At 37.7% G+C, this 576,716-nt stretch overlaps 1 protein-coding gene and 1 long non-coding RNA gene across 5 annotated transcripts; one reads left to right on the forward strand and one right to left on the reverse strand.

The window, feature by feature from the left end:
• Positions 1–5,305: 5,305 nt before the first annotated feature.
• On the reverse strand, positions 5,306–348,807 carry SLIT2 (slit guidance ligand 2). Of its 4 annotated transcripts, XM_045771455.2 has the most exons (37): positions 348,629–348,807; positions 345,834–345,905; positions 344,578–344,649; positions 333,895–333,966; positions 146,896–146,967; positions 134,800–134,871; positions 128,918–128,989; positions 126,151–126,314; positions 123,866–124,004; positions 105,299–105,370; positions 104,600–104,671; positions 93,172–93,243; positions 89,337–89,480; positions 89,061–89,224; positions 88,082–88,105; positions 84,417–84,567; positions 81,481–81,555; positions 79,750–79,893; positions 76,222–76,365; positions 74,505–74,671; positions 73,474–73,606; positions 70,080–70,148; positions 67,399–67,470; positions 66,828–66,899; positions 64,707–64,778; positions 61,749–61,912; positions 50,365–50,489; positions 50,128–50,225; positions 48,712–48,851; positions 31,754–31,847; positions 26,540–26,677; positions 26,191–26,431; positions 24,514–24,644; positions 13,320–13,474; positions 8,649–8,940; positions 8,176–8,387; positions 5,306–7,054 (listed from the first exon to the last, which is right to left on the reverse strand). In XM_045771455.2, exons 1-37 carry the CDS (start codon positions 348,805–348,807, stop codon positions 6,813–6,815), a joined length of 4,593 nt encoding a protein of 1,530 aa, XP_045627411.1. In that variant the 3' UTR covers positions 5,306–6,812. The 4 variants fall into 4 exon arrangements, with proteins under 4 accessions (XP_045627411.1, XP_087720378.1, XP_087720380.1 ...); XM_087864252.1 differs by lacking the exon at positions 88,082–88,105; XM_087864254.1 differs by lacking the exons at positions 333,895–333,966; positions 344,578–344,649; positions 345,834–345,905; positions 348,629–348,807 and adding an exon at positions 245,765–249,689.
• On the forward strand, positions 31,881–46,027 carry LOC123775871 (uncharacterized). Its single transcript, XR_015725579.1, has 4 exons — positions 31,881–32,284; positions 40,619–40,722; positions 43,549–43,779; positions 44,573–46,027. It is a non-coding gene; the product is annotated as an uncharacterized LOC123775871 (long non-coding RNA).
• Positions 348,808–576,716: the final 227,909 nt, after the last annotated feature.

Below are 576,716 nucleotides of genomic sequence, written 5' to 3' on the forward strand. Positions count from 1 at the left end.
TCAAGAAGGGGAGGAAGATTAATGACGGCAAGTTTTTTAGAGACTGTCTCTGTGGCTGTTTCTCCCCCTCCTTCATTTTGCGTATGAGCTTGTTTATGTCTGATTTTCTTTGGAATCCAAATTCAGCCACCCACACATTGACACAAAGACAAAGCTAGCTCCAAATGCAGGATGGCAATGCCTCCACTCTGCTGAATTTTGTATCTGTGGACACAGCACATGCAAGTGTCCTCTGTTTCCCCTCTGTGGGAGGAAGCAGGGGAGGCAGAGACATTCATTTGGAAAATAATTGTTGCATATACTATATTACTGTCTTCAATCTGGGTGATTTTGTTGGTTTCTTGGTTTCTTGCTCTTGGGCATCCTGCCTCCTCAACCGCACTGTAGCTGGGTCCCCCTTTTTACCTCCCATTGTTTAACCAGCTCATGTAATTGATGACCCAGTTTTCTCTTCTCACTCGGGCCTCAGTATTCCCTCCAGGATAAATCTCGAGTGTTTGCCCCTTTGCAAGCTGTGATGATAGGGGATAATCTGATACTTACTGACCCACTGAGTGCAAACCTTGGGACCTCACCAACTCTTCTAGTTGTCGTTCTGACTCTCCTCTTCTTTTGCTATCAGACTTAGTGAGAGGGCATTGTATTAGCTCATAAATTCCATTCCTAACCTCTGGCTATCCAGCGATTACCTCATACTGCTCTTTCTTCTTCTCCATTCTAGGGCCAATGTGTCCTAGAGACATCAGCATTATCGAAAGATGCATCTTATTCCTGTGGTCAAGTTCATTCTATTGGGTCTAAATCCACTTATCTATTGTCTTGGCTTCAACTATACCACTTCTGTGGATAAATCTACAGTATTAGACATCTCAGTCCACAATTTATTTTAAAATATCCTTTCCTGGGACACCTGGGTGGGTCAGTTCGTTAAGTGTCTGCCTTTGGCTCAGGTCATGATACCAGGGTCCTGGAATCGAGTCCTGCATCGGGCTCCCTGCTCAGCAGAGAGCCTGCTTCTCCCTCTCCCTCTGCTGCGCCACCTGCTTGTGCTCTCTCTGTCAAATAAATAAATAAAATCTTAAAAAAAAAAAAAAGAAAATACTTTAAAATATCCTTTCCTACCATTTGTCAGTCTCACAGCATATATTGAAGGCTTGAGAAGATCCCTTTGTGGGGAATCTGGAACACCATATTAAAAAGTTTGGATTTTAGCCTATAGACAGAGTTGATTGAGCATATCTAAGATATTTAAAGATATTAAAGACACCATCTGGAGGAATGCATTGTTTTCATTCAACAGACAGGAGGTTGGGCTGAGGGCGGAAAGCTGGGGCTTCTCACGTGGCAACTCTAATTTGTTTCTAGCCTCATGCAGGGACCCAAACTCTGCTGTGAATACACCCAGATTTCAATTTTTGTGCTCTAGAAGCAGCAGAAACAAAGAGACAAGCTCAAAACAAGGAGCTATACTCGACTTCCCCTTCTTCCTTGCCAAACATACCCAATGTCATCGTGAATTATTAATTCTTCCACTGTAACGGTACAGTCTATTCTGTCTTAACTGATTCATTTGGCATTTTTTTCCTTTCTTATTCCTGGCTCTTACCTTCTTTTTGGACTTAAGAAATAGCCACCTGAACAATTCACTTGACATCATGCTATCAACTAAAATTCCTTTAATACATGTGTGAACAATTCTCCTACTGAGATAATCTTCATAGACTTCCATTGTCCACTAAAGATTTCTGAACTTCCTAGACCTCATCCCCAAATATGGCCTGTATATTTTCACCATTTTATTAGCTTAATAGTGAGTCAATATAATGCGACTTTTCTCTGGTCTTCTGAATGGGTAAGGTACTTCTCTCTTTCCATACTATTATTATCATTATTATTATTTGAAGATTTATTTGAGAGAAGGAGAGAGCGAGCGAGCGAGCATGAGCAGGAAGGAGAGAACATCTCAAATGGACTCCACGCTGAGTGGACCCCCTACGTGGGTCTCAATCTCATGACCCCGAGATCACAACCTGAACCGAAACCAAGAGCTGGATGCTTAACTGACTGCCCCACGCAGGCGCCCCTCCATACCACTCTAAGCAAGCACTACTACCATGGCTCTTCCAGGCTCAATCCACATCTACAATAATTTATTTTCAGAGACTACATCTCTCAATATCCGGTACAACACAACTGGTCTTCCCTCATATTTCTTGCACTGTTTTGGTTTCATTGATGGGAACTGGGGCCTCCTAGTAGTTGAAGGAAGATTTTTACCTCTTTGGTTGGAGGCACAACCCCCTGGCATACTCACAAAGTGGCACCCACATGCACAGATATTGTCTGATGATTTTCCAGTTGACTCATTTCCTGAGCCTCTGGCCTTGGTGTATGGAGAAAGGAATGCACATGAGTCTCCAAGCATGCGTTGGCCAGCAGTTGTTTCTTTCAATCTAGCCTCATCCGCTTTTGAATTCATGAAAATTCCTTGGAGATTCCAGAAATATTATTCTTAATTTTCAGTGCTATTTAAAGTATTCGTTTTTTGTGTGTCTTCAGAGGTATTTCATTTAGAAGTTGAGGAACTGCGTTAAACAAAACTATTTACTTGCTGTTTTAAAATGGAAATCCATTTTTGTTGTGATTTTGAAAGATCCCTGCAAACAGGTGATCAAAAGAAAAATATAGACTATTTAAAGTGAGTTAATGAAGACAGAAAACGGCCTGTGTTGTATTATACACAGAAGAGAAATCTATGCCTCGCTCTGGCCACAAGGACTTTTGTTTCCTTGACCACATCGGAATTCCTTGCCTCCTCGGGCTCTCTGCGTTGACCCCCAGCTTTGACGCCCTCACATATTTCCATCAGTCTCTATCCTGGATTTCACTTTATCCTTCATGACTTGGCTTAAAAGTCACTTCGTCACAGAGTCACTCCCTGACCTCCCAATATGTATTTGACTGGATTCCTCTGCTTCACTTTTTTCTAGTATCTCATAACTTCCGTCAGGGCACTTAACCACCATCTGAAATGACATGTAGTTTGGTCATTTGTATAATATTTGTTACTCAGTTTAACCTCAACTCCAACTGCACAGAGCCACCTGCTCTAAAATGGCAGAAGTGATGCTTGTTTTGTCTGAACTACGTATCGAAAGTTCAGCATAGTTTCTGCACATGAGAGGAGAGAAAAAATAAAAATTTGTTGTTAGATGACTTTGGAGTATATAGAGAGGATTAAGAATGAAAATAGCTTATGTATTTTATATAGTTTTATTTGCTTTATAAAAAGCTTTATGTGAAGCTTCACATATGTTTTTATAACTTATATCCTTTTACAAACATTAGTTTTGACGTAATGGTCACTTTATGGTGTAGACGACTCCATAATGCTCAAGATCTCTAAGTCCTGAATCAATTTCAACAGTCTTTCTTTCAATCATTTCTCTAGAAAGAGCTGCTGCTGACAAGGCAAGCCATCCGAAAACAATGCTCAGAGCAATTCTAAAACCGAGGTTAGTCTATCATTGCTTAGAAATAATTTCAGGAAAGGTAAGGTGACCGCAAATTCCAAAGATTGAGAGAGTTATTATTCAATGAACGCATCGGAAATTAAACACATGTCAAATCCCCTGATTGTGCCTCAACACATGTGAGAATTTAAAGTAAACACATTAGGGATGTTTAATCACTTTGTCTTTTCAGATTACAAACACCCGTTGTTCTGCGTAATAGCTTTGATTCTGAAATAGACAAAATTGTTTTTTGTTTTAACTTACTGAATTCTGTTGGAAATGCTCTAGATTAGTTTCTTATTTAAAGGAATCCTATGGTCAAGGCTTTGTAAGTGAGGAGCTCCCCCCCCCAGGGTTCTTTATTTTTATTTATTTATTTTTATTTATTTATTTTTATTATGATATGTTAGTCACCACCATACAGTACATCATTAGTTTTTGATGTAATGTTCCATGATTCATTGTTTGTGTATAACACCCAGTGCTCCATGCATTATGTGCCCAGTGAGGAGCTTTTTATAACATGAATAAGTACCCCTAATTTGTCTCATTTGCAAGTAATTATTTGGCTATTGGATTTTCTCAAAGAAGGGCTCCTGTACAGAATGCAGTCTCATCACGAGGCAAACGATCGCCTAAGAAACTTGCTAACTCAGCCCAAATCCCAGGCAATCATAATTCTATTTTGTGCCTTTAGAAGCAGGAAGGAGAGAGAATACAGTCTGGAAGCTACTAAGGCTTCACTTTCTTCCCTTAAAAAAGAAAAACAAAAAACCAAACATCTCTAATCTCAACCACTTCAACTGACATGATTGGCAGGGAGAATAATTGTGCTGTGGAAATAAGGTTCCAGGGTTTAAATGTCCCCTGGTAGAGGACGCCCCCTTTATCTCTTGAACATGGACCCTGTGGTCTGCGAGGCCTGGGTAGAATTCAGCTCTCCTGTCTTCGAGCTCTTTATGCCTGTGTCAAATGGGAGCCCAATAATCCCATAGGTTTGTAGTGAGAGAAGAGTGAGATATTTCATATAAAGCCCTTGTCATAGCACCTGGCATATAATAAGCCCTTGGAAATAGTGGCTATTGAGATAACACATACCTAGAAACACAGATCTAACTCCTATTATGTTTGCAGATGTTTCTTTGCTTAACGAGGGATGCCCAGTCCTTGAAGAAAATGAAAACAAACAGTGGGAATAAATAAATGTTTTACAAAGACCATATAATATTGACACAATGAAAATATAGACCTTTTAAACAGAAATGAATAAATGATGGGACACCTGTGTCTCTGTGTGCGTGTTCACATATGTGTGCGCGTGCGCACGATTTTCTTAGAGGAACATGAAGAAATTCTAGCATGGTGCTTAACTGAGACTATCCACGTAGCTCATGCTCTTTCCCTGTTCTAAGCCTTGCCTACGGTGCCTGTGGAGAAAAGCACTCTTTGTCTTTGTTTTCCATCTGGTTCTAATTGAGGGGAAAGAATAAAAACAAACAAACAAAAAAAACCATTTGTAGTTCAGAGTTCACCTTGTAATTTTTTTTGGAAGAACTTAGTTGAATATGTACTTTTTTCATAGCAAAGGATAAGGATGTCGTCTTCTATCCATCTCTTTCATGTGGCCATTCCAAAGTCCCCCGATTCGACAATATGCTAATCGTAGAACAATTTCTGTCAAAAATACGACATAGGTTTTCTTTCCTGTCCTTTCTGTATCCCTTTTAGAAATTCTTAAGGAGTGGACTCTTAATATTTTGCAATTTCTAAGAAAATCACCAAGCTGTTAGTGAAGTAAATATCTGTTTAATTTACAAACATCAGTAGTATAACTGATATTAGTCTGGAGAAAGACAAAGCACACTGAATTATACATGTACATCTAATTTTCTGTGTAAAAAAAAGTTTTTGGAAAGGAACATCTGCATCTTCACAGGGTACCCTGGGATTTTAATAAGGGAAGAGCACAGTCCACTATAAATCATGATCAATTCTACATTGTAATTTAGCAGCAAACATGTTAACATGGGAACATTAAGGTAATAAAGGAGCTTTATTGGTTGGAAAAAAAAAATCACAGTTCTTGACATTACAGCCTTTTCTCTCCCCGCCCCACCCCCAATAAAAGGGCAAAAAATGTCAAGGAAATATTAATTTGTAAAATATCTACTTTTCTAGTGTCGATCGCTACACACCATTTCTGTTCTGCGAGGACACGTTGCAGAGGGGCGCTTCTTTCTGTACAATGACCGTCTCACGCATAGACTTTACATGCTCTCTGCAGGGGTCCTGAAGGAGGCCAGTAGGTCAGTGACACCAGTGGTCAGATGTCAAGGTAAACAAACCGATCAACACATATTTATCCCAAGATAACACCCTATGTTAGTACTATTGCCAACCCCCCCCAAAAAAATCCTGATTTTTAAGTTTGAAAAATATACAAAAATATCAGGACAATTATAAATTAATATATATTAAAGCATTGAGAAACAGTAAAAGAATGGCCTAACATGTTAAGTACAATGTCCTTTGATACAATAAATATTTCTCATTGGAACTGAATACTGTATAGGGCTGTTTAGAACTCATAGAAACCAAAATTCATATTATTACTAATTTATTTATCAATAATCTATTGGTTCTTTATCTCCTTTATCATTTATATTACAAAAAATTAATACTGGAAAACGGTAGATAAACACTTCTGTGTGCTTCTTCGGCTAACATGCTGACGTTTACAAAGAAGATAGACATTGTTTTAGCGCTCCCATCCCTCTCGGGAATAGAACCCAGGTCTTCAAGGACGCTGTTCTGCACTGAATATTTCTCAACCCTGTGTTCTGTGAATTCTCGGGTTCCACTCCTCTGCCTTGCATCCTCAAGCACACACGGCTGCTCGAGGTGTCCTCATGAACCGCAGACATGGGAACGAGGGCACAGGGGGTCCGCGGTCTGGGCGCCGATGTCACGGCAGCACATAGCAGCGCGGCTCTCCCTCGCCTCTGTGCTTCTGCTCGTCTTCAGCATGTTGCAAAGATGAATTCGCAACGCTTCCCACCCTTGTTCCGATGCCTCCGGGTGCCTTCCTACTTCTCTCGCATCGGGGAAGCGTTAGTTCAAGCATTTTTTTTTTTCCCGAATGCAGAAAAAAAAAAAGTCTTTATTCTCATAATAAAAATAAGTCTGTTCTGTATTTTACAATATATTTCAAATATTTCCACTATGAAGCATTAATGAGTCCACCGCGGTCGAGACGCAGACAACATCTCCCGAAGACGCCGGCTGCCAGGGATGCGTTTAGGAGGCGCACCTGGTACAGCCACACTTCACCACCTTCTCGACCTCGTCCACGAACGAGGACCCATCAGTGCATTCGAAAGAGTATTTCCGTCGCTTGCTCCTCAGAGGTCCGCAGCACTGCCCTCCCGCACACCCACCTCTGCATTCCAACCGGGACACCTTCTTGGTCGTCTGGCAAGCGGCATAGCCCTGCTGCTTTTGGTAATAATCTCTTATCCGCTCCCCTCGACAAGAGATTTCTAGAAAAGAACAAGAAGCACAAGCATTTTCAGGGCCGGCGCTGTGAGTCCCCCGCAAACGGACCGTGGATCCACAACTCAGGTCAGGAGGTGCTGCCTCTGTCTGCCGTGGGCAACCGCGATTGTCACGGTCCTGCTTATGTTCCGTATAATGGGCTGGTGGTGCCGCTTGCTGTCCCTTGAAAGATACTGGTTTTTTTTGGCCTTTAGTTTCCGCCACGTGAACACTATATATGTGGACTATAAATACTATGCTATTGGACTGACAAGAAAATTGGATTCCTAAATCTTTTCCTTTATTGCGAAAATACACGTCTTCTGGTTTTACACTACTAACAGCTGGTTTTGTTTACCACAGGGAGCCGTTTCAGAGCGTTTGCAATTTAATTTATTAGACCTGGGGTTTAATATCATTCAATCTGTTACTTAATACAAGTAACATTCCACTAACTTCATAAATTACCCTAGTATGAACTAGTTCAAAAAGAGACATCTGCTTCGAGCTTCCACGGGCACGTTCCTCCTGTCTCGTCCCCCCGATACACGCACCAGAATGCCTGCCAGCTGGAGGCGAGGCGCGTCCTGGTCACGCAGACAGAGCAGAAGGAGAAAGGTGGGCCGAGAAGTCGGCACGCCCCCATCCCCCTCACCTGCACGCTGGGTGGTGATAAATCAGTTGATTCTAAGGTCAAAGGTGACTTTGTCCTAAAACTAGAGCAGAATTATGAGCTGCCTCTTCTCTGACCCAGAGACGAATTCATAATATAAATGGATGAGGACGGCAGGTAAAGGTAAGAAGGGAGGGAAGCAAACGTGCTGCACCAGAAGGTAAAAAGGGGTATTTTTCACAGCACGTCAAGTGGCGAGAAGACGGCTGAAGGCCATGGAAATTCCTGCCGTGGAGGCTGAGGACATTTCACATCTGGTACCTTCATACGGCTGTAAAATCAATCAACAGCAGCAACTGTAGGCACTGCATAGACCTGGCGTTCCTCATATCACTCCTCTGTGTGTGTGCGTGTGTGTGCATGTGTGTGTGTGTCTCCTTTTCTCTCTCTTCTCAAAGATCGGGGAGGGGGAGCTCTTGCCGCAAAGGGTGGCACCCAGGTGGGTCGGCTTACCTCGGTCACAGCTGTCCCCAGTGTATCCACTGCTGCATTCACAGTAGGGCTGCCCCAGTCCCGAGAGCCTGCATTTCCCATGCTTGCACTTGATGGCCTGGCAGGGGTTAAACAGATCCTCCTCTTCATCACAGAGGACGCCCCCATGGCCCTCCAGACACTTACAGCTGTAGGAGAATGCATTGATGGGCAAGCAGGTACCGTGCACACATCTACAGTGAAGGAGGAAGGTAAAGACAGACGTGCATTAGGCAGAGGCGATAAGAATGGAGGAAGGGTGATGGAAGGAATAGGAAAGAGACGGGCCAGTGGGCTGACTTCCTTCTCTCTCTCCTGCCTCCCCCTTGTCTCCTTCCCTTCTTCCTCTGTCCCGCCTTCCCTCCCTTCCTGGGTTTTGCTTTGAGGGCTGGGGTGTGTGTGTGTGTGTGTGTGTGTGTGTGTGTGTGTGTAACCACCAAGCAGCTCGAACTTACTTATTTCCAAGACAGGGGTCATTGGTCCTCTGGTCACAGAGGGGCCCAGTCCAGCCTTCCTCGCACTCACAGGTGAAGCCCGACTGGCTGCTGGGCTGGCACGTGCCGTGGGCACACACCTTCTTGTGGCACGGCTCACAGCCGGGCAGAATGCCGGTTTGCATGGGCACCTTGCGGAAGTCCTGCAGCTCGCTGTTGATGTAAAGGTTGCGGAGGCAGCCGTGGAAGCTGGTGCCGTTCTGCCCGGGGGCCTGGCGCAGGGCTGCAGCCACGTTGTTCTTGCCGGGCATGCCTGCAGAGGGACACGAGGTCAGTGGTTGGGTTCTTTGGGGGAGATCCTCAGCAACTGCCCCCCCGCCGACCCAATGAGCTCCTCCAGCAAGGTGGCAGTCAGGGTGACAGTCCTTTAGGACAACCAGAGGTCATTGGCCTCCAGGCCTGTGGTTCTCCACCTGTCTGCACATTAGAGTCACCTGAGATCTCTGGAGAACTACTGATGCCTGGAACCTCCACTCAGACTGACTTCATCGGGTTATCTGGGCAGGGTGGGGGGGAGGGAGAAGAGGCAGGTGTTTCTTTGTTTGGATTTGTTTTTTGGAAGATGCTCCAGGCAATTCTAATACACAGCTAGGATAAAGAACCGAGTTCGTTGGCGGCCAGTCTCTTAAGTTTTAACATTTGTTTCAAATCAAACCTTACACGGAGGCATAAATGTATAAAACCTCAAAGCAGACCTACTGTAGCTAAAGGCAAGATCAGGAATCGGGGAGAGATCTGGGCTTCCCCCCTCTCCAGCCACCTCTTTAACCTGGACACACGCCCTGGAAGCCGAGAGCTCCAGGAAGCACGGTGACAGCTTGGGTGACATGCTCAGCGTCACCCAGTAAGACCTGGTTGCAGATCGGCTGACCAGTGAACCCCACAATCTCTAGGGCATGGTTCCATCCGTCCAGGCTTAGGGGGTGAGAGCTGGGTTCACAGTGACCTTTCACCCCAGCCCTGCCAAATTCTAAGCTGGCAACCAATCTGGCTCACCAACATCCTGAGCCCAGCGGTGCTGGTCAGCGTCTGAAAACCTCACCCACGCTTCCTATCATGCCAGCACTTCATTCACGTCGATTTTATTTTCTTGCTAATTAAGAGTGAAGCCTTCATAGGCCAAGAAATCAAGAATACAAATGAAATTCCTCCAAAAACAGAATTTGCAGTCTTTGCATATGTAAGTTCCACCGGTGACAGTCATCTGGTAAACTTCATTTGGCAAAACTGAGGAATCTTTCCATGGCCTAAGCCAGACCCTGAAATAGTTCCTGGATGGGATCCTATGTGAGGCAACCATCCAGACTGCAGTGGGGTAAGGGGAGGGAGCCAGAGGCCTTCAGGGTGTCTGATGATCCCCCCTGGCACTCACACCCTCACTCTGCCTGGGCTCTGGGCCACTGGCTGGAGGGCAGAGGCTGGGGAAGACTCCCTTCTCACTCTCCAGAGGGTTGGTTGGCTCTAAAGGCCTGACCCTCAGCAACGGCTGGGGCCTGGCTTGTGGCAATATCGCCTTCTCTATTCAAAGGAGCCATGTTTGAACTCTAGCAGGCACCAACATCAGACACACAGACAGATATACAAAACTACCAGGCAGGCTTGAGGTCAAAGTCTTTATTGTTGGTCCGCGTACGCATGAGCCAGTTATTTCCGACCCTTCTAGGGCTTAGTCTTCTCATCTGTAACATGAAGGGATGGACCAGGGCAGTTGTTTCCAAGTCTGTCATATGTAAGATCCACCAAAGGTCCAGGTTCAGAAGGTGGCTTTCCAGGCCCCATTCTCTTCCCACCTTGACATTCTAACTGGTAGGAAGGGGTGGGGTGCAGGAATCTAAGCGTTAGCATGCAGCTTGGTTGATTTTGATGTAAGTGCTCCCTGGTCACACTTCGACAGGTACTGAATTAGGGGTCTTGGCTTTGAACTTCCATGACCTCAGACTTTTAAGTCCATGTCCCTTTGGCCTTGGGAATGGAGTTGCTTTGTTGAGTGAACTCAAAAAAACTGAAATGTACCATTTCCAGGAAAGCCCAAGTGAAAGAAAATTCCTTGTTCTGGGGTAAGTTCTTCCAATTTAATCATATCCATTCAGCATAAATGTCTGGATTTTAAGTCTACACGGGGATGGTCTTTTTTTCAGACATGCCCGTTGTCAAACTTGAAGAAAAAGATGAGCTTAGTTACCTCCCTCTCCTTTGCTAAGTCAGGTTCTCCTGCCTTTGCCACATCGAATTCAGGGCTGGGGTCTTATGATTACATTGTATTTTTTTTAAAAGATTTTATTTATTTATTTATTTGACAGAGAGAGACACCCAGCGAGAGAGGGAACACAAGCAGGGGGAGTGGGAGAGGAAGAAGCAGGCTCTTAGCAGAGGAGCCTGATGTGGGGCTCGATCCCAGAACGCTGGGATCACACCCTGAGCCGAAGGCCGATGCTTAACTACTGCGCCACCCAGGCGCCCCTACATTGTATTTTTAAATTTTAATTACCCTTGAGACTGCACCCTGATTTGGAAAGAAACGGGCCCACTGTGTTCTCTGGCAGTGAGGCTAGAGTGGAAGTGACTTCCTTCAGGCCTGGATGGACAGAGGTCCTATCTGGATTCTTCCAGACCCTCTATCCTTAGAAAGATTGGCACTTCTCAGTTTGGAATATAAAACTTTTTTTTCCCTTTTTTGAGAAACGTTCTGACCTAAGCACTCCCATTTCGTAGGGTCCCCCACCCCTCTCACTGCATCGTAAAGGGGTTTTAAAAGATTCAGTGAAATGGTTTCTGATGAAAGCACAATAAATCAAGTGAAGGACAAGTCCAGAAATAAACAAAAATCCACAAACTTAGATTGCTTCCCTTTCTGCGCTCTGTTAAAACGTGAGTGGCAATGCAGACAGATGGCTTAGGGGTCAGACAGACGAGACCTGGACTCAAATGAGGTCTCTATTACTTCACGGCTCTGTGAACTTGGGCACGTTTTATAAAGTCCTTGCGGCTGTCCCTTCGGGATCATGAAACAAAAAATCATACCTACTTCCTAAAGTTCTGAGGATTAAGACTGTAAAGAAGCATTGTGTTGGACACGTCGCACGTGCTCACACCCGTGACTTGCTTTACCCATCCCTATGTATGGCTGTTAACAGTAGTGCAGACAAGAAATGGAGGCTTCTGTTTTTAAATGCATCTCCTAGTTGTGATTCCCATGAAGCAATGAGATCAGTCAACTTGCTGAGCAGACTTAGTACGCAACACTTTTATTCCAATGCACTCTGGTTACTTGAAGACACGTAGGCTTTTCCTACTCCCCTGGGCAAAGAAGGGATATTTCTTTTTCAACTTTGTAACCTTTATACATATGTTAACTTCGTTCCCAGCACAGGGTGGGTACTAAATAAATATTTACAGAACTGAACCAAGATTTTTAATGGTTTCTAATAGTCCAAAATTCTTTCAAAGTGTTAAGATCTTCTAATGCTGAAATTACAAAAAACAGAAGTGCTCTGGACTTTCAGGACAATTCCAAAAATGCTTTCAAGGAAGTCTTTGAAGGGATAACATAAAAATGTAGAATCCCAAGGTTACTATTTTGTAGGAAATAATGCAAACTTTGTGAAAATGCCTGTCCTGCTGAGCAAATCAGTTACACTGACCCACGTAGGAACTTTAGCTTACTTCTCTGTAAATGAGTTAATTTTATCAGTCAATTCACCTCAATCCAGTGTGATTTAATTCAATGCTACTCAATTTAACATCATATGATTTCTTGCTCCTTCACTTGAAACCAAATTCTCTATCTCCAGTTTATGTCCCTTCCTCCCCCCAGTAGAGGAAAACTCTCTCCTTTGTGGGTCCTCTCCTCTGGCCTCCTTCAGAATATTGCCCACATCTCTTTCTTCACCTGTTCCTCATCTGCCTTCTGGTTGGTTACACATAAAGTCCAGAATCTTCACTCTATCATTCCAACTTCTAGTCCACCTTTCCAACCCTCTGTCTTGTTCATTCACCTTAAGGTCTTAGCTCACTAGAACTACTTCCTGTTCCCCCAATACAAGTTGTACCTTTAATTCATTTGTTCATTCATTCATTCATTCATTCATCATTCGATCTTGTTAATAATTATCCTACCACCTACTAGTTGGCAAGTGGTAGCACAGACGATCTAGGATGGTAAGATTTGACAGAACCTTTTTTCTTTCTCTTTTTGGCATGGCACAATAAACGTAGCACACCGGGCCCATGTGTTCTTGCTCTCACACATGGGCTCTCTCGCTCTCTCTTTTTCCTTAAGACCTTGCTGTGTGGCCAAGGTGTGCTGTGTAATTTTCAGGGCTTGTAAGTAATAAACCTCTAATTTTTCTTCAAAGTTTCCTGATGCTTGTTACTGATGGGTACTTTGCAGTCATAAAAAGAACCGCTAGAAGCTGTCCAACTATGACGTTGGTTATTGCTGGCCGAGACAGGCACGAAACAGATCTCTTAACACACGTCCAGGGCTCTTTCTTTTCTATCCTTGCTGTCCATCTTTCAGTGATGGATCATATGGGTCGACAGCCATGACACCAGGGATCAACAATTTCAGAATTAGTCTATGATGAGAATCACAGGGTTTTGCGGACCTACTGGATTTGGAACAGAACTTACCTCCTACATAGAGTGGAGAGTCAAAATTCAGAGTGGACTGCTTTGACAGGTTGGTGATGATTTTGGGGCTCCCTCCATCCACGGAGAGGGACAGACTCTGATCCAGGGCAAGTAGTTCCACAATGTGAAAGTTTCCATCATTGATCGTCTCCACACTACAAAGAAAAAGTAACTTAGCTCATGTTTCAATTTTCTTTTTATTAACACAAGGAAGTTAAAATTAAAAACTCCATCAAGCACTTTTTAGGAAAAGATACACCTATCTACCATTAATAAAGATAAAGACCAATGGCTGGTTTAAAAACAGAAGATATTTCAGGGAGAGACAATCAATTTCTACTTCTTAGGAATGGACACAAATTAAGCTGGTTTTCCCATTGGGAGAAGTGGAAATGAGTACATTTAATCACTATCCAGTCATAGTCTTCCAGGGTCAAGTCTAACGGTCCTTCTAAAACTTTAGAGGGTTTGTGGAGATTCATAAAATAGATAAAAACAAAAAGATTAAGAAACTGAGGCAAATGAAAAAATGGGGATTGAAAATAAGATGAAGTTGGGTGCAATTAGCAGGAAGGTGCGATATGGTTTTGAAGTGTGGCTGTAAATCTAACACGAGGGTCAACAGCAGGCAAAGATGAGCACGGGACCAATGGAGGAAACAGGATCCATACATGGCAGGGCCAGGGATACACTTACCTCTCACTGTGGAGGCAAAAAGATGGCAAAATGGAAGTGGGCATCAAAAATAAATAGTGAATATTAAAGAGCAAATATACTGGGATATTGACTAGGAAGACTGAAAAAAGGCTCAATGTGGAAATATGGGAGCATATGAGAGAGAAACTGTGAATACCTAGTATTCCCTACATGAGATGATGGCTTAAATTTCTGGGTGCTGATACTTAAATGTGCAAATAGGGCAAGCCTGGAAAATAACAGAAAAATGTACTGACATTTCTGTATGGTTCTCACCACAGGTGTCTGATAATATTCCTTTGTTTAAAATAGATTAAAAAGGTTTTTTTGTGATTTGACTACAGTATAAACCATTCTGCAGAAGTGAGAAAACATCTGAAGTTCTCTGGGCTTAAGTGTTTGTAAGAGTCCGCATACACAGGGATTTTTGATAACCTGTCTCAGATATCATCTTGTTTTAATGATAAATATTAGATATGCCAATTGGTATTTTTACCTTCTACACATTTCATTATCCCAACACTTGATACCAGTAAAACCAACAGAGGAAACAATATACACAAAAATCATTTACTAAATAAAGTTGTATACCAACTGTTAAACAGGATTGTCTTCTAAGGGAAGATACTGGATGGTCATATCAACTAATGGTCAAGCATACAGATTCTGGAGTCAGATAAACCTGCATTTGAATCCTGGTCTTGCATTTATGAAATGTTTGACCTTAGATAAGTTACTGAGCTGCTTACACACTTTGGTCTTCTCTTCAGTTAATGTTAATAAATATTTCTCCCTCTGATGATTAATTTGAGGTCTGTATGAAATGATTTTTTTTAAAGATTTTATTTATTTATTCGACAGAGACAGAGACAGCCAGCGAGAGAGGGAACACAAGCAGGGGCAGTGGGAGAGGAAGAAACAGGCTCATAGCGGAAGAGCCTGACGTGGGGCTCAATCCCATAACGCCGGGATCACGCCCTGAGCTGAAGGCAGACGCCCAACCGCTGTGCCACCCAGGCGCCCCTGTATGAAATGATTTTTTAAAAAGTGCAGAGTGAAACACCCAGATATAGAAAGTACAAAGTTAAGTGTTAGATATCAGTATCACCATCACTGCCACCACTGTCATCATATAAATAATCCAATATTATTTCAGTATCTTCAGGAAGAAATTAGTTAGCTTTATTTTTGATATTATAAAATAATGCTAAAGACTGGCAGAAATAAAATAACTTCTTTAGTGGCATATCTTGTTCAAATTGCTGAGAAACAAACTGTGGGCTTCAGAGGGGACGGGGTGGGGGAATGGGATAGGCTGGTGATGGGTAGTAAGGAGGGCACGTATTGCATGGTGCACTGGGTGTTACACGCAACTAATGAATCATCGAACTTTACATCAAAAACCAGGGATGTACTGTATGGTGACTAACATAATATAATAAAAAAATATTTAAATAAACCAAATTACTAACATGTTTTAAGTAAAATATTAAAATGAAGATATATATATATAGAGAGAGTGGTGCCCAATTGCTATTTCCTTTGTGAACATACACAGCATGTAAGTGGTTTTATAGGACTGCTCTATGAACATTAAGCTTGATTAAATCATAAATATTAATAATGGGAGCTCTTTTTTTTCCTTTTACATTTGCAAAGTTTGTACTGGAAAATGGGTTCTTGGTCACACATCAGTCTTAGGCAATCAGTCCTGGTATGTCATCACTAATGACAGTGGTTTGATGCAGGACAACTGAGTGAATTACTTTAAAGAAGGGGCCATGGATCATTTACTTCTGTATTCCTTAATGTAGCCAGTAGAGCTTCTGAGAAATAGATGCTTAATAAATACATGTTAAGTAAATGAAATATCAGGGAGAGTTGTTAAGAATAACATATAGTTTTTTTTAAGATTTTATTTCTTTATTAGAGAGAAGGAGAGAGAGAGAGAGAGAGAGAGAGAGCGAGAGAGAGCGCACCAGTGGGGGGGAGGGGCAGAGGGAGAGGGAGAAGCAGACTCCCTGCTGAGCAGGGAGGCCGGAGGAGCTGAGGCTCCATCCCAGGACCCCAAGATCATGACCTGAGCCCAAGGCAGATGCTTAAGTGACTAAGCCACAAAGGTGCCCCAAGAACAACACAGTTTTTTTTTTTTTTTTAGTAATACTAACCAGTTTCCAGTTAGAGATAGTCAAGAGGCTTCAAGCATACTTAGGGAAGGACATCTAAAACATGCATTTTATTTAAAAATTTGAATTTTTCAGTAGTCATATCCTGAAGGAAATGCTGGGATGTAAATCTTGTTCAGCCTGTCCTGGGTCTCATTAGATGTGAGGCACTGGATTAGTGTAACGTTGGGTTAGTGTGACTTCAGGTCATTTTTCTCTGTTTCATTTTCCTCATCAGGAAAATGCAAATACTAAGTCCAAAGAATCACACAGCACATAATATGGGCCAGGTGGTGTTCTAAGAACTTTACATGTCTTAACTCATTAAGAATCACAACAACCCTAACAGTTGGGCACTTAGGGTACTTAACATGGCACAGCCAGCGGCTAAAGAGATTTGAAGCTGGGATCCCTGTTTCTAGAGTACCTGTTTTTAATTATTATGCCTCAGTATTACAATAAAAAACCTGAAAAGTACCTAGTACTATACAAATGGCATGTGTTCTCTCTACTAACAAGACTTTAATAGGTGATTTTTCTCCCAAATAGCTCAAGATTAAAGTTCTGTGGAAAATAACCTTATATGATGGTTGCAAAAATTCATACATTCACCAGAAATCATGGGCTTGTAAAAAAAAAAAGTAACAATTTTATAATAAGAGTTCGAAGGTTACGAGAATGCGTATAAAGTATATAGACTTCAAAACATGGATTTGGATTCTATTTTCCCAATTATAAGTGAAATTTAGACTGATTAGATTTTTTCCTTCCCAAAGTTTTAAATGTCTAATCTGATCACTCCTGAACTTGACTAGAGGTATCACTAAATTTGATTCCATTTATATTTCCCCGGAATTAAATGAGGCCTCACCATGGCCTTCTGACAGGTAAGTATTAAAAAATTAGTATTTTTAGGTTCTTTGTGTTTTGGGATGATAGCATGTGTATGGGCCTGAAGAGAATATTTGAGAACTAAGAATATTCTAAATCAGTGTTTCATGCTGCCTTCTGAAGCATGAGATTGACCAGGGGATGTCCAGAAATTCTTTGCCTATATACCCTGTCCAATAAAAGCAGTGGCTGACACACCAGTTGTTACATGATACAACTGAGCCATCATTGATTTTACAGTCTATCGTGGTCATGCCTACCTATCTACTCACAATGCGTGACATCCTTTTGGTTTCTCAGAAGTATTGATTCCCAGAAGTATTGATAAACTCTCTTTCACTACTCCCTAGGGAACGATGTATTTGATGACTCATGAGAGTTGCAAGGGAACCACTTAACATTGAGCCTTTCCACTGGGAATGTACATTGAATTTATTACCACTATTATGTATTTAGTTTTACTAGACTTACCCTATTAACTGAGATTTTGTTTTCTTGAATTTCTAAGTGGCTGTATGAAAATAAAGCAGCTACTCAACTAGGTCTTGTGGTTAGCTATAGAAAAAGAGTTTAAAAACTCAGGGCTTAAAAGAAGAGGGGCTCTAACTTGCCTCTAATTTTCTTTCTCTATGTAGGCCGCATCAACAGTGGCATTTTTATAATTCTGTCTCAGGCATAAATCTTCAGTTAATTCAGTAGTTGAATAAAGATAAACAGTTCACTTGGCTTATGTGGGCTCTAGCTATTCACCTTAAAAATTTAAAGTATCTGTTGGCATGTTCCATGCAACAGAATAGGAGATGGACACGAGGCAAATTCAACTGGTCATCTCCTTTTGATCACCTATCGGGTGAGGATGCTTCATTTGTGAGGTGGGGATGGTAATACAACATTTCCCTACCTATTCAAATCAAAAGGAACATGAGGTCAAAGGGGATTAAAGGTATTAACTGTATGTGCATAAGAGTTTTCAAAAGGATGCTTTACAACATGATTGATGGATCAAGCTACATTTTAATAAGTGCTTTTGAGGCAAATTACCTAATTTAAATAAAAATGCACTAAATAAAAAGGGACTTGTACCTTTGAACGTACAGTAAGAGTCCCATGTAAGGCAATCACATTTGCATTTATTCTTCATTATCCGGCTGTCTGAGCATCAAGAAGAGCCATAAAGCAGCAGCATCACCAATTACTGTGAGCATACGCTGTGCCTAGCACTATAGCAGGGCCCTTACGTTTGTTACTTCCAATTCTCCCAACCACATGTGAAAAATGGATATGATTCCAATTGCTTAGAGGAAGAAATGGGAGCACTAAGAGGTGAAGTAACTTGCCCAAAGTTCCGAAGCTGGTGAACAGTGCTGCCTTCCCATATGGCGTAGCAAGAATGGCTGAGTGTGTATCTTGGACATGAGACCAGGGAGATTCTATCGTCTGTCTTCTCTCCAATGAGACTCAACTCTCCTCCTCCCCATCCCCCTTCTTCTTGTTTTTTTTAATGTAAACCTGTAAATTGCACAACCCAGAGACTATATAGCCAACCAACCCTAACCATGGGTGGGGAAAAGTCCCCTAATGTTGTACTGTTCCCTAAACACCGCACCTGTTCAAGGCATGGTACAGTCCTGGCCCTTCGTAAGATGGTTCATCTCATTTCCGCATTAAAAAAAAGTTAATTTTTAAAAACAGAAGTCTAGTTGACACAATGTTACATTAGTGTCAGGTGTACAAAACAGTAACCCAACAACTCTAAAGATTCTGCTGTGCTCGCCACAAGTGTAGCTATCATCTGTGGCCATACAACGTTATTACGGTACCACTGACTAGACTCCCTATGCTGTGCCTCTTATCCCCGTGACTTATTCAGTCCATTACTGGAAGCCTGATTTCCTCATTTTTAAAAAGTAGTTGACCACGTTTATAAAGAAGATGTCTAGTTTGGAAAATTACATTAATCTGAATCTAAAGAAAGAAGCATTCCATTTTTATTACTTTTTAAAAAAAAGTTTCTGCCTATATAGATGAAAAAAAAAGTCACTTCGAAGGGCAATTATTAGCCTCCTTGAGAAAAAAATGTGTTACTCCATCCCAATCTGAGGGCTGTCATTCATTCACGACATTATTCCCAAGTCCCTCTTTACGCGATTCTCTAAGCACTGTAAAAATTTGGCACGTGTGTGATATTCTACTTTATTTACTTGTTAAGTAGCTTGTGTCATCTCTGTTGTTGCTGATTCCTTAGACAGCCGGGTGCTGGCGAATGTGTAAGGACTGGCTCTCTGAAGTAAGAAAAAGAGCCTGCACTTGTAACATTTGCTGACTTCTGTGGTGGACATATTCCCAACAGGGCTGTTTCAAGGCCAACCTCAAGCATGAGGTCATGGAATTGAGCTCATGGAATTTGGACATGGGAAGAGATGCGCACCATCGGCTCTCAGAGCACAGCTCAATACATCATTTTTCTACAAGTGGTTCTCAAATTGTGGTCCCTTGACCAGAGCATCACCTAGGAGCTTGTAACACTGAACATTTGGGGACTCATCCAAGATCTGAATCAGAAAGGGGAGGTGGACCAGTCATTTGTTCTGTAACACGCTTTTCAGATGATTTTGATGTATGCTATTTGAAAAAAATAGCTCCTCACCACTGCAGGGCTGGCCTTGTTAGCAGTATGAATGTTGGTAAGAAATCTCGGGCTTCTGACAGATATAGAAATAAAATGAGTAACTGCACACATGCTACTTCGGTTCTGGGAAGAAGGAATAGCTACTATATCTTGGGTTTTCTTAAACACACTTAAAGGTGTGTTAACTCCTCTCTCTAGACATAATTCCATGAAATAATGGTTTTCATATCAATTCATTTAACACACTGACATCTAAAATGAAGCCTTTTAGACCAAAAAAATATCATACAGAACTAACATTATGTAGAATTATTTCCCCCTAATTTTATCAGATTTCATTTACTAAAATAAACAAAATCCATTTCCATCCATGTTGAAGATTAACCAGGCAACTGAAAAGACACACCTGATACACAAAATTATTCCCATATTCCCATGTTCCAACAGCACATTAAATAATGCATAATTTGGAAAATAAGTTTTCACTAAAGTAAATGTTATATAACAAAATCATACCATTAAACTGAACAAATTCTCTGGTGTAAGAATATGTAAAAATACTCCCTTTTAAAACATTAGTGTACCTTTAATAATGTTATATAAAGTGGAAATACATCAACATTTGAATATTTAATTCAACCAAACAAAGTAATTATTAAGCAATTTGTGGGAAGCTAATGGCAACAATATTACCGATGGGTTTTTCTACAACGATGAAGAAGCAGTGCCTGTCATCAGAGGTCACATTTTAGTAAGTCCTGAGCAAGGTCAGAGGCATTCGGATAAACACCAGAAAATTAGTAGAAGCAGAGTTAAGATGGGACAAATTTCCAGTTGAAGGTGAAGGAAAGAAAAAGATCAACAATAACTTTCTTGGGGCGCCTGGGTGGCATAGCGTTTAAGCGTCTGCCTTCGGCTCAGGGCGTGATCCCGGCGTTGTGGGATCGAGCCCCACATCAGGCTCCTCCGCTGGAAGCCTGCTTCTTCCTCTCCCACTCCCCCTGCTTGTGTTCCCTCTCTCGCTGGCTGTCTCTATCTCTGTCGAATAAATAAATAAAATCTTTAAAAAAAAAAAAAAGAATAACTTTCTTACACTTATGATGCCCAAGAAGATGGTGATGCCTCTCAGTGAAATTAGGAATGTGACAGGGACATGCGATTGCACGAAGCAAAGGAAATGAACTCCATTTTGGACATTCTAACTTTATGATCCCAATAGCTAGCATTGTTTACTATTTGGTATGTGTTGTTCTAAATATTTTCTCATGTATCAAATCATTAAATTCTTACTACAACCCTACAAAGATGGAACTATGATTTACTATACCCATTTACCAGGTGAGGCCCGGAGAATTTATGCAATTTACTCATAGCAGCAGTGAGTAGATGGCAGAGCTGGGACTTGAATCAAGGCAGACTTGTCCTTAGGGCACCTGCTCTCTTCTATTCAATTTTAGTTTGAGTGCTAATAACATTCAAATGGTTCAAAAATCAAAATGATATAAAGTGGTATTCATACAAAATCTTGCTTCCACCCCATTCTTTGCTCTCTATTCCTAGTTTTTCTTTGTGCAAATACACAAAAAACTATATATATATATATATAGAAAATATATATGTATAAATATATGTATTTTATATATATAAATATACATATTTTCAATATATATAGATATTTACCCACTTTTGATACTGTTTCGCCTTCTTTCATTTTTTTTCCTTTTCAACCTTGAAAATCTTCCACTATCTTACATAGAGAACTTCCTCCCTCCCCTCCTCCCCCCCTTCCTACTTCCCTTTACCTTTTAACAGAACATTCCATTGTGTGGATGGACCATAGTTTATTTAGATAGAAACTTGGGCTATTTCCTAACTTTTGTTTTTACAAGCAATGCCACAGTGCGTATATCTGTACATATCAATTATTTTCAAGTCTATCTGTAGCTTAAATTCCCAGAAGGGGGATTTCATAGGTCAGGGAGTAAATGTATTTGCAATCTGAATAGTTATTTTCAAAGGACCTTCTGTAGACATTGTAAGCAATCTGTACTTCTAGTGTTGTGGTATCAGGATAGAAGATACACTTTCAAGTCCTCTGCTATACTCCAGAAAGAGATTCCTGAAAAATTTTCCTGTCTTGCTACAACGTAGATGAGAATGAAGACAATGTGAGTGGAGGAATGAGAACGGAGCTGAGTTTGGAAATTTCATCCTCAGAGGGACCTTACCGGCTATGTGCTGTATCATTATTTAAAGACAGGATTTCTGAGGCACAGAAAGATGAAGTATCTGCTCCGGTTTTATCCACTAGTAATTGGCCAAGCCTAGTTCTGAACACATATCTTAGCCACTATGATTTTTTACTTGTCAATTGTTAAATCTCTTAGTGTATTGAAATAATTTAATTGTTCTCTATAGCTTCTATTTCACAGAAGCATTTTTTAAATTCCATAATGGTGCACGAATATATTCATATATACATATATACATACATATAATATGCACATATCATGTACATAATCCAGATCAACCAATCACCTCTGTACCCGAATCCTAGGTAACTGCTGCTTTTCTTTTATTTAAAAATAATGCGATGACTTTTCTTGGTTTTTGTGCCATAAACCAAAAAGTAAGAACTAAATGAAAACTGTGTTCTCCCTGGACCTCATAACAGATATCTCCATTAGATGATCAGTAAGCGGAGAAATGGACTTCTGGTTCATAATGAAAAGTGTGCCATCCGATATTATTCTTTTTTTGTAAATGTCCCATGGTATGCTCTACTGTTTGTTAGGCAAAAATGGGAAGAATATAAACTCAAAATAAGTTTTTTTATGGTAACTTCTCATTGTGATATAATCACATGGGTTTCTACAACTTATCTAGAAACACTTTAAGTATATTTTATGTGAACACTCACTTTAATAAGCCAACCTCAAGAAACTTTACTATGATTTCTGAGAGTTCTATGCTCTTTCGTTGCATACAATAGAACAAAAGAGAAAAGTGAAAAAAAAATGAGGCACAGAATCAATATTCTGAAACTTTTTGATGGGCAAACAAATTGAGGCTACATAATTTAAGGCCTAGCACTATCTGAAATGCTGGCATTAATTCATCACCATTTGGAGATGAAATTCGTATTCCATTTGGAAACCAGTAATTATGTGTTTGTTTCCATGCTCTAAATATTCCCAAGTGGGTTAGCTCACCACCAAAAGGACCCACTGAATTCCACTCATGGCTACAATTGGCATCTACTTTCCTGGAACTGTTATAAAGGCTCAAATAGGATGTGAAGGCTTTTGGAGCACACATCAGTACATACGTCAATAATACAGAGGCCAGTTTCTCCAACTTTATGTCCTAGTCAATGCCCCCAAATTTGTTGCCAATCATATTTGGCTTACAGATGCATTTTGTTCACCATATATGGTATTTTTTTTTTAAAAAAAATGTGAATCAATACTTAAAGGATGGAATACTTTATATTTAAAAAAAAAATCCAGATTTATGCCTTTCCTTGAAAAAGTAAGAGTTCTGGTAAAATTGGGGCCCACATTTTCCAGTGGCTGCATTCAAGGAGAACTGGGTGGATGCAGTCTGGCCCTGTTTTGACAAAAAGTGCACTTTTAGTTCACTCCAGACACAAATGTTCCCATTATGTTGCCAACCTCAAGGCTGTTTATAATAGAAGTTATAATGTAACTTTAAAAAGTTAGATCTTTTCAAGAGTCAAATGATGAGAACATATTCCTCTCTAGCAACTGGCCTGATTAGTTCCTTTAAGCTACCTGCCTGAAAAGAAACTGCTCACGTTTGACTTGGTGACCTTGCTCTAACTGTATTTCTACAGGTGGATAAGTAAACTGGGTAACTCGTCTGTAAGACGATAGTGAATTGGTGTTGAGATCCAACAGAGGGCTCTGAAGGTTAATCTTATGCAAAAAGCACATTTCCGGTGAAACTTACGCCCCATGAATGCCACTCTTTTCATATCTTCAAAATATCATCAATCGCATTATATTATTAGAAAACTTCCAAAATAAATAACATTACCAATCATATATTGTATGTGTCCATTGGCTTCTTCTGTGTAATCTCCCTAAGAGCAAGGGTTTTGTTCCCTTAAAGCTTGGATCCGTGCCTGGCACATAGTAGGTGTTCAGTAAATATGCATTGCATGAATGGTAATGTTAAACCACTCACTGTGCTCGGTACCTTGCAGGTTCTTCTCTAGGGCTACTCTCCACCTGTCTTCACCCTACTTTGGGCTCTGGGAGGCTCCTGAGCAAACTATGTTATTGCGACCAGCGCAATAAGAGTTTTTTTCCTGGAATCTGATTTGGCCAAAGGGGAGGCCAGGCAGGGGATTGTCGGGTGGAAGTAGAGTGAGGTTGGATATTTAAAAGCCCAGTGCCTTCTCTTAGGACTGACAACATCCCTTCACTGAAGGTCACAGCTGCTGCCAGGCAGTCCGAGCCACAAGTCCTATTCTGAGCATGGATTTCCATACCTGCTGCCCCCACTCACCCCTTCAAGATGGGGGGGGGTAGCTGTATCCCTTGTTACTGGCCCCCGGTTACTGTACCGTCTCTAACAATCTTTATAAGAAGTCCCCTTGAGAATCTCTCCTCCATTATCCAGCTTGAGCATGACATCTCTTCCTGCCCGGCCCCTAAGTAATACACTTATCATAACGGCCGCTGTGGCCCAATTATCCCCTCCCCTCGCCGTTACAGAATAATAGAGGAGCAACAGCTTTTCACGGAACCACCGTGTTCACCTTTACCAGTAACTGAGAGACCTTCACCTGTAAATGGCAGAAGCTGGGTGCGAGCCGGTGTCGTAGCTGGCACGGACCCGTCCCCGATACAGTTCGACAGCAATATGGTCCTTGTCGCCCTTATACAGGAGGATTCCACTGTCTTCATCTGTGGCAATCTGGGAGGAAGCAACCCCGACATTAGTAGGACACACAGTCATCCACACATACATCACCAAAAAGCAGCAAGAAAGCTCAGCGAAGAGTTTTTACTCCAGCTTATTTTTTTCCTTACGGCTAAGCGAAAGTAATAATGCAAGGCACACAGAAATGATGACTTGAAAGGTGACCTGTTCCTAAGTTACTCTGATGCAAATAAATTCATGAAGAATTAAAAAAAGAAACCAAACAGTAACAGATATTTAAGAGAACACCATGGGACGTACCTAGAACTTTCTCTGCTGGAGGTTTTCATTCACCTGGACTTTCTGCTCCTGCTCTTCAGAGTAAAAATCTCTGTTTGTCTCCTGCTTTTTGGCCTTTTTGGGCTTTTAAAGGACCAATTTGGTAAAAATTACGACTTACACCTGAACCCCACTAGCTATTTTTTTTAATGTTTTTTTATTATATTATGTTAGTCACCATACAGTACACCCCTGGTTTTTGATGTAAAGTTCGATGATTCATTAGTTGGGTATAACACCCAGTGCACCATGCAATACGTGCCCTCCTTACTCCCACTAGGTATTCTTGTAACAATCCGGTGAGGCAAATGCTGGGAGGGAGGGAGGCAGGCTTTTTAAAGGTCTGCCTGCCTTCCTGAGTCCCATTCCTCATGGCTTTAAGGGCTCCCTGCCCCTCACCCGAGTGTCAGGATAAGCCAATCAAGGAGTGGCATCATTTGGAAATCAGCTAAAGTCATCTGAATTCAAAATACGTTAAAGTATTTTTCTTACCAGATAAAACAAACATGCAGCCCCAGTGAGCCCCATGTGTCCTGAATGAGAAACTCCTCGTCTAGTCTCACCTCCTCCATGCAGGTCTGACTGACGTGCTCAAAGGGACAAGGTGACTTGACGAAAAGTCTTACAATAACATTTGAGTTTGTTCATTTCATGTCACTTTTTTTTTTAAGATTTTTTTATTTGAGAGAGTAAGAGAGTGAGCCAGAGAGAGAACAAAAGACGGGGGGAGGGGAAGATGGACAGAGGGAGAAGCAGACTCCTTGCTGAGCAGGGCTCCATCCCGGGACCCTGGGGTCATAACCTGAGCCAAAGGCAGAAGCCGAACCCACTGAGCCACCCGGGCGTCCTCATGTCACTTCTTAAAAGTTCTAGGTAAAGAGTTAAAAGGCACTGGCTGAATATTTTGTCAAGGTGTGTGGTCTCACCTGTGCTCTCCTTACCTTCGGGTCTCTTAAGAAAAGCCCCACCCCCACCCCCGTTCACCAGAGCACAGGACACGTTTTGTTCTTCTCTCTCTCTGTGTTTCACAATCAAGTAGTGAATAAAAATACCTGGTTCCCCTTTAGTTTTGAAAAACACGAATGTTGGAGAGAAAGGATAAAACTTATCACGCAGAAAGCGTCTTCTGTCTTTGTGTTATGGGGACGGTAGCTGTCTCTTTACGAAACAGAAGCACTCCTGAACTACCACGGATGTCCGTGATTTGGAGCTGAATGTGGCTTAGGGTGAAATCAGCTCTTGCTTCCGGGGCGCAACTTACCTGTAGGGTGATGTTCGTTTGAGGCCGGACCTTGGCTGAAGGAATTTGAAGATAAGACTCTTTGTTGACAAAATTCACGCTGACCAACTTTTCACACTTCTCTCCCTGGTAGCCCGGCAAACACTGGCAGATGGGCTCATTTATCCTGATGATGCACTGCGCTCCGTTCTGACAATCAAAGTTATCACAGGGGCTGGTTCGAGGGAGGACCATGGGTGGAGAAAATTCACAGAACAAGCCACTGAAGAAAACAGAGCAATAATACACTGTTTTTACTTGATTGCCGAGGTAACTTGAAGCCTTTCTGTGAGACGGAACTCTACATGCAAACCTCTATTTCTACTTTTACCTGTAACCTTCGGGGCAGACGCACGTATAGCCGTTCACTGCATCCGTGCAGCGGGCTCCGTTTTTACACTTGTGGTCTTGGCAGTCATCAAAGTCAATGTCGCAGTGCTCGCCCACGTATCCTGGTGTACAGTCGCACCTGTTTGAGCAAGCAGGTAAACAGTTTTACACCCAACTGAGCCAAAGTAAGTGAACAGTTGCATTTCTTCTAGAAAAAAATGGCACTGTCTTTACAAAAGTATTGAGTATACTTAAAAACCACTGCGGCATTGTGTGTCAACTATACTTCAATAAAATAAGTGAAAACAAAAACAAAAAATGCAAAACTTGTGTGGAATAGGCTCAGAGAGCCCCCAAATTAATGGATGCCTAGAAAAGAGTTATTCCACGACTTCTCACCACGGTCCGTCAGAGGGATGGTGAGGACTCTGATGATAGTGAGCGTCCACAATCCCAATGAGCACAGATTTGCTCCCATATTCCTCCTTCCCACCCACCCACCCTTCCTTCCTTCTCCCTATCTTCTTTGCTTTTCTATTTTCCTCCTCCCTCCTTCTTCCTTCCTTCTTTTTCCCCTCCTCCATCTTCCTTCCTCTCCCTCCTTCCCTCCTCCATCTTCTCTCCCCTCCCTCTGTCCCCACTATTTTTGCCTATAGTGTCCTCTATTTTCATTTGCTCTGATTCATTTGATCAGTGGAGACCAAAAAAAAGTGCTATGTTGCAAAATTTACTAAGAATATTAAACATATTTTAAAAATAACGATTTTGTTTTCTCAAAAAGAAGGGATGGGTTGGAATAAAATAGAATTTTATGAAAAAAATTCATGTCAACATTGGAAACCATAATTCATAACAAATCCAGACAATCATTATGGCAGAGCTGGGCTGACCTAATGGAGTACGACCGGGAAACTGATAACAACAACAACAAAAATTCCTGGGGCCAATTCCACTGAAAGTTCTTAGCCGGATTGTTCACTCTGGTGGCACAAGGGAAGAAGGGGTCTCAGCTGCATTGATGGTAAAGAACAAGGGGTAACATACACCTGGCGTTCTTGGAGCACGTCCTCCTTGCCATGCCCTGTTCTAATCGCTTGGCATATATGGATTCACTGAATCCTTCCCCAGGGTCCTGGATTAATTGAATCCTTCTCCAGGGTCCACTACTTCACTCGACAGGTGAGGGAACTGAAGGACAAACTGGTTGAGGACCTTACCCAGGGGCATTCCAGGTAGGAAGCCCAAGCAATCTGACAACACGGCCTGAATTTCTAACCACTGATGAAGCACTCTGTTGTTGTGAGATGGAAAAGGCAGCATGGCAGGTGCAGTGGTTTTCAAACTGCTTTGAGGAGCGAAAAGGGACCAGAGAAGGGAAGGAGGCTTTTGGCAGCTTCCCGCTTCCCTCCTTTCTCCCTCAACACTCTCCTGTTGTGATTTATTAGTTTTACGGATTGAGCTTCCATGAGCATTTCTGTTTGGGGTTTAAGAGAGGACTCAATGACTCTAGAAAAACAAACAAACCAGGAACCTACAGTTTATTTAGCTTTATAGAATTTGGACTTTGCAGTACCCAGGACTGGGTTTGTATCCTGGCTTCATCTCTTCATGTATGCAATCCTGACTTTACTTAAACTTCCTAGGTGTTCGTGTCTTCATCATGGTACAAAATAATTTCCATCTTATGGGTTTGTTAAAAGATTAAATAAAAACACTATCTGTAAAAGAATCAGTGTAGTGTTTGACACATCATGCATGATCAATAAATGGTAAGTATTTAAAAAAAATTCTATGAAGTCTTCATAATTCTATAAAAGTCTTTGTGGTTCAGTCTTGACTCATTTTCCAGTTTTCTATTTCAAAGCCATTAGGATTAAATGAATGAGGATAATTAAAAATGCCCAGGTGAATGTGGACATTACTGAACACCAAGGGTTTTCTCTGAAAAATGCAAAATCAGGATTTAAGAATCACCAGAGGGCTGATGAATTAAAATAAATGGGGGTAGATAGCCTCTAAGGAGAACAGTCTTCAGCTCTGTGTGTATGAATTAGGAAATAAAATGAACTCACTGCAGAAGCATGCTTGCTCTAGAGCCAGTGGTTTTAATACTAAATCATAACAAAGCAATGTCAACAACACATCTGAAGTTAAATGGATCTTAAGTGGCCATATACGTCCTCAAATAGACAGACAAAGTCTGGGGAGAGAGCTTCCATCAATGTTAATGTGAGCAGAACCACTGAAATGCCAGGCATTAAAAGAAAGGAGAAATGCTTTGAAACACTCTGAATTATTTATCTGAGAAAAGAAATCAAAGTAAAAGATAAGAGAACCACACACTCACCACCAGTAGCTAAGATCTATTTTATATTCTCTTCTCAACAAATACGATTTTTCAAGCCCATTAGAACTTGGAGTCACGTTATGACCAACATTTTATTTTTTTGTCTTTCTCTTGCTCCTCAGATCAAATTTCAAAACAGAAGAAAATATTTAATTAAGAATTCCTTAAGGTTTGTATTATCAATAAAACCTATCCCACCCCCTCAACTCTATTATCTGCCAAGGAGTGAGGAAGAAAGCAGAGACTATAAAATATTCGTGGAGAAGCCCAACAGCTGACTCAGGAAGACGCATGCTTGAAAATACTGCTTATGGCGTATCATGGTCTAAAAATATCTCAAAGCAATTTAGGAGATTTACGAGGTATATAATAAAGCAAGAGAAGTGAAACCAGCTCTGTTAGCTTAGTAATAAGAAAATGAAGTTGAAGAAACAGAACAGGTTTGTCCAAACAACATTTGTCAGTAGAGGTTTTCTTTAGCAGCTTCATATCGTTTTGGTTTTTAAGCCCATTTTCTTTCTGCAACTCCCTCTCTCACAATGTGCAATTGTTTATAACAGGGGAGGAACAGCGTACACCGTGGCTTCACCTGCTTTCTGCTAAGCTATATACAGCTATAAAACGAGCTCACAGATTACTGCAGAAAACAATGGGTTTGGCCCAGATCAGCTAGCCCGTAAGCCAGTAAGATGCACTTCTGAGTGTGTAATGTAATCAATGGTAAGGGAAGATATTGAATTAAGGAGTACTCTTTTTGAAGACAAACTCCCTCATTTTTTAATGGTTTTCATTAAGTCCTATGAATTCTTTATTTTATAATCACGATTCACGGAGCTGTGTGACACCTGCATGGTAGATAAGCAGTCTAGAAAACCACGCTTTCCTGATGAATTTCTCCGAGAAATGATATTTGTTATGTAAGTGGTGGCTTTTCCTTTTTTTTCTTTTTTTCTCTCTCTCTTTCTTTCTTTCTTTCTTTCTTTCTTTCTTTCTTTCTTTCTTTCATAAGTGGTGGATATTCATTTTGCTAAATTCAATTGTGGGCAGATCAAAGACATCAGGAGTTAAAATAATTCATGTACAGTACTTGGATGAACAAAATGCAATGCAGAATCTTGTATAAATAAAGATTTCAATAAGACCTCTGGTTTTTGCATTGGATTGTAAACTAAAACATAATGAAAAGTAGAATCAAAGATATTCTTTTCTTTTTCAGTAAGGTATCAAATGGAATCAGTGGGTACTGAAATATAATTGTATATTCTTTTTTTTTAAGATTTTATTTATTTGAGAGAGAGAGGGAGGAGGGAGAAAGAGAGAATCAGAAGCAGACTCTGTGCTGAGCACAGAGCCCCACACGGGGCTCAATCCCACCACTGCGAGATCATGACCTGAGCCTAAACCAAGAGTTGGCACTTAATGAACCGAGCCACCCAGGCGCCCCTGGATTCGTATATTCTAAACCTGTGTTTGCATATTCTAAAATTTTAAACCAAAGTGAATAAAAAATATTCCGTAAATAAAATGAGAATAAGCATTTTATTCAGATTGATCTTTGAAAGGCAGGTCTGGAGATACTGACCCTGCCTCCATTCAACTTAGAGTATCTGATAATCTGTGGACAATTACCAAAATGTTAGAGTTTCAGCTCAATTCGCATCTTATAAAACTGTTCTCCACCTGAGCAATCTTTAATTCTTTGAGTCCTATGGCAATTATGCCTGAGTCATTTCACTGAGGAGATAAAGTCTGTGAATGTGAGTAGCTATAAAACTCTACATACGATGGTGGTACTACCATGGGCCCTGACCCATGGCAGGTGCTCAGTCAATACTGGGTAAAAGAACAAATCATTCTATTGGCTAGTTGTTGATAATAAGCACAGCTCCACTCTCGAACCCAACTGTGTCATTCCTGAGAATCCAACTTACCTTCCATAACAAACTAACTGTAATGTTAATAAACAACAGGACGCCTGAGAGGTAACCTGTATTCGAAAATCATCCAACTGGGAATAGAAAACCCAGCTCCCACTTCTGCCAATGAATAACCTTGAGATCTTTGGACAGCCACCGACCTGCCTGGGTCATTTTCCTCATGTTTAAAATGAAGAGTTTGGACCAGATGATCCCTAAACTATTGTCTGCTCTAAGAAGAGAAGTTGCTGTTGATAGACTCTTAAACTATTTCAGGGTTGTGGCAAAGGAATAATTTAATTTGATATCAAACATATTTCAGGAAGATTACTGAGGAGGAAAAAGAAGTAATTTTAAAGTTGTGAGCTCACCTGAGGGAGCCCTCTATCTAGAGTGACTGTCTGCTTTATCATCCCACATGAGACAAACATAAGGTGAAAGGGGTACTATTAATAACAATGTGAGACAATAGGCAGAAACTGGGACTGTCCCTGGGCATCCTGGGACATACGGTCCCTCCATTTTTCTACCTTGGATAGTTACGAATTGGTGCAGACCAAAAAAAAAATCTCAGTTACATTCAATTAAACTCCCTACTTACCACAAACTTACATTCATGTAATAAAAAAGCACCTAGTAGATATTACAGATTTATTTGGCCCTCAAATACATTTAAGGAAACACAGGCAAAGCCTACTTTATTTCATGCATGACGTCTCAGGAAGAGCCAGGGAACAAATGGAAATGCTGTCTTTTATTTTCTTTCGTGTACTAAAAAAAAAAAGTCCATGCTGTATAGGAACATTTACAAAAATGCCACTGACACTGGAGGATGTCCCTTTCAACCTGAGCAAAGGTGTGAAGTGAAGTCCTAAAAGGAAGGTGAGGAAGACAGGTTCCTGAAGAAAAGCACCGCCTCGCATCGTGAGCCCCAGGACAGCCTCTGACTTACTTGAATCCCTTTGGCATCAGGATGCACTTGGAGTCGTGTTGGCAGGGGTTCAGGTCCTGGGCACAGAAGTCCAGCTTCTCCTCACACAACTCGCCTGTTAACACGGCAAAGAGTATTAGTTCACAGAGGAAGGTTAACGGGCTTCCCGCCAGCAGGCTGTCATGGGCCTCGGAGGTTAGCACAGCTTGTGACTGGGGAAAAAAATAAATCACAAGATACGGAAACAGAAGATCCAAAATGCTGGTTATGCTGCTAAACAGGCTTATGATTTGGGACAACACAACTGTTGTGGTTTGCAACTAATATGAGCCCCTTTAGAACATACTATCGGAATGAGGAAAAGGAAATCTGGATGCTTTTTGTTTCTGTTGTTTTATTTATGCTAATTGGGGCTTTTTATTGAGGTCTAGCATATACCCCAAGGATAAGTGAATAGCTAGTGGATATTTACAAACTGAACCCACTCACAGAACCAGCATCCACATCCAGAAACACACCATTTACCAGCATCCCAGAAGCCTGACCCCAAGGGTAAGTAACCACTATCTAAACAGGACCAAACATTAGTTGTGTCTGCTTCTGAACGTGACATAAATAAAATCATTTGGTATGTACCCCTTTATGTCTGGCCTATTCTGTTGTTTTATGTTTGGAAAAATAATCCCCATATCTTCATAGTCTCCAAGGTCTTATTAAGTCCGGAAGAAAAAGACTTTGTTTCCCTCTTATGACTTAATTGCAACAGCTCAACAGAATATTCCTTAGTTATATCCACTAACATAGAAAAAAGCAAAAGAAGAATCAATGGGAATAAGGACATACACTTCTTTTTTTTTTTTCCCTGAGTTTCAGCTAGCTCATAAAGAATAAATTTTATCAATACATGAGAGCTAAAAGCATAATCATGCAGATTCTAGACACTCTGTTGAATTATGTATCTGAAAACCTCTTAAGAAATGTCTTCGGTTATAAATAATATGGTCTATTTTGTGTTAGGCCAAATATGATTTTCAGTGAGACCTTCCCAATCATTGTGTAAGATAATAAGTAACTAGAAAGATTTAAAATTTAACAGTTCTCTTTGCTACCTTACCTCTAAATCACTTTTTAATTGTGTTATATATAGTAAATGAATGAATAAAGGGAGAGCTACAGGGCGCTGTTCATTTACAAGAAACTATTAGAACTTTCGTTCACTGAAAATGTGTGGATTGAAACAGCATTGGTTAAAAATCAGGAGTTTGTAGCACATTCCTTTGTTGTAAAACTGTCCTTTTAAGGAAAAACTTTGCTACCTGGTAGAAAGAGTTGCTTAGCAACTCAATGTGGCATATTATTTACACTTTAAGATCTGTATCCGTGATGCAAATATGTAAATGTACTCAGTTATTCTATCAGTTTGGTGTATGGTAAGTTAGGTTTTTTCCTGTCTCTTAAGGTGAACTAATTACATTGAAAGCCTCATATATTTCTTCTATAAGAAGGTTATCTGTGTCTCTAGATTTATGATACAGCAAGGTTTTAACAACATGTACATTATGAGCTATTTGTAAACAGGGTTTATTTAAAGCTTTTCACTTTCAATTAGTTTTACTTTAAGTAATACCCCTCGATGGAATTCATTCATTATAATTTATCAGCCTACCATGATGAATTCATTTTTAGTTTTCTAATCAAATCTATTTGGTTGGATACAGGCTGTTTACAGTAGTCTATAGACAAGACAGTTTGTAATAACTGATGATACAGAGGGACCATTTAAGATCTATAATAAATAAAAGTACTCTATGTATTTTTCACTCTATATGCAAATAAGAAATTGTTTTAAAAATTATAAGAAAAGGGGAAATGTTTGACTTCTTATTCACTTGGATCCAATCCAATCCAACCCAACCTAACCCAGTCCAATTCAATCAAGCCGACCTAAGCCACAGTTTGTTAAGGCTTTACTATACGATGCTGTGCTAGATTCTGCGGCCACAAGGACAGATGTAATGGACTCTGCCCTCGATCAGCTCCCAATCAACCAGTAGAGAAAGTCTGAGCTGGAGATGGAACATAGAAAGAGAAATTCATCTCTAAGAGAAGAAATTAGAGTTGAACCTTTATTCTCCACCAGGTGTTTCTCCATAAACTTAATGTGGAAAGGAGTGAGAAAGGAGATGATTCTAAGAAACTCTTGGCTAAACAGATTGGCCATTCCGTAATCAACAGCTTTAAAACTGAACATGCTAATTTTAATGCAAACAAAACAAACTATTGATAGCTTTTCCTTATAAAATAAGCATGTAATATTTCTTATAAAAATAAATATTTCTTATTTTATAAGGAATCTATCTTATAAGAATAGCACAGCAGCAATATTAACCACCGCTGAAGTCATGTGTGATAGTTCTTTGTGACCAATACATGTCCACAAAGGTGGACATTTGAAAGCTTCACTGGTTTTCCATGAAGAATAGAAATAAAATTCACTAACAGTCATTCACTCATATGCTTTTAGGTACTTTTGAAAATTTCTCCTAAAACTCACAATATGGAGTGAACATTATGCATTTTTTCTTCCTTTTCTTTTCTTTTCTTTCTTTTTCTTTCTTTCTTTCTTTCTTTCTTTCTTTCTTTCTTTCTTTCTTTCTTTTTTTTTTTTTTGGTATTATGTAGTTAGAACTAGTACTGAATTAGTGAAAAAAATCAGGGGATAATAATGGAAAATAAGGCAACTGTCTTTGCTGTTTTGGAGGTCCAGGGCTTGCCTGAGACAGTTATCATCCGTGTCTAGCTCCCTTCCTGAGATGATAGAGTGTGAGCTGATAGAAACGAAAGGTGGAAATGTTCTTTATCCTACTACACATAGTTAGTGTTGTAATCTATTATCCTGTAAGCAGATCTTTGTATTTTTAACATGCAGCAGGAAAGATAAGTCAGCTTACTGGAGTGGTTAAGGGCAATGTAGTTGAATACTGGTTAAATTTCAGCGCCCATGAACCCCTCAAGAGACAGGGGTCTAGACAAACACTGGCTCCATAGTTTCGCTCCAGCTCACTCCGCTAAATCCCAAGAGATCCTATTTTTTATTTGCTTTCAGCTCTGTACCGTTAGAAGTCGCCAATGTGATTCCACTTTTAATTTGCCTTATGCTTGCAATTTTAAGCTTTTTTCTTTCTTTCTTTCCTTTCTGTGAGAATTTTTAAAAAAAAGATGTGTGTGTGTGTGAGAGAGAGAGATATCTAAGTTTTGGAGAAGAAATGGAAAGTGGTCCAACAGGAAGCCTATGGTATTTCTTCAGAATAACAGAGGCTAATGAATGATCTGCTATAACTTGTGAAGAAAAGGTATCACATCTTCTAATCAGGTGTCTTTTTTGTAAGAAAAGTGTCATCTGGTTCTTGGATCACTTCTTCCTGATTGTATCTATCAGGTAAGTATGGCAGAGAGTAGGACCAGAAATGGCCAAGTTCCACAGTGATACTGGTATGAGCTGTGAGGGAGCAAGGCAAGAGTGATGCCCCCTCCCCTAAAAGGGAATGGTTCCTCCAACCCCACTCTCGAGGAGGAAATATGATCGCTACTTACTGAACACTTGTAAATGTGATTTTTCTGAAGAATTTGATATAGTGGTCATGTGACCACATATCCTGGCTTGCTCACAACAGTCCTGGTTTATACCTGCTGTCTGAAGGTAATTATCAGTAGTGTCCTCATGCACTCACACAGATGCCCTGACTTGAATGATAAATGTTACACTCACCTTGAAGATGGAACAGTAGAAGTAAGATCATCAGAATTAATGCTCTGTTTGGAGTGAGGAGTGAGCCAGCATAAAGAGATCCTAGGGAGTTAAGTACTCTTAATGGGTGAGATGATATTTGGGTTGCTGAGTTATTGCTTAAAATGACCTTCTGCAACTTATTCGGTATAGAGCAGTGGCTTGGTTACAGGGAAGTAAACTGGTTTTGCTGTTGTTGTTGTTCTAGGACCCAATTCTTTTGGTAAAATGATCTTCAGGAATGGAAGCTGTGCAAGGTAAACTGTGGCTCTAAAAAATCTTAACAACAACAACAACAACAACAACAACAACAAAAATGGAAGAAGCTTCTACAAAGATGGAAATGTAGCTAGCAAGTCAGCAGAGGGAGTCACCCTGAACTGCACAAAACATTATTGCATTCAGTGGCAAGAACAAAGTGTCAGCAGGTGACCAGAACCCTTCAAGGTCGTGATACTGTGATATTATTAAATGAGGCAGAAATTCCCATGCACTTTGGCGGTTGTTATGGGAAAGTGTACCTGCAGTTTTGGAATGCCTCCTGCTTCTTTTCAGATCTATGAACCTAGCTGATTTTAACGTTCCTTCCTTCTTGGACACAGGGGGCCCTTCCTTGTATCTGCATTTATACTTCTGGCATCTTAACTTATCCTTTTGTTTACATTTCTTATTACCAAACTTACTGAAGTAGTTTCCAAGCTATTCTACAAACTTCTTCCATGATACCGTACGGAGTGATCTTCCTATAGCTTTTTCTAATGATAATGATAACAAATCAGATTTTCAACATCACCATACGTTGTGAGTGTCAACTCTGTACGAGGATGTGTGCTAAGGCTAGGAGTAAAATGGTGAACTATAACTACAACAACAACAACAAAATGATATTTTTATTTTCATGGAGCCCATACATGAGAGGAAGAGGAGAGAGATATTAATCAATAATTTCAAAAGTAACTACAAAATTGCTTGTGTGATAAAGGCTAAGCAGAACATGTCCTGGTGCTCTAGGAGGGGGAAAGACCATGCTGGAGGTGTTTTGGAAGAAGTAAGACTGGGAGGTGAAGGGGGAGCATAGAGCAGTGGCAGAAGCTCTGTGCAGGAGGCTATATGCATGGAAAATCTTGGCTCTGACAGACTGGGAGTGAGCCTGGGAAAAAAAGTTACCAGAGGAGGCCACAGAGGTTGGCGGGGGCCATGTGGTAGAATGTCTTTACTCCACGAGCAATGGGTACCACAGAAGGTTTTTAAGTTGGGGGATGATCAGATGAGATCTGCACTTTGAAAAGATGAGATAATCTCATTTGAGAAGAACACGCTGGCTCCACTGAAGGATGGACTGCAGAAGGGCAGATAAAAATGGACACAACAAATGATTCAGCTTGCACTCAGGTGGTGACAGATGAGATGGACGGACAGGAGAGATGTGTAGGAAACCAAATTTATGGGGATTTGTGATGGGTTGGATGAGAGCAGGGGAGAGAGAGGGAGCTGTCTCAGACTTCCAGGTTTCTGGTATGCATATCTGGAAGTACCTTTCAGTGACATAGAAAACACTGAAATGACCAGGTTTTCTGGGGCAAAATCAAGAGTTTAAAATATAGTGATGTGGTGTTATGGGTTGACTTGTGTTCCTCTCTGTCCCCTAAAAAAGATATGTTGGAGTCTTCCAGTAGCTCAGAATGTGACCTTATTTGGAGACGGTGTCTTTGCAGTGGTCATCAAGTTAACATGAACTCCTCAGGGTGGGCCCTTATCCATTATGGCTGATGTTCTTATAAGTAGGGGAAATATGGAAGAGAGAAAGGACTGAAGAGACACAGGGAGAAGATTACTATCCACAGGCCAAGGAGAGAAGCCCACAAGGGATCCTTCCCTCAGGACCCAATCCTGCTGACACCTTGATTTCAGGCTTCTAACCTCCAGAACTGTGAGACGCTGAATTTCTGTTGTTTCAGCCACTCATTTGTGGTACTTTGTTATAGTAGCACTAGAAAACCAATACAGGTGATAAATGCTAAATTATTAGAGGATTATGGCGGGGAACAAAACTTTCAATTTATGCCATTATTTCTTTTCTTTGTTTTTGGCTCTTATGTCTCATTTTTTATTTCATTTCATGTGGCTGTCCTCTCCTTGGTCTAAAATTTTCTTTTAGGTCTCTGAGATTCTCGAACAGAGTTTGGAATAAGTGATGCACAAGGACAGAAAGTAACTTATGACCATGCCTTTGCACGGCGAAAGAGTCAAGGTCCAACAGAGCACAGCAGAGCAAGTACGCTCTACATTTACCACAGGGGCTGGAAGTCGCTCTGTAAAGCACTGAGTCTGGGTGGACTTGGACCAAATCCTTCAGTCTCTTTCCAAGAGGAACTGGTGTTAACAGTTAGGGTTTGCAGGGGGCGCCTGGGTGGCGCAGTCGTTAGGCGTCTGCCTTCAGCTCAGGGCGTGATCCCAGCGTTCTGGGATCAAGCCCCACATCAGGCTCCTCCGCTGGGAGCCTGCTTCTTCCTCTCCCACTCTCCCTGCTTGTGTTCCCTCTCTCGCTGGCTGTCTCTGTCAAATAAATAAATAAAATCTTAAAAAAAAAAAAACAGGGTTTGCAGGACAGACAGCCTGGACTGTAATGAAGATTCTCCTGCCCTTCGGGTATTAAAGGACAAAAGCCAAGAGAAACTCAGGCAACTGTGTCTTGTAGAGAGGGAGAAAAGTAAGTCCAATGTCTTGTTTCAGCAACTTTACAATGAATACGGAGATTGGCTTGAACTTCGCAGAGAGCTACAATTAATAACTACCAACCATCTACATCACTATTAATTTAAAAATAATAATATGTTTTATTAATTTAAATTATCTCAAAGACATCAAAACTCATGATAACTGCAGGATATCTGAGCTGAATCTTGTCACTAATAATGATTTACATTTCCCTCACCTATTCAAATTTCTTAAACATGCTTTTTCTTAAAAAAATACTGGTTCGACTCATGGCATCATTGAAAATTTTTAGCTATAGTGATTCTTTGGCAAATCAATGAATAATGAAGATATTATGCAGCCCAGGGGAGTTAACATTAAATGTTTTCTAAAACTAGTAAGTATAGTGTAAAAGGAAATCAACCACTAATAATAGGATTAATTCACATGTACCCTGGAGTGAGAATTTCTCATTTGATCAAATTACAAAGCCATTTTAGTTTAATAATTTTCATAACAAAATATTGGGGAGAAATATTTTGAGATAGACCCAGCAAATGATTAAAGGACATGCAGGATGATACATGGTGAAGTCCTTGCTCTGGAGAAGTTACAATCTGGAAAAATGAGATGAAAAAAAATTTCCAGTATTCTTTGGGTTTCATTTAGTGATTAAAATATGGGCAGCATCCTGGCTTAGAAACTGGCTGAATGACTTACTATTTTTATTTGTTATTAAAAACTATACAACACAGTCCCCAAATTCATTATTACCCCTAAAGGGATTCCTCTGCTTGCTAAGGAAAGTATGCTTTCAGGAAGAAGATATTTATGAAGAGTTAGCAGATGGACATTAGCTGATATCTATCTGCCAAGAAATTTGAGCAACAGCATGTCTCACCTGGGCTTATTCAGTCCTCAATGCCTGCTGAGCAGAAAAGAGGTTGGTTATTTGTTCCCTGGATTAGCATTTCTGAAATTTTTCAACTTCAAATCACTCTGGTTAAAATATTTATTTGTTTTATACTGATAAAGCAATAGGAAAAAGTACATTTGATTTAGGAAGTATCTCATTTTAATTTTTCCAAAAGTTAAATTGTAAGTTATAAATTCAGGTTGAGGATTTCTACAATAAAAACAATGTTAGATATGGGTACACAGCATTGCTGAAACACTTAGCCATTGCTAGTTCTTGCTAACATAACCAGATTTCATTTCTTTTTTCTCTGAAACCCCCCAAATAGTCTCAAGAGTCCATCCTGGGAATCATGGATGTATGAAGGGGGAGAGGAGGGTTCTGGGGCTGACAGTGTAGGCTGTTCTTGTTACTATTTATAAATTCTTACCAAACTTGCTTTTTTAAAAAATACAATAGGATCATTAATATTGATAGTAATAGAAAGGGAACTTTTGACAACAATCTGAATAACTGAACCGGAATTCTAGTGTTAAACTTAATCTGTTATAACATTTTCAAATATACTTGTGACAAGGGAGGAAATCTGGTTGAATCCCAGGACACGAGAATTTTGGAGGGTCAAATACATCATTCTTCAAATATGTGCCTTTCGAGTTCTTGCGTGGGTCAAGAAAATCCTGAATAAATGGTTCTAGTTTTACCTTTCTTGGCGCAGCATGGGAAGATATCAAAAACAGTAACCAACTGGACAAAATAAATGAAATTTAATTTCTTATAAGTACAATACTTGAGGGCAAAGGATACCTTGATTTATATTTTTATACCACCTCATTCCCATTCCATAGACTAGCAAATTGCCTTGGCACAAACGAGATACTCGATGGCTGTTGAAAAATGTGAAAAACAGCACTTACGTGATTGCTTTTCAAAGAAAAAAAAAAACAAAAAAACACCTAAGAACATTAATGAAGGAGACCCAGGTGGTATACGGAACAATGTAAGGAAGAACAAAGAATAAGGAAACCCACTAGCAGATTTGCATTCTGTGATTTCAGACTCAGGTGCGCCCTTGCAGGCTGGACTAGATGCATAGCCTGTTGACTCTCTGATATCCCTGTCATCTCATCTGCCAAAGAATGACCATTCTGATTGGAAACAGAGAGTATGAATTCAGGAATGGTAGGAGTATGAGTGTCAGCACTCAAGTGCCATGGTTGAGAAAGGTAAGATAAATGGACCTGAACATTTCTCATGACCAACATTTTAAAATTCCTTCCAATTCCTTCAAAAAAATTGTGCATTTCCCATTTGTTCTTTATTCGTGTAGAAAAACATTCTCTTTCCTCCCACAGATCTTTCAAGGTGTAGCAAGGAGGTGGATGAACCGAGGGGAGGGCGGGATGGGATGATGGGAGTCATCCCAGGAACTCTTCATTGAACTACACCCGAAAGAAAAGCATTTCTATTTTCTCCTCTTTTGCAGAACCAGTCCAGCCCTGTTTGTTACATCTTCTGCTCAAGGTTATAATCCCAGGCATCAGAGCACATTAACAGGAACAGACGCCTCGTCTCCAATCTGAATATTCAGTATCCTTATCACTGATGATGGTAATAATTGACTTTATTAATCACTAAGAGTGTGTTGTCCTTCCTTCCTTCCTTCCTTCCTTCCTTCCTTCCTTCCTTCCTTCCTTTCTTCCTTCTAAATAGTCAACTCTTTCTGAAGATCTTTTTTTAATAATATGATGCTTTCTTATTTATATTCACTATACTGAAATTCATCCTATCAATTAGAAAGTTCACTGACCTCCAAAATATGATCAATAAACTACCCAGATCCTCCCCATTTCTCTAAACTTAATTCCACTGGTTATATTTCTATATAAGGAAATGATCTTGAGGGGCCATGAGTTCTTGAAGATCCAATAGTCACTGATAAACATCCCCTGGGTGTAAAAGGTGTGCAAAATGGGCCATGTGCAGAAGGGGTACATTGCTACAGAGTAACCTCATGAGATAAAGTTAATCATAATTCAAAATAGGAAGACTCAAGAGAATATTCTATAATTGTGGATAATAAGATGTTTCAAACAAAAAAAATCATTTTACGTTCTCACTTTTGTCCTAAATAAGATGAAATGGGTTGCTCCATAAGGCTTTGTTTGCCAGAAAGTTTGATTAACCTTCATTCAGAAAAGACTGTTTTTACTTATCAAACAGTAAATAATCTACTTAGATTATGCTGCTTTCTTGGGATATTAGAGAGGATGGCTTTGTACGGTTGAAATAACTGACCCAAACTGAACTCGAAGTGAAGAAACAAAGCCAAACAGTTAGCCTGGTAGACAGGTTAATATGTTTTATGTATTTGACAAAATCATGTTTGATGCTTAGCACAGTGTTCTGCATAAGGTATTTTCTCAATAAATATCTTTTGCATTTTTAAAATGAAAAACTTACCTCTCCCCAAACTAAACGAAAAAGGAGGTGTTTTTCAGCACTTCCTCATTGGAACATTGGGGCTAAATAATGTAGCCAATTCCAACAACTACTGAAAACATAGAAATATTTAACTCTGTTTTCAAAATAAATAAATCCAAATTAGATTGAATAAGGCTTGGTTAAGCTAAACTGTTGTTTTGGGCTCAATGGGCCCTGCCTACTAACTAAAGAGCAAATAGGACCTTTAAAATGTTTTCTGAGATTGAAATTTAAGAAGGCTTTGAAAGGAAGATAAAGGCAAACCTCATTATCTTTTTAGGCTTCCAGAATATTCTCTCTAGTTAAAACAGACTGTAAGCATGATTGCAGCTATATTGACTTTGACATAAAGTGCTATACATTTTGAGGCAGAATTAATAGCAGAAAGAGTCACTGTTATTAAAAGATCATAACAATTTAAAAATATACACAAAGTCTAAAAAAAAAAAAACAAAAAAACCAAAAACACCAAAATAGTGAAATCCAAGAGTTCTTTAGCATTCAATATTTCCTTATACTTCAAAGTTGAGTAAGGGGGTAAAGAAAACTAAAGACATTTCTAAAGTCTTTCTATTTGAAATGTGCATGGAAAACAGAATTACAAAATAATAATTTAGAGAAAGATGTACTGAAAAATATGGGGAGAGAAATTTCCTTCACACATATAATTTACTTTAGGTAGGATTTTCTCTATCGAAATTCCCTTAAGAATTCTTATGCCATTAGAATGGCAGCCCCTCGTATTTCTGAAGTATAGAAATTTAACACTGTAAGGGTGTTTTCCCACACATTCTTCCATGTTATTCTCAAACACCTATGTGAAGTGGGACAGATGTCATTACCTCTGTTTCCCGGGGAGGGGGGGGGTGGAGACTGCAAGAGCTCCAGAGTTGATAATATTAGTGCCAGGATAAGAAACCTGAGCTTTTTCCTTTAGCTACGCAAATTCATCAGTACCCCATCTGCCCTACATGATGGAAGGTTGCCTAATCATCAGGGGAAATAATTAATTGTGCAGGCATTGATTAGGCACTTTCTTTTATTTTTCCATGCAGATAGATTGTTTGACTGCACCTGAATTTTATGGCTACAGTTTTACTCTTTTCAAATGCACATAAAAGACAATTATATACAGCAAGCTGAAGAGACAACAGAAGAGCTTGTTTACCATGAATGATTAGGCAAAACCACTATAGGATGTGAAAAGATTCCAACTGGAAGACAGCAGTAGAGAAGAAGGGACTGATTCCAGTGGAAGGACCCCCCACAAAATCACAATGCATGCCTTGGGGTCAGTTAGACATTGGTTTGCAATTGGATCCCTACTTAAAAATTAAGTAACCTTGGGTTAATGTTTTCTCATTTTATACAAGTTATTGCTTAAATCCTTATTGTTCAAATCTACAGCGTTCTTTTAAATTAACAATATGTCACTTAATTATGGAGTTTCTTTTTAGTTAAGAAAGGTACTCTCTGCTATAAAGAAGTTGAAATTTAATTTTTAGTTAGTTTCAGATTAAAAAATAGAGAATAATTTGACTGCTTTTCAAGCAAATTCAGTCAGGAGCAGATTCTTGGAAATAGAAGGCATCTTTTATAAACATAAGCATGAAATTTAGTCAACATATGAAACCACAGGGTGATTTAAAACACTATCACACTGCCAAGCTTGTTCCTGAGAGTATATATAACTATTTAAGTACATAGTTCTATAACAGAACAATTGCTATTGTGTTTCTGAGATAGAATTAAACCTTAAACATCCCTGTCCCAGACCACCAATGGCTTTAGTATTTGTAAAAAGAAAAGAGGACATTTGACCAAGAATAGTATTGGATTCATTAATCCCCTGAGAACTGCACAGGCTATATTTTAACATTCAAAAATACAAAGCCATTTTTTCCATGTTTTTCAACTTAACTCTGTATGTAGCAAGTAACCAAACACAGCATATCACCTGAATAAAGCAACAGAAAAAAAAAAAAAGTGAAGACCTTAGTACGCAGAGACAAAGACAGCTGCTATATAATGTATTCCATGTTAGCCCTATCATCCTACTGCAAATGTTTTGCATACAACCGGAAATGTCAAGACAAGCACATATTGTGTTCCTCTTAGAATGCCATGCCTGCATGGGACGCACGAAGATGTCTGGTCAGCTGAGTAAGTAAAAATCCAATGTTATTAGTAATAATTCTGAATCTTTAAGGTGGAATTTCAAAAAGATTTCACGATAATTCCCTAGAAATGCGTATCACTGTAATTACTCTAGGACTTCCTTTCCTGGGCCCTGATGTTTTTGGGGAGCTATATGGACCATGTTGAAGTCAATGATTAGATGTGGCTCTTTTTATGATTTTAAAATACTGCCTAATACTCATGGCATTCTATGATGTGTTTTGACAATGTGATTCTAAAAATTAACCTCTTGGGCTTTGTAATATTTATTTTATAAAATGTTTTAACAAACGTATACACATCTTCCAATGTTTTCCATGTTTCAAACTACTAAAGATGTTAGTTTAAAGTTATAGGAAAATTCCCACTATTTAAAAAATTTTTCTATCTATACCCTATCTACTGTACTGAATGACCTATGTTTTTCATTATAAAAATAATTCGTTTGTATTATCTTTAAAAAGTAAAAGCACATAAACAGTAGAAATTATTAGTCTTTCCTTTTAGCCACCCCTTCTTCCCACTCAGAGAATTTCTGTCATAGCTTTCTAGAAACTGATAAAGTGCACTTCAGATGCCCTTTTTATAGAGTTTGGCACAGCTATCCATATATCAAGGATCCGAATGACTGATTTGACATATTGATTTCAGATTTTGCCAACATTCCTTTTACCACGTACACACAATGAAATCTATGTAGCTTTAAAAGAAAGAGGGAAACTAAAATGAAAATCATAATAGACTTAAAAGGCAACTAACCTTTTTCCACCTCATTCAGATTAGCAGCTGGCAGCGACAAAGACAGAAGAGACAAAAGACTTTTTACATTGCAGTACAACAGCAGAGCACACGAAGGCAGTGCACAGCAGTAACAACAGAGAAGCCGAGGGGGAGAGCAAACTGAAGCAAGGCTTAGCTTTCTTACCTACAGCCGGGCCAGACGCACAAACATGGAGTAAATGAGGCAAAAGGTCAACGCCATCACAGGGAGCGAGAGGTCTGTGTCTAAACCAGTTCATTTAGCCACCAGTAGCTCTACTTTTTAAGATGTGCACTTCATGGTTTGTGTGTGGGCATTGGAGATTTGGAAAACAGAGGAATAATGGTACAAAATGGAAAAACTAAAACCGTCTGGATATTTTTGACGGGATACATTCTAAGTCTTTACTTGCCCAATTTGTATGGAAGCTTTCATTCACTGAGTTTATATGATCCCATGAATACTACTGTGGTTTTTATGGTGATCCATTTTGTGATAGCTTTGTATACGGTCCCATGAGAACAGTGTTAAAAAACATAATCTTGACAAAGTTGATCCAGGGTTCTGACTCTTAACGAAACTTGCAAAAACATATTTTTCGATTCAACACCTAAGTTCATACCAGAGTGTCAGAACAGGTGTCAAGTTTGTCAAGATTGCAGTGATGAAAAAAATATTGACAATTTTCACTTTTATAGGTTTTGAGTTTATGTAATTTGAGGGATTCCTTGAAAATACAGCTCCAAGATATGTGCTGTTTTTAGGAAGGACATAGGTATGATTAAAAACAAAAACAATCTTGCAAGCTAAAATTAAAACCCTAGAGTGAATTTTTAAATTATCTGTGTAATAATTCCAGAGTTCTACTTCCTGAATCCTTAGCATAGTAAGGTTAATTTAAATCACAGTGAACTAAACTTCCCGAAAATTAATCTTATCTGAAAAATACTAGCAACCAACATTCATATTATACAACTAGAAGGAAAGATAATGGGTTGAGTGAGGTAGAAAAGAATAGTTTTGATAGCTCAGGTGGGGAAGGCACAGTAAGGATTAGATAATAAAAAACAGTATTGACCCTTAAAATTTATGTTGTCAATCCCTGCAGCAGGAAAGAACAGCGAGTTTTCTCCTTTAATAAATCAATAACTATTTACTGTGATGTTTTGGTCACCAGGGTTTAAATAAATTTAATTTCCCAATGGTGGTTCATTTTGTTTTGGGTATTTTTAGCTCTGTTTTATAGCCTGCCATCACATCGTGAGTTCTCTGTCAGACTGCTTTCAGATCTCTGAATTTTCTCTGTTAACAACATTATGTCCATTTCTGACTCTTGACACAGGTGCCAAATATAAAACCTTTCACCATAATAACTTACAACCTTTTCCCATGAAGTTTTATTTGTTCCCTTTCTCATTGTTTGCCTTTGGTGGTATAGAGTAAAACATCTCCAAACAGAAAAGCAGCTTACGACTTGAGTGATTTTTAAGCAATGACAACACGATTATATTCCCTGAGCACAGCAGGGGTTTCTTTTCCCAGGTCTCCTACTCATTAATCAGATTCCAATCTTAAATCTAAAACAATACAGCCGCATTATAAAAAAAAAAAAATTCCTCCCTTACTACAGACTTGGATGAAGCATGATACGAAACTCTAGAGTCCCATTGATGCTTTCCTATAATTAAAGGCCACTTATGTGCCACTGATTTTAAAATCTACAGATGGTTGCTTGATATTTTGTAAGTGAGCTCATTTCTCATATGAACAAAAATACTACAGCTAATGGATGGGTTACAAATGTGCCTCATATAGATATCTGCTCTAATGCCAAACTGTCAAACTCTTTGTTGCCCACAAGACCCAGCCCTATTACAGTGGTAATATCTTCATGTACTGCGTACTGTGAGCTTTCTACTGAGTTTAACGTTTTTGTTTACATTTTGCCCAAATTAAGGCAAACCAGTATTTGGAATAGCTATGACTAAAAACATGTCAGTCTCAGTTCTTGTTGAGAGCCAAATGACTCTGGACAGATAGTCATGGCAGATTCCCACATGATGGCTGTTATGGATGTCACAGTTTGGCTAAAAAGTGGTTTTACTAAGCCTCAGGGTTTTTTGATATGTTTCAAAGATCTGACAGAGGGAAATGAGGCTTCATGATCTTTCTCAGAGGAAGAGGCATTGAACCGAATCACTTGGGATGGAGAAAATGTGTTCAAGAGGAGAGGTGTAGGAAGGAAGCTTGGAAAATGAAGGGAGAGGAGGTAAGACAAGACTCAAAAGAAATGGATTAGGAATAACATACAGTAAATCGAAAGCCAAAGCAGGTGGACCCCTCCAAACCAACCGAGAAGAGTCTGCCATCTGATGTAAATTATCATAAAAGTGGGTGTGTAAGAACTGAATACACAGTGCTTTCAAGCCTAGGGTTTCATCAGGGGATACAGAGAAATTCTCGGTTTCCATGCTCAGGAGCACATTGGCTAACCCAAGCGTGCTTGAAATGCTTGGGTCCAATTTGTCCAGGTCAGTATAGGTGTAGTTTTAAAAAGGTTCCAAATTAAGTGAATTAAGCCCTTTCGATAATGATTAGGACAATGACTGGAAAACAGAATTACTCCATCCTAAGAAGGTACAAGGTAATAGATTTTAGTGCAAACATCGGGCTTCTTGTATAAGTCTGACTTAGCTCAGCCAATAAAACTCAGATTCTCAGGGCAGCTCCAAGGGCTTCAGAATCTTGCATGTAGGCCAAGGGCAAGTCTCTGAGGTGTGACACAAGTGATATCAGTGTGAATGTGAGAGGTATGTAGCACCTACCCTTAACAATGGTTTTAGGATGGGTACCTATTGAGTATACCTGTTATCGTTTATTAATGTGCAATATCAAGGAATTCAAGCTAGCCACTCAGAGGTCCAAGGGCTGCATATACGTAACAGAACAATTATGATACAACCTGTTCACATTTCTACTGGAAACTTAATATATTACATTATATGCTTCACTGTGTAAAAAAAAAAAAAAACATATCATGGAAAAGACAGGTTCGAAGGCACTCAAACAGATCTGGGATGTCAAAACAGAACACTTTTATTTTACCTAGCATTTTCCCACCAAGAAAAGTACTTATTAAAATGCAGAGTTTGAGTATTCCATAAAAGCTTAAATTTCAATGTGATTCTGACAAATCCCTGGGAAAGTGAATCATACAGATGTGCTCTCATCTTTTCATGTTTAGAGATGTTAACCTCAGTCATCTACATAGTTATTTTATCCTCTGATATTTTTACCTATGGATTAAAATTGTAAGGAAATATATGGTTAGGAAAAAATACCCATCAAAATAAAAATGGTAATTTTGAATAGAGTGACAGAATCTACTTCCCCATCTTTTCTTACAAATAAAATGTGTAACATTCTCCTTTTCTCTATCAACTGTAAAATGAAGTGGTTTATTACAGAAGCAAGATTGTAACTGTTTTGCTTCTTATTCATAGCCCCCAGAATCAATCAAAACAGATATTCTGACATAACAGGCAGGTCTAAACTTGACGTTGCCTTACAGCAAATTGGTTTGTGCAGGGAAGTTTACCAGTTCACAAAGACTTAGGAAATTTGTCACCCCGAGATATAAAATGTCAGAAAAAAAAGATGATAATTATATGATTACCCAAAGTGCTCAATATCTTCCTGATTACGTTTTTTTTGAAGGACACGAGTTCCTAGAGGAAAACACTCACTCGTGAAGAAACACAGATGGACACAAGTAATCGCAAATGCTTAGTTACGTTTTGACTATGTGAAAAAAATGCCCCCCTTTTCACCTATGTATTGGTGGGTTGGTTTGCACAGGAGAAATGCTTTGCGTGAAAAACGTTATGCAACTGTGAGACTAAAAGCTTCAGAATGATAACTTCTTTTTCTGCTGGATAGCATGACTTGAGGTAGATGCCTGTGTTCTGAGCCTGCTTGGTCTTTCATTTGGCGGCCAAAACCCTCTTAACTGTCTGGTACTCACATTATATCTAATTTGCAAAACACCTACCAGTTATTGAATAATAAAATGGCTTACCACACATATACAGCACATTGCCAGTGATGCTTTCAAACAGATACACTATTGATGGTGCAGAATTTCCTACTCTTCCTACCTGTGTACTCAGGTGGACAAAGGCACGTGTAGTTATTAATTCCATCAACACACGTAGAGTTATTTTCACAGTCATTATCTTCACAGTCGTCAACATTGACTTCACAATTTTCTCCTTCAAATCCGTCAGCACAAATACACCTGAACACCAGGGGGAGAAAGGGCAAAAACAAACAAACAAACAAACAAACAAACCATGTTTGTGCTGCCTTTTAAAACCGTATGGTCCAAAAATTGAAAAAAGCTAAACACACTCATCAATTACAGAGGTTTAAACTGTAAGAAATTGAACTTTGAGATGCTTTTAAATGACATGTAGTAAGCATGAATTTAAGGCAGTATCCCCCAAATCAGTAACAATTTGAAAAAGAAAATTTATGCTGGCTGCAAGATGGCAAATGGCCCGATGGTCCTGTAAGTCAATAAATCCAGTGTATTCGCAGGTCTAAAACACAAGCAAAGTTTATAGCCCTAGGTATCTTAATCTCAATTTGTGCTCTAATAAAACAATTCATGCTTCTCTGCTCGTAAATGAGGAGGAACTGGTTCTGACTTTAAAAATCACGACACCTCCTACCCTAGCTATGAAGTCTTCCATGTCAACAAAAAGGAAATATGAAAATAAAATTACATCTTCCTTGTCATTATAAAATGTAAATGTTCTCAAGTCTCAACAAATACAATTTTTCAATGACAATAAGACATTGTACACTTGATCTTGACAGGAATCACGATAATCTTTGAGTAGTATGACCGAAAAAGAGACCATTTCATAACAGACTACAGAATTGAAGAATACTTATTACAAAAAGTGGTATTTCTAACCAGCTTTGTAGTAGATTAACATTCTTATGTGAAATTATTACTGTCATAATAAGAACTCTATTTCATAATTCATGAAGTATATCTGAAGTAATTGTACTGTATGATTAAATAACTCCAGATTAAAAATGTTCACGGCATGTTTGTCTACTCATTTTGTGGCCTGGAAATGAATCATTAATTTTCTGTTTCAGTGGGACCTACATCTTATCATTACACACTGTCTGTTAAAGCAATACACAAAGCAACAGATGAATACACGACTTGAAGTGGGACACCATTGGCTATTAATTAGCATAACAGAGCTGCTACTTTGTCTTGACCTAACCTGACTGTATGAATCATAATGCATGCACGTGCATGTTTTAAAAATTTCTTGATTTTAGAGCATCCTGAGCTGAGAATACTGTAAAGTCTCCACTTGTTTTCCATATTACAATTATCTCTGAGAAGGACTAATACATATTGTCCTGATGAATAAATTTCTGGCATTCTTTTAAGAATAACACCCTTTGATTTGAAAAGGAACATGAATGTTTGCTTAGTTATTCTTGCCCCAATGCAACAGACAGAATATTATAGACTAATGACCTACCAAAATCCATCTTTTTCTCCTTCCTTTAAGTGGCAAGTTCCTCCATGTTGACATGGGTTACTGATGCATGCATGAATTGGGACATCACAGTCCTGACCCTAGAGAAGAAATGGCCAAATAAAGTCAAGTGTAAATAAAGGAGATCTTAGTACAGAGAGAAAACACCATAGAATAATGAGGACCCACCGAAGAAAGCTATGTTTTCAGATCGGGGCTCCCTCAAAAGCTTCTACTGACCTTGAAACCATAGGGACAGGTACAGCGATAAAAGTCAACTGGATCGTTGTTACAGGTGCCATCATTTTTACATGGGTTTGATAAGCAGGGATTACATTTCGCTAGAATGCTGACATCCACAGGACCTAAAAATTAATTAAAAAGTATAGGAAACTGATGGTTTATATTTTTCGTTCACTTAAATTATTTAAATGCCTTAATATAACAGATTTCGTATCAAAAATATTGGTCACATATCTATATGTATTTCTCTTCCATGAATAGAACAGAAATCAGCATCATTGTATGACGTTCAAGAATGCAACAGGAGACCATGTCATTGAAAGGCATGGTGAGAGTGCCCAATGTCAGAGTGGGACTATGGGCTGTGAGCTTAAGTGGTTAGGATCTGATGTTAGTGACGCCAGTGTCACTGGGTCAATCTCCTCATGGGCTAGTCTGTGTGGATGCATTCCATGGCCATTGCCTGCACCTTAACCTCAGTCATCTGTCATGGAAATGCGTAACTTTGATCCCAAAGAGGACTCTGTGTGTGTGTGTGTGTGTGTGTGTGTGTGTGTGTGTGTGTGTGTGTGTGTTGGGAGGAGGGGATGAGGGGATGTGTGGGTAAGTTTAATGCGTAAATAGAAATATATCAGTGCAATTAAAAATACAGTAGTATGCACCTGCCCGCATATCACTAGTTCAGTAGCATTACTTTCATACAGGAGATAGAAAACAGTGCCACTTTCATGCATCTGGAAATAAACCAAAAATGTAATTTCCATTATATTCTCCCTCCTAGCCTTTTGGTTCAGTGTGTTAACACATTAGCACAGGCATGTGGTGGGTGAGATTTCTGTTTCTTCCGCTCTGAGAAGAAAATACCGTCGAAATAATCCTCACTTTGCAATCTCACCTTTTGGGATACACACTTTTAAAATCTCCTGATCCATGAAAGGTCTAGATTAAAGGCAGATTCATTTGCAGCCATCTTCCTTTGGTTGTACATATTCCTTCCATAAATGGCTAACAATGTGGAAACTATACTGTCGTCAGTAAAATTACGTTCCACTGCAGCTACTCTTGACCACATCAGACTGCCTCTTGGCAACTGATGAGGACAGTATCAGGGTGACATATTCATATGTATAAAATGCACGTGTTTGATAATGTAAACATTCATTATGTTTCTGTCATCAGCAATATCTCTGTAGTTCTTTATTATCACTGGAACAAGCAGCCATAATTCCAGCTGGATAGTTCATCCCATGTAACTCCCAGCAAAGCTAGCTGAGCTGACTGTTCAGCACGCCCCTCCTCCCACTACCACTGATCCAACCTTCTAAGGCAGCTCCACCCACAATGATAGGGTCTCTGCTCATATAAACTATCGTTCATCAGATTTTTCTACAGATTGGAGTTTATGTTTGTGAGCTATTGGTGTACTCACAGAAACAGAAAGAGAATGTGAATTATCATGGTAGGCATAAGAATTCTTCATATCTGTGTATCCCTTACCCTGGAAAACACCAGTCCACATTCATATAATGGTTATGGAGTGAAATCCAAAAGAGGATACTGTTCTGTGTTGGTCAGTTTTTCTATTAACAAAAACCCTGAAATCTTTCTACAAAGAGATTCCTATATCTTTTTTTTTAACCATCTGGAAATGAACGACAGTTCTGGGAATGACTGCATTAATAGAGGGATGGTGTTGACTTCTAGGGACACCTCAGTCACTAGAGAGGCCTTGCCAGTGTCCCCTTCATTTTCTCTTGGCGACCAGAGGAACTAATGCAGTTTTGTATCAAATCACAGCTGGGAAATTGCTGGGATGAATACCAGCGTGATGCTCAGAGACATTTAATTTCTCTCCCCCTCCTCAACGTGTTTACCAAGTAACTTTAGCTCTTCGGCACATTGGAGAAATAAATGCTGGCAGTTAGTCAAAGCAATAAGTTAAATTAAGATAATGCCCCACCAAAAATAGCCTTGCGTCTGCTAACCTTATCATGCTTGGAATCTGCAATAGAAAAGCAAGCAGTGGGTACCTCAACGAGGGTCGAAGAGAGAAGAGTCTAACTTGGAAAAAAGGCATGGGGGGGAGCAGCTCAGAACGTACACAAGCAAAACAGAACATCAGCAAATACGAGGACTGTAAACACTCATCTGGCCACTTCCCAAGACCTTGAGAAAAATTGTCTCTTGGTCTATTTCTGTGCTTTCAACCTTGTAAGACTGCGGTTTGAATAGAGGAGTTCAGGGTTTGCAGTTTCTATGTTTATTCTGTGGAATGTGACATTTTTCAAAAATTACATTTGATTGTTTAGATGAGAAGCCAGAGATTGTTGCAAGAAAACCAATTAAATACATTTCGAAGAATGTAATAGAGTATGCAGATAGCAAAGCTGCCAGACTGAAGTAATCCAGTTTAGCACAGAGCCAAGATTTATTTAATAAACACCCACTGAACTATATCTAATATATTAATCAATAAGCACTAACTTCTCCACGTCTTTTTCAGGACCAAATTTGGTTTCCTATATAATTAATCCTGCTCAACTATCTTCATTACCTGGAATTCTTATGGGTAAACCACATGAGATCATTGCCCCCTCATCCATATTCAGTTTAGCTACAGGAATAAAAATAACCACCTTTCCCACATGCACAGGATTTTCCTGATCTATTTCTTAAACTGTTTTGGTGGCATCAAAATTAGGATTTTAGTTCTAAAATACCGAGTTCTAACTTCTTCAGGTTCGTAAAGTTGACCACCACAGCTACCCTTCTACACTGCTTTTCCTTTTTCAAACCCTTCTTTTAGGGTCAATGCTTCATAAATAATTTCTTATTTGTAGTTCCTGAGTTTGAATGAAGGGTAATTCAAGCCATGTTTATGAGTTATAGCAATTCCAAATAGTCTCTAATATCCCCCAAATATCTTAAAAATGATATAATTCTTATTTATTTTATTTTTTACTTATTTTATTTTCTTATTTAGATTATGATTCCTCCTAACTAAGCATCCTTCCTATAATGTGATTTTTTACATCCATCTGGTTAATCTAAATCTGCTCATTTCTATATTCTAAGCCCTAAGAATTATATCTCTTGTATCTGGCTCTCTCCTCTCATTCATCTTCCCACCAATATATCGTTCCTCTTCTAAGTCTACCTTCTATTTTCTCTTTGCCTTCAATTTGTGATTTATTTTCTACCCAGGATACTTTCTCTGGGATCCCTTTCCTGCAAAGTTCTTATTCAAGGGGCATGACATCTTTAATTCATTTCTATAACAAGGAGATGATATCAGAGCTGAAGAGGGTTGCTGAAATCATAACAAAATGGTAAAAGAGTTAGTTAGCACAGCTTTTTAGGAAAAAACCAACACAGGTACAATTTTGCACACTTGATTATTCCCAGATGAAAGATGATGTCCAAGAATAGGAATTACACAAGTCTCTTATCATAATGCAAGTAATCTTGGACAGAGAATCTGCAGTCCATCAAACTAAGTTAGTAATCTAGATTTGTTAATAAGAGTGTGGAGTTAGAGAGTAATGGTAACCATCTCAGTGGGTTGCTTTACGCATTCAATGAAATGGTCGTGAGTTTTGAGTACAGAATACAGTGAGAACAAGCATAGAAGCCACAGCAAGTTCTCACAGTCTTCCCTAGACCTCCAAAGAAGGTAGGTAGCTGAGAGGAACTTGAGTGGTTCACTGAGAAGGAGAAAGGAAGTCTTCCCCTGTCTGTTTGCTCCAATTTTAGCACAGACAAAGGCAAGCTAGAGCTTGCTATTTACTCATTCATTATAGGTTTCACTATCTTCTGTCTATACCAGGAGATGCTGAAGTTTGGGAAAAGTAGAGGAACTATTATTATCAGAATCAGGAGGGGAATGGTACGGAGCACTGAGAGATAATGATCCGTTGGGTAACAACACCTAGAGTTAATGATTTTATGTGCTTAGGACTGCAACTGTGATTTGTAAATTTGGCATGGACAACCACCAGAAACATTCATATTAAGAAGGAGAGTTTTTGTTCTTACACTGCTGCTTGGCTAGGGAGTACAGCTTGCTAGCTGATACAACCTCACCAATCTTCAATCTTTCCACTTGCCCAAAGTTAACTAGTCTCAAGAAATTTTAAATTATTGCCAATACAATAGCCCTTATAAGATGTGTGCCACAGAAGGGAAAAAAAATCTAGCTTCAGGAATATAGATTTTACTAATGTCACTGAAATGAAGGAGGACAGTCTAGGATAAGTAGGTTGATTTAAGACTTGGTCTTGACTTAAGAGAGCCCTCTAGCATCAGCTGTATGGATTGGAAGTGTGTTTAGCTAAATAATTCAGAGGGAAAATGAGCCAAAAGTTTGGTTAACAATTTGTCTTTGCCAGTTACTTTAATCTTTAACAGACAAACTGCTGGACCTCAAATCCATTAAAGCTTGTAGGCAGACTTGCTTACTTGACTGAAATCCCTAGCTACGCACCTGACACCAATATCACCACCCACTGAGAATTGCATTCTCACTTTGATTTATTACTAAAAGCTCCGGACACAAATTTCTAACTATATCCCTGAGTCTGCCTTCATTCTGGCATCCCTTGGAAACCTAAGTCAAATAAGAGAATCCTCTAACTCTTCCCTTGTATAAAGTCAAAGGTACATCAAAGACAACCCAGGAAAAATGTAGGGGGTATTTGATGTTGGGCATAATTAACTAAAAGGAGGTTTTTATTTAAAACCCCAAAACCCTAAGCTCTGCTTGCCATTACATGATTGCATTTCTTAAGCATTAATATCAAATGCATATTTTTAACAACATTCCATCAGTAGGTCATTCATTTATCAAATATTTATTGAGGATCTACTTTGTGCCAGGCAGTAAGCTAAGTTTTGGGAGTTCAAAGGTACGTGAAATGCCGAAGTTTCTGGAAAACTTACAGTTCAGTCGTAGAGACATGTATACATCAACTACAGAATGCAGTTACAAGAGGATGTGGGAAATGAAAATGCATGTTTTGGAATATATGTTTTAAGTTTCTGCAAGCCTACACAGGGGAGGAACTCACTAGGTGCACGGAAATATTAAATCTGAAGTTCTTTAAAGAGTCATGGCTAACATTTGAAGCTGTGGGATTGGAATCCCTACAGAGGTAGGGAGAGAATCCCCTATATGTCAATATTAAAGAATTTAAGGTAAAGGTGTCAGCAAAGGAATGAAGAAAGAGCAAAGAGAATGTACAAGAAGGAGCAGTTGCTACCAATGTCTAAGATGAAAAACAAAGATGACTAAAAAGAAGCCACTGAAATTGGCAAGATGGAAATTGCTGGAATCCCTGTAGTTTCACTGTATAGTATGGGATGGCCGACAGACGATAGGTGGTTAAAATCTTATAAATGTGAGTTAGATAAATGGTTTAACAAAAACACAAAGGCTGCATATTACACCTCTGGGATCACTAGGCTTGGCCATTTGCTACATATACATGTGACCTTAGGCCAATAAATGAATTTCTCGAGTCACAGCTGAATGGAAAAGGACAGTAATTATTTTATAGAATTTTATCATACCAGATTGATACGGATGTACACTATTTAAGAACAGAATATGAATTGTTGGTTCTCATCACCTATTAATATTAATGTCTGTTACAATTTTCCCAGTGTTTTAAGTTTCCAAAAGTATAATGAAAAATAGTCCTTGTTCAAAAAAAAATAAAAGAAAAAAAATAGTTCTTGTTTGTTTTTTAAAGATGGTGCTTTGGCAAATAACTATGTACAAACCTGAATATTTTCTTTAGCCAGTGAGCAATTCATAATCCCCCAAAAACTAAGCTTATTTCAAAATTATAATTATGTGCTGGTGGTAATAAATCTGAAAATGTAAAAAGGATTTGACCAAGTTCTAAATATTACTTCAAAACTGATTTAGTGAATTTTTCATTACTTCTAGTTTGGGCTATACTATTATTATTATTTAATTTTCTTAAGATTTATTTATTTTTTTGAGAGAGAGAGAATGAGACAGAGAGAGAGTGAGCACAAGCAGGGGGAGAGGCAGAGGGTGAAGCAAACTCCCCACTGAGCGGAGAGCCAGATGTGGGGCTCAATCCCAGGACCCTGAGATTATTACCTGAGCTGAAAGCAGAGGCTTAACCGACTGAGCCACCCAGGTGCCCATGTTATTAGTATCTTCTATATATTTCTATTGCCAAACCTCCATATTGTTTTGCAATTATCTATTTAAGTGTATTTATCAGTAGAATAGAAACTCCACGAAGACAAGCATCTTTCTATGTCCTGTTTAAGACATGAACTAGATTCTTAATACCTCGGAACTGTGCCTGGTGCATAACAGGAACTCGCATGATATTTGGTGAATGAAAGAAGAAATATATTATTCATTTCCACTAGACTGTTCATTCTTTGGCACTTAATAAGTGTTTAATAAATGTCTGTCAAATTAAAAGTGAACAACTTAGTTGTCTGTATAGCTAAATCTTTCTGAAACAAGAGCAATAAAAAGAATATCAGAAATTAACATTATTCTGCATACCATGGGGAGGGCAAAAATCTCTGTTTTACTACAGATTGCTTGATCATTCTAGCTCACCTGATATTTAAAAGATGAAGACTGAACATCTGGGTTATAAAGAAAAGTCACGACCATTTGCTTCCCACTCAAGAATTTTCTAATCTGGGTATTAATTAAATATTCTTTGATAATCTATTTCATCCAGTTTATTTATTTCTGTTGTGCCTTGAAACTATGATATTATACCATAAAGAAAATACTCTGAAAAATGTAGGATAAAAATTGTTAACTGAATATATTACTCAAAATAATGGCCCAGCCTTTCCTAGCAGAGAAAACATTTAAATTATATTTACATATAGCTATATAAACACATCTTCAATTAAAGGATATTCCTCTTCCTGCCATAATATGAAATTACATATTTACAAATCTTAATATTAGGAGCATGTACTTACATGATTTTCATGAATAAAATAAAACATATTAAACTGGCATAACTATGGGAAAAGTTAAAAAATTAAAAACTCATATTATAAAATATTTAAAGAAGTGTCATTTTACTGCTTTCAAGCTCATAAGGCCTGTTAGCTCAAAAACTCAGTACTCAGTAGATTCCTTAGAGTAAATTATTTTAATTAGTAGATTAAAGTACTTTGCCTTTTACCAGTCCACTTATTATGAATAAATACTTTAAGCAAAGCATATGAAAGTAGTTCAAAACTTTCATTTTCTAAGTATGTTTCAATAGTAGAATGGGACTCTCATTTATATTTATTTGTTCTAAGAATATTTTCATTGATAATTATAAAGTAAACTCTAGTGGTAAGCAGTGGAGTCAGTGAGTCAAAAATTCTGGCTCTTTGTCTTAGTAGCTGAGCGATGCTGGACACATTATTTAATCTCTCTAAATTATTATATTTTCATCTCCCAAATGGGGAAATAACAGTACTTACTTAAGGAATGATGGAAAGATTACAAGAGATAGGGATCTATGTAAAATCCTCAGCATAATTCAAACCCTCAATAAAAGCTGTTCTTAGTTATTACTAGTATTATTATTATTATTAGTAGTAGTAGTAGTAGTGGCAAAGATGCCATATGAACTGCCATAAATCTTCAACTAGCAGAGTCTTACGACAATGACACTTCATAATATTTTGACAAATACCAAGAAATGCTGGCAAAGGGCATTGTGAGTTTCAACGTTTGCTATCACTCTAAAAGTATATTAAGTTATAGAAAAACCAAGTAAATCTTAGTCTGCTAAATGCAACTGCACTCTATTTGTTGAGTTCTGCAGGTCTACACTTCTTGTCACCTGCCCTACACCCATGTTGCCTGCCATCCAGTGTAGGGTATGGCTTGAAATATATGCAATCTGTTGACTTGGGAACTTCATGAATACTAAACTAAACCACAGCTCCAGCCCTTTCCTACAACACAGCTCGGCTCCCGTGGCACCTTCCTCACACTCGACAGCCTGCCCCTAAGACCCAACAATTGGCTTTGGTACACCCGCACTAAACTTCTCACGGCCACTCTCCTCTGACACAATTTCTTCCTCTGAGCTTTTGTAGCAACCACACTACCCAACATGGGAGCCGGTAGCTGCACCTGACTCTTTCCGGTTAAATTTAAATTAAATAAAATTAAAAATCCACTTCCTCTGTTGCATTAGCTACTTTCAGCAACCGCACACGGCCAGTGACTACCGTATTTGATGGCAGATACACAGCATTTTTATCATTGCAGAAAGTTTGATCACGCATTGCTGATCCAGACTAATTTTCCCTCAAGCATATTTCCATTCATGCCATACTACGAACTAAACAAAATGTTATTAAAGAAAAGAAAAAAAGGTCAAATCAGTTAGCTATATCTTGAGTTAAACAGTCATTTATGTATGTGTGCTGTCTGTGTGTTGGACTTCTGAGAACACGTAATGAATGACTGTGAACAATGTCCCTCAGAGAATTGAATGCAAGTATGTAGCTTTTCTCAAATTTATATTATTATGAAATATTTTTTAAAGAAATATCTCCAGGGAACTCTAAATTTTGAGGAACCTACATAAGCACCAGCATTTTTCAGAAAGGAGAACAAGTATCCCTGGGTACAGAGAAATAAAACAAAATCACAGTTTACAGTTCTCAACTTCCCCACATAATCTTTCTAAAACACACCTGCTCAACGATGATGCCTAAGAGAAAGTTATTATTTTTTTAAAGATTTTATTTATATATTGTCAGAGACAGAACACAAGCAGGGGGAGTGGCAGGCAGAAGGAGAAGCAGGCTTCCTGCTGAGCAAGGAGCCCCATGTGGGGCTCAATCCCAGGACCCTGGGATCAGGACCTGAGCTGAAGGCAGGCGCTTAACCAACTGAGCCACCCAGGCATCCCTAAGAGAAAGTTTTAATGCCAGTTTCTCTTTCCCTAGCTCCCATTTGACAATCTCCTCCAATTTCCAGAACAACGATATGCCTTATAGCACACCAGAAATTTGGGGGCACTGCCCCAAGGAAACATCTGCGGTTACAAAAGAATAACTTAAAACGCTGGTTATCTGCAAAGTCTCTTGCATTCAATGCACGTAATCCCAGAGAGGCACTTCCAATAAAGTTTTACTTTCAATTTTTAATAAAAATATTAACACGCTGATAAATAATTATGCTGTCCCAAGCAATGGTGCATGAGTATTAATAACAACTCAATTTTAAGAAAAATTTAAAAACTCAAAGATTTTTGGTGGAAGGACATTTTAAAAATTCAAATGATAAATATATATACCTTTGGAGCAAAAAATGAGACAATTCTCTGAGGTACTGGAAATAGAAACTCAAGGAGAAAAACAGAAGTTCAAGGAAAAATAGAACAATGTGAAATCTAAAGAGGATCTTGTTTTGGTCTCTTAAATTAGCTGTGATATTTAGCTTCCATCATACACATTTAGAAGAATAATGGAAGAGGTGTTTTTTTGGTTTTTTTGGTTTTTTTTTTAAGGGTTGGTGGGTGAGGGACAGCAGGAGAGGAAGAGAGAGACTCCTACGCAGGCTCCATGCCCAGCACAGTGCCTGACCTGGGGGCTGGATCCCACCATCCTGAGATCACGACCCTGAGATCATGACCTGAGCTGAAATCAAGACTTGGATGCTTAACCAACTGAGCCACACAGGCGCCCCTGGAAGAGTTTTGTTTCAAAATGTCGATATTTACAACGCACTGCAAATTACATCATCTGCACCCATTTACAGCTCTGAAAAAGCATCAGAAGCCATTTAAAAAACGGCTCAAGGGAATATAGTTTTTAAAAATTCCTTCTTTGATCAGTAAAACATTGCTTGTCCTGCATCATGATTTTGTTGGTGTTCTAAAGTGTTATGATAATAAAACTGTCAGCTAACCTATACTCAGTGCTTACTGTGTGTAAGGCAATGTCTTTTACACACATTAAATCAATTAATCTTTTCCCCCAGCTGTACTGAGGAGTAACTGACAAATAAAATCGTATACATGTAAAAGGTACAATGTGGTGATTTGATAGACACATACACTGTGGAATGATTGATAAGATCAAAGTATTTGGCATATCCACCACCCCGAATAGTTAACGTCTGTGTGCTTGTGGCGAGAATGCTTCAGATCTAGTCTCAGCGTAATACCGTATTATTAACTACACTCACCAAGTTGGCATTAGATCCTCGGAACTTAACCTTATCATTCAAAGTCTGTGCCCTTTAACTTGTATCTCCCCATTTCCCCCCTCCCTCCACCCCTGCAATCCACTGTTCTATTCTCTGTTTCTGTGACATCAGCACCTTCACTTTTTTTTTTTTAATTTCACGTGTAGTAACTTATCTAATCTTAACAGTAACATTTTCAGGTATGTACTATCATCATCTCTGCTTACACATGAGGAAACTGAGGCACAGGCTGGTTAAGCTATTAAACTCAGGTTATATAACTATTGAAACGTGAAGCCGGAAACTCACACCATGACCCAGGGCACAATAGGACCTCCTTAGGTGTTTTTCCTATCTAAAATGTTCGAGTGTGGAGACTGTCTCTTCAGCTAGGTACGCAAGCCCCGACGGCAAGACCATACTGGACACTTCTCTAAGCTCCACAATACTAGGATTTAGTTGTACATGTAAAACATATTTAATTTAAATAAAGTTCAATAGTGGTTATCTCTAGGTATTGTGATTAATGTATAATTTTAGTTCTTGAAGACATACAATGTTCGTTATCATTAACATTTTCCTATTTAGATTTTCTATATAGGCCATAGATGATTCTTATAATAAGAGAAGAAAAAGTACTTGTTACTAAGGCACTATTTAGAATCCACAGATACATAATACAAGGGGAAAAGAAAAGGATACAAGCAAGCAAGAGACACCACAGCAATACGGGAGGCGAGTCAGAGGGTTTGGCCTGAACACTGGGGAGGGCTTGCTTCTCCTTACCTGGCATCAGGAAGCCACAGCGCCCTGGCACCCCTGGGAGCAGGGCACACGTTCAGACAAGGCAAAAGCAAAATATTGTTACTCGTTAGAGGCTATGAGTGAAATTTCTAGAAATCGTGTACTCTTCACTTCGCCATACATTTTAAAGAAAACTTAGATGTTTCCAATTAATTACTTCTGCAGTTTCCTTGAAAAGCCTGGTTCTTTACTTGGGCTCCTCAGGTAACTTCTCAGTTCCGTGCAAGCAGCCACTAGTCATTAGCCATTATTTATTAGGGGCTTTTCAGCTGTACCTTTGAGGTCTAGCAGCCGTGTTTTCCCTTTTAAATTAATACAGTGAGTTTTTATTTACAGAAGTACAAATGGTTAAAAATCATACCTTGACATGTAAATTTTTTGGAGGGAGTCGTGAGTAACAATTTATCTGCCATTTCTCCAGGACCGGCACAGCGAGCAATCCCAGGTTCTTTGTATTCTGACTTTACCCAGTCCGATAACCACTGCATGTTACAATCACAGTAAAGAGGGTTGGCTCCAATTGCTCTGGAAAACAACACCACAGAAGCACACACACACACACAGTATGGATGTATTGTTATTTCCTAAAGGAACATAACTCAAAGTGGCGCTCAGGAGAAAATCCCTATAGATTTATTGATAACAATTTAGAAGAAAATGGAGACATCGGGGATTCCCCGTTTTCCTGAATTATGTGCAGCTGGGACTTAGGGGGTTGTCACGAGCCTTAAAATTTACCTGGGCTCTACAAGGTGTTCTTGTATTTGCAGAGACAGGTTTATATTGGGTACAAGCAAACCCGACGCACAGGTTAATACTTCCTTCATTTGCTCATGATTTACTGAGGACCCAATCGCTATGCCAGGTTTGGGGGCCCCAAATATAAATAATACATTATTTTTAACAGCAAAGAACTGCTTCTGGGAAGGCGATTAACACATTCTCAAACACGCACATAATTTGCATAAGAAATGCTACAGTAAAAGTATTCACAAGGCGACTGTGAACAGAGGGTAACTTTTCTGGGAGACTGGTGGTTAAAAGCCTGAGATTCTACATCCTTAGACTCAAGGAGGTGGAGACAGTGGGGAAGGATGTTTCAGGGTAAAGGACCAGTAAGTGTGAAGGCACGAAGATAAGAAAGGGCATGAAACAAAAAAGATGCAGAGAGCTTGTTCACCAGAGTGGATCTGGACCTTCTAGATGTCTGTCCCTTTGCAAAGTCCTTTATTTTAGAACTTGGCTTCCACTCCCATTAGCAGTAGCAGTGATATAAAAAGTAAACAAGATGATAGCTAATATTTATTGCACCAAAATGCAGGTGCTGTGCTGAGCCACTTGATATGAATTACCTCATTATATCCTAAGTAACAACTCTAGGAGGTCAATAGTATTAATAATCCATTTTACAGATTGAGAAACAGGCCAGAGAAGTTAATCTGTGTGTTTTGTAAACTTGCCAAGCTTGGTGCTAGTAGTGGCATTTAAAATGGATTAATTCTGATTTCTAACTTGTGATGAGTAATGCTTCTAGGTCTGTAGTCCAAGCAAAATCAATCCTATTCTTTCATGAGGAAAGTCCCAAAATATACTTGTAAAACGATAATACTTTATATTGTAGCAGTTTTAATGCCCAACTCTAATGAAGAATTGGAGTGTAGTAGATGTTATGCTCAGATTCAAACTTTTCTTCTAAATGGAAAATGAGCAAAATGATGTTTTGGAGTCATTTAATGTCATTTCTACTGACATTTGTTAAGTCTGTCCTGTGTGAAATAGTGAATGGAGCAGAGCTCTTTATGATCTAGAGAATCAAAGACAAATGCATAAAAGAAACACAGGACAGACAAGACACATGGCAAGGACTATTCAAACTGCTCCTGGTGTTGGTGGGGGTGCTCACGGAGGAAATGTCCTCCTTCGCTCAGGCAGCGCCTTCCTTAAGCTGCCTTTTCTGATACATCGCCCTAACACTAACAGAACGACTACTTTCTTCTTAGTGTTGCAAACTTTCCCAGACAGTGCACCCCTGAGCTGGAAGGTTTAATCACACTGTGTCTCATGCAAATGACATCCACGGAATTTGTAGAGTTGGGGGGGGGGTGTTGCCTTTGAGGTAGGTGCTGGGGTTCACACAGAAAAAGTGGACGTTTTGCCTCCTGGGACCTGGAGTTTATTGAGAGAGATATTGACAGTAGACACCAAAGAAGCTGATAGACAGATGTACACAAAACCTACAGTGATTCACAGAGCCCCATAAAGCACGTTCAGATATAGCGTGATTGACTATTGGCTCCTATCCTCTGCCCATCCCCCTTTCTCAATTTCCTAAAGGCAACTTCTTGGGATCTGGTGGGATTTGGAGGGGAGGACAAAGCCAAGATAGAACATGGCAGGCAATTTCTGGGGAACTGGCAGGCAACTCACAGCACTTTTATTTAATCTGAAGCATACTTGCCACCAGATGGCACCACACCAGCCCCTGAGCTAAGAAAAGTTTTAGATCCTAAATCTGTTCCTGGATCATCCAGGTTTGCCATGGTCTCAACACTACCCTTATAAATAATGGAATAATGGAATTTGACCCAAAAGAGTTTATGACATATTTTATGTTGTTTTATTGTACTTTCCAAAAATAAGGAGTTACAAACAAGCTGCTATGAGAGCACAAAGGAAAGAAAAAAAACACAATTTCACCCCGTATGAGGATTTGGCAGTTTCCTGCTATCATATTATAAAGTCTCGAACCATCTCTAATTTATTTTTCTATGGCACCATAGCCAGTCCTGAATACTATTTGCTAAATAAATGAATCCAGTTTGAGCAAATCAAGATAGGCTTCATAAAGGATATGATACTTAGAAAAATACAAGGTTTGGGCAGACTGAATTGAAAGGGAGCTAGTATTCTAGAATCAGAGAGTGTTAAGAGAAAAGGCATAGCTAGGAAGTTGGAAAGCCATGTTTGTAAGAAAATACTTTTAGCTACATAGAGAGAATTCAACTGAATTGAAAGGGAGCTAGTATTCTAGAATCAGAGAGTGTTAAGAGAAAAGGCATAGCTAGGAAGTTGGAAAGCCATGTTTGTAAGAAAATACTTTTAGCTACGTACAGAGAATTCAACTCCATTAGTTAATGGAGAGTAAGGGCCAAAAGGATAAATTAAGGCTCTTGCAGAAGGCCCTGTATCTAGATCGAAAATCTTCTCATTTTCTTTAAAGATGGAACCAACCACATCTCGTGTTGTGACAATAGAAGAGGTAGCAGAGGGTGGTTTGTGAGTTTGACCCTAAACCCACATTCATGAACTAGGTACTTACAGGTGTGATAATGCAGAAAGATCACTGAAAGCACCTTCAGGCACAACAGAAATATCATTTCCATGTAATGAACTAAAAGCAAAAAAACAAGACCAGTATTAAATTTCTTATATGTCAGAGTTCAGAAAAATTCTCACACGTGTGTGAGACTTTAGTTTACAATAAGCATTTTAAATCAGTACAGAAAATATGATCTATTTAATACATAGTCTTGGCATAACTGCGTATCTATTTGGGAAAACAAGAAGTTAGTTCTTCACATCATCTACATAAAGTCAATTCTAGATTGAAGAGCTAAATGTAAAAACAAATCAAAAATGTATGAAATGAAAATAAAGAGGAGCTCCTTTTTATAAATATAGGATGGGACAGGCTTTTTTTTAAAGATTTTATTTATTTATTTGAGGGAGAGAGAGAGAGTGAGTGAGAGAGATCAGGAGCAGGGGGAAGGGGCAGAGGGAGAAGCAGGCTCCCTGCTGAACAGGTAGCCAATGCAGAACTCGATCCCAGGACCCTGGGATCATGACCTGAGCCAAAGGCAGATGCTTAACCAACTGAGCCACCCAGGGGGCCTGGGAAAGGCTTTCAAAGCAGCATATAAAACTCAGAAACCATAAAGGGCAAGAGTGACAACACGAAATATATCCATAATATGAAAGATAACATGTAAGGAACAGAATGGAAAATATTTACAACATATATAAGACACAAGGATTAATTCTTTGTCAAAAGACCTACAAAGTTAGTCAAGTAGTAGATGCATAAAGACATGTATGTTAATAAAGAAAAGACAAGGTACCCAATAGAAAATCAGAAACGATATGATCAGGCCCATGGAAACACAAATGATTAATTTAAAAAAATAAAATATGCACAAATACTCTAGTTATTGGAATTTCAAATTAAAACAGGAATGGAAAATAATGTTCAATCTGTCATAGAACTATTAATATTATTCCATATTTGCCAGAGTGCTTTGAAATAAGTACTCCATTAAAATAGGTACTCAATCTGTCATAGAACAAAAATGAAAGAATTAATACCATTCAAGATTTTCCACCAACAAAGTTGGTGGAAAATAAGTTTGTAAATTGACAAATTCTGGTTTTGGGGGGACAACCTGACAGTTACTTTTGGTACCCTCACAACACACCTGACAGTAAGACGAATGTGTAGGATGTTCGTTCCAGCACTGTATGAATAATGCAAATCTGGACTCAAACCCCATGACAGTTGGGGTGCCCGGGTGGCTCAGTTGGTTAAGTGTCTCCCTCTTGATTTCAGCTCAGGTCTTGATCTCAGGATTGTGAGATCGAGCGCCTGTCAGGCTCTGTGCTGGGCATAGAGCCTGCTTAGGATTTGATCTCTCCCTCTGCCCTCCCCCCCCTAAAAAACAACAATGATAAAAAAAACCCAAATAACCCCCAAAACCACCACATGATAGTTAAAGATGGGGATGATCAAACAAGCTACGGTCCCTTCATCCTATGGAATATTCTTGTACGAGTTAAACAGCTGAGGAATATTTTTATATGATGGAATGGAAATAGTGTAAGGCATATTGTTAAGTAAAAATTAGCAGATGACAGAACAAGAACAAATCCTATTTATGCTTTTTAGAAGGTATATGGCCATGAGCATATACGTATCAGCATCTAAAAACAAATGCATATAAAAAAGGACCAGAAGACAACATAAAACTGTCTAACTGTTAATTCTGGGGGAGGGGATTGTGATTGGAGATCATGTTTCATTTCATATATTTAAAATACATTTTAACAGTAAAAATGTAGTCATCGATTATGTAAATTTTAAAGAAAATAAAATTTCCTGTATTTTGTTCAAAATTAGCTGGATTTTTATAAAACATACGTTATTATTATCTATTACCAAATAAATGACTACAACAACAGCGTCGTGTTGCCCAAATAAAGGCTGTTGAGTACTGATACAGGAAAAGATGTAATTTTCCTATTTCCGAATTTGTAGTAAATCCCAATGTGTATGTCTAAAAATGCCCAAGAGTCAAAATTGCAGTTAAATCAGTAAAACAAAAACAAAAACAACCCAAAACTCAGATCCCTGAGATAAAAGATATTTTGTTGAGCAAAAGATGCTTACAGTAATCTGAGAGACTTCAATCCATCGAAGGTTCGAGGAGGAATACATCTCAAACGGTTGTAACTAAGAATTCTGAAAGCATACATAGCAGATTTGTTTTACTCAGATATCCCCAAATGGCCAAATGTCATTTTAAAAATAAAGCAGTGAAGAAAAAAGGTTGTTTTAGCATTTTATAAACTGGGGATATTGATGTACAGTATTTTGTGATTGTTTGTGTTTTCAGTAATACAACATATTTCTTTCTAAATACAGTCTAGAATGCTTTCTGCCCCAGCCGACGGCTCAACTATTCCCTCCCTCAGGTGACAGACTTCTATAGAATCTCTCCCAACCCCGCCACAAACGTAAATTATTCTTTGTTTCTTTTCTGGAACCCAACACTTTTTTTAAAAAATAGTATCTGTAGTTGTTTGTTTATTGAGTTGTTTTTGTCTGTTTCTCCCAACAATATTTATATTTCTTGAGGGCAGGCTCTCTCTGTCTTGTTAACAGGGAATGGCCAAGTGCCTAGAAAATGTCTTTTGTCCAGTGAATTAATAAGTACTCAGGCCCACATTTTCATACTCACAAGGTGAGGAGCTGGGTCATGTTGCTGAAACTCTGATTAGAAAGGGTGCTTATTCGGTTGTTACTTAAGTCTCTACAAGAGGAAAAAGAAACAAATGGAGTGAACTGTCACAAAGTGAAGTATTAGTGATTCTTAGAGAAGGCTCTGCATGCTCAGTCACTGCGGCATTCTTAGAGCTCAGCTTTCACCTGAAACACCAAAACACTGGATAACCCTGGGGGATAGATTGACACATTCATAATTATTCACGCCCCTGCCTGTTGAAATGAGAAGGGACGATGTTTTGCTTTGGCCAGCGAAGGAAGGGTGCCACCGCTTGAAAACTGCAGTTTTCACTTCGTAACAGGTTCAAGCAAGCTCACTCTTCCCGTCTCTCTCTCTCTGCTCGCTCCTCTGCCAGAATGTGATGTTCCACAGCCCGCTCCCATGTCTGGTCCCAGAGCAAAGACATAGGGAGGCCCCTCACAACGGACACATTGTATGGGTGAGAATTAAACCTTTGTTCGTGAACGTTCTATTGGTTGCATATCCTTCAGCTTCCCTGATCTATATGCTCATTGGTAGACACCGTCAACTTTGGTAGCTGAAAGCACTCTTTTGATTACATTTGCAACGCCATAGTGAGGAACTTAGCCCTTGGCGAAGTCACTGGCACACAGCAGGTAGGTCCTCGATAAATATCTGTTTAATTTGTAAGTAAGTAAGAGAGATGTGGGTTTTTTTAACCAATGAGACATGGCTGTTGATAGCCAAGTGTAACTGGTCCTATGGGTTGTGATTTATACCCAGTGAACTTGCTCTTCTTTTTATTATATATATCTGTGACCATTTATAATATGACACATGTAATGCATACTGTAACTATAATTATATTGCAATATAATGTAATACAATAAAATATATATAATGGCATACTATATATGACATATATGATGTATCATTGGCAGTTTTGCAATAGGAAAAAATCAGTGAATATAGACATACACGTAGTCATACAGTGATATGTATATACTCACTGATTTGTCTCTACTGCAAAATGCTAAACACATAAATAAAAGGAAGATTTATGAATAAATGAAAAATTACAGGTCATAGTTTATGATCATTGTATGTGTGTATATTCACTACTTTTTTCCTAAAGCAAAATATATAAATCAATGGAAGATGCAGACGAGCCGGAGATTATCCATTCCTTTATTAAAATGACCAAAATATCGGTAAAATGAGCCTATACAACTTGCGAAATGATAGGAATGCTACAGGACTTCAAGATCCATCTTCTCAGCTGCTCGAGCACTACCCCTAAATTTAGAAATAAAGAAGTGTATCTATATTAGCAGCAGTTACTTGCTGAGAGGAGCATAATGAGTCATTGGTAAAGCCATTTCTGGATCTACAAATGCTCATTTTTCATTTCCAAACTGGTCTTAAATAATCGCATCCTGTCCCACAAATGACCCAATCCTGCTGAAGTGACCCTCTGGAAATTGCAGCAATTTAATGGTTTATTTAACAGAACAGAATGTATGTAATCAGTTCCTGCTGCTACTAAGTAAGTAAGGAGAGGCAGAACAAGACATCTTAGGGGACATTCTCCCTTTTTCGGTTTATTCATTTGTCATTTATACAGTCCTGTGTACTTTCTACACAGTGATTTTCTTATACGTTTAAGAGAAACTGAAAATGATTAACAGTGTTTTAACCAACCACAACCTTCTAGGGCCAAGTTTACATTGAGAAATGTAACATTTTCGGCGACTTACATTTCTAGAATTCACTAATTAGGGATAAACCTCCTTATTCTAGAATACTAGAAATTGGCCTCCTCAGCCAGCCATATTTACTCTAAAATCAGATAGGGCTTAAACTAAAGATAAAGTATTTCTCTTTACATTTACTTCCATTGCGTATTTTTGTTTGCTTGTGAGAAGCTTTATCAATTACCAGCAAGGCCACGCTAAGTGTGACATTTTATACAGTAAGATTTTCTCTTTAAAAATATTGTACATATAACTAGATTTTAATGTTGGTATATTTAAATACAATCTTGTATTACTACTTAAAAAATCATTTACACTGATGAAAAAGATGTTATTTTACGAGGGCATCAAAGCAAAGTGAAAAAAAGTCAATGTCTGAAATTTACGCTCAGAATGTCAGCATCTTTGTCAAGTGTACTTAAATACTGTGTAATTAAAAATGAGTTTTATAAAATCAAGTTTGAATACTGGAAGTACTTAACTTAGAGCATATTATATAAGAAAATCAAACCTAATAAAATGTATTTTCAGTGAAGTTATTACCATCCACAACCTTTTGCTTCAAGTCAAGAAGAATAAAGCCATTACTTTCTAGCTTCCTTTTCTTGGCTTGTCATAAAATAGCCCATGTTCATTATCAGTAGAAGTATCCGAATTTTCCGCATTTCTACAGTTCTCTGATACTTAATCAGATTTGTACTTTGAATCGAGGAGGTCCTTCCCCTAAGATGCGCGACTGCCTGACTGATATTCAATGAAAATGTAGCTACTGACCTAGAACCGCAGTGAGGAAGGAGGGAAGCATCTAACTGTAAATGATTTATATTATCTGAAAGGTTCACTAAATCTTCTTCCCCTTGCTACCCCCACTTTGGTGAACTAGAATAAGTCAAGATGAAAAAAATACAATACGTTACTTACATAAGTGTTAAATGTTTGTAGTTATAGAGCTCCTTAGGCACCAATGTAAATTGGTTCCCATCCAGATACCTAAAAACAAGGACACAATATTATTTTTTTTAAAGGAACAATGGTGTGGCACAAAACAGTTGACACAATTTCACTCCTAACTGAGGCAAGGAAGCACTTTGCAATTCTGGCTTTAAGACATCATGTTCCTTCTAGCTGGGACTGTTATTTAAAAGAAGTAAAGGAAAAAAAGCACAGTTGTCCAATCCAGAAGAACTATTTTGTGGAATCGCTTAGTGTAAATTATAAAACCAAGGAGAGACTGGAGAGTCCAGTTCTTTGTGGTTTATGTAATGAGGCGAGTCGTGTGTCCAACCATTTGTGCGTCAAGAAGGTTCATTCAATCAACCATATTTTTAGTCAGCCTCCAGTCTGCTTGTATTTATGTGGGGACGATACCATGAAATGCATTCACTATCGACAGAACCTTGGGGCTGAGGGCAAGACCACTCCACCTAGTAAATAACAATCAATGCCTTCAAGGAGATATTTAGGAATTCAAATGAGATTTCAGTTAAAAATAACCTGTATATCTATCTGCTTTGTGATAATAATTTTAGAAGGTTTTATAGAAAATCATAACCTTTATCAAAGACACAAATATAACATCTACATGTAAAAGTAATCAAATAACCACATATATGTGAAGTTTCCTTTCTGGATTAAAGTCAGCAGGATAATCTGAAAATAGACAGACATTGGGCTAATTGGCCAGACATAAAAATGAATGAATGCTTTAGGTTTTGTTCAAAATGTCATACAAAGAAAAATAAACTCCATCTCAAACAAGGCTGTATTTTCCTAGAATAAAGACGACAAAGGGTACAATGTCTTTCGGCAACGTGGGCTCCCTGCTTACAGATGTGCCCACAAAGAATCCCGGCCCAGTGGGCAGAGGGCCCCTCCTCCCCCCGTCTCATGGCCCATCTTGAGATCTAAGGTTGAGGTTATTAGTATTTTTGCTAGATACAGAAGTAGCTGAGAAATTGCCTCAGATAATAATTATTTCAAATAGTTCAAAATAAAAAGTTATATAAAAGGCACACGTTATCAAAATATGTAATAAATACAGGACTAAGAATCGGGCACGTGTTATGATTTCTTACTTATGCCTGCTCAAATTTCCTGCCTTCCTATTTCTTCTTCGACTCCTTTCTTTCCTCCACCCAAGTATTTCTTGGTACCACTAGAGGGAAGCATAATCCCATAGACTTCAGTATTCTCCCTTTATTCTGGAAAATGTCATAGCAGAAAGCTAAAAGGATTCAGAATGTGTGCTATGGATGTTTACATGTACAACCATCTAAGAGGGAAATTATATGGAACTGATTAAAAATAATAGATACCATTTGTTTAAAATTGTCCACTAATATGTCCTCGTTTTTGCCAAATTCTTTAATAATTTAATATAAAATGCAATGAAATTTTTCTAATACACGCATATACGTGATTGTAGAGAAGGATCCTGCTGACTTGGTAGGATTCTAAGAATAAGCTCTTGGGGAGATAAAACTAGAATTCACAAGAGATGAGTTAATATTTTCCTCATCTCTGTAACATATTTCTTCAGAAAAATATTACTTTTTAATACTTTGTGAAGAAACAGATTGAAGATTCAACTGTCTGACGGAAGAAACATATGGATGGCATAGACACGATATGAACCAAGCAGGTTCTCAGATGTAGTTTAATAAGGAAATTAAAGAACGTTTAAGGGGCTCCTGGGTGGTGCAGTCGTTAAGCGTCTGCCTCCGGCTCAGGGCGTGATCCCGGCGTTCCGGCATCGAGCCCCACATCAGGCTCCTCCGCTGGGAGCCTGCTTCTTCCTCTCCCACTCCCCCTGCTTGTGTTCCCTCTCTCGCTGGCTGTCTCTCTCTGTCTAATAAATAAATAAATCTTTAAAAAAAAATAAAGAACGTTTAAAATTATTTGATAGGCATCAGGGAGAAGCACTGAGCTATGGGCCAGTTGAAAAGAAGGGATTCCACATTAAAGATGACCTGGGTGCGCTGAGTGTTGTGTTCTTGGCTGGGGTGTTCCCAGAATCAAAGCTTTGCATACAGAATACTCTAAAGACATCTAGCTGGATGAAGAGCAATCTCCTGAAATAAATACTTATTAAAATAAGAATTAAGTATTTAATTATGCATACACAAAGCAGTGCTTATAGTTAATTAGCAACTGTGACTGATAGCGCCGAGAGAAACTGAACACTTCACAGCAGTTCAATTCTAAGAGGAACCTTGTGTGTACGTGTGCTAAGATCACACCTCTTTTCCCCCTAAGTGTTCAGTTCAGGACCAAATTAGGATTCAAAGAACTGCGCGTGATTTGCAAATAAGTTCTCTGATAACTGAAGTGACGTCTTCTTGAAACTCATTACCTATGTTCCATGTTGCCAAAAGTTTATCAGAGCTGCTCATTTAGAATGCTTGCACACATGGGCATGAATTACAGGGACACATCTGCACAAATTACACTGGAACTTACATCATTTTGGATACATAGTCCCACACAGAAAAAAATAAACAGAGGCAAATGACTCAACTGCACTCATACCAAGCATTTGTTTCCGGGATATTAGTATGCAGATTACATAATGGAAAGCAGCACGCATGCTTATGTTACTCAAGCAACTTGTCCTCGGATTTATTCCATTCCACAGACATAATATGAGGCAGCTGAGAAAGTGTGTATGGTGCTTGGTATCTAGATGAGTATATACTGACCATGTACTCTGGGGTCAAATATCAGATATGAAAATGTTAGGGATAATTGGCCCCACACCCTTCATGATCTAAAGGATTCTAATTCAAGTCCAAAGGGCAGTATCTCTTTTTTAAGGATAAAGATTATGCCAGCTTCTTCTAAATCCTAGATATTTATGTATCCCATGTGGGAAGCTATTCTCCCAGGAGATACAGTGGTAAAGAATAATTAGCCATATGGAATATCCCAGACACTGTAGATAAACTAAATATGCAGCATTTCTCAAGGTGTATTTGATGGAACATGAGTCTTGCAAGATGGTCCATGAGAAAAGGGCTATAGGGACAAACATGTATGGGAGCTATCTTATATTTTACCACCCTCCCTTGGGGCTTCAGAGTGCACCTCAGCATAACACAGACATTTGAGAAATCTTACAGCGAATAAGAGAGAAACACACACAACCAGCATTTCCCAAGTGTATCTAAACTGGCCTTTAGATGATCTGTTTAGGGATACTATTTAGTGGCTTACAGAATAGAATTTGGAAATAGGACTCTGAAGATGTTTGTTTGGTTTCCATTTCCCTTGTTGAAATATTAATTGTTAAGGAAACAGAAAGGCAAGCTCTACTTACAATTCAGTGACGTCTCTGGGAATACCTTTGGGCAAGACCTTCAAGGCCTTGTTGCTGCAGCGAACGACTGTGTCCAAGCATGTGCATTCCGCGGGGCAGCGAGAGAGTGGAGAACAGCTACTGTCATCATTGCCTAAGTTGCCAAAAGAAATACAGGAAAACCCAGATGTGTGGCTTTGAAAATGCTAGAAGGGATGTGATGCTTTTAGCTTCACAAACATAAGCATCTTGAGCCAGGAGATCACGTCTGTGCATACAGCACATGGACTGTTGACAAACTCATGCCATCCACTGGAGACAGCCCCGCTTTCAGATTGCCCGGGGCCGAACTCCAGAAAATAACTCACAGTTTCTATCATCCATCCAATCATCACAGTAATTTTCTTTGTTCAGTTATTTATACAAATTACACTTTTAATGAGAATATGTAAATCTACACTGAATTATGGAGAAATTATAAGGACACAGACATGAAGAGACATAAAGGGATAGATTAATTTAAAGTGTTTAGCAGAAAATGTACAGGCCCCTCATTTTAAATTATGAGGCTCGAAGGGGCTCTCCGTTCCCCGGCAGTAATAACAGAACCTACTTTACAAGGCTATTACGAGAATCAAATATGGTGATACATACAGAGCATTAAAATGTGAAAACTGTTATTTTTGTTAGGTTTCCTAGAATTTCTATTTTTTAAGTCAATTGCTTTTCTCCCTTGAACATGGCAGTTCCTAAAAGAGATGCTTAGAATAATAAAGTGAAAATGAAGCTACATAAACAGTACCAACCACGAGCTGGAAACTGGAAAATTTAAATAAAACATTCAGAAACACAGATCAAGCGGCCGCGGATGGGAAAGCAAGTCTGAGGAAGTAGGTGCCCTGTTTCTAAAAACAAACAAAACAAAACAAAAGCAAAAAATGCACAAAACTGTTTGTTGCCCGGAAGTAGGACCTGCTGTTCTAGTTGGGCCCCGCAGCAGCGGACTGGTCACGTGAACGCCTGGTGCCGAGGATTTAGCAAGGCTTTCTTACCATCATCACACGTGAAGTCTTGAATGGCGACATCTTGGATGGGGATTTCTTTGAGGAAGTATGGTTTCTGACAGCGAGGATTTCCGGTTACAATTCTTTTCTTCCTGAGCCATTCACCCAGCCAAGCCAGGTAGCAGTTGCAGTTAAAGGGATTGGCCAACAGGTTTCTAAGAGCCGCGTGCAAACAACGCAGGGTTGAGTTTAGGGTTCCTTACTTCTCAAAACCCCATGCTACCATTTTCCCCACAGGATTTCTGCTGGAACGATTCCTTCTTATTCTTTGTATTCCCCGCGGCCCCCAGCCCAACCGTTCCCCCCATTCATACTCAATCACACACAACATATGGGATGCATTTTTTTTTTTTTGGCTAAAATACGTGTGTTTGGAACTTAAAAAAATAACACTTTTATATAAGAATTCTTCAAATAATTTCATGCAGAAAATAAAGCAAATGCAACAATTTGGGGGTTTATGCCGTGGATCCTGATAGAGATCTCATTTAGAGATAATTTAAACTCATCAGCGATCTGACTTGCTGTCAAACTTCCCTCCACTGATAATGCAGTAATTTAATATAAAGATGAAGGCTGATTACCTTATATTATTGAGTTTAACCTGACAACAGCTATTTCATTAATTTGTCATTTCAAGATTTCCATCTCTTATTTGCTCCAGAGAATAGGTTTCCCATCTAAACTGACAGCTGCGTTGATTAAATGCCAGTTATAAAAATGAATTTACTTCTACAAATCTCAATACTTTTGGCATCTCACCACTTCAGCACAAACCTATTGACAACCTTATTATTTATAAACATGCCATCTTTAATATGCACAAATTAGTCACTCGATGTAAAGTGTCATATTTTATGTGGAAAGAGGATTAAGTGCTTTACTGATGGATGGATGCTTCCCTCAAATTATTTCTTCAGTGACTTGAGCTATGTTGGACCTGTTTTTTTTTTTCTTTCTGACTACCCTCTGAGTTCGATTAGTATGTTTAGATGCCATCATTACTAGGAAATCAAATCTGTTATAAGATTTATCATTTCAAACATTGCTTTTTAGATACTGACATAGAAGAGAACTGAAATACATTGTTTGGAGGGTTTAAAAAAAACTCACCTTCTGAGTATCTATAGACCTACAAATATTCTTTATTTTCTAACCGTCTACATAAAATGTCCTCTCAGACAGGCTCAACCTATTTCTTCAATATTTCCCTAATCTCGTAGTAAATGCCCTCTCGTGAACAGTTTTTATTGTAAGTCTGGTCATCCTAAAGTAGCTCCTGTCACTGTGAATGATCCTTTTGAGCACAGTTTGTTGGCAATAACCCTATTGGCTCTGTGTTTATGATACTTAGGCTGAAAAGACTCCAATGTGAGAACGCCGGGGAGAATCTACAACATTTCGGTGATGTGCAGCGCAATCAAGTTATAATAAAATGAGAACGTATAAATTAAGTCACATCACATTATTCTAAGAAAGAGCTGACGGAAAAATAGTTAAATTTTTGTTAAATTTTAATATAAGATAGTAGGTGGCATTTTTAGAAAAAAATAAGTTTAACATGAATAAATTTTGTTGATCTGTAAACACTTGATCACATTTCTCTTGAAATGCCTAATAATGCATTAAAATACTATTAATAAAAGGAAGAAATATAATACACTGGGCCAGTCATACATAAATGAACACTATCCTTCATACTTACAGAGTAGATAAAGAATGGAGAGTATCAAATGCCCCTGGCGCGATGGTAGTAATTTGATTATCATATAAAGAAAGCAAACGCACAGAACTCAGTCCTATGAAACTGTCATTGCCAACACAGGTTATGCGATTACTTCTCAACATCCTGAAGGGAAAGAGAACATGGTTATGGAGAGAAAGCATCATGCCATCAGTTTTGCCTATCCGAGGACCCAAGTTACCCCTCTTTGCAAATGGGCAACGTTCATTACTGTTTTCTGAATGCTCTCTTGTCCTTAGGGATTGCTGCGGATATCTACCAACAACGTCCCAACAATAAAACGCTTTGCTTACAGTGATCACACAGTGCTACAGAAAAGTCCAGTGAGCCTCGCGTGCACTCTCGGCCCCATCTGATGAGGGTAGAATGTTTGGCCTCTGACGCTACAATTACGTTTGCCTGATTACATAATGGCCCAATTCATGACTACAGCTCTCTGAGTCTTTGAAGCCCCCTGATTTGTGTATTCGCGGTAGCCTTACATCTGAGGTTTAACAGAGGGGAAGCAGAGAAAAATCAATAGTCCAGGCAGATGGAGACCTGAGGGCACCTCAAGGACTTACATGCCAAGTTAATGTTGGCCCGGGCTGGGGAACCCGAAGGAGACGGAGCACCCACAAATCTCGAACAAATTATTTTATTTGTGAAAATTATTTTATTGTTTTAAAGTTTGGAACTAAAAAAAAGAGGCGATCATTGACAGATTCCAGTTGTTCACAATGAAGTTTAAACAGGCTTCTATTGAAAGAATTCTGACCTTTTTTTTTTTCTTTTTTTAAGTCATTGCCACTAACAGGATTAACATTGTTGTCGTTTCCTCATCACTGCTAAGGTTTTGGCTCCATTCTTAATTCTTCATTGAACTGTTTATTTGTGGGGCTTAGAAAAGGAATGAAAAATTCCTTAAAAATTCCACGTAAAAATGAAGAGTTGCCATGAATCTTATTCAGAAAGAAGGCTGAAAAGTTATTTCCCTTCATTTCTCTAGACATGTGTGGACCACCCTACCCTACTAGAAGATTGCAGTATATAAAACAGAAAGGCAAAAATAAATTAATAACAGAATGTTCCTCTGTAATTCTAGATTGCTCTATAGAAATAAATAAGACATATCAATTTTTGCGTTCTGCTAAGTCACAGATAGGGAGAAAGAACGATGCCTTCCTTATCAAGGCACCATTTTATGTTCGCAAGCAAACGCACAACAGAAAGGTACTTCTATCAGTACTATCATTTGCCATAAGTAACAAAGAATACTCGGTTTTAATCTTGGTGAAGTCACAGACCCCTGGGAGAAGCTGAGGAAAGCTTTGCTTTCTGTTGCTAGAAAAATCCATAAGCACACATAGGTACTACATTTTGCCTGCAATGTCAAATACTCAGACTCACTGAAATCTGTGCACATGCTACTAAGAGGTTTACTAGTCCTACAGAGTTAAGAAGTCTAGGGATAGTGGGGGTGCCTTGTCAAAATCACAGTTCCAAGCCGAAAAATACCACTTAGAGAAATACATATGTCCAGACAAACCTACTTTCGTCCTTTGAATACTCTGAGCTTGGCTGTAAGACGCTCTATTATTCTTGTGTAGCAGAGTGGCTGAAGGAGAGAGCCAGTGGCATCTGTCATAGGTGCCAAATATAAGAGGCACAAAAACATCGCTAGTAATATAATGAAGGAGAACATGAATTTAGAGGACTTGTCTCAGGAAGAGTCCTGTGAATGGAACTAGTCTGAAAAAAAAACTTTAATAAGCTGCTTGGGTTGGTGTTATGAACTCGACTGTATGCCCTAAAATTCATGCGTTGAAACCCTCACCCCCAACGTGACTATATTTGGAGAGAGAGCCTTAAGGGAGGTAATTAAGGTTAAATGAGGTCCCAAGGGTGGGTCCCTAATCTGTTAGGACTGGTGACCTTGTAGGAAGAGGAAGGGACACCAAGAGCTCTCTCTCTCCACACACAGAGGAAAGGCCACGTAAGAACAGAATGAGAAGGCACCACCTACAAGCCAAGAAGAGATCTCGCCAGAAACCAACCCTCTCAGCACTTTGATCTTGGACTTCTAGCTTCCAAAACCGTGAGAAAACAAATTTCTGTTGCTGAAGTCATCAGTCTATGGTATCTTGTTCTGGCACCCAAGGCAGACCACTGTAGGTGGGATACAGACTCCTTCCTCACCTCCTTCCCCCCCCCACAATCCTTCATGCTGCCCCTTCCAAAGAGAAGGTTCCCCTAACAAGTAGTCCCTCAACTAGTGTCCAACAAAGGAGGCTTCTGCTTGCTGGATTCCTGTTTTGCTGAGTTGCCTGAGGCAGCCCAGGGAGGAGGGGAGCAGGGGAGGAGTAGATGCAGCTACCGGGGGGTGCATTTTCTCTGCCCTCCCCTCCCCTATCCTCAGTATCTCCTCCATAAAAAGGCTAAAGGAATATTTGTGTAACATTTTGAAGGGACTCAAGTTAGTCTGTGGGAGGGCTTCAGGCCAGTCCTGCTGGGACTTAAATGCCACACTCTCCCTGTGAAGCTCAAGGGGCACACGTCTTACATTCACGGGCAGAGATTTTTCAGTAGGATTTGAATTTAGGATGCTACGAACGCATCTACACTGGCTGGGGAAATGGTCTTCTCCTTCTGCATCTGATAAAGAGCAGGCAGGGGACTTCTCAGCTATCAGTCACCCTGGTTGTGGCCCCTTGGATCTCTCTCCACTGCAATCACCATCAGGCTTCTGGATTACAAGTAGTTTCCTTTCCGTCTTCCAAAGGCTTCCGAGTTTTGGGTTGTATCTCTTCCAATTTTTAGGTTGCCACTTTTGTCAAACATAATATATACTTTAGAGATCATAAAAACTAAATATATTCACTGTAGAAAATTCAAGCAACAAAGTGTTGCTTTTGCTATTCAATCCAATCCCCGTCCTCTTTGGCCAACAACTTTTTTGGAAACATATAGAATTTCTTTTTCCTAACCTCCCCACCCCTGAACAAGTAGACATACTTAGCAAGAAATAGTACAAGATCTATGATGAGTCAGTCTCTCTTTTTCACTAAGATTTCACAGGAGTGAAAGAAGGTGGTTTCCAGATAAACTTAGTTATTCTGCCAAAGGATTTGGATTAGATTCTGAAGTTCAAGCCCAGGGGCCAAGAGCGAATGTTAGATGGAGGCTGAGGAAAAGGCAAAAGGATGAACATTCTGAGGCAGAACGGGGAGGGGGGACAGATCATACAAGCACTGGAACAAGGGCAATCTTTTGTTGAGGTATCAGCAGCCAGGAGACATTCTTGATCTTTTGCAAGCAACACACTGAAGTAGGGGTGTTTGAGTAAGGGAATGATTGCATGCACAACACGTGTGTGTGTGTGTGTGTGTGTGTGTGCGACAGAACCAAAGATGGGAGGGTGAGAAGAAGTCCTCACTATTTCCCAGCCCAGAATTATAATGACCAGTGAACTACAGTGCTAACAGTCACCATGCAGATCAGAATACTTACAAAGTTTTCAGACTTTCTAATCCCTTGAACATCTTATGCTGAACATTTTCCAAACGATTACTCGTGAGAAGTATTTCATTGACACCCGATGCTCCTTCAAATGCTCCTTCTTCAATGTCTGTAATCTTATTGTTGCTGAAGTTTCTAAATAAAAAAATTGTTGAAACAAGATTTTAAGCTATTTCTTTTTAACAACGAGGGCAATGAGACAACATATTTGATCATTTTCTTCTAGTGAACAAGGTCTTTCATAATTTCCACGCTCTTCACTGCCCAGCACACTTGAGGGTCTGAAAAGACACCGCTTCCCATTCCATCAATTCAAATTGATGATAGTACTGAGGGAGAATGTCAGTGGTGAAAAATACCAGCCCGATCAATGTCAAAATGATCTGCAAGGGTCCTCAGGAATATAAAAATCTTGAGGTCCGGTATTGAGTTGTATAAACCTTTATGTTCAGCACAAAACTTAATAAAGAACTTTAAAAATAAGTGTCCCTGATAAAAACTATTGAATGAATTAATGACTAAAGAAGGCAGTTGTGTAGAGAGAAGAAGGATGGGTTAAATATGTGAGCATTTAGACTGCATCAGAAATGTATCTGAATATGGGTTTGTTCCCAGTCAAACCTCTCATTGTAAGCATGTGTCGAAACAACCAACTTAATTGTCAGTATTTTGTATGATACAAAGCACAACAATGCTTGTCCAGAGGGCAAAAATATCCAGTTGATGGAACACCTTCCTATAGGTTCTATCTTTCTCTTTCTCATGTTCACTCCAAGACAGGGAATGCCCCCCAGAACAAGGGTCGTTTTTATGTGTCATTTTATTCCTCTCAGAGCATTGCATGCACTAGTTGCTCCATAAATGTGTGTTGAATTGAAAGATATGAATAAAATGAAAGAGCAATCCATGTCAGTGAAAAGGAGAACAATTAAACAATAAGAAACTCTTTGGGAGGCAGTATAATATGGGGGTCAAGTGCACAGGACATAATCTGCTCTGCCACCTACAGTCAATGTGACCGTGGACCACTTACACTAGAAAAGCAGGTGTCACAGAGCCATACTCCTTTCCTCCTTTTGATGTTTCCTCTTCTATAAAGGTTGTTCCATTGGCCTGACATGCTTGACCCCTGTTCTGTCCCTCCCTCTCTCCTCCTCAGGGAAGAGGAATACTGTCTGACTGCTGTTGGAACTGCTAAGTTTATAAACTTATTTTAAAATATGAGTTGTGGATATGTAGTAACACAGATAAGCTATCAAGCCAGTTTACCAATCATTAATTTTGACTATCTTCTAATGAAAGTTTAATGAAGCAAAAAGTCAAATAGTTGACATGAATGTGCTGAAAGAGATAGAACAGTGTGGTTTAGGGAATAGAAAAGGAAGTTACAAAACACTACTGAACCCATTTCTAATGAGCTTAGATTGCCGAATTCCTGCTGTGGCCACATAACAAACCAGCTGTCTGAATTAAAGTAAGATGCTAGGGCTTTGCTACAGAAAATGTGGTTGGCATCCTTGAATACATAGAAAAGAGGTGATTACTCAGACTTCCCTCAGAAATTACCCTAAATTCATGTCACAGGTACTTATTGTAGGGAAATTTCTCCAGATCTTTTATAGTTTCCAATTTCCAAAGAAATCTGAATAAAACCACACAGGGATTTAAAAAACATAACAAAACACCACAGAAATTTTAAAAGGCGGCTAATGCACAGCTTACATTTTACGTAACTGCGGAAGTTTCTTGAAGATTCCTGTAGCTTCCAACACCGTGAATTCATTATTATTGAGACGCCTCAGAAAAAAAAAAAAAAAAGAAACAAAAGTTTCATCACCAACAGCCATGAAGGGATTAAGTTTTACTTCTCATACAGAAATGTAAGATCATTTTGGGGTTATTCTGAAGTAAAACATAGGATACATTTCACAGAAAGCCTGTGGAAGTACTGATTTTTTCCCCATTTCACTCAAATTTTAATGATCAAAATAAAATATTAAGAAGCACACAGTAAAGAAAACCAATTATCAAAAACTGAAACCAGCTCTCATTCATAATCTGTAGAACAAAGTTTCTCAAACTCTTTTTCCCCACTATCACCCCTCCCTCAAAAGTATTTTTACCCGAGGAAGCATTTTAGACCATTTTTCCTAATCACTGGCTCCATATATTTTTTACTAACAGCTTTTACGCTATGCAATTTATATGCCATAAAATTCACCCTTTTACAGTGTGCAATCTAGTGGTTTTTAGTGTATTCACAAAATTGTGCAACTATCTTTGCTACCTAATTTTAGAACATATTTGTCACCCAAAAGAAAAATCTCATACCCATCAGAAATCACTTTCGATTTGTTTTTCTCCCTGCCTCAGTCCTTGGCAACCACTAAACTACTTTCTGTGTCTATGGAATTTTCTATTCTGGACATTTCATAGAAGTGAAGTCTTTTTGTGGCTTTTTGTGCCTGGATTTTTTTTTTTAAACTTTGCATAATGTTTACAAGACTCATCCACGTTTAGCATACATCAGTACCTCATTCCTTTTATGGCCAAATAATATTTCACTGTATGGATATACCAATTTTGTTCATCCATCTATCAGCAGATAGATATTTGGGTCGTTTCCACTTTTTGATTATCATGAACAATGCTGCTACTAACACTTGGTGTACACACAAGTTTTTGTGTGGATCTATGTTTCGATTCCTTTGGATATTTACACGTGCAAAATTGCTGGGTTACATGGTAAAACTACATTTAACAATTTGAGGAATAGCCAAACTATTTGCCAAAGATGCATCATTCTTATATTCCCCAGCAATGTATGAGGAGTCCAATTTTGTTTTTGTTTTTGTTTTCGTTTTTGTGGCCATTTTAGGGCATGTGTTACCTTATTGTGGTTTTGATTTATGGTTTTGTAATGCTTGATGATACCAAACATTTTTTTTTTTTTTGGTGCTTATTGGCCATTTGCATATCTTCTCTGGAGAAATGTGCACGCAAATAATTTGAGCACTTTTTGATTGGGTAATGAACATTTTTATTGTTGAGTTGTAATAACTCTTAATATATTCTGGATATAAGTACCCTATCAGATATATGATTTATAAATAGTTTCTTCCCAGTACTAATTTTTAAATGTATAATTTACAAAATCCTTAATTTCTTAAAATACACATACTTTCCTGACTAATAAATTACAGGCTAGTGCTGTAATTCTTAATTGACAAGTAAGCCTATATAAGCTGTTATCACACTGGAAGATACAAATTGAATTGTTTGTAATAATATTGAAAATATACACTACTCCCTACATGACCATAGCAATAGAGTTTAAGCCTTTTACTACAGGCATAGTCTCCACACATTCCAAAACATCCTGAAGCTTTGACATAGATTCAAAAACTAACAGGAATAATAATAATAATAATAATAATAATAATAATAATAATAATAATAATAAAGCATCACTATAGCCACAGGGAAGTTTCTGTCATCTCTTTGAAAGCATTGCATTATTTTTAAGTATTCAAATTGTTTAGGATTCATTAAGTAACAGGCACGAGTATAGGCATAGTGGGAGATAAACTATAAAACACAATCCCTGTCATCAGGGAGTTACAAGCTAATTAAAGACAAAAGGATTATACAACCATAAAAGGACAGCCAACTTTGCAAAGCAGTTAATGGCAAAAACCAGATGGTGCTATACATAAACGTTGCCAAGACGTGCAGAAAACAATGAGATTTCACCAAGTTTTTCTTGAATTTTTAGAACCCTAGCATGACTTTTATAAATAAAGTCACTAAAGGCCAACTGTACATGGCGTAGAATCTGTAGATGATTCAACAACATATTTTAGCAACTAGTATGTGCTTGGCCTGAGGTAGGGTTATAGATATGCATCTGCTCTCATTGTCCTTTCAGCTTTTCCTGCTACGCTGTCCACTGTTCAGGGAAAAACTATCCTCTGTGCTTTAATACTTGATAATCAGTGAATTCTTCAGTCAGTGAGGTAATAAAGCCAATAAAGTCTCTCTCACTGAATTTGTAATTAACAAAGATTCAAAATGGTAACTCTCCAACTACTTTCATGGTTGCTGCAGAAGACTATATACCTTAGAAATCTATTACATGTTTAGAAATGGGCGTGGGCATAAATAATATCCAATACATGAATATCAAAGGAATATGTTCTTATTATTAGCATTAGGAAGAACTAACTGACTTTTTTTTTTTTTAAGATTTTATTTATTTGACAGAGATAGAGACAGCCAGCGAGAGAGGGAACACAAGCAGGGGGAGTGGGAGAGGAAGAAGCAGGCTCATAGCGGAGGAGCCTGATGTGGGGCTCGATCCCATAACGCCGGGATCACTCCCTGAGCCGAAGGCAGACGCTTAACCGCTGTGCCACCCAGGCGCCCCAGAACTAACTGAATTTTGAGAGGCAAATTAATTTCTATAGTCATGTCTTGGACAAGAAAGATGAAGTATGATAGCCTCTAATATCTCCTGGTTACAAAGAAGGGTTATGGCCATGTGTGTTAATTAAAATCAATGTAATTCTTGAAAATAAAATGGAAAGACAAAAATTCCAATGCTATGATGTTTTGGTTCCCTCCCTCCCAACCCGGATTTTGTTGGGAGGTGAACTCACAGCTCAGCAGTGTACTGGGGAATGTGGTCTGGGATTTTGGTGAGTTTTTGATTGGAGCAGTCTACGGTGGTTCCTTCACAGCGGCACTTTTCAGGGCAAGCCAAATCGGCAAAGCAGTCCCCACTTAATTTGGATCGATAATCTTCTGTACCTATTGAGGATTCGAGGCAAAAAAAAAGAAAAAAAATACTGAGTCTAAAGGTTTGAATATTCATAAATTTGTAGGAAGAAAAATAGTAAGATAACTATAGATTATGCAGCAGGGAGACAACTTGGGGAATTTTTGGTCAATGGATGTCAGGAGAGGGTTAAAACAAGGGCTTGGAATTTGCTGGAAAAAAAGAGTAACCAGATTCACAGGACAGGAAACATTAATAGAGATGAGCTTTTCACAGCTGTACTTTCTGCTGATCCGGTTATGAGCCATTCTAGCCTAGTTGAGAGCTTATCATACAATGGCTATCAATTGTTACAAAGTTTATTTTTTTTTTCTCTGAGTCAAGAATTTAAAAATGTATCCAGTAAGAAACATATTCCTATGTATCATTTCAAATTAGGGCTTTCAAGGCAAATAGATGTACTCAGGTTTTTAAATTTTCTATGGTCTTATATTATTCTCTCCCTCTCACATAATCTTCGGAAACGCCTAAAAAAGCCCTCTTTTTCATTTTGATTTTATAAAAGGAGACAAGTAAATCCTGATTTAAGCCTCAGCAGCTTGTCATGCTGTAGAAAGCTGCGTGACGTTCCATGGTGCTTGACGGAACCATGTTTTACTCATACCTGGCAACCACATGGTTAGATCAAGCACAACAGAAAATCTCGCTACATAATCACTACACCATCCACTAGGCCAAGGGTAAGACCGAGAGGAAAGATGAAGGGAAGCAGGAGAAAAAGCTACAGACGTTCTGGAAACGTAATACTGTTTACATGACATGCATTCTTCCCGCAGAATGTTTATGACCATAGTAAGAGTATTACTACCGAAGATTTCCTGGAAACACAAAGAAGGGGCTACACTGAAAGGTGCCTCCACTGTTCCTCAGAACTGCAGAAGGGAAACAACAGCTTTCGCGAACAACATCCAGGAAGAAGTTGAAGGTGAGCTACAAGGACAACAGAGAAGCTCAAAAGATCTGTGGTTTCTTCTTTGGAAAAAAAAAAAAAAGGCGCAAAAGACCGAGACTAGAAGAAGGTACATCAGGATTGAAAAGGGAGGACATTATGTTTCAGATCAGACACTTTTACTTACAGCCAAAATGGTGAATTCCTGCAAAAGTAAAGATCCCCAAGAAGGAAAGAAAGAGTAATCCCAATTAAGATTAATCAACACATATACAAAACTAGCGAAGGTCTCTTCCTTCTTTCCTTACTATGGCAATTAGAGGGGGATGGCATAGTATGACAGCAATCGTCATGCTTTGCAAACGTTTGTAGTACTTTTTTGAAGCACAGTGCTCTTACAGGAAAAGCAATGGCATACAAGACGCACAGCACAAATTAAGTTCTTGTCGATTCCTTTAAATGATGGGCTCTCTGCAAGATAGATTTTCTGTTGAGTTATCACTATAATATCTAGAATGCCATACAGAATGGTGGTAGGCAAGTAAACATGCAAACGTAAGTGAAAAACAAATCATGGCAATCTTCAAAAACAAATACATCTGGATTAAGCCTTACGTTGTGGCTTACATGCTTTTTAATGACCTTTCCAACTTATAAATAATGTCACTTAGTGGAAATGAAATCAGAACCTCATACAGTCGTAAAGCTGAATATAATCGTTTCGTTAGACTTGGCAATTAATGCCAGGGCATTTACTAAGGAAGTGTTGTCCCGTAGTTTAAGCTTTCATTTTAAAAGCGAAACGAAGAAACGCTGGGAACAGAGGGCTAAATGACAGGTACATCAGGTATCTTATATTTAAAACAGTCTGCATTCAATGCAATGACAATGATGTTTCTTTAATGGAGACTCTATGGGTAGGCTAAAATTTTAATATAATCTAGGGACAAAAAAAGGAGAAAAAGCCCAAAGGATACTTCCGAGTCCTGACTTCTATTATTATTGGTTTAATATAAATTGAATGATCAGAAATTATTGACAATTAAGCCATGATATCACATATACAATGTATTTCCAAAAAAAACCTATTCTGACTGCTGTCAATAAATAGGTAAAACTGTATCAGAATTTATGAAAACAATCTGCCATTTGATCTTTAATTTGTGAATAAGAAATATTAATTTCTAAATTATTCATAAAGTACATTTAAATGTAATTGAATAATTTGGTATCAATTATATTAACTGCCATAATTTAAAGATTTTAGTAATATTAATGCTGTATCCTCTAGGTGTTCTGGTGTTTAGAATATGGCTTTTTTCCAGGTAAGTAATAGCTATCAGATGACTTTCTGCTTAGCAGTGAGGTAAAAATAATGAATTTTAAAGATTGCCTATGAAGGCAATCAACTGTTCTATTCAACGTGTTATTTCTTATGCAGCTAGTGTAATATATAAAATGTTATTGATCATTCAAGCTCAAAATGAGTAATAAAATCTGTTATATGCATAAAATTATTCAAATTCTAATGGCAAATAACACATATCTCCTTAAAACACAGACCAAACCCAGAACTCTTCTTAAAAAATCAGTATGGTTTTTTGCATGCTAAAACCATGTAACTATCTCCTTACTGGTAGTTGTTAAAATATATGATAGTCTAGAACTTCCCCAGGAGATGGTAAATGTAACCAATCAATTACTAACATATATTTTTATATAATGGTTTAAAACAAACAAGTCAAGAGGCATTTTACACAATTGGCAGGCAAGGAAAAAAATAAGTAAACATATTTCAAAGAGCTAGTTCCAGAATCATCAGCCTTGAGAATGTTAAGATTGTAGTGGTAAAACATTTCAATTACTTTTCTAAAAAACATTTCATTCATCTGCCTAAATTATTCAAGGCATTTAGTGCCCAGGAACATCTGATGCTCTCAGAATGTACGTCAGTATTGTTTCTGTGGAGTTACATTGTCACTCCAGGCCTGCAACAATGTTAACTCACAAACAATGTATAATTGCATGTCAGCAAGCAGGAAGTTGCTGTCTTTGTATAAAAAGTGAAGCAACAGTAAAGCAAAATAAAACAAAAAGCAAGGGGCACTTTTTTAGTATAAAGAATTATATTTAAAAAAGTAAATTTCATGGAGGACAAGGCAATTCTGTGTGTTTGTAACTGATTTCATGTAGAACTAGTTCTTTGACAACAGAGAGGTCTCTGTCTTTAAAACTAGCTCAATAAGCTATATTTTAAAAACAGGTTGAAAGATCAGATATACAACATAAGGAGAGAAAATGATTTAAGTAGAAGGCTACAGGTTCAAACATTTTAGCTACTGTGAGAAATTTTAGATAATGCGCCAAAGTGAGAGAGGAAAAAAACGATGGGGGTTTAATAATATGTCTAACATCAGAAGCTGCATGCAAAGGTCAGGTTTTCAGGAAACAGCTACAAGTGGTCTATGCAGAAGTCAGTCTATCTACAGAGTACCCACTGTACTTTCAAACGCATGCATATCAAAGTTTCAGAAGCTATATTTTATAAGGTGAGGAAAGGGTGTCTGCAGTTAGTCCTACTACCGAGCAAAACCTACCTGGAATGAAATACTGTTCTTTAGCTAAATAAAAAAAGAGAAAAAAAAATAGAAGATGCACCTGAATGTCAGCAAGCAGAGATATGAGTTATATTAGATTAAGAATGGACTAAAGGTACTATAGATAATTAAGTGAACTATATTTACAGCAGTGGCTGAAGTATAATCATGTACAGTGAGTAGTAAATGTCTCTAGAACCATGGACAATAAACAGCTTTGTTTTGATATTAGCTTTTTAGTATGAATTCACTGCCGAATGTGAAATACCCCTGGAATAGTTAGATAGCATACTACTCAAAATATACAGAATGTAGTTTATCATAAGAACACAGAAAAGTAAATTTCAAGGAAGTAAACCTTTTATTTAATAGTAACACGATGGATCTATATTTGGCTTTTTATAAATAAATATAATATTCCCAAAATGCTAAAAGATGGTCTTTTTACAAAAAAAAATAAAAATAAAAAATAAAATAAAAATCCTCACAGTCCTATTTAAAATAAGAAGGTGAAAAATAAGTAAACACATTTAGTGTGAGAATCAAGGGATCAGGAAATTTTTCCCCTACGTCTGAGCCTGAGCAAATCACATAATCAAGTCTCAGTTTACTTTCTGAAGAAATGAGAACATGACTGATTACCTTAAGTTTCTCAATGGAGAATACAACAACAAACATGAGACTTAGCAGACATAAAAAAGTATTCTGAGCTTGCTAAAGGGCCCCTGTTCAGTTTGAACCCTAAAAATACAGTATGAAGTATCCAGGCATCTTATTTCTTGGCTGGTAGCCTATTTGTTATGCTGGATATAGTGTTAAAAATATTACATATAGGAGTGTTATATGAATTGTGTCTATAGTTCTCTTTATTTTGTTCTTTATAGACAGCATAATTCATCTGAAGACCAGTTGTCTCTAGGTCTCCATAACCACTGTTTTTGGTAACACGGGGGAAATGTCACATGAAGTAAGAAATTACCTGAACAACGGAATTTCTTGCTTTTGATTTGTCCGATTCTTTTGTTGGCCAGACGCCGGGGGCTGGTGCAGCGGGCACCACTGGTCTCGATGGGGTTGGTATGGAGATAATCCGCCAGCCACTTGAGATGGCAGTCACAAATAAAGGGGTTCTGGGCCAAATGCCTTTCAGAAACACAGACAGAATACTTTTATACATGACTTGCAATGAACTCAACTCTCAAATTCACAGTGGGGACAGCAGTCATCATATTTGATCCAAGCCATATATACATACATGGTCTGAATGGCCCGGAGAGGTGAAAAAGTCCCCTTGGCAATGGTCTGAAGCTTGTTGTCGTACAAGGAGAGAAGGTTCAAGTTGTGCAGATCCTGAAAAGCATCTACCCGAAGGCAGTTTATCTTGTTGGCATTCAATAATCTGTTTGATCAAATAGTTGCAGAATTAAAGTGTAGCATCTCCTTAACCCACCTTCAAGATTCTGTCCTTCTTGAGAAATACAAGAAATCAAGAAATCACATTTCTCTGAACCTCGACACTAACATTTTAACTGGAATAATTTAGGTATCACAGGTGGAAGATATTCCAGATAAAACAAGGGTCATGTGGTTTAATGAATGCCTGAATCTAGTGGTACTTATATATTTATTCAATACAAATTATTCAACATATTCTCTGGAAGATGAAGAGGCAGGGCAGTAGACAAAGGTGGATGAGACCCAACGTCTCCTGTCAAGGACGCCATAAAAAAAGTCATAGAACATTAGTCTCTCTAGTGGCTCTGTGAAGAAGTTCAGTCTATTTTCAAAAACAGAAGCCAGAGTGAGCCTTTTAAAACACAGATCACTTTCTCTCAAAGCCAGGCAGCAACTCCCAAATTGCTCTGAGTGAAGCCAAGGTCCTGACAAATTGCCTCAGCGCCCAGTAGGACCATTAGCGCCCCCCTCTGAACTCCGTGACCTCCAAGTTCTCTCCTGGGGCCGCTTCTGCTCCAGCCCCACAGGTCTCCTTGTTGGGGGGCTCTCTGCTTGGAATGTTCTTTTCCTTGCTGTCTGACTATTCTGCTTTTTGAGTCTGTTGCAATCTTATCTCCTCAATGCAGCTACCCTGACCCCTCTCTTCACCCATCACCTGTGTTTGCCCCGCCTCAACCTCTAGCACACTCAATTTCTTTACTATCATCTGTTTGTTTTTCCTATTTTCTTAAGTACATATTTCTCTCCATTGCATATAATTCACTTATTACATTATTGCTGTCATGTGTAGGTTCCCTCAAGATAGGTATTTTTGTTTGTGCCTAGCACATTTGATATGCTCCATAACTATGTTGTTGAATACACACTTCATGATCCTCTTGGAGAGTGACACGGTTCATAACCCTATTAAAGGCCCTGGTCCTATATTATAAATATCCATTTTACTTGGTTTAACAAAATAAGCCATAAACTCATTTTTCTCCCAACATGCTATCAATATTTGACTTAAATATTCTATGGAACTGTGGTTTACAAATCATACTTGGGCAAACGCCATTCTTATAGGTTATATGGAATTGTGTCTGAGCTTTGATGCATGTTGGACTCCCTTTGGGAATACACCTGCCCTGCCCTCTACCTTCCTCAATGCTCTGGTCTATCATGGCCACATGGGAAGCTCACCATTTCCAGAAGCTTCCACCCACCTAAAGTATTTCTTCCTCTAGGTCCCCAAGGAAGTTATTCTGTGCTACTTAGTCTTGGCACCTCCTTTCTGTAAGCCTACATGTTTGCCCAAAGGTGGATTAGTGCCCTCCATGGGCAGAGAAATTTTTTGATACTTTTTTCTCTATTAGCAGTTACTTTACTGCTTTGATACTTAAGACTTGAACAAATATTTAGTAGCTCAAAAAATGTGTGCCCTGTCATTTGGGTTTGTATGCCTTCCTATTTAACACTCTAAAAATGTTTTCCCTTTTGTCCATCAAGAATCTCTATTTTTAATTAACATAGGATATTTCTTCTACTTTACTTGCTTTTTAAAGTATGTACACACAAATCTGTGACTTCCTCGGGGTAATTCTCTTTGCTCCCCCCCTTTCTTTTTTTAACCTCTCTTTAAGGACCTGACATTTTGGCCTTCTCTGTGGTCCTCATAATAGATTTTTAAAAGCTTAGGAACTGGTTTCAGGTATGGACTGATAATCCCATTTCTCCACTCTGCATCACAACACAGGTCACACTGACTGTATTCCCCAACGTGTCAGTGAACTGAAGGAGTCAGAGAGCAGAAATAAGGAGAAGGAAAAAGTGGGAAGCACTGAAGACAACTGAAGAAGGTCCTGTTTTGAGCGTTTTGTACTTACTGTAAATTATGTGGTCTGCAAAGCAGGAGAAAGAAAGTGTGGCACACACTTTCTTTTGTCCTTCCATTTACCTACTTCTTTTCCCTAGTACCTCATCTGTCCAAGCAAATCTAAGATGCTTAACTAAGTTCTCAGCTAGCCATAAAAAGACAAGTGTGTGGCTTTAGCCCTGGCAGGCTTAGGAACAGGCCTTAATCTAGAGGCAACATATTAGGCTGAGGGACAAGGATAGCTTTTTAAGTCAGATTTATCTGCATACAGATCCCATGGTTTATGAACCTGGTTGTTACATCAACCACCAATAAGTATGTCTGGAAGGAAAAAGAAGGTGCTATTTAAGTGTTAGTACCAGACAGGCCAGCAATAGCCAAGAGACTACACGTAAATGGCAAAGATAATAGTGCTAGGAGAATGCAGAAGAATGACAGAGAAGCAAATAGCATGCAGGCAGTACCTGGCTATAGCATCCAGCTATACCTATAATGTGTATAATGTATACAGAGTCATTGTATTAAAGATCAGAAACAGTATTTACTGAGCCCACCTCAAGGGTTAAAAAAAAAATTTGAAACCATATAAAGACATTAGGCCACAAGGATCAGTATTTTTCATGACTTACTGGACTACTATAAAATCCAATTATTGGGTTATACAGTACTAAAGAGATAGGAAGAAAGAGACCAGAGAGAAATGCAGTAAAATGGAGAGTACTATACATAGTAAGCGTAAATATGGTTTTGTTAACAAGTTGCTTCCTTTGTGTGCTTCTGTGTGTGTCGTGTATGAAAACTGGGTTGTGGTATAAAATATGTTTCTGGAGAATGATGAAAATTTAAAACATGAAAACTAGGATATGGTTATAACTTATATTTATCAAGTAAGGAAAAAGATCTACATTTGGGGTATCTGTGGGATTAGGAGGAAATCTTTGCCAAATCAATGATACAAACCCAACACCAACAACTGTGTATACGAAAGGAGAAAGTAACATTTTAAACTTGAGAATTTTACGGTGGACTGATGATGAACTAATTGAGAGAGGACATTGCCTCATACTCATCTTTGTATCCACAGCAGCCCCAAATGAGGAACTCTATGTATGTTTGGTGATCGGAACAGAATTTGGTGATCGAACACTAACCATCTTAATACTAGTGTATTTTTTCCAATTTCCTTTTCTATGAGCATTCACTAAAACATTTGTGGTCAGGTTTTGATCTTATACATATAGGTATAGTAAATTCTTCTTTTGAGACAAAGGTGTGGTAGTTATTGTCTAAGCAGAATGGTTTCTAGAAGATGCAGTCTAGGGATTTACAGATAATTTTTTGAGTAAACACCAGTGGGATGGCTCCCGCTGTGTTCTGGCCCTCTGCACACCACCTCTGGGTCGGGGACATGGTATTTCAGCATTGTCCCTCCTGCAGATGCTTTGGACAAAGGTGGATAAACCTAACACTATGTCACTCTCCTTCCCAACTATTATTAAATCAAAACAGAGAGCTTCACAAAGGGCAGAGACCGCACCAGCTTTTATTGACAGAGTGGCCAGGAAGCATACATTTGTGACAGGGTGGACAGAAAGGTTTTGAGACAACTTCAAAGTGCCGTGTCTTCAAATAAATAACACCCATCAATGTTAGCTGCACTAGACTAATCTTTTCCATTTCATTAAACTACGTCATCTGAAGTCTTCATGAGACTATAAGAGGGTACACTGACTGAAATATAATGCTTGGTTCAACAGATCAGAAGCCATCAAATACTTACAGTAACTGTAAGGAAAATAGTCCTTCAAATAAACTTTTTGGGAGTTCCGTGATTTTGTTTCCATAGAGGACACTGAAAAAACATGATTTAAATGAAAAAAAATCAGACATCAAGCCGGCATAACAAATTGACCCAACACATATGTATTCAGGCATATAGGAGGTTAGTAAGCACTCCATACATCATAAAAGCTACAGCTGAGTAAACAAACTTCAATCTGCAAATGTGTTTTTTCCTGATTATAGATCAGATATATGCTTACAGTAGAAAGTTTAGAAATTACTGAAAAATAGGGACACCTGGGTGGCTCATTCAGTTAAGCAACCAACTCTTGATTTCGGCTCAGGTCCTGATCTCAGGGTCATAAGACTGAGACCTGAGTTGGGCTCTGCACTCAGTGAGGAGTCTGCTTAAGATTCTCTCTCTCCCTCTCCCTCTGCCCCTCCCCCACTTATGCTCTCTTTCTAAATAAATGAATCTTTTAAAAAAAGAAAGCACTAAAAAATAAGAAAAATTAACAAAGATGAACACAATTCATAATTTTATTGCCCTTTCTTAGAAATGTCCACTGTTCAGTTGCCACGTTTTGGAACACACACACACAAACACACACAGAGTTCATATGAATGAGTGCATACTATAGTAACAAAAGAGAACACTAAATGTGGAATCCATTGCTGATTAAATGGATGAGTTTTAGGCTTATCATACTGGTAAAAAGTGAAAGGAATCTAGATAAAGGTAAGGTTTTTGTTACATAATGTGTATGCTTGAGAAATGTAAGATCTGGGAAGAAAGTGATCACATATTAATATGATTACAGGAAAATGTTTGAAATGTACGTTTCTCCAAAAATATGAACAGGACTGCATCCTCATGGTATCCACCTCTGATCAGCTACTAAGTGTAACCATCAAGTGCAAGCACCATGGCCTAGTCCCTTCAGTCCACCTGGCGCCTAGCAGTGATTTGAGCATGCAGTGACATTGTAACATTGGATTGATGAGTGATCATTGTTGGATGGGTGAGATGAAGAAATAAATTAGAAAGGGGACAAATTAAGGAATAATTACAAACTGGATGAAATGAGGGGATTTCAAGAACAAATGAATAGAAATGTGTTGATTCACCATACTGGCTATGAATAATAAGTCTGAAATGATGCCTATCTACTTTTAACCCCCAAAAGGAGGGAACCACAATTATGAATAGGTAAAGATAGAAATTATAGTCCTTAGGGAGACAATATGGCAATATATATCAAGAGCTGTAAAGACATTTATAAAAACTTTTACTTAGTTTCATTCTTAGGAGCTTAAGAAATAATCAGAGACAGACAATATTTTATGCACAAAATGTTAATCATGGTATAATTTACAGCAATGAAAAAATAGACACAAATAAAATGTCTCCAAGTCCCAAAAAAAAGTATTAGTTAAATGCATATTTCACATTGACAAAAATCATGTTTTGAAGAGTATTTAATGACATGAAAGTGTTGATGATAAAAGGTTAAATTTGAAAAAAACATAATAAAGTAGTATATTATATTATAATTCTGTTTAGAAAAATATATACCTGTATACATAGGAAAAAGCAGAAAATCTCTGGATGGCAGGCAATTAAGTATTCAGAGGTGATTTAATTTGCATCTACATATTTTTTCTTTATTTTTTTATATTCTCTACAATGATTTTATTTCTTCTGAAAATGAGAAAAATAATTTTTGGAAAGGGCATGAAGGATGTCATAATATGTAAAGGAAAAAGCTGAAATAAGAATCTAAATAATTAATATGTTTGGCAGTGGTGCATTTCTGTTTGAAAAGGAAGAAAATAATACAAGAGAAATGAATATGAGTGAGGGAAAAGCCGTTGTTTCCTTTTAAGATGTCAGTGAGAGGTGGGATGTATTACAATAAAGGAAGGAAATGCTCAAGGGAATAAATAAATATAGCTGGACACTATATTGTGTAAGGAGACATTCCATTTGTATAGATCCCGGTGGTATAGTGACATAGTTCACTTGTGCAGAATATAGATGCTTTGAAAAAGGTAAATCAATTAGAGAAGGAAACCATTTAAAAAATCAAATAATGAAAGAGTGAATTCTGTATTGTTAGGGTCAAAGAGGTAAGGGAATTAAGAAAGAATAAGCAAAAATAATTGTATTTTTTTAAGGTCAAGAATAAGAGAAGAGAAGCCTTTTGGAAATACATGAGCAGATGAAGACAGCACTTTTCAGGATATTCAATGCAATACCATTCAGCTGATTAATTGAACAATAGCTATCATATACTTATTATGTGCCAGAAGCTTTTACTAGGTTCTAAGCTTGGTGTCCAATTAAGCTGAATCCAACTGTTACTTGTTGAATGATCATCATTTGCCCTTGTACCACCAGACTAATACAAGTGAGGTGAGTGAAGCATTATCTCAAAGAGCAACCCAAAACAGCAATTTTGAATACTGAAGGAGTTTCATATTTTGAGCCCATTGAGATATAAAAAGGAAATAGGATGCATATAAATTGTGGGGGACCCATATAAGAATTAAGGAGCAAATTATGGAACTAGAAATCAGAAATTATAAGAAAAAAATGTGGAAAGAACAAAAATACATGGAAGTAAAATAACATGCTACTAAATGGTCAATAAGTCAACCAAGAAATCAAAGAGGAAATTAAAAAATACCTGGACACAAATGAAAATGAAAACACAATGGTCCAAGATCTTCAGGACACAGAGAAAGCTATCCTAAGAGGGAAGTTTATAGCAACACAGGCCTTCCTCAAAAAGCAAGAGAAAATCTCAAATGAATAACCTAACCTAACATCGGAAGGAGCTAGAAAAAGGAAAAATAAATAAAACTCCAAACCAGTGGAAAGAACAAAAGAAAGAATGAACGAACGAACGAACGAAAGAAAGGAAGAAAGAAAGAAAAAGAAAAAAGACTGGAGGAGAATTAAATGAAATAGAAACTAAAATAACACTAGAACAGATCAACGAAATAAGGAGCTGCTTCTTGGAAAGATCAACAAAATTGATAGACCTTTAGCCAGACTCAAAAGAGAGAAAGAGAGAGAATACTCAAATAGACAAAATCAGAAACAGTAGAGAAATAACAGACACCACAGAAATAAAAAGGATTGTAAGAAAATATGATGAAAAACTATATACCAACAAATTGGACAACTTAGAAGAAATGCATAAATTCCTAGAAACATATAGCCTCCCAAATGGAATCAGGAAGAAGAAGAAAATTTGAACAGACTGATTACCAGCAATAAAATTGAATCTGTAATTAAAAAAAAACAAAAACAAAAAAACCCAACTTCCAACAAATGAAAGTCCAAAACCAGACGACTTCACAGGTGTATTCTACCGAACATTTAAAGAAGAGTTAATACCTATTCTTCTCAAACTATTCCAAAAAATAGAAGAGAACGGGAAGTTTCCAAATTTGTTCTATGAGGCCAGCATTACCCTGATATCAAAACCAGATAAAGACACTACAAAAAAAAAAAAATAATAAAAGAGAGCTACAGGCCAATTATTCTGATAAACATGGATGCAAAAATTCTCAACAAAATATTAGCAAACTGAATCCAACCATACATTAAAAAAATCATTTACTATGATCAAGTGGGATTTACTCCTGGGATGCAAAGGTGGTTCAATATTTGCAAATCAATCAACATGATATATCACATCAACAAGAGAAAGGGTAAAAACTATATGATCATTTCGATAGATGCAGAAAAAAGCATTTGACAAATTACAACATCCATTCATGATGAAAATCCTCAACAAAGTAGGTTCCGAGGGAACACACTTCAACATAATAAAGGCCATCTAAGAAAATCCCACAGCTAACGTCATCCTCAATGGTGAAAAACAGATCCTTTCCCATAAGGTCAGGAACAAGATATGGATGTGCATTCTCACCACTCTCATTCAGTGTAGTACCAAAGCCCCAACCATAGCAATCAGACAAGAGAAAGAAATAAAAGTCATCCAAATTGGTAAATAAAAAGTAAAATTTTCACTATTTGCAGACGACATGATATTACATATAGAAAACCCTAAAGACTCCACCAAAAAACAGCTAAAGCTGAAAAGTGAATTCCATAAAGTCGCAGGATACAAAATCAGTATATAGACATCTGTTGTGTTTCTATACATTAAAAATGAAGTAGCAGAAAGAGAAATTAAGGAAACAATCCCATCTGCAATTGCAGCAAAAAGAATAAAATAACTAGGAATAACTTAACTGAGGAGGTGAAAACCTGTACTCTGAAAACTATAAGTTGATGAAAGAAACTGAAGACAACACAAATGGAAAGATATTCCATGCTCACGAATTAAAGAATAAGTATTGTTAAAATGTCCATGTTACCCAAAGCAATCTACAGATTTAATGTAATCCCTATCAAAAAACGAATAGCATTTTTCACAGAACTAGCACAGATAATCCTAAGATTTGTATGGAACCACAAAAGACCCTGAATAGCAAAGAAATCTTGAAAAAGAAGAAAACTGGAGGTATCACAATCCCAGATTTCAAGATATACTACAAGGCTATAGTAATCAAAACAGTATGGTACCGGCAGAAAAACAGACACAGAGATCAACAGAACAGAATAGAGACACCGGAAATAAACCCACGATTATATGGTCCATTAATCTGCCACAAAGGAGAAAAGAATACGTAAGGGGAAAAAGACAGTCTCTTCAGCAAATGATGTTGGAAAATCTGGACAGCTATATGCAAAAGAGTGAAACTGGACCACTTTCTTATACCATACACAAGATTAACTCAAAATGGATAAAGGACCTAAATGTGAGACCCGAAATCATAAAATTCCTAGAAGGGAACACAGGCAACAATTTCTCTGACATCAGCTACAGCAACATTTTTCTAGGTGCGTCTCCTGAGGCAAGGAAAACAAAAGCATATATAAGTTATTGGGACTACATCAAAATAAAAAGCTTCTTCACAGCCAAGGAAACAATCAACAAAACTAAAGGCAACCTGCTGAATGGGAGAAGATATTTGTGAATGACATATCCAGTAAAGAGTTAGTATCCAAAATATATAAAGAACTTATAGAACTCAACTCCAAAAAACCCCAAATAATCCAATTTAAAAAATGGACTGAAAACATGAACAGACATTTCTCCAAGAAGACATACAGATGGGCAATAGACACAAGAAAAGATGCTCAACATCACTCATCATCAGGAAAATGCAAATCAAAACCCAATGAGATGTCACCTCAAACCTATTAGAATGGCTAGTATAAAAAAGACAAGAAGCAACAAGTGTTGACAAGGATGTGGAGAAAAAGAAACTCTCATGAACTGTTCTTGTGAATGCAAAATGGTGTAGCCACTGTGAAAAACAGTATGGAGTTTCCTCAAAAAGTTAAAAACAGAACTACCATATCATCCAGTAATTCTACTACAGGTATTTGCCCAAAGAATACGAAGACACTAATTCAAAAAGGTTTACACACCCTTGTGTTTATTAGCAGCATGATTTACAAAAGCCACCATATGGATGGAAGCAGCCCAAGTGTCCATCGATAAATGAATGGATAAAGAAGAGATGGTTATATATACAGTGGAATATTACTCAGCCATTAAAAAGAATGAAATCTTGCCATTTGTAATAACATGGATGGATCTAGAGTATAACGCTAAGTGAAATAAACCAGTCAGAGTAAGACAGATACCATATGATTTCAGTCATACATGGAATTTATGGAACAAAACAAATGAACAAATACAAACAGAGACAAACCAAAGAACAGACTCTTAACTACAGATAGCAAACTGATAGTTACCAGAGAGGAGGTGGGTGGGGGATGGGTGAGGTACCTGAAGGGAATCCAGAGCATACTTTTTAAATATATTTTTTAATTTAATTTTTTTTCTTATAGCTTTTTTTAAACTTAATGAATCATTGAACACTACATCAAAAACTGATGATGTACTATACAGTGGCTAACTGAACATAGGAGCACACTTGTGATGAGCACTGAGTAATGTATAGAATTGTTGAATCACCATATTAACGGAGGATATCACAAAAGGATGAAGGAAATCTGTGTAGGCATTACTTGGGATATATGGACTGTCAATCATAAAAATACGATCATGAATACTAAATGTGATGGGGATGAGATATCCCTACAAAAAGACATAGCAGTACTAGAGCTGGTATAGTTTTCTTATACACAGTGAGATCAAAATAGTACAAGGAAAAAGGAGTTAAAAATATAAAAAATCCAAAGACCAGGACAGAGAAGCTGGATGAGAGTCAAGAAAATAGGGCCCAAATCCATAAAAATGGGGAAAAGATATGTCATCACATAAATATATAAAGTGCAAGAAGGTCAGTGAGAATTTGTGCTACATTCCTATGAAGGAAAGAAAATTTTAAAAGAAATTGAAAGATGAAAATGAATTCAGTGGAAAAGGAAATAAATACCTGGGGGATTTGGATAATATCATCCAAATACCAACAGTGACAAATTGGGTAGCTTCTCTACAGTTTTCTTATACATAACTTATATTCGGCATACTGTATACAGTGTACAAGTATGCTGATCAAGAATTATTCCGTAGTCCATTGGACCAACAGGGAAATCTTAAGGAAATCTTAAGCAGCTCTTACACCTGCTCCCAGAAGGAAGGCTAAGAATTCTAAGCCAAGTTTCACCCTTGCAAGTTTCAATATTAGGATATTAGGAGATAGCAAAAGCTGATGGCTGAAAGCTGGCAGAAGACAGATGTACTACTAAAGAGAAAAAAAATGTTCAAAACAGAAACCTGTAAGATGGCTATCATGAAAAAGATGTTATGGGCTGACTTCATTATTCAAATAAATGTCAGAGAGCTATACTTATAAATTAAAAACAATGTACACCTGAGAATTAAAACGAAGCAATTTTAAAGAGAGTATGATGAAGAGAAAACAGAGGTTGCTACATTTTCACTGAAAACCAGTAGTAAAATGTAAGGTACTCAGCAGTTAACAGCAAGCTAAGAAAAGACTGTAGGGATTGTTAACACAGCAATCAAATTAAAATACAGCATCTTTCCTCTGTAGACCTCTGCGGAATTTGGGAGCTAGTTAGTGAAGAGGGAAATTAGAATAAGAACTACAATAGTTTGTAAGGGCTTAATGAAAAAAAAAATAAGAAAAGAGGAAAGCTATATGTTGAGGATCTTGGGCATAAACATTTTCTGGGATAATCAAAATTGAAAAACATACAAATCTACTCAGGAGAAGAGTTTGCCAAGCCCCTCTCTGCTATTTCTGGAATGTTTCCACTGTGCTTTAACAAAGCCAGTAGGGGAGTGATCTTACCCCCCTTTTAGAAATGAGATAACCGAAGCACAAGGAAATTAGTAACTACTTCAGCCAGGTGCCTGGTAAAGTGTTAGAGTTGGCGTTTGAACACAAGCCATTTAGTGTCTTCAAGGCTGTCTTGCTTATCCACTATGCTACACTACAAAAAAACTTCTTTATTTTGTAATATAAAATATGCTTCCAACCAGTCAACGGAAAGCAATAAAAGATGTTTACAGACAATGCCTAATATACTAATACGTTGAATCCCTAAAAAATTCTTATTAAATATTATTGATGTCGCAAAGAGGGCAAGAAAAAGCACGAGGATAAAATGATCCAATAAGTACATGTATTCCAAATGACATTTTGTCAATATGGAATATATTAAGTTAATAATAAAAATATTAATATATCAATAATATAAGAACATATAGTAATAAATGTAATAAAATAAATTTTAATGTTAGTAAAAGTAAATAAATGTTAATGCAATTATTTAATAGGAGAGACCTTTATATATGTAAGTAACCTCTACACCCAAAGTGGGGCTTGAACTCACAACCCTGAGATCAAGAGTCACATGCTCTACAGACTGAGCCAGCCAGGCACCCTTAATAGGAGAGACCTTTAAAACATTTAATAAAGCAAGCCTGACTTACTATTCTGACAATTAAGTAACAATTTAAAATAGTTCTTTTTATTTAATAAAATGCATTAGAGGTATTTGGCATCATATCACCTTTAATTATTTTTGCTTTTTAGCAAATGCAGCGACTAAATTAACCTGGGTATGTACATTGAGTCCTGTTCTAGAAAGACATGTGAGAGAAACCTGCACGAGTAAACACTTGATTTAAAAAAGGGGAGTGTTGCCTATTTGCATGGCTGTCACAGTTATCCACACAACCCAAGTCACTTTACTCCTTTCGAAAGATTTAAACTCTGGCTCACTATTACATTATACTCTCCAACCCTCCTCTTTTTCCGCAAACCTATAATCTGTCAGCATCTTTTGTCCCTCTGTCCTCGTGGCTGTGTCTTGGACCTTGCCACTATCAACAAGGCAACCTCTGCATAATTTCAGTTTCAACCTACTGCCTCCCTCCAGTCACATTTTTTCTTGCTCTTTCTTGAAACACTCAGCACAGTCTTGTCTCAGGGTCTTCCTGTTTAGTTGTTCTCTCCGTCTCGAAAACTCTTTCTCCATGCATCTGCACAGTGACTCCTACAACTGGAGTCTTCAGGTCTTTGTCCAGGATCACCTTTTTGGGAGGCCTTTGCTGACCATCCTGTTTGAAATTTCATCTCTCCTTCCCGCTGGTACCCCAATCACTCTGCTTGCTTTATTCTCCTTCACAGTGTTTGTTGTTTTTGTTTTGTTTGTAGGTTCCACACCCAGCATGGAGCCCAATGTGGGGCTTGAACTCAGGATGCTGAGATCATGACCTACGCTGAGATCAAGAGTTGGACGTTTACCTGAGTGAGCTGCCCAGGTGCCCCTCCTTCACAGCATTTTTTAATCATCAGATAGAATATCTCTTCTGACTGGTATCTAGTTTATCATCTCCATCGAGTTGGTCATCTCCATGAGGGAGAGATTTCTGTACTTTGTTCACTTATGCATCCCCAGAGCCCTGAGTAGGGCTAGGACACAACAGGGTCCCTACACATCCCTGTGGAACGTACGATTTTGGTGAAATGGAGAGAAAGGCTATTGCAAGTCTGGAGAGTTGTCCACTTTATGAAGGGGTAAATAAATTAATCTTTGGAAGGTGAATTCAAAATGGGAACACAATGAGGGAAATGATACCAGTTGTAACACGTGGACTCTCCCTAGCATAGCTGTTTGATTCTCTTCATAAAATGTCTGTTTGCTGATGTTACGGGGCAGTGTGTGGGTATGCCACTTCTGGAAAACAGTTCCTACTATCCTGCATACACTAGGTTTCGAACTAGAAATTCCCAAGTGACTTAACGCCCTGACTAAAAATCAGTTGTATAAGGAAAGATAATGCTTTGTTATGGCTTTCTTAAAAAAAACTGTACATAGGGCTTTGGACAGGAAGATTAAGAACTCATCTCAGCAAGCATGTTCTTTTCATGTGTTATTTCTCTTACTATTTGCTATGAGTCTATTATAGTTAGATGGGTAGGTATATAATAATTGATAATATAATTAGTTGTAACTATGTGTTTATTAATAAATATAATACATAGTATTAATATATTACTATATCAATAATGTGCAATATATAATAGAAAATACATAACATAGTAGTTAATAAATATAATGTGTTATATATGCTAAATATAATCTATAATATAATAAATATGGAAACAATACATTACATGTTCTATTTATTACTTATTTTATCTTATTATTTCTTTTTATCATTTATTTTAATTCTCACAATCAGAAAGTGTTAATTAACATTAAGGCAATAGAGCTCAATAGTAAACTGCAAGCAAACAGATACAAATAGTATTTCTCCAACCATTTCTCTCTTTGGACATTTTCTGGTTTTCTTTGAGGCACAGATAGTTGGACCAGGCATGGGTACAATGACTTGACTTTTGTTCTGTCCTTCTGTGTGGCTGGAATGTTGTCTATATTTACTTTGGACAATATTACTGTCCAGAATGGCATACACAGTACTTCATGGACAATTTGAGTAATTTAACTGAGTTTTACATTAAACTTTGTTATTTTAGAATCTGACAGCCCATCCTAAGAGCAATACCGGTCTGCACTCTGCATTTTCCGCCAACAACTGTTCCTCTGGTCTTGAACTTCCTCTAGTTAAAGCAACATCAACAAGAAGGGGGCCTGGATGTCTCGGTTAAGCGTCCGCCTCTTGATCGCAGGGTTACGATCTCAAGCCCCGCCTCAGGCTCCATGCTCAGTGAGGAGTCTGCCCGCAACTCTCTCCCCTGCCCCCCACCCATTCTCTCTCTCTCTCTCTCTCTCTTTCTCTCTCTCTCAAAAAAAAAAAAAAAAAAGGCAACATCAATAACAAACAAAAACGAACCTAAGTAGATACTGCAGGTGAAGTGATAGTATTTCAATTTCTTTCTTCAAAGAAAACTGTAGTTTTCTGAGCAGACCGGAAGAGCAACCTGAATAGCCATGCACCCAGACGAATTCTCCCGATGTATGAGTGAGTGTGACATGTTACATAAACCCCAGGAGTTTATCAGGAGTTTATCTGGGCCTCACACATGGGTATCGAGGAACTCCCATGGGCCACTATTGAATTCTGAAATTCTCAAGAGCTCTGCCATCATTTATAATGATAAGAACCCTTCTCTAAGCTCATACTCTTAGAAAAATACATGCCATCCTCCATGTTCAAACTTTAAAGTTAAAATCTGAAATACAGTTTACCTTACTTGGTGGCCTTCTGAAGATTTTTCACAAATTTGGAAGAATAACAGCCTTTATCCATTTATTTTACAATCACTTTAATTTATGTGGTTATCTGCCTGCAAATCCTTTTGATATTAAAAAGCTGTCATACTGTATTATCTCTGTTCTTTGAGAGAGTAAAGCTGATTCTTTCAGGGAAATCTTAAGGAGATGAAGCAGGGAGTCAAGGGGGCCCCTCACTGGGCATCTTCAACTGTTCTCTGTAAGACTTCACTGAATGTCATTCCAAAGGGGACTAATACTGTCCCCAGAGAGTGGCTACTGGCTTGAGGAATATAAATACAACAATGACCAGAGTGCTCCAAAATAAACATTTTCCCTTTATTTCAGAAACAGAAAAACTGTCAATAATATCAATATAGAATAATAAAGAGGCTCTTTCTCTTGCTCTCTAAATAGCAAAACTATCAAATCCTAAAATATATACCCCTAAAAATGGGCTGATTTTATTGAAGGCTGATTTTAGTGACAGGTAGCAGCCCTCCAGAAAAATGATGAAATTCATTAAGACTGATAATAATTAATATTATTAATAATTCATAAAACTTAAATAATTTTTCTTAAATTCAGATATTTTTTAAAAATGGAGCCATTATTAGTTGTGTATTCTGCTTCCCTTCAGTGATGTGTCAATACTTACAGTGAATTCAGAGAGCGTAGTCCTTGGAAAGCGTCTGGTGCTAGTTCAGAGATCTGATTATTACTCAGGTCACTAAGATAAGAAATAGAGTTAGGGTGTTATACGCAAACAATGAATCATGGAACACTACATCAAAAACTAATGAAGTACTATATGGTGACTAACATAACATAAAAATAAAATCCATTATGCCATTTAAAAAAAAAAGAAATAGGGTTAGATTAAATTAAATAGAATGTCAGGGAGGATTTACAGCAGGAGAAAGCTATTTACTGCCTTTATGCGTCGATTTTGCACCTATCAATACACGTATAAAATCTGCAACATAAAACATCTGAAGCATCTTCAATTTTTAAAAAATCAGACTTTTAAATCAATTATTGGCTCTTTTCTGAAATTATTATAAGAGATGCCATGTCCTATTTTTGAAAATAGAACATCTAAGATTTGACTGCATACTCTATTGATCACATACATTCACATGGGTGTGAATCAATATGTTAAATTTCAGAGAACTTTAAAATATTACATAGTTTAGCTTTTAACATTATGGTATCATACAACTAGCAATCAGATAGTCACATCACTTAATATTTAAGCTGTCAAACACTCAAATATTCATACATAAGTGAATGTCTGCCTGGTCATGACCTATATAATTTTTTAAATTACATATATTCCAGAATATTATTCACTCACATTCTTCTAAGCTTTTTATATGGTGAGAAAGCTCCAGGAGGGATGACCTTGATTGAGTTCTGTTCCAAACGTCTGCAATGAAAAAATTCAATTTTTAAATGGAAACGTGAGCTCTTGGGGATGTTTAATTCAAACCCAGGATTCATGTCAAGAAGGAAAGTTGATGGTCTTCATGAGTGATTCTTTTTTTCTCAAAAATGACTACTAAAATTAATAATGCTGTGCCCTAACTGTGCAGCAAGATTGGGAATAAAAACAAGGCAATTTTACAATGAATAAAAATTGCCTGAATTTTAGGCATTACAGGAACATTTATATTTAAGTCTGGACTTTGTATAAAAGAGAAAGCACCTGTAAGAAACTAACTTCAGAGTACATTTTAATAACCTCTATATCAGAAAGAGAAATATGTAGTAACACTGAAGAGATGTACAAAATGTTTTAGAGATAATTGTAACTCTTTCACAAAAGAAATTACTGTTGAATATCAAATTTTATAAACCTTTTATTTCCTCTACAGAAAGCGTATTATAGGTTGAAAAAAAGCTGTTATACTCAGAAAATTAATTTTGCAGCTTCTTAAGAGGTAAATCTTAAATTCCGAAACCGTTAAGTATCATAGGTATTTTCAGTAAGACTGTCTGGACTCTGACTATCTCGTATAAAAACCACTGTAGTAAAGTGCATTCAAACACAAGTGTTTTTATCATGCACTGACATCAGCGTTGAAAATAATTCTACTCTCTGGTTCTGTTATTGGAGAAAGACACAATTTTTCCCACTTAGTTATGAAAAACACAAAAAAACAGATTTCACTAAGTGTTTTGGTAAATATTTTATCCATCAAAAAATGTTGCTTCTCAGCTTCATTTCTATCCACGTGAACATCATGATAAACATTTCCCATCCCCCTCCCCTTTTCTCTTTGTACCCCAGAGGCTGACTCCTGGGAACCATATACCCCAGGCTCACTTTGGCTTTGGTGGAATTTGGCCAATGCGAGGCACTAGTGGAGACTGAAGGGAAGATGAGCCCAGAAGCCGGGATATCCTCCCCTCCTCTGCCTCAGGGGATGTCCCCAGCACCGCCCCCCCCACCCCCAGATCTCCTTCCTAATTTTAGTTCCTTCTGGGGCCACCTCCTGACTTTGCATAATATCCTTTTCTTCTTAGATCTTTGTAGCCCTGGAGGGGGAGGCACCTTTCTATTCTCTGTGTCACCTTCACAGCTGCTGAATTCATTCCTCACATTAAATCCCTCTGTTAAAACACATGAGCTTCACTTTCCTGCCTGGATTAAAAAATATATATACAAATATATAGACAGGTATAAATATTTTATTGGCATATTTATATATTTATGTATAAATACAATAACTATATATGTATATTGACTATATTGTGTCATATACATTGATTCAATTTTACTGAATGTTAGTAATACCTGAACACGTACACTTAATGAACAGCAAGTCAAAACAAAATATCCCCAGAAGGTTAAACAGAAAAGCCTAAATTTTGGTCTTATCCAATTCCAAAGTCCTTCTCACAGTTCCAGGCTTTCTTCAATAGCCACAGGGTTCACCCTGACCTCCTTATCTCTATATGCAATGGGACTCCTCAGATAACATCACTCTTGAACACATTGTAGCATTTGACATCGGGAACAATACTTCTTCCATGGATATAGCACCGTATGTCTCTGGTTCTCTACTTGCCTTTTTTCTCAATTTCTGGATTTGCTTTCTAATCCTCTACATCCAGTTATTCCCCAAGTTACTATCCCTTCCTCTCTCACACAAAAGGTAAAAGCCTTTCTCTATAATTGGCAACACTAGTTATGATTCTCTCCCTCCAAAAAGCAGAAATTATTTTGTTCACATTCAAAATAAATTCAAGTTTATTTACAAAATATGTGAGGAAGAAAATTCAAACTGCTCATAATGCACCACTCAGACCAGTGAGTTTTAGGGGTCCTTTTGGTATGAGTATTTATTTTATCTAAGTCGTATTATATAGAGAATTCTGAGTTGTACACCTCATATCAAACATCGTATCATACAGTTTTCCTAATATCATTAAATATTTTGGAAGATGTTATTTTTAATGTCTTTATAACATCTCATTATCAAAATGGACCACAGTTCCTTCATCATTCCCTATTATTAGCCCATTTAGATTAGTAGTAATTTTACGTTATGAATCATACTGTTCAGCTATTTTAAGATGACTGAAGCATGGCCTCCTTCTAAAGCCTTACTTGATTTTCTCAGGTATGGTTACTTGTATCTTTCTCTATATACCCAAGGGCATCCTCTTCTCTGTGCCTCTGCTCTATCTCATTGTATTCTAGTCATTTTTCACATATCTCTCCTCCACCAGGTTTGTTGGCTCCTAAGGGGCAGATTTGCCCCGGAAGACAAGAAATAAATCGTATGAAGAAAATATGGATTTGGCATCTGGATTATTTATCTAAGTCTTGAGAAAGGGTACTTTTTTCAAAAGCTTTAAATATAACAAAGGGCATTTAAATCATTTCACTGTTACACTTTTGATTAGAATGTTATAAATTGATGGTTTAGAGACACTTTTTTTTTTTTTTTGCTGTAATCCATTCTTGTTAGATCTTAAGAAGCTTAAAATGTAATTGATGAAAATACAGTGAAAGCAAGCTAAAGACGCAACACTATTGACTGGAGGACTTTCTTCGAATCCAGGGCAATGAAACACCCTTTCATTTTGTTAAAGATCTGGTCAAAATAATACAAAGCTATGATAAGAAAAAATTAAAATTCTTAGTGTCTAGTAGATTTTTTTCAATGCTACAGTAATACAAAACTAATTTATATGATTACTTTTCATAAATATCATTTCAAGTTCTTGAAAACAGAAAACCAGTAATCATTCATTCATTCATTCACCCTCTGTACTTCACCTGTGCAGCACATACTCTATGAATGGAATTCAATGGTGATCGGACGCAAACAGGTTTATACCCTCATGGAAGTTTTATTGATAAAGTGGCTAATTTTACAGTTACACTTCTGACTAATTTGTTCAATAAGTTCTTTAAAAATGATATATTCAGTACTGATATATCAATAACATAATTCTATCATCTAATTTAACTGAAGAGTTTCCTTAGAAATTTTAAAATTCATTTATTATTCTAAAATCTCTCCATCCAGAACACTTACAATGATCACTAATTGTTCTAATGGCACTCAAATACATTTTAGCATGACAACTAAATATATGTGTCTAATCTACAGTTTATGTCTTTGATAAATATTCCTACTAAAGCAAACAAATGATATATAAGTGAGGCTACATACTTTTTAGAAAATGCATGCGCAGAAAGGTATAAAACAAAGACAAATCATGATGAAATAGTGTTAAATTTTCATGAAAAAATAATAACTCCAACATAATATAGTGATGTTGCATGTATCATTCACTCTTGCAATGTACCACGACTTAACCTTCACATTGCAAACCATTTCATTTATAACATATGCAACAGAAAGCTGAACAATGACATGTAAAATGGATTTGCTTGCTTTTCTTTATTTATCTATTTGCTTCCAACCTTTGTTCAAAAAAAAAAAAGTATTCGAAACAGAGTTTATATGGTTATTTACACTGACTCAGCAGCTAATTGGTTTTTATGGCACCGTACCAGCAGTTCATTAAGGCAAAACATAATTGCCTCCTTCATTCAAACAGATTCTCAAGCAGGAAAATATTCTACCACTGACAGATGTCAACCAATAAATTTTAAAATGTTTCAAAATGTCCATTTTCTCCTCTTCAGTGGGCAAACAATAAACTAACATCTACTTCCTTTAAACTCAGCTGTCTAGGACCCTTCTGTTCATGAGAACTTTAGGATATATTTTAAAAACTACAAGCAACACACATCTCAAATGGTCTTCATACTCCTATAGAAAAGAGGGGAAAGTATTTCAACCAGATTATAAAACATAAGGGAAAGATATATTAGAGCATTTAGGTGAAGGTTAAAAAAAGAAGCAAATAAAATGTATATTTTCTATCTTTCCTATTCTCTAATCTTCTATTTTAATAGCATAAAATCTGCTGAATTTTATAGAGTGCAAATTTGAATCCACTGTTCCATGAAGAATCTAATTAAAAACATTCCAGGGTTACAAAAACAGACAGTGTCATGGCTAAGATATATTTGCATGCTGTGGGTAAAATCTACCATAATTAAGAGCCTTCCAAATGTTAGTCCTTCATAAAAATAAGATTCAATATTTTGAATTTCAAAGTAAAAATATATTTAAAATACTGAATAAGGGAGGAAGAACATTCTATCAACCATGTATTATATGGAAATGTTTTTCATGTAAAAGTAGTCAGAACCTTTTTCTCCACAGAATGTATGTGAGCAGTTCCAAAACATTTTATCACTGTGTGTGTGTGTGTGTGTGTGTGTGTGTGTGTGTTTATTTTATATAAAACCAACCTGCTGTTACCACCTCATCAAAATCATGGAATCAAGGAAATTTTAGTTAGAAGTTCCATGACATAAGACATGGAAACAATTTTCTAACTACCCCATCAAAAATTTCAGAAGTACAATAGGTTTAACCAATAAAAACCTTCCTCCTCACTTGCATACAGCTTTTTTCTCTTGTTCTTTAATTAATGCTTTAAAAAAAATAAATCATGCATGTCTTCACACTTACAGAGTTCCTAGGGAATGAAGTGCAACCGATATATACCACTTTCTAAAAGACTGCAGAAAATGGAAAATTATCAAGGAATCTCTCTGCTCTACTACTATATAGACCCTTAGAACATGGAAATGATGTACAGGTGTATTTGAGCTCTGTGACATAAGAGGCCCGATGCTGGTTATTAATGAGCAGACTTTACATCAGTAGAGTAGACAACACAGTCCAACCTGGGAATTCAAAAATGCCAACTAGTCCTGAAGCCATTAACGAGATATTAAACAATATTAGTTTATTTTAAATGACACTTCCGGCTCACTAGTCTTCAATTCTCTGGAATTATTTTCAATATTTTTCAAACTAAATTATGTTGACAAGCCATACAAAATAACATCCACATGCCAAAGCTGAAACAGCTCTCTCCAAGAGCTATTATGTTTTCTATATGTGTGTACATAAAGATTAAAAATGTATGGTTTAGTGATTAAAAGATAAAAATGTATGGGTTAGTGATTAGAAGTATGAGCTTTACAGCCACTGATAAACTCTGTGGACCTTGCAAAAATTACTTTGTTTCCTTGTCTCAGTTTCTTCTTCCAAAAAATGAGGAAAATAAAACCTACTCTAAAATATGTTTTTTGTAAAAAATTATGAGATGTAGAAAAAATGCTTTTTTTCTTGCATGAAAAAGGGGGAAAGAATAAAAATATGGGGATATACATGTATATATGCGATCACACATGTAATAAGCAGCACTATATAATTAAACGTCTGAACACATATTAGTTTCACGCACACAGGTTAGATAAAGAAATAAATCTGATACATGATCTGAACTCTAGTATGAAATAAATATATAGTATTCCAAAACACATTTTAAAACAAATTAGCAGTACAGATTTGCAGATAACCCAGCCATTATATGTTAAACACATACATGCATACATCATTCACATGGAGGCTGAAAAAAAATATATAATGTTGTAATTTCCATGATCAACATGATTAAAATATATAGCATTTTCTCAAATTTGGAAACTGTCTTAGGAACTCAAAAAGGTTTTACAACACCAGTAAAGTATGAGTTTGGATTGATTGTATCTGTAACATACAGCCCAGATGTTGATTATACATGGCAATAAAACTGACAGTTCTTTGCATTTTCCCCATCTGCTTTTAACATAAATGGCAAAAACAGCTGCCAAAGAATAGAACATAGATTTAATGGGGTGTGGGGGGGGGAGGGGTTGTGAAACGACCCTAGCTTCTGAATCTTGGACTGCTCAGTGTAGCCAAATATTCTCATCATAGGTAACATCAATCCAACATTTGAAAAGGAGGAAGCAGCTATATTCCTTTGACATTAGGGATTCTCTAGCCTATTACATAATAATTCTAAAGTAAGTACTTTATATTTCTGGACTATTACCTCTAGCTTTAGCAGTAAATGTAAGCCTTGAAATCCTTCATATATCTATATAAAATGATGAAAGATATTTTAGACTGAAATACAATTTCTGTTATGTAATTGTAGTCTCTCTAGTACTTTGTAAGTTTAATAATTATCTTCAGCAGCTGAGTGAATATTTGTCTCTAGAGGGACATCTGCATATAGCTAGCATTTCTGCGTTAGGATTGTGTCCATAGTAATTGATTATCAGCCATTCCTGCCTTGGGATGACTTGTTCCTGAACACTGTCCTTTTCCTTAATCTTATTTTATTTTTTTGTGATGTCATTCTAGGGTACTTGCCCCTGAGGGTAAATTCAATTGATGTTTTCACTGTAGAAATAATTCTTCTACCATTTGGTCTTTAAGCATTTAAAGCAAGACACAAATGTGTGTATGTGTGTGTGTGTGCGTGTGTGTGTATGCGTGCTCACAAGGGTGTGTGTTCTTACTGACTTCATATTCAGGCAGTGACCTAAGTGAAGGTTAACATTTTCATGGCTGTCTTCATACGGATATATATTCAAATGCAAAGATACACTCAAAACGCACAATCACATGGTTTAGATTTAGAGGGAAAAATGGGCTTAGCCACATGGCTCACTGATTTCAGGGGGACAGAGTATAGATTCATAATGTCAATAACACTAAGCTTTCATATATAATTTTTCTTTAGCAATTCAAGAAAGAAAAATAGTTAAATGTTCTGTTTTGTTTTTCATTATTGATGAAAACCTTTTGGACACTAACTTTGAGTCAGGCACTGAGCTAAGCTGCCCATTTGGCAATAATTTTAGTTTTAAAAACATTATGCAAACTATCTTTCCACATCACTTGTTTAACAATGTTACTCAATGAGTAGATAGCAATTGGCCTTCTTCCTCTGCTTCGATTTACTGTCCAAATTATCCATCATCTTTCTCCTTGAGTTGAGGTAACACTGTGGCCAATAGTAGTATTTGAACTGTATGCATTTTCAACCCAATCTTTCCAGATGATTATAGTACCATAAATCTATAACTTAATCCCTAAAAAATATGCTGGTGATTTGTCTGATAATAAAGAACACTTTGACCATGCACCAGCTGTCTTAATTTTTATGTTAAAGTCTACACAGATCTTATTTTACTTCTGATGGGTCCCCATTTTCTTTTCTGTAGAAGTTTTTAGGGAATCAAACACAGTCCTTAGGGTCACTTCCTGGGATTGCCTTCCATCACTATCTGCTACTACGCCCGCCTTCACCACACCCTACAGACTGTTGCTATCACTTCCCTAGTGTACTCTTTCCCTTCAAACCATTCTCCACTTCATCTTAGGGCAATTTTTCTAACTAACATATCTCATCACGCTACTAGCGTGCTCCAAATGCTTCCTTGTATAGTATTGTTATTAGGAAAGGTGATTCTTCAAGATCAGCCTTCCACTTTATGTTTAGCAACCAAAAATTGCTTTAATTTCTCAAACATATACTACCTCTAACTTTTCTGGGACTTGCCCCATGCTTTTTCCTCTGTTTATAGAGCCACCATTTTCTCTGCCTGCCAGACACAACCTCATACCCGGAGATTCCTTGATTCTCCCAGGCAAGCCAAGGTACTCTTTTCTCTGTATTCCCTATGTGTATTTTATTACTTATCGCATAGTTTTCAAATTTTCTCTTTGTGTGGTTTCAATTCTCTGTACTGTAAACATCTTGAAGGCTGGGAGTGTGTCCTTTCTTCCATAATGCCTGATGCAGAGTAGGCACTCAAAAATATTTGTTGAGTATGTAGTGCATGAAAGAGAAATGCTATTTTCCCACATGTTCTTCTTTTGTTGCAATAATACTCATCAGACTCCTTGGATTTTTTTTTTTTTTAAGAGAAACCAGTTGGAGTTTCTCTCTTGCCTTACCACCTTAATCTCCACTCTAGAAATTTTACTATTTCTTTTCTGCCAATTTATTTATAATTTTACCATACTTATTTTCTCTTTTTAACTAATATTGTAAAATTTTGATTCAGTCTTCTATGTCTTTCTCTTAAGAAAGCCATTATAGCTTTCTGTTTAAATGATCACACATCTCAACAAAAAAGCACATAAAATATGTGTGTATACATACATATAATATATGTTACATATATAGCTTTTTTGTGAAGTTAGGTAGAAATAAAAAACATGTAAGAAAATAAATTGAAAGGGCAACCAACAGAATGGGAGAAACTATTCACAAACCATGTATTTCATAAGGGTTAATACTAAAACATATAAAGAACTAATAAAACTCAGTAGCAAAATAGCAAATAATCCAATTTAAAATGGGCAAAGGCATTAGCCATTTTTTCAAAGAAGACATAAAATTGGCCGATACATACATGAAAAGGTACTCAACATTACTGGTCATTAGGGAAATGCAAATCAAAACCACAATAAGATGTCACCCCAGAACTTTAGGATGGCTATTATCAAAAAGACAAGAGATATCAAATGCTGGCAAAGATGTGGAGAAAAGAAAACCCTTGAGCATTGGCGGGAATGTATATTGGTGCAGTCCCTTCAGAAAACAGTACAGAAGTTCCTCAAAAAATTAAAAACAGAACTATCACATGACCTAGCAATCTCACTCTTGGGTGTATATCTGAAGAAAATGAAATAAGTATCTTGAAGAGATGTCTGTACCCTTATGTTCACCGCAGCTTTATGCACAGTGGCCAACTTATGGGAACAACTTAAATGTCCTTTGACAGATGAATGGATAAAGAAAATGTGATATATATATATATATATATATGTATATGACATATATGCCTATATGACACACACACATATATGTAATACACACACGCACACACACATTATTCAGCCACAAAAAGAAAGAAAATCCTTTCATTTGCAAAAACACAGGTGAACCTGGAGGGTATTATGCTATGTGAAATAAGTCAGAGAAAGACAAATATTGCATGCTATCAATTGTATGTGGAATCTTTAAAAAAATGCCAATTTCACTGAAACAGAGAATATAATGGTGGTTGCCAGGAGCTGTGGGGATGGGGAAATGGGAAGATATAGGTCAAAGCCTATAAATTTGCAGTTATAAAAAGAGAAAGTTCTGAGGATCTAATAATGTACAGCATGGTGACTATAGTTAATAATACAATACTGAGAGTACATCTTAAGTGTTCTCACCACACACACACGAGTTAACTACGTTAATTATGTGAGGTGATGCACGTATTAATTATCTTGATCTTGACAATCACTCCACAATATACACATTTATCAAGTCATATACTTTAGATATATACAATTGTGTTTGTCAATTATCCCTCAATAAAATTTGTGGGGGGACAGAAAGAAGTTGGGAGAAAAAGGTAATAATTTTCTTATCATGAACCCATATTCTTAATAAAAACTGATTCTGTGCATGTAATGGATATCTGTAGCTTTTTAAAGATAATTATTTCACTATTTCATTCAATAGCAATTAAAGATTGTTCAAGATATACATATGGAATTGAAAATTCTGCCAAAACAAATATGAGAGCACTCCAATATTATTAGTGAACTAAATAATGGCCTACAGAGCTACGAGTAGAGTTGAATCTATAAATTTATTTTACATAATTTATCTTACACTATTTTGTTTTGGAACCATCCAAGCTGCTGTAGGGATTCCACTAAGCATGGCTACTAATAACTAAGGAAATGAGATGTTTGTTCTGAGGGAACATGATAGAGATCTTTGTTTTGTCTACTGAACAATGAATTGGCTCTCTGCTTTCTGTAGGAAGCTAAATTATGATGTCTTTTTCTGGGTGCTTATTTCATGATGGAATCATAATATGAAAACTGAAGAAAATATAACCCAAAAACATGAGGAAATAAAAATAAGGATGACCAACATTTGCATGAACAACTTCTTTTATATCAAATGACTACTCATCCTATATTGTCAGAAAGAAATCATACTATTTTGTTTTTCTGTGTTAGCACATAATCAGAGCTGAATTATGGATTTATGTATATATTTTGATGGTGGTTTATTTTGATGCTGGGGTTGTTTACTTAGTGACATTTCTAGACAAAACTACATTACTTGACAGAAGAAAAGCTAGTTTCTTTATGAGATTTGGAGGCTACATACCAAATTTCTGCTATTGGAAGGATCTCAGAACCAAATATGTAAATGTATTTCTAATTCTCTACATCAAAGTAGTTATGTAGAGTGATAGCTCCATATTTGAAATTAGGTTTATGTAAAAACGTAACAAAATTATTTTCTACAATACAGAAGAATTAAAAGGTTTCTGCTAACCTTTAGAGACTAAAAAGCTTCCTATATTCTGTTTCAGTAGGTCTGAAGCAAGCTTCTTTATCATAAAAAAAAGGCCTTACCTACGATGCAAGATGACTTTTTTAAAAGTACTAGGTCCTAAATACTTCTACTGGACATAGACTATGACAGTGCTGTCACATCAGTTAGCCTGCAAAGTACAAAACTGTATACATACAAAATTTAAAGCCAACAGTCATGCTATATGCTAGCTAATTCTGCAAGTGGATTTGAAGTTAAGAAAAATATCAGGAATGTGTAAAACTGCAAAATGCTAATGAGTGCTTCAGTTGTTAACAAGTGCTCTAGTAAAACTGTCAATTACAGTAGAACTGCTCGAATTTTCCCTGTTATATTTTCTTAACTCTACCTATTTTCTCTTGCACCTGAGAACTCTGTTAAGTTGGGTGTATCTCTAAATTTTTAAATACTTTGATAGTGAAACAAATGTTTTCACAGTGAAAACAATGTCACTTTGAAATTATCAATGCACTTTTTATTTACCAAGGCAAACTCAGATTATGGACTATTTCTTTCACCAAATTACATTAAAAATGGTATCATTTGCTTTACTTAGTTTATGCTGCCTAGATAGTAAAGTCAAGGTAATTTACATATACTACAAAATTAGTCAAACTGCATGCTGCATTTATTTAAAAAATTTTTTTTCAAACTTTTGGCATATGAGAAGAAAATCAGCCAATTACACAACATGATAGCTGTCCTACTAGCTGAGACAATACTAAATTCATGATAAATAATTAAAAAGTCATGCTTGATTTCATAACTCTCATAATAATCCAGTATAGAATGTGCAACCTAAAAACATGTTAAATCAGGGTGCCTGGGTGGCTCAGTCAGTTAAGTATCTGCCTCGGCTCATGTCATGATCCCAGGGTCCTGGGATCTAGCCCCACATCGGGCTCCCCAGTCAGGGGGAAGCCTGCTTCTTCCTCTCCCACCCCTCCTGCTTGTGTTCCCTCTCTTGCTTGTCTCTCTCTCTGTCAAATAAATAAATAAAATCTTTAAAAAAATAAAAACACGTTAAATCAAATCGAACTACGGTATCCCTGCCTATGGAAGGTCAGATGACTTTGCCCTACAGTATGTGGGTTCAATTTGGCAAGTGTTATTTATTAGAATTAAGGATTCAAAAATTTGGAAGGGGCAAATACAGAAATAGCCTGCAAAAAGGTTGAAAGTAGATGGCAAGAGTGTTTGTCTAAACAGAAATGGAGGAAAAACAAGCACTTTAGAAGTTATATTCAGCATCATTAATGTAGGTTGTAATAAGATATACCATTCAAGAGCCCTCTTCTCTTTCACTTCTTTATGCATGCAAGTGATCCAGAGGAAACAAAAGAAGCAAAAGTACTCCCAAGCCTCCCATCTAACCTCCATCATTGTGAATCTCTTTGAAGAACCTTCTTTATTGCTGGCAGAGCAGAGGCAGACCAGTAGTTTACACAACGATGAGCTTCCTTTCCACTTTACCTATTTGAATAGCATGCCCAAGAAAATGTATTCTAGCTTCTGAGAATTTCCAATCCATCTCTGAAAACCTTGAAACAACCCTCAGAAGACCTGGGCTGAGAACTTTGCTACCATCTTTTCCCTCCCCAAATTTGAACTTCTCCCTGAAATTCTCTCAACAAATAAAAGAATCACACGGTTTCCAACTTCTGAGCCCTAAGCGAGGGCACCAAGAGGGAAGGCAGGAGGACGTAAGAGTAAACAAGATGTACTGCATTGTTACAACCTATGTTCTTACTATTTTCCATGATTTATGGAACTTCTGCATAATGGTCTGAACAGGTGATATGCCACAGAAAATCTATAACTAGATTGAAGAGAACTAAATGTCTACTTTATAACAATCCATCATCTCGTATTCAAATTTTATATCTCAAATGTAATTTAAGAAATTAATTCTGAGGATCTGTTATATAGAGAATCAATTTGCTGTTAATAATTCTGTTGCCATGGGCCAGATTCAGTCTTACAGGTAAGACTTGCCTCAGGCATTCCATCTTTAACCAGCAGAGTTCAAAGCAGCAGAGTGCTGGGATGATCTCGGTGGGGGCAACAGCTTCTTGTTTCTAAACTTACTTTACCTTATGCTATACACATTCTATTTTTTCCTCTTTATCTTCATTAGTCTGCATTCCTTTGTCACATTTTCTGCTTACCAGGAAGAATGGAGGCTTGGAGGCTCTCTAGATTGTGTGCAGCGGCCCCCTTGCACTTGTCCCCAACACCATCCTTTTCCCCAACCCTACTATGCTGTCGGTGCAGAAATGGTGAGGAAAACAGACAGCCCTGCCCTGAGTTTGCAGTCTACTCAGGGTAGTCTGACATTAATCACAGTATCAAATTACACCATGGTAAATTCTATGCAGATAAAATCCAGGGAGATATGAGAATGTGTGACAGAGAAGAGGAGAGACGACGCTGTGGTAGTTGTAGGTAGAAAGTGATGTGAAACAGCTCTCGCTTTTGTACACATTCTTGTCCTTTAATGCCTGTCTTTATGCTCCTCCTGTGTTCTCTTCATATGTAAGTTTCTCAAAGTCTCTCTTGCCCTGTTTTTGTGAGTATCCGTCAGCCTTTTCTTCTGATTTTTTTCAATTCTCTCTTTTACAATATTCCAACAAGCCCATGCCATGTTTACCTTTCTTTTCACAGCTAGATCAACGAGAGAACATGAGCTCTGGAATCAGATAACTCTCAGACTGAGGCCAGTTTAGCCACTTCACGACTGAAACACTTTAAACAAGATTGCTTAACATTTCTGGCCTCATTAAAAAACAAAAACACGAAAAGCCAGCCAGCTGAAGTTGTCAGTCTTTGAGGATTTGAGGTAAATGTCTATTGGCTTCGTTACAGAAGAAGTATGGCCTTAGAAAGAAAATGTCTAAGACTTATCTGTAGGATGATTGAATCAATTAACGTATCTAAAGAAGGAGACTACCTAGTAGATACTGACTGGGTCAGCCTAGAACAGAGAAAAAAGGAGCTCTCAGACACCTGCAGAGAGTAGAATCCAAGCCAGCATGGGGAACAGGCAAATTTAACAAAGAATTTGAAGTGTTTATAGCCTATTTTAGCCCTTTCCATTAACTGTCCTATTAATTTTCTCTTACTTATTGTACACCTGAAAAGCACCATTTTTTTGTTCTACAGGGAGAGAAAAGGCTGTTTCTTCAGTTTTTATTTTTAATTTCATTTAATATAGCTCCTTTTATTATTTTTAAAAAATATTTTATGTTATTTTTATTTTAAGTAAACCCTATGCCCAACGTGGAGCTTGAACTCACAGTCCTGAGATCAAGAGCCGGACGTTTCACTGACTGAGCGATCCAGGCACCTCCAGCTCCTTCTAGAGATCAATTTGCTGTAAATGCTTAAATTAACACGTACTCAATAAATATTTATTTTCTATTTATCAAGTGCCTATGAGGTGCCATGTACTAGATTTGTTGCTGGGTATTCATTCAGTGGAGATCGGAACAGAACCAGTTCCTGCCTCTGCCTTCAACAGAAGCTTCAGAGCTTCTACTCCAGGAGGGAAGACAGATGTTTAAATGAACACACACAATATTATGTATATAAATATATAAGTAACATATATTATAAATAAACATATAAAACAAACTGTAATATTTCAGTGCAGCTAAAATAAGACTCCTAGCCTACAAATGAGATGACAGACCCTGGAGCATAGTAAGATCATCAGGATGATGAGGCCTCTTGGAGAAATCCATCAACATGTATCTAGCATACGTTCCTGCATTCGTTTTCCTATTTTATTTAATTCCCATAAATACCCACATCAAACGTCAATGAGAAGATCATATGCTATAATGTGTGTACAGCATCCAACGCTGTTAGATAAACGCTGGTCTCTTTCTATCCCTTCTTCTACAAATTATTCCAATTCTAACTTTAAAAGAATGTTTCCCGTCTATCTTAACAAACAATTGTTTGAGCGAGTACCAGCAGTGTGAAATTACGGTCGTAAGCACAACGCAGAAGAAAGAAAAGGATGAGTCAAGTTTCTCTACCTAGAATAATAGGCAGTAGGTCACTCCTACATGTAGCACATACACACTTTCTTTTTGTTAGAATGATATTATGAGACAGTGGCAGGAATAAAGGAATATCACACATAGGAGGAAATCAACTCAACAGCATTGAATGAAATGTCTGATAAACTGCAGTAAAGCAATTCTACTTATAATTTATGGTAAAATCCAGATTAAAACCTGTTTGAAAAATATGTAGGGAGCTTATAATTTTCAGCTCATTGTGTATTAAAAAAACTGGAATCTATAAAAATGAAAAAAGATGTTGTATTGCTTTACTTCTGTATTTGATCAATCTTACTGATGTTCTTTATACTAATAAAAATAAAAGAGTAATAAAAGAAATGAGTTACTAAACTAGTAAGTTATGCCACTATAATGTATGGTAATGGGGTATTTTGTTGGAGTTGAAGATCAATATGATTTATTACCAGATGCTCTACTGATAAAGCTGATAATGTAATAATCAGAGAAGTGAAATTCACCTAGAGCTTCACACATGTTGTCATCTCTACTTATAAATTTAATTTATTGTAGCATTATCTGGTACACCACCTCCTCAATACAGGCAAACCCGACGGGACATTATTATTTAGGATAACTTCTATGTTACTAAATTTCATGATAATACAAAATCTATAGAGCATACAAAATAGAAGGAACGCTCGGTTGTAAAAAATGAAATAGACTACATGAGATAAACGACTTTAAATGTGACACATTACTTTCGGTCTGTTATATCTACAACTCACTGTTCTTTTGTCCAACCCACGGCGGTGTTTTGTTCTTTCCTATAATCAGAATTTGATCCCACCCACTCCTGTGTCCAGGACAATCGTGCTCCCACAGAGATCTTACTAATTCTCACATTCTCATCTCTTCTCTCTAAACCCACTGTCTCTGACTCTCTAATGATGGCAGCTTTCTGCATCTTTAAATCAATCCAAGTCTGTCCTTTACAGTGACAGCTGTCTTTTTTCAAACTACCCTTTCTCAGCTAAACTAAGCCCCTTTCTCTCTCACTCTGGCCCTTTGCTGCTCTTACTTAGTTCTGTTGGGTTTCTCTTCTATTGCTCTCCTTTCTACTGACCATTTCACGGATTTAACCATCAACTTTTATTTTATAATATTAATTACTCCAAAATCTTTGCCTCAAGGCCTTGTCTTGTCTAAGTTATTATAGTCTGTGTTATTTTACCACCTCTAAAAATCCCATTGGCAACTCAGGATTTCACACATTTTGTTCACCACTATTTTCTTTCCCAGTTTTTGTCCTGTCCTTCAGCCTCTTCTGTACAATGATAAAACCACCAGTTTCCCATCCCTCACACTTGAAATTCTGGCATCATCTTTGGTTCATTTTTCTCCATTAGTCCATCATCTCACCAAACGCCAAATGCCATGAATTCTGTTCCTGTATTAACTACCATATCTGCTCCCACATCATCACTCCTACTGCTACTTAGCTCCTGCTCTTATGACATCTCCCCTCCATCAACATGATAGCCACCTAAGAAGGCCTCATGCCTGGCAGTCTGTCCTTCTGACAACCACTGGCACACAGCTGTCAGATTAATTCTTGAAGATTCAGATTAAAACTTCCGTATTCAGGGGCGCCTGGGTGGCACAGCGGTTAAGCGTCTGCCTTCGGCTCAGGGCGTGATCCCGGCGTTCTGGGATCGAGCCCCACATCAGGCTCCTCTGCTAGGAGCCTGCTTCTTCCTCTCCCACTCCCCCTGCTTGTGTTCCCTCTCTCGCTGGCTGTCTCTATCTCTGTCAAATAAATAAATAAAATCTTTAAAAAAAAAAACAAAAACAACTTCCGTATTCAAATGCATTCCAAATAGAGACTTAGGTCCTTATACTATACAAGGCCCTCCATGAATTGGCCCCAACCTACCTTTCTATTTTTATTTTCCTGTACTCTCTCAGGTTCCAAAAGCCACACTGAGCTCCTGTTTGGTTGTATCTTGCATTTCCATTCTTATTGCCTATGCTTCTGATGTTCTATTCATTTTGAAAGCCCTTTCCTCATTTTTGTATTTCCATTCCCTACCCATCCTTCAAGGCCTACCTCAGACGCAACTTCTTATATGAGGGCTTCAACGATGGAGGTATCACTATGAATAACTACTAGATGCAAAGCACATAAAGCTCTACACGTGTGATTTCATGTCAAATTAACAACCCTTCGTTTCAGAGGAGGAGGCTGTCTCACAGAGGATGAATAGCTTGCCTGCAATCTCACAGATGGTGAATGGTAGGTGGGCCTGCGGGTCTTACTAAAGCTTGCTGGCCTTAATTAACCACTGTAGCTTGGCCTCCACTTTACGCCTCTGTATAGCTACCTTGAACTTCATTTGTTCCTCTCTTACAACATGTATTAATTTATACCTCATTTCATAGCTTTTAATTTGCGTGTCAAATTTGCTAGTCACGTGATGGACGATCTCTGGAAAATTCATGCTACCTTTTCTATAGTAAGTGTTTACTTAATAAATGCTCTCGCCTGGATAGGTGAATACACTATTCCCTTATTACAGAACTTACTATGTCTTTCTACTACCTAGTTCATCATATATTACAGCTTCTGATTAAGATAAAAGTCCTTCATTAATCTGTGGCTTTAAAATTATATGGAGATGTCTTTTCTGAGGCATTATTTTCCATGATGCCCCAACATGCACCTGTTACTCTAATTAGGCTCAACTGTACGATCTCTAAAACATAATGTTCCCCACAACCTCTGTCTTTCATTCCTGATGCTTCCCTTTTGTGGAATGCCACCTGCCTCTTCCAAAACCATATATTATTCTTTTTCCAAAGGTCAGCTAAAAAATACTTATAAATGCCTTCTATGGGCAAAATTAAAATTTTGATGATGATAATATTATTATGTGCACACGTTATTTCATGTTTGTGTCAAATCACAGATTCTAGAGACTCTACAGATGATCATGTCTTACCCTGCGAAGCTCTAAGCGTACTTTTAAGCACCTATTAGATACTTTAAATAATGTGAGTGGGCCTTGTGAATTAAAGGGAGTCTCATATAAAGCAAATTAAAGCAGGGAACTGACAAAAAATTAATAGTTTTTGAAAATAACTTAGTTTTTGTGCCTACTCTGTAGACTTCTATGAAGTTAGTCTTATTTTATCATTTCAACCTAAAATGCCCAAAACTATTTATTTAAACTTTAAGAATTGGCCTCTAAACCAATAACAGGATAGGCTGAGAGCTTAAGAGGTTCTGTCTTAGTTAACGGATATTGAAGTAAAGATTTTCCCTCATGCTTGCTTCTCAAGGTGGGAAAAGCAGTTCATTTTACATCTTACATGACCTTGTCTTACCCACATGACTTATATTTGGCAAGAACAGATGCACACAGCAGCTGCATACAAAACAGAAATACTTTGTCAAGACAATTAATTTAACTTTGGATGGAGATAGCCATTGGCTCCCAGGTTAAAATGCTCACCAATTTAAAACTCTTATCTATTCTGACTTTATAATTTTATCCTTTTTTCTACTTTGCAGTACACTCTACCATAGTTCCAACAGAACAGTGACATGGATTCTAACATGCGAGCTCCTGAGGAGGCAGAACTCCATCAAGTTATCTTGTTTCTACGATTTATTACCGCCGTTTGGTCCGCCTAGTATTTCCTCACTCCAAGCTAGACGTGGACAGGAGGGGCAGATCGACAGACCCAAATGGTCAGACGACGTACACCTGCTCTTATTTTTCCTAAATGACCTGACAACACCGTCCCAAGAAAAGGGACATTCAAATGCATTCCTTTTAATTCTGCCTATGTTAAGGAAAAGAAAAACCCTAGCTAGCCTCTTCAACAAGTTATTGCATTAAGCAAGAGTCAGGCTCAATGTAATTCTGAAAGGAATTTTGTCTAAACTAATGGATCCCATTTGCCTGTGAGAAACCCAGAATCTCTAAAGAAAGTCATGGGTTGGGTCACTGTGGAGGTGGAGAGAGGAGAGGAAATTTCAGGGCACATACATTTCTGTGATGGTCTCTGGCAGATTTGTGGGGATCTCGGGGAGACCTTTCCCACGACAGTCTACGATATTGTTGCTACAGGTACAGGCAGCTGGACAGTGCAGGACACTGCAAGAAGGCGCCATAAAGGACTGGTGACCTGCAAGAGAAACAAACAGCAATGATAGTTTCCCTCCCGAAGTTGCAAATTGTGCAACACACGAGCTTATCTCAAACCACAAAGCATGTTATTGAACAGAAATGTATTTCTCTAAGTATCGGAGCATCAGATTGGCCCTATAGTTCTAAGATATATTTTAGACAGCATGCATTTATAGTTCTGGGTCAACACTCAGATGAAGCAAATGAGATTCTTAAAACTAATTATGAAAACGATCATTTTTCAGACTTGAAATAATTGTTAAGAAAGGCTAACCTCAGACCTGAAACTGAATTTTGATTCAAAACTATTCTGAGTTCCAAAAAAAAAGCAGCAATTTCAGACTAACCTAGATTTCATTTCTGATAAGCTTAAATAGAGTTTGGTCTTTATTACACTTAAGCAGCATAACTTACTCTACCCTTAAAAAAACACAAAGGAAAACAGTAACATTTTCCTCTTGGAAGGTATAATTGTTGATTCTAAATAAGTAATCATGCACCAGTAAATGTAGGGGAAATTAGATCTTGCTAAGTTGGACGTCTTGAGAGGTTCCAATTTTGCTCTGTCTTTGAAGTGCTGATAATAATTTGTAACATGCCATTCTGTGATTGTTAAATCTAGATAGTTCTTTTGTTCGGCTTTGCATGGCCTACAACGTTAGCGTAAGTAGTTACCTGCAGGTATATATTTTTACTACTCAGTATTTGGAAACAAAACTGTTTTGAAATGAGATTTCACTGTTGGAATGACGAACAACAGAATGTCGGCTGTGTGGTACGAATGGGCATCTGCACACACGTGGGTACCAGAGCAGGGAAGCCCTCTCTGATCGGCCGCGCGAGGGCCTGCGCGGTCGCGTACGCCAGGGGGCGCTGCAGGCTCCTGACTAACCCAAGCCCTCGGAACAAGCTCTCAAACTTTACAGAAAATAGTCTCAGTCTATAAAAGAAACGTGAACTTGCCTTCTTCCTCATCTAGAAAACAGGAAGGGAAAAGTGAAGAGAGAAAAAAGTGGTTAGTAACGAACTGTTAGTCATTTCATTATTTATTTATTTTTTTAAAAAGCAACCAGACCTGAAGAGAACATTCCCATTTCATGACATTACAAGAAAATTTCATCTGGGTTATAAAAAGTGTGGAAAAATACATAAAAAGTTCTAAAAGACAACAATCAATCAGAATCCTCTGCTAGTACTTCTCGTGCCTCCTTTAAGGGACTATTTGTGATGCATTATATATATTTAAAATTTTTGTGTTATTGTATTTTGACCAGACACCTCTCAAGCAGAACCAGCCCTGTATTTATAAGATATACGTTAATATGTATCAGATACTATTAACATATTACTTTGTAAATAAATATAAACATAAATATCAATATATATGAATTGGTAAGCAGACTGCCTACGTTGAGATCCTTGGACTCAGCTATATGATCTTGGACAAGGCTACTTTGCATCTTTTTCCCAGCATTTTCATCTCTAGTGTAAAGATACTACTACTTTTCACTGCAGTTGGGGAGGTGACGAGAGGTACATATATGGGAAATATCTAGATTGGCACTCGAACGTATAGGAAGAACTAAGTGAATGTGCCTTCCTGATAGTTTCCATAGGCCGTGCCTTGTTTTTGTTTCCAGATTTCCGTCCCTCAAGTTAGTCATTTATCTCTTAGAAGTAGACGTGAACCACTAGCATTCACGAGAAGAACTTTGTCACTCTGCAACTAAAGTTGAGCTATTTTTTTTCTTTTTTTTTTTGAGCTTTTTTTTTTTTAATTTCCTAGCAGGGATCCAGGATTAACCATATTTCCAATTATTAGCATAAAAGCAGACGTACACTATTACTTAACAGGAAAATAAGCAGCAAACAGAATTAAAGTCTAGGAATTTCCTAGATTTCCCCAGGAGTGAAAATTGAGAAATCTTTCATCCTCCCTTCAGAGGAACCTGTCCTTGCCAATCACGCACGCACGTCTTAGAACCTATTCTCAACATCCTTAAAACCGAGGACTTCCATAGAGTGATTAGTGCACAATTGCACACGTTAGCAAGCAACACGGAAACTTTGAGAGCATGCATTCGCCACAGTTCTCCGACACAGTAGCATAAAATAAGACAACAGAAAGGTTCTTTCTCCCTTACCGCTGCAGACAAATTCTCGTTTTTGCACCTCGGCTACGTTATGGCCCCGCAGGTGGGACGGGCCCATACACTGAGTGTAGAGACCAACCCGGGGCCTCTGGCGCAGCCAGTCAGACAGCCAGGCCAGGTGGCAGTCACAATACAGATTGTTCGAGTGCAGTCGACTAGAGGAGAAAAAGACAAGTTTAATGCAAGAAAACAGAAAACAGTTACATCAAAAATTGAAGGAAAAAAAAGTCTTAATAATAATCTATAGCTTTATTTCTTAACATGTCAGTAGACAAAGCTTAGGAAGTCCCAACCTGATTAGTTTTCTAAAAATTAAACTGGTGTACAACCGCAGAATCGAGTTTCTCTTCATTTACCTCTGAGCTAAGCCAACATCCAGGAGCTCGAACACGACCATAAAAATGGTTTTCCTATGTTCACTCAAAAGGGTAAAAAGAAACAAGAGATGTCCAACGCAAATTGCTTTGCAGTCCCAATACACTGACAGCCAGTTGGGGTAGGGTGGGGGAAAGGGGAGGTAATGGGTGGGGCAGGGGTGGGGGCATGTTAATAAAAGTTGTGGCTCCCAGTGTGAATCATCAGTTAGTCCTGCTGCTGTTAGTTTCTGGAGGACTGCTTGCAAAATCTTTTTAGCAGGTCACTTTCATTTTTTGCTGAACAAGATAGAATAATAATTCAATATAAAACATTTCTTTCAGGTCCCTATTCTGATTTCCTTCTTTTTGTTTAATAGCAGAAAAAGGGATTAGCTGCTTTTGGCTCTTGGGGCCCTATCCTCAAAGAGCAGGAACTGAAATGAAAAGACATAAATGTCTGGGAGTGAAGGAATTAAGCGAGCCCCCCTCCCTGTGTTGGCAGGGATCCACACCAGAGCACGGCTCCATTCCAAGTGGCAAATGGCACTTTTCCATTAATAAAATATCAGACAAATGTATCCACTAAATTAGGTAAATGACTTCAAATTGGCTTTTATGTTTTCTCAAACTAAAGAAAAGGACATCCAAAGCTATAAATCAAAGCATCATTTCCAGAATCATCTATGACACAGTAATACCATTTTAGTCCTTTTTAGCTGATGTGCTCAATTCTAACCCAATAACAGTAATGGATATTAAAACATGGAACTCAGTCCAGAAAGATAATTGGACCATAAAAATGGAATTTTTAAGTAGCAGTGATAATACAGAATAATGAAACAACCAAAGCAAGGGAATTTCAAGTTAGATGACTGTTTTACATTCTCCTTGAGCCTGTAGATATGGAACAGACTGTCTTGCATCAAGAGGGAGACGGTGTGCCATAGACCAAAAAGCTACATTTTGTGAAAGCTGGGTGACCTCCAGCTCAGTTTGCTTGGAAGTCAGAGTGACATCCTTTGGAAACCACATAGCACCCACCACCTCACTGTTCTAGAAATATTTTCATCTAAACCAAGCATGTTACAATGATTCAAATCGATGTGCACAAATTTGAAATGAGAAAAGAATATAAAACTTTAAAAACCTGATTCACAAGACAAACTGTGATGGATTTCTATGGGAAACTAAGGCACACTATCAAAAATGCAGATGATAGATGCTTCTACAATGTTAATGGCCTCATTTTTGCCACTTATGAGCTCGTTCACTTTGTGTTTTAAAAAATTAGCTAAAGTTAATGATTAAGAAATGAATTTCATCAAATACAGTCTGAGTGCACTGGTCCGTTCATTTGGCCAGATAAGGTGCACTAAGAAAACGAAATTTATGTTATATCTGCATACTTTTAGAATTCCTTTATTTTGTTAAATGATATTCCAAGGAAATGATAATGATGTGTTGTATCATACATACAGCACCACCTTTTAGTGACCCAAAAAAAGGACATTTAGATTGGTGTTACCCAATTCATTAAAAAGCTGGCAATTCAAATGATTTTCCATTAAAGAGAAAAAATAAATGTAATATATTTCCAGTTATAAACTACCGTAAACTGAAAATTATTTTGAAAACCAATAAACATCTATATTTATATCCTACTTAAAAACACATTTTTTCCCCCAAGAACTTCAATGCTTTACTTCTGTTTCTCACCATTTCCCACATGTTGTATATAACATATTTTTGAGGCCAGGGTGATTCTTTAACCCAGTTCAAATGAGATTTATCTCTGAAAATGCTTTAACTAACTATCCCCACCCTGGGCTTTAAGGATTAATTTTCCTCCAACAGAAAAAAAAAAAATAGCTGTAGCAAATACTTTATTAGAGAACAAGTTTGTATTCACCTAAGATATTTTAATGTTCATCTCCTGAAAAGATATTTTTAAATATAAATGATGCCACAACCTTAGTTACAGAAGGACTGGAGGGTTATGCTGTAATTTTACATTACAAGGAATGTAGGAGATCAAGTTTAGCTTTATTAGGTCTGCTTGGTGTACAGTAATAAAATCATAAAGATTTACCATTTATCATTTCTGACAGCCAATCAAGGAGTCTTACATTTCTTAATGAAATGTGACCTCCACAAGAGCTCCAAGTAAACGTTCCCCCCAACTTCCCATAATGCATATCATTTAAAAGAAAGCTTTCGTGTTTCACAATGATAGCTCATTTATTGAAATATCATACCTAGCACTTTTTTAAAAAGTGGTGTTTTCCTTCTCTATCCCATAATGAACTCATGATCCTGTTCTTTGTTTATGAAAAATAATACTTTAGGGGAACCCTTAATTGATTAAATTGACCTTTATATATATATATATTGTGGCTACTTACAAAGTCCTAAGTTTAGGCATATGGTTGAAACTTGCCACAGAAAGTCTAGTAATGTTGTTATTGTTGAGAGTGCTGTAGAATAAAAAAAAAGAAGTGAGACATTTTAGATAATAAAATTCATTGATCATTCTATATATTAATATAGAGAAAACTCCTTGCGATTATGCTTATGCGGGACAACCATGTGGTAGAGACGGCATAAAGAATACCCTATATTATAAGCAAGATGATAAATAAACGTTATACTTTAACATATTCCTGTTCATTCAGTTTTATCAAATATTTATGACAGATTTATGTCTTTAGCCATAATATCTTAGACTATTCACATGTTGTGTTAAGCACCATGTGCATGAATGCCTGTGTATTTACGACACTGCTTACGGAATTAACAAGAGACAGTCAACAGGCAGTAAAATCGAGCTGTTGCATTTCCTTAGAGGGGCACTGTGTGTAATTAGTGTCATGAGTAAATGAAGATACTTGAAATCTCCCAAAGACTCCTGCTAAGTATTCTTTATTGTGGACATTGGCCACGCTGCTGTTGAAATTTGAGTACCAAGAACGAGATCTGTATTTTGTATTTGCATTGGATAGGGATAAAGTGTCAGGCTGTAGCAGTTTATTAAAAGCTTAATACATTCTAATGGTTTTATGTTGCAGGCACCTATCTTGTCCTTTGCTTACTGTGATGTGGTACTGATCACGGTTTCTTGATGCTGGAGTCAAGAAGATGGGTGGTCAGGCAGAGATGGTGAAAATAAGCATAATTATTTCTTGGTTCAAATTGTTCCTATTTTTCCCCTAATACAGGCATTGTTTGTTGTATTATTTTGTCTATTTCCACTAAGACTACTACCCATTCATTCATCTAGTATTTCCTAAATGGTTCTTAATTTTAGGGCAACATGGAATGGTATAAAAATAAATCAGGCATAAAACCTGTCTTTTTTTTTTTTTTTAAGATTTTATTTATTTATTTGACAGAGAGAGAGACAGCCAGCGAGAGAGGGAACACAGGCAGGGGGAGTGGGAGAGGAAGAAGCAGGCTCCTAGCGGAGGAGCCTGATATGGGGCTCAATCCCAGGACTCTGGGATAACGCCTTGAGCCAAAGGCAGAAGCTTAATGACTGAGCCACCCAGGCACCCCCTGTCTTAAAGTAGCATATAGCCCAACTGGGGGAGATGAAGTACACAAATTATAAAAACTTTGAGTTAATAAGATTAAGTAGAGGGTTTTTTTTTCCCCTCCCTTCAGGGAAGTCTGGCTGTGACAAGAAAGGGACAAGACAGCTACCCCAGGGCTGTGTCTGTGCAGTGCAAAGATGGAAAATGATTCCAGGATAGAGAAGACAGGATAGCGGGGTGAGGAAAGCATGCAAGTTGCTGAAGGAGGCAAGACGAAGGGATCAATGGCTGGTGGATGACATTTGATCATGGAGAAAGGTTTAGAGTAGACTTTGCAAATCCTCTTGCCAGTGGAAGCCGGGCAGGGGACATACAAGGAGAGAAGCAGGTTGTACGTACAGAAAAGGACACAGGATGGGGAAAAAGAGATGGAGAGGAGCAGGCAGACAGCTGGGAACCAGGAAGCCCTTGGTAAGCTAGCGATGATACTCCGTTGTAGCAGCTAATATTCGGCTCTGAGGGACTGCTGCTCTGCTATGTAATGGAAGGCTGCCAAACAATCAGATTTTCCCAGGAGAAGCCAGAAATGGAAAATTTCGCCTCTATCCTCCCAACTTTTAAATACTGGCAACTAATTCAGATATTTCAAAGAGTCCGTGAACTGAGTCATTTGGACTGAGCGAGATACATTTGCAAGGCCACTTTTGGCCAGCTGGAAGCTGCAGTTGTTAATGGTGTGATTCGGGGTGTTCAGGGGCACTTAAACTTCTCGGTGAAGCAGGGCACAGCGGCTACAGATCTGGAACACGCCGACTTTCTTTCCTACGCAGCTTTGCAATGTATTGAATGATAGAAGGACTAATCCAAGCGATTTGAATTAAGTTGCATAAGAAAAAAAAAAAACCCACTTTATGAAGGACCCTATAAAGCACCGAATTGGTTGGTTCATGTTATCTAAAAGCCTGTAGCATTTTTCTGTACTCAAGTGAAATGAGATTTTTTTTTTCAAACGCCATTAAAATATATCCTGATGTTTGAACTAAAAGGTTTCACTTCTCAAAGGGATTTGCTTTCAAATGACCCCTTTTCCCACCCTCAAAATTTATGCTGACTTTATATGGCTAAAATCTTTAGCGTACATAACATACTGAAATGTGACTTGAGGGATAACATTTTTTTTAAAGTAATTCACATGCAGCAGACATGCATTAATTTTGAACTATAATTTCTTATGATTCCACACAAAAGAGAGCTTTGATTGAATGCTGAAATTGATGCCTATAAGCTTGGAGTCTTTTCTCAAAATGTTACTTTGCATAACACAACTGAAGAAATAAATTATCTCAGTATTTTTTGTTCAGTATTGATGCTGGCAAAACAATACTGATATTCATGTCTGGTAATGGAGCAGTATGTGGAACCAATGAAATTAAGTTATTTTAAAATTAATAATAAGTATGTGTTAATTATGTCTGGTGTCATGTATATGCTATGGTCATGATCAATTCCTCCTCTGAAATAATACAAATTTATCTATCGTCCTTCTTTATTTGAGAACACTTTCTCCTATATGAAAGTGTATTTCTATGATCAACCTCAAGATTTTCTCTTTGTAATGAGAATATTTTCTTGTACAAAGGATATCTTTATGTGTAAACACAAAATGTGAGTCTTGGTAATCATGTAGGTCCTCTCAGACTTAGATCTTGATTTATTCTTTTCTTATTCCCTTAGTGCTCAGCACGGTATTTGGCAGAGAGTCTGAAATTTTATGGCTACGAATCTCTACATCTCAATTAAATAAAATTATGCCTATTTTATGGAAAAAGGAAAAAAAAACATACAAAGCTAGCAACTTAAGGAATATATTTCATTTCTGAATCTGCTGTCCAAAGAAACAGAAAACATTGATCTAGATTTAGTTTCCAATGTTATTTTTGAGATTGTATCTTCATATTAAAAAGATAAACATTTTTTTAAATAAACATTTCTGAATCACGTCAATCAGAATTCCACAATTTGCCTGGTTTCCATCAATATACAAGTGATAAACTGCCTCCGCCTGCTTTCATTTACCTGGACTTTTCCTTCTTAAAAACTTTATTCACTCTCTCTGCCCTAATATATATCTTAATTTAACAAATTTTCATCAGTGGCCCAGGATGATTACTTTCATCTTCTCCTGTTTTGCCTCAGTGTAATCATACATTCACGAATGGCTCACGGACCCAGAATTAAAAAAAAAAACACAACAAAAACTTGAAACATTGGGACTTTAAATTTAAGGTGATTTGCAAATCAATTAATCCTTCATTAGTTCCACATAAGAAGAAGCACTGTAAAGAGTCATACACGGTAAAAATAGCAAAACAGACAACTTTCTTTCTGGAAACTTCTATAAAAAAGTTTACAACACAAGAACTTTTGATTTACTCAGCAAGAGATTTGGGCTTGATAAATCCCAGTCTAACTTTATCCAATTAGCCTTAAATTTTTCATCACTTAATTTCTTTAAAGGTTGTATGAACTATGTGGATTTAAAAAATTCACACATGTTAAAAGAATGTCTGCTTGACTATCAAGTTTTGATATAAAATATTTAAGTCATTTCTAAAGAAATTCACATTTTCTTGTATCATGTACTCATTTTAATTATTTCTTTATAGCAAGTTCTGATCATTAAATATCTCTTTGAAACCTATATATTAAGGTCCTCAAAAGAGTTCCTAACACTGTGGATTTAGATTTTAACTCCATGAATCATAAGACATTTTTCATTCTTTGCTGTGTTTCAAAATAGTAGTTTCAAGTCACCTTTTAGATATTTTGCTAACATGCCAAACACAATGTATGTGGTGATTGTGTTTTCATGAACTTACTCTCCTAAAAACGGTGATATTACTTTAGAACAAATAAGCAGATGAATCAAATGAACAGTTATTGTATTTGTGGGTAAAGAGTTTTCAGTGTCTAGCACAGCGCTCGGCACAGAGCGGGTACTGTGTGTGTGTATGCGTATCTTCCTCTCTCTCTCGCTCTCTCTCTATATGCACACTTATATACACCCAATATATATTCAATATATTTTGTATATGAATTATTTCATATCTAATAAGTATTTAAGCTCTTTTAATTAACAACAAAGTACTTTATGGGATTTTAGTCCACCTAAAATATTTAGCAAATTTTCCGTAAAATTTTTGGTGTTATTTCTACTCCTAGTTAGATGCACTGACTTAGTAACACATTTTTGGCTTGATCAGCTCTGTTCAACTAAGTAACACCCATGGTAGTCTCTTCATATACCAAGTTTATGACATTGACGGTGGTTTTGTCATCAGACTACTACCATGAAATCATAGTTGCAGCCTAATTATTCTGACTCCGAAATAGCAGCAGTGAGCTTTGTATCTGAATGGGTCTAGGACACAAATAAAAAGTGGCCTTATAACTACACTGTGTATGATAAGCACTTTGAATGTTTTTCTTGGAGAAAAAGTTAGACTGTTATCAACAGAAATAAAGGTGACTTCTCATGTGGATAGACAACAGCATATATTCTTATAACAAATTATCTCAATCAACGAATTCTTATGTTAGGTCCTTAAAAATAATTAGTAACTTTGCACATGATGCAGCTAGAAATTCTATGCATTTACTTGAAAATTAAAATCAAAATCATATAGAAAATATTGCTAAAATGAGCTATTTTGTCGAAACATCAAACTTTTTTCAGAATTACATTCTGTTCCTCAAACTCAATTTATAAAGTAATGGAATCTTTTTTTTTCGGGAGGATTTCATGATTCCTGGATAACTTTTACCACATGGACTAAAAATTCAAAACCTGTTCACATTTAACTCAATTTTGGATTCTGAATAAATTTAGTCAGGGAAGAATTATAGCAGAGAAAAATATTTTATTTGGGGGAGAAATCTGCAAATGTATTTTAAAAGCTAGACTTGTGAATCTCTGGCTGGAAAAAAAAATCCCAGAAATGTACAGGCAACTTCAAACACTTTAGTTACTCCAGTTTATATTAAAATTATTTTTCATCAGAATAATTTCATCACAATTATTTTACCAAGTCAAAGATCTGTAGAGATTACTCAGTTGCCTCTAACCATTTTGTCAGCCATGTCTACCCAGCAAGGAAAGGAGAGGATGCCAATTACAATTCAGATCTGCATGCTGTGCTTTACTAAGTCAGTAGTGAAGACTTTAAAATGGACCCAATGGGCAGGTTCTTAAAATTGGGAAGGAGATCACAAAATCACCTTTCAATAAATGCTTTATCCCGTTAAAAATGACATCTTAAAATGAGAAAATGTCTTTCCATTGCATGGTACCTGTAAAATATTCCAACTTATCAGCGACTAAAGAGGTCTATTTTTTTTGTTGTCATTTTTCCAACACAACTGATTTTATCTTAATATTTAGCAATTCTAGGAATTCTCACAGATCCTGTGACTGAGAATATTGTGTTATAAGGAGAAACACGTCAAGAACAGTATTGTGAACATCTGAATGTCCTTCTTCAATAGACATTTTTACCTAAACATACAGAAATGATACCCATGGTGGTGTGCACACACATTTCAAGTCTCCTGTGTATTCCCCAGGAGTTATGTAAGTATCTTTATAAGAGACCATTTTGACACAAGGTTTTGAGCTAGCAGATATGCTCCCACATCAGCGCTCCCCAGACACAAAGCTCCCGTTCAGAAGAGTAAGAGAAAGAAGCAACACTTACAGCACTTCCAGGTCCCGCAGAGCCCTAAATGCCCCATCTTCAATACAGCTGATCTGGTTGTAATCCAGTTGCCTGTAAACAGATTAGAAGAATATATGTAAAAGGCTGAAGACTAGCACGGTTGGGTGAAAGGAAGTCTCCTGAAGGGTCTTGGAAGCCCTGGCGAGCTACTGAAATGCTCTCACGAATACACTCATCTGCTTAAGAATGTCACAAGCCATTCTGGCCTCGGTGCCGCTACTGAGATCTCTTTTTGTTCGGAACTGTCCGTGCAAATAGCAGCCCTTGGAAAGCTCCAGTAAATAATAACTGCACCTTATATTAAATGCCATAGGAATGCAATTTCATTACATCAAGAAAAGCTATCCATTAAGAGCTTTCAGCGTCATCTTGCTGAAACAATTTCATTAAGGTAAAGGACTCTAAATCACTTAATGTCACATGCACCCCCTCAGTGACCTAACAGAATCCATTTATCAGAGAAGCCCAGCTGCATGTTAATTTCACTATCCTTGGCAAGAAAGAGCAAGACTACTTTTAGGTTTCCTTTTTTTAAAAGCAGTTTTCCTTCGAGAACTCCCAATCGAGAGAGAGAAATGAGGTCCCACAGACCTCCCTGCTATTCCCAAACAGGAATACACTTTAGAAAGCAAGCCGTTTTCTGCATTCAGCTCCACTATTTCCCTGATTTGCACCGTGTGTCATTATATGTGAATTCTCTACACTGTAAATACAGCATACTGTCCAGTTAAGAAACTCCCCAAATTTCCAGAAAATAGGTAATAGAGTATTAAGAAATTCATCTGTCTTTTTGTTCTTCTCAAAGATGCGAATTTTAGCTGCAAATGCAAAGAACGCATACTGCAGCAACATCATTGAAACACTACATGTATCGATGGTAATAAGTTTAAAAGCTTTATCAGTTCCTTCTAAATAGTACAAAACGCAAACAAATGAATCTTCTCTTGGAGTTTGAGTACTCATTTGTTATAATTCAAAGATGAAAAGACAAAGTTACTCCAAACTTGGTTAAGTCAGTTTTTTCCTGCCCCTGATTTTGGAATTAAAATTTCCTTTATCCATGCTAAGGCATTTATTTGGTTGAAATACACAGCTAAGTACTAAATCCCATCTGTCCTATGTTTATTTTATTTTAAATTCTTTTTTCAACAAATAAGCCGTTGTCATTTAAGTCTAGCAGCTTGATGCTTAGCAATATTATTATTCCAGTAAAGAAAAGTATTTTAATGCTTCACTTGAGACAGAAACAAAATGTTTGATGAAATAGTCAGGTGAGTTGTCAGTTCTCCATGCACTGGGAGGGAATACAGATGTACAGAGCTAAGACTATGATCATAATACAAATGAATCTTGTCCTCATTTCAAGTGCGAAATTCACCGAAAGGGCCAATTCACGTTTGAGGTGTGTTCTTAAAGAATTGTTTCAACATTCCCATAAAATAGCTGTTTCTTTCACAAGGCTACTGAATTAAGGTGCAATGATTTAATCCAGTGACTTTCAGAGGGGCCTCTTCAAAATCCTTACTTTAGAAATTATGTACATAGAGAATGTCTCATGAAATATACATCTCATTTTTAAGAAGGTCTCTAGGGGACACAGACTACCTTGATGTCATGCAAATGGTACAATCTAGGACATGCAACACAAAAAAAAGGCCAACTCTGGAGAAGATATGGTTTTATTGCTTTTATAAACTAAGGCTTTCCCCAAATAATAGGTACCATCCATGCTACTGTAATAGCTTAAAGCATTTCTACTTATTAGGAAGTAATGCAGAAGGATAATTTTATTTTCTAAGAAGACTTTTAAAGCTTCATGATGTAATATGGCTGCTGTGGTTCCAAGAAAACACTTACATTCTTGAGCACTTTTGATTTTTACAGATTAAATTCATTTAACAATTAAGTTAACAGCCTTTTTATTTTAAAGTGCTAAATATATATCTACACTACTATTCTCTAACCTCTTGAACAATTTATCAAAGCCATTTAAATTAGTACAATGGCATGAAGTGTTACCCTTGACACACTACAAAAGAGAAATTGTTTCCAGACAAATTGGCAAAATCTTTTAATGCTATCAAATTTGCCTAATGCAGTCTCCAGGTTAATCTGTAAAAGGGTGAGCTGTATGTTTGCCCATATCTTATTATCCTTAGCTGTCAATGTATAAATCAGTGCTGACACTGCTTCTTTTAAATCATGCATACTATACACAAAGGGGAAGCCCTAACATGCCAGAAAGCACTCAAGCAAATCTTGTTCTACAGGGACTGGAAAGCAGATTACTTTCCCTATACCACCAGAAGTTGAGACATTGCTGTAAACTTTGGTAATTTCATCCCTCTTCAACATTGCTCGTAGTTACATGCTTCTTCTGATTCTTAACAGAAATCTAAGTCCTTCTTGGTGCTAAAGCATTAAGAATATTTGGCTCTCATAGGACCAAAGTTTTCCTTAAAAGTTTTCCGAATGCCAACATGTCTCAGGCTATCAATCTTCTGAAAATGAAGGTATTGTATGAAGTTCCTTGTATGAAAGGACAATCAAAATGAATAATTTTTTCATCAACTGGTGGATTTCGTTATATTGAAAGAAATGTTGAAGCAAAGTGTCGTGCCTGCTTTGACTGCTCATGAGAAAATCTCTCTGCACAAACCTCCATTTGTCTGTATATGATTCAAGATAAAGAGCGTCAAAACCATGCAAAAGCATACTTTATTTCAGGGATTCTGGACTATTTTTCTGCACCTTGTTTCTCTCATTTAGTTCACTTCCTTCTCTACCACCTTTCCAAGCCTGGGAAATTCTGCTTTCTAAACAGGAAAGGATCTGTTCTCAGCCATGCATTTAGTGACAGACTGATTCTGTTTAGATGTGATTTCCAATTGTGCAATGAAATTATTCTGAATTAAGGCATTAGTAAGAGGAGAGGGTTTTTTTTTTTCACTTTTTCAAAAAGTAGTATTACAATTATTCAGCCAAACATAGGGTAAATTTGTTGATCTTTGGATAATAAGGGCACTAAGATACATTAGGGACAGCTTCAGGATCCCTTCCTGGTACAGGGGTCACATCCCACAGGGAAGCAAGCTAGCATTTATTTTCTGGAAAGAAAGAATGGCATAGATAGTATTATCGGAGATTTCTTTTAGACCTTCAGCCAACATATCCTTAGCACAAATTTTGTGGCTTCTCTTCTATGTTTCCTACCTCCAATCTCCTCTGTTTCTGATCGAATTCCAAATTCCATCTCTATCTGATCCTTCACTGTCCTAGCTTGTAAAGGTGCACTCTGAAGCAAGTGCTTTATCTTTAATTTCATGAAAATGATGATGTTAAAAAGAATAGAAACCTTCAAGATGTCTTTTAGCATTAACATTCTATGATTCTCTTTTCATTGGTCACTATTTCTCTTACAGTGTTCTAGAATAACATAGATTGCTCGCTTTAATTTTTCCTAGACCTGGTAAATTCAGTCTTTGATAACGCAGCATCTCTCTATCAAGAGGTGTTACTCTGAGCCTTGCACACATGAAGTTTCTAAAGCAGATCTGATTTTCTTTAACACAAAAAATGATTTAGCCTAGTTTCAGATTTTGATTAATTCTAGGCATGAGAAATAATATATAATGCTGCTAAATATAAATTTTATAAACAGGCATATTAAGTAACAGAAAGGCTGAACATTAGCTTACTTGGCATCATGAAATATAACCAGAGATACTGCATTCTGTTACTTTTTACGTTTTTTTCTGGGATTTCCTGTTTTCAGTTATTAAAATTTGGATACATACTGTGTTTGAATTACATATATAAAACTCACCTTCTTGCATTAACTTCATTTGGTTTTGTCCTTACCCATAGAAAATTCATATTGCACTCAGAAAAAAATATATATATGTATATATATATATGCACTGCAGCATCCAAGTAATAAGATCTTATTACCAACTGATTTTCTTTTTGTAAGTATTAGAACACCATAAAATTTACTTAACTCTGAAACAATACTGAACATAAAAAGTCTTTAACAGGGGTGCCTGGGTGGCGCAGTCGTTAAGCGTCTGCCTTCGGCTCAGGGCGTGATCCCAGCATTCTGGGATCGAGCCCCACAGCAGGCTTCTCCACTATGAGCCTGCTTCTTCCTCTCCCACTCCCCCTGCTTGTGTCCCCTCTCTCGCTGGCTTTCTCTCTCTGTCAAATAAATAAATAAATAAATAAATAAATAAAATCTTTAAAAAATAACTTTAAAGCCAGATAGAGTCTCTCAGTATTTCAGCCAAAGTATTATAACTATGCTCCAGTTGTCCAGGGTTTTTTTAGGTACTAGAAATAGAAGTTTAGTTCATATTCATATTACTATAAATGGCAAACTTCAAAAGCTTAGTTGACTTAAAATAATATATCAAAGTGATTCAAATCAATAGGAGGGGGTAACAACATTTTGCCATTTGGAAAGAACCCTGATAAAACATATATATCAAATGGGAGAAAAAAATGTTGTTAAGGATATGGGAATGATCTGTTCAACTTCTTCCCCCATGTGTATAAAATTCAAGTCAATATGAGTGCCTACATATACACATCTTATGCCAATAATGACTCTTTTTAAGAAGCAGTACAAGATTTAAGTTATAATAGATAGAGAACATAAGAATAATATAAATTGACCCATATGAATGAACAACCTAGGCCGAAGTTTCAGCAACCATGTCATTTAACCTCAGCATAAAAGCACATCTCTGTGAACCCAGGTATTTGTGAATAAAACAAAGTAAGGACTATCCCCTGAGGAATGCAAAATAATTTATTTGAGAATTTAGCCCTTTTGCAATCTTTCAAGCAAAATGCTGTGGGTTTTTTGTTGTTTTTGTTTTTTTGCACAGGAATAAAGAATCTCAGTTTTTATTGGAATGATATATGGTATAAAGTTATACCACTTGCTAACTTATTAGGGAAAAGCAAAAGGTAAGCTCTAAGAGACATGGTACCAGAAAATGGAGGAACAACAACTAAGTAGCCCTTCACATTCTAGTAGCTCTTGTAAACCAGTCAAAGGTGGTAGAAACTGAAACTGACAATAACAATTGCTTACATTTATTGAAAGCATAGCAAATGGCAGGGTCTGTAGATATGCTATCTCATTATTCCTCACAATAACTTGAAAAGGTAAATGTTCTCATCATTCTGATTTTACAGAAAAGAATATGAAGCTCACAGAAGTTTAATAACTTATCCAAAGTAGGTAGTAAATATGTAGTGAAATCTTGATTCAAATTTAAATCTTTGTATTGCCAAAGCCCCCACTCGATAGGAAGTGTCCAGGGAAAGAGATTCAGGAGCTATTCATTCTGCAAATGAAAGCTTCAGCTCAATCTCTGATGGCCAAATTTCAAAGACGCAGTCAGCATATAAAGAATGCTATAGAATGTCAGGGAAGGAACAGATTACCCTAGGCTGAGGTACTCTTGTGTGAGGAAGGAAAAAACCTGAACCTTACAAAACAGCTGGAATCCAGAAAGACAGAAAATAAAAGTGGGTATTCCCTGCGGAGGGAAAAGACCCAATCAGGAACAATTGTGAGCAGAGGCTCTACAATGTTCACAGTGAATGTCTGCAAGAGAGAGGCCATTATGGCTTGAGCAAAGAGCTTGTGTGCAGATTCACTGGGAGAGGGGGCTGGGAGCCTGGGTGGATGTCAGGATGTTAGGACTAGGCAGAATATCTAAAGAGAGCATGCTATTCAATAAAAGCCACTGTTCTCTCAGGAAAGAGTCTACATTCTTCAGAACCTACAAAACTATGACAATATTCTGCTATATCCCCAAGGCTTTGCCATAGGGCCAAAACAAAGTGTTGTTGTTTTTAATAAACTGAATGATTTTTGAGACAGGGAGTGATAGGATTAAAAAACACTGCTTTATAAAAACAAATCTGTCTTCACTGTTAAAATTATCTAATGAGAATATAGACTGGATCAAAATTCAATTAGTAGAAGACAGTAATAGTTCAGAGGTAGCAAAGTGTGCCTGTTCAGGGTTGGGGAAGCAAGAAAACGAAAGATCTGTTCTATCTCAAGGACAACACGGCAGCCATAGAAAGATCACGCCAATTCTTTTTTATACATATGTGAGTTGGATTCCCAATTACTCAATCAGATAGTCTTGTGTGGTTTTGTTTGTTTGTTTGTTTGTTTGTTTTATTTTGTTTTGGAAAGTGTTTATGAAGATATGTTATATAGATTCATTTTCACATAATAGAATGATATCATTGAAGAAAATGCTAAGGCAACCTGCAGACAGAGCAAAATGAAAAGTTGGAGAGGTTGTCGTAGCGAACTTGATCATAGTTGTTAGGAATTATTACAATTCAGGATACTTTTACAGTGAGTGCAAACCAGTCAGGTTACAGGACCATGGACAGTTCCCATGGTACTGAGAGCATCTGCTGAGTACCCAGACAACTGTTGTTTATCCCTATGTCTACAGACAACATTCTGGATGTTAAGAGGAGCTCTGTTCTTTGAAATGAAACTTAAGTTCCTTACTATCTAAATGAAGAGCCATCTCTACAGGTTTGTTCAGAAGGTTCTACGTCCCACTGAAGACCTGTGGCATTTAATCTAACTCGAACGGTAGCAGGCCCCTTGAGTGAGAAACCAATCTCCCCTTCAAAGTCTCTTCAGCCTCAGGTTTACTGAAAACATTCTACGGAGCTAGGGGAACCAAAAGATACAATTTAAATTTGATATCAATGAATTTTATTTTTATGATAATAAACTAAGTATATAAGTATGGTAAATACAATGAACTAAACATGAAAACTACCTGATTACAACAGATCATTTGCAATTATGACAATTTATAGGACAAAGTTAAAATAAGTCTTGCATTTGCAAGGTAAAATATATAATATACTCTTCTAATTGTTACATATTGTTTCTATAATATGTGAGCAACACTTGTTCCCTTGTTGTTATTAAGTATCCAGTGGAGAGGTATTTAAAACTAGAGAAGTGTAAAAAATGAAGTAAAATACAGAAGACTTTCTGTGTCCCTAGTTTAGAATGGTGGATTTTCCTTCTATGGGTTTTAATGGATCCATCAATAAAATAAATTGAAGATGACAGAGTTCCAGGAAAAAAAAATGACATTTCTAAATAATATAAATATAGCTATATGACAACATATAGATTAACTCTGTCTTTACCATTTGCCAAATCTTATTGCCAATAATCATTGCAACCCAAATTGAATGCTTTGTTTCCTACAAAGTCATGGCCATAGATGTTTGTTTCCCAAATAATATGATGCCTTGCTCAAAGAAAACAAAGCTAAATCATCTTATAATCTGACGCTTGTCTATAATTTAATATATGTTAAAAAAGGAAAAATAGAATAAGATGAAAACAGAGAGGGTGGCAAACCATAAGAGACTCTTAACTCTAGGAAACACACCAAGTGTTGCTAGAGGAGAGGTGGGGGGGATGGGGTAATTGGGTGATGGGCAGTAAGGAGGGCACTTGATGTAATGAGCACTGGGTGTAACATGCGACTGATGATCACTAAATGCCACCCCTGAAACTAATAATACACTATATGGTAACAAATTGAATTTAAATATTTTTTTAAAAGGATAAATATAAATATTTTCCCTAACCTGTTTTTTAGAGGCAGTTTTCCTAAAAAGGTGTGGGTACAACTCATTTAGGGTTAAGGGAACTGGATATACAAGCAAATGGAAAGACATGTATTTTATAAAGACAATAAACATTACAGTTTGACTGGAACACAGAGTACATTTTGAGGGCATACTGCAAAATGAAAGAAGAAAAAAGCAGGTGTGATTACAAGTATATCTAAAATAATGTATGTTGGAATTTAACTGTTTTAAGTGTTTATGTTGCGCTCACTAAAGAAACTAAAAATATGTTAAATTTACTTTTATGATACGAATAGCAACTAGCAATCTATTGAATTTTTAAGTTCATATATTTGTACAATTTTTTTTTGCTTAAAACTTGGGATAATTATAACTAGGAATGTTTTCAAGAGACTTGGAAAAGAGAATAAGCTCACAAGTCCAAGCAATAAAGCAAGGCTTAATTTAAATATTCTCCTAAATTATTCAATTAATGGAAATACCTCACAGATACTTGTAAACAAAATTGTTTAAATAATATAACATGTCTTCATTCAAAATTTGATCAGAAGGCAACAAGGTTTTACTGCATCAGTGTTTCAATAAATTAAACACATATAGAAAGTTTATAAGGAAAAATCATATAAACATTGATTATCATTTTGGTGAGGCATCAGTTGGTAATAATATGGCATCAATAGTTTAATTCATACTTGAGTGGGGAATTTAAAAACAGATGTAAATACTATGGAAAAGTGCTGCCAGTGACTATTATAAACACTATAATTTAGCTGGTATTTAACATGATCTTGTTATTCTCAGATCTCACCATCTAAAATGTCAGGAAAAAGAAAGTGATTTATATTGAAGCTGGAGAAAATTCGGTAACAAAATAAAATATATAGGGTTTTATTCCAGTTAAGAAGTTAATAGCAATAAGCCAAAAAATTCTGGGAATTCCTCCTTGGAGATGTTTAAGAGCAAGATAAATGTCCATCTGCCTAGAATTGTTTTAGTGTGGCTTGCCTGGAGGAAGAGGAGTAAGATCTGCTAATTTGCAAAATTTTCACAGCATCAAATTCATATTGTCAAGATGCTGCCTTGAGTGTATTTAGCCAATCCACAAGGTTAGAGTAAGTGCTTCCAGTGAAAATCTTCTGATAACTAGAATTTGCTCCGAATAAGGCCTGAATGTGGTAAATCCAATAAACCTGTTACAGGGCATCAGATGGGGCATTTAGACAGCTCTATACAAAATATCGTCGTATCGTAGTAACGCAGCTAAGGAACATATTTCTTCTATCTAGACTTCATTTCTCTCTCTCTTTTTTTTTTAAAGATTTTATTTATTTATTTGACAGAGAGAGACAGCCAGCGAGAGAGGGAACACAAGCAGGGGGAGTGGGAGAGGAAGAAGCAGGCTTCAAGTGGAGGAGCCTGATGTGGGGCTCCATCCCACAACGCGGGGATCATGCCCTGAGCCGAAGGCAGATGCTTAACGACTGTGCCTCCCAGGCGCCCCATCTTTTTTCTCTTTTCTTCTCTGAATGAATTAGAACAGTAGCCATCCACCATGCAGGATTATCCAAGTTGTAAATGCATACAGTAGAATGATAAATAGGACAGAGTACTGTACCTCTCCTTCCCATGTTGAATATTAATAATGTTAATACTAATATTTATGGACTTTTATTGAGTTGTTACTTGATGACTGATAGTTACCTTTAATAATAATATGAATTAAAATTTACCCTCAATTCTGACTTATTTTTACCAGGCATCTTCTTAACTTTTAACGGTAAAACTAATCTTCATACAAAGCCCCATGAAACTATTTTTGTTTTTTTTGGAACAATGTAGTTTGAACTATGTTCCAATTATAGAAACATGCATTTTAACTGTAAACTTCTATAAAATTTTAGCTATGATCCTAATTAATTAAATAAACCTATAAATGCACTGTGGTATTTCAATATTGCTCTAAAGGCCTTTGACATTGTTACGTGGAAGGCAGTGAGAATAGTGGAAATCAATTCTAACTTTGTATTGATTCTTTAATAGATTCTAACTTCCTCAATCTACCCTTGTCTGCTGTGACTCGCCAACACATAACATGAATCAACATCCTTGAAGATTCCTTTAGATTTTCTTTCAGGAACTCTCTCCTACAATTCCCTGGTGACCTCAAGCCATATTTTTTATCTTTCTTTCCTCAGCACCTACAGCATGTAATATCTTGTTTATAAATCAGGGTCTGGTGTATATTTAGTACATTCTGCTGTATTTTCTTTTTCCACTTATTAGCCCCATGTCCAACTGACCCATACTAGATACGGATCTACCCTAACCATGCCCAATATTGCAAACCACTTCATGTTCTCCTTTCCTAAATCTTTACTACCCCTTTTTAAGGGCTAACTTCTAGTGATTGATTAGTAAGTACTTACAGAATGAAATAATGCATTCCATTTCATAGCATTTTACCAAAAGGCCTTTCACATATCTTCTTTCCCTAATAACCACATCAAACCCAAGCAATTATCATATCCATTTTACAGAAGTGAAACTAAGACTCAATGGAGTTTACTAATTTGTCATGTCTACAGATCCAGTAAGCAGCGAGATTCCAAGACTCTGGCCCTAAACTCATCTCCCTGTATACATATTAACTGCCTTTAAATTTGGAGGGAAAATGATGCATGTGGGGGAAGAAAAAGATTTTCAAAATACTGCTAAATCAATATCACATTCTTCATTACACACTGGTTAGCATCTCACTTTTCTTTTTATTTCTAAACTTCTAAAATCACCGTCTTTAAGGATAAATGAAGAGGACATAAGGAGGAATTCCATCATGACTGATATCCTATTCTCAAATGTATTTTAAATATGGAAGATGGGTTACTTATAGACTTGGATTCCCTGAATATCTTTACTAAGAAGATTAAAAGCCACCTGTTCTAAGGATTTAGAGATAATACTACTGTAAGATTGCAAGTGGCATTCCCAGAGAGTGGTCAACTATAGCCATGACTATCCTTTTAATGTACATACAGGCAAACTGAGTGGGTGCTGTATTGGGATCTTCATATAGTTCTGACCAGACGTAGTATACAAAGGTAGTTTTGAACACCTTACATCTCAGAATCTACCTGAAGACCTCCTCAAACCCTAGCAAGGGAAGATTAAAAAGAAAGCAAAGCAAATCCTCTTAACATACAAGCATTCATGAAAACCTAGGGCCAGAATTTCAGTGGTCTACACATTAATATCTAGGAGTCTATATTTTTCTGTCCTTACCTGTACATTTAGAAGGTACAAATTTAACACAAAAATCATTCACACTGAGGAGAAGATGCAGAGGCCAAAACTTTATAAACAGTCATCCTCTTTGACGACGGAAAACATCTGTCTCACTCTTCCTACTGGAAAAATAATGTATCCCACCATGGAGAATGCTGAATATAAGTTAGTTCTTAAAAAGTGCCTGTGCTGTTTATCACTAGCTAAGAAATATTGAATTCCTGATAGTTAATCTCAGCACACAGAGGCTTCCCCCCCCCCCCCCACATTCCAAAGTAATGTAAAAGCTAAGGACAACACTTTATGTCCTAGCATTTGCAGTCAATCAAAAACAATCATTTTCAAAGGCTTATGTAGTATTTTAGAATTTATAAAGATACATATTGACAAAATTAGGATTGTCACTGAAATCTTAAATCTGATATGTGTCTACAACGCAATAGGCATTTGCAAAGAAACCCACTTCTATACAAGATACTAAAAAATTCAGAAACGTGGGTTTCCTTTACTTCATGCTTTTTTTTTTCTTTTTAAAGAGGGCTATACGCATATTCTTTCATAAAGATACGAGGGGAAAATATGTAAGAGAAATAGTCACACAAAGGGAAAGACATAATTTTCTCATTCTCACACTTTTGGCATGTAATGAAAACAGTGATCTAAAAGTGATAAAAAAAAAAAAAAAGCTATAGCTCCAGGCTCCAGGCATACCTAACAAGAAAATATTATCTACTCTTTCTGAAAAAAAAAAAATAGTTTGTATTCTGCATTTCCAATAAACACTGATAACAGAAAAGGGAGTTATTGATGTATATTGACAGTAAAAATGAAGAAAATATGCTGTAAATACTTTTTAATCAAATCATTTCTTGAGATTTCACAAGATTAATCACAAAGCTTAAAGAATGAGTTTGATAACAATTTCAGATGCAAGATACCTTCTACATGAGAATTTCTCCAGATAACTTGTGAAAACAATTTAAGACTTATTGTTACAAGCTCTCCTAAGCAAGCATAAAGATAAATAGGCCTTTCACTTTTTTTTCTGACACATTATTCAATATACATTTAACGTTGAAAATAGATAACTTTAAAACAACAATATAAATTAGAAAAAAAAATACTTACAGATTTTTAATGTCAACTGCCCCACGGAAAGCCTTCCTTGGAATTGCCTGAATTTGGTTTTCACTGAGATCACTAAAAATGACGAAGAAGGAAAAGGTCGAGTTATAAAATAGCATTTAAATATTATTTGAATCAATGTGTTTGACAAATGATAAAACACCTCTTAAAAAAGCTGAAAAAATTGTACCAGGATCATAATTAAATCCATATCATTACATGCAATTTCTAATCCAAATAATTTACATTTAAAATATAGATTAAAAGGCTGAAGTAAGTGGTTTTTTGAAGTACTTGTCCAGATCTTTAATTTCATAATAAATTATAAAATATGATTCTCTTAAATTTGAGTTGATTCAATTCTGTGTTATAAACTATTTCTTTAAAAACCAAAAAAAAAAAAAAAAAAAAACCAAACCAAAAAATAAATAAATAAAACAAAACAAATAGTAAATTGTCCCTAACTCCATTTCAAAGGGTTCTGAAGTTTTAGTACTTGATATTTCTCCAACATCACTGGCATAACTTACAAAGTATATAGGAAAGAAGTCCATTAAAATGGACCAGAGAAGAGCAGCCAAAAACTGATAAAACCTGGGTAGCATGATTAAGTTTTCACAGCGCTTTAAGTAATCTTGAAAATGGAACATGGCAGTACCAGCCCAACAATAAAACCAACAGTTCTTGCATGAAATATTAACAGTAAGATGAATTAAAACCTTCTTTAAATAATTCTATTAAAACCATAAACACAGACTGTCTATATTTGCATTTTAATTTAATTGAGAAATACATTTTAATCAAGGGGGGGGAAAAAGCACTCTTTCAGTTGGAATGAGAAGTTTGTAAAAATCACTCGTCTCATGAAATGCATCGTTATTTTTCCCTCAGAGTTCAGATGCAATTCAATGAGCTCACATAGTATTAGCCTTAACAAGTAGGATATAAATATACATGCAGGAAATGTAACTGAAAACAGAAAAATACTCATCTAATTTTAAGTCATGCTACCACACAGCAGAAAGTTGAAATATCAAATAAATAAATTATTACAGTCACAATGATGGTGCTAAAATTATCTTTAAAATTCTAAGATAACTGATGCTCATTAAGAAAGATGAAGCTACTAACCCCGGGTGCAGAGCTGATGAAAACAGAGCCATTTTCCAATGATGTGGAGGCGTATGGGGCGGATTCATCCACATCATCTCCCCTAATGCTTATGACCAGAGCTTGTTGTTCACATACTTGTGGCCACGCCATAGAGAAAATTGGCAGATAGAGAGATTTAGTGTGTGGTCCTGACCTCATTAGCACCAAGTTTTAAACAACTGAGATTTGCGTTCATATCTCAATATCCGCAACGTCCAAATAAAAAAATGTTCGCTAAGCAATTTGTAAAGAAATGAATGTTAGTCCATTTAAGGAGTAAAGGTCTTTAGGGGAAAAAAAAGCAAAACACACAAATTTTATTTCAAACAGTAAATTTACAATATGTGATTATGTAGGAGTTAAGGCAGTCATCCATTTCCTAAGTGCTATAGCTCCGTTTCTGCTTTCAATAGTTTCAGTATATCCCTAAGAGTAATAAAACTTCATTTCCTTAAAAATTGCTTATTTCTCCAGCTTGTCATTGATTCAGACTGACTTCCTTCCCTTAATTACATCAGGTTAAGAATGTTTAACAGTGTATATTTAACAGCCTTGATGCTGGAAAAAGTGTTGAAAGGAGGCTACCGAGCAAGGAGAAAGTAAAGAAAAACACTGGAAAAAAGAAAAATCAGAACGTAATAAGAAATGAGGAGGGAAAAAACGTTGAACCCAAGCAAATCTGAATCAGCAATGTTCCATGAAAACCAACAGTGGTGTTGTTAATGCTGTGTCTCTGTCAATTCAATGTTTTCTCATCACTTGTGTTTCTCTATTTCTCCTAAGACAAAGACTGCCTTGGAGGCTGTAGGTGAATAAAAATGACAGAGCTGTTGTCTTCAGATCTTGCCAGCTTTCCAGGCTCTGCAGTCTTCCCACCCAGCCGGCTGGGGCCATTACATTCGCCACCTACAGTCTCAGTCCTGCTCAGTCTCTAGTCACAGTTTTTCCAAGGGTCCTGTTCTTAATGGGGAGATGGTGGGTGGGGAGAAAGTCAGAGGGATGATATTAGGTGGTTCATAGACATATCACTGAAGAAAGTGAAATGCACAGTCAGAAGACCATTCCTTCTAAAATGGATTTTAGTAGAAGCTTCTGAGTCCCATAGGCAGAATTCTAGGATGTGGAAGAGTTTTAAACTGCTAACACTTACCAATCTTTTCTTTTTATGAAAGAATGAGAAACTGTCAACTGTCAATCTCAGAGCCTCAGCCCAGGTCAATGGTTTATATGTGGCTGCCCTCCCCCCCCAGCTACACTGCTTCCCAGACTAGCTTACAGGGTCTCTGCGTTTGTGTCCAGTCCACCAGAGCAGGCAACTTCAGTTAAGTGGACCATGTTCATCGATGACAAGAGAAAGAAATATAACATATTTTCAGCACCTATGGTATGCAATAGTTAATTTTTTAGAAGTAATATATTACCAAATACGAACTGTATTTCCTTTAATCACTGTAACCATCCTACCAAGTAGGTTTAACATTATCCTGGTTTTATAGGAAAGGGAATTAAGCTTCAGAAATGTAAGGTATTATTGCTAAACAATGAGGCAAACTGTTTAAGTAAATGTATAAGAAATGCAGATAAATACTGAGTCAGGATTTGAGGATTCTGAAGATGATACAAGGGACTACTTAATCTCAATATGTCCTTCCTGTGCCCCAGAACTTAAAAGGGTTTTCCTTAACTTATCCTAGCCTCTGGTTTATGTCCTTTGCAAAATGATGGATTGGGCTATTTAGAACAATGACTCATATTTTCTATATATAATCAGGGGGAGGTTACCAGTTATTTCAATCCAACATATATTCATTTAAGATCTACTACATGCAAGGTATTGGCTGATGTTGCAGGATTACTGGGCTGGGGTAAAGCCCATTTCCTGGCTTCAGGAATTTTCAAATCCAGTAAAGAAGATAAGCAAGTAGCCAAATAGAAGGCCAATTAAGAGATTTAAACAAATTATCATGAGTCTACAAAAGCAAGACAGCACACTAAGAAAAAAGGTAATGTGAATGTGTAAAGGCGATGTAAAGGCGATTGAGCAGAGGAGCACTTCTACTGAAATAAACGGCACAAGCGAAATATGGAGGGGAAAAAACAGAACTTTTCATGAGAGTAGGCTTTGGTCTGATTTGCTTGGAACGTACAACATCTACAGTGGAGTAATAGGAGAGTAGGTCAGAAGGTTAAGTCAAAGGTGTAATGACTGAATTTTTTGGTACCATTTGAGAAGTGCATTCTTATTTCAGTACACAATGGTGGAGAGGGAAGGGTGGTAGATAGGAGCAGGACAGAGGCTGTACTTTAGATAAATTAAACTGGCAATAGGATTTAGGATGAATACGTGGAGTCAACGACTTGAGTCTGGAAGACCAGATACAAGACTTCTGTGATAGTCAGGGAAAGGGTAGTGAGAACATCAAGCAATATAACAACTAACAATATATCACTTGCTTACCATGGGCCAGTAATGCAGCATCTCCCACTCTATAGAGAGAAAAGGTGGAGAAGATTAACAGCGATATCAGGGATGCATGAAAAACCAAAATGCAGAAGTGGATTGTATGTGGATATGGATTCGGCAAGGGAGAGAAAGGAGACAGAAGTTACTCTGAACTTAGTTTAAAGGTAGTGTTAATAAAATTGGGAAATCAGAAGAGCCATTTGCAGTGCCCATTATGAGTTTGGTTTTGGAAGTTTTTCAATCCACTTAGAAAGATGTGACATAATATATCACACAGTTCGGTGACAACAAAGACAGTATATGGTAAGTAAAACATGTACGGTAACTGAGAAAGGTGATCCAGAAGATCAAAGAAGTAAGTCACTGGAGGTTAGATGGGCTCAGGCCACTTTCCAAACAGAATGGGATTATTTTTGAACCTTGATGAAAATGACAGAGCTCAGTAATTCTCCGCCTTCAGTGTTGGAGAAAGGGATGGTAGGGAGTGGTTGGCTGGAATCCAAGGAGAGAGCCAGCATGTCAAAGGAATTAACAGCATAGACTGCAGACCTAGACTATCTGAGATTGACTATCCGCCATTTATTAACTGCTTACCCTTCTGTGTCTCAGTTTCTTCATCTGCAAATGGAATAATGATAACGCTACTGCATAGGACTATAAGGTGAATTCAATGAGTTCATACTTCTATGTTTTTAATTAAAAAATTCTTTAAAGATTTTATTTATTTATAAGAGAGAGAGGTCATGAGTGGGGGGAGTGGCAGATGGAGAAGCAGGCTCCATGGTGAGCAGGGAGCCCAACGCAGGGCTCAATCCCAGGACCCTGGGATCACTACCTGAGCCGAAGGCAGGTGCTTAACTGACTGAGCCACCCAGGAGCCCCAAGTTCATACTCTTAAAATGCTCATTAAAAAATACTCAAAAAGTATCTGCACATAGTAAGCACCATGGAAGTGTTGGTTATATACATGTTACAAGTGTTTTACTCAGAGACTGTTGTTATGTGCCCCTGAGTGTACTACTTTGTTCCTTGAAGACCACTGCAGGCGATGTGAGACATTACTGATGGGAGTGTACTGTTCTGTGAACTGCGTGGAATGAGAAAAATGAGTCAGAACTACTGAGTTAGCAGGATGGAGCTGCCAAGGGAAGAGTTTGTAATTATATCACTAGGAAGAAGAGTGTAAAAATGTGTTTCAGAGTAGGAAAATGGCTTGATTGGAGTTGATTTTTAGGAAGATTAATCTGGAAATTGAATTTTGGAGCAGGCAAGGACAATGGGCAGAGAACTGGTATTGGGCAGTGTTGGTGGAGAGAGACAGTGAGTCTCCAGTTAACAAGAAAATTCTTTTTGGTGAATATTAAGTAATGAACTTGTGAGTTTGGCTCAGGTCCAAATATAAGGTCCTCAATGCAAGTTAAGGTTATTTTCATCTCAGGGGGAGTCTGCAACCACTCAAATTTTCTGAATAAGGAAATAACAAAATATAAAAGTGCAAAAAGTGGAGAAGACAAGTGTAGAAATTGGGGAACTGGGATTGAAGACAAGGAGACTAGTTTGGTTTTATGATATTTTGAACTCAAGTAAATGGAAATAAATGCTATGCTCATAAATTGGAAGAACTAATATTGTTAAAATGTCCTTTTTAAAAAATATTGTTAAAATATTACTACCCAAAGGAATCTACAGATTCAGTACAATCCCTACCAAAATTCTAATGCCATTTTTCACAGAAATAGAACAAACCATCCTAAAATTTGTAGGGAACCCCAGAAGATCCTGAATAGCCAAAGCAATCTTGAAAATTAAGACGAAACTGGAGGTATCACACTCCTTGAATTCAAATGATATTACAAAGCCATAGTAATCAAAACATTACAGCAGTGGCATAAAAACAGACACATATACTGATGTAACGGAAGAACCTAGAAATAAACCTATACCCATATGTCCCATTAATCTATAACAAGGCAGCCAAGAATATGCAGTAGGGAAGGATGGTCTCTTCAATAAATGGTATTGTGAACTGGACAGCCACATACAAAAGAATGAAGCTAAACCCCTATATTAGACCATATGCAAAAATCAATTCAAAATGGATTAAAGATGAACATAAGACCTAAAGCCATAAAACCCCAAGTAGAAAATATGGGAGGTAAGCTCTTGACATCAGTCCTAGCAATATTTTTTGGATTCGACACCAAAAGCAAAGACAAACAAAGGCAAAAATGAATAAGTGGGACTATATCAAACCACAGAGCTCTGCGCAGCAAAGGAAACCATCCAAAAAACGAAAGGCAATCTACAGAATGGAAGGAAATATTTGTAAATCATAATCACTGATAAGGGGTTTATATAAAAAATACATGAATTACACATACAATCAACAGGAAGGAAGGAAGGAAGGAAGGAAGGAAGGAAGGAAGGAAGGAAGGAAGGAAGGAAGGAAGAAAAGAAAAGAAGAAAGAGAAAAATCATTCTCATTAAAAGGTATCTTAGTGATATGACATATCACATTGATTGTTTTGTGAATGTTAAACCACCCTTGCATCCCAGGAATAAATCCCTCTTGATCATGGTGTATGATTTTTTAAGTATATTGTTGGATTTGGTTTGCTAACATTCTGTTGAGAATTTTTGCATCTACATTGAATAGACTTTTTTTTTCTAAAAGACATACAAATGGCCAACAAGTACATGAAAAAGTCCTCAACATGACTGTACACATCAAATGCAAATATAAAACCCACAATGAGATTTCCCCTCACACCTGTTAGAATGGCCACCATCAAAAAGATAAGAGATAACATTTTGGTGAAGATGTAGAGAAAAGGAAATCCTTGTGCACTGTTGGTGGCAATATAAATTGGTGCAGCCACTGTGGAAAACAGACTGGAGGACCCTCCCCAAGTTAAAAATACAATCACTGTATGATCCAGCAATTCCACTTATCGGTATGTATCTAAAGGAGAGGAAATCACTATCTCAAAGCAGTATCTGCACTCCCAAGATTATCGCAGGATTATTTACAATAGCCAAGATATGAAAATAATCTAAATGTCCTTTGATTATTAAATGGATAAAGAAAATGTGGATAGAGAAATGAACACAATCGGAAAGATACAATGGAATATCATTCAGCCATAATAAAGAAGGGAATTCTGCCATTGATCACAACATGGGTGGACTCTGAGGGCATTGTCCTAAGTGAAATAAGTCAGAGAAAGACAAATACTGTATTACTGTACTATCTCACTTATATGTGGAATCTAAAAAAAACCCAGAACTCATACATTCAGAGAACAGACTGAGAGTAAACAGAGGAGGGGTGGGGTTGGGGAAATGGGTGAATATGGTCACCAGGTACAAACTTCCAGGTTATGATTAATAAACTCTGGGTACATAATGACTATAGTTAATGATACTATCTTGTATGTTTGAAAGTTGCTAAGAGAGTAGATCTTAAATTTTCTCATCCCAAGAAAAGTTTTTTAACTATGTGAGGTGATGGGTATTAACTAAACTTATTGTGGTAGTCATTTTGCAATAAATACATATACCAAATCATAATCTTGTACATCTTAAACTAATACAATGTTGTATGTCAGTTATATCTCAATAGAACTAGGGAAAATACCACCCCCCAAAAAGGTTATTGCAAGTGCTCAGTTCAATATTAAAAATATTGAACATTTTGAATTTGAAAGCCTGGTTTATTCCACTTTCCAAGATCACAAAGAAGTGAAAATAGCTGGAAAGGCTGTCTGATTCTGAAGTTAATCTTGATAAGAAAGATATGAATGAGGGTGAACATAAGTGGTTTCATTGTTAAAGGTTCTATGTTCTTGGTATTTGCACAATTGGAAAGATTCAGGATCCCCAGAGCCAGGCCTGAGTAGTGGCCCTCATTGTTATCAGCCAGGAAACCCTGGAGTTTTCCATTTTAGATCCTCCCCCTTCTACTACATCCAACCCATTTCCCTAACTACTTCAATAGTGTCTCCAATCAAGTCCCCTCCTACTATTCTGCACTGCCATAGCCACTGCTAGGATATTCATCACCATTTCGGACATGAATGACATTCCAAACTCATCTCTGACTTAATTTATGATCCTTCCCAATGCATCCTCCACACTGGCACCAGTTTTATTTCCAAAATTTAAATCATATCAAACCACCTCCTCTTGAAGTCTTCCTCATCTCAGTTAAGGAGCCACCATCCTTACAGTTTTCGGTCCAAAAACTGTACAGTCTTCATTGTCATTCCATGTTCTTCCACACCCCATGTTCAATCCATCAGCAAATCCTCTTGGCTCTCTCTTCAAAAGAGAGCCACAATCTGACCTACCTGCACCTCTGCTTCCCAGACAAAGCCACCATTCCCGCTTGTCTGGGTGATCTTGAGAGTCTTCCAGCTATTGCTCTGCTCCTCTCCTTCCCTTCCCATAACCATATATTGCCGCATCACTGAGCAAAGCTTCACTGATGTCCCATCTCACCACAAGGGAAAGCACAAAGCATCACAAAGGTCAACCAGGCTTCAAAATACACTGGTTGACACGGTCATCTTTGAACTCGTCTCTTTCTACTCTTTCCTTATCCTCCTTCCTCCAACCACACCTCTGGAGTTTCTTGAACTCAACATTCTTCCACTCAGGGGCTCCCCCTAATACTTTTTCTGCCTCTATTTCTACCTCAGAACTTCATTCATGAATTCCATGCTCCCAATTCACCTTTTCTAAAATCATTTTTCCAAACCTCTCAGCTTTTGCATCATCTTTTTTTGTCTTAAGCACCTGGTTCCTATCACCAAAAGATGGAGAGTTAAGAATTGTTCAAGACCCAGAGCAAACGGCACCTCCTTCAACATAGATTTTCTCCAATTATCGAGCTGAGCCTAGTGCCAAGATCTCTGAAACCTATTAGCTATGTGATGCTGTGCAAGGCACTTAGCTTCTTTCTCCATTTGCTCATCCGTAAAATAAGCTAGTATAAATATCTCTTAGAGCCAATCTGCCTGGTCCAAATGACAATATCACTATTAATTCAAATTACCATTTAAATAATTAAATATCATTTAATTATTGCGTAACTATAAAATATAACTATTTATTATTGGTGAGTCAGTCATTTCCTCTTCTGTGCTCTTTAGGTGACCTGCACACACCTTTATTATAACATTTCAATAATTTCAGTTGAATTTTTTTTCTTAGTTAACTGTCTTCTGCTAGACAATATGATAAATTAAGGCAGGGGTTTTAGTTCATTTTGTTTCTACAGAATTCCTGGCATATGACAGGCATTCAGTAAGCAAAGGTTTGTGTAAAGGATGTAGGGACCGAAAAAGAAGTGCTGAAGAAAAAACTTACAAAACATGGCAACTTGCTGGAAGGATACGGATAAGAGAGAGAGCTTAGTATGTACAAGCCTGTGGCGGCAGCCCTGATAAGTAGCAAACTCTAATACTGTAGACTCAGTGAAGGGAAATCAGGAAATAAAACTGGACTTCTGAGAGGACTTTTAGATATACTGGTATCACGGCAGCGCAAGAGGGGTGAATTCACTGCAATGTTCCACAAACAATGGACCTATGAGACTAGAGCCCAATAAAGAGATCAGAGAAAGAAATACAGATTAGTGAGTCCTTTTGCCATGGTGAGAAGCAAACTGTACAGTGCATATCGGAATCTCCTCTCTGATGGTAGGCACTGACAAATTTGAGATTTGAAGATTACTGTCCCCAAGAAGCAATGGTAAGCGTTCTGTTCCCTCATTCATGCCTTCAAAAGTATTTACTGACAGCATAAAATCTGATATAATCACTGCTTTGTGATAGTTCTTTTTCTTTTATGGTATTTTTTAAAAGATTTATTTGAGGGAGAGGGAGAGAGTGCACATGAGCATGGGTGGGAGGGGCAGAGGGAGAAGGAGAGAGAATTTCAAGCAGACTCTGTGCTGAGCACAGAGATGGATGTGGGGCTCAATCTCATGACCCTGAGATCATGACCTGAATGGAAACCAAGAGTCGGACACTTAACCGACTGTGCCACCCAGGGGCCCCTATGGTATATTGTTAACCAACAACTTGACTGCTGCTTCTTAATAAGCAGGGCTGGCTCTTCTACATATTTCCTTTCTCTTCCAGGTCTTACTATGATCCCATATAGAACAGATTCATTTATCACTGCTTGTCAAATGCATGAATGATCTTTTTTTAGCTGTTCCTTCACTAAAAATTGTTTTGTTACTGAGAACCTGAAATAACTTCCAGTACTCAGTAACCAAAGCTTTATTGAACATAATGGTAATAATAAATAACTACTTTTTTTCTGATCTCTATTACACTTTGGTAACAGTGCTTTCTTACTCTTAATAGAAAGTGTCAAGAGAATTTTTTTACACAACTTACTAACAATTGTAAATCTCAGAAATTCAAGGGTGAAGAGTGTGCACTTTAGAATTGATGAAATAGGTTAATACTCAAAGCTAACATTTATTGGGCACTTACTAACTGCCAGACAACACACTTTCATTTATTCATTTTTTTCTAAAATCACATCAGGATATACTCTTTTCTTCTCATTTGGAGACAGGGAACTGGGGTTTCCAGGGGTTAGGCAAGTCCCCTGTGGTCATAGAGCCAGTAAGCTACTGGACCTATCTGAACTTGGCTCTTTTGTTCTCCAAATCTCATATGCTTAACCACTACTCTCTTGCCTCATACAGAGGAGGCTTCTGCAGAAGTCTGGCTCTCTGGCATTATGGGTCCATCACTCTGGAGCTGTGGCTTCAGTGTGGCTTGAGGATCACCCATAAGAACCCTCTGAAGAGGTCGTTAAAAACCAGACCTCCAAGCTCCACTCCAGAAATACTAGACAGACTCTAGGGGAGATGTCCAATAAACTGTTTTTAACTAGTCTCCCAGGTATCTATTATGCCCATTGTCTTTGAACCCCATGTTAGTAGCCCACTGGACCATCTCTGATAAATAATACCTTCCAGTTTTTGTTTGGTTTTTAAAGATGGTGTTCATTCATGTGTGACCAGTGGGAATACCAACAGAAAGTTAAAAAAAAAGAGAAGCACCATTAAAACCAAGAATATATATAGTTCTTTGGACAAAGAAGAAAGTTGGGTAAGAGAGGCCATTTTTTAAATCTTTGTAAAATATACATAATAAAAATCTCACAACCAGGATACTAATCTTGAAAAAAATAAAGAATTCACAATGTAAATAATTTTTACCCTTTCTATTTCTTCTCTTCAAAATAGTATCCATATATTGTTTCTTGTTAACATTGATCATTCCAAGTGGTATTTAAGCCACCATTCGGTTACCCGTAAACACTTCCATTAAGTGCATTCAAGGAGGACATACCTAATCGGGTAGAGCCATCAGCTAATGACAAGTTCTAAAAGTATACAGCAGCAGCAACAACAGCAAAAACCTCCCTTGTGCCTTTTATGAGAAGGACCATTGAGTTAGTAACCCATGTTTTAAGAAAACCTATGTTTTTCTTGTCATACCTAAGCACACAGGTAAAACCACAATGGCCTGAAAACACTTTCAGATACCTAACTTGGCATCCTGGAGGGTGGCTTACTGGGACTGACCTGGAATCAGGTTTGGATAAAAATCCTTAGCTCCACCCCTAGAACCATGTGACCTGACCATGTGATCTTAGTCAAGTTACTGAGATCTTCTAAATCATGTTTTATTTTTCCTAACTCTAGAAAAGCATTACTGTGTCGGGGTTATTGCAAGGACTGAACGATCTGATGTAGTCTATGGGAAGGTATGAAGTGTCTTGCCCACAAAGTGCTCACACGTAACTTTCCTTCAGTTCCATTAGCTCAATTCAGTTCACTTCAGAAATTATTTGTTAAAAGTAGACAGTGCTGAGCACACTGCTTGTTCTCAGAAATAAAAGAAAATGATACACATCTGCTCTCGAGAAGCAGGCAGGTAAGGTAATCATCACACTACTGAACTGACAAAAATATCAGTAGGAAAATATATGAAGTCTCAAAATAGCAAAGGAGGAAATACTCCATTTTGTCATTGCTTGGACTGCTGGGATGGCAGATTACAGTGGAAAGCAAATCAACAAACAACAACAATGAAAGACCTCCGTTATGGCGTTTATGTTTAGGTGTGGATTCATGGAATATATATGCAGACACAATCTAATATACATGCATTATTTTCCTATCAAGACTTTGTACATGTATTTCCCTCTGCCTGTAATATTTACATGTTGTCTTCCACTTTATTAATCTACTCATCTCTCTGGGGCAGAATTTATTCTCTCTTCTAAAAATTTTCTCTGAAATATCTTAATACTGGAGTAGATTCTCTTTTTTTGTGCTTGTATAACATGTTATACTTAACTGATATTCTGCATTATAATTGCTACCTTACTTGTTGACACATCCCAGGAGAGCTGAAAGTTCTTGGAGAACAGATACTGAATAATTCATTGTTACGTCTCCAGTGCCTAATACAGTGCCAGGCTGTGGTCAATAAAGCATAAATAAAAAACACACAAAACAAAGTAAAACCAGTATTTTACTTGTTGACATTTAGGTTCTCAAGCAAATTACTTATTTAACAGGTACTTGATGTCTTCTTTAGGATATATTTTATGAAAATATCATCTTCCACCGTGGTAAATTAAGACCATGATGTACTACTTACTCTTTGGCTCCTAAAGATACGGTAAAATATTGTACAGTAAAATGTATTGTTTTTGGTGATCCAAGTACCTTTATGGAGATCAAGAAGATAAAGGTAATAGCAAAGTTAGAATGATTGTGTTTGTGTAAGTAGCACATATTTTAAATGGAAAACAGCCATTGAAAGCCTTTATTCAGTCTAAACTATAGTCTTAGTCTCAGCTGATGAGCTTAAAAACCTTTTAATTCTCTCAATACTGGGTGCAGGGGTATGTGTGAGTTTCATACTTTAGTCAATAACCAGGGGTGCCGACTAAGACATAATCATTTCCTGAACATAACTCCACGTGCCTTTGCTTTAGGACTTGCACTATTCATCTGCTGAAATGCATCAAAAGTGTTCACTTATTTTCTCATCAAATAACTGCAAGTATAATAAGAAAGACCAGGCATGCATGTGAAATTTATGCATAATAATGACATGCATGTGAAAATTAAATAATGAGGCATAACAAGAGTGAGGTGGTACATAAATCAGGAAATGCTTTTCGAAGAGGACGGTGTGGAGCTGGGTCTTAGGAAATGTGATGGAGATCGTCTGGCAAGAAGAAATGGCAAGTTATTTCTAAAGGAGAGACCAGCATGGGAAGACAATATGCACAGGTATATTAAGGGTGACATTAATGGGAGTGAATGGTAAGCAGGAGGAATTTTGCTGCCTTTAACAAATAATTAAAAGAGATTGTGTTGGGATTCCAGAACATTCAAATAAGATGACTGGGAGGCTTTCAGCTAATCTTATTAGCAATAAGAAACAGGATGAGCAAGGAGTGAAACAAGATGAAATAAAGGCTTCAGAAATCTGTACAAGAACAACTACAGCAAAATATCTAACTCCTTCACAGCAGCAAGTTTTGGGGCACTTGGGTGGCTCATGGGTTTGTGAGATCAAGCCCAGTGTTGAGCCCCAAATTGAGCCCTATTGTGTCAAGTCCCGAGCTCAGCAAGGAGCTGGCTTGAGATTCTCTCCCTCTGCCCCTCCCCCCACTCTCTTTCATAAATAAATCAATCTTCAAAAAAAAAAATTTTTTTTAAAAAGCAAACTGTGTTGCTTTCTCTCCCTCTGGGTGTTCTTAAATGTATGTTTGTCAAAGAAAAGTCAGTGTGGATGTGTATACTCAATTCTGACTATAAAATCTTGTCATCTATATAGTCAGTTGAAAAAAAAACACCTACAAATCAAGAACTTATAAGTTAAATTGGCAAACATCAAATCTCAACAAATTATGATCCTCCCAAAAAGGAAAAAGCTTGCAATAGACTGTAGCAGCTTTAATTGAGAAATAATGTACATATCAAAAGGTCTACTCATTTGAATTATGATTCAGTGGTTTTTAGTTTATTTGTGGAGTTGTATAATAAATATCACAATCTAAAATTAAGAACATTTATTACTCTTAAAGAAATCTTTTTTTTTTAAAGATTTTATTTATAAGTAATCTCTACATCCAACATGGGACTTGACCTTAAAACCCGAAGATCAAGAGTCATTTGCTTTACCGCCTGAGCCAACCAGGTGACTCGAAACCCTTTACTCATAAGCAGTCATTCATTCCCCTTTCCCTTCCCATGTTGTAGCATGAACCTGAACTTCATTTTCTTATTGTCAAACAGTATTACATTGTATGGATAAACCACTTTTTGTTTACTAATCAGTTGACAGATGCAATAGGGTTTCTAAGGCAATTTAAAAATCAATAATTACCTTTGCTGGGGATTACTATATTTAGTATACTCTTTGGGTCCTTTCTTCATGACACTTGGCTTAATATTTCTTAATATAACAGGGGCCCGATTATTGGGTTATGGCCATCAAGGAGTAGCTACTGCTTAAGACTATCTTGAACCCATTCAGATACCACACTTCAAAACTTGTTTTGGTTCAACTCTCTACATTGGATATAGTGTTCTCCCCCTAATTTTATCTCCATATTCCCACAACTATTTTACAATACATGATATTCTTTGGATCATTCTTGCAGAATTTGTATAGACTATGGAAGCAGCTCTTGATTTGTTTTGAGCTTGGGATAAACCTGTTTTCAAAAATGAGAAGAGATACAACTTCCCATCACTGCTTTCTTTCCACATGTATATATCCATGTTGACTGATCTAAATGCATATTAAATAATATATAATATATATAATAAATATATATTTTTCTAATGTATGATAGAGAAAGAAAGGCACACACAGAGAGAGAGAGAGAGAGAGAGAGAGAAAACAGAGAGACAGAGAGGGAAAGTCCGCCATATGCAAACATGGGAATATAGAGATATACATTAGTTATGGAGATATCTTAACTTATATCTCACTAGCTGTAATTTAGGTAGGAAAATTGTTAAATATTATGATCTAAGAAAGTTTTTTTCAGGATTAAATATACCTCAGTGATCTTCAATTTAAAACAATCCCACAGTAAAACCCCTAATGATAATTTTAAACTCTCTGGAGTAGTCTCTAGAAAAAGAACATCTAAAAGGAGGTAAAATGAAAATCACTGTCAAACATGCTTATCCTAAGCACTCCTTATAGATCATCATTTAATCCTTCTATTCCTAAAAAATAAAGACAACTTTCAAGAGTGTGCTTTTTAAAATCAGAATGCCTTTGCTCCTTACTTTGTTCTAAAGATTTTTAAAAGGTAGAATGTAATCTAATGGTGCTGAAATACTGCATCAGCTTTTAACAAAAGAGCCAATACTGCCATGCTGCTATTTTATTACTCACGACGTATGGTTTCCAGTTGAGTATCCCATTAACCTCAGAGTGCAATGATATCATTTTAATTATATAAATTGAAACAGCAATGTATAATACCTATATCATGTAAAAATGGATTCCCTTTATGTGAAAGTGTCTAAACTATCTTTCGCTATGAAGCAATAAATTTGCTTTTGATGGCAAACCTGCCTGTAAATTTAATTACTGGTAATTTTATTTTCCTCCACGGTTTAACCTCTCTTAGAGTCTGACCAGAAATATCATAAATCTGTACTTCCATGGACTACTTTGGAAACTACTGAGTAATGATAAATGAGTATTTGCCCAGATTTTAACTTAGAGAAGCAAATAAATATAAATGTGCGTGGGAAATGACCATGCCAACCTGTAGAAGTCATCACAGCTTAAATCCCTAATTTGTTAGAAAGTATAGTTTACTTAATGAAACTCTCTTTGTTATAATATATAATCAGATAATACATTTAATGGAAGAGAATTATTTTCATGTGTCTGAAGATCCAAATAGTTGTGTGAGGATAAGAAAAAAGGAGTCTCACGGAGGAGAGATGATGTTTGCATTAGTTCAACAGAAAGGCTAGTTTATATGTAGTACAGTTTCATGCTACATAGTCAAAGAATCATCCGGTATTATTGGAATATCTCAAGGGTTGCCCCTCAGGAGCTCATATAAGACTGGGGAGAGGGTGGGAGGTGTTCCCCATCAATGTTTTCTCTCCTTCCTGAGAATTCCCTTCCAGGTAGCTAGCTCTACAGGAAGTAGAAAGGAAGCATGGTTGTGAAGGGTGAAAGTTGGTACGTTTCAATGTTAATTAAATGTGACACGCACCAGGTGAGAACAATCATACATCTCCCTGTGAACGGACAGAAGAGCACAGCGCTGTCTGAGAGCCATACTACTCAAACCAGGCCATCGAGACCTACATCTAGGCTCTGCCACTTACCGGCTTTGTTATTTGGGCAAGCTGTTCTGCCTCTGTAACCCTTCACCCACTTTATCTGAAAGGTGGGGAAAATAAAACCACCCACCCCCTAAGGTTGTTACTTGAAAGAGCTGAAATAAAGCTTGTGCAATGCTTAGTGGAGTGCTCAGCACAAAACGAGTGCCCGATAAACGCTAGACCTGCCATAGCTGTGTGCGATTCTGCAGGTTTCTGTTACCTCCACTTCATTGTGAACTTTGGGGGCTTGGTCTCTGCCTTAATCATCTAAGAGTTTTATCCTGGATGAGCCATTTATTAGCTCTATGACCTTATGTCGGGCTTTTTAATTTTTTTTAACTTCTCTAAACTTCAATCTCCTAGTCTTCAAATTAAAACTAATATTTAGAACACACTTCACAGCGCTGTTGAAAAGATTAGATGAAATATTTAACACAGGACCTCACACCTACTGATAATATTCAGTAAGGTTACATATTATCATTTCAATGTGGAAATGCATACCAACAAAAAGGATTTTGCAAGATGTACTATAATTTAGGTAAACCTTTAGCGTGCCAATTATATCTATATCAAAGTTCAACTTTGGATAAAACAGAAAAGTCTTTTTTATAGTTACACACAGGATCTGGGAATTACATTGCTGTCATTATCAAAAAATACTTAAAACAATCCCAGTAAGCACTGAGCTATTTTAAGATACATTTTAAATTCAGGAAATTTAAATTCATCATATACAGTTTCTGAATTACAAAGAAGGATAAGAGGTTCATAACCCATATCTGAGTATGTCATAATGCTCTGAATGCAAAAAGCCAGTTTATAAATTTCGAAAGGCAATCTTAAGCTAATGTCTCCACTTAATGTACAAACCACCCTTGATTATGCAGCCAGCAGACATTTTGAGGAGATCAGAAGCCACACTGTCATGATACCATGATTCCGAACTCTATCTAAAGGAGAATTAGCCACAGATAAAAAAATCTGAAAAGCAACTTCCAGTTCTAAATTCGGTGAGCTACCCTGGGTGGGGTTTCAGAGCTGGAGGGAGTTGGGGTTGCACCACCATCAGAAAGGCCTCAACCCCCAGCGGCCGAGTAGGTGCTGCTCACTGAAGCCATCTTGACTGGACCAAAAGGAAACCGCCATAGTGCAGACAGAACCGACCAAGATATGGAAAAGCAAAGAAATGACTCAGAACTGTGTGGACATCTGAAGGAGAGAGAAAGGAAGATGAGCAGAAGAGGTGACAGAGAGGGGACGGAATCAGAGAGATGAGAAGAGGAAACAGTGACAGAAGGTGCAGGGCAAAACAAACAGCAAGACAACGCCAACTGAGCTGAAGAGGAAAGAAACCAAGCTCGACAGTTTCAACCCCACAAACTTGGTCTTTAGATACTTAGTAGGAATGTGTTTCTACTCTGAAACACTGTCCCATGGCTTTACACACATCACACACTTAGTGTTCCCAACACGAAGCGGATACAGTTATCTCCAACCCACACGAGGAAGCAGACCTTCAGAAATTAAGGCAGCTGATGGGACATTTAAAGGTCCTGGAGACCTGAAGGGAACAGAAAATAGTCTCTGCTCTCGGGAGGCTAAACCAAAAGTGCTCCAGGCTGGCATTGTCCTGGGTTTGAAAAGAGGTTGCGAGTTTGCAATGAAAGAAAGTACAAATGCATCTAATATGCATCTTGACCCCACCACCCACATCTGTCCACTCTGGAAAGACGTTTCCTTATCTTGTCACAGAGATTTTGCAATTAGAACATCTCATCAATTCTACTTTGACCATGTCAGATTATACAATTTCAATGAGACATAATTTCCTTGGAAATTTCTAATGCAAATCAAATATATTTTGTTGTTGTTGTTGCCAGCTATCAATGGGTAGTTTCACCCACCATACTTCATTGAATCTCTTTTAATAACGTCTGTCACAGTTTCAGTTTAACTTGATGGAGAACTGCACTCCAGCACTACTGACCCTTCCATTTGCTTAAAACTCTATTTAGATGCCAGAATACACCCAGACACAATTTTGCTGTGTAAGTCAATCTATTGGCCACCAAATCAATTCTGCCCAACAACTGTTCCAAAAAGGCACTTAAATCAATTTGTTACGAAAGTACTGCATAAAACGATATATGCATAAACTATATTTAGTTATTATACATAGAAAATTAATCCCAGCAGATTCAGGGCTCACATTTGAGGACAGTTCTCAGCCTCAGTATATGTTTGTGAGAAATAGATATTAATCAGGTAATTACAACACATATGTGCTGCTTATATGTGTACTAGTAGGAAATTAACCAACAAAGTACAAATAGTTTTCTTTTTCCAAGATCTTGGAAAATTGTATCCATCTTAACAAAATTCAATAACCAGTGATGAGTCCCAACTCATGTTTTTTTGAGCTGTAGGATTTTTTAGCTGCATTAGCAGGGAGCACAGAGACCATCTGGAGAGGCAGCAGTGACCTAGATTTTTTTTTTTTTTAAGTTGGTGGATAGGGGAGCCTGGGTGACTCAGTTGGCTCAGCATCTGACTTCAGCTCAGGTCATGATCTCGGGGTCCTGGGATCAAGCCCTGCATCGAGCTCCCTGCTCAGTAGGGAGTCTGTTTCTCTCTCTTTCTCCTGCTCTGCCCCTCCCGCAGCTCATGCTCTATCTCTCTCTCAAATAAATAAACAAAATCTTTAAAAAGAAGTCGGTGGATTAGTTCCAAAGAAATCATAACCCTAACAATGAGGGTGACATGTGGGGATTTTATTGATCCCCCTATTCCCATGGGTCTTGTCAGAAAATGGGACTGATCTGACAGCTACTGACAGCGGACAGAACTTCAGGAATGTGGAACGCAGGTGCAGCCCGGCCACGGCCAGTGAGACAGGAGCAAAGCCAGGTCTGAGGACACCAGCGACCTGCGTGTTCAGTGAGAGCTGCAAAGCCACCTAACATTGAAGAAAATAAAATCCTTTGTAGAGGTTTAAGAAACGTGTGTATTTATAGACAAACCCACAAATCTGCGTATTTTAAAGTTCTTATTCTTTTGCTTTGGCTGAATTTGACTTTTCTTTTGTTGTTGAAAGAGATTATTCTGAGACAAATACTGGGGTCTCTCTTTTTATTTTTATTTTATTACTCAAGTTAACCATCCCACCAATATGGATTCAGATGCTACAATTGACTAAATTATAAGTTACCAAATGCACAGCTTAACTTTCACGGTGTTACAAGAAGTAGTATACCTCCAAATCGAATGTCAGATTTGCACCATGGCTTTTCCAGATACACATAATGAGCAAATACCTTACTGTAATTCTTCATAACATCTACTCGGCAGAAAAATTTGTTAGAATTGGAAGGGAATTTTTAAAATTCTATTTGCATTATTTGTATAATTAATAAAAATTAGCAAGCCTAGCTAAATCAAAGCTTTCCTTCATCAGAAATATGGGCAGAAGCTTTTCTGTAAAGTAGACCTTTGAAAATAAGACATGGTCTCTTGTCAGAGTGATTTACATGGTCTCTGACAGTAGGTAAGGAGATTAAGAGAACCAAAATTAGCATCTGTCCAGGTCCCTTTTGCTCCAGTGAGTATCATTTACTCTTTCTGATATTAGAGTGGTGTACTCTAAGAAATTCAGATAGAATAAAAGGAAATTGAACTGTAAATATCTAAAATGAGGCTCAAAATCTAAAAATTCAAAAGAAAGTGAATTTGTGATGCTCTGTTTTTAATGCTCCATTCAATGCAATGTAGTTCAACACCATCGGGCACATACATGGGTGTCGGTGTAATGGGATTTCATGTTCGTTCTTGTAGCATCACTAGAGGGAGGAAGCAATATCATTTTCATTTTAGGTATGGAGAGACTGAAGAGCCATGATTCTCTAATGGTCTGCTAGAGATAAAAGAAGTGGCATCAACATATAATGAAGATTCACTTGCACAGCTGTATTTGATCAAGTTCAGATGTTATCAAAGGTACTTTGCCTCTATCCAGGAAACCAGTGTTGATGACTGAAAAAAAAAGGGCCACAGGTTCTCAGTTATTGACTATATTCTTGGCAGGTGTGACATTTCAAATCATGTTTTCAGGAATTAAAAAAAAAAAGCACTGAGCCGTCAATCCCAAAATAAATCACAGCAATGGGTTCCAGACTGTATTTTAATTTGTTTAGTAACAGTTATACATAAAGTAGCTTTCATTGTTTTATTTCTAAACTTAAATGCTCTAGCTTCCATACCTCATGTGTTTCCTTATAATCTTGCTAATTTCTATTTATCAATTATTTTTAATTCCTTAATAGTCTAGTTAAATAAGGGTATTACTGATGTTCTATTTTCTCCTTTTTAACCAAATCAAAACGAAAAACTGTTTTCTCTCTGTAAATTGGAAAACAATGCAATAAAATGAAATTTATACATTGTCTATCCTTTTCAAATAATCTCATTGACTGAAAATAATTCAATAATTCCCCAGAGACAAAGTTTCCCAATAAATAAAAATTAAATTTTGGAAAGTAAGTTTCCAAAAGCACCTGCCTACAGTTCTTTCTGTTCCTGGGCATACAGACGATCACTATTTTCACAGTCACCATAATAACAGTTAAAAGCAAATGAAGTTATTTTCTAGAAAAGCAATGAATCTTCACAATTCAATGCACAATTCGAAACTGAAAGCCCTTCTAGCAAGACTGAAATATTTTTTTCACCGGTTACTCTTGAAGGGAAAGTCATTCTTAAAAATCATACTCTGGGATGTTTAAACAGCTATGGCCATTGGATCATTTAAACGTGCAAACTTTTACATACACGGCCAGGATATACAGTACTGTTACACTAGTGCATTATTAGCTCGTTGGTGCTAGTGAATATTTTTGAAAGATCAGGAAATGCGTAGATTTCTTAAATCTCTCAGAAAGACAATGGATACCAGGTTAATTCTATTGACACAGATTGGCCCATGTGCTTCCTGGGCTCCAAATGTCACTGGGTGGGTACAGGCTTGGTAAAATCCCAGCCTATCAAATTTCCATTTCCTTTTGACCAGTGATTTCTCTTTCTTCAGACTCGTTCTTAGTATTTTCCCACTGAGGAGAATCCGTGGATCCCTATAACACTACTTCTCCTTTCCCTTTTTCTCCTCAAATATCTAGTGAATAAAGTGATTGAGAACCCCAGTGATTTCCACTGTATTACTATGGCAAAGTAGTTGTTCCGGATTCTTTTTTTTTTTTTTTTTTTTTTTGCTTTATTTAGCAGGTGCGTGTGTGTGTGAGAGAGAGTGAGATTAAGAGAGAGGGAGGGAGGAAGACTGATTCTACTAGGTTTTACTTTTTTCTTTCAATCTAGCCATGCCTTGGCAAATAAAGATGTTTGTCCCTCTTTTTCAGTCCCCCTCTACTGCAGAAAGGGCAGAGCACTTGCCTATTGGCTTCCACGAGCAATTTGTAACCTATTTCTTTCCATGAAACACAGGCCATGGCACCCTCTTATGAGAATTTCTTAGCAATTAACTCCATCTTTTTCTCCCCAAATCCAGAAAGGATGTTGAGATTCAAATGAGATCAATGTTAGAATAAGGATAACCTTCAATAGACTTTTAAAAATGTAATCTTTTAAAAATGAATCTATGGCCACTTTGGCTATTATAACTCTTAGTTTACTCATGACACATCTCACAACTGATCACCGCAGTTCCCACTGAGAACCTCTGGATCTTTCTCTGATAAGACGGTTACATCTGCCTGACCTCTTCTCCCTTGCTCCCTGGGTGCACAGATCCCTCACTCTCCATTCTGGTTCCTCAGAGACCGCACTGCTTTCCCATCTCACAGGGAAAACTGCTGGGCTTGGAAGTTGTTGCCAAGACCCTAGGCTTTTTATTAATAGTCGTAGGAAGCCAGAATTTTATGGATAATGTGCGACTCAAATGGGAGGAGGATGGCCTTCAAAAGAATATCTTTACCTTCTGCAAGCCACCTCCTTTCAGCAAGCATTCATCAGGACCACCTCTGTTTCTGTCCTGCTCGCAATCCCCATATATCATGGACATCTAGGTTTTGCCTCTAAATTTTCTCCTGCCTTTGTTCTGGAAAAATATTAACAATAAATCAGACCAAAAACTAAAAGGTACGATATTTTCATCTAATTTATCTCATTTCATATAATAAAGAAGGGGTGGGTATACGGGGATTTTCGGAACATCATTTATCTTGATGGAGTTACCTATTCGTACTTTCCGCACATACAGCTGATAATATGAATAGCTGGTCTCGAATTTAGGATTGTAATTTTTTTTTTTTTTTGAGGGACAGAGAGAGAAAGAAAGAGAGAGAATGTGTGCGTGCGCGTGGGGGTTGGGCAGAGGGAGGGAGAGAATCTCAAGCAGGCTTCAAACCCAATGCAGAGCCCAAGGCAGGGCTCAATCTCACAACCCTGAGATCGTGACCTGACATGAAATCAAGACTCAGATGCTTATAACCAACTGAGTCACCCAGGCACCCCTAGAACTGTAATATTTTTGCATCTAAAATTTAGTTAACTATTTGAACAGATAATCATGCAGAAGGGCCTTTTTTCCCCAGCTATTCGTTTAAAATAAGTCATATTTTCTTTTATCTGTTCTTAATTTACAATTCTGGAATTGTAAAGTCCTTGCTTTTAAAGCTGGCTGATTCACTTCTGACAGTAAGGAAAGAGGTATTTGGATGGTTAGTCTTGCATACTGATTTTTGACTTTCCTTGGCTCCAGACTGGCTGGAAATGCTGGATACAATTCAAAGCCTTTCTCCAAACTTCCCCCACTATTTCTGCTTTACTCTTTCTTCCTTATTATGCATCCCTTAAAAAATAACATTTCCTCACACTTACTCCCCATTTCTAGTTGCCAGTGGTGTCTGGGGCTGATGGGAATCGTGCGACACCACGCTGAGTTGATCGCTCCCTTACCCGCAGAGCAGAGATCATCTGGGCGATGGGGCAAAGCACAGGAACACAAGAGACCAAGCTCATGGCTCAGCTCTGTTGTTCACAATTCCAGCTCTGCCCTTCAACTGCCTGCCTCCTGAGATATATCGCCTTAAGTGGGCAAACCACTGAGAAAATTCCCATCTGACAACTGGCTAGGAAGAAGGGTCAAAGGAATTAACCCGTAGTTAAGGAGGCAAGGGTTTGCTTAAGTACTTTAAGCACACAGTTGTTGTGCACAAAGACTGGAGCAGCTGGTTTCTATCTCTGATGGCAGACGAACAAGAGGAACGCTGGGATGGCTAGGATGACTTCTAGACTAGAAGGAAGACGTCTCCATAGCATTTTATGAAGCATCTGGTTTCTATCTCTGATGGCGGATGAGCAAGAGGAATGCTGGGATGCCTAGGGTGACCTCTAGACTAGAAGGAAGACGTCTCCATAGCATTTTATGAAGCATCCAGCATGGGCCAGGTTTTGTATACCTTGCATCATTTAGCCTAGTGATGACATCCTTAGGGAACCCTAAAGGAAACTAAGATTAGACCATCACTTCATGTGTCCAAGTTTGCCAAACTAGTAAGTGGTAGAACCTGTGTTTGAACTTAATTTTATGGAACTGAAAAGTCTTTTCCACAAGAGCAGGTATTCTTATATTTTATGAGAGAAAGGGGAGCTCAGAACCCTTGGAAAGTCTTACAAATTCTGTGGACCCGATCCTGGAAAAATACACATAGACACACCCACAAGGTCATACACATGTTTTTGGCTGATATGTGAAGTACAGACCCCAATAAATCATCTGTAAATGAAGTGTGGTTCTGCTCACAGAAGTAACAGCAAACACTGGGTCTGTTTACAGGATGAAAACAATACCTCCAAGAAGAAATGGCAACGTCTAAAGGAGGGATGTCTTCTGAATCTACGTAAATCCTTTTTAACATGTTCTGCAACGGGCATCCCTCCAGCTCTTACTTGGAGAAAATTCATTTAATTTTAAAACATTCCTTAAAATATCTTTTAAAAATGGGTCCAAATTAATAATAAAAATAAATAGTGAATACTTGAGAATTTGGTATTCAGGTAAGAAATATCTCCTTTTAAAGTAACACATTAATATAAAAACAAGATTCTGGAAAGAGTAGGCTTCAAGCACACTGAATTACTGAAGCAGAAACCAATTTATCATTTTAATAGCAGATAATTTAATAACAGGGCTGGGTGCAGCGCTCTCTGCATTAATGGCCAGCAAAGGGGTGAGAAGGATGGAGGGAAGGGCCATGATTGTTAGCTGGCTGGGGCTGATCAGTGTTGCCAGTGCCCTACTGAGTTTAGCCTGGGCAGCTCTTCTGCATGTGTTAGATAGGAGAAGACACATTTCTGTGTCCAAATAATGGGGCATATGCTATTGGAAATAAAAGAGAGTGTGGGTTGGGATACATACAGAGAATGCAATTAAAGCTCAAGTTATGTTGCAGAAATACAGGGGCTGGGAGCCCTGGAGTATCAGAGAAGGAAGGCTTCATGGAGGAGGTGAAGCTAACAGTTAAATGATATTTACATGCCATAGAAGGCGGAGACACAGAATTGGATGATTACCCAGCAGAGAGACTTGAAATAATTTTTCTCTTAAAAATGAAATAAGAAAGCAATGCTATGTTACTAAAAGACAGCGGTAAAAATGACAGCGACCAAGGCAATAGGAAGAATTTATTGCACTGCTACTGTCCTGGGGTATTCACTGTTACATTATCACTAATTCTTTAAAAAAAGAAGAAGAAAAAGAAGAAGGAGGAGGAGAAGAAGAAAAAGAAAAAGAAAAAAAAGAAAAAGAAAAAGAAAAAGAAAAAGAAAAATACTGTGATGTGATGAAAACATTCTCAGTTCACAGCCAATAAAGTCTCCCAAGCTAAAGCTTACACCAGGATTCTGACTCAGGTGTGTCTGATCCTGGACCTGGGGCCCAACAAGTCCACCCATCTGGAAAGCCATCACAACTGCTCTAAAATCAACAATACAAATTTAAATATCAATTAAGTTGATTTTTTTTACCTACAGACCACTTCTGGGGAAAACAGGAGAAAAATCAAATAACAACATTATGACACATTTACAGCTTTCACTTTCAGGGGGGCCCCTGGCAGTCCTCCTTCCCCAGAACCCATCTTGCCCTTGCCCTTTGCCATCTGCCGCAGTGGCAGCTGGCCATTCCCTTCAAGCTTCTCACCCTATACTTCGTCTCCGAGATCCAGGAAAACAAGTCTGTCTTAGAATTTGCTAAAAAACAGTGGAAGTCTTCTGGGAGCACTTCTCTTCCCTTCCCAGGTTGATAACTGTGATCCGCACCTACAGTAAACCTTGCCCCCTCCTCCTCGGCTGCGAGGATCTCACCCTTTACGTCACATTGACTCAGACCTCCCCCAGCAGGCGTTGAACTAGTAATTCCTTTGTCCTTTATACTCAAATGGTGTCGTCACTGCGGAAACAACTCACTCTTCAGTCCTGCGTCTGATGTCTTTGACTCCTTTGTCTTCCCTGGATGTCTGTCTTTGTCTCTTGGTGCTCTCCTTACACGCTGAGCCTTCCACCTCAATCCCAGGTTTTGTTTCTCTGCTGCACGGAAACCACTGTATCATGATGCTCTGCAGAGCTTAGTGAGTTATCTCATCTACTTTTCAGTTTGTAGTTATCCTCAAATATTCCAGGCTGACTTCTGCAATACGGACCTCCAGCACCCACGACTGCCTAGTACACAGTAAGTGCTCAATAAATACTTGCTAACCATGATTACAAAGCCATTTGTGGTCTCGTTCCAAATTACATTATCAGTTTCTTTTTTAGTTTTCTCCTGTTCTCCCCCAAAAACTGACGCCTTGATACTCCAGCCATGGTTCAATAAAGCTGTGATGAATGAATGAATGATCCATTCAAACGCCTGGAGCAAAAAGTTATCTGGTTGGGCCAAAATGCATTTAAACTTTATGAGAAAATGTATCATTTCCATGCCTTGTCCCCTAAAGCACCAATCTCTTGAACCTTTAAGTCTTCAAGGTTCTACCCTTGAAGAAATATTTTAGGACTTTTCCAAGAAAGCAACTCTCTCTCATGTGCAAAGAAATTAAATCCAATCCGTTTGTGTCTGCACACAGTAAAATGCAAGTCAAAATTTCAGTAGCCCTTTTAAAAAGATCAGAGAGAATCCTCTGTGCCCTACTCAATACTTCATCTTTTAATAAAAGACTTTCTAATCACCAAAGCTGTGTGTGTGCACGCACAAATAATGTGAACAGTATACACTGAAAATGTCACTGCATTCCCTGATATATTGCTATAAAGAACTTGGGAGATTTCCCAGGCATGATATGACCTATGAGAAACAAAATTCCATTCAATTCTATGATTCGGATTCATGTGACTTATTCTAGTCACTTCTGAACTACTGAAGCAAGAAAAGTTGCCTTTTCCCATTTCAGTGTATTATTAGCAAAAATTTCATTTCCATTTATTTTCCTCAGCCTTCTTGCTCATCTGAAAAAGTCTCAATCCATGACACGTCTAAACATTCCTTCAAAAAATATGAAGTAGATTTAAAATTTCAGCCATCTTTTCGACTGCAGGGAAAATTCCACAGACCTTAGTTGGCAATACAACGAACCTGCTACTCTTTTCTCTGGAACCTCCAGATAAATCTTACATGGAACGTGAAATCTGTGCCTCCAGTCTATGCCCTCTCTTGTTCCTCATCCGTATCTCTAACCAAGGAACTTGAAAAACACAGTCACCTTGTTCCCATGCTGCAGCGTTTCAAAGTCTGCTGGGTGTGACTCTGCCCCTTCCCGTTTCACACTGTAACTTCATCCACCTTCCAAACCCTTCACAAAAGTGGTTCCCACTTTTAAATGTGTGCTCTGCCTCCCCCCCCATTTGGCTTGCTGCCTTTGTTCAAACTACCCTGTCCACCTGCCCCTTCCCCCCACACCTCCTTTCTCCTGTGAAAGGAAACCATGAGCTCGTTAAGACCCCATCCGAACCCACTTTGCCTTTCCTCAACCATTTTCCTCCCCACCTGCCACCATGTGCATTTTTTTTTTTTTGGTCTGGCGTCGCAATTTATGCATCCCTTGATGGAATCACTTACGTGGTTATTAATGTTATTATGTTCTTGCTTTATTAAAATTATTTTTAATATGAGTTGGGTTCTCTGACGAGGCTCAATTATGCCTGGAACATAATAACTACACAGAAAATGGGTTTTTGTTTTTGTTTTTGTTTTTTTTACAAAGTCCTTTACGGTCCTTACAGAGTGGAAAATCTATGGTTAAAAGAAAGTTCTGGGCTGCTATATGGAATGTTTGATAATCTGCAAGGGAATTAATCACAGTGAGTGACCTGTGAGCAGGGAGGACACACTCTGAAAAAACTTTACTTCAGCTTGGAAGTTATACTTTTCCAAGCAACCCTCAAGGGCTATACTGTCCTGAACCCAGAGAGACAGAAAGGGGATTATGGGTGTGTGTGTGTGTGTGTGTGTGTGTGTGTAAAAGGAACAAAATGGGGAGAGAAGGAGAAATAGAGAAACAGAGAGAGAAACAGCGAGGGAGAAAGAGAAGAGAGACAGTGAGTGTGTGTTTGGATGCGAGAAGCATGACCCTCCGTTATCAGCACAGCTACTATTTTGCAGCAAATACGTATTGGAAGGAAGCAAACCGAACTAGACATGCCGTTGACTACAATTTAGACAAAAGGTTGAGAATTCTTCACAAAAGGCATAGAAACCTGATTTAAGAAAATGGTTATCTGTGCACGGAGCACAAAACATAAGTAAAAAAGGCATCAGTGAATGACATAAAATTTAGGTCATAAAAGACCAGTATCTGTCTTGGGCCAGGACACAGCCACCCGCCCCCCACTCCCCATTTCCATACTGGCCACCACAGGTTTTCTCCAGTTTGTGGTTGAGGGAGTAAATCTATGTTAAGATCACATTGTCTATTAATTAAAAGTTTGTTGTTTATGAAGAGGATTTTTTTAAATATATGGAAGATTCAACCACTTTCAAATAACCCTATTCTGGCCCTAAGTTAAGAAGTCTTGTCAATGCAAAGTTAGATATTTTTGTCCAGTGTGGGGTACAATTTTAACTGAAGGGAGCATCTGTGTTCAGATGTTCGAGGAAATTAAAATTCCTCGTAATGGCCTTCCTTGGGGCATTCTGACTTTTAAGTAGTAAATCTGCTAAAACTATGCTCTCCCCACTCCCAAATACTAGAGCACAATTAAATACGTTTCACTTGGACATTTAAAAAATGAAAGGTAATTATCAGATAATTATCTAATTATCAGCATATATCAAACTTTGCAAACAAATCCAATCCATCTTAAGTAATAAGGTCCATGGAAGAATATTCTAGAATTTAGAAACCACAATGATTCTGCACTGATCAGAGAAAATGGCAACTCCAACTTCGGAGGTAATACCGTTTAAAGGACGTCATTAAGGACGTCAGAGGGGACCATTTCAGCAAATTTCATGCCAGCCCTGTTTTATTCTTGTGTTGTTTTCTATTGCCCCATATTTCAGCGTTTTCTGAGGCCGTGTGCATCAGCTGCATTTCACAATACACTATGCTATTTACAGACCTGCAGCAGTCAACATCTGTAGAAAGGTTTCAGAAATTGATTTAAAGTCTGCAACATAAGCATATCCAATCCTAAGAGTACACAAGACTATATATCTTCTTTGGGAGACTGACACATGGTTCCCACTCCGACTGGTGATAATGCATCCTTGCCAAGCTCAGATGTAGTTTCAACTCCAGGGAGATGCAACCTAATAATGGATCGGCATAACCCAATCATGCTAACATTTGTATTTGGAAACCCTACAGTGTAGTCCTGACAATATTTTTTTTATTTCCACTACCATGATTCTTCAAGTATATCAAGATGTTCTGCCAAGATGACAAGCATATGATTGAATTTAATGGTATATAAAGATACGGCAGACTGCTTTCCAAAGCAAAATTTCATAGTTGGAACTTTTATCAATTAATTGCACTTCTGGCAACCCCATTGAAAATTAAATTAAATAGTGGAACTATTTCATTAGAAGGCTTTGGCAAAATACACCTAATAGACGGAGAGCTCTATGTAATTTAAAGTGGCAGGTGAGCTGCTTTCTGGGTGCTTTTAAGCCATAGGTCTTAACTTTATGTTTTTCTCTCTAGCTATGGAGTGAGCTCCTCAAGGACAGGGGCTAAACTCTACCTATAGTTCCTAGCAGAGTCCACAGCGCAAAGTAGGCATTTAATAAATATTACTAAATACACAAATGGGTTCAGACATTGGTATATTATGAGCTTTGGAATCCCAGTTTGAACTCCTCTAACTAATGAAATGAATAACTGCTATGGGTTGAATTGTGTTTCTCTCACATTCACACGGTGAAATCCTCACTCCCAGTACCTCAGAATGTGACCTTATTTGGAGAAAGGGTCTTTACAGAGGTAATGAAGTTAACACGAGGTCATTAGAGTGAGCTCTAATCCAAGATGACTGGTGTCCTCATACAAAAGGGAAATCTGGACACAAAGACAGATGCACACCAGAGAGACTGCCACGTGAAGATGAGGGCAGAGACTGGTGATTCTTCTACAAGTCAAGGGATGCCAAAGATTGCCAGCACCCGAAGAGAGGGGAGAGGCATGAAAATGATTGTCTCTCACGGCCCTCAGAAGGAACCAACTCTGCCCAGACTGACACACTCCAGAACTGTGAGACAGTGAATCTCTGTCATTTAAGCCACCCAGTTCACCACACTTTGTCACGGCAGCTCTAGCGAACTAATACACTGGCTTAGAACAAGTCATCTAACCTCTAGAAGCCTTATCTGTAAGACAGAAATAATACCTCAGCACTGAGCCTGAATTTGTACTACGTTAGGACTGCTATGGTGCGTACTCAATAAATGGTAGCCTTGAAAATGGCAAAGAAAATAACAATCCATCCAGCAAATATGGATGAAAATGCATTCAACCCCCCCCCCAATTTTTTTGTGTGTGCAGAGCCCAGCTTTATCTCTGGGGAAATAGCTATTATTAAGATTTAACACACACAGAGCTAACATTCTAGTGACAGAAGACAGACAATAGCATATAAGGAAACAATGCAGTATATCGGATGATAAACTCTACGGAGAAAAATAAAGTAGGGAAGGGAGATCTGAAGCAAGGAGATGAAGAAGCAAAACTTTATATAGGTTTGTCTGTATGGACCAAGTGAGAAAAAAAAAAAAAAGATTTGTAAACCCTACGAAGGAGGTAGCAAGCCATGTAGCTAACTGAGGGAAAATCATCGCAGACAGAGAGAAGAGCACGTACAAAGGCCCCGAGGTGGAAATACCACTGCAATACTGTGGTACCAGCAAGGAGGCAAGTGCGCCAGAGCACAGCGAGCAGGGTGAGCGCTGTAGCAGATGAAATCATATGTGAAGTCAGAGAAACTCAGGACGTCAAGATAAGGCAGGGATTAGCAGCCTCATAATAATGGAACCGTAAGCTGCTTGGAGGTCACTGCAAGGTTATGAGCAGAGGGAGGTGACATGTTCAAACTTATGTTTTAATAGGATTAGCCATTACTGTTTGGAAAATCATAGAACAAGGGGTAAAGTGGAAGCAGAAAGACCATTTAGGAAGTTATTCTGATAAGCCGGTGAGTGCTGGGAGCAGCTTGGAGGAATCAGTGGAGAAGAAAAGTGGTAAGATTCTGGATGTGTTCTGGCTGTAGGGCTAACAGGATTTGCCTCAGGACTGGATATGGGCGATGTGCTAAGGAGGGAAGTCAAGGATGATTCCTGGTTTTTTGACTTGAGCAACAAGAGGACACCATTAACAAGAAGAGAAAATTCACGGGCGAAGCCACTTTGGGAGGCACGATGAAGGAATCAGTTTCCCACGTTAAGATGGAGATTCTCACATATCCAAATGGACATGGAGGGTAGGCAGTGGGACAAGACTCTGGAATTTAGAGATCAGAGCCGGGCTAGAGATATAAAGTTGAGAGTCATTACAGAATTTAAGTTTTTGTTTTTTTTTTTTTTTTAAGATTTGTTTATTTATTTTTTTGCGGTGAGGGGAGGGAGGGGCAGAGAGAGAGAGAGAATCTTGAAGCAGGACACCCCGCTGAGCTCAGAGCCTTAACTGGGGGCCCCGAGACCATGACCTGAGCCAAAATCAAGAACCGGCTGCTCAAAGGACTATGCCACCCAGGTGCCTGGAGAATTTAAGTTTTAAAAACTGTGTGAGATAACTAAGTGAATGGGACAAAAATGCTAATACGTGCTTACTGTATTCCAGGCAACTTTCTCCATGTTTTATATGTTATCTCATCAATCCCTGCAGTTAACCCTACGGTAATTCAATAGCTTGTATTTTACATTCTCCTTAATTTTTAGACTTTGCCTACTTTTACAAAGAAAGCTATTTTTCATGAATAGAGTATTACCGATCATACCTAACAGAGTGCTACGCAATTGTTTTGCATGGAAAGCAGGGGTCAGCAAACTTTTTCATGAAGAGCCAGATTGGGAATATTCTAGGCTTTACAGGCTTTGCAGGCCACACTCTCAATTCCATGGTCGCAGAGAGGACACAGTCATAGACTAGACATAAAATGGGTGTGGCCGTATTCCAATTCAATTTTATTTATAAAACCAGGCAAAGGGCAGGTTCATCTTGTGAGCTGTAGTTGCAGACCCCCTGATCTAAATGAATGACTTGATCTGATCTGTTGCCTCATGCTGATAAAACCGGAAGACAAATATTCAGCTAAGGAGTGCGATACTTTCCAGTGAGCAAGTCATGTTCAATATCGAAGGAGATGCTTTCAGACATTTCATATTGTGGCGGTCTTGAGGTTCAGGGCATCCCAGAATCCAGGAAATTCCATAAAAAGAAAAAACCCAAGAAAGAAAAAACAAAAAAACAACCCATGACCTGCTGGGCTTTATCTGAGAGGACTCCAGATTTTCCATATAGAAGCATCCTAGGGATGGAAATATGATGTTCGAAGGAGGATAAGTGTATGTAGTGGAGTACCGCCTGCCCAGCAACCACAGAATCTTTACTTCGATTGTGTAAAAGGAGGTACGTCTTTGTAGATGCTAACAGACATTTTGTGCAGGGCGATCATTTTATTGGCCTGAGTCCTTAATCCTGGACTCTGGAAAACGGCTGTTCCTAATATGAAGTCTCACATCATCCAGAGGACTTGTAGGATTGGAATGTTTCATATGAGTTAAAAGCTTCTAAGTAAACCAAGAAGACTAGGTTCAACTTAGTTAAACTTTGTAAGAAGCATGGCAAACGGCCTGGTACAAAGCTGGCCCTTGAAATTTGCTCCTTGACTCATTCGAGGCAGACTATCTCGTAGTCGGCTTTTCAATTCACTCTACAATCTACACCTTTACTAACTTTCAGTTATTTTTGGCAAGTCCATGGTATCTAACTTTTCTTCTTCCTCTTCTCTTAGCGATCCTACAAATGGCCAGCAAACTGAATTTCTGATCTCTGTACAAAACTGACACTGGTCACCTTTGAATAAATAGACTAAATGTTACATCGAGTCTGACCTTCCACGCAGGCCACAACCCATTTTTACCTGTTTGTTTACACCTATGGCCCCATGTCCTAGTCAGCCTAGGCCACTATAGCAAAAGACCATAGGCTGGGTAGCGTAAAAAACAGACATTTCACAGCGAGGGCCCTCTTCTTGGCCTGCAGATGGCTGCCTTCTTGCTGTGCCCTTCCTCACGTGGCAGACAGAAGCAGCTTTGGTGTCTCTTCCTCTTCTTTTAAGGATACCAATCTCATCATGGGGGTGCCACCCTCCCGACCTCATCTAAACACAATTACCTTCCAGTGGCTCCACCACTGGGGTCGGGGCTTCGACACCTGGGTTTTGAAGGAGATGCTAACATTCAGTCCACACCGTATCATCTGTAATTCTCGGACCCAGTAAGGGTCAATCCTTATTGTTCTTCAAATCAAAACTTCCTCGCTCATTTCTAAGATTTTATTCATGTTCTTCCATGTGAAATTTCCTCCACCCTGTTGTACATGAAGTGAAAGCATGCCTATTTTTTTTTTCAGACCTAGTTCAATGTGGCCCTTTCCACCACTCTAGTCCGTGATGCTTTGCCACGTCTTGAAAATCTTACAGCATTTGTACTTAATTACAATATTTTAGCACTATTCTCCAAAGCCCTAAGCATTTATTTTCCAAGCCATGTTCATTTTGGTACAGAATTACACTGTCACAAAAAAACTGCAAACTCCTTCAAGTCCAGAACCATATGTTTTTCATCTTTTCTCCAGGTGGAGTCCAGGATAGTTCCTTGAATGCAGAGATCAGTCAATGTCTGTGGTGTGCATGGCCTCTTGGTTGTCATACCAACTAGAAACTGTGATGTCTTAGACTCCAGAGAGCATTTATAATCCATTCTCTAGCAAAAGGCTGCACACAGCACTACTCACAACTAATGAGGGCAATAATGAATGAATGATCTCAGGAACCTAGCCCAAAAAGTAATGAGCAATGTTGCCAAAAATTTTATGGGTAAATGTGCTCTTCAAAGCACTTTTTATAAAGAAAAATTACAACACAAGCTACATGTCTACTAATAGATGACAGGATACATAAGTTATAGTTCAATACTATCAGATAGTAATTAAAATGAACAATTCCAAGAATAATTAATAATAGGAGAATGGGCTCATTTTACAATGGTAAGTGAATATGTGGGAGCCATAATTCCATATGTGATATGTTCTTAACTTTTAGAATTTAGATAACTTCAAGATGTTCCTTGCATCTGTAAACTCGTTTCTATTTTTATGATCATTACTTTTCATCGGGCCATACCACTTTTCACCTGGAATATAATATTAGCTTCCTACATAGGCTACCTAGCTCCCATTGGTTCTTTCAAGTCTCTACCCCTCAGCCCTGAAATGAAAGCATCTAACAGATTGTGGCCTCACTTGTTGTTCAACACGAACCTCATAGAGTCCTGCCTTTCTCCAAAGCTGGTGAGAGGTTCTCCCAACAGAGTAGCATCCTGACAGTTAAATCCCTGCTTCAGTTAGTCCACCCTACCTTTCCACTTCTATTCCACTGGATTCCACACAACCAGGATCCAGTCCAAGCATGTACTGAACCTGCCTCCCCGCCTCACCACCAACCCTCAACACTTTCCTGAGGCTCCTACCCATCCAACACTAGCTGCAAGTCTTTTTTCTCATTTTCATAGTGAAGTCCAAGGATCTAAAATCCCACTTCCTACGAGAGCACTTCCTTCCCCCAATTTCCCATTCAACTTCCTTCTGTCCCTCTGTGTGCATCCCGGTCTGCACCTTGCCATTCTTCTCAAGGTCAGTATTGACCTTCTCCACGTGGCCTTCCTCTGGAGCTCAGGAACCCTGCTATTCTTCCTACTGGTATTTCTCCACGTCTAAAACACAGAGCTATACACCCAAGACAGTCTAGAACTCTTCTAATTCAATTTTAATTTTAGGTAGTTATTTGGTGTCCCTAAGCCCTAAGTGAAGTCTAAGAAAACCTTTGTCTGAAACCATCTATTAATACAATGATTTTCGGTCAGAGTTGGTTACTTGAAGAAATTTACCCTCTAAACATATTCTCAATAATTAAAGATGAGTGCCACTCACTGAAAATTATCATAGTGTTCAAAAGCATCTTTGAGGAAATGAGAAAGAGGCTTGGAATCGCAGATAAATTAATAAAGGCACTCCTGCCGGTAGTGGAAAGTTGGTGTTAAAAACCCACCAGCCAACTGGGCACCCCCATTCAGAGAGTGACTAGGCCAACCATTCAAAATGGCCTGCACTACTCCTTTTTTTCCTAAGAGATTAATTTCAAATTGTATCCTAAAACTAAACCAGGCACTGAGGATAGGATGGGAAAAAAATAGCTTCATATATTTGGAGAGGGAAAATAACATGATGTGTTACTATGGCATGAAAAGAACATACAGTGCATTCTGTCTAAACAGGGAAAAGGAATATAAACATACCAAACTCTGGGAATAAGAAAACAGACATTTGGGCTTCTTTATTTAAGTTAATTATGATGTCATACGTTAACAATTTGTCATTAGGGTGGTTTGATTGCTTCCCTTATCCAACGGGTTCTTTTGTTAGTTAGCCCTCCTTGGCCCCTGGGTAGATAATGTAAGTACCACCTCTCTGGAGCCACTGGACGGTTCATTAGGCAAAGACCCCTGTCGTTTCCTCTACCAGCCTAAGTCAAGGCTTTACCAAAGCCAGGCAAAAAAGCCTTCTGACAACACCTGGTGGCTTTGATCTGGCCAGCGGTTGCTGGAAGATTCTGACGCTAACCAAATAAAGTATATGGTGTCCACATACACAGATACTCTGAAGGTTTTTTTTTTCTTCCACTATTCTTTTGGAAGTATTCTTTAATTCACAGACGGTAATTGTACGGTTGCTAACGCCAGTTTCTAAGAAGATGGAGAGGAGATGGGAGAATGTAATGTGACTCTAAAAGAAAAAAAATGACTTTTTGTAATTTTTAAGAAACTCAAATGCTTCTTCTTAAGTATATTCTACTAGAGTGAAAACTGTCCAAATGAGAGCATAAATACTTTAGTAAACCCTTTAATTAAGCATAGAACATGTCCCTTATATTTCTGTTTGCTGGATTTTTTTTTGAGAGGGGGAGCAATTAAAGTAATGAATCTATTCAGGAAAATAATAATAATAATAATAATAAAGGAGTTCTCTTAATTGTATAATTTTTTCCAGCTTGTGAAATGCCTGATAAGAGCTCTTCATATTTTCCAAAACATTCCCTTTATGTCACGTTATGAAAAATACTTTAAAGGCAGCATTTATGCCCTTGGAACAGAATACTCTGGGTCCAGGAACAACACCCGTTAACTCTAAAATTAAGTAAGTCACTTTTCTTCACACCTCTGGTGGCCAAGTTTAAAAAAAAAAAAAAAGCAAACAGTCTGCAGCAATGAATGAAGGCTCTGGAGTCCTTTCATAATATTCAAGTTGATCAGGGTCCTCGTTGAGAGGTCTTACCTCATTTCCCACACATTTTCTGACCTATTTTGTCTGCCTTTTCTCAGAAGGATTTTGCTTGCTCTACTGTCGACTAAGCAGTAAACTAATTATCTTGTTCAAATCCCTTTGTAACGCCCCTAATCCTATTAGTTATAAGAATGTCTGAATACTGATTGCAAACCTTTTCTTTTCTTTTTTTTTTTCCTTTTTCTTTTTTTAAAGGAAGGGAAAGGTCCAGCGGTTTGGTCCTGGAAGAGGAAAGGAGGGGGGACTCTAGCCAGTTCATTGGACAGAGGCAAAGACAATTCTGGTCATTCCAAATCCCAGGCCACCTAAAATACTGAACAAATCCTCTCCTGTACTCATTCATTCCTTCATGTTCTGTCTCTGGCTCTTTCTTACACTTAAACAGACACACACACACACACACACACACACACAGAATTTAGTAATCATTAGTATCTATTTGATTGCCTTATAAAAGTCAAGTTCTGAACACTCCTACTCACAGCAGAGCACACCGAACCCTGGCTTAGCCAGGAGCTCAACTGCACTTTCCTTCTTTTATCGCGGACATTTTAACGAAGAGGGTGACGCTATTGCAGGAAGTCAAAGAAGCCATAGGAAGTGGAGGAAATGAACAAATGTTACGACAGACCTCTACCAGCCCTGTGAGTCTTAGCTTCTTTTCTTCAAAGAACTCTCACAAGTCTTGTTAAAGGACTCTCTCTCCCTCTGTAGAAGACGCCAAGACCATTGCCTCCTGCTGTCTATTACTGAGGGAACTTTAATCACTTTTCCTTCTTTGTTCCCACTGGGGAGGGAGCCAGACTGCGGTGAAAGGCATACAGTCAGAAGCAATGCTAAAGAGCATGAAATTTATCTGACTTCCATAAAAGACGTGTTCTGCCCATCCATTTCTGCTTTTTCCAGGCAGCCTGCTCTAGGTTGGCCACTCTGTCTCAGAAAACCAAGAGAAGCATGATGCTACTACCTCCAAGGATCTGGTCTTCCTAGTCACCCCCCCCCACCCCTTCTCTACCTACAAAAAATGTCTTTTATGTTCTTGGCATACAAAGTCAACTTTTTTACATTAATAATATAGTGTCTCAACCTTGCATTCTTTTTTTGTTGTTGTTCCTGAAAGCACAAGAAAGATCGTTTTAGAAATGATCTTGAAAAGAATGATCTGTGTTAGAGGAGAGTCCCGTCTTGAACATCTTTGTGAGGTCTGAGAAAAATGTTACGAACAAGAGGAAAGGCAGATGCCTCGGATAAGGACAGCAGATTGTCAGCCTAACATGTTTCAAGTAGGAAGTGCTTGTATTTTGACTTATTGTCACCTTTCTTGTGACCGAGTCCACTGAAGACACAGAAGGTTGGGTTTCCCCTGGACGGTCCCCTGGTGTATGAGGTCGGTGTGTGGACCGCGTGTTTGTGGACATCGGCGTCTAGAGGAGAATGTGCAGGCTGTGGAGAAAGGGAAGGATATGCCACCCTTGGCCATGGCCTGTTGCACCAGGGAAATTTATGGGGCTAAAAAAAATGCTAAGTACCCCTTAGCAGCCGTTTGAAAATAATGAGAATACAGCCCTGGGGGTGGTGAGCACATTGCATGCGATCTCTAGATTCTGTGATCTGATGAGAAAGGATTCCAGGTGGTTCACAGAAATGTGTTTGATACACGATGAATAGAGGTAACTAATTAGTGGAAAAGGTTAAGGGTAGTTCATTCACAGATATCCCTGTCCCAAGTAACAGGTGGACTTGGTTCTGTGTCCCTGGCAAAGAGGAAACACACTCTGTCTTTGAAATGGAAAGCATTCCAGCTCTCCAGGAAAAACCCCTCTTTCCCCCCTTGATGCTGCAGCAAAGAATAGATCTGCCTAAGAGATCACATGATGAGATGGTACGTAACCCTCAAGAACATTTCTACAGAAATACGAGAGCAAGTGTAGCAGCAGCTTCTTAGGACATCCGTCTAGAAAGCTAAGGGCATGGCAGCAAGTACTTACGCTGGAACAAGACCACACAGTTGAAGGTGAGCACGCACCTTGCCAGCAGTCCAGCTTGTGCGATACTATCTAAGTCTCAAAAACTGGGCACGTGTCAATAAGGAAAATGTGAAAGAAACACCAAAAAAGGAGGAAATGTATGCTAACCTAAAAATAGTAACTCTTATGTTGTGCTTACTGGCTTGCTTGGTTTGTGTCTGCTTCATGGTGATATAAGCAGCATCCTATGTCCTGTACAATTTAAAAAAACCTCAAAAACCTTCTTATTAATTGTGGTTTTTCTTTGAAGGATCTCCATGAAAAATGTAATCTGTGATTTCCATTTAATTAAAACCAGGTAGATTACAGGTGTCTCTGGGATTAGCACTTTGTAAGAAGCACCATCTGCAGAGCAACCGCACGCAGGGCCCGAAGGAGTTGGACCTGGTCCCTCTTCACTGCCCAACTTTCTTCTTCACTCACTAGCCATCTTCTGGTTCTCAGATGCATCCAAATATGTTTATGCTGCTGCGAGTTTGCATTTTCTGGTCTCTCCATCTCAAACGCTGCTCAGTTCTTGGTTCCTACTCTGCACTGGTAACTAACCTCAGACGTCCTAGTTTCAGAGCAGCCTTTCCCTGACTTTTCATCGAAAATAGCTCTTGTCTCTTCCCACTCATTCCCCGACTAAAGAAACTTTTTTATTTCTTCTTATGTCTTATTGTTAGCTGGAATGATCTCATTTATATTAACTAATTCATTTACGTAATCATGACTTTATCATTTAAGTGCCATGATAAACAGGAAGCTTGTTGTCTTGTTTACGCCAACAATTTTGGCATATGATCGGTCCCTCCATAAACATTTGCTTAATATGCGAATGAACCAAATCTCCCATTAAGAGAGGTTATGTTTTTCAAAATATAGGATAACAACGTAAAGTAGCATAAACCTTTTCAGCCTCTAGAAAAGTACGAGTTGCTTCTGAGACTCCATGGAGACGTATGAAAAAGGAATTTCTGCCCCGATTATGAGACAGAGGAACCAATAAATTCCCACCAAGAATAAGTCTTAAAAGTGCTATTAAATTACTTTCTTTCCATTACTAACACTACCTCCCCAGGCCGAGGAAAGGCCCACAAACTGCATGTGTTCAGAGGCAGTCTGATCCCCATGAAGTAGCTTCAAAAGGGAATAAAAAATCAAAACATACATCTGTGGCATTAAGCAACCTGACAGCTCATAACAAAACCACAGCAAATGGACTTGTTCCTAACACACAAAGCTCCGTGAACACGAAGGAAAAGCAAGGCATATTTGCGGACCAGCAGTTGAAGGCCACAGCCCCTGACTAATCCCCAATTGATATGACAACTGCAGTGACAAGGCTTTTCATGGAGTCCTAAGTGGGGAGCAGGACAGACGGCCACTTCAGGGAGCCAGCAATTTCCCGTTTCAAGTTCATACTGCGCAAATGCCTGTCTGTAAGAAAAGTCACATTAAAGTCCAAGGAGCCCTTGCTTAACAGAGGGGGATGTTGGGGGATGCAGAACATTGTACAAATGAGACAAGGAGCCCAGAAGAAAGTATATACAGCTGGTGGCTAGAAGGATAGTCCAAGAGTTGTAAAATGCTGTATTTTCTGTTCTGGCCACTTGGGGGCACTCAAAGGCTGAGAAATGGTCATCTGAGTCCCAAGTTTAAAACTCCTGCTCTTCAATGTGAGAATAGAAAACAATGTATCATATGCACAAGGATACTCCTGCATACCTTCCCAGTGAACATCAGTTCTTCCCACCTGGACGCAGCTAAGTTTTCTTAGTTAGGTAACAACAAAATCTTCAAAACACGTTTTAAGGAAACGAAAAACAAGTAAGTTATTGCCATGAGTTAGGAGAAATTATTTTTCTCCAGGTAGGCTAGAGTGTCATCGGAAAAAAGACACCAGGAGCTACGTGTTGTGTGATGACAGGGTTCCATCTCTTCCCGGGAAGGTGGGCATTTAGGTATCTGCTCTAAATCAGTCTGTACTTTTATGTACTCTGTGTGTGTGTGTGTGTGTGTGTGTGTGTGTGTGTGTGTGTGTGTGTTTCATGAGGCATTAGTTACTTTCAACCACAATTACATTTCACAATAGGAACTTTAAAAATACATACCAAGAGTAAATTTGAACGCAAGGCTCTTTAAGCAGAGAGATAAAAAGCATGGCATCAAGGGTCAAACATGGGCTTAAATCCACCTCCCTTACTCCCTTCACTATTCTAGCCTCTGTTTTCCTTTTGGTGTAAGTGGACATAAAAATACTGACTTTGCAGGCAATGGTGTGGATTAGATGAACGTGAAGACAATTAGCACAATGGGGATCATGCATTGGCCTCAAAATGGGTTTTCTTCCTTTCTCCTCCCTCACCGCCCTCTCTTCTAGCTACTTCAAGTTAGTAATGTAAGTCAGAAACCTTAGACATGAATGGAAACATGGTTACAAGTGGTAGAGAACACACATGTGAAGGAAGTGATTTTAGAGAACATTCTATATGCAGCTGGGGAAAAAAAAAAAATAAAGACCTGGAGAGAAGAATCAATAATCTCCTGATCATATCTAATTACTATTGGTAAATTTTAAAAGACTATTGCTACTCTCTGACATTGCTGTAAGGCTTCACTTATAAAGGAGAATGGAAACTCGTAGTTTTCCTTACGCAGCGATGCCACTCTTGTTTGAACACACTGGTGATTCTGGAACACAGCGAAGGTTCCTACAAGAACCTTGGCTTGCAGCTTAGGACACAAAGTACCATACTCATGAGGTACTCTTCACCTCCTGTAGAGAGGTTTTAAAAACACAGCCCTGTGCTTTCAACTTTTACAATCCACAATGACAAACACGCTTCACAAAACATCTTTTTCATCTCTGGGTGTGCAGACCCAGTATGTAAGAATACAATTTTTCCTCTCTTAAATTAATAAAGGGAAACCTCACTGAAGTGGACTTGGGAGGCAGGAAGGGAAAGCTGGAAGGGGGGGCCATACACTCAGCATCAGTGACAGGCCCAGCAGAACCATCAACAGGACAGAATCATCAATTACAGGCCACGGGGAAAGGTGGACATTGCATCTCCGACAAGAAACCCAGCACCTCTGCAACTCAGCCGAGGAGAAACTGTCATCACCCTGAGCTCCAGCTTTTCTCCACTGGACTTTCATTCAAAACGGCCCCTCCCAACTTCCTTCCTGTTCTCTATAAAATAACCGTCCTCTCCTTTGTTTGCTGGACTCGACCATGCTTTTCCCATAGCTTACATGTCTTGAATTACAATTCTCGGTTATTCCCCAGTAAACCTGTTTTGTTGGTAAAATAACTGACAGCTTTAGTTTTAAGGTTAACACTTCTGACTATGGTGAAATGGTATCTAACAGACCCACGTACGCTTACTCCTTGATAACAAAAATATCGGTGTGATTACTATTTTCCTATAGAAGCTTGTACGGACGTAGGTCAGGTGATTTAATGGAAAGTGCAACGTTATTCGGACTAAGAGCTGTTGGTTTAGGCTGGACCGCTAGCATTCGCGGGCTGTGGATACCTGGCCACCTCTCCGTTTCCTTTAAGTCTGTTTCTCTGGCGTTCAGTTGAGGGCGATCGCATCTTTTAGCTCATCTCATCGATCTCCCGAGGATCCGATGAGATAAAGAAGACGTAGCTCTTAAGCCCAGGACAGCTATAGCACAAGTGTGGCAAGGAATGGGGCTAAAGCTTAGAAGAGGGTGGAGGGTAAGACCCTCTAACTGGATGCCATTCCTGACACTGCAGAATTTACTAGTTCTGGGAGCCCGGGCCGGGTACCTGCCTCTCGATCACTCCTGATGTCTTTGGGGATAAAAATGAAAGCTTCCCCAGAGGGCGATCCTGAAGAACAAATGAAATGACATAAGCCTGGCTTATACACTATTTATCATCATATATTCTCGAGTCATCATCATCACTGCTAAACACCAGGTCATCTTTATTTTGTACCAGTGGCTGGGCAGCCAGGTGTCCTGTCCTGCCCTCTCCGTCTCAGCTCCTTTCCCTTTGGTTACGGTTTAAGGCTCTCCATCTTTTACTTCTCCTCTTCGATGAATTTGCAACCTCTAAAGCAACACTATTTATTTGTTCCTTACAATTTTTGTTATCACCACAATACAAATGACCCTACCTGGCCGACTCCGGAGTTTTTTCCACCAACACAATATTGTACAGTGAATTTTCTCCAGGTTATATCATAACCCGCTGCTACACCAAGTGAAATAGGGTGATTTTGGAAAACTATTCTTCTTCTACCACCTTCCTTGAAGCTAAACTCCTTTTTCTCTGAAGAATCTGATTCCTGGTCTGGTTGCCATGTTCATTCTTTCCCTAGCTTCGACTCTCATCTAGCATTCTACAGTTTCTCCTCTTCTGCTTCCTACACGGAGAGGATTTTGTCAGCACTGCTCACCGATCAACAGTCCTTTCCTTCCCTACTGCCTCCACATTCCAGACTCAGAGCTGCTTCTTCCAGGACCTGTGTGGGGTGGGTAATGACCCCGCAGACAGCATTCCTGTCCTCTAGGGGTCTAGAGAGAAGCACCAACCAAAACACTCATTCACACTTAAGCATGTCAGGGGACAAGGCAGGTTTCCAGAGAAGCACCAAAGGTGACATCAAAGCCCAAATTGAGGGGTCAGGGATATTCCAGAAGAATCCTGAAAAACACACAGATGTACAAAGGATTGTGTGGCGGGGGCCAAAGGGGGGATGGCAGGCAAAGGAAGCCATTATGAAAAAATGTGGGAGCCACCTGGGGAAATGCAAATAGTTCAGTGTCGCTAGAAGTAGACTCAAACTTGAGTTTTCTCTACTTAATACTTTAAGCGTTCAGCCAAAGAGCCACATTCCATCATAAAATGTCCACATAAAATTCATCATCTTTTCTGATTTTTAAAGATTCTAAGCACTTCCTAGAAACTTAAAATTGAAGGTGGTCTTTCTTTCTCTCAGACTGATTTATAATCAGGAATATTTAGGAAACATATCTTTAGAAAATAATTTCTGGTGAGTTTTAATTGTATCTAATCCATATAATGTATTTTTAAATGGAAACAATTCTCTACAATAGATATACCCTATACACACATCTATGGATCTTTAATTTCCTCCCTGTGACAATTTCATTTATAAAAATAAAAGCCACCAGAAGCTTGGACAGTATTTAGAAAAATAATAATAAAAATATTTTTAAAATTGTTAAAACTCAGAAAAAAAATGGGCTACAAGTTTAAAAAAGTGACAAAAGAAACCTCAAAGCAATGACAAAAAAATCTTCAAAATTACAGTAAATAGAATAGAGCATAAGACTTGGTGGCAAAATAAAAAATCATTTTCTATAAAAAGAAAAACTATTAAAAACACGAAGTTTGCTAAAGTCCATAAAGTCTTCTACATTAAAAATGTAGAAGCAACTACAGCTAAAAGAAAGCTTCATGGAATACTTATAATGAACCTCAGTGTTTAAAATACACAGAATATTCAGAGAAAATAAGCAAACACAATTCCTTGGAAAACAGACAAAGGTTTTCATAAGGCAAATCATATCTTATCCAATCAACTGAAGTACTTAACAAGAATATGTGAACAAGGGGAAATACACAGACATAATTTATTTGGACTTGCAAATCTGATGTTTGTAAAGTCTCACTCGCTGCTATTTTAAAATTTGAGCAACTGAGAAGTTGGGGCAAATGAGGACTGATGGATATGCAAATAACCACCAAGCCACACCTGGAGGCAGAAAACGGGGTGAACTTCTGAAAGTGGGGTGGTGTTTCACAGCATCTTAACCAACACTTCTGTGACTATTGATATAAGTATATCAATGCCCAGAAAGAGGATGACTACATTAACTGAAAGTTTCTTAGTTACAGGGCGCCTGGGTGGCTCAGTCTGTTAAACACCTCTTGATTTCGGCTCAGGTCATGATCTTAGGGTTGTGAAATCAAGCCCCATGTAGATCTCCAGGATCAGCAGGGAGTCTGCTTGAGATTCTCTCTACCTCTCCTTCTGCCCCCCCATTCATATGCATGCTCTAAAATAAACAAATTAAAATAAATGTTTCTTAGTGACAAATATGGCATTAAAACAAATCCAAATAAAAAACTGAGTTCTACAGACAACTGCATTTTAGTTAATACTAAATATTTTAATTAACTTAGCTAATAACATAAAATGAAATTTGAAATAGGAAACTGCTAGAAAATGCTAAATGTTGTTATTTAAGTTTTTTGGGTGTTTTATTTTATTTATTTATTTTGTATTAGGATATGTTGTTCATCATTAGTTTTTGATGTAGTGTTCCATGATTCATTGTTTGCGTATAACACTCAGTGCTCCATGCAATACCTGCGGGTGTTTTAAATATTGAAATCCACTGTAGGAATCTACAATAATAAAATGTATAGATCTTAAAAAATAAAATAAAATAACATGTACAGAACTTCAAGTAGAATAAAACATACCACTGATGATTAAGAAATATCTGTTTATAACAATATAGAGTTGGATAATAGTTCCACTTTTCAAGCTGTATTTGAATAAATGGTCACTACAATCTGTGAATAAAAATATTCATAAAATATTCATAAAAATATATATGAACTTTTAGTATATAAGACACTATAATGTGGTGGTATTGTCAAAGCTATGACAAATTTCATGGGCCTCTTAAATCCTTTTCACTTCATGACTTGTTCTCTCAAATTATTTTGCAACATGCTTCTCTACTAGAATTCTATTCTGGAATTCCACAGACATTACGATGGGTAAGTAATCTAATTCAGAACCAAGGACTGTAAGAGAACAATGAGACTTTGTCATTTTCATGAAGTTAAGGGGTACTCTGAAACTGATAAGCAGATAAAAGTATTTTATGGCTAGTTTGTACTCACTTGATTTAATTTAACATTCCTGTAAAGTGGCAGTAGTTAATGAAAAGAGGGCCAATAAAAACATCAGTCCCATGCACCTACCTTACCTTATTTCTATGCCAACTATGGGTAACTTGACAATGAGCAAACTGTTTCATTTATACACTTAACTTACGAATTCTAATGAAGCAACACTAAATATTACCTTTGCCTCAAAACTCAATCTAAAAAAGTTAACCAATAAAGAGAGAGGCAATGTTGCCAAGAGCTCCTTCAACCATACAAGTATTGTAGGAAATAAACCACCAGGCCAAGATTACATTCCCTTAAGAAGAGACATGTAATGGGAAGCTGTATTTAAAGCTCAAAACATTTAAATGAACCCATGACCATTACTTGTTAGTGGTGTAAATAAATACATATTAAACTTACAACTTTCCTTACTCACAAAAATAATTTTCAGACATGTCATGATGACTAAACATCTGTATTTACATTGTAAGTTACATCGCCCGTTTCATTCGTTCATTCAGTAAGTGAATATTTACTGTAGTAAATAATTAAGTGCTAACCATGGCACTAGAAGTTTAAGAGGAAAGTCTCCTGTGAAATTATGAGCAGCGAGAACCAAATGCAGATCTTCCGTGGCAAGTGACAATTCTACCACTTAACTGTTTATAATCACAACAGTGCTCTCCTCCTCTACCTGGAAAGACGATTTAAATTTTAAATGACAAAACTGTATAAACATTTTAAACACTGTATTTCTCAAATTCTGTTTTATTTACACTAAGATAATAAACTATAGAAAACCTACTTTATAGGTTCTTCACTTTGGTAAATATTCAGGAATATTCCAGAAAGATTGCAGGATGAGTATTGTGATATGTTCACTAAGGATATCTATTTATAATCTTTCCATTGCCCCAAATCTCTTTTTCTAGTTTTTAAATATCCCTCCTCCATCCCAATTAAGTTGGTTAGGGGGAAATAGGACAAAATAAAAATCCTACCCAATCTGGATGTTTCCTTTTATGTTTATGGGTGAATTTACTTTGAGTGCACTCTACATATTTGGTTGCACTGCATGCAAGTTGTGAGTCACTTCTGGGTAGAAGAGGAGAGACAGAAAAGGAACATGGGGTAAATCAGATGGCTGAGCTGTAGCAGAGATGGGGTAATAATGTCTTAGAAAGCACTGAGGGACTTAAAGGAAAGGAAGCAAAAGCAAGGTAAGTTAGATACACATTATCTAAAGTGTCTCCTCTCCAAGTCATTTTAAATAGAATTGCTGGACTTAAAAGCTCCAGATTGGGGGGGGGGGATCAGAAAGATACTGAATATTCTGCACACCCACTTTGCTCCAGCCTCCTACCTGCATCCTCATTTCACACCTTCTCCCGCTTCATAGACATTGGCTCTCTTTCTCTTTCCTAGAAACCCTGTCTCCTTGTTGTCTCAGATCCCTTAAGAGGTGAAGTCACCTCTGTGGCAATTTAGTTCCATCTAATTCAAGCCCCTGTACAAATGTCTCCTCACGGAGGCTACCCTGACCAGTTCATCTGAAAGAGCCTCTTCCACCCCCTGCTGGCCATTGACCTTCATTACATGGAAGACTTCTTAATTCTTCACGCATTCAGCTGTTTGCATTAGAATGTAAGCCTCTTGGGGGAGGATCTCTGATCCATCCACATCAGTGACACTAGGGCTTAGAATAGTGCCTAGCACACAATATGAATGAAGGAAATAAAGAGGTAAGTACTAACTATGACTTTTATGCATATTATTTACAATTAAACAAAATACTTGCTTTTACATCTATATGGAGGAGAGGAATACAAGTGGGGAAATCTTCAAATTTTCCTTACCAACAAGAACAATACAGAGAAATACAATATATAGCAAGGACCCATTATTTGTAATTTAAAATGTAAAAATCTCATCAATATTTAGACTGTTCATTGTATTATCTACTGAATACAGTTTTCATTGGCTCTCTCTCTTTTTTTTTTTAAAGAATTTATTTATTTATTTGACAGAGATAGAGACAGCCAGTGAGAGAGGGAACACAAGCAGGGGGAGTGGGAGAGGAAGAAGCAGGCTCATAGCGGAGGAGCCTGATGTGGGGCTCGATCCCATAACACCGGGATGACGCCCTGAGCCAAAGGCAGAAGCTTAACCACTGTGCCACCCAGGCACCCCTCATTGGCTCTCTCTTAACAGCACTCTTCCTTACCAAATTTCTTAACTATGGCTTAGCATCTTCAATTATGGGTTCTCCTAGTATTGTACTTTTCAGAAGCTGAAATCTTGAAGCTAGGGTTGTATAAAGAAATGTTACATATCAAAATTCAAATAGCCCAAGGACAGCACAAACAGCAATGACACATTTTAAAAGGTACCATCTTGTTAGATCAAATCATTTGAAACTGACAGGGTTTTGTTTTGTTTTCTTTGTTTTGTTTTTAGGTTGAAGTGCCAAATATTGGTAATTTCCTATAGTTAAAGCTAATATTCTCTGGGGCACCTGGGTGGCTCAGTTGGTTAAGCAACTGCCTTCTGTTCAGATCATGATCCCAGGGTCCTGGAATTGAGCCCCGAATGGGGCTCCTTGCTCAGCAGGGAGCCTAATTTTCCCTCTCCCTCTGCCTGCTACTCGGCCTGCTTGTGCTCTCTCTGTCAACTAAATAAATAAAATCTTTTTTAATAATCTAATATTCTCATGTATTAAAGAGAGTCAAAATGTATCACTGATAAGTTCATCCATTTATTTTCACTTTAACATATACTGTTCCCAAAATAGGCAGACAGACTGAAGTGTTATGTCATGTTACATATCCAAACGATGTTAATTTGTGCCTGGATTAATTTCTGATTTCATATTGACATCTTGATTAACAGGTGGACAAATCAGATAATACTTTAATTATGTATTTATTTCAGAGAGAGAGAGCACGGGGCGGGGCAGAGGGACAGGGAGAGAGAGTCTTAAGCAAACTCTATGTGGCACGTGGATCCCCATGCGAGGCTCCATCTCAAGACCCAGAGATCAGGACCTGAGCCAAAACCAAGAGTCTGACGCTTAGCCAACTGCACCACCCAGGAACCCCCCACCCAGTTTTTTTTTTTTCTTTTTAAGATTTATTTGAGACAAAGAGAGAGAGGGTGCACAGTGGGGAGGGGCAGAAGGAGAGGGAGAGAAAATACTTAAAAGTTTCTTAGCAGATTATCTATAATTCACACTCAAAAGCATACAGTCTGTGACACCTCTTGTGATACAGATATATTGATACACAAATCTGGGCATCTCACTAAGAGGACTACTCAAAACGTATTAGGACTTATGAAGGATCAAGGAAGATCAAAAATGAGCAAGAAATGACCTTTGAAATACAACTGTCTCCTAATGACAAGGCACAGGGGCAAAGCAACATATTGCGATGGCATTCCATGCACGTATCCATTACTGTCATGCAGAATTGTCTGAAACAACTCTTGTCGATTTCTAAGTATGAAAAATCTAACAAAAATGAATGCCAAACCAACACGTAGATGTGCTAAGGAACCTTGCATGGACATGCGTAAGTGCTGTCAGATGGGGAACAGGAAGAAGGTGGAAGACAAAAGAAACACTCCACTGTGAATGATAAAATGCTGAGAGCGTCCACGTCAGAGCTGAATTTGATAGGCTATGTGTTATTGAATCATAAGACTCTTATCAGCTTCTCACAGGATCCCCTTCCTCTCATTAAACTGTAGAAATAAATCTGTTTATATTTTTCTTAGCCTTTTGGGGTAAAGGGAATATTGATGTTTCCAATACAATAAGTGTGGTTCTACAGGACGCATTAAATGACTCAACTGCATTTTAAATGGCTTTATAAGAAAAGTTAATCCATGCTTTTTAAAAAGTTAATCATCAAACTTAAAGCTTCCACCCTAACTTCTTAAAATGTGTTACTCCTTTTAATGTCAACAGGAAATCAACACTGAGGAGGAGACAGATGGTGAAGAGAGGGACAGAGGAATTCATCATGAATCAGCTCTCTTCACTGCAAAAGAAAAATAAAATGTTGATATTTTTAAATGTTACTACAAAATGTTCTACCCGCAAGACCGGGCATTCTGAGTGGCATGTAATGATCAGACTTAAGTCCCTTTCAGACGTACTCTAGATTTGAAAGCTGTGCATGACTTCCCAGAAAAGACAAAAGAAGTCTGATGAATATTTCAATATAATGGCATTCATCAGATTCTCCATTAAATTTAGGAAACTGAAGGGAATCTCCACTTTAATATCTGGGCCAAGTGCTGGCAATGCTGATGAACTTTTCTTTTTCATTCCTTCTGGTTCCAGGTTAGTTCCAGAAGACCAAGAATGGTGTCATAACCTGCTTGAGCGACCATATGAAAAACCACAGACTGTGTGGCTTACACAACTGAAGAATTTTCTCTCATACTTCTAGATGCCGAAAAGTCCAAGATCAGGGTGTCAGGATGGTTGGTTGGTTTCTGGTGACAGCTCTATCCTGACTTGCAGGTGGGGGAGAGAGAGGATGGTGTCTCTTCTAATCCCATCATGGGGACCCCCCCCCCCATGACTTCATCTAAACCTAATCACTCCCCACAAGGCCCCATCTGCATACTGTCACACTGGGGGCTTAGGGCTTCAGTGTTTGAATGGAGGGGGGGAGGATGGGACACAATTCAGTCCACAGCAAATAGAAAGAGACTGGCTGAAACTATGAAAAATCCTAAGATTTAGGAAAGGTAGACATGAGACAAGAGCAATACAAAATTAAGATAGAACAGGGAGTATACAAAACACACTTGTAACTTAACTTTGCTCTTTATTGGTTGAGAAAACTTACTGTTGAATACAAGTGTTGACATCACTCTGAGTGATTGGTTTCTAGCTGAAACATGGCTTCTGACAATTGTGAAATGGTAGTGGACCACCCAAGGTCTTAGCTAAAAACAGTTTGTTAACATTCTCATTATCTTCAACAATCAAAATATTCTGGTTTCTCTAGCAGACCCGAACTTCCTAGGAAAACAAAACTGACATAAAACCTGCAGAGTTACATAAATGACATCAAACGTTTTAGGAGATAGAATACTGGTAGAGACTTAGGATCTTTTCACATTTTCTGTATTTAAACATAATAAACACAGTATCTAGTCTATACTCATTGATGGAAAATAACAGTTAATAATCAAAATTCTTGTGACTAAGCATTTCAAACTGTCTGGAGCTGCCCTTCCTCAGTCTGCATAAGTTGCTGGACAAGGAAGGACATTTTTCTGGGTTTCATTGGTGACTCAGATGTTACCTAACTATATCAGCACTTCGTCTCAGGAAATGGGAGTAGGGTGTCATGTTTTTCTTAGTTCATAGAGTTGCTGCAAGTTCACGAAGGAAATATGTATGCGAGTACTTCAGATAATACATATACATCTAAGGCATCTCTCTGACTCTTATTTTCAGGAACCAAGACAAAACCACGGAATGGCGTACCTTAAAAACTGGAAGAACACATAATGAGCTCTCCCTAGGGATGAAAATGGAATCACAAAAATCATCACAGTTTTTAAAAAGGTATATGGAGCAATGATGACTCCTTAGTCCCTTACAGGCTTTTCCCCACTTTTAGACATAAAGTGCCACACCCTCGGCCTCAGAAGCTATTAGCCCTCTGCCATGCCACCTGAGATGGGTCCCTTTATCGTTATTGTTCATGCCAGCTCTCAATATGCTTTCACTCTCCACAACCGACAGAATCATTTCCAAAAGACTGCTCTCAGAAAGACAGAACATGCTTTGTCCGTGTGCACAGGGAACAGGAAGTGCGTGGAATGGGTCTTTCACCTGGTCGTTCACCAATGACCGACTCCAAACTGCAGCTCTCGAGCCCCTGGGCAGACCCATCTTGGTCAGACCTATGATGTCCCCAGCGCCCGACTGTGGGATTCAGCTAATGCTATCCTCTGCCCAACTTTGCTTGATATTTCATCCATCCTGTTCCCAGTTCCTTCTCCCCTCTCAGAAGCACTTCCTACAAATCATTGCACATGAATTTTTGTGTCAGAGTCTGCTTCTGAGGAGCCCAATCTAAGACATCCCCTAGACTTTCAGATCTCAACATGTACCCCCTAAGCCGGTCCTGGCATCTGGCCATTCTTCCTAACAGCAAATGGTGCTTCTTTTGAACGTCTGACCCAACACCAAACTGTCACCCGTTGAGTAGCTCTCTGCTTTGATTGACTTTATTTTCAGCCTCAAACAATGCTGTGTCATTTTCTTTTTGTCTTTGTCTACAAAGTAGCCATCCTTGCTTCTCCCTAGGGCTAAGTAAAATCTTTACATTAATGCTTATCTTAGCCTAGAACCTCATTAATCTTGGTATCTACCCGTCAAGTATATCTTTAAAATCTGGCTTATACATACTTACAGGGGCTTTTATATTAGTTACAATGTATTATAAGTAATACTTTGAAATTCCTGAATACATTTAGGAACGAGAGAATTTTAAAGACAAGCAATGGAATAAGCCACCCTTAGAAGATAAAAGAAGAAAATAATAATAATAATGGTTAAGACTTGTAACACTAACCACGTTTTGTAAGAAGGAATTCGCTGGCATTATTTTGCTCACCACAACCCTCAGAGGTATGTCCTATTATACTCCCCATTTTCCAAACTGGAAAACTAAAGAACAGTGCTGTTCAGTAACTTGTCCAAGGTCACACAGCTAGTAAATGCAGAGCAAGGCTTAGACACAGGCAGTCTGGCATTAGAATCTGTGCCTTAAACCACTCTGCTATGTGACTATCTACAAAAGAAGCAAAGAAAGAAAAAGTCTCAGCCAAAAAATTAAACTCAAAATGGAGAAGCATCATCTTCATAAATCTATGATTTTCTAGGTTTATTCAAGAAATAATTACTATTTGCATTGCCCTTGCAATTACCCAAATAGACAGACCTATTAATATGGTTAGGCTATAGGGACTCAGAATTTACCAAGTACAGGAACTCAGAATTTATCAAGTAGTCCAAAGCACAGAAATATGGTGGCCAGGGCCTTCAATTTATAAATAGTACCTACAAAACACCAACGAGAACAATAATATTTCTATTTATTAAGCATTTACCATGACCCAGGATCTGTGCTACACTTCAGCAGAATTATTCCACTTCAGCTTCAAAAATGTTCTGTAAAGTAAAACTTTCATTCCCCCCATTCTACAGATGATAAAACTGAGGTTCTGGGAGTTTAAGATGTGTCTAAAGTCAAATAAATAAAGTAAAATATGTAAACTGATATAACAGTCAATAAGGAGATGGGCAGTAATACTGGTAAATATATGGCCTCCATGGTTCATAGGGTCATATTTTGTCAATGTTGGGCATTTCACTTATTTTATTTTATGATTTATGATGGCCTGTTACATCTCATGGGGAGGCAGTTACAGAGAAGCCTGTGGTAGAAATCCACGGTCAGTGCTATCAGTGCCTGGAATGCACAGAAGAACAGTGTGGTCAGAGGCCAGTATTGGCGCCCAGGTCTACAATGTGCTGGTGTGGGCTCCTGAGTGCCTCAGAACAATGAGCCAGTTAGTTTCTCAGTAAGTGTCTCTTGTCACAGTTTTCTTAATCATCATTTCATAACTTCCCAATAATGCTCTATTGGGATTTTTACATACAAGCATTAAAAATAAAAACTTATCTCCAGATAGAAAGGTTTTTTTTTTTCTGAACTAAAAAATTACCCCCCAATTTTCTGTTCACCAAATTCTGATTTAGTAGAACAGTGTGAGAAGCCAAGATTTTCACGAAGGTATTTATCTAATACGTGGAATCCAGGCAAGCAGAAAAATATAAAAAGTTCACATAGTTAGCTTGGACAATTTAATGACCTTTCAAGTCTTAGATAATACTCTTGCCTTTAGCCAAAAAAAACTTAACTTGAAAATGCTGGGAATTATTTTAGCTGACTAAAAATGAGGCACTATCATTAGGTTACAGCTTCCAACAACAGTTTACAAACATAACTTCAAAATAATTTGGCTGTATGTATGGAAGTACTCACTCATTCATGTATTGATCCCTATTCATTGCTTCATCCTAAGGGCAAGGAGTCTAAAATTACTTTCAAAAGCTCTTATAACTTTCCCAACTGCATGTGAGCCTATATATTCAATAATCTTAGCTCAGTTATGTCTTCGCTGCTATCAGTGTATATAGTATATCATGACAAATTATTTAATAAGATCTCTGTGATGTCAGCATCTGGTATGGTGCCCAATCACAGCAAACAGAGTGGGCAAGAGCATGGACTCGGGTGTCAGAGGACCCTCCACTGGAAAGGTAGTTCCGCTACTCGTTCTTTTGTAACTTACTTTACTCTTCTTTTTCTCCCTCCCTCCCTTTCCTCCTTCCTTCCTTCTTTCTTCTTCTTCTTCTTTTTTTTTTTTTTTTTTTGGTAAATTTCTTATCTTCTGCTCTTAGTTCCCACATCTGTAATCCATAATCCCTAGTTCACAAAGTTCTGTAAGGATAAAATTAGGTAATATTTGTAAAACACGTGACACCCAGTATGTGGTCAACAATTGATGGATAATATTTTACACAAAGCTAAAGGACCATGAGGGTACAACATGGTACCTGATGTAGTAACTGGCATTTAAGTCCTCCATCAATATTTGTTGACTGAATTAATGAATGAAAGACTAAGCATTTCAAAAGAGAAGCATAATGAGAAATTCCACAGGTATAGTATTGTTCCCAAAGGTCCTTAGAACTACAAATTTGCATTAACCCTATGGGGCCAAGTCAGAACTCTGGCCAGTCATGCACCCATGGTTGCAGTACACAGACAAAGAAACCCTCACCAAAGCTTGTTGCTAAACCTGTGTAAATGGGGGCTGGGGGACGTGGGGTTTGGTCTTCAGTAATTATTTCAGAAGATGGTGCAAGGAATTGTGAACCCAGTGAAGAAGGATGAGCAGGGAATGTTTTTGGATATTAGAGAAAGTGGTTACTGTTTATTGTTAGAATTTTCTGTTCAAAGTGCCTGGCCCGGCCCTATTTTATTCAAAGGACCCACACAGACATCTGCACTGAACCCCCATGAGCCATGTTTGCGTGTACACTGAGCTACGTTAAAGCACTAGAGTTTCCCAGGACTCAGATAAAGGAAAGGAGAGACACAGGCCAGAGGAAATCTCTGAAAGCTGGGACTTAGTCTAAGATGGAGAAAAATATGTGAGGTCATAAAACATCCATAATTAATCTCCTGTTTTTAATATTCCACTTCAGTACAAATAGAATAGTAATGCAGCATCAGTTTTGAACGTCTACTCTCAAACAGGCACTGGGAGTATACATTTGTACACTATAAACACCCACAAATACACACATGCACACGCAACATACACCTTGTTTACTTCTTATCCTTAACAGCAACACTGCCAAGTGGGTACCATCTCCTCCAATTTGAGGATGGAAAAACTCCATCTCAGAACCAAAAGCTTTAGGTTACACAGGTAGCAAGGAGAAGAGCTGGGGTTGGTGCTCAGTGTAGTTTGGATCTGGAATCACTATCCCACTTCCCCACCCCCAGAACAGCTGGGACCACAGGTGCCCTGAAGTCCGTGGGGAGTTTCAGTTTCTCTGAGTGACTTGCCAAAATTCATTCAGTTAAAATAATTAATAACAGAGTAAGTAAATAATGTAAGTAAATAATTGCAAATAAGTTAATAGCTAACTGGGAAGATACTAATATCCCCTGATATTTATCGGACACCAATCATGTCACTTCCGACCACTAATGCCCTATTGTCTCAAAATCCTGGAGGTGTTCTCAGATCACAGCTTAAAATACCATTATGGACTACCCACACAACCTCCCAGTCATTAAAATGCTGTTCCTAGTGAAAAAAAAAGGTGTATCAAATTTTAAATAGGAAAGTTGCCCATAAATCTTTAAGACATAACATGTGGGAGTTGCTTTTAAGTTACTAGCAAAGTCTGATTGGAGATTACTATGGATATTGAAAGCACAGATAACCAAATATAAATCTCATAACTTTCAGAGATTTATGGATTTGTATACCCTAGAAGCCTTCTTTACTCTAGGTAATTCATATGCATACAGGTAGGACAAAGCTAAATCAACCAGAATGGAGAGAAGCTGGACTGTCTAGACAGAAAAATGGTACCATTAATGATCCTCATACCGTCATCCTATGCATGGCTACAGATATTTGGAAAATATGCAAGAATGTGGGAGTTAACAGAAATCTTTGTGAAGGGTTTCAGAATCTGTAAAAGGAGGGGAAAAAAACCAAACGTGTGTGTGCATTCATATTCTTTCTAAAAATAATTAAAATAATTAAAATTTAAAATAACAAAATCATTAGATATGAAATCATATATGCAAATTGTGGTGGGGGGTTCTTGTGAGATTTACTGGCTTCTATATTGAAATATTTTCTAGATATTGTAGGAGTATTTGTTTTCCAAGGCAGCACTGCAAGTGTTACTATATTGAACTATGTACAAATGTTTTGAAATTGAAAGTGTTTCATAACACTTCCTTATCAATATGCAACATTAGGAGTCACAATGGTGCCACCTACTGGGAAGCTACTGAACTATGACCAGAGAGAGAATACCATGGCATGCATTTAATGAAAAGGAAAGGTAATATACTCTGATATTCTTTTTATGCAGAAATTCCATTAATTAGTGTTTTGTATTTAGGGGTTTAACGGCTCCAGTTGATGTCCTGGGAAGCAAAAAGTTCCCAACACACAGTTCTCTCACACTTTTCTGCCTTTTAATTTGACATCATTCGTGTGTGTGTGTGTGTGTGTGTGTCTGTGTGAATTATTTTTCCTGCAATTTACTTGAGCCAGGTACGAGAAGTGCCTTTAAAAATGAATATTTAATTATTAAAATTTCATAATTTTAATAAGTAATTACAAAGCTCAACAAGTGACAACTTAGAAGGGTTGTTCTTCAAGCTAATGTGCTATTACTTCTCCCAGGAAATTCACTGGTATTTAAAAAGTCTTTGATGTCTTAGTGCGACACCTAACAGCGGGTTTGAGTTAGTGAAATCATCCTCAAGCTTTCACTACTCTTTGTCACAGCATCATCTGACATATCAAAAGGAAACTAAATATTCAGTATATCTCATGGTAGATCTAATTGTTACCTTCAACCCGTAACAAGACTTTTCTAATGAGAGTGAATGCAATATGTTGCATTACCGAAGTTTCAGCAAAATATCACAGAGGAGAAAGTATTTTCTTACATAGGTATATCTGTAACATGACAGATAGCACGTTCCTATTTAACCATGGGTATTTTAGCTATTTTGCAAATTTACTACAATACATTTCGATTCCTTGTCTCAGTTTCCATTATCACTCAGAACTTTTCCGGATCACTTTATCTACTGTGTGTAACTTTAGAGAATGAAAACGAGTAATGGCCCAAGGAATAAAATAGGCTCCTAAATCAAATCAAAGATGTTTGCATTGTTATTTAGCTTTATATGTATAGATTCATTCATTCATTTTCTACTTCAATAGACAGTTATTGGCAAACACTGCTACATGCAAAATATTGAGTTAAGAGAGACAATGTCTCTGTCCCTCACAGTGGTATCTTCTAGTGCAGGACATACCACAACAAACACTTAAGATCATTCCATACACAGCTGACCTGTGTGGATTTTTTTCAATAAACTTACATACAGTACTATGAATACTTTTTCTCTTCTTTATTATTTTAACAAATGTTTACACTAAACTATACCTAATGAGTTAGGAGCATGAATTAATCACATAACATAATTACTGAATTTTATTCAGTTATAGAACGAATCTAATGTATAAGAGAAATGAGACGCAAAGAGCAGGTAAATTTGTTATGCATAGTTTTTAAAGAAAGAATAAGATGTGCATTTATGAATCTTTTTATTAACCAAGAAATCTAAAACTGAACCATTACTTTGCAAGAGTTAAATATACATACATACCCATATGTGTGCATACATCCATATATTTTACCATGGGGAAAAATAGTTGAGTCTGAGTCAAAATAACTCTGAAAAGATTATCTTTCCAAGCCCACACCCAAAATAATATAAGATGAGAGGTCACCAATGATGGCTTTTCATAACCCTCATTTTGAAGTAGGGGAGCTCTTTGTCCTCTCATGCTCTCCTCGTAGGCTACTGTCCCTACTTTCCCACTTTCCTGCACAACTTCCAAGATGGAATAACACAGCTTCCTAATTCCTTGTCTCAACATGACAGACTAAAGCCAAATCGCTTTAAACACACTGGCTCAATCGACCCTATATTTTCATTTCCCCATCTTTGTCTTTTCACAGATGAGTGCCAACTATGTCCCAGGTGCTTTGAAGTTGGATGTAGCATAGAGGCCAAGGTTTTTGGAGCAAAATCCATCTGAGGTCATGTTCAGGCTCCACCACACACTAATATGTAAGTGACCAAACATAATCCATTCTACCTGTTGAGCTTAAGTTTCTCTGACTGTAAAGTGGGTAGAACCACGCTTGCTTCCTAAAAAGAACCGAGAAGACTAAACACACCAAGATTCTAGAGAGGGAGTATGAAATGCTGATCGTGAGCAGTGACTCGGGAGCCAGACTGCCTGGCTTTGAATTCCAGCTGCATCCCTTACAGGTTGGGAAGCTTTTGCCGCGTTAACCTCTGTAGTGTGGTGTCCTCCTCTGTATGCTAAGGAAGACAAACACATCTATCTCACAGATGGCTCTTCCTGATTAAATGAAAAATATGCTGGATGCATAAGTGTTACCTACTAATATTGTTAATTAATGACGGGTACAGAGAGGCTGAATGCACTGACCCCACAAGCTGCACTGGGCATACAAAAATGAGAAAGACAATGTCCCCAGATTTCAGGCTTTTCGAGCTGAAGTCTTGATGGTTTTCAGCAGGTGCACCCAGGGGACCCCAGGAATTATATAAAAACACATACATGCAAGTGCATTTGGGAGGTGGGGATGGGAGAGTGCATACATTTTATCACTCTCCAGTGGGGACACAGACAAATTTAAGAAGCCCCAGGAGCCCATACTTTAGAAATGGATAGCATTCTTTTTTTCTCCACTGTGTACTGTGTAGGACAAAAATCCTCTAAGACACCAGTCATAGTTACAGCAATGCCATGAGCTACAATGATACACGTTATTTCTCCCTGCATTTTCCTCGGTTCTACCAGGCAGACCAAGCCATGGTGTCGCCTCAGCTTCCTAGACTGAGCTCACTCATTATTTACGCAACAAGTATAAATTGAATTCCAGAGTCAGAACCTGGGTTTCCTCATTGAATGAAGTAAGAATGGCCTTGCCCCCAAAGGAATTTATAACCTCGTAGAACTAGAAGAGAGTAAAAGTCAAGGGCAAATATCGTGAAAAAGGGGGAGGTAAGGGGAGCACCACGGAGGGCCAGTAAACTGAAATTTTAGCTTGTAGGACAAATATGATCAGGGTCAGCGTCGGGGCCAAGCACTTTTTAGGCTGAGATCTGCGCACAAATAGTACAGAAGGGAGCTGAGGTCTCACATTTTTCCCCTTGGAATAAAAACCAAAATGTGCAAAAGCCCTGAGGTTCAAACAAAGTCAGACAAAATGGAGGCTTGGCAAGAGTTGTTGGGTATGAGCCTGGATTCAGGGAATACATTTTACCTGGTGGATTAACTCTATTTTATATATATATATTTCTTTTTATTGCATTTAGGTAAGAGCTTGTTTCTATACAACTTCTTTCTCCTATCGTATGGGTGTGAGCCCTTTGAGCTAGGTGTTATGTCATATATAAATACTGTGTCCCCCCAGCTAATCACTGATGTTGAAAGATGTTTAAATGAGTCTCTGTTGAAGGAATGAGTAAATTTGACAGATGAGTAATGAGTAAATTGAGTAAATCAGAAATGAGTAAAATTAACAGCAAGCTTGAAACTGACCGCACTTCATTCCAGATTCTATAATCTGTTTGCACTGATCACACTATAGAGTTCTATAGTGTCCCTCTGCTCTTTCTTTTAATCTGTAGCCCCATCTCGGCATCTGCCTGAAAAGACTAGCCCTTGCCAATCTAAGGGCTTTTTTTTTGTTTTCTTTTTTGCTTTTGATCACAGGGCAGGCCTCTCGTAATGCAGGAGATGTAATCTTTGGTGTTTGTCTCTCTTCCATTGTGCCAGCTTTTTCACTAGATACATAGGAACTTGAACTTTGCAAAGAAATTTTTAGTTTTCCCCAGCTACTTCCAAGTCCAGAACTCAGTCAAAAGCCGAAGAATAGGGAGCATCTCATATGCTGCTGAAATCACCGCCCACTGGCTCTACTCAAACAAAAAAGGTGAGCAAATAGAGATTTCACATTATGTCACCGGCCCTTCTGAAGGTACGTTTATGCTTCTGCCAACCGGGTGTCCTGATGTTTTGCTGGCTTGTCTAAGCCTAGGCTGTTGAGATTTCACATTCTCTGTTGTTGTCTGCCAAGTGGCAATGTTGAATTAGGATAGTCAAGAAGATGGTGAAACTAGTGAAAAGGAAGATATTATTTAGTTACAGGTGACAGGAATGGCTAGGACATTTTTAGTCCAGTTCTGTTCTTTACAACTTGGAAAAATAAGTCTTTTGGCTCAGCTTACACTGACTGGTGACTGTGTTACTGTATCTAAGTGTGTATGTCCGTCTGTTTTCTCCCACACCGGTCCCTTTATTTGTTCTCCCTAAAACAGAAATTAAAGGGGAAGAGCAGGGTTTGGGGAATTAAATTCTAGTATTTGGAAGACAGTTTGACAGTCTGTGCTTTTGAAAGCCTTTCTCATCCCCAAACAAGCTCCTAGTGTTCGTGTAATACATTGCATCCCTTTGAAATCTTGGGAAAGTAATCCCGTGTGTTTAGACAGCAGCCTCTTGGAACATGAGCAGTGCACATGGGAACAGATGTAGGCCACACAAATTTCTGACTTTAAAAGTAGTAAGACTTGGCTGATTTGAGAGGCGAGGAGCTGTTTCTAATGTAATTATCAAAGTAGCATTTTTAAATAAGGTGCTTAGCGATTCAGTGCTGAGTTTTATAGCAATATAACATCTATATGTCAAAGTGCACAAGGTACAACAATACAGTTCAATGGCTTTTTACAAAATGAACACACCCATGTAACAACAGTAAGAGAGACAGGCACAGAGAATATTATGTGCATAACTGCCTGCTGATTACACCTTCCTTGGGAGAAAGGATCATGCTTTAGCCTTTTGTTGTTGCTGTTTTTATTTTGTTTTGTTTTGTGGTGGCTGGTGCTGTTGTTGCTTGAATGCTCATTGTATGTGGCACAGAATTTGATAAGGAACTCAGTCCATAAAGTGTCTTTCCCCACCCTCCTCACTTCAGACATTAGGGAACTACGTACAAAAAAGCTCCTTTTATAGGGGCTGTAAGGTATGTTGTTTTTGAAATATCCTTGCAAGATTTTCACAGTATTTTACTAATGGTGCATTCTTTGAATTCTATTTCTAGTCATCCAGATTCATAGAACATGCAAATTAACTTTTAAATTCTTTAAAACGTATAGTAATGATTTTGGGATAATAATCTAGTATCTAAATATAGATTTTCAGGTCTTTAAAACATTTCCTACATTTGCCTATAATTTGATAACTATACAGAAATGTGCTGGTTTGTTTCAATGTGTAGGACAGATGTGGATTTTTAATGATTCTAGGTTTTCTAGACACTTCCTCTTGCCCATTCATTAATTCATGCATTTATGAGTTCTTTATTGAGCACATAATTTGCACCAGGTTTGTGCTAAATTACCTATAAATATACATAATAACTGCTAAAACCCACTGAGCAGTTCTTGTGTGCCAGGCACTCTTCCAAGTACTTTTCTTGTATTAACTCTCATTATCCTTATTAACTTAACCTATGAGAGTCAGAGAATTAAAGGTGTTCACCCAGGGTGCAAACCTAGTGAGGGACAGAGCAGAGATTTGAGTCAAGGTTGTCTTGTTCCAGAGCCAGAGTTTATAATCACCACACTCTTCTGCCTCTACTCAGGATAAGCAGCTTACGGCACTGGCGGTCTAGAAGACATTTGAGGTTTTAATTTGGAGTATATTTAAATCCCAGAAAATTTCCCCACTACACTTAAGAGTTTGCTAAGATGCATTAAAAACTAGCACTAAATTCTAAAGAAGAGGTAACATAAAGATAGAATCCCACTTTGTTGCTCATCATGTCTAGGTCTTCTATGATCTCTGTTGTTGCCTAAGAGCGCACACTTTAATGACAAATGCGAAGGCTTTAAAACGTAAGCACAAGTTGTTCAAGGCCACATCTGGACACTGCTAGGGACAAGCAATTTATCTTTATTGGAAAGAAATTAAAAGTTAAAGTCTGTATGGTCCAAATAATAAATCTCCCAAACTTCACAACTATGTTTTTAAAAAAGATTTTTTTTTTTTTAACCAGTCAATCCACCATTGACTTATCTTTAACTTCTGCACTGGGTGACTAACAATTACTAAAACCTCCAACAGCTCTAGCATAGCAAATTAAAATGGTGTACAATCCTTGTATCTGCAAAGAGCCCTGATTTTGAGGAGATTATTGTGAGTCGCATGCTTGGCTAAGGACACTTACTCATCTGTATCAAAACACAGCACATTCTTACCTAATAAAGTCCTTCCTTCTTTGCTAATTAAGATAGTACCAAACAAACAAATAAATAAAGTTACTTATTCAGCCATGAGCACTGAATGCTCCCAGCAGGTAGTCTTTTCACAATTCACTTTCCCCAGTGGGACTAGAAGAGGAAATGAAACAACAAATTGTACTCCTGATGAACTAAGCAGAAGCTGCTATTCTACAGGGAGTCCTGCTAGGTCAATGAGTTCATCATGCGAAGAGAATAGCAATCCCGAAACCCATGCCCCAACAACAAAGGTTCAAAAAAGTAAAGTTCAATGGCCTCTTGTAACACTGTCTCCAGTGGAAACTCCTGGAAATTGGTGTGTGTTTTGCCAATGGCATTTTCATATATGCAACTAAGCAGAGATTCATGGTAACCTAAAATAGGAGCATTATTGCGTCATTATGTACCCGGATTAATATACTTACCATCTATGTGAATTTTTTCATTAAATGGAACTTACTTGCATTTCCTGAGTCAACTTAAGCAAAAATGGTATGAAATAGCAGTATTTTAAATTACTGTGGTTTCTTTCCAGTTTTCCATTTGTATATTGTTCAACCTCAAAAGATAAAATTAGAGCTAGCCTTCATTTTTAACAATTCCAACTACTTTTAAAATGTATATGTCGATAAAACAACATATTTTCGGTCCAAATGGAATCTAGTGTGAACAATGGCTAAAGGCATTAAAATGAAATTAACTGAGATAGAAATCTTAAGAGATTTGAGAATTCTTTTTTTTTTTTTAAGATTTTATTTATTTGAGAGAGAGAGAGAGAGGGAAAGAGAAAGGGAGCACGTGTGGGGGTGGGGTGCAGGGGGGGTGGGGGGGGAGGAAGCAGGCTCCCTGCTGAGCAGGTAGCCCAGTGCAGGACTGAATTCCAGGGCCCTGAGATCATGACCTGAGCAGAAGGGATCCTTAACCAACTGAGCCACCCAGGCACCCCAAGAAATTTGAGAAATCCATAGGAATGAATATTTTTGCAATAGCAATATCATCTTACATTTATTATGATTTAGCTTACTAAGTACTTCTAATTTGCATTACTTTTCTAGTATCTCACTATTTTGTTGTTTTAAAAACTAAAAAAGTAGGCTCTAAATCAAATCCTTCACTGTGTTTTGATTTAAAAAAATATGATCTCTTATAATTTTCCACATTTAAATCTTTACTTAAAAGTTAAAAAAAACATACTAGCATCTTTTCATGTAGGCATTTGATTCTTTTTATCATGACTCTGTGAAAATGGGTTATGTTATTGTCTTCATTTTATCTAACAAACTGAGGATCTAAGGTGAGAAGTGGTCTTTATTGATGACTGATGAGGCTGGAGTAAACCTCTGGCCTCTCAGTTCTAGACTACTACTTGCATTCCTGAGGTATATAACCCAGCAATAAATACGCCAGTGTTTGCTGAGTTATCCTGGAGGCTCAAGGTGAATTATGTAGGGTAGGAAAGACGGAAGTATGTGATGAAGGAGATAAAAGCTCTATCAGTTAGGCAATATGCATGCTAAAACTAGCATCCCTCTTTATTCACCATACACAGATAAATGGCTTATTTTTGGTATAACAATAATGCTAAATTCCTTATATATATTTTTAATTAGATAGGTAATATATATTCATTTAAAAAACACTATAGGTAACTAAAAATGTGCTATGGCAATAACAACAATGAAAACCAATAAATAAGTATGAAATGTTAAGCCCTAGTTGTGGTTTTTAAATAAGAAATAGTTACAATTCTTTTCATATAGTTTCTCTTATTCCAACTAAACAAATACAGCTGGTTAGAAAGATTCAAGTTCTACACAGATAATTTAAATCTGTTTTTCACTTCTGACTGAAGCAGTTAACTGTAACTCAATGTTCTTAGGTGCAATGAAAACAACATTGGTGGGGGGGAATTAAGACTTGAAAGCCTTTTGAGTCTTTGATTTGAATTCTGGGCTTCACGTCTTCCAGCTGTGTGACTCAAAGTACAGTATTCACTGCGCCCATCCTTCAGGGCCCATCTTCCTGTCCCTACCTTTTATCTGCTCAGTTACCTCTAGGATGTTCATTGTTCTACTCTTCTTAGGGGTTCAGAGTGACCCCACATTCTAACTTATGTGTCCCTCCATAATAAAAGGAGAGGTACAAATTCAAAGATCACAAATCAAATGAGAAAAGAGTAAAACAAACATTTTTAAATAAGAATTTAAAAATTTTAAAAATCTAAACACCCTCTAAACCACCATTAAGAACCTATTGATCAAATAATCATTAATTTTAAAAAATATTTATTAAATATGATGCTCTAGGCAGTGGGTAAAGGCTTAATGTTATTATCTTATTCAGTCTTCATTACCAACCTGTGAGATAGGTATTAATACCTTGCTTTTTAAAATGAAGTAATTTAGTCAGAGTGCCGTATTTAGGGATCGAATGCAGACAAGAGTCCATTCATAAGCTCTTCAATTACATCAGACGGGAGAACAAAGTATAGACTTAAGGCTAAAGGGATCTTTCAAAATCTGGGTCTTAGAACTGCTCCCCCAGGTTTGTCTGCAGAGACATCACAGAGCCGAGCATAAGTGAACCCACCCATCCAGCTGCAGGGATGAGGATGGAGGTCTACTGAATGGAGCAGGTCAGAGTCCACACACAGAGGGAAGGCCTTCCCATCTGAGAAGTCCCCTCCAAGCTCTGCCTCTCTCCTAGAAAAAGAGCCATTCAACCAAAAGGAGGCAAGCAAATGAAGGAGAATACGAGAAGGTAGGTAGTAACAAAATGGGTCAGCCGAACTGGCTCTTGCTTTTGAGGTACAATAATCTGGCTTGCTCGTAAAATTTGCTTCAACAAAGGTCTAGCTCTACCCAACATGATTAACTACAATTCTTCCCAAGAACTGAATGGACAATGTTCCTTCAACAAAGTGTCCTAGTGGTGATAGAGGCATGATGAGATGGGAGAATCATTCACCCATTACCAACCATGTCTTCTACTTTCTTCCCTTCTACAGGCCTTTCTGACTTTAATTCTGTCCTTATTCAGAAGATGAAGATGGATGAAGATAATAAGGACAAGATGAAACCTGTCCAGCTCGGATTCAGTGGTTTGTCCTTGCTACCATATCCTCACCAATAATCTAAAACCACCTGCCCTTTTGGGGTTTTGTTGCTCATGCCCTAAAATCCTCACCCTAAATGAATCCAGCTCCCCATATTCTCTGCACATGCATCTTGGCTGCTGAGTGCCCATGAAACAATCTCAGAATCAGTTAGCATCTGTATAAAATTGATGGTCACCACCTCTGGGTAGGATTTACCAGTTCCCACATGGCTCCTTTTTTTCTTTCCCTTCTGTGCTCTGCATGTCTCTTATTTTCCCAGAAACCTGGAGATGTCTGCTGTGGAATTTTCTCCTCTGCCTTTAGGGCTGTCTATTGGATCCTCTCCATACATGAGCAAATCTTACTTCCCATCTTTAAACAAAAACACACTTCTCAATTCCCTTTCCTCTTCCAGAAAGTCACGTTTGCTCATTTCCTTCAAAGTCAAATATCCTGTTCCACTATTCCAAAATTTCTTCTGTTCTCACTACTTTACTTCATGTGCTCTCACTTGGCCTCAGTACCCATTTCAATAAATACAGTGGAAAATACTTAGCCCTCCTTTTACTTGACCTATCAGCAGTACTTCACCCAGTAGGCCCACTCTCTCCTCGACAGAACCTAAGGCACATTCCCATGCATTTCTCTTTAGCTGCTTGTACTAGTTTTTCCTTCTTTAATAAGTCATTAGTGCTGGTTTTTTTTCAGGCACTGGTTGTTCCTAGGAACTCTTCCATATCCTTTTCTCCCTCATAGCCTCCACCTCTATGTCTTCAGTTTCCATCACTATGTTTATGACATAGATTTATATTGACAGTTCAGAGCTTTCTTCTACTCTAGAACCATACACCCATCTCAACATTTTCCTTCCTCCATAAGTAGTCCAGACCTCATTTGAAGAAAAAATAAGGTTTCATACTAAACTGATAAACGTTCCCACTTCTAAACCTGCACCTGATCAGATTTTCATATCAGGTATATTTCATATTTCATAAGATAAAACCAGTAACCTAATAACCATGGTATACTCATTTCTTTTTCAACTCATCAATCGCCGAGTCTTACAAATTCTTTCCTAAAGATTCTGAAATCTGTTTACGTTTTTCATCATTCCTCCAGCCATCCTTCTGGGCCAATATGCTATAATCTCTCACCTGTATTTTGAAATTGCCCCCTATCTGCTTTCTCCACATCCGCATCTTCCATTCAATTAATTTTTCCCATAGTAGTAAGAGTAATCATTAAAATACAGTTCATAGGATTTACAGGTATGCTCATTAAATCACATTCATACAGCTCAAAAGCACAGAATGTTAAATGGAATCCCCCGCCCATTAAAAATACAAGCCTAATGTAGCTAAAATTCTCATTCTTTGACCTCAGCTTAGAATAGCATAGCACTTCCATTTGGGTGGCTTTTGTGACTTAGCACTAGGAGAGATGCCCTCATTGGATTATTCCAATACCGCTGTAACTTTTTCTTTGCAGCACTTGTTTAATAAAACTCTTGTCTTTCAGAATACAAGCTCCTTCCAAGCAACAAGGGCATCTGTCTTAAGCATTAAGATCATACTATAACGCTTGGTACATATTAGGTGTTCAAAGAACACTGGTTGATTGAGTCCCTAGAAAGAAAAGTAGGGGAGAGATTAGACTCAACCAATGCATGATAACTGCTAACATAGTATGTGAGACATAATTCATGTAGGTTCTAAATAGAATATAATTGAGTTTTAAAACTCTATCAACAACTTAACTTTATTTGGCAAAACGGTTCAGTTATCTAAACCCAAGTTTGAGCTACCCATCATGAGAATGGCATTATGTAAGGAGAAAACGCTATTCCCATTGATATTCATATAATGGCAAACACACTGAAAAGAGCTGGTGCTGGTTATGGATGCAACTGAAGTATGATGCTAGCAAACACAGAACACTTACTATGTTCAATTACATTTTGATCACTTCACATATAGTAATCTAATAAAAATTCATAACTACCTATGAGGCAGGTACCATTATTAGCCCCATTTTATAGATGGTCAGAATGCTTAGTGATTTGTCCAGCTCATAAGTGCCAGTGCCAGGACTGAGACCCAGATAGTCTGATTCTAGACTTAAGACTGTAGTGTGTGAACCCTCATTATAATATTAACCCAACTAATATTCTTCACAACTTGAACAGAATATTTTCTTAAACCAAATAATTTAATATTGAAAACTTATGTTATTTAGTTCTGTCCTTTTATAATCCAGTCATAGTAGGAAAAGAATAAAGTTTAACAATCCCCATTAGTGAAACATTTGATACATTTCCATTTCTTACAATTTTTTCTACCATGTTGAATATTTTTCATTAGCTTAACATTAATCTACTTACTGTTTTTATAAGATTGTTCATATGCCACAAAGCACATTTGTATTATCCTAAAATTAATCCTTTATTTAATCTTGCATCTTTTGATTCAGTAATAACCTTATATATTTACCATGGGTAAAACTGTCAATTAATTAAAAATATAACTAAACCAGTCTATAATACCATTAGGATTTTGTATTATTCAAAGGATGGATATTATTGATTAAGCTAAACATAAATAGAATTGAAATATATCCCAGATGTTATACAATTAAATATACCTGGTTCCAGGATTTCTGGAAATTATAATTGATGCCTGACATAGGAATTCCCAGACGAGCAGAATGAAATCTATGTATAAACAGAACTGAAGCCTAGAATCAATATACAAATGAATAGTATGTTCTATTGGAAATGGGGATTTAAAAAACAGCGCACACTTGGGTGAGAAAATCAGAGAACACTCCATGGCAGTTAGAGCATCAAGTCCCATGAGGAAGTCTAGCTATAAATAAGATGGCCCAACTTAAATTATGCAAAGCATTCCCCCCAAATTCTGGCCATACTGTTACTTGTACCTCCTTGACAATCAGTGTTATTGTCAAAGACTTAATTCTCTGTCCTCCTTTCAACTCCCAAATTCCGGACTCATTTGTACCACCTGTCCCTACTTCTTCACATCCCATAACTCTTGAATCCACTTGAGACTATACTGTGAATGCTCGGCTGGAACAATGAAAGCCAACAAACCCAACGCAAAGATTCTTTCTCTCACTTGACTTCTCTGCAGGAAACAAAACCAAACCAACAAAACCCCAATTTTTCTTGAAACCTTCCCCTCCTCATGGTGTTCCAGTCTCTCCTAGGTCCTCTGCTAGCTCCCCTTTGTTTCCAGGGTCCTCAGTTACTTTCATGCTAATAACACTGCAGTCTCGGTTTTTCTCAAGAGCTTTTTCTCCTAAGCTCCTCAATCCCTTGCCCAGTGTCTCATGGACACCTCTCTGGGAGTACTTCACATATGTCTCAAACATCATATATCAGAAACTGAAAGCATCCTTGACCCTTTTCAGTTCTGCTCTTCTTCCTGGAGATCTATGTGAATAAATGATTGCACCAACTGTACAGTTCGACAAGTCAGAAGCTTGGAAGCCATCGTTGACTCCTCCCTCTCTTTAGTCTCCACATAAAGCGAGTTCTTGATCGTATCTAGAATAATGTTTCCCATTGTGACAACCACATGTGATAAAAACTGTGGTAGTGTGTACAGCAGGGAAGCGGGTACATAGGTATCTCCGTACTTTCACTTCAGGTGTTCCGTACAAAACCACTCTAAAAAATAGTCTATTAATTAAAAACAAAAACCAGGAATATAGAGAATGCTAATGGTGAGAGATTTAAAACTATGTCATATAAAAAAAGAGATACAGACACTTGAAATATTCATCTTCATGAAAAAGATTAAGATAAGTCATGATAACTGCCTTATAAAATTACAGAGGAAAAAGGAAGAGGTGTTCAGTCGGCCCCATGAAAGCAAAGCTGGATTCACTACACGGAACTATAGAGAAGCAGCTTTCTTATTAGAGAAAAAATTATTTAGTAAACAAAAACCTCTGAGAAGCAACGCACTACTAAATCATTTTATTCAACACAACACTTCGGGATTTAGGGAGTGCTTTTTAAATATCTCTCATCCTATTTAATTAACACCACAACTCTGTTCCTACGCAGGAAGACAAATATTATTATCCTCATTTTATCAATGAGAAATGAAGACAATGAGCCTTAGATCATCTGAGTGATCTGGGCAAAGTTGTCATATTAAGTCTCTGTAGGGAGCACTTCAGTAATTCTTAGTACACAGTGGTGTCTTACCCAATGGATTCTTTATTCCTGGGGTCACCCACTAGCATAAAATAAGGGTTCAGAAAATATGATTTGAAGAAATAAAATAATCACATAATGTACAAATCAAGCCAGGGTTTAATCCCAGGTCTTTTGATTTTTATAAAGAGTAGGTATTATTAAGTGACTAATAATACCCTGTGTAGAATACAGAGAGGAGAAAAAAGGAAAATCTATTCTGAAAGCAGTCTGTTAAGGAGTACCCATAGAGGGCCATGAACTGGTTTTTCTTTGTCCCTGTCTTTCCCCTGGGGTATGATAAAGGTAAAAGGAATTAATGAAGACACAAACAAATGGGTAAAATTCTTGTGTTCACAGATTGGAAGATTTACTATTAAGATGTTCCGACCACCCAAAGCAATCTACAAATTCAATGCAATGTCTATCAAAATCCCAATGGCATTTTTTCAGAAATAAAAAATAATAATTCTACAATTCATATGGAACCACAAAAGACCACAAATAGCCAAGCAATATTAAGAAAGAACAAAGCTGGAAGCATCACACTTCCTGATCTCAAAATACATTACAAAGCTACAGTAATTAAAAGAATATGGTACCAGCATAAAGACAGACATATAGACCAATGGAACAAAATGGTGAGCTCAGAAATAAATCCATACATATAGGGCCAACTGTTCTTTAAGAGGGGTACCAAGAATATACAATCAGGAAAGGACAGTCTATTCAACAAATAGTGTTGGAAAACTGCATAGCCACATGCAAAAGAATGAAATTGGTCCCTTATCTTATACCATTCACAAAATCAACTCGAAATGGATTTGAAAACTTCAACGTAAGACCTGAAATCAGGGGCACCTGGGTGGTTCAGTTGGGGCATCAGGGTCCTGGGATTGAGCCCCACATCAGGCTCCCTGCTCAGCAGGGAGTCTGCTTCTCCTTCTAACCCTCCCCCTGCTCATGCTTGTTCTCCCCCCCCCCCGGAAAAAATAAATAAAATCTTAAAAAAAAAAAAACCTGAAATCAGAAAAACTCGTAGAAGAAAACATAGGGGAATAGCTTCATGACTTTGTTCTTGCAGTGATTTCCTGGATGTGACATCAAAAGCACAGATTACAAAAGCAAAAACAGACAAGTGGGATGACATCAAACTAAAAAGCTTATGCACAACAAAGGAAACAACCAATACAGTGAAAAAGACAACCTATAGACTGGGAGAAAACATTTGCAAACCATGTATATGATAAGGGGTTAATCTCCAAAATATATAAGGAACTCGTGTAAATCAATAGCAAAAACAACCCTAATAATTCAATTAGTTATTAATAACCAATGGGCTAATTGAGATAAGGACTTGAACAGACATTTCTCCAAAAAAGATACACAAATGGCCACCAGATATACGAAAAAAAAATGATCATCATCACTAATCATCAGGTAAATGCAAAACAAAGCTACAGTGAGATATCACCTTACACGTCATCAGGATAGCTATTCCTAAAAAAACAAAGGCAGTAAGTACTGATGACGATATGAAGAAACTGGAACTCATACACTGTTGGTGAGATGCAAAATGGTGCAGCTGCTCTGTGATACAGTATGGAAGTTCCTCAAAAAATTAAAACTAGACCTAATGATCCACCAATCTCATTGTAGGCATTTGTTCAAAAGAACTGAAATCGGGATCTCAAAGAAATATCAGCATTCCCTTGTTTACTGCACAGCACTATTCACAATAGCCAAGACATGGAAATAACCTGAATGTCAGTCGACAGATGGATACGAGAATGCATAAAGAGAATGTGGTATACACATACAATGGAGTATTATTCAGCCTTTATTAAAAAAAAAAAAAAAAGGAAGTCCTGATATTTGCAACATGGATGAGCGTCAAGGACATTAAACTGAGTAAGTCGGTCACAGAAAGACAAATACTGCATGACTTCACCTACGTGAGTTATCTAAGATAGTTAAATTCCTAAGATCAAAGAACAGAATCATGGTTGCCAGATGCTAGGAGGAGGGGGAAATGGGAGGTACCAATCAAGGCATAAAGTTCCAATTCAGCAAGATAAGTAACTTTTGGAGATCAACTATGCGACACTGTATCTATTATCAACAATACTGTGTTGGCTGCTTGGAAATGTATTGAGAATAGATCTCTTGGGTTCTTACAACAAAATAAAATTTAAACACAAGAAAGATAAAAAGATGAGGTTTCAGAAGAAAAGTTTCCTTCTCTTATCTGTGTCTCTTCTGCAAACTATGAACCTCTCTGGTAATAACAACACCCAGGCACAGGACTATTATGAGCACAGTATGTCACGTATGTGAAAAGGGCCAAATGGAAACCACTTCACCCATCTTTGTAACTAGCTGAGAGGTCCATAGAAAGTATGGCATATTAGGCAACAGTGTCATCAATCTCTCAAGAATGAGGAAAAATATTTGAGAATTAATGATCCATTTGATTAGCATGTCTTGTTCATTTTTATTCATTTATTCTTTTAATTAAATAAGTTCACTTAAAAAAAGTGCTGGGAATGGTATCTTGTACACAGTGGGGACCTACATGGTATTTGCTAAATAGATGTATTCATACATAAGACGTGTATTAAATATCTACTGAATTCAAGGTCAGGGATCTAAAGGTAAAACAAAGCTGTGATCTACTTTTGTTTTTGTTATCATAAGCTCTATGCCAAATTATATCAGAGGCACACATATGGACGGATGCAAGGATAATAAAATATAGTTTGGGAGTACTTCTAAATATTTACTAGAGTTAGTTTATCCTTATGATTCATCTTTCAAAAATATTATTTTACGTATACTAATTAATTATATTGTTTGACATTAAAAAAACAAAACAATCTTGTCCAAGCTGTTTCAAAAATTCCAGCATCATATAATAAATTGCTTGGAAGAGTGTGGGGTTTCTACTGTTGTTGTTGTTAGTTTTCCTCTAAAAACTTCTATAATTGAGTTTTAATGAAGGCATAAGTTCAGGGTTTAACTTAATACAGAATTCATATTTTCAACAGTTAAAGTTTGGTCTGCCTGACAACAGTTAACTGGTTAAAAATTTTAAAATTTAATGATTTATGCTAAGATGCCCACATGCACCTATTACAAAGGTAATATAAATATTTTCATTTGCAATCTAATGATGCAATGCGTATTTAATTGATCAAGGAAGAGACTAAAATAATGGCTCACCTCTATACTGTTGCTGGAATGCTCTAAGAGGTAAATTTAACTACATCACTTATCTCCTGGAAAAAAAAAAATGTCCCTCAAAGGGCTCTAATGCTTACAGCATAAAATCCAAAATATTTTGGTTCAGGACCTTAATCATCCGTATCTTCAGAAACACTGCCCCCTACAGGCACCAGACCAAACGGCTTTCCAAAGTATGCTGCATTTCCCCAGACAGAAGTTCTCCCCACCTCCCAAATCTCTGTGTGTGTCTCCACATGCTGGGATGGACCAACAAAGGTCTATTTATCAGCTCAGAAATAACCTTCCAGTTATGTTATCTAGCAAAATACCCACTCATACATGTTTAATATTTACCGTATATAGAGAAATTATAATTATGTAATTAAAATGGGAACATGGTCAAAAACTTAAGGTAAACGTATTTCCATATTGCTTATCTTAGAGTAAAAGATGTTCAGGATGGTGGACAGGTGGGTATGCAAAGAAAAAGCAACCCTTTGCCCCGAGAGTCTCTGAACAATCATGGTTTACCCTCCAAAAGGCCCAGCCACCACCACCACCAACAAAGCCTTGAGATTATTTCATAACCAGCTACGAACTACCAAGATATACAAAGAAAAAGACATTACTCTCTCCAAGATTACTGCCATCAGCTACCACAATATTAGACCTTAGTGCTTTATTTACAGAACTCTCTACTGACAAATGGTAGAACTGCATAATGAGTATACAAATGCCTTTTCAAGAATAGATCCTGAAAGCTATTTTTATAAAAATGCCCTCTGGCTGGTAACTGAATGCGGTATGCTGACAGTCAAGAGGGACAGAAACACACTTCTTCTAATGGAGACTTCTAACAGATTCTACCTTGGGCAGCATGAAAAAGTTAGAAGCTACAGAACTTTAGGAAAGTTTGGATCTTTGTCTCCGAGTGATGTTACAGTTAGAAGAATAAAATGATATGTGTATAGCAGTCTTCAATTTATTTTTTAAAAATGCTAATTTGAATAGATGAGACTAGTAGATTTTTTGGAGAGGTGTAATGCTGTGAAGACACCCATGGGGGTAAAACCTTGTTATTTTAAAACAGCAATCCAACGAACACTCTACTCAGGGATTTTACAGAATTTTAAAAATTTTAAGAGACCCATTACAAAAGTTACATACACATTTCTAAGGAAAGATTGTGAGAGATATTTTTTTTTATCACAAAATGCTCGGGTTTACGCTTTGAAAAAATTGAAGCTTTTCCTCCGCAGCAAAATATTTTCAAATTTCTTTCTCGTGTGTGCGTGTGTGTGTGTGTGTGTGTGTGTTTAATCGAAAACCCTTTACACGTGCTTGACTTTCATCCAAGGATTGTAAATACGCTATCTGAAGTAGTCAAATGATGGCAGTTCTCACACATCCTCCTCCTGTCACCAAGACTTCTTTTATTGTGCAGTTGAGGCTGACATTAATACAGCTGAGAAAAGTCATCATAATTATAATAAAACAATACCACCCCAACCATCTTTTATTAAGTCATGCTGTGCAAAGGCAATCTGCATACAGATCCACGCACAACAGGATGTGATTGATTCGGCCCTACGGAGCTGTCCCAATAAAGAGAGCTGCCCCCATGCTTGTGACCACCAACATAGTAAATGTGGACGCACGTGGCTTGCCAGGCAAAACAGCTTGACAAGCCATGAATTGTCAGTAATGAGCAGAAGCTTTCAAAGTCTAAGAAATGATGACGGCTTCATCCTCTTATGCAGGAAGGTCTTGAGGAAAGAAAAAGCACGAGCGGAGAAGGAGCTTGGTGAAAGCAGGGAGCCTGCACTGTGGCGTCTGGAAGCCTCGTAAGTCAAGGGCTCACTCATTTAGTTTACATTCCTAGAGACACATGCGCATGTCACCGGCTATATGAAACGGGGTGGGGGGAGGGCAAACAAGGCAGACTGGCTTCTCTAACTCAACCAAAAGGGTGAAAATATTATTTAAAAAATCAAATAGGGTCTTTAAAGATTTTCAGGATTCAAGAGCAAAAATAAGCTATGTACGGGAAAACACGGGCTAACCTTTTGCTTGCCAGGAGACAACCATACCCATTCATCCGGTCAATGCTCCCTGCTGCCTCAGAACTCACTCCCACATGTCAGGATACTGAAGGGGACCAGAAGCAAAGAAATCGAATCAGGTTTCTCTTTGCTCCATAGATGCTCAGAATGGAAGAAGTCAGAAGAAATTCAAATAGCATGGGCAAGAGAGCATTTATATGTGCCTCTCAGTTATTAGGAATAAACATGTGTCATGATGACAATAGGCAAACTATCTATTTCCTCGGAAGAACGCAGGCTTACTATAGTCTCCATGGAACGGACAGGTGATGGTTGGCAATCCTGCATTCTGGCCTCGGAGTCAGTACCCCATTTCTTCCTCTAGGGGTCAGCACACTAGTGCTGTCCGGGATACCTGCTTCGAACATGTTCTCCTGAAACTGTCTTCAAAACAATTAAGAAGCATAGAAATGCCAAGAAATCTTTACTGAGTCTATCCTCTTAAATAACCACATTCAGAAACCTCTCTTGACGACATGAGTCAGTTTAGGAATTCTCAGAACCTACAATTCAAGAAAAGCACCAAGTCATCAGTCATTTGCCCAAATATTCTACCGTCAGTACTATACAGTTGGATAAATCAGAAATCATGCCAGAACATATTTTTAACCATACATTTAAAGTACACAGATTTTCAACAATATGGTTTCAACAACTGAATTGCAGCCTCAAAATTCCAGTTTCGGTCTAACATATTAGCCATAAAAGCAATTTATCTGCTGAACAATGCAGTCAGCTTCTGTAAAGAAGGTACTTTCTATGCTAAATATGATCTCTTCCACAGTTAAATAAACACTCGGTGTAGTGAAATTACTAGCAGTTCTCTCGGTGGCCTCTGTCCATGTGTATTTCACTGTCTGTCACACATCCATCTCCCACACTTTGCCTATTGTTCAAAAGATTCATTTCATGCATCAGGGACACTGCTGAGATGGGCTATGTGCATTGTGGCTGATGTACTTCAAAACCTACCAGTTCATCTCCAACAAGAGAAGCCTGGAGAACCAATGTATGGTTTTATAACAAGTTCTATGGTTTAATTTATATAGAAAAAATTGCTGCAATAACTCGAACAGTTTTTACAAAAAGGCTTTTTGGTTTTTAGAACTAAACAGATATTTATGATAAAAGCAACTTGTCTGGATACTCCCTGAGGTACAGTGTATTTTCCATCCTTAAATAGATTATTTATGGATACTATAAAAGTGCAATGCTGGAAACAAAATTATGTAAGATTATGAATTCTGGGAATATGGGCTTTTTGTTTCAGTTCACTTGAAGATTAGCTTGGAAGCAACCAGGTACTGTTTTAAGAATTTTGTAGCATATAATTAAGTAATGAGCTTCAGTACTTTTCAATGAAATAGCAAAAACAAAAGCACCCTTTGAGAGTATTTTAGGAATAGTGTAATTAACTTAGTATATTATAAAACCAAATCTTTTTCAAAATGTTCAAGTTGTAAGTTTGAAAAATAATATGCTGATATTTTCAAAGTTAAGCTTTAATTTTACCTCCTTTTAATAAATTTTAAGTTTAAAATGTTAAAGAAGCACTACTTCTAGTTGAAAAATAGGACAAAAACCTAAAGTAGTTCATTCTTCAATTTGCCTGCAGTGCCATAGTAACTTTGTGATGTATTTTTCAAAAGACTTTTCAAATCACTACTAGATGGTTTTAGGAACTCAGTCCATGCCCTGGAACCCCTCTGTCAGAAGATATCAAAGCCGATATGGCTTGCATCCTAATACCATCTCTGTATCATTTTTCCTATAGTCCATAGCAAAGGTTTAGCTGGAAAATTCCAGTATTTGTCACAGCCGTGTTAGTATTATTTTATATTTAAAGATGCTTATTGGTGCAGGTTAGAGCAATAGTGCCAATTATTCAATGCACTGCAGCTTTTCTCCTCAGACATTACTTACCTAGAAAATTCTGCATTTCTATCAGACAGCTGACTTTGTATTTCATTACAATAGTGAGGTTACATTTTAGAATAATGAATACTGATCAAGCAAGATTTGTCTGGTCTATAAAAGTGATCTAACTTTCTGGCAGGGAGATATACTGGGGTTATATGCTCACATTTTTTTTCCTGATAGGAAATATGATCAAAGAAGTTTGGAGATCCCTGGAGAGTTTTGAATCCTAACTTCTTACAGAGCAAAATCTCATTTATCTGATTGTACAAAGCTAACTGATGTTCTTAGATGCAAAGAACAGAACTCCAGGCATTTTAATCGGGGAGGAAATTTACCAGAAGACTGGAGAACCAAACTCATAAGCAGGTAAGAACAAAGATATTCAAGTTTAGTTAAAAAAAAAATCAGACATCCACTAAATGTCCAGTGAGGAGGTGTCCCCTGCTAATCACTGAGAAGTGAACAAGGCTATAGGTGCCACTGGTTTTGCTGTCACTGGTCCCTGCGTGATTCGAGAGCCATCACCCTCGTAGAATAAACTCTCACCTGTACATCCTCCCTAACATCTGTTCTAAACTCAAAATGCCAGGTATAAATATCTAATAAGCTCAGATGAGGCTTGTGCTCACCTCCGGCTGCTAAAGCTTCTAGAAAGTGGGTGTTTGGAGCTTTCCACTTCTGTAAAGTGTAGCAGTTAGGATGAGCTAGATTATGCTAGAAGAACATTCTCAAAATCTCAGTGGTTAAAAAAAAAATCTGTATCTCTCACTCTCACTATGCACCCCCATCGTTCACTAGCTGAGGACCGTGCTGCAAGTTGAGTTCACCTAAATGAAGACGGCAGATCCGGTTGTCATGTCTGAGAGAAGGCGACCTAGAATACTGATCATCATGGGCAGTCCGGGGATTTCTGGGGTTCTGCAAGTTCCAAACTCTCCTCACAATAACATTAAGAGGCTATTCGTCTATACTGAGGCAGCAACTCATCTTTAACAGTAATAATTACAATTATATATTGATGATAATAATACCCCATAATAGTAATTAAAATAATATACTAATGATAATAATACATTTTATGGCAATTTAGAGTTATAAATTAGACTCACAGGAATGATCTCATTTGATTATTGTATTTTTTGAAAGACAAATATTAATAGCTACCTACCACCAAACCCACATACTCACACCCAAACCTTAAGGATAAGGGGACCAAGAACAGATCATTTTAAGTTCAAGCTATAGTGAACTAACTAAATGTCTTTTAACTTTCATTATGTTCATATCTCTACAACATTTTTAATGCTGTTCCTCTTTTTAGGAATTCACTTCTTTCTTTTCTGCCTGGTTTTTCTGTCAATGACCTAAGTGTAGCTTAAATTTCAGCTCACGAGATCACTACCTTTCTTTGGATTATTTGTTTTCTTATTTGTGAGTCTGTGAATTTTTTATACATTCTGGATATAAGTTCATTATTAGATGTAAGATTTGCAAATTTTTGTTTTCATTCTCTTAACAGTGTCATTCAGACACCAGATATTTTAAAATATTAATGAAGTCCAATGTTTCCATTTGGTCTTTTAGGATTGTGCTTTTGGTATCATATCTAAGAAATCTTTGTATTCAGCCTTTTGCCAGTAAGCATGATGATAATCTATTTGTTTTGTTTGTTTGTTTTTTATAGATTCCATTTATCAGACGGAGAAAGTTTCTTTGGCTTCTTAGTTTTGTGAAGGTTTTTATCAGGAAAGGATGTTGGGTTTTGGCAAATGCTTTTTTCTACGATTACAGAGATGAGCATATGGTTTTCCTTTTTAGTTTGTTACTATGATGAATTGCATTCTTTGATATGGGGGTGGTGGTGGCAGCTTAAAACAACACAGACTTATTACGTTACAGCCCACAAGTCTAAAGTCCAGTGAACTTCAAGTCTCTGGGGATCAAAATCAAGGTGTCAGCAGAGCTGAATTTCATACTGGAGGCACCAGGGGAGAATATACTTCCAGGCTTATTCAGGTTGTTGGCAGAATTCAGTTCCATGTGGTTCTAGGACTGAGGTCTTCACACTTCCTTGTTGTGACAGCTGCAGGCTACCTTTGCTCCTCCAGCCCTTTCTCTGCACCTTGCACATGGGTCTCTACACCTGAGATCCAGCAAGGGCACACTAATTCCTTCTCATGCCTGCACATCTCTCTGCTTCTTCTGCTGGGCCTCGTTTTTCCTTTGGCACTCTCATTTTCTTACTAATTAATGTACAGTGGAGTTTTCCAGAATCATGTATATATAATGTATCATACAATATATAATTATATGATAACTGATAACATATTATAATGTAATATATAATATATATTCATTCCAGAGTAATACACACACACACACACACACACACACACATGCACACACATGTGCACACACATACACACTATGACATAAATAATGTAATGGGTTTATTTTGCTATTTTAAATGATTTAATACACATTTAACATTTTCTGTTTTAAGTTCTAACATCGTAAATACAGATATAACATATAGATAACATATGCATTTAACCAACATACGCCAAATCTTTTTACAACCCTCAAATAGCATAAAAGGTTCTGAGACAAAAATACAACTTAAAAGGTTAAAAAAGGCTCTAGAAGGTCTCAGACCAACAATGAGATAAACTGGCTCAGAAGACCCCACCACTGCTGCTCATATCTGACTGGCCAGCAGTGGACCCAACCCACCAAAAGGCAGCTAGGAAATTCTATCTTGTAAGGCAGAGAGCTGGAAATACTAAAAGAACCACCACATAACCACCACAGAAGGCACACCCTGACTCCACCAAGACTCACTTCTTCCCCCAAAGGAAAAGTATACAAGAGGCCGGGAAGCTAAAACTATACGAAAAACCCACCAGATACTCTGTGAGTTCACTGAATGTGCTTCACTCTTCAGAAAATGCTACCTTTCAGCTCCTCCAATTAGAAAAAAATACTTAAAACTGTCTGCAAACAGGAGAGGTCACAATGTATCTCCATCACACAAACTATTCTCTCTCTATTATTTTGGTCTTTATAGGTGGTAAATCCCAGATTATGCCCTTAAACATGTATATTACATTTCCAAATGATGACTGGTATCAATCTATTCCAGTATCTGTTAAAGAAACTGGACTGCATGTTGCTTAGAAATAGTTCCCAATAAATCAGTGTCTGAGAACTCAAGAACAGATTTTTGATATTATGTTTAAAAATGGAAAGATGAGGTCTGCACATCATGCTTCTGGACAGTTCCATTGTAGGCTCCTCATTATTCATATTTCAACACATTTAACTCATTTTGTAGAACATGGAAGGTTGTTTAATGAAGTATTCTCTGAGTTATTTATGTTTGGGATGGATATAAAGATACATGTTGCTTAACACAAATACAACCCTTTACCAAAGAAACAGGTTTAGCATAAATAATATTTATGTATCCAAAGAAGTCATCCACATTGTATTATTGAGGTTAACGAAGAACATAGCCTGTGCAAAATTATCAATTCCAATGGTTGTCAGTTTTCTTGCCTCTTTTTAATTGGCTAGTTTCAACTGGCTATGTGTGGAAAAATCAGAAAATTCAGCTTAATAGAATTTTATTTAAAAAGAGTCAACAAGCTTTGAGTAAAGCTCAGCTTATTCTCCAATGAGTCAAATGTATGGGTTTTTGTACACTTAGACATACAACATACACATTATGGCATTTATGTGGAGAGAGGTGAAAATACTTTTTTTGGTTAATTATTTTCTTTACTTCCTGGATTTTGGCTCTGCTTAAAAAGCTGAAATTAAGTGATAAGTAGTTTCTAGATAAATTAGATTTTCCTAAACTTGAGAAGATTACTATCCCACTGTCACCAAAAGTTCACACAAAAGGACACACAAATAGATACAGAGTAATAAGCATAACTTGCAGAAGGAACATAAAGAAATTATATGGTTTTATGTCTGCTAAGATGAAAACTGTTCACTTTGTACTTTTGCTCTACAAAAAGAATACTTATTTCACAAGCATGATGTAATAACAAGAATCATAAAAATTATAATCAGGGATCCTGAATTTTAATGGAGTATTTCCTAAGTGCCTGGCATGTGGTGATGGGTTTGCAAACACTTTCTCACTTAATGCTTTTTAAGATCCTAAAGGGTAAGTACAATTGTTGTCTCTATGTCAACATGAGAAAGTTGAGCTTTAGCAAGGTACAGCCCAGATCTGACTGCAAAGCCTGTATGATTAATGGCTCAGTGCATTCTTACTGCAAGGTCACAGGCTCTGTGACCTTGGCCAAGTTATATAACATCTCTGGACTTCATTGATTCATTCGTCCTTCTATCAACCCACTCATTAATTTCTTCATAAATTCATTCAATTAATATTTACTGAGTGCCTACAAAGAGCCACTCACTGGACAAGAAGCTGAAAAGACTCATCTGTTAAAAAAAAATAAAAAAAGAAAAAGAAAAGTTTAAAATATCTGTTTTAAGGATCAGATAATTTTCTGCACTAAAGAGGATTTATATTCTCAAATGCCAGTCAAGCTACAATTCCTTCCGATAAAAATGGCATGGATAGAATGTCATGATTGTGCTTGTACCAGATGATTTGTCACACTCGTGCAGAGCAGGGACTACTGTCCCCAAAACAGCCTCTTACCCTGGGCAATGAACGGATCTGACACAAAAACTCTCCTCGGTAGGCATCCTCTCTCTTGGAGAATGACTCAGTCATTTAAATCCTGTCGCAGAGAGTCAGAATGTGGAATGTCCAAAAAAGATGCTCAGAAAGTAGGAGCAGCAGAAGCAGACAGGCTAGCAGATTGGAAAGATGTGAGAAGATCTTTTGCAATCTACAGCATTCCAATGTTGGCTGATGCCTATCTTATAGCCGTAAACATATTTTCTTGCTCCCATGGTCAGAACATGTCTCAGGCCTTAAGATCTTCCACATAATACAGTAACATTCTAACTTGCTTTCAAAACTATGAAGTATATGCCCATGAAACACTGCCACCATTGTAATTACTAACAAGTACCACCACTATTTGGCTCAAGTTCATTAAATAACAGATTTAAACTTTTGGCTGGATTTACTGGTCCTTAAGTGCTATATTCCAGGACCGTCTTTCAACAGTTGCTTTTTAATTCATAAAGCTCTCTTCTTGGTTTGCTTTAATTCATTTATCAGCCAACAACTCTGAACCAATTACTGAAAAATACCCTCTGTGACACTATGTCAATATAATGGTTAGATACATATGAAGATAGATTTTTAAATATTATTTTTAGTCAGCTCCCCAGAAGTGTAATTCATGAAAAATAAACCAATTTTAAGTATATAATTTAGAGTTTTAACATTGTTTAACCACTGTACATATCGTGTTATTATTCCATCACCCCAAAAGGGTCCCTCGTGACCACTTGCCATCAATCCCTCCTCTGACCTTCAACCCCTGACAACCACTGATCTATTTCCATCATTATAATTTTGCCTCCCCTACAATATCATATAAGTGAAACTGCAGTGTGGGATCTTTTATGTCTATCTTCTCTCACTTAGCATCATGCTTGTGAGAACTGTGATGACTAGTTTGGTCCTGCTTACCACAGTATAGTAACGTTCCATTGAACATCTGTGCCACCTTTGTTTAACCACAGTGATAGCTGATGCACAATGAGCTCTTTTCTCCTGTTTGGCTAACATTCAAAAAGTTTCTCTGAATACTTGCATATCAACTTTTGTATGGACAAAAATTTCACTTCTCTTGGAAACATATCCGAGAGTAGTAAGCAATATGCATATTGCAACCTTGATAAGCCCACTTCGTTTGAATAGTCTTCTCGAGGATTCCTCTAGATCTTCTACAAAACTACCAGTGTTAGTCCTGTTGTTTCTTTACCAAGTTGCATGATTATTTTTTCAGACTTATCGGCCTGGCTAGGATACTCTAAACAATGTTGAATAGGAGTAGTGGGAGTGGGCATACTGGCTTTGCTCCTGAACTCAGCGGCAACGCATTTGACAACATTGGAGGATGTTACCCTCACCCAGGTACAGCTTCAGTGTTCCCTCATTCTACAAGACTTATAAAAGACATTTAAAATTACATACTGATTTCAGAGGCCTGACACACTGTTTTCCTTTGCTCTCAGCATAGATTCACCTCATGGGCCCTTGGTGGCAGTGGATTGGTTTCTGCTCCCAATTCCTCTATTCTGTGATACAGAATGTTGGCTATTGTCCTTAATGGGCAGAAATGGTACTGACTTTGAGCAACCAAACTTGTATGGATCACTATATGCTGTCAACAACATTCTGGAAGTCTGGTCTACCTACTTGGACTTGCACTCTTCTTTAGTAAGGAATTCACTCCCTCACAAGCAGCTGTTACATCTTAAATGCTCCCGTGATTGGAAAGCTCTCCGGTGGAAAAACATAAATCCAGAGAGGCTGAATAAGGAGTTTCTGATCATTGCTACGTGCCATCAACACCAAAATCCAGGGAATCTGATTTCAAGCGAAATGAGTGCTCTTTATTTACCTTTTATGGATCCCTTAATACAAGTCTGCCTGGCAGGGGAGGACAGGGCTCATGGTTATTAGTTTATAATACTAATAATTCCTCTTGCCTAATATATACAGAAGTAAATATGTCCATCATTTCAGGCAGGTACATATACTTCTATATCTTTAGAGATTTTTAAAAATTCCATTTGAAATTTCTTAATAGATACATTCACTTTCAATGAGCTTCTTCAAATGGCACCTGAGAGACTATAAATTATTCATGTATTTACTGTGAATTAAAATTTGATCACTTTTTTTCCATTCGAGAATGATTTAGACATTTTAAGAACTGCTTCAAGTGAAGACTTGGCATTTTGTTCAAGGGATGTGAATATGTTCCTTTGTTCCTTCCTACCCTTTCTCCTTCATTCAGTCATTTAATGTATATTTTTTTAGCAGTTAAATATATAGGATACAATATTGAATACTTCCACCCCCTTGTGGAGCTTATGGTCAAGTGAAGAACACCCATATGTAAACAGAAAAGATTTCTGAAATTGGTGAAAATGGAAGAAAAGTATTTGCAGAGTGTGTCACTCATCATATACTTAGTAAAAAACTGATGCAAAGGCAGGAGGTGTTGTCTATCATTTCAGCATGAAAAGTCAAATTAACATTCTGAATAACTGAAGCATACATCAAAATTCCACATTTTGAAGTCACACATTCTATAACAGACTTATCTCATGTTAAAAGATTATAGAACAGTAGCTCTTGAAGAGTGTTTCCAGAACCTCTGGGGGTCACTGAGATACTTCCCAGTGGGTCCCTGGGTTCAAAATTATTTTCACACAATTTTTAAGATGCCATGGCTTTTTTAAAGGATTTTATTTATTCACTTGAGAGAGAGAGAGAGAGAGAGAACAAGCAGAGGGGTAGAGGGAAAGGGAGAGGAAGGCTCCCTGCTGAGCTGGGAGCCTGACATGGGACTCCATCCCAGGACGACGGATCATGACCTGAGCCAAAGGCAGCCTTTTAACCATTTGAGCCACCCAGGCGCCCCCAATGCCATGGCTTTTTCATTCTCAATCCCTCACAAGTATGCAGTTGAGCTTCCAGAAGGTTACAGGTTGTGTGATATCACAACAGTTTGGATATAGACGTAGATAGAAGAATCCAGTGTCTTCTAAAAAGCCGGACACTTAAGGAGACTGGCAAAAATGGAAAGTAATGATATTCTCCTTACTACTATTTTTGTTTTGAGAAGCATACTCTTTTTATGAATACATGTTATTTATGTTAATATGTAATAGGTTTACTGCTTTAAAATAACTTACAAAATAAATACCTTAGCAGTTTTTATTTTAATTTAAAATATTATATATGTATATATTATATATAATATCCACATAACCACAACCTCTTTATGGTCCTCAGTAAGTTCCAAGAGTTAACGGGATCCTGAGACCTAAACATTGGAGGCAGTGCTGTTAAATACGAAAAGTAACATGTGTGACCCTGTAATCCTCACCCCTGTCACATGACTTCCTTGGAAATCTACAAAGTATAAAATTAACCTCTAAAATTAGACCCTTTTCTAGGTTAATATGCACACGTTGTTGTAATGACCGGGGTCATAAAAATTTGAAAATATAAATTCATGAGATTTTAAGAGCCCTAGAGGATCTCAGAAGTCAACATTTTCATCTTACCAATAAGGAAGCCATGGCCAAGACTGATTCCGTAGCTTGTCATGAATGAAACAGCTCGTCAGTGTAAAACAATCTGGTAGAATCCGGTTCTACCAACCCTACTCTGCAGCGTTCTAACTTATAGAAAATGCTTTTTGATTCAAAATTAACTAAATTCATCATATTAAAATATGTTTAAAGTGTAAATATTTTTTAGGTCTCTCTATTCTGGGAAAAAGAAAATTGGTTAAAAAAAAAGTAGGCAAAGCTGTACATGTTCATTGCTACAGATTCTGTATATTTTAGTGATGCAGCAGTCATCTTGGCCCATTTTCTGCCATCACATACAAGGAGGGACAACAGAACTTGAGGAACAAAACTCCTCGGAAGGACTGATGATGCCAGCCTTCCTTCGACAATTATACAACGGATGGATGTGTCTCCTACTATTAAGCCATTTAAAATATGAATGGGGAAAAGCATGATAAGCAACGTAAAAATGGTCTACTTCCTCAAGCTACAAATTATGGAAATCACAGTAATTGTGACTAATTGTTTAATATCCACTTATACACATACACACTAGCCCTGTCACAATTAATGTTTCTCCATTGCTCCATTCTTCCTAACTAGGACATTAATGATGCTGTAAAAGAAAAAAAAAAATTGCAACAGAAACAAAAGGCTAAATCTCAAATGTGGCAACAGCCTATTGATGTCCGAGATGCTAACGCATTTCAACTCTATGGCTTACTGACACTTGAGGTTTTTAGATCTGGCAGAAAAGTGATCAATGTATTGACTGAACATAAACTCTGAATCTATATATTTTCAAAGCTAAGAAACCATACAACAATCTCTTCAAGGTCTTAATACACAAAAATTCAGGAGCAACTGAAGCTATGTTTCCTATTTACTAGCTGTGGAAGGAACAGGAAGAGGAGGGATGACAGGAAGGACAAAGGGGAGGGGAGAGGGATAGGAAGAAAGGAAGAGAGAAGGGAGCAGAGGGAGGATTAAAAATGGAAAAAAGGGGAAGGTAGGGCAGGAAGGGAGCAGTAGGAATGGGTTAGGAGATCTCAATTAGCCAAAGATCTGCTTTATCAGCTAGACAGCAGGGCACTACTGTCTCTTAGGCAATGAAAAGGACTGAACTGCTTAGTAAGAGGTTAATTCAGGGCCAAAGAACAGAGAAATGGCAATCGAGATCAAAAGTCCACAAACACAGAAGAGTCAAGGTAAAACTGAAAGCGGCAAATTAAAGTGCAATTTCTGTTCATCTATTCAGTAAGCAATCTTTCTCTTCATACAAATCATAAGGAGGTTAGCAAAGTGAAAGCTGCCAGGGCACCCGAGTGTCTGCATGCATGATATGCTGTGTGCCCCTGAAGCCCTCTTCCCTTCCAGGGGCTTAGAGGTCAGAGGGCAGACAGTCAGGGAGTGCCATACCCACTCCTCTGCCGCTCCTCTCTAAGTGGGCTGGTTGCAATTGCAGATCTCCATGTTCTGCCATAGCTTAAAAATATATAACCTTCACCTAGTGCGTGATAAAAAAAAAAAAATGAGCACTTTTTTATTGGGCATGGTTATGATTGGGTCATGCCCCTGCTCCCCCCAAATTCATCTGCTAAAATCTAACCCTCAGGACCTCAGAATATGACCTTACGTGGAGACAGGTTGTCGCCAATGTAATTAGTTAAGATGAGGCCATCAGGGTGGATGCCAGTCCAGCACGACTGGTGGCCTTACACAAAGGGGGAATGCAGACACAGAGACGTGCACAGAGGAAGGATGATGTGAAGAGACACCAAGAGAAGACGGGCCATCTACAAGCCAAGGAGAGAGGTGGGAACAGATCCTCCCCTCACAAGCCTCAGAGAGAAACAACCCTGTGGGCAAGTTGATCTTGGAGTCCAAGCCTCCAGAACTGTGAGGCAATCCGTTTCTGTTGTTTAAGCCCCCTGGTCTGTGGTACTCTGATACTCAGCCCTGCAAGACTCGTATAAGTCCTCTCTATGTACCTGCTGTCCGTTCTTCTAAGCATCCTGAGCATATCCTGATCTATAATCCTCATCATGTAGGCAGGATTCTAAAACCCACTTTACACAAACGGGGAAGCTGAGACACAGAGCCTTGAAGCTCGTGACTCATAGTCCGTAAGCGGCAGGACTAAGATTCAAACTGACATCGTTAACTTACTTCAGGGTCCCTGAGCTTTATTGCTGTACACACTGCCTCTCACAGAGGCAACAATTTCTAGAAAACAAAATGCAGGATTTGCTAATCCTTCTTTCTTCTAGACCCTGTTCACTGTGCAGCCCGCCCAAGCCCCTCTTGCCTCACATGGTCCCAGCTACCTGTTATTTCTCTTAGAGTCTTCCCTGGAATGGGGCTGTGCTCCTTCTGTGTGGCACTCCAGAGAAGCACGGACTACATGGTATTATAATTGCCATTCATTTGTTTGCTTCTCCCAGTCGCTCCTGAGCTCCTGGGAGAGATGGAATGGGTCACCCTTGGTCATTTTTATATCTGTGGTGCCTAGAAGCAAGCCCAGCACATCAAAAGAATCCAATACATATTTGTCACATGAGTAAATTAATGCCAAGGGGAAGCCCTAAGGAATTTTGTGGGAGTTAACTTTATTAAACACAAACACATATACCCACGTGTATTAAACACACATACATATTAGCTATATGACAAGAAAGACATAATTTTAGAAAGACTGATACCATGACTTTAATACTGGTCATCGTTAGACATAAATGAAAAGAACGCTTCAGCTTCTTTAAAACTTTTCTTCAAAGGAAATGGAAGAGCCTGTTTATGAAACATCGCACACATTAATGAGTTACGCATTTCAAACTGTGGGGTTCATGTTACACATCATGGTAAACTGAAATACAGAGAAGTTGATCTAATGCAAGTCACCAGCAGAGTAAACTCTGGAAAAGTGGTTGACTGAGTGTGAGAATGGAGGCAGAGTCAGCTGACGGTTTTCTTCCAGCGAGGAACACTCGGTTCTATCTTTCTGAAAGCTGCCAAATTAATTCTGATTATAAATTCCCTGGCAACTCTAAAATGCCATGGGGAGAGGGGCCAGAGACAGATGTGTTAGTTGAAAGAAGTGACTTGAGAGGAGAAATTCTGCTTCACATATAAAGATAACGCTATTTAGCATCTAACGCGTATTACTTACAAGAAACTGAGAAAGCGATGGGAAAATAGTAAGTGTGCGTGTAAACCTGCTTCCACAATATATCCACATATGGTTCCTTTAAAGGCAACTTCTCCTCTCCATTAGGTTTATACGATGTTTACCCCATTGTAGACACATTTGTTTTTTTAAGATTTTTAAAAAGATTTTATTCATTTATTTGAGAGAGAGAGAAAAAGAGAGAACAAGTGAGAAGCAGAGGGAGAGGCAGAGGGAGAAGCAGACTCCCAGCTGAGCAGGGAAGCCGATGCGGGGCTCAATCCCAAGACCCTGAGATCATGACCTGAGCTGAAGGCAAACCCTTAATGGACTGAGCCGCCCAGGAGCTCCTGTAGACACTTTTAAAACAAACTTGTGTTTCATAATTAAAGAGATACGATCTAAGAGATCTTTTGAACTCTAGAGATAAATACTACTCAACCTCAAACTACTTGCCTTTAATTTTAGTATCATGAGACTTGAAGCTGTGAGTGCCTTAAACATCTCCTTGTCTATGCTTTGCTTTCTGCTATCTGGGCTATGGAGAAGCAAGAGACAAAACAGTAAGTAGACCAACAAGGAGCACATAAACAGAAAATAAGGATGTTTCCCAGTGTAAAAGTCAAATTTAGCATGATCCATGCTACAGAACAGGTACAAGATGAAAATTACCAAAGACCATTTACAAAAAAAACAATGTTAACTTTGGAAGTAGAAGTATCAATATACGCACAGATTTTCAGATTTTATAGGTAATATGAAATCATGCTTTCCTTGAAAGTCTAAAGAACGGTCATATTAAACAGTGTTTCACCTCTTCTCTTTGGTTCCCTTTTCCACTTTAAGTTTTATAAAATCTAATGAGGGCAAAAAAGAATGTCCAGCAACCGTGGTTATAAAAAGCACAAACTCTGAAAGCAGATGCACTTGGGTTTGAAGTCACGTTCTGCCCTTTATGCACCATTTGACATCAAGCAAATTCCTCTCACAATATTTTGTCCCTATGTGTAGAATGGGAATAAAAAAAATCACCCAACCCCCATACTGGTTTGAAGACTAAATGAAATTAGTTTTCAAAATTATCTGGTACCGTGGGTGGTACATATAAATAGTGCCCTGTAAATGTTAGATATTATGACTCTAAAAGTGGCCGAAGGGAAGACAGCCAGAACCCTCTAATCCACTCAAGGGAACCCAATGATGAGAACAGTGAAGGGGAGCCAGAATTCATTTTTTTGCTAAAAATGTATTACACAGGATAGTCATTAATGAAACCTAAGAAGTAGTTAGGCATGTTTTATCAAGTTCTCCGTTATAATTAAAGTAAGTAAATATGCAATCACCAAGTAAATTAAGAAATTCTTACAGGAGCACAGTATTTTTAGCTGAATCCACATATAATGAAAACAGCTCCAAAACAATATTCATTGCTCATTCAATGGATGAGAATAATTTGTTATGCATTTCCTTTTGCTCAGGTACAGTGGGGGCAGCAAGGATAATCTCAAGGGGTTTTGCAGTCTCAGGTGAGCGGCAGGAGAGTAACAACGATACACTGTACGAGAGGCTGTGACTGCCGTATGCATGTTCCACTCGGAGAATATGGGTACAGAGGACCTGGAGGGGTGGTGGCATCTTAGAGAACCACTATGGAGGCTCTCGAAGAAGAGTGGAGTGAGGACAGCAGAGCTGCCCCTGTGCCACCTCAGAGTGGATTAAAGAAAGATATTCCTTCCTCACTGCGGTTGCAGAAATGTGTATTCAGTTGAAGAAAAAAGCTTTGCTGTTTTTTCATAATGTATATACAAATGTGTGTGTGAATGAGTGTGAGTGGGTGTGTGTGTTTGGCAGGGTGATCAGAGAGTCTGTGTGAATGTGTACATGTGTGTGAATCTCAATGTTAACGTCAGTGTGCATGGTGTATGCATGACTATGTGAGTGTGTGAGTGTGTGCGTGTGAGTGTAGGCAACCTTTACAAAGTCTCACGGACACCTGAACAGTGCCCCTTATATGCGGGGCTCTTGAGCATTCTAGAGCCTGCAAAATCATACCTGGCAGGTGTAAGAGGTGAGCTCACCTGGAGGGAGGAAGAACCACACCGTCCCCCAAATAATGGAGATGGTCTTTGTTACTAGTGGCAATTTGCAGAAAGGAAAGGTATTTCTGGAAGAGAACCCATAGTACTGCCTAGTGACTTGGTCACTACGAGGATGTAGAGGAGGGGGCAAGTTGAAGATACTAAATATCACTTAGCAGGCTTATGTTTTCTCCAAAATCTCCAGAATTACCCCTGGGAGCTGGAACTTCCTTCCTTTGACAGTAAAATATAGACTTAGAAAGTTTGGTCGTCCAAGATCACAACATTAACATAAGATGAAACCGGTATTTGAATCTAGATCAGTCCAACCCCAAAACCGATGCTTGTAGTCACTGTCCCATAGCTAGCCACCAAGAGGTCAGCAATTCAGGAAACAGAGGGTAGTTTGAGGGGAAAGACAAGGAATTACCTTTCACTCCTGCTACGCTTGAGATGCCCACGGCAGGTCTAAATGAAATTGTCTTAGCAAACTGAAGATTCCGATCTTGGAGCCACTGCTCACTTAAGAGGCTAGAGGTGAAGCTCCTGACTCAGCAAACAGCGCTGCTGGCTCCAGGCACGTGCTCCTTCTAGACCAATCTGCGTCATGAGTGCACACAGGAGTAGTGATTGGAAACACTGTACCCTCCTAAGATATTTATTCTTCTTCCCTGTGTGTATACACTATTGAACTAGATGCTCTGAGTGTCTCATGAAGAATGAGAGATAGAGCAGAAATGCAAGGAAAAAATTAATTTAAAAAACCCACAGATTTTTGAGTCTACTCCAGCTGATCTTTGTAGAAAGAGAATGGAGTTTTCTACATTTTGAAAGCTCTCTTTCACGTATCAGGAATGAAAGCTGGATAACGCAGATCACCTGGTTTTCGCGGTGGATATGATGTAAGGCAGCGGTTCTCAAACTTGGGCAGGCACCACAATCGCCTGACAGGCTTGCCCAACACAGCTTGCTGGGCCCCTCCCCCAGAGGCTCTGACGCAATGGTTTCATTTCTAGCCATCTCTCACATGTTGGGTATTGCTGGCACAGAGAAAACACCGAGGGTCGTTCATGTAGGGGAAGTTCTCACCACCTGCCAAACAGAGTAGAAAGCCTTTCATGGAAAGAAGAAAGTCTGGAATGGACACGGCTGGGTTGAAAATGATGTATGAGTCTCTAAGTAGATTCCAAAGACCTTCAGCCAAGAGGTTAGAAACTTAACATACAGCCACTTCCAAGAGCCCCACGTAAGATGAGTGAGAAGGGCAGGCTGAGACCGGGCGGGTGCTCTGCTTCCTTTTCATATTTGGTGTAACACAAAAGCAGTGAGACAGGAGAGGGACAGGGACATCTCTGGACAGACGTGCCTGACACAGCTCCCTGACCCTGTCTAGTCCAGGATGCTGGGCATGAGACCCGATCCTTCCTGCGTGCCCTGCAAAGATGAAATATGTCAAAACGAAGGGCAGGCCAAGAATGGTCAATCCAAGGACACTGGCTATCAGGGGTGGTCAACCTTCTTCTGTAAAGGGCTAGTTAATCAATATGTTAGGCTTTGTGTCTCGTAGTCTTTGTGGAATCTACTCACCTCTGCTGGACAACTGACACGGCCAGAGACAACATGTAAATGAATTGGTGTGGCTGGATCTGGCCCGCGGGGGGACGTTTTGTTTGCATGCAGTAGTTTGCCAATCTCTACTATAAACCACAAGGCTCCTCTCTTGTGAGGATCTCAAAAAACAGAAGCAAAAGAACTTTCATCTTTCATAGCCTGTATAAGAACCATCACCCCAAAATGGACAAAAATACAAGATATTTAGGGGCAATACAAGGCACTGTCTCCAGACAATACAAGACAGTATTTCTGATCCCAGAGGGAAACAAGGAGACACACACAGCACACAGACCAGAAGCATCTCTCTCTCTTATTATGGGACATGGGAATGTAGCTCTGCTCTCAACGCCATCTTGAGAAAGAAAGAGGAGGAGTGTGGACTCCTGGAGAGAAGACACCTGCCTGACATAGAATAGCATCTTCACATTGAGGATTTAGTCAGCTGCACTTGCATGCATCTGGAAGAGACCAAGAGAAATCAAATATGGCTGGAATAGCTTTATTTAGCAATGCTATTTTCTCTCGCCATCGGTTTGTGCGGGCCCCACTTACTGGCAAGTAGAGCAGAGTATTGTTTTGTATGTCTGAGCGTGATGTGTAAATATCTACCCCATTACAAGAGAAAAATACCATTTCTGTCATCCTGCAAGTTCACAGGGACCTTCCCAACACTGAAGTCAGGAAAGAACATTTCCTCAGCGCATATGATGTCAAAAACAGAGGTTCCATTAATTCCTCATACGTATCACACTCAGAGCACGTGTAACTTTTATCACGAGCGTTCTTTACTTTTTAAAATTTCTACCACTAGACTGAAGGTTCGTTCTTAGGTATGACTTCAAAGGAATTTTCCAGATCCCAGCAACGGCCCAGAACACAGAGTAGGTGTGCAAATTTTATTTAGATTTATTTGAATTGGTTTTTACTTGACAAGAATTAAAGTTATTGCCATGACACCTCCTCATTAACTCGTTCTTGTGGCATCTATTTAGAGTACTATAATATGGGGAGATTGTTGTGGTTGACCACAAACACATAATTACTTTCAATTACCTTTAAAAAAAGGGCCAAAGATTTTTGTTTAGAAATTTCTCTTCCCAGAGGGCTACTGAGAACGTTCAGTCAGTCTGTTAAATAACTAGTCTTAGAAATTCTCTTGGATCTCTCCCTCCTCCCACCCCCTGCCCACTCTATCTTCTTCTAACCCATCGCACTGTATCAAAAATCAGAAAAACGAACAATACAGAGCTGGGTTATAGAAGCGATTTCTGCTTAGCTAAAGAGTCCCATTAAAAGTTCCCCAGCTTCAAGAATCATGTTTAGAGAACTACATGAAGCAAGGACACAAAATTTGCCAAGGAAGACTTCTTAGTGTATAAACTGTGGAGTTTTCAGAAGTGGGGAAAAAAGAGAAAGTGAGAAAAGAGAATGGTGTTATCTGTCTCCCTTGGCAAACCCATCAATCTTCAAAGGACGACTAAGAGGAAAGCTGTTTCAGGGCAGGCCCACTGAAATAAGCTCCCAGCCTTATTATCCCTGTCAGAATGGGCTGAAAGGGTCCAGCTCTAGGGAGTGTGGCTCACAGAGTCAACCTGATTTCTGGAGAGTTAATGACTAGGTGTGGGAATGACAAAGAGGCCACTGTGCTTCAAGCCCTTCCTTTCCTCATCCCAAACACTGACAGCAAAGATCGAGGGCACCCTTCAGAGGTCTTGAATACACTGAGTTATTCAAGGTAAGTAGAAAAAAGTCAGGAGAAAGAAATGCTCAAAATCTTCCATATCAGAACTCTTCTAAATCCGTCAACAGGGTAAGAGAAATAGTATGTGCCAATATAAAGTTATTTTATTTGGAGTTATACGCTTATGCTTAGGATGCTGTCTGGAAGACCTAAAAATGTATCCGATGCCTTTTTTAATTGGGATAAAATAAATGGAGTTAAATATCTGAATTCATTTTTTTTTTAGCTTCTTATTTTTATACCCTGGAGTTGAACACAACACTGCACAGTTTTTTAAGAAGCTTTAAAGAGACCAGTGGTTCCCTGGGTATACTTTACTTGCTAACTATGTACTGCCAGTTATCTCTATCAATTAAGATTTTCATTAAGTACAGAGAAAAGCATCTCAATTGCCTTCACCAAAAGAATAAAGCACCTTCCAATTTGTGCCTTAGCAGAGAGTAGGCATTCAACAAATATTTGCTGAAAGAGCAAAAGCAGAAGTAACACTTTTTGGATGTGATTTGGGGCTGCATTTTCTTACTTATTTTTTTTTAAATTTGAATAACTTATCTACTTGGAATTCATTTGAATTCAAAATATAACATGGCATTGCATAATCTAAATATAGCTCCAAAAACACAGAAACGCTACCCAGTTTTCTCCTCTTGCTCACAGGTCAGCTCGGTTCTTCTTCTGTTTACCTACTGAGCTCCTACTTACTTCATCAGAGGCAGTCATATGCAGTGAAAAAAGATGGGAACAACAATAGCTATGATTTTGCTTGCACAGCATTTTCTCCAACATCACACATGGTTGTGGTGGGACCATCCATTTCAGCCCTTGTCTACCCCTGGGCCACCAGAATGGTCCCATGGCCAAGGCCTGGTCAATCTTTTTTTTTTTTTTTTTTTTTAAGCTTTTATTTATTTATTTGACAGAGAGTGAGACAGCGAGAGAGGGAACACAAGCAGGGGGAGTGGGAGAGGGAGAAGCAGGCTTCCCGCTGAGCAAGGAGCCGGATACAGGGCTCGATTCCAGGACCCTGGGATGATGACCTGAGCCGAAGGCAGATGCTTAATGAATGAGCTACCCAGGCACCCCAGGCCTGGTCAATCTTAACATTCCATTCTCCTCCTAGTGACTGGTCAAAGGGTGGTAATGTCCTTCCACCAAAAGGCTGGCCATAGTCCTTCCAGAAATATTTGACAAATGGACTTGAGAATAAGAGGGGTTCCCCGATTCTGGCATAATTAAAAACCAGTTAAATTAATAGCCACAAATACCTATATTTTACACAATGTGTTGAAAACCTGTTTCAGAATGGAGCAAAACAGAAAAAGCAGTATAAAGAATGAGAGACACAGGGGTGTGTGGGTGGCTTAGTCATTAAGCATCTGCCTTCGGCTCAGGTCATGATCCCAGCGTCCTGGGATCGAGCCCTACATCGGGCTCCCTGCTCGGTGGGAAGCCTGCTTCTCCCTCTCACACTCCCCTTGCTTGTGTTCCCTTTCTCACTGTCTCTCTCTGTCAAATAAATAAATAAAATCTTAAGAAAAAAAAAGAATGAGAGACACAAGAGGTAAAGGAGTAGAAAAAGGGAAAGAGTGGGAGGGAAGGAAGATGGATGGAAGACAATGAGAATAAGAATAAATACAGTTACTAATAATGGGCACATCATTTCAGCTTCTGGTTCCAGACATGCCCGAAGCCAGGCAATTCCTGGACTTCCATGTTAAATGAACCAGTGGACCATAGGATAAACTAGTTAAAATTATTTTTTGACACTTGCAACTCAGAAAGTCCTGATTCATATACTCTTTGGCCTTAAGATTAAGACACAGCTGCACATGGCTAGTTTGGTTATTTTGACTGTTATTATGAAGGCTACAAGTGATGTTCTATAGGAAAATACAAAGAGCAGCTCACAGGGCCTCTGCTGGAACTGGAGAAGACTGGAAGCCATACGATGTGGATGAAAGGCACATAAGAGACAATATAAAGATCATTCCAAGCGGAGGGATGAATGTGAGTGAAAGGCAGTGTGTCAAGCACTGTTCATCTGATGACCCCATCCCCACTGGCATTTCCTTCTCCTCAGCCATCTTCCAGGTAGGGGCAGCCATGACAAGAGTGCTGGCCAATGAAATGTGAGCCCAAGACTGCTGGGTAGGGCTTCTGAGAAAGCTACTACTTTACTGAAAGGAAAACGAAAAAGAAAAAAAGACACAACGAGCTGGCACAACCCTTTTATTCCTACCCCTTTCCACTTCACCATTTCCTTGCCTGGAATATGGAAGGAAAATCAGGGATGCAGCAGCCATATTGGGAACATGAGGGAGCAATCATGAGGACAAAAGCAAACATACTAAAGATGGTACAGCAGAAAAGCAGAAAGAGTCTGGGTCCCTAAACTCACTGCTGATGAGTTACATTATCCCCGAACTTACTGCCTACCTCTGAATTTTTCTGACGTAAATTCCATCAGTTTGTTTAAAATTTGGCAAATTGTAGGTTCTATTACATGAATCATTCCTAACCGATATAGAGATGTCGGAAATTACAGAGTATATACGAGAAAATCAGAGCTGCAGTCTGGCAGTTAAACACTCACAGGGCATACGCATATCTGTTCTGTTGGTACCTACCGCTGCAGAGAAGTTTGTTAAATAATTCGAGAATGATCACGCAGAATAACACGAAGTTTAGTAAACTGAACGGTCTGAAGCTGGAAAGAGACTGGCACTGGGTTGTGCAGGACCCACAATTCAAGTGAATAGTATATACCCGTTCTAGGAGTAGAACTTTATTTAGCAGAGAAGCTATAACATTTCTACGTATGTGTGGATGAAACACACCATATTCATGGATGAACTGAGTGCAAGAGTGAGAAGAGCTCCGGGAAATCCGCTTACATTAGCATGTAAACCAGGAAGAACTTCACAGCACACTGTGGTAACAGTTTGATTCTGTGACCTCTTAGTCCCTCAATTCACCCCTGGAAGTATATCTTAAAAATTAACCTAAGAGTATTTGGGCTATAAAACTCATAGCCTAGAATAAGTCATTAGGTGGCTGAAAACACCTGGCTTCTCACAGAAGCTATTCGCTTGCGTTGGCTAATTTACATGCGAGAGTGAGAGAAAATGAAGTTCAAGCTTTTCTCAAAATAACCTCTGGAATGGGAAAGCATCTTACATGAAACAATTTCAAATATAATTACACAAAATGGAAGTTAAAACATTAAGCATAAAATTCCAATTAAAGGAAATGGGAACGAGAGAGAAAACTGTGATAAAATGGTTGCTGCCTGATTTTTAGGTTATATAACTTAATTTGACTTAAGATTTTTTTTTTTAACTTTCTTATTCTTAATTAACTGCTAAAATGATAAACTGGGCAGTTAAGCTTTCTTTTCCTCTTCACAGTACAGAGCTAGTGGATGAATAGTCCAACTATCCTAAAATGCAGACCCTTTATTATTTTTTGTTTGTTTTTTGAACCATTATTGAAAATGAATGCTTACACTGGCCTAAGCGCAGGCTGAGTTAGGAATAAGAAGCTGGCTTCCTAGGCGCATTACTCCATTTGCAAACACTCCATGGGGCACAAATGCTCCAACCTGGTATTTCTCTAAGTGTAAAGTCTACTTTTTCAGAATAAATCATTTGCACACAAGTTGACAGGCCTAATACTGTGATGGACAAGAGCAAAGACCAACTTTCCCTTGTTCCTTTCAAGTTGAAAAATCAATTGGAGATGGCCTTTCTAATCTGATTTTTTTTTTCTTGACACATGTACCAGAAAATAACTTCCCCTATTGCTAACTTAAAATAGAAACTGGAAAACACTACTCTGAAATACTGCTGCAATTTGTCCAGCAAAACCGGTTTTTCCTCTACCTTCCGCAACTCACAGCAATCTTTCTGAAAACAGAAATACTTCCAGCTCATTAAAAATACTACTCCAGAATGATCTGTTCTCCTATAACTTGTTGTAGGAAAATACATGCTGCCTAGATGATATCTATCAATATTTACATTTAAATATTCTCTTTCTGGATCCTTATGGAAGTGAACTGATATCTTTATTCATAAACTTGATTCACAAAGCTTTTTAAGTCTACAAAGCATGTCTGTGTGTTTGTTCATACATTTCTTTCTTTCTTTCTTTCTTTCTTTCTTTCTTTCTTTCTTTCTTTCTTTCTGAGGGGTGCAGTCTTGCTGGAAGACCTTTCATTTTATTGACTGCAGTTTATTATTATTATTATTATTATTATTATTATTATTATTATTATAGTTATCATTAACTTACCTCAGATTTCCAGAAGAACTCTGATGAAGAATACATTGCTGTGTCGTAAGACTTTACCCAAACTAAAAGCCCAGTGGAAAACAGGTGGTCCTACGTTTACATATTACCACGGGACAGAAGTGAAACCCAAGGACAGAAACAAAATTAGGCAACTATACATACGAATTCTCTCCAAGTTATTCTTCTTGTCTGCAGAAATAATTATGGTTAAGATACACTAGCATAGTTTAAATTATCACTGCAGATTAATGGAATATATCTTTTGTTTTGATAACGGCATTCTGGCTTAATTATATTTTTATTTTTTGCTGTATAGTTAAAGATCATACACATGTTTCAAATTAAGAAAGTAACATAAATCACAAATTTGTATTCTCTTATTTTAAAGTCATGATTGTTTACTCTATATTAACTTTTTCATGAGATTTGCTGTAAATTACCCACTAAATAACAGATATTTTTAATAAGACATCCGAAGCAGAATCTAGTTCCCAGGTTTGTTTTCATTTCATTGCTTTTATTCATATATCACAGGTTAATAGACCATAAGTGCTGTTATTTTTCACTATTTAAAGGTGTACTTAACCTACAGACTGGGTCCCAAAGCAATTTCTAAACATTAAAATCTCTCATTCAAATATTTTCATTCCTCCTGGAAAATGAATGTTTAAAGGAAACATTTTAATATTAAGAAAAAAAAAACCACTGTCAATATTTAAGTTGTATAACAGAAATTTGTGGTTGAAATAAATTAACTCATAAAAAATTGGATAAAGTTCGGGAAAAGCTCATAGTTCATGCATACGTATTTTAGATACAGTTTTAGATAAAAAAAACGTGTATTTTTAAAGAAAATAGACACATTTCTGGGGACTGAAAACAGACACAAAGTTTAGAAAGCAAAATACAAAAAATTAAAACAGCATTTTTCAGAATATACAAATTAATTGAAATGCACATAAGTCAGTTCAAAATTATGACAATTGGAAAACTGGCTTAGAAAATTAAACCATGAAAAACAAGCTGATCCATTTTGCTCCCAAATCCTCAGAACCCAGTAAAAGTATTCAATCAGAGCCCGCCATTTCTCAAGTACCCTATACCCTTACTGCATTCCCCAAGATTTTCGAACATGTTCTTGTTATGGTTGTCTCCCCTCTGCCCTCACCCACTCTCCACTCCCAGACTCCAAGCTCATCCAAAGTTTTAAGTTAGGTGAATAGAACCAGCGTCACTCAGACGGTGTAACTCTTCATGCGAAAATTAGTATGTCCTTTGTTCTGGTCTAACAATCTCAAGTGTAGTTTGAGACTCTCTCAACCTACCTCAGGGAGGTCGCCATCTAGAGTGAGAGAGGAGGCAGGGAGGAGGGAGGGAGAGGGAAGGCATATGCTAATTAGACTGTTCTCAGAAAGTACTTTTAGTTCAGGGAAACCAGCCATTTGCTCAGTATTTCTTTCTTAATGCAGTGTGGCAGAACTGAACAGGAAAAGAGACAAAAAAGAAAACAAGAAATGTATCATGGGTGGTGAATTTTGAGTCAAGACTGAAAATCACTTTAAAGTTTCTGAATAAGCTTATTAAGAAAAAATACTGAGAGATATTTAAGACTTCTTAATCAAAAAAATTTTCCTGTTGTCGAATCTGTAAAGGTCTTACCTACTTTAAAATTCACCAGGGCATTTGTTTTGCCTTTTTTCACTATTGCATTTCAATGGGATATATTCAATCAGGAGAGACTAAAGTTTTTAATGCACTGGTACATTTTGAATGTTCTGTTCTCCAATTTGAAGTTTAGTTTTAAAAATACTACATACTTTAGACATTTAAGGGTAAAAATGTCATTGATTTCTCCCCCCTTCACAAACCATTGTTTTTCATTTTAAACAATGACCTTCTTACCACATGTCAATTCAGATTGATAAATTGTGAGCTCAGATCATGTCAATCAAACTAGCAAGGCATGATGTTTTTTAAAAACTTCACCCTTTTTGGCCTGAAGGTCATACAAAATTAAAAGGGAAAGTAATCATTTGTATTGTACAGGAAAGTGCGTCTGCTTTGCCACAGCCCAGGGCTATGTACGTCCTCAAAGCAGGACACAGCTTACACCTCTCCCTCTTAGGACAGTGTATCTTTGACTCTAATGAAAAGGATAACGTAAAATATAAAAAATATTTTTCCAAAATATTTATCTGGACTTAGTTTTATTTAAAAAATTGTACTTTAAATTCACTCTCTGGGGTTTTTGAAAACTTAAATCTTTTAGTAAAAATCCTTTTTTGTAAAAATGCTACTGCTAGCCATAGCCAGTGCTTTGTATATATGGAGAGTCCAATACATATTTGTTACATTAGTTGGTTGGCTGGTTAGTCGGCTGGTTGATTGTGCTGGTGGATGTGCATACAGATAGATGAACGGAGGGATGCATGATGGATGGAAGCAGATAATGGAAAGAGGGACAAAGGAAGAAAGGAAAGAAGGAAAGGGCTCTAATAATGAAACCTATTATAGAAAACAGATATACCTGGAACGAATCTGGATGAGGATACTATATTCCCCCAAGAAATTCCTGGGGATCCTTGGGACATTGTTTGAAAACCACTCACCTAAGGAGTCTTTATATTAATACATCTGTTGAAAATTAAAATAAAGAATAATCTGTAAAAATTAAAAGTAGCCTCTTGAGGCAAATGAAATATCAAATATTAAACATGTGAATTATCATCTGTTAACAACCTATGATTAGCATTATTGAGATCACTGATGAACAAAAGAGAATACAGATTAATTTTTACATAATAAGTAATAGCTGTTTAATGTTGGGCCAACTCCTTAAACCCTCTAAACTTCATTTTCTTTGTTTATAAAATATGGATGTAGCTCCAGGCTGACTATAAAAATTAGAGTTCATACATGCAGTGTGTTTGGAATGATAACTAGCGTATAGTAAGCACTCAACAAACGGTCCTCACTCGCTTTTTTTTAAAAAAAGGTTATCATCCTTTGCAACTGTTATTGCTTCTAAGGGCACAGTATGTATCATACACAGTTTTTAGTAAATTATATTAACAAATCTAACATCTATTCCACAAATTCTGTCTTTAACTTGTCACATATACTTTTATACAGTTTACACAATTTGTACAACAATTTTCGTGAATTCTTTGAGGCACTTTGTTCCTTCTAAAGTAGATGACAAAGAAATCAAAATGATTGTCTTTAAGGACTCACGGCAAGAGGAAAATCCATTTGCTAATAAGCACATTAAAATTTACAAAGCATTTTCACACTGAGAATTTTGCAGTGAGTAGAAAGAGCCTATTTTACAAAATAGGAAGACAATCATTATCTTTATTTTATAAAAGAGGGCCCTGAGGTCCTGAGAGTTTAAACAGCCTACCCAAGGTCATAGAACTTTCAGGATTCTGGGATCTACTTTCATAGATGGTGCACTAATTTAAAAATCATGTTATGCCATTCAAAGACTCCTTTTTTTCTCTCTCTCCTTCATTCTTTCTTCCCTTCTTCTTTCCTCTTCTTTTAAAAAAAAATAGCTTTTCAAAAGGAAGGCTTATATCCATAATTTGGACTCCTGAGGCTCTACTCATATTAAAGCACTCCTGCACTGGTCTGGGACGAAATGAGCTGGTGAAACCTTTTGGAAGTTCCAAGGGGAAGATCAAGCCCAAAAGTGAACCACTTTCCCTCCCACTTTCAGACACATCTAAACCTCTCACCTCAAAGAATTAAAAGCAAAGACTCAAAGATGTTTTTAAAATATAGAAATGACTTTAATTCAAGATTTCTGCATACCCCTTCTTTGGTTTTATTCCTGTGCTTGGTTCAAGCCCCAGAATGCTTGCCTAGAGCCGAAGATCTTTAAAAAAAGCTAAAGGTATCTTACTGGTATTGCTGACTCAAAACTCTCTCCCTTAACCATAGCCCCTTGATCATCACAAATGCAATCTTCCCAACAATTGAACACTTCAGCATGCCATTCAAGGCCCTTTGCGATACTCCACCTACAGACTAACCAGCAACCTGTCCTGATCTACCAAAACATACTCTCTGTTGGCAAGTGGGACTGCTCACCAACCTGTCTGTGCCTCTGCACCAGCCTGAAATGTCCCTCCCTCCTTTCACTACCCGGTGTACATATCCTTCCCAAGCCTACTCAAACGCCACTTCCTCAACGAAGCCTTCCATACTGCCAGAGCATATTGAACCCTGCCTTCACAAGTATCATGGTGGATTATAACGACTTTTTACAGTTGTATTTTTCATGGGTAGAAGTTCCATGGGGTCAGAGACCATATCTTAACTTATCTCTGCATCTCTTGCTGTGGGCTTGGAATAGAATGATCCTCAAAGATCCAGAGCATTTTTCCTGGTTTCCATGGAAATACCAGATTATTTAAGGTGATCATTTTCTATGCCATTGGAGAGCTCATCTCTTCCTACATCAATGAGGAAGTTAGAGATGTAGTGGAAACTAATATCCTCTGGAATCAGAAATGACTGGGAGGAATCTGAATTTAATTAACCTCAATAAGCATGAGTTTCTCAATTTTCAAAATGGTAACAATACTAAATCACAGGGCCGTTCTTTGGATAGAGCAAGGTAAAATACGTAAAGCACCTTGGAGACAGATCGTCTTACAAACAGTAAGTACTTGAACTCTTTCTCTCATCTTTTCCTTGATAATTATTTCAAAATTGTCGTGATAAGCTTATTTTAATATTCCACCTGCTTTACCAATTCAAATTCACATGAAAATCAGACTCTCACTCTAATAACAACGAGAACACCCCATTTCTATTTACTACAGTAACCTGTAGCCCACAATGAATTACTCTGCATTAAAAATAGAGTAGATGCACACTTAAACAGGTAGTGATATGTCTCTGCTTTATTCTTCTGGCTTTGCTCCCAATATGCCGTTGTAATTTGATCACTTTATGATATCTAAAATATAACTTATATTAACTGAGAAAATTTCATCAGCAATTGACAAGCGGATCCAATGATCTATCCTGAGACATACTTAGGCTTCAGAAGATAGAGACTGAAAGAGAATACGAAGAACTATATCTGATTTTCTTGACCAATGATTTAAATTCTTAACTTCAGAAACAACCTAATGAATAAATCCAAATCAGTATACCACTGGTCACATAGGCATTTAAAACTAAAAATTAGCATTACGAATAACCTTAAAATGCATTTATGCAGCAACTAAAATCCATGCATCAGAAGAAATTATTTAACTAAATCAGTTATGGGAAAGTCTTCAAATAAATTTGAATGTACATGATATTACAGATAAATTTTAGTATCTAATAACTAATTTAACCTATGTAATTTATTAATAGCTGTCAAAGGGTGTATTGTTGGCAATATTAACGTTGCACAATTAAAATTACTGACAAAATTTGAAGGTAAACTGGAAAAAGAAAAATATCTATTAGGAGACCAAAGTCTAACTAATTTTAAATTTAGGTTATACATATCTGATGATAGCATGTCTTTCAAACATTGCAGAGCACATCTTTCCTTTCTTGTCCTGTATCACAAACCAATAATTTCTTACTACGTTCAACAAAAGGGAAAGACTGAAAATTGCCTAGTGCTGCTTTTAAAAAGAACCTTTCTTTTTAAAGCTAATAATGATATACATGTATTATATAGTAACATTTATTTAACTCATGCACGATGCTATAATATTCCCATTTCATACTTCAGAATTAGGAATTTGGACAAATTGTGGAAAAATTCAAATCAAAAGTATTTTCAATTTGCTGTCAAAGTGACTGAGTTACACTTTAAAAGAGAAAATGACTTAATACGAAGCCAACTAAGAGCAGTTCTATCAATACGGTTTATTCATTATGCTGATTTCCCAAAATTCTCAAGATTAACTCAAACCAATTTAACTAAGAAGAAAGTGAATAATTACCATATTCTGTTACCTAATAATGGTACTTTTTCGGGGTACTTATTTTTAAATGTAAAAAAAGCATTAAGATACCAAATAAAGGTCTCTGATTTTCAACCTTCCGCAACTTAAAGAGGTAACAGGGATATGATACAATCTTGATGGGCACAGAGTCAAATTTCCAGAAGGAGAGACTGAAGTAGGTGTTAATTTTAAATATTTTGAAACAATACTATGCATTATAAAACACTAGCATCACAAAACTTTGTATCAAGTTTATGTGAGCAGAAAAATTTCGATTTGTGTTAACTCGCAACAAAAATGTTAAAAATTTTTGAAAGTTTTTGCTTTGTTTCAAACATGCACACCCCCCCTAAACGGGGAAGCTATTTTCTACATGTACAAGATCATTAGTTTACTAAAGAGATTTCAAAAAGAAACACCAGTGGCTAGATTTCCTGCATCCTTAAGCCCTGGACTGGGAGGTATGGCAAGTGGCTGAAGAGCTTTGCTCTGAAGAAGGAGCGTTTCCAGGCAACCTGGCACAGTTGACCAGTCACAAGCAACTGAAACAATGGTTAACACTGGCACAGATCCATTAAAGGGGAGTCTACAGAAATATACTGAGTGTGTGTGCATTTATCCTCTCTTTAAAAAAAAAAACAGTTTAAATATGAGCTAGAGTAATAGAGAAATACTAGAGAAAACAGTCGAGAGAAAACAGTCACAAGAAAAATCAGTATAGCCTCCTTGTTCTTTGCATGGCTTTCAATGCGATGGACACTATTTCAGCAATGGTTAAACTATTGGTGTGAATCAAACATTGACCTCTTCCTTAGTTTTCAATCCATGTTAGGGCTACAGCGTGTTAGGCCACCTTTTACAAAGCACCAATATGGAACTAGGTGATCTGATCTTGGACCACTGGTCATCAGGACTTCGGTCCACGTCTCAGTGTGAAAATGAAAACATAGTAAAATGAAAATTAATGATACTTAAATGGTATTCTATTCTGGGATATTTGGTGGAGATAGAAAGGGAGCAGTAGAGTAGAAGACGTCACATATAGCCTATAGCCTTTCTCTACTCTTTTGTAGAATCATCTCTCTTAGAAACTCAAGTGTCTAGACTCCAAGTTTTAAATATATTTACTTATGTTAGCTTGTGTTCTAACATCGATTACTTATGTTTCATTTAATGATCTCAAGTTACTGAAAGGCATTCCAGAATAAAATGGCCATTAAAAACAGAGACTGAATAATAAAACAATCCAGATAGCTTTGTAACCGTTTAGCTGGCTTCCTATTTAACAATATTATTTACAGCTACTGCAATTTACAATATTATTTACTTGAGATATGTATTTTAAACATAAATAGATTTCTTGCTTTGCTAGCTCTTTAAAAGTCTCACTTTTCTCAGTCAAATGTATACAACAGGCTTATAAATTAAAGGACATTTGATGACCAAAAACTCATAGTAATAATAACCAAAGTAAGCTGTTGTCTATTTTATTAGCTATTTAAGAAGAAAATTGAGTCTGATAACAATCAGAGGTATATAAAAAACAGTATCTGATAGATAATCATTCACCCTCTGGCCTGTTTACAGGTGGAAATCAGTCTGAAGAGACCACCTGGAATATTAGAAACAATGTGAAGTTTAGACTTCACTAAAAAAAAATCATGGACTATTCTATCTTCTTACACTTGATATACATTAGAAGATGATATTTATGCTTCAATTATATCACACAGAACATTTTATACATAATGAAAACATAGTATCTTATGTTTTAATTCAAAGGTTTCACTTCCTATGTGCTTTATACAAAGACCACCTGCATTTGTTACAAACAGCAGACCTTAAAGGCAAGGTGCTCTTAAGAAAATGCCTTTTTTCAGATGTCATCAGTCATGAACACACACCTTGCAACCAAAAACAATAGTAGCATATTCTCTCAGAGAAAATTCTAACAAGGGAAATATGAGTAGTAATTAAACACATCACTTTTTTTTTAGAAATAAAACTAGCTTTCTGTCAGGCTCTAATAAATTCAGAAAACCCTCAAAGGCACAAATTACCCCATTCAATGGCTTTGTAGTAAAAGGAATCTATAGAAGCAAGATCAATTTACAGGCCATGGCCAAAGCTTTATCTCTTTACTAGGAGAGGAGGTGTTAAGCAGTATGATTTAATATTCATTCAACCGGAAGAAATGCATTACACATTGAAGCTATGTGCAATGTTGATAATTACACACCTGTTGCCATGGTAATTTTGGAAGCTGCAGTGGATATAATTAAAATTCCAAACCAATAAAATCACATTAACAAAACTTGGTAACTTTAATCAACTCAAAAATTAGGAAAAGTCTTTCCAATTATTTTAAACAATAATTGACAAAAGAAAAGAAAGTAAAAAAGAAAGAACATATAAGATGCTGTTCTTTCCTGCTTCTGCTCTTCTGTCTCTCTCTCTCTCTCACATGTCACACATATGCAGTTCCTTTCAAAAGTTTTCTTCTTTGAAATTCTGACAGTAATTGTATTAATTCTGTTATCATATTTCAGCAGATGGTGACAATATATAATTAGATTTGGTTGGCTTTGCTCACTGAGATCAATTTCTATGGTTTCCTCTACTATTTAACCATTTAGATTGTTTGCAAACCCTACTTAATAAAGAGTAAAGACATTTATAGCATGCTGTGCTCATTCACGTAAAAATATCGCCAGGTTGGGTTGTTTTGTTTTGTTTTGTTTTTTAAGCCATGCAAGGTATCTCCATGAGCCTTTCTAAGCACATGCCATGAATAAAAGGTTTACTTTTTAAAACAGTCACCAAAACTTTGGGACATTTTTAGTGCGCTTAAAAATGTGCATGATGATTGCACAGTTGGATGAGAATTTTGTGCCCTTGGTCATCCAATCAGTTCAGGACCCAGATTAGGACTGTCAAATTGTGTCAGGACTTTGCAGTGAGTGCTCACTAGAGTGCCTTTAATCCTCCAAGGTTTTCTCAAATGTCACAGCCATCTGGAGGAAAGGGAGCTTCCCCGCTGGGCTCCACTGACCACAAATTACTTTCTAAAGAGAAGGACAACAATAGAAAGCAGTTAATAAATATTTGATTTTTTTTTCCAGAAAGGGAAGGTAAAACACTACCTTTCCATCTTAATTTAGCATTACATGCTTTTATACAATATACAAAAATGAGAAAATAATGCCTGTCCGGTATTTAATTTGAGGGCAAATGCGAACATTCATTACAAAATTAAGGAAACATCTGAGAGGATATTTGAGTAACTGCTAAGGCAGTGCTCACTTTTCTTTGCAGTTTCTTCTGGTTTTAGGATAACTAACCATTTTATCCCAGGCAGAGAGCATGATTATTTTTAAATTATGAAAAGTGCATATTATTCTGTGGTCCCATCACTTTCTGAAGTTGAATGTACGGTGTTACCAAAATCTTAGTAGCTTGAGTTTAGAATAAGCTAAAGTTCAGTGCAACGTTTTTTCAGAATCCCCACTGCAAGCTCGCAAAAGAAATCTGGTTCTAGTTTCCTCGTTTAAGGATATAACTGTAATCCTCTTCTCTAAGGAAAGTCACTTCCTTGTCTGGCACAAAAGAGACCGGGAAAGCAGCTGCACTGTCTCTTTTAAGAGACGCTATCTGCAGCTGCATTCAGGACCCAGAAGGTTCTGAGGTCCTTACCTGAGCTCTCCAAGTGCAAAAAAACGGTCGATAATAGGGTTGTAAAATATTTTGTGTAGAGCATAGTAAATGATGCACGTGTCTGCTCCAAGTAAAAATGCCGTCTTTTTCTTTTATTCTTAAATGTCTGCATTATTTGCATTGGCCTCTGTCTTTGTGATTATGCAATTTGGAAAGAATTTTTTTTTTATAACCTGCCTGGATACAGTAAAAAATTTATTGTATCATGATGACACTTTATACCACTGTCATTACACTTGCTTTTTTTCCCAAGGACTCCTTTTGGAAGTGTCTTCTTCAAGTTCAGAACAAAATAATTGAATATGTGCTGCTTCTGCAACTTCATCAGGCTTTAAAATAAAAGTTTTTTTTTAAGTTAAAATTTTCATTTTCCTGAAGGCCTAAAGTTTTCCCTTGCCAAGTGTTAACTTGGTGTTAGAAAGCATGTAAATTCTACACCTGTCACAAACGCATCTCAAATCTGAATCGTACAAACTTATTTTCCTACTGTAACACCTTTTATCAAAAAACAGACTCTAAACAAAGGCAGATGTGCCATGCTCTGAGACTCATCCCAGGTTGCTTCTCCGTGTTACATCACACTACATTCATATGGCATCTCCTGATCACACAGCGGCAGATTTTATAAAGGTATTTAGTAGATAATATTTTGTCTGTATTGCAAATGTGTTTACTCAATCAAATATTTCTGAAGAGGCAAGACTTCAACATTGGCTATGAAATTAATATGCTTTGAAAACTAGCAAACATGAAGTTCTAAGTTAAGAGTCTCTTTCCAACAGCCAAATATTAAGCACTGTTTACCCAATTTGACATATTCATATATCCAAATCTCCAGCTTGGTGATCAATATTTAATATGCACTAACAAACTGCTCTCCCTTTTAGCTTATGTGAACCTGGGTGAGAAAGTATCTTAACTCCTAATAAACAACATCAGAGAAAGGATCAAATGTCAGTTAAAACAGGGGCATAAAACATATGAACTATATCTGTTACAGTAAGAAAAAATAAAAGGTGAGAAGTGGCTTCTATTCTGCACGATCGGCAGGAATGATGGGGTCAGAAGATGATGGGTAGTGTCATGTGATGAACTATGGTGACGACTGGAAGTTCAGTAACTGACACCTTAAGTACCTGAAACAACACAGTCATTCAACCAATCACTGGAACACTAAGAGAGAAATGGCCGTACACAAGAAAAATCACATACAGAGAGGCATACAGCTTTGACATTTTGCCAGCATAAACTGAGAGTGTATTCAACAAGCAACAGATGCAATGTCATTCTCTTTCTATAAAAGAAATGCAAGTATCTGCACGATAAAAAAAAAAAAACACAAATGGAACCCAGGATTGTGACTGTCATATGTCAGTCACGAATCAATGCTGAGACAAGAACTAAGAACATCTATGAGGAGCCCCCATCAGGAAAGACAATCATCGAAATACAAGCTGCTTTATCATGTACGGAACTCTGTTGACATTCACGATTACAAACAAACTCAGCTCCCCGAGCAGGAGTATTTTCAACACCTCATTAAAGCACCATTGTTTATGTGACATGATAAGTACTCACAGACACTCATTACTAACACATGTCCTAAAAAAATCATAACATCAAGACTGCGTGTCATAGCCAAGCAATGTTTATGCCACTTAAGAAACAAACTACATCGAACCTCAGAAATAATCACGTACAATGATGTTACGTTTCAAAGTCTGCTATAATTGCCAATGCTGGGCTAATAGCTTTTCAAATATTGTATTTGCAGGATTAAAAGACATTGAAAGGAGAATTAAAAGAAAAAAATAAGCAGTTTACATTATGTTGCTTTTATAAATAAAAGTTGCCATAATTTGGATATTCAAAGAGAAAAAACTTAACAGTATTTCTGACAACTGAATAATTGTTAGTAGCTTTTGATTTTTAATTAAAAAATTACATAATCACATAACAGTGATATACTTAATATTCTCAGTAAATTGTATTTTCTGGGCTATGGGTAGAGATGGTAACAGAGGTTATTCTGCACAATCAGGAGGAGTGACAGCTTGGTGAGATGGTAAGTCATGTTGACATGAGCTGCAGCGATGTATTGATGCTGTAATGATGACCCATTATATCTCATACATGAACTCGGGAGATTATGGACGCTAGTAAGCCGAATATGCATACGCTTTGGGAAATCTACTGGTTACAGACGGCACTTCAGTCATTTTAAAAATCGGGTTGGAGGATATTAATACTACACCACTGAAACAATAAACAAGCAAGGAAGAAAGCGTAATCAATGAGAAAATGATCCATCAACTACTTTAAGGGGGAAAAAATCATTCAAGATCAAAAGCATGTTCCACCCAGTCCTTATTAATTAAGCTATGCTACAGATGGTTAAGTTTAAAGGGGTAGAGTCTAAAACTTCAGAGGCTTAACAATCTGAATGAAAAATACATGATGGCATGCCGATATCAGAACAATTCAGAGCCTAGAAGCCAAAAAATCACTACGGTTGGAGTGTACTTTAAATAAGATGCAAAGGTGAAATGCGAATACTGAGATGAGCTACTCCCCGGAGGACATCAATTAGACAGATTCAGGATCCAGAACATCAAAGAGTAACACAGGGCACTTTTGTCCTACTCAGCTGTGTCGTAGCTGAGTAGACATATGTCATTCTTCTCTTGAGGAAGAGGAAAAGATGTGTGGTACCATCCTAGAGGTGTTTGGGCTGAGATGGGCCACCAGCCCAGACCTTTCACCTCAGTTCAACCCACGCAGCCAACATTTGTCTCTCCATCTCTCCAAAGATATCAAATCAGAAACTCAAACAAAAATTTCTAGGACCACGGCTCCCAAACGATGCACCGAGGCACTTAGGAAATTCACAGGGGCTCTTGGGATATTTTTTTAAGTTCTAGGGAAAAGCGATACTCCTCGTCTGTTGGAGATAACACCAACACTTAGCTTAAGGTAGTTCGCAGTTCCGAGAACTTGATGCTCACGCTACGTTCCTTTCGGTGACATCGTATCCTTGTAAAACTGGGATTTTGGGAATTCTATTTAGAATAAAGGGACATTACCACACAAAAATCAATGGAGAACAGGAAATGAGGTTAGCAGCATCTAATCTTAACCTGAGGTCAAGGAGTTGTGTGGAGCCCAACAGGTGCACACATCCCCTTAGGAAGTGATTGTGGTTTTTTATGAATGAAACACAAACATTTTTTCTCTCAACTTACATGTATTATTTTATCTAACAGCTACTTAATGGTTAGGACATAAATCTTATTAAGTTGTTTGGACTTAACTACTTAATAAACAGAACTTTGGTAAGTTGTCACAACATAAATCCTTGTTAAGTTGTTAGGATCTAACTACCAAATAAATTAACTATTAGGTATTTCTTTTGGACTAGGAGCACTATGAAAAAATTCCTAAGAAATCAAGAACATTTGGAAACTTCTGATACAGCTCCAATCACTGTATATTGTGCAAATCTAATTGCCTTTTCAATTCAGTGTTCTGATGTTTCCCTTGGGACTGGCACACTTTCCCCCATTTTCAGGCAAGCACTTTTTTTTTTTTTAAAGATTTTATTTATTTATTCGACAGAGATAGAGACAGCCAGCGAGAGAGGGAACACAAGCAGGGGGAGTGGGAGAGGAAGAAGCAGGCTCATAGCAGAGGAGCCTGATGTGGGGCTCGATCCCATAACGCTAGGATCACGCCCTGAGCCGAAGGCAGACGCTTAACCGCTGTGCCACCCAGGCGCCCCTCAGGCAAGCACTTCTGATGGAGGAGACGTTGCTACTGATCCCAGGCCTGGGCAAACTCGGGCCCCACTAATTAGAGGATCTCACTCCTCTTACCACAGTGACTTGTTCAGAAGCAGACATATGATTTCATTGGAGCCAAAGCAATGCCAGGAGACTTTTCAGCGCAACTGTTGGGAAAGAGGCAAGTAATGTATTTCTACTACACTTGAATCCGGGAGGATGAGATCTCAGAGCTGTAAAAGGCTAGTGTGTGGAGCCAGAAAGTACAGTTGACAAAGGAAGGTTGAATGAAGCTGGAGAGGGAGGCAAAGGGACTCCTAATGACAGAGTCAGAACACCCATATTCTAGGCAACAGGGGCGACATATCCAACACTATCTGCCTTTCCCTTATTCTTCCAGTATCCAGCACAGTGGTTGTGATTTAGAACCTGGATATCCACAACACCGGCCATGAACTGGTACCCCTCGCAACATCTGTGCTTATAAGAAATGCAGACTCTTGGGCCTCATTCCAACCCTACTGTATCCGAATCTGCATTTTCACAGGCGACTTGAATGCACATTAAAGTCTGAGATGTTGGAATTAGAAAAGACAGTATCAAAAAATATAGAAATAAATAAGTGGATAGTCAACTACTGGCACTGTCTTGGTGAGGAGACTTGTGGCTGTTATATCCAAGGTTTAAATTAAAACAGGAATAGTTTGGGGCTATTTTCCCCCTAAAACACAGATCCGTTCATGAAACACTATTGCTTAAAATACTTCAGTGCTTCGAGAATAAAGCCAGAGCTCATCAGTGTAGCATGAAAAGACCCCACCGCCAAACCCTACAGATCCATGTCCCTCGTTCCCTCCTTTGCATTTGTTGCATGTGCCACTTTGCACACTTTGTGGTTATCATCTGCTCTGTCTCTATATGCCATTCTTTCACTTTAGAAGTCCTCTACAATCCAATCTTGGCTCACTGAGGTCCCTCACTTTCTATGCCAGTTGCCTTACTTGTCCTGAAAGAACCAGAACCTAAGCCAACAGTAAACAGCATGGGCTCTGAGCTAAGCTTGATGCCTCTTAGGCAGATACTCTGTAAAAAAGTCATAGTCCTAAGAATCCCAGACAGATCTGGTCCTCACATTTGAATGAACTGATGGGCCTTTCATATTCTGACTCATCTTGAGTAAAATATTTTTATGCCTGTAACCTTGTGCCCACTGCGAAAGACTACATTCTAAAATAAAGCAAAGAATGCAGTTGGGAGAAAATGTCAAAATAGTTGGCACAGTGAAATGCAGAGTGGGAATAGTATATGGTATTATGAAAAGTACTTGAATTCTGAGGTTGGATGGATGTGGGTTTGAAGCCCGCTTCCTCTGCTGAACAAAGAAGCAGCTCTGGGACGTCTCTCAGTGTTCTGTAAAATGGGAATAACATCTCGCTGACACATAAATGCTATTCCCCTTCCTTTTCATGACCTACCCTCCACCCCAATTTGGCTACTGATCCAACTAATTTTCTAATATTTTTCTAAAGGAGAAAATCTCCTAACTGTATATTTGTTACTATATAGTTTACTGAGAGTCTTTCATCTTTCAATAAGCTTCAATTCTAACAGTGATTCATAACCAGGGGCATTTTGCCCCCCACCTAGGGAATAATGGCAATATCTAGAGACATTTTTGACTGTCACAATTGGGGATGCCACTGACATCTATCTGGCAGAGGCCAGGAATGCTGCTAAACATCGTACAATTAGTAGGACAGCCCCTCACAACAAAGAATGATCCGATCCAAAATGTCAGTAGTGCTGAGGTTGAGAAACCTTGGGTTGCAGGGCCAAATGCAGAATTTGTCTGCAGACTTCTTGTTCCTGGGCATCTCCTTGCAGACGGCTGGCTCCATCAAGCTAGAAGAAACAAGATCAAGTGCACTCACATAGGAAGGAGAGTTATTCCAGGTGAGGAAAGGGCCAGAGGTCGTTAAAGCAGCCATGGAGGGTGGTAGGACCTCTGGAGGGAAAAGGTCCACGTGAGCAATAGGAGGCTAACCCTGGACACTCAAGCTCTCAGCATTGGCAAAAATTTGTGTACCCTTAAGGCACAGAGCCAAAGAGCCACAGGTTTTCAAGGACCCATGGGATCTGGGGGGAAAACACATCACTGACCAAGACGAACTAAAGAGAGAGGGCCTGCCATTATTTTTCTAGTACTGCCTAATACTCTCCATTGTTACAGGATCCTGGGGGATGCCATCTTGACTGAAACTGAACCTCCCATCTGAGTTGTGGGATGTGGCTTTAAAATCTAACTTGATCTTAAAGATAGACAGTGGTATTTCTTATAAAACTTAGTGAAATACTATCCACATCCCTTACACATTCTACAGGCAATAACTAATGGTGAGTGCCACCAATATAATCCCTCCCAAAATGAATCTGTGTGTATTTATAGAGCATCTATTATATTCTTGGCAAGGTAGGCATTACAGGAAATAAAATTAAGTGTGGTTCCTTTCCTTCCAAAAAATGTATTATAGTAGAGAAGAAAAACAGCTTTCATGTTTAAACAAAAGAAAAGCCAAGAACAGATATGCGAAAGATATCTCCTAAGAGGGAAAAGGATTTTAGGAAGCCACGGATTACCACAGTGCCTCCTCACCCACAGAGGTTAAGCAGAATTACTATGATTAAACATGCTTAAATTTGGCTAGCTGGATGTCAAGGGCGGCCATTCAGAAAACAGTTCACTCGAGTGGATGGAGTGAAAGTCCCCAGGGTGTAAAGGAGGGAAACAAGCGAAGGATGCAAACCATGTGTGTGGAGTTTGGCAGTAAAAGGAAAGGAAAGAGGAAATGTTGACTATACATCCACTCTCCCTGCTTCAATCAGTGGCAACAGAGGGCTATTCTACAAATCTAAGCCCTCATCTGCCCAGGCATTCTCCACACTTTTTGCTAGCAGTATTTCAATGCAGGAGGCGGGGAGAGAGAAGATCATCAAAATATTGAAGATCACGGAAAGGTGGATAATACTTAAGAAAATCTAAGATTCTTTCCAGATTGCCCTATCAGAATGAAGTCTCTCTTCTCCCAAATCCACAGCAAGCGATTTTCTCTCTATAACACTTACATCACTGTCACCTTAATGAGACGGGGTTCTCTCCATGTCCATCTACCCCGTCCTGCTAGACTGTAAGCTATGATGGCAAAAAGATCTACGTTGCTTTGAGGTTATGACTATGTTTGAAAAGATACTTTGCACAGACTAGATACTAAACAAACAAGATTACTGAATGAACATCAATGCAAAATTGTAGAAAAAGCTTTGTGGTTCTGATGAAGAAATCCATGATCAGAAATAGAGAACTGACTGATTTCCTAACAAACATTTAAGCCCCTTTTCCCTTTACTTATTTATTTATTTGAGAGACAGGGCAGAGGGAGGGGCAGAGGAAGAGGGAGAGAGAGAATCCTGAGCAGACTCCCCACTGAGCACAGAGCCTGACATGGTACTGAATGCCATGACCCCAAGATCATGACCTGACCTGCAATCAAGAGTCGGATGCTCAACTGACTGAGCCACCCAGGTGCCCCAAACATTTAAGCCTTTAATCATTAGCGGGTCTATCTGCAGCTGTGCCGTTGATCATGCCTGTTTCTCCCGTACCTTTACTGAGAGGCAGGCACTCGGTAAAGATTTGCTGAATGAGTCAATGAATGGCAGGACTAATTCCAAAAACCGTAAGATAACTATTTTAAAGCTTAGAAAAAAAATAAATTAAATAAATCAATATTTTTATTTTAAAGCTGCACATTTAAATTTGGAATCTGGTCCTAGATCCTAGATCAATTAGAGTTTTTGCTAAACATTCCAGTCTTGATGAAATTTTGTTATGATACATAGCTCGGATTTAGCTATTGTGTGGTTCAAATTCTACACCCACCCCTCCACATATCTAAAGCTACGCAGAAAATCTATGAAGGGAGGATGATGTGGTACGACCTTGTTAACATATGTGATGGGTCTTGATTATTCTTTATACTCAAGATTGAAATAAACAACACTATATTTCTTCATTTGGTCATTTTAGCATTGAATTATTGATTATATTATCAAAAGTACTGGAAATTTTGCCTTTATTTCCATTATTTTTAATGTTTCTCCTAACCAGAAAAAAGGTGCCTGTATAATCTACATTATTAACTATAGATTTTAGCACATAGTATTAAACAGATGTTCATATAACTTAAAGGCACAGTAGATGAAAAGTTAAGGGAAAACACTAATTTCTTAGAAATGTGATTAATCATTAGTAATTATAAATTGCACGCATTTCTAAAAGTCATGTCCCAATCTACCTTTTTTATACTAAGAATCTAGGAACTGGATTCAACCCACTGAACACAAAAAATGTTCTACGGCCGGCCTTTCTACCTTAATACCATAACTAATCAACTTACCTTTGATTTTGACTCTGAAATAAGAAAAACTAAAGGAAACCATCTGGACAAAGTGCAACGTTATACAGAAAATTATAACATCCTGTTTGACATATTAACTAAGACAGAACCTAAAATCGGTAAATTTATAAATGATTTTAAATTTTGGAGTGAAAGACACCCATGAGAGAATCTACCTTCTATCAAAAGAAGCCACAAGGACTTCAAATATTTCGTGTGGGCAAGCAGCAGAATGAATTCCTACCGATCTCTAAAAACACAATTCAACTGTCAATAAAGAGTAATTACACACTGGAGTGAAATTTTTGTGGATGTTGCTTTATTTTTCAAATCCATGCAATTTTAGAGAGCAGGACACTTACCATAAAGTGAGGGACCCTAACTGCTTCCATCAAATGATGGTGCTCACCAGCATTCCACTAGATTAACTCTGGGATGGATTTATCCACTCACTCCTGCCCTGCGCCAGGTTGGTGTTGAATAAGGAAAGACAAATGCCTTAAGGACAAGGACGTCTTCTTTCACTCCCAAAACAGGGTGATTGAAATGCAGAGGATGACCTTCTCCCTCCCCACCTCCTGTCTCTGGACAGAAAGTAAGCTCCACGAGGCCAGGCATCCTTGGTTATTGGGTTCATTATTACCTCCTAAGCATCCAAAGAGAAGCAGGACTAGAAGATTCTCAACAAATATTTAATGAGCGAGATACAGGTGCTCCTTTGGTTTAAAAAAGATGATAATCGATGAATGAATAATTATAACACACAACTGAATATTTCAAAGGAATTTTGGGGATTTGGTTGTCATACCTCCCTCTCCTCCCCAAATTGCAAGAATATGAAAGAAAGAAGGCAGCAGTGAAGGGACACTTAGATTAAGAGAGAAACAGGATAAAGGAGAAAACGAGATTTTAGAAAAGGCAAGACTGATGGGCAAAGTATTCAGAATACGGGAAAGGGGGTTAGCAATGAAGTATGAACAAATTACTAAAACCGGAGGATGATTAGAAAGATGCTTAGATTCATGTGACACTCTGTTAGGCACGCTCTCAGTGACAAGGATATATAATGACAATACGCAATGTGGGAAGAACCAGAATGGTGCTTCTGAACCTCAGCTAGAGATTTTTTACACTGATTTCCAAGTTTTTCAATGAGTTGGCTCCTTCAGGATCAAAATCCGAGACACTGGCAGGGAGTACAAGGAAGCAATTTCAGGGTAAGTTCTTGGCCTGTCTTGAGACTGGAGGTTCAGACCTTGTCACTCCTTCAAAACCATCTATGCCCCAGCCACACCCAAGCCACTGTGGCACCTAGAATAGGGTAATGCTATTTCATATCTTTAATTTTGTACTTGTCCCCCCTTCTTAGAATGCCCTTTGCCCCAGAGACTATATGCAAATGCATTTGTTAAGAACAAGTTTGCTTTTAAGCATTTCCTCTAAAGATCCCTCCAAATAGCCCAAGTAGAACTAGGAACATTCCTCCTTTCTCCTGAATTCCGTGTTTGTGTGCCCGTCTTGTTATTACACCTGAGCTGCTGGAGAGTAGGGAGTGCGTTCAATTACTGTTCACATCCCCGGTACTAAGAGACTCTTTCTGGCATGCAATGACTTTTAACAAATATTTCTTGAGTAAGTGAGCAAGTAGACTCCCGAGAAACTGTAAAATTCTAAACTGCCTTTTCAGAAACCTCACTAACCCCCCCCAAAATAAAATTTAAATCAGGTTCAGCTGCATTGCCATGTGAAAGAGCTGGTGATTATCTTTTCAATATTATGAACATTTGCAATCCACATAGAATGTATAATGTATGTTATTTTGTTAAAATATTCAATTAGCCACAATAGTCCATTTATTGATCAAGGGAACAATAGATTGTTGGTATTTGTTCTTACACAAAGGAAGTGTATAAATAATAAACGCACCCCCTCCCTGATGTCTTCAAATAATACATTCATTTTTTTTCTTCTGAAAAATGTTCAGACAGTGGGCTCCTGAGCCCAATTTCCATGAACATATGTAGCCATTATCCCAAAATAAGCTTCACTGTGTGTGTCAGGAAATAATGTGAATTTGCCTTGATACAGGACTCCTTGCCCATTTCTATTATTTACCACAAGACTCTACAGGAGTGAGATATGCAAATCATGTTAACATACACCCCCCATATTTCTGACTAAATGTGATGCTGGGAATACCCTGCCCCAACGCTGTCATCAAAGGATCATGTTCTGATCCTTAGGGACAGACTGCGGCACCCGGTTCATCCACTTTAATATTATCGAAGTCATTTTTGCCATAAGAAAGGACCGTCATACACGAGACAGCACCTGCCCCCTTCAGCAACAGATATTTAAAAGTACTTTCTTCCTTTGTCATCTTAACACAAGGGAAGAAAAACCCTTACAAGCAACCCTGTCAGGCTGTGACAACATGAATGAGCAAAATTTAAACATTTATGAGAGACTGAAAAGGAATCATTTAAATACACTAAAAAAAAAAAAATCCTCACTTGTGAGTGATATCCTTGAAAAATTACCTAGTAATTTATCCAAAACGAGCATCTTTTTTTTTCCCACATGAGTGACATCTGGCAGGTTTTCTTGTCTTTCCCTTGGATTTACAACTAATTTATTAAGCAGCTTTCAAGCAATTGCTCCAAACTTAGGGTTTTTGATCCGCTGAAAAACCTGGCATATGTCATGGCATCTTTTTTTTTTCTTTGAAAATATAAATTGACTGGTACCTCTACAGTTTTTGTTTCTTTTTAATCCAGAAGAAGCAAAGAGGAAAAAGGTCAATGTTTGATCAGTTGCGAAAAGGATACAGAAGCCATGTGCTGCCTACTGCGATCGCCTCTTTGCCTCTTGCTCATGCACGTATACGTTCACCTAATGATACCTAGTTGTCCAATGTTGGCTCCATTGTGTGGTGTTGTCATTACGCGTTAGCACTGAGCTCCAGAAAAGACAACTAAATTAAATGCCAAGTCCCCTCACTTTCAGTCCTGATTCTACAACTAAGTACCCCGTTCACCTAGTGGCTATTACTGAAACTCTTTGCTAGTTAACCTACCCTTTGTTAAAAAGCGAAATAATAGTCATACTTTCTACTACTGTCGGTTACTGAAATAATTCTAATAAAACACCTTGAAAATTCTTGTGAGAGAAACAGCGAAGCAACTAGACCCTTGAAAAACGCGTGCAAAATTCTGAATTCCTTTTTCAGGAACCAAACCCAAACAAAAAATGTATAAGGCGCTAAAATTGTTCAGAGAATAATCTCAAAGTCCTAAATGGTATGAACACTTCTGAATTAAAGATTCTGTGGATGTTGACCAGATGAGCACAGTCATAATGAGAAAGTAGCTGAAAGGTGAACCAGGAGCAGGGAGCCCTTTTTAAACGTTGAAAATTACTCCTCAGTTGTGTTTTTGGCTTCTATGTATAGGTCCACACCTAAACATTTTATTTTATTTTATTATTTTATTTTACATCTAAATATTTTAAAGGGGAAACTAATTTCAGTTCATTAGAAGAGAGAAGTGTGGGCTCGAGAGGTAACGCAAAAACTCCGTGAGTTCTGTGCAAACCTTGATGTGTCTAGATGTCACCATGGGACGAGAAGTTAGACACTATTACCCTATATGTTAGAATATAATTTGATGGATTTTTGACATCATCATCTCTGTCCTGGATATATCAAGGACATGTTGGTTAGCTAAAGTCAGCTTTCCATCTCTTTCTACATCTGTCACGTATTAGAAGTATGCTGTTTGTATAGAACAGTACTGTCCCCACTTTAAAGATGTGAGCAGAGAAATTAAGCAAGTCCTACATTAAGTAAGGCCTTGCACCTCCTGTTCACTCAACATTAAATGCTCCTTCCCCTGATACTCACATACTTTCTTTTCTCAAATATCACTTCTTAGGAAGGTCCTTGCTTGTCTACTGTAGCTAAAACAGCATCTCCAATGATTCCTTGTTTTCACCTCTGTTTTCTTTCTCGAACTTACCACTCCGTGATATTGTACTCTATTTGTTTACTTTTTACTGTCTGGCCACTCAGCAGGATAGCAGGAGATTGTCTGGTCCATTCTGTGTCTAATGCAACCTGCATGCTGGTCCTTAACACATAATGGGAGATGAATCAACACTGGCTTGAATGAATGCATGCCTAAATTATAATCCAAGGCAGCAGAGTCTCTCGAGGTTATACACACAACGTAGCGTATCAGCTGCAGCATGACACAGTCCAGGATGGATCCATGACTCAGGGATGGGAAGGTGACAAGTAAGATCTGACACTAAAATTGAGGTGAGTGAACTGGGAGAGGAAGGAAACTAATACCTTGCAGCACTGCAAGAGCTAGAAGGAGGTACCGCACATCAGGGAGAACACCGAATCCAAAATGATGGGTGACAGCCTTCCCTCCAAACACTCAGTAACCGTATGACTGCGGAGAAGTTACTTAACTATTTTGAGCCTCCGATTCCTAATCTGCAAATTGGGGAAAATAATATAATTCCTGTTCCAGGTCATCAGGGCAACTGGATCTAAAATCACGGAGCGAAATTATACAATATCTAGCACCATGTCTGCAGGTGGCGAGTGAGTCCTCCGTAACGGTAGGTATTACTAATTATATTATTATTATTACTTCTACTTCTAATTCATACTAGTAGTCCTGTGACAGCAGTATTCGCTTGATTTTCCCATCTGCTGGTCTAACTCAGTCTAAAGGGCCAAATCCATTCTGCCTTGAAACAAATATCCTTAGTGGTTTTATCATCCCTTTCTGATATCATCCCTCTCTATTATTCTGACCTGAAATTCAGTCAGTCAGTGCTGATTCTTTGACTCCTGAATTGTGTTTTAACTAGCAATTTCTCTTCCTTGTGCTCCACCTTGAGAACATCTAGGGAGCAGGAGGAAGAGTACACCAAATACTTTGACATTTCAACCTGTATTTATTTCTTTACTTACTCTGTTTCATAAGAAATGCTGATAACCACTACAATACCTTTTTCCATATACCATCAAAAAGGTAACCCAATTATATAGTATCTCATTTAACACATTCATTAAATAATAAACGATGTCATTTTATTTTTATATTGATTTGACTTCTGTTAAGAAAAGCAAAGCGTACTGGCCACTGACTACACACACTGGGGATTCTGTTCACCTCCTCCTTATAAATCCATTCTCCATACCCTGTCCTGGTTTGTGCGCCTTGGTTTCAACTCTTGAGATGAATCACCCAAGCTTCTAAATCATCTCTTTTCCGCTTGGGTCCACCCAATGGAAGGTACTGGTAGGAGATCCTTGGCTGCTTCTTTGCCTTGGGACCATTCTGGAATTGGTGCCCCTTCTTCCACAGTATAACTCCCACTGGGCTTTGGGAACACTGTTCCCTTTCTTCAGCCCTCTGGGCCTAGGGACTGGCTTTTTGCTGTGCTAGCCCCTTAGTGCATCACCGTCCCTTGTTGGTTCCTATCCCTGCCCAATTAAACATTTAAATGTTCCATCTAATGACTGCTGGGACCTAGATTAATACGCATTCTATATATAATACAGAACATGCATTTCAAACATAATTAAGTAGGATCACCATTCTTATATTAAATCTTGTACATAATAGACACTCAATAAAAGCTTCAATTAATCTGCAATTCCTGAAAATAATTCCCTCAACTCCCAATCTCCTAAAAACGTTATGAAAGACATTTTATCATCCCTAATTACTAAAAATAGAACATTAGCATTTATGTAATTTGATTAGATAATATTGTCTAATTACTGCTAAATTCTATAGTATTTTTCCACTGTTCGCCCGCCCTAATTCTGTTTTCTGGAACACACTGCTTCTGGATCTGCTCTTTTTATTCTCCCTTGCTGGTAATTTCTCTGTTTTTTTCTTTTTCTGAATGTAGGTAGTCCCTGAAAATGAAGACTTAATTTTATTAATCATTCCAATGGAACTCCCACGCAAACTAAATGGCTTGAAAGTAACACTTCCTCTGTATTAGCAAGACCTACTGTATACCGTCATCCTGGCCCTGTCTCTGCATTTTCAGAACCACCCCTACATATCCAAAAATGAATGTCTCCCACCCCAAATGGGATTCTCTTCTTTCTATTAATGCAAACTGCATCCTTCTGGATACTCAGAGTAAAAAGCGAATGGTCATCATCAATGACTGAACTTTCTCTTCCTTTCTGCACACATCCCAAGGTCCCCCATGGAACATTTTCCCAATTCATTTTCTGTATCCATTCCTTCCTTATTTTCACTGCTACGCCATTAACTAAACACTCATCTTTTTTTTTCTTTTTTGCTTCTTTTATCATCAAACAAGAACTTTAAAAAAAAACAAATACATATCCAGTAGAATCGTGGTACCAAATTTTGATAGCATTGTAAAACCAATGAATGAATTATAAGTTGGAGGAGGTAAAATCCATAACACGGGTTTGGTAGTTTCTTAAATTTGTTTCAATAACCATTATGAAACTTTTGTACAAAATACATATTTAATGGGATTCAGCAACTTGGTACAGTAGAGCTTCCCAATTTATGTGTGCATGTGCTCGCACGTACACACACACACACACACACAAATGATATTATCTCTCATGTAACTCAAGAATGCTTGTGAATTTAAAAAAAAAAGTAGCAGAAGTGACATCTTATAAATGACCTTAAAAATTCAAGAAAAGTCTGAGTTAAATGTACTTGTAACTTTTTCAAGAAAGTTTTATAGAGAGAGAATAGAGAGCATTCATACTCAACAGGGCAATGTAATCCATCAGGGAACAATATCTAGGTTTTCAGGGTGGGGGATGCAAAAATCTTTGATACTACAAAGGTGTGTGGTCCTCCAAAGCTCAACCCAATGCAACAAAATCTTTCACTTTCATAGTTAATTTCTCTAGCAAGGGAAAATTACATCTGCTAAAATTTTTCTCCCTAGGAGGAGTGATAATGAAGGGAAAAAAGGCTGAAAATATAGCCAGGTGGAAAAAAATACTATATATAAATGTCTGAGTTCTATGATTCTTTTATCAAGCCAATCACAATGACATGAGGAAAAAAAACAGCTGAATAATACTTTTAAAATTACAACTAATTAGGCACCAATCTTTGGAGCAGATTATTATCTATCAAGCAACATTCTGAATAAATGCAAATGACAAAATATTTTTAACTAGTTCCTCATCAAGTTGTCTTCTGAATCCATTTTTCATGTTTTCTCCTCAGTGATCATTATCTATACACATGAAATGAAACCAAACTGGGTACTGGATCTATATTATTTCTCAAAACAAATTAACAAAGAAATTCTCTGTGCCTCGAAACTTGAAACAAATATTGAAATATCAATTTCTTGGCAACTCAATTGTCCAAAGCGTCTTTTCTCTTTGTCTTATGTAGCAACGGAGGACTACAGAGAAACATCTGTCAGTAAACACATTTTGAGAACAGGCTACACTCTTGGTTCAGATTCACTCAGAACAAAGTAAGTTTCTCAGCTGCTGGAATATGACTGGCAAAGCAAACTGCACAGTGTTCCAAAGTCAATCTCTTCTCAGCAGAGGGAAGGGAAGAAAAAGAAAGGTGAAAAGCATGTAATCATACGATGATTTAAGAATGAGTGCTTAAAGAATGATTTAAGGGCATATTCTGGATTAGCAGTAAGAAACTGAATTTTGTCTTCAGGTTTACTCCATGCAAAGAAATTCTGATTGTTTGAAAATAGAGTATGCTGACAACCAAAAAGTTCTAAGCTTCTGAAATCCAAGTTCTCAGCTCATAAAGTAAAACACAGAAAGTGTCTTGGTCAATTATCAATATATTGAAAATTTCTTTTCTTCCCAGAAGAATTTAATAATACACTACAAGGTTTAACAGCTTCCATATTAAGTAAATATGAATAAGAATATTTTCCTCTAATACTTTTTTGTTTCGAATAAAATAATTTCTAAAAGTCACAAAATCATTTTAGATACTGATACTCTTAAGTAAACTGACATTTTCAAAAAATTAGAAGGCACTAAATATTTTAAGAAATATTTCTGGGAGAAAATATTGTTTCCCATCTTTTAAAAATAGTAAAGAACACTTATGTAAGACCTTGCTTTACAATAAATTTTCCCTTTCCCTAAATCTCTCACATGAAGAACCTAGTGCCACTTTTATATTGGTGGAGTCAGAAGCTCAGGAAATCTCCTACTCAATAAAAGCAAGAAAAATAAAGGCAAAAATGATCAAAACCAACTTTTTGAGAACGCTGAAAATTAACCAAAAGCTTGCAACAAAATGAGAAGAATTTACTCAAGGAAAACAGTTATATTTTAAGAAAAATAGTAAGAGTAGTAGTGTTTTAACTTCTGTTACTATCTCCCTCTTCCAGCTCCATGGTAGGCTTGGAAACCAGCAGCTCCATGACCAGTTGTGAAAAACAGCAGCCTCCAACAATCAGGAGCAAAACAAATATGTCCGGACTCACTATATCTCTTGAGCATTATACTGGAGGTGTTTGCCCAGGCAGTTAGACAAGGAAAAAGATATGAAAGACATCCAGATCAGAAAGGAAATAAGTAAAGCTACTTCTATTTATAGATGTAATTATCTTGTATCTAGAAAATCCTATAAAATATACATACAATTAGAACAACCAGATTAATTCTGTTTCTATACACTAGCAAACACAAAATTAAGAAACAAAATTAAGAAAACAATTCCATTTGCAATAGCATTACAAAGAACAAGATACTAATGGGTAAATTTAACAAGAGAAGTGCGAGGTTTGTGCACTAAAAATAGCAAAATTACGATCCACTGAAAGAAACTAAAGAACACCGGAATAAATGGAAAGATATCCTGTGTCCAGATCAGACTTAATATTGTATTCCCCAAATTAATTTACAGGTTCAACACAATCCTAATCAAAACCCTAGGTGCCTTTATTGTAGAAATTGATAAGCTGACCCTAAAATTCATGTGGATACGCAAGGGACCAAGGATATCTAAAGTAATTTTGAGTAAAAAGAACAAAGTTGGAGAACTTACACTTCCGGATTTCAAGCTGACTACAAAGCTATAGAAATCAAAACATTGTGGCATGGGCATGTGGTATGTGCACAAATACATAATCAACTGAATAGAATTTAAAGTCCAGAAATAAACCCTTACATTTATAAGCAATTGATTTCAACAAGAGTGCCAAGACAATTAAAAGTTGTGAAGTGTAACCTTTGCAACTAATGCTGCTGGGATAACTTGCTATCCAACATGCAGATAAATAAAGTTTGAACCCAATTCCCCACCATAAACAAAAATTAACTCTAAATGGATCATAGACTTAGATGTAAGAGCTGAAACTATAAATTTTGGGAGATACATAGTAGTAAATCTTTTGACTTTGATTAGGTTAACAGTTTCTCAGATATGACAATTAAAAAACAGCCACCAAAAAAAGATAAGCAGACTTCACCTAAATTAAAATCACATGCCCTAAAAAGTATACCATCAATAAAATGAAAGGACAACACCCAGAGTGGGAGAAAATGTTTATGAATTACGTCTCTGATAAAGGACTTGCATTCATAATATACAAATAACTCATAACTCTTACAACCCAATAATAAAAAAGGCAAATAACCCAATGGAAAAATGGGGGGGGGGGAAGATTTGCAGACATTTCTCCAAAGAAAATACACAAATGACCAATAATTACAAGGAAGATGCTCAATATCATTAGTCATTAGGGAAATACACATCAAAACCACAGGGACATACTACTTCACACGGAGTAGGATGGCTAAAATAAAAAAGAAAGAGGATAGCAAGTGTTGGCAAGGACAGGAAGAAATGGGAATCCTCCTCACACATTGCTGGTTGGATTGTTAAAGAGGTGTAGCCACTTTACAAGACAGCTTGGCAGTCCTTCAAAACGTTAAACATCAGGTTATCACATAAACTAGCAATGACATTTCCAGGTACATATACAAGACAATTAAAAATAAGGATGCAGACAAAATCTGTACACAAATGTTCACTGCAGCATTGCTCATAAAAACCAAAGAGTGGAGACCACCCAAATGCCCATTAACTGATGGGAGGATAAACAACATGTGGTGAATCCATACCAGGGACTCCAGTTTTTCAATAAAAAGTAGTAACATAGGGACACACAGTACACCATGGAAGATATTTGAAAACACAGACTAAGTTAAAGAAGCCAGTCACAAAAGGCCATATATATGAGATCCCATTTATGTAAAATATCCAGAATTGACAAATATATGGAGGCAGGAAGAGACTGCCAGGAGCACGGGGGTAGGGAGAATGACAGGGTGACTGCTAATGGGTTACTGGGTTTCTTTTCACTGATGATGACAATGTTCTAAGATTAGGTGGTGGTGATGACTGCGCAACTCTAAAAGTACATTAAAAAACACGAATTATACACTCTAAACATTGAATTGTATGGCATGTGAATTACGCCTTCTTCAAGCTCTAATTTAAAAAATCTAGCGCCGAAGAAAGGTATCGGAAAAAAATGTATAAGCAAATGCACGAAAAACTCTTAGTACAGTGTTAGGCATCAAAGTATTCAAGAAACATTTGCTCTAATTACTATTAGAAAACATAAATGTAGGGCACCTGGGTGGCTCAGTCAGTTAAGCATCTGCCTTCAGCTCAGGTCATGATCCCAGGATCTTGGAATCCAGTCCCATGTCGGGCTCCCTGCTCAACGGGGAGCCTGCTTCTCCCTCTCCCTCTGCCCCTCCCCCCGCTTGTGCTCTCTCACACTCTCTCTCAAATAAATAAATAAATAAAATCTTTAAAAAAACATAAATGTATTTGTCAAAATTAATTTTTTATGGGAGGAGAGAGAGATGTATTTATTCAAATTAATTTTCTTGGGTCAGGGAGAGAAAGGGGAGAGAGTGAGGGAGAGAGAGAGGGTGGGAGGGAGTGAATCTTCAGCAGGCTCCATGCCCAGTGTGGAGCCTGATGTGGGGCTCGATCTTAAGACCCTAAGATCATGACCTGAGCTGAAATCAAGAGTCGGATGCTTAACCAAATGTGCCACCCAGGCACTCCTTTCAAAATTTATTTTTAAACTATAATTAATATAGGATATTGAATTTGTCTTTTTTTTGAGATGAATTCAATATTTTTACCCATTGCTTGACTAACTCTTGGAAATCCATAATACTGTTTTGCAAATAAATATCATGCCATAGCAACAGTTGTAAAATACATTTGTAAAATATATTTCATTAGCTTTATATCTAGAAAGTACTATCTTCTGACACATTTTTTTTGGTCTACAAGTAGGACAGTTTTTCTTTTTTCCTGTGTCATCATAATTTCCTTTCTCCATAATGTTTTTCCTTATGTGAATATATAGAAATCCGTATGGAATTTTACTGAAAATCACACATTATAAAACATGCCCAGTGTCATAAAAGACACTGAGTAATAACTAAACAACCACTGGCTCTAACAGAGCTTTTGTTTTTGCTGACTTTCGTATAAGCTTACTTTAAAGACAGCTGCCACTGGAGACCAAATTTTAATATAAGCATGGGGACGGACCAGCCTTGGCTCTGCAACTTTATAAATTTATCTATACTTAACGACTTCTGTCTCCTTGGCAAAAATTGGACTACAGGCTCTGCAAGATTCTTTTAAACTCCATAAGGTCATGATTTGACATCTTAACTTCTGAATGACTATTTTTTAGAATGAATGAATCCTCAAGACTATACAAGTTTATCCCACACCATAATTTTTTTGGAAGAGGGAAGAAAATACCCTTCCCAAAAAAAAGCCCCAGAACCGAGTGTGAGAAATTATAGCTAATGAGTATATGCTAACAAACATAAATAACTATCTTGGGGGATTATATAATTACTATGTATATAATACTCACGCTTTCGAAGGGCTTTAAAGATATTAATTAATTTTTCCTTTCAAACATACCATGAATCAGCAAGTTATTTCCCCACTTATCTCCTAGGATAGTACCCAAATGAAAACAACTGGTTTCTCCAAATCCAAAACTAATTCCGCATTATAAATGAAAAGTAATTCATAATCATGCTAATCTAACACCAACCACATCATTACCGCCAAATATATTATTTTCGTAATGCTTTGCACAATTACATTTAAGAGTCGATTGGTATTTGGAAACCTTAAACCCATACCAAGGTTCTATGAGGGGAGGTCGGCAGACCCATGGATGAGCTGTGCTGTCTCCTCTGTCTCCTGAAATACTGATTTATTCAACTAGTTGAAAAGAAAAATCTATATACGGGTCAATGAGAAGAGAACTACCAAATAAACTGACCATCTAGCTAGGCTTGGAGAGCCAATACTGCAAAAGTTGTGGTCACAGAGGTGAAAAATGAGAATGTTTGTGGAGCAGTGCAAATGGGATAAGGTTTAAATGGGAAACAAAACAAAACAAAACCCTAAGTTGGAAAAGGAAAATAAAGATGCAAAGAAGAAAATAAAAAAAAAAAAAAGATAAAATTAGAGTGGCCACAGATCTTGACAAAACCGTAAAGAAGATGGGCCAACCACAAAAAGCCTGTCCCTCTGAAAGGTAGCCCATGTCATTTCTTAAGACGCGTAGGATACCATGAAAAGTGGCATCGTCATCTAGGAATTATTTACGTCCATAAGCACATTATGCAGGCAGATAATTAGCATCTGTCTGATTATCCTCACTGTCCATGAAAAAAACCAGCATTGTTCTGTGCATATACTATCAAGTCGGACCACTACCGGAACCACAGAGGCATTTTCTATGATGGAGTCAAAGTCTGAGAGGTATGAGCAAAATCCATTTTTCAATCCAAATATATGCTTGATTGGTATATTTAGATAGCATCTACTCCCAAGGTTTTATTAGCATGCCAGAAGTGACTTCTGTAACCATCCATCAGTCCTCAGTAAAAACGCTACCTCCACTGTGAGGCTTTTCAGGTAGTATAAGCTGTTCTACCTCCTATGCAATAAGCACAGTCAGCAAATATTCCATCAAAACAATTCTCATTATTGAATTATAATGCAATATAATACTGTTATATACAATTACAAGTCATATAATTATTTTATGATTACATATCATAGATTTTAATTATATCTCTTATGCCACATAATTATTATAAATCTCTTTTTTTTAAGTTTGTATTTACTTATTTGAGAGAGAGAGAGAGAGAGAGTGAGCGTGAGTGGGGGGAGGGGCCGAAGGAGGAGAAGATTCCCTGCTGAGCGGGGAGCCTGACACCCAACACCTGGTTGGATCCTGGGGCTCTGGGATCATGATCTAAGCCAAAGGCAGACACTTAACCGACTGAGCCACCCAGGCGCCCCTATTATAAATCTCTTAATAATTAAAGCATACTGCTTGCTTACGTGTCAGTCCCGCTGCATGGACTATATATTTCTTGAATAAATAATCCATGTCATCTTTGTATTCCCTTCCCTCACATACTGCCTATTACAATGCCTGAGGCAGAGTTAGCATCCAATAATATTCAGGAATGAATGAACCTACAAATATCTCCAGCCTTGATCTCTTGCCTGAACGCTAAGCTATGTTCTTTCTGCTGGATATGACCAGGTACAGATATCTGGGGCCGCGCCTGTCTCAATCCCCATTTCTGCTCTATTTTCAACTTCCATGATTTGGTTTAGCAACATCATCACCAATCAGCTAATCAATATTTCTATGTGTCTCTGTCTGTCTTCCTTCTGTCTTTCTCTTCTTACCCTCCCCTGCCCACATACGCTCTTCCTGGAACACTACTTTTCAGTTCAAGGACCAGCTCCAAGTCATGTATCCATTAAGGCGTCATCAGCACCATCACTCACAGTCTGTTTTCAAGCTGTCTTTCCCGTACGATTGCAAATTCCTTCACCCCAGCTCCCCCCCTGCTTCCATTCTTTGATGTAGAATGTGCTCTAAAGCTAAACATGTCATGTCTCATGCCGTCATTGAGATTGTTCACAAAATTAATATGTGACCACAAGATTAAAGTTGAAATTTGTAAACATCTTTCAGGGTAATATCACTCATTTTAAAATTTCAGCATCTATGAAACGAGCAACATAGGCTCTGCCTTGACAGAAATCAGAGAGCCACAACAAAAGTAAGAGAGATGATGCTAATGAGTGGGGTGAACAGTCGGTGACAAGGGCTGTATGGTTTTGTGCAACCTTAAACATTTGGATCAAGAAAGAACAAAATAAATTGTATTTGAAACATTTATAATCCGAATTTGACTTATAAAAAGTTTTCTTAATTTTATCACTTAAGCATAATAAGAGTTTTGCCTATTTTCCAGTGACATGAAATAACTATTTTTAATTTTCAAGCACTTTAGCAACAGTCTTTGCCTCTATACAATTAACCCACTAGTTACAAATATGCTTGCCAATTCATTAAAAGAAGGAAGAGCAGCGAGTATTCGGTGTTAGGTGGAGTTGTACAGGTAGTAAACAAAAGCAATAAGGCTGCATTTGTTCATTTTTAAAGACAATTTTTTTCAGCATCTTAGTTTATTTGTAGGATTTCACCCAGCCTGGCTATCGATATTGCATGACCAAACTCATTTATACTGAATTATGAGGTTTCATTTTATAACCAAACTAAATTAGTTTCCTGGAAAATAAATAAGCAGTTCGAGGGGAAAAGGTATCATTCCCAATTAGCCAGACCTCTGCTGGTCCATGTTTAATGTCATAATACAATAAAATAATCTGGCCAATGTTGCTGTTAGGAACTAGCTTCATTAGAAAAGTCAGGAAAAAGCTGTAGCTCTGCATGTCCTCAGCATATACTTGATAATTAAAGCCATATGCCTCCATCAATCTGGAAAGAATATGAATAATAGAGGAGAAACAAAGAAACCCGCTTAGAAAACTGTTGTTTGCAATGGTTGAATGTATAACCGTATCCAACACTGGACTGCACCTCTCTGAGTTACATTTAAATGTTCTGGAAACAATTCCCATCTTAATTCCTAATAAAATATTTGTTAAGACAAACATAATCAATATTCCATGCTTTCATTTGAGAGTCTAGGAGCCAACATCATTTAATGGCATTCCTTCATCCCATAGAACATTGAATTACGTGGTTTGGGGATAATGTAAAAAGGAAAAGACACAGTCTAAGAAACAATTAGTAAATTTTCTAACTGGAGAGCCAGAACTCATTCTCGTAATTAGAAAAAAAAAAAAAAAGGCGGCTTCAGAATGCTTTCAACATGTCATATAAATAAGAGCAAATTAATAGAGTAAAAACTGAGTAGATAATTCCAAGGAGACGAGTAATAGGAGTCACTTGGAGTTCATTAAGTAAATTTAACCAAAAGAGGTTAGACCTAAGCTAGGTTTTGAGAGACAAGGCAGAAGTGCAATGGTTGAAAAACTAAGAAAAACCTGCAAGCAAATGCAAAGAGATCAAGAAAGAACAAAAGCTCAAAGATGGAAATGAGCAAGACGGGCAGTTATGCTTTCTGGGGTACGCAAATCCACACTGGGACCAGTACCATTAAGAAAATTTAGGACCTGTGACAGGACCAAAACATTGGTTTGATAAAATTAGCCAATCTGAGTCATCATGCATTTTTGGATACAGAGAGAAATGTTTTGATGGGGAAAACAACAACAACAGAACAAGAAACACTAGTGCCTTAGAAGAGCTGTGGGATGGTCAAAATTATTCCAAAACACATTTAGATAGACATCCAATGACTTTACTTGCAGACTGAGTCATCCTTAACACAGAATTATCCTTACAACTGTAAATGTCAGAATATGCAGTTTATTTTTACGCTATTTATACACCAGCTACTTCCAAAACAGATTTTTGAAGGGCACAGAGTAAAATCATAAAAGAACATTAAAATAGTAAATGAGGGTGAGCAAGAATATAGCAGGAACACTTAACTAAGAAAAGCCACTGCCATGTAACACAAAACTGAACACTGGATTTCTGGTCGCCAGAGTACAAGCTAAGAAAGACAAATTCTTTCATTCCTTAATTTATCAGGAAGCAAATATTTATTGATCCCATAGCATGTACAAAATTATCATCCAATATAAGGAAAAAGACTAGTTCATCAATAGCTAATTTCTTTCTACCTTTGAATTCAAAGAAAAATCTGTTTTGATATTTAAACAAGAGATAACCAGTCAGTGTGAGGTAGGAATGATATCCTTTATGCTGAAATGACAAAAACTGAAAATGCTCTAAGTGAGGATTATTTCTTAAAACAAACTTCGATAAAACTTAAGGCCAAATATTTGTATATGTTACACAAAGGCAACATATTAAAATAAATAATGTAGGTGTGCTCCATTTTAGGAATCTGGTACAAAAATTTAAAGAATAAATGGCATCTTTATAGTAAAATTACAAACGCTGTGCATGTTCAACTTAAGGCTGATAACCAACTTTAGTAAAGCTGAGGACAAAATATCTGATTACATTTCTATGAAGGCAGATGATACAGGTAAGCTTCATCCTGGCCATCTGATATAGTAATTTGGGAGAATGGATAGTGTATCAGCTACTTTTCAGGATATTTGCTGAGCCCATACTGATATTTTCTTTTCTTTTTCTTCTTTCTTTTCTAAAAAATCTATCCCACCTCATCCCTACCTTCTCTAACATAAAGGGCTGAGTCAGTACTTTATGACCCTGGGCCACTGGCCACAGTTCATTGGATCCAAGTTGGACATCAGACTATCGCTGACCTGTAAGGGTTTTTTTTTTTCTGTTTTGTTTTTCTGTGTTTGTTTTAAACCAGAGCATGTTCTAAAATGCTCTCAGTGAATTGGTGCTGTTCCTTCCAGCAGAAGGGAGATGAACTTGAGAGCAGTTAGAAAGCCATCTTCCTCTTCCAATGCGTCTCTATGCACCTGGTGGAAGATAAAGATGGGGACAAGGGAAGAAAGGGAGGAAAGGGGCAGAGGAGTGAGGGAAGGAGGAGGGAAGAGAGCCCAAGGCGGGGGGGGGGGGGGGGGAGGGAGAAGAAAGGAAAGAGGCAAAGCAGAGAAAGAGAGAAGAAGGAAGAACGGAGAGAGAGAAAAGGTTCGCTGGTTTTCACTGGCTTTTCAATCCACGAGTCTATTTTCAGCGCTTTCTGAGGACTTGAAGTTTTTTGCCCTTGAGTTACATCTTTCCACTATTTTAAGAGCTTCTAAAAAAAATCACTGTCCCATAATCACTGCCTGTGCTTTAACACCAATGGAAGGAGAGCAGGGAAGGCCTGGTGAGGGTTGCAGTGGCTGACTAACAGAACATTCCAGTCCATCCAAATCGCCTCCACGCATTGGGAACATGAAAACAATACAACCGAAGCTGTCATGCCTAGGCAGGGACTCCACGCCTTCTACTCCAGAGAGCTCAAATGCCACATGATTCGGTCTTCAGACTGGTTTGTTTGTCCCATGATGACTGGCCAACCAGATAATTTTAGCAAGCTCCACTGTCCCTACTCTTATGCTTTGACTTGCTTTTCAATTTTCCCCTATAATTGCTCATTTATCTTAATCCAAAGACCAAATCCATTCTCTTCTCCATCTCTACGACTCTCTTCAACAAGATTTACCTCGAAAGGATAGGCTACTCTTCCCTGGAAAGCAAGATATCAGAATCCTGAAATGGATAAAATACTCAGGAAATCCAAGTTCACGTTATATTTTTCAGCTGAAATCTTCTACAGAAAAAAACTGAATTGTTAGTATCTTGTCCTATGTGGGAGATTCCTGGTCTAATCTCCCCTGTTCTTCCATCCTCACGTAGAGAGTAACACTTTCAAAGACGATGATATTTAGTGGTTTCATCTGCAAAATGGAGATAATGAAAGCACTCGTAGCCCAGAATTTTTTTGAGGCTCTAATGACGTATTTCTATGAAAGAACTTTGCAAACTCTGAAGCATCTTTAAAATGGTACTTCTCCATCTAATCCACTGACGTAAAAGATCCCTCTTACAAACATAGTGTCCCTAAGAGCTGGTGGTTAGGAGGTGACATTAAAATGGTACTTCTCCCCCTAATCCACTGACGTAAAAGATCCGTCTCACAAACACAGTGTTTCTAAGAGCCAGTCATTAGGAGGTGACATCATATTGACAAGGGGTAATAAAGAGCCCAGAATGTTCAATACCATTAGTCTGCATAGTCCTGAAAATTCATCATCAAAGACTATAAAGAAGTCTTACATGAGACACTACAGGGAATTGCAATGGGGCTTGGACATTGACTTTCTTTTCCTAGACCTTTTTTGGGGCTAAGATATAAAATACAATGATTAAGAGGAATAATGCATGATCACTCTTAAAGAAATAGTATCACTATTGAAAAAACACTACAGGATTTCACTTCAAAGGAATTTTGTGGAAGCGAGACATAAGCCAAGGTTACAAAGAAATGATTAGATTTAAAACGCAGAAAGAAAGATGGATATAACATGATATGGACAAAGAGGTGTGGGCGTTCACAAAGTGCTAAACTGTGAAGGAGAGCTTCTGGGGTGCGAGGAAAGTGGGCAACAAGCTGGAATCCGGTTGGCATGTACTGAGGAGGATGCCTCTTGTGTTCCTTACACTTTCTGAATCTTTCCTCAAAATTCCAATCCAGCGGGGAGCTGTATACAGTATTTCTCTTGAATTCTCACATTAAGTTATCTCATCTATGCAGCTTAATCAGGCCCTAGAGTCAGGGAATATTCTCCATGTGTTCAGGTCCCTTCGCCACTGGGTCATAAGTTAGTCACTGCAGACCAGCTCCTTGAATGGCTGGTAAAATCATTTGGGCTTTATGGCTTCCCATTTTCCACAAAGACTAGAAATGGAGTGGCCAGGGAGGAATCTCAGGCTGACCAGCAGAGAAACAAAGTGGTATGGGTTGGTCACGGAGAAAGCAAGGGAAGCAGCAGATATGAAGGACAACGTGGAGGAAAAATCAGCAGAATTCTGGCAATTAATTGACTATCAAATGACTCGGTAGTTTGTAGCCTGGACTTCTAAGGAGAATTCAGTGATCCTTAAGAGAAAGAGGAAAGCCACCAGCAGAAGACAGCTTGGAAGAAAGGTGATAAGTTTGGCTTTTAAGTGGTTGGGTGGAGTTACCTCAAATACAGACAGGTGGGGGTGTCTAGCACACCGTTGGGGGTAAATGGTCTGGAACTTGAAATAGAGATTGGACTGGGATATACACCTCTGTGCATCATGTATACGACAATAACACTTGATATTCAAGGCCTACATGTTGGTGAAGGGTGAAGGAAGAGTGAAAGCAAGCTCAAAAGCTAAGAGGAAAATCCTTCCATTAAATTACAAAAGCAGGGGTGAGGAGCAGGGAGCAAGGAGGGTAATGAACAGCAAGTTGAAAACAGAGACCCTCAGGTTTGGCAATGAGAACATGACAGTGAATTTGGGGAACACAATCTCAGCCAAGAGGCAGGAAGAAGAGCAAGTGTGTGATGAATGTATGGAATACAAGTAGATCAAGGGCCCCTTGGAGGCAAAGGAGAGCAACCAGGTGGAAAAGGGAAAAAGAGGACCTGCAAAGACTGGAGGGGCAACGGACAGAAGACATAAGACGTAATCACTGATTTTGGTTTTCACAGAAACGCTCTGTGTTCTCCAACAGGAGAGAGGACAAAAGGGATAGAGGAACATAGAACAAAGTTTGAAGCAAATGGAAGAAATACTTCAGGAAATTAGGTCAGATGCTCATCAAAGTAGAAAGTGAGGCCCATCCTGGGAGTAAGAGGTCAAGGCTTATGTGGAAAAGTATCACGGGGTGGGGGGTGGGGGGAGAAGAAGAAGAAGAAGAAGAAAGAAAAGTACCACAGTTCACTGGGTCAGAAGGCAACTCAGGGCAGGTCTAGCTAGAACAGGAAGGACAAGCGGAAGGGGCGGAGTCATAACGAACATAAGGAACAGGTGGCATAGGCATGAGGATGTGGGCAGCGTCGATGTTGTGGTCAAAAGGGGGCCTGTCTCCCCATTTCCTAAGCTTTCCACTTACACTGCTGGTAGGTCAGAATTACAGTTGCTTATAAAAGTGATTTCAAGTATCAACATTTTGTATTTTACATTAAAATAATAAGATACATGGAACAGAATTTTTTGTATTTATAGTTGACCATGACAATATAAGATAGACAGACTGCCTATAATAATGATAGTTATGTTCAAAGCACTTTCCACAGCTAGATTAATTTTCACAAGAATTCTAAGAGCTCAGTACTATCATTATCCCATTGCACAGGCGAGGAGCCCAGGGCTTAAGAAAGTTAAATGAATTGATTTCAATTACAAAGATAGTAAATGGCAATCCAGAGATGCAAACTCGGGACTGGATGATTCCACCGTGGTTATCAGGGATTCTCCTTTCTGCTTCCTGAGGGAACAGCTACAGTTTTGCAGCTGAGAACTGATAACCAACATGTGAGGTGAAGAGGAGACCGAGTGCACGTGCTGGAGCTGGGGATGCCGCAGCCAGTGTAAAATGGTCCCAGCGCACAGTACAAATACATAAATAGACCAACTAATATATGCTTCTCTATGTTCATCTGCACATTTTCCCTAATTCCAGTATGACTTGTAATACAGGTGCCAGGAACTGTATGTCTGCATTACCAGTAAGCTGTTGGCTGTATAAGGTGACTAGCTCCCTTGAAACTAGGAATCCAGGGTGAAAGGCCCTTTGATCACTGGCACGGATCTGGGTAGCTCTGAGGCCTCTCTTGGCTCTCAAACATCTAGGCTTTGCTGAGAGACGAGAAACATCTTTATCAGAAACAAGACGCTCCAAACCAGGGCTCTCAGAAGGTATTCCCAGGAAGGTTTGGGCGGTTTTTTGTTTGTTTGTTTTTGATTTTTCTTTAGTGCTGGCCCAAAGCCAGCAGAACACTGCCTCCTCAGGCTCTACAATCAGAAAAGAGAGACCAGAAAAAAGGATGGCTGACATGGAAATCCACCGACAAACCTATCTCATTCAACCATTCCACAATGTTTAGGGAGTGCCTAGCACGTGCAACGCTCTGTGCCAGACAATGGAGTACTGGCGGTCATGGAATTTCAGACTGGAATTAATTAAAATCCACACAAATAAATGTAATTCCAAACCGAGTTAAATATGGAAGTGGCATTTTTAATCGTTACACTGCAATTTTTTCCAAGGCAAAAATCTAAAGGAGGCATCCATCATTTCCTGAACTTAATACCTCTCCCGTTCCCCATTTCAAGTCAGATCTATAATAATAGTTAAAGGAAAAGACCTGAAAAACAGGAGCAATTTTATAGTCTAATAATCACATCTCATTCTACCACCTGTCTTTGAAAGCCTTTATAGCTTCAAATAACATTTGCAAGTACAATAATATTTCTCTACTTGTACAATGCACTGTGTAACGAATTTGAAAACACAGGAACTACTTAAGAGAAATATTTAGATTATGTCTAATTTAAATAGATAGTCCACTGGGCAAGGACTGTGTCTAATTCTATGTTAGGTACAGCACATTGCAAAATGTTGGCACTCAATAAATGTAAAATAATAACAACAGTCTTTTCCCCTTTAAAGTATATAATTACATCTACCCCCTACTGTGCACCAAGCTCAGTGACAGATCTTTTGTTTATTAAATCCACAGCCCTGAAGGCATATAGTACCGCGGTTTCAATACAGCTTCAATGCGAATTGCAGTAAAGTCCTCTCTACTTTAGGTAAAACTTTAAATATCTACAAATCCCCAAAGAACATCTTAATTTAGCTATCCACCATCTATATTACTTAACCAAATGCAGGAAACCTTTTCTAAGTCCCCAAAGTGGAATCCAAACACTAAGTGGGAAATGTGTTCTCAAAGTTAGTTTGGAAATATGTCATGGAATAAAATTACTCTTAGCTAATTTACCATTTCTCTTTCCTAAAGAAACATGTCAAGCTGCTGAGCAAAGCTCTGAAGGCTTTATGCAGGAAACATTCAATAGGTTCCCATGCTTGTGTTCAAAGTGCGCTATTATCCAAGTAGCCTGAACTGAGGAGAGGAAAAAAAAATGACTCATGTACAGCTTTATTTGAAACATTTGCACTACAATGAATGAAGCAAAGCTACAGGTCATGTTAAAAAATATTCCAAAAAGCCACAGCCGCCGAAGCCCCTTCAAGGGGAATTTTGGGCTGGAAAGCACTTTTGCTTCGTTCCATCATTATTTTCTTCTTGTTTCCCGTGTTTGTATTTGAATGCTTGCACTTGAACATTAGTTTCACAATCACCTATTCTACATTTGGTATTGATGAAGTTCAACATATGCTCAGCAATTCACTGCTACTAAAATAAGAAATGCAAATTCAGCTAAGTGTGCTCCAAGACTAACGTTAAGCTGGGCCCGCGTTCCTTTGTAGTTTTTGTAGAGTATTATCATTAGTAGAGAAGGGTTAATGGCAAAGGCCGGTGATTGTTTAAAAATTCACATTACCAAAGTGGATTACATTGCATCTACTGAGGGGATCAACAATGTAAGCCTACACTAAGCCATTATTGCAGAAACAAAGCTTTCATTTTAAGCCTTTGGAAACAAGCATAAAATGGACAAAAGAAAAAATTCTTCTGATGTAAGAACAAGGCAGGCACTACATGCTTTTCATCCTTACTCAGTTATAGAGCTGTGATGAATACGCAAAAAAAAAAAAAAAGGACCGTCTCCCCCAAAGAACGAATCATTAAATTATAACATATCCACATTTGGGAAAAGGCTTCTTTCTACAGCTAAAAGTCCAACAGAAATCCTTTACTTAAATGTCTTTCCCCTTTTGTTGAGAATCAGTCACAACATGGGGACGTGCATTCTTTAGGATTGTCTCACCATTTGTGCTTTTATCTTCTAATGAGAAGAAGAAGAATGATTTTGAAACATACATTCCTGCAGCCAGTGTCAGACTTTACCCTCTGCAGTAGTAATTCATCACAAACAGTGTCGGTATGTGGTAACTAAATGCTAAGCCGCCAGTTACTGACAGCAACAGGGACTAGCCCGGGGCAAAACGTTATGCGACAAGTATCGTTTGTCACAACACACTTGGAAGTACTGATATCCCATCTTACAGATGGAGAAACTGAGGCTCGGAGAGCTTACAGAACTCACTCTCCACCACCTACTAAAGCAACGATGATTCCCGCTCAGGTCTGGACTGAACCTGCAGCTCAGCCACCTCCACTTCCCACGGTGCCTTCCGGTGACAAGAGAAGTTCCTAGAAGTTGAACACTATATTAATAAATTACCGGTTAAATTCTACAGGAAATTGAAGCCTCTCAATTTTTTTTTCTTTACAAATGTGAGCTCAACGAAGCGCCTTTTCACTGTATGTAAATTAGCTCTAAATATTCAGTGTCGTCACTGATACCGTGTGATACGTGGAAAGAACCTCACGAATTTTAACACCTTAAGCTCGAGGAGAGAGTAAACTCTCCTATACTAACTATGTCATCTGTGGCAACTGATCTGACACCTTTAATTCTTCGGGAAACGGATGAGAACCGGTAAGTAAAACAAATAGCAACAAGCAATTAAATAACAAAGGCCCTCCAGCAGTCAAAATACTCCTCGCATTCTGTCCTTGAAGGCCAAGCATTCCACACAGAGGAGAAAACTGCAGGCCCTCCTTCTGGATTTATGAACAGTTCTTTTAAACATGATTCAGCAAACTTGTTATCTGCTTTCCTTGCTCACAATACACTAAAAACAATGAATTAGAAAATAGGAAGAATTCCTAACAATAATGAAAAAGCACAAGTCTGGCCAGAAATAAAAGAGAACAATGCTATCCAAAAACATTCACAAAAATTAGAAAATGCATAATATACCAATGGTCACGAATGCACAGGTAAATTAAAAAATCACAGCACTTGTATTACGTGTAGATGTATTACAAAACTATATATAATAAGATAAAAATATAAACATAAAAATATTGTTTTTTTAATTTTTGGTGCAAAAAGGTGGTTTTATTAGAAATTTTATTGTTATTCTAAATAACTGTATTAAATATTATATTATTAAATTATATTGGTTATATAAAATATATAATATATAACTTCTATAAAATAAAATTTATAGAAAATATCTAAACTATTTGATGTAATATTTTACATGATGTAATGTGACATACATTTTGGTTACTATATATTTAAAGATAAATATATAAAAATAAAAAAATAGTAAAAGCCAATATTTTCACACTAGAATCCTAGGAATAACTGTCTATTAGGATGCTTTTTTCTACTTAAAATTCTGGACTTAAAGAATGAAATTTCTATTAGATGGAAGTTTTTTTAGCAGATGAATCTAAGTGAGGCTTATTAAACTAGAATATGATCCTAAATATATTAGGATCCCCCAAGGACAGTGCCCATGATAGCCATTTTGATAGTACACCTAAACTGTCTTCTGTATATAATTATTTTTTTATATATCTTCTGCTGGTCCCTTAGTGAGATCACACCTAGCTTCGGTTCCTTCACTAAGTTTGTATTTGGTGGTTAGGAATGAAGACGTTTTGATTTTTCTGTAAAAGTTGATAATAAGTATGTAATAAAAGCTTAATCTATGCTAAAGAGAAAAAATTAAGTGAGAAGGAACTGATGACATGTTTATAACCTGAAGAACTGTAAACTCCTTGTAGGTAAAAGACCCATGAATAAATCTTTGTTTCCCCCGCAAGGCTTAGCAAGCAATAAACCTTGGAATAACTGAGTGAATGAATGCATAAAGTTCATTATGCCTTGCCCAGCTCACATTTTTGGAGAGTGGGAGGAAACCAGAGGAGGCGACTTTATTATGGGCTCTGTTGCTGTCCTTGCTTGGCTCACTCCTATTACCAAGACAATAAAAGTCAAAACTAAGCAGGAAAATTGTTTCTAGACAAAGGTATGATGCAAACAATAGCCTTCAAAGTATTATTTATAATATATATATAATCATAAGCACTATACAATATACAATTATATAACATATAATATGTAATTATATAACATATAATTATATAATATATGACATACAATAATATATATCGTATAATTATATACATAACCATAAGTAATACATAAATATTATATGTAGAATGAGATACACTTACATACATGCATGTGTTAAAAGCCCTTAGAAACAGAGTTCTCAATACATTTCAATTAATGAATGTTGGAAATATTTAGTGAATACCTGCTATGATGCAAAGCATTATAGTAGATTCTATATTAACCTCCACACTGAGAAGGGATACGCCAATGAAACCCTAAATAGACCATTTTTAATAGCTTGAAATTTTAGTTTTTCTATTTTTTATTTCTTTATTACAACATTCTATATGATAATGGTAACAACTCATAGAGATCAAAAAGAAGGGTGGCGCCTGCGTGGCTCAGTTGGTTAAGCTTTTGCCTTCAGTTCAGGTCATGATCCCAGGGTCCTGGGATCGAACTGTGTGGGCTCCTTGCTCAGTGGGGAGCCATTTCTCCCTCTCCCTCTCTGCTCCTCCACCTCCCTCATGCTCTCTCACATGATCTCTCTCTCAAATAAATAAATAAGATCTTAAAAAAAAAAAAAAAGGAATCACAAAGAAGTTCAAGTGCCATGATTGTCCATCTCCCATCAACATCCCCCACCATAACCCCCACTTGAGGTAACCAATTGTATAACACTTTGTGTACCTTCTTCCCTATCTTTCTCTATGTTCATAAAACATCACCAAATTTGAAATAACCATAATACAGAGAAATATTAAAACAAAAATGTGGTCATACTAATAAGTCTGTCACAATCCCACTTGGCTTTTCTCACTTCACAATGTATCATAGATATCCATCTAGGTCAATGCTGATAGCTCTAATTCATCATTTTTAATATCGATACAATGCTGCATACTTTGGGTTCACCATAACTTGCTGAACTACTCCATTATTGATGAAAACTTATGACTTTTTCCATTTTTTTACCCTCACAAACACTGATGAAGACATTTTTCACACACTAATGCATTGGTGTTGAAATGACCCTTTACTGAGTACACTATGTTCACTGCTTATCTTTTTGAACTGTTTTATAAGACCTCTTTTTATATGAGAAATAAATAACTCCCCTCCTGTGCTGCATTTTCTTCTTTCCATTAGTTTATGGGAACATGCATATAGTGTGACCCAATGAAACAGATAGCCAAGACTGCGGGAATGGTTTAAAATAAACATTCGTGACATTGAAGGGAAGTTTGCAATATTCACTTTCTAAAATATTAAGCTCTACAAGGACAGGAGTCTTTGTTTCATCAAACCATGTGTCTCAAGAATCTAGAAACAGAGCTGAAAAATAGTAGGAACTCAGTAAATATCTACATATACATTTATTCAATAAAATTTTTTGAACAAATGTCTATGTGTGTGCATGTATGAATACACAGTTGACTCTTGAACAACACTGGGGAGTTAGGGATGCCAATCCCTCACACAGTTGAAAATCCCCACATAATTCTTAACTCCCCAAAAACTTAACTCCTAATAGCCTACTGTTGGCCAGAAATCTTACCAATAACATTGACAGTCGATTAACACATATTTTGTATGTTATATATATCATACACTGTAGTCTCACAGCAAAATAAAGCGAAGAAGAGAAAAGGTCATTAAGAAAATCGTAAGGGAGAGAAAATACATTTCCAGTACTGTATTCATCGAAAAAAACTCACATCCAAGTGGCGCCCGCAGAGTTCAAATCTGTGTTGTTCAAGGGTCAACTGTTTGTTAACCTCTAAAACTAGAAAATATTTGTTTTCCAAGTGGGACGGAAGGCTGTTTGTACTTGGCCATCATTTAGTGTGTCTAATTTTTACAACATCTTAACATCTCACTTAATCCTGAGAGGCAGATATTCTTAGCTCTGTTTTACAGATGAGAAAGTCAAGACTTAGAAAGTTGTCCAAGATAACACAGCCAATAAATAAGAGAGCTGAGACATAAATCCAGGTTATTCTGACAACAGAGACAGATACTTTCCACTATGTCATCCTGCCTATCAGCATGGATATCTAACCTGGAGCTGGGAGAAATATGCTTATCATCTAATTTTCAACTCCAATTGCCCTGGGACTGAGAAATAATCTAAGATCTACGAACCAAGAATAGCATTCTATTTGTAGTCATAATACATAAAATATTTGTTTTTGTGGCCCTAAAAATAGCTGTAAAAACATGGCTCTAAAACACTTAAGCAATGAAGTGGGTAAATTTAAAAATAAAAAACAAATAGGAGGCAGAAAGCAATCAGAAGGCAGCTTTCTACAAAAAGCCAAATTTCATCCCAAGAGACTACAGGAGAATGTGATTAACTAAATCAACGTGTTTTAGGGACAAAATCCTGCAACCAGTCCAGAAACACTATCCCAATCATAGAACTGAAAAATCTCTTAATCATGTCAAATTGTAACACAATCATATAGAGATTGTCAAATATACATTTTTAACAGCAAAAGCATAAAGCATTTCGGACTACAAAATAAATTTTAAAATAACTTGAAATAAGAAAGATACAAAAAGTTTATTAACCAAGTTGGTGTGCATGTACGTAAATTAAATCTGAATTCTTTACAGGGACACTGCATACCTATGTGTATATATATAAAATCTTCAAACTTCTATTAAGTGGCATAATTTAATAATTTCTACTGAATAAAATTTGATTATCATTGATTGGACTATTTTCTGTAACTCAAGAATGTTCTTATTCATGCAGTGGAATCATTGTTTTTTCTTCTTATTTTTTTAAGTGCTATTTGCTGTAACAATTTCCAGGGATTATTAGTGTTGGCTATCACAAGTTAACCTATGTGTTTACAGTTAGCAGATACAGTAAAAAAAAATTTCTACAGGCAAAAACGTTGTTTTTTGTTTGTTTGTTTTGTTTTTTACATTCCAGACTCTGCACCCTTTGTTTAGATCAAAATGTAATTCTCTCAATTAAGAGCAAGCAAAGGCACAAATAATGAATTATGAGCAAAACCACCAGTGGTTATCATGTCCAGGGGTCAGCGGATACAATTACTGCTAAAATACAATATTGCCATGGAATCATTTGACTAACACTATTGAATGAAAATCCCTCCTACCCAAAAGCCACACACTTTGCAGTGGCAATCCAAAACCTTAGGCATTATTCTTGGGTTAGGGTTAGAGTTCTTTTCTTTTTTGTCAATCTTGTGTGTGAAACAACAGTGTTAGAAAAAAAGAAAGCTTGGATTAAAGGTTAATGTTAACCACATACATTTTAAATAGTTGAATGGTAACAATCCCCACGCTGAAAATTCAGCATCAAAAGTCATAATCAATTTCTTATAGACAGAACCCCATTAAGATTACTACCAGAATAACAGCTATCAAAAACCAAGAAAGCCTGTTATAAATTTGTCATTTGAAGACAGATGAAAATATTAATTATAAGTTCTACTTTAAATAATACTTTTTCCCCCTTTATATTTTAACTTTATCTAAAACTGTAACATATAATTCTATAAGATTCTATTAATGAAAATTACTCAAGAAAATTGGGAAAATGTTAATTAAAATGATAATCTAAAATATATTTTATTTCTCTGACATACAAGCATTTCTATTTTCAAAGGATATAACACATATCCACAAAAGGTTTATAACTTCTCAGTGTAAAGTTATGAAGTATATATGAGACAAATAAGAGGCAACTTACCATTTGCTAAATGAGGAACTCATAATATGATTTAATCATGGAAAGAAATGCCTATCTAGTAATATAAAATAAATTATTTCTCATATTTATTCTAATATTTTATCACAAGGGCATTCATTTATTTTTTATGAAATACTGTCAATTTAATAAACCACTGATGTGACTAAAACTGTAACATTCTTTCCCAGAAGATATCTCTAGGAGTTTTATGAATGTTTTTATAAAAGTACTTTGTTCTTTCTTTGTGCTTTTAAGAAACGTCCAAAACAGTAGAGACACATTTATTTTACAGACTACCAGAATTTTAAGTAGAGGCAAATTTGCCATTTCTAAAATTCAATCATGACAGGACATACCAAACTTTGCTTCTTTGAGCCTTATTTTCTTTTTGACAGAAAGAAGCTGCTGAGATCCTGTTGCCTCAGAGAAGAGAATGTTCCAGAGTCTCACCTCTGGCCTAGCTATCGCAGAACTGATCCCCTCCTTTGCCATCCTTCCTCCAACTTTCTGGCCCAGAAAACTGGGGGGGGGGGGGGGGGGGGCGGGGAGTGGGGAGAGAAGACAGGATGGCAAGAAACAAAGTCCCCAAGACATTCTGAGGAAGATGAAATTATAAAATCCTTAGTATTTCACTAAAGAATAATTTGCAGTCACACTATCATGTATGCATGACAGTTTTAGATTGTAATTATTAAACTCTTCTTGGTTCACATTAAAATGCCTAAATAAGTGAGTAACCTAAATTTTCCATACTGTAACTTAAAACCAGACATTTAACACAGTTAGCGGAAACCTAATATCTGATCCTATAAGAAAGAGTTTCATTTTCTTTAAAATAACACTCTGAGAAACTGTTCTGAAAATACAAACTTCTCATGTTGCACACCTAAACTGTCATGGTCATAAAATGAGACTAAATTCTTTAGCTAATCTTATTCGTGAAATATCTCATGTGCTTTTAGAAAATACCACATTGTGGCTAAACACCATTATTCCATTATGCCTGAAAATAACCAGTGGCTTACAGCAGTCAACAATTCAAATTACATTCCTTGTATTAGAAAGCTGAGGTCATACAGAAATAGAACCGATATTGAAAGCCCTGAGAAACTCGGTATGTTTTCATCTGAGCACCAATTCAAATAAATTATTGGATACACATTTACAGTGACTTAATGGAGTATATTTCAAACAAAACACATTAATTTTGCAAGCAATCAAGCCTCAATATTCTGTATAATTTACTAAATATTTTACAAAGAATAGTCCATTCTGAGTTATAATACTAAAACACAACAAACAAAAGCTTTCAACCAAACTAGTACTCTTCACTGCCCATAACAGTTTGTAATATAGGTCTGAAAAAAATCTATATAAATTTTAAAAACATATCAATATGTTTCCATACCAACTTGTATTTAAAATACAATCAGAATGTCCACCTAGAGTGCAACAGATCCTAAAGTAAGATTATTACCTCATTTTTACTTTATAACACTACCATCTAAATACAATGGAAAGATATTCCACATCATTTCATCACACATTCAATAAGTTGCTTTAAGTATTTACTTGTAAACATAATATCTGAGGGATAATCTTGTTATAACAGCATGGGTTGAAAATGGGATGATGTAGAATTTCAAGTTCAAAGTTGTTTTCTAATGTCCCAACTTTTCCTATACATCCACTTTTTGTCAAAATTATCTTAGTATTTTGATGAAGTCTCAATAGTTTATTTTTGTTTTTGCTTCCCCTGTCTCAGGAGACATATCTAGTAAGAGGTTGCTATGGCCAATGTCAAAGAGGTTATTGCCTGTGTTCTCCTCTAGGATTTTAGTGGTTTCCTGCTTCACATTTAGGTCTTTCACCAATTTTCAGTTAATTTTTGGGATAGTATAAGAAAGTGGTCCAGTTTCATTCTTTTGCATGTTGCTGTCCAGTTTTCCCAACACCATTTGTTAAAGAGACTGTCTTTTTCCCATTAGATATTCTTTCCTGCTTTGTCGAAGATGAACTGACCATACAGTTGTGGGTTCATTTCTGGGTCTTCTATTCTGTTCCATTGATCTATGTGTCTATTTTTGTGCCAGGGCCATATCGTCTTGACGATTACAGCTTTGTAATAGAGCTTAAAGTCCAGAATTGTGATGCCTCCAGCTTTGCTTTTCTTTTTCAAGGTTGCTTTGCCTCCTCAGGGTTTTTCATGGTGTGTGTGTGTGTGTGTGTGTGTGTGTGTGTGTGTGTGTGTAATATTACTCAGCCATAAAAAGAATGAAATCTTGCCATTTGCAATGATGTGGATGGTGCTAGAGAGTCCAATGCTAACAGAAATAAGTCAGTCAGAGAAAGACAAATACCATATGATTTCACTCATATGTGGAACTTAAAAAACAACAACAAAAAATGAGCATAGGGAAAAAAAGAGAGAGAGAGGCAAACCAAGAAACAGACTCTTAACTTTTGGTTAACATAAAGAACAAACTGATTTGAACAAAACTGGTTACTAGAGGGGAGGTGGGTGGGGGAGATGGGTTAAACAGGTGATGGGGATGAAGGAGGGCATTTGCTGTGATTAACACTGGGTGTACCTAAGTGTTGAAACTAATATTACACTGTATGTTAACTAACTGGAATTTTAATCAAAACTTTAAAAAATTATCGTAATATAAAATATTGAGTTCGGTTCACAAGGATTTATGGACTACCTATGTGTATATATATATATATATGTATATATACACACCCACACATATATATGTATATATTATTATAGACTACCTATATTGTGATAGTTTCTGAGAATACAGATAATAAACATATTCCCTTCTTTTGAAGATTTGTTAGTGGAAACCGACTAGAAAATTCAGTTACAAAATGAGGCCAAGTAGAATCAAAGAGCTTTCAGGATAATTACACGGGTTTGGAACACAGCACTCTGCAGCCACTGGGGCAAATTCACTGATGGAAAGCATCTCTCTAGCAAACAAGACCATTTGGGACCAGTGCAACAATCCAGGGCAACAGTAAACAGGATAGGAAAGGAGGAGAAAGATTCAAGAAATAATTAGCAGTTAAATGGCCAGGGCTGGAGGTTTATTGGTTGAGGGGAAGAGAGTAAAGTCTGAGTCTGACACCCAGATCTGTTGAGCGGACTTTGAGAATGAAGGTGCTGGGAGCTGCAAAAGAAAATACAGGGAACTGAGCACATTCTTGACAGGGATGAAGGAGGAGAAGATCAGCGTAGAGAGAGAGAGCTTTATTGTGCTGGTTGGGTTTGAAATGCTAATGTTTCATCCAAATTTGTGTGCTATTTTATTTGCATGTGTGAATCTGACGTTTTGGAACAGAGATTTACATTTTATGGTTCTCAGTTGATGGTAGTAGTTTAAAACTTGAAAACTGGTGAGCTTATATAGAAAGCATGTATAGAATGGGAAAGGAAGAGAGAAAAAAGAAAAATCTGAGAAAACACTGAAGCATGCGTGAGAAGATGATGGTAAACCATGTCCAATGTAGCAGATGAAGACTGAGACTGGGTCACTGCATTTGGTAAGTGGGGACTGGGGGAGATTACCAGTGTTTTTGGCTTAAAAGGGTCAGAAGTGGTGTGGCAAAGGGCAGAGGTTTATAACAGTGGATTGAAAAATTAATGAGAAATTAGGTAGTCTATAAAGTAATTAAGTAATTATACCCAGATGTCTACCTGTAGAGTGGAGAGCTGTAAGGTTTTAACAAACAGAAAAACACTGGGGGAAAAAAAAAGGAGATTTTACTTGCTGTTTTCTTTTTCTTTTCCTAAGGACTGAAGAATCTTGACCATATCCACAGGCAGAGGGAAAAAGGTCATAAAAAGTGGTAAGTTAAAAGTAAAAGAGAAATAGAAATAATTGGTGAGAAAGAAACCAGAGGGCATCAAGAAAAAAAAGAGATTAATTATAAGCAAAAGAGGATACACTGCTCTATTCGAGACAAAAAGTAGAGCTATAAGTATGTGGAGAAGTTTCTAGCCCAGGAAATTCTTACTTGAACACATGCATAGTTTCACTGGTATCTTATTAGAGAACCTTCGCTTGTTTATGAAATACGTAAGGATAACTTCACTGTAATAAGACTATTCACTCTTTGGGGCACCTGGGTGGCTCAGTCAAACGTCTAGCTTCTTTTTAAGATGTATTTCTTTATTTGGGGGGGAAGGGAGAGAGAGAATCTCAAGCAGATTTCCCACTGAGCATGGAGCCCAAAAGCATCAGACTCTTGATTTTGGCTCAGGTCATGATCTCAGGGTTGTGAGATCCAGCCTCCCCACCCCCCCATCAGGCTCCATGCTGGACAAGGAGCCTGCTGAAGATTCTCTCTCTCTCCCTCTCTCTCTGCCCCTCTCCCCTTTCTTTCCCTCTCTTAAAAAAAAGAAAGACTATTTGCTCTTTTAACTTAAAAAAAAAAGTCAGATAGGACTTCAAACATTATTTCAGTTACAGGCACCACACTACTGATAATTATCCATACTCGAAAACCAAGGAAACAGTTTTATAAACCAGTATGAAAAAAAATTTATATGAAAAATCATATAATTTATAATTTTGAATTAATAATGATAATAATGTTGAATCTGCTGTTAGAAGCCTCAATGTCTTAGGCATGGCACAAAATTAGACTTATTCTCAAAACTCCCCAAAATAAGACTCAATGAAGAATGACAAAATCATTTTTATTTCATGCTAGTAAATGCAAGAAAATGAAAAGCATGTGAACTTTCTTGCTCTTACAGCATCAGAATTTCACTAAAGTACATAAAAATAAATATATGTATTTATAATTATGCACCTATGTATGCGTGTGTGTGTGTATATATATATATACAGATAGAAACTACTTCATGTGTCAATATATAGAATATATAGTCTCAGAAACTTAAAACTGCTTTTCCAATATTTCTACAAGTACGCTGATCTGCAGAAAAGTGAAGCCTATGCAGAGGCCCATGTTACTAACTCCACTGTCTACGGGCTCTACATCTTTCTGTTCCCCAATTCCCACCACAAGTCCTGAGAGAGTTAATATCCCCATTTTACAAGGGCAGTGACTGAAACTCAAAGAAGCTGGGCTCTCAGTCAAGATCACTTGCGTAGCTAAAAAGTGTCAGGGCTGGGATTCGGGTCTTCTATTCGGCTTCAGAGCCCATGCTTTCTTCACCATGTTGCTTCGTCTCACGTATTTCATGGCTGACCCTGCAAATTCAGGAGAAAGTACCACTTTGCTATCTAAACCACAGACTATAACCCTCTGCACTGTGAGGTGACACAGTAGGTTATCACTGGCCCCTTGGAGCGCGGGGTGATGGCACCTTCCACTCTCTTCTCACTACTTCCAAACTGTGAAGTCAAGTCCACTCCCAGTCCGTGAACTGATCTATTCACGCTGTGCCCTCCAGTTCCCTGACCTTAGACTCGTGCCTCTGCCCGGGCAGCCTTCCTACCTTCGTCACCTGGTGAAGCGCTAATCATCCAAAGCCCCATCACCTCCCACATCTGACCTCCAGCTCTGCACGAGGCGCCATCTCTCACCAGGCAGAGCTAATGGTCCCCTCGCCTTGTACCCATAGGGCACGTTTCAAGCACTTATCACTCAGAATCATAATAATTACTTTAATCTCTCCCCTGCTGGAATGTGAGCCGTTCCAAGACAGGGACAGTATTTTATTCAATGTAGAATCAATAGTGCATAAAGCAGTGTGTGGCCCATAGTAGATAATAAATAACCGTCTGCTATGGAGAGAAAACACCGTGGGCTTTGGAGGGGGTGGGAGGAGATGTAGGTGGGTCTGAAATGTCACTTCTGTCTCACACCATCTGTGTGAGCTTGGACAGGCTACTGCCTGTGAGCTTCAAGTCCTCATCTGCATGGACATAGGATTACCTCTCTTGAAGAGTTTCTACAACGACTTAAAGAGAACTGACTGTGAAAATTGGAGTCCCTAATATGCAATTACGTACTTAATAAGTGTAAGTTTCCTGTCCTTTCCCCTCCACCTTCCTGAATTCCTAAATACAGGATCGGTAAGAGCACATTTACTGATTGAGCAAATGAAGTGACGTGCATTATTGATTGAACAAATCTTACTCAAATATGTAAGAAGAATGCGAAACTCTAGTAGACGCTGTGTGCGTGTGCCAGAAAGATGAATTTCTGCACAGAGTTGACAATCCTGTGAGGAAAATAATTTTATTCAAATGATGACTACTTTTTTAATAAGGTAGAAAAATGAGTACTATAAGCTAAGTGCATGGATACTGCTATGGGGAATCCGGTGGAGGGGTGCAGCTGCTTGGGTTGGGGAGAAAGCGGAAGTGGCCACCAAACATCTGGAATCTGAAATAAGTTTTGAAGAGGTGACTATAAGTTGGAGTCATGGATATGCAAGAGAGGAAATCCCAGGGAAAAAGGTTCAGCATGAAGAAAGGCACAGAGGTAAGAGAGCAAAGGATTTCCCTAGGAAGGGAGACTGGTTTGGTATGGCTTGCCAAAGCACGAGAAGCATGAGAAAGTGTGTGGGGATAAAGACAAGTTGCAGAGAAAAGAAACCCGCACATGTACTGAAAAATTAAACACTTGATTCATTATCTGGCTACTAATTCTCATGCTTCCTGATTTGAGCCCCTGTACTCCACTTATCAGGATTTTCAAACAAAGTTATACACAAGAGGAAAAGTGAATTAAAACGCAAATTGGTATTATATACTGTGCATGGAAGCAAGTTCTATTTACAGGAGCAAAGGCTGTTTTTCTAAATGGGTGAGTCTCTTTTACCATTAATGTTGATGATAGGTGACCATTCAGCTTGCAGGATTGTGAGAACAAGAAAAAAATAAGTATGATCAAAGAGACTCTTTTGCATAAGAAATAAAGTAAAAATTTAAAAAAAAAAAAAATGCTTCCTGAGAGATGCCAATGTCTTTCTCCACTGACCAGCCCTTCTTTCCCTCTGATTCATTCTCAAAATGTTCTACTGCCCCCTGCTGCTTTAAGTTTCTGCAGTTTAAAACAAAACCAAAATCTTCCTCTCATCATTTTCACTGATTAAACTGATTCTACCATTTTACTGTCTTTCTCCCACCCACCCCCCACTTTGTTTCCATGATGACCAAGATTTTAGGGGCTTGGCTCTTGGCTAAATGAAATTTTAATGGCAATGAGAGTAAAAGAAGGATGCAAAACTTGGTAGGAGGAAATTACAGCTTTGAAAGTCTAGCACATGTAAGTAATCCTATGGGGACATCATAACTTATTTAGGACTTGTCAATTGTACATTTTCATCAGGAAGTAGTAACCCCAAACACACCATTCGCCTCTCATTTAAATGGAGCCCGAACTTTCGAGCCCGAGTGTATAATCTGTGTGCGTGCTTAGGTTTCCCATACATAGTATTCTGCATATGTTAGAGTAAATGAAATACAAAGGATAAGCCTGGCTTATCCTATTTTACTGAAGTTTGTTCATTAATTTCAGCTTCTTAACACGTGCTACAGAACTTAAGTCTTTTTTTCCTTCTGTTGTGATCTAGCTAATTTCAATTCAACAAATACTTTGTCTTCCTTTTTAAGCTCTGTGTGTTTGTGTGTGGTTTGTACTTCCTGTTACTATACAGTATGTTAGGTCACAAGGATCTATGAGAACCAAAAACAGAAATAAAAAAGAAAGTCATTTGGAAAGTTCTCAGTCTAACAGTGATCAAACAGCACACCATTATCCTGAATAGGGCTTTCTTTCAATGCTGCATCCAGTAAACAGTTTTGAGTACCTGCTATGTGCTAAGATGAAGTAAAAATGTTTATTCTTCTTCTCAGTTCAGTCTAGTGTACTAGCAAGGGGGCTACACCTCTTGCATTTCTGTTCATAATTAAATGAAGGCATTATAATCCTTTTTGATTCCTCTTTGAGTTACACATTGCTACATAACAGAGCGTCCCAAAAGTTAGGGACTTAAAAGGACAATCAACTATCTCTTTAAATTCTGTGCTTCCTGCAGGCAGCTTGTCTGCTTCCGATGGAGTAGTTGGGGTGCTGGGATGGCTGGAAGTGGCTAGGAGTGAAGTTGGGGCTGCATCTGGGGATCTGGGTGTGTCTCCACACAGGCCTCTCTACATCGGTTCCGGGGTTTCCTCATGGCACGGAGCTGCTCTCCAAAGGCACACTCTAACCACAAGCGTTCCAGGAGGACCATCCCAAAAATGCAAGTATTCTTCAAGCCTCTGCTTGTATCTCGCTTGCTTATGTCTCAATAACCAATGCCAGTCACATGGCCAACCTTAGATTCAACTAAAGGGACTACACGTAGCCATGAACACTGGGAGGTGTGATTCTTTGGGGCCAATAGAACAGTCTACCACAACTTCTCTCCTTCTTTCACCAACAAGTACCTTTGAGTTGTCCTTAGTTCAATCTGCAGTTCTCTTTCTCATTTTCTTCCTTTCAACTTTTTTATTTTAAAGATTTTTATTAATTTTTTGAAAGAGAGAGCACAGAGGGAGAGGGAGAAGCAGACTCCCCACTGAGCAGAGAGCCCAGGGCTCGATCCCAGGACCCTGAGATCATGACCTGAGCCAAAGTCAGACGCTTAACCCACTGACCCACCCAGGCACCCCCGGCCTTTTTGTTTGTTTGGCAAAATTCTAGCTGGGCTTTTAATTAAGGGTTGAGGGAAGAATAGCAACAATTATTCAATGAGTAAACAAGTGTTGAGTAGTAGTGAGGAATACACTGTACTGGGAACCATGTGTGACATGAGACTGAACACAATTCTTCCTCTACTCTCACAGCTAACGCCCTACTAACAGATGCCCCCAGTCCCTCAAACCTGCCCTCCTAACTTCCCAGATTTCAACATATCACAACCCTGCTAAACATTTTCGATGTTTTCTCCAGCCTACTGGATGAGACCCAAACTCTGTAGCATGTCATGGAAGGTCCCTTTCCAGGTTGATGTCCTACCACTTCTCCTCAGCATGCCTCTTCCTCCCTTTTGTAGGTCTGCGTCTTTTTTCCTGCCTTTGCATCTAGCTGGAATGCTCTTCCCCAGTCCTCAGCTCCAGGAACATGTAATTTTTCTCTTCAGATCCACACTTAAGTACTTTTCTATACGGTCTCCACAAAGACGGAAAGAACAAATCACAAATATATGCCTACACAGGCTGCAAGCATATCTCTAACTTAGTACCAATGCTGTTCTGTGTGGTTTGCACGTTTGTCCTTTCCAGGACTGTAGACTCTGGGGACACTATCTTCACAGTTATACAACTTGGCACTTTCTACTAATGCAGCTTGGTACGTAGGAGGAAAGAAAAAGAAGATCTCTTAATTTCTTTCATTTCTATGAAATGTACTCTCTTTTCTTCACTATCTTCAAAATAAAAATATCACAGTTGTAATCACTTATCAATTTAGGACCTCAGAGTTTCTCTAGGATGAAATGTGCTCTAATGAGAAATGGAGGCTAATAAATTCCTGTTCAGTGAAAGTCAATCAATCAATCAATCAATCAAATGGAAATATAAAAAGCCAGTACACCTGTTTCAATGCCTTATAATAAGCAAGATGGCTGACTTCCAAGGGTGCTGATAAAGTAAGGGTATGCTCTCTAAATCTGCCACTGAAAATGTTTGAATTAAATTCCACATCTTTATTAATAGAACCTAAACAGTGAACCTATATTAAAAGCAGGCCTTACACAGTATAAAACTAAAGTATCCCATATAATGCTAGTTTCATTTTAAAGTCATCATGAGGCTATATCCATTGAAGTTTTCAAATGTATATCTGAATTAATGATAAAGTATGTCTCCTATTCAGCTTTAATTGTAATGGAGTTAAAAGATTTCAATAAGTGAATGGATTTTTAACACAGTCATATAGATGACAACGGAATGTGAATTTGTATCATGCAAGCTCTGTTTCACATGGAATCAGATACAAACAATTGGGTAATTCACTCAGCCAGTGAATTCATGGTAAGGTAATAGACTTTACTGGATGATAAATGTTGGCTTTAAAAAACACAAGACCTTCTGGGATCAGGCCCCATTTAACATTCCATCTTATTCCCCAAGCACTTGCTCTTTTCTCCTGCTCCCTTACCCCATCGTATTGCACATGTCATCTCCTCTAGTGGATGTTACACCCCCACCTTAACCTCCTTCTACAAATACAACTCCTCGTGTCATCTCCTCCATGGAGCCCTCATGAACCCTCTATCTGTAAATAGAAGCTCTATCGTCAACATCATTCGACTTCAGGACTCTGAAGGTTGGCCACTGTTTTGTACAGGTGTCCTTCCATCCCTCCCACTGGGTCTGTGTTTTATTTAACTTGAACAGCCCACGCTGCCTGGCATGTCGTAGGCACAGGATGTATGTTTGATGACTGATCTAACAAATGACTGCACAAAATGAAGTTTGAATCTTGTCTTTCAATTTGAATAGTCACTTACTTAAATCATGAACACTCAGTAAAAGGACTGACATTTGTATTGGATATTTTAATTTTAGCTAAGTCTTCATTCATCTATTTAGAATAAAATATTACAAATGGAAAAGATATAAATTCTAGGATATGAAAAAACAGATAATATGAGTGAAAGCACAATTCTAAAATGTGTCATATGCTTCTGCACCCTTTGGCAAAATGATGAAAAGAAAGAACTAATCTGCATTTCTCCAGTTCTATTTTTGCCACTTATTAGATATGAAATCTTTCTGTAAAATGAGGTCAACAATATCTCCTTTTCTTACCTCACAGATTCCTCATATGAAAATGCATAAGAAAATCCCTTCCTTAAGCTAAAATGTAAAGCCCTCCTTTTTTATTGAGTCAAAAGTTGATGTACAGTGAATTTTTGCATTAGAAATTATTGAGCGCGATGAGCATTTAGCCCAATCACTGTCTAGCATACTTAGGGAGAATTTTCCTTTGAGAAATAAAATATTCATCATTTCTAATTATAAATGGTACTGTTGTCAAGACAACTTTTCTCATGAGGGATAGGATTTTTCTAAAATGGTCTTTTTAAACAATTTTTTAACACTCAATTCTTATTTACAAATGAAAACGCATCATCCTTATTAATATCTCATTACTCAAAAATACTCTGAACAATTTAAAATAAATGTTATTTGAGGAAGGTTTCAATAGAGTTCTCTTCCTTAGCTCTCCAAGGGAATTAGAATTCACGGCATGAGAATTTAACTATGTAGCACTTCAATTAAAAGCAGGGAGTCTGGAACTAATGTTACATAAGTAGCAAGCACAATAGAGTTAGCATGCCCCATTAGTGCCTGGCCATTGGGGCAAAATGACATCCTGAGGCATGAAGAACAAAAGGGTAATTGGATATAACAGGGATCTCATTTTAGCAAACATGAATCTATATGGCCATTCCTATAAGCATGATTTCACTGCAAAAAGGAGGCATAAGTCTTATATTGAAACTTTAAGTAGGCAACATGTTTACCTCTTTCTTAAAATTGTAATAAAGATGTATCCAAAATAGTCAATATTCTGAATTATAGAAGTGTGGTGTTATCATTATTCATGCGATCACAATTATAAAATATTTATAATTCTTAAAGGATTATTTATTTGAGAGAGAGAGAGTGAGTCAACCAGGGGAGGGGCAGAGGGAGAAGGAGAGAATCTTCAAGCAGGCTCCCAGCTGAACATGGACCCTGAGATCATGACCGGAGCTGAGACCAAGAGTCGGAAACGTAAGCGACTGAGCCACCCAAGATGTCCCTAAAATATTTATAATTTTTAAAGCTCTTCCATACAACTTTGTGAACAAACATGGCAGTGAGCATCTAATTTAAAACAGGTAAATACACTCTTCGAGGTCCACGGCCGGTAAGAATTCACCCACTTACTCACTCGTTCATCCACCTTTTACAAAGGATCACTATGTGGCCAATACTGTAAGATACATTGACAGAATACAAAGACTAAGGAAACGAATCTTTTAATTAGAAAATCATGTAGCAGATCCAATTTTTTTTTAAGCTGCAAATTCACCAAGTGTTATTGTATTTTAGTCTCCTATTAGCATAACAATATTTCAATGAAGCTCTAGGCAAGACAAAGGCTAAATTTAAAGGAAAAAAAGTGTTTTATAGGGGAAAATACATGTAAATTTCCTTTTTTGCCTAAATTAAACAATAAGCTGGAGATTTACGTCTCTTGAAACCTAAAAAAGCAATTAATTAGGTATTTAGCACCTAATATACATCTATTATTATGTTCACCACCAAATATACAGGAAATAAACACCAAAGGTTTTTTGTAGCTGAGAACCACAAGGCTGTGTATTTGTGTGTGTGTGTATGTCTAAATTTGAGACAATCCAATTATCATACATTATCACCTATAATATAAAGATATGTAGATAACTACAAAATAAGATTTAAAAAATTATACTTCCACAAAAAATTATAAAACATGTATTTTAGACTGCAAAAACAATGTCCTGCACAATTCCATGTACTTTATCAAGATAAATGTAAATATAAGACTGAAAATTTGTATAATCTCTGAGAATGTTTTATGACAAAACATACCCTACCCTAATTCAAATAAGCAAAACTACTCTACTTTCTTCCATGAGAATAGAACACAGAACCAAACAATTATGGAAATTCAAAACCACCTTAGATGATTCATTGCAGACGCTGAACTTAATTGAAAATCTTTATTTTAAAGAAAGCAAGGTATGTAGGTTTTTAAAAAGACTCCATATAACAGCATCATGTAATTTTAATTATTTTATAAATTTGGTGAGTTCAAAAAGAAGAAAAATTGTTTTCCATCCTTATTAACCTAACCATAATATACTGTATCCAAAGGACGTTTGCAAGCATTAAAATGTTCTGTATTTTCTACACTGATTTTTGTGAAAACATTATAAGATTACCTTGAATAAAAATATCAAACATTTGAAAAAAATACCATTTGAAAATAGTGACTTTTTTTTCAGACTTTCCTAGGCATGACCATAATAGATTAATAATTTTAGTATTACAAGTTAAAAGATAATCAGTATAAAATACTGCATCTTTTTTTAATACTGCATCATTTTTAATGAAGAGTATCTGTTTGGGGCTCTGTAAATGTCCAAGGCAAAGAAAGAATTTTTGCTTTGACAAGTGGGCAATAGCAGTAATGCCAAGCAACCTCAATAGAATATGGAATTGGCTCCCCCTGTTGGGCCTGAAAAGTTCACAGTTTTGGCCATCACATCCTAGTTCTTAAAAAAAAAGAAGAAAAAAAGCAAAATGAATGATGTAAACAAAGTTAAAGACCTACAAGTACATTGGACATCTATGTTTTTTAAATGGATTTTATTTTATTTGTATTTGTATTTGTTTCTAGATAGAAAGAAGTCATGAAAAATCAACATACAGTGACTGAAGAAAATAGGAATTAATTTTCAATTTCATGAAACAGATAAAATGTCCAAATGAGGTATATAATCTCATGAATTCTAGTGTGTTCTTTCATCATCTAAGAAAAAAACAAAAAACACAGGTCATCCTTTCAACTACACACAAGAAAACAGAATGGTTATTCCTACACTCAAAATGTGGTTTGAGATAATATTACTGTAATGAAATTTGTATTTACCTTTGTTCATATGTAAAGAACTTTTTTTTAACACTACAACAAAAGCTAATGATGTACTTATATGTTGACTAACTGAACATGATAATAATGAAAAATAATTTTTTTTTAAATGTGTACATTCCTATTGCTCAGAGCAATGGAGAGGTTTATCTCTTGTAAGAAATAGTTACATCTCTTAGGAATGGCTGTCATGATTCAGCCAGTGGGAGGGCTGTCTAGTCTGCCTGCCCAAGCAGGTCTAGTAGGGCCAGAGTGGGAATTCCTGCAGAGCAAAGAAAGCGATACAATCCCTAGTTGCTTATGAACGTGGTGCAGGAGGGGAACCACACTACACAAAGTAGTACAGCCACTGAAATCAATGTGAAATTACAAGTATGTATAACAATTTTATGTTAGTGAAAAAAGGTAAAAATTTACAACCCTAATTTGCAAATAAAATAGTTATCAACCTCCCTGACACCGCACTCCTCTGCTCAGTAAAGGCTCTACCAGCAACCTTATGAGGGCTAATGTAAAATACGACAATATTTTTAGACAAATGAGGCATTTTGAAGGGGGACGGAAGTGAAAAAAAATAAAAAATCACAAGTAAGTCTTAAAGACCTTTGATATCCAGCACCATATCAAGACATTTCTTTCAAACCCTATTTCCTTTTTCATACTTCATAAATCATTTTTTAACTTTATTTTGTTACTTTTCTTAAAATTTGGTCATTTAGAAAGTTAAGGTTAATAAGCCTTATCAAAATGTCCAGAGCTGCGACGTCTGAGTGGCTCAGTCAGTTGGGCGCCTGCCTTCGGCTCAGGTCACAATCCCAGGACCCTGGGATCAAGTCCCACGTTGGGCTCCCTGCTCAGTGGGGAGCCCACATCTCCCTCTGCCTGCCCGCCTCTCTCTGACAAATAAATAAATAAAATCTTTTAAAAAAATGTCCAGAGCAATAATGGGGTCCAAATGCCATGACGTAAGAGTGAATCTGTGAAAGCTGACTGCTTTCCTTTCAAAGAGCTGGTGAGTTAGCGTTGTGGGCCCTGCCTTCACCACAGGGTCCCCAGAAGGCTGTGGGATTGCTGATTAAGAAGCACAGAAGGAAGGCACAAACATCAAATAGTTTCTTCTGAAAATTCCTACGGGACCATTTTCTTTCCAGAAAACTGAGAGAAAATACCCATCACTGCTCTCCTTGCACATGTGCCTTTAGGACCCAGCACCCCGGCAAACATTGGTACTGTATCTTAGATACATATGGATTAAATAGGCTGTATGCACTGGCCTGGGAACTGAACCAATGTTTACAACATTGTTTCTATGGGAAAACATGTTCCAAATTCTAAATCACTTACAAAGGTTTGGAATATACTGATACAACTTTTTTGGTTGTTGAGAGATACATTCTGCCGACAGGATACAGATTACAGTTGACTTGGAGTCAATTCATGACGACCTTTTTTTACCTCCCACTTTTCCTTCTCAGGATGGCAGAGGAATGCAAATGCCATGATTTACACAAGGTATATAATTTTTTGCAACACGAATACATAAAAATCTCTAGCAACTTTAATCTAATTGCACCATAGCCACCCTACCTTATTTCAGTTAGCCCTATTGACAATTTTGCCTGGGGAATCTCAAAAATGAGATCTTCCAGATTTTGCTGGTTAGCAAACACAGATTTTACTGTACTTGTTTTCTCTTTTATCTGGAATGAATCGTCATCTGCTGGCAAATAGCTCATTTAAAACATCCAAGTTCTTAGCATTCAAGTTGAAGAGGAAAAAAAAGAACATTTTGCTTCCAAACTCTGAGGCAGTTATTAGAACATTTAGAAATACAGAATGGTTACAAACTAAAGAATTTCTTGCAAACTTTAACATTCAGGAAAACTAAGTTTCACTTCAGATAAATCCTTTAATTTTGAATTTTTACAAAAAATGTGAACCACATTTAAAGCATCATGATTTATAAGAGCACTAATCCATTTTTTATTAACTATTTTGAAATAGTTTATCAAAGTAGGATGTAATAAAGATTTTTTTAAAAACAAATGAGGATGGGGGCACCTGGGTGGCACAGTTGGTTAAGTGCCTGACTCTTGGTTTTGGCTCAGGTCATGATCTCAGGGTCCTGATCTCAGGGTCCTGGGATCGAGCCCCATTCAGGCTCCAAGGACTCAGCATGGTATCTACTTAAGATTCTCTCTCTCCCTCTGCCTTTGGCCCTCTCCTCCACTCTCATGCGCACGTGCACTCTCTCTCTCCAAAATAAATAAATCTTTATTACAAATTAAAAAAAATAGAAAGAAATGAGGACTAAGAAGTGCAGCAAGGAAATGTATGTGAATTTAATATAAAGAAGTAGCAAAAGAAAGCCGTGATCCAAGATAGAAAAAAAAAAAAAAAGAATGGCACTCTGAAAATCAAGATATATTAAGAGTAAACCACTTCCAAGGACAATTACAAGAGTTTCTGATTGCTCATAACATAAGGCTGTGGGCACCTGCTGGGCTGTCACCTTTACATTAGCAGACAAGGAAGGGCAATTTCACACTGACCCCAGCAAGTCATAAACAGAAAATCTCAAGGTAGAGATGCTATCCCTTTTATTCCCTTTTAGGTGGTTTCAATCTACGTGATGAAATCTGCACTTTGCTTTCCTTTTCAGAGTTTAAATTCAGTTAAACACATTGAAGGAAAATTCCCATTTGTTCACTTCACAGATATTCTACCGCTCTGAGGGAGGGCGGTGTGGCTGCAGAAAAGGCAGCCCAAGCACAATGCTGTTTACATCCAGGAAGCCACAACGCATTTAATAAAAATTGGATAGTGGTAACTTCCTGAGGCTTACTCAGTATCTATAGCCCAGCATCAGGGAATGGAATACAAGGGCACAGTGGGGTTGTTTACACGTCAATCACTTGTCAGTTTCACCAGTGCTCTACAAATACCCCTTGTACTTGGAAACTTTTTTACCAATCGCTGTAATTAGAAATTTTAAACACAGCCATAGACACTTTTTCTCAAACTACTAAATTAAATCACCAGCAGACACAAAAGGAAAGGTAATGCCATGGAAACTATTGTGCAACTGAAAAATTACATTTTTTTCTCTCATTTCCAGTTCAGGTCACTGGTTTATTTTTGGTCTTATCCTCTTTGTTATGCAACATTCCACTCTGTATACCTTTCTTTTCTTTCTTTTCTTTTTTAACATTTGACATTAAAAGTAGGTGGAGTAATAAAATAAGCAATAAGTTAACTAATACCTCTGTGTTCAAAGCAAAAGAATATGAACCATATTACCAGTTTATTCTCATAAGCATCACAAGAGGAATTATGGACATTTGTTTGATTTGCTGCCATTTTAGAATATCTACAGTATGTAAAAGGTCAGTGGACAAAAGAAACTTTTTTGTGTGTTACTATTTTCCAGACATTTTCTTGGATTGAAGAGATTTCACGTATGACATGAAACATCATATAAATAAAGTGCAAATGTAGTTTCCTCTAAAAATTCTGCATCAAAGAACATAATCTGAGCACGTAACTGTTAACACTTTGTTTAATAATATCTGTCCTTCCTTATTCTCCATTACTTAATTCTCAAAACTGGTCTATTAAAAAAAGTCAAACCTATAGATTTAAGTAGATTTACTTGCAATTACACCTTCTCAACTGAACATAGATTTAAAATTTTTAAAAGAAAAAAGATCATTGTGCACAGGTAGGTATCTGTAGATATCTCCTTAAAATTCTGAAAGTAATATAAGATTTTTTTTTCTTTTTCCTTTATTGAGTTAAAAAGCTTCTCGGGCAGCTCAAATAATTTTCAAGGGATTTGAGGGAGGACTTAGACGAAACAGGCAATAAATAGAGTTGGACTGACTAGCTATTAAGACAGCTGATGTGTCTTCTGCCCAAGCACAATCCTGAGTAAGGATTTTCCCTAAAAGTCATGTACAAACCGAGTCGCCAGAGGAGAGGCAGGTGATGGAACCAGCAAAAGAGATAAAGGGGATTAAGAGGTACAAACGTTCAATTATAAAATAAATAAATTACAGAGATGAAAAGTACAGCATAGGGAATATAAATAATATGATAATAACGTTGATGTTATATGGTGCCTACACTCACTGTGGTGAACACTGAGTAAGGCATAGGATTATCAAATCAATATGTTGTACAACTGAAACTAATAGAATATTGTATATTAATTATACTTCGATTTAAAAGTAAGTCACTCGCACGAACCGACCTTGTTCTAAATTAACGTTAAATTAATATTTTTCCATTGAAACGGAAATTGGAAATTATTTACCCCAAGGGTTTTCAAATTAAGACTGTTGCATACACAGTGTTTCAGAGAGGAGCCTCAGGGAGCTTTCTAAAGTAGGGGTGTCCGTATCATCCTTCCTTCAGAGAAATCTTGGTTCATCTATGTTATATATGGTCACTTTGTATCAGGCTCACTTTGAAATGGAATTCAGGGATAGAAAAAATTAAAATTAGACACATTTAAAACACACACACACACACACAAAGAAATTTAAGACAAAGGTCTTACACAATTTTCCAATAGTGGAGTAGGGACAGATATGTGGCCATCCCTGTGTAAGGGCCTTCTGAAGCAGTCACTTCCAACACCAAATTACTTTGCTTGAGCTATCTGTATCTAGCATTTGATTTTTCTCTGAGAGAACACCACTTCGGAGGTTTTAAAATTTTTCTGATGAAGTAGTAACTAGATAAGGATTTCTTTCTTCTCTATAACTCAAGTTTCTTCAGCTAATTCTCATATATCATTCAGGACTTTTAATATCTTCTGTTTTTCTCTGAATGTCTTTCAGTTTATATTATACTGTCATGTCTCAATATGAAATGTTCTATTTTATGGAAGATATGAATTCCAAACGTGGCTTTACCTTTTCTAGTGAGGCTAGTCAATTTTAAGCTTTTGTGCCTATAAACTAAGGGATAACAAGCTCCTTCTTTTTTTTAAATATATATTATTATATAAAATTGGGTGTGGAGCCTAATGCAGGGCTTGAACTGAAAACCCTGAGATCAAAACTTGAGTTCAGATCAAGAATCAGAAGCTTAACTGACTGAGCCACCCCCCAGGCGCCCCTATAACTGCTCCTTCTTAAAACAATGTTACATGTATAAATTGAAAAGCCAAGTATTATAGCTTCTTAGAAAAGACAAAGAACATGTGAATTTCCTTTCCCTTCCCTTAGAGCCAAAACTATTAGCCAAAATTAAAAACAAAACAAAACCCTTCTAAGTAAGAATGAAGAATTTACGAGAGAGAACTTAAACATTTACCCAGTGGCCTCAGGATAAAAACCTCAACATATGGAACATGAGACACAATGGAGCTAAGGCCCTTGTATGTTTACCTGGCTTTACAGAACCCAGCACAGCACCATTAATGTGTAAGTACTTTAATAAAGACAAAAAAATAATAATAAGCATCATGTACAGTTCCATGAATTTCAGGGAGATGTCTTTAAATAATAATGAAAACAGTATGAAATGGTAAGAAAAAGAAAGAAAAAGGATCTCGGGCCCTAGCAGGTTTGGACCAGGCAGCATAAAGTCTCAGGAGGACCTTTACATGGGGAGCCTGGACCCATGAGCCATGGGGAAGGCTCCTCCCCCACAGGCTGTGCAACCCTGGGCAGATCACATCACATTTCTGGCACCTGTTTCTTCTGGCACAGTTTCTAAGGTCCTTTTCAGCATGGGAATTATATCATCTTTTTATTCTCATTTGAAAAATGAAGGCCCCATTAATACATCTACACTGCTAGTTCTTTGGACAGCAGAATAAGGGAAACAGGTCTATGTGTCAGGAATAAAGGTAAAAAGTGATTCTAAACCCTGAAACAGCAGGAACGATTCTATTTCATGCTACTGTGAAAACTAATAAAGGGAAGACTCATTAAAGTAGACACAGGGGAATCAGTAGCATCTAATATCAATTACAGGAAGAATTGTCAATTACAGACCCCAACAGAAGAATAAGCAACAGGAAAGAATCATCAATTACAGGAGGCAACAAGGAAAGGTGTATATTGCATCTTCTACAAGAAAGGGACTACCACTGCAACTCAGCCTATGAGAACCCTCCTCTTTCCACCAATGGACTTTCATTCAAAATAACTCCTCCCAACTCCCTTCTTCTTCTTCCTTGGTTTGTTGGACTTGCCTATAGTTTTGCCATAGCTTGCCTGTTGCAAACTGCAATTCTCTGTTATTCCTGAATAAATATTTTTTGCTGGTAAAATAACCAGCCATTTTATTTTTAAGATTAATACAAATATAGTTAAGAACTTCATTTGAGAATTATTAGTACCTCAATCAACATGCTTAGGGAATTGATTTTCTTTGCTGTTTATATAGGCTTTGTTTAAAATTTTAAAATCTTGCTCTCTACCTATAACCATCATGACTCTACACACAATTTCATTGTAAATACCTCTTTATATGTAATAGCATCACCTTGATTGGGACTTTGGACTATGTCATTATTTTTGTGACTGATTCCCAGGCTTCAAGTTTCTCTTGACTTCAATACACAATCCTAACCCTCCCCCAAAACATTACCTTGGTCAGATGACCCCTGCCTACCAAATAAAGTCTGAATGAGGTCCCTATTAGACTAGTATTTCAGAACTTTAAAATGGTCCCAATTTTTATTTCTTAGATTACCTCTCCCTAGTTCAATACCACAAATGTATGAATTTTTTCTTAGTTGATAAATATATCTTTTGGGGCGCCTGGGTGGCACAGCGGTTAAGCGTCTGCCTTCGGCTCAGGGCGTGATCCCAGCGTTATGGGATCGAGCCCCACGTCAGGTTCCTCTGCTGTGAGCCTGCTTCTTCCTCTCCCACTCCCCCTGCTTGTGTTCCCTCTCTCGCTGGCTGTCTCTATCTCTGTCAAATGAATAAATAAATAAAATCTTTAAAAAAAAACAAACAAACATATCTTTTAACCATTTCAATTGATGCCATTCTCTTCCTAAGAATGCTTTTTTTCTCTCTTATGCTTTCGGAAAGTACAGAAATCCATTTAAAATGGAATCCCTGTGTTGCCTTCCTAGATCCTGCAGTCAGAAAAGATTTTTACCCCTCTAGAGCCTTGTACCACCCAAATGACTCAACATTAATCAGGACACTAATGGAGCCTGCATCACTGTTTCATTACTCCATCACATAATAGTAGTCAAAAAAACGTTAGGAGGGTGTCGTTTCTTCAGGAAACAGATTAGTCCATTAGCCAATCATCTAACCACATAGTCACATTTTAACTAGTATAACACAGAGAAGGAACAAACTTTTATTTTAATCGGTAATCATCACATTAGACCTCATACGATCACTTGTGATTTTATTACTGCTAATAAACAGGAGAAAGGATTCTGTCGTTAATATGTTCGAAACAAAAAAATTCTACAAACACGGTCTACTTGGAACTATGCCAGCCACTTCCACATATCCTTATTTCTTTCTTATAGCAAATCTTTGAATTTATTATTACTTTCAACCTACAGAGAAAGAAACTGAAGCTGAGAGTGGTTAATAATTTTGCCCATATCACACATTTTAGAAAGTGGTTGGGCCATGATTCCAGTTCAGATATTCTGACTCCCAGCCTATCTGTCTATTTTATTATTAGAATCCTACCATTTTGCATGAGTATCATGTCCCAGAGGCGGAGAAGAAATGACGTAGTTGCTTTATCTCGGCAGTTTTAGAGTATGCCAGGGAACAAGGAAGAGAACACTCACCACAAACCACTCATCTGAAAGGGGAACTGGCTAATGAATCTTGAAATTAGTGTATCTGTTTTCCCAGGAAGGAAGACGGGGAGATGGATGTGAGCGCAGCCCAAAGACAGACTTGAGCCACAGTCCATCCATTCTCATCCTCAGCACATGCATAGGAACAGCTGGTAAACATGTGACTCACACGTGCACATACACACATGCACACTGGGGCACGGAACATCCTGGATGTCATTACCCTAAGCTCACTCGTCCCTTTCTCAAGGCATCTGAAAACGACATCAAGAAAAGCTGTAAATCAGCTTGGAAACTACCATGACATTGGAATTATTCATGACATCAAAGTTCTCCATAATTATTTTGCTCATGTATCACCATTGGTACAATGTTTTGAGCACATACACACCCCCACTTATAACTTATTCATGTATTTTTAAATTAGTATTACTGTACCAATATGCTGTGTATATACACAATATACTATGAATATTTAAAATATAGACAAAAGTAGAGAGTTTTCAGAATCGGGAAAAAATTTTAAATAGAAATTTAAATAGAAAATTCTAACCTTTTCTTCCTATGCCTAGGGCTATGCTATTACATTTAGTGCCACTGTGAATAAATTCTAAAGGATGCCTCCCAGGGGCAGACAGAGCACAACAAGCAGAGGGCAGGCTGGATTTCATCCCCTATTCTCATCAGCCAGGCCTTGCATGCAGTGTCCAATAGGCACCACAATTATAAGATCACTGAAACATAGATTATTTTAAGCAATCCTTGAAGGATACATGTGCCACACTGAAGACACGGAATTAAATTACAAGTGTTTATGGAATGCTTTTTCAGGAATGGTTTAGATATCTGGAAAATACCTTGGAACTGCAAGAAATATATTTAATCATTTAGAAAAAAATCTTTCTGCCCCCCAAGCCAAGTACTATGCTAAGCACAGGGCGAACATCTCAAGACTATATCCAGTCTATTTTTCAGGTTAACAGAGACACAAATGAGAAAAACAGATGAGTGATGACAGCATTCACAGGGTGCTGGGGCCACCCAGATGGGGGACCCCTGTTCTAGCTTCAGTGAAGTGAAGCCCAGTGAAGGTAAAGTCTAATCGGAGCCTTAAAATAAGAGGGGATAAGGATTTCAGGCAGGGAAAACAGTAGCCGGTCCTGAAGACTTTATTGTTTTCCAGTATTTAGGTTCTAAACAAGACATATGAAAAACATGAAAAAATAAGGAAGTAAGAAAGGAACACTAACCCCTTTTCTACAAACTATAAGTGTAATCTTGTGAGAAACACATGAAAATAGGCTGACAAGACAATGTTTGGTGGCATTCATTCAACACATTTACTGACTACTTACAACATGCCAGACACTGCTCATGCTTTAGGGAAACAATAATGAATAAAATTCCATTCCGTGTTTCCAAGAAGCTCTAGTGAAAAAAAAAAAAAGCATTCATAAAATAATCATACAACACACATATATTTAAAACCAGGTATCTTTATACTCTGGGGATATATAAAAAGAAGATTTATCCTAGAGGATCACAGAAGTCTTCCCAGAGGAAGTGATGTTTGAACTGGAATATGAAGATCTCAACAGAACCAAACAGGGATGCTATGGGACAATGACCAGGAATAAGAAGGCAGCAGGTGGCTGAGTAGGTACAGTGATAGACCTGGGAACGTGCATATGCAAAGGCCCCATGGAAGTGAAAGCAACGCATACAGGATTGCAAGTGCCTGTACAGCTGTAACATACAGAGAGGAGAGGAAGGTGAAGAAGGCAGGATGAAGCTAAAGCACGAGGGGCAGCCTGTTCCGGGTCTCACTGGCCCACTAAGAATGGGGGTTTCTATCTTCAGTGCAAGGTCATGAATAAAGAGAGTCCTTCAACCTCTGCAGGTCACATCCCCCCACCCTCTCTCCTCCCATCTCTCCTTTCCTTCAACAAATGCTGATCAATCATCTACCACACGTGAGGCACTATCTAAAATGTTGAGGATACAACCATGAAGAAAACAGGATCCCCATCCTCATGAAGCTCACATTTAGAGAAGGAGGCAGATTTTAAAAAATCTGTAAAATGGCATAAATTATTTCTACACGGCAGGGTTTCTGTGAAGATCCTATGAGACTGCATGATTATATACTTGTAAACTGCTACGTTAAAAAAAAAAAAAACTTGTATGAGTTTTCTCTTGGGTATATTAACTTAGAGGTGGCATGAGACACCTGTGTGGATTCATAATATAAAAAGTTGGAAATGGAAATTGGAGTACAGATGAGGCAAAGGTGAAATAAAGAAATTCTAACCAAGAAAATACAACAATAGCAGCTACTTAAAGCAAGCCTGTATTACAGGTCTGGCACTGTATCATCCACAGATTTTATTTTTAATCACCTCAAAAACATGAAAGATAGGTTTTATTATCCTGACATGTGAAAATGAAACACAGAGAAATCAGCAATTCTAAAAGGTTCAGTTTTACACACCTAAACTAAAAGTTGCTATAAAAGCAATTTTTTTAACTCCTGTGGTAAAATCAAATGAAAAATTAAAATTTAAGTTCTTAACTGTGGTGCACACTGTTGGCTGCTTCCCCACGTCAGTCAGCACCCCCTCCTCTTTCCTAATAGAATCCTGATCGCATTCAGTCACCCATCCCTCCAAAAGTCCAGAAAGATATCTTAACACACTTAAAACAATCACCCTGTGGCACTTCTTTGGCAACTCTTGGTCTAAAGTTACGCACCTCATCTACGTCAGTTCAACTGACTCAAGAAAGGGATTTAGAATCCATTTGATAGTGAGAGAGATATCTCCTCCCCTTCCTGTTTCCCACTTCCTCTTCCTTTTTCCTACTTTTTTTTTGTTTTTTCCCCTGTCTCTCTCTCCCATTGAATATGAATCAGGAAGCATGAAGCCTTGGCTAGCACTGATGGCCCTTTTGAGACCAGGGGCAAAGTCACAGGACAAGCTGACATGAGAATGGAGAAACAGAAAGAAGTTAAAAGCTGTGGCTTGACCTACCTCTGCAATTCCTGCTCTGAGAGGTAATAATTTTCCCTATTTGAAGCCAGATTCAGACACGTGTCAGTTATTTGCAACCAAAAACACATAACTGATCCGTTAATCATGACCACCTATTTTCTAGACTTCAATGATTTATGTCTCATAGCTACATTAAAGAAAACAAGACCTTAGTTTCGAAGAGCTTTTTCTGCAGGCATCCACAATAAGCCAGCCGATGTGAAAGATTATTCTGCGTATAGCGTCATCATCCCGGCATTTCAAAAATTTAAATGAAATGTTCTAATTTTCAAGCACACTTAACAGGTAAGGAAACCAGGCCAGAAGGGTGCTTCCCACCCAGCACACAGCTAAAAGCAAACCAGAGTTTGAACACCATCTTGTCTGCCACCGAAACTTGGCTCTTTTTACTACAGCATGCTGCTGACTCACATGCCACTTTTTAAAATTCTAAAATAAATTCACACAACATGTTCCCATAATAAATATGATGAAACACTAGAACTGCAAGACTTGTTTACCTGGACATCTATACATGTTGTGTTGTTTGGTTTGTTTTTTTTTCTTTTTCAAATATGAACTATTTAAAAATCACATACAGTGTTACTGTAGCTTTACTCTTTTTTTCAGACTGAATTTTTCTGTTTCGATGATAGAAATTGGGCCTGGAGGAAAAGAACGAAAAGTCCGCATTAAGTCCATTTAACAATTATTTAAGGAGCCCCTATTATGCGCCTAACACTAGGTGTTTTGGGAAGCAGAGAAATGAGAAAGACTTAGGACCTACCACCAGAAGTTGAATTCTTAGAGAGAGAGGAACACACTCACTGTGCTATAAAACAGCTGTTCCATAGAAGTGGCCTAAGAAGGACTGTAAGGCATGGCTGCAAAGGAGCAGGCTCAGATGAAGCTCTCCCCCAAAAAGAGGCCTCACAGAAGCAAGACACATTGGAGTTCATTATACACAGTCCTAAAGTAAGCTCATTTCGTCAACAAAGCAGTTCCAATCATGGGTCAGGACCTCAGGTGGTAGCGAGATGAATTAAACATGACCCCCGCTATAACATCCTCTTGAGATATAAGGGTACTACCAGCAAAAAAGCTGATGGGAGACATTTTGTCAGGCAGCACAGGACAGGGAACAAACACTCCGGAGAAGAAGGCTCATCTGTGCTAGCCTAGTGTGTGAGACCTCTAAATGGAGAGTGCTGTTCGCCTGAGGCACTGGGTACATGGGTCAACTCTGTGAAGTCCTCTGTGAAATCAGGTAGGCCTTTCTGGTGGAGGAGGCATGGTCTGGATCCTAGGTAGTAAACAGAAGTCTGTCTGGGGAAGAAGGCAGAGGAAATATCAGAAGCAAAAGTCCAGAGGCTCAAGACAGCTAACTTACCTGTGTAACTCTGCAAGTACATAGTATAATAAGAAAGTACCATGAAATAAGAGTAATCACGGCAGGAGTTTAGACTACAGACACTTGGTGTTAGTAAAGCTTGAGAGAAAAATAATAGTCCTATTATGTACTAGCCCTCTACCTGTCACTTGGACAAATTACACCATCTTTTGGGTCTCAGTCTTCTCATCTGTAATTTGGTTCATGTTGTTGAAGATCATATGAGTAACTGTTAATATGAATAAAGTGCTTGGAAGAGAGCCCCCTGGTCATGTCCTCACTCTATGAAGAACCTAGCTGGGAGCTGCTCAGCTGACTTCAACCCTTCCTCCTCATCACTGCCTCTCCCTCCAATCAGAAAATACTTATCTTCGTGGAATGAAGGCTGTATTAGAGTAAGGCACCAAAGTCTCTACATATTTGTTCTATGGCCTGCCTCTGGCAATACACACAAATGTCTCTGTTTAACCTATTCAAAAAAAAAAGAAAAGTGCTTTGATTTGGGGCCAGAAAACTAACAATGGGTAGTAAGTCCCTGAGTAGTTTCTACAAGCTTCAACTAAGTCAAGATTATAGGCAGAACACACTCCCTGGATGCAAACTTCCAAAGTCCGCCTGCTAAATGGTCTATGGGGCCAGGATCAGCAAAGGCTGCAGACTTCTGAGGCTGCCCCTAGACTTACTCGTGCCCTACACCACAGGCCTGGTCACTGACTCCCTGGCGCTGCCTTACCCTCCCTCATGCGCTTCCCTGTTGCCCACATGCCCAACTGAGAGGTCCTGATTCACTGTCTCATAGGCCTGGATTTGCTAAGATAAAATAATGGCCTTTTATGTGCAGGCGCTGTGAATTCCTCCCCACTCCTTAGATGGGGAAAACAATTTAAGTGGAGAGGAATAAATTGCTGGATTTAATACAGTGACCAAACACAAAAGCCTAATAAAAATGTCAGAAGTACATGCTCTAGGATGGCAAAGAATTGTGGAAGCGCGCTGAATGATGTATGCGAAGCGTGAGCAACTCCTATAAGGATACGAAGTGATGACAATAAAACAGCTGCCTCAGTTGCTTCCTATCATTTCAGCCATTTCAATTTTGTAGCGCTCTTGTTTTATTTGCAAGTTAAACAAAATCACACAGGCACACAAATGTGTAAACATACAGGAAATAATGATAAATACTATAAAAGACGTAGAGAAATCTTTTTTTTTTTTCCGGCTTCCATTAATAGGACACTTTATATCACAGTGAGTAAACTGTTACTAAAAGCCACCTACGTATAAGTGCATATCTTATATTGATACAAGAGATATTGATTGAACAAGTTTACTGTTACTCTCTTTAAACATAAACACTATCAACAAGGGACAACAAATGCAAACATATTAAGAGGTGAAAGCTTCAAATGCTTTCTGAGGCTCATGTGTCATGAAAGACGCCTCCGTGGATCCTTCATACTACCTGCACTTTTCCTTCAGCCGATGAGTATTTAAGTGTCCAGAGAAGCGAACACTGCCCCGCGGTGAAGGGATGGATGTGCCCAACCCCTCAAGGAGTGTACAACCTAGGAGGGGATTTTGTGAACAAACGAATATTTATAATATAAATATCAAACAATTTCTAGAATATACTAGACTTAGCCAAACACTTTTAATTTCCTAGGCTAGAGGTGTGTGAATCAATCACGTCCAAAAGTAAGTGAAAACATCAGCGTATTGGAAGGCGGCTAGTGCTTGGTCTTTCACGGCCCCGCAGGGAAGGGACCCCCTCACCAGGCAGGGTGACGGCACGCTCTGAATGGCAGCAGTCCCTGCTTGCAAAGAAGTAAAGCAGAACTCTGAAAAAGGAGAACTCATGAAGCACGTGAAAAGAAAGAAGGAAAGAACAAGTAGCTTCTAATATGTCTCTCTGCACGGTTCGGCTTCCCATTCTATTGCTCGGGTGGTGGAGGAGCGGGGGGGAGCATCTCAGCTAAAAACCAGAAAGCAATAATAACACATGATTTTAATAGATGATGGCAAATGTTGGGTAATTTTTCCTCAACCAATTCAAGAAGTGTTTGATTTATGAAAACTATTTAACATCCATTGAACTCTGTGGCAGGTGCATTACATCTTCTAATCCTGTCGAGGACTCTCTGACATTGATGATCTAATTATCTCCATCTTAAAGAAGAGGATTTTGAGTTAGAGAGGTTAAGTAATGTGTTCCCAGTCACACAGCTAGAAGCTTGAAGCTAGGATTCAAATTCTGGCAGACTGTTGCAAAGCTTATGTTCACTCATTCAACCAATATTACTTGCGCATCTACTACTACTCTCTGCCTTCATGGGACTTGTATTTTAACTGGAAGAGAAAGACGGCCAAATAAGTAAAACATACAATATGATAGTGATGATGGAGCCTAAAGAGAAAAAGAACATGGAAAAGTGGGAGAAGGGGGTTAGGTACTCAGCTTACTTATGCAGAGGGAACCTAAACTATTACAAAACACATTCTATTTTATGCTTTTAAGAAAATCCAGAAAGGGGGGGCACCTGGGTGGCTCAGTCGCTAAGTGTCTGCCTTTGGCTCAGGGCGTGATCCCAGCGTTCTGGGATAGAGCCCCGCATCAGGCCCCTCCGCTGGGAGCCTGCTTCTTCCTCTCCCACTCCCCCTGCTTGTGTTCCCTCTCTCGCTGGCTGTCTCTCTCTCTGTCAAATACATAAATAAAATACTAACAAAAAAAAAAAAAAGAAAGAAAGAAAATCCAGAAAGTAAATGTGTTTGTAAATACTGGATAAGATGTAAAGTAAATTATTTTATTAAATCCATTTAATATCAGGCTTTGAAGTAGTTTTGTTTTAACCATACCCTGGTATTTTCTTTGAAATCCCTCAATATTTAATTAAGAATTGGCAGTCAAAGCAACATGCCATGGAACTAAGAGAAGGGACCATAATTTTCAGTACAGATCAGAATAAGATCCTATCAGATATATGAAAAAAGCTGTCTTAGGAGATTTATAAAACTATTAATACTTTTTTTCCTTTTATTCCTGTCTCTAACCCACTATATCTGAGTTGTTTTGTCATTTAGCCCTGGAAAGATAGGTTTTTGGAAAGAAATACGGAACCAATGAAACTTTATGTTGATTCAAAGTCCATCGACCATCCACAAGTTGTACCTAAAATACTTTTAAAAACTACTTTTGAAAAGCAGTCATTCCTCAGAAAAACTACAGATTGCTGTTGGCATTGGGATTAATTAGTATAAATGGGGGGAAGCATATATATATATATACTATATATATAGTATAAATATAAATATATTAAATTAGTATAAATTATACTAATTTATACAATTAGTATCAAAGGGGGAGACCTATAGTCAAATAACTTCGAGAAGCAAATTTTTAAACGTTAAACAGATTTCTTTATTGCATAATGCCTTAGAGATAAACACAGAAGTGAACACTCTAGTCACCAGAGGGGACAGGGCTTTCACTATTTTCTGACACATTTGACCACAGAATACTTTTCTCTTGGATCACTGGGGAACACACATTAGGAATCGCTGTTTTGAAATATAGAATCAGTATAGAAATAAACACAAGGCACTAAAGTAACATATGCTTGATAATTGAGGAAAAGAACTATACTTCTAAAACACCTAAACATCTAAACCTGAATCATCTAATAAGAATGTAACGAAAGTAAGTAGCTTGCAATAGATAGCACACTCATGATGGGGATATAACATTTATTTGGAAATAACATATTTATCTACAGTTTAATAGTGTCAGGACACTCAATTGATAAAAATAGACTAGTATGTGGATTCCCTTGTTTTTTAAACTACTTTGCTCTCTTTAAGTTAACATACAGTTTCTAAAAAGAAGAATAAGGAGCTTGTCCATTTTAAAAACATTCCATTGTATTTATAGATCTTTTTTGCCCCTCTGTCATACTTAGTTCAAGTTTTTATCTGATTTTCATCCAATATCCCATCTTAGGACAATAGAAAGATGTCTGATAACTCAGAAAAGAACAAAAACTAATGTTGGTAACAGGTGGGCTTCCCTGAAGACTGAAAAGAACGAAGAAAAATTCTTTCCATACACCCTTAGGTGAAAACTCTTGCCCTGAAATATGATAATTGATATATGTCATGATTTTTCAAGTAATTATTATAACTACAAGTGTTATTCTTGTTCATACAACTTCACTTTACTAATCACACTATTTGCCGCAGTAATTTCCCAAGTCAACTAAATTCCAGGGGATTACATGGTGGGTGGGGAGAGGAAAAAAGGTATTTCCTTTTATCAAATGTAACTATGTGTCTTTCTCATTCCATCACGTTCCTGTGTAATAACAGAAGAATCCAGGGTGGTCACTTGGAGTACCTGATTAACAACTTTCCTTGAAACTATTAATTAGGTGTGGAATTCATTCCCCTTAACAGGGAAAGAAAACCACACCAACTCAGAAAGTGAGCTTGCCTTTTGGAAAAAGGCTCCAGATTTCAGTTGCCTTCAGAGTTTTCAGGCTCTATACATTCTATTCTCCTCAAGAGGTCAGGGAAATGTCCAGGGTGCACAGTGCGTTTACTGGGCAGAATTATAGAAAACGATGCTTCTTACTCTCAAACCTGTTACAATCCAAAGCTGATAACACAAATATGAACATAGCCTGCATCGACCAATGCCTTTTTTCTCCTTTGATTTGCCTTGTTTGATTTTTAACTCATCCCTTCGTGCTACCATTAGTGATGTTTCAGAGGCGAGATGTTCAATCATATACCACTTCCCTCATACTGAGGGATTACCAGGATAACCACTTAATAATGCATAACCATAAAATCTCCTTTAATCGTTTTTTTTTTAAACCTAAGCCTTCAAACAATTCACATTTAATACCAAAGCCATGCAAAATATAAGCAGGCTGTATTTATCTCAAAAAGAAACTGCCTTTATTTTTTAAACTGCTAATAGGGGAGAGAAAAATCTCAAAATCACTCATCCACAATATAATTATCTAATTCCTGGTTTATTACCATGAATAATTCCACCATCACAATTCTTGCCAGTCCTGTGAAGAGTTCCCTTTACACTTTTTGAAAAGAGCTAGAATTATGTGATACATTTCGATCTCCTTCCCTTCTCCCCATTATGTTTGAGCATCCCCTAGAGACCAGGAAGCCTGTGCTAAATTCTGGTGATAGGATGGTGAACACACCAGATGTGGTCACTCTGTTATCTGACTTACTACATACTTTTATAAGCAAAGAAACTCATCCTCAAAAAAGAAATCAAGGACCTCTGCTCAGTACCTGCAGCTAGTGGTGACCCACAGAGCTAGGAATGTTAACTAGGGTATCTTCTGACTTCTGATCCAGTGTTCTCTTCACAACATAATATATATTTCATTCCAAGTTCAAGCTATTGTTAATCTTTTTCAAGCTTAATTTCCATCAAGCATTCATCTGGAAAGCGCTGATTAAGCAACCTACACTAGGCTAGATCCTATATGTAAAATAAAGACAAACATGAGACAGAGGTCTTTGTTCACACGCACATTATTAAAGAACAGTATGTAACCACACATTATAGGACACAGAAAATAACAGCTGTTTTAAAAAACAAAAATAAAAATAACATGAAATACATAGCATTTACCATATGGTAAGCATCATACTAAGCCTTATTTATTTAGTGAATAATTTACTCCATACAGCACTTCCATAGGTAAATTCTATTTTCCTCCCACAAGAGGAAACTGAAGCATGGGGCAGGTAAATGAATGACATTCTCAAGGCTACACATTAAGTGATTCCCTCCTACGCAGTCAATAGTCCACACTCATAACCACTACTCTATAATCAATGATCATTGGGACGGAACTTACTGAAGCAGTTGAGAAGGTTTCATAAAGGAGGTGAGGCTTATTATATGAACAGGTAAACTATGCAGCTATAAATTGGAGGCAAGAAAGGAGGCCAGAAATGTGCTGAGAACTTCCAGCGAGTAACCACAAAATCTGCTTACCTGGGATATAGGGTGCATGCTTTGATAGCAATGATAAACTTAAAAAAGTAATACAGAGCTAAATTATAATTGGTCTTGAAAGGCAGGCAAGAGAGTTTTATGCAAAAGGGAAGTTAATTTTAACTCACCTAATCCCTGTGGAGTAGGATACAGAGTATTTCTAGGTATCCTATCTCCCAATCTCATTAGATGCAATGGTTCCCATAGAATGACTATCAAATATATTTGTTACAGCATAATTGTTTGTATTTAGAGTGGATATTCCTATTTTTTAAGAGGCAAACTCGGAGACTTTACCTGCAATAAATCCTAGGGTCTTTCTTTTTATTTACTAGTCAGAGATTCCAAATAACTAATGTATAAAACCTTAATGCTTTCTTTTTTTTTAATTTACTTTTTTTTTATTATGTTATGTTAGTCACCATACAGTACTTCATTCGTTTTTGATGTAGTGTTCCATGATTTATTGTTTGCCTATAACACTGAGTGCTCCTTGCAATATGTGCCCTCCTTAATACCCATCACCAGGCTAGCACTGACTTTCTCAATACAAAAGCATATCATTGCCTTTTTTTTTTAGCATAAAAGCAACATAATTATCTATGTTAAGTGAAATGTCCTAAAACTTCCTTAAATTTATATTCCTCAAGCATTTTGAACATTCGCAAAATTTTTATGTTTTTCTACATCTCATTTATGGCTATCCTCACTTTCCAAACACACACACACACACACCATAAGCACATAACACCTGTTTGGCTTGGAATAGCTATTAGTATAATGAACTATATCATTTAGAATATACTAGATATCCAGTATGTTAAATAACCAAAATGTGTTACCTCTTATTTTTCTCTTTCATAATTTTTAACTTCTGAGCATTTTGTGTCTTGCAACTACCTCAATCTAAAGGTGGATCTTTATGGAAGGAAATAAAATTGAAGCAATATTCCTACTGGTCAATTTTTGTTACTCGACTCTGGGTAGAGAAGGAGCTTTGAGAAGAAAAAGATCGATGTGGGTTAAAAAAAACAAAAACAAAAACAAAACAAAAACAAGGAAAGTTTTGGAGAATGGCTGAAATTTGATAGAAGGAGAACATATAATATTGTAAAAAGCGCCCATACTATGTTCAACAGTATTTTGTGAATGAGAATATAATTCTTGGTTCAAAGCAGGGCTTTCTATTAAGAGATTTTAATAACATTCAATCCTCCATGAATAAATACAGAAAGCAGGTTTTATCCTGAGGCATCTGAATTTAAACTTTTAAAAAAGGGAGAAACATTTTTAGTTTCAGTGTGAATAAAAATCGAGTCCTTAGAAAAACCACACTATAACAGCATGTTTACTTCTGGAAAAATAATGAAAGATTTTACTTTAACAGCAAATAACTGTAAATATTTTTTAAAGTATCATATATTTGAATATGCAGTTGCATATCCAGACAAAATGAAAGGAGCAAAGATATAAATTCTAATAATACTTTTAGAAAAAAACAGTGAGTGAGGGAGCAGCTGCCCTTGGCAGTACATATCATATTTTCCAAATGTTATCAATTTGCCTCAAACCATCCCTTTTAGGTAACTGTTTTTTTTTAAAAAAGATCAAAAATAAATTAAGGAATTTGATAATATCTAATCTTTTTGTAATTAATGAAGTGCATCTGAAATTTCATATTAATGGTGTCATTCCTCCTGTCTATACATAAACTTTTTTATCGTGAATATAATAATAAGGGACCTTTTTCCCCACATAGTTTGCTTGCCTGGGACTACATATTTTGACCCCAATTCTTAAAACAATGTAAATACAGTGGTGGCTTAAAAGATGTAAAAATAGGGGAAGGGAGGGAAATCTGAAGGGGGAGAAATTAGAGAGGGAGATGAACCATGAGAGACTATGGACCCCCAGAAACAAACTGAGGGTTTCAGAGGGGAGGAGGATTGGGGGAGGGGGTAACAGGGTGATGGGTATTAAGGAGGGCACGTGTTGTGGTGAGCACTGAGTGTTATACGTAACTAATGAATCATTGAACACTACATCAAAAACTAATGATACAGCGGCTAACTGAACATAATAAAAAAAAGATGTAAAAATATATATAATTAGTATGCTAAACAGTATTTAAACTTCTTACAAAAAACTAATGGGTAATTTCAAATGTTTTGCAGTAGAAAGTGTAGACTGTAAATTAAATAATATTTAAATGCTACATGTTGACAAAAAAAGTGTTTAATTAAGATGTATTTTTAATATATTAGTCTAGAAACCTTTAAATAAGCACACCAGATTTAAAATGTAATTTAAATTAATATTTTAGAAAAAAAGGGTCAAGGTTAAACTGTTGGTCTTCCTTAAAAGTTTATAATGTCTTTTGTGTCTCTACTTACAAAAAGAAATCTCAATGAAACTTGGATATTAAAACCTCCCAGGAAACCAACAATAAAAGCTGCTAAGAATTTCACAAGTTTTTTTTTTCCTTAGGTGTTAATTAAATGATCATTTAACACTGCAATGTAAACACAACATTTTCATCTCCTGACAGCACAGCCTATTATAAATCTGGGGTAATAAAAGTCTTGGTGTTAACGCTCTGAACCAAGTTCCCACCACACTCTAAGATGCCTTGTCATGTCTAAGGTTAAGCATCTAGACACAAAACAAAGCTTGCGCCTACTCGACTTCCAGTCCAATTTTCCCATCGCCCAGTGACCTAGGTAACACTTTGAGCAATAAAGAATAAATTTAATTTCTCCAGCATTTTGTGAGGATTAGGAACAATTGTTGGCTTGCAATGACTTTTTATCCTTGGATTCTTTTTCCTCCAGAGCATTCCTCCGGTCCTAAAAGAGAATTCTGATGGTTTAAGACATAGAACAAACAGAACTTTAAATTAGGCTTTTTTCAATCAATTGGAACTGTTGGAGGGGAAGCAATCAACCTTTCTCTGTGCTGTTCTCAGCTATTCACATACTTCAAGCTTTAATCTTTCACTAGTAGAAGAAACCTATCATGACGGGGCAAAGCTATCTTTTCCCATTCTGTTTCCAGACGTATTTATTTCTCTTTTCTTTAAGATTTTTTTTAAAACGCTTAAATCAAGTTGCCATACTTAGCTGTACACATTCATTTGGGGGAGATTTCGAGAGGCGCAGATGTTCTCTTAATAACATTTCACACAGCCATGTCGTACCCTACACCACGGGTGTTGCCACCAACAGGCCTTTTTACTTTTCATTGCTTCCTTCTCTAGAATTTAGTTTTTAATAAAAAAAAAAAAAAACACAAAAAAACACTTCTGCCCAAAAGTTTCTTACATAGATCAGTTTATCAAATATTTATCACAATTTTTCAACTTCCTACAGAGAATTCAGTGATGGCAATTAACTTGGTTATGGGTAACAGGTAATAAAGAGGATATACACCACATTGCCCCTGCCTGCGAAGCTTATGTACGTGTGAAAAGTACTGGAGCTACAATAAAAACAAAACAAAACAAAAATAGCTTCTGGCTCAGATCTATTTCATTATCAAATATTGTTTAAATCCAAAGTGCTAAACGACTTGCAATTTGCACTGCCTTTTGACATATGTTTAATCTAAAAATGCACTTACGATCACATATGCAGTTTATGTAAAGATGACAGAATGTTCCACAGATCATATCATATTTCCATATTACAAGATCAATGGGTTAATTATCTTAGATGGTTTTAAAAACTGAAATTTTAATTAGCAATATAATGTTCGTTAGCAACATATGCAAATCTTCTTGATAATTTTTAGAATAGTTTACCTATCGTTTAAGGAGCTTATGCAGTTTTTCAAACCAATTCGTATTTTTCCTTCATTTATTTAGGAAAAAACATCATTAAGACAACCACCCAAATATGTACACTAACATAGTTTCTGAGTCACAGTCTCTGTTTCTACAGCTAATTCATTTTATATAGGAATTTTAAAACTACATGAATCATGAACTGGGAGAGGGTAAGAGATCTCATTAAGAACATTCTGGCCTTAATGTACCTTGTGTGGCCAAAGGAGGAGAAACAAAATGATGCAAGTGCACATTTTATGTTAATTTGTAGTGGTAAAAAAAATTAATGTGGCTATGCTTATGTATGTGTTATTACACCAAGAATAATTGCAAGGCAGAGGTGAGACAGAACAAGGAGATTTGCTGACTATTGGCAAGTTGTAAAGACAACTGTGTGACTACTATTTTCATCTTACTTTGCAAGGACGAGATAATAATCATACAATACAATTTCTATCATACAGGAAAGTTGGCAATGTTCTTTTGAATACAGAATCTATAGCATGACTTGAAATATCCCCAGGAGGAAAATAAGATCATTCCCATTTTAAAGATAAGGAAACTTGACTCCAGAGGTGTCACCTGATTTCCAAAAACAGCAGAGCTGCTAATATCGGAGTAGGTATTTAAACACTTGTGCTTTATGTCCCCCCTCTTATGCTATAAATTAAATGATTTCAGTGTCTTAAAGCATAATGCAAATACATTAAAATTAGCTAAATAGAACTAAAATCCTATGGACACTTATTCCTAGAATTATTTATGTAAACTTCAGTCACCGAATTATAACTTTGAGATTGCAGTGGCAATTTTATGATTTACCATCAAATTTTAAAATGCTCCCCTAGTGATGTGTATTGAAAACTGTCTTTTTGACACGGAAACCACAAGCTTAAATTCAGGTGTCAGCCAACACAATCCCTCTTGAGGAACTAAGTTTTAATTTACATATTACAGGTCAGATGTTAGCAATGGCTGAGGCCACAAATACCACACACCAGCATCTAGCACAGTCTTCTCCAAATTCAAGTTGGCCTACCATGAGTTCTTGTTGGTGGAGATAAAAACATTTACATTTGGGAAAGCAACCATTTACACAAGTACACTTGCTGGGGAAGGATTCTTGCACTTGATGCAATTATGCTGTGGATCGCATACTCACAGAGTATATTCTGTGGGTAGGCAGCCCCGGAAACCCACCAACTTCTACCTTTCCCCAGCAGCAAACCTTCTACCTGTGACCTCTTTGAAATAAAACTATCAACATGGGGCCCGGCAAAAATCTCAAGTACAATGTTAATCTTCATGGCATTTCTAACTTCTAAATCATAGGATTACATGTGGATTATAAAACAAAATCAAAAGTAAGTCCTACTTAATGTCTCGCCTCTTTTCTTCATGTCAAAGTGGTAATAGCTACTCTGAAGTGTGTTCCGATACCCATACATCAAGTCTTTTGTCTATCTACTTTAAAGCAAACCTGTGGTTATGTCATAGTAATTTTTAAAAAATTATATGGTCCTCCTATATCTCTATTCTTTAAGGCAAGAACAGAGTCCCTTGGACCCAATGATAATAAGTCATTTCTAAGTTACTGAACAAAGAATGGGACTTGGTGGTTTAAATCACGGATAGTGAACGTGTCTCTAAGTTTTGTCTCACTTAGGGGAGCTCCTAGTTTTCAAAGGCAGTCTGTTCCCCTTAGCAAAGCGACAGTATTAACAGCACAGAGAGTATATCCTTGCCCGAATGGTAACACAGTCACAGCCCACGTGAAGAACTTTCCTCCTCTGCACACCAAGCCCGGCGGCAGCCTCGCCAGTGGAGAGCAGCCGTAGCTATCATGGCAGCTCACTAGATGAGGAATGATGTGGATCCGGCCGGACAACGGTAACCGTAGCAACTGTAACCTGCAATTCCTGCACAACCACTGTCGGATTTATTGTGGCAGGGGCCAAATAGGCCAAGAGTAAAATGGAGCAGGAAACTGGCACCTGACACCTCTAGGAGCCCACCGTTGCATCAGAGCTGGCAGAAATTAATTCAAGAGGAATTTTGACACCAGCTCCGCCGTCGTCCTCCGCGTTTATCCCTGGATGCCAGAATCCTATGAAACTAACTTGCATAGTTTTATAGAAATGGAGTATTATATGCAGTTAACGAATGTTTTGCTTAAGTGAAAAATGGATTCTTTTTATTTTGCTGTGTCTACCAAAACCCTCCAAGGTTTAGGAGACTAAACATTTAATTACCCAAGTTACCCTTTAAGTTTAATTTGGCTCTCCATTATTCATAACGCCTTCCCAGCATTACTGTTTGCTCATTCACGTTACAAACCCTGAGCCCGACAGAGATTTAATTCAATACATCAAACACTTACTGAGAGGTTTCTAAAGGTCAAGCCTAATACTAGACCCCGGGGACATAAAAACACAAAACAAAACAAAACATGTTTTCATAATAAATGTATGTCAGCATTCATACACATAATCATCGAAAAAGAAAAGTAGGTTAATAACAACTGACAAGTTTACTAGTGGTTGCGTCTGGATGGTGGGATAATGAATAATTTCCACTTCCTCTTTTCTATTTTTCTGAATCCAAACATTTTAACATGAGGATATGTTACTCTCGTAACTATTAAAAACCAAAAACAAACACTAAAGCTCCTTCTATGGGATGAGATGAAAGGGGAAATAAAGACAACCTCACTGTATATTTGTTATACTTCACAAATGAATTTTTACCATAATAAAACAAAAATGTGTTTTCTTCTAAAAAAAAAAAAGGCCCGATTATTATTATCAAAAACAATTTTGAGCATCTGAGATCCTAGCTGACAGTCAATGAACCTGACCAATCAAATTAAGCGGTCAAAATCTATTTGTCTCGAGGTAAGTAGTCACTAGGCCATAAAAAGAGTCCTTGAGTTTAAAAATACTATTTATAATGTTAGATAATTTAGAGGCTCCAAAGCTCACTGGCGAATAAAAAATGCCACTTGTGAACCAGAAATAAAAAGGTTTTATTCGAAGTAGAGAAAATGGATCACTGGGACTCATGCATTTAATATCATTTGTTAGTTTTGTTTTGTTTCAGCAGATACAAGTGAAAAATGAGTTTCTCCAATGTGCCTTGGATACTTAAACTTATGTTAGAAGTCTGGGTAAATATAATGATACTCAAAGAAATAAACTGAAAACCACAAAACAAATATTTATAACCAAATGCTCGACCGCAGTAGTACCAGTGAAATTCCTCTCTAACAAGCCCGGATTAGTAGCTGCAAACTCAAGTTGAAAAGTGTGAATCACTCACTGGTAAATCACCTTTAAGGTTACATTTATCAGAAAGATTTGTATATGCTATTCATATATATAATTGCCACTCATAAATTTCCATCAATCACGATCACCCATTTCAAAAGTCACTAAAATCTCAGTCAGTTAACCAGCTCCAGATTGTTTCAAAAATAATTTTCTCCACTCTTAAATTGCTAAATAAAAATGCAATGTCGGCTTTGGAGGAGGGGCAAAAGGGAGAATGGCGTATCTACGTAAGTTCAGGAAATTGTGGGCTGTCTCTTTTAACCTACAACCTATGGCCCTTTACTTTCCCTTTACTTACACTTTCCATCTGTCAACAAGTGCTTGTAATTTTATGACACCGTCCTGTAGTTTATGCAGAGTTGGTATTACTTTACAGAGTTCTGTTAATGGACTGGATAAATGGTAAAGCTATTTAAACTAGTCTCCTGGTCCAACAAACACAGCTGCAACTGTACTACTATTTCTGAGCAAACATCTTGACCTGAACATGTAGTGCTCTCTCAACCCGTCCAAAGAGAAATTGGAGCAGACAGCAAAGGAAAAGCATATTTGGCCGCTAGCAGCAACCAACTGTGTCGAATCATAATTCATATACAGTGTACCCTCTTTTTCTTTTATATTGCATTTAGGGTCCAAAAAAAGCATGTGTGCTTCTTCACCTGGCATCTCATTTTCAGCCAAGAGTCAAATGGTGATTATTCGTGAAAAAGTGCAAAGAAAATCTGCATAAGGTCCAGTGTATCAGACTAGTTTTAAACTAAGCATACAATGATAAAAATCAGACATCAGTAGTATGAACTACACATTAAGTAATCTAGTAAACTTCTTCACTGGTTCTATACTAGGATAAAAAGTATTAAATAAGGGTAAAAGTATTAACTAATACAGTAAGTTAGAAAAAGAGATACTAATGAGAATTAGGCAACAACTGATAAAGAGAAAACAAATTATAAATTTGTTTCTTTCATGAATTCTAGATGTGTCTGTCTCTGATACATTATGTAGAAGGACAATTATGGATTGTTTAACTTGTATATTCAACAACCAGCCAAATACCTTCCCTGTCCCAACATATTTTCTCTATTATTTATCAGAAGTCCTGTAGCCTTTGTTCTGTCACTTATCCTTCTTGTGAAAGGAAGATTCATTTTTCAATGAACATTTTAGAGGACATTTTTGTTTGTAGATTTGTGCACATTTTTCCATCTGTTAGAACATTTGTTTCGGGTGAACTACTAGACACCTATATCACATGAAGAAAATCTGAACCTGAATCCTTCCCCTTGGAAATGACACAGGCCAGGCAGTCAGGCTCACAAGCTTTTGTTCCCGTATTTATTAAAGACAGTTAATGGTGGTGCTTTAATGCAATTAATGATCACCATCATAAAAAAGTGGTCACATGTATCTTACAACTTATCCTCTCAAGAGAAGTATCATCGGTAACAATTCACTAAATCTAATTCAGGTGGGACAACAGTGCCTCGACTCAAAAGATTCCTGATGTGAGGATGCAGAAAAAAATTACACCACTATGTGTATTTAGTGCTTATGTCAGGTATTAATTCCCAATCACTATTCAACATTAAGCCATCAATCTGTAACTTCGGGAACATCAAAGCATTCAAGTCCCTCTCGCCACTAGCCCTAGGAAATAAAACTTTATCTTCCAAAACTACCCAGAGGAAATTATTTGAGCCAAACAGGTACATCATAACTCCGAATGCATTTTCTAGGTGCCCATTTTCCCACCTTTTTTTTACAAGCTTTTAATTAACTAGAAAACATTGCCTGAGAGTTTTATGGGTTCTGTTTCTTTAATTTACTTCCTGAGGCTATCAGTTCTCTTTCCACGTGGGGGCTTCCTAAAGTTATAAAATTACAACAAAACATAAGAGAAAATCCCGTGTCCACTACGTGATATTGTCAAAGAGGAAAAAATGTTCAACGGAATATAATTTGCTGATAGAGAATTCTGCACTGGATTACACCACCTGAAGCCTCCTAAGAAAATTAATCCAAGTACCTCTAGACTAAAAATCACATAGTCTTGCTCCTCAGAGACAGTGTAGAAATTAATTTTCCCCTCTTTAGCTTAATACTTTAAACTGTAGATGACAGACATTCATTTAAATTATATTTTAATAGCTACATAGAAAATAGAAAATTTCCATTTGGACACTATTAGCAAAGTAGTAGTTTCATATGTCTCATTATACACTAGCCTCGAAGTCAATTCTTCAGTCTCCTCAATCACAAAAACTTAAAGCAGAAAGTAGAATGACTCTTAAAACCATCTCTGTGGCCCTTCTTGGAAACTAAGCAGAAATATTTAAATATAAGTATCAACTTATATACATGCATAAAATCTTTATAATAGCCTAGATCCCATTTCCTTGGTCAAAACAGTCCTTAGAGAACTCTTACTTAAAAGTCAATCTTCAGGTTTCTTTCTTTCTTTTTTAATTTACTTAAATTGAGCCAGTTAACCAGCAGGGAGCACACGAAGGAGAAATCCTGCCAGGCGACTTTGGCTATCCTTAGAGGAACAGTACCAGGAAGGTCAACTCTAGAGAGGAGATGGGGTGTTAGTCAGCTGGCTGCACATTTGCCGACTGGGACAGTTCTCTCTGTAGTGAGTTAAGGCATCAGGAGAACCTAACAGAGATCCTGGCTACAATGCAGGGAGGGCTCTGAGAGGACAGTCCTCCTACTTCTGGACTTGATAACAGCAATATTGAACCAATAGGCTACGATGAAGCCAAGTTCGGAGAAAAGCAATGTGCTCACTTTCCCTAAAACACAAACCTATGGGACATCCCCGCATCCCGGTGGAATCCGTGCCGAGCAGTTTATTCTGTATATCCCAACAGTTTTGTCACAACATCCACGAACGACAATAATCGTTGTTATTTATTTTTCCAACACTTTGTAGTTTATCTCCCATCTGCACAAAATCATTCATATGGCTGAAAATCTCATTTTAAAAGCTTTCAAAAATGTGTTTTCACTATTACATATTAGGTCAGGGAACAAGCATTCCAGGGAGGAAAAACGGATTCTGCCTAGAACTCACATTACGCTCCTTCCAAAGAAGTACTTCCGTTAACAGAATATGACATATTTGTTATGAAACCTTTACAGTCATTCCTATGGCAGAGTTTGGAATTCTGGCTTTAAAGGGAACATTTAAGAGGAAATTTACAGCCCTCTTTAAATACCTTATAATAATATTTCCAGACTAATAAACACTACTCCAGTACAGAAACAATGTCAAGAAAGCGGACGTTAGGAACCCTAACTTTACAAGAAAACACTGCCAACTTCCTCTGAAGAGGAAATACAATGGCAATTTTCCCCTTCAGAACTTAATCAGAAGTTTCCGTAAAGAAGTGAGGTCAATCTCACCATCATCGCATAACCGAGAAAGAATAATACAATTACAATGACACATACATAAACCACTAAATGCTAACCAAATAAAACAACTGGAACCACTGGAAAACCAATCTTAAATTTCCATAAGAAGACAAAAAAAAAAAAAAGGCAAACTTTTAATCCATTAATCTATCGTGAATAGATTCTAGGAAAGCACAAGGAAACAGATCCAAAATACATTTAATAAAATACAAGGTACTACCCAAAGCAACAATAACTATTTCTGTCTACTTACAGCCTGTACAGCTTCGAAGTCCCAAGAAACAGCAACTCAGGAAACAGCTGAAGGTGATTTCTGTTTAAACGCCTTTTGAGAAAAACAAAAACAAAGCGCATGTTACACAGAAAATACCCAACAATGACTCTGTGATTTGGCCGTGTCATGCATTTCAGGAAAGAAAGAAATGACATTCAAAAGAATTCAAGCATTGCAAATCAAAAGTCGGTTACACCTTTTGTTACCTGACTCTTTAAAGCAATTTTCCATTACGCTTACTCAGATGATTCCCTCGGCCTAAACCCTAACCTCACGTCCTGTGCAACATCAGTCATCCAGAATATACACAATGAAAAAGGATGTCTTGACTCAGACTCTGGTGTCTAGGTTAGGCAAGTGCTGTATACAGCTCAAATGCCACAGTAAACATTGCCCTAAAAATAATTCACACACTGTCCCAGATGACCTAAATTTTCAGCCAAGGCATTGCGGGGAGATGGAAATTTCAATTTTGTTAGCATCTTGCTTAGTTGTGGAAAAAAGGTGTGAGAAAGTGTCAGCATGATTTGTCCCTATTGGCAAAAGCAGAGGAAAACCGCAAACTCCAAACCTATACCCACGGTTCTTGACCCTTCACTGAAAATAAGGCTGGGTTATAACCAATCGTGGTGGCTAAAAATGTTTAGAAAATGCTTTTTTAAATGTTTACCTGATATGAAGTTAAATTTAGGATTTACCAAAAAAATGTGATTGCAACCCTAACTCAATTAAGCTGTGATGCCATGTAACTAGTTCTTCTGGAGTGCGCACGCCTGTTAAACAGTAGGTAGGTTCTGGTGCCGATGTACTAACCTCCCGATCCCATTCATTTTAAGGGGACAATTTAACATATCAGTAAAAATAAACATCCATCTCCCAAATTTGAATAAAATAATGACAAGCTGATGCAAAAACGTACATTTAAATGATTTACAAGTTGTTATTGCTGTAGATGAGAGTAAGAAGGTCCAGAAAACTAAAGTCACACTGAAGAAACTAGAGGTATTTCTTGAGTCTTAAGTATAAATGTTAAGAGGACAGGAAAAGAAGGCATATCAATCTTGACATACATAAATGGTCATCAGGTAGGAGCAAAATTATACTTACTTAATCTGCAGAGGGCAGAAATAGCACTAGTGATTATAACTCTTAAGAAAGTAGATGATGAGGGAGGCCTCTCTAAGAATTAGAGAATTTCCAAGGATTGGAAGAAATGGAATGAACTTCCTTGAGAAACTCTCAACTCTTTATTCCACTTATATTCAAGCAGAGGCTATGCATTTTGTTTTGTTTTCCTGCAAAGGACATAATAAAAAGAAATCCTGCTTTAGACGAAAAATTGCACCAGGTGAACTCCAGAACTTCTTCCAACTCCAAAATGCCATGAGGCAATGATGAACACTGTAACTTTTGTTACATAAATTCCTATTATGAAGAAGTTGATCATCTACAGAAACATTCTCAACACTTAATAAAATGCACACTCATAAAAAAGTATGCCAAGACAAAAATTAGGGGGAAAATAGTACAATTAGTGGTGAAAGGGTGGAATTTCTTCCCACTTCCGCTAATTTTTATAAATACAGCATATAACAAGGTTAAATTTAAAGTGAAACCAAAAGCTATTACTCATTTATTTTTCTCTGCTGGGCATGGAGAAAGGAAGGAGTACTTCTGAGGAAGGAGTACTTTCAGAATCTACTATTACACAATTTTGATATAATTCAACTTAATTATGACCTTGTCACATTTTTCTTTCAAAAAATAAACTACAAATATTCACAATATTTGTGGCAATTAGAATTCTTCCAGGGAAGCAACGACTCTTGGAAAGACTCCCATTATTCAAAGAGCCAATCTCAATTTCCAAAATGGCAGACATGGGGTTTCGTGATCTCATCCAAACCACTGGACTAACAGACATCCTCCAGGATTCTCCAGCCACAACCAGTATGCTCCTTCAAGCCCCTACTCCCTGCTATTTGGGGAGCTTTCCTTTTTCAGATGGTACTTTCTTACATCTTATGTGAAGCTTCCCTGATTCCCCTACACAGAGGTAGTTCCTCCCTTGGCTGCATCCCTATACCCCCATAGCGTTTGATAAATAAGAGTCCTTAACATTGTATTGTATTTATTCACATACTCATCTTTTTCCTAGTAGACTGTAAGCTCTTCAAGTATAAAGACCACATCTTTGTATCCCTTCCCTTCTTCTCTGGCACTCAGTGGTTTCTTAGGAAATGCTAAATGAGAACATACTTCTCTTTTTGCATTTTGATATAGTTCAGCAAAACGCTAGTATATGCATTTTACATTCAGCCAGCTTTCCTCTGGGTTGCTTTCTGAGGTTCCTGCCTTAGTTTTTATGCTGCTCTCTAGCTAACCAAAGTCCCACCACCAAACTTGCTTTCATGTGCCCTATTCCCAACTACTTCCTTTCCCTCCCATCAACCTCTTTCCCCCTACTATCCTCAACATCATCTAGAAGTTGGAAGGAATCCAGTATGTCTAAACAAATTCAGAGATCCTGAGAAAGTAGATATTTCGGATTGGGTATAAGCAGTGTCTTTTTCTTAATTATTCCTTTCAAGTCCCAGCCATTCTTAATTCACTCTAAGATGATCACCGTTCTGAAAGGTTTGCATGAATTATCTCATTCCTTCTCCAGACCCAACCCCAACAGCACGTACTGTTGTTACTGCCATTCTGGAGAGCTCATAGAAAGTACAGCTAAACCCTGAATTCAGGTAGGGTGATTCGAGAACGTATCCTCTGAATTACCTCTATCAAAGAGACACACGCTAAACATTTCTAAACATTAAATCAAAATAATACAATCTTGAAATCTTATACTTCTCATCAATCTTTCCTTGGGAAAATAATAGCTTTATAGAGTCCATTTCTTTAATATCTATGAATGAACCACTTGAAAATAAAACATTTTAAAAAAATGAACTCGATATTCAGCTCACTGTTTTAAAGATCCATTTAAAATGCCTGAAGTTTGAGAGAAAAATGAAAATATGTATAAAATAGTTTTCTCTGAATTCAGGTAGTTTACCATTGTTTCATGAAATTATTGTGAATGATCTTAACATTGTCTAAACCAAATAGGAGCATAAGACAGGGTAGTATACTAGAAGGGCAGATAATAAGTCATGTGATAACATGCATAGAAAAACAGTATGAAGCTTTTTTCCTGTAAGAGTATCAAGACACTTGGGGTTCCTGTTCTTCATCAGTGCTAAGAATAAATGGAAATACAACATTAAAATGAAAGGTGAAACTCTTCCAAAATATTCAGTGAAGGGAAAAATTTTAAAGCAGGGATTTCTTGTAAAATGACTGGAAATTAAGTTCTTAAATTAAAGAGGATTTTTTTTTTAAATCCAGAATTACTTTAAAAACCACTAAGGTGCAAAACAATTTCTAAACAGAGCTGAAAAATAAGTAACCTAGCTAACATCTTCGAATGACACAGAATGCTTCTTAGTAGCTTGAAGAGGATAGTGCCGTAACAATCCTCATGTAAATGAGTTAAAGAAGCTAAAATCTGATGGTCCCAGGAACAGAAAAACAGCACGTAGTGAACTAAATCTATCTCTGAGGAGGATTTATGCGAGCCAGCCTAAATTGGCTCCCTTAAGCTGACCAGGTGGGTCAGTTCCCTACTGTTCCGAGCAAGGACACTCAATTGTGTCGAAGGAAAGACAGAGTCACATGCAGCCCTTGTACCATCACCAGTTAGACGCAATCTGCCCACAAGATCTCAGGGCTAACTGAGGTCCTCTGGATGGTAATTCATGACTTCAGAAAGGTGTGTATAAAGTGTGTCTCAAAGACATTTCTTCTTAGGGCAAAGATGACAGGGATCCCAATAACTGTTTCCTCCGTGTTACAGCCATTTTGAGCATGACCTTCAGTGGGGTGAAGGATCTTTCTGTGTCGCACAAAACACCACTGGCTTCTGAAATGCTGATTCTGAACAACCTCAATTTCAAGGGCAGCCTGAGCATTATGGACAAGCGTTGCTTCAAATTATCTGTCAGCTGCTCCTATGTCTTGTCCATCGGTAAAAGTGACAGTCTCTTACTTTTTCAACTTCTACCTCAATTCAATGACTATGTGCAGCCTTTATCCCAATTCAAAATGTAAAATGGAAACAACTGTTCCTGTTGTTGTAAATGTAAAGTATTTTAGCAGTGTGCCTGGTCTGTAATAAGCGCTCAATAAATCTGCCTTCGTGAGTTTATCACGTACCATCTCCTATGTCATACAAAAATGCCTTCTTTTCAGGTAAACTTCCACTCGTGTTTTAAAAAGTTTTTATTCTGACATTTTTAAGGCAAAGATTTTAATGTTTATGTATTATTTATATGGATAAATCAAGCTTATTAGTAAAAGTATTGCTTCCTTTTCACTCCCCTTACTTCTTGGCATTTCTCTACATCTTCAGAGCAATTATGAGAAATACCCTGAAACAAACTTGATGAAAGTTTTGTACATTCTTCACATCTTTTCTATTGACATATGCCATGAACGATAGTAAATATGAGTGTACAGAAGTCCAATTTATTACGTACACATTTTATTAGCTCAATAAAACAATGCCTAAACTGAGCTTTTGAAAAAACAGGAGAGATGTTGAAATGCATGATAACAGTTCTTTAAATTCCAACCATGTGACAAGCATTTTATGAAACTATATGTACATTATCTTACTTAAACCATGGACTGCTAGTATCATTATCTCTGTTCCAAAGATGAGGAAACAGGTTTGGAAAGATGAGCAATCTGATCAATATCTCATGGTGGAATTGAAACCAAAGGTTTTCTAGTTTTGTGCAGTAACAGTATAATACACAATGGGGTTTATCTGAGGCGTGATTATTGCTAACTCAAAGCAAGAGTTTTCTGATGTCACTCTTACCTAATGTTTCTGATTTTAAAAGGAGGTACAGGAGTTTGTATCTGTTTAGAAAGCATAATCAACAGTACAACCAAGGAGTATACTACAGAATGGGAGGCAATAGCATATAAAACTACGAAGTGCCTAAGCAGAGGGGAGTTGAGGTTCTCTGCACCCCACTTGATGCCAGAAGCTAGAACGGCAGCATATAGTGGGGGGCTCCAGAACTACCCACCTGCATCCAAAGCAGACAGACACTGCAAAGACGACAATCAAGTAATTTTTTTTATAAATGTTCTCATAATGTAATATTCCAATTGCATCAATACCAAATCATCCCCATGTTACCAAACTGTCATTCTGAAAGCGTTCTCACCAATATTGCCTGCAGTCCAGCAGATATAAGTTGCTTTGAAAAAAGATAAGAGCAATATATATGAAAGTCCCTGCAGAAAAGTCTCTCCTTCCACGTAAAGTTGTGAAATTCCGTCTAGCAGGCATAATTCAAGCAGAAAGGTATCCAACAGGAATGAAAGACAGAATTCAATGTAAAATATTTGACATTCACTGCTTCCACAAATACATTGTAACAGTGCAAACTAAAGTACTCATTTCAGAGGAGGTATAAAGGACACAGCATCTAGCAAACACTGTCACAAAGGATGAGCCCAAAACAGATGTGGGAAAAATAAACAGCCTTGCTGCTTCAGAATTTATAAAATGGTCCACAAAGAGCAAACAGGCCTTCTCGCCACTGTTCAACTTCAAGGCCCATAAAAAACGATGCATGAGAAACCCTCTCAAGATGGACTCAATGTTCTGTTAAACTTTCCATAGTGCACGTGCGTTAAACCCTTCTCTGATCGGTCAGTCAATGTAACTTAAAATAGTCTGGTATCGCTTATAAATGAGAATAATTCACATTTAACAGATATCACAGATTAAGTGATACACGCTTGATCATCTATGGCATTTTTATCTCACGCAGGGTATATACTCGGCCTCTGTAAGTTTGATGTATTCTCGAAAGACAAATTATACTTCCTAAAAAAGGAACTTCTGCGATTTTAAACTTGGTAGTATAAAGAAGTCGGAGAACAATTCTTTTGAGATGAGCTTGCATTCTTTTCCAAGGAGATTAGCACTGTTGGTTTGCCCTTACTTTAAGAAAAGGAATGTGTTATGTGTTGCCTGTAAACTTGTAGGATTAGTCAGAAGAGGGATTCTCTACATCCTTGATGAACAGGGGATAAGTGGTGCTTTCCTTCAGACCTGTTCCACAAAATATTCTCCACTTGAACTCATGTGTCGCGACCTACAACAAAAATCCTAAGGCACGGTAATTCCTCCGCCTCACACTGGCTGTCACATGCTTATGAATGGTGTGTGTACACAGGACCACCTTAAAAAAAAATAATGTGTCCTTTAGATATCCTCTCCTGGGAATGCCGTGTTTAGCCAAATGTAGGTTCCATTGTAAAGGGATTTAGACTTTTCTAAACAAAAATGAGTATTTTCTTTATATCGACTCCATAGAAACTTGAAAATGTCTAAGTGGACAGCTTTTTTTCCCCAGGAATCCCTACATGGCTTTATCATAATACTTCAGGATTCATTTTTTAAGCAAAAAAGCAGATCAAATGACATAGTAGGCAAATATAATTTCAAATCTAAGGATACTAAAACGTGGAGAGTTGAAAGCAAAAAAACACCCTTCCATGTTATTGTTATGAAAAGAGAAACAGTCCAAAACTCTGCCTGTATCACTACTGCAATTTCCTTATCATAAGGGTATGAGATGACTGTAAAGTTAAACCGAAGCCTAATACCCCAGATTTTCTATGGTATGCTATTGGTTTTCATTAACATAATTTAGGAATATCAGCATTTTATTTTGCATATAAGTGTTTCACTGCATTAGGGACTTAATGTCCTAACAGTTTTCTGACAACCTTAACCAATTTCAAAACTTTCTCATACTTGTGCTTTTGTGTTAGGAAGAAACCCGTAAACGCAGATGATTTTCACTAGTGGAAACTGAAGTGGCCTGGGTCTCTTTAAAAGGCCATACAATAGAACTTTAATGACTACAGCATAATCCCATAAACTATAAGTGAGCAACAGAATTTTACACCAGCCCACAAATGTTCTGGGCCCCAATGTGATCTTTTTTTTTTTTTTTTTTAACCCTCAAAGACATTATGCCCCAGCCAAGAATTACTTTGAATTAACGATTTGCATGGAGACTTTATTGCAGATACACACAGGTACCTTCTCTGAAGGATAAAGGAGTATATGGTATAAGTGTTCCAATTCTTTCTTGTAGTTTATTTGTAGTTTGTTTTCCTTAATTAAATTCCATTGAATTAACTAGTTACTTAACTAAATTATATTTCAGTTGAACACTTTGATTAAACAAATAGGAGACCTCCTAGTACATCTACATGAGGCACATTTCTCAAGGCTTCATTTTATTCCCAGATAAACAGGTACTACTGGCAACACAGAGTATGGAAATCTGCCACTGCACATGTTAGGTCTGGGAGTATAGTAGGAAATTGTCAAAACAGGAAGTAACGCGTGGTCATGGTGTGTAAGTGTGATGAAGACATACTCTTTTTACAGTGATTCATAACCACATTCTGGTGATGATCATATTATCTGATGTTGTTTTCCATACAACAGAAAGGAGAGAGAGAGGGAGAATGGGAGGGAGTGTGGAAAGAGGAAGTTTTTTGGTTTTTTGGTTTTTTCTTCTAGGAGGAAGGATTTTTAATACCACCCATCTATTTCTTGACATTTGACTGATAACCCTGTATTTCAATGACTCTTTGAAGTGCAAAAATAAATCTTTCTTTTTGTAGCTATAATGCTTTGATTTACAAATAATGACTTTCTCATTCTATGCTAAAATTAAACTCAACCTAACAACAGCAACAACAGCCTAATCTGTTTCTTACAGTTTAAAAGTTGGATTTCTAAAAGGGCACAGATCCTGTCTTCTGTTTTCAGACTTGTCTTCTTTCTCTAGACCAAGCTAAAACTCTACCAACATAAAACAAAAAGAAAAAAAACTTATAATTTCGAAATGTTCACAAAATATCACTTTGGAATTGTTTTATCATTTTAAAATGAAAAATACTTAGAAACATAAATTACACACAAATAAAACTGATATTTTTATTTTTTGTTCTTCACGCAAAGAATGAAAATTAAGTTACTATAAAGATTATATGAACGGCATTTGTAACATAGCCTTCATTTATACATCTTTTCATTATTTAGAGTCTGAATTTAAAAATTCATGTCTAAATTGCTAAAAATCGCAGAAGCTCGCACAGCATCTAATTAGTTAAAAGTTAATTCATTAATCACTTCCTGTTCTTTACACTGTCTCTTGCAACTTTGTGGGAAAAAAAGGCAAATTTTTGTGATGTTGGTGACCACCTACTAAAATAAGAATATATCCCCATAGGCCATAGTAATTTGCTTATGGAACCCTCTGGTTAGATTTTCTTGTTTTTATTTTTTAAATAATATACTGAATAAAATTTATGGTAGTTTATTTCATGAGAACGTGAATGCGTTCTTTAACAAAACTGCCCTGCCATTTAATGTATTTAAAAAAAAAATAAATATTTGAAAAGTGTATCCACGATGTTCCTAAGAAATGGTTTTGAATTCCAGAGTCCCAAGGAGATGAATTGGCTGTCAGATAACAATGTGCTTCCATCAGATGGACTTGGCAGTTGTAAACAAAAGGAATTTTCTCAGCTTTTCCTCACAAATATGAAATATTTGCTTTCGGTCAACAGCTGGGGTGATTTAAAGAAGTCCTGCATATATATTAGCTTTCATTCAAAATTACAAATCCTCCTTCCACTCTGAAACATCTGACTGCATCTTGGTAGAACTGAAAATTGTTCTGAGATGAAGTGACATTCTCAGGGGAAGTAAAAGTCAAAAAATAGTACCTACTTACAACTCTAATCAAATTTCAGATCACAAGCCATCTGGTTAATAATTTTTAGAAAAAGTTAATTTGTTCAAATGGCATTTGAAGTGGCTTGAAAAACAGTGAGAAAGTTTGGTCTATTTAGCATTTCTGAAAATATTTCAAACTACAATATAACCAAAATACAGACTGTGTGAAAAGTCACTGAAATTCCTTCAAATGGATGTTGCTTAAGAATATATATATATGTTTCCATAGGATAGCTAAAAATGAGTCATGAAAAAAGTGTTATGTTTGACTTATAATTTTAAATTATCTATTCATCTTACCGAGTATTTAAATTATATTGATACTTTGTACATAGATGAATTAAAAACACCTTTACAAGATACTCACTAGGAATTCATAAAAGGCTATGAAAAAGATCCATGTATATTTTCAGAGTATTTTTATATACTAAAAGATAGGTTATGAACTTATGAACTTCGTAATGAACTTAACCAAATGTTTACCTTGTTTTTACTTCTCTCTGAAAACTAGCTGAAAGTAGTGACTTTAAATTTAGTTTGAATTCCACAATTATATTCCCTATATTGTAATATTTATCGTGGACAAAATTTTACCATAAAATAGACACCTCTGGGTTTAATTTTACTTGTGGTGATAAAAATGGAGCCTATATACTTACAAATATCTTAGAAGTTGACAAGCCATTTTTTTTCTACTTACAATTACACAGAATTAACTTTTGCCCTTGGGCCCAGTGACTCTGAGTACATGCTATGCCTAAAATGAACTTCATATTTCATTATTTTAAATAAAATTTTTATTTTTACCTAAAGTGCCTATTAAAACAGGCATGGAAATTGTTGCTCCTTTTAATAGAGCTGTTATTTGCCCTTAAAATGCAAACTTACTAAACTTGGGTTATCAAGACATATGAGACATGGGATTCATACTTCAAATTACAAAGTGTGTAATTTATTTTAATTATTGTAGACAAAAGATTTGTCCTTTGTAGATGTATACTGTGGATATAAATTAATAATGGCCCTCCCTCAAGAAGTATATATCAATGTGTAAGATTTTGTGCCTGAAAAAATAAAATAAATTTTAAAATCTGGAGTCCACATGATATTCTCGGAAGAAAAAAAAAAAATCAATGTTAAAATGGCCAGGCTTTGATAATATAATTCTTGCTTCCATTTCTATTAATCTTTAAATTCTTTCTACAGGAGAAATATTTAGAAAGCTACTATGAAATAATGAAATAAAGCTGTGAATAGCTATTACTAACAATGTTCACCATAAGTGATAAATATCAAAAAGCAAATTTGTATCATTAAGAATTTAAAATATGTCCTCAAATGTCACTAATGACACACAAAGCAACATCATGAAAATTAAAATAACTACTAGCAAACTTTTCTTTTCCATAATATACTATAAATGCAAATAAAATCACTACCTTTCTTCCTATAAATCAAATAAAACAAACTAGATGGACCATAAGGAAAACATGTACCTCTCTAAGTACCAAAGCAATGGTTATTAGAGGAAATCAATGTCTCAGGAAAGGAAGTCTGTATTTTTTTTATCTTTATTAAAAGTTAGTAACATTTGTGCAAAATTCCACAATTTCTAATTGTAAATTAGTCTGAAAACCACTTGTTCGACCTCTTGTTTCTGTAAAATGTTCAAAGACTAAGACATGAAATTGAAGACATGGCCCTTGAAATTCAAGTATTTTTTAAAAATACAGTTATGTCGTCATAACTTTGGAATTAAAAATACTTACAGTCTCTCCAGTTCTTTAAGATCCTGGAATGCTCCTCTTTCAATGGTGCTAATCTTATTCTCCATAAGCTGACTGAAATGCAAAGTATAATAGGGTCTTAATGTTACCACTCCCCATTTGAGCGAGTTTCAGTGCAGCAACTGAAAACTTGTAACCTCTTTCCCTTTATAAAATTAAGCAGTTGCTCTGGTTTGAGATTTTAATATCAAATTTAATCATGATATATTTGAGAGAAATCACAGACGACAAAGAGCATCCACATCACAAAACTTCGACAGAAAATACTAATGTAGTTTCTTACAATTTACTAGTCAAAACTCTGACCCTCCGACTATAGCTTATCCTGAAAAGCAGCAACCCCATGACACTGCAGTTTTGATAGCTGTTTTTGGTAAAGTGATTTTGGAGTGAGTTCTTAACGGAAAGAATCGATATACAGCGTGTCACCATACAAATACTTTAATTCACTTCTGGATATACATCAGAAATTGAAAGATTTCATAATGGTCAAAATGGATCCTTTAAAAGATCAACACCCAACACACAGTGATCAAAACTATATATTCATTGCAATGTAAATATTTACAAATCTGTGGGTAAAAACAGTTTTACATTACATTGAACCCCCAGGGAGGGTTCCCTCACAACAAATTTTACCCACTAATTAAAGAAGTAATCATATTGCAACAATATCATAAAAACAGCAAAGATGTAAAATACAAGAAACAATTCAAAATATGACTGACCAGTGTATTTTCACAGAGAAACATTTCCCATCAAAAACTGCAGGAAAGTTGGACTGCTTGATTTTAATGTTCGAAATTACATCTAAGTGTTGTTTGCTAGAAAAGTCTTTTATATTAGTAATAATAAAATGTAGACCCACTTAAATTCTTTCTAGTTAATCTCAAATCCTAAAAGTGTATCAAATGTCTCACATTACTTATTCATATTGTGAAAGCAATTATTCTACACGTTTTTATGCATAAGGCACTTAGGGTATGGTATAGCAAACATTTGAGGTCATTTCTATAATACTGTTTCAAGGGCAAGCATCCAACCTAAAATAAAAGCCTACATTTCCATCAAAAGCTGTAATACAATGATAAACCACAAAAAGAAAGGAAACCAAGACCTTTTAAAATTTTATGCTTTTGTCATTGGCACAGTTTTTCAATCTGAGACCAGTAACAATACAAAATATGCACCCTTAAGAACAAAAGAAAAATCTTCAAAATACAGGAGAACATACTTACAGAACTCTTAGGTGTCGAAGACCAGCAAAATCTGTCTTGGTAATCCGTGTGATGTTATTTCCATTCAAATCCCTAAGACAAAACAAGAAAATGAAAGTTCCATTTTATTCCTATCAACATCTTGTTAAACAAAGAAAAATAAAAAAATTTAGTAAGAACTTTAAGGGGAAAGATCGGTTCCAATCTCTAAAGTAGTTTACAAAGTAAAAGAGAGAAAGAAGTAGTAAGCTTTGAAATATGTATATATTTTTAATGATTCTTCGCAAGTTTATGAGTCCCTGTTTACTGGCATCTGACAAGAACACGAAGTGATTAGATTATCAGAAGTCCTCTTTTGTGTCTGTATGGGAGTGCTTTCAATTTTTGTTTTTATGAGGATGTGTACATTAATTTCACAGGTATTCTGCTAATTTAACTATTAATGTTAGGCACACCCCGAAAAAGTTCCCCTCAGGAAGTTAAGAACAATAATTTTCTATTACTACCCAGGAAGACATTTTTTAAAATTCAGAACCCTATCCTTAGGTGGCATGGGGGCTAAACTTCCTAAGGCAAAGAAAAAAGTTAGAGTGCCATCAAAAGAACTGCACTTCAAAGACTTGCATTTATAGGCATTTACCTTCCAACTATTTTATGTTTGTATGAAAACTAAACTCTTCATTTACAGCTCCGGGAACCCCGCTGTGATGGTAAAGTCAAAACTATGAGCGGGGATAATAATGGAAATAGATTCAGGCCCTGACATTTTTGTTCGGATTTCAGCACCACGTTTGCTTCAAGTCACCACCCCCTTTTCTGGCATCTTAGGTCAAGATCTAAACTTGCCCTGGTTCCAATCATTTCAAGTAAAACCAGGCTTTGCTGCGGTTTGAATGTTCGCCTTTACGGAAGTAAGTTTTCTCTTACCTCTAAGCTGAAAACATCATGTTGGAAATCTGTATGCAAAGTACTTATTTTGTCAATGGTAGAATTCTATAAGCTAGCACTGAGTAAACTATTTTCTGAAAACTTTATTGATCCCTCATAGGGATATTTTTTTTCAAGGACCCAAAACTCAATATTTTGTTCTGAGTGCATTCCCTTTTTGTTGAGTAAGACGTGTTAGTGCCTAAACTTTAAACTGTTTTTGAATAGCACGAAATGACAAGTGCTAGCCAGAATTCTGCATTGCTTTCTCCCCAACCCACTCTCCATGCCGAGCAAAGTACCACCAAGTTGTTCCTACAATTGCTGGGGTCTTTTACGGGCTATTTGACATAACGTGAATCCCTACCCCCAACCCCCGCCCCAGACAAACGTGGTAGATCACATTTTGACAAGACACCCTTGGTAGGGCCCCAACTAGCCCAGCGCTGTGGGCCTTGGAAGGAGGGAGGAGAAGTGGGGGGCAGGCCAGTGAGGCTGGGAGTGGGGGGAGCCATTTGCAAAGGAAGAAAGGGCTCAACTCTGGCCTTTAAGCTGAGAGCGAGGGAACTGGGTTAGATAAGAAGAGCGACTCGAGGCGCTGCGACCGCGCGGGTGGAGACGTGCGGGTCCCAGCGGGTGCCCTCCGCGGCGTGCAACCCTCACACCCGGGGGGTGCAGAAGCCCCGGGAGCAGAGTCGGGGCGCGCTTGCCCCCGCCGCCCTCGCCCTGCGCTCGCCGGGCCCACGCGCAAGGGTGAGTGGAGCGCGCCCAGGGCGCTCGGGCAGCGCGGGGCGGCGGCCTCAGCGTTCACAAAGGGAATGGCCTCCATGCTCCACTTCCCTGAACTCGGGAAGTGCCCCACAAGGAGCGCGTGGGCCGTCAACACCGGGTCTGCGATTACTTCTTCATTAGAGATTCACAGAGACAGGGAGGCGGGGATGTCTGCGGGCAGCAGAGCGCGAAGAAGGGGAGGAAGGAGAACTGCGGCCACGTGAATGGGCGCAGAAACTGCCAGAAAGGTGTGCGGGGGGGCCCAAGGGCTCAACAGGAAGGGCCGGGGGGTGGGCAGCGGAGGGCCACGGGGTCGCTGGAGCAGTCGGACCCCGCTCGGCAGGTTCGGGTTAGAGAGCCAGCCCTAACTTCGCCTACACGTTGGGAAAAGGTCCTCCTCTTCAGTCACTGTTTTGGACAGGTCTCCTGGGGCCCGCCGCCGCCGCCTCCTCACTGGGGACGTGGGGGGCGGGAGAAAGTCGCGGGGGCGGCATGCGGAGACCGACCGAGCTGCCTAAGTCCTGGGGCATCCTTCCCTCGGAGGCCTGCAGAAGCGCCCCCTGGGCGGACTCTGTCGCCTCACGACCCCTTCTCCCCACCCCTCCGTCCCCAGGAGGGTGACACTAAGCCGGGGAGGGAAGATTTGTCCCTTCTGAGTACCCCCGCCAATGTCTCCCCGCGCCACCCCGCGGCGACAAAAGCTGGGATTTGGCCCTGAAACCGACCCACCAGTGTTGGCAACCGCAAGGTGACTCCGTTTACAGAGTCTGGGGAACAAAGTCGCGTCTCCCTTGCCCCGGGCACTAGCGAGTACTTGTCCCAACGTCCCCGGCTCTCCAAGCCCCAGAAAAGTCGCCTGCCCTGGGATGCAAGTGGCTGGACGAGAGTGGGAAGAAGGGACCAAGCGCAGCTGCCAGCGGGCCCGCCCCTCCTTGGGCAGCGGCCCCTCCCTGTGCAGCGCCCTCCTGTCCTTCGCCCTCCCAGGGAGTTCTAGCCCAGAATGCGCGTGCAGGAGAGCTACCCAGGCACAGGTCCCTGTGCCGCTTGATCCCTCCAGTCTCGAGGAAGGGAATGGGCGACCCAGTATGGGGGTGAGGGGTGGAAGATCCCATACTCACAGCCTCTCAGTGTTGCGGGGAATATTCCTGGGCACGCTGCGCAGCGCCAGCCCGTGACAGTCCACTGTGCTGCCCGAGCAGGAGCACTGCGCCGGGCACGCCTGCGGCGCCACCTCGTTCAGGATCACCAGCACTAACCCCAGCGACAGGGACAGCGTCTGCCAACCGACGCCGCGCATCTTCCCCCGCCGCCTCCTCGCTCGCCGGCGCCGGGGGTTCCTCTTTAGCTCGTTGCTCCGCGCGAATCGCGCTGTGTCTGAGGCCCAGTATCTGGCGCGGGACTAGGAACCCAGAATGTCCGGGTAAATGTACACAAAATAATATGGAAGTAACAGTAATAATATTCAGGGCAGTAGAGCTGACACAGGTACGTGCCTCCCACCTCCCCTCCACCCTCCTCCAGCAGGGCAGGCACTCCTCGGGCAACTTTAGGTCCTGAAGATCAATCGGACAGGCTAAGGCTACAAGGAGACCCCAAAGCTGCGGGGAGGAGATCACGCGTCGTCTGTCTCAGAAAGATCAACTTGGCGGTAAAAGAGCTGGGTCTTCTAACGTCCGTAAAGATGCAGGGCCGGTTGCGCGGAAAAGGGAGTGCTCGGATTCCACTGACCCCTTCTGCAAATCCGATTCCAGTGGGGAGGCTAGGAGACAGAAGAGAGGTGCTCAACAGAAATGGTGGCCTCGATCAAAGTGGGCTCTCGGAAGCTAGAAGGCGCAAGAACCCAGCGGGCCGGGAGCGGAGCGCGTCGGGCTACTGGGCATGGCGCGCGGGGGCGCACGGGGCGGGGGCGCAGCCAGGGGGGCGCGGGGCGGCGCTGCGGGGCTCCGGCGCGGCTCACTCCCGCGGCCTCCCGACAGCCTGCGGCTCTTGCGCAGCCCGGACAGGTCCTCGCCGTCTCCCGACAGCCGAGAGCGGTTTGCAAACACACATGCACTTCGCCGAAGGATGTCTCGGCAATCCCGCCTCCCGCCCGGCGTCCTTGGCGACGCTCCGCACCAGGGCCTTCCCCGAGGTCACGCAGAAAAGACAAAAGGGCAATGGGGCCGACGCAGCCGGCAGCAATATCCACTAGTCACCACCCCGACAGAGGAAATCCAAGAGGCCAAGTTGAGGACCAGAGCTCCTCCGAGGATTGAGTCGGGGCTGGATGGCAGGCAGGCCAGGAGTGCAAAGGCCAAGGTGGAGGTGTCCCTGTCTTGGGTCCTGCTGGAGAGTCCTGGGGGATGACGAGGTGGCAGTGGGCCGGTGGGATCCGCTACTCCGAGGAGAGCCCAGGAGGCTACTGAATGGCAGTCCTGTGTGCGCGCGTGTGTCAGCCCCTCGCGTCTCCCGGATGCGCCGCAGCTCCGCAGCAGACACCTGATGGCAAAGGTGGACGAAACCAGAGCAGGCTCCTAGGCGGACGCAGCCCCTTGGCCGCTCCCGACAGCCGCCCGCAAGTGGGCCCTCCTTCTCAAAGTGCAGGAACTTTTCCCAGGCTTTGAATCCCGTCCCCCACGGCCACGGTGGCAGTCTTCCCGCCGACGTCGCGACGCCGCCCGGCTCCTGGTGCTGCACCTGACTCGGCGGCCGCAGTCCCAAGCAGCCAGTCTCCTTCCAGCCCCTTCCCCTCTCCTGACTGCTTTCCGCGCCTCCTTCAGGGAGGGAAGGGGCGGAGAGGGAAAGCGGCGAGAGGCAGCGGGGACTCGGTGGCTCTGCTGGCTCCCGAGCTCCTGGCAAGTGTCTAAACAATAGGACGGACGCAGCAGCCCTAGTCTCGCTCGGCTGCGGGAAGGTGGGTTGTTGTTGTAACTGGAGTTGTTCGCTCGGGCTGCCTGGCGCTGAGCGCAGCCAAACAAAAACCCGACCCGCGCCTCTGGAGCCGGCTTCAGGCCCCCGGACGCTTCCCTTTCTCTTCAGCACTCCCGCCGTGCCCAGAAAGCTCGGCAGCTCCCGCCTGCGCCCGGGAGCCACGGCGCTCCCATCACTCGCTGCTGCCGCCGCCGCCGCCTTTTTTAACCACCGTCTGCGGCAGCCACCGCCGCCACCACCGCCGCCGGCAGCCTCCGCGTTCCGCGCGCTCCCCAAATAAATAACCCCAAGTCAGAAGTTAAGCCGGCGCCGGCCTTATATACCCAGCGGAGCTCCCACCCCCTCGGCCCCGCCCCGCGCCGCCCGGCACCGCCCACTGGCTGCGCGCTGGGCGCCCGCACCTCGCCCGGGAGAGGTGAGGCCCGGGCTGCCAGCGCCAGGCGGAGGCGGCGGCGGGCGGCGCGTTCCCGCGCGCCCTGGCTCGCGCCTTAGCTCCCACGCCCCGACAAAGTTTGCCGGAGGAAGGAGGTTCCCGGGCCTCCGCCCCCAGCTGCAGGGCCCGGGAGGTGCCCCAAGCTCCGAGCTGGTTGTTCGCGGTGGAGGAACGGGGAGAGGGCGGCTTTGAACGCGACTCATAAATAAATAGCGCTGCTAGTGCCTTTGCTGCAGCTTTAGCCACGCGATCCTGAGGGGCTGCTCAGTGTGTTTGCTGCGCAGCAAGAGAGAGACCGAGAGATTATGATTAAAAAAAAAAAATCTACCGAAATAGATCTGCCTGCGCTCACACACACATGTGTATTTTTGGGAGCTTAAAAGTTCAGAGTTTTTGCAAGTTTTCCAGCCTTCTCGCCAGCCTTCCCATCTCTGAGCCACCCCCTTCCGTTTAACCCTTTCTTTATAGTCACACACTTAACACCAGGCTCAGTTGACGTCTTGGGTATACAATATGCTCGCAAAACCCTAAGGGCTTGAATGTGTGTGATTTTACTCTCTTAGGAGGGAAAACTAAATCGCTAGAAACGCACATTGTAACCAGAAGGTTTCTTTTATTTAGGGGAAGATCTAGATTCCCCCCCCCCCCCCAACACACACACTATATTTTGAAGGAGAATTTCCTTGTTTCTTCTTGCCTTTTTAGTGTGATGTGTGTCTGGCAACTGCTACAACCCTCCTGCTCCCACTGCTCTCAGGCAAAAACCAATGTCAGGATTGAGTTGAAATGATAACTAGAGGAGTCAATTACTTTGCTTGAATTTAAAGTGCCTCATCTCCTTCTTCTTGTCTCATTCCACCTTACAAGGCTTTCACAGGAAGTAGTGCAAACTCCCAGCTTAATACCAGTCTCATAGTGTGATAATTATTTGTGTCATTATCTGTCATCTCCTTGAAAGCACGAGAATCTGTCCAATTCACTTTTGTATTTCCAACATCTAACAATATGCCTACCACATAGTCATAGTCGACGCCCTGAAAATTGACCCCCCCTTTTATTTTAACATAAGAATGTACTCAATCTGAAATTTCACCGATATCTCTATTAACTTTTTTCCTACTTAAAATTTCCAAAATGTCTTTTAATGAGGCTGTCTCTACCTGTTCATTTTGCCGGGTCTGGAAATCCTAAGCTATTCTGTGGACATTTCCAAAGACAGGGAATCTATTAGATAACCAAACTGGAACTCCTTGGATTACTCATTTTAATGCCATAGATTTATGTTGCTCTGTTCCTTTAAAGACTTAAAAACATTTAACATTTATTAACTCATTTGTCCTTCTAGATTTTAGCTTAAAGGTCTCTTATGTAACTTCTTTAAGAAGGAAAAAGTGAAAGGCATACTCACATTTTCTTGTAAGGATAATGAGTTAAAGATTAAGTGCCTATGAATGACCAAGGATTCTTCCACCACCCTACCCCAAACCCAGTGAATTTTCTTTAGTCTGTACCAGTATATTATGTGGTTGAAATATGTTTACTACCACACTAATTACTTTAATTTCGTATCTCTGATACCTTGTCAGCAACAAGATGTATTTATGTTCAACTTTATCTGCCACCTAGAATCATTGTTCTTTATTTTAATTGCAAAACGTATCTTGCATTCCAATATTTGCAAATAATGCTATTTATATTGTTGCACAAAGGAAAGTCATAAACATGAGTTCAAGTTAGATTCTTTGCCTGGCTCACTTTCCATTCTGTGTAAAGCCAAGAAAAGAACTGAAAATAACATTTGTAGCAACATGCCTATTGGAAAGCATTTTTAAATTTGATGAAAATTTAAATAAGAAGATATGTCCAATGGATTTCATGAAGAATAAAAAGAAGACTGCAACTAATTCCTGAGCAACATGGCACATTAATTTCTCTGTGTTATCAACTTTTCAGTTAATAAAGGGAAATTTATACATGAGTGACCAGGTTTCTCATTTTGAAAGCTATTATTATAGTATTCCTTCAGTATTATTGTAGGGTGTTTTTTTGGAGGCCTTGCATGCTTCAGTACCATTAACTTCTACGTCTTCATTTTCCTGGATTATGTTGATCCCAAATGAGATCTGAATTTCTCTTTGACTGTGTTATACCCATTCTGAAAAAAGCCTTCTGTGGTGCCTCTTGTCACCACATGAGGTCTCCATAAATCCTGACCTGAATTAAACAGACGTGGAAACCACTAGAGTCAACGTTCAAGTCTCCTATTATGTTGAGAAAAAAATCCAGTTGCTATGATAATTTAGAAAACAATTTAAATTAAAACCTCATAAAGTTAAAAAAATAAAAAGCAAGCATTCTCTCAATTTGCATTTTCTTTGAAGAAAAAAGTTGATGAAATTGGGACATACGGAGAAAGGGAATAAGAAGAAGAATGATGAAAAAGAGGTAAATATGAGTGAAAAATATAATAGCAGTAATAGCGTTGATCAAATTCACGAAGTTAACAGAATAATTACATGTCTTAAACTGCCTCCATGCTATTATTTTCCATTGTTGCAAAATGTGCTCGTGTTAATTTTCTAATTTTTCTTACAATATCTTTGCATTTGAAATATAGATATGGAACCCCAGAATCATGGAGATTGAGATTTAACTAAATATTTTTCCATGCATCCCAAGTGCCAAGCTAGTTGATGGAGTTAAAACCACAGTGTAGGGGCGCCTGGGTGGCTCAGTCGTTAAGCGTCTGCCTTAGGCTCAGGGCATGATCCCGGTGTTCTGGGATTGATCCCCACATCAGGCTCCTCCGCTATGAGCTTGCTTCTTCCTCTCCCGCTCCCCCTGCTTGTGTTCCCTCTCTCACTGGCTGTCTCTATCTCTGTCAAATAAATAAAATAAAATCTTTAAATCAAACAAACAAACAAAAAAAACCACAGTGTAACTGTATATGGTTGACATTTTACTCGTATTCAGGTGAGGACACTGGTCTTTAGTCAGGTCTGATTAAATGGCAGAGTTGAAATCAGAACCTGAGTTCTCTGACCTCCAACCTCAATTGGTTCTCCTACACACAGCAATATCTAGAGACCCTCTGAAACTCTCAGGGATCAAGGAATCTATAATTCATCAGGAACTGTCACTCTCTAGTTATGGTCATCTAAAAAGAGGAGAGGAGAGCTAGGGCCTGCAGCTGCAGCAACCCAAGCATATTAATACCCAAACAGCTTCAGGAGTTGGCTTAAAGTTTGAGATGATTCTCTAGTGCAGTGTTCTCAGAGTATGGTTCCTGGACCAGAAGCATCAGAAAGGCCAGAGACTGGAGCTGGAAAGGCAAATATTCAGACCCCACCTCAGACCCACAGAATCAGAAACTCTGGGGGTGGAGGCCAGCAATCTGGTTCTAACAAGCCCTCCAAGTGGTTTTGATGCTCACTGAAATTTGAGAACCACTGCTTTCTAGAGCTACTTTGTGCTTACCTCTGAGCCACTTAAGTATAGAGAATTAAGCAGCACTGAGTGATGGATGGTGCCTGCTGAGCCGGCTTCGGCTTCTCCTTGCTGGGCATTTGACAAGTGCACGTACCTGATAACCTCTAGGGGGCACCAAAATATTTTTATGTACAGCCCCACAGAGGCAACAAAAGCTTAGGCTCATTTTCCAAAGAAATGGCCTGGAGAGGTGGAAAAGGGCTTCAGTCTCACCAAGCTGCCCTAATTATTATGTCTCAGCCAGTTAAAAAAAATTCACCATATTTATGGTTTTTTTTACCAGTTTAATATTAACATATTATGGGACTAATGATACCCGCTGTTCGTGATTATGGTGAAGATTAAGATAGTATCTATCAAACTGACAAAGCACAGTGCCTGGCATAGACGGAGGTATTCATGAAATAAAAAGCAGTATCACTTCTTTCATCCTTACTACTGCTATTACTAGTTAAATATTTCTAAAACATTGTATGCTATTGTGAGAATTGATTAGATATTTCCATTCACTGTTAAAATGATCAGGTAACTTCTTGTCCTGAAGCCTGGAAAACCCTGGGGCTATACTTTAAGAGTAGAAGACAGACCATGCCCTGCCCAAGACTACAGTATTTCATGGGCAGAAGACTAGAGATGGTTACAGTTAGTTTCATGATACTTCCATCCCATGATATCCTTTGAAGGAGTGAAGTTGGTTTTCCATTGCCATAATAAAATAGCTTGTTGGTGGTCTGGTAAAATTAAATGAAAAATCTAAAACCTGGATATGCTGGTAAGTGAGATAACTTGGGAGGCTTTGGATATGTCCCTTAGATTTTCTGGCCATAGTTTTTCTCATTTATATAAGGTTGGGATTAGACCAGTTGAACCATAAACACTTCCCAGAGCTTAGTAATAATATATTTATTAAGTAATGTCTGTGTTCCAAACACTTAGCTCCTTTCACGCTCACAACAATCTGTTAGAGACTATTTTGATCTCCCATTTATACTTAAGAAAACGTGGGTTCACAGGAACTCATTCAATTGGTCATGTTCTTAATAAGTGGAAAAGTAGGAATTAGAGTTCTGATCTGACACCCCAAATCTCATTTTATAAACATCATGATACACTGTTTCTCAAATTCTATCATTTAAGTATACAGCGTAATGACTTGTTCTATATATATTTAAGACCAAAATGTCTTAGGGGAGGTAAAGGTGGAGTAAAGAGACATTTGAACATTAAATATATAATATACTTGGGCAACAACAACAACAGTAAAAGGAATAGTCAATACCCAATGATGCAGGTTAAAAAAACCACATTAACATTAAAGAGCCCAAAGGAAAATATACAGAAACATTTTAATAGTTTTAAGAGGTTAAAATTAATTTGCAAGAATTTAACCATCAAGGGAAAAGGAAATACTGCTGTAAATGATTTTAAGTTGCCTGATCTTTCGACTCTACTAAGTCTAAAAATGTGCCTCCTGGATTTTCACAAAAGAAAAAAAATATCTTCCTGTGTTACTTGGGAACGAAGGGAGAGAAACCCCTCACACCTTCTGCTGGCTCCAGCTAGTTAAAAAAAGTTGACCTTCCTGCTACAGGGTCATTATATCAGGCTAAAATTACAAAGAGGTGCTCTAGTCTAACATAAACTCACAATAAAATATTTTCAAATCCCAAAGCTAAATAGTATATATTTTAGATAATAATCAATTCTGATTAACAGAGACTATTCATAACCACCATTAGAAAATTGTAGTTCAAGAAACATGGCCGCCTGATGGCCCAAAAACCATTTTCTCAAAGAAAGAGTCACATTAGTGTCTTCATCGAAGAGTTAACAAACTTTTTCTGTAAAGAAACAGACAGTAAGTGTTTTAGGCTTTGCACGCCAATAGGCAGAATTAAGGATATTATACAGACTCCTATACAACAAAGAGAAAACAAATTTCCACACATGTTTTACTGATGTAATTAAATACATAACAATTGGTTACAATTGTTTTGTAATAGAGATCTACTTAATGGGAATTATGGAATTACGTTTAGAGGGATAACATTTCATTTAATTGGGGTCCAAAGTAAATATTTCCTATCATCAAATCAATTGCTAAGTTTAATATACAAAAATCATTTTTAGCTCACTGACAACAGAAAACATGTGACAGGTCTAATTTAGCCTTACTCCAAAAAGGTGGTTATTCGATGTGCGAGGTCATAGTTTCCTAAAGGGTTATGTTAAAATTCAAAGGGATCTTGTCAAGATAAAAGCTCTGAGCTCCAAAGTGCTGTGTGACAAACAGTAAATGTCCTCCTCAGTATTATCTACTGCTTTCTCTAGTTCTTCAGCTCTGAAATGCAATTCTGCAAAAGCATTTAAAGAAAATTTAAATTCATTTCATTTTAATATAAAATAAATTAGTACAAGATATGCTGCATATCCATTTCTTCCATGGGCTTATCTGTTGAACCAGATGGTCCTCATATATAGAATAAAGATAAGAATAAGTAACACTTATTAAGTATTTACTATGTGCAGGCATTATTCCAAGTGTTTTCCTTTATATTCTCATTTAATCCTCCTTGAAAACTGCATTACCTAAGAGATGAGGAAGTTGAGGGACAGAAAGGTTGAGTAACTGGCCCACATTACCATGAGGATGAGGGAAATGAAGTTGGGAAAGGTTAAATAACTTGTACAAGGTTGCTCAGTTAGGAAAGGGTAGAGAGAGCTAGGATCTCAACCTAAGCAACCAGGGGCCAAAGCTCTAGGCCTCATACTAATTCATGAATCCTAGGAAATTCATAATAATAAAAAGAAAACTATGCATATGAAAGAACTACATAAACTGTAAAATAATGTATTAATATTCTTATTTGCACTGTGACTATTTTTTTTTTGCACTGTGACTATTTTTAATTGAAGATTGTGAATGCAAAAAACAATATACAAATATTTAGTTAAGAATCATTGGGGTGAATATAATCTGACTTGAGCCAACCCTTTTATCTCCTTTCCATAGTAATGGGATTCTTTCATTTCTCTTTCATGACTTGGGGTCCACTGTCCTTATATAAAAAGGAATAAAACAAAATGGATATTTTTACACTAAAATGACAAGGAGATTCTATAATATATTTTCTGTATAAATTTAGGGAAAACATTATGTAAAGAAGAATCTCTAAGTATAAACAGATTTTAACTTTCCAAGAAGTACAATTCCTGAAGAAATAGAAATGCTACTTTAGTTGTTGCTGACTAGTCATATCTTGTGTAAGAAGAATCAACCAAAAGCTATATGTGTGTTCTTCCTTATGATTGTAAGATAACACAACTGAAAAGTAGTCTTATGTAGGATTGCCCAAGCAATATAATGAAAAATTATGAAAAATTAAATGTGAACTCTAACATCATTTTAAAGAGTATATCAAAATAAAGTAACTTCTAAAAGCTTGTTCATTCATTCCAAATTGCTTTATTTGGGATTAAATCTATTCCAAATTACAGTCATAACTCTTTCATATGTGCGTTCCTAAATTTCACCTATATATTCTTCATCCTTAGTGTCTTTGCCACAATCTTAATTTTAATTTTTCTTCCTTAAACTATTATATGTGGAAAATAAGATTATATAGTATCCTACATCAAAGAAATTGTGGAGATTAAGTAAGTTAATACATAAAACACTTGGAGACTTTGGTTCTGAACCAAGATGGCTTCAGCTCACATATTCCCACTCCTCCTATTTAAGTACAACTAAATACTCTTTACATAATTCCACATGCAATGATAAAAGGGCCCAGAGAGCTAGGAAGAAAAGAAGATGGACTCGCTAAGAAGCTCAAGAACTGAGGAATGGCAGCACTGAGTTTCCTTATTGTTCCTTCTTTCTCCTGTAGTGCCAGGAAAGGAAAAGCCTGTGAGAGACCTAGTGGGGAACCTGAACCCCTTCTCCCTACCTAGGGCATCAGCTGGCTGAGATCCACTTCCCAACTGCTTCTGAGTGATCACTGGGACACCAGCAGGCAAGCTGATCCACCCTAAGAGAAGCATTGATGGAACCATCATTTCCCTGCCCTCTACTCGGTGAGATGAGAGACCCAGGCCCAATGTCTTCTGGCTCTCCACTGTCCCCTTGTGCCCCCCCCACCCCCAGCAGAAGATGACCCAGGATATTACCTCAGCTCCTGCAGGCAGTACAGTAGGGACTGTGTAGGAGCCCCACAACACCAGGATAGCAAAACAGACCAGAACTGCTTCGCAAAGGCTCTGAAAACTCAAGTCCACATAAGTAGGCCAGGACCTACATGCTAAATCTAAACACAGCAACGACAAGCTGAAATAGAAGATTTAAATAGGATCAAGATACTCCTAACATAACCAAAATGTCCAGGATGCAAGAGGAAAAATCACTCATCATACTAAGAACCAAGAAAACCACAATTTGAGTGAGAAAAGACAATTAACTGATGCCAATCAGAAGGTGAAAGGGGATATCAAGACATTCTTAGGTGAAAAAATACTAAAACATTTTGTCTTGCCTGCAGACCTACCCTAAGGAAATGGCTAAAGGAAGTTCTTTAAGACAAAAGGAAACAATAAAGACAGGAATCTTGGAACATTCGGGGGAAGAAAAAACAATGAAAAGGGTAAAAATAGGGGTACAGACAGTATATTTTTCTTCTCTTGCACTTTCTAAATCATGTTCGATGATGAAATGAAATTATCACACTGTATTATGTGATTCTCAGTGTTTGTAGAAGAAATATTGAAGACGATAGTATCATAAACAGGTGAGAGTAAAGAGAAAGGGAGGTAAAGTTTCTGCACTTTGCTTGAACTGGTAAAATGTCAACATTAGCAGACTGTGATAAGTTATGTCTATACAATGTAATACCTAGAACAACCACAAAAAAAAGTGTACAAAGAGATATACTCAAAAACACTATAGAGATACAAAAATGGAGTTCTAAACCATGTTAAATTAACCCATAGAAAGCCAGAAAACAGGGGCGCCTGGGTGGCACAGCGGTTGAGTGTCTGCCTTCGGCTCAGGGCGTGATCCCAGCGTTATGAGATCAAGCCCCACATCAGGCTCCTCCGCTATGGGCCTGCTTCTTCCTCTCCCACTCCCCCTGCTTGTGTTCCCTCTCTCGCTAGCTATCTCTGTCTCTGTCGAATAACTGAATGAAATCTTTAAAAAAAAAAAAAAAGCCAGAAAACAAATCAAACAGAAAGGAAAACCACCAAAAACAAATAGAAAACAAAAAGAGAATGACAGACTTAGGCCCTAACATATTTCAATGATTACATCAAATGTGAGTGATCTAAATGTGCCAATGAAAAGAAATAGATTGGCAGAGTGGATTGAAAATCATGACCCAACTATGTGCTATCTGTCAGAAACTCACTTGAAATATTATAAATAGGTAGGTAGAAAGTAATATATATCTATATCTATATCTATATCTATATCTATATCTATCTATCTATCTATCTAAATCATGCAAACCTGAATCAAAAGAAGGTAGGAGTGGCTATATACATATCAGATAAAGTGGATTTCAGAGCAAAGAAAATTACTAGAGACAGAGAGGGACATTGTGTAATGACAAAAGCATCAACCCCACCAAGAAGACATAACATTCCAAAATATTTATGCAAAATTATAGAGGTGAAAATACATTAGCAGTTGAGAAGGGTTGAGAGGGATGAAGGACATACATGGGGGAGAGTGGATGTGACTATAAAGTAGTAAGAGGGAGCCTTATGAAGATGGCTCAGTAAACTATGTTGATTGTGGTGGTGGTTACATACACAAACCTACACATGTGATAACATTGCCTGGAGTTACACACACACACACACACACACACACACACACACACACACAAATGCAGTATAACTGGTGAAATCTGAATAAATTCTGTGTGTTGTACCATCGTCAACATTCTGGTTTTGATACTGTACCCTAGTTAGGTGAGATGCTAATATCGGGGTGGCGGGGTGATGAGTCCATGGGACCTTCCTCTACACTTCTTTGCAACTTCGTATGAATTGAAAAAACAGTTAAGAACCAAAAGTTACATACTGAATTATTCCATCTGTATAACATTATTGAAAGCCCAAGAAGAAAAACTAGAAGTTTTTATTCCTAAACAGTATGTAGGGCTAAGCACTGCATACAGAGATACTGAGGGATGGAGAAGGGAAAGTTCTTTAAGGAGTCATGAGTATGGGGTTTGGGCTGTGGGCTGTGAGAGAAAGAGAGACAGGTGTGGGAGATCCTGAGTGGGGAACTACTCATGGAGAAGGGGGAGGAGTGGGGTATGAAGTGGCAAAAGGCAGTAATTGGAGGAAGGGAAGTAAGACTAACTGGGAAGAATGTGAGGAGTGTGTGTGTGTGTGTGTGTGTGCGCGTGTGTGTGTGCGCGTGTGTATGAGGAAAAGATTTGACAAGGTGTAGGAAGGATTTCCAGAAGGGAGAAAAGGGTGTCAGTCATTTTGAGTGGATGGTATGGGAACCAGAGTTGTGCAGGAGAGATATAAAGGAAATGCGTGCACGAAGAGACAAACAGTAATCAGAGATAGCTGTAGTATTATAATGGAGGAAGAGGGGGACTGTCATAGATGGCCCAACAGTTTTTAGTGAGAAATGTACTGTAGCTAAAACTCTACATGTTTCGAGGTTGTTCTTGTAACTGTTCTCAATTAGCTATGGGAGCTTGTGTTGGTCATTGAAGCCAGCTGAGCCTTTGGCTCTTGATCTGTGAAATGATGAGATGATTTTTCTAATATCATTTAAGCTCTAGCAGTCTATGATTTTATTGTCACTACATGGAATAAATAGGGAAAATGTGTTGAGAAACTTTCTTTCTTCATTTTAACATCATTGATAACAACAAAAACTAAAATGTCTTCAGTGGTTTGCGGTTTTTCACTTTAGGAAAAGCAAAAACTGGGCAAATGCTGGGTTACGGTAAGTTAGTGGGAACAACTAAAAAGAAGGAAAAACCTGAGTTGCTGAATATTTTAAGAGAAAAGTTTCCCTGCATTAAAAGCAATGGGTTTATGTTGCCAGAGAGAGTAATATTTAATTACACTTTCACAAATATTTCATCTTCCTAGTGACAAGGATGTCATTATTCCCATTTTTCAGTAAAGTAAATAGAAATTCATATAATTTAAAAATACAATCTATTTTAGATTGTAGAACTAAGAATAGGCAAAGCCAGGATGGCTATTCAGTGTCCTAATTTCTAGAGTGGTTTGAACCACCTCTAAGCAGACTTGTCTACACAAAAACAATGCTAGTCCATGATAAGATGTCCCTACACATGTATTAGAACAATTAAAATAAAATATTGTGATAATACCAAACTTGGAAAGAATGCAGAAAAATTGGATACATGCATCGCTCATGAGATGTAAAATGGTACAGCTGCTCTAGAAAACAGTTCAGCATTTTCTTTAAAAAACAAAAAACAACTAAATACTGACCATACGATCTAGTCATCACAGTCCTAGATATTTATCCCCCCCAAAATAAGAACTTATCTCCACATAGGAGCCTGTAGACAAATGTTTATAGCAGCTTTATTTGTAATAGCCAAATCCTGTAAACAGCCAAAATGTTCTGCAACAGAAGAAGGGTTAAACAGTCATACATCCATACTATGGAGAATTACTTAACAATAACAAGGAACACACTATTGATACAACAACATGGGTGGCTCTCAAAGGCATTAAGCAGAGTGAAAAAGCTGGTCTCAAAAAGCCATATACTATATGGTTAAATTTAAAGAACGCTTTCCAAATGACAAAATTAAAGAGGTGGAGAGCAAATCAGTGCTTGCCAACTGCTAGGAATGATTAGGAGGAGAGCGGATGTGACCTTGAGGACCACTCACAGGAGCTTTTCGGGGTGATGGAGTAGTTCTGTATCTTGATTGCAGTGGTGATTAGACACAGCAACGTCACAGAATTTTACCCACACGCTGTACCAAATACACGCATGGATTCTGATATTGCACGGCATTGATTTTGATGCTGTTGTGCATGCAATTAATATGTAACCATTGAGGGAGACTGGGTGAGCTGTACATAGGAGTTTTTTGTACTCTTTGAGAACTTGAATTTGTAATTATTTCGAAATAAAAAAGTTAAAAACAGTGTCAATGTCTGGAAGGTGGTTATAGTATAGTCATTAAAAATACTGGCTTTGTAGTTGATTTGCGGGAATTTCAATCTAGGTTATACAACTTAATAGTTTTATGACCTTGGCTTAAATGTTTCTTTTTTATTATTATTATTAATCTCTAAAAATGGGATCATCATAGAACCTATTTCAAGGAATTATTGTGATGTTTAAGTGAATTCATGTAAGTCAATTGCTTAGAGCGTGACAAGGCCCATATAAAGTCCTCATTGAATGTTATCCATTATTAAAGATAAATTTTATATTATAGATACAATGATTCTTGTACATGTTATTGTTTCTCTGTTTTTGTTTTGTTTTGTTTTTGAAAGAGAACTTTTTATTACTTTTATGTAGAGAAAATTCAACAGTGTCCACTCAGCCCAGTTTGCTGGCCAGTTCTTTGGCCTTTGCCTTTTCCAACTTGGCGATGCAAGCCACCCACTTTGGACCCAGAATGTCACCTCCCCAGTGACGGCAGATCTCATCATATCCATCATTATAATTGGGTCCTGATGGCTTCCACCAGCTTAGCCAGAGCTCCCTTGTCTTCTGAGTTAATCTGTGTGAAGGCAAAAGTGGTGCAGTTCTTCCTGTGGACCAGATGACCCAGCCTGGCCTTCCCCTTGATAGTGCAGTAGGGAACCCCCATCTTAGGACACAGGGCAGGTGGGAAGACAACCAGCTCAGTGGGATTCACATCGTGTGCAGTCACTTCCAGGTCTAAGGACCTGAGCCCTGAGCTGAAATAAAGATTCTGTGGCTCAACCGACTAAACCACCCAAGCACTCCTTGACACTGTTTTCTAAATAATTTTTTGAACTAACGTTAAGATCTTCATAACAAAAGATAAAAATTATAAGAGTGTAAAAGAAGAAACTTATTCAGTAAAAGCACAGCTGCTTATACAACCAGAACTATACATGCAACAATTGTAGAGAGTATGTTGCCACTTCAGCATTAATAGATTATGTGATTTAGTTCAGAAAAATATATGTTGAGCTCTGTTAGGTACTCGGTACTGATATAGATGCCAGAGAGACAAAGATAAAAAAGACATAAATCTTCCCCTTGGGGAGCCCATAGGCCAGCAGATAGACAATATCAAAATAAGACATTAGAAATCACTCAGATGGGTGTGATGAGAAAAACATGTATCGCAGCGTGACAGAAGCAAGAAACACAATGCCGCCCTGTGACGCCAGGGAAGACAAGACAATGAGTAAGGTTTGAAGGATTGAGAGGAGTATTTCTGGTGCACAATTTGAATGATTGTAGATACAAACAGCATAAAACCATGACGAAATCTTTTATCCCATAAGAAAATATATTACTTCATGTAACAATAAATGGTCCCAGAGCTGGTAAAGCAGGTAGATAAGATATATATATATTTATATATATATTTATATTTTTATATATATTTATATTTATATATAGATATATATAGATTATATATATAAATAGATATATTTATATCTATATCTGTGTGTGTATATATATATATATATCTTAGCACAATTTCATAAAGCTCTTACAGAAAACTCATAATAATATTTACTCCTCTCACTCATGCTTCATGTCCACTCTGGGTCAGTTGTGCTCTACTGCGTGTCTTCTTCCCATCCCCTTCACCTCAGGAACCAGAGGCTCTGAGCATCCTGTCCCTAAAACATTTGTGATCATTACAGCAGAGGGAAAAGAGTACATGGAAATTTACCCTCTGGCTCTTGAACATGACATACATGTAACACCCATGACTTCTCACATTTCTTTAGCTATATAAAGTCACATGACTCTCTCTCTACATATATATACAGAAAGAGAGAGAGAGGGAGAGAAAGAGAGGTTTATTATAGGGAATTACAAGGAATTGACTCATACGATTATGGAGGCTGATGAGTCCCGAGATCTGCAGTCAGCAAGCTGGAGATCCAGGATTGCTGAGGGTGTGAGTTCCAATCTGAAAGCCAGCAGGCTCAAGACCCAAGAAGAACAGATGTTTCAGTTTAAGTCCGAAGGCAGGAAAACAAACAAACAAACAAACACAATGTTCCAGCTCAAAGCAGTCATGAAAGAGGAATTCTCATTTATTCGATGGAAGGTCTGCCTTTTTTGCTGGATTCAGGCCTTCAGCTAATTGGATGAGGCCCTCCCACATTAGGGAGGACAATCTGCTTTACTCGGTCTATGGATTTAAATGTGAAACTCATCCAAAAACATCCTCACGGAAAAATCTAGAATAATGGGTGACCAAATATCTGGGCACCTCATGTCCCAGTCAAGTTGACATACTCCCCAAAGTATTTATACTTAATTGATTCAGGGTGTGCTTGGGCATCAGGATTTTTTAGACCTCCCACATGATTAATGTGCAGCCAAGATTGAGAACCGCTATGCGAGAGGGCGGTGTCCCATAGAGCAGACTTGGGGAATGCGGAGACTGGACTAGGATTTCCTACTTAAGCAAACAGGATTTTTTCGCCTCCCTCAACTTCCTGACCATCTTAGTATCAGGATTTGCTAGCCTTAATACTGAATATAGGGAGGAAAAAAAATCCTCTTTCTTCCTCCAATTTGGAGTCCATGGAGACATAGCGAAATAGGTCATGGGGGGTGCAATCTACAAATCAATATGCCATTAATAACAGAAAGAGCCATGTTCAATAATAATTTACTCAGACATTATTTTCTTTTAATATAATACATGTTTTAACTTTAGAAGTACAGCAGGAACCAAATGAGAAATCTTTACTCCAGAACCAATTAAATGGATAAACACCACTCCCCCATCCACCCAGGAAAATAGAGACTGAAATAATTTAATTTACTTAAGACTGGCAATGAAATCAAAATATGAATCAAGGGTCCTTTATTTTTTTTTATTTTTTTATTTATTTTATTTTATTTTAATTTTTTTTATTATATTATGTTAGTCACCATACAGTACATCCCTAGTTTCTTTTTTTTTTTTTTTTTTTTTTTTAGATTTTTATTTATTTAGTTGACAGAGAGACAGCCAGCGAGAGAGGGAACACAAGCTGGGGGAGTAGGAGAGGAAGAATCAGGCTCCCAGCAGAGGAGCCTGATGTGGGGCTCAATCCCAGAACACCGGGATCACACCCTGAGCCGAAGGCAGATGCCTAACCGCTGCGCCACCCAGGCGCCCCACATCCCTGGTTTCTGATGTAAAGTTTGATGATTCATTACTTGCATATAACACCCAGTGCACCATGTAATACATGCCCTCCTTACTACCCATCACCAGCCTATCCCATTCCCCCACCCCCCTCCCCCCGAAGGCCTCAGTTTGTTTCTCAGAGTCCATAGTCTCTCATGCTTCATTCCCCCTTCTGATTACCCCCCCTTTCTTTATCCCTTTCTTCCCCTACCGATCTTCCTAGTTCTTATGTTCCATAGATGAGAGAAATCATATGATAGTTGTCTTTCTCTGCTTGACTTATTTCACTTAGCATTATCTCCTCCAGTGCCGTCCATGTTGCAGCAAATGTTGAGAACTCTTTCTTTCTGATAGCTGAGTAATATTCCATTGTATATATGGACCACAACTTCTTTTTTTTTTTAAAGATTTTATTTATTTATTCTTTCGACAGAGATAGAGACAGCCAGCGAGAGAGGGAACACAAGCAGGGGGAGTGGGAGAGGAAGAAGCAGGCTCATAGCGGAAGAGCCTGATGTGGGGCTCGATCCCAGAACGCCGGGATCACGCCCTGAGCCGAAGGCAGACGCTTAACCGCTGTGCCACCCAGGCGCCCCAGGACCACAACTTCTTAATCCAGTCATCTGTTGAAGGGCATCTCGGTTCCTTCCATGATTTAGCTATTGTGGACAATGCTGCTATGAACATTGGGGTGCATATGGCCCTTCTCTTCACTACGTCCATTTCTTTGGGGTAAATACCCAGTAGTGCAATGGCTGGGTCATAGGGTAGCTCAATTTTTAACTTTTTAAGGGACCTCCACACTGTTTTCCAGAGTGCCTGTACCAACTTGCATTCCCACCAACAATGTAGGAGGGATCCCCTTTCTCCACATCCTCTCCAGCAATTGTTGTTTCTTGCCTTGTCAATTTTTGCCATTCTAACTGGCGTAAGGTGGTATCTTAGTGTGGTTTTGATTTGAATTTCCCTGATGGCTAATGATGTTGAACATTTTTTCATATGTCTGTTAGCCATTTGTATGTCATTATTGGAAAAGTGTCTGTTCATATCTTCTGCCCATTTTATGATTTGTTTATTTGTTTCTCGCGTATTGAGTTTGAGAAGTTCTTTGTAGATCTTGGATACCAGTCTTTTATCTGTAGCATCATTTGCAAATATCTTCTCCCATTCCATGGGCTGCCTCTTAGTTTTTTTGACTGTTTCCTTGGCTGTGCAGAAGCTTTTTATCTTGATGAAGTCCGCAAGTTCATTTTATCTTTTGTTTCTCTTGCCTTTGGAGATGCGTCATGAAAAAGGGTGCTTTGGCCGATGTCGTAGAGGTTGCTGCCTATGTTCTCCTCTAGGATTTTGATGGATTCCTGTCTCACATCGAGGTCTTTCATCCATTTGGAGTTTATCTTTGTGTATGGTGTGAGAGAGTAGTCAAGTTTCATTCTTTTGCATGTAGCTGTCCAATTTTCCCAGCACCATTTATTGAAGAGACTGTCTTTTTTCCACCGGATGTTTTTTCCTGCTTTATCAAAGATTAGTTGCCCAAAGAGCCGAGGGTCCATTTCTGGGTTTTCTATTCTGTTCCATTGGTCTATGTGTCTGTTTTTGTGCCAGTACCATGTTGTCTTTGTGATCACAGCTTTGTAGTACAGCTTGAAATCCGGCATTGTGATGCCCCCAGCTTTGTTTTTCCTTTTCAACAGTTCCTTGGTGATTCGGGGCCTTTTCTGGTTCCATACAAATTTAAGGACTATTTGTTCCAGTTCTTTGAAAAATGTCCTCGGTATTTTGATCGGGATAGCATTGAAAGTGTAGATTGCTCTGGGTAGCATGGACATTTTAACTATGTTAATTCTTCCGATCCATGAGCATGAAATATTTTTCCATCTTTTTGTGTCTTCTTCAATGTCTTTCAAGAGTGATTTATAGTTTCTAGAATATAAATCTAAAATGCAGTTTTTATATTCTCACCTCAAGAAGCTGGAACAGCAACAGAGGGACAGGCCTAATCCATGCACGAGGAAGCAGTTGAGCAAGATCAGAGCAGAAATCAATGATTTAGAAACCAGGAGTACAGTAGAGCAGATCAACAGAACTAGAAGCTGGTTCTTTGAGAGAATTAATAAAATTGACAGACCACTGGCAAGACTTATCCAGAAGAATAGAGAAAGGACCCAAATTAATAAAATTATGAATGAAAAAGGAGAGGTCACAACGCACACCAATGAAATTGGAAGGATTATTAGAAACTTTTATCAACAGCTTTATGCCAATAAATTAAGCAATGTGGAGAAGATGGAGGACTTCCTGGAAACCTATAAACTACCAAGACTGAAACAGGAAGAAATTGATTTTTTAAACAGACCAATTAATTATGAAGAGATTGAAACAGTGATAAACAACCTTCCAAAAAACAAAACTCCAGGCCCGGATGGTTTTTCTGGGTAATTCTACCAAACATTCAAAAAAAAAAAAAATAATGATACCTATTCTCCTAAAGCTATTTCAAAAAATAGAAACAGAAGGAAAGCTACCAAACTCATTCTATGAGGCCAATATTACCTTGATCCCCAAACCAGGCAAAGACCCCATCAAAAAGGACAATTACAGACCGATTTCCCTAATGAATATGGACGCCAAAATCCTCAACAAGATCCTGGCTAATAGAATCCAACAGTACATTAAAAGGATTATCCATCACGACCAAGTGGGATTCATCCCTGGGATGCAAGGGTGGTTCAACATTTGCAAATCTATCAGTGTCTTAGATTTTATCCAGAAAGAAAAATTCAAAAATATGATTCTCTCAATAGATGCAGAAAAAGCATTTGACAAAATACAGCATCCTTTCCTGATTAAAACCCTTCAGAGTGTAGGGATAAAGGGTACATTCCTCAATCTCATAAAAACCATCTATGAAAAGCCTAGAGCAATTATCATTCTCAATGGGGAAAAGCTGGAAGCCTTTCCCTTAAGATCAGGAACACGACAAGGATGCCCACTCTCGCCACTATAATTCAACATAGTACTAGAAGTCCTTGCAACAGCAATCAGACAACAAAAAGGGATAAAAGGTATCCAAATCGGCAAAGAAGAAGTCAAAATGTCTCTCTTCGCAGATGACATAATACTCTATATGGAAAACCCAAAAGAATCCACTCCCAAACTATTAGAAGCTATAGAGCAATTCAGTAATGTGGTGGGATACAAAATCAATGCTCAGAAATCAGTTGCATTTCTATACAAGAATAATGAGACTGAAGAAAGAGAAATTAGGGAATCCATCCCATTTACAATAGCACCAAAAACCATATGTTGCCTTGGAATTAACTTAACTAGAGACGTAAAGGATCTATTTTTTTATTTTTTTAAAGATTTTATTGATTTATTTGACAGAGAGAGAGAGAGACAGCCAGCAAGAGAGGGAACACAAGCAGGGGGAGTGGGAGCGGAAGAAGCAGGCTCCCAGCAGAGCAGGGAGGCCAATGCAGGGCTCGATTCCAGGACCCTGGGATCATGACCTGAGCCGAAGGCAGATGCTTAATGACTGAGCCACCCAGGTGCCCCTCAAGGGTCCTTTATAAAAATACTTTTAAAAATATTATTCTGAACACAGACGTATGGATACCATTGCTTTTTCTCTAAGAAAATTTCCATTTGAGAATTTCATGTGTGTGTGCTTATATCTGACAAATATATCTGATAGGCATATATATGATATATATATCATATAGGTATATGATATTTTGATATTTATGCATTTTGCCTAGTCAGTATCTTTTAATTAATTTACAATGATGATTTTTCATGTAACTGTCTGCTTGATATTGCTATAAACATAATGTTATATTATTAACATTTGCACAGATATGAGATACTATAGTACAGATAGTTTACTTAAACTGTCAAATGAAGACATTTATTTTTATTTATGGCTGTAGATGAAAACTTATTAACTCTATCTACTCAGGTAAGGAATGGGAAAAAGTACTCATCGTGTTTAAAAACGTTTTTTAAAAAGACTCCATTTTAATCACAGATGAGACGGATTCATAAATTGAAACCTGCTTAATTGGCAATTAAAAACTGTAGGACAATGTTGTCTCTCTGCTTTTTCAGAATTAAGTCCCAGCTGTTTTGAGAAAGCAACCAGAAGATTGAGAGAAACTGCCAAGTATCCTGGGGAGAAATTGGGAGTAAAGAGTCACATTAGCTTCCATTATTCTAAAATCATTGTGCTACCAGCAGTAACTGTAAAAACTGTAAATGGAGTAAAAGACCTCAAGTTTTAAAGTTAACCTGCTTTTCACTGGGAAAAGCATTACACTTTTCTGAGTCAGAAATTCAATAAGACCAACAAATTTCAAAAATGAATTTGAGATAGTATTCATGATTCATAATGCTTCTTCACCAGTTTAAGCATTAAATGTTTAACCATTTAGTTTGAGGAATGACTTATTTTTACTAAAATAAAAAAGTCACTCTAGCCACTATATGTCTCTCTAGACATCGGGAAAGTCTACATTATAATGTAATAAACAACTCCCCTCTCTTTAGGGCTCATAACAACAAAAGTTTTTTCTCTCTCTCATCCACCTGTTGGGGGTCAGCTATGAGCTTTGCTTCATCCTTGGTCACTGTCTCTGGTCTCAGGCTGATGAAGCAGCTACGGTCTCAGACATGGCTGGTCATCACGGAGTCTTTCACAGCAACCAAAAGCTCCCTCCTGAAAGTGACATCCCACTTTCATCATAACCCACCTGCCAGATCTGGTCACATGATCCACTCAACAACAGGTGGGAGAGGATGTATAATCCTCCCTGTGGTAAGAGATTGAAAACTGGAAATACTTGGAAAACAGCATTACAGATTAGCACATGCAGGTCAGCAAATATTCAACTCACTCTACTTCACATGTGCAAAATATACTCAGCTCTTTCCTAAAGAAGTCAGGCCGAAGGTTCCATTTTGCCATTGCATCAAGCGCAAAGCCTGGGCTTTCTGGGTACATTACAGTAGACTCCACATCAAACTCCAGTGTGAATTCTCTTGCTCTGGATACTAATGAACTCAAAAGATAAGTTACTTTTCCATGCTCTCCAAATACATAATAGTAGAACAGGAACAGAGTGACTGTGCTGAACTCTTCCGTTTGAGAAGAGGACGAACAGCAAGTACGTGGGAGAAACTCATCTGATCCACAGTGATTTTGAAGTCCTGCCTGGCAGAGATGGGGAGGACCTTCCACCTTGGGAAAGGAGAACGGAATGAGAATGTTCCTTGACTAGAAACTGGTTTTGCTTCCTGGCAGAGTTTCAAATTGATTACTTTCCTCCATGGTCTTTGGCTCTACACTATATGCCACATCTGTAGTGGGCATTAGATAAGAATTATGGGCTGAATGACTTTCTCACTCGGCTGCATGCCTCCTAAAAGAGGGGACTGAAGGTCATTTTAAGTCTCTAACAGTCTCGGGCATGTATAATTTGGGATTATATCTTCTCTCTGCAATTTTCTTAATAACATTCTAGGGCTTTTAATCCATTTGGTGTCGTCGCCAACATGTGGTGATGTCTGCTCACATTTCTTTTCTGGAGAGATTTTTAGATTGGTTGTGGGTTTTTTTGCTTCCTCATACTCACACCTCCCACTCTCGACATAATTATGGGTAGCAAACTAGGGCCTTCCAGGATTAGGAAGGAGAGACTCATATTTAGCCTCTCTTCACTGATTCATTTTGTATAATTGTAAAAATATACACCGTAATAATCCACTCACACTTAACAAAGTGTTAGATTAATCCATTAACAATAAACATGACCAGACTAGTCTAGGACAAGAGAACAAATGGACATGTATGATATTTTAAAATTATAAATAAGGCTAACCGTTAAATAAATATACCATATCCCCATATCTTGACCTTGACATTAATATAGCAAAATTGAAAAATATGTATAAAACTGTGGTTTTCATTGATTGAAATAAGGAAAAATAGCAAGGACAACTGTATTAATTATTATGTATCATGGTTGAGAGCTTTGCTGATGGGCTGATATGCTTACATTAGTAATAAAAATATATAATTCATGAAGTATTACATATTTTGAGAGAAAATCATTTTTCCCTTAACTAATACTGTTACAGTCAAAATTTTCCACATAATTTGTGTATTACTGACAGTAATGTTAAATTAATTACTATGTAGTGTTTAGGTATTTTCTTTCCCTGTACAAATTTCAACTTTGAAAAATTTTGCTCTGCAGAAGCAGTCGTAACTGAAATCATCATCAGATTTTGTAAAGCAATTCTTAAATTCAGAAATGAGCTGTGGATTTTACATGTTATGTTCAAACAAGGTAAAGAGGTATCATAGATGAATGATCAGATCACAGAAAATATTTAAAATATTTTCATTTTATGTATTTAATTGCTATCATTTCTGTTGTAATTTCACCATCTTTTATATTTCTATCCAACTTTATTGCCTAAGTTCTTTCAAAGTCTTAAAAGTTGGATGTTACAAAGAAAACCAAAAAGAGCAGTATTTGTTCAATTTTATCAAATTTCTAGTATATTCTATTTTATCAAGACTATATTTTAATTGTTGTTTATGGGTGTAAGCTTGCAATGAGTATTAAATAAGCCTTAGAAATACAATGCACAGACACACACACGAGAAATACAATGCATACTTTAACAAATATAGACAATATTGCACTAGAATTATGTAATGTGATAAATATTGTTACAGTGGCAATCATATTGCAATATATATCAAAGTAACATATGTGTACCTTGAACTTACATCATTTTTATGTCAAATGTATTCTATAAAAACTAAAAGACTGTATTTTAATCTTAAAATGGCAAGAAATACAAGTAAGTCAACAATAAAAAGATTAAAATAATCCAATTACAAAGGGGAATAGGACTTGTATAAACATTTCTCCTAAGAAGATATACTAATTGCCAATAAGCATTTGAAAAGATGCTCAACATCATTAGTCATTAGGGAAATGCAAATCCAATCCACAATAACATTCCACTTCATACACCCTAAAATGGGTATAATCAGAAAGACAAACAATAACAAGGGTTAGCAAGGATATGGAGAAATTGGAACTGTCATACATTGCTTGTGGGAATGTAAAATGATGCCACCATCTTAAAAAATAGTTTGGTATTTCCCCCAAAAGCTAGAATAGAGCTATCGTATGATCTAGTAGTCCACTCCTAGGTATAAATCCAAGATAACTGAAAATATTTGTTCACACTAAAACTTGTACACAAATGTTCATAATGACACTTTTCATAATAGCTAAAAAATGGAGACAATCAAATTGTCTATCAACTGATCAATGGGTGAATAACATGTGGTATATCCAATGAACTAAATATGCTTAGTTCATCGAAAGAAGTTCTGATATAGGCTACAACATGGATGCAACTTGAAAACATTATGTTTAGTGCAAGAAGGCAGACATAAAAGGCCATATTTCTGTTTATATGAAGTGTCCAGAAAAGATAAATCCATAGAGGCAGAAAGTAGACTAGTGATTTACAGGGGTGGAGGGGGAAATAGGCAAGGGTTTCTTTTTGGGGTTGGGAAATGTTCTGAAATTAAATAGTGGACATGATTGCACAACTCTGAGTATACTAAAAACTACTGAATTGTACACTTCAAAGAGGTAAATTTTATACTATGTGAATTATATCTTAATAAAGCTGTTATTTAAAAATATGACAAAAATTAGATTATGGTGATGCTTGCACAACTCTGAATATACTAAAAACCATTGAACTGATCATTTTGAATGGTTGAATTTTATGATATGTGAAATTATCTCAATAAGTCAGTAAAAAGAAATGGCCAGAAAGAGTCCCTAGAGAAATTGGTGATTATTTGTAATATTCTTTCTCCTTTATAGGCCTAAAAATATTTTTTTCCTTGTTCTAAAATCTTATATTTTGTTGCAATGTCATTTTTGCTATATTTCATGTGTAGTTTTTTAAAATTTAAAAACACGTATTAAAAAATGTTAATATGTACTTTTGTTTAACTTCTAAAAAATAAAACAGCCAAATTTAGATTTCTGAGGGCTTTCTTGTTAAGCTTCTGCTAACCTTATTACCAACAAGCAACAGCTCATGACAAATAACTTATAGGACATTTCAGTATTAATTTAAAGATCACCTAAGATGGTGTCTCACTCTTTATCTGAGGGCGAGTCTTCTGTTAATTTCCTTTCATCTTCTGAACATTTCATATCTTGCCTAATGAAATCTAATTGCTTTAACAGTATTTAGTTGGCAATATCATCATGTGTCCAAGTGTGTTTATAAGGTCAATGTTTTCAATTAGTTTATCAAGTTATCTGTTCCAACTTTGGGTGAATTAAAACCAAAACCAAAACCAAAACCCATATGTAGTTTCTGGATTTTTCTAAAGAACATTAGAATCATCACTATTGGTAATCTGTGGCCCTGTCTCCTAGCAACGAAATCTAACTATATATGCTGTACATGTTCCTGGGATTTTGGCCCAGATTCTAACTTTTATACACTTTTAATTATCAGTTATGTTAGCACCAGTATCATAGGCATAGAAAATCTTTTATATCAATGCTGAAAATTGAAAATTGTTTTGTAGTGCTTAGGTCAAGATGTATAAGTTTTACAACAGGTGTAAAATGAATGAAATCAACCTCATTATTTTTTTCTGAGAGCTCAACAATAATTATTATGAAGGCTTGTTGTTCAATATAACTTTTGCCCTGGTACAAAGCAAATTAGATAGTATTTACTTTTTATAATTTACTTTTCATAATTATAAATTTTTTGTTTTACCTTATTACACATTAAACAAGTAATCTCATTTTCACTTCCCCATCACAGACACTCAGTTTCTAAAATCTGCTTTACACTATCAGCTATGGTTGCAACAAATTTGGAAATAATTTCTAATAAACTGAACTTTTTGCTTTCTTCACTATAAATATAGTTCCCTTTGTGCCACCAAAATCATTGTTATGCTCAGCTAACATTGAACATAGGATATTATTCTGTTCTGTATTGGCATTAAGATATTGGCATTTATTTATCTTTGCTGAATGATACTTATTGATTGGTATTTATTCAGACTTTTTGAGTACTAGTAATTGCATTTGTGAATTATTTTTATTTTTTATTGGAAAGTGGTATTTTGTATTTCTTTAAAACAAAAACATGTTTCTAGTCACAGATACCTTCATTGATCAAGGCTAGACTTAAAGATTAGTTGGGAAACATGAAAATGCAGTATCAATATTTTTTGCCATTGATTTAGAATACAAGTGCCAATATCTACAATTTTTTTCCCTTTAAAATAATTTTACTGTAAAATTACTTAATTTTCTAACATGTATATCCAAATAAAAAATCATAATCATTAATTTGAGTCAGATTGTGTTTTGCTAAAAATCCTCTCATGCTGTCACAAGGATATGACGGCCATTTTGGGGACTCATAATCCAAGAAACAGTAACACTCCAGAGATTTTTGTCTTCTTCCTTCAATTTGCTTATTTTATAAAATGTATGTTTCAGCATCTTTTAATGTGGAGACCAGAGTAGTATTTGATTCTTCTAAGTTGTGAATTTGATGTGAACAAATTCTCTTTTTTCTTTCTCATTGTTTTGGGCTGGTGTTCACATTTTTGGTTATTAAAGAACACGAGGTGGTTGGGATTTCATCTGACCTGTTTAAATTGCTGATTTGATGGGAAAAAAATACTTGCTCATTTTTAATGTTTTGATCAGTAAGCCTCAATTAAGTAAATACTGTATAATGCCTCATCACAAATTTTATGCAAAGCATGCGCAAGGAGAGTCAGTTCACTTCCATTCTTTCTAGTTTTTTTTTTTTTTTAAGATTTTATTTATTTATTTGACAGAGAGAGAGACAGCCAGCGAGAGAGGGAACACAAGCAGGGGGAGTGGGAGAGGAAGCAGGCTCATAGCGGAGGAGCCTGATGTGGGGCTCAATCCCAGAACGCCGGGATCACGCCCTAAGCCGAAGGCAGACGCTTAACCGCTGTGCCACCCAGGCGCCCCATTTCTAGTTTTTTTTTTTAAGTCAGATAACTCCTTTGAAGATTTTCCATTTTCTTTTTCTTTCTCTGATGTGTGCTTTTATGTTACCTCTTCCTATCTCAGTCTTGTCTTGTGCATCCTAAAGAATTAAAAGTAAAACATAGCTTATTATTCAAAATTCACAAAATGTTATACTTCATCTAAAAGCATAAATGAAAGAAAATGAAAAACACTGAGTGTTACAATTATGTTTTCAAGGAGTTATTTTTCTAAAACATTCAAAATTATACATTAAATTTAAAAGAAAGATACACTCTATTGCTACATAAGTGGTGTATTTTAAATTAAAAATTTAGGGGTGTCTGGGTGGCTCAGTCAGTTAAGCGTGTGACTCTTGATTTTGGGTCAGGTCATGATCTCAGGGTCTTGAGGTCAGGCTCGCCTCAGGCTCAGAGCTGAGTATGGAACCTGCTTAAGATTCTCTGTCTCCCTCTCTCTGCCCCTCCCCGACTTTTAAAAATAAAAAAATAAAAAATTTAAGTCACAATTATTTAAAGCAAAATTAAAAGCAACTCTGGCATTTGGTGCCCATCCAGTTGCCAACATAAATAATCAGTATCAGGTTTTACATGTTATGCATGTTTGTAAGTATAGTGCACGGACACACATACATAACATATAGAATATACACATATATATTATAAGGTAATATGAATATTTTAATATTGAGAAGCATTGTTCAGTTATGAGGAACTCAGCCACGTGAACCCATGTACGGTTTACTCAATGTTATCATCTATGCTTCTCTACTGATATTCAGTATTGTGTATTGATGTATTTCTTGTAGTATTTTTTATAGTACACTTATTGCATCAATCTATCAATGACAAGGGAAGAGTTCAGTAAATGCCAAACCTACAGTGCTATTTGCTATGTGCAATTTGCGTTATTAATTTATTGCTTACTTGTATCAGTTCCCCTCTTCAACATATTCAGATGTTCATTTGAGTATTTTCCTCCCTGATGCAGCATCTAGGAATGGAGAAAGGAGGACCATCATCACCAACTCTGGGGACACTTTCTTATCACCTTGCATAAATCATCACTTTCCAATTCCGTGGTCTCACAATGATTCAGAGTTAATTCCAGCATGCCTAGTATGGTAGGACAGAAGTTTTCTGTCTCCCACAGGATATAAACAGTTGACATCTAATTACCTAGGTAACTTCTAACAAAGCTGACAGCCAGTCCTACAAATTCCAGGGGCACTCTCCTTAAAATTAAGCTGACATTTCGCCTTGTAAGGCCCATAAGAAAGACAAAATGAAAATGCACTGGTACTGAGCACCAAGTCCTAATCAGCTAACCCAAGAGCACGCACATGAATCAACCAAGGCCAAGTTGATGTGCTCTCCTTGGAATTTCAAACTTGATTAGAGGGACATATAGAGGAAATGGTCGATGATCATCCATTTAGGGACAAGTTCCTACAGAGACTATCCTTGGATTCCTCCTACATAGACCCCTGGATCCATTCAGTTTCCTTTTCAAGATTGATTATTCAACTTCTCCTTTGAGTTATGTTGTATCTTTGCAATAAATTGATTTTTGGTTTAAGTTCATCGGAGTCTTTAATATTTTAGATTATCATTTAACAAATATTCTCTTTCCTTTCTCTTCCACTATGGACACAATGTATTTCCTCATTCTGTCGATATTGAGCTTGGCTCTGTGGCTTGCTTTGGCTAAGGCAACCAAACCGAAGCCAAGGCCAGCATAGGTCAGCCAATACTCAGCTGATCTATAGATGTGTGAACATGGAAAAATAATTGTTGTTTTGAGCCACATGTTTGGGAATGATTTGATAAAATACATAATCATGGTAATATGTGACTGTTAACTGTTTGTGTTACTTGCAAACACCTGACATTACTTTCTTTTCCAAAACCGACATTGCAGAGGGACGAAGGACAGTCTAAAGCTAGAAGTCTTACTGCCAAATTCAGCTCCAGCTCCTGCTTTGAGACAGGCCTGTGTCCAAATCATACTTGCCATGTAACCAAGACACCAGCTCAAATCTATATCAGTTTTCCAGTACTTTTTATCAAGCAATAACTGCCCATAACACATCTCTCAAGAAGTCTAGTTAGTGGGCTGAGAAAGAGTAATACGAATATGAGTAATGCCACTCTTAAAGAGTTGCTCACTAAAAGCACATTTAGATCCATCTTCTTAAGTAAAACATGTTACTCTAGTATACCTCTAAAATATTCAACTTGGGGAAAGCGGCTAGGAGAGACTTTAAAAAATGTTTTTAAAATGTGTTTATAGAAGCATTCAGAGCAGGTAATCAGATGCTGTTTCCATTACTGCATGCTTAGTGGACTGACGGTTAAGCTATTTGCAATATTTAGATATTTCTCAACCTCTAAACTATTAAAATTTCAAACCGAAGCAGTAATTCCTTACTTAAGGAATGTAGTGGATGCTTTATTAAAGTCATCTATAGATCTGCATAGATTAGAACACTGCTAGAGAGCACTGGATTGCCCTAGAAAAAATTCGCACCTATACCTCATGAGATTTGCTCCACCAGAGTTGCCAACATTATCTCTTACGACTTTTGACAGAGCAGCATTTTTATGGCCTTCTACTGGAATAGCCTACCTACTTAACAATATTGCACTTGCACTTCATGCTTACAAAATATACGGTAGGTGCAGTGACTCTGTATTATTCACTTTTAGGAGCAACTAAAAAGCATGGCTAATGCAATTCAGTTAATAATTACTTGTGTTTGGATTTAGAGTTCATGTAGTTTGAACAAACATATTCAGGAATGGATGTGAATAGGGACTCTCCAGGCTATTTCAGTTCATGGGTATTGAAGGTGGAAATGGGAATACTAATGTGGTTCTGAGTAACCAGAGATGACTCCATAAATATTTACTCACTCATGATTCCATATTTCTGGACTTACGTGTTTACTACATTTGAAGACTCAAATTCCATAATTTGTTCTGATATTCTTTCCCAGAGAAAGCTGATCATTGCCTAGCCTCAGAGATGGCTTCAGGGTGGGCTTCCAATGATTCTTTGTGTCCAGAATAGGTCCACTGCTGGCTACTTTAAAAAATGCTTGCCATGACTATTCTGTTTTTTTTTTTTTTAATTATGTTATGTTAGTCACCATACAGTACATCCCTAGTTTTCAATGTAAAATTCCATGATTCATTAGTTGTGTATAACACCCAGTGCACCATGCAATACGTGCCCTCCTTAGTACCCATCACGGGCCTATCCCATTCCCTCTGAAGGCCTCAGTTTGTTTCCCAGAGTCCGTAGTCTCTCATGGTTCATTCCCCATTCTCAGTTTTTTTTTTTTAATTTTTAAAAATTTATTTACTTACTTATTTCTTTAGAGACAGAAAGAGCACACATGTGCACAAGAGTGGGGCGTTGCACAGAAGGAAAGGGAGAGGGAGAATCTTAAGCAGGCTCCATGCCTCGCACACAGCTCTAGGCAGGGCTCCATCTCATGACCCTGAGATCATTGAGTGGAAACCAAGAGTCAGAAGCTAGGACGCCCAACTGACTGTATTACAGTACTCACAGTTGGACGGAATGAATTTTCTGCTGCTCTAACAGTTTTAAGCAGTTGCTTTAAAAACCACGACTTATGTTTTAGTTCTAAAGGTCAGGAGTCCTAAACCAACTTGCAGGCAGGAAAAACATTCCTTCTGGAGGCTCTGGGAGAATGTTTTATTGACTTTCCCAACTTCCAGAGGCCACATGCAGCACTCATTGGCTTCTAGTTTCTTCCTCCATCTTCAAGGCTAGTGGTGTAGCATCTCCAAAGCTCCCTCTGATTTCTTCCACTGACACATCTCTTTGTCTGCCTCAAAATATGCTATAAATTTAAAAATTACCTGGTGTTTTTATTGCGATTTATCTTGAAATAAGTTGCAAGTTTTTTGAGTAGTGTTCCGTGTGAGCTAGAAACCAAGAAAACGTCAATTATAAGGAATTTATAGACTATATATCTTCATTAATGATAGAAACATGAATGAATTACATTTAAATGTCAGGGCATATAGTTCTTACGGTGCAGTTAACGGAAATGTATAATTCCCAAACATACAAATATGTGTGTGGCCACATACTGTAGAATTGGTTGAACATTTGCAACAGAACAAAAACTGATGAAGCCAAACCAATACGAATTTTTGCAGCAGACAAAACCACCACTGATCAGTTAGCACTGAGGCACTGCTAACAGAGTGTCTTTTCTGAATTGTTCAGAAATACTCCGATTATCTGGGGCGCCTGGGTGTCTCAGTCAGCTGAGCATCCAACTCTTGATCTCAGCTCAGGTCATGATCTCAGGATCCTGGGATCAAGCCTGGAGTCCAGCTCAGTGGAGAGTGTCCCTGAGATTCTCTCTCTCTGCCCCTCTTGACCCCCGCTTGTACTTTCTCTCACTCCCTCTCTTTCTCTCTCTCTCCCTCTCAATAAATAAATAAATCTTAAAGAAAAGAAAAATTTTGACTATCTGTGTATATATATACAGCAGATGCTCCGAAACTTTGTCAAGCATTTCTGAAAAGCCAGATTTCTTAGTATAATATCATATTAGAGTATTTCAAAAAACTCTCTGAAATGAGCTAATTCTAATATACCAAATATATTGACATTTAGTAACTCAGTAGGTTACTAATAAGTAGCCCTTAGTTGTATACTAATCAGGACAGTTCTGGAATGTGAGCCATTCACATTCTGGAATCTCAGAAATTATTTGCCTTTTTGAGAACAGGCTCAACCCACCATGAGGATTCCTGTACCTTCTGACACTGCTGTTTTAGGAATCATTACGTTCAATATCACCCTCATGTCCTGTTGGAATTCCCTTCCTTCCTCATCAAACACTTCATTTGGCTAATTCCTTCTCATCCATAAGGAATCAACTGGAGCATTGTTAAGCGCTTACTTCTGTAGGATCCCTGAGCTCTCTGTTCACTCACTTCAGTTAGCGTTGACGACATTGTGGGTTTGCAAGGGGCAGAGAACCTGTGCTATTCATCTTTGTAACCTCTCACAGTGCCTCTCACAGTAGCTTAAAAACGGTAGAGGTTTAACAAACATTTAAAGAAAGAAAACCATTAAGGAAGGATTACATAACATTGATAGCTAACATTGACCGACTAATAACCTGATGCCAAGCACTCTTCAATTGTTTTACATGTATTTTACAATAAAAACACAAGAATAGTTTACCTTTAAACAGTATAACAAGGTGAATTCTATTTAAAGGATGAGGAAACTGAGGCACAGAGAGATTAAGTCCTTTATTCAAGGCCATTTAGAGGTGGGAACAAAAGAAGCCAAAAACAAGGGCAGGGAGGTTTCAGCAATCCTCTGGTCCCGCTGGAACCTAAAATGCATTTCACAATGGTCCTCGGACCTGTTCTTTGCTCCTCCGCTTCCTCATTGCTTACGTTGAGTTCCGGCCCATCATTCTGATCATTCACGCACAACTTTCTCGTGTGACCAACCTGCTTAGTGAGATCCAGCATTGACTAAATCCAGTTCTTTGCCTGTTCTTCCTCTGTATCCGTCTATAGCTAGGGAGAAAGGGAACATAGGTGGGGAGAGAGACAACTGTGTTTACTGGAGCATCATTTTAGATCCACAACCACTAACCTTAAGTGACTCTACTATTTATCCTCATTCTAGACTCTTCCTCTTCTAGATGATTATTGCACAGCTTTGCTTTCCATTCAACCCCTACTCCTCAAGTTTCTTTCTACTTCTGACTCTAAAGTGATGATCTTGTTCCAATTATACTGAACAAGAGAACAGCAGAGAGAACTGCCACATAACCTCAGATCACATCTACCCAACTTCCCATTCTATGTATATAATCGGCCTTCTTTTTTTTAGAGAGGGAGAGAGGGAGGGAGAGAGAGAATCCCAAGCAGGCTCCATGTCCAGTGAAGAACCCAGCGCAGAGCTTAGTCTCATAGACCCTGAGAACTTGACCTGAGTTGAAATCAGGAGTCAGCCGCTTAACCAACAGAGCCACCCAGGTGCCCCTTGTTTTTACCACAGAAGAGCTACTTGTAAGTAAGGCCAACCCTTCCATGTATACTCTCTATGCCATCTCTTCTCATCCACTCAGGAATTTAGCTCTAGTAACCTCCCTCTCCGCAGCATTACCAACGTTTCCCCTTGTATCTGGATTATTGCCACCAGCCTATAAACATGTTTAATTTCTCTTATCTAAACAAATAAAAACAAACTAAAAAAATCTCTTGGACCTCTCATCACCTTCCAGCTGTTCTCCTTTAAAACAAATCTTGAAAGATTGTCCTATACTTGTCTTTAATTCCTCTGCTATTTTCTCTTGAACATACTTCACTTAGATTTTCTCCCCTCAACTCTGTGGAAGAAGCTATTGTCAAAGTCACCTATGACCACTAGGTACTAAGTCCAGTAATGAATTCTCAGTCCTCATCTTAGCTAAACTCTCAGCAGTATTGTGTTGGCCAGAGCTGATCATGCCCTCCTCATAGAAATGCCTTCTATGCATTGCTTCTGATTTCCTTCTGTTCCATTGACAGCTCAATCCCAGGAAACTTTGCTTATACTTCCTCATATCCTTGACCTCTAAATCTGTGGGCTTCAAACTCTTTCTTCCTGTACCTCTTTGCCTGTTTCTTAAAGTTGACATCAAAATATTTTCATATTAAGATTAAATAGTTGCAAAAAGAGGTAAATGCCAACATATTGTAAACATGGTCATGTCGCATAAAACTATGACATCACACTTATAAATATATCCAGTGAAATCTTAATACTATAGCAGTCTGGGACATACCTTTATTTCTTTTAAAGTACACGAACATGTAGTATATCTTGAAATCTGAAATTGTGATATCTTTAGCTTTGTTCTTCTTTTTAAAAATTGCGTTGACTATTCAAGGTCTTTTGTGGTTCCATAAATATTTTAGGATTCTTTGTTCTAGTTCTGTGAAAATGTTCATATTTTGATGGGGATTGCATTAAATCTGTAGATTGCTTTGTGTAGTGTGGACATTTTAACAGTATTCATTCTTCAATCCATCAGTATGGGATATCTTTCCATTCATTTGTGTCATCTTCAATGTTTTTCTTCAATGTTTTATACTTTTCAGAGCATAGCTCTTTTACTTCCTTGGTTAAGTTTATTCCTAGGTATTTTATTATTTTTGGTGTAATTATATATGGGATTGTTTTCTTTCTTTCTTTCTTTCTTTCTTTCTTTCTTTTAAAAATTCTATTATTTTTTTAGGTTCCAACTTTTTTTGATTTCCATTTTTTAATTTTATTTTTAAATTTTTTATTTAATTTCTCTTTCTGCTACTTCATTATAAGTGTATAGAAATGCAAAAAATTTCTGTATATTTGTATCTTTCAACTTTACTGAATTAATTTTTCCAGTTGTTTTTTGGTGGAGTCTTTAGGGTTTTCTGTGTATGCTATCATATCATCTGCAAATAGTGAAAATTGTACTTGTTCCTTACCAGCTTGGATAATTTTCCCCCCCAAGTATCCCACGGTATACTGGAAAGCTGTAGTAATCACAACAGTATGGTACTGACACAAAAATAGACACATAGATCAATAAAACAGAATAGAGAGTCTAGAGATAAACCCATGCTTTTGTGGTCAATTAATCTACAACAAGGAAGGCAGGAATATACAATGGGAAAAAGATGGCCTCTTCAACCAATGGTTTTGGGAAACCTGGACAGCTACATGCAAGAGAAGGAAGCTGGACCACTTTTGTATACCATACATGAACATAAATTCAACATGGATAAAAGACCTAACTGTGTGACCTGAAACCATAAAATTCCTAAAAGGAAAAATAGGCAACAATTTCTTTGACATCAGCTGTAGAAACACTTTTGAATATGGTTCCTCTGCCAAGGGAAACAAAAGCAAAATTAAACTATTGGGACTACGTCAAAATAAAAAGCTTCTGCACAGTGAAAAAAAAAAAAACATCAACAAAACAAAAAGAAAACATACTGAATGGGAAAATATATTTGCAAATTATATATCCAATAAGGGATTTATAACCAAAATAGATAAAGAACTTACACAACTCAACACTAAAAAACAAATAATCCAATTAAAAATGGACAAAGGACCTAAATAGACATTTTCCCAAAGAAGATGTACAGATGGCCAACAAGCATGTGAAAAGATGCTCAACATCACTGGTCATCAGGGAAATGCAAATGAAAACCATAATGAGATATCATTTTACACCTGTCAGGATGGCTAAAATAAAAAAGATAAATAACTAGTGTGGGCAAAGATATGGAAAAATACGAACTCTTGTATCCTGTTTTTAGGAATGCAATTGGTATAATCACTGTAGAAAACAGTATGGAGTTTCCTCAAAAAATTAAAAATTGAACTATCATATGATCCAGTAATTCAACCACTGGGCATTGACCCAAAGAAAGCAAAAACACTAAAAAAAATAAAAGCAAAAACACTGATTTAAAAGGATATATGCACCCCATGTTTATTGCAGTGTTATTTACAATAGCCAAGATAAGAAGCAACCCAAGTATCCATCAATGGATGAGTGGATAAAGAAGATGTGATACATATCTCCAGCCCAGACAGCTCCCTCAACTCCAGATGGACATATGCAACTTGATATTTGCTTGATATATAATTATATATATACATTTAATTACTCAGCCATAAAAGGAAAGGAAATTTTGTCATCTGCAACAACCTGGATGGACCTAGAGGGTATAATGCTAAATGAAATAAGGCAGTCAGAGAAAGACAATTACCCTGTGATTTCAGCCATACAGGGAATTTAAGAAACAAAAAAAAATGGACAAACAAAGACAATAAGAGACAAACAGACTCTTAAATACAGAGAAAAAAATCGATGGTTGCTAGAGGGTAGGTGGATGGGGCGGGAAAGAGATAATAAATAAAGGGAATCAAGGGTAATTTATCTTGATGAGCACTGAGAAATGTATAGAATTGTCAAATTATTATATTGTACACCAGAAACTAATATAACACTGCATGTTAATTATACTTCAAAAATAAATTTTTTAAAAAAGTACATGAACATAATTTTCTTCAGCAGTAGGAAATTATAAACCATTCCCCTTTCCTTAGACTATTATTTCCATTGCATCCCCTTCATAGAATTTTCTTCTAGTGTAATTTTAAGCCATTTTATTGTGAAATACACCTGAAGAAAATTTCACAAAACAAACACGTACAGCTGCATAATTTATCACAATGCAGACTCATGAAACCCCCATCCAGGAGACAAAATAGAACATTTGCAGCAACATCTGAGCCTCCACTTTCCCAATGACAACCTTTTCTTCCCTCTCCAGTATCACCACTTGAATTTTTTTATGATTTGTACAGAGCTTCCTTTTTAATGAGTTCATGTATCCGTCAGTGAATATCATGTATTATTACTCAGCTTCTTTATGTCCTTTCCTTTTCTTAATTGTTATATGTGTACTCCCTGAGGAACTTCTTTCACAAAGATAGAGATAGAGAGGTGTCCTTATAAAAATGTCACTTGGTTCTTTGATCACGTTTCAAACTATGTGCTCCCAAATTAAATGATCAATCATCACAAATTAACTTTTATTTTATTATTTTTTTAAAGATTTTATTTATGTATTTATTTAGCAGAGAGAGAGAGAGCAAGTGGAGGGAGCAGAGGGAGAGGGAGTAGCAGGCTTTCCCACCTAGCAGGGAGCCCGATGTGGGGCTCAATCCCAGGACCCTGGGATCATGACCTGAGCCAAAGGCAGACTCTTAACAACTGAGCCACTCAGGTGCCCACAAATTTACTTCTAATAATACTTTAGGTGGGGGCGCCTGGGTGGCTCAGTCGGTTAAACGATTTAACGTCTGCCTTCCGCTTGGGTCATGATCCTGGGGTCCTGGGATGGAGCCCTGCACCCGGCTCCCTGCTCAGTGGGGAGCCTGCTTCTCCCTCTCCCTCTGCCTGCCTCACCCCCTGCTTGTGCTCTCTCTCTCTTCCTCTCTCAAATAAATAAATAAATAAATAAAATCTTTTAAAAAAATTATACTTTAGGTGATAACTATATTAGAGTCTCCTCCAACTTTGTAGCAATAGAAGAGTTGGAAACCACCTGATATGCATAAAAACTTGTTCTTGGTATTAGGGTCCAAGTAGACACTAATACTTTCAAATTTCCCCTTGTTTGAAGTTCAAAGGTATCAACACTTGGGGTAATAAAACATAAAGTTTCATGATGTGTGAAAAGGACATCATTTGTTCGTAAAGTGCTCAAGAGTGAAGTATTTTGAAAAGAAAGATGGAAAATAAGAACACATAGCATGCTCAGCTGAGGGGTGTCAAGTCAAGCAATTCTAGTCATGATTACTTATATCAAGTTGAGGACGTGGACACTGATTTTCCCAAAACTATCTCACCCCGAATACTCCTTAGAAAATCTTATGTATGTCCCAGGATACATGTAATCCAGTTAGAAATCCTGTTTACACAGTTGAGTTTCCAGGGCTTTGCCCTTGGACCATTTCTCTGTCTTATACTCACTTATCCAATCTCATGACATGATTCCATCTCTCTCTCTCTTTCTCTCTCTCTCTCTCTCACACACACACACACACACACACACACACTGAGGTCTCCCGAATCTATATCTGCAGACCAGACATCTCCTTTAATTCCAGGTGGATATATGCAACTTGATACTTGATATCTCCATTTGGATGTCTAATGGATATCTCAATATAGATACTCCCATAACGGAAATTCTCATGCCCACCTCCACCCCAAACCCTACTTTCCTTTAGTCTTCCCTCTCTCAGTAAGTGGAATATCCATCATTCAAATTACTCAGGGTAAATATTTCTTGCTTTTACTTGAACATACCAGACATACTCCTGCTTCTGAGTCTTGTATTTAATCCCTGGGTATAGACTCTTCTTCCCCAGAGTGCCCTATTCCTTCACTCTTTTTAGTCTTTGTTCAAATACTACCATATTTCTTTTTTTTTTTTTTTTTAAGATTTTATTTATTTATTCGACAGAGAGAGAGACAGCCAGCGAGAGAGGGAACACAAGCAGGGGGAGTGGGAGAGGAAGAAGCAGGCTCATAGCAGAAGAGCCTGATGTGGGGCTCGATCCCACAACGCCGGGATCACGCCCTGAGCCGAAGGCAGACGCTTAACCGCTGTGCCACCCAGGTGCCCCCAAATACTACCATATTTCTGATGCTTTCTCTGTTTACCTTATAGCAAGCATCCTTTTACCTACATACTGCACACTCTTTCATTCTTGGCCTTATTTTTCACTAGAGCACTCTTCATCTGACATCTTATAAATTTTACTTATTTGTTTTTAGTACATTTCTTCCCACTAGAATGTAAGCTTCATGAAAGTTGGCTTCTGATTTGTTCATTTTATTTTATATTCTCGGTACCTAGAAGAATACCTTGCATATGGTAGCCACTTAGTAAATACTTGCTAAATTGAAAAATAAATAAATTAATCATCGGGTACAAATCAACAAAATAACTCAAACTCTCTGCAACAAGCTTATGGGATGCTTGAAGGTCAAGCTAAGCATGACGCTGATGAAAAGGATATGAGTAGTGAAACAGGACGGAAACTTACACTGTAAGAGCTACCTGTCAAAAAGAAAGACACATATGGAAGCATAGAAAGAAATGAACACCAAATCCATCTGAGTTACTACTGACTGAGAAGAATGTAAATATTCATGGAACAGTGACAGGAGGGTCTGTACAACTGACTACTTCCTAGAGAAGAAAGCTGAGTCTGCAATAGTAAAGGTGTAAGTTCTTACACAATGACTTTAACAACTCTCATCATTTCTTAGTAACATCTCATATTTGAGCAATCAAGTCAGAAAAGGGTTTTAACTGGTTACAGTGTTGAAAAGTAAATGTCTCTCTATTTTTTTTTTCAAATTTCATGATCAGTTCTGGTTTGCTGAATATGAGCAATGATACCAAGTATTGTAGGAAAAAACAGAGTGTGAAAGATGGAATATCTATCCCTCAATGTGAAAAAGAGCTGGCATCATAAATTTATTCTGAATGTGGAAATTAGACTGTCTGAACATTTAGAGTAAGAGCCCTTCAGAGAAATTACCTTATCACATTGCAAACTTTCACTTCATTCTTCATGTCAACTAAATTGGCATTTGAATATTTGATCAGTAAGAGAAACTGGCAGATTTTGGAATCAAACATTTTCTTCTGTTTGTGTCGTTTCTTGTGCCAAGTGTGAGGCACTAGAATTTTTCTTTGTGCATGTTTGGATCCTTTTGACAACTTTCTTTCATGTGATTTCAGGGGTGCATTACAGGGCTTTGACTTAATAAAGGCTGAACCCTTCTCCCATCAGGATGCATCCATAGAATCAAAGGATAAATGGTGAGTTCACTCCCATAAGTGGGGCTGGGTTGCATACTTTTACAAAGATTTCCCTAGAAAATCACTCACGCTTTATTGCATCATCAATTGCTATGAAATTGGCTGAGAACATCCCTCCCCTAGGTTGCCTGGTGCTGTATATCTGCGTTTGGGTGGCTCCAGGCTCCTAATGCTGCAGGTGGCTTGTAGTATGTTCATCACGCTACGTGTACGTGAGAGGTCAAGTAGGTTCACCTCCTTAACGCTGATTAGCACAGTACTTTGTATACAATGGGTCCTCAAAACACATTGGGTCACGTTCTGTAAATGTGAAAGCTAGAAATTTGGTAATCTTTTCAGAGAATAAAATTTCCTAATTCTTTGTTTAAGGTCAGAATTTCAGACTTTGGGCAGACATGTGGAGTAGATAATTTTACAAAACCAAGCCAATCCTATGAATAAGGAGGAGTGAATTTTTGTAGCACCAAAACAACCATTGAAGACATTGTTGTGTAACCTTTCTCAAAGTTTCCTGCTGAAAATTTACTTTCCCAAGTATATTCCCATCTCCGTTTAAAGTTAGGTGTTCTAAGGATTTAACAGAACAACATACAGTTTTCTTCTTCACACGAAGACTCTCTTTAGAAAATAGCATTATATAAGAGGTTAGATATAAATGATACTTCCTTAAAATTGTGTTTACCAATTTGGTAAATTATGGTTGATTTTAGCTTAGGGAAAATTTACATAGCATCTATTAAATTGGATTGGCTCTTTTGTCGAGGAGTGCTTATCTTGATTATGAAAACATTTAGCAAACAGTTCTCCCGTCATTAAACAAATAAATCACTGTCACTACTGGCCATCCAAACAAGCGAAATAGTGCATTTATCGCCTTTTGCACTTGGGGCCCTTGTTACTTTTCAGGGGTTCCCTAAAAATCACTGTTTTCTTTTTCCACATAGTCCTACTTGCAATCAGCACAGCCTATTTCAACAAATCTGATGAAAATCCATCTAGCCTTTTCGTAGGCGTGTGCGTGCAGTAGCAATATCAAACAAAACAGGATAAAAACTTTTCATCTGTGTAAATATCAATTTTTACTTTAAAATATTTTTGATTAATTGCATAGTTAAAAAACTAATATCATACCGAGATATTCACTGGGTTGAATTTTCCGAGGAGAATTGTTTTTTGACATTAAGCATCAAATTCTCATCCTGACAATATAACAAATGAAACAATCTAAAATGTCCTCCAACTACAAAACACAGAACAATACAATGTTTCAAGACGAAGCACTGAAAGACGCGTGGATATCTGTCATGCAAGGAATGGGAAGTCGGAGGAGGGAAGAGAGATACAAAATGAAAAAACCAAACCAAACCAAAATCTGAGCATTAATGCAGAGCAGTGAGTGTTGAATCAGGCAGGAGTTCTAAAAACTGAGTAAAGGAGCTATTTTCTGGGTGTGGGGGGACTGGGGGGTGGGGAAAGGGGGTGAGTGGGGAACACTCTTCAAAGATGAAGACTCTGATGTGGCTCTGGGTTACAGGACAGTATGACTTTGACCCTGAGATTTTCCCACTGACATCCTTCTCACTAGTCTAGGAACCATATTTTCACTACCTAAAATGAAAATTGAATGTAAAGAGCTTTAGGTTTCATTCATGGCAGAATACATCTCTAATTCTATACTCAAATAATTATGACATGCAAAATTCCAAGAACATGAGTTTATGACAGAACATGAACACATATCACGTAGGAAACAAGGCACCATGAATAAGAACCAGCAGAGACAACAAAAGGTGTGACCAGATTTAGGGAAATCTAAGATGTTAGAATTGTTATATACTGAATAATTCATCAGATGTGTTCATCAGATGTGTTAAAAAGTCTTCTGACCAAGCTGAAGTTAAGATAAATATGAGAACATTACTCAGAGAAGAGCAGAAGGGCAAAAAGAACTACTAAAAAGAGCTCAAGAGATTTGAAATATAGGGGGCGCCTGGGTGGCACAGCAGTTAAGCTTCTGCCTTCGGCTCAGGGCGTGATCCGGCGTTATGGGATCGAGCCCCACATCAGGCTCCTCCGCTATGAGCCTGCTTCTTCCTCTCCCACTCCCCCTGCTTGTGTTCCCTCTCTCGCTGGCTGTCTCTATCTCTGTCAAATAAATAAATAAAATCTTAAAAAAAAAAAAGTGATTTGAAATATAGAGCTACAGATTCTAACAAAAGTCTCATTGGATTTTCAGAAGGTGAAAATAAAGAGAATAGTAATAAAAATCAAAATTATTATTACTATAAATAGCATATTATATGTACATTTATAATGGCTCAGGAAGTATTCTAACTCAATCAAGTGGGTAGTAATAGTATTATCCTATTTTACAGATATGGAAACTGAGGCAGGAATTGATTAAATAACTTCCCCCAAGATTCTATAGCTGCTACATGGCAGAGTGAAGATTCAAATCTATACAGTCCAGCAGCAGAGTCTGTGCTTTTTTTTTTTTAATTTTTAATTTTTATTTATTTATTTTTTGATGTAAAGTTCAATGATTCATTAGTTGCATATAACACCCAGTGCACCATGCAATACGTGCCCTCCTTACTACCCATCACCGGCCTATCCCATTCCCCCCACCCTCCTCCCCTCTGAAGCCCTCAGTTTGTTTCTCAGAGTCCATAGTTTCTCATGCTTCACTCCCCCTTCTGATTATCCCCCCTTTCTTTATCCCTTTCTTCTCCTACTGATCTTCCCACTTCTTATGTTCCATAAATGAGTGAAACCATAGGATAATTGTCTTTCTCTGCTTGACTTATTTCACTTAGCATTATCTCCTCCAATGCCGTCCATGTTGCAGCAAATGTTGAGAAATCGATCTTTTTGATAGCTGAGTAATATTCCATTGTATATATGGACCACATCTTCTTAATCCAGTCATCTGTTGAAGGGCATGTAGAGTCTGTGCTTTTATTAATTGACATTTAAATGTTAATGACCACAAATTTTCTGAAAAGCTGACAAAAGCAAAGGATGTGAATCTTCAGATTTGGAAAGTACACCAAACCCAAGAAGGATAAACAAAAATATATCCCTACCTAAACACATATCAGTGAAACTACTAGACACCAAAGAAAGAAATACAGAAATCTGACAGAAGAGTATGAAGAAGAATATATTTAAAATATTGAAAAAACAACTATTCACCTAGAATTATATAGCCTACAAAATAATGTTTCAAAAGCAAGAACAAAAAGCAGGCATTTTTCAAACAAAAGTGAATTACTAAAAGGAATGGAGATGCTTCAGGAAGAAAAAACAATACTTCAAAAGGAAAGCTATGATTTAAAAAAAAGTTGGAGAGGTATGTCTGGGTGGCTCAGTTGGTTGGGCGTCCAACTTTTGATTTCAGCTCAGGCCATGATCTCAGGGTCATGGGATCCAGTCCTGTGGGCTCCGCATTCAGCAGGGAGTCTGCTCGAGATTCTCTCCCTTTCCCTCTGTCCCTCTCCCTGCTCATGTGCTCTCTCTCTTTCTCTCTAAAAAAATTAAAAAGCCTTTAAAAAAGTTGGCAAACAAAGGACATTATAAGCATGTTATGATAATGTCTATGTTTAGGGGATTAGAAAAAAAGGTGGGAAGTTTGTATGCACGCATATGTGTACGTGTGTGTGTGTGTGTGTGTGTGTGTGTGTGTGTACGAGTGATTAGAATGTGGATGTTCTAATTCCTTTGAATTGTTTAGGAAAAAGGTTAAATATATTGATTTACTTTAGTCTTTATTAAGTGAAATATAAATTAAAAAACAACAATCCTTTAAAGAAGAAAAATGGAGTATATAAGTTCCAAACCACGGAAGGAGAAAAGATGGAAAGAGGGAAAAAAATCAATAAATGCAAAAGAAAAGAAAGGAAAAGAGCAAAAAGGAGCACAGTGAACAAAGAGCAAAGCAGAAACTAAGATGGTAATAATTAATCCACATTCATCAGTAATAGTAAATAGTAAATAGTAAAATAGTAAGAGACAAAGATCGCTCTTGCTGGAGGTGGAGCAATTTAAACTTTCAACAAAATTACCATTTAACCTCATTGACCTTTTTCAATGTGTCTTATACAGCAATATGCTGTTTACAATATACACATCTTTAACCATAGGTGTAGGAACACCTGGAAGAGAAAGAACACAGAATGATACATTAGACAAATATTAATCCGATAAAGCTGGTGCAGCTAGATAATGATTAAAGTATCAAGTCACCAGAAAGATAAAATAGTTCTAAACTTCTATGCACTTAGCACCATAGCTTCAAAATCTAGTTCCATAGCTTAAGAATCCATTAGAGAAAAAGTTACTGCTACAAGAGGAAACGGTATAACAATAGAATATTTGACCATACTGTTATTACAATCGAATAGATCAAGTAGTTAAAACAAGTGATAGATAAGCTTGATCCAGTGACATACATAGGATACAATAGGTTTGATTCCACACAGAACAACTGGAGAATACTTATTTTTAATCTCTAAGAATATTTATGAAATTGACGAATATCATCAAGCTGTAAGCCATATAGCAAGTCTCAAAAAATTTCAAAGAATTGGTACCATTCAGATCACATTCTCTGTTCATAAAATGATTGATTCAAAAATCACAAACTGAAAGAAAACAAAAAAACTCCTATACATCTGAAAATTAAAAACTCACTCCTCAAAGGTATAAACAGGCATTTCACAGAAAACAGGAATTGCCAATAAGTGTATGAAAACTCTCAACATCACTGGAATTAGGAAATGCAAACAAAATCCCCAATGAGTCTTTTTAGTCCCAACAGAATGATATATTTCTAAAAGTCTGACAATACAAAGTGTTCAGGGAGAAGTAAACTCTCATACACCCTTACAGGTGGGAATATGCATGGGAGTAAGCACTTTGGGAACAAATTGGCATCATGTGATTAAGTTGAGAGTATGCAAACCTTTTAACCCTGCAATTGCATTCCTAAACATACAACCTTTAGAATTTCTTGCACAGGTGCGCCAGGAGGCAAGCACAAGAAATTCTCAGTCACATTACTTGTAATATCAGAAAACCTGCAAACAACCCGTCTGTCCATCAGCAGGAAAACAGATAACTTAAGATAAATTACAATATAGATGTGAATGAATATCACATCATTTTGAACATGTAAAGCAAATAACAGAAAAATACTTGGAGTCATTTTTTCCTTCTTTCACTTTATATTGATTTGTGAGTTTTCTTTATATTAATACTATTCTGAAGGTGGCTCCCACCCAATTCTTTATCTCTTGCTTTATGTGATCTTTTTGCAGAGAAGTTTTAAAGTATTTTATACATTACTATTTTACATGAAAATATTATCAAAACTTTAAAAAAATAGTTTTGTCATTGGTATCATACTTAGATCTGTCTCAGTCCCCCAAATTTTATTAATTTTACCTACATGTTTTTTCTATACTTGTGGTGTTTCTTCCTCCCTCCATCCCTCTGTCCTTCCCTTCTTTCCTCCTTCCCTCCATCTCCTCCACTCCTCCCTCTCTGTCTCTCTTTGATTTTTATAAACAAATCTTTTTATTAAATGTTTTTAAATAAAGAGTAAAATAGAGATACAATTCTCTTTTTTTATTCCTCTGAAAGACATTACATTCTGTTCTAATGATATGCTTGTCTACTCTATACTGAGACCAAACTATCTAGTTCCAAACATTTTTGATTTTTATAGCAATGTAAGGTGTTTCAAATATCTGGGAGAACAAGGGCTCCTTGATAAGCTACTATTTGTCAAAAAATTCTCTGTCTACTCTTATGTTTATCTTGCAAATTATCTCTTGAGATAGTCAAATTAAATATATATTTGGGAGATTTTTTTCTTTGAGATGATGTTACATTTACATAGGGGGACTATTGATATCTTCATTTTACTAATCATTCCTAGAAAATAGGTATTCCTTTCCATTTATTCAAGTTTTCTTTTATGTCTTTTGAGTGAAATTTATAGATTATTTTTCCCTTGGGGATACCTCACGTTTTCCTTAAATTAATTTCAGGTATTTTTAAATTTTTGCTGCTGTTATAGGTATTTTCCATTATGTCTCCAAATTGGTTTTTAAGAACTCTGTTAAAATTTCCATTTGTATTTTCCCAACCTATCATCTTCTCAAACATTATTTCTAGTATTTTTTTTCTTTGATTCTCTTGATGTGTTAAGCTGATTGCATCATGAGTAAATTATCATCTGCATGCCCTATCTACTCCAATCCTTCACCAAAAACAAAACGAAGCAATAACTAAGCTGAAACGAAGACTAAACTACCTTCTTCTTTTGACACAAATGTCTTTTGGGGAGAATAGGCTTTCTGATCTTTTCTGCTCTCTCATGGAAATAATTACAGTATTTAACATTAAGTGTGCTACTGCCTATAATTTTAAGATAGTCTATTATATTTAATAAGTATTTATTTTACTAAGAAATTATATTGATTGTTGTCATGTATTGAAACGACTGATATTTTTGACTTGCTAATATGTTATCTATCTATCTATCTACCATCTATCTTTCTATATATAATTACTAATATTGAGTATCTTTGCAATCCTAACATAAAACATGTCATTCATGGCACATTATTATCTTCGTATACTGATTGATGTGATTTGCTAGGTTTTTGTTTAGGAGTTCTGCATCTCTCCTAAAAAATAAAAATGGTATTATTTTTGTTTTTTTGTTCTATACTTTTTTTGTTGTATTATTCTTGTTTTCATTCGAATATTTTGTTCTGCATTTTTTTTCAGGTTAGGTTTTGGTGCTTTGAATAACTTTGAAGACAGAGCTGGGGAACTTCCTTTCCTTTCTAGGTTCTGAAATTTTAAATATTGAAGGAATAAAGTTTTGAAAAAGTCATTGAGAAAGCAAAAGGCCCTAGAGATACGATTAAAATTTTTGTTTTGTTTTTATATTTACAACTTTTTAAAATCTCCTTATGGTGCAATAGGTCTATTAATTGCAAATCCAATATCCCTTTCTTCTCTTATAAATACCTTTCAGTTTTATAGGGGTTTATGAGTTTGTTTGAGGTTCCAAGATGTCCAGTTTTAAAAATAAAAATTCTGGACTCCCTTTTTAGGTACAGTAGCTGTGTGTTGATGATATGTAAGTGAAGGGGTAGAGCTTTCTGGAAGGCTATTATTTTCTTAATTAAAAATAATTACTTGGCAATTGTTTTTCGTCCTTCTGTATCTCCTCGGCCTGGAATACAGGCAAAGCGCTGGCACCGAAACAGCCACTTTGTGAACATGGGGATAAAAGGAGAGAAAAAATAAGGAGAGAAACACACACCTGAACTTCATTGACCATCCCAAGGTCTTTTATGAGGTGAGAAATATTAATCCCTATTAGTTTAAGCCATGGTACTTGGATTTCTGATACATACAACGGAATGCAATGCAAAATGATAAAGGTCATTAATTTATACAGGGTTCCTACCCCTCTTGAGTCAATTTTAGTAATGTATTTTCAGAGAAGTCATACATTTCAGATGCACTTTAGAGATTTAAATATAGATTTTTTTCCAAATACTTTTATTCCTTCACTTTACTAAAAATCTGTGGTTAATCCTATATTTTAGTTTCCAATTTTTAAATTTGTGCTCTTATGTTTCCTTTTATGCTTCTATCTAGTTGTGTGGCTCTTTTATTTTCAAAGGCGCTTTTCCATTTATTTATATTATTAATATTTTCATGCTTTCCAATTTAAAATTGCTTTCCCCATGCCTTTGTCCTGATTTTGAGTTGAGTTCTTTGTTCACTTTCTTTAACTTTAGGAATAGAGTGTAAAAATTTAGGCTAACAGAGTTTCCTGGGGATGCTGTTTGTTCTAATTCTCAATCCTTTCTATTTCTTTCTTTCTTTCTTTCTTTCTTTCTTTCTTTCTTTCTTTCTTTCTTTCTTTTTAAGATTTTATTTATTTATTTGACAGAGATAGAGACAGCCAGCGAGAGAGGGAACACAAGCAGGGGGAGTGGGAGAGGAAGAAGCAGGCTCATAGTGGAGGAGCCTGATGTGGGGCTCGATCCCATAACACCGGGATCACGCCCTGAGCCGAAGGCAGACGCTTAACCGCTGTGCCACCCAGGCGCCCCAATCCTTTCTATTTCTTACCCTCATTAATTTTCTGGAGATTTTGTAAATGTAATTTTGATTATTCTTTTTATTATGATCTAGTTTTATAGGATATTTTTGACATTGCCCTTGTTGTCTACAATTTTGTGACTATTTTCACATTTTATTGCTTAAAGCCCAGAGACTAGAAATAATCCAATTTCTTCTTGAGGCTTATGATTTTTTCAGGAGGGCTTGTATGTTTTTTTCTCCTAACAAATACAGTACAGTTGACACACATTATTACATCAGTTTCAGGGATATAACATATTGATTTGACTAGGTTCATATATTTTATTTACTCTATGTGTGCTTGAAAAAAAAAGATGGTCTTTATTTTGAAGGTTATATAATTAACTTACATGGTATGAATCAATCTTATTAATATATTATTCAAATGCTTTTTATCTTTTTCTTCCCACTTATCTACAAGTTAAGATCTATTATTAGCTTACTATTGATTTCTCCTGAAATTTCTCATAATTTTGCTTTATATATGTATCAAATAAATCCCAGTGTTCCAGAAGCCAAACTGTTATTTTTCTACAACTCGGTTAGGCATCTACCTCTGTTATGGTAGTGAGAATTAAATTTTGATCAATCTGGAGTACTTTATATCCTCTCTCTGTCATGCTGCAGCTAAATCCAGGTTATGCACATTACAGGACAAAATCACATCCCTCCCCTTGGTGGAGGGAGTTGGGGTTGTCTTCCTAGCATCTCTCACCCGTCCATGCAGACATTTATTGGCAGGTGAATTGCTCCTTGGACCACGGTGGCTGCTACCGAGAAGCCTGGCATATCTGTCTGCGTGGTCTTTTCACATCTGGACCCTTCTCCATCCTTCTGGCTATGTGTGGAGGCAGGGATATGCTTGGTACCTCTCTCCACTTTGCACCAGGCGTTCCTTAAAGAGATGGGTGAAAGCCTATCCATGCAGACATTCACACAGCCCTGGGGGGTTTTCTCCTCTCCAGGCTCTAGCCCGGGAGCACAGCGAGTCTCCCTTGCCCTGCGTTTGGCACCCTGCATGGAGTTCTTTGACTGCAGCCTGGGAGACCCTTTCTCCAAAGCTCTCCAAAGGCAATATCGTAACACAGTGACCATCACAACACCTCCACCCCGGCCCAGGCCAAAGGAATCTTTTCTACTTTAAGGAGAAAGGAGAAATCTCTCTCCTAGGAGTCCTCTCTGGTTTCCTAAATGTGTCAGCTTTTGGACAATAAGCAAAAAAGCAGCCCTCTTTCCTCTGTTTTAACTTGTTTTATCCTATTGTTTTGTTGTTAAAATGCACCTCTAAAAACAGGCTGGAGGCCAGGGATCATCGGTTCCAGAGGGGAACTTGCCTCTGTGTGTGTTTGTATGTGTGTGTGGGGGGGGCGGGGGGGAGGTGCAGACACCTGCATGTTTTCTTGCCACAAATTTGTTGACACTTTTGTATGAGTGCCCACATTTGGGCAATGATTTTCAGTTTTCTGTGTGTTTGTTATAGGAAAGCATGGAATGAAGCTTGTATTTGTTTCTGTAGTTCTTGCCTTCGGGGTTTGAATGACCCTTGTAGAGAGTCTACAGTATGCAGTGCTGGAAGTGAAAAAACAGGCTCAGGAAAACAGAACAAAACCGAACACCTCTCCTGCCGGTGGATCTCCTCTTGGGCAGGAACATGAGGACCTGCCTTGCACTCCTGGTGTCCAGTGGCTAAGGTGCTCCAAGCATCTTCTGCGGTGGCTGCTGGGGGGCCCAGCCCAGACTCCTGTTGGGGCTGAGGGACCTGCACCCCCCTTGTCGCAGCCTCACAGCAAATGGCTCCCCGAGGAATTGCCAGAGGCCAACAGGAGCTGCATTCCCCATGGTTAGATCCCTCCCCAAACACAGCCCCTCCCCAATGTCTGGGCTGTGTTTTCTGAAGGATGGCTCCAGCTTCAAAGCCTTGCGTGGCACAGCCTGACACCTTGTTGAAGTGGCCTTGGGTTTCAGTTTCTCCTTCTGCCCAGTCCTACTGCCCTCACCTCCCCCCAGCGCACTCCGGAGTGCAGGGAAATCTCCTTAAACAGCATCTGTCTCCTGCAAGGCCTGACCTAAGACGCCATCTCTCTAACAGACTGCTACACCGTTAAAATTCACACTTGTAGATTTTTAGTGATAATTCTGATGATCTTCAAGACCCAATGAAATATTCCTATGTGTGTGAGTTTGCTTAGCAATATCTTATTCCATCCTCACTGCACCCTGAAGTTGCCACTATTATTATTCCCATTTTTTAAAAAGATTTATTTATTTATGAGAGAGAGAGAGAATGAGCAGGTGGAGGGACAGAGGGAGAGGGAGCAGACTCCCTGCTGAGCGGGGAGTCCAATGTGGGGTTCCATCCCAGGACCCTGAGATCATGACCTGAGCCAAAGTCAGCCACTTACTGGTCTAAGCCATTCAGGCCCCAATTATTCCCGTTTGAAGGATGAGGAAATGAAGACATACAGAAGACAAACAGCTTGTCCATTTTCATGTCCTTCATCCAGGCTAGTCTTCTGCTGAGCGATGAGTCAGGAGACAAGTGAAGCCCCAGGACTCTTTCCCCAAAAATCTCACAAAGGCCACAGATGCTGCATCTGATTATATTTAATCCACTGCAAAGAAAAGAACCTCAAGAAGAGGTCCTCATTACTCATGCAGGAAACTCCTGACTGTAAACTTTGTCTCTGAAATAGGGATGCTTATGATGTTACGCCAGAATTTCTTAATACTTCCTGCCGTTCTGCATCATTTTCTTGGACGGAGTAGTACGAGTTTGTCTTTCGATCTGTCTCCATCTGTGATACACTAGTCAGAACTCCTTGACGTGTGTGTGATGCTGTTTCTTTGTTTCGCTGCTGATTCAAATGTCCTACACCTTTACTGTCTGGTCCTTTTGTCGGGCTTCTTGAGAGGGCAACTTAGGGTTTGAGCCTGGCATTTAAGCTGTCATATTTCATAAGTTACCTGGCTTTTGTCATGCAATGCTATTTAGCAAGCATTTCCTCCTATCTTAAGCTATTACTTGAAAATAAAATCCCTATACTAATTAATTAATCTTCCCCTATTGACAGACCAAGGCTTGTGACTTTCTTTTTTACTCTTTTAATAACAATACAATGCACATACTTACAGATATACTTAATTTGCATTTTTAATTTTTACTTATATTAGCATCCTAGAAATGAGATTACTGCATTAAAAAGTATGAATCCTTTGGCACCTTTGATAAATAATGTTAAATTTCTTTTCAGAGTTTCTTCTTTCCTAATCTGAATTTATTTCTACTGTCAATATATGAAAATAGCTTTACTACGAAAATATGTCAATTGATATATTCTAACGTTATATTTTAAAATTTCTATTCAGTGTTTGATTTTTCTTATTGGTCCTTTAGGGTCTTTTAATACATAAGAATATTCACCTTTTATGTGTCATTCTTTTTTTTTTTTTTTTTTTCCCTTTAAAGAGAGAAGGAGAGAGGGCATTGGGGGTATAGGGGCAGGGGGAGAGAGAAAATCTCAAGCGGACTCTTGGCTGACCAGAGAGACTAATGCAGGGGCTTGATCTCACCACCCTGAGATCATGACCTGAGCTGAAATCAAGAGTCGGAGGTTTAACCAATTGAGCCACCCAGGCGCCCTTTGTGTGTCATTCTTGCGTTCAACGCTTCCTGCTTTGCAGTTTGCCATCGGTGTGGTTTTGATGAGAAAGTCTGTATCTATTTTGTTTCACTGATCCAGGTTCAGTTCTTATGTAATACTGTCCTTTTTGGAATATTACAACTTCACCAGGCATTTTGATATCTGGGAGGTAAATTGACACTCCTTTTCTTAATCAAATTATTCAAAATAGTTTTCTACTCTCTAAACTTCCAGATAAACTTCAAATTATTATTATTATTTGGAAAATTATAAAATAACCAAATTGGGATTTAAATGTTAATATAAGTAGGCGTACCATATCATTAGTAAAATAAAAAAGAAGTAGGCACAATCCTTGTGTCCATCAATAGGGGTATCAATTAATGCATTAATTAACGAATATATGGATTCGATAATGAGTTCAATAGGGGAGTGTTAATTAATGCATAAAGAAAAATTTTAAAGAGGTACACTAAAAGTAATGAGTTTGAGGTTTTTATAGGTCAGTGAAGAAAGGACTTTATTAGGGCAGGTGGCTTGTATTGGTAGACCATAAAAGGAAGGAAAGGAACTAACTATAGGTTTCCCTGAACGAAAGTTTTGGTTTGATTTGAAGATTACGGAAAGCCACGAAAGACTTTGAACAAGTGACTGCTGTGTTATAATTAACATTTAATAATGATAAGAATTAACTTTGATTATGTCCTTGTTATGTGCCAGGAACATCTCCAGCTACTGTAACTGTCCATTTAATCCCCACAGCAACTCCATGGGGTCACTATTACTCTTACTCATTCTGTGTGGGGAGATGGAGATACAGTGGGATTAAGTAACTTTTTCCAGGTTGCATAGCTACAAAGTGGCAACGTGGCGGCAGAGTTCTTACTCCTGCCCGCTCATTTATACCTGCAACAGCGTACACTCATTCTTTTCTTTTCCATCACGTCCTACCAAAACCAAACAATAACAACAAAAACCAAACAAATCTATTACAAGAAGATTTTTTCCAAAAATGTTTTTCAAGATCATCCCCCCACAAGAAGAAATTTTTTCTATGGAATAGAGAGCAGAAAGAGCCTAGGTGTTAAAGCTCATTTGAGAAACTAACGAGATCATGGAAATTTGCATCGTCATAGCTCCATTAAAAAAAAAAAAAAAGAAAAAGCGAAAACAAATCCATACTGATTCTGCAAGATGCAGGGGGAGGCTTTCTGACACTGCCCCTCAGTGCTCACCTGAAACCATTCCATGCTTGTCTTTATGCAGTTAGTCTTATTTCCTAGAGAACAAGTGCATACTTATAAATAAAGCTCTAAGAACAAGACTTGTAGGATCTTGTAAGTGGTCCTTCTGAAAAGTTTTGCTTTGTCATGACCATTTCTTAGGTTCTAGTTTTTAAAATATTTTATATAATTTATGTTATTATTATTTAAACGTGCTGGTTCTTGTGTTAACAAAATCTCTCAAAAAGCAAATAATGTTTTGAAAATGTGTTGACTAAAAGAATTTTCCAGGAAAAAAAAAAGTTACTGTCGAAATCATCGCGAAACTCCTAATAATTGCAAAGGGGAAGCACGTTTTACTTTATAGCAATTGGCTTCCAAATCTGTATTCTGCGTTAACTGGTAACCCTGATTTTTATTTCGAGTAATCAGAAACGAAATAAAATTGCTAAACTCTCAATGATGAACAAATAGCTGGCTGTCATCAAACAGCACAAATGAAGTCCACTCAAGAGAGCCATATTATATCAGCCCAATGATAAGATATGAAAACGGTATGTTCTAGAGGGATTTACAAATTACAATAGGTATTTCTAGTCACGGAAGGGGATGATGTGAGAAAGTTTGTGAAACTCATGTTGGAGACTATAACAGACAAAAATCTTTGACACTGAGGGGTCTCATGGCATTTACAAAAGGGTCTCAGCATTAGGTTCTCAATTCCATAGGTCACGCTCTCAGAATTGCTGACAACATCTCTTTCAGCACTGACCCCAACACCTCAGCCATCACCCATTGTTTTCTCACCGCCTTGTAGATGGGCTCTTCAGATATTTTTCCATTACCAATCTCACCCATGAGCAAGATGCCCAATTGCTACCTCAACTGTGTAGATAGCATTTCCTCCTCCTCTTTCATCTTTCAAATACCCGCAAAGTCTCTGCTGACGTGAACTCATTTGCCTAGTCAGCATTCTGTCCACCCATCCATTTGACAAATATACAGAGGCAACTCTAGCCTGGAGAACACAGCCTTGGGAGTCACACTGCTTGGCTCTGTATCCTGGTGCTATCACTTATTATCTCTGTAAGCTTGAACTATTTTTTTAGCTTTCTTTTTCTTCAGTTCCCTCATGGATAGAATATAAAAGCGTTGGGGCTCGATCCCAGGACCTTGGGATCATGATCTGAGCTGAAGGCAGATGCTTAACTAACTGAGTCACCCAGGAGCCCCTATCTGACTCTTTGATTATGACTATCTTATTGGGTGTGAAATGGTGTCTCATTGTGGTTTTGATTTGTATTTCTCTGATGGCTGATGATGGGAACATCTCCTCATGTGCATATTGGCGATTTGTTTAGCTTCCTTAGAGAAATGTCGGATCAGATCCTTTGCTCATTTTTAAATTGTCTTTTATTTAAATTCAATTAGCCAACTTTTAATACATCATTAGTTTTTGATAAGTTGTCTTTTAATTATTGAGTTATTTAAATGGTCTAGCTATAAGTCCCTTGTTAGATATATGATTTACACATTTTTTCCCATTTAATATGGGTTGCCGTTTCACTTTATTGATGGTGTTCTTTGAAATACAAAAGTCAGAGAAAGATAAATACCATACGATTTCACTCATATGTGGAATTTAAGAAACAAAGCAAATGTGCAAAGGGGGAAAAAGGAGAGAGAGGCAAACCAATAAACAGACCCTTAACTATAGAGAACAAAGTGATGGTTGGTTACCAGAGCGAAGGGGGCTGGGGAGACGGGTGAAAAAGACGATGGGGATTAAGGAGTGGACTTATTGTGTTGAGCACCGAGTGTTGTATGCAAGTGTTGAATCACTATATTCTACATCTAAACTAATATTATGCTGTATGTTAACTAACTGGAATTTAAATAAAAGTTTAAATTAAAAAAAAGAATATAAAAGTAATGAAAGCATCTTCGTGGAGTTGCTCTAAGAATTAAAGAGGGTAGCTTATAGCAATGGCGTTAGGTGCTTCGAAGGCCAGTGGGGCCAAGAGAGCTTAGAACAGGGATCTGACCTAGTTGGGTAAGTTAGGGGCGGATGCCATGGGATACACTGTTTCAGAGGAAAGCCAAAAATGACTTCATATTAACCTTTTCCAAAAGGAGAGAACATGACAAACACAGGCCATGTGTTGAGAGGAATCAGGATGAGTACCAATAGAGATGGAAGATCAGCGGGTCTAGGGCAAAGAGAGGAAGGTAAGTCTGGAGAGAAAGATGGAGGATAGCAGAGAAAGAAAGGGCTTCATAGGACATTTATGGCAGTTGTGAGCTGCTTGCCATTATCAGGCTTAACGTGATGAGATATTGGCTTGCAGAGGGGCCTGACTAGCTGATAGTACACATACAAGGCTATTTTTTTAAAGATTTTATTTATTTGTCAGAGAGAGAGAGAGCACACCAGCAGGGGAAACGGCAGGCAGAGGGAGAAGCAGGCTCCCTGCTAAGCAAGGGCTGATGCAGGACTTGATCCCAGGACTCTGGGATAATGACCTGAGCCGAAGGCAGACACTTCACTGACTGAGCCACCCAGGAGTCCCATTAGCCTATTTTAACAAAATAATTCAGGAGAAGGATCACGGGAGCTTGTGTTAGGAGTGTGGGGATGGAGATGGAGAGAAGTGGATAGATTTAAGAAGTATCTGGGAAGTAAAATGGCCTGAACTTGGCCTGAGTTGCATCCGGAAGGCGGGGTGAGGAGGAGAGGCCACTGTGGAGGACTCAGGTGCCTGGCTTACGGCCTCAAAGGATACAAGGTCAGGGGTCTGTTTGGGGACATTTCGCATTTGGGGCATCCAAAAGGACAACAATCTTAAGGAGTCTTTTCATTAATTCACTATTTTTGAAGACTATATAACCACATTTAAGCTTTTAAGTCCAGAATTCAATGGTTTTTACCAATGCCAAATATTTCCACTCTTGACTTCTCTGTGGTTTTCCCCAAGCTGATCACATCACTCATTGAACATTTAAATTACCCTCTCTTCTTCCTCTCACCTATTCTTTCTTTGCTTTTTGAAATTTGATAATAATTAATCTCCTTCAAGCAGCCTTTCACGAGTAATACATCGGATTATAATAAAAGTCTACTTTCCTTCCCATCCCTAAGCCTTGCCCTGTGGTGCTGATTTGCACGATTATTTGTACTTACAAATACATGCCTTTATACACTCGTTCTTTCCTTATTTTATATGCATATTTCCTCCTATCTATACTGTATATTGTTTCAGATCGGAGACCAAGTCTCCAATTTATTTTCTATTTGTCCTTTTTTTTCTTACAACAATTTGCAGAATTACTGGAACAACAAGAAGAAATACTTTGTTGTCTGACCAGATTTTCCAAGCTGGGTGGGAGGAGGTAGAAAATGGCTGACTCATGCATACTTTGTTCATTGTTTCAAAGCCACAGAAATCTTTCATCCCTGTTTTATTTCCAATTTTTCCCCTCATACCCTCTCAATGGGTGGAATTCACTCAGAAATGCCAAAGCATAACAAGTCAGTGTGGTGCAGGGTGGAATGAGCATGCGTGTTGGGTTCAAACAGTAGGCTTTATTTAGCCTCAACTGTGTGACCTTGGACATCTCACTTAAGCTTTCTGAGTCCGAAACTCCTCATTTTAAAAATAAACAGATCAATATCTAATCTACATATTCATTCAGTCTTATTTGCCCCTTCATATCCAAGCTTCATGATATTTCCAGATCTAAGCTAGCAACCTGCATAAATACATTCACAGTCTTAACATGTATTTCCAACTGAAGTAGATGTTGTTTCTTTATGTTAGTATCTGCAGAAAGCAAAATTTTAAACGAGGTTTAACTTGAAGACGTTGAGAAATAGCACTAAAACACAATACTATTTCAAAACCATCTATAAAGGTCAAACAGATACTTTCAATGCCAAAATGTTCTAGAACTGGAAAGTGACAAATATATTAGAACACCCACAGAGAAACCTGTTTTCACTTTAGAGTAAATATTTTTTCTGACAAAAAGATGGCTGCATTGTATGGTAGAAAACTGCCAAAATTTAGAGGAAGTTAAGCAATATCAGAATGCAATTAAAAATAAATTAGTCATAGCTGAGATCAAGGGACTTTCCAGACTGCATTGAGAAGATCAGAAAAATTACCATTAAACTGCCGTTGAAAAGCAAAAATCACTTATATCATTTTAAGTAAGAACTTAAAAATCCAATGAAGAAATGAAGTAAAGTTTGTTCTTCTTCAATATGTTCTTTCAGCCTATACCAAATTAACCAATCTATGAATCCGAATATTTCATTCAGGTTACAGAGTCATCAACACTGGGAAGTCTAGAATATTTTAAAGTAAATATACCATCAAGGTTTTAATGTTTTAGTGACAAGACAATAAAATGATCCAAACAAGATTTCTTTAACCCTTCAAAGAGCAATTTTGCCCCATATTAATACTATATTGATATTGTTTTCCAAGTGTACTTTAGAGCCCTAAGAAAAACTATAAAGAATGAGAACTGGATTTCAACTTGGAAAAACAGCTGAAACTGACAAGTTGGCAAATTTCATTGACAAGAGATTTTAAAAGAGTTCCACTTGTGGACTCTTCTCTACATCCAGTGAAGCAGTTTTGTGCTTTTACCTGCAATCGGAAGTTGATAGAAAGTTGGCAGGCCCCTAATCCCATAGTCGTGGAGAATCCCGGCTGAACTGCCTTTCTCTGCTGCCATACTCCTCTGAAGCCACATCACCAAGAGCTGTGTCCTGGGAAGGTAAATCGGTGAGTTTCCAGAGCAGCCTCAGCCCCTCCAGGCAACGCCAGTGAATTTGTGGGTTTCAGATCATTCTCTCTTCACCAGTCTCTGCCCCTTGCTACTGTGTGGTGCTGTCTGCACTTTTTTCATCCTTTGGGAACCCCTTACAGGAAGCCACTTTCTACTGCCTGCTGTGGGATTGCTGCAGGACCTCAGGGCTGATACCTAATTGTCTCAATTTGAATCTTGGCTCCTCCATCTTATTCTATTGGAACCTTGGAGAATTTACTTATTCAAATTGAGCCTCAGTTTAGCCATCTGTTAAAATGCAAGTGATAGTGAAAGTCAGTGAAATTGCAGGGCTGTTGAGGAAAGAAGATAGTTTCATGCGTACGGTATGAGCTGAATGTTGTCATGTGAATGGCTGATACCCACTGAGATGTATTCTGTGAGCAGTTCTCTTGACCTTGTTACACAACTCCTCCTCCGAGTATACCCATATTGGATATCATTTTACCTGGGTGTCTCCACCTAAGAAAAATGATTGAATCTAAGAAGTTGTTATGATTCCTTTAACATTTTCACTTGAAAACTCTTTCTGTGCTCAAACGTAGCCTACTCTCTGAGGCCTCCCCAAGCCAATTGCAGAACATTTCTGCCCTCATCTGGTCATCCCTTCATCGACGGTCACCTACATTGTTTCTCATCGAACACTAATAAATACTTGTCTTTCTTCCACATAACTAGGAACTCAAATGCAAACAGTTTGTCTTCAGCTCTATCTTCAGGGCCAAAATATAGCAGTCAATAACATATGTTAAGTAAATAAATGACTATGATAATAGATGAATAGCTAGAAACATTGACATGATTTCACGTTTTAGTGAAATCACACCCAAGTGTTAACTTCAACAGGTAAGAATTATTATACAGATGCTACAGCTGGCTGGCTATGTGGGCAGTCAGAGCCAAAAAAAATTCTTTCCTAAGAATTGGTGATAATGGGTAGATTTCAGGCATTTGGGATTCTTTGAGAGAACCAAAGTTTAGCACTCTTCTTCACCTTGGAGATACTGGACAAAGGAGTAAGGTAGCTGGAGCCTATAGTATTTATTACAGAAGAAACTGATATTGGAGGCTGTGTATAATATCTGTAGACTACTGGACTTTCTAATACTGAGCTACAAAAGCGGCCCAACCACACACCTTACCACAGACGTCATCTTCCATTTTAAGATTGTAAAACAGTCTTAATTACTTGTTCTCTTAAAGTGTATCTGAAAACATAGCAGTAGCTTCTTGAAAAGTAAAGATTTGATGACTGTATTAATAATGAATGAATTTCATTGTTACCCTAGGTATGGAGAGATTCTGTCATAACTTATGGACTATTATGATTTGAAGAGGGAGAGAGTAGGGAAGAGGTGGTGGTTGGAGAAAGAGCTGAAGCAGGAGATAGGAGACTGTCTCCTCCTTCTCCTCCTCCTCCCCCTCATCCTTCTCCTCCTCCTCCTCCTTTTCTTCCATCCTTTGTGGGAATCACCAAGTGTTGTTTTCTTTCTGTTTTTTTTTTTTTTTAAGATTTTATTCATTTATTCGACAGAGATAGAGACAGCCAGAGAGAGAGGGAACACAAGCAGGGGGAGTGGGAGAGGAAGAAGCAGGCTCATAGCAGATGAGCCTGATGTGGGGCTTGATCCCATAACGCCGGGATCATGCCCTGAGCCGAAGGCAGATGCTTAACCGCTGTGCCACTCAGGCACCCCACCAAGTGTTGTTTTCATGCTGGTAGATACCCCAGTGGAGAAGGAGAAGCTAAACGCACAAGTAGAGGGATAACCAAAGAGATAGAATCTTAGAGAAGACAAAGAAAAGTTGATGGGAACCTGAACATCTGAGGGCTTACGCTTGGAAAGATGAAGGAACATTTTCTTCATTAAAATCAGCAGAAAAAGGAAAGGTGGGGATGGGGAAAACTAAGGAGAGTTGAGATGATCATGGGAAGAGATTCCTTTCTGATTGCTTTTGTTTCTTTTTTTTTTTTTTTAAAGATTTTATTTATTTATCTGACAGAGATAGAGACAGCCAGCGAGAGAGGGAACACAAGCAGGGGGAGTGGGAGAGGAAGAAGCAGACTCATAGCAGAGGATCCTGATGTGGGGCTCGATCCCGTAACGCCAGGATCACGCCCTGAGCCGAAGGCAGACGCTTAACCGCTGTGCCACCCAGGCGCCCCGGATTGCTTTTGTTTCTGTCATCAAGCATGAGAGGTAGTTTTTGACAGGGATTTGGGTTGGGGGTGGGGTTGCTGAGGAGAGGAGATGTGAGATTTTTTAAGGGAAAAAGAAGATATAAAATATTGTGAATTAGGGGAGAAAGTAAGAGTACTAGAAAAATATAATAGGTTGCAGGGCAGATTTGAAGACTCTTTTAAGAACTCGTGACCTTCTCAGCATAAGATCCCACATACTTAGAAACTAAAAAGTTGGCTGTTTCCTAATTTCATTGGTAATTATATCTGTTTAAGCATTAATTGCAAGCTTCGATTTTTACAGAAACTTGCAACCATGCTCTGAGCAGACCAAGTCAAGAGGAAAAGGGAAAGAAACTCAGGAGTATACTAGTACCACTTTTAACTTACACTGATTTCAGGGCACATCTAGAGAAATATCCCTGGGTTTTTGTAAGATGTCTGAAAATTTTTAAGTAAAATATTACTTTTTGATGCTTAAAAAAATTAAATAAAATACAGTAAAAAGGAATTGGAAACATGAATTTAAAATACAGCTTACTGGGACTCCTGGGTGGCTCAGTCGGTTAAGTGTCTGCCTAAGACTCAGGTCATGATCCCAGGGTCCTGGGACTGAGCCCCATGTCAGGCTCCCTGCTCATCAGGGAATCTGCTTCTCCCTCTGCCTCTCACTCACCTGCTTGTGCTCTTGCCCGCTCACTCTCTGACAAATAAATGAAATCTTAAAATAAAATAAAATAAAATAATAAAATAAAATAAAATAAAATAAAATAAAATAAAATACAGCTTACTTCTCTGGCTTCTAAGAAATTATCATCATCTACAAAGCCTTTTCCATAGCTACAAATGTAGGCTGGGCAGAGGAATTTTTTTGCCCCAGAATTCAGAAATTCACTAGCAAATGCTGTGAGCATTTTGCAGTATTCTGGTACAGTTGCACCTATAAGATAAAAGCAAAGGGGACGGCTAAGGCCATGTTCACTGACTCCTCTCTCTCCCTCTTTTGACCCTACCTTAATTCAGGATTACGTACTCTTTATCCATATTACTATGTAGGTCTCCAGACTTCAGAGTAAAACGTCTCCATTCTAGCTGAATTAAAATCATTAAATGGCTTTCCACTGCACTCACAAAAATGGTCCATGCCGTTTGCCTTATGGTCCTGCTTCCTGCCTCTGTCTCCACCCTCAGCTCATACCCCCTGCCCTTCACTCTACCACAGTGGCTTTTTCTCAGAGCCCTGAAGAAGCCATGCTCTCTGGTGGTCTCAAGGCCTTTGCTCTGTTGTATTACCCAGAGGTTTCCAGAGAAATAGAACCAACAGGATGTGTATGTATGTACATATGAAGAGAGAGAGAGAGAGCATGGGCTTTGTTTGAAATATTCGGCTCACAAGATTGTAGGGTTTGGAAAGTCTGCAATCTGCAAGGCATGCCAGCAGGCTGGAGACCCAGGCAAGATCTTACGTTGCAGCCTCCACTGTGAAGGTCTCGTGGAGGCAGAATTCCTCCTCAAGAGACCTCAGTCTATTCTCTGAAGCCTTCAACCAAGTGGAGGAGGCCCATCTACGTTGTAAAATAATCTACTTGACTCAAAGTAAACTGATTTAAATGTTAATCTCATCTAGAAATGCCTTCACAGTCGCATCTAGACTTCTGTTTGACCAAAAACCGGGTGCCATGGTCTAGCTATGTCGACACGTATAATTAACCCATCACACCCATGACATCACTTCTGCTCACGAAGCACTTTCACTTCTCCTCTTCTTTTTGACTAAACTGTCCCTTCTCTGACTTTCTTGACCACCCTCTCCCAAGACTAAGTTATATCCTTCTTTTATATCCTAGTAGAGAGCCCTACATTTCTCCAGCACAAGCATGATTTAATTCCTAATCATGCATTTGATCCATGTTTGACTCTGTTGTCTCATGAAGATAGAATCTGCATCTAATTGTTCACCACTACGTTCACTTGTCTCAGGTGACTGTATCCCAGTCAAAGCCAAAGAGCACAAGAAATCTCCATACGTCTACTGAGTGGGATTTATAATGTATTCCTAACCATCACTCACTTGTTTTAAATGTTTCATCCGTAATCATTATAAATAACAGACCAGTAACATTCACCAGGTGCTTGCAGTTCCTAGACACCCAATATTAACTTACTCTATCAGACACGTCTTCTGTACCATGTCAACTTTCTCAGTCTCATTGTCTCCAAGGAGGTTCTTAGCCACACCTTCCACTCCAGTCTTGGTCCCTGTAAAACCAGTGTCTCTGGAGCAAACTGGGCTGCACTTACCTCGTGCCTGGTTATTCCATTCCTCCCCTCGAGCCCCGGAGATCCTCTCTCTGGGGCTGCTGAGATCTAACTGTTTTATGACCCACACAGCTCCCATACTTGCCCAACCTGAAAATGTGGGGGAGATAAAGTGCTGAGGAACAAAACTTGGACCAATAGAAGGAGACAGAAAATAAAATTTTTCCCCCTTCCCCAACCCACCATTCACAGACTGTCCTGAGACATAATAGTCACAAATCCCCTGGGAGATGGTCCCACGAGACTGAGCAGTCATACAACATGATACCCGAGACGGGCCAGAAGTCAGGTATATACTCCCCCCATTTCTGCTCTCTCCTTTCTTGCTTCACTACCCTTGTCTCTCACTCTGGCTTCCTTGGCATTGAACTCCTCAGTATAGTCTTAACGCATAAGCTTTAGCCCAGCTTCTGTTTTTTAGAACACCGGGGCTTAGACATTCTTTTCATCTTCACAACAGGAGGAGATAAGATTCAGTTTGTGTTTTAAATGCTCATCTTGGGGGCGCCTGGGTGGCTCAGTCAGTTAAGCATCTGCCTTTGGCTCAAGTTGTGATTGCAGGATCCTGGGGTTGAGCCCCACATCGGACTCCTGGTTCAGCAAGGATTCTGCTTCTCCCTCTGCCTCTACCTGTCACTCCCCCTGCTTGTTCTCCCTCTCTGTGTGTCAAATAAATAAATAAATAAATAAATAAATCTTTAAAAAAACAAATAAGTGCTCATCGTGGTGCCATGTGCTAACAGGAGGGGGAGAAGAGAGGAAGTGGAGAACTTACTTAGGAATTTATGGCAATGGTCCCAGTAAAAGACGACGGTGGTACAGAAGAGAATGCCAGCTGTAGACATGGAAAAAAGTGAACAAGTTTGAGATCTAACTTCCTCTTCCCTCATAGCCCGTTTCATGTGCACCTGCCCTTATTTATTTACACGCTCGCCCGTCTACCATGAATGCTCTATCTGCAGGAATTGCTGGCATGCCTCAGAAACCTAGTCTATTTCTGTTGTATGAATGAGACAGAATGACAATTCCAGACAGGAAAACATACCAATGGGTGGTTCAGAAGATTACAGTGGACTAACCTTAGGGAGAAAAATATATATCTAATATCTAATGTATTATATATAATATATATATTAGGTAATAATACCTGTTTTTTATATATGTTTATAAATAGGACGCTTTGAGAGGAAAAAGGGCTGCTATTCATTGTTATGCTGGAACAACAACTAGAATAAATCAGGACTGTCTCCGGCAAAAGCTGGACGCATGTTCATAGTAAGTATGCCTATGACTTACTATGAATTTTCAAAGTATAGAAGTCTAATAATTCTGTTTACCAAAGTATAGTTCTAACAGAAGCTGGGCTTGGCAAGAGTTTATTAGCTATTAGTTTTCATCGCTGAATATAAAACAGAAGATTTTATTAAAGTATTATCCATTAGAAGAAGAAAACATGGACATAAACAGGAGAGAAACACTTTTTAAGCCCTCCTGGCTGAACTTAACAATTTTGAAAGCAGGGGAGACTAGCTTTTAAGAGCTCTGGAGTCAGGGCAAATTTGACTTTTAAATCTCTTGCTCCATTTACTTTTCACTTAACCATTTAAGGCTTAATTTCTGTATCATGAAAACTCATGTAATAATATTCTAATTGTTACAACACTTTGGCCATGACAGGAAATTTACTCTTGGATGAAGCCAGAATAACAACAGCCATGGGATTTATTGATTCATTGATTCCTTCCTTCAACAAACAGTTGCTGAGCACACGCACTATGCGGTAGGCCTGTTCTTGACGCCGGGACGCAGCCGTGGCGAAACAGGCAAATCTACCGCTCGTGTGACGCTCAGACACTTGTGGAAAAGTTGGAGAAGTGACCCAAGAGAACCAGCTATCAGGGTGCCTGACTGGCTCAGTCCATAGAACATGGGGCTCTTGATCTCGGTGTCATGGGTTTGAGCCCCACATTTGGTGTAGAGATTGCTTAAATAAATAAATAAATGTAAAAAAAAAAGGGAAAAGGAACCAACTATCATATATAACGGCAGATGTGGTTGAATTCTGTGAGGAAACAGGCAGATGAAAGGTGGGGAGAACGACAGGTAGGACTCCTCTGAGGGGTTGATATTTGAGCAGAGGCCTGAGGAAAGTGAAGGGGGGAGTGATGAGAATAGCTGGGGGTCTGGAGGGTGCATTTTAAACACAGGGGACAGCAAATGAAGTGGCCTGAGTGAGAGTCCATTTGGCCTCTTCAAAGCAAGTCGGGAGCTGCAGAGGAGTGAGCAAGGCGGAAAAAAAAGAGATGAAAGAAAGAGATGAGCATGAAAGCAAATTCAGAAGTCCTGGAGTAGGAAGGGCCCCAGGAAAGACTTGGTTCAGAGTTTAAGTTCAAGTTTGATGTCGCTCAAACTTGTTTTTTCTCCATCTCTTGGCTTTACTTCCTCCTGTCTGGTTCCATTGTCGTGCAAGCTTCCTCCTCACAGAGTCCAGATATGTCTGCAGCTCCAGGCATCCTGGATTCATTGGAAAGAGGACCACCCTCTTCCTAGTAGTTCCTGCAGAACCCCTAGATTCTCTGCAATTTGGCCAACTTATATTGACAGCCATCCCTACAAAAGTCACAGGACCGGCATTTGGTTCTGTGGCCTCTACTTTGGCCATACAACCTGCGTGTCTGGGTCTAAGAAGTAGAGTCAGAACAGGGCAGGGAGGCACAAGCAGAGTAGAGCAGAGTGCTCAAACAAAAACCCAGAGCGATTCACGGACATAGGGTTGAATGGATGCTGGTTGAAAAAAAAAGACACACAGAGGGAACCATAATAACTTCCATCATCATCACCATCATCATTGTTACTATTACCAACAATGCGAGGAAGGCATTGTAATTAAGCTGTATATCACAGCTTTTTGTGTTTATTTTCACTTTAGATTCACAATTTAACAAACTTTATGTAGTTCATTTTAAAATGTGAGTTAAGTTTTCACAATGAATCTTTCTTTGAAAAATAACTTTGAATCTTTTGAAAGTTCCAGAGTAAAGAATCCTATCATTTCTTGCTAACTAGAATCAGATGGATCCATCCAATGACTGCAGACAGGATTCTGGTGGCCATTTTTGGCAAATTTCAGCAGATTCACTGGTTACAGAGGGAACAGCCAGGCTGAACTTACCTCTGTAAAGCATGTGACATATTATAAGGGCGCCTGGGTGGCTCAGTCAGTTAAGCGTCTGCCTGTGGCTCAGGTCATGATCCCAGGGTCCTGAGATTGAGCCCCTTATCCCCACATCAGGCTCCTTGCTGAGCCTGTCTCCCTCTCCCTCTGCTTGTCAAATGCCTGCTTGTGCTCTCTCTCTCTGTCAAAGAAAGAAAGAGAAATAACATTTTTTTTTAAAAAAAGCATGTGACATATTACAGTTGCCTGTGATAGAAAACTGAGAGCACAGACTTAACATTTTTTCTCTTGGAAAAAAAAAAAGGAAAAACATATTATGAAATTATTAATCAAGTTAACCAGATAAAAATAATTATTTAATATGTCAACTATGTATTACTAACATTTAAGTAAACATGGAAATTTGCCCCACAGATCTTACATTTGGCAGACCATTAATACTTTTAGTGCCTCATTTAGTTGAGAGTTTAGATAAACTATGGGGAAAATATCAACCACATGATTCTGTTATGTAAAGCCCAAAATACTGGAATGGTATCGTTTGTCAATGCAGCACTCCTTAAATTATACTTTTAGATAAAGTTAGCATATTTTCAGCTTTATAATACTCATGGATATATAAGCTTTACCCCAACATTAAAAAGTAAACAAGTTTATATCTCTCAAAATAAGTTTTTTTTTTAAATTCTGCATAAGCGCATACTGTAAACAGTGGAAATATTTAAACCATATTTGTAGTTTGGGAAATTGGCTTTTACACATTGGTTTGGCTCAAAAACCACATTTTCAGATTTTGGTTTCAAAATGGTTATTTATGCTCATGCATTTACTTCTTCTCACTCCCTAAATATTGAAATTATACAAGGCATCTAAAAATAAGAATATATCAGTCCATACATTGGAAACACAAGATTTCCAGGAAAGATTGAGAACCTTTGAGAAATTGTTGGAAAATACCAAGCAGAGGGAGGCAAAAGAGAGGTCTATTAGGCAGGCGAGTAGCTTTTCTCACTGAAAAACAGGAAAAATAAAAATCTAATCTTGGAATGATAATGACTGGAGGTCTGATATAGCTAGTTAGATCATCTGGAGATGAGTACTCTATGTCAAAGCTCTTTGGACTCAAGTGACTTGCCACAGCAGATTTTTTTCAAACCTCTCTTGATATAAAACAAACATGGAGAAAAAACAACTGCCACTTGCAGTAGTAAGGAATTTACCTACAGACTTAGCTTCATAATATTTTTTCGCTTTCCATTGGAAAATGCAATTCAAAACTAATGCTTGGCCACCTTACAGACAAGAGTGGACCAGAAATCAGTCACCTGTTTTAGGGACTGGACAGGACCTGCTAGAAAAACAGAAACACATCCCTCCCTATGCCTTGTGGCCATCTGGATCCCCAGTCTAGCACAATCAAACCCCAGAAAATATAAACATTCTCTTCCTCTTTCACAGGGGATGAAAACTTAAACACAATCTCTGAAAATAAACACAAGTCAAATTACTAGGCAAACATAGACCTTCTGTTTAAGAATATGCAGACAAAGAAAAATTGCCAGGTATGTGAAAAGACTCAGTAGTCCAAAAGAAAATAGTGCTGAAAAATCCATACAAATGCAATCCTTTGAAATGGACTTACTTCATGAAGCAGGGAAAAAACAAACAAACAAACAAACAAACAAAAAACCAAAATGATCTTCCATCTTTTGTTCACAACAAAATTTGAGAAACACTGTATATACTGGCATGGAACAATCTGAGATTAAGAACTCTTTTTTCTGAGGAAAATCATCATTATTAAAATGTTTAAAACAGACAAATGAGGAAATGTATTATAAGTGATGATCTCAATTAGTGGCTTACAAAGTAAAGAAATTCTCACAGAAGTAAATAAGAATGAAAAAGGAGGAAAGAGAAGTTGCTGAGGGTGGAGCTGTAAGAAATCCAGTGTATTTATGATATAAATGCCAGAGAGTAAATGGAAAAGAAACAAAAGTCAAAGAAATAATAGAAGAAACTTCTTAGAGGAAGGAAGACTATAATCTTAACATTTAAAGGAACTACCTGATGCTAAATAAATTAATGAAAATGTTTTTATTTTTTTATTAAATTAATGAAATGTTTTATTTTTCTTTATAATTTCCGAGATAAATGACAATTTCAACAAATATCCATTGTGGAGAAGAGGAGGTCAAGAGACTACTTTCACAGAGAAAAATCTAGGTAATTACTTCTTTTCTAAGGAAGGCAAGGTGACAATGAAACAGTATTGACAGAGATTTTAGAAAAAAATGTTTGCAACCCCAACATTTCATATATTCATTAAAGATAATGCTCAGTTATGTGACGAGAATTTGTATGTACCTTCAAATTTCCATTTTACTCTTCAGGCACATTTCTCGGTCTTCCTTGCAATTGCATGACTATTTTCTTCCTATTGGTCCAATGAGATGTAAGTGGAAGTGTGTGAACTTCTATTTTCTCCTTTCTCTCTTCATCCATTATCCTGCTTAGAAAATGAATCTGATGGCTGACGCTTAGACAACCATCTTGGATCATGGGTATGATGAATGCTCCTAGGATGGCGGAGCATAAAATCCAACAAAATCCATGAAGCTTCCAGGTCAGGTCTGGATTCCTATGCCTAGACTCTTTTTATGTGAGAGGGAAATAAACTTTAATGTGTTTAAAGCCATTGTTTATTTTTCTTTTAGATGTAGTCAAACCTGATCTTAACCAAGATGACATACAAACAGGAAAACAACTTTCACACTCTTGTAAGGATTCATAAAATAAAAATCTGAATATCTTTCCTGGAAAAAAATATTTAGAAAATTATTCTAGCCTTCTGAGAAAAGAATATAAATAATGAGCTCAAATCAGGGCAAAACGGGTTGTAAGAGAAGTGGCCAGAGGAACATTTAAACTCGAGAGTTGATTGCCAAACAACTGTTAAAGTGGATATAATGCAGATGTTCAGTGTGTAATATAACAAGTAAATTAATACTAGTAATCTGGTTGTAAAAGTCAAGATTGTTATGCAAATTGTGGAAATGTTGGCATGTGGAGTAGAGGAAATACAGTGCACACACTGCTCATTTGATGAGCCAGGATCAGTGATTCGTTCTGAAACAAATCGTTACATTGGAAGAGAAATCGAGGTTCGCATTTTACAATCTATAGGCACCCACTACTGGAATGAAAATAAGTCAAGTTTTTATGCTGCTGCAGACAATAGACAGCAATAGGGACATTGGAGTTAAGCAAAAGATATGAAAAGAAAAGATGGAACAGCCAGTCAGCAGAAACAGCCAGAAGTTTAGTACAAGGCGGTAGAGAAGTAAGACTTCATTAGTCAGAACAATCTGGAGTGCAAGTGAGACAAATGTGACTCTAAGTTCACAAACACAGTTAAGATTTGTTTAAGCCAAAGTGTAGAATTTACTGCCTCATGTTTTTGAAAAGCCCAGCAGTCCAGAAATCCCCGGTGCCCATTTTCAAATGAGGAGTCTCTTATCCTTCATCTATTCTGGCCTCTCTGTGGAATTTATAAACTCCTTTAACAAAAGCTAAAGTGTCTGGACTGGGTAAAAACAAAACAAAACAAAACCTACAAAAAACCCCACAAAAACCAAAAAACATTCAAGTATTTGTTAGATATCTGACAAGTGCACTACAATAATGAAATGGTATTTTAGAGGGAGTGGGCAAATATATATTGGATCAATTTAAATTTAAAAAAGGGCTATTATTACACATCAAAGAAAACTGAGTTTAGATAAAATTAAAATGGCTAAATACTAGCTGTAATGTTTATATGACAAATAACATAGTTTGTGATTATAAAACAAGTTAGAACCAACAACAAATTTTGACAAAACTTCAACTGTAGTAAGAAACTTTGAAGTAGGCAAAATATAAATAAAAAAACTTGGTCTTTGACAGATAAAGTAGGCAAAATATAAATAAAAAAACTGAATTTCAAAATTCATAAACTTGACTTGGAATAATGCAACTATTATAGAAAAAAAACACACACACACACCATATACATATATATATATATTAAACATTTGCAGAGAAGATTGGATTTTAGATCTTGGATTATCTTTACAATAAACCTACTAAATTACAAATCACATGCCCCATGTTCTTTGTCCTGAAGTACAATAAAATTGGAGACTAATAAAGCATAAACACACTCACGCTCTCACAAATATAACCATCTGGAAACAAAATAAGATTGTCCTAAAGAGATTTTTTTAAACCAAAGAGAAAATAAACATTTCATATATCTGTATATACGTACAAAAATACATACATGCATGTGTACGTATATGTTAAGATATTAAGTTACATCACAATGATAATCATGTGGGCTTGGCAGAAGTGGTCAAAGCTGTACTCAGAAGAAAAGAAATGGTGTCAAGTGCTTTTACAATGAACAATGAAGAACAAGGATTAAGTATATAATATAAGAAGCTCAGAAAAACCATAAAGGGATTGATAAAGTTAAAAATAGATATATGATACAGTAAAGTGAGAACAAATTCACTTCTTTGAGAACAATAAAATAGACAAACACAGATGTGGATATAGAAACCACTGCAAAAAGAGAGAAGATACAAACAGATAAAAAGAACACACAGCAAGGGTAGAATACTGTGGGACAACTGCAGGGAGTTCGAAACTTGATTTTGTAGAGAACTACAATGTACTATAAAAATTTGTTTTTGTTTGGTTTGGTTTGATTTGAAGTAGTAAACTGATTCGGATATAGACACTTGGAAAAATTGAGAAAGTTTTCTAAATGCTAATGCCTCAAAAGGAGCTTGCCTTCGCTTATTTTATGGATGAATTTTTCAAGATTTCAAAGAACCAATATTTGCCATACATTTAAAGATGTTCCCAAAGAAAAGGAAACAGATTTCCAATTCATTATTAAAACTATGATAATAATGGAACTAATATTCGACCAAGAAAGTTAAAAAAAAAAAAAGCCATGACAACCCACTTAGCCTACACAGATTCAAAAATCCTAGAGAAAAATACATCAGTTATAAATAATTAATAAATATGTAATGATAAAATAATAGAACTATATTATTACAATAATACATCTGATAACCTAATTGTTAGTTTTAAGTGTCAGCTTGACTGGGCCACGGGGTGCCCAGATATTTGGTTAAATGTTATTTGTAGGTGTGTCTGTAAGGTTGTTTCTGGATGAGATGAGCATTTGGAATTGGTATACTGAATAAAGGCCACTGCCCTCCTCAGTTTGGATGGGCCTCATTCAATCATTTGAAAGCTTGAATGGACTAAAAGGCTGAGGAAGAAAAAGTTCTTTTTGCCTAACTATCTTCAAGCTGAGACATTGGTCTTCTCCTGCCTTTGGACTCAGATTTGGACTGGAACTACACCATTAACCTTCCTGGATCTGGATTTAGTGTCTATAATCACAGGGGCCATTTCCTTATAAGTCATATATTATATATAGTATACATTATTAACCTATAAATATATAGATTCTGTTTCTCTAAAATCCCTGACTACAACATGAAATAACACATTTATTTCAAGAATGCAAAGATGGTGGGGTAGTTGCTAAATTCCTTCTGGATTGCCCTTCTCTGATCCTTTTAAAACTGAGCACTGACAAGTGACTCAATGAAATCCAAGTGGAAATAACATGTGTTACTTGGGAGCAGAAACTTTAAAACCAGTCTCATCTTCCAGGTTCCCTTCCTGCTGTTCTGGTGATTGTAGTTAAGGAGGGAATCTCTGTCAGCCTAGATTCCTGAGTGTTTACATAAATAGCCCCCTAACATCGCAAACTAATCCTCTTGTATGAGCAAGAAAAGATTTTATTGTGTTAATATAGTAAGATTTGTGGTTGTTTTCTTACTTAAAATATAAAGACCCTAGATTATCCTGGCCGGTATTATTAATAATAATTCAATATTTTATCTGGACAGATAAAAATCATATGATGATTTTAACAAATACTGAAAAAGATATTAGAAAAATTTAACACCAACACCAGATAAGAACTTATAGTAAAATATGAATAGAATAGGATAATTCGGTAATATGATAAAGAAATTAACTAAAGCTAATAGCCATATTTATAAATAATATGAAATACTTGTTGAAATCATTGTTTTCTCCAATATTATTAATATTTTTCTGAAAATCTTGGTTAGAGCAATTAGAATAGATAAAATAAGTGAAGATATTAGTAAGGAGAAGATGATACTATTATTTTCAAGTGATACGTTGTCTACTAGGAAAGCATTAGAAATTCCATTTAAAAAGTAGTATAAAATGTTAGCTAATTCAGGAAAATGATTGAATTAAAAAATAAAAGCAAACTTTAATAGCTTTCTTCTATTACAGTTTATCTAAACCAATGGCTAATGGATGAATAAAAAGTCTATGACGACTTCAAAAGGTCTCCGAGTCTCTGAAATTGCCTGCAAAATTGTATGTAGGCATTTTACTGGGACAAGTTTTGAGAGATTTCATCAGGTCTTCAAAGAGTCTGTAAGTAAAAACAATTAAAGACACACCAACATAGCAACAGCAATCCATAGGAGACAAAACCGGGAAAATAGCAACAAATATCTAAAATTGACTTGTTTTCAGAATCTCAATACAAACAAAAACTTCCGGAATCCTATATAAAGCTAGAAAAGACAAGTGTAAATAAATGCATGACTACATGATGTCACTGCATGGGAGAGTGAATATTTTAGTGATGTAAATTCTCCTCCAAATGGGCAGTAGTCCACATATATATGTAATATATCTACGTATATAGAAAATACCATAAAGTTAGAAGACCCACGATGAATGACACATTGTATATTGGAGTGAAATATATGTTATATTCACATTATAGTCAGTGTATATAAATATTAAACTATTGACATTAATATTAATTAATATTAACTCTAGTAGATAATTATATAATTAATAAATATATAATATAACATGTCAATTTAATATATTAAATATACTATACTTAGGAAGAGATCCTACAATATGATAATACAAAATACCCAAATATGAATATAAGAAGATAATTCAAAAGAGAAGAAAGACTTAATGAACATATGGACATAATAAGCAATAAAAGGAATGTACATAAAGAAGTGTGTGGGATACCATTTTTAGTGGCAAAGTCCCACCACTAACACTATCCTCCCTGTTGTCTATTCTTTGTTTCATTTTCCTTCAAAGCAAAACCAACTTCTAAATAACATACTGGAACATATAATTTCTACTTGTTGTTTATTATCTGTTTCTTTCTATGAGAATGTAAGCTCCTTGAAGGCAAAGACTGTTTATATGATGACTCAGAACTTAGAAAAGAGACTGCACTATAGTAAGGTCTCAGCAAATATTTTAAAAACGAGTATCAGATCATCAAAACTTTAAAGAATGATAATGCCAGGCGCCTGGGTGGCTCAGGTGGTTAAGCACCTGCCTTTGGTTCAAGTCATGATCTCAGGGTCCTCAAGGCCCGCTGGGATCCCTGCTCTGCGGAGAGCCTGCTTCTCCTTTTCCCTTTGCCTGCCACTCCCCCTGCTTGTGCTCTCTCTCCCTCTGTCAAATAAATAAAATCTTAAAAAAAAATGATAATGCCTAGTATAGTTAAGGTTTTGGAGAAAAGGGCATTCTCATATACTATTTTGTAGATAAACTGAAAAATTTTCTGCTGAACAGATTTGCTATATCAATTTATATCATATTGTGTATTGTGTATAAATACATAATATGTATTTATATCATATCATATGTGTATATCAATTTATATTATATTATATAATATGTATAATAACGCTCATATACATACATACATTAAATATTTCCATTTAATAATGTTCATATACATACATTAAAATTTCCCATTATATATATGCAATATATATACTGTAAATGTATACGTGAATATAGCAATTATCATCTAGAAACTTATGAGGAAGTAATCATAGGACAAGAGCAATATATTTGTTTAAATATATTCATCAGAGGATTATTTCTAACTGTAAAACTTGGGAAACAATATATATTTACTAATAGGAGATTGTTTAAATCAATAGTATCTAAATTTATGCTTTGAATTACTTTTCAGCTACTAAGTAAATGATACAGTATTTCCAATTGTGTGCATATATGTGTGTGTGTGTGTGTGTGTGTGTGTGTGTGTGTGTGGTAGGTACGTAGGTAGGAAATGTTTTTTGAATAATTACCTAACAATATTAACAATAGCTATATCTAGATGATACTGGGTTTTTTATATGAGTTATAAAGAAATATTTTTTAAAACAAAAAAAACTTAAAATTTTTTTCTAAGTAATTTTATATGACTTTTAAAAAATCTTAAACATTTTGGTGTGTGGGTATGGGTGCAGGTTTTTTATCTCTTTTTATATTTTTAAATATTTATCTTTTGTAGAAACAGAAGAAATATAGGAGTAGTTTATTTCATTCTTATACTACTTAGATTACTTGTATTTACTATGAAAGATAGAATTCTTGCTTATGCCTATCACAGTACGTATATTTCACAGTCTAGGTAATGCAAGGGGGCTTTGTCCCAAAGAGTCAAGTTTCCTATACTTCTGATTAAATAACTATTTTTAGACAATAATTCATTCTCTTTATTAAAAATTCCTATATAACTGGTGTATCTGTATATACACACACACAATTGATTATTAGCCATGTAAAAGAATGAGATCTTGTCATTTGCAAAAACATGGATGGACCTAGAGCGTATTATGCTAAGTGAAATAAGTCAGACAGAGAAAGACAAATACCACCATATATTTCACTCATATGTGGAATTTGAGATACAAAACAAATGAACAAATGAGGAAAAAAAGAGGTAAGCAAAAATACAGGGTCTTACATACAGAGAACAAACTGCTGGTTGACGGAGGGGTGGGGGATGGGGCAATGGGTGAAATTGACGGAAGGTGATCAAGAGCACACTTAGGATGTGGGGCACGTGGGTGGCTCAGCCGTTAAGCGTCTGCCTTCAGCCCAGGCCCTGATCCCAGGGTCCTGGGATCGAGCCCCACATCCGGCTCCCTGCTTGGCAGGAGGCCTGTTTCTCCCTCTCACTCTCCCCTCGCTTGTGTTCCCTCTCTCGCTGTCTTTCTCTGTCAAATAAATAAATAAAATCTTAAAAAAAAAAAAAGAACACACTTAGGATGAGCACCAAGTGATGCACTGAATTGTTGAGTCATTATATTGTACACCTGAAACTAATGTAACAGTGTATATTAGACATACTTCAATTAAGGAAACCCTCTGTAAAAAATATAAAAATAAATAAAATAAAATACCTGTTAGCAGGACTCACCTTGCACTAAAAGGAAATTATTTGGGTTTTTGGGGAAATGATTTTTTAAATTGAGAATTAATAGGTAAATTGTTGCCATGCACATGCAGTCTAAGGCTGTATCACAAACTGTGGGGGCACTTTGTGCTGTTCATCGCTGCACTGCGTAGCCCCCATAGCCTCTCCCTTCTCGGAGAGTCTAGAAATCTCTGCAGCACCATCCCACGGTCCTGCATGAAGACCTGCATCAGAGAGACCTCATTCATGCCTCCTTTCCCTTCAGGCCCAGAAACCCAGCAACAGCATGAGGAAGGAATGGGAGAGAGACTTCAGCTTTACGTTGGTACTCATGAAATATTTACTGTTACTTTCCTTCTGTAGCATGGTCCTTAACTAAAATAAGTTTTCTTCACCTATATTCGTTCTTAAATATTTTATTCTGTTATGAAACAGCATGAAGACCCATCTATATAATTAAGTTATCTGAATACTTTATTACTTTGGTTTGTTTGTTTGTGTGTTTGGTTGGTTTTGTTTTTGTTTTGGTCAGCATCCAGGGCAAAAACATATGATACTCAAGCTGAGTAATGTGAAGAGAATTTAAGAGACTAATTACAAAGGGACTAATGCCAAAGGTGTAGGCAGAGTGCAGAGAAGCCAGCATCAAAATGTGGATCTCCAGGCCAGCACCCTTGGGAGCTGCTGCTACCCCTGGGTCTGAAGTATCAAGACGAAGAAATTAGGGTCTCTATGCAAAGGGCCCCCTGGCAGCTATTGTCTTTAGTAGGAGGACGGAACCAACCAGGGGAGTCAGGTATGTGGCGGGGGGGGGGGGGGGAAGAGAGTAGGGAGGCCAGGAAACAATTATCTCCATCTCACTTTCCTCCCATCGTCTGATCTTCTGTCAATGCCTCCCACCGGCAAAGCCAACTGGGAGCAGAGGGCTTGGAGCCCTGGATACTCTCCATATCAGTAAGCCGCACAGACAGGGCACCAGCGCAGGTGGGAAAAACTGGTGGATGTTTTTGCAGGTGGAAAAGGAAGATGTCCAACACATCATGTACTCCATTATTCTGAGTAAAAAAAAAAAAAAAACCCAAAAAACTAATAAGCAGACATTCAAAAAGAGAAATGTATAATGTAAAAGTAGGATTCCTCTGGACACCCAGTTTTATTCCCCAAGGATATAGTTTCATATGGACCCATCCAAACAAAGAAAAGTCATATTTTACTTTGAGCACATGCTGAACTATCCCCCCCTTAAAAAAAAAAAAGATTTGATTTATTTATTTGAGAGGAGAGAGCATGAGCTGGGGGGAGGGTAAGGGGAGAGGGAGAAGGGGAGCAGGGTACCCGATGTGGGGCTCCATCCCAGATCATGACCTGACCCAAAGACACATGCTTAACTGACTGAAACACCCAGGCACTCTTGAAATATCCCCTTTTAACACCAAATCATGATTTTAAAGTTGTATTTTAAAGAAAATAATAAATACATTGAGATTTGTGAAAAATAGTAAGGACTTTGGTAGACCAGAAAGTATTAAAAAAAAAAAAATCCCCATACTCTTCAAACCCTTTCTAACTTATCATTGGTGGACCCTTTGTCTACCTAAACTTTAGGTCTGTTCCATCCTTCTTCAATGGTGTCATTGCAATGCCACCCCATCCATAAAGCCATTCCATATTATCTCATCTCGGGATACTCCTAGGATTTGGTCTTTATCTATGTCATGTTACCTACTACTCTCTACCTTGTTTTAAGATTATATCTGTAAATATCATCTATAGTACTATATTAAACTTTTTAGGGGGGAATTGAAATCTGATTTAAAATTTTCTCTCCCAAAGTCCAAGCAGAAAGTCTTGTCAGTCTGTGGAGGGAAAAGCAGGGGATGGGCATCATGGGTTCTGAGTTCACATCTTGGCTTGGTGTCCTTGGAGTTGTGGCTTTGGGCCAGAGCCTGCCATCTTCAAAGCAGAGTTGCCATTAGGATTCAATAATTAGGTAGAACAATTCAAGTGAAATTAAAAAAAAAAGAAAAGAAAAAGGAATCATTCATAAAGGGCACAGGAGACTTAGATTTACAGAAAGACCAAACACAGCCATCACTGTGACAACACATAGTAAATGAATAAGTTGATACATTCAGGTTTACTTACTTACAGAAGAAAGTCATCTCAAGTCTATGCCGCAGAAGAAAGATGAGCAGACTTTTAATTCACAATCAAGTCATTATAAAAGTGCTTTTCTCCACCTTGATTGATTTTCTCTAGTTTTATAATTTTGCTTCAAACATTTGTATACTCAATTATCTTAACCCAAACCCAATTCTCACCTATACCATAATTTTCTCTTAGTTTTTTATACCAAATGGTCCCCTCCAATTCTGAAAGTATTCCATTTCTATCCCTTTTGATCATATGAGAAAACTTGCATAAGAGAAGCCATACCTTACTGCTCTATCACCCAATTCTCCTATATTCTTTTTACAACTATTTTTACATAACAAGTTATCAATAATTGTCTTAAATAAATACAAAAGCACTTTCTCTGGTGCATTTCAAAGAGATCGGGTTTACAACTGCCCTGTAATTGCTTTAGTGCTTACGGAGGACATGTCACATACGTTTTGTAAGGAGACATCGATCTGGTCCTGCATTGTTCACCCCGCTCTGTATTGTTCATCAGCTACCACGCAATTCAAACTACGGACTTTTATTTGCACATAGAGCTCAACAGCTCTCCTGATGTCATGACACACAGGGGAGTAGATCTGACAAGGCCGTGGCCTTACTCTGTTCTAGTGCACTGACAATGCTAGGTAGGCCTTGGGATTACTAAATGAAGGTTTCACAGAGAACCTCAAAGTAGGCTAAAAACCAAATAAGTAGAGCAATTTAAAATGCTAAATAGCCCTGTTTCTTCATCCTCCTTCTCATTCTCCTCCTCCTCTTCTTCTTCTTCCTCTTTTATTATAAGCCAGGGAAACTTCTCAGATTTTAGTTTCCATGACACTATGGTATGTCAGTGAAGATCACATGGTAAAAATCATAGGGTTCTCTTTTGGGTTTCTGACAGCTAAACTTAAAACTATTAACAGCAAGCAGAAGAGAATGAGAAAGAACATGACTTTCATTTATGGTCATAAGAAAGTTTAAGATCATTCTTATTTATTTTTTTAAAGATTATTTATTTATTTATTTATTTGAGAGAGAGAGAGAGATTGAGAGAGCAAGAGTGATAGGAGGGACACAGAGAACCAATTTCAAGCAGACTCCCTGCTGAGCATGGAGCCCGACATGGGGTTCGATCTCATGACCTTGAGATCATGTCCCTGAAATCATGACCCTAAGATCATGACCTGAGCTGAAATCAAGAGTCAGACCTTAACCAACTGAGCCACCCAGGTGCCCTGAAAGTTTAAGACTGTTCTTGAACTAAGACCATTGTTTTGAAGGCACCAAAACATTCATAGTAAAAGGCAAATCATTTAATAGGTGGAAATCATTGACTCGACACCAATTAACAACCCAATTAATTATTTGTAATCTGTCTTCTCAAGAAGTGGAATGATTGAATTAAGAATGAAAATTGTAAGGAAGTCAAAAAATGCAAACTTCCTGTTATAAAATAAATAAGTCATGGGAATGCAATGTACAGTAACTCTAGTTAATAACACCTATATTGCATATTTAAAAGTAGCTAGAAGAGTAGATCTTGAAATAAGTTGTCATCACAAGAAAAAAATTGTAACTATGTACGGTGATGGATATGAACTAGACTCATGATGGTGATCATTTCACAATATATGCAAATATTGAACCATTATATTGTACATCTTAAACTAATATAATCTTGTATGTTAATTATACCTCAATAAAAAAAAGAAAATTGAGACTTGTAATATTTGCTGAAAACCTATAAAACTTTTGTTTAATTTTTTTACTGTCTTCATAGAGCAGATGTCGAAAATTCTTAAAAATACCAAAAAAAAACCACAAAGCTAAATGCAAAACAGCTCAAGCATCAGCTGATCTACCCAAGACTCTTCATGCTGTGGCCCCTACCAACCGCTCATCTTGAATCACTCAACCTTCGCTTTGCCCTCAAACACCACAGAAGAGCTTAAAGTTCTGCAGAGATGCTGTGCCACTTCAAGCCTCCATGCCTTTCCTATAGCCAGCACAATGGCAGTCAGAAGGGTCTTTCTTGAGAAGTCCATCATCCCATCAGGATACAAGGACATTATCCTGAGGATCCTGGGAAGCAGCTGAGGAGGTCAAACTGAGACCATTATTGACATTCAATTTTAAATGACCATTCTGTGCATAGTTTACAGAATGTAAAACAAGATGGTCACACAGTTGTTCTAACCCATTGTGAGAAATCATGGAAGCCTGAACTCAGGAAGTTTATTAGGACTGAAGAAAAATTAATACATTCACAATACATTAGGGGGGACTCATAGGACTCAATGTTAAATTATGTATGGGACTAGGTAAGAGGAACCACACAGTAATGTCATGATTTCTGGCTTTAACAACCTGAATGGAGGTTCCTAGCTGTGCTAAGGAATATAGAGGTAGAAAAATATGTGAGGTGCTTGGGTGGCTCAGTCGGTTGAGCATCCCACGCTCAGGTCATGATCTTGGGGTCCTGGGATGGAGCCCACTTCCGGCTCCATGCTCAGCTTGGAGTCTGCTTGATGATTTCTCTCCATCTCCCTCTGCCCCTCCCCTGACTCATGCTCACTCTCTCTCTCTTTCTCTCTCCACTCTCTCTCTAAAATAAATAAATCTTAAAAAAGAAAAATGTTTGATGGTTTACAATTAGGTTACTTTTGGTAAATATTTATAGGTGGGGACTACAGGTATCCTTCACTCAATCTTGGTCCAGATTAAAAAGAATGCATTCTAATGAATCATCGAGCCTTACATCGGAAACCGGGGATGTACTGTATGGTGACTAACATAATATAATAAAAAATCATTAAAAAAAAAAAGAATGCATTCTCAGACAAATGCTGCCATAGACATAGGCATTTATAGTAATGCCTCCTTATTGTTAGGGATATCTTTTGAGACCCCCAGTAGGTGCCTGCAGCCACAGATAGTACTAGAACCTATATATATACATACATATATATATATATATATATATATATATATATATATATATACACACATATACATATACATATACTGTTTTTTCTTTGTAAAGATACATATGATACAGTTTAATTTAGAAATTAGGAAAAGAGAGTAACAACAATAATAAAATAGAACAATTACAACAATAAACTGTAATGAAAGTTATGTGAATTTATTCTCTTTCTTTCTCTCTCAAAATATCTAATTGTACTGTCCTCACCCTTCTTCTTGTGATGATGGGAGATGATAAAATGCTCACGAGGAGGAGATGACGTGAAATGAATGATGTAGGCATTGTGACATAGCTTAAGTTACTACTGACCTTCTGACATATGTGAGAAGGAGAATCATCTGCTTCCAGATCGCAGTTGACTGAGGGTTAACTGAAACCGTAGAAAGCAAAACCGCAGATAGGGGGGCTGAGGTGTATTAGCAATAAGGCTCAAAAAACAGACTATTGAATCTGTTCTGTAAGTGTTACCAACTCTGGCTGCCTGTCCTTTTGGGGACCCCCACAGCAGCTTGAATGAAAGGTTCACTTGAGGCAAATGTGCTAATATTCTAGTGGCAGGATTTAGCTAACCATCTATTTGGAGGGAGTTGTCCCAGAATCTTCGGGTGAGTTTTGGATTTAAGCCAAGAGCACTATTCCTAAAGGTAAAGACCACTGGTCTCTTCGGCTTCTTAAAAATACTTTCTAGCTCATTTGCACATTGTGAATACCACTAACTTCATAAATAAACCTCCTTCTTAACATCCATTATGCTAATTAATAAAACCTCTGATCTTGTTTGGAAACAAAGATAGTTGAATCACTTGAAGCAACCGTATCTTTTAATTAAATACCAAGCCTCACCCTGGGAGTATTTTCTAGATTAGGGCAATTGACTATCTCTAGGGTGTGGATGAAAACTAACACAGGTATCACACTGACGATGCTGAAGTGATCCAAGCAGATTGCAGACAACATAAGGGAGGAAAAATAATGTGTTCAGTTTGGGACATGCTTACTGACGCGTGGAGATAGCTCAGTAAAAAATGTTTAATTGTACAGATCTGATATCTGGAAAAAAAGATATGGCTGCATATTCAAATTGGAAACCACTAGAGTATGTTTTGATTTGCTATTTTTGTTCATAAAAAAGTGTAGCACAATGATATCATTTGCTTATCCTCTTTTTTTTTTTTTTTTTACTCAACATTTATTAAGGTCTATTATGTGCCAGATGCTGGGTTTGGTCTAAGAATAGGAAGTCAAAGTCACAGACCCTTCTTTCGAAAACTCATGTTCTAAGCAGAACATGAGTAAGTATGAGAATAAAATTTAGGTGGATTCATATAAGGTAGTCCTTCCCCCATCGCAATAAACAACTGTAACTGAGAACGGACTCATTTCTTAGCATTTAACTCTTTAAAAATGGTGAACGATATTGGTAAGATGAAAAAGACAGTATGTAAACTGCATTTAAAATATGTCTTAAAGTTGTAGGGAAATTTCTTCAAGAATGGGTTCGGCAGGAGACAACAAATGCTGGTGAGGATGCGGAGAAAAGGAACGCTGGTGCACTGTTGGTGGGAATTTAAATTGATACAGTTACTATGGACAATGGTATGTGGGTGCCTCAAAAAATTAAAAATAGAACTACCATAGATTTCAGTAATCCCAGTTCTGGTTATCTATCTAAGGGAGATGACATCACTCTTAGGAAGAGATGCTTGCATTCCCATGTTCATTGCAGCGTTATTTACAATAGCCAAGAGTATCCACTGGCAGATGAATCGATAAAGAAAAGGTAAGATACAGTTAGAGAATCCTGCCATTTGCAACAACATGGATGGAACTTGAGGGCATGATAAATGGAGACTGCAGTTAACAATCCTGTGTGGTATACTTGAAAGTTGCTGTGAGAACAGTTTTAAAGTTTTCACCAAAGTAACAATGAAATGGCAATAACGTGAGGCAAAGGATGTATAAACTAACCTTATTGTGGTAAACATTTTGCAATATATATGTGTATCGAATCATCATATTGTACACCTTAAACTTACATAATGTTAAGATGTCAATTATACCTCATTAAAGCTGAAAAAAAAAAAAAGAATGAATTAGGGCTATTTATAAAAGTGGGCAGTTGAAGAACCATAGTAACCCTAGTAATATCTATGGCATAGGCCATGGGACATAGCCTGCAATAATCTCCCATGCAGATAATATTTTCGTCATAAAGTCTTCATTCCCTAGGGAAGTGAACACTTGACAATAAGCCTCCAGGTACTATAAGATAGCAATAGCTGGGTGTCTAATGAAATTTTTTTCCATATTTAAAAATTTTAACAACAAATTAACTGATCTATGGTTTAAGTTAATGAGATTACGTAATGTTTATTGAGTTCTCACTGGAGGGGAAAAACTGACGTGCAAATCTTGCACTTGAGGGGCACCTGGGTGGCTCTGTCAGTTAAGTGTCCTACTCTTGGTTTTGGCTAAGGTCATGATCTCATAGGTGGTGGGATGGAGCCATACATTGGGTTACGCACTCAGCAGGGAGTCTGCTTGAAGATTCTCTCCTCCTCTCCCTCCCCCAATTCACGTGCGTATATGCATAAATAAATCTTTAAAAAAGATATTTTGCACTTGAAATTGTAAAATAAGGAAAATAAATGAATACACACACATATACATATACATTTCATTCCACATGTGTGCATATTTATTATATATATATATATATATATATTTTTTTTTTATTGAGAATGGAAGAACCTGCCTGTTTTGAGTTCTGAGAAACATCTTGAATGCCTTTACAAATGTTACCAAATTTCCAAACTGTTTTGCTAATCACTGTTTCTTAATTTACAACTTAGGTTGCTGTCAAGGGAAATGTAATCCTTATGTTTCTGATTCTTTTGTATTTGTCCCATCCAAGTGTTTCATAGGAACCATTTAATGTCTAAAGGGTCTAAGAGGTCCTTTTGTTTTAAGCACATTTTAAGATGGTTTATTCAGAGTTAAGCAGCATTTTATCAGGATCATATGGAAATGAAACTTAGAAGCTTTAAATTATTTTGAAAACTTGAGGACTGATAAACATCATCAATATTTATTTAGCACTCAAAGGTCTACTCTAGTCAAAATGTAAATATACCAAAGGGATCTTAGAACACTTAATTATTTTTTAAAAAATTATACTTTTTTTCTTTATGAGAAAGCAAGAAAAATTAGGGTAAACAAACTTTTGAACAAAAACCAAATTGGATCTTATATAATATGAGCTGAATGGTCCTGGTAATTGTCTAAACATGATAAATGAAGACATTTACCCTGATATCCAAGATCACCTGAGCCTTGACCAGTTACTCCCCCCAAATGATCCCTAGGGAAAACATATGTAGGAGAACTGCAGCTAGCAAAGGACCAGTCTATTTGGCTATTAAAAACTTTGATTCCCACATCGAACACAAAACTCTATGACCCAAGCTGAATCCTGTAAATTGCTTTTAGCCTAAGGAGGCTGTTTTGCATTGCATGGGCTCTAGGTCAAACTTGTTAGGTTTGTGTTTTCTATTGCACCATTTATTAACCGCAGAATCTTAGGTGAGTTATGTAATATCTTGAAGCCTTTGGATTCTTTAGCTGTAACATTAGGATAATCATAGTTCCTGCTTGTTATGATATCTGTAATTTATTTTAAAATATTTTAGTATAGGTGCAGTTAGTAGTATGTTCAGGAATGGCACACCAGGAAACCATACTGAAAAGTAGCTAATTGGATCTTCTGTTGTTGATAGTTCAATCAACATAATATACTTTAATTAGCATGGTGAATGTCAGAAATAAGTTGTTATCTGTAAAATCGGTGGCTTGATAATTAGCATGATGAATGTTAGAAATGTGCTTTATGTAGAAAAATTAAAATTTCAAGATACACGGACTGACTTAAATAATTAAAAAAAAACCACTACCCATGGTCCCCCTCTTTGGGCAAAGAAGACAGGAGAATCTAGGGAGTCCAGTAGTTTTTATCTTTAGTGTTAGTGTCCATATGGTGCCTAACTGGTTTTTGTGGGGGAGGGGTCTTTAATTGATGCCAACTTAGTGTGAATGAACCTCTCTGCCTTTATACCATCATCTGCCTTAAACAGCCCATTTCTTCACGTTGGAGGTGGGAGCAACTAAAAGGACAGACTTGAGGGTAATCAAAACTACAGAATATGTTGTATGAACTGTTCTTTATCAGCTTGCTAATAATACTTATTTAATTAATGACTTTATTCTGTGGCAGAATTTGAAATGAGCTTTGCTTTCCTAAAAACTCGTGGAGAGGTTGCAAGAAAGTAGCTAACTCACACATCTCAAATTGCTACTGTGGATATCCTCTGCCATAAAGAATAAAAGAATTAGTATCACATTACCTAATGGGCTTACTGAAGTCATAACGCAACCTTATATAGTAGATGCCAGCAATAAGGAAGTGATCCATACTATGCACTCAGGACAAGTACTGGTGCAGAGTCAGAGCTCGGGAATGGTTGCTACTACTGGGTCTAAAGTGATCAGGAACCAAATAAGCTGTATGCCTTCTAGGTCCTCCAGTACATGCCGAGGGTCAGAGTTTACCAGCAAAACTGCAGAGAAAGACTTTTCTTTTGCAGAAAGAACCTAAGAGTTTTTGCCAACACATAGGCAAAGACGGTCCCAGCCACCGGTCTCGGACCTTCTCAGACCAAGCGGAGCTGCGGTCTCTGGGCTTGTCTTACTTTGTAACGCCTTTGGAAGGCAAAACATTCTCAGGATAGAAAAGGTAGGAGCCAGGGAGCGGTTATATTTCTCAAGCTCTGAGAAACCAGGAAGTCCTTACAGGTCCTGTAACATACCCAGTAAATTCCTGAGCCTCTGGAATTTAAGCTTCATAAGATGTCGTGGAAGGTAACCGATCTACCTTGTCTTCTTGAATGAGAAAGCAAGTGTGGGGGTTGGGGAAATGACTTCCTTTTCCAAAACAAAAAAGAGCACTGACAACGTCTACATGCTTTATACTCCAAGTTGTGGTTTGAGGGATGTGATGCATTAAATTATATATAATTTATATATAATATATATTATACATATATACACATGTACATAGGTGCACACACACATAACAAACATAAACACACGTACGTGTAGGTACACATATATTAATGTATAGATATACATATATATCATATAAAACAGATGGCTATATGGAAAGATAGACACTGAAATGTGATTGTTTAATTTTTGGTGCTTTTAACTATTTTACTTCTTTGTGCAAACAACTATATTTGTCCAATGGACATATATAATTAAAACGTTGGCAACAAGTCCACAAATAAAATAATAAAATTGGGTTTTTTTGTATTGTGTTTCCTTTCTTACTTTTTTTTAAAAAAAGATTTTATTTATTTATTTATTTGGCAGAGAGAGAGAGAGAGAGAGAGAGCATGAGTAGGGGGAGGGGAGGGGCCTGCAGACTCCCTGCTGAGTGGGAGCTGGATGCAGGGCTGGCAGGGCTCCGTCCCAGGACCTGAGACCATGAACTGAGCTGAAGTCAGATGCTTAAACAACTGAGCCATCCAGGAACCCCTCCCCCCCCAACCCTTTTTTTAAATATACATTCTCCTGAGAAGACCAAATTAAGGCCAGGGTAAGGTTGCATGAATGTTTTTGTCAAAAATGACATCTCTTTTTATAAAATTAGTAGCACTTAATGTGATCTGAGGTCGACTGTAAACTGGGAGTCAGGAGGTAGGGGCTGAATCGCACAGAAAATGGACACAAACGATATCAAATCAAGAAATCTTCCCTCCATTCAGATCTGGCCCAGTAAGGGAGCTGTCCAGGGCAATTGGGAGAAGTTTGATAGGCTCGGCTTTTATTCATTTTTAAAGTTGAACCCTGAGTCATTTTACCTAAATCAAGAAGCTATTTTTAGAGTCAGATCATGTATGCTTTTCATAAGCAGCAGAGGTATTGCGTATCTGTTCCAACTCAAATTTTGGAAGCAGTTATTCTTGAAAGTTATTTTTTTCCTGTGGCATTTCATGGAAAACACTTGCTCTAGCCAACAAGTTATGGATAGGTTTTTTTAGACTGAAAAGATTCTTAATATGAATAAGCTAATTGAAGCCATGGGAAAAAAGTATAATTAAAGAGTTTTTGGTTTATAATACAGTCATGGAGTTGGAAAGAATCTTGAGAAGTCATGGACTTCAACTCTTGTATGGAGGCTAAAGGACACTCCCAAGCACACCTCTCCCCCCCAAATGGTTATCTGTCCTGTTTTCAAAACAATTTAGGTAGTATAAAGTAAGCCCACTAAGTAAATTCTGCCTGATAGCATTTTTTGGATTGTGAGGTTATTTGAATATCTTTTGTTGCAAATTAAACTAAAAACATCATAAAAATAAAATATATTTTATTATTTTTTTTGTACTATCATCTATGATCTGATTCTGGGGCCTCCATATATCTTCTACCCTGCTATGTTTCATTTTCCATGGTTTCTATTTCTTTCTTGCATAAATTAGGAAGTTGTTGTTACAAGGTTGTTACAAGCAACAAAGACTCATCGGAGTTCACACCATAATGTAACAGCTTTGTAACAGGTCTTTGTGGCTAGGTTGAATGAACATTTCCCAGCATGCCCGGTAATGATCTCTTTCATTAGGGTCAGATAGATACAAAGAAGATTCTCTCCAGAGCTGGAGAGAGGAAGGCAGGCAGCAGCCGTTTTGCAGGATGCCTATGTTGTCGGTGATCTGCTGACTTACGTCCTTGGCGAGAAACGGCAGCTTGTCCCGCAATTGCTCTCTCCCGTACCTCTGGAACTTCTTTCAATTCCTCCGACTTCCGTACCTCTGGAACTTCTTTCAATTCCTCCGACTTCTGAACCAGGTGTGGTAGTGCTCGTGTTCAGCACCTTGAAGAAGGGCTCTGGCTTACGAGGTCAGCGGCAACAAGAAAGGACCTCAGTCCATCCGCCTGGCTTTCCAGCTTTTCCTCATGGGGTTCCGGTCTGCTGGTGATCTTCTCTCCCAGACTGTCTGCCCTGGGAACTTTGGGCTCGAACATGAGGTGTGGAAGCAGCCTTGCGCAGACTTCTTAGCCAGCTGCCATAAATAGGTAAGCAAATACCCAGTAATAAATTCCTTAATATATACCTATATATCCGATTGGTTCTGCTTCTCTGATTGAACCCTGACTGCTACATGCAGGAAACAGAATTAGAGACCAAGAATTAGGATTAGAAATCCGGACTGGCCCTCGTTTCTGTCCTTCCTTACTCTAACTTCCAGTTTCTCTTTACACTGGGCATGTCCAGAGAACGTGTTGGAAAATATGGGCTTGAGAATTAGCAGAATCACTTAAATGTCCAACTACCTGAAGAGACATGAGTTCCCTTATTCATTATGTACCTTCCTTTAGTGACAAATTCTAAATCTCAGGAAACAGACTGTGTAGACCACGTGTAAATCATATACTCCAGCCTTGCGCAATCTGCTCTTTCTGGGGAAGCAGGCTATATGGAAGGAATTGGGCTATGTCTGGTGCCCACCACTAGTCCAAACAACTGTGGCAAATGCGGCAGGGTTAGGCTGAACAGAATGACTACTGGAATTGGCAATGGCATTTTCCCGTGGACAGGAGAAATTAGGGGCCAATGTGTGTACTGTTGGCCAGGGCTGATAGTTAGCAGAACATACCGATAGGGTCTTGGGGGTTGTTTCTGGCTGGTGCCTGTTCTCATTATCTGATGCTTAGGCCATATAAATTGCTAAACATTTTCAATATCACCCCTGTCCACAGATTTAACTTCAAATGCTCATTTATTGATGCAAAACATATTTTAAGGGTTTGTAATCGGCATAAGCACAATATTGGTATCGGGGGAAAATGATGACTAAAGAGGCAAGGTTATAGTCTGAGAATGCGTAATTCAGCGGGAGAGACAGACACTTCCAACTTCAAGTGAAGGAAGCATTGGATCAGAGTCTGATAGGTTAGATTTATTCTTTGCTTTTCATTTATTACCTTTTTGACCATGTAATTTTACAGAGCAGTAAGTCTGTAAGGAAACAGAGTACTTACATCCTACATTCTAACATCATCCCTTCACAATCTGTATGAACTTGGGCCAATTATTTAATCTACCAGGGTAGTTTTTGTCTCTAAAAACTAGGGATAAGATTGCTATGAAAGTCACACAAAGGGCTGCCTGGGTGGCTCAAGTCAGTTAAGCCTCCAACTCTTGCTTTCAGCTCAGGTCACGACCTCAGGTTCATGAGATCCAGGGCTCTGCACTGAGCATGGAACTTGCTTAAGATTCTCTCCCTCTTCCCCGCCAACCTGCTCGCTCTCTCTCCTCTCTATCAATCAAACAAAAAAGTCAAACAAGTTACTGTATGAAAGAATATAGTGTAACAGCAGTTCCTTTGCTTTTATTTTCATTTCATTGGAGCATTTGTTTTTAACCATATTTGATTTTTTAATATGAAGAATGCTATTTTTTTCAAAGTCCTTTTCAGCAGTTAGAAGTGTAATTATCATTTTTAAATTTGGCCATTAATTTAATCAATTGTATAAACAGATTTTTCAATATTTAACCATTCTTACATTTGTAGAATTAACCTTGCTTGATATTTTATTATTCTCCTGGATTTAATTAACAAGAAATGTATTTAAGTTTTTTTTTTTTTTTTTTTGGGGGGTGCGCCTGGATGATGCGGTTGGTTGAACACTTGACTCTTGGTTTTGCTCAGGTCATGGTCTCAGGATCCTAAGATCGAGCCTGCGTGAGGCTCCAGTCTCAGTGGGGAGTCTGCCTAAGCTTCTCTCTCCTTCTTCCCACCTCACCCATGCACATGCTCTCTCTCTCAAATAAATAAATCTTTTAAAAATGATTTTTTAAATCCATGTGTAGTGGGTATGATCTTAATGTGCAAACTCAATTGCCAAAAAAAAAAAATCACCATTTTTATTACCTTTTAAATCAATTTAATTCCAACTTCAAGCACATACGCCCCTAGCTTAGCAAGAAATTCAATGTCAGTTATTCCTGAGTCTCTTTTCTAGTACGAGGGGCGTATAAAGTTTCTAGGGTCTCACAAAGTACCAAGGCATTGGAGGAAACCCCTTGTCCTCAGTCATCCTGCTCCTCAGTCACTCCCCAGCCACCAATGACTCATTTCTGGATCCCTAAGCTGCCATTTTCTTCAGAGGTTTTACTGCTTTTTAGATCAGGCCAGAACAGAGCACAGGTCCCTGATGTTTTAGAGACTTATAAATCTCCCCTTTCTCATCAGTTTGAGGGAACATCTTTTCTTCCCTCTAAGTAAAAGCTGAACTCCACCACAAAAAATACTTACCCTAATCTCCTCAACGGAGTTTTTGCAAAAATGGAGAAAGAATCATTCAAAAACCTCGAGGTAATGAATTACAAATCATAATAGCTTGGGGCTGAGTGGGGCTGAGTGGATCTAGAGAACGACATGATTTGATAACATGAATTGTGCCACTTTCCACCTCTTCTGTGCTTGGGAACAGCTTAAACAGCACAAAAATATCAGTTCCTTCTCAGAGTTTGGAAGGATTTCTTGCTAAAATCATCTGGACGTCATGCCTTTTCAAAGAACAGCTCTTTTTATGAGTCTGTCAATTTGCCACATGGTCGTGGGTATATTCAGATTTTCTACTTTGTCTTGAGTCAGTTTTGGTAGTGTGAATTTTTCTAGAATAATCGTTTCATTGGGATTACATGTGTAGCATAGAATTATGCATAACATTATCATTTGACATCTTACATGTTTCTGGGATTGTATATTTTTCTTATTTTTGAATGATAATGTTCTCACTTTTCACCTCATCCAGCTTTCTTAGAAGGGTTGGATACGTTGCTGTTAATTTTATAAGGTCAGTTCTTGGATTTTTTTTTATTAATTGTAATTTAATTTTTCTAGTTTCACATTTATTAATTTCTGCCTCTTTTTTTATCCTCTTTCTCTAAATTTGTGTTCTTTTTCTTTTTCTAACTTCTTGAGTTGGAGGCTTAGAGTTCATTTATTTCCAAGCAATCTTGTTTAATAAGTTATGCATTCAATGTGCATATGCCTCTGATCCTAGTAGTGATCCTATCTTACATTTGGTGTGGCTTGTTATCACTTGTAGTTGTTTTGTAATAACAGTATTGTATTTTGCATATTTTAGGAGAATATTTAAAGTTCTTCATTTATTTGGTACATTTGTTTTATACATACACATGCACACATTTCCCCCTATTTTTATTGAGTTGGGGTCTGCGCATATATCCTCTGAAATTTCAGTTTTAGGGAGTTTATATTATTTCATACTTTTATTATTAATGGTCTATTTTAATCCTCACTTTCTCTTTTCTTTTTTTTTTTTTTTAAAGATTTTATTTATTTATTTGACAGAGAGAGACAGCCAGCGAGAGAGGGAACACAAGCAGGGGGAGTGGGAGAGGAAGAAGCAGGCACCTAGCGGAGAAGCCTGATGTGGGGCTTGATCCAATAACACCGGGATCATGCCCTGAGCCGAAGGCAGACGCTTAATGACTATGCCATCCAGGCGCCCCGATCACTTTCTCTTTTCTAAAGAACATATAACAGTGGGGTTAAAAGTTCAAAACTAGTTCTAGAACTTTCCTACATGCATTGCACTGACTTTGTTCTCCCCGTGGCTCATTTTTGCTTCAGGAACTTCACTGCTGATTACTCATTAGTCTCTTATGCTCTGGTAGAATGTTGGTCTCTCATTATTTCATGGAATTTTCTCTGCCCTTGACTCATGAAACCCTTGACTTCAGTTCTCTTTATACCTCCTTAGCTATTATTCTTCAGATATTTTATTAGCTATTCTTTCTCTGTGCATTCCTTTATTGTAGTTTTCACCAGAATTTTTATCTTTGGTTCACCGTGTCTCTTTTTTTCTGCAAATTCCATTGTGTTGGGCAAGCATTTTATTTCTATAACATCAACTAAATTTATTTTATGTTTTCTTATCAGTAACTTACTGCCTACTGAATATAATCACCAGAACATTATGTTGTGTTCTTGAAATTAATATAATATCAAACATAAGCTAATAATAAAAAGTTGATTTATGTCACATGGAGTTAACAATATTCTTAAAGACTTTAACCTTAAGTATGTGAAAAGTTTCTTGATTACGATCACATAATCTTTACTAAAGAAATAGAATGTCTTTCACAGAATAAGTATAGTAATAATAATTTTAAAAAGATGGACTTGAATTCATTTAGATGTTTTACCATTGATTACTATATCTCTGTAGGTTTCTCAGTTAGGTCAGTTTCTATTAAATCTTATTAACTTCATTAAAATGAATTTATCTGGTTACAGAGAATTCTGGTATTCTTTGAAGATATGCTCTAGATTATGAATGAAAGATATAAATGCAACCAAGACTTCAATATCAGCCTCTGTAAAATATTAAGAATTATCTTTCTTATCTCCAAGTCAACGCAGGTGAAAATTTTGTGAACATGATTCACCAACCAGTTATGTATCAGCCTAATGGGTATGTGATATCCAAACCAGATTGTCCTCACTAATTAGTATGCATTGCATGGCATACAGTGTTGTATGACAAAACAAAATGTCTTACTAAAATCAAGGCAATTTAAATCTTTTTCTTTTCCTAAATCTTTCATGCCTATCACTCTTCAACATAAGTTAGATTAGTCAGACAGAAGTATTATTTAGCAAATTACACTGATATTTGTCTAGTTTCCAGGTTCCTTTTGATGTTCTCAAATTTACTTAAAAAAACAGTATAATCTGGATGTTTTTTGGACTCCAGGTATCTTTTCAAGTAAATATAAGCAAAATATGCATTTTTAACTAACTAAGTAGATGGTATTAACTGCTTTGAAATGGTTAATTGATGGATTACTTACAGGACAAACTTGAATTATTCTTAAAACACTTTGACTCCCAGTTTCTCTTCTCAGCTTCTTCCCTTTCTGAACAAAAAAAAATTGATGGTCACATTTGATATTTGACAACTCCAAAAAAGGTGCATTAAAAAAAAAAAATCACCAGGTCCGGCGAGAACTTTGACAATAGTTTATTACAATAAATATACGACCATTGCAACAGTGGAATCTGACATAATGACAGCTTCTATATTAAAGTTGCAAATCTGCTTATTAAAAGGATTTTGTTATGTGTTTCTTTGCTTTCTTACCAAATGACCAACTCTCTACTTACCATTTGAATCTTAAGTTAAGTCAAGATATTTGAACCAGGAAATTCTTTCCCCCTTTCTTTACCTTTGTTTTGGAAATCATGCTTAAGTTCTCCTTTCTATTACGTAACTGTGGTTCACATAGAAATGATAGCAATAGCCAGTCTTGGTTCATAATTGTCCAAAAAGAAAAATGATTTTCAAGCAACGATTTCAAGGCGAGAACATTCAGATTTTTGCAAATATTAATTAATGGCCTATTTTGTTTGCACTTTGCTTTTATTACTTATTTCCCATAGATAGTTGTTGGCTGAGGTTTGGGGAAGGTTCTTTTTGCTCCAATCCCAGTGAGATTACTAGGTGGGCAGATTCAGTAAGTGAGGTCCTAAAGGAGAATAAGATCAGGAACCAGAAAAATCTTCCATCAAAAAGGATAGAACAGTTGTTTTCAGTTTTTATTTCTATTACTTAAGGAGATAACATTCTCAAAAGGTTTTTAGGGCAGTGAAAATACTCTGCATGATACCACAATAATGGATGCATGTCAATATTCCCTTGTCCATGCCTTTAGACTGTACAACACCAAGAGTGAACCTTCAAGGAAACTACTGATTTCAGGTAATTATAAAGTGACAATGTAGGCTGGTCAGGTGTAACCAATGTAGCACCCTGGTGGAGGACGTTGATGATGGGGGAGGCTATGTGTGTATAGTCCTTGGCGGTATATGGGGAATCTCTGTATCTTCTGCTCGATTTTGCTGAGAATCTTAAACTACTGTTTAAAAACAGTTTTAAAAATGAATAAATAAGACATTAAAAAAAAAAACTTACTGGAGCTTGGAAACACCTGGGTGATAGCATGGTGGTACTCAGTAGGCTATTTAGCCCTCGGTGCTTGCGGTAGACTACTCTATCAGTGTATCCATAGGGCGATCCCTCCCAGTATTTAGATCCTTGTATAGGCAGTCCCCTCCCACGTTGCATCTAGGTCAACAGGGATTTAGCAAGTGTGAAACAACAGAGACTTGATACACACTTACATAGTTGGGCTTTTCTGACTGGAAGATTCTTTTGTAGAACCTAGCCACCATGCTTAAAGTGGTCTTAGCTATCTTGCTGGAGAAGAGGTTCCATAAGATAAAAGAGCACATGCAGAGGGAGTTCACTGGAAGAAAACTGAGGGCCCCTGGTGAGCACTCAAGTTCATGAGTAACCCCTGCCAACACACACGCAGGAAAGGAAACTCCCTGTCAACCCACAAACATTTGAGAAGTAATAAATATTTTTTTAAAAAGATTTTATTTATTTATTTGAGAGACACAGAGAGAGAGAGTGAAAGAGCAGAGCAAGAGGGAGGGGCAGAGAGAGAAGCAGGCTACCCGCTTAGCAGGGACTTGGAGCTTAGCAGGGACTTAGCAGCCGTACTTGGAGCTCGATCCCAGGACCCCGGATCATGACCTGAGCTGAAGGTGGACGCTTGGCCAACTCAGCCACCCAGACACCCCAAGAGAAATAATAAATACTTTAAGCCACTACGCTTTGATGTGATATGCTACCCAGCAATAATTAACTGATAAACTGTCTATTCGGTTTCAGCTCCTTTTCTGATAACCTCATAAAATGTCACTCCAGGTACTATGAGCCTCCAACCTTCTTTCTTGAATCTTTGATCTTTGAGTCTCCAAATTTCCCTCCCCTGCACTTCAATCTTTAGTAATTCTCAATCATTATTTCCCTGGTTTTTCCAGTTTTGCTTTGTATCTTGATCCTAACATTCTATTCCATCTGTTGACAGTTGAAGTGGGGTGTGCCCATAGAACCCTTATGGGGATCATATTGGATTCATCTGGAGGATTTTTTCATCAACATTTAAAGAAGTTTGGTTAAGGTTCCTGCTCTCCCACTCTACCTATCTACCTGAAATAATATGCTTAGTGAGACATTGGTCCCGAATGAAATTGAGTATTGGTTGTCTTCTTGAGTATATTATAACGAGAATAAAAACTGAAAACCACCATTCTATCCACTTTGATTGAATATTTTCCTGGCTCTTGATCTTATTTTTTCTTCTGGACCTCACTTACTAAATCTGCCCACCTAGTCATCTCATTAGGATTAGAATAGTAGGCCATCTTCCCTCAGCCTCAGCCAGCAACTATCTATGGGAATTAAATAATAAAAACAAAATACAAGTAAAAAGACATTAATTGATGTTTCCAGAATCTGACTTTTCTCTTATTGAAATGTTCGCTCTAACCACTGGCAACCACTGATTTTTTACTGTCTCCATAGTTTTGCCTTTTCCAGAATGTGATAATATAGTTGGAATCATACAGTATGTAGTGTTTTCAGATTCTTTCACTTAGTACTATGCATTTAAGTTTCTTCCATGTTTTTTCATGGATTGATAGCTCATTTCTTTTTAGTGATGAATAACATTCCATTGTCTGGATGGACCACAATTTGTTTATCCATTCATCTCCCAAAGGCCATATTGGTTACTTCCAAGTTTTGGTAATTACGAATAAAGTTGCTATGAAAATCCATGTATACTATTTGTGCAGACGTAAGTTTTCAACTACTTTGGACAAATACCAAGGAGTGTGATCAGTGTGGGACCATAAAGTAAAAATATGTTTAGTTTTCTAAGAAATTGTGGAACTGTCTTCCAAAGTGGTTGGACCATTTTGCATTTCCACTGGGAATGTATGAGCATTACCATTGTTCCAAATCCTTATCAGCACTTGGTGTTGCCAATGTTCTGGGTTTTGGCTATTTCAATACATTCGTACTGGTAACTCATTGCCATTTTAATTTGTATTTCCTTGATGACACGTAACTTGAAGAATCTTTTCATGTGTTTATCTCCGACAGTATATCTTATTGGGTGAAGTGTGTGTTAAGATCTTTGGCTTGTTTTTAATTTGGTTGTTTTCTTATTGTTGAGTTGTAGGAGTTCTTTGTATATTTTTGTATAAAATATTTATTCAGATATGTCTTTGCAAATATTTTCTCCCAGACTGTAACTTATTTTCTCATTCTCTGGACTATGTCTTTTTTAGAGCAGAATTTTTTAATGTTAATGAAGTCTTGTTAACAATTATTTCTTTATGGATCATGCTTTTGGTGTTGTATCTAACAGATCACTGCCATACTTAAGGTCATCCGTGTCTCTCCTATCATCTCGGAATTTTGTAGTTTTGCATTTTCTATTTAAATCTACAATACATTTTGAGTTAATTTTTCTAAAGAGTGTACATTCTATGATTTGAGTTTATTCATCAGAGTTTTGTAGTTTGCCTTTTTTAGATCTTGTATGTATTTTGTTAGATTTATAATTGACTATTTCATTTTGGAGGGTGTTAAAATAAATGGTAGTGTTCTTAATTTCAAATTCTACTTGTTCATTGCTGGGATATGGGAAAGCAAATGACTTTTGCATATTAACCTTATATCCTACAACCTTGCTAATTTCCCTGTTAGTTCCAAGAGGGATTTTTGTCAGTTTTATTTATTTATTTATTTTTAGAATTTTCTACTTAGATGGTCATGTCATTTCAGACAAAAATATTTCTTTCTTTCTTCCCAGTGTGTATGCCTTTTCTTTTCTTTTCTTTTTTTGTCTCTTTTTTTTGGGGGGGGGGATTATCTAGACCTTCCAGTACAATGTTGAAATGGAACGATGAAAGGGGACAGCCTTTCCTTATACTTGATCTTACCGGGAAGGCTTCAAGTTTGTCACCACTGAATCTGATGTTAGCAGTGGGGTTTTTGAAGATAATCTTTATCAAGTTGAAGAAGTTTCCCTCTAATCCTATGGAGAGTTTTTATCATGAATATGTGTTGGATTCTGTTAAATACTTTTTCCCGTATCTATTGATATTTTCATGTGATTTTTCTTTTTTTAGCTGTTTGATGTGTTGGCTAATAGTAATTGGTTTTCAAATATCGAACCAAACTTGCATACCCAGGATAAATCCCACTTGTTACTGGTGTATAATTCTTTTTATTTATTGTTGACTTCAGTTTGCTAAGTTGACTTCAGTTGGTACTATTTGTGGATTTTTGCATACATTATCATGAAAGATATTGGCTTGTATTTTTCTTTTCCTATAAATCTTTGAATGGTTTTGGCATAAGCATAATGCTGGCCTTATAAAATGAATCAGGAAGTATTCCCTCCATTTTATCCTCTGCAAGACATTTCAGAAAATTGGTATAATTTTGGGGACACCTCGGTGGCTTAGTTGGTTAAGCGTCTGCCTTCGCCTCAGGTCATGATCCCAGGGTCCTAGGATTGAGTCTCGCAACTGGCTCTTGGCTCAGCGGGGAGCCTACTTCTCCTTCTGCCTGCTGCTCTCCCTGCTTGTGCTCTCTCTCTCTCTCTGACAAATAAATAAATAAAATCTTAAAAAAAATTGGTATAGTTTCTTTCTTACATGTTTGGTAGACCTCACCAGTAAGCCCATCTAGGCCTACTGCTTTCTGGTTTGTAAGGAGAGTAGTAATGGATTCAATATTTTTAAAGACACGGACCTATTCAGATTGTTTGTGAGTTTCAGCAAATAGTGTATTTCAAGGAACTGGTCCATTCCCTCTAGGTTATTAAATTTGTAGAAAAAGAGTTGTTCATAATATTTTATTATCCTTATAATGTCCATAGAATATGTAATGATGCCTCTCTTTCATTTCTGATATTAATAATTTGTAGCCTCTTTTTTTTTACTTAGCCTGCCTAGAGGTTTATCAATATTATTGGTCTTTTCAAAAAACTAGCTTTTGTTTTCATAGATTTTCCAGGATGTTTTTTATATAGGAAATATTTCTGTCATCTTTTTATAGAGTGTAATTCATCTGTACTCTGCTCTACTCACCTTCCTATGTATAAGAGATGACAATAAAGTGCAGGAAATAGTTCTGCATATCACATCTGATTCTTTCTCAGGTCTATAAAGAGTCTAAATGTTTTCTTGATCACAATACATTTACTTGGAATACCACAAACAGATGTTCCTTGATTTTTCACAATATTAATAAAATTTCTGCCTCAACATAAATCTTGTTGGGGCGTGGAGTTCACTGTCCTAAAAATATTATTATAAACCTGGCTTAATTGGTTTATTTTCACAACAGGTACTGCTATGGACTGAACGTTTGTTTCCTTAAAATTTCAAAAGCTAAAACCTCATCTCCCATGTGATGAATGGTATTTGGAGGTGGGACCATTGGGAGGTGATTAAGTCATCCAGGTGGAACTCTAATGAATGGCATCAGTGTCCTTATGAAAGAGACTTCAGAGAGCTTTCTCACTCTCCTTAGGCTATGTGAGAGTTGTGAGAAGATGGTCAGTTTTCAATCAGGAAGTGGGTTCTCACCAGACACAAATCTGGCCTCTTGATCTTGGACTTCCCAGCTTCCAGAACTTTGAGAAATAAATGTTTGTTGTTTACAACGCCCAGTCTATAGCATTTTGTTTCAGCAGTCCAGATAGACTAAATTGGTACTATGAGAAGGCATATTTTCATAAAAATTTGATTCATAAATATCTAACTAGCTTATGAAGAAAAATTTCCAGTTGCTCTGGTTATGCTTCCTGGTAGTACCTGATTTATTTTGCTTTTTTTTTGCAGCAGATTTTTTTTAATGTCACAAAGGTTCCATCTCATGATTAAATATGTATCTAGCACTTAATGTTTTCAATAAACCTGGCAGACATTTCTAGCTATTCCTTTGAACAAGACTGTGAAGTAAGTTACTCCTGAGTTGAGAACATCATCTTTTAGATAAAGGAGATGAGTCTTGAGAGATTGCCTAAGGTCATGTAATATATTAATGACAGGCTGGGATTAGAATTCTCAGCCTTCAGTGTCTCTGCTTTCATAAAATCAGATGGATCTGAGCTGAATGTCTCCTTAAATGAAGAAAAAAAAGTTTCAAGGAAGGGGCATGTGGCTCTAGCCTGAGGAACGGCAATTTAGCAATTTAGTAGATGTGATTTTAAGAATACATTTGTCTTCCATTCTGATGTGGATTTTTTATATCACTCCTTTTAATTTCTTTTGGGATAATCTTACCATGAAGTGATCTAATGTTAGATATAAGAGATGTAAATAGCCTAATATATAAAATAGGCTGCCTCTTGTAAGACCTGAGTCAAAGAAGGAAGCATTTGAAATAACCATGTACTTAATAAAGACCCACTTCTTACTTTAATTTTTGTTAGTGACAAACATCCTTTCCCCAAAGAAATTACATATTGTCCATCTAGTGTATTTCATAAAGTACATATCAAGCAGCCATCATGCTAATATATATTTGGCTATATATAGAACACATTCATTTTACTACATTAACTTCTATTTGTTTGGGGCAAGTGTGTAAAGCATATTATCAAAAGAAAATAGGACACTACCAGCATCTATATTTTTATTTTTGCTCAGTATTTTGTTTATTTTCACTGATTCATTTTAGTAATGTGCTCTAAATTAATTAGCTGCAACAAAAACTTTGAATAATTCAAAGAGGCACTTCAGGAAAATTGCATTTTTTCCCCTAAATTGGCTACATCGTAAGTTTGTTATGATGTATAATAGCGAGGCAGCTGTTTGGGTTGATTTATTGTTCTTACATAAAAAATTCATATTATAATTTTTAGCAGAAATGAGGCTATTTATAGTGATTACCTTTTTCAAAGACATCGCTGCAGAGATGCAGGGGAATCGCAGCAGTACCCATTCTGAACCTTGAAAGATAACGTCTTACAGGATCAAGAGGAAGCAGGAATCAAAGCGAGACTATTCAATCCAGCTTCTTGTAACTGTGATAAATATGTTGAATCCAAGAACGTTTTTTTTATATTTTTGCTTTTACTGTGATTTTTGACTCAAAGCATTTTTTGAAACATGTTAATTTTCTTAATGTACTTCTATTCAGTCTTTTGTTTTCAATTTTGCTCATTAAAAAAATCAGTGGAAAATATTTTCCTTGGTGTGCTGGTTTTTATCTGTTGGCTCTCCCCCACCCCACTCCATTCCCCCATCCCGACCACTTGCTCACCAGATTTCCCTTCTCTGCTGGTCTCTGCATTGCTCTCTGCCCTGGACTTCTGCCTTCCACAGACTGCATCACCTGATTCTTGAGCCCTGTGATTTCTAGAAGTATTTGGCCAAGAGGGCATAATGTGAAATGGAAAGGTGATAGAGAAAGTTGAAATATTTAGTTTCTATTCTCTTTCTGCTCCAACACCCCATTCTCTCTGTGCCCTGGGCTCTGGCATTGTCTGTACTCAAAAGCCACATTGCCTAGTGACTTGGCCCCTCTCCACAGAATCAGTGCTCACTAAGTACTGATTATTTGCTGATTATGTAATAATCTCTTCCCCTTTGGCCCTAGGGACAGTAATGGCTTCCCATTGTTACTGATATCTGGACACTTTCTCATCTCTTACTGGTTTTGTTAGCTTGGCCCACATCTCTGTGAACAGTCCTTTCATTAAATTTCAGGTAAAACCTTTTGAATGGGCCATCTGGTTTCTTTGGGACATTGAATGATATCACTTGTTTATATAAAAATGAATTTATCTCCTATAGAGAGAAAGAAAGAAAAACACTTTTACCATATCAACCTATTTCTGAATTTTTTCTTATGTTATATTCTTCATCCTCCTCAAATCTATGTCAATCTATGGTTTGGACAGGAGGGAACTGGAGGAATAAACACCCCAATGACACGACACTGTCCTCTGCTTTCTGGTCTTTTGCTGGTGCCTGTCGTTGACTAAATCCAACAGCTAGAGTTTAAGGGAATTTGTTGTTACAGTCTAGGACATAAATCAGGGAGAAGAGCGGATTGTGGACCTGAAGGGACAAATAAAGCCTATTAGTATAGTCTCCCTCTTTTCCCCTTCAATATCCACTTGTAGTTATGTAAAATCTTGTCCAGATTTTTAAAAATCTGCATTTTAAAAAATTGCATGTCCCCTACATAGAGGACATACAAATCTATCCACTACTTTACTATCATTGACTGATAATTCAGCTACACTCTTAGTCAAAATTGAAATTTTGTGTTGGCAAAATTCTTCATAGAAATTGGTAAGGAATGAGGCAGAGATTAAAAATAAAATTAAAAAGTTAATGTAAAACATAGACTCTTCAGCCCCTGTTCAGTACCATGTCCTGAATCCTACATTTTCTTCTTCCATCACCCACTTCACGTTTTCCTTAACTTTACCCATAAGTGGATGGTGGTCTTTATGTGATGAGTGACACAAATATTTATTCTCTCATTATCTGAATCCTTGATGATTTTATCTTTATTAAGCTGTTGGCCTGGTGAATTCAGTGAGTGGCAGGTAGACGTCTCCCATTTGTGGAGATGTAATCCAGTATCCCTTGGTACAGTGCTGTGAATAATGTGCCTGTTACCTTAGTAGCGTGAAAAGTCTTAAATAGTCAGGATGAGACTCATCTTCCAGTATAAATAGACTATGACTGTGTTCCCTGGTGGAACTATGTCTTCCTTTGGGCACTATGACTACAAATACACCAAGCCCAAGGTTTCGGAGATGGAAAGTAAAAATTCCTTAAGGAAGCTATTTGGGAAAATGCATGCGTTGAGTCCTTGATCATGAATTTTGACATCTGTCCTATAGTCTGTCCTATGTAGTTCTTCAAGCCTGCTGCTTTTGGAAGATGGACAACTTGGCAAAACCAGTGAATTTCATGAAAGTGAGTCCAATGGCTCACCTATGTTGTTAAAATTTTAACTGGTTGGGAGGAATATGTGAAATGCTTGACAATGAATATAACATTATTTAAGTCCACAGTTGTGGTATTAGCAGAAGTGTTAAGGGTATAGATGTAAATATATATCCAGAGAATGTATCAATTTCTTTTGCGTTAAGTCCAGTCTTTGTCTACTGGATGGCTATCTGGTCCCCCTGAGAAGGGTGCCATATAAGGATTCAAGTCAATAAATTCAGCTGTTGGTAGGCTGGTCAAAAAGAACCTATGTATACCAATAATGTTGTCATGAACATATTGTACTTAGTCTTTTGAAAAATGTTATGATAGCTGGGAGGCAAACCAGAATATCTACATGTCAGGACATCTTGTCAACCTGATTTTTGAGATCACAGTGTATACTTTCTTTTCTTCTTGATCAGTCTGGTTAGAGGTTTATCAGTTTTATTGAATTTTTTTAAAGATTTAGATTTGGTTTCATAGATTGTATTTTCCTCTTTCATTGATTTCTGGTATAATTACAATTTTGTAATTATTTCTTTTCACTTACTTGCCATAAGTTTAATTTGCTCTCCCATTTTTGTTTTATTAAGGTAAAAGGTGAAATCATTGATTTGAAAACTTTCTGCTTTTGTAATAGAACCCTTCAGTACTATACATTTCTAAGTACTACTTTAGTTATGTCACACAAAATGTTATATGATGGGTTTTAACTTGTTTTGGTATGTTTTATTTCAATATATTTTCAAGATGTTTCAGTATATTTTTATTTTATAAATTTCTTTTGATAACTTCATTCATGTATGATTTAAAAGTGTATTTGGTTTCAAAATTTGGTTTCCAGAGGTGTTTGTGTTATTGATTACAAACCTAACTCCACTGTGCTCAGAAAATGTTTGACTTGAATCCTTTCAATTTTATTAAGATTCTTTTATGACCTAGATTATGGTTGGAAAATCTTCCATGTTCACTTTAAAATAGCATGTATTCTGCTATTGTCAAGTTGAGTGATATATAAATTTAGGTTAAATTGGTTGGAAATGTTATTGTCTTCTATATTTTTACTGATCTTCTGTCTAATCATTCTATTCATTATTGGAGAGAGATATTAAAATCCAACTCTTACTGTGGATTTCCCTATTTCTCCTGGAAGTTCAATAAATTTTTGATTTGTGTACTATAAAGTTGTTATAACTATTGTGTATAAATATTTAGAAATATTATGTCTTCTTGATGAATTGACATCTTTATTATATGGAATGGCTTTCTTTATCCCTGGCTTTATTCTTTGTTTTAATATTTACCCTGTCTAAAATTAATATAGTTACATCAACATTTTTATTGTTAATGTAATGTATCTTTTATGATAACTTTTACTTTTAATTTCATTATTTCTTCATATTTAAAGTGTGTTTCTTGTAAGTAATATGCAATTAGTTATTGCTTTTTCTACAACTTAGTGATCTCTATTTTTCAATTGGGGCGTTGAGACCATTTACATTTAATATGATTACTTGTATGGTTGGCTTTAAATTTCCCACATTGCCATTTATTTTCCATTTGTACCATCTGTTTTTTTGTTTCCTTTTTATTTTTCTTGCCATTTTTGGATTGAGTACATTTTATGATTTCATTCTATTCTATTTGTTGACTTATTAGCTAAAACTCTGTTATTTTGTTTTATACTATATATTTTAACTTCTCATTGTGAACATTCAAGTCATATTACACTTCTCCACACATAAGAATCTTATAACAGTGGGGCACCAGGGTGGCTCAGTTGATTAAGTGGCCAACTTTATTTTGGCTCAGGTCCTGATCTCAGGGCCATAATATCAGGGTCCTGAGATTGAGCCCCATGTCAGGTTCTGTTCTGGGCATGGAGTTTGCTTGGGATTCTCTCTCTCCTTCTCCCTGTGCCCCTCCCCTGCCCTCTCTCTCTCTCAAGGAAAAAAAAAAAAAAAAGAATCTTACAACAGTATATCTCCATTTCTCTCCTCTTGGTATTTCTGCTATTGTATATATCTCAATCCTACTTAATTTATAAATCCCAAAATATATAGTTTTAATTTTTTAATTTAACATTCAATCATGTTTTATATTAGAAAAGTTTTTTTAAAAAATATATTTCTAGATAGTTACCATTTCCAGTGCCCTTCATTCCTTCATGTTGATTCATATTTACACCTGGTATAATTTTCTTTATAGTGTATTTTTAAAAAAGATTTATTTATTTGTTTTAGAGAAAGGGAGAGAGGGAGCATGAGTGTGAGTGGCAGAGGGGGAGAGAGAGAGAATCTCAAGCAGATGCCATGCTGAGCACAGAGCTCCACATGGGGCTCAATCCCAGGAGCCTCAGTTCATGACCTGAGCCAAAACCAGGATTTGGACACTTAACTGACTGTGCGACCAGGTGCCCCTATAGTGTATTTTTTATAGCTCAGGTCTTGCTTATGAATTTTTTCAGTTTCTGTGTGTCTGAAACCTCTTTTATTTCCTCTCTGTTTTTGAAAGATATTTTCACTAGGTATGGAATTCTAGGTTGGTAGTTTATTTTCTTTCAGGACATTAAAAGTGATTCTCTAGTATCTTCAGGCATGAATTTTTGTTGTCAGGTGAAAAATTCACCTTATCTTTGTTCCTGTCGACATAATGTATGTTATTTTGCCGGCTGCTTTTAAATTTTTTCTTTTCATGAGTTTACTCAAATTGATTGTGATAGTCCATGGTTTTTTTTCTTCCTATTTCTTGTGTTTGAGATTTATTGGTCTTATAACTACAAATTTATAGCTTTATCAATTACAGAAAATTTCATTAATTTTTTTCAAAAATGTTTTTCCATCCTCCTTCCTCTTCTTTCTCTTCTTCCTCTACCTGTTTCTTCAAAGACCCCAATTAATTATATAATGTCTTTTTGAATTTGTACCATAGCACAATGATTTTATGTAAATTTTCTTCAATCTTTTTTCCTCTTTGTGTTTCATTTTGGATAGTTTTTGTTGCTACCCTTCAAATTTACTCATTTTCCCCCCTGCAATTTCTTCTTCTTTTTTTTTTTTTAAAGATTTTATTTATTTATGTGACAGAGAGAGATAGCCAGCGAGAGAGGGAACACAAGCAGGGGGAGTGGGAGAGGAAGAAGCAGGCTCATAGCAGAGGAGCTTGATGTGGGGCTCGATCCCATAATGCCGGGATCACGCCCTGAGCTGAAGGCAGATGCTTAACAACTGCACCACCCAGGCACCCCTCCCCCTGCAATTTCTAATCTGTTGTTAACCCCATTCGATTATTTGTTATCTCAGATGTTGTGGTTTTCATCTCTGGAATATCAATTTCAGTCCTGTTTATGTTCAGTCATTTCCCTACCTTCTCAAACATGTGGAATATAGTTATAATAACAACCTTAAAGCACCTGTCTGTTATTTATACCATCTGAATTATTTTTTAATGTTTTCAGTTGATTATTTTCCCCCTCTTATTAGGGGTAATATTTTCCTGTTCCTGTAAATGCTTAGTGATTTTTAAATTTGGTGCTAGACATTATGCATTTTACCTTGTTTGGTGGTAGATGGGTATTTTGTAGCCTCATAAACTTTATGTTTGTAAATATGATTGAGCTTTTCTCTGTGATGCAGTAATGCTATTTTATTATTTTTTAAAGATTATTTATTTATTTGAGAGAGAGAGAGAGAGGAAGAGAGAGCATGAGTGGGGGCAGGGGGGCAGGGAGAGAGAAAAGCCAGCTCCCCACTGAACAGGGAGGTTGAGTTGGGTCTATCTGATCTGAGTTGAAGGTAGATGTCCAAATGACTGAGCCACCCAAGCACCTAAGTAATGTTATTTTATAAACAGTATGTTTTTTTGTCTTTTTTATAAACTTTACTAGAAGCAGCATTTAGTCTAGGACTAATTTTGGCTAACTTCCTAGGTCAAACCATTTTGAGTACTCTATCTCATGTCCCTTAAATTATGAGGTCTTCTAATCTGGTTGGTGGAAACCATTTCAAGCCGTCCTTGATTCCTATCTAGTGATTATTCTATATAATTATTTCAAATGATTCCTTTTTGAGTCTCATATAGTTTTCTTACATGGATACACTGGTCAGTATTCACCTGCAGTCTTCAGACTTCTGAAAATCTTTTGGCTTTCATTTATCTGGTACTCTGCCTTGTAAACTCTAGCTGCTTTATCCTTCTCAAACTAGCGGCCTTCTCTGGCCCAAACTTCTTCCCAAACTCCCAAACTTCCCAAACACTATCTCGTCAACTCAGGGAGGTCTCTGGTTTCTATCTAGGTTTGTTGTACCTTAGATTCAGCCTGGGATCTCTCCTGCCAGTAAGCTGTGGCAATCACAGAGCTTATCGCATCTGTTTTTCTCTTGGGGATGACTATCTTTCATTGCTGATGTTCAGTATTTTGAAAACTGTTGTTTCATATGTTTTGTCCGGTTTTTCAGCTGTTTCAGAGGTGAGGGTAAATTCAGTCCCTGTTAATCTTTAACATCTAACTTTAACTGAATGAGATAATGGCCGTTTCATGATAAGAAGTTCATTTCTCATAGACCTGTAGGTGAGATTAAAGGGTCTAAAAGCAAAAGTGAAGCTGGTTTTCAAATGAATATGAAATTTTGGCAGAAAAGTGTAAATGATTTCCCACCAAAACTATAGAATTGTGCATAATTATGCTCTTTTTTAGAATTTTCTAGAAGCTCCATACAACTTCTTTGTCTCCACCAGCTGCATTGGCTGACCAAAGCCCACAAATGGTAGCATAGTTTGCACTGCCGCATAGACCTTCTGCAGAGCCTGTTTCCACTCAGGCCCCAACCCAATCTCTTGTGATGTCTTATGAATTAGCCAACACATTAGATCAACATATATAAATGTGGTATATTTTGCTTTCACAATTTTAAAAAGCTCAACAATTTTTGTGCTTCTTAAAAGTAGCTGCTGCAAGTTTCTGCAATCTCTCTCTTACTTTAGAAGAATACCCTGTCCCATCCCAGGCCACTGAAATTTTGTAAACCTGTCAGTATGGCAGGCTCAGGCTCTTGAGCTTTCACAAGGTTTATTGTCAACTTTGGTACCCGTACATTACAGGAAGCCATCCAGTCCCTGCTGCCTCTTGCTTACAGACGCCATTAGCATAAGGTCATCAATGTAAAGACCAGTATGATGTTTTATGAGACACAAAGATGATTAAGTTCTTTCCAGTTTATACTATAAAAGAGAGCATGAAAGTTGACTAAACAGGGCAGAGAAGTTTCTTTTCTGCCTTGCAGAGGCAAATTGCCTAGGAATTGGAAAAAAAAAAACCCCAGCATTATCTAAGTCAGTGTTTCTCTAACAGGAAAGTGCAAAAGAATGACCTTAAGGTTGTTAAAATGCAGAGTTTTGGGCCCCACTTCTAGAATTCTATTTTGGGTGAGACCCAGGAATTTGCATCTCTAATAAGCTTTTCAGTGATGCTGAAGCTGCTGGTCCAAGAACTACACTTTGAGAAGCCATTCAAGTGGCAAGGATAATATTAATGTTCTCCAGTAAATATATTGCATCTGGAAACAGAGCTGCTATAGGCATTAATGCCTGATTTTGTTTGTAATGATCCATAGTCAGTCTCCTGCCTGGCTTTCCAACAGCCAAAATATGTGAGTTAATTGAGCATGTGCTTAGAATCCCTCATACCCCCTCGCACACACACATCTTTCTGGTGTTTGATGGGATATTGCTCTGCATTTCTGCCAGGGATGGAGCATTGCTTTTGATTTACTATTTTGGCAGTGAATGCTGTTGTAGAAGCTTCTACTTACTTTATCCCAGCGTAGCAACCCCAAAATTACCCTTAGAATCTGTCAGTGGTCCCATTAGACTCATTCCGAGATGAAGGGAGTTGAGATTTCACCTGACTTCAGTACATGCCCACTGTCAGGGTACCAGGCTGCATTGAGAGTCTCCAGGGATTAGCAGCATCTCAGAGTCTTTAATTAATAATCCCACAGAAGTTCTGCGTATTTCTCTTTCATACATGCTCAGCTATCCTAGTAAACGGCAATAGGTCCCGTAGAGAAGGTTTGGGGAATATACGTAGCATTTATTGATGGCTCCCCTTGATGGAGGGGCTCCAGGCCTGTGTATTGACTTAGGTCTTGGAACTGGATAAGAAGCTATGAATCCTCATTATAATAACTTGAGTTAGATTTTTAACACTAGACCTAGAAATTTTCTGCTTTTATATATTAAGCCACACCTCAGTAGACTGCTCATCTATTTCATTCTGAGGGAACTAGCGATCAGAAAGCCACTGACACGGGTTAATGCAGGTCAGAACACGATTACCAATTCAACACTTGCCTTATTAATGTGATTTTAAGCACCTTGTTTCTGATGGTTAGGCGCCTTGATCTGGCCTCTAATGTACTGGCATCCCATTATTCCCGCTGAAATAAGGTGCCATTTCTACTGCAGCATGTCCCACCATCAGTCATCTTTGGACTATAAAGACACTCACTGCAGAGATTTTCAAAGATGCTTTGGGAGGGGGAGTGTCCTTCATGTACTTTCAGGGTGATGGGTAGAGGGGAGCTGAGGTGGTAACACATAATAAATCTACTCTATTATTCCCATATCCCTAAACCTTCAGATTTTGCCTTCATCACCAATGATTTTCAACTAAGGCTGCAGTTTCAGAAATGCAATGCCCAGGATCTACACCAGAATGTTAAAATCACACTCTATGTGGGTGGTACCTAGACATCAATTTTTATTTTTTAAGGCTTCCTCTGTGACTGCATTGTACAGCCAAGGCTGAGAGCCACTGACTGTCAGAAAATTTCTAGCATTTCTTCCTCGCTGATTGTAAGCCATTGTTGAGCCCAAACTTCAATTAATAAGCTTTTTGGATGTGAAAACCACTCTCTGGGTAACTAAGCCCAATTCATTACCTTTCAAATCTCAGTTGAGTATACCTGAAATTCAGAAATTTGAAATGTTTATCTTTTCCCTTGTCTGTCCCCAAAATCGCAGGGTCCTATTCTTTTCCCAAGAGTGCCCTTATCTTAACATAAGATACGTGGTTGATTTTTTTCATTTAGTTGTCTTTAACAACCTTGCAATTATATTCAGTCCTTGGGCTTGATTCTTCTTCATATCTGCCCCGTAGCTACTGGAGATAAGGGACTCTTTCAAGTTTCCATAGAAGCTTTCTGATTTTTCATTCATGGTCTGAGGCAGACCTTTAATTTTTTTTCTTTGCTTTGCTACAATCTTTGTAATAACCATTGTTGCCATAGTGACTAAGTGCCACAGCCACTTGATCTCCTAACGCCTTCATTGCATCTGTACTTCATCTTATGCCACCACCAGTGATTATTTGACTAATCACGATGTCACAGCATGCCAGAGATTATCCGTGTCCCATTTCCCAAAGCAAAGGAGCTATCTGTGAGCTCTCAAATATGCTAGCTACCCATCCCAAGGACCTATTTTAAGAGTGTTTCCTGGGACCACTTCTTGTGCCAATTATTGAATCACTCAAGATCATGACAGGAAACAGATGGTGCATTCAAATGAACCAATTAAGGAGAGTCTAATAAAGGACTGTTCACAGAAATCTGTATTGGTATAAGAGAAACCAAACCCCAAAAAGAGATGGTAAAGCACTCTGGAGCTAGCAAAGCCTGGGAGCTTTTACTACCCCCCAGCATGAACTTTCCTTTCCTTCCATTCTCTGATCTGGCATTTCGCACTGAAAAAACTCAACCAGGATAACCTTGCCCAAAGGTCAAGAGATACAACTGTTGCGTCTCATAACGAATAAACTCCTTTGGACACAAAGAAAGAAGGAGAGGATGTGGGGTATATTTAGAGGCACTGGAGAAAGTCTAGAGACTGTCCAAATTGGATGCCTCATCTGAGCTCCAACATGTTTGTAAAGCTCTTATTTGATGTCTTCAATTGGGAATCTTAAAGATATCTCAGACCCGATAGATTAAAACCACCTGAAACCAGTATGCTTGCTGTTGAAAAGGAACTCTGCCTGACAGCAAGAAAGCTAAAGGTAATACTGAGCTTCATCCTCTCTTTTGCTTTCCAATCCATCTCCAATTCTTGGTGGATTTTAACTTAATTATTCCAAATGTCTCTTTACTCCTTTCTATCTCTATTACAGCACTGTCATTATTGCAATATTTCTAAATTACTGTTACTTCTTTTTTGTCATGGGTAGAATACATTTTGTTATTTTAAAAAATTACATAGACTTTTATTTTGAAGTGTGAGATAGATCCAGAAAAGTGCATAAATCCTAAATGTAGAGCTCACTGAATGATAGCAAAGTGGATACTCATGTAACCACACTTGGTCAAGAAATAGGACATTGTTAATATATACCAGCAGTTGCCCTTGAGTTGTTTCCAACCATCCCCACCTCCTTTCTCCCCTAAAGATAACCGTTATCTTGACCACAAACATTATATAATTTAGTTTTTCAGGCAGACTTCTTTTTTAATAGTTTTGTTGAAATATAATTCACTTATTTTAGAATATTTTTGCCACCCCAGAAATAAACACTGTACCCATTAACAGTCACTCATCATTTTCCCCAGACTCCTTACCCCAGAGTCTTAGGCAAACAAATACTAATCTACTTTCTGTCTCTATAGATTTACCTATTTTGGGTATTTCATAGGATGGAATCATATAATATGTAGTCTTTTGCAATGGCTTCTTAACTTAACATTTTCAAGTTTCATCTACATTGTAGCACATATCAATAGATCACTCCTTATTGCCTAATAATAATTGCATTTTATGGATATAGCACATTTTATTCATTTATCAGTTGATAGATATTTGAATTATTTCTACTTTTTGGCTATTATGAATAATAACTATGAACATTTGTGTAAATGTTTCTTGTGTGTGGTACAGTTATTATCAAACTTAGATCATATCAAAAGAATGAATCAACAGGGAATAGTAGGGAATATAATGGCACTGCAAGGATGTCCATGCCTTAATCCCCAGAATCAGTGGATATGTTACCTAACATGGCAAAAAGGACTTTATTGATATGACTGAGGTTGAGGATTACATGATGGAGAGAATATCCTGGATTATCAAGGTGGGACTAATCTAATTTAATCTCTCACCTTTCTCTGTTTCTCTTGATCTATCTGTACTCCACTTCTCATTCTGTATGTCCAAAGGAAGCTGTTATTTATGAGATGTATAAACTGTGCTCCTTGACCTCTGAGTGGTTGTTCCAGAGCTGAATTTGAGGTATCATAATGTACCAGTGGTACCAAAGGGTTAAAGGAGAGCAAAGTTGTATTATTTCTTCCTCTGGCTCCTTCCCTTTCTGGCTATGGGTTTAAAGTGGTGCCATTTTTCTGGTGCCTTCTCCTAGAGGACATTTTCTGAAAGACTATTCTTTCCCTACTGAATTGTTTTGGCACCGCCGTGGAAAATCAATTGTCCATAAACCTGACGGTTTATTTCTGGGCTTTCAACTCAGTTCTATATGTCTATATGTCTATCGTTAGTCAAGCACCATAATATCTTGATACTGTAGCCTTGTACTAAATTTTGAAACTAGGAAATGTGAGTCTTCCAACTTTGTTCTTCCTTTCCAAGATTGTTTTGGCTATTCTGGGCCCCTTGCATTTCCATATAAATTTCAGGATCAGCTTGTCATTTTCTACAAAGAAGCCAGGTGGGATTTTGACAATAATCACACTAATCTTTAGATCAATTTTGGGAATATTGCCATCTTAATAATATTAAGTCTTCTAATCCTTGGTTATGTGCTGTCTTTCCATTTATTTGGGTCTACTTTAATTTCTTCCAGTAATGTTTCCAAGTATTCAAGGTACAAGTGTTTTGTTTCATGTGTTGAATTTATTCCTAAGTATTCTATTTCTTTCAATTCTACTATAAATGGATTGTTTATTTTATTTTGCATTGTTTATTGTAACTGTATAGAAACATAATTGATTTTGTATGGTGATCTTGTATTCTGCAACCTTGCTGAATTCATTTATTACTTTGAATAGCTTTTTTTGTGTATTCCTTAGGAGTTTTTATATACAAGTATACTTGTCATCTGCAAGGAGAGACAGTTTTACTTCTTCCTTTTCAATATGGATGCCTTTTATTTTTATTAAGTTTCTTGTCTAGAATGTCCAAAATGATGTTTTATAGAAGTGACAAGCATGAACATCCTTATCTTGTTTCCGATTTCAAGGAGAAAGCATTCAGTTATTTTCCATTACTTTGCTGTTAGTTGTGGGTGTTTTATTAGGTCATGGAGTTTTTTTTAATCATAAAAAAGTCTTTTATTAGATTCTTTCTGTATTTATTGAAATGATCATGTGTTGTTTTTTTTTTTTTTAAGATTTTATTTATTTATTCGACAGAGATAGAGACAGCCAGCGAGAGAGGTAACATAAGCAGGGGGAGTGGGAGAGGAAGAAGCAGGCTCGTAGCGGAGGAGCCTGATGTGGGGCTCGATCCCATAACGCCGGGATCACGCCCTGAGCTGAAGGCAGACGCTTAACCGCTGTGCCACCCAGGCGCCCCGATCATGTAGTTTTTATTATTTATTTTATTCTTTATTTTATGAGTGAGTGTATGAATTTCATTGTTTTTGGGAACTTTGAATTCTTGGGACAAATCTCACTTGGCCATGATCTATACTCTTTTTTATATAATACCAGATTTGGTTGGTGGTATTTGATTGAAGATTTTATATCTATGTTCATAAAGAACATGATTTGTAGTTTTCTTTTTTTTTAATAATTTTTATTTTGATTTGTAGTTTTCTTATGATGCCATTGTCTGGTTTTGGTATCGGGGTATACTGCCACTATATAATAAATTGGGAAGTGTTACCTCTTCCATTTGGGGGAGAACAGTTTGTAATGGATTAGTGTTAATTCTTTAAACATTTTGTAGAATTCACCAGTGAAGCCATCTGAATCTGGGTTTTTTCTTAGTTTTTAAATTACTAATTCACAGTATGTTCTTGCTATAGGTCTATTTAGCTTATCTATTTTTTCTTGAGTCAGTTTTGTTAAGTGTTTTTCTAGGAATTTTCTATTTGTTTAAATCATTTAGTTTATTGACATATCCTTTTATGCATAAGCTGTATCTTTATACTTAAAGTAGATTTATTGCAGATAATATATGGTGTATACTTGGGTCTGCTGTTACATTTCATCTGAAATACTTTTAATTGGGGTGTTCAGACTACTTATTTTAACGTGATATCTCACATTTATCATCTTTCCATTTTTTTTTTCCTTTTGTCATATTTGTTCTTTGGGCTTCTTTTTTCTGACTTCTTTTGTATTAATGATATATTCTGCATGATTCAGTTTTAGCTTATTTGTGGCTTTATTAGTTATAAATAAATGTTTCTCTAGTGTTTACTCTAAGTTTTTAGTATATGTCTTTAGCTTATAGTTTATGAATAGTAAATTATAGTTTATACTTTACCTCCAAATGATATTACTATTTCATATATAATAAAAGAATCTTACATCAGTATACCTCCATTTCTCTTCTCTTGGCCTTTGTGCTACTGTTGTTATATATTTTAGTTCTGCTTATGGTATACACCCTATAATGCATTGATACTCATTTTGCTTTAAATAGTCAAATATCTTTAAAAGGTCTTCAAATCATAAAATCTTTATTACGTTCTACCACATAGTTATCATTTCTGAGTTTCTCTGGTCCTTTATACTTATAAATCTATATTTCAATCTGATGTCATTTTCTTTCTGCCTGAAGGACTTTCCTTCACTTTTCACATAGTGCAAGTCTGCTGGTTATAAATACTTCCAGCTTTTGTATGTCTGAGAAAAATCTTTTTGTTTTTGTTATAGAGAGATTTTTTTTGGTAAGCATAGACTTCTAGGTTAAGAATTATTTTTATTTTACTAGTTTAAAAGTTTTGCTCCATCATCTGGCTTGTACTTTTTCTAGTGAGAAGTCTTTTGTCATTCTTATGTTTGCTCTTCTCTGAGTAATGTGTCTTTTTTGCTCAGGCTAATTCTAAGGTTCTTACCTTATCACTGAACTGCTTAATTATGGTTCACCTTGTTATAGTTTACTTCATGTTTCTTATGCTTGGATTCCATTGGATTTTGTAGACCCGAGTGTTCATACATTTTATTAAATTTAGAGAATGTAAACATTTTTTATGCTTCTCTCTTTATTTCACTTCAGGGATTTTAATTAAATGTGTATTAGCCTGCTTCAAGTTGTCCCTGACCCTGTGTTTCTTTATTCAATATTGTTCTTTCTGCATTCCATTTTGGACAAAATTGCTTTGGCCTTAAATCCACTCATTTTTTCTTCTATAAATTCTAATTTGCTGTTAATCTAATTCAGTGCACTTTTCAAAATCTTTAACATTTTTCTTTTTATTTCTAGATCTTTCATGTTTCCACTTAACATGCTCAATTTTCTTCTGGCTCCTTGAGTATATAGAATACAGTTATAGTAACTGTTTTAATGCCTTTGTTTACTAATTCAATCATTTGTATCATTCGGTGGTCAGGTTTGAGTGACTAATATTTCCCCTCATCGTAGGTTGTATTTTCCTCCTTCTTTGTATACCTAGTAAATTTCATTAAATGGCAGATATTATCAAGTTTGCCTCTTTGGCTACTGGATATTTTTATATTGTTTTAATACTCTTGGTGTGTGTGTGTGTGTGTGTGTGTGTGTGTGTGTGTGTGTGTTTCCCCCTGGGATGCATTTAAATTATTTGGAAACATTTGATCTTTTTAGGTCTTGATTTTAAGCTCTGTTCTGCAGGACCAAAGCAACATTTATTCCGGGGCTAATTTTGCCCTACAACTGAAAACTCACTACTATGCTGTGTGTTCTACCCAATGTTCCATACGATATGAGGTTTTCCAGTCTGTAATGTGGGAAATGGAACTAGTCTGCCCAGTGTGAACATCAGGTATTGTTCACTCTGATTCTTTAAGAATGTTCTTTTCCTGGCCTCATCTGCATTTGGATGTCTGTATTTAGCTAACGACTGAAGGGAGACCCTCTGCACGGCTCTGGAATCCTCTGCATGTGCAGGTATTTCTCTCCCCTGCAGTGCCCTGAAGACCCGTTATCTTGGCATCCCTGGTCTCTCAGCATAGTCTGTTCCACTCAGGGGGACTGGTGTCTCCATTGGTTTCCTCCTCACTGTGCTATGGAAGCTTTATCCAAGTAGTAAGTAGGGCAATGGTAAGGCCAAGTTCAGTTTTTACTGTCTCTGGGGATCACTACCTGATATCCCATACATTTAAAACTCATGTTTCACATCACTTTCCCCTGTGTTTTACCTGTTTTGGGAAGGAGAGTAAATCTGGTCTCTGTTATTCCATCTTTGCTGGAAGTGAAAGTCCAATGCCACATTATTTTAACTCATTTTCATTTCTACACCAATGCCACGTTTTCTAAATTTAAGGCAACTTTAAGTCATGAAATCTGGTAGTGTTTGTTTCTTGACTATATTCTTCTTTTTCCATATCGTTTTTGACTATTTTGAATTCCTTGCATTACCATTTAATTGTTAAATGGAAATTGTCTCATCAATTTCTACCAAAAAAAGAAGAAAAAAGCATTAACAGGAATTGCATGAATTTATAGATCAATTTGCAGACGATTTTCATCTTAACAACATTAAGTTTTCCAACTATGAAGTCCATATACCTGTTTACTTACATATTTTCAACTTATCTCAGCAGTGTTTTGTGGTTTTTACCATAGAAATCTTAGTTGTCTCTCATTATAATTTTTGGCTAGATACGTCATGTTTTGATGCTATTGTAAATAGTATATTATATTTCATTTTTCATGTGTGTGTTGTTAGGATGTAAAAACAATTGATTTTTAAATATTCACTATTGAAGTGTAACTGACACGCAATATTATTTTAGTTCCAGGTGTATAATATAATGATTTGATGATTCTATACATTACTCTGTGAGCACCATGGTAAGTGTAGTCACCATCTGTCACCATACTATATCATTGCAATATTCTTGACTATATTCCCTATGTCGTACTTTTCATTTTATAACTGGAAGTTTGTACTTCTTAATCCCTTTTACCTATTTCACCAATCTTCCTACCTACTTCCCCTTTGGCAAGCATCAGTTTTTTCTCTGTATTTAAGAATCTGTTTTTGTTCATAAAAATTAATGATTTTTATATCATCCTTGTGTATTACAAACTTGATAAATTTATTTATAAGTTCAAATAGGTTTTTATTTTTTATTTTTTTATTTTTTTTATTTTTATTTTTTTAAAGGATTTTATTTATTTATTTGACAGAGAGACAGCCAGTGACAGAGGGAACACAGCAGGGGGAGTGGGAGAGAAAGAAGAAGGCTCCTAGCAGAGGAGCCCAATGCGGGGCTCGATCCCAGAACGCTGGGATCACGCCCTGAGCCAAAGGCAGACGCTTAAGGACTGCGCCACCCAGGCGCCCCTCAAATAGGTTTTTAAAAATCTTTTGCATTTCCCATATACCTGTTCATGTCATCTGTGAATTATGTCTTATTTCTTTATTTCCATTTTGTTTGCTTATCTATTTAATTAATTTCTTTATTGGACTAGGTAGGACCTCCAGTATTGTGAAGAGAGGAGGATTATGTGTATTTTTGGATATTCCTGCATTTTGAAAGAGAATAGTCAGTATTTGACCATTGATTATGACATTAGCTATAGGCACTTAACAGATAACGAGATGATGTAATTTCCTTTCTATTCTCAATTTGTTCAGAGTTATTCTTTTAAATTCTGAACTGATGTTAAATTTTGTGAAATTATTTTTCTGTGTATATTGCGATCATGATATTGTTTTCAAAATTAATATATTTTGCTTTATGAACTAGAATTTAATTAATCTTGGTGAATATTCCATGTGTACTAGAAAAGAATGTGTAGCCCAAATTTGGGTGTAGTGTTTTATAAATATTTCAAATTCAAATCTTCTGAATACTTGCTGATTTTTTAAACTACTAATACCATTAGTTACTGAAAAATGATTATCAAGATCTCTATATATGACTGTAGATTTGTATATTTCTCCCTCTAGCTTGGTCAGTTTTTGTTTCATGTAATTAGGTGGCTATTCATTTAGAAATGTCAAATCATTAATATTTTTATTGTAATAAAATACACTCTTGATCTCTGGTGATATTATCTGTACTTTAATATTAATACAACCACAGGAACTTTCTTATGAAGAGGATGTGCATGGTATATCATGGTTTCCATTCTTTTACTTGAGTCTATGACAGTCTTTATACTTAAAGTTCATCTTTCATAAACATCATGCAATTATTTGGCTTTGTTCTTTTTTATAGTCTGATGTAAAATTGCCATCTCTACCCGTTAATGTATTGTGTTCATTTTTTGTATTTTTTATTGACGTTATTAACACACAGTGTTCTATTAGTTTTGGGTGTATAAGATAATGATTCAACAATTCTATACTCTTTTGCCCATTTGTAATAGATAAATAGATTTTGGCATGATTAGCTTTAATTTTACTGTCTTGCTATTTATTTCTACTTGTCCCATATTTTTTGTATCTTTATTTCTTTTCTTTCCCCTTGTTTCATTGGATGGTATTTTTAAAAGTTTAGATATACTTTGTATTTTATTTTATTTTATTTTATTTTATTTTATTTTATTTTATTTGTTTTTTTAATGTTTTTTTATTATACTGTGTTAGTCACCATACAGTACATCCTGGTTTCTGATGTAAAGTTCGATGATTTATTAGTTGCGTATAACACCCTATACTTTGTATGTTAGAACAACTTTAGATTTACAGAAAAACTGTCAAGAGAGTACATAATGTCGTATACTTCAAACTTAGTTTCCCCTATTACTAACATCTTGGATTAGTATGGTACATTTGTTAGAATTAATATACCAATATTGATACATCATTGTTAACTGAAGCTCAACCATTATTCACAGTTACTAAGTTATTACCTAAAGTCTGTCCTCTGGTACAGGTTTCTATCCAGGAAACCATATTACAGTTAGTCATCATGTCTCCTTGTCTTCCTCTTGTTTATGACATTTTCTTAGACTTTTTTTGTTTTTGATGACCTTGGCGCTTTTGAGGAATATTGATGCTTTTATAGAATGCCCCTCAGTTGGGATTTGTCTGGTATTTTATTCATGATTAGACTGAAATTATGGGTTTTAGGAGGAATACCAGAGAGGTCAAGGGGCATTTTCATTATGTCATATTAAAAAAAATGTTTTGAATGGGGTTAGCACACAATGTTACATTAGTTTCAGGTGTACAACACAGTGATTCAACTTCTCTATATATTATGCTATGCTTACCACAAGTGTCATATTAATAGTACATGATGTTAACCTTGATCACCTCGCCGAGGTAGTTTGTCAGGTTTTGCAATGCAAAGTTAATCTTTTCCCTTCTTATTTCCATACTATATTCTTTGGAAGGAAGTCACTATCCAGTACACACTCAAGGAATGGAGAGTTATGCTCCACCTCCTTGAGGGGGCAGTATCTGCATAAATTATTTGGAATTCTTCTGCACAAAATTTTTGTCTGTTCCCTTCCATTTACTAATTATTCAAACATTTATTTATATCAATATAGACTCATAGGTATTTATTTTATACTTTAGGCAATAATCTAATATGACTTTATTGTAATGGCTACATTTTTTGGCCATTGGGAACTTTTTTGGTTGGTTCCTGTGTTGTCTGATACACCCTTAATCACTGTGTGTCTTTTTTTTTTTCCTTTTCCTTTTCCTTTATTTATTTATTTATTTATTTGGAGGTGGGGAGTGGTGGAACACTTCCTTACTTCCTGACACTGTAAGATGTTCCAAGATCCTTTGGTATAGTCCCTGATCTAGTGTTAGATTCATCCATTTCTCCAAAGATTTCTGGTTCTTTTTATTGAACAGTGATATTAGTAACCAAGATCTGGGCACTAGGTGTGCTCATTTCTATTGGGGTCTTGATACTTCTAGGCCATCTAAGGTAACAAAATAATGTAATATATGTGTGTATACTAATCCATGCATACCCCTATATATGAAAATATTTGTGTGTGGAACAATCTACATCTATAGTAAGCTAAACATGAGCTTCTGCTTATGTCTCTATCTTTAATCCATTACATATGGAGTATTCTACCCTCTTTTCCTTACCTATCTGTAAGCACCACTTCAACAATGAGAAAAGTGCCTCGCTCCCACCATCTATAATCAGTTAACTTATTCAGTTCCACTATACATATACAGCAGGATTAGTTCTTAACTCACACCCCTGGGGGAAATAACTTTATCCAGTAGAGTACAATGCTAATGTGCAGTGCTTTTTGCCTTTAGTCTTACAGATGTCATTCGTTTTCAAAGTTAGTTAGGTCGGCACCTTTTCTTTCTTTTGTCTTCCATTAGATTGTTTCATATATTTGTAAAATAATTAGTTTTTTTTTGGTTACATTCTACATTCTATCCTAGGAACCCACAACCTTCTTAAATTTGCATAAGCTTTATATACTGCAAAATTCTATGAACTTTGACAAAGAGCATTTTTGTCATGTATCCAACATTACAGCTTCCTTTGGTTTCTTTTAGTTTTCCGATTATTTCCTCTATTAGTTCCTTAGCTGTATTTTATATAATATGTATTTATTTTATATTAATAACATCCTAGCAATCATAAGTTGCATCATTAACCTAACACTATTTTGAGTTACTGTAATGACAATTGATAGATAATATTACAACCTTACTACAATACAATTCCATTTACTTCTCTTCTTTGTACTATTGCTGCCATTTATTTTATTTCTGTATGTTATAAACCACATAACATATTATTTTTTTTTACTTTAAATGTCATTGTCTTTTTAAGATTCTGCTAAAAGGAAAAAAATAGTACTTACGCTTACCCACGTATTAACCTTGATTGGTTATCTTTATTCCTCACTCTAGATATCAGTGTTTATTGTTATTAGTTACTTCAGCCTGAAAACTTCCCTTCAGCTTTAATCGTAGTGTTCATATATTGAAAATGAGTTCTTGCAACTCATTTTTTTCTGCATGTTTCTCTATTATGTTGTCTTTTAAGTGTATTTTCACCAGATATGGAATTCTAAGTTGATTTTTTTTATTCTTGCCATTTTAAAAGATGATGCCCCCCCGCCACACACATGATGTCTTATTTATCTGATGGTTGCTTTTAGAATTTTCTCTTTATGTTTGTTTTCAAAATTTTGACTATGCTGCACCTGAATGTGAATTTCTTTGTTTATATTGTCCTTGGTGTTTCCTGTGCCTTTTGGGTTTGTAAGTTGAAATTTTTTAAATCAAATTTTAGAAGTTTTTGGCCATTATTTCTTTAAGTATTTTTCTGCCAAGTCTTTTATATCCTCTCATTCTAGGATTCAAATTACACATGTGTTTACTAATTTAAAATATTCCCATAGGACTCTAGTCCCTTGTTTAGTTTTTTTTCCTGATCTTATATTCCTTGTGTACTTTTATTTGGATAATTACTACTGATACCTTTTTATGTTCAACAATTATTTCTTCCACTTTTGTTCTATCTGCTGTTAGAATAATCTAATAAATTTTTATGTCTTATACTCTGCTTTTCAATTTAAAAACATCAATTTGATTCTACATTATTTATTTGACATCTCTTCTAGAATCATTCATTTATTTCATTTTATACCATAAATTATTTAGCACGTTTATAACAGTCATCTAAAAATCCTTGATGACTAATTATGCCATCTGAATTATCTGTGATTTTCCTTCTGTTGATTAATTTTGCTCATGATTATGGGCCATATTTTCCTACTTCTTCATATCTTTCACAGGGCAGCATAAAATGTGATGTGTCCAAAAGAATAATGGATACTGAACTATATCTCATTCTTTAATCAGGCAGCTAAGGTGAGGGGCTGCTCTGTTAGATTTCACCAAGACCTGGACTGAAACTTTTTTAATGGACTTAATTTTCTAGAGCAATTTCAAATTCACAGTGAAATTGAGAAGGTACAGAGATACCAACATACCCTTTACCCCCACACATGCACAGTCTCCTGTGAGTAACATCTCCCACAAGGGTTGTGCTATTTTTTCATTGGATGAACCTACACTGAGACATCATAATCACCTACAGTCCGTAGTTTACAGTTCACTCTTGGTGTGTACATCCTGTGAGGTTGGACCAAATGAATGACAACATATATCCATCATCATAGTACCATATGGAGGATTTTCGCTGCCCTGAAATTCCTCTGTGCTCTGACTATTCATCCCTCCCTCCACTCCCGAAGCTGTACTTGGATTGCATTCACCACTGGTTTCAAATAGAATTGTAAAGACTGTACTTTACCTCTTAGCTTAACTCCCACTTTCAGGACGGCAGCCTCCGAGGGGCTAATCCTTTGATCTTCTCAGAATTTGCACTGGAAGTAGTTCAGGTTTTAGCCTTCGTTGGTTTTGGTTCATTTCTGTATTCTACTTCAGCAAACCCTGGAATCTGAGCCCTGTGAGACTATATACCCACTGTTTTCGAGGCCACATTCATTTCTGGTTCTGTCACTTTTTCTGCCATTTCCTCATCAATACTTCTGGGGGAGGGAATTGTTGAGATGAAATAGTTATTTTTGCATTTGGAGCTTTTCCAGATAAAAATCTCTCTTGCCACCCTTGCTGTCATTTAAAATTCACCTGATTTCTCCTTGTAAAATCTCCCCATCCAAGGCAGGACTCCCGTCTGCACACTTGCATTCACCCAGACACTTGTCACTATCGTGACAAAGATGACGCATCTGTGTTTCTTCATCCACCTACGAAGATTTCATACCTTTTTGGCATTAATTTATTACAGCACTTTGTATCGGCTGTTCTTCAATATCTTTTTTTTTTTTTTTTTTTTTAGAAAAGCATGCTTTATATTTTATCAGTTCTATTTCTTGTTTTTAACAGAGGTGATATGTTCTTCCTTATCCTACTCTATGTTAATCTGAAGTGAAACTCTCCACCATCGTTTATTTCTTGGGCTTCTCTAATATCCTACTAATGTGTTTTATCTCATCTACTCTTTCTCTTTCTTTCACAAAACAACACATTTACAGCAATACCACCAAAGCCATCTTTTAAAAAATAGCATACGCCTGTTTATATTCCCCTAGTCAGTAAGTGCTTTATTTTGGTGTGGGAATCATGAGACGCTTCGTCTCTGGAATCCTTCAGGCAAATGTTGCTTCATAATGAGACTTTCTTTAGTTATCAGTTTATCTTCTAAAGTAACTGCCTCCTGTAGACATTAGATTTAAAACTGACAGATGAACTTGATTATTCTTCAATTGTTAAAGTTGGTTTATTAGTCAGCTCAGGCTGCCATTAAAAAAAAAAAATCACAGACTGGTGGCTTAAACAACAGAAATTTATTTTCTCACAGTTCTGGAAGCTAGAAGTCCATGGTCAAAGTGCTGGCAAATTTGATTTCTAGTGAGAGCTCTCTTCTCGGCTTGTAGGTGGTTATCTTCTTGCTGTGTCTTCACATGACCTTTCTTCATGAGCACTGATAGAGAGAGAGCTCTGGTGTCTCTTTCTCTTCTTAAAAGGGCACCAGCCCTATCAACTTAGCACTCTACCATTATGACCTCATTTGTCCTTAATTACCTTCATAAAGGCCTTGTTTCCAAGTATAGTCACATTAGGTGTCAGGGCTTCAACATGTGAATTTTGGGGCAATACAATTCAATTTATAGCAGTTGATTTCAATGTTATATCGAAATACAAACATATATCTGATTTTTATCTGTGTATTTTATTTGTTTATTTGTGCATTACTTATGCCTGGTTAGTCAAGTACTTGAAGGCCTGGCCTTGCTTGGTTTCCTGAATTATTACTGTATAGCCCCAGAAAGAAAGGGTCTAAAGTCTTTTCTTCAAACTATCTTGAAGCAATAGGATGAACACTCAGTGGGTTCCATCCTTGAGTCTCACTGTGATTCACACGTAAGTAAATGAAGCAGGGTAGCCTCAATCTCATGGTGACCTCTGAATGGTAGGGATGAATCAACCATCCTTCTCTGTTATTGATGTGTATGGAAGCCTGCCTAGGATAGGAAGGAACTCTAACACTTAACTCTCTTAAATAAATCCCTCCATTTGTTTCCATTGTGTCTTTTGGGGATGGAAGGTAGTCTTAAGTTCTACTTTTATTTTACCCATAGGCAATAGTCATTGTGATAGAGACCCATCATCCATTCTACCATCAGCAATTTGTCTAAGCCAGTTAGAATTCTGTCTCCCTCCTTGATATTATCCAATCACAAATACCCATGTGACTCAACTCTGGCCTTTGGGATACAAGAAGAAATCTGCTGGGAGGCTTCTTGGAATTAGTCTATCATTCTTAAGAGAGCTAGAAGATCAGGTGCATGGGGTCTTGACTGAGTATGAATCCAGCAGCCATTTTTTTTTTTTTGCCAGTTTATATGAAACTAACACTGAGAGTAGCAAAGCAGAATGATAGAATGAACCTTTTCCTGATAAATTTTGAACCACTGAGTTTGGTCAATCTTAGAGCTCACTCTACCTCTAGGTCTCCTGTTATGAGTGACATAATAAATTTCATGACTTCTGTTACTTGCAGCCAATGTCTCTGAAACAATATACCATAAATGGTGAGTCTGTCATGTGTATATGTCAACTCATTTGGAGGTTTAAAAACCCTGCTTTTACCTTCACCTCTAGAAATAGAAACATTATTTCTTCATCAGACTTTATTGTCAAGGGCTTTCCCTGCTCTTAGGATGTTCTTAATATGGCCCATAAAGTCCAACATAGCTTTGACCCTGATTGCTATTTTTCATATGTGGTAAAGAGCCACATATGCCTTTATTTAATTCTCCAGTGAATCTGGCTGTGTCCTAGAGTAGTACCTTTCCACACGCTGTTTCTTCCCCTTTCATGGCCCTCCTCCCTAATTCATTTAGTTAACAGTTAGTCATTTTTAAATTCTCAGTGAAAAATTTCCTCTGTGTTAACTCCCTGGACCAGACCAGGCTCCCTCATTCCATGCCCTTATAGCTTTCTGGAGTTCTCCTTCTTAGCCTCTTCTGAGGTTGTGGCTATATATTTGTATAATTATTTCTACATTTATTTTTCTTGATAATTATGTTTTAATCCTCAAAAGGTAAAGTCTGCTTTGTCTTTGCTTAGCAATATATACTCTATATACAGCATCTTTGTTAGTTTGCTCTGGTTGCCGTAAAAAATACCACAGACTGAGTGGTTCAAGGAACAGAAATTTATTTCTCCCAGGGACGCCTGGGTGGCTCAGTCAGTTAAGCATCTGCCTTCAGCTCAGGTCATGATCCCAGGGTCCTGGGATTAAGTCTCACCCTGGGCTCCTTGCTCAGCGGGGAGCCTGCTTCTCCCTCTGCCTGCAGCTCCCCCTGCTTGCACTCTATCTCTTTGTATCTCTCTTCTGACAAATGAATGAATGAAATCTTTTAAAAAATTAATTAAAAAAAAAAAAAAGAAATGTATTTCTCCCAGTTTTAGGGGCTAGAAATCCAAGATCAAGGTTTTGACAGTTTTGCTTTTTTTCTGAGGCATCTTTCCTTGGCTTGTAGATGACCACCTTCTTGCTGTGTCTTTCCATGGTCTTTCCTCTGTGTGTATACATCCCTGGTGTGTATGTGTGTGTGTGTGTGTGTGTGTGTGTGTATGTATATCCAAATTTTCTCTTTTTAGAAGAATACCGGTCATATTGGATTAGGACCCACCCTAAAGGCCTCATTTTAATTTAATCCCCCATTTAAAGAACTTATCTCCAAATACATTATATCCTGAGATACTAAGAGATAGGGATTCAGCAAATACATTTTGGAGGAACACAATTCAGTCCATAACAGTGCCTGATACAATGCTCATCAAAGGAAGAGCTCATCAAATAATTATTTGTTCAATATGACTACAGAGGCAGAGATTGGAGGGATGCCACAGCCAAGGAATACTAGGAGCCACCAGCAGCAGGAAGAGAAAGGAGCAGAGTCTCCCCCCATAGCCCAGGAGGGAATTTGGCTTTGCTGACACATGATTTGGGGCTGGTGGAACTGATTTCCTACTTCTTGCCTCCAGAACTATGGGGGAATAAATTTCTATTGTTTTAAGCCACACATACACAAAATTATTTGTTGAAGGAATGAATACAGGAATGGATTTTTCCATGTATAACATACTTAAAGCTAATTACCATGCTCATTTTTTGCCTCTGATTATAGTCTGATAAGTGTGCATCCCTCTCTTAGTGAAAAATCTAGACAAGGCAAAATAGTTCACTTATTATTTGCCTTTCAGTAGAGTGGTGATTCAACATTTTCATATGTGACTTCAAACTCCATGATCTTTCCATCTTTCTACCATCCCACCTTTAGATGGAGAATATTGAAATGAGGCATGTGTATGGCAATAAAAAAAAAAAACAAAACAAAACCAAAAAAAAGGAAAGAAAGAAATACATAAATTTACCATTTTCCATAGTATTTGTTTAACAAATATATTCATTGTAAAGTCCTATTAAAAAAAAAAGTCATGCGTACTACCTAGGGGCAGTTGGATAGTTTTGACATTCAATTAGCTAGTTTTTATTGAACATCTACCATGAACCAAATACTGGCTCAGGCACTGGATATAAAAAGTGAATGATTTACAATGTTTTCTTTTAAGACATAGCCTAGATGAGGAAGACCGACAAGTAAAGAGGAAAATACATCTAAGTTTTTTTTTTTTTTAATGTGAGAAAAATAGAAATTACGGGATATCACGGAAGCACTAGAAAGACTACCTGACCCAATCTGGGACATTTCTGTTGTGACTTTTTTGATTCCAAGTGATTGAAAACCCACTCTGAACTGGCTTTTTTTAAAAATTGAGTTTATTTGATTCAGAATCTGAAAAGTCCAGGAGTACAGTGCTTTTGAAAACAGTTGGATTCAGGGCTCAAAGAGTGCCATCGCCTGAATTTCTGTTTCTTGGTTTTCCTTAGTTCTTGTCCATGTATTAGTTTCTCTTCAGGCTCCAGGAGGTGGGCTGTTAGAGGAGCAGCCCTAATCTCACACACTCTTGCTTACAAGTCCAGGGGAAGAGAGTCTCTCTTCTAGAGCAACCATCACAAACACGAGATTATTCTTATTGAATTAGTTCACATCACATATCTGCCACTCAACTAATAACTGTGGCCAGGGTCATCTGATGAACTGACCCAGTTAGTATCCACTTACTAAAAGGGCTGAAAATGGAGAGGTATTGAAGTCCTGATGAAAACTGCAAGAATGTTCATCTGTCCATTCAGTAAGTCTGTATTGAGCACCTGTTCTGACCAGGATCCATTTTAGGTGTTAGGGCGACAACAGGGACCAAAACAGAATCTCTGATCTCATGAAGCTTATATTCTATTGGGGCTGTGATAAACGAAGAAGTACATACATAAGTAAATATGCAGTACACCAAATGGACACAAATATTATGGAGAAAAATAGAGGTGGGCAAGAAGTACAGGGAGTATAGTGATGTTGGCAGAAGATTTGCTACTTAAGAGAATGGCCAGGAATGATTGCTCTGATAAGGAGATATGAAGTGAACATTGATTCATGCAACTATTTGAGTGAAGAAGACATTTCAGACTGAAGAATGATTAAGACCATGATGTGGGAGCTTGTTTGCTATTTTTGAAAAAGGCATATGGGCCTGGAGCACAGCAAATGATAAAGAAAGAGGGGATGATATCAGATTTGGTGGGGAAAAGACAAATAGGGTATTAAAGGCTAAAATAAAGATGTTGGCTTAGAGAGATGGGAGCCAGCAGAGGGTTTCAGGGAAAGGAATGGCATTCTTCGATTTGTGTTTTAGAAGGATAATTCTTGCAATTGTGTAGATCATAAACTGTGGATGGATAAAGGTATAGGTGGACCAATTTACAGACTCCTAACATAATCCAGGCAAGAGGTCATCTTGACAAATAACACCTTTGCATATAGTGTTATTGGTCAAGGTGTGGAAAAGATGTCTGATACGGGATACATTTTGAAAGCCAAGCTCACAAGGACTTGTTGACAGATATGAAGTGTATGAGTAAAAAGAGAAGTTATGGATGATTCCAGGGTTTTTCCTTGACCAAATGGAAAAAGAAAAATGGGATTGTGTTTTGTTTTGCTGAATGGGCAATATTGTAGGAAAGACAGGCTTTGGGGAGAATAGCAGAAACCTAGTTTCAGACATGCTAATTTTGAAATGTTACTAGCAATTCAACAGAAAATACCCAGTGGGTTGTTGGAGATGTTAGTCCAGACTGTGAGGCAGAGTACTGGGTGGGGTTTGAAGTTTGTGCATTGTAGCACGTAGGTGTTAGTTAAGCCAGCAGACTGGATAAGATCCTTTAAAGAGTAAATATAGATGGGAAAGAGAAGAGGAATGAGAACTGAGGCCTGGAAACTGTAACAGTAAGAAGACAAGTTGAAGAGAAGGAACTGCAAAAGGGTACTACGAAGAAGGATTGGTTTGAGGGTAGAAGGAGAAAAAAAGAAAGTGTGGTATCTAAAATTCTGAACAAAGAAAAGCCATTTAGAAGGCAGGAGTGATCAGCGGGGCCAAATTTTTCTGATACGTCCAGTAAGATAAGAATGGAGAATTGGCAGTTTTATTTAGCAACAGGCAAGTCATCAGTGATGAAGAACAAATGATTGTTTACTAGAATCAATGAATTAAGGATTGCCTGATCCAGTACAATTGTGGGAATAAAAACTCATTTGCAGGGATTTAAAGGAGCAATGGAAGGGAGGAATTCAGATAATGCACATAGACCACATTTTTAAGGAGGTTTTTTGTTTTTTGTAAAGAGAAGCAGGAAATTGTGGCAGTTAGAGACAAAAGAGGTGGCATTAGATGGTTGTTTAAGATGGCCAAAATAATGTGTTTTATGCTTATGCAAATAATCCAGTAAACAAGGGAAATTTGATGATTCCACAGAGAGGACTCTAACTGATGGAGCATTGTCTTTAAGATGTCAGGAGACAATGGGATAGATCCAAGGACCTGACTTATATAAAAATATGGGTAGTTCTTCTGTAATAATATGCACAAAGGACAAGGCAGGATAAATGGGCAGAGAGGTACGTACGTGGGTGAATGTGTGGTTGGGAGCCTAGACGTTTCATGCTCATTGCTTCAGTATTTGTACTGCTGTAGGAAACTTAGTCGTGAAGTGATAAGGGAGATATGGCAATACAGGCTGGAGGCTGGAGGAGAGACAAAAAGGTATGAAATTGTCCACTGGGGAGTGGACAATGCCCAGCCCCAGCAAACAGAACAGTATCACTGGGTATCTATGAGAACCCTGTTGGGTCACAAATAAATCAATTAGCACAGTTGTGTTTTCCTCCAGTCATTTTCAGCTAGGAAAATGCAAGTACGGGTTTAACCAGCAGTACGGTTCTCCAAGTACGAAGAATGTAGAGATTGGTGGGGCAAGTTTGGTGCATGCAAATGAGAGACTATAATTTTTGCGTGGTCCATGGAATATAATCTGAGTCAAGAGGAAAGTGAGGACCTGCTATTTTTGGAAGAAAGAGACATGTATTCTGGGAAGAACAAATTTCTATGGCAAAATTGACCTTTCCAGACATTGCGTCCAACATTATCATATGATACTGAGGTTCGGCAGTGGACTGACACACACACATATATCATATTGAATCTGAAAATCTCTAAATTATATAAAAATATAATTCCGTAATGTCTTAAAACAACTGAGAGTAGTCAAAATTGAAACATTTGCTCATTTGTTTCTTCAGTCATAGCAGTGTAAGTAACAAGAATGTTAAAATCATGTGTACTTTTGGAAAAACTGATTTTTGAGAATAAGCACTTTCTCTTGCAAAGAGCTACACTAAATTTGGTGCATATACAATAAATCTGACTGAAAGGGTTTAACGGGTTTTTTTTCTTTTCTGGAATAGTAAGGAAAATAACTGATATCCGTAGAATATAGTAGAAAGTGACACATGATAAGGAGGTCCAGATAAAATGATCTGATGATTCAGGCAAATGATGGTATCAATCAGAAAAAGAGAGAGAAAGAGAGAGAGACAATGATACAATCTCATGGTATGAAATTTAATCATTTTCTGAATAATCTTGTTTCAAATTAATTAAATTTAGATTTAACTAGAGAATCTGGAGATCGTTAAGAGTTAAGATAAATTGGCCACCTCATTATTTTTTTCCAAGTTCTTTCCAGTTTTTCTTCTTGGACTGAAGAAGCTGAAAAACTAAAATTTACTCAGACTCATTTTAACCAAGTTTCTGTATGCCTACTAATCCAACACAAGGGTAAAGATTTGAATACAGACCTAAGGTGGAGAGAGAAGTGGGGGGGCGGGGCATCCATCTTGCTCCCGTGGCTGGTGGAGGCAGCATGGTTCGGGAGCTGGAAGCTGTCACATCAGTGTCCTGATATAGCAGCTTCTTTCTTGGGAAGCCCCTGATGTTAGGAAAGGCAGAAACAGTACCTTCTAGATTTGTTGTCACTTTGAGAGTTGTTCCTCTTATCTATTTTATCTTGCTTCCTGAGAAAGTCGTTCAATACCCAGTAATAAATCTCTCTCCGTTCAAACCAGTTCAAATGGATTCTGTCTTCTGCATCGGAACCTCAATGGAAAAAGAGAAACAGCCTTTGAGAGCCAGAAACTTGATCTGACCAAGGAGTGCCTCACACATCACAATCACCTTGAATCTATGCTGGACAAATGCATTCCTGGGATACACTCTGTGACTGAGGCAAAAGTGATCAAGGAGTCTCTATTTTTAACTAATGCCCATATATGATTCTGATGTAGCCAATTCCTAGACCAGTAAAAATTTGATGTCCCTTGATTCAGAGAAATTATCAGAGGTCTTCATGAAATTTGGTATGAAAAATATGCCTGTGATTTTTCTGTGGTGTGGGTTGATTGAATTCGTAGGTGAAGAAGAATCATTTATTGGCAATTCCCAGATCTCGGACAATAATAAGTTTAGTGATATCCCAACTCATTGACCACGGAGGTGCCTGTGCGCTCACAAACTCACATCCACACTGTAGACACCTTTTAATATTTGTTTTAAGATAGTTATTTTCTTGGATTTAAAATATCATGGTGTAAGGTGATTGGTATCTACTTTGGCTTTTGTTTTAAAAATACAACTGCATGTATGGTACTAGATAGGGCTTTGTGCCAAACATACAATTAATAGGGATATTTTTGTTTTGTTTTTTCACTAAGGAAATTTCATCCTCTTATCAAAAACTGTATGTTGAAAAAAATTAATGATACTCCAGTTTTTCTCTTTTGTCCAGTTACAATTCTCTTCCCCCAATATTTTCTTTCCAGAGTGGCTTTTTAGGAGTAGATTTTTTTTTATTTAAAAATTTAACTAATCATGGGGGGTGGCACCTGGCTAGCTCAGCTGGCAGAACATGTGACTATTGATCTCAAGGTTGTGAGGTAAAGTCCCACATTGGGTGTGGAGCTTTCTTAAAAATATAAAAATAAAAAGAAGAAGGAGAAGAAGAAGAAGAAGAAGAAGAAGAAGAAGAAGAAGAAGAAGAAGAAGAAGAAGGGGAAGAAATAATTAACTAATCATAGTTTTAGATGTCCCATATAAAAAAAAAATACATTCACTGCTAAATAATTACTGAACAGATAAAAACTTTCCTTTTTACCTCCTTGTTCATATATAACGTTGTAATGCCTTTTATCACATTTTCTGTTCTTTTCTATAATTAATTCTATATAATAGAAGTCCCAATTACTGAGCATTTGTTATGTTCTAGGCAATTATCTGAACAAATTAAATATATTAAATAATTTTTACACGCATCAATACTATGGGGATGTTTCTATCACCAACTTCATCTCATAAATGGGAAAGCCGAGTTTCAGAAGTTAAGTGAGGAAAATTTCTAAGAAAGAACAGATTCAGATGCCTATGATATCATGTCTCATTAGTATCGTCGTATTTATATAATTGTCTTATCAAGATATTTCCTACAACAAGGAACTTAAGTATGTATTATATAATAAGATTTGACCATCTTTTTACTGAAGATGATTTATCTTCTCACTTCTGTCTTCCTAGATGCATTCTGTTGCAGAAAAAGCTTGCAGAAAAATATCAGTTTAGTGTTTTTATAATAAAAACTAATAAAAGCACATTCCAATTATGTTTCAAAATGCAAATCCGATTAAAAATAAGAATATTTATACATAGTAAAACTGACAAAATTATATCATATACATTTTTTGAAGTTGTTGAAACTTAAGGAGTACAATTATGTCTTTTGTGCATGCTTCTGAATAAAATAAATAGTTAGAATTTTAATAAAATGCTATATTAGTATCTTTATAGGAACTTTTTGCATCAAAATAGGTATATAAAACCCCACAAATTTGGTGATCTGATCATTTCATACCAATAGTTTTGCATGTCATGGGGGAAAAAAAACCTAACAATTTCAAAATTACAATTATTTTCTATTATTATAACAGAATTTCAATGGACAGATTTTCTTTCTTTTTATCTACCCAAATGTATGAAAACTGTATGCATATAAACACTCTGATTCTATCCTTAGCAAACTTACAATATTCATGAATCTAAAATCACTCTTCTTCATGTTTAGTCCAATAATGCCTCTTGTTCTTTCAAAGAAAGCGTCATATCCCCCAGATGTAAACATTGCTTTAAGAGCCAATGCCATATGCTGACAGATGGCATCCCATCTGTGGTTCAGTTATTAAAAATAAATTTCTTGGCTATGTTCAATAAATATAAGATATTCTTATCCATTTTTTTCCAGAAATGTTTAGTTTTCAACCATAGGTTTAGCAAACCAAACCACAAAGCTCAATCCTATGTAATAACTTGAGTAACAAAATAAGCTTTATGTCAGACTAAAACTATATATTTAGGCTAAGATGTTCAGAAGAGAAAAATATAGAGAAAGATAAATGCAAACTAATTTCTCTAAGTATTAGGCCTCTGATTTGGCTCAGCTATTAGAGAGAAAATTTTAAAAAATTGTCCTCCCTTCTAGGAATTAAGCATTGGTGGATGGGGAGAGTAATCAAAACTCCTTGAAATGTACACATTGCTCAAACTCCAAAATGCTTGTCAGTAGTTCTTTTGCTACTATGTCTTCACACCTTTAAATCAGTCTTTTTTTTTTTTTTTTCAGGTTTCATCATCAAACAAGACTTTGAAGGGAAATGTAAGTAATGTATTTCTTCTCATCATAAAGTGACAGAGTTTTGTTAGATGGATAGTAAAGGAAGAAAGGCAATGTGTGTCTCTCACTGTGTAATAAGGTAGGTTCTGTAGACAGAAGTTTGATAACTGGTGATGTCAGGAGCAAGTGAGAATCATGTTTGAAGCCTTAAAAAAAAAAAAAGTCAAGATCTTGGGTGTGAAAGTCTTTGATGCCCAGATCCATGTTTCTCTTTCCCCGTGGTATCTTGGTCTTGGTAACTGAAATTGGATATTCTTTTGTCCTTCCCTTTCTTTCTCTTTCTTACTCACTCTTTTCCTTTTCTATTGTCTTCCTTCTCTGGAGCCATTTGCTACCTATAACTTCTAAGGTATATTTGTCATTCAATCGTTGTTCAACAAAGTCTGCCAATACTTTTGGCTCAGAAGGCCCACCGCATGCAGAAACATGAAAATACTCATTGGAAGTTGTCTTCCAACAGAAAGTAGAAAGTGATTAATTAAGGCCAATGGAATGTTGGCTACTAGTGAATCTGAAACTAAACTCTAGTCTCCCAACTTCCCATTTCATGATCTTGACATTCTATCATGCATGTATTATGTGTCCTTATAGGAGACTGAGAGAATCGGTGACTGAGGGAAGTAAGAGTTTTGGAATAATATCTCTATCATTCCTACCAGTTTGGAGTTAATATATCAGAAGCTATAAGATGGGCTCAGGCAGGGGAATAAGGAAACGTGGTCAACTGAAGTGGCAGCTGAAGTAATACTTTGAAAATGTTAAACATTAATACACATATTAAACCATGGATAAAGAGAATAAAGCAAGGGCCCATACTCTCCAACACGATCATGATTAGGATGAATTCTACACTCCAAGCAGGTAAGGTCAGTATAAAATGGAATGTGATATGCCAATCTCACTTACAAACATGCTAAGAAAATCCCTAAATAATGTTAGGAAACCGTGGTAAGCATTTTAAAATGGCCCACAAGATTCTCCTCTTGTTTTAATTTCTCCCTGTGAGTGTGAGTAGATTCTGTGAATATATGAGTTATCACTCCCATGCTTATGTAACAATGGCTATGATAACAGAATTTTGCAGATATAATTAAAGTCCCTAATCAATTTACTTTGAGTTAATCAAAAGGCATATCCCAGGTGGACCTGATCTAATCAGGTGAGCTCTTCCGTGACAGAGTCTCTGGCTGGCTTGGAGTAAGACTTTAATTGCTAAAGTGGCCCTAGCCAACATGTAGAGAAAAAAAATGAGATGTCACTCTTAGAACCACAGAGAAATGAATTCTAGCAACATCTAAGGAAATTGAGGACCCTGAGTCCCAGCTGAGACCATAGCTCTGACCAACACCTTAACTTCTACCTGGTAAGACCCTGAGCAGAGGGCCCAACTGGACTGACTCACAGAAATGGAAACTATGAGATAAACTGTGTTCTTTAAAGCCACTATGTTTGTGGTCATTTGTTATGCAGTAATAGAAATCTAATAAACAAACCAAATCCAGAGTATATTTGGGAATAAAATTAATATAATCACTGATCAGTATTAGAAGATATATTTATATAACTTATCATATTAAATTAAAAGAGAAAAATCATATAGACATCTCATAGATGCAGAAAAAATTGAAATTCTGTGGATATCCATGATAAAAACTCTATAACACTAGGAATAGAAGAGAGGAAGGATGTCCTTATCACTGCCTCTATTCAGATTGTAGTAGACAAATTGGTGACTACATTAACAAAAGGTATAGAAATCACAGATGTAAATTTCCAAATAGGAAAAGATGAAATTATTGTTTGCGAACTATATGATTGTTAAACCAGAAATCCATAAAATTTTATGGATAAATGGTTATAATTAGTAAAATAATTCAGCAAGCTTAGAGAATATAGGAATATACAAAAATCTCTTGTGATTCTATGCACAAGTCATAAACAGTTACAAAATGTACAAAAAGTAAGGAATAAACCACATCATTTACAATAACAACAAAACCATAAGGTTGTGAGGAATAAAACTATTCAAATATAAAAATGTAAAAGACAAAAGCCCTAAGTAAATGGAGAGTTAGGCCATTTTCTTGGGAGAAAACTCAAAATTAAAACATGAGACTTATCCTCTAATTAACCTATAGATCATTTCCGTTTCGACCGTTTCTCATGAAATCTGAAAAAGTGATTATAAACTTCAAATACAAGGATAAGGTCCTAAAAATCGATAAGAAATCCTTAAGGAAAATGAGGGAGGATATGGCTCATTAGATTCTAAGTTGTTAAACACTAAATAATTAAAGTAAGTTTCTATTTGTGCAAGTATGGAAAAAGAGAGGAAATAAAACAGAGTTTTAAAGACCCCAAATTTATATGAATGTTTGGTACATGAATTAAAAATTAGCATTAGAAATCATGTCAGAAGGGATCGATAATTCATAAATAATGCTGAGACAATCGACTATTCAAGTATAACATTAAACCAAATTCTCACATCACTCCAGACACACAAATGTATTTCATATGCATTAAAGGTCAACTTGTGAGAATCAAAATGATAAAAAAAATTGGAATGCAATACAGAGGTTATATTTATAATATTAGAATGAGAAATGATTTTGAAGAAAAAATAAATTATAATCTATAAAGTAATAGGTTGGTATTTTGATTACATTAAAATAACAACAGCTCTAATAAACTGTTATGCAATGAAACACATCATGAAGTTTAAAGAAATGCTACAGACTGGAGGAGAGGCTTGAATGTGCACAGGTAAGATTAGTGGCCATAATATATAAAGAATTTCTACCAATCAAAAAGAAAAAGAACACTGCTACCCCTCCCCACAAGAAAAGAGCATCCCATAATATACAAAGAAAGAAACAAGAATGGCCAGTAAACCGTTTTTGTGCATAGAAAAAGGCTCAACCTCACTAATAATGAGTGAAATTAAAGTTAAGTAAATAATTCATTACCCAATAGATGGTAAAAATTAGTAAGTCCGATAGGACTTTTTTCAAACCTAGGAGACTTGGCGATGCCCATAACCTACTCAGGCGGAGTGATTTTGCTACCAGATACCTAAGGAAGAGAAACTCTCACCCCACATGTGTGCAGAGAATATGCGTAAAGATATTCATTGTAATACTGCCAGTTAAAAATAACATTAACAATCTTACACAGGGCAAATGGATACATCTCAAAAAACTTGGGCTAGGAAAGAAGTAACCAGATGATTCCTATGTATAAAACAATGTCCAAATGAATTATGAATGGATAAATGGGTGGTAAAATTACATAATTATACATGGGGCCTAGGTACACCGATTTCAAAATAATGGTTATCTCTGGGAAGAAATGCTTGTTATAAGAAGGACAGAGTGGAGCTTTTACTGTATCTGTAACATCGTGTTCCTTGAGAGGGATATGTGGAGTAGAGGAAGAAGGGAAGGGAAGAGGTGCAGGAAGGGGAGAAGAGGGCAGAAGGCAATATAGATTAACGTGTATTTGTGCATAAATATCTCTGTTACTGTTTTTTTTTTTAACTTTTTAGAAATGTAGACAATTTCATGATTAAGATTAATTTTACAGCGACTTCAAGAGGAGAAAGTCAGAAGAGTCAGGTTAGAAATGATATTTTCTTCTAGCAAATGTTAAAGAGCAATTTGAGAAGATAAGTGGCCTCCTTTATTGGCTTTCTAACATTGCAGGCCATGACTCAGGCAGAAAAGGCATTTTACCTATTGACCCAATATATCCAAAAGTTTTACAAAGCACTAGTCAGCCCTTACTATGCTAAACACACTAGCTGTTCTTTAGTTTTGCTCTGCTTTGAGCTGTTTTCCAGTCTACGTTACTGTATACTGTGCATGCTATTCTGTCATTTTTTCTTTCCTCTCCTATTTCTTTTTACGAAATGCCAATCCTGACCAATTATAAATTGACTTTGAGACCCGCTGGTGGATTCTGGCCCGGAGTTTGAAATTGTGGTCTCATGCCAAGAAAAAGACATTTGAATTAGATCTGTAATTTAATTCTGACTTTGACATTGTCTGTAAAGTCTGTAAAACTCAGTTAACTGTGTTGGCTCCGTTTCATCACAGGAGAAACAGAATTGACAATGGCATAGGGGCTCGTTCATTAGTTACTTACTGAGTATCTACCACGTGCCAGACCTTCTTCAAATACTGAGATCAAGATAGCCGATGTTTATTGAGAATGCTTTTCATTAATGAAAGGACTATGCTATTTTCATTATTTTACAAAAAAAAAAAAATAGAGATACAGCAAAACATAGACAGGAAAATACAGAATCAGTCTCAATTAGACCAAAGGATTTTTATAAGACCTGGAGGTCTCAAATGTAGTCCTCTGGAGAATGTCAAACATATGGATATTGGAAATAAAATGTTTTACAGGAAAACTTTTCATGGGATGTATTAAATATGAATTGTACTCTTTGATGCTCTAGAGAATAAAAATGTGGTAACACTTTCAAAAATTAAATTAAATCTTATTCCCAGCTTTCACTTGCTGGAAGGGGGAGCCATTTAACCTAATTTGGGCTTTGGGGGACCTCTTGACCTCACCTTTCACCTCCTCTAAGTCACATTCAGGGTGAGGTATTTGTGGTGTTTAGATAATAAGAGAAGAGGCTTCAGTCTTCGCTTCATTGTGTGTGCTGCTGAGGTGCCCTGGGGTCCTTTGCCAAAGTGGGACGGGGACTCTTTCTTGGAGCTCTCACCGCTATGGCCCTTGGGCTCCATAAACCTCAGTGTCTTTAGGCCAACTCATTAGAGATGTTGGGGTGGTATGGATCTCCACTGTGTAACCCCTACCCAACCGTCATCACCACAGAAAAACACAAACAGGGACCAAATCTTCCTACCTACTGCCTTGGGAGCTGCCTGCCAGCTCCTGCCAACCCAGCCTCCCATTCTCCAAACCCCAGGGCTTCTCTCCACCCTGAGCCTGGTATAATGTAGCTCTCCCTGAAAAACCAAACCTCTTAAACATGGCTGAAGGGGAAGTCCTGGAATGTATGCAGGGGGCAAATTCTTATCACAGGTATCTCCTGCTTTCAGAAATTTCACATTCCACCACTTTACTTTTACCAGAGACCTACATTAGTCCCTGTTTTTGCTCACTGAAGGATACCCATCCGCATGATTTTCAGGTCCAGGAAAAAAACCCTTGCTGAACTAATATAGGTCTTTGGAAAAAGCAAAGTGGTGGAATGCGAACTTTTGGGAAGTTGGGTTTATGCTTTGCTTTACAACATTTCAGCTTACAAAGTTTTCATAGGACTGCTTTACTTGGGACAGCAAAAAAAGCCTATGTACCTGATTACTCCACAGCTACAAAACAAAGTGTGAATTACTATCTCAATAAATTATTCTGAAACACTTGCATGGTATATAAGCACAAACGACTATAGAAGACAGTGTTTCCACATGCAGCATTGGGGAAGAATTGTTTTTCCTTTTCAGAGTGGTTTATTTTGCCATTTCCCATTATACACTCTGATCTAACAAGAGAAAAGGACTCAAATTAACATACTATTAATCGATGTATTTATTTATTAATTACTCTGATTGTATTCCAACCTCCCATTATGAAGTTGTCAATCTTTTTCTTTATATGTGTTGTGAATATTAGTTGGGTAAATACTGGAAATTTATTGTATTTTCCTTGTGATTATACATTTTATCACAACTCAGAGCTCCCTCATCAGGAATAATGTGCTTTATTTATTGTATCTGTGGCAAATACAGGTATAGCAACTGTTTTTTGGTTTGTGTTTACCTATGTTTTTCTTTTCTTTTTTTTTTAAGATTATATTTATTTATTTAACAGAGAGAGAGAGAGAGAGAGAGAGAGAGCAAGCACAAGCAGAGGGAACTGCAGGCAGAGGGAGAGGAAGAAGCAGGCTCCCCACAGAGAGGGAGACTGACTTGATCCCAGGACCCTGGGATCATGACCTGAACTAAAGGCAGAATCTTAACCAACTGAGTCACCCAGACGCCCCTTACCTAGGTTTTTCAATCTTTGATATTTCCATGTGCTTTTCAATGTCCTTATATTTTAAGCATGTGCCTTGTAAATAATAACAAATTTCAAAATTCAATGTGACAGACTGTCACTAGTAAAAGGAGTCTACTCACTTTTATTTTAACTATTAATTTACTTCTATTATTATATTTCAGGCTTTCTAATTACTCTGATATTTTAATGTTCTCCATTTTCATTTTTTACTTTTATCACTGTTTGAAGTATTTTTCTATTCAATATTTTTCTCAACTAGTAGGCCCTTTCAACTTCTATTTTTATAGCTACCTTTATTATTATAAATTTACATAATAAAGTCTTAGGTTAATCACTATCTCTAGCCTTCTCCTGAATAATGCAAGAAAGAGTGCATTAATTCAATCAACTTATTCTTAGTTTCATTCATTTTCAGTTCTATTTTCTTAAGTTTCCTCCAAATTGTTTCTTTTACTATAATCTCAGCTGACGAACGTCCATTTAGAGTTACCCACACATATAGGGATTTAGTTTACACCTTTATTTCTTACAATTTGCTCTTTATTTTGGGGGATTTCGTTTCTCTCATTTTGAAGTATATCCCTGTCAAAGAATTGTTCAAAAAAAAGATTTCAAAAAATTCCTTGAAAATAGTGAGCATGTGATAAAGTTTTCTTTAACTCACTGGTACTGGTAGCATGATGTGGCTGGTTCAAGGGACAAGTTTAGAAGCTGGGGCCCACCGGCTGTGAGGAGAGAGGAACGCCCACAGGGGATGCTGTGTTACTTGTGCCAGGACGACACACATGGCCTCTGTGGTGGCTTCTCTAATGAGCAAAAACAAAACGTCATCCTACCTTAACCGTTTTACAGGATTATAAAATGCCTGAACTGTAATCAGTTTTGCAAACAGGGTTACATTCTCCCAGAAAATCCAGTGACCATTAGGTAAGCTTGTTAGAAAATGTCCTCTCTCACTCATTGTTAACAGCTCAGATAGTCACTTGTTTAATTTCCAAAGCTTGGAGATATATAGATATAGATATAGATATTTACCATCTTATAAATGTTCTTACTGAAGTTATTATGATGGTAAATTCTTGGAAGAGGATGGGGGGTGGGGGAGGGGAGAGGGGATGGGCAGAATTCTGAATATATCATACTTAATGATTTACGGGCATAAAATTATATATTCACTGTTCTTTTCTCTCATCTTTTAGAATATGTTCCACTATTCTTAATGATCCTTTGGCTCTCTGTTGGCTGTTCTTTTGTAAAAATCTGTTGCCTGTTTTTCTGGCTGCTTTTAAACCTTCATTGTCTTTGGTGTTCTACAGTTCCAATATGTTTCTAGGTACCGATTTCAGTTCGTTTTATTGTGAGCCCCGTTATGGATTTAAAATGAAGTTTATTTTATATATGACTGATATGTCTAGGTGTTTCTAGATAGAGGATTTCTTTCTAGATAGAGGATTTTTAGGATATATTGTCTACAACATTTTCAGAAATGGAAGACCAGGCACCCACTCTCAGGACATCTGTTTTGAAACATTTATGAAATTTTAAATCAAGAAGTTTTTGGATCCTTAAAAAAATTAAACAAAGCAAACAAATATAATGACAAAACCCAGACAGTAGAAGCAAAGGGGGAAATTCCAGGACAAGTAAATGGCAGTTGGAGGGCCATCTTTGTCCCTCTGCTTCACCTTCTCTCTGTTCTCCATCTGGAAAAGGAGTAATAGGGATAAAAAATAAATAGATAAGTATGGATCAACAATAGAGGGGGATAGCCATTATGAAAATTATGTGAGACATTGTGTATGAGAAGTTATTTATAATCTCTGAAGAGCTTCACAAAATGTTAGCTCTTCCTAGGTATTACATGACTCATGTTTTTTATCTTTTTACCTTGCAAAAGAGGTCCAAACACACTAACAATTTTGTAAAGGAGGAGGACAATTGCCGGCCTTCAGTAAGAAGTTAAGTCAATAGGGGAAAAAAACAAAGTTTAAGGGCAGTTTAATTTCCTGTAGACTAAGAGCAAATGTTGACAGAAGTAAGTGTTGCTTTTGTCTTAATTTCAGAAAATGTTATTTTGCTCCTGAAAGAAAACCAGGAGGGAAGAAAGAGTGGTGGAAAACTTGATTTGGCTTGGTCATTGAAGGGCAGTTTCCAACCCTAGAAAGAGTTGAAGCAGTTTTTCTGTTTGATGTGCTTGCAGAGAAATTAAATGGAGCACTGGTTGACCTTTCCAGTCTGAAAATATTTGAGTGTTTGCTAACCCATTTATTAACTAGTTTCACATCTGCTCCTAATGTGATTACATGTAGATTGTTTTCATAGCTTCACCAAAGGGACGTTAGATGGTGGTTTCTTTCTTGCCTGGAAATTGAAGTTCAGTTTCTATTTGTGACTCTTCAGTGGAAGCATTGGTCTCACAACCCCTAGAGCTTGACTGTTTTGACAAAACTCCGTTATTCAGGTGGAAATCCCCTCCTCATGCAGCCTCCCTGCAGAATCTATTGTTTCTTTACAGGTTTAGAGGTTTTGCTCCAGGAAAACAGAGAACATAGATAGAACCTGGAGGCTGAAAGTTGTGTGTTTTTTTGTTTTGTTTTGTTTTGTTTTAGTTGTATTTTGTCACTACTTACATCCGAGATGGTAAGAATTCTCTGGAACCAGCTTTTCAAGTAAAGTCAGTGCTAGGTTTCTGCCTCCTGGACGTAGAGTACTAGTTCAGCTTTTTCCCTCTCCTGCTTACCTATTTCTTTTTTCTTTACTTTCTATTTTTTTAATCAAGAATGTTATCTTAAGATTAAAAAATCCAAACTTGCAAAGGAGATTCGCATGGGCTTGGGAAGTGATGAAAATATAGAAATATCAAATAACTGGCTGCTCCCACTGAGAACAGTGAATCAGACTCTCATCTTATGTGACTCTTGGGCAATTTGCCCACTGTGTCACCCATCTCGGGATCCCAGCCCAGGTGGTAGCTCTAATTATCACCACTTTTTATTTCCTGGCAAGGAAAAATCTTTCTAATTATTTAATAATTCTGATTCATTCTGAAATAAATTTCAGCACATTATATTTTGCCATCAGTAAAGGCAATGTGTTCATTTCATTTTAATTGTCAGTATTCAGGAGGCTGTTAAAAACCAGTGAATATCACTGGGAGCAGAAACTTATGGAATATGGATTGGAATCAAATGATCAGATCCTTATGGGATATATCAGTTTTTGAGTTTCACTGCATCCTTATTTAAAAATATATCATATCTATAAATCCGTGAGCGTAGATTGCATATGGCTTTGGTCACCGCTGTACCTTCACCCCTTCACAGTTTGCCTGGTTATAATATAGTACACGCTCATTAGATATTTGTAAAATTCAATACTGAATGAATCAATGGATATATCTAGAAATGCATATGTCAAAAAGCATAAAATGTCAAAGGAAAAAGGTTTCCTCTGCTTTATGCTGAAGGGGTTTTTATGCTTCCTAAATGCTTTAGACTACACCAGAATAAAATAACATTTAAAAAGTACAAACTCTCACCTGTACTTAGCTATCCCAGACCGTGGTAAAGCTAACAATTTAAGACGAGGTTTGATGTAGCAAGGAAAATTGTGCCAGCCAGGCTCTTCTGAAGTGACACTTCCCATAGTATGTAGGTGGTTAATGTGATCTGATAGAGAAAAAGCATTTTTGAAAAGCATGGCTTGACTGTGCAGGCTTCCAGTGCAATTATTTGAAGAGATTTCAGTTTGAAGAAATTCATTCTGTAGTTGGGAGCTTTGGCAGAGCACATTTCATATAGAAGTATTTATATAAACCTGTTTCCATAGTATCTAGGCTCTCTGAAGCCTTGTTTAGCAGAAGACAAGTGAAATAGTCAAGAATATCCAGGTGATTTCAATCAGGATATATTCACTGAATGCATCTGGCTAGCACTGTGCTGTTCCTGGGAATCCAGGAAGATGGAGGCAGAGAAGTAGATAAAGGTCTCCAATAAAGGGACCCCCAGAATAACCAGAGTGTGGGAAAGAGGTGTTTATAATAAGAATTGCAACATGGAAGCTTAGATTCTTCTACTGTCACTGAACCACAATCCAGGAAATACAAAATCTGTGTTTTGGCAAGCTGGCAGTCCAATACAGGGGATAGCTTCATTCTCTGAGTGAGTGGCTTTTTGTGGGATTATGCATGGAGATGGGGAATTTTCTGGACAGAATGGCAGATAGCACAGGGAAGAGTAAAAAATAAATGCATAGAGATGATAAGGGTATGGAGTGTTTAGCATAAATAAGTAAACAGACTTACTGCCTTTCCTTTTCCCATATAAACAGCTTACAAAAATAACTTAAACCCTTAGGTTTTGTTTTCATTGACTGTGGCCATCATATTCCTCCATTCGAATAGTGCAAATATTATCTCCATCCCATGAGACAATGGTTTTAAGAAAGCACCCAGCTTGTCCGCATGTATTCCAAACGCCAGAACAATCACGAAGGCTATTGAAGAAGATGGTCCAGTTCCTTTCTTGGCCCATGAAAAGATATTAAATTAATGCTGATGTATTTATGTTCTATTGAATACAAGTAGTGAAAACTGCTTAGTATGCCTAAGTCCTAAATAGCTGGATGGTATAGGTATCTATAACTATATTTACCTGTATCTCTGTCTATCTACATATCTATAGCCAAAACCTATATCATCATCTGGGATCTGCCCTCTGGAGCTGGAGACCTAAGAAAGTTGGTGGTATAATTCAGTCCAAGTTCAAAGGCCTGCAAGTAGGGGAACAGATGACATAAATCTTAGGCCAAGGGCAGAGGGTGAGATAAGATGTTTCAGTTCAATCAGTGAGTCAGTGAGGCCCCCAAAACAGAGGTGAATTCTTCCTTCCTCTACTTTTTGTTCTATTCAGACATTCAATAGACTGAATGACGCCCATCCACATTGGGCAGGACACTCTCCTTTACTGAGTCCACTGATCCAAACGCTAATCTCGTCTGGAAAGACCCTTAGAGACATACAGAAACAATGTTATCTGGGCTCGCTCCACTCCACACATAAAATGAATAACTTGAAGGGAGAAGAAGGAAACCTACTTACTTTTTTTTTTTAATCCCTATGATTCTTAGTGGTAGATAAGATATTTTCTCTACAGATAAAATATTTACATCACTGAGAGACTGTATGCCTTACCTAGACATCATAGCCAGCCACAGTGAAATTAGGACCACATCAAAACTTCCAATCCTGCATTCAGAGCTTTTCCTGCTATCACTTTCCCTCATAGGCTGTGAGTTTATTAATGTTTGTATGTTCTTTGAAGTGTCATCTGCCATCTGTGACTTATGTCTTGGTATATCACAGTCTGTATGACACCTTTGCTCAAAATGAGTCACTGCATTTTTTATTACTATACACCAACTTGGCCCACAGCCATATTCCTCAGCATTTTACAACTATGCCACATTGCCTTATTCAGGGTTTCAAAAACTCAGGGAGAAGCTCCTAGCACAGAGTTCTTTTTAGTCCTGTCTCTTAGCTCTGCAGTAGTACCTGCAGAATTCTAAAACTGCTGGGCAAAGCTTTTGTAAATAAAGTTCGCACTGAAGTCTCTCAAAAACTCTTACCTAGTTTCTCCTCTAACTGTACAAATGACAAAATCCTTTGCTGGTGTCCAAGGCTTCCTGTGATCTGACCACAAGTAACTTTTACACCTCTTTTTACCATTTGTGGCAACATGAACACAGTGTGCCTTTCAGATAACTCAGCTCCTAGCCGTTCCACATGTATGCCATGGACTGCTCTTCCTCTATGCCTTTCTTAATGAGCATGGGCTCCTCCTCATTCCCACCCCAAGTTGTTTCTACCCACTGTTCAGGGCAATTTATCTTTATCCTTCCAATAGCTCTGGCCAAATACCCTGGAGCTATCCTTGATTTTCTCTTTCGTACATCACGTCAGATCCAACAGTATGTCCTGATGACTTTACTTTCCAGAATTCATCTAGAAACTAATACTTTTTCAGTACTTCTGCTGTGATTCTGATCCATCGTATCACTATTTCTCCGCTGTAGTTCCAAAGCCAGCCAAATAACTGCATTCTTAGCTTCAGACCTTGGACACCTTCATTCAGTCTCTTAGGATGAAAGCAGCCAGCGTAATTACGTTGAGGCATATGGCATATCCTAACAGTCCTCCACTCCCTGGTGGTCCATAATATTTAAGAGGGACTCCAAGGCTCTGGAATACTTGGTTCTTATGTCTGTCAAATTTCATCTTGCAAAACAATTCCTCTTAATCAATCTGTTCTAACCACATTGGCTTCCATTCTATTCCTCAAACATTCAGGCATGTTCCTACCCCAGGGCCTTTGCACTTACGGCTCCCTCTGCCTGAAACACTTACCCCCAATATGAACATGGTTTATTCTTTTATCTCTATGACTTTCTAGTGTGACCTTTCCTATTTTAAATGTATCTCCTGTCAGTACTTCCTACCTTCTTTCCCTGTCTTATTTTTTCCACGCTATTTACTACAATCTAACTTCAGAAAAGCATACAATGTTTTTATTTATTTTTAATGATCCCTATAACACCATCTTAAATGCAAGCCACCTAAAGGCAGGAATTTTTTTCTGTCTTGTTCACTCTTCTTTCCCCAGTGTGTGTCAGTCTATACTACATGTTTGAAATTCAATAAAAGGATGAATGAATGAATGGGATTGTTCTTCCAACCAAGAGGAAGTAACAGAGTTTGGATTTATTGTCTTAGCTGAAGCAACAATAAAACAGAAAAAGATATGAAAACGCAGTTTACTGGGCATCAGCCATGAAGGGCAGTGATCTCTTGGAGACAGGAAACAAGTCTTAATAATTTCCTTAATTTTCTGCTTTTGCAGAGTCTTGAGGCACAGTTCAGGGAAGAATAATATAAATGGAGGTGGTGAATATAAATTTGCATTTCAGGAGAGTTCAGGGAAAGCAAGGAGGCTAGAATTTTCCGACAGAGTACCTGATGGAGAGAGTGGCACAAATGGAGAAGCCGAGAGACTGCAGAGGGTTCTCCTCAGGCATCCACTCAGTGCCAATCAGCGCATGCGTGTGACCAAACCACCCGGGGCCAAGGAATCAGCCGCCCCCAAAGAGGACAGGTAACAGTGTCCAGAACTCACACAATTCTGAGGATAAGAGCCACTCTCATAAGTTCAGTTGGAAAACCTCATAACTCACAGGGCGTTGGGTGGAGAAAGAGTTGCCGCAGGTGGGGCAAAATTAGCCTCAAACTAAGCATTGTTGCAATCCAACTAACACATCTTTGAAAACGAGATTTGAAGGAGTCAAACAGTTTCCATGTAACTCAGAAAAAAAGCCTAAGAATATTTTAGAAATAAAAAAATATCCACCAACCAAAAAATTAACCTTCATGATTTCTAACATCCATCAAAAATTACCAGGTATGCAAAGAAGCAGAAAAATATCACCTCCCGTAGAGACAAAAATCAATCAATTTGAAGTTGGCAGAGAATTGACACAGATGTAATGCTCAGTAGACAAGGACGGTATAGCAGTTATTCTAGCTGTATTACATAAATTCAAAAGGAAACTTTGGGGAGGGGATAGACATATTCATTTTGTTGATTATGCTAATGGTTTCACAGGAGTGTGCAGATGTCAAAATATTGATTTGTGCACAAATATGTAAAATGTATTGCAAATTGATTTTACTTCAGTTAAAAAATGAATGAATGAAAGAATGAATGAATGAGATATTTCCTTCTATTTCAGCTCTCATCCTTTAGTACTTATTTTGTTTCATGTTGGTATGTTACCTTGTATATTATAGATATCAGTGTGAATGAGAGCAGATATGGAATATATATTTGCATCCTATCGTGTTTTACAAAGTTTGTGTTCCATTTATACTTGGCAGATGACAAAATTAACAAAATAACTTGGAAGCATCCGAACACTGTGTAATTGTCGAGTGTTGTAAGTTTTTTTCCCATTTTGTTGGACTTCTAGCACAGAGTTACAGAGTTGATTATTGTATAATCCACAGGGTCATTTTGAAACATGATTAGGAAATTTTGGAGTTTTGCACATGTTTTTCCTCTTCTTGGAAGCTTCGTTGCCGCCTCATCCTTTGCTTAGTTATTTTCTATTTATCTTTATGTGCTCAGACGAACAAACTACCAAGGCGTTAACTCTTCCGATCCCCAAGTATATTTATTGTCCTCCATTTACATGCTCTTCGTTGCTTGGACTTTGCTACAGTACCGAATCACAATGGAAATTAAATAATGTCTGTTCCAAGAACCTATTTAGTGTTTGTCTCTATCACTAAATGTAAGTCACATAGACAAAAGGACTGTGGCACCCAATATGTATTTGTTAGATGTGTCGAGATGGTGGACTAGAGATATGACATTTGGAAGACACTTGCCACACAAAGATGCAGAAGTGCAAAGGAAGTGTCAAGAAGTCCCTCCTTCATGGGAAGACCATTGAAATGGCGGACGTTGAGAGAGGACGTGAAGAAAGAGCAATACTATGAATTTTATCTCCCAAGGAAGAGGGAATGCTTCTTTCTCACTTCAGGTCTGGTGAAAGGGACATCTGAGAATTACTCAGAGGCCTTGTTAGACATTCTGTATGGTGGTGGAACCATTTGTCTGGAGTCCTTTAAAAGATGTTCCTTCCAGGAGGGCTTCCTGCCAGAGTGAGGAGACTCCAGAGTGAGAGACTGTGGGGTGTACTGGCAGGGGCGGAAGCGGAGTGGTGGCGATGTGCAGCCAGGAGAAGAGGCAGCACCTGCATCAAAGGAGCTGAAATTTGAAAGACACAGCAAAGGAGGCTGTGACAGATTTAGGAAAACCTGTGTCTACCATGGCAAAAGATACAGAGCCATCTTACTGCAATTCCAGTCAGTCAAGTAAGTAATTTCCTATTCCCTTCCTTGCCCACACTGTCCCTATTTCAACTCTTATTGTTGGAGGAAAAAAATCACACATCAAAGGGAGGAGGGGAGCAAAAAGAGGAGAGAAATGGACAAATCCTTTTCCCAGCTGGCTCCTCTCCAACCAGCCCCAGCTGGGAGAAAGCAAAAAGTCTCATCTTGGGATGAAGATGAAAATGTTGATTGATATATTCGACTGATATTCTAATTTCTAAATTTAGATAGCATTTTGAAACCTAAAGCAATCATAGGGCTTCCCGTTACCTAAGACTGAACGAGACTTTAGGCTTGCTCAAGTTTTCAATGAGGGTGGGGCAATTTCATTCCCTAAAGGAAGCTTTGAAGGGAAAAAAGGAGACAAAAACAGGCTCTTTTCTTTATTTCACTCACTCAGTCTTGTTTTTACCTTCACAAGTGAAGGCGTAAATAAATCAAGTGACTAAGGGCTCCTTGGTCTCCTGTTTCCATCTTTAGATAAACCTGCTTAACTTCAGTGTGGTCATTTCAATTTACTAGTGAGGCTTATTTGTTCTTTCATTTTTAGCCACACCACAAATGCTTCAAATGTTACTGCTCTTGTGACAGTTGGAACATTTTAAGGCACTAAAATTCTGCACCCAATTCCAATGGGTGTGTGTGGGAGTTCCCCACACCAACCAGCATTTCTCTCACACCAGCTGGGCATCCTACAATTAATCTCATTTCTGGTACTATCTACCCAGAAATAGCATCGGATTCTACATGCTAAGGGCTCAGTTTTCCAAGACTGTCTTTCCCCCACTCCCACTTCAGACATTAATCACAAGTCCAGTTTATCACCTGTGCTTCTGACTGACCAGCTATAGATCGAAGGTCCCTATGACCTCCTCTGTAGATTTGATTAATTTGCTAGAGTGGCTCACAGAACTCCAAGAAATATTTTACTTACTAGCTCATAGGATTATTATAAAAAGATCACTTCATAACTCAGGAACAGCCAAATGGAGGAGATGCACAGGGCAACGTACGTGGGGAGGGCCACGGGGCTTCTCTGCCCTCTCCCAGAGTATCACTCTCCCTAAATATCCATGTGTTCAGTAACCCAGAACTGTTCCAAATCCTGTCTTCCTGGGATTTTATGGAGGCTTCATTACACAGGTACAGTTGATTAAATCATTGATCACTGGCATTTGACTCAACCTTCAGCCTCTCTCCCTTCCCTGAAGGTCATGGGGTGGGACTGAAAGTTCTAACAGCCCCCATCTTTGGGTGGGGTCCAAAAGCCACCTTATTAACATAACAAAAGACACCTTTATCACTCTCTCAAGAAATTCCAAGGTTGAAATGGCATAAAAAGAAGAAGCAATTACCATTAATTTATATGGAAAAATTCTTGAGCGTTCCTAGACCCCAAAATCACCTCTTCTCTTCATAGGCTTCTCTGATACACATTAGGACCTATCTTGCTAAGAGGCACACAATAAATGGAGATAAGCCCAGGTGCTCACACACACAGGTCAGAACTCGGAGGCTTGATGCTGAGATACTAAGTGTGGTCCCCAAGGAAGAGGCTGGCGGGGCCACTCTCCTAGCTCCGGGCTTGTGCTGCCTCCAAGGCTCACTGCAGAACCAGCGCTGAATGCTGTTTTCCCTTGTCGCTTTTTTTTTTTTTTTTTTTTTTAGAAACAAAATTCCTCTTCAGATTTCTTTGGTTAGCGGAGACAGGTACTAATGTAGGTCATTCGTAAAAGCAAAGTGGCCTAATGCAAACTTCTGAAAAGTGAGGAATAGACCTACCTGTCTGTATAGAAAGTTAAAGGAGCTTGGGGCACCCGGGTGGCTCAGTCGTTAAGCGTCTGCCATTGGCTCAGGTCATGATCCCAGGGTCCTGGGATGGAGCCCTGCATTGGGCTCCCTGCTCTGCTGGGAGCCTGCTTCTTCCTCTCCCACTCTCCCTGCTTGTGTTTCCTCTCTTGCTGGCTGTCTCTCTGTCAAATAAATAAATACAATCTTAAAAAAAAAAAAAAAGAAATTTAAAGGAGCAGAGGCTGTGGAATTAGTAATGTGTTTGTGGCGCTGAAAATAATTTTGTACACAGAAGTTCCCTGCCTTACCACGGTTCAACTTTACAATGATGTGAAAACATTAGACAGTCAGTAAAAACCATAGTTTGGGTTTTGAATTTGGAGCTTTCCCGGGGCTGGGGATCTGCAGTAGGACACTCTGGTGATGCAGGACAGTGACAGGCCGCGAGCGATCATAGCGGTTAATGATGGCCACACTTACAACTGTTTTGTATCCATAAAACCATCCTATTTTTCACTTTCAGTACTGTATGCAATAAATGACACGAGCTTTCCAACACTTCATAGTAAAATAGACTTTGTGTTACATGATTTTGCCCAACTGTAGGCTAATGGAAGTGTTCCGGGCATGTTTAAAAGGTAGGCAAGGCTGAGCTATGATGTTGGGTAGGTTAACGTATTTAATGCATTTTTGACTTAGGATATTTTCAACTTATGATCGGTTTATCAGGACATAACCCCATCAAAAATTAAGATCTGGGGCACCTGGGTGGCTCAGTGGGTTAAGTGTCTGCCTTCACCTCAGGTCATGATCTTGGGATCCTGGGATCAAGCCCTGCCTCGGGCTCCCTGCTCAGAGGGGAGTCTGCTTCTCCCTCTCCCTTTGCTCCTCCCCCATCTTGTGGGCACGCGTGCTCTCTCTCTCAAATAAATAAATAAAATCTTTTTAAAAAATTAAGGAAGAGCTGTACCAGATTAGAACATGTGTGGAGACTGAGGAATGAAACAGAAGCAGGGAAGGGACACCAAAGAGAATGAAAGGACAATCTCAGTAGGTAAAGAGTTGCTTTATGTGCCACAGAAATTAGTTTAGATTTTATCATTAAGTAATGGGGAAGATTGGAAGACTTTTAAGCAAGGGCTTGGCATAGCTTTATTTACATATGGGAAAGATCAACTTGCCATGGGGGTGGCAGATGGGTTGAGTAGGAGTCTTGTTAATAAGACAGAGATAGAAAGACCTTTACTCTAGTTCAGTCTTTTGTCTGGGCCATTGTATTCGCCTCCTTACTGGTCTTCCACCTTCTTGCTTTCTCCCCAGAAGGATCCTGTTTAAACAAAAAACGGATAAGATCATTGCTCTGATCGAATTGCTCCAGTAGTATTCTCGTCTCACCTACGTTAACATCTAAGGCCCTGACTATGGACCACAAGGCTGTGTATGAACTGGCACTGACCACCACTGAATTGTTTCTCACTTGACCCCGTTTCTATGCCTCTGCCTCTGCTCACAGCACTGATCGTATTCTTCAGTTCCATGAAAATGTTGAACACATATCTTCCTTAGCGCCTTTGTACACTCCCCTCAGATGGCCATATCATTTCTCAGATCTTTCTGTTCTTTGCTCAAAATAGGATCTCATTTGAGAGTATCTTCCTGACTCCCCTATCGTAAAAAGCACTCCCCCTTAATACTTGATTACTTTGCATCTATAATGTTCCCTTATTTTTATGCATAGTACTAGCATGTAACCTGATATATGTTTATGTCTTTTTTTTCAAGATTTTATTTATTTATTTGAGAGAGAGAGAGAGCTAGAGAGAGCACAAGTGGGGGTGAGGGGCAGAGGGAGAGGGAGAAGGAAACTCTCCACTGAACAAGGAGCCTGGCAGGGGGCTTGATCCCAGGACCCCAGGACCCCAGGACCATGACCTGAACCAAAGGTAGATGCTTAATGGACTGAGCCACCCAGGCACCCTTCTTATTTTGATTGTCAGGTTTCCTTCCTCCATCTCCCCATCCCCCATGGCCACTCCCTGCCACTCCCCCCCCCCAATGGAATATAAATCTACACAAGAACAGAGATTTAGAGAGATTTAGTCTGTTTTCATTCAACAAATAATTATTGAGTGCCTTCTATGGGGCAAGCACTGTTATGGGAATTGGCAATATAACAGTAAAAAGAAACAAAGAGAAATCAAAATTTCTGCATTCAAGGAATTTACATTCAAATCGTACTTTTGCCTCTTGGCTTATTCTCAGCACCTGGAAGAATGCCCAGAACATAGTAGGAGCTCAATAAATGTTCATTGAATGAATGTGCAGTTCATTGTTGAAGCTCTGGAAAGAAGTAAGAAAAGAAACTGCAGATAGAGACTCAGCAGGCTATGGGGACTCTGTTTGCAGAAGGTGAGGAAGTGGGGATCATTTAGCACAGCTGCCAGTTTTCTAGGTCATAACGTCATTTGTTCAATAATAGTAGGTAGGAAATTATGTTACCAGCTCATAATTACTTCTTAAAATGATGTTTTTTTTACTGCCAAGATATTTCCCTTTACTAAGATTGATACCTACCCATTTTTCAAGATGAGTATGGGAATGGGGAATAGAGTTTCAAATCCATGTATAATGCTTAAAGCTAAGACACCAGCCAAACGCCACTGACAACTTAAAAATCTTGTCAATCTAGTGATTCATGTGTAAACTTTATTTGAGTTGAACATCTTCAGCTTCGTATGCTGTTCCCTGCTTGCATTTAGGGTTAAGTTTCATATTTCAACAAGGCCAAGAAATTTCATTTTAAATCTGGAAGTTTCTTGCTCATTAAGGAAGAAGCAAGGATCTCTCCTCTTTGACCCCCTTCCCCTGCCCATTACTACTGCAATCATCCTTCTGACCTTTGCAAGAAAGAAATTACTCACGGGCATCTTTACGCATAGAAGGAGGTATTTTCGATTCATTGTCTAAGAACATGTGATTCCAAACATGACACATAAGTAAAGTTAGCCTCAGTTTTCTTACCTGTTTAAGAGATATTACTACCTGCTTTATTATACGATCATAAAGATGAAATAGGAAAATATGTATAAAGGGCTTATGATAGTGCCTGATTGTAAATTGTAATAAACAGCTCTGTTCTTACCGTTTCTGGAATGTCTTCCCTGAGTAGCATAGACCACCATGTGCATTCCTCCTCTGTACGTTCATAGAACCTTGCTATGCCATTTAGCACAAATTGCCTTTCACTGCATTTGTCTGACTTTCCATGTTAGAGAAAGGTCCAAAATAAGGGATCAGTGGGGAGCAATTTCTAGTACAAGTTAGCTCTGAGGCAATCCTTCAGGCAAGAGAAGAAATGATGAAGTGACACTGAAATCAACCTTTGGATAATTGATAACTTTTCTGAGGATTGATCCTGAGCTCATCAGTCATGGCCATTGCAAACCCCAAGAAAGCTTAGTGTGCTTTTTCTACCCTCTCTGTGTAGTACACTGTGAATCAATTGGACATAAACGAAAGGCCCAACTTGGAATGTGCACTCTCTTATGCGTAGTGCAATAATCCACGGGTAAAAATATATTCCAGGAGTGATCTAACATCCAGATCTGGGTTTCTGAGTCCTGGGTTAAGAAAATTGGGAATTAGGGGCGCCTGGGTGCACAGCGGTTAAGCGTGTGCCTTCGGCTCAGGGCGTGATCCCAGCATTCTGGGTTCGAGCCCCACATCAGGCTCTTCCGCTATGAGCCTGCTTCTTCCTCTCCCACTCCCCCTGCTTGTGTTCCCTCTCTCGCTGGCTGTCTCTATCTCTGTTGAATAAATAAATAAAATCTTTAAAAAAAAAAAAAAAAAGAAAATTGGGAATTAACAATCCTGCCTTTTACAGAGTACCGAGAAGGGGAACATAAGTGCTAGTTACCTTTAGTACTAGAATAGCAATCCAATGGCCCTTTACATTGACACATGATGATTTCATTCCGACTCACTATGCCCTTCCTTGCTGTCTTTGCTTGCTATTGCATGAAAATTCCAAGTTTTTGAATGGAGTAATGTAGGAATCACCCTATTAGGGATTCTGCAACAGGGTGTAGTACCTATTATTCATTAACTAAAAAGTAAATATAACAAAATATATTTTGTTTCTGTAATAAATCCAATTCACTGAAATTTCCCTTAAAATACATGCACTAAAACTGAATAAACACTTCTCTCTCTCTCTCTCTCACACACACACACACACACACACACACACTCTAACATAAAATCCAAGATACCAGAGATGCTAATGGAGAGTTAGTTTAGATAAATTTTACATTGTCTTTGGGGCTGGATTGATCTAATGAAAATTGCCAAAAGAACGGAAATGGACACTTTAATACTGTCTAGCTATCGCAACAGATGGAAGTACAATTAGTTAACATAAAAAAAAGATCCAAAACAAAATAAAAAGGAACTTGAATTTCAACTAAGTTGGCAGCAGAAATAGGATTTTGCAAAAAATCAATTTAGCACTAATTAAGGAGGGTGAATCCCTTGGTTTTAAATAGATTGCTCACTGTTTATTCTTAAATTCTCTCCTGTTCCAGTCCCCAACACCCAACCTACCCATAAATGAAACAAACTCTGAAGGATCTGGAAAAAATAGTGTTTTAATAAAGATACTTTAAATGATAAAAGGAGATAAATATATCCTGAAAGTGAAAACCGAAGTGCAGAGGGGGAAATCTGATTTTACGGAACTGCATTGTAATATAAAACCAGATTTGTATACTTATAAATATAAGTTGTGTGCATTATTCCTCTGCCAGGAAACTACATTAGACACATCTGTATAAAATATATTTCCAATTTAACCAGTCTGGAATGACCACATTCATTTTCTAGTTCACTGCAAGGGTAAGTAACGTAATAAGTACAATGTATTCTCCAAATTTAATAATTTAACATGCTTGCTTAGTTAACTTATTATTACCAATGTAACATCTTGCGCTTTGTTTCTTTCTATGTAAAATGCCAAGCACATTGAAGATGCTTGCAAATTTAGAATTAAAATTAATTATCTTCCTCAAACTGGATTGTTGAAACAAGGATTTTTTTTTACCATATAAAATAGTTTTTATTTTAAATAGAGCTCCATATTTGATAATCATAAACATACAAACGTCTTTGAAAAATCAAAATGCTCTTCTTCTACATGGAATAAAATCAAGCTAAACAAAGATCTAAAAATAAGTCTAAGATGTTTATATAGAAAGAAAATCAACTTTAAAAGGAAAATGCATGTTGTAATTAGAAAATAGGCTACGGTTGATGGAACACAGACACTGTAGAGTTACTTTTTTATTGTGTACTTTTTAAATGCAGGAAATATATCCCACAGAGATGTACTATGTCATTTCCAGAGGGGCTCTTTTGGGCTACAGATGAAAAACCAATATTTAAATAAATGAAATATGCAATACAACATGAAAAACCAAATTAGTTGAAAGCAGGTGTAATTTTTCCCTCTATATTCCCATTCTCAGTTTTCATTATTATATCAGAGCTCAATACAAAAGAGAGAAACCCATACATGCTGAAATCCGTTAATGTGAGGACAAAAATGGGTATTATTCAATGTTTTCTCCAAACTTCCTTATATTTTATACATTTCCAAACTTGTTCTCTCTGACAGAAAAATCAGATCCTTGTGACTTCACCACATTCAGGAATTTGTTTTCACCACATTCAGGTCTTTGCTCAAAGGTCACTTTATCCCAGAACACTTCTGGACCCTCTATTTAAGCTGCACCCATAGTCCCCCGTGATAGGATTCCCTCTGACTACGTTTCTTTCTCCTTCCTTCTGTATTACTTTTCTCCACTGTATATGCTATTTATTTTACTAATTTACTAGTTTATTGTGTCTCCCTGTTAGTTATAATTAATATTATAATCCATTGGCTCAAAAGTTCAAGGCACATTAGGAATTTGCATCCATTGAGTTTCTCTTTCGTTTTTTGTGATTTAAATTAGGTAAACCTTGAAATTTTCTTCTGTATCTTAGAAATCTAAAAAGTTCCCTCTTCAACATATTTATCTTCCTATCATTCATAGTGTTTTCCCTTTCCTTTTCTATAATCCCTTTTTTTCTAAATTTTCTAGAGCCAAAGCTGGAAGACCATGTTTCTTTCTTTATATATAACCCAAAGGAACTATCATTTGTTACGGAAATAGCATTTCTTAAAATGTAAAGTGATTTGTTTATGACCCAAATAGCAAGTGGGTTACAGTCCATTTTGTAGCATGTTCTCACTTAGAAACGTGCATGTGTCTCCAAGTTGTGCTGGGCACATTCTTATCAGAGATTTTTAGATTATAATATTATTTAGAATTTCCATCCCACTTTTTCTTAATTTAAGAGTAAATCATTCTGTACTAATTAATCTAATTTTAATTCCTGAGTATATAGAGATAGTGATGACACTATTTTGAACTGGAAACATGAAAAGTGATGGTTATTTTCAGAATCCCACAGCCTTCGTTTACAGTTTGTTAATCTAGGGAGACCAGATGTCTTTTTCTGGGTGGAAGAGTCTTGGAAGGATAACTATCCTAAGGAAGGATGGTGAAAGATTGCTATTTACATAGGCCACTCATGGCATGTGGATGGATTTGTCAGATTTCCCGTATTTAAGCTGTGTGACTATTTTGTGGATGTCGGTGTCCAGATAAAAGGGATGTAATTGTCTATAGCCCTTCTTGGACTTTCCATAATAGTGGGTCCCAAACTTTACAACGGCGATGATAGTTATCTGGCTTTGAGTGTTGAGAAAATAACAAGAATCACAATTAACAAAGGAACAGTTTCCAATGAATGTGAGGTTTGCTAATTATGACAACACCCACTCATACTCGAAACACTGTGACATTTCTCTGTGTTGTGCTATCTGTTGAGACACCTCTTAGTGTTTTGTATGGGTTTGACTTGGACATCCTTGTAGCCATAACCTTTCACCCCATGATCATTGTTCAGACACTGGGGACCAGTGTTCTCCAGTTCGAAACCCCTGGGAAATTCAACTGCCAGGCCAGTTTTTCTCCAAAGGAAGTATTTATAAGGATTGTTTTGAAGTAAGTGATGGCCTCAGATCTTAGTCTGGGTTAAGAGGGAGCAGAACAATTCTTCAACAAGTTTGAACCCCTGGCTGGAGATTAGGATGTATGTATTGAGCATTCTATAAACCTCACAGTACTGACCTCACAGTATTGTGAAGATAAATTGAGTGCCAATTTTCAAAGCTCTTCAAATAGTGCCTGGGAAATAGAAACTGTTCCTTAAGTATTAGTAATTAGCAGTGTTATTAACATTAGTCATTGTTTCAAAAATTCAAGAGACAATAGGAATTTTGGTCCATTTTTTTTTTTCAGATAAACATTGAAAAGGCTATCTGTATCTTAGGAATCCAAAATCTTCCTCCTGCTTTAATGTAATAGGTGCTGGGGATACAGGGATGAATGAAGTGGATGTGTCTGCTGTCAGAAGATGTTTGTGTCTTTATGGACCTAAGTGTCTAACTAAATATGCATAGAATTATGTAATGCATAGTAAGTGGTCTGAAGGAGAAGTTTGGGAACTACTAAGGTGTATTGCAGGGGACCTGGTCAAGATTGAAGGATTAAGGAAGACTTCTTGGATGAAGTGATCTTTGAGATGGAGTACTCCTGGCAGAGGGAATGCTTTCATGTAAAGGTTCTGAAACTGCTGGAAAAATTGGAAGAAAACTCATATGGCCAGACTATAATCATCATGGGAATGTGATCAAAACCAAGATTGGAGAGGAAGGTGGAGACCAAGCAGGCAAGGCCAAGATATGAATTTTGAATTTTGTCTTATGGAGAATAAGACAATATTAAAGAATATCCAGTAATTCCTATAAAGCACTGACTCAATCATCACACTTTGCCATCTGTGTTGTCAACTAAGAGAAATGAAAAGTACTACTTTTCATGAAAAATGAAATGAAATGAAACGAAAGGGACTACTATCATTGACGTTGAAGAGGGTGCTCCTAGTTAAACATCTTGAGGGCCATTATTGTGGATAACCCAGGAAGGCCTAACCATGGTAACGCAGGCTTTATTTGAGCATAGTTACTCACAAAACGTTAATCCATTTTAGATCTGGCAAATTTAATAAAGCTATTTATACTTCATTGTCTAGACACATGTAAATGGTTATAGAAGGATCCAGACTGCTGGGTTTTAAATCCCATTTCTGCCATTTATTCTTTGTATAAACTTGGGAGAGGTATTTTCTGTTTATCAGTGCTCTCTGTAAAATTAGAGTAAAAATATTGCTTTAATGATTAAATAAGTGAATATGTGCCAAGTAACTTGAAGAATTTCTGGCACATAACATGCTTTTAAAAATATGAAGAGAGACACAATCATATTTTATGGAGTACCTGGGTACTCAGCAGTCTATCAGGTCTATTAGAGCATAAATAAGGGTAATTTCTAATTTATAGTAGTTTTGCCAGGCTACAATGAGACAATATGTATGAAGTGTCTAGCATGGGCATGACATAATGAACACTCAATGAATCAGAGAGCTTCAGGAAACTACAGAGGAGCTGATCTAAGGATGGGTCAGAGTTCTCCAGAGGGTCAAGAAATGAGGGGAGAGTCCAGTGCTTACCTGAATTATTCCAGAAGTTTATGCATTTAAATATTTTCTTCATATCATTATTTTAAGAATGTTAATAGAGTTCTTCATTATTCAACAGGCAGAATACATGGATTGGGACATCAGGAAAATAGGGACATCAAGAAATGAGGGGGGGGATGTATTTTTCTGAAAGGAATTGGATATTGAAAGATAAAAGTAAAAAGCATTGACATAGTATGAGGAAAATAAGACCGTTGTGAGGCTTACATTTATATAACAAATAACTATGTCTATATCTCTACCTTCCTCTATATAGATATTTTGCTTTGAATTACCCATTCAAGATGCCATAATCTCAGGGTCTAAGGGTATCTAAAGATTGTTATCTCACCCTGAAGGTATGGTACAAACAGATGGAGCACAAGACATCTGACCAAGACATTCAAGTGACTCAAAGGGAACGTATGCCGTGGTTGTGTTTGTGTCAGGATTGTTCACTGTTACAGGAAATTGTGAGTACGATCTCTAGGATACCTCTTACAAACTGGATCTCTGTTGGCCGCATTTATTCATACATAAATATGCTAATTATCTGTCAAGTATCATTGTATTGGTCAAGGCCCAGTAAGAAAAGTAGAACTCACACACTAAGAGAGGATTTTGTAGAGAAATTTGGGTTGGGAGGTCAAAGGCAGGAGGCTCAGGTTGTTATAAACTAGAAGCTTGGTGGACTGCCCCATGGGTGTGGATGGAAACCAAGACTTCTCGGGATGAGTGTTGCCTGGTGGAGCTGAAACTTCAGAGCAGGCCTTGGAGGGGTGGGACTCCCTTTACTGAAGGGCTCCAGCTGGGCAGGTGTTGGAGTGCTACTGCCAGAGTCCCAGGAAAACAGGAAGAAGCAAGTCCATCCCCATCTTTCTGCCTTCCAAGTGCTCCCAATTAGTAAAACCTAACAGGAATCCAGCTGGCAACAGAGAAATACTGGTTTCCCAGTTCCAGTCTCACTGGGCAGAATGTAGCAGGGTGGATTCAGAACTGAGAAAAATAAAAAACTGAATACTGAAGCAGACCTACTATGTGCCAGAAGTTATGCTAAAGACACAGTTGTGAGGGGTGCCTGCGTGGCTCAGTTGGTTAGGCATCCTACTCTTGATTTTGGCTCAGGTCATGATCTCAGGTTCCTGAAATTGAGCCCCACGTTGGACTGTGCCCTAAGTGCAGAGTCTGCTTATCCTTCTCTCTTCTGCTTGAGTATGCTCTCTCTTTCTCAAATAGATACATAAAATCTTTAAAGACACAGCTGTGAGTGAAACAAAGCCTCTACTTTCACAGTGCTTATATTTTAGAAATAATAATAAAGTAAAAGAAAAAACAAATAATATTATTCCAGATAAGTATATATTCTAGAAGAAAACAAAACCAAAAAGGAGCTAGAGAGTGACGGGGAAGGTGGGGGAGGGAGACTGTGTTAGAAAGGGTTTCTGAGGAAAAAAACAATGGAGCAGAGCTCACAAACATGAAAGGAAACTCTGTGAAGAGCTGATGTAATCACGTCGCTTGCAGAAGGAAAAACGTGTTCAAACCCTGATCAGAAAACATCCTGGCACAGGGGAGAGGAGTGTGAAAATGAAGTCCTAGGGACAGATCATACAGGCCATGAAATTAGGTTTAATTTCATTCCAGGTGAAATGGGAAGACTTTGGAGAACTTTAAACAATCTGATTTGTGTAATAAGAAAATCATTCTGTCTGCTTTGTGGGGAATGGACAATAGATGGCAAGACTGGCCATGAATACTCACAGGTGTGTTTCATTCAGCTTGCACTGAGTTAAAAAAAAAAAGGAAGCAACACTTAAACATTAGTAAATTTCTAAGAAAAATGAAAGTCCTGGCTTCTGTTGAAATACCTGCAGATCTGGCACTCCTGGGCTCACAACATGGCAACCATCTGCCGACGCTAAGTGGCCACTGACTTTCCAGAAGGGGCAATTTACCACTACCCACTCACCGCTCATCTTATCCCTGAGAAGCCTATTAACTTCACTAATATTAATTGCCTGAACCCGAATGCATTTGAGTTTGTGACTTCTGATCATTTTTCCTTGCCCTCAAGCAAAAATTTTCCACTCCACCCCCTATTTATAGTACTTTATTTTCCTTCACCCCTCAGGTGCACAGAATGTAATAAAACATAACTCTTTTTTTAAAAAAATATTTATTCATTTGAGAGAGAGAGAGAGAGAGACAGAGAGAGTACAAGCAGGGGGAGGGACAGAGGGAGAGGGAAAAGCAGTCTCCCCACTGAGCTGGGAGCCCAATGTGGGGCTCAATACCAGGACCCTGGGACCATGACCTGAGCAGAAGGCAGACATTCAATGATCTGAGCCACGCAGGCGCCCCAAAACAGAACTCTTGATTCATGTCAAGCTCCCTTTGTTGGTGCAGGTGTGGGCTGTTGCTATGTAGACACTGGAGGGAAGATGCATGAGCAGAGAGCTCCAAGTTCTTCCCTTTTTCATCCTCCCACATCCAGCCTGGTGGCCTCTTGCTTCAAAGAATAGATCCTCTTCCAACACCAATTCCCAACAGCCACCAAGAACTCAGGGTGTCCTCTCAATCTTCTCAGTTTTTTGGTTCAGGTTGATCTTAGGGGAGAGAGCTAGCAGTCATGCTAGGTCAGGAACCAGAACAGAGCCATAGAACATTGTTTTTCCAAACATAAAGTCATAAAGCATCCTACAGAGCTGTTTTGATATATGAGCGAGAAGAATGACTTTTCATTTTCTTTCATAAAGAATTTTTAAAAAACTTGGTCTCATGGGGTGCTATTTACTATTAGGTATTTTCTAGCACTTAGGTTTCAATTTACATAAAATTTTGCTCGTATTTTAGCTTTTACTAATTGATAGAAGAATAAATATAATTAAAAAGGTTCTGAGGCACCTGGGTGGCTCAGTTGGCTCGGTGTCTGACTCTTGATTTCAGCTCAGGTCATGATCTCAATGTCCTGAGTTCAAGCCCTGTGTAAGGCTCCCAGCTCAACATGGAATCTGCTTAAGATTCTTTTCCTCTCTCTTTGTCCCTCCTCCATCCCATCTCCACTTGTACTCTCTCTCTCTCTCTCAAAAAAAAAAATTTAAAAAGTTCTGACATTTTAACAGTAATGTTCATGTATTTGAGATTATGATTTAGTCAAAACATTCATTTGTTCATGTAAGCACCATATACTTTTTACTAATTTTATTGTTCTCTATAATTAACTATTTGAATGGTATTAAATTTCATCTCACACTGGAAGTGAGAAAAACAATGTAATTCAATAAAAACAATTCATGAGAATGTAATTATCAAAATTATATCTTACACAAAACTCTATGTTACTGGGAGACTGGGTGTCTGCCTTCAGCTCAGGTCATGATCCCAGGGTTCTGCTCAGCAGGGAGACTGCTTCTCCCTCTGCCCCTCCCCTCCACTCTTGTATGCTCTCTCCCTCTCTCTCTTGCAAAAATAAATAAATAAAATCTTAAAAAAAAAAAAAAAACCCTCTATGTTACTATTCCTATTACAAGTACAAAGAAATCTGTGGAATTCATCATGATGATTAATAGAGTCTATGTTTAACATAAGGAGTTGTATTTATGAAAAAAAATAATGTAGCAAGTAAATAAAACACATTGCAATTCCAGCCTCTTAACTTTTGAGTAATCCTTTTCATTTATTTCCAAAGTATCTGAGGAAATTGATATTCTCCTCTACTTCAAATACTTTCTCTAAATAGATTATTGAGAGGAAATGGAATTTATTTTTGAATGTTTTCTATATACATTTGATATTTGATTCATTGTTCAATCCTATTGCATCATTAGTGGAGTTTCAACAGGATAATGTTAGTGAGGGATTTGTAATAAGCAGTTTGGTCATCATCTGGCTGTTTGTTTATAGACCAAGGACTTTAATATGGAAAGTCAGAAATAAAAACTGACCTTTTCCAAAAACAGAAGTCTAAAATGACAGCGAACACTAAATTCAAGTAAAGTGGGGTGCCTGGGGGGCTCAGTCGGTTAAGCTCCTGCCTTCGGCTCAAGTCATGATTCCAGGGTCCTGGGATGGAGTCCCACATCGGGCTCCTCGCTCAACGGACAGCCTGCTTCTCCCTCTGCCTGTCTCTCCCCCTGCTTGTGCTCTCTCTCTGACAAATAAATCAAATCTTAAAAAAATAAATAAATAAAAAGTTCAAGTAAAGTAACATTTTTTTCTAATTCTTTTTCAGTTTAAAATGAAAAATATAAACTTCATCATGGAGGCTTTTGACTTACTGAGTTGGGAAATGTTTATTGAATGGCATCTGTGTACAAGGCCCTCCGCTAAATCCTACAAGGAGAAAAATCAGGAAGGTCTGATTCTTTCCTCATGAAACTGTCTTTTGTGAGAGAAACAAGCATTTGACCAAAAGGTGATGGGAAAATAAGAGAAACATCTCTCTGTCAGACTGACAGGGCAGGTAAGACTTCACCAAGGAGCTGGCACTTGAGCTGAGTTCTGAAGGAATACTTGCTCTCAGCTGGAGAATTTACTCAATGCCAATAGGTCCCTTCTAATACTCAGGTTCTCTGCTCCTATTAGCCCTAAGCAAGAAAAGAAGCATGCTAACATTTATCTTTGGAACCCCTTTTAAATGTAGTCTTTCCCACTTATGGACTAATATTCCACCTTGCTTGGTTTTGCCTTCCTCCCTATCCACCTACCCCTCCCCTGTTTCTAGACTCAATCCTCCGCCATCCCATTTCCCACCATTCACAGCTACTTCCAGGTACTAATGGTTGATGTAATGGCAGAACATGATGTCTTACTCCATCCCACTTGGGTAGTGGCAGTTAGCAGAGACTCTTAAGGAAAGTCTGATTCCTGAAGTCTTCCACTTTGTTGGAAACACCTGGAACAGTCTGACGAGTATGTGCTAGAGAATTTTAGGTAGCAGTCATTCCTGACTGCTCCTTGACCATCCAGCTCTTCTTCTATGTAGTTCACCATCATTGTTAGAAAATTTACAATTCAGTAGTCTTAGAAATTATTAAAAGTTGAGTAAAAAGTGACCAGATCTTGGGGCCCCTGGGTGGCACAGCGGTTAAGCGTCTGCCTTCGGCTCAGGGCGTGATCCTGGCGTTATGGGATCGAGCCCCATGTCAGGCTCCTCTGCTATGAGCCTGCTTCTTCCTCTCCCACTCCCCCTGCTTGTGTTCCCTCTCTCGCTGGCTGTCTCTATCTCTGTCAAATAAATAAATAAAATCTTTAAAAAAAAAAAAGTGACCAGATCTTTATTCGCTCCCTACCCTGTGATGTGGGTACCAATAGACCTTTCTGTAATCTGATTCCATTTAGACATACAGGGGTAGAGACACGCTAAAATTAGAACAAAAAGTTTGGTGACTCAAAAACATTACCTAAGTTTTTTTGTTTTGATTAAAACTTAGCAGTCAGTTTAAAATCCATTGAAAAGTTCAGAGAAGTAGCAGTCTTAGTACAGTGAGGCTGTAATAGTGGTAAGTCCTTGAAAAACAGAAACATACTATAACCAGCTTACTTCCTTTTTAATCCTTTCTTGGGCACCAGAATTCAGAATTTTTTTTTTTTAAGCTTAAATAGTCCTTGATTTAAACACACACACACACACACACACACACACACACACACACACAATTTCAGTCTTTTCTTTCTGAGTAGTAAGACTCTTACTTCCTTTTCCCTATGTCACGCATTGGCTATTCTACTCACCAGCATTTATGATTATATGTGATTATATGATTGATTATATGTGATCGATTCTTGATTATATGTGATTATCTGTGATGAATTTTCAGATTTAATTTAGCTTTTACAATATTGGGTCTGCTCTTGTCCTGCTCTGTCCTGGACGTCCAGTTCAATTTTCCAGGGTGAAGTTTTGGAACAGGGGTGATATTTTTGTGTGAGAATAAGCCTAGAAGTTTGGAGAGATAGGTTAAACTGCACAAGAACTGGACCTCAAGAATCTTCTCGTGACCTCAAAGGTGACTATAAAAAGTCCACGAAGGCTCTGACTTCTCCAATCGTGAACTTACCTAGTGGATGAGATAAAAACAGAGAATTCAAACCCATGTTCAGAAATTTCTTTTGCCACATACTAAGTGTCCTTGCTCAGTCCTGCTAAGATTCAGTTTCGATTTTTGGTCTCAACCTTATCACCTATGTTAGAATCCTAAAGAAATTGGGCTGGTTTAATCAGACCAGGAAAATGAAGGTTTAATCATTTCAGTATTTATAATTCTTTGAGGTGTAAGACTATGTTTAAAAAAAATCATTAAATTTCTTGAGCAAACATGATGTAACATAGTTCATAGTCAACTTGTAAAAACCTTGGGAAAAAATTACTCTTTAGGAAAGTGGTATCCCGAGAGATGCATATTAAAGAAATGAGGCCAGTATCCTGTATCTCCTCAATGTAAAGTATAATAATCAGTAAGAAAGACTTGTATAATTTGATCCTTCTCCAGAACTACTTTCAGCTATAACCAGCATAGCCATGCAAACTGCTGCTGATGAATTTCTTGGTTACTTAATAACTCAGAACAGTCCTTCAAGACTTCCTTCAATAGTCAGATCAAATCACATGCCCATTCACACACCTATCCTATTGCTTGACTCTGTACAAAGCCAATTTTAAGAAATGAACTCTTTGACAAGCACACGCACCAATTCATGTATACATGAATTTGGTTTGAAAGCAAAAGTTAAGGACTAGATCCGGTGCTGTCAAATTTTGGCTTGAAATGAAACATGAAATGACCTTCTCACTATAAAAGCAGAAGTGTGTCCTATAGCATACATTGAAACTACTTAGCATTTAATGGAAAATTAAATTCTCCATTATTCCTGATCCTTCTTCTAATTCTTTTATAAATGCTAACAGGCAGGGCATTCAAGAATAGCATGTATGCACTCAGAGCATTTCCCTGGTATTTTCATTTTGCTCGTATTCCAAGATAAATGCTTTAGAATAAAACTCAGCATACAACAAGAGGCTTTTCCTAAACATTGAAACAACTCAGAGGGCCACGAGAAATCCTGAGACTGCCTCCACAGCAATTTCTGGGCAACCCTTTGAAGACCATAAACATGTATTGGTATTTCCCACATAACCCAAAGGCTAGTATTTACCATCAGTGAACAAGAAAAGACCCCAAACCACATATTATATTTTATAACTTTTCAATGTTCGCTATAAATGAGAAGCAGAGTTCTATTTCATGCAAGAATGGTGTGTGCCAAGCCCAGCCCTTGCCAGAAGTTGAAGGCTAGATTGGCTGGGGCACAAGTCTGCCTTCTGCTTTCTTCTCTATTAAACGAAAGATTAAATGAAGAGGTGCACTTGTAAATGCTGTCAACAGTATTTGCGCTGTATTTTTGAGATACAGTAGCACTGTCATTTGAGTGATTTATCTTCTAATTATTTGTCAAAACGATGTGATTAAATATCAGGCTCCATTATGGGTTTCATGTAAATAGCCTAATTAGCCCCATTCTGGCTCCAAAGGGCATCTCCACAGAGCTTCCGGATTCTGCAGAGAGACAAGCTTTCCCTTTTGCCTCTTAATCAAAAGGCTACTTCTTTCTCTTTCATCCTCCGTGAGATTTATGGGCTTTCCCTTCTAGCCCATAGGGTAGAAGATCAGGCTAAGTGCCTTCGTTTATTCTTCAAAGTTATGGCCCCTCCTCTATTCTAACTGCCTCGCCCTTCAGGATGCCATAGGTGGGATCACCTGTCTGTATTAACATTTGGAAATGGCTTTTACCTTTTGGGTCATTTTAATGGCGTCATGTCAGTCAATTACCCATTTGGAATATTACTTAACTGTATGGAGAAAATACTCTTTCTACTGTTACAAAAGAATGATTTTGCTTTTGATATAATGAATATATTTAGTTTGCATAAAATTTCTACTCAATTACTATTTATTTTTTTCCCTGTATTAGGTATAGGGACAGGGTAGTGACGGTAGAGAACTGACTGAGTCGAGTTTCATGAGAAAAGATCCGTATGCTCCATGGCCTTGAACACTTCAGTGAATTATTTTGGGGGACCTAGCGTAGATCCGTAGAATCAAGTAAGACGGTGTCATGAAGAATTACTAGTGGGGCTTTATATGCTCCGTCAGATTAAAGTCTTTAAATCTATCAAATACACATTCTCCTTTCAGCTTGTAAAGTCGTTTAAAATCGATTTGTAATTCAAAATATATTCCTATCACATAGAAGGATTAGTATGATGTTTCTCTACCCCTTCATACACTTACAAAATCAAAAAGACCAAAAGTTAGTAAGCCATAAAGGGAAAGACAGACATCAGCCCTCCCAGTACAATCCTGCCTTCCTCCCACTGGTGTGTGTCTCTCAATTCAAAGCAAAGTCAGGGGGTCAGGGGTTCTTACTAGACATATTTTAACTGTTATTTGAGGGTAGGCCAGGTCTCTCAGACAGACTTAAAACTGTAGCTTGAAAAATAACATTAAGTCACCCATTTATTTGAATAATTCAGGCACTTTCATTCTGAGGTTGTTTTAATTTAAATTGCCTCCAGCTAAAAGTTAGCTTATCTCTTTGCATAAAACCAAATTATCACAGCCCCAAACCCAAGAATCTTTAAAACTCTTTTTTTTTTTTTCTCAAAGTCAACCAGAGGAAGGACAGTCTCAGCAAAAAGGTCCCTTAGCAACGCAAATGATAAGTTCCTGGACAGAGCAAGAGCAACGTTAAAAAAAACAATAAAAAAAGGAAAATAAAAATGCTAAATTCCTCACGCTTTGGAGGGCTTTGAAAGGTAGCAAGACTTAGTCTAGCCCAGCAAAAATTTATTTTTATGCTTATCCCTGGTCAGAACTAATAGTCTTAGTGCTTTTGAAGAGCCTTAACTGGTCCTGGGTTGATGTGGCCATTAGCAGATTAATTGCACCCTTTTGCAAACAGTCATATTTTCGCATTATCGTTTGTGCCATACACACTGTAGGTTGTTACAAGATTTGCAGTCTAGTGAAATAAATGCCATCCACTTTTAAATCCTCAAAGCATATTGTCAGAGCATCAAGCAAACATATGTGAATGCCTTTTCAAGTTTTGCTACTCTTCGACAGATATCTTTGGGTATCCATGGGCAGCATGGGCAAAAACCACACACAAATGAAAATGAACCATAATCCCAGATTTTTATGGCATCCTCTTCAATTTGAAATTTCACAAAGTTTAAACAAATGAATATAAAGAAAATGGAAAATACAGTGAAATGCAGTACTGAGGAAACAGATTGAACGGATGGGAACATTTTGTTTGCATGTTGTTAAACATACATAATTGGTTCTTGAAGGGAAGAATCCAATGATTGTGTAGTCCTTGGGTCCTACTGCTCTGAAGCTGCTGACATTCTACCCTTAATGACGAGATTCAAAAAAGCAGTATTGTAGAAAAATGGTTCAAACTCTTGACGACTCATTTTATTTGGGGAGCTTTAAAAATTCTACTAGTACAGGACCCCCAACAGATACCAAGGAAATTGAATATCTGGGGCCCAGAATTTGGTTTTAGAAACTGCCCAGGTGATTCTAATATTCAAGTGAGTTGAGAACCAAAATCGTAGACTGATGGTTTTTATATATTTGCTTACTTTAGGTCGCTTGGAAGGCTGGTTAAAAAATAGACTGTTGGGCCTCAGCCCTAGGGTTTTTGATTCAATACGTCTTTGATAGGGCCCAAGAATTTGTATTTTTAACAGGCTCCAGGTAATGCTAAATGCTGTCACTGCCACTGTTCTAAGTATCACATTTTGAGAATCACTGTTACATATAATGCACATAGTACCCAGGTATAGTAATCATATATATTTTGGTTGGTTGGGAAACCCTCCCCTCCCCAAAAGAATGTGTAACAAAATGTACATGCAACTTTAAATCAAGTATGAATTTTCGGTTATTATAATAACTAGACACTTTACAGTATTGAAGAGAGAAAGCATTTGTCTACTTAAAGTGAATTTATTCTTATCTGAGAATGATCAAAGAATCATGAGATAATCTGAGTTATCTTCCAGGAAAAATGAAGAACTTTCTCCACGTATTCAATGTTAAGGTACAACAGGGGAAAAAGTTGCTTTGTAATTTTACTCCATGAGTTGTGTTTGTTCATCCCATTGATTACACAAACATAAATTTAATAATAATAAAAAAAGAATATGTAAGTTTACTAAATGGAAAGCTAACATTAGGTCTACCTAGGTCAAAAAGAGTAAACAGGAGTGTCAGCAATCACTTCTATCAGTGATTTCCAAGATTGGGCTTTTTTTTTCCTTCTCTGACGGCTGAATTTTCAGGCATACTATCCCCATCTAACGTTCAAGATGTTGAGCTGTTTTCGGTTTAAATTACCCTTGCAAATCAATTCCAGAAAAATTCTCAAGGGTCTCTGATTGGTCTAAGTTGCTCATTCCTGTACCAATTATTATTAAACACAATGTTCTCCATAGCCAGGCCTGGGTCCCCCAAGTTGGGGGAAGGGTTTAGCCCTAACTGAGTCACAAGAAAGAAGAGATTTTTTTCACAGAAACATGGAGAAGCAAAAGGTTGCAGGACTGGTTAAAAAAAAAAATCTATCTATCTATCTATCTATCTATCTATCTATCTATCTATCATCTATCTATCATCTATCTATCTATCTATCTATCTATCTATCTATCTATCTATCATCTATCTATCTATCTATCTATCTATCTATCTATCTATCTATCATCTATCTATCATCTATCTATCTATCTATCTATCTATCTATCTATCTATCATCTATCTATCTATCTATCTATCTATCTATCTATCTATCATCTATCTATCTATCTATCTATCTATCTATCATCTATCTATCTATCTATCTATCTATCTATCTATCTATCATCTATCATCTATCTATCTATCATCTATCATCTAGGTAGCTAGCTAGCTAGCCAACTAGTCACTGCAGTCCACACTATGTTAGTACTCAGTAATTACTCAATAAAATTGGATGCATAAGTGAGACATATATAAGTATTTCTTCCTTATTTGCAGTAAATTGCTCCCAGATCTTTTTTATGACAGTCCCATGGTAAGGCTTATAATGTTGAACCTCAGGTTTTTAATTTCTTATATTGCAAAAACATCTCAACAATTAGTGTGTAAGATTAAGCAATAGATGCTTCCCGAGGGAGCCTTATAAATCTACTGGAAATCTTAATTTGCTTAATCTCTTCAGCACACTTCTATTTTCATTCTTTTCAAAGATGTGTAACATTATATATGTTCTTTTTATTTTTTTGAAGATTTTATTTATTTGAGAAAGAGAAGGTGGGAGACAGCATGACTGGAGAGAGGGGCAGAGGGAGACAGAGAAGCAGATTCCCCACTGAGCAGGGAGCCCAAGTCTGGTCTCGATCCCAGGACCTGGGCCCGGATCATAACCCGAGTCGAAGGCAGTTGCTTAACCAGATTATATATGTTTCTTAAAACATATAAATAAAACAGTTAAGACAGAATTTTGCAGACCTTCCAATCTGGGAAGAGAATGGGAGGGAAGATAGAAGGTGATTTCATAGATTTTTGTCCTTTGTGTAAAAGTGTGACATGACTGAGCCTCTATTTATAATGAGAATTACTCGTATGAAGAAACTGGAAAGAGTTTGAGCAAGAACAAGTTGGGGTTATTTAGGGGTCTTTTTTTAAATTAATTACATTCTTTTATTTATTTTATTACGATATGTTATTCACCATACAGTATGTCATTAGTTTTTGATGTAGTGTTCCATGATTCATTGTTTGCGTATAACACCCAGTGCTCCATGCAATATGTGCCCTCCTTAATACCCATCACCGGGCTAGCCCATATCCTCACTCCCCTCCCTTCTGAAGCCCTCAGTTTGTTTCCCAGAGTCCATATTTAGGGGTCTTCAAAAACACACTGATGACTTTTTCTCAGTAGTTAACAAAATCGTCTTTACAAACTGCTTGGTTTTTCTCTATTGGGTAGATCGGAGCTGGTGTATGGTTTCGTACTGCTGGTAGAGGATTAGGACCATGCTCTCAAACAGCCACTCCTAAAATTGGATTAGTGATGTAATTAAGGATTTGACCAAAACTTGAACTTACATTCTAACTGTGACATTCAGATGAAAAGAATGATCTTTAACTGTATGTAAATAGACAGAGTTAACATTTATTTGCTCTTAGGAGTGTATGTACATGTGTGTTCCTTTCTGAATTTTGGAGGTGGACTTGACTTGGTTTTGGTGGCCGGTGAATGGAATGATGGCTAACAGATAGAGGGCTGATATTGAGAATAATTATCTTACTTTTGATTATACTTTCAGTATTAGTTTGCAAGGGCTGCTCTAACAAAATACTATAGACGGGGTGACTTGAGCAACAGAAGTTTGTTTTCTCATGATTTTGGAGGCCAGGTTTGGCTTCTCTGTAGGCTTTTCCTTGGCTGCCCTCTCACTGTGTGCTCCCGTGGCCGTTCCTGTACCTGTGCTGTATCCATCCTAGTCTCTTCTTCGTACAGGGACACTACTCATAGTAGATTAGAGCCCACATCTATGATATCTTAATCACCTCTTTAAGGACACTATCTCCAGGTTGTCCCATTCTGAGGTACTGAGGTGGTGGAGGAGGACATTCACATATGAATTTTGGAAGGACACAGTTGAGCCCATGACAGTTTCTAATTTCTAATGACCATAGTCCTGATGGGTTCTAGAAAAAGCTACTTGTACTTGCTTCAGAGATGATATTTGGCAAATGAGCATCTTCTTTTTACTGATGAACAAACGTGGACTTCAGAAGTTAAGAGTCTTGTCCAAAGTCACTGGATGAACAGGACTTTAACTTCTATTAGAATTCAGGGTTTTCTGTAACTGTTCTTTCTACTCCATCACCATGCCACTTTTTAATGTTTTATTACAACTAGAGGGACGACACTACAACACTGAAATGGAAAATAAGGAGGGAAAAGAATTGGGTAGGACAGGATAAATCCTGCCACATGGACGGCCACTTCAGATGAGAATGACACCAGAATATGTATGGGTGTGGGCACCGAAAACTCCACACGGACACACGGACAGAGTAGAGTACGGCCTTCTCACATGACTGAATACACTGGGTCCTGTTGCCCAAGAAAACAATTTATTGATTTTATAAGACTTCAAAAATTGGTCAATAGTTCCAATGTGGTTAATTTACTACAACTCCACTGGCCCAAAAACCCACAAAAAACAAAGTCTTATCCAAAAGCTCGGCCACATCTCAAATCACTAAATTAATCAATATTTAATTGTCTCTTTATGATTAGCACCATCTTTTTGGTCTAGTACATTTAAAAATAACAACAAAAATAAATATAGAAAGAAGAGAGGTCCCTGATGGCCCTCAGTTCACATATGGGCTGCTGTATTATTCATAACACGTTTTAGGCTCTGCTTCATTTAATATGTTCTCTGTGTACACTTGCTAAATAAAAAGTGATATCTTGAAAAAGCAGCTACAGCAAGCAGAAACCATTTCAGGTTGGGATTGTTATGAAGAACTTTCTCCTTCTGTGTTATTCATATTAAAATTCCTAAAATTCAGGAACCTTGGACAATCCAACATGAGAGAACATGAATCCAATGAGATCAGTTTGCTTTCAGGTGACTCCTTTCTTGCTGTTGTTGTTCCTGGAGGAGATGAACTAACCAAAGAAATGGGGGAGATTTTTTTTTTAAGGATTTTATTTATTTATTTGACAGAGATAGAGACAGCCAGCGAGAGAGGGAACACAAGCAGGGGGAGTGGGAGAGGAAGAAGCAGGCTCATAGCGGAGGAGCCTGATGTGGGGCTCGATCCCATAATGCCGGGATCACGCCTTGAGCCGAAGGCAGACGCTTAACCGCTGTGCCACCCAGACTCCCCATGGGGGAGATTTTAATGTTTTTTTCTTCAGCTCATCTTTAGCTTTTAGAGATACAGCACATTTGTAAAGAGGGATGCACCCTGGCTTTTATGAAATGAAGAATAGTAGCATAAAGCAGGAAGATCATGAGAAATTAAGATATAAATTCTGAAGCAGGTCAAGGGATAGATAATAGATTCCAAGCTTAGACATTAAATCTTACCGTTTCCAAGCTGGCCGCCAGAAAGGACAGAGCAGGTTATGAAGCACAGGCCCAAAAGGAACAATATTCCTCGCTGCAATCTGAGAAAGAGAGTAGAGTAATTATGTGCATGTGTTTGTGCTTTACAGCGTTCTGATACTAATCAGTGTGTATTTCTATGTATGTAAATACCAGATCAATGGAAAACCCTCCGTGTGTGTATTTAGCTTCATGCACCTCTTTGGTTAGATATATAGATAAGTATACACAGAGAAGTTAATTGAATATGAATGAGAATCTAGGTTAAAGTAACGTGGATCAAAAACTGGCTGCCCCAGGTCTGGAATTCAAGCACTCATGCCTACAAGTTGTAGTATTTTTCTCACTATGTTATTGAAATTGGGAGTTGGTCCAACGCATAAACAGTAAAGGACTGAATTACTGCAACGTGATCTACTCAGAGATACTCCTAAGGCCACCCAGAAGCTCCTGTTGACACAGGAATCAACCCCCTTAGGAGCCCAACTGGTCCCAAATGGCTCATGTGGGCAGGGTGACCCTCCCTGGCTACCTTCCTTCTTGGGACAATTTGGGGTTTGGAGGCTAGCGCCAGAGAATCCACTTCAGGCTAATGTGCTGGAACAGTGCTCTGGGAATCTGAAGAGAAAAGAGGCCACAAATTCGTATGTCTTATCTTCACAAACCCCTGTGCTTTATCCTTCTTCCTCAAAAAAACAATTTGGCGATCTGATGTCTAATTTTCTTTTTTTCACATATGATACTCTGTTTTCTTCTTCCCCTTTCTCTCTCTCCTACACATTTTTGCAATGATCAAATTCATAATGAGAATGTAAGCCAGAACACTCAGAAAGGGATCTTTCTCACCAACCACTCCTACATTAGAACCACATGAAATAACACTTGTGCACAGACGGTGAAGACCATTTAGTAGGATGTGCGGGATTTTGGATGGCTGAGCGCATTCGCTGACTGGTCGAGATGATTTAGCGTTTCCCTTGCACCTTGAATGTTGCTTCTTTGGGCTTGTTCCACGGGGTTGAACTCATTAGTTTTGTCGGTTACTTTGGAAGTATGTGCACAAACCCTGTTTTACATTGTGGGTAGGCCTCAGGAAATAGTCCTTCATAACTCTAATTTGGAAAACAATTTTGAAAATTTAACACAAAACGTGTACCATATTTCTTTAACATGAAAATGATTAATATGAAAATAAACATGGATTTTTATAAGTGTGTTCTTTTCCATAGTTTAATGTAACTAAGAGCAAAAAGGTTTCATTACCTTTTTCCTGATCCTTCTGCATTCCCTCAAATATCATCAGGCTTTTATTCAGTGATTTGGAGGAAACGTGAACTTGGTTGGCTTATAAAATAGGTCTTCATTTTGAAATAAAGTTGATCAACAGAATTTTAAAAAAACCCAATTATTTAAATATGCATATATATGTTATATATATAATATACATGTTATATATATATGTACATATATGAACATAAGAAAAAACATGATATTTTAGTGATTTAAAAAATTGACATGATTTAAGCTATAAAAATTCCTTGGTGATGTAGCTACTACTGTTTAAGAATATGACTTAGCTTATAGCACACCTTCACCTTTTCAAGGATTTTACTCTCTCTCTTGACTTGAACTCAGGCTGTAAAAGAAGAAACAAGACGTTGTGAAAAGAACAGGAGGTTTGGAATTTAGCAGTCTTGAAAGAAGTGATTAAGCTTACTTGGCTGTATTTTCCTAACTGGAAAAAATGGAGATACATTGAATTGTTTTTTAAAGATTAGAAATAATATAGTAAAATGTCTAACATAGGGCCTGGCTTGTCGTGTTTGAACTTGTAGCTTCTCAATAACTGATAGTAGTCTTTAGTTATTGTTTCCTACCACGTTTTCTACGTACCACCTAGATGTATGCTTACAAAAGATTTGTGTGTAGGAATTTTTGCCAAACGTGCTCATTGTTATCTGTTATTTTTAACATCTTTATTGGAATATCTTTGACGTATAAAAATTGTATCTATTTAAGGTGGGCAACATGGTGTTTTTGAGGTATGTGTACATTGTGAAATGATCACCACAACCACGCTGAAGAACGTACCCACCACCTCTATGTAGTTACCACCTATGTATGTGTGTGCGCCTGGGTCTGTGTGCCCGTGTCTGGTAGAAGATTCAATTTAAGATCTATCTTTTTAGCAAATTCTGAGTACACAATACATTATCGTTACCTAGCATCACCATGCTTTACATTAGAATCCCAGAACTTACTCATCTTATACCTGAAAGTTATCCTCTATGACCAATATCTCCTTAGTTTAACAACCTGACCCCCCCCCCCCCCCCGCCGGCAACCACCATTCTACTCTGTTTCCATGAGTTCAACTTTCTTAGAATCCACATTTAAGTGAGATCATGCAGTATGTGCCTTTCTGTTTCTGGTTTATTTCACTTAGCATAACGTCCTCCAGGTTCATTCATGTTGTTGCAAATGGCAGACTTTCCTTTTTTTTTTTTTTTTAAGGCTGAATAATATTCTGTTCTATGTACATATCATGTTTTTTATAATCCATTCATCTGATGACGGGCATTTAGATTGTTTCCTGACGTTGTCTAGTGTGAGTAATGCTGAAATAACCATGGGAGTGCAAAATCTCTCTGAGATTCCGATCTCATTTCCTTTGGATATATAACCAAAAGCATTGTTATCTGTTCTTGGTGGTCTTTTGCCACTGCACTCTGACTGAAGAGGATAGAGACGACTAGCTTATAAGGCCAGAAGCAACAAAATCTATTTGCAGAATGGAAAATTATCCTCCTTTCATGGGGCTGCTGGTCCTGTCCTGAGAACAGCAAATGGACAAAGAAGTAAGCATGAACTTTCCAAGGTGATTAAAAAAAAAAAAAATCTAAAGTCATTTTCAAAAGAAAAACAAAGAAAAAAAATGGTTCAAAAAGATGTCAGAAATAATATTTAAACATTGATAAGGCTGATTGATTATTATTTTCTTATTTTATTCATGACACATTTTGTGAACACATCTAATGAGCATACATTGACTCACATTCTTCATTCATTACTGGGATTTATTGACCCTAGAAATTAATATTGACTGGGGCAAAACAGCCACTGACTTTTCTTGCAGGTCAATAAATCTGGTGATGGAGGAACACCAAACCAGGAGTCAGTACATTTTTTTCTTGGTAGTTGTTTTTTTACTTGACTCTAGGAAGAATGTCAGTGCAGCTGCCTGCTTCCAGTGGGCCTATCATGTTTTTTAAAAATTTAGTAGCTGACCATTTAGAATCTGTTTCCAATTTACATTGTGCACTAATAGGGCCTGAATATAAAATTTCCTTCAGATGCATTAATATGTGTAGGTATAATGAAGTCAAAGCATATTTATCATAGTTAAATTTCATAAATAATGCCAGAAGAAAGAAAAAGAACAAAATGGTAAACTTAATACACGGACAATAGCCTAGGAAAATTTGCACAATTTAATTATGCATTTCAAAGGACATACCTGAGATCTAGTCAAGTCACTCCAACTTTCTGTATTTCAGTTCTTTTTTCTGTATAATGAAGTATTTGAATTTGTCTTTGAGGTCTCTGTCAGTAATAAGATCCGCCCAAGAAAGTATGCAGGCTTTTCAAAAGTTAGAATTTGTGGATATGGGTTATTCTTTCAATTTGAACCCCAAGGGGGAACTATTCAAGATTTGGGAAGAAGAAATAACAAGGAAATAGGGCACATCTCTCTCTCTCTCTGTAAATATATATATATATATATATATAAATTTTTTTTTATTTTTTATTTTCCAGAACCATTTGTTTTGTATAAAAATGAATATTGGGAGCTTCTTGATTTACAGAAAGAATGGAGTGGCAAAGGTATGTGATTTGAAGTTTAAAGATCTGGTTTTGGAGCCTACATCTGTCCTGAGCATGTGTGTTTGTGTGTGTGCAAATCCATGTGTGTGGGGGTGTGTGAGAGAGTTAAATTAGAATTAATGTGCGCCTTCTGTGTATGGGTCATTTCTCAAGTACTAAGTCATCATGACACCTTGCAGAGTCATATGTTTCTCATGGAGAAAGACCACGTTCAGAGAAATCAAGTGGCCTGTCCAGAGTGACTAGTTGGGTTGTCATTTGAATTTGTGCTGGCCTTACTTCAAAGATGATGCTCTGGATGGTTACTCAGCTTCTCTGAACTCTTATTCTCTCTGCTGCAAACTGAGCCCCCGCTCAAGGAGAGAAGGCATCAGAAAACTGTATTGCCTGCAGAATCCAACATCAGTGTTAACTGTGACTGGTGATTATAGTGATGATCTTCTTATCTTAGGGACCTCCACGTGGAAAATATTTCCCAATAAAAGGCCATCATGAGTAACACAAAACTTAAAACTGTCAGTATATCTCCAACCCAAACAGGTCTTCAAAAAATGCTTAGGAAATCCGTCTGGCAAAAATGTCAAGTATGTGGAATGGGTAGAGAAATATGGGTTCTTGACCTTTTCCTCCACTTAGTGGTACCCCATCTTCTGTCCCTCACCTAGTGGCTCAGGCCTTTCCAGCTCCCTAAAATCCACTTAGGTATACATTTATAATAGCAGGAAGGCAGCAGACCAGGGGTTCATGGTATGGGTTTTGCATTCAGAAAGACTTAGGTTTGAATCCCAACTTTACTGCTTATCAGCTATTAAGTTTAAGAAATAATATTCTGAGGCACGAGCCTCCGTCCCTGAATAATGGGGATAATGAGAAGACTGACCACATATGGTTGTCGAGAAGATAAATTAGGCAGTGGCATGTGAAGAATGATGAACAGTGCCTAGCTCACCCAAGTTCCCAAGACATGTTGGGAACTATTACAGTCGTGACCCCTCTATGCACAATTCTACTTTCCATGGTTACCTGTGGTCAAACACAGTCTGGAAGCAGATGATCCTCCTTCTGAGCTTTCATGAGAAGGTCCATAGTAGCCTAACACTGTGTCACATGCCTATGTCATTCACCTCACCTCATCTCATCGTGTGGGTATCTTATCATCTCACGTCATTACAAGAAGAAGGATGAGTTCAGTACAATAAGATATTTTGAGAGAGAGAAAGATCACATTCACATTACTTTTATTACAGTATATTGTTATAATTGTTCTATTTTTATTATTAGTTATTGTTGTTAATCTCTTACTTTGCCCAATTTATAAATTGAACTTTATCATAGGTCTGTATTCACAGGAAAAAAACCCCAGTATCTATAGAGTTGGATACTATCTGTGATTTCAGGCATCTATGGAGGGTCTTAGAAATGTATCCTCCATGGAAGGGGGGATCACTATAAAAACAGCTTAAAAGAGTTGCCCAATCATTTTAAGAGGCAAAGTCTTCACAGGTGATCAAATACAAGTGTAAAGGCAGAGTTGAGTTACGTTATATTAATGTAAGATGTTATATTATGTCTTCTTCCCTGTACTGGTTTCTCATAGATATTTACTACTGTCTAGAGGCAATGCTTGCTCTGGTCCTGATGATTTCTCTTTTGTACTGGTTCCAATAAAAGCTACCAATACAAAAGAGCAAAAATTGAGCCCTCTATCAGCCCATATCAGTTTTGCAAAATCACTTATCTTGAGATCTTTTCTATAACTAGAATGCTCCCTAAGGTCCCTGACAATGCACAAGTCTGGGACTCCTTGTCTTTATGATAGCCAGACTGGTATTGGGGCACTGTGGCCAGAGAGTCACAAGATACAGGGAGTGGACAGTGGTCTGAGAAGTCTGGTGCTGGTCCTGGCTCTATCAGTAAACTTGGGCAGCCATCACTGAAGGATTTAATTAGGAAGGACCTCACATTCCTCATCTATGAATTGGGCAATGATGATTATGTTACAGGAGTGTTTTGGGAAGGGGATGATATCTTCTAATCATAGATTCATGTAAGGGTTACATATAGGAGCTTGCCTTCCTTCTTCTTCCATCCCCTTTTATCCCCTCTCTGTCTTTGTCCTTCCCCTCCCTCCATTTCTTCCTTTATTCAATCCTTTCCTGCCACTGCCAGCTGTCCTCAGAGTATCAGCTTCTCCTTCTGTAACATCTCAAAAGACCCTTTACTTTCTATAGTGGAGCACTTATCACAGGGTAATATGACTGCTTGTTTAATTGCTTGGCTTCTTGTAGGCACTACAAGTTCCATTAGAACAAGGCTTCTCCTTGGTTGCTGAATTGTGTATCACTGCCACCCAGCATGGTGCCAGACACACAGCAGCTATTCAGCTGCTCTTTGTTATGCCAAGTTCTGTGACAGACACTGGAGAAAAATAGTGAGCAAGACCCAGTGACCAGTCTTCACGAGCTCACATTTGCTGACTACAGATGGCATCACTGAGTGATTCTTTAGGCAATCATTCACTCATTCCACAATCATTTCATGAGCATCTACTATTTGCCAGGTGCCACCTGGGGATCCAGGGGTGGACAATACAGATGCTTTCTTGGCTCCCAGGAATTTATATTCTAGTGAGTGGAGACTGACTGTGAGCAAAGGCATGAACGAGATGGCCCCGGACAATTGCTCTGAAAATAACGTAACAGAATGATAGATGGACAATGGTGGTATGTAGGGGTTATTTTAGATCATGGGCTTCAGGAAAGCCTCTCTGAGGAGGTGATGTTCTACCTGAGAACTGAAGACAAGGTGGGGAGGCAAAGAAAGCTATAAAAGAAAGACATTCCCTGCAGAGGGGATACCATATACAAGAGTCTCAAGTTTGGTGGAAGCTTGGATTGTTTGAGGAAAAAAGGAACGAGGCCTGCATGTCTGGTGTGTGGTGTTGAGGGTAGGTGAGGGGGGTGGGGTCAAACTGGACAGCAAAGGCCTTACAATTTAGAGTCCTTGGATGTATCTCTTTGTCTGGTCTCTGTTAGGTTCTCTGTGTTCAATGAAACCACTGTGGATGGGTTCCATAAGCAGCCAGCCCAATAATTTAAACTGAAGGAACACTAGAAAGAAACTTAAAATGCAGAAGACCTCTGCAAAACAAAGTAAAATAAGACAAAACCCAATACACACATGTAGTTCAAAAAGCAGGAAGAAAAGAAAACCCTAAAAATATAGAGGAGATTCCATTTCCATAAATGAATTTATTTTAACAAAAGAAATGTTTTCAAATGCCTGCTTTCCATACTCAGTTGTATATCTCTTGTATGAAATGAAGGCAGGTTGGGGAAAAAGAAAAGTCCGCTCTCGACTTACTCTCTGAGAAAATGTCCTGTGCTGTTCACTCCTGGAAAACGATGGAAGGACACAGAGTAGAAGGGACTGAAATTCCACATTCCACAATTTCGTAGGAGAAATAGTTCCCGTAGGAAGATTTTCTTAAGCCATGAATCTAGAGAGGGAAGGAAACACAGTTTTGTCTGCTGTTTTGTTTATAAACAGATTTCTCTCTTAAAATATATATTTTTTAATTAATTTGTGTACTGTTTTCCAGAAGGAAAAAATGCTAGTGCTGACACCTTGCTCCTTCATTCCTTTCCCAGAACTCCCACATTTTTTACTGATGCTGTCATTAGGGAATGCCAGGGAAAAAGCTTAGTGCTTTCTGTGAAAATTGTTTTACTAAGGGGAAGCAAGACAGCTAAGTGATAAGATAATTTAAATGGCAGCAGGAAAGACACTTAAAGTGGCTGAGGGTATAAATGACAGAAAGAACAGAAATGAGAGGTTTGGAAGATGTGGTATGGGCATCTGCTCAGGAGACCGTGGGAAAGGACACCCAGAGCATGGCCCTAGTTTGCATTTTTCTATCAGAACAGGAACTTCTTGTGGTAGGAAATACAGAAGACAGCTATTGAAAAATAATCTTTCAAATAAAAAGGAATGTAAAAGGCCTTTATAAAGGGAAGGGAGAAAGACAAAGCGTTTACTGGGTCCCTAGCCTGGGCCAGATACTGTGGCTAGTACTTGGTATTTTTATTTATTCCTCACTCAACCCAGTAAGGCAGGCATCACTATTTGCTGTGAATAAAGGAAGAAATTGGAAACTCCAAAAGTGTAAGACAGTCATTCAAACATCATCTTGCTGGCATGCAGCAAAGCTTTGATTGAGCTAGGTTTCTTTGACTCCAATTTTCAGGCCATGCCTGTGTGCTTTTGCAATTCTTCCTTAAATGCAATAATGTAGGGAGCTCAAGCTAGGGATTTGTAATCATGAAAAACCATTACCGTAAAAGATAGTTACCTATTTTAAGAAAGAATTTAAGGGAACATATCTGGACTGTGCTGGCTGGAGTGCTGTATAATTAATTTGCTGGTGTGTTACCCCCTTAGCCTATTTGCTCTCAGAGCCATATTTGGCTCTTCTTTTGCTCATGGTTGACTCAAGGATAGAGGAAGTTCTGATCTGGCTAGATGTCTGAGGCTCTCGTGTCAGGGGGCTTCTGGTTGGGTTTGAGGCCCTGAGAGAAGACTGGAGAGAGGAATGGAGAAGCTGAGGTTTTTCTCCTTCACTCTCTTATGTCAGGTATCCTCCTGAGCCCCAGCTACAGTTCCTCCATGGTCCAGGTCCTGCCAGACAGGCCCACCTTGTTTCTAGCCTACCCCAGGTGACCCCTCTCCCCAGGTTCTGGAACAACTACCACCTTCCTCTGTCCTTCTGGCCCAGGAGAAGAAGGGTTCCTTTTGCTAATGTTTTGGTGGCCACATGGACCTCTATCTGACTTCTTGGCTTTGCCATCCTGGGTGTAACAAAATCCATTCCCCATTCATATATCCAGGGCATTTCTCGGTCCTGATTAGGACTGACTTCCACAAGCAGCAAAAGTGAGAGAAGGCTGATTGCACACCTTCTCCTCTGTTGACACTCTTTCTCATTCCCAGTGGTTTCATAGGTCTTTTTTCCTCAACCTTATCTAACCTTTCTTCCCAGAAAAGATCTAAAACTTGGCCAAATAGAGGTTAACAAAAATGACTAATCATCTTTCTTAGAATGTTGTCTCTAAAGCAATCTGCATTATATAGAGATTATTATCTCAAATTTAAAGTAATAGGGCACAAAGAAAAACACCGGTAACATCAGTCAGTCATGGAAGTTTCCGTTTATGCATTTTATTTCGTCCTCAAGAATCGCATTAATTTGGAAGCAACTTACTTAGAAGTAGGTCCATCTTTGACCCACATTTTAAGCTAATCGAGGAAATGAAGAAGAAGAAGAAGAAGAATAAAAGAAGGCAACATAGTATAGCTATACAAATTATATAACTACAAACATTTATGCGTTATATGTGAGATACTCTGCTCATGGAGTTATGTGCATTATTATTGAAATAGGCATGATTTCTTACTTGAGATGAAGCACCTGAAGTTCAGAGAGATTAAGCAACATGTTAGGGTCAGAGTCAGTACATTCCAGAGCCAGCATTTAGCTCTGAGTTTTCTTTTCCTGTCCACGTCATTTTAGTGTTGCAAATACATGATGACCTATAAAGATAAAAAAATAATTGGGCCATGTACTGGATTTGACTCACAAAGGAAGTGAGATCTTTGTCCTCAGAATGCTTAGGCTTGTTGATGTTGTTGTTGTTTTGTTTTTAGCCAATATTTAAAAATTTAAAAAGTTGGAGATCTGGTAGACCTGCATCCTACAAGACATATTGTCCATTGGAGAGACATGGGCTCTCAGGTTTATGACAGTTTTTGTGTTTCAATCATGTCTTCTTCGCATTATTCTTCCCCATCTGCTTCACTACCTTATGTTGGCTGCTTGGTCTTGCATGCATTTGGGACACATGCTGAAATATTTATGCCTGGCATTAGTTCCTGAGAGACTGGGATTTTAACTCCATTTCTGTGAGAAGAGAATGATAACTAGTAACAAGTTTCCTGGTGTGGAGTGTCATGGTTCGCATTCCAGCTGTGTGATATTCTGCTTGCGTGACCTTGGATAAATGACTTAACTTTCCTATATCTTTATTTCCCCATTTATTGAAGGGGTGGATCAGGGGCACCTGTATGGCTCAGTTGGTTGAGTGTCCGACTCTTGGTTTCAGCTCAGGTCATGATCTCTGGTGGTGAGATTGAGCTCTGTGTTGGGTTCCATGCTGAGTGTGGAGTCTCCTTGAGATTCTCTCTCTCCCTCTGCCTCTGCTCCTTCCACTGCTTATGTGCCCTCCCCCCACTGTCTCTCCAAATAAATAAAGAAAATCTTAAAAAAGGGGGGGGAGGATATTGTTAGTACTTACCTGACAATATTGTTACAAAAAGCAAATAATAGTTCCTGGCTCCTAATATACACAAATGTATATGCATATATATGTCGATGTATATAAGATACAAACATACCCATATTTTTAAATAATAAATTACCCGCAAGTCAGTGTGTATTAATGGAAAACCATTCAAGAAGGAGTCAGGTAAACTAGAGACACAAAATGACATTTTGAAATCTCAATTGACATCAGTATTTTTGGGGTGTGGGGGCAAAACATGATAATATACAGAATTTTTCAATTGCTAAGTGAGTATATACATACACAATGGCATTTCAGTTTTAAATACCAGAGCAGTCAGTTCATATATGTTGAGGATCTATGTGTCTCTCGCAATTATAGGCAATGATTGGGGTAATTAAGAGGTACAGGTCATGTTCCTTAGTCTATAATAGCTTATAATTCATCAGACTTATAGTAAAGCTATATAATTCTGTATATGCCATATTCTTCCACATTGAGATAAAAATACCTTGATAAAACACAATTCAAATCCCATCATATTTCTTTCTAAACCCTTCAGTTATTTCATTTTATTTAGAATATTATTCCATGATTTGTTTTTTACTTTGGAAAAAAATTAAAGTATAGGCATGCTTAATGTTATTTTATACTTAGAATAAATATGGTGGCTGAAAAAATAAAATCTAAGCATTGCCATTTTTCAAAGATCCATATTTTAAAACTACTGTAACCTTAATAAAAATTGTAGTCCCTTATGGTCCAGTTTCTGCGTGGAGTGGAGTTTAAACAATCCTAATTTAAACATTTATTAGCAGTTAAATAGAAATTCTAATATTTATTTAATCTCTCAAAACACATTAACGGTGATACAATTCATAGCCTACAGCAGACTTGTCAAAGTTTCCTTCTTGACTCTGCCACTAACTTTATTTATTTATTTATTTATTTATTTATTTATTTATTTATTATTTAAAATTTTTTTAATTAAATTTAATTTAATTAACATATACTGAATTATTAGTTTCAGAGGTCAAATTCAGTGATTCTTCAATTGCATACAACATTCAGTGCTCATTACATCCCATGCCCTCCTTAATGGCCATCACCCAGTTACCCCATCCTTCCATCCTCCTCCCCTCCAGCAGCCTTCAGCTTTTTCCCTATAGTTAAGAGTCTGCCATGAACTTTAAACCTAAATTTCTCACAAGCTTTCATCAGAGGGAATCACTGAAGTTCTCCCTGGTCCCAGCTTGTGAGGCAATTCTTATTCATTCGGTCTTATGGCCAAACACCAAATTCTTTTTTATTTAGACAAAGTTTATTTCTCTGGCTCTGTCCCGTCTTTTTTTCCTTGTCCCTAAACACTTTCTCTATCTACTAGTTCTTTGTACTCTACCCTAAAAAGAAAAAAAAAAAGTTCTACAGTCTTTGCAAAGAGCAGGTAAAAGATGCATGACATTCATTTCTCCATTCCAAACAACGAGAAGGATGGAATATAATCTAGGTTACTTTCAATTGTTAAGCCTGCTGCTTTATTTTCACAGCCAGAAGTGACATAAACTCATATTCCTCAGTGTATATCATTAGTGAAAGCATCACGACCATCATCATAGTTAGTACCACCACAAACATCAACATCCTCCTTTTCATCAACATCGGCATCAGTATTATTCACTTTTTAAATTATTTCTGATGCGCCGGCCATCATACCAAGTCTTTTACAAGTATTACCTCATATTCGTGGGATGATGAGTTCTACAATAATCCAGAAATCAATTCCTTCTTTTTCATATGGCTTCAACTTCATGGCCCAAGATGAATTCACCAGTTTCGACATCATGTCCATATTGCGTCCAACAGCAAAGAGGGATAGGGAAAGTAGAGGGCACAACCCTACTTAAAGGTATAACCTGGAAATTGTACATTTCTTTTTTGTCACACTTAATTAGCTAAACACTAGAGTTTTTATTATAAATGAAGAAGGAGAGAATGGATCTAGCAGATACCTGGCAGTCACAACGAAAGGGGTCTTGTATTTTTTGTATCCTCAGCATGTAGCACAGGCCTTGATATAAAGTTCCTGTTCAAAAAAAAATCTCATCAATAGAAACAGTAAGCCCTGAGATATAAGAAAACCGTGAACAATTTTTGACTTCAGAAAGGTTTTATGAAGATGTAGATTTTTTTTTGTTGTTGGGCTCTGAAGATTGAGATCTGGGTAGGTCGATGGGGTGTGTAGGCAATTCATGCAGGAGTTTCTTATTAGGAAAGGAAGGAGTGGGTGTAAGGGTGTTATATGTGAGGGTATGTAAAAAGAAGAACCCCCACTAAATTCTTCCAGTTGCTTGGACAGGATAAGATACTGACAAGACACTCTTCCTGACCAAAGTTTAGTCAGGCTTCTCTGACCCTCTGCCCAACTAGGCCATCAACTTTCAGCTTCTGCGTCTGTCTTTGTATTGGCTCCTTGAGGCAAAAATCTTGCTAAATCCTGATCTATCAAGAATCACCACCATCTGTACCGGATCACTCTCAATATCTGATTGAATTCCTAATCTCCTGCCATCCTCTGGGTGATTTCTGTTCATCCTGGCCTCCTTCAGCAAGAATCCCATGCTATCTGTTTAACAAGACTCCCTCCCTACCCCTGATATTTCCTCCTACTAATCCTCCACCCACCTACCACTCCTCCCCCACCTGCTCCTTGGCTACAAAGCCCCACTTGTCCTTGCTATATTCGGATTTGTGTCCAGTTCTATCTTGAGATCTTCTTTTTTTTCCCCTCATGCAAAAATTCCTCAATAAAATCTATTTTCATCACTTTAACTACTACCCCGCTCTGTATTTCTTTGACAGTATTTGGAGACTGTCAAGCCTGGGAGACTCTCTAAATCTAGACAACAGATAATGGAACTGTGACTTCACTTGCTAGATGAAATAGTGAACTGTATAAACTCTTAATTAAGGGAATGCCATGACCCAAGTCACCTCCTAACACATGTGTCCGGAGCAGTGTGTAGGGTGGGTTGAAACAAAAGAAGATAGGGGTTAGCTAGAAGAGAAAAGAGACTCTTTCCTGATATTCAGATTTAAATGGATGAAAACCTGAACGAAGTGGGAGCAGAGAGACTAGCAAGGCATTTTAAAAGGAAGAACTGATTGAATTTAAAATTTTTTCAGACTAGATATTGGATCTGAAAAAGGAGCCATTGAAGATGATATCAAATTGTTTAGTCTTGAAGGTTTGGATAATGGCAATCCTGATTTTAGGAAAGAAGGTGCTGGAATGAAAATACAGATGCCTTTGGGAGAAGATAATGGACTTTCTGAAACTGGGATAAGAATTGAACATCTAGTTTTAGGTGTCTGCAATGTAAGGACAAATGTGAAGTATAAGGCATATATCAGAGGTCTTGAAATTTGACCAGCAAGTATGGAGAGCGGGCTCAGCAAAGAAGTATTAGTGGGAGCGGTTATGGCCTAACTGCACAATCCTCATGAGTTTGATGAAGAGCTAGAAATCTCCTGGTGACATAGCAAGTACCTAGACTTATTGTCATCTGACCTCCAGCTGATGTTAATAGAGGCACAGGTCTATGTGAGGCCCTCCTACTGTAAGACAAATCACTTCAGTTGCTGAGGTAACTGGATTTACTTTTTTCTGCTTTGTTTCCAAACTAGTTTTGGAACTCCTGAGAGCACTCTGTGATTATTCCTAGGCTTAGAACGTGATATTTTGTGGAGAATCTAAGGGAACTTCTCCGTTAGCCGCCTGGACTTAGAGGGTTGTTTTAATGGTAAGATGCTGATTAGGATTCAATACTGCATTGCGGTGGGCCTGCCTGAATGCATCTTGTAGGAGTTATATTTTCTAATCTTTTTAAGTCCAAAGTTGTAATGCTGGATTCATCACTTAAGAGGCAGCCAGAATAATCTTTAAGAATTTAAATATAATTCCTCTGCTCAAACATACCCAATGTTCCATTTATATTTTTCTCATGATAAAACAAGTTCTCACTGACTCTAAGACTCTTGAGTTACCTGGTCTCAGCTCCCTCTCTGACCTCATCTTCTACCTCTATCACTCCTCCCTCAGCCTCAAGGCCTCCAGAGTCTATTCCTCTGCAATAGAAATGTTCTTCCCCTCAATGCACTAGTGTCTCCCTCCTTCCTGGAGGCTGTCAAGTCTCAAGAAGTTTGTCCCTGACAACCACAAAAAACATGGCAGCCCCACCACCCCCTCAACCTGTGTTATTCATCTTTAAAGGACTCACTACAAACCAATGTGCTATTTCTTTATTTTTTTATTTGCACATCACCTCATTCTCTCTCCTCGGGGGAATATAAGCCTTATGAGGGCACAATATTTGACCGTTATTGAGACAGGGAACCTGAAGGAACCCCATGAAAGACTGCTTTTTTTGCCACCTCTATTCTTGCTAGAACTTACTCCCCCACCTTACCCATCCTTTATAGAACAGAGAACGTATGTCTTCCTTGTAAAGGTCAAGGAGTTAATGATTTCTTTGGAGTCTTCCAGCACAGTAGATAACATCTATGGAGTGACTGGGTGGGGGGTCAAGAATGTTTTCCTAGACCACTGACTCACCAGGGCCCCTGGCTCTGGGGCATAAGTGACTTATGGAGGATACCTAAACCCTAGACAGTTTCAACCAGTTCCTGGATGCCTGAGAATACACACACACCATGGACCATAGTCCTCAATAAAAACTCCAGCCCCAAGCGAAGAGCAGATTTGCTCTCCTTTCCTTTCCGAGTCTCCCAGACACTGTCTGTATCTGCACTCTCTCTCTGTCTTCAGTAACCTCTGCTCTTACTTCCTCTCAGCTCTTATTTGATTTCTGTCCTGTGCAAAGCCAAGAACCTTCTTGGCTAGTTCTATGGGATCCCCTCAGGGTTCTAGGACCCAGCCAGCCTGCATCACTAATATAAACGGTATAAGCTGAATTCCAATGCAAAAAACAATGATATAATAAATATCAATACATGGTTGCTGAATGAATCAATCTGAATGAACAGGTGTTGGGGTAAATTCCAGCCCTTTGGCTAGGTGGCAAATAGTCTAATTCTTTTGTTACAATAATCACCGCTCCCGGCTCAAGTTCACAAATGAGCCCCATCCTTACACCATCTGTAATGTCCCAACAAGAACTGATAGCTTTCTCCACTAATCCACTATATCTAATTCTAACGTGGCTTTCTCTGTGGGATGTATAGCTGTGTGCACTTGGGCTTGTTATTTACAATGAGCCTGAGTTTCGTCGTTTGGAAAGTGGAGAATACCATTTCTTTCATGGTATGTGATAAGTGAAGATCAAAGACATAGCCTAAGCGTGGTGCTTGGCCCCGGGCTCTGGACGGTTCTTCAATACTCGTTGCCTAAACTTCTCAGTTTAGTTGCAGATTCTTGAAGGGCAGCATCGTGAAGACGGACCTGGGGGAAGGGCGGACCATTCCTTCCACAGAGCACTAGTGGCTGAGATTGATGTGTAGGATGATTTTCTGATTGTACACAGGGAAATGGATCTTGAAATACTTTTTTTTTAATACCGATGATGGCAGAGCCTCCATTAACTTAAGCAGTGTGGGAATATTGCTCATGCACAAGGACCAGAGATTTTATTTCAGTCTTGAAAATATTCTCAGCCTCGGCTCTGGTTATTGACGATTTGGGTTGCTCTCATCCAGCTGAGAAAAGGATGATATGTTAGTTTTTGAGCTTAAAAAGATATTCTAGCGTAACCTTATCTGATTCCCAATTTTAGGCCTGCCAGAATTGAAACTCAACCTTAACTGTAATCATCACCAAACACTACTTTTGAAGCCCTCCCATGGATATGGGGCTGTTCAGAATGCAATAATATACCATATGTCTCCTGAGTTAGTTAGAAAAATGAGTTAGAGAAGGTGAGGCAGAGGTGGGGGGTAGGGGGCGTCCCCTGACTCAGAGGATAGGATATATAAAACCAGAGCAGGCGACAGAGGACCTCTTGAGGAAGCCTGAAGACATGCCCCACAAAATCCAGAAGAGCTTTCTGCTTGTCACCTGATACAACAGTTAGGTCTTGGTGTCAAAGTTTTGCAGGATTTTATTGTCTCAAATCTCTGTAGCTTTGTCTCTACAAGATATCTCATCAATACACAATCCCTGTAATCAGGCACTAGGTATAAAAGAAGAGTTAGCTGATTCTTCAATGGGAACAACTGAATCCAATCATACCAGACCAGCAGCATGATATAAATTAATTAACACCCAGGCTTTTAATCTTAGTCAAAAAGTACCAGCAAAATCCCCTAGTTTGCCATAATTTGTCATCTTTGTTTGAAAGGTACCGTGTTTCCGGAGTGCAGGTGCACAGGTGGGAAGTGTATACTTCCTCATCCATGCAATGGCTGATGGGAGTGACCTTAACCTAATAATTGGATGTGGAAAAGCTGAAAGATTCACAGGGTCCCCACATCACACAGAGGAAACAGTATGTTCCATAGCACCGAGGAGGGTGTGGCCCTTTCACAGTGCAGCCATCCCCTCCCCTTATGGCATCAAAAACCCCTTCTCATGGATTCTTCTCTCCCAAACTTCCTGCAACAGAAGTAGTAAATATTTCAATCTTCAATCTTTTTGGTACAGCGAAATGTATCACTAACAGCTAGTACATATTTTTGTAGGTGAGTACGAGGTTAACTTGACTCTGAAAACACTTTTACTTCGTCATTTTTCAGTGTTAGGTAATAACAAGCTGGAAAAAAATCTTCTAACAAATTGTCTGGTTCAAGATTTAAGCTAATTAAATAAACATGGCTCCTGGTGTCTTGAAATTATGTTTAAATAGAAAATATTGATAAAGGAAAGCATATTGAGAGACCTAAGGCTTTCTCTTCATTCATTTAAGCAAGACATTACTGAGCATTTAATTTGAGGCAGGCACTGTGCAGATGCCTGCAAGTAACTGACTACTTGGAAAAACAGATGTGCTCACAGAGAAGCAAAGAACAAAACAGAAGGTAACAAGCGCCGTATTGGGTTAATAAGCAATGTGAAAGGGGAAAGCAGAAAAAGGAAAAATAGACTTTCAAGGCATCCAGCCCCTATTTTTTGGTTCCATTCATCACAGGGGTAATTACTTATCCAATGTCTGTTTTTCTTCTAAAATATGAATTCCAGGAAGGCAGAAGTTAGTGTATTTTTTTTTTTTTCTGGGGTATTACCAGCACCTAGTTTTCAGGACAGAATTCATAAAGGCCTTCAGCCAGGATAATGCAGACCTTGGAAACTGACCCAAAGATCCTATTTGATATATTTTCTACAGTGAGCCCTCAGGGGACCATGGGGCTGATGACCATTACCTTCACCTGGTGAGAAGATAGGCACATAGCCAGAGTCTACATAGCACTTGTGGCCAAGAGGCCACAGCAAAATCTCATAGGAATGGCAAACGGAGCTTCTCAAAGCACCTGATGAAATTCTCACCCTGCTCAGGCAGTAGAGATTGCAGTGGGATATCTTCATGGGAATTGGTGGTCAGGGATGTTTGCCCTTCCTATAAAGCTTATCCCACTCGGTCCGTTGGTTTGTACAGCTGTGTCCGGAGCGTCAAGTTGAATGCTTTACTGACAATAAAGGAACTTGCATTCTTTTCCTTTTCTTATTAATATTTTCCCGCAGGGTCAACCGCCACTTACTAGCACCAATCCAGACACTTAATTAAGTGTTCAATAAGCAGTTTTTGGATGCATAAATATTACATGGATACATTTTCTGATTATAGAAGTCCTTTATGGACATATTAAAAATTTAGAGAATGTGAAAATGCAATGATGACTATTAAAGTCTACTCCAACCTCTATAAGCACAGCCAAACTTGTATAGCATTTATGTAAGGCCAGATACCCTTCTGTGTATACATATGAATATGTACAAAATACAAAGAAAAAATGCCCCAGAAACATATGGAAGACATCCCCCTTTTCAAAATATTTTAAGAAAACTGTGATATTTCAAAGGAAAGGCTGGGGCTTGGTTAGAGGTCACAGTTTGTAGTCATCACAACATCTCTGACATTTATTTCTTGATTATTTGATTTCTCAAAGGTTAAGAGAGATGTATTAAAGGCTCTTACAAAGACAGTGGCACTCAGCTTTCCCTAGTATTTCTAACAACGTTTTCATAACCAGAGTAAAAATGTTGACGATTGTTCACTCTAACGTTGGATTGTTTTTAATTGCGTGGCAATGCTTGGAACTTGCTATCGGTACTGCAATCCCTCCTGCATTTTGGTTTGGCTTGAAGAATATTTGTTCATTTTCAAATTTTAACTTTCCTGTAAAGTTTAGATGCATCTCAGGCGGTTCTTTTCTTTAACATCTTAGTTTCCTCATCTGTAAAATGGGAAGGAAATAGTAGTACCAGAGAGGTTTTCTGTGAAGACGAAATAAATCGATACATCTGCGAAGTACTCACCATGGGCCTGAAGGTCAATAAACACCAGCTCTTACTATCTTAGATGTGGGACTTGGGGCTTTCGTGTATTTTATACTTGTCAGGGGATTCTTGTCCTTTAATAAATCATTCTAATCTTGTTCCTTTGTTATTAGAATTTGATTCTGTTGGTTTCACGTCTTTATTTTATGCTTTTAAAATAACTATATTCCCTTCCTGTTCTTTCTTCAACACTATGGACCATATTTATTTGCATTTGTTTTATAGAAATTTGGAAAAAATACATCCCATTTTAAACTTTTGGTTTAAATGAGGGGTTATTTTTACGTATTTTAAAATATGTTTTCAGACTCTATTTCTATGATTATCAGAGCGTAGAGGCATTTTTTCCCCCTCCGCCTTCTGTATGAAACAGAATTTAGCATTCTTTCCTACGTCTGCTGCTATCATCCCGTTATGTTAATGTAATGTATAAATCTGGATATCAGTTGTTGCTATCGGTGAGAACTTTTATATTGTCTCTCAATAATGATTTTTGATGTCCACTTTCCTTTTGTTAACACTATTTACAATAGAGATCCGATATTATTGCTTACCAATTTCTGGGCTAACTGCCATCTGTGTTATAAAATACTTTCCCCTGTTATTGAGCCCTTGATTTTGAATCACTTCAGTGTTCGCTAGAGAATGTCTTCAGCTCTTTTTCCCCTGGGTAGCCATGTGGGTGGTTTCTTTTTTCTGAGACTTTGCGTTATTTTAGAATTCCAACGAAAACTTGCAGGGTATAAAAATTTATGGATCACCAACTTTTCTCTCATCACAGTTTCGTGAATGTTGCTTTAGTAGATTCTGGTATTTAACATTATAGGAAAGTCTGAGGACAGCTCAATTTCGTCCTTTTTTACACACATTTCTGTTTCTTTCGTGCATGTTTGAGCATCAAATTTTTTCCTCTATTGTTACACTTAAAATTTCTTCACATGAAATATCTAGATGTCTTATTCTTTTTGTGTTTTGCCTCAAATGCTCTGACTTCCTTTCATCTCCTATCTTAAGACATATTTTACTTGCTGAAAATTTCTTTTTAGACATACCATTGCTTCTTCCTCAGTTCCGTTGTCTTAACTCCCTCTGAAGGGCTTGTATGTCGGCCTCAGGTTTTTATTTTAATTTTTTCTTTTGCTGTCCTTTACATCTGTTAACATCTCTTCTGTGATTCCATCTTCAAGGTCTCCCTCTGCCCCACCCCCGCTGACTGAATTTTCTCCTGCCCACTGTCACCACTAAACCTTTTGATGCGGATTTTTATTTTGATATTTTAGTTTTTGAACTGTACTCTCCTCAGTTTTACACCCTGATGATATCCGCTTGTTGTCTCTGCTCTGAGTATCACCCAATTATTTTATACACTCATGCTTTCCTTCTATGTCATCCTGTTGTCCCTTTGTCACCCTGTGATTTCTGCTCTTTTTCACTGAGGCCATGGTTTCTTGCTTCACACTGATGATGTTGTAATAGGTTTTTGTTGTTTGGCCTGTACTTAATTCTCTCTCTCATTAAGGGAATGCTGCAGAACCATTGTTCGCCTCATATCCGGCCTCTTCCCTTCCATCACTGTGCTCCAAATAGAAGCGTTCCTCTTCACATTTCCACCTCCCTTCTTTGTGACCTTCTGCCATCTCTCTGGCTCCATCCTTTATGCTATACTGATTTCTGAAAGTCTATGTTTCTGATGAATTATCATCCTGCCTATACTCCTCCGACAGGGGAAATGTCATCCTGCTTTTTATTTTATGCTTCTCTCATGAGGAGCTAAAACACCAAGCCAGACTGCCTTCTCTCCCCAACCCAGAATTCTACTGAATCCTCTGTTTTGTTACCCTACAGACCCTATAAACAAGTGAGCTAAAAGCCAGTGAATGAAGGAGGAATGCAGTTCATTTTTACTTTCTTTCAGGTACATAGGAGTATTCTGGTTTATAAAATACATCATAAACCAGTCTGCTATAGATTTTCTTAACTTGGGGCCATCTGTCTTAAATTTTGTGAAAATGCTGCTCAGATTCTGAGAGTAGGTTGTCAGTCAAAATGAGTTTTGGGTATTTTTGTGAGTGTTTCTGTTTGTGTGCATTCAAATGTTCAGGTTATCTATAGGCTTTGCAGTGAGAAGTTGGAGAGCCTGCAATGGGCGTTGCCAGCCAAAGTCTTTTTTTCAAGAAAAATCATTTCTATTGGGGATGGTGGTGGAGGTAGTGGGAGCACGGGACGGTTTCATGGACATGGTGGTATTTTAATTTAAGGGACTGGAGTGATTTATAAAATTGAAAGTCTGAGAAGCAGGAAAGGCATTTCAGACCATACATGATTATCTGAGTACTAGTTAAGTACATGAGAAAGCAGGAAAGAGGAAAAAAATCCCAAGAGATAACTGGAGATATTTGAGGTTTTATAAATCTATGTAATCATAATCATATTGTAAGCTAAAACTCGCTAAAACAGGATTGGGTCTGCAGTGCTTAAACATGCAAAGATCGTCTATTCTGAAGTGTGTGTGTGAAGGCTAAATAAAGCAGTTTCGAGCTTACCTATATTCAGCATACTACAGAGCAATTTGTGGTCTGGGTACCCTCTTAAATAAGGACAAATGCTCCACTGTTTATGTGGTTTGGTCAATGGAATCTTTATAATTAGATGGATAAGCTGTGCCCGTATCAGCAATTTGAAGAAGCTCTGATGATTTTATTTGAGAATTTGGTTTTTAAAAATGCAGCAGCTCTCTTTCAATACATAGTCTCCATTTCTATCAACATTGTTTTATTGATGACCGTTTGCTTCTTGTCACTTATAAATGGTTACTTTATTTAAAACCGTGCCTCATGCATTTTGGTAGTACCAAAATGTCCACTCATTAAAACTGGTGACATTAAGTCATATTACTTTCATTGAAATGGTTGCTAAGAAAATCATCAGCTCAGGCAATACCAACTGTATTTCAATGGACAAATTAATCTTTTCTTGAAAGCCTCATCTAATCTCCCTTGTTCAACAGGAAGTTTTCTGCCTTGTAGGCATTTGTGATCTTTTGGCAGTAAAGAAGAAATATGATCTTTATAAGTAGAACTTTAAATGATTTTTTGAGAGTAGGAACGCATAAATGTTCTAAAAATAAGATTGACTCTACTTGAATGTAAGTTTCAAAGGGAATGGATTTATAAAGTATTTATTTCTGATAAAAATACCAATTGGCAGAAAAAAGCTCTCTCTTATAGCAGGCAGAGAATAGGATGGCGAGGAAACTATAGAAAAACCTTAATTTATTAAAAATAATGTGTGGGTTTTTTTTTTTTTCCAGACTTCTGACCTTGAACAAAAACCTGTGTATCCAGGTTTTCCTATCTATGAAGTGTGTTCATTCTTACCTTATTTGGAAGATCATTATGAAGATTAATGATGGCTTTTCATGAATTAAGTTCTGTGTAAGTTCTTTTAACAGGAGAGGACGAATGTGTTACCCTGTGGTGAAGTTAGCACATACAGCTACGCTGTCAGCCGTCGCCTCTCACTACACAGGGAGGTTCAGTGGAAAGAGTTTTGGGTGTGCCTTCCCAACGTGCAACCATTTTCTGAGGACGATCTCGAAAGGAGTCGCTGTTTTTAATTACTCGACGTAATGCTGTCTGCTCTTATTGTTTTTCCCAGGCGCCCACAGCCAAAGAAACATACTTGAAGTTGTGTCTCAGTGTGCATGGGACATTTCCAGCTGTGCCACACAAAGTCAAGTGGCAGATGTTTAGACATCCTGCAGCCGCCTCTCCCCAACTCATCATTTCCAGCAAGTGAGCGCCAGTACCGCCATCCCAAGAGACCAATTGTATTTTAGAATATGATGTCCAGCTTGACTTTTTGAGCGAAGTAAATAAAGTTTGAGGGGGCTACTCAGTGTTGACTCCGACATAAAGGGATGCCTCATAGTCACGTTGAAAGTTGGAAAATATTGCGTCTCTGGAAGCCTGAGGTTTGAACTTCCATGTAGACATGCAGAGGTGAGCAGGAGAGATGTCATTCTTGAACACATGGAGCTTGTATCCAAGTAAGAAGACAGACAAAAAATGGATCATTTAAAGTGTCTTAGTAAGATTGGATCCAGGTTTTATAGGCAGACTCTGAAGCTTATAAAATTTTGCACCCTTTATAAAAAAAGGATACCAAATTAAGTACGAAAAATGAATACTTATTTTGAAAGAGAAAAAATACAACAAATCGGAAATTGGAAAGAATGACAAATATCATGTATATAACAAAACCCAGAAAAACAGAATATTACATTTATTAAATAACTGCCAAGACAATGCAAACAATCCTTTCATTTTTCTTCAGTTCTTTGCTGTGTACTCTCTAGTTCCTCCTTTATATGACAATGATTTTGGAAAATTATCAAAAAATTGACAGACAACTCAGGTTCCCTTTAGAGCGGTCATCAGAACAATGCTTTTTGTGTAGCGTGCTGAGGTGAGAGTCATACTCAGAGCATCAAATTGCTTATAATACTATTACAGGTTTGTGCTCTACAAACAAAGTTTTTAATAAATCGTGTTTTGCAAGATTTTTGTCACCTGAAATTCACCTTTAATGATGAGCGTTACCAATTAGGATGCCCAGGGCACGATGAATGGTATGCGCTATCTATCAGGGGGAGGTAAGCACATCTTTTGGTATGAAGAAGGCTGATTCTGGTGCTGGGAAGTTGAAGAAGGAACAAAGAAAACCAAAGAGGAGAAATCAAACAAACAAACCTGAGAAGAAAAACGGAGGGAGAGGAGCAATGGGGAAGGAATGAGTCCCACTTTTAGGCTGTGCTAAGCATTCGCCCAGACATCTCATGTAATTACAAGGCCTTGCAATAATTTTTATTTTCCTGATTTTACAAATTAGAAGAATAAGGCTCAGAAATTTTAACCAACTTTCTCAGTTTCATGCAGTTAGTGCAAGATGGGGCCAGAACTAAAGCCCATGTCTGCCTAATTCAGATTATTCATTCCATAAACATTTGTTATGAGTGTGCTGTATCTGCCATCCTCTAAGGACGGGGGCTATGAATAAATAAATTTTTTTTGCGTGTTTTCAAATAAGTTACTGTTTCCCATAGATAATACTTAGAAAATGAGTACTCTCTTACCAGAAAGGAGAAAAACGTTCTAAGCAATGTGACATGCATCAGCAGGGGCAAAACAATCTCTGTCGGGGAGAAGTATCAGGAACCATTTCCCCCAACACTGGGGCTGGTGTTGGTGTTTGGCATTTGTACCCTAAGCTGCACACCATTGTGTCAGAAATGAAATGCACAATTTGTCTTGGGCTGCCTTTTAGCACTCTTGCCTTTCTTTTTGTGATTTTCATCTTTGAAGTGGTATCCCTATGTTGTAAGGAAGGCAATATAAACATCAAAACCATTCCAGTGCTTAAGGATTTCCATCGTGTATTGATCAAATCAGGTTGGATGGTGGATATTGATGCAGGGGGATATTAATTCAAATTAATTGTCACTCCTCAGTGTGTAGGCATTGGTATAGTTCCCTAAAAGACATGAAGCACTTAGTAGCGTGTCACGATTCCAGCACATGCTTTCAGCTAATTTAATGATGAGGATGAGGATCAAAGTAAGTGCTGCAATAATGCACATTTAACAATATTTGTTCCATTACTGCAGGCCTTGATGATCTGAAATGGGAGCGCAGTAGTAGATGGCATTTTGATTTGCACTCTAGGACAAGTAAAATAGTTGCATGTCATCCAGGATGAGATACGTAGAATGTGTTAAACCAATCTTGTCATTTAATATCTGATGAGTTACGAGTGATCACCCTTCCTGAAATATGTCAGTTTCTTCTGGTAGCACACTAGGCATTGTAGTTATAACCAGTACAAATTGCTGTCTAAATATATGTTCAATTTAACAACTGTCTGTTAAAGTTATCAACACATTCCAACATCCATTATACAGAAGAACCCCTTCATGCATTAAGGCAGAGTGATTATCAAAATGATGCAGGAAAGGGAAATACCCTTTGGTGCACCTTATAAAACTGCACAAGCAATCGTTTGGAAAGTAGGCATTTTTATGGCATGGGAATATATAGTATAAATTTGATGTGGCAATAAAATTTTTAGAAAAAGAGCGAGAGCAAAGAAATAAAAATCTTTCCATATTGCGCACATACTAACCCCTACTCTCTGAAGCCATAAAAAGCATAAAACACCCAGCAGGTATTTTAAAACTTAAATTAAATTAATTGCCAACACATTATTATTAATTTCAGAAATGCTGAAAAGGGAAAATAAAAAGTATGTGTTGACATAATGGTACATAGGATATTTGAAAACAAATATAAAATATAAATAGGTCCAATTGGATGTATTCTGTTCACAAAATAGCAATTAATAGCATTTTTAAGTGACTGGGAAATTGGACCATTAGGTCATAGTTTATTTAGGAAGGGTAGAGGGCATGTGGATTGGGACCAATTAGGGAGGAGAACCAGCTACATAAGTATTTTCCAGAGAAAAAAGGTGGTAGGTAGCATGTTAGAATGAGAATATAAATAAAATATTCTATGTGCTATGCTTTATAGGTACTCTATAGGCATATACTAAGTGAATGAAATTATAAAATAGAATATACCTTTTAATTTATTTGGCTTTTTTGAATTAAATTAGATACAATTCGGCCAATACAAGTACCTACATGCACCTGGCAGTGTACTGGATGTTGTGGGAAATAAATATAATGGTCACTACTCCTTTCAAACATGTGAATGTCATTATTGCATTTTCCCACTATCTCCTAATTATGTGAAGATTTATAGGAAGCTATATAGAATAGGGTTGAGAGCTTTGTCTTGAGAATCATACAAATCTGGGTTCAAATTCTGATTCTGCTCCTTGCTTGTGTTGTATACGGAGCAATTTATTTAACCCTTCTGTGCATTAGTTATTCCTTTCATAAAATGAAAATGAAAGAATCTAGCTCATAGGATTGTAAGGACTAAATAGGATTTAACTTGAATCCATGTCCAGTGCTTAATAAGGTCTCAATAAACAAAGTGATTTGTTCACTTGTTTGTCTGCATTCCTGAGTTGTGGGCCCTTTGAGAATTGTCCATATTGAAGAATACATTTTTATGTATCTTAGAATCTTGCCCATCTGACCCAGTGTTTGATGTCCACTGTGCATCTTGCTGTTACCTACTTGTAGAATGAACAGAATAAAAGCACCTTGCAAAACAGTTCTTATTTATAGCATATGAATTTTCATCACAGATTTATATTGAAGATAATATATACATATTTAGCTAACTTCTCCAGCACCCAGTCTGTGATATATGAGACTGAAAGTAAACCCAGGGTACTCACGGCTGTGTTATTCCTTGGATCCCAAGCTCCCCTAGCTATTCTGATTTTCTCTCCATTTTTCAGACTCTGGTTAGAGTTGCTTTACATATAACATATGGGGGTTTAGCTGTATTTAGTGGGAGGAGAAGGGAAAACTACATCTATTTCATCCTTCCAGAGGTACAATTCTCTTGTATAATTAGCTTTTAACTAACAGTATTTAGCAGTAATATCAATGGCCTTAGAGTTAGCTAGACCTGGATTCAAATTCTGTCTCTGTTCCATAATTGCCAATGACCTCTGGACATTCACCCTATGTCATATTTATTATTCTCAGTGGGAAATTTCTAGGATTAATGTATGCCAGTAGATAAAACCTAGATAAAGTATATGGAATGGTATAGTCTTCTAGAGCAAAACACTCATGTTATTAGTTGTCAAATATCCACACAAATTCATCAGAAAAACTTGTTGATCAAGCAAGTAGGTTTATTAAACCTATTTCAGAAAGGGAGACCATCACTTGGTCATGAAGAGACCTCAGTGGAAGGCTCCAGGCTTCAGAGGAATGGACTTTCTGAGTGAAGCATGTTTAGCTATGACAGCAAGGGCGTCTCAACCAGATTGTGATGGGCATTTGAAGATTGTCAAGAATCATCTCCACAAGCCTACCAGAATCACCTGTTGAGCAAGCAAAGCTAGAATTATTAAGCTACTCCAGTAAGGGGGAGCACCAACTTGAGAGAATTTTAGTAGTGTTCCAAAATGGGGAGTTCAAAAGAGAGTATTTATAGGGGTTGGGATCTGAGATCGAGAGCTTAAAGATGATCTTTCAAGGTGAAGGACTGTATTAGGTTCTCCAGAGAAACAGAATCAATAGGATATATATGGGGCTATAAAAGACTTGTTGTAGGAATTTGTTCACATGATTATGGAGGTTGAGAAGTCCTATGATCTTCAGTCTGCAATCTTCAGAGCCAGGAAAGCCAATGGTGTAATTCAGAGGTCATAAATATGAGAAGGGGGTACAGTGCTGTAAGTCCCAGAGTCAGAAGCCAGAGAATCAAGAGCTCTAATGTCCAAGGGCAGGAGACAGTGGACATTACAGATCAAGAGGAGAGAGAAAATTTGTTCTTCTGTATCTTTTTGTTCTATTTGGGCACTCAATGTTTTGGATAATGCCCGACCACATTGGTGAAGATGATCTTTATTCAGTCTGCTGATCTTTTTTGGGAACAACCTCAGAGACATACCCAGAAATAAAGTTTTACCAGCTGGGCATTCCTTAGCTCAGGCAAGGTGATACATAAAATTAGCCATCATAGGGGCTGATTGCAATTGGGTAAAGTGCATGAGACAATGCTCTAAGATTAGTGAGACACTAGGACATGAGATTCTGTTGTTTGGTAAGCAAGCTCTTTGCCTGTATGTGTATAAGAGTAATGATAAAAGAACTAATAGCCTACATGAGAAAATTCTTTTTTATTATTTATTTTATTATTTGACACACAGTGTTGACACACAGTGTTATGTTAGTTTCAGGTGTACAACTTAGTGATATGACAAGTTTTTACATTATGCTATGCTCACCACAAGTGTAACTACCATCTGCCCCATTACATTGCTATTACAATATTGTTGACTACATTTCTTATGGTCTGTATTTTATTCCCATGACTTACTCATTTCATAACTGGAGGGCTGTATCCCCCTCTCCCCTTCACCCATTTTGCCCAGCCTCCCGCTCCCCCTCCCCACCCCCAACCCTTCTGACAACTACCACTTTTTTCTCTGTATTGTTCTGATTCTGTTTTTTGTTTGTTTATTCATTTTTTAAGATGCCATTTATGAGTGGAATTGTATGGTATTTGTCTTTCTCAGTCTGACTTGTTTCACTTAACATAATACCCTCTAGGTCCATTCATGTCATCTCAAATGACCTGATCTCATCCTTTTTTTATGGCTGTGTAATATTTCAGTGTGTGTGTGTGTGTGTGTGTGTGTACATGTGTGCATGTGTGTTTTCATGCTTGGCTATTGTAAATAATGCTGCGATAAACATAGAGATGCCTATATCTTTTCAGGTTAGTATTTTCGTTATTTCTGGGTAAATACCCAAAAGTAGAAAAATTCCTTGTCCAGAAAATTTGTTGGCAAGAATTTCCTAAAACAAAGAGTGAAGATAGTTGTTAGTTTATGGACTTATTTTCCTGGAGAAGAATTTCATAGAAGAAAAAATTAAGTCATGCTGATACAGGTGGTCTCAGTTCTACATCCTGGTAGTCAAGTTATGTGGATATAGATGAGCTCAAATTTAAAGTGGTTTAAAGTATAAAGATATTTTCTACTAATGGTGGAGAAGAAAAGTTATAAGAAATACACTTACTGGATTATTACATTTTTCTATGCACATTCAAAGGCCCAATACAAATGCCTCCTTCTCAATAAGACCTGCTAAATTCTCTAAATTGAAATAGATCTTTCTGTTTTTCATAGTCTTAAGAATTTTTATGTTTCTATTATGGTAGACATATACTTTAGCTAAAGGTTTAAAATCTTTTATTTTTGTCAAAGAAAGGTAGCTATATTTAAACTTGTTATCACCAAAACTGAAATCACTTTTTTTTCAATAGAATTATAGTATCATATCAGGCTATTTTTAAAGAACATTCACAAACCAAAAATAACTTTTTTATTTTTTCAATTTTTATCTAAATTCAATTAATTAACATATAATGTATTATTAATTTCAGAGGTAGAGGCCAGTGATTCACCAGTCTTATATAACACCCAGTGCTCATCACATCACATGACCCCTTAATGTCCATCACCCAATTACCCTATCTCCCCACCTAGCAGCCCTTAGTTCATTTCCTATGATTAAGAGTCTCTTATGGTTTGTCTTTCTCTGATTTCATCTTGTTTTATATTTTTCCTCTCTTCCCCTATGATCGTCCTTCTTTCCTTCCTTCTTTCTTTCTTGACATTTTTAAAAAACAATTTTAGGTTCACACAAAATGGAGAGGACTATGCAGAGATTTCCCATATGCCCCCTTCCCCCCCACATACACAGCCTCCCCTGTTATTAGCATCCCCTGCCAGAGTGGTGCATTTATTGATGAACCTACATGGACACACCTTAGTCATCTGAAGTCCATAATTCACAATTTAGTTTACTCCTGGAATTGGACATTCTATGGGTTTGGACAAATATGTAATAACATGTATCCCTCATCATGGTATCATACAGAGTATTTTCACTGCTTTAAAAGCCCTTATCACTCTGCCTATTCATCCCTTGCCCCCATCTCCAGCCCTGGCTAATCTTTTACTGTCTTCTTAGTTTTGTCTTTTTCAGAATGTCATTTAATTGGAATTATACAGTGTGTAGCCTTTTCTGATTGACTTCTTTCACTTAGTAATATGCATTTAAGTCCCCATCCTCCCCCCGCCCTCAATATCTTTTCAGAGTTTGATAGCTCATTTCTTCTTAGTGTTAAGTGATATTCTAAATTCTAAATGTCTAGATGTACCGTTATTTATTTAGTCCATTCACCTACTGAAGGACATCTTGGTTGCTTCTAAGTTTTGGCAATTAGGAATAAAACTGCTATAAACATTGATGTGCAGATTTTTGTTTATAGCTTTATTTTTTATCAGTCATTTAATTTTTTTTAATACTGTTATGACAACGCCATTCTCAGAACCTATTGCAGGTCCTAGCAATGAGTAAGTAGGTGTTACATTCATGCTTTTTGAATCAATGATGTTCTCAATAAAATTTGGCATATTTTGTCATAGTTTTTATTTATATTATTGCATGTAGATTTCTTCGTTTGAGTATGAGCTTCCAGAGGGTAGATAGATCTTTCCATCCAAGTGCTCCTCGTTCCTATTCACCACCACATCTCCTCTTTCACCCCATGCCTGAACATAGAAAATACATTAAGTGTAGAGGGATGAAAAAAGAAGAGTAATTTTAACGTTTATCAAAGTTTTTTTTTTTTAATTTTCATAGTCCATATGATTCACTAAGCAGTTTAGGAAAAATGAGGCATTTTTTTTATTTCATTGGATTATTGTTCTAAAGCTTATATCCTGTAATGAAATACATAGAATATTTTTAGTTTGCTTCAAGGTGATTTTATTTTAGATACTGAGTTATTGAAATATGGTTTCTATAGAAACCGTATAAGTATACTGACCCTTGAAGATAGACTTGAAAACATTTATTGTCTTGCAAAAATTTTCACTGTCCTTTCTATTTTATAACAGTGAATTTCAGCTTCCTAGATTAAATGTAATATAATACTAACACTGTAAAACAGAATTTTAAGGACAAATATTCCCTTTTACCCCACAGAATAACTGTCACCTCTTATGAAGGTGATAAGATCTGCAAGGATATCTTTGGATTAGTTTGCAATTGCATATAAAATCTTCATTTTAGAGCCAGTATTTGAGGTCAGCATGAATGCTTAATTTAGAATTCTGGGCTTTGTGCTCTCATTCTGAGGATATTTAAAAGCTATGCCTAGGTAATAGGATTTGGGAAACTGTTTATTCTTTTATGAGTCTCTTGCCTAAATCTTATATACATCCCACATCTGTTTTTTCCCTCTTTGTTTGTCTGATTAAATTTAATGCCAGATACTAATTGGCAGTAAGTTTGTATTGGGAAAAGTCAATGTCCATAAAGAATAAGGAGTTTAATATCACAAAATAGCATTTTTGCTTATGGTAAATAAATATGAGCATTTCCTAGTAAATGTTTAAACATTCTGTTGTGCGGCCAGTTTAATGAAAAGGTCATAAAAACAAGCAACTCCTTCCATCAAGAGGTGGAATCTATTTTCCACTCTTGGAATCTGGGTCTGACAGTGTGACTTGCTTTAGCTAATGTGACAAAAAATGTAGATATGGTTTTTATGAATTTATAGGAAACCCACCGAATTCTAAAGAAAGTAGTAATAAAGTACTACTGTTTGTACTAAAAGTGAGAGAGTTAATTCAAATTAGGAAGTGTTTTGGGGTCCCCAATTTTCTAGAGGTAAAAAGCAGGCTGAGCAAGCTACTTGGGTATTTCTTTTCTAAAGAGAAGAATGACTCTGAGGGCAGAGCTGAAAACCATGGAGAAAAATAGACTTGGGGAAGTAGACTTCTTTGTAGGAAGCAGATGCCGGCTCTAATTTAAAAACAAAAACAAACAACCAAAAAAAAAAAAAAAAAAACCCAACACACACACATAGGCTAACTTTCACGATGGCTATGCCTCAGTGTCTTCTGTTCTTTCATTTCTGGAATGGGAGTGTTTTATATGGATATTCTGTCCATGTGCAGAATAAGGACAAATAATTTATCTTTTTAGTTTACATGTCACTGAATCAATAGATGAATTGTAGAAGTCACCCATCCATCTTAGACTAGATACAGATGATCAGAAACTGGATTTTTAACCTGATTCCAAAATGTGTTGCAATTTTTGGGGGGGTTTTAGGGAGGATGTGTTACTTTGCAAATAGGAGGGATGTAAATAGCTGTGGTCATAGGTCGAACTGTGATAAATTGAAAAATAAAAAGCCTGCAGTATTTTTTAGCTCCTCTTATCAAGAGGCAGAGTTTATTTCTCCATTCCTTGTGACTTACATTAGTCGGTGGGATATTGTGCATTGGGGCTTTCTTTGTTTTGTGTTTTTTAAACATAGTCACCATAGGGGAAATCCTGTGGTTAGTCTACAAGATCATGAAAGGTATGTGGTCCAGTCATCCCTTATCTCTCCAAACAAAATCCAAGTATGAAAAGCCAGAAAATTTTCACATTTTTTGTAACTTACCTACCAGCTGAGATGACTGCAAATGAATGAATGAATCCAAAATTGACAACAGAGGTGAGATGCATCACCTTAGCCCTGACCAAATTGTTGACATTCAGGATCATGAGAAAATAAATCTGGTATTTTAAGACATAATGTTTTGGGGTATTTTTTTATGTGGCAATAGATAACTGATAAATTAATTGATAAATGCAAATCATTTACTTACATAACAAATGTTTACCATGCATTCATTATGTGCTGTTTTTTACCTTTGGTGTAGAAAAGTCTTTATCCAATAAGATTATTAAATTTGATGCTAAAATGAAAAAATAACATATAAAATTATAAGATCTAACTTATAACTAAATGGTTCATCTATTATAAGTATACCAAAGTCCAGTAAGAGATGAAAAAAAAAAAAAAAAAAAACCAGGGGTGCCTGCGTGGCTCAGTCGGTTGGGCATCCACTCCTTGGTTTGGCTCAGGTCATGATCTCAAGGTCCTGAGCTTGAGCCCCACATCAGGTTCCATGCTCAACACGGAGTCTGGTTGGGATTCTTTTCCTCTCCCTCTCCCTCTGCTCTTCCTCCCACTCACACTCTCTCTCCCGCCCTCTAAAATGAATAAAATAAAAAAAAAATTACCTGCTAATATTCATACCTCTTTTTTTCTACTAAAAACACACCAATTTCCACTGATAAAGAATTTAGTTGCCTAATGTTATTCTATGAATTTTGTGAGAGTTGATCTTACCCTCTTTTTTGAGATAGAAATATAACCAATCAGAGTCCTGTACCACCCGCTCAGGGTATGATTCAAGGATGAATACATGACCTTACTCAACTCATTTTCTGGGAGCCTCAGATCTGGGCCTTTTATTGGAAAAGAGAAGCTTGCCCCTTTTTGAGTCGTTGAGAGGATGGATTTGCTTGTTGTCACTTTCCTACCAAAGTGGGAGACACTGATTTAGTGTAGACTCAGAAGAATGAAACTGAAATGGAAAGAATGAAACTGAGTCCTGATGACATTTGAGATCCTAAATCCAGCTTTGCTTGAAGCCTGATCTAGCCTTGGAATTTTTAGTTTTGTGATCCAACAAATTCCTTGAAGTCTAATAAAGTTGGGTTTCCAAAATTTGCAACCAAAATAGTTCTGGCTAATAACATAGCCTGGCATGAGAGTATGTGTTACATGTTATGTTTGACAGAACCCACTTTCCCAAATAATCTATCCTCCCACTCTATTTTTATCACTCTGATTTGATTTTATATATTAATAGACCACTGAAAGCCCTTTCCAGCTGCATATGGGCAACTTTCCTATACAGTATTCCTGTGGGCAGCTTCCATTCACTCTAGACTTGCCTGCATGAAGCTTGACCGCAAGAACCACCATCTTCCTAATGGAAGAATCTATATACCCTTTTAACAATATGCATCCAAATTAACAAAAACGTATTTATTTCTGGACTTGTATGTAACAGAGAAATTAACTTTTATTTTCCTTCAGTAATTATATTTTAGCATCTCTTTGTTGTAGCACTTTTGCATTCATCATAATTAATCCTGATTTTTCTTGGAATCTAGTAAATTATTCAATATAATGTATTATTCTACCAGACAGGCTTAATGTAAGAAACAGAAAACTCTCTAGGTATATTATATAGAATGGATTAGGCACTTAGAAAATAGCTCAAAGGTTAGAAGAGTAAGGTTAGAACACCATACTGGACATTTGGTGTTAGAGTCATATTACTGTGGCTGTAACACAGAACAGGGAGAAATTTTTTGCTGCTTGCAGAATGACTGGTACCTTTACAAGTGCTTCAATTCCTTGACAGGAATGTAGAATATATACCTTGAAAAATCCCTTGCCTGATGGACTTTATTTGAAGGAAGATTTTTCCCTACTTCTAGCTTCCAAAAATCCTGCAAGTGCAACTCACTAATAGAATCTTAATTGCTCCCAACTTCTTAGCTACCTGGTATTCTGGAAAATGTAGTCTTTGGCTTCCAAACTCTGCTATAGAAAGAGATTATATGGAAGAAGGTGGCAAGGCATAAATTTAGTTAAAGCAATTGTTCTATTAGAGTTCTAGGTGGCGGGAGGGAGAGAGAGAGAGAAAGAGAAATAGAGAGAGATTATTACAAGGAATTGGCTCACATGATTATGGAGGTTGGCAAGTCCAAAATCTTCAGTGTGGGCTGGCAGCCTAGAGACTCAGGAGAGCTGATGGTGTAGATGAACACTGAAGGCAGTTTGCTGAAAAATTCTTGCTCAGGAAGGCTGGTCTTTTGTTCTATTCAGTCCTTCAACTGATCCCCACTTCCACATCATGGAGAGGCATCTGTTTTACCTAAAGTTCACTGATTTAAATGTGAATCTCATCCAAACACACTTTCCAGATTGACGCACAAAATTAACCATCCTATACTCTAACTTTAGGCATCAGGAAAAGATGGTGGTTCCACTCATTACTGAAGGTACCAATTCAGAATACAGAACTGTATTCATTAGATAAGCTTGACCTGAGCCATCTAATATAGTAGCTATCAAGCAACAAGAATGTGGCAGTTTGAATTGAGATGTGGTTTTGAAGACTTATAAAAATATAAAATGCCTCACTAATAATTTGCATATTGATTATATATTAGATTTGTTGAGTTAGGTAAAATTATTAACATTAATCTCACCTGATTCTTTCATTTTTTTTAATGTGGCTCCTAAGGGGCTCACATTATATCTCTGTTGGACAGTGCTGTGTTAAGTCTACAGAAACAAGAACAACACAAGGCCCTGCCCTTCAGTGGTTTAATACAATGACACTTGGCTTAAGCTTAAGTGAAAACTATGGTAGACCCGAATGACATCATGATGACTTTTTACATCAACTATCTCCCATGTGGTGACAACTTCAGTCCTATAGCTCCACTGTGTTAAAATGAGATCTTCTTAGTCTCTAAGAAGATAAAACTATATCCTCTTGTGGTAGCAATTAACTTCTTTACCCAGGATGACACAAATCCATTCTTTGCAGGAGTAGAACAAGTTATTTGACTTTGCCTAACTGCAGTGAGTCTGGGTGATATAGGGAAACTCGTAAAATACTTGATGAGCATTACTGCTTTTGCCTGAGTCTTCCCATGTGCATACAAAATACATTCTTGTACTACTTTCTTTGCATATAAAAGAGTCAACCCTTCCCCAAAACAAGACTACCCAAATGTCTTATTCGATTACTATATCCAACTTAATTCCAGGATCTCTGGATAATGGTAATAGTCTCTATATCAGATTTAAATGTGGCTTCTCTTGGTCTAGAAGCCTATACACTAGAAAAGTATATTATCCCCCTCACCACCACATAGCAAGTATACATTAGGGGGGGCAAGGGATAAGACAAGAGCAATAATCATTCACATTCAGAAAGGGGAATATTGGGATATACCCAATAATCACTAATTCATAGCAATTCTACTGCACTAGAAAGAGGCTGATTAGAACCTTTTTGTGCAAGTGTGGAATGTTCTTTGATTGGTTCCTGATTCTGCAGTCTGGGAGGAGCTCCCAAATCCATTGTTCATCATGTTATCTGGATCCACACTCTACTCTAGCCAGTCTTCCCTTTCTGTTAATTTCCTTGGCCCCTCTGAAAGGGGTTAGGAGGAAAGGACTTCCCTAGGGACATTGCTTTCCTGTCACTGAAAGTTTGGCTGTCCAAGTTTATAAAGTTTGACTAAACATGGAGTACTTTAGTCTATGCTTACAGTTTCATTGGCAGTACAATTTTCTAAAAGTCTTTATAGGCTTCTCGTCTATTTGATTCAAGGCAGTTTCATGGGTGAGGAATCAGGAACACAGTACATTCTGAGACATAGTTTTAGTATCAGCTATATGTCTTTATTTTCTCCAATTATAGATCTTTCACTCTTAATTTACTATGGACCCTTTTGAGTTTGTACATACGGCTTCTGTGGCAAGGCCTTGCTCTGAACACAGTCTTTTTGTTGAACTAATTTATGTAAATGAAAGATACCACAGTTTTAGTCTAATCTTTGACCTGAGGGCATTTAATCAGTAAAAGTTTTACTGGGCATTTTTGACTCTCATAATCTTCACTCTTAATTTTACTGTTCTGAGGTAATAAGCAGATGCCTTTTCCAAACCTGCAAGCCTCTGAATTTCTAAATTTTATCTCTTCCCTTTCAATTTTACCTGAAAATTGATCAATTATTTCTTGAGTTTATTTTGCTTATAATAACTTGTCAATAGCAGCCAAGAGCAATCAATTTACACCATTGGTGTCCTACTTTCCAACCTTTTCGCATAGATCCACAAATACATTGAATATATAATAATTTTGCCAATTATTTTGTCACTGCCACAAAATGGATCAATATCCTGCTAATTTCTTATATCAATTTCCTCAATTCTTACCACCCAGCTGCTAGGTCTGCTTCATAGCAGTAACAAAGAGATACCATCTCAGTACTTAATAACAAAATTATTTGCTTCTTGCTCATATAAGTCTGTTTCATGTCCAGAATTTGGTCTACTGCTCTCCATGTAGGAACACAAATAATCACTAGAGCAGAGAGAACAAAACATACAAAGTTCTTACCCTGGAAATCAAATATTTGACCTAGGTGTGACACAACTTACTTTGGTCCACACCCCATCAGCCCAGGCTCTTTGACCAGAACTAGGCTCCAGCCAACCGTGAGGAAGCGGGGAACCATAGGGAAGCCCAGGGAATCTTTGGAGGACTTATATTACATCAATGTACCTGCTACCTGGGTGATTCTAAGACTAGATCCTAAGGAAATAAGAGAGTTGTGTTCAGAGATGCATAAACAAGGATATTCATTACATGGTTAGTTATAATAGTAAAAAACAAAATTTGGAAGACCACAAAAGAGTTATGAACAATGCAACTGTCCCCCACACAGAAAGTAGATTATATATTATGATAAATATATTATGACGTACTCTTTTCTTAGAATATTGCCTATCCAACAAAATTACATTTATAAAGAAGGACTAAGACATCATTCCCTGCATGGTGTTATACAACGCTCTTAACAATAGTAACCGTGATAAGTAACACAGAACACTAAATGCGTACACACTGTGCTCTAGACAGTGTTCTAGGAATTTTGTAAGTATTAGCTCATTTAAGTCTCAAAAAAAAGCCCATTTTATATAAGACGAGATGAAGGCACAGAGAGGAGAACAAGCTCAGAAATAATTTATTATGAGCAGAAATACATAAAGGTATAAATAATGCATAGATGGGAAAGCTGAACCTACTATATTCACTTAATGCACTAAAACATAGGGTCATGAGTGTGGAAATTAATAAAAGAAAATCTCATTTAAAAGAGAGTCAGGGGGCCAGAAGGGGGACCTCTCATGCCTTACCACTCTAGTCTTACCTTGCAAATAAATACTACTCTACTACCCTAGCAAGAGGAAGAAAGGTTTTCTTCTTATCCAGCAACAGCTGGGCCAATAAGAGACTGTTACAATTCAGCCAATGAAAAGCCACTACACTGTGAGCCCTGGGTTTACTCTAATGGGCTTTTTGTTCATAACAATCCCTGTCAACTCCCCCCTTTCCTCTATAAAAGAGCTTTCTCTCCTTTGTCCTCTGGACTTGCCTATGGTTTTGTCGTAGCCTGCATATCCCCAGTTGCAGTTCTCTTCTAGTCCTTAATAAACCTTTGTGTGTGTGTCTGTGTTTTTTTCTGTTAAAATAACTGACAGTTTTATTTTTAAGGTTAACAGAAGAATTGAGGGAAAATATTAGTTACAGAGATTCTGAAGTTATATAAGTTAATTTTATGTGTTTACTTATGGTTACCTTCAGAGTTCTCTTTCCTCTCTCATTTTTTTTTCCTTTTTATAAAAAATATAAATATCCTCTTATACCAAATTAATGGATGCATTCTTTATCTTTAATTTTTAAATTATGTTATTAGACATAAATAAATGCCTGAGACATGAAGAAAGAAGACTATAAAATCCATTGTTTGTAAACATATTATTTCTGTATTTTTATCCCAACCTAATGACGATATCTGTCATCATTACCAAATTATACTAAATTTCCTGTGATCAAAAAATCACTGTAGTTTTTTTTTCTCAAATATTTATATTGGGGAATATGCACGTCCAATCATGATTATCAGATTACTCTTACTCAACATGGAAAGAGACTCTTCAAAGGTATTTTTAATATAAATTTATTTGATAAACAGATCTATTTTTTAAATGGACATATTATATTATGGACTACCGGGGTTCAGGGCATACGTAGATGTTTTTTTAAAAAGACCCATATTCAGGAGTGCCTGGGTGGCTCAGTTGGTTAAGTGGCTGCCTTCGGCTCAGGTCATGATCCCAGGGTCCTGGGAATGAGCCCCGCATCAGGTTCCCTGCTCGGCAGGGAGTCTGCTTCTCCTTCTAGCCCCCTTACCCCTGCTCATGCTCACTCGCACTCTCTCTCTTTTCTCAAATAAATAAAAATTTTTTAAAAAATAAATAAAAGTGTTAAAAAGACCCATATTCTTCATGAGTTTAATAGTGAAATATTATTTTTGTTTCATGTTAAAATAAAAGAACCCTGAAATTGTTCAAAAATAAGGGAGATTTAGGGGTGCCTGGGTGGCTCAGTCAGTTAAACATCTGACTCTTGGTTTTGGCTCAGGTCATGCTCTCAGGGTTGTGGGATCAAACCCCACTTTGGGCTCTGCACTGGGCTTAAAGCTTGCTTAAGATTATCTCTCTTCCTCTTCCTCTCCCTCTGCCCCTCCCCTGCTCTCTCTCTCCCTCAAAAAAAAAAATAAAAAATAAAAATAAAAAAGAAAATAAGATAAAATAAAATATAGAGATTTAAAGATCTCATGTAATTGTGAAGAAATGCACAAGAAACATGAACTGCAGGGTAGGTTTGGCTCAATCGTTTAATAAAGTTATCAAGGACCCTTTCTCTCTCTTTTTTCTACTTCGGATGTCAGAGTTATGTTAAGGCAGGTGCCCAATTGTGGATCCAAGATGAGTGCCATACCTCTCACTGCTCCTTCCATCCTGCTGTGCTCTGGAGAAGAGCATAAGGGTCACTTCCAAAAAGTCTTTCATAAAATGGAGGAAGCTTCTTTCCCAGAAGCCCCAAGCAAGTGTCTTCTCCCATGTGCTGCCCTGATTTAGGTTCCTTGCATGCTTCTGAATAAGTCCTTATGCTAATTGGCTCAAAGATAAGAGGGATACTATTGCTCTGATTGGCTTAGACACTGCAAGCCCTACCCCTGGACCTGGGGTTGATTCCTCAAGCTGCATACATGTAACATAAGATGGACAGAGTGAAAGCCATGTGGAGGAGTCAATTACAATGTCAGATAGAAACAGGAGCCAGTGCAAAAGTTCTTCATAATTGACCATCCTCTAATAACCAAAGTCAAATAGTTCTAATTGGTAGCATGCTAAAATGCTATGCTTTATTTACCAGAAGGCAGCCATGAGAATTTAAGGAACCTGCTTAATACCTTGAAAATTTATCCTGGACTGTCCCTGGAAATTAGAATCTGTTTCAGAGATAAGAATTCCATAGTACTCTGACTTTAGCTCAATAATAATGCCCTAATAGGTTGAGAAACATGAAACTGTGTTTCTAGAGTGGAAGGGAGTTTGAGGAATCTACCCTAGAAACAAAATCCCTTATCTAATAGGAGTTTTGGTGCTATGAGAAGCATAATGAACCCAGAACAAGTGCTGAAGGGGTAAGGAAAGAAACAGCTGGAGATGCCAAATATGTCATTTACCAACTTTACATTTTCCCCCTACGGTTGGCTCACAGCCATGTTTATGGAAAATGAACAGTAATTGATGCTAACCATGGTTCCCTCTTGTGACATGGTCTCTGGGTTGGATTATCTCTCTTGAGTATTTAATCATTTAAGTAATGGTCACAATCTAATTCATAAACACTCTTTCAAGATCAATTTAATTCCTCTGTAGCCTCCAAATGATAAGACAGAGGAAAGTGGGGGGGGGGGGAGGGTGAAATGATCCCTAAAGTCCCCTTCTGCAAAGGAAATGAAATAAATGGTATCCATATGCTTCCAGATTGGTGTAGATTTTTCAGTCAGAACTCATACTAGTCTAAGAAATTAGGTAGGATGTCTCTAGATTCTGTTTATCCCCACTCTCAAGAGAGAGTGTTTGGATTGTGGCTATTCCCTGGGGTATTTCTGGCTATTCTGCCTTTTGAAGTATCCTGCCATGAGGAAGTGGGGTGGAGAAAGTTTTCCTTGTGGATGTTAACTCACTGAAAAGTGGCACCCAGAACACTGAGAGATAGTTAAGGAAAACTCAAGGAATTTTCTGTTATGGTCAATGTGGGAGAGTTTGATTTATATGCGCAAGAAATGAACACGTTGGTAGCATCACAGAAATTCACATCACTGTACAGAAATATGCCCTGAGGATCTGTGTCCAGTGAGCATTCAGAATTATCATGATGACCACAGGAAGACTGAAAGCAAAGTGCTAAATGGTTTGTTCAGAATGCAGCCCACTCGTTGCCCTTGGAATTCTTACTCAAAAGCTAGTTACAATCCTTCAAAAAGAAAAAAAAAGTAGGCTATAATAATTACTTATGTATCTAAAACATAGTCAAAAATCTCAGATCAGGAGTATGAGTTGTTCTGCAGTTCAAAGAGTCACCTAATCATCGTGCCTCAAAATAACCGAAGCTTATTTCTCATCCTTTCTCTAAGACCATGACAGGTTAGCTTGGCAGCCGGGCTGTACATCATCCTCCCTCGGGAACTCAGGATGCAGGAGCCTCCGTCTTTATGCTGCATAGTTGCCGAAGCAGTAAAAAAGTAAACATGACAAGTGAGACGTTGACTCGTAAAACTTCAGGCTAGAAATGATAGACATCACTTCTGCTTATATGCTATTGGTCAGAACAAGTCACATGGCTGCCTCCACCTTCAAGGATACGGAAAAACGCATCCCTCCCGTATTTCCGTAAGAAAAAGTGGACACTCTTAGGGAACAACACTGGTGACAGTCCTCCTAAGCAAAAGAGACCCTGCTTACTACAAATATAAAAATACCCTGGTTTCTGGTAAAGAGTCCATTAGGCTCTTACTAGAAATCTACTATATACACTTGGTATTCAGTTTAATTACTTGATTTTTTAACTCATATTAGAAAATACATGAAACAAAAGAAAAGAAGTGCTTTACAGCATGAATTAGTTCACTATGGCTGCCAAAATAACAAAATACCACCCAAGAGTGGCTTAAATAATAGAGATTGGTTTCCTTACAGTTCGAGAGGCTGGAAGTTGAAAATCAAGGAGTCAGCAGGATTGGTCTCTTCTGAAGACCTGTCTCTCACCTGGTGTTCCCTCTGTATGTATCTGTGCCCTAATCTCCTCTACTTACAGGGACCCAAGGCATGAGGCATACTGAATAGAGACCTCATCTGAATTTAATTACTTCTAAAGGCCATATCTCCAAATATAGTCTATTCTGAAGTACTGGGAGTTAACACCTTAACCTTTTTTCAGTATGAATTTTGGGGGATACAATTCAGCCCATAATACAGCATAATGGAAGTAAAATTAAAAATAAGAAAGAAAGAATAAAAAAATAGAGATTTAAGAAAATCAGGTAGTCTTGTATTTGTGTGTGTGTGTGTGTGTGTGTGTGTACAGATATATGCCAAAGAACTCTTGAAAAATTCTTTCCTAACAGTCAGAGGGTAGGCCATAAGCAATGCAATTCAATCGGGGAAAAAAGATGACTGGGAGACCATGGTCTATTTCTAAGAGACATTTGCAATAACTAATAATAAAGGGAGGGAACGTATGGCAGAGAAATGTATTGCTCACTATACGTCCATGTGCTCTCTGAATATATTTTCCAAGCAATTTTCTGTGAGACTTGTTCTCACCGATGAGTTGAGTGAGCAAGGGAGGTATCTAGAAAAAATGTTCCAGACAGAGGAAACACCAAGCTCCACGGCCTCAAAGAGGAGCTACAATAAATATATGCTTGTTATTTGGGGAAATTTGAAAATCAAAAATCCCTGACTCTTACTGTCCCAAATGTAGCATTTCCAAATTCTTTACACATACTAGTCTTTGAGTTTGGGAATGAGAAATTAGAATTTCTGGGAATTTGTAGGAATTCTCAAAATCATATTATTTTGCATTTTTCATAGCACTTTATATGCTTTTAGTAATAATGAGTGACCATAAAAATAAACTGTGAATATTTTATCTGTGGTAGACTTATGCTGTTTTGTAAGTTTTCTGTAAAATAAGATACATATATTACTAAATGTATGACTTGTTATTGTTATTAACCAATATCTTGTGACAAGATTTTGCATTTCAATAATATATCTGAATCTCTCAACTTGATATACATATTTCATAACAAAAAATTCTAAAGGAAGGAGAACACAAAATAAATGCCAAGTAAAAGAATTTAAAATGGAAAGACAATATAAAATATTTAATATTTATATTGTCATTATTAAAATGAAATTTTAAAACACCCAAGACATTAATTACCCTATTCAATAAAATTGATCCTTGTTTTGTAACAAGTATTCCAGATATAGAATAATTTATTTCCTTCTGAATTAATGTGGGTCAGATTTTTAAAAGTGTATTCAAAAACATCTTTGGATTGGTACATAGTGCTTATTATGATGAACTCATTTCAATTCTTAGCAATAAAAGCTTTTGTTTGCTTGCCTTGAGTTTTATTTGCTATTGGAATTAATATTGCTTTGCATTATTAAACTGATTTTAGAGCAGTTTCTGGTTTCATGTTGGAATATCCCATAAGAACATTCACATTTTCTTTTCTTGCATTAATTTTGCTAAAGTGTTTACCAGGAACTGTAGCCTATAGCGGGTATTCAAACACAGCTGCAAACATTAATAGGCAGTATTTGAATAACGTAACATTCAGATTTCCTATCAAGGTTAACAACACTACACAGAATCATATGTTGAAATTGCTAATCAAAAAACATTTTGCTTCCTAAATGTGTTATTTCTTGGAGCAAGTCTCACAGGGTTTGTATAAAGTACACAATACATACAAACTTACTAATACTATTGTTTGTGAGAATGGCTCACTATTAGCAATGGATGGCCTTGAACACAAATTTATAACAAGGCAACAGCTAAAAGCAACACTTATCTCCTACTGCCTTGTCCTGTTTTCTAAAAATGTTGACCTTGATCTTTGACTCAGCATGTAGGTGTCTCCTAACTTTGCTTTCAAGGCAGTGTTTTCCTTTGGGCCAGTACCATTTCTATCTTTCTAGTTGAGCTTTAATTGCCCTTAGAGGGGAATTATCATACTTTTTCTGTTTTCCTGATTTCTTGATAGATATTTCATCAGACCAAGGATTTGGAAAAACATACACATTCCCCAGTAAATGTGGGAAAGCAAGTCCCCCATGGAAACATCATCCAAAGGAGAAAAGAGAAGTTGTAATTGGATATCAATTCAGCCAGTTTTCTCAAGTCTAAAAGAAAGAGGCAAATTACCTAACTTGAATGAAAAAAATGATAAAGTTGGATACACGCAACTTTATTTAGATCTCTGGTTCTCAGAGTAGGGTCCCTAGACAAGCAACATCAGCATCACCTTAAAACTTGTTAGAGATGCACTTTCTTGGGCTCCCATACAGACCTACTGAAGCAGAAACTCTGAGAGTGGAACCCAGAAACCCGAGTTTGTAAAACACCTCTAGGTGATTCTAGAGTACAAAAAGTTTGGGACACCTTCATCAGATTATCTTCATTCGGAATGCCCCTCCAGAGCGGGGTGGTTTTCTCTCTTCGTATTTTATTTAATGTTAAAAATATAAATAAATAACTCCTTCGAAACAGAGGGATGAGAGGCTAGAGTGAGTAATATGTGTCCATTTCTGCCTGTGATCTTGTAAGGAAACTAAAAAAAATTGGAACCATTGACTATTTTCTGGTGGTCCGGATCTTTCACTAGTTGCTTAATAAAGAATTCCTTGAAGACAACACTCATAATTGTTTCCGAAATGTCGCTTTACCAATTCTTGCATGTTTTTGGTAACAATACTAAGTTATTAAGTAGTTAAATTGAAATGCAACAAACACTTGTTACATGCTTAAGTGCTGTACAAAGTGCTGCACTATGTACAGATATGAGCATAACTGCTGCTCTTAAAAATAGTTTTGGGATGGTGTATAACAGAGTAATGTAGATTACCAACTATAATACAAAACAGAAAGAAATAAAACTTATAATAGAGGCATAGCACACAGAAGAAAATATGTATGTGTGTGTGTATTTTTTTTCTCCCCCAAAGGGGTACTTTTAGTTGTTTGGAAAATTACATTAATCAAGATCAGCCATTCCTTGGATTGTTAACAATATATTTCAAATCCTGCAGGAACAGTGGAAGGGTGGTATTTAGTGAAGAGGTCAGATGAATAACTCAGCCTGGATGCTTGCAAGGAAATGGTTGGGCCACAGGGTAGCTTAACCCTTAATTTTATCCATTTCAGTGGTTGCCACAGATTCCCACAACTGACATTGATACTTTTCTTGCAAACAACTGAAAACTGCATAGCTTGGTTGGCATTAGTCACTGCGAATAGTTGTGGCCCAAGCTGAGGATTAAAGTTACATGGAAAATATAGTTATGATATTGGGGTTTCTATATCAGTACATGCTATAGAAACTATTACTCTGAAGATGGCAGGAACTTGATAAGCAGGACCAAAATCAAAGAAATGATGGGGAAAAATATCAATTTTCCTAAAACTGAGATCACTTTATTACCATGGTTGTAGCTTGTTCCTTGAAATCTTTAAAGGCCTCCTTTAGGGACACTTGCATGGAAGAGCTCAAACAGATCTGTCCTTCAAATGCAACCATGCCACTGTTTTCTGATTCCAATTCTTTCTGATGAATGAGTTGGTCTATAAGCCTGCTGCATGTGTGATTGATTTTGCTGTAAGGTCCCCAGCACAGAAGCAACTACTTGTTGCAAAACCGTGCATAAGACCCACTGCTACATATGCAAACCTCAAAATTAAGACAAAACAACTCTTACCATCACCACCCAACCAACAACAGAATGGAGACCGGAGTGTTGAAAGAAGACTATCTTATCCTTGAATGTTGCTCCTTTATGATAAATAAAAATATAACATAACAAAATTCCAATTTAATAAGCTCCGATTCCTCATTCACACTCCCATGCATGCTATCATCAATTGCTGATTATTGATATCATCAGTTGATGATCACATTATGTTCTGTGTGAGATCCATGTTCCTCAATATTTTTAGGTGGGAAAAACACATTTTAGACATATAGCATAGCCACAGATCATTCAAAGTTGGAAGCAAAAGCCAAAATTGGGTCAATTTGTGTATTAGGAGTAGTTCTGGATATCCATTTGGCTTATTGAATCACAGTATAATAATTATAGTCACATCTCTTCAACCTCACAATACATCAGTAATGAGGCTTTAGGCTTCCTTAAGATATTTTTCTATCTTGTGCTTTTGTTGTATTATATTATATGCAACATCCATGTTCATATGTACATAACTCACCCGGATTCCCTCGTGAACCTGTGGTCACCAATTAAAGATGGTTTAATCCCTTCTCCATGCAGCCTTCACTGTAGACCATAGCACATTCCTTGGTGCTGCTACCATCATTCCCTTTATGTACTTTCTTGACAGCATTTATCAAGTGAAGGAATAAACATTCATTATTATAGGTCAAAAACTCCTTGAAGCAAAGACTATTTTTTTAAAAAATAGAGTTATTTTCCTTTTTTTTTCTTTTTTTGAGACTAATCTTGTCTATCATTTTTTCCTATAGACCAGGGATTGGCAAGTAGGGCCTACTGCTCCTTTTTGTCCACCCTATGAGCTAAGTAAGAATGGGTTTAAAATTTTTATATAGTTGCAAAACAGAAGAACTGTTCATGACACGTGAAAATTATATGACATTCAAATTTTGGTGTCCATAAATAAACTTGTACAGAAATACAGCGTGGCTCATTCATTTGCATTTTATCTGCGACTGCTTTCATATTTGCAACAGAGAATGGATGACCTGTGAATTCTAAAACAATGGTTGTTGACTGGGGTTGAATTTGTTCCTGGGCCCCAGAGGGCAACTGCCAAAGTCTAGGGACATTTTTAGTTGTAACAAGGTTAAAGTGGATACCACTGGGGTCTTATTGGAAGAGATTGGAACCTTCCTAACTACCCTACAACGAACAACAGAACCCCTTCAACATACAATGATCTTGTACAAAGTGTCAGTAGTGTTGAGTTTGAGCAACTTTGGCCTTAAATATTTACTACCTGATCCTTTACAGAAAATGTTTGCTAAACCCTATCCTAGATCCTAGTAAAAACTAAAGGAGCAAAGTTTCCTCTGGTAATTAGAAGATACGCATGCTCAAGTTTAGACACACAATTCTGAAAATATGAGTAATTAAAATTTAGAGAATTTCACTGAATCTTATACATGAAATAAATGCTTCAAGAAACCACCTGATCTAAGTCAAATGGTTCTAACTGCACTCAGTAAGTAAAAAACTCACCTGAAAAGTGATATGGTTAAAATTGTGAAAACGGAGACAAAAACATATAAACGTAAAATCAGTGGCTTATTTTGTGACATGTGTGCCAAAGAACTAGGTGATGACATTATTCTAGCTTCACGTGGTTGTTGTGATTTAGCATAGAGCATAAATGAGTCGCTTTCAGTATCCAGAGAATTCTGTGTCTCATAGTTCAATAGTAATTGTAAAATTTTCTTTTTAAAAAAGTTTTACTGGGTGTGCACTGTATAAATGTGAAAGCCTATTCCTTATTATTTAAGCCAAATACTGACATTACATAAAAATAGGAAAAAAGAGACTCCATAGTTCCCGGTCTCCAATAGTAAAAGACAGAGTAATAGGAACCACAATTGGGGATTTCCTCTCTGATTTATGAGGATCTCATACCAAGTCACCTCTTAAAAATCTATACCTATAATATGTGATTAAACTTATTGTCAAGTGGATTATATTTTCACTTGGCCTTTTAACCCCGCTTTTTGATTTTTAACAAAAGGACAGGAAATCTTTCCTTCTGTGGTAGAAAGTAGGAAGAGGAGGTGTTCTTTCCCCCTTGTCCATTAGATCATACTAATCTCATACTTTTTCTATTTAGAAACCCGACTTTGAGTTAATATATACCATTCTAGCATGTCAAAGATGTTAATTTTTAATTTGAAACACTTGTCTTAATAAGAATGGGTGAGATCATGTTAGCTTTATTGTGATAGCTGAACAGTCCCCGAACAAGTGCCTAATGAAAAGAAACAGTGATATTGCAGCTTTGTTTCATCTTAGGCAACAATAATAAGAAGTGGCCCCAGAAAAATTGATAGCAGATCCCACGTTTTATGAAGTTTTCCAGAAATAATCTGGCTTTGACATAATGCAGAGTCAAAGAGAATAAAAGAATAAAGGAGACTGTGGTGAATACAACTAATCGTTTCCAACTCATGGCGAAGTGATGATTAAAATGCTAGTTTAGGAGTCAGGAAGGGCTTGAGTACCATCTTTGGCCCTTATAGTTTCTGTTAGCTTATGAAGCTATTCAACTGGGCTAAAATGCTGTCTTCTCATTGGTAAAATAGAGATGATAACAGCATACACCTCAAAAAGTTGTTGGGACCATTAAATGGCATGACACACCCAGAATGTTCAGTGTATGGTAACTTTAATTACTACAACTCGATGTCATCTGGGGCACCTCCGCCCTCAGGAGAGCTCGTGAATCTTGGCACAAGTGCCAACCCGTGCCCTGTGATGTTCCAAAATCTTCCCTGTGACTTCTGCCAAGTCCAGGACTCACTTCCCTAGGTTTCCCTGAACCCCTGAGTTCTTTCATTCTCATAGGCTATGTCAGTTTTTTGTTTTTTGTTTTTTTTTGGAAATACCTTGACACAAAACTCTTGTGTGCTCACAAGCAAGACTCTGCTCGCACAGTGCACTTCGTGTGAAAAATAATTCAGAAGATTTTGGATTTAGTGCGGGAGTATTTAGATATTGAAACTTCCTGCCATTGGGTGTCAGGTCCTCATATCAGGGATTTTTCTCCCCCTTCTTCTTTCCTTCTTCCCTTCGCATGTTTCTCTAGCCCCTCTACCACTTCCTCTCCTTTCCCATCTTCTCCTCTCCCTCCCTTCCTCTTTGTCTCCCAGTCTCTGTCTTCTCCATTTCCTTCTCCCTGATCTCTCTGCATCCCACATCCACCCTCAATCCTAGTTTCAAATTCCTCTGTGTCTACTATGCAGAATGGTTTCCCCTTTCTTGAAACCTGGTCACATCAGCCATTGGAGGGACTTGGGGGAAACTTGCATGCTCAGTTTCTAACACAGGCATTTTTTCCTTACTAATGTGGTTTTCTCCCTAATAGAAATCCAGGGAGCATTAAAATAAATGAAGATGTATCATCTGGTTTCATAATGACTTCGTTCTTGGTGTTTCACATCTCCTGAACTCTACTATTCTCTTTGTGTGATACTGAGGGAGCATCCACCTTTGAAGACTCCATGTGGTACAACTTCTTTCCACCTTTGGGGGCCCCTAATGCTATTACAAAGCTGCCTTCAATTTTCTTATGACCTTTATTTCCTCATGCCATCTACTGTTATCTATGAATATTACATTTTCTATCATCTTTTTAAGGACTGATACTAGACCTAGTTCATCTTAGTTTCTTCTACAGAGTGACAACATAGTGTATGATAGTTAAGTGCCATTGCTTTAAACAAATAGAGCCATCTTTAAACATAAAGATGGCTAGAAATAACAATCCATATAAAAAAAGAGCATGGACTTCAGCTGTGACTTTCCTGGGTTCACTTATTTTCTCAGTGGTCTTGGTTGTGTGTATCAGTCAGCGTTCAGACAGGGAGCAAAGCCACAGTGAGTATTATGGGAGTGAGGGAATTATTATAGGACTCGGACTTCAAACCATGTGGGAAGAATGGAGGAAGTGAAAGTTGGGAAGTGGAGGTCAAATGACCAGAGAAAGAAGCACTACCCAGTCTTTCTGGAGCACCAGTACAGGTGGACAAGCCAAAGTTTTCAAGGAAATCTGAGAAGCCAAGCACAAGCACATCTGGCTCTTTATACAGTACCACAGACAGGAAGCTGTGGCAGGGGCCACAGAGGCTGCTGTGTTTGCGTAGCTTCTGCCTCTGTGGTGTGTAGTCAAGTGTCTGGTGGTGGGCCAGGGGTTGCTTTTGGTCAGCTGGAGGACAAGAACAAGTTGCCTCTGCCCACCACTGTGTCTAATTGCAACCGTCTTCTAAGAGAAATGACTGTTGCTTTAATCTGTCTTCCGAATCTCACGCAAGTACCACTTTTGGCCAACTTTAATCTGGAGCCATCCAGGAAATAAGATTCTGGGGAGCACAGTTTCCAGCCTTATCCAAGCTGGTACAGCACAATCCAACCGTTATGCTACTCAGTTTCTCGAAGCTTCGGATCCTTAGCAGATGAACGCAAACCCTAATTTGTCAAGTTGTTGTAAGAATAAGAAATGTTAATACACAGCCTAATATAGAGTAGGTCCTCAAGCAATGGCCTCAAGTAGTGATTATATGAGCTGCAGTCTTGGAGCACCTGGGTGGCTCCGTTGGTTAAGCATCTGACTCTTGATGTTGGCTCAGGTCATGTTCTCAGGGTATGGAGCCTGTTTCAGATTCTCTCTCTCCCTCTCTCTCTGTCCCATCCCTCATCGTTTCCCTTTACCCCCGCCCAAAAAAGATGCAGCCTTGTGACTGCTTCTAGAAGACTGCCTTCTGTTTTGTTCTGAGACATAAAGAAGGTGGGGAGGGGAGATAAATAGAAGAAGAAGAAAAAAGAAAGGTCAAAAAAGACTTTTATGACCTGAGGGTTACTTCCAGGTTATAGTGCTAGTACCTAATTAAGGGCTATTAGAAACTGATCATTCTCTATATATTCCACTTAGAATTTCACACGTCACAATTGCTTCGATTATATACTCCATTATACACGCTCCCATTTTCTTAGGAACAAGAGGGAGATGTACCATAGATTTTGGAACTTTCTTACTCCAGAGCTCTTATCATCTCTTGAGTCAAGATATGCCTAAATTTTTGATTCATGATCCAGTGTCCTGTTGTGCAAGTTATCAATCTGACACACAATTATCACTGCAGATAAATCTGAGGCCCAATTTTAGTGGGCACACATTTTAAGTGAGAAGAAGGATGAATGAGATTCGGGTGAGCTTTCAACATTTGTATCTGAAATCCAAACTGAACTGAACTCAGGTCACATGGGCAACCAAACATTCATTCTTTATCACAGTGTTTTGCAGAAGAAGAACAAGCCAAAAATAAATCCTCCAGTTTTATTCATGTCTAGGAAGAGACAGACATTCAAGAATGGAGGGTTCTCTGGTTTTGTTTTTCTTGTTTTCCCTAAAAACAGTTTTTCCTCTTTCTCTTCTGTGTTTCATGCTGTCGTTGTCTTCTAAGATTCCCTTCAAACATCTGCTGGACTAAGAGTGAGCCTCTGAGATACGACTTTCCCCAGGACCAGCCAGTTGATTGGGTAGGTACAAAAGTGAATCGTTTCTATATTCTGGAACATAAGTGAAGAAACTTTTTCACACATCATTGTGGTTTGTGTCCCTGCTTTGTATAGATCTGAATTCATTGGGTCCCTCTAGAAAAAGTTCCACCTTCTATTTTCATTCTTCTTATGTCTGACATTTCCTTTCTGTGCTCAAATCCTTTGTTTCTGTTAGTGGAACAGGGGTTTGCAAACTTCTCTATTTGTAAAACAAAAGCCAGATAGTAAATACTTTAGGCTTTGTGGACCAAGAAGCAAAAACATGGATATTACACAGTTTCTAGATAACCATTTCAAATGTAACCTTTTGAAAAGTATAAATACCATTCTTAGATCATGGCCATACAAACACTATTAAAGCAATAAGCTATAGCAGACCATAGTTTGTTTACCTCCGGTTCAAAACATTGCCTATGGTTTGACATGTGTTTTGGTGTCCTAACTTGCTCCTTGGTTTGGGTTTTCTCCAAACTTTTATCCTACAATTTATTTTCAGTCATATGGTGAACACCCCAGGCCCTCACCCTACTTTTTGGGAGGATAGTCAGGAAGGGCCCCAATTATCCTACAACACCAACAAATCTTCATACATGATATATTATTTCTCTGAAGTTTTTGACTCCAAAAATAGAAAATAAAACTAAAAGGGCAGATTTGTAATGACATGATATCTTAAATTTTGAAATAAATTCCCAAAGTGTACTAACACAGAAATAAGTAATGTAAAAGAAAATATAAATCTGCCGTCACCCAAAATACCTTAATAATTAATGAAAACTTGTTTTATAAATTTGATGTCACAGATGATTTCTCTTTGTTGTCCTAGACCTCTAGCATTTTTCCCTCTGGCATTGATTCATTCAATGAATATTTATTTCCCATCTACAATGTGTCAGAGACTCTATGAGGCACTATCAAATCAGAAATAACAGGCGCAGTCCCTGCTTTCATGGGGCAAGAAGTCGAAGGGAGGAGAAAGACAAGAGAGTTGACAGATAAAATGCAGGGTGGTAGGTGCCATGACAGTAATGGGTCCAGTGATGTGTCCAGAGTGGCACTAAACTGGGCAAAATTAAGTCAGGAATGGCTTCCCATAGAATTCGATGTCTGATCTGAATCTTAAACCGTAAGCATTTAGCATGATGCAGAAAAAGAAAAATGTAGAAAGGCAGGGAAGCCTTAGAGAATCCAGTCTGTGTAGGGGCTGTGCATAATTTAATAAAGCTAGACTGTGGTGGGCGAGATGTGTAGTGTCTGGAGCCATGCCTGGCACAAAATTGATGCTTGATCAAGAACTGTTGACAGATTGAGTGCCAGGAGATGAGCCTGAAGAGGTAGGCAGGGCAAGGATAATCTATGACAAGCTAGGATGGTTGAATTTTATCCAGAAGGCATGGCAGAACTTATAAATGATCTGACTTGGTGATATTGGGTCTCAGAAAATTTACTCTGACAGCACTGTGGGACTGGACCAGAATGGAGCAAACCCTGAGCCAGAGAGAACAATTACGAAGCGGTTGTATTCCACTAGAAAGGAAGTGTTGAGTAGCTGAACCATGGAGGTCACAGTGGGGATGGACAGGAGGGTTACAATTGGAGAATCTTTCAGATCATCAATATATCCCTTTGTTATTCTGTTGAGCAAACATAAAAAACAATAAAACCCCTAAGTATGTGTGTAGCACTGTACAGTTTGAAAAATATTTTCACAGAGAGATTTAATCAATCAGTCTATACCACAGTCTTTGTGGACCAGACCAGAGAATTCTAATGAAAGAGAAAATAATGAATCCAGCACACATACTGACATATACACTCTTAGGCCAGGTTTTGTGCGTGATAACTCTAATTCCTACTGATCACCTAATTAATCCCAGAGAGATCTGAGGCTTGAAAATGCAAATATTACACTTTTCGTTACAAGGTTAATTTGTATTTACCATCCACAGTTTGGCAAATGATTTTCTGTTTTCACCATGAATATGTATGGCTTGCTTTCAGCAACTAGAAACACTTTGTTTTTTTATATTCTACTTCATGTTCTGCCTGCAGCCGGATTGACTCGGGGACCAGCCTGCTAATTAAGACTGGGTAAATTATAAATAGCAAATTTAGAGGCAATTGGTTGACTGAGAAAATATATACTGTATACAGCGTGGGTCTCAACAGACCTTTCCAAGCATTCATTCTACTTTTAATGCATAAAAGCCATGGGACTTTTTAGTCTCCCTTACCATAGTTACAGGATTGCTTCAGTGGAAACGAGGGTTATCATTTAGTGGGTGCTTAAGAACCAGGAGGTACTGAGTGAGAAGTTCATTCTCTGACATAGCAGAATTAAATATTCTTCCTTTGTTTTCCCTGCTTTTAAAATGTTTCCTAAAAATTCTCATTCTATTGACAGAAATTGAGAAAGATCGATCCATCTCAGTAGAGCTGCAGATGTCAGAGACTTAATTCGTCTAATGCCTTAATTTTACAAGGGAAACATTGAAGCTCTAAGAGGTTACATGTCGTGCCCAGGATCCCTCAGCAACTTCATAAGAAGGTACCAAAGACCTCTAACTGCTGGTTCAGTGCTTTCTCCCTGCAGCCTCACAGAACCATTATTACCTCTTCCCACTTCCCACTTCCCAGAAGGTCACCCTTAGACATTGATTTATTTGGTTTGAATCTGAGTTTACTTTTAAAATTCAAATGTTCCAGAGGACAGGCAGTGAATTCTGTAAGGATTATCGGTTTGTATGCCTTCTAGTTGTAAATAAACCTCTCATGTCTCTTTCCCTGAGTGTGGATTTCAAGCAGAGAGAGGGTAGAAAAGAATAGCTGGGAAATCCTCCATAGCAGAAAGTATTTCTATGGAAGAGACAAAGAGATCTGGAAAACTACACTAGAGCTCCCTTTCCCCTTAATGAATTGAAGTGGCCCTATTTAGATATCCATATTAGAACATATTTGTTAAATTTAACTTCTATTTATTTATTTTTTGTTAAATTTAACTTTTTGTTGCAAACAAAGAATTTGGAAATTGATGCCTAATTGTGTCAGTAAATGTGTCATTGTCTCCACTCCTTCACAGGCTTAACCTGCCTGGAAAGCTCTTCCTGGACATTCATTCTCATGGCTTCCTTTTTTTTTTTTTTTTAATTTTTTATTTAAATTCAATTTAATTAACATATAGTGTATTATTAGTTTCAGAGGTAGAATTTAGTGACTCATCAGTTGCATACAACACCTAGGACTCAAGTGCCCTCCTTATTGCCCATCACCCAATTACCCCATCCCCCCACCTCCCTTCCCTCCAACAACCCTGTTTGTTTCCTAGAGTTAAGAGTCTATTATGGTGTGTCTTCCTCTCTGTTTTTGTCTTATTTTATTTTTCCTTCCCTTCCTCTGTGTTAATTTGTTTTGTTTCTTAAATTCCACCTATGAGGGAAATCATATGTTATTTGTGTTTCTCTGACTGATTTATTTCACTTAGCATAATACCCTCTAGTTCTATCCATGTCATTGCAAATGGCAAGATTTCATTCTTTTTGATGTATGAGTAATTTTCCATTATATAGATATAGATAGAGATAGAGATAGAGAGAGAAAATCGATGGACACATGGATTCCTTTTTGACTTCCTTCAGGCTTTTGCTTATATGGCCCTTTGTCCATGGAGATTTCCCAGACCAAGCCATCCTGCCCCTCCCCCTTCCCTGATTTGTTTTCTTCTTAGCACTTACTACCAAACTTACACAATGTAAATTTGCACTCCCTGCTAGAACGTGAGCAGTATGAGCACAGGAGGTTTTGTTCAATGCTCTTCTCTCCAGTGGCTGGAGTGGTTCCCGGCTCATGCTAGGGGCACAAGAGTTTTCATTAAAAGAATAAAGAAATTGATTGAGAATATATTATGCACTACCAAGAAAATGGAAGAGGTAGATATGTTAGTTTCTTTTATGATGGGAGAATGATAGGCATGAATACTACAGAGAGCAGATTAGTCTAGTTCTTGAGGTGCAAACTAAGAGGAAGCTATCAAGGTTCATTAAAATGTGGGACTTACCTGCCCCATGTGGTCTTTAGGAATAATAACAAGTTTTATATTTGAAGTCCAATCAATGAGGAACTACTGTAAGATTTAAATATAATTTATAACTAATAATGTTTAGCTGAAATTTCTAGTAAATGGTCATGGAAATGAATTTTCTATTCTGTGAATCCAGTTCTTTTGAGCAAAGTTATGTAGTCATCTACCACCTGTAAAGAGAAAGATAGAGAATTTTCTGTTATTAAGGAACTGAGATTTCCGTAGTGTACAGATAAAGCTGTAACAACAACAACAAAACACCCAAGAACCCAAACCAAAAAACGGAAATAGCAAAATTTGGCCTCCTTCCTGAGTGCTGTACATAATCACTCATTTATGTTCTTGATTCGTTTGGGCTTCCCTTAAGTGTTATAAGTCATTGTTGAAATAATATTGCGGCAATAGCAAAGGTCTACTAATACCTCCATGTACATCTTAGCACGGCTTAGCTTAGAGACACGTCCATGGAACAGTTGACAGGAAAATCAGATAGCATGCGTTTAAGCAAACTGCAAAGAAAATAAATAGTGTCATCTGCGTGGCGTGCTCCACCGAATCTCTCCAACAATGATTATGAAAATTGAATGCAAGTAAAAACAGATGACCCGTGTTTGCCAGGAGAATAAGCAGAGAGTTCTCTCGTCTAGTGAATGAAGAAGGGATCTCAGTCCCTCTCTCTCTCTCTATCTATAAACACACACAATTTACATGTATATGAACATATGTATATTATATGTGTATATATATATATGTAGTCACATGTGTATTTTTTAAAAATAATCTTATCTCTTTTCTATGTTCTCTTTTTTTTCTTTCTAAAGGATTAATGACACAGAAGAAAGCAAGCTTACACTTTGAGAATCTGGAACTAAATCAAACAAATACCAAAAAAAAAAAAAAAAAAAAAAAAGATCAAGAATTGCTCTGTTTGTTTTGTTTTGTATCCAAACTAAAATTTAAAATTTATAAGGGTATTTATGCAGTTCAGTTGCCCTGTCAACTGCATATAAATCAATGCCACTTCATTCAGCTTTCATACATTATAATTTTTGCTGTAGTTACAGATCACTGGGGAAAAAAAAGTGGAAATAGGTTTTAAATAAAAATATAGGCAAGGGTTTTTAAGGCCCTGCTAGCTTGTGAAGTCTTTATTGTTTCAACCTTAAGAAGATAGCTTAATAATTAAAAACCAGTTTTAAATTTCTAAAAAGAAGATTTTTTTCTGAATGGGGCAAAGCGTTATTATTTACTGGTAAAAATGCAATTTTTTGGGATATTTAATGGTTAAGAACTTTGTATAATAAATATCACAGTAATCAAAAATATAAGTAGATGAAGACATTCTATTGTAGCATGAAGCCTCATCATTAGCCTATGGTTGGTAAAAAATGCAAATAATCCAGTTAATAAACTTGAACTAATAGATATTCATTAATTGGGTATCCTACAAGAGAACTGTATGTTTTCTTAAGTGTCACCAAATTTTATAAAACTTAATCATATATTTGGCCAAAAGTTGTAAAAAGTAAAAATTTTATAGGCCGTATGTATATATATATATTTTAAAGATTTTATTTATTTATTTATCAGAGAGCGAGAAAGCACAAGCATGGGGAGTGGCAGCAGAGGGAGAGGGAGAAGCAGGTTCCCTGCTGAGCAAGGAGCCTGACGTGGGACTCGATCCCAGGACCCTGGGATCATGACCTGAGCCAAAGGCAGACACTTAACCAACTGTGCCACCCTGGCATCCCATATAGGCCATATTTTTGGTAGCACAGTAAAATAGGAGATTGGATACAAAAGTTTAAAAAAAGTCCTTTGGAGTTGAGCCATCAATTTTACATCCCAAACAACTATTTGTTCAAAGAGGAAATAAAAATATAATTAGCTATTTTAAAATTTGATATTTAAGAATATATTATTATATTTTCCATTTCAACTAGGAAAATGATACATGCTACATTATTTACTCATACATAAATATAAGGTGCTTTTTTCCAAATGCCCACTAGCAACCCATGCACTATTTTCCTCCTTGGGAATGAAGAGAATTAAATGGTTACAGTCTTCATCCTCAAAGAACTTCCTTTTCCCCGATGTGATATAGATAAGAAACACAGAATTAATAGAGTGAAGCATATGAAATCAACTTTTTTGTAGGCCACAATGGTTAAATATGGACAATTTCATAAGGCTCAAAGTGATTCATATATATCATATAGATGGAAGGCTAGTTAGTAAATATGTAGGTGCAAGCAAAGTTATCGGTGCTGAAACAGATGTGCCTCCATAAGGTATTTTGAGAACATGAAAACTGTCTTGTGCATCACCAAATTGTATACAGAAAATGTCTTTGGGGCGCCTGGGTGGCACAGCGGTTAAGCACCTGCCTTCGGCTCAGGGCGTGATCCCGGCGATCTGGGATCGAGCCCCACATCAGGCTCCTCCGCTATGAGCCTGCTTCTTCCTCTCCCACTCCCCCTGCTTGTGTTCCCTCTCTCGCTGGCTGTCTCTATCCTGTCGAATAAATAAATAAAATCTTTAAAAAAAAAAAAAAAAAAAAAAAAAAAAAAAAAAATGTCTTTGTCCTCGCTTAGCTAATAATGGTACTGAAATCAACAATTTTCAGTGTATTGTTCTACAGTATTTTGCATATTTGCATAATTATACAGATATGCATGCTATATG

The sequence above is a fragment of the Ursus americanus genome, chromosome 8, assembly GCF_024610735.1.
Source record: "Ursus americanus isolate L20-20 chromosome 8, mUrsAme1.1.p, whole genome shotgun sequence".
Taxonomy (NCBI): domain Eukaryota; kingdom Metazoa; phylum Chordata; class Mammalia; order Carnivora; family Ursidae; genus Ursus; species Ursus americanus.

What these genes read in the sequence shown, in the direction of transcription:
- SLIT2 (XM_045771455.2), bottom strand. Translation starts at nt 348,807, where the DNA reads ATGCGCGGCGTCGGTTGGCAGACGCTGTCCCTGTCGCTGGGGTTAGTG. An exon ending in CTCCATTCTTTATCTACTCT is followed by an intron (nt 74,672 to 76,221) that starts GTAAGTATGAAG and finishes CGCGGCTCTTAG; the next exon opens with AAACCTGTTGGCCAATCCCT. An exon ending in ATGACCCAGCTCCTCACCTT is followed by an intron (nt 66,900 to 67,398) that starts GTGAGTATGAAA and finishes GTATGCTTTCAG; the next exon opens with AATTCTTAGTTACAACCGTT.